Genomic DNA, 417,110 nt, shown 5'->3' with positions numbered 1-417,110 from the left:
GCTGAATAATAAGAATATAATCGGCTGCTGCTTGTAATTTAGCAAATCCGACGAATCATGTCTTAGAAAGTAGACGAAGAAGTTGATGGCACTATCTGAACAAAGCAGCTGTGTACGGTGTATTCACGAATTAAGCGATGCATGCGACGGTCAGTCACTGAACATTCACCAATTTCTGCCGTGTTAAAAAACAGGTGGAACGAGATCCCTTTTAGGCGGCGGCGTTCATACTCGGACGATAGCCGATAAGCGAGATTTAATCGTCACGATATATTGCTAGGAAGATTCAAAGAGAACGGACGATAAATCGTCGCGACCATGCGATGATATGGAAGCACAATACATTTCAGTTAAACTTATGAGCTCAAATGAGGAAGACGTTGTACTAGGCTAATTGGTTTAGGCGTAGAATGATAAGAAAAAGAAAATACTGGATACGGTCTTATAATCTGATCAACACGCACCATAGCTCAACTTTTGTTTCTAGGGAGTTGTATCAACACGAATTATTAAACTTCAATGACTCCAAACTTCTTTCATTTATGATGCAATTTCCCTTCATACAGTGCTCGTCATATCTGTCTTACCAAAGAATACTCCAGCCAGTTGCATGGAGTATTCTTTGGTCTTACTGCAGATGCTCTACCAAGCTTTCACTAAATTAATGAGAAGAATCACAGAACCGTCTTCTTTTTTTCCCGACATGTTAAATTTACCAGTTTGAAATATCGTATGCAACAAATCGCGAGGGCGACCGACATGTATATAGCATTTCGAACGATATATAACCTGCGATATATGTTGTGCTATCGCGAGGAAGTGGCACTATTTTATCTTCTCTATTTAGATTTTAAGTATTTGTTTGTGCGTATCGATTATTAGTACATTCTTTCACGGTTTTTGCTTTAAATTTTAAAGAACCGCTTGGATTAACATGTAATTTGGCATATGCATAACTAACATGTCAAAGAAAAAAAGTGATATGGTGCCGATGTGTGCTTTTGACCTGGGGGTGAGTTTCAACCCATCTCGGGGGTGAAAAAATATATGTCCAAGATAAGTCCCGAAATGGATAAACTGACTAATTTAAAGCAACTTTTCCTCTATAGAGTTTTTTGACCAAAACAATACTTTTCGAGTTATGTATTTGCAAGTGAATATGTTAATTTTTCAACAAAATAACCACGTTTTTAGACGATTTTTCGCAAATAACTCAAAACGTAAGCATTTTGTCGAAAAAAATATTCTTAGCAAAGCTATAGCCTATAAAAAATTTAAAAAAATGGTGTATATATTAGGTCTCTATACCTAGCAAAAACAGAGTTATAGATAATGAAAAATAGGTTCATATTCGAAAAATTCCAAATAGAATAATTCAATGTGAAATATCCAAATAATGAAGCATTCTTGGGGAAAACACATTATAACTTTCTTTAAGTGTTTAAAAAAATCATTTTTTCAAAATAACTTAAAAATTGTTATAAGTCGACTTTACTTTTCTGAATATTTTCTATTTTTTGTTTTTCTGTAAGACAAAAATTGGCTAAGATTCGGTGTTTCTAAATTTGCATACACTCGTGATAAGTGACTCGTTCAAGCCCTTTTAACTACAGCTGTTTCAAAAATAAGGACTTTGAACCAATGAACTTACAGATCATATGATCAATACATACGCGAGTAAAAAACTTGTGAAGTGGTAACAAAGTTTATTTGAAATGCTAATTAGGGGACTTTCCCAAGGGAAAGAAGGGAGAGGGGAAGGCCGAAACAATTCTGGCTAGGTGGCATTCAGAAGGCAATGTCGGAAACTGGGAACCGGTTGGCGAAGAATGTTATAAATACCGGGATAAAAATAATAATTGTTTATCAAAAATGAATAACCATTTTAAATTTCGTTGCAACACGAAACTACAGCCGCATCATTATTCCAGTTCAATCAGAGAGTGCAGCAAGCACCTCTACCGGTTTCGAAACTTATTAGTCTCTCTTCAGGAGGCACATATGCTGTTCTCTCTGACCCAACTAGGACAAACCCCGGCGTGCAGTCACGGATTGCAACGAACGAAATGGCAGGGATGCCCTAGCGGCAACTGCTAGCAAAAAACTAACTTTTCAATCTAATATCACACAAAACAACATCCAAAAATGTTACTCTACATCCTACCCGGTTGAACACAATGGGAACCTTCTCTGGTAACACCTCCGAGGCTTCTACAATTTGCAAGCCATAACGGATGCTGAGACTAAGGAAGATGAGGGAATTTTACTATTTATAATTCACGTCCCATCTGCTCAGCGCGGTAAAATTCCAACGAGAATGGTTCCCTTCGTACTCCAATCAGAGTAAACATGTAAATCAAAAATGAATAACCATTTTCAATTTCGTTGCAACACGAAACTATAGCCGCATCATTATTCCAGTTCAATCAGAGAGTTCTTAGTCTCAGCATCTGTTATGGCTTGCAAATTGTAGAAGCCTCGGAGGTGTTACCAGAGAAGGTTCCCAATGTTTTCAATCTGGTAGGATGTAGAGTAAAATTTTTGGATGTTAACAAAGAAAGTTATCAATCGAAGTAGCACAGAAAACGACAATAAATATCGTTCCCATACCACCAGATTGACAACAGGTGGAATACTTTCTTTGGTTACAACCTCCCGAGATTTTTAAAATTTACAAATCGTACAGGATGCCGAGGAAATTAAGATGAGAGATTTTTAAATAATTCACAACTAATCTGCTCAGCGTGGTAAAAGTTCCAACAAGAAAGATTCCTTAATACTCCTACAAAAGAGTTAATGAATTAAAAAAAAATTGAAAATGTTTATACATTTTTGGATGTTGTTTTGTGCGCTATTAGATTGAAAACTTAGTTTTTTGCTGGGTCAGAGAGAGCAGCATATGTGCCTCCTGATGAGAGACTAATAAGTTTCGAAACCGGTAGAGGTGCTTGCTGCACTCTCTGATTGAACTGGAATAATGATGCAGCTGTAGTTTCGTGTTGCAACGAAATTGAAAATGGTTATTCATTTTTGATTTACATGTTGACTCTGATTGGAGTACGAAAAGGGAACCATTCTCGTTGGAACTTTACCACGCTGAGCAGATGGGACGTGAATTATAAATTGTAAAATTTCCATTATAAATTGTAAAATTCCTTCATCTTCCTTAGTCTCAGCATCCGTTATGGCTTGCGAATTGTAGAAGCTTCGGAGGTGTTACCAGAGAAGGTTCCCATTGTTTTCAATCTGGTAGGATGTAGGGTAATATTTTTGGATGTGTTTTTGTGTGCTATTAGATTGAAAACTTAGTTTTTTGCTAGCAGTTGCCGCTAGGGCATTCCCGCCATTTCGTTCGTTTCAATCCGTGACTGCACGCCGGGGTTTGTCCTAGTTGGGTCAGAGAGAGCAGCGTATGCGCCTCCTGATGAGAGACTAATAAGTTTCGAAACCGGTAGAGGTGCTTGCTGCACTCTCTGATCGAACTGTAATAATGATGCGGCTGTAGTTTCGTGTTACAACGAAATTGAAAATGGTTATTCATTTTTAATTTACATGTTGACTCTGATTGGAGTACGAAGGGAACAACCATTCTCGTTGGGAATTTTACCACGCTGAGCAGATGGGACGTGAATTATAAATTGTAAAATTTCCATTATAAATTGTAAAATTCCTTCATCTTCCTTAGTCTCAGCATCCGTTATGGCTTACAAATTGTAGAAGCCTCAGAGGTGTTACCAGAGAAGGTTCCCATTGTTTTCAATCTGGTACACTGAAAAAAATATTGTACATAGTACCAATGAACGCCAATCATTGACTTTTTTTACATTGATTCAATGAAAATTTCGTTAATACTATAAACACGTAGTCATTAATTAATGACCATATTCATTATTACAATGTAATTCTATTCATTAAAAAATAATGAATAGAATCATTAATCCAATGAATCTTTTTATCTCTCCAATGACTTTTTTCATAATACTAATAATTTGTTCATTGTATATATGAAATTATACATCAGGATTATGCGGTTAAATTAATGAATATAAAACGTTGCACTAATGTACAGTGTTCTTAAATTACGAACTCGTTTATTGAATCAATGTTTTCGTAACATTAAATCAATGTTTTCGACTTTGATTAATAACTCGATACATTGTTTTGATGTAACGCAATCATTGTATTAATGTAATATACCTGAATCAATGATCAATTCATTGTAGCAATGATCTTGTACATAAACTGATACATTTCTTAAAACTCTATAAGTGTTTTTATTGGTGTAAAAAAATCACGTGACAACAGTTGCAGCCTCCTAGCAGACAGTCACCCTGCAGACTCTGAGGAGCGGTGTTTGGCACTAGTGATTTGATTGATTTGCCTAAGGTATGTATTTTCATATATTTTTAACTGTATTTATAAATTATTTTCTTGGATTTCTATAAAAAAAAGTTGTACTTCTATTTCCACTTTTGCAGATTGATATGGACTTTGGAGTGGCATTTGGAAATTGAAATGGACTTATTGATGGATGGGACAGCAATTTCGGAAGAATTATCTCCTTTCTTCAGTGTGAAAGCCATATCAAGGATAAAACAAATAAATTTTTATTTGAAAAGATTACCCTTGAAGACATTACGGAATGTAAGTACCTATTTCATTATTCAATCCTGCATATCCAGTGTTAATTAATTTTTGTTCTGTGTAAATTTTTTTAAAAGCTAATTCGACACATAGGTAAAAGAAAATAGGAACCATTTGAAAATATTTCTAAATGGTGTAATCTTATAAAAGATTAGTAAATTAAATCTTTAGGTGATTAAACCGTAAATAATTGAAAAATATTATTAACTCTTGCAGTCGGTAGTATCTATCAAAGTAAAAATAAACATCTCAACATCTAGCAATTTTTTTCAGGATAAATGAAAATATTTCTATAAAAAAAAGTGATACTCAAAAATACAACTATGTTCACTATTTAGATTTATGTTTTTATATTAATTATTATAATAAATTGTAGATGGCTAACATGCAGTTATTCTTTGGGTTCTACATCGATATTTTGTAAAAACTAATAAAATATACCATCAGAGATTTTCAGTAATCATTCTTACATCGGGAAGACCCAGCAAGAAGTCGAAGATCATATTAGATTTTTGAAATCAAAGAAAAATGCCATTCAACCATTTGCTTTTTGTATGGGTGGTGATAATTAATCCCAGAGAGATGTTGTATTTATGGAGATGTTATTGTAGATGTATTTATTTTCACGATATCAGGTATACATTTTTTATATAATATAAATATAATTATATTTTTATATATTTTATAAGAAGAATCAATTTCTGTTATATTAAGTTATTCAGTTTTTTCCAAATTACATTATAAAAAGTTGTTTGTGTTAATTAAAAATATATGTTTTTTTTTCTTTAAACTTATAGATAATACTTAACATTAGTTTGAGAATGGGCAAAAAATCGTTGCTTCAACCTATATTTGAAATATTTATGTAGATATTAAGTCGTCATTTTGTTTACTTATTAACTATTAATTTGTATGTTATATACAAATGTACATGAATATCCCATGCACTGAACCAAAAAAGTACGTAAATATAATGAAAAAAAAACATTGATTCAAAAACGGGGAGCATTAATTTTCGTCCAAAGATTAGTATCATTGGTCCAATGTAAGTAGATACATTAACTAATGCTCAAAAACATTAATTTTTATGAATTAGTACGCTGGTTCAATGTACTTTCTAGTTAAGAATTAATGTACCGATCCATTGATTCAATGTACCTATCCATTGATAAAATGTACCGATGCATTAATTCTTAACTAGAAAGTACATTAAATAAACGTACTAATTCGTAAAAATTAATGTTTTTGGGCATTAGTTAATGTATCTAATTACATTGGACCAATGATACTGATCTTTGGACGAAAATTAATGCTCCCCGTTTTTGAATCAATGTTTTTTTCATTATATATACGTACTTTTTTGGTTCAGTGTAGGATGTAGAGTAACATTTTTGGATGTTGTTTTGTGTGCTATTAGATTGAAAACTTAGTTTTTTTTAATAATTGTTTAGTTAGTTGTTACATTTGTTAACACACGAATGAATTGTTACATTTTGGTGAACGCGCCACTCGTTGGTCTTCTTAAACCGTTTAGAAAGTTCTTCGTGCCGCTCATTACCGAAGCGAACAGAATTAACCGTGGCTGGTTGTTTGTTGTCTTTGGTAAATTTAATATTGTTCATACTCTACAGTGAACAGTGTGGTGATGTAGCCACCAGAAAACACGACAAGAGTGAGCGCTTTTCTGAAATTGATATAATTTGCATTCAAGTCTGTTGACACTGATTTGTCGAGCTACGGAGCGAGGTCTGGATACGCATTGTGAAATTCGAAATCTGCGGCGATCTTTAACAACAGATTTTGATTTGATATTTTTCATTTTTTTAACGAAGAACTTACTGTTACATATTTATAATATTAGTGGTGCTTCTGTTGAGAATTTCTACGCGATCTACACGAAAGTTGGTGTCTATGCGAAAGTGTCATGTGTTTCTCTGGAAAAGTTGTGTTCTAGATTATAAATTAGGTAAGTTTTAGATAAAGTATTTAAAAAAAGTTTACCTAGTCTGTAAATGATTAAAATTTCAAATTATAATGCAAGTGTAAGGCGAAGTATAATCGTTTACTTCTTAAATCACCTTTATTTACTTTTTTATGAGATTTTTCTGTAAATATGGCATTTTCGGGCAACAATTTGCATTTTTGTCTATTCAAAGTAGCAACTTTAAGAATTTTGATGATTCGTTTTTTTAAATTTTATGCAATCTACCCCTATATGTCTTGAGCATCGGAGTAGACGTCTCTTTGACTGAATTTTCAAAATCTTTCAGCAGTTATTTCCTTTATTATTATCAAATCAAAAATAAAGTCGACTGTTATTCTTCATCTGGACTAACTAACACGAGTCTGTTTTGATGTCATATTCGTGTTTATCAATCCCAAAAAACAGCAAGTAATCTTTTTCCATCAATTTAGGGCCGGAAACCTTTAAAACTCTCTCAAAACTTTAAAATATGATATGCCTCAGCAAGAGATGGAACTTGAAGAAGAAGAAATGCATCCAAAAGTGCATGCAATTTTTGGGGCTATATCGAATTTTATGAAAACATGTCAAAATCAGAATATTAAGGGCCAGATTTTGTTACTGGGGGTTTTTGGGGGTCGCTGAATACGAACGCGTCATCAGAATCGACCCCCGGAGCACCTGATGCCCAACGTTACTGCTAAGGCACGTCATCTGGAGTTTCGACGGTTTTCGGCATTAAATTGATAGAAACAGATTGCTTGGTGGTTTTTGGGGTTTCGAGGGTTTTTATTTACCATAACATTTATGCCCTAATAACACAAAACATTCCATGAATGTTCCTAGAATGTACACACAGGACATTGAAAACATTCCTGGAATGTCCCCAAATGCACACGAATGTCCCTGGAAAGTCCCAGGAAAGTGCTGTGTCAGCATTTTAAATATTCTTAGAATGTTCTGTTGGAACATTCCATGAATGTCTACGAATGTTCTTTGGACATTCACAGTCTATTTTTTTAGACTGAATGTCTTGTTGGAACATTCCATGAATGTTCTTTGGACATTCACAGTATATTTTTAGACTGAATGTCTTGTTAGAACATTCCATGAATGTCTACGAACGTTCTTTGAACATTCACAGTATATTTTTTAGACATTCACTGAAATATATCGTCAGTAATGTGACAATACCTCCTATATGTTTTTTCATGAGGTTTGCAGGAGACGAAAAACATTTTTTAAGGTCACTTTCTGTTTTCGTACGTATTCTGACTTTTTTTGTAGTAAATAGATAGTTGAATTTACTGCAAAACAAGTCAAAAAATAGATGAAAACAGGAGGTGGCCGAAACAAGTTTTTAGTCTATCTTACAAATCTCTTGAAAAAAACAGATAGGAGGTATTGTCACATCACTGACGATATGTGGCCATACCAAATAATACATCCTTGATAAATATAAACATTTTTATTGCTAAAAATCTTTACATACATTTTTTAATGTAATTTACTGACATTCCTAAATATTATAAAAAAATGTGTCACATTTGCTTTGTAAACCTTTCTTTTGCTTTTCGTAGCCACATATTCCGTTTCCTTTCTGGTTTTTTGTAGACCACTTCTCTCAGCTGATTCTAAAAGAAAATAAATTAAAAGGTAATTTTTCTATCCTTTACAATTAACAATCAGAAGAAATATTATTTACAACTTAGATCTCCGATGTAGATAATGAATTGCAACAGTATCTATATTGTACGGACTATATTATTAATTAGGTTATGCATATACCTGTGTGACATAAGCTATTGGAACAGCACAGTCTCTCAAACGAACAGATGAAAGTGAAGTTCTGTCAATATCTTTTTCTAAAAAGTGTTTTGAACATACTCCTCTATTAACAAATCTGATCTATACTTCATGTCTTCTTCGCACGATCTTCTGGAAAGCTAAAAATACAAAATATATGCATTACTAAGCATTATTAACAAATTTTAGTTTTAAATAAAAAATATGATTAATGAACTCACAAAATATTATAAAACAGCTTAGAAATTGTTTATTAGTATAGTCGGTTCCCCAAACTCAGACACAACTGGCTAGTGATTTTAGTAGGTAATTTTTTTTGTTTTTGGCCAATTTTGCCAAAATTACAGTAATTATTAACTATTTAGTTATTATTTTTTTTTATTTACTAAATTATTTACTAAAATCACTAGCCAGTTGTGTCTGAGACTCGGTAGTACTGAGACTGAGTTTAGCAGATCGACTATAATATTCTGTGTATTCATTAGTTGGTACTGCATATTAGTGTGTGGTCTACCATCCTATTTATAAACGCATACATTAGCAAAAACGCAAAAAGAATTATTTTAGTTTTACAAATCCTTTTGTTATTATCTCTATTTACTATTTTAGTTAGGAATAAGCGAAGTTTGTGGCTTATTCACAATTATTATTAAAATAATAAATGGATATGACCAATTATTAACTTATAAAATAAAAATTCTTCTGATTTATGCCTTTTATTCACTTTGTTATATCTACGTTACTTAAAAGATTTTTTATGAATAGTATTATTAGGGTATTAATAGTATTAATTTATTTTCTGAAATACAGGGCATGCCTTCGTTTACATATTTGCATACTAACCTTTTAATAGGGCTTTTCATTCACACTAATTCACAGTCATTTGTTTCGAGCTTCTGTCATAATTGAAACGTTATTCCTGCAGATTTTTTTATCTACATTTGTTTCTGCTACTCCAACTGCGTCAAAAACAGGACACCATTTTATGCACTATGTTAATAATACTATTAAAGCTATTATAAAAGTATCCGAATTAAAAAAATATTCTTAAAAAGCACAAATAATACAAACTATCCACGGCAAGGCAAGGGCGGGCAAGGTGGCAAAGATGAAATGAAAATGAAGATGCCAAGATGGCCGAAGCGAGATCGTTGGTTGGTCGTTTTTAGTCACGTGATGCCCTCTCAAGCGCCATGCACAAAAATATATGCACGGCGAATTTGAAAATGAACGCAAAAGAAATAAATATAAATAATGCCTCTCTTGGGTTTTGCATAAGTTATAAGTATTTTTTTATTAACAAAATCGCATTCCAAATTGAATATTCGCGAACAATAATTTTTATTACATTTGTATGTTTATAATATTGTATTAATTGAACTTGGGAAACTCTTTAAATTTGACACTGTAGGCCTAAAATGTCACTTAGTTTGTCTGGTATGTTATAAGTAATGTTGTATCTGAATCTGTTACACGTATGTATTATTTCGCAACTTAAAATATAGGAACATTGGTAGTATGTTCACAGAATGTCTTATGGTAACATTCCAGGAATAATTTAAACAGATGTTCACCGAATGTTCCCTAAATGTCCAGGACATTCAAATATTGATAGAACTTTGGTAGTACATTCCTGGAATGTTGTGTGTTGTTAGGGTGGTGAACATGTCATGAGGATGGTTTTAGAAGGATGGGCCGGTGGAGTAACAGTAGCCGGTAGGAAAATCTCCAATTTGTGATTTGCTGATGACACTACACTTATAGCAGCAAATGAGCAAGAAATGTTTGATCTCCTGCAATACTCTGGGCTAATTAGCAAAATTCATGGAAAAGTTATTTACCAGCAATTTTATTGCTGGAATCGAATTATAATATCCTATATATTAATAATATAGGTATGCAAAGTCCGCAGATAGTGTGCTACTTTTTTTATAAACAAAATGGCGCCGACAAATCGTATTTTTTTCAATTATAGCTCTATAACTCCGAAGATTATAACTTTACAACCAAAACACCTTAATAAAAATTCACCGCAATTAAATTTTGCATAGACATATGTTTTTCACGATTTGCTCCGACGAAAATTTTCCTCGGAAAATGCGGGTTTTCCTAACAAAAACTCTAATTTTCAAATAAAGTTTTAGGTAAGTAATTATTAATCAATAATTAAATAACTTAGTAACATCAAAGCTTTCTTGGTATAGATTGTAATTCCAGAAGCCGGTGAAAATTAAAGGAATATTTTAGCAACAATTCAATTTGTTAATTAACAAATTACGTTCGCAATAATAACCAAAATAATCATGATACATTGATCAAACTTATAAAGATTATAAAGATGAGATGCTTATTTAATATTTTATCGACAAAATATAAATTTTTCTTTTTTTTTGCATAATCTTTAAATTTTGAAAAAAAAATAGTTATAATACGCTGGTCTAATTAGTAAAGTATAAAGAAAGCTTATTTACCAGCAATTTTATTGCTGGAATCGAATTATAAGATCCTATATATTATTAATATAGGTATGCAAAGTCCGCATATAGTGTGCTACTTTTTTTTATAAACAAAATGGCGCCGACAAATCGTATTTTTTTCAATTGTTGCTCTATAACTCCGAAGATTTTAACTTTACACCAAACACACTCAAATAAAAATTCACCCCAATTTAATTCTGCATAGAGTCATGTTTTTCCCGGTTTTCTCCGACGAAAATTTTCCTCGGAAAATGTGGGTTTTCAATTATTATTAAGTAGTTTTAATTATTTATCAATAATTATATAGCTTGGTGAAATAAAAGCTTTCTTGTTATAGATTATAAATTCAGAAGCCGGTGAAAATAAAACGAATATTTTAGCAACAATTCAATTGTTAATTAACAATTTACAGTCGCAATAACAACCAAAATAATCATGAGACATTGATTAAACTTAGAAAGATTATAAAGGTGTGATGCCTATTTAATATTTTGTCGACAAAATATAAATTTTTCATTTTTTTGCATAATCTTTAAATGTTTAAAAAAAATTGTTAAAAACAAATTAACATTTCTCATAAATTGTTTATTATATTCTAATTTAAAAAGATACTTAAAATGCGTATTTCATAGGTCTTGAAAACGAATGCTTTAAAAAATTTTTCCAACCATTTGCAAAAAAGTTATGAAACAGCAAAGTAAATATACCAAAGCTCCGTTGTTTATAATTTGTTTTAATTGTTTCAAAGCTTAAAAGTTAGTCTATGGTACAACCTAATTACTCACAAAGAATGTCGAAAATTAGTGCAATGGTTATATTTTAATCAAAGATTAAAAATACTTTTTTTGTAATTTTTAGCGCAAACGTACGCCTGATACAGAGTCGGAGCTAAAATGTTCACTCGAAGCGACTGACACGCAGCATGCATTGTTTATTAAAAGTGTACATCACGCGGCCGGTCGTCGCTCCGAGTGAAAATTTTAGCTACTACAGTACTGTGTTACTCTACTTTCGCGCGTGTAAATTACAAAAAAATATATTTATAATCTTTAATTAAAATATAACTATTAAACTGATAATCGATATTTTTTTGTAAATAATTAGCTTGTACTTTAAACTCACTTCTACGCTTTGAAAGGATTAAAAAAAATTATCAACACAGTAGTAATCGTATGTTTACTTTGCTGTTTCATAACTTTTTTACAAATGGTTGCAAAAAAGTTTTAAAGCATTTATTTTAAAGATATTTAAAATGCGCATTTTAGCTATTTTTTAAAATTATAATATAATAAAAACTTTCTGAGAAACGTTAATTTGTTTATATCTTTTTTTTTTAACATTTAAAGATTATGTAAAAAAATAAAAAATTCATATTTTGTCGACAAAATATTAAATAGGCATCTAATCTTTATAAGATTTCAAAGCTTGATCAGTGTATCACAATTATTTTGGTTATTATTGCGACCGTAAATTATTAATTAACAATTGAATTGTTGCTAAAATATTCGTTTAATTTTCATCAGCTTCTGTAACTGTAATCTAAACCAAAAAGGCTTTTAAGTCACCAAATTATTTAATTATTGGTAGATAATTACTTATCTAAAACTTTATTTGAAAATTAAAGATTTTGTTGGGAAAACCCGCATTTTCCGAGGAAAATTTTCGTTGGAGCAGATCGGGAGAAACGCGACTCTATGCAGAATTTAATCACGGTGAATTTTTATTTTGGTGTTTTTGTTGTAAAGTTAAAATCTTAGGAGTTATAGAGCAATAATTGAAAAAAACACGATTTTCGTGCGCCATTTTGTTTATAAAAAAAGTAGCACACTATCTGAGGACTTTGCATACCTATATTATTAATATATAGGATCTTATAATTCGATTCCAACAATAAAATTGCTGGTAAATAACTTTTCCCAAAAATGGCCTATTCTCCGATAATCAGCCCAGACTACAAAGAGTTAAGTACGAAAGCAATAAAGTTGGTCTAAAAATCAATAAAGCTTAGACAAAAATAATGGTGGTCGACAGATTCGACACTATTCGACTGACTAACATGTTACAAGAATACCAGATAGTAAACACCTTTGTCTATCTCGGGTCTAGTATAACTAAAGATGGTAACTCTGAAGCAGAAGTTCGGAGACGTATTGGTATGGCAAAAAATGCGATGAGTCGCCTAACTAAAGTTTGGAAAGACAGATTTATCTCTCAAAATATCAAGATGAGACTGGTGAATGCCCTTGTATTCTCAATATTTCTATACGGAGCAGAGACTTGGACTCTTCGCGAATGCGAGCGCCAAAAAATTGATGCCTTTGAGATGTGGTGCTGGAGAAGAATGCTGCGCATACCTTGGACAGCTCATAGGACAAACATTTCCATTCTAAACCAACTCAAGATTAAAAAAAGGCTGTCCACAATATGTCTGCAACGAATACTGCGATTCTTTGGTCACACGGTTCGCAGAGGTGACGACAGTTTGGAGAGATTGATTGTTTCTGGAAACGTTCCGGGGAGAAGATCAAGAGGACGATCACCAACTAGATGGTCCGACCAAATAAAGAATTCAGCTGAAAACTCATTCTGCGAAGCTCTTAGAGCAGCTGAAGATAGAGACCAATGAAGAAACATTGTTAGGAATATTGGAAGGAATCACGATCCTCAGTAATGGGGAAACGACAAGAGAGAGAGAGAGAGAGATCGAATTTTATGAAAACATGTCAAAATCGCAATATTAAGGGCCATATTTTCCGGAGCACCTGGTGCCCAACGTTACTGCTAAGACACGTCATCTTCTGGAGTTTCGAGGGTTTTCGGCACTAAATTGATAGAAACAGATTACTTGGTGGTTTTTGGGGTTGCTGAACACGAATATGACATCAGAACCGATTCTCGGAATATCTAGAGCCACCTAGAGTAAGGTGACTGCTATTCAAGTCATTTTCTTGAATTTCGAGGCTTTTCGACACTTTTTCTTTAAGTGCCATCTCCGCAACGAAGGTTGACAATAATCATAGCTATTCGGACTTTAGAAACGGCTGCTCTGAAAAGTTCATTTGTTGTACATCCCTACCATTCTCTTGCGCAGCCACGATATTCTACGTCTCTCTATGCTTCTTTTTCCTTGGATTTTTTCCTGCATAGTGAGTTGGTGTTCGATGATGAAAGATAGCCCGATCAAAGACCAATCTGACCCAAAAAAAAAATAAAGGAAGGATGAAAATTTGGGAATATGTAGTTGAAATTGTCTATTATTATATAAGAAAAAGTTTACAATTCTACATCCCCTCCATTTTACAAAAAGGAGGGGATTACCCCTTCTCGGGGTGAAATAATATACATTCAAAATAAATTCGGAATTGGATAACATGACTAATTCTGAGCAAATTTTGTTCTATATAGTTTTTTCACTAAGTCAATACTTTTTGAGTTATTTGCGAGTGAATATGTTCATTTTTAACAAAAAAAAAAACATGTTTTTGGACCGTTTTTCGCAAATAACTCAAAAAGGGGGGATTTTATCGAAAAAAAATTCTTAGCAATAATATAGCCTATAACGAAGTGAAAAAAATGGTGTATGCGCGAAGTCTGTATACCCCCCAGCAGCGGAGTTATAGTTAATGAAAAATAGTAGTTTCTTATTCGTCGAATTCCAAATCGAATATTTCAAAATGAAATAACCAAAAAACGGAGAACTTTCCTGGGAAAGCTCATAATAACTTTTTTAAAGTGTTTAAAAAAAGGTTTATTTTTGTTTTTTAAAAAAACTTTTAACATTAAAAGTAAGTGAGTTTCGCTTAAAATATTGTTGGTCGCTTTTATTTTTTGGTAAAAAAATCGCGAAAATTACCCACTAATTAGCATCCAAAATAAAATTAATCGTTACCGCCTCACAAGTTACTTTACTTATATATTTTTTATATGATATACAGGGTGCGCCAAACCTCTGGTTTTCTTTGATTACGGCTAAACTATGAGATATACAAAAAAATGTTTATAATAAAACTAATGTGTATCAAAGACGTCTATAATTTAAAATTATTTTTGATTATACAGGGTGAGTCAGAACGACGGTATGAACCAAAGTTATATTTTTTTAAATGGAACACCCTGTATATTAAATTATTTTTGTATATATTATTTAAAAATATGAAAAATTTGTATAAGGTCTTATAGGCCTAAAGTTAATAATTTTCGAAATATTTACATTTTTATTGAGAAAAATGGTAATATTTATAGGGTTGTGGATTAGGTTTCCAAGGTAATAAAAATTTAAGTGATATGTCAAAGTTTTTATAATATAGTGTTATTTGTAAATAATTTAATATCTTTTACTTTTAGCCATAAAATATACAGTGTGATCACTATTTGCAAATACAAAATTTACTCATTTTTTTTAAATGGGACACCCTGTATATTAGTTTTGCATTTTGTAGTAAATATTACAACCTTTCTTTTGGTATAAGGTTGTATGTACCTAGCATGTTTTGTTTTGTAGATATTTTAAAAAAACAATAGATTTTATGTTTTTGCGGATTTCCTATTAAAAAATTGTTTGCAAAAAAAATAATTATAATCTGGTTTTAGAAACATACACTAAAATATCAAATATGAAAATAAAAACGTAATTAAAGATTAAAATAAATCGTATGCTAGTATTTTTTGTACAATTCAATTGAATTTTTTAACTTTAAATTATTTTACAAAAATATTTTACCATACTAATGAATGCACAAATTAGTTACTAAATTAAATAAATAACCAAATTTTAAATCTACCTTAGTAATTTTTCCACGACAGCAACTTTCCTGTACCAAATTAATTGTTAGTTATATTGTATTTACGAGTAAGATCAGTTAAACTTTTAATTGGCTTTTTTTTACTTACATCTTGAGAACATAATAATTATTATAAAGTATGCTTTGAAACAAATGAATGTTAAATGTATCAGCCAAATTATTCATTAATATAAATAGTATTTACTGGTGTCACAAAAGCTGGTAATACTTTTGTAGTTGAAATTTTTCTAACAATTTTTTATATTTTAAATTTTAATTTTTCACCCGAACAATTGGTGGATATGACATTTGTTTTGGGCGAAACCATTAGAAATTATTACCAGCTTTTGTGACACGAGTAGGTACATATTATACTATTTACTTCTTAATATACTTCCATAACGTTCATTTATTTCAAAGCATACTTTATACGTTCTCAAGATGTAGGTAAATTAAAAAGTTATTAACTGATCTTACTCGTAAATACATTATAACTACCAATTAATTTGGTACAGGAAAGTTGCTGCGGTACAAAAATTACTAGGGTAGATTTAAAATTTGGTTGTTTATTTAAATTAGTAACTAATTTATACATTCATTATTATGGTAAAATATTTTTTGTAAAATAATTTAAAGTTATTAAATTCAATTGAATTGTACTAGCATACGATTTATTTTAATCTTTAATTACGTTTTTATTTTCATATTTTATATTTTAGTGTATGTTTCTAAAACCAGATTATAATTATTTTTTTTTACAAAAAGATTTTTAAATAAAAAATCCGCAAAAACGTAAAATCTAGAGTTTTTTAAAAATATCTACAAAACGAAACATGCTAGGTACATACAACCTTATACCAAAAGGAAGGTTGTAATATTTACTACAAAATGAAAAACTAATATACAGGGTGTCCCATTTAAAAAAAATGAGAAAATTTTGTATTTGCAAATAGTGATCACACTGTATATTTTATGGCTAAAAGTAAAAGATATTAAATTTGACCTATCACTTAAATTTTTATTACCTTGGAAACATAATCCACAACCCTATAAATATTACCATTTTTCTCAATAAAAATGTAAATATTTCGAAAATTATTAACTTTAGGCCTATAAGACCTTATACAAATTTTTCATATTTTTAAATAATATATTCAAAAATGATTTAATATACAGGGTGTTCGATTTAAAAAAATACAACTTTGGTTCATACCGTCGTTCTGACTCACCCTGTATAATCGAAAATAATTTTAAATTATAGACGTCTTTGATACACATTAGTTTTGTTATAAACATTTTTTCATAGTTGAGCCGTAATCAAAGAAAACCAGAGGTTTGGCGCACCCTGTATAAGTTTCATTGGTTCAAAGTGTTCATTTAAAAAAAAAATTGGTAATAAAAATTTTTTTTTCTAATTTAAAAAAAAATCTTTTTTTTTTTCAAAATAACTTAAATATTATTAGTAATACCAAAAATCTCAAGGAGTAATAAAATGTACGTTTTACTTTTCTGAATATTTTGGATTTTTTGTTTTCCTGGTAGACAAAAATTGGTTATAATATGACATATTCAAAATTTGCATACACTCGTGATTAGTGACTCGTTCAAGCCATTTTAACTACAGCCTTTTCAAATACATACACTTTGAACCGATGAAACTTACATATCATATAAAGAATACATAAGCAAAGTAACTTGTGAGGCGGTAACGATTAATTTTATTTTGGATGCTAATTAGGGGGTGATTTTCGCGGTTTTTTTACCAAAAAATAAAAGCGACCAACAATATTTTGAGCGTAACTCACTTACTTTTAATGTTAAAAGTTTTTTTTAAAACAAAATTAAACCTTTTTTTAAGCACTTTAAAAAAGTCATAATAAGTTTTCCCAGGAAAGTGCTCCCTTTTTTAAAAATTTCACTTTGAAATATTCGATTTAGAATTGGACGAATAAGAACCTACTTTTCATTAGCTATAACTCCGCTGCTGGTGGCTATGCAATCTTCACGCATACACGATTTTTTTACATTTTTATAGGCTATATTTTTGCTAAGAATATTTTTTTCGATAAAATCCTTACTTTTTGAGTTATTTGCGAAAAACTGTCCAAATAAAATTTTTTTTTTGTTAAAAATGAACATATTCACTTGCAAATAACTCGAAAATTATTGACTTAGTGAAAAAACTCTATAGAACAAAAGTTGCTCAGAATTAGTCATTGTATCCAATTCCGAATTTATTTTGAATGTATATTTTTTCACTCCCGAGAAGGGGTAATCCCCTCCATTTTTGTAAAATGGGGAGAATGTAGAATTGTAAAAACTACCTATTCCCAAATTTTTATCCTTCCTTTATTTTTTTTTGAGGTTTTCGTAAATTTTTGTGTTCCTTGATCGGGCTAAGAGGATACCTGGAAAACAAAGAACTTACTTCCAAGGGCGGATCCAGGACCGATTTTCGGGAGGGGCCAGGACCTTTTTTTGGGGAGAAGTACAAGGGGGTCTGGTGGTAACTTTTAAAAATTATTGTTGCAAGGGCGAGCTTTAAGACACTTCACAAACTTTTGAGGGCCATAAAGACATTAAAAACGTAACATTAATAAAGTATTATTACCTATAAGGTAATAGGATTATTACTGACAGGTAAGGTCACTACCGATTCCTACACATTTCTTCGGATCCAAGTGCAATTCTTTCAATAAGTATAATACTATTTTTTTCCAATGCTTCTCCTGTCAGGCCTTCTTTTCCCCCTCTTTCTTAATTTTCACTAATTATTTTTATGTTCTCATAAGCGTCAATGAACTTGACAAAGTCTTCACGAATGTTATTGTGTATGTATCTCAAAGAGAAAGCTGTTCCATGTGGGATACGTCAGTCGTTTTGGCAAATATGACAATAATAATTTGCACTTTGAACCTGATTCATTATTTGTTCAATTATTTCTTCACAACATGTTATCAATTTATTTTGAATGGTGCTACTAATTGTATGTTGCTCAGGAAGATGCTGTGGATAGGTGTTGTTTAATAGTCTGATCTTCTGATGCGAATTTAAACCTTAACAATTCCCCTCGTTGAAGCAGAAGGCCATTATCACGATGAAATCTTAGAGGCATATTTTGTCGACCTAAGAACCCTATAGGCTCCACTATTGGTCGTAGTCTTCCTCAATTTTCTTGTATCTCTTTAGATCTCTGAGAGTCTATCTGGTTAATGACTTTTGCGGGTTGCGATAACTTTGTAGAAAATCCAGCCCAACCTGAACGAACTCCTTGTGGTATGATGTTTTTCATGGGTTTGTATGCCTCCGTCTTTGCCCATGAGTTTGCCAAAAGATGATAAAGATTTAGTGACAAGGCTTTGGGCTGTCATACCTTTATTGTGACCATATTTTTCATTAGAAAAATAAAACGCAATACTTGCAAAACAATCCCTTTTGATTGTGCGAAAGTACCAACCAATTTCTGTGTTCTCAATGCTGGTGACCCAAGTAACCTTTCTTTTTCTTTTTTCTTTTCTTTCTTATTCTGTATGTGTACAGAATGTGGAAATTGATACTATGTTAATGGCTGCCAAGGTCGTTCTAAAAATCGCCACTCTGTAAAATTATCAATATTTTGATTTACAAAATATCCTATGTCATTCGTGAAGCTTCCGTTACTGCTTTTGTTCAATTCTAGTCCAGAAGACATATTTATCGTCTGTTTTATAAATATAATATATGTGTTTAAAACTAAAACATTTTAACTGCAAATATTTAAATTTATATTTTTTTAAATTCTCGGAGGGGGCCATGGCCCCCTTGGCCCCCTCCCTGGATCCGCCCTTGCTTACTTCAGAAGAAATAGGTCCAGCTATCACAAAAGAAGAAATACCACACGCATTAAAAACAATGAAGAACGGAAAAAGCCCTGGACCTGACATGCTTCCAATCGAATTAATAAAAATTATAGATAAACAGCACATTGATGTTCTAGTGATACTCTTGAACCAAATTTATAGCTCAGGCATATTATCCAAAGAAGGGTTAACGTCGATCTTTGTTTGTCTCCCCAAAAAGAAAAACGCAAGAGAATTACCGCACCATTAGCTTGATATCCCATGTGCTGAAGTTGCTACTGAAAGTTATCCATAACCGAATATATCATAAACTGGACATAGATATTAATGATACACAATTTGGTTTTCGCAAAGGCCTAGGAACGCGTGAAGCTCTTTTCTCACTTAATATCCTAATACAAAGGCGCCTAGACGTCAATCAAGATATATGTCTATTTTATTGACTATAATAAAGCTTTCGATAAAGTACGACATGAACAATTAATGAATGTCCTGACTGAAATTAAAGAAGATAGACTACAATGACCTCAGGATCATATCTAATTTATACTCTAAACAGCGAGCAAAAGTACGTGTTAACGAACAGCTGTCAGAGGAAATTGAAATTAGACGTAGGGTGAGACAGGGATGCGTATTGTCGCCAGTTCTCTTTAATGTCTACTCGGAAGAGATCCTCCGCTGCAGGAAAGGACTAAGGGAAGCCTATTAGTGGACGCGATTGGCTGATTGATGATGATAAATGTGTAGTGTGTATTGAGTAAGTGTCTTGTTATTTAGTAAAGTTGACTTCATTGTCTTTACAAAGAGACGCTCATTGAATCAGAACGACTGCGGTCCCTCAGTTGAATTAAATGTTGTGAATGAAGCGATTTTACCCATATCTTAGTGGGTCAAGCACGTTATTAACCTGTAAAAAGCACTGATGATGATCTTTTTATATCTAAAACGTTCTGTGATGTAGCCCTTTGACAGATTTTAAATAAAATATACCTTTTATAAATGATTTTAGTAATTTTTTAAATATTTTTATTAGCTTTTAAATTACTTATATTGTCAAAAAGATGACACCGTTATTAGGCCAGGAACCGAAGCTTTTCACCTCGCAATTTTTACAGAATGGATCGATTTGCTTGAACATTTGAGAATAAGTAGTGGATAGTCCAAGGATCAAAATCTATATGATTCCGAAAGGCGCTTTTACCATGGGGGTGGTTGCTACCCCATCTCGGGGTGAAAATTTTTATATTTTGACCGCAAAAGTTGATAAAAACATTCATTGTAAGCAAAAAATGTTCTATACATTTTTTTGATAAAATTAATAGTTTTCGATTTATTCGCTATCGAAAGTGTTAGTTTTGTATAGAAAAAATCAATGTTTTTCGATATACTCATTTACGATTTACTCAATTTTTGCCGTAGAAAAAATTTTTTCAAACCAAGTTCTTGGGAATTAAATAACCTACAATTTTATATTAAAACATTTTTTCGTATCTCTGATGCTAATCTGTCTATTCCGAAGAAAATTGCATTTTTTACCAAACTACAAAAATTCGTTATTCGCTTTTAACTCCAGTTTTTTAAAAACTAATCATTCTAAGCCAGTTAAACTTCTAGAATCTATTAATAATACATAAATAAATAAGAATGAATAAGGCCAATGACTAAAAACACCGCTAACTTACATTATTATGCTTCCAATTGGATTTCTCCTTTTTTTTTTTAAATATATTGATTTTTTAACCGTAACTTTTTTATTTTTTATCTTAAAAAGTTTGGTAAAGAATAATTTAGTAAGTTATTACAAGATCTATAAGCCTATTAATATTAAATCTTTTTAAAATCCTCAGTCGCAAAAAGAGGTGACTTTGAAAGGGTTGGTAAAGGTGGTTTTTGCACGTTATTACAAGTTTTAATTGTACAAGTTTTAATTGTCAATAGCTCACTTCAATTTTTGCCGTAGAAAAAATGTTTGCAAAAGCTACAATTTCATGTTTAAATATCTTTTCGTATCTCTGATGCTAATCTTGCTATTCTGAAGAAATGACCATTTTTTTTCAAACTACAAAAATTCGTTATTTGCTTTTAAATCCATTTTTTTTAAACTAATCATTCTAAGCCGGTCAAACTTCTAGAACCTAATACATAAATAAAAAAGACCAAATAAGGTCAATGATTAATTTTAATTAGGGTGGTGATTAGGGGGTTGCTTGCGACTACTTTTTCGCTGGAAAAAATAGGGACTGATATTCTTTTTATTATAAGTCACTTAATTTTTGAGCTAGATACTTTTTCTTTATTTCTGGAGATAGAGTCGAACCCGCTTATTAGAATAGACTTCGTGCCGATCAAAAGTATTCCTATAACCGGGATATTCTAATAACCGATTATTGGTCGCTAGTAGAAACGTTTTGGGACCTTAAATTTTCATTACTTTAACCGGAATATTCCTTTAAGAGGTATTATAATAAGCGGGTTTGACTGTATAGGTATATTTTTAAGTACTTTAAATTAGTTTAAACAAGTTGTCCCCGAAAAATGCATAGTTTTCCCGTCTTTTGACTTTGAAACTACAATATTTAGAATTCGACGAAGAAGAGCCAACATAAATAAAGTATAGCTCGATAACTTACTATTGGTCTTAAAGAAAATTAAAAAAAACGGTTTTTTTTTATTTTTTCAAAAGGTACATTTTTGTTAAGTACAGTTGTTTTGATAAAACGAAAACTTTTGGAGTTATTAGCAGAAAACTTATTAAAAACATTGATTTTTTCGATATAAAACTAACACTTTCGATAGAGAATAAATCGAAAACTATCCATTTTATCAAAAAATGTATAGAACGTTTTTTGCTTAGAATAAATGGTTTTATTAACTTTTGTGGTCAAAATATAATAAAAAATTTCCACCCCCGAGATGGGGTGGCAACCACCTCCATGGTAAAAGCGCCTTTCGGCATGATATAGATTTTGATCCTTGGATTATCCACTACTTATTCTAAAATATTCAAGCAAATCGATCCATTCTGTAAAACATGCGAGGTTTTGTCCTATTTTAAGCTTCATTACTTCTGTATGGGAGCAATGAAGTCTACTCCAATAGCACCACTGCATGTTGAAGCTTTAGAACCTCCCTTGAATTTTAGAAGAGATTATCTGAGTGAAAAATTTGTTGTGAAAATTGCATGTATCAATAATTCATTATATTCTAGCATAAGCTCACTAAACACAGATGATCTAACAAACAGTTACTGGACTCATAAAAATACACCAACCCTGTGTACAGCCTTTAGAACCATGTGCAACAATAAGTATATCAACAATATCAACAACCTTGATACTAACGACTATTTCGCATTTTTTTATGAACCTGATATACATATACCTACATATTATAATAGTTCATTATTAGATTCATGCATCTTGAATTCCTGTATAGACAAATGGCCCAAAGCAACTGTAATCTATACAGATGCATCCAAAACATCGGAAGGGACCGGATGTGCTTTCTACATTCCATCTAAATCAACAGAAAAAATGTTCAAATTACCTTCTAATTGCTCAATTTTTAGTGCAGAAGCAATTGCGATTCTTGAATCCTTGATATATTTCGATAGTTTAAACAATAATTCAGTGTTAATAATATCCGATTCATTGTCAGTTTTATTATGTCTCAAAAATTCAAAATTACCCAATTATAATTCTAATCCTTTCATTTACCAAATTAAGAACATGCTTGTCAAGCTTAAAAATAAAAATAAAACTACTAATTTTATTTGGGTAAAAGCTCATGTTGGTATAAAATATAATGAGCATGTTGATTCTTTAGCTAAAGCTGCAATAACCTCTTCAGCTGAAATTGTACCAGAGGAGAGAATTTGTATTCCTGACACTTTTTGTATCTCTAAAAGAAATCAAATAGATCGTTGGAAAACTTATTGGCAAACTTTTTGTAACCACTCAACAACACAATATATTTATATACAACCACAAATTCCAAATTCGAGATGGTTTAAGAAATTTAGTAACATCCGTAAATATATAACAACCTTAATAAGATTGAGATTTGGTCATGCTTGTTATCCTACTCATCTTGCTAAAATCAAAATTTACAATTCAGACTTATGTGAAACATGTCAAGAACAAGGAGATTTTAATCATATCTTTTTTAACTGTTCCAAATATATTCAGCATACAGGAACTCTTTTAAGCAGCTTGCAAACGCTGCAAATATTTCCTCCGTACCAAATAAATAACCTATTGGCTACTAATGACAAAAGAGTATATGATTGTCTAATCAAATTTATACATAGTACAAATGTATGTCTGTAATCAATTTTAGCCAATCTCGTTAACCTTTTTTTTACCCAATTGTTTATTTTCCCTCCTTTTCCCTATTTATAGTAATGTCTTTTAGTAATTTTTAAGAGGTTTTTTTTTTCTTTTGACTATTTTGATCTGTTTGCAATAGTAGGTATAGATAGACACTTTTTTATTTAGTATTAAGTAAATTAGAATAATATGTTTTTCTTTTTAATAATTTGTATTAGGTTTAATAGTTTTTTTGTATTAGTATTAATTATTATCAAGTTGTATCTGGCTAAATAGCTAAGTGCTAAAGTCACAAATAAAAAAAAAAAAAAGCTTCATTACTTGGACTAGGTATATATTATTCTTACTTTTTGTATTTAAAATTCCCGATTTTAAACAGGTTTAAACGTTTGAAACATCTTTCCTTAACTGTATTTCCTTTATGAGATGATACTGTAGAATAAACATTTCTTCTTGGAAAGTTTTAATATGGTGAACTATAATAAAGCGGATTGTTTTCTATATCGAGTTTCTTGTCTCTACAACCGTTGAAATCTATTTAGTTCGTGCATGAAATTGCCAAATCATGATTAAGAAATAAATGCTATTGGTATCGAAATATTTCTGATTTTATGGGTAATATGACTCTAGATAAAATTGAGATAATTTTAATTGTTGGAGATATCTACTAAACTTATAGGGAAGCTGCCACAATATTTGATAATAGATACCCTGATAAAAATGTACATAGACACCCTAATAAAATATTGAAATTAAAACTCAACTGTAGCCTTAGGCTTTCTTAACATTTTGATTTTTGATTCATTCGCTTATGTTGGATAATAAAAAAGTTAGGTACTTTAACAACTAGCAATGTTATTCATCAATACATGGTGTTGCATTCTGCATGAAAAAATAATGACCGTTTGCTTTATAAACATATGCCCGCAAATGCTTCGTTTCCGAGATACGGGATGTTGATTTTTTTCTTACAAACTGACGATTTATTTATTGCTTTAAAACTGGTTGAGATATGCAAATGAAATTTGGTAGGTTTTAAGAGGTAGTTATTGCGCATTTTTTGACATCATCATCATCATCCAGCCTCAAAAGTCCACTGCTGAACATATGCCTCCTCCCCTCGTTTCCAACCCCATCTATCCTGCGCCGCCCTCATCCAGTTTTTATTTACCTTTCTTAAGTCGTCAGTCCATCTTGTAGGCGGTCGACCGACGCTTCTCTTGTCTTCTCTTGGCCTCCATTCCAATAACCTCTTCGTCCATCGCCCATCTGTCATTCTGGCTACGTGTCCTGCCCATCTCCACTTCAACCTGGCTATCCTCTCGATGACGTCAGTCACCTTTGTTCTTCTCCTGATTTCTTCGTTTCTGATTTTGTCTCGCAGAGTTATTCCTAACATTGACCGCTCCATTCTTCTCTGCGTGACTCTTAGTTTGGTAGCCGAGGCTTTAGTTAAGGTAAGTGTTTCTGATCCGTACGTCAAGACTGGGAGGACGCACTGATCGAATACCTTTCTCTTTAGACATGTGGGTAACTCACTTTTAAAAGTTTCTCTCAGTTTTCCAAATGCTGCCCACCCAAGACCGATTCTTCTCTTCAGCTCATGAGTCTGGTTATCCCTGCCAATCGTAATTTCATGTCCCAGGTATTTATATCTATCTACGAGTTCTATTTCCTTCCCACCAATACTGATGTTCTGGTTGGGTACCAAATTTGTCATTATTTTTGTTTTTGAGATGTTTATATTTAAACCTACATTTTCTGTAGCTACAACGAGTTCTTGTACCATCTCTCTTGCCATACCTAGATCCTCAGCTACTATGACTATATCATCGGCGAAACGTAAGTTGTTTAGGTATTCTCCATCTATTTTTATTCCCTTTGTCATCCAATCCAAACTCTTGAAAGGATGTTCTAAGACCGTATTAAAAAGTTTAGGTGACATTGGGTCTCCTTGTCTAACCCCCCGTTCTATTTTTATGTGATTACTGTTAGTATGTAATTTGACAGTGGTTGTTGCCTGTAAGTATATTTTGTGTAATAATTTTGTATACCTATAATCTAGCCTGCATTCTTTAAGCGCCTGTAATATTTTGCTAAGTTCAACTGTGTCAAAGGCTTTATGAAAATCGATAAAAACTAGAACTAGGGGTTTATTGTATTCCACTACTTTCTCTATCAGGGTTTTTATACTTTGTAGATGGTCATTTGTTCCGTAATTTTTTCGGAATCCTGCCTGTTCTCTTGGTTGATAAGTCTCTAAATTTCTTTCCATTCTCTTAACTATTATTCGCGTAAATAACTTATATAAATGGCTGAGGAGGCTAATCGGTCTGTAATTCTCTAAATTGGCTTTGTCTCCTGCTTTGTGTAATAGAATCATAGTAGCGTTGTTCCAGTCTGTTGGAATATTGGCGTTGTGAAGGCAGATATTGAAAAGTTGTTTAATTTTTTCAAGTAGTATATTTCCTCCAATTTTTAGTGCTTCTGATACTATTCCATCTTCACCTGGGGTTCGATTATTTTTCATTTTCTTCAGAGCCTCTTTGATTTCTGATTTTGTTATATCGGGCATTAAATCCGATTCTTGATTTAATACCCCAGTTTTTACTGTAATTGGAGGTTGCGCATTGTCATCTTTTTTTCTTGATTTGTATAACTCTGTGTAGAACTCTTCGACTATTGTTAATATTTCATCTCTGTTTGTAGTTTCTTTTCCAGTTCTGTTTCTTAGTTTGTTGATTTCTATTTTTCCTTTTTGTACGCTTACGTTCTTTAAAACTTTCATGTTCTTATTTTGCTCTATTGCTTGTTTTGTTTTTTCTACATTGTAGTTTCTTATGTCTTTTCTTATTGACTTTGTGATAGTCTTATTTATTTGATTTAGCGCTTCTTTGCTGGAACTTGTATCTCCTTTCATCTGTCGTCTTAGTTCTATAAGGGTTTTAGTAGGTTGACTTAGTTTTTCATCTTTTTGGTTTGTTGGACAGTATTTAGTTTGAGCCTGTTGTATTGTGGTGATTATTTGCTTGTTCAGTATATTAATGTCTGTTGTTGTTGTATCTTTCAATGTATCATTAATATATTTTTCGAACTCCTGAATATTAGTTGGTTTTACCCATTTTTTTTGACATACAATTAAGAATTTTATATTCACCATTTGCGTGCATACGGGTGTAACCATTTTAGATACATCCAATGGTGAATATTAATGGTATGCACGCCAATGGTTTATATAAAATTCTTAATTCTTAAGTCAAAAAATGCACAATAACTACCTCTTAAAACCTACCAAATCGCATTTGCAGATGTCAACCGGTTTTAGAGCAATAAATAAATCGTCAGTTTGTAAGAAAACATTCAACATCCCGTATCTCGGAAACGAAACATTTGTGGACAAATGTTTATAAAGCAAACGGTCATTATTTTTTCATGCAGAATTACCCCTTGTTTGTGGCACTTATTTAGAAACACCCTGTATTGATGAATAACATGGCTAGTTGTTAAAGGACCTAACTTTTTTATTATCCCACATAAGCGAATGAATCAAAAAGAAGAATATTAAGAAAGCCTAAGGCTACAGTTGAGTTTTAATTTCAATATTTTATATAAGCTAGAATATTCCACAGAGTGCTCCAAACTTTGATGAAAGAACACACTATCATTGTTACACCCGGTATACAATGACACTTACCTGTTTAGCAATAATATTATTACGTCGATATTTCTGAAGAATAAAGCTATAATATCCTAAAAAAATCACTAAAATCGGACAACAGGTTTAGGAAATAAGAGACATCAAAAATGTCCCATTTTTAAGGTGGTGCGTTAATTCTGATGCTTAGTGTATATTCTTATCTTAGCCCTTCTAGACATGTTCTTACTTCTTAATAAGTTGTTTAGAGCAAAGATACAACGATTACCAGCCATAATTCTCGCTCGGATTTTTTCTTTCATATTTTGTCTCCAGTGAACATCGCTCCTAGGTATTGGAATCTTTCTACTTCTTCGAATTTATATATTTTGCCTTCTGTGATTATCATCAGGTATTGTTCTTGTATGTATTCTCGTTCTGTCTATTCTATATGTATAGTTCGTCCGCTATAATTTTTCCCATGCGTCACGATTCATTTTCAAACAAATTAAGTCAAAACATAAAGTGAAACGAACGTCGATGTGTATATACATTTTGTATACTGTATACTATATATTACACACAGCGGCGTACGTTTCACTTTATGTTTTGACTTAATTTGTTTGAAAATGAATCGTGACGCATGGGAAAAGTTATAGCGGACGAACAATATATCCCTTTCTTTCTCGCTATCGGTTCTAATCTTTTTAGTATTTCTTTTAATTAATTCTTGTTTACTTCTGGCTATCAGTACTATGTCATCAGCGAATGACAAGAATTGGTGTTTTCATTGATATACAAGTCCTGTCCTGCTAATTTCGGCTTCTTGATGACAATTTCAAGAAGGATACTGAACAACAATGATGGCAGTGGGTTTTCTTGTCGCACCCCTTCACTGACCTTAAACTTATCTGTTTATTTTCCATTTATTTTAACCCTATTCTCTGTTTTTCTGAGTGTTACTTTTATCATTTTTATTCATTTTTCCTTAATTACAATTTCACATAGTACCTTGTATATTTCTGTTCGTTTCGTCAAAAGCTTGTTTAAAGTCTATGAATAGGGCCACTGTAGATTTCCCGTATTCGTAGCTTTCGGCTTGTATTCGGCTGCGTTCTCTTCTGCAACCATATCATTATCTACCTTTTGTGTTATCTTGTCTTTTATATGTACTGCAAGCATGTACATTTAAGAGGGTATAATTATGTACTGTTACATATACATTTATTTATTGGAATTCCAATTCTTTGTAACAGAGATGAGTAGCTACATATTAGTAAACTCAAAAGTATACAACAGTATTGTAGTGTATGTTTATATCTATAAAGGTCTTCAATGAACCAGTGGCGTAACCGTGGCGTTTTGGGGGTTATAACCCCCCTTATTGGGATGTACTGTGAGCTCTATACGCTCTTATCTTTAGAGTATTTTATAACCTCAGAGACCATCCAGTATAGTTGTAACCCCCCCCCCCTTAGGATTATCCTGGTTACGCCGTTGAAATGAACCCAATTTCACTTATTTTTTGCGTTAGGTATATGTACTTATATAATATACGTTAAATCATATAGTATATTATTTATTATTGAACAATTAACACTACGTTTGTTTAAATCTTCGTCCCACTTAAATCTTTTATTGTTTCGAAGGTACTTCCTTTTATATCCGATGTAGGTGTAATACTGTTTATTATGCAGTCTACAAGGCTTTATGTAACCATAGATTTGCAATAAGGAAAGACTTATATGGATTAATACAGTTAAGTCTTATGGGTGTTAGTGCAGTTATTAAAAAATAGATCAACCGTTGTTGTACTAAATTATAAGTGGTAAGAGTGTGTTCTATAAAATAAATCATACGAACGTTATTGATGGTTCCATAAACTAATTTTATTATAAGACATAGGAAACACTTTAATAAGCTAACGAGAGATAATCAGAGGTACAACACGCTATGAAAAATTATAAAATTAGGAAAGCTTGTGGTCCAGATGATACTCCAACAGAGTTGCTGAAGTTAAAAGATGAAGATAACATTATAAAAGTAGCAGTAAAACTGTTTTAAGCAATATATACCCCTCAAATGATTCCCACAGATTGGCTCAGATCCTTCTTCGTTGCAATACCTAAAAACGTAACGCTAAAAAATGCTCAGAATATCGATTAATTAGCCTAATGAGCCACACTCTGAAGATTTTACTAAGAATACTTCATAACAGAAGTAGACGAAAATTCGAAGATCTCGAAGATACCCAATTTGGTTTTAGAAATGTTATGAGAAACAGGGAGGCACTTTTTGCACTAAATATCATATTACAAAAATACCGTGATCAAAAAGATGTACTTGCATGCTTCGTGGACTTCAAAATAGCATTCGATAAAGTATAGCATGCATAATTAATGCAGATGCTAAAAAATCTTAATTATCGTAACACTTGGACTTACTACTTTGACGAAAAACAGATGAAAGAAATCATTAACAACAACGTGTGTTAGCTTAATTATGAAGCAAAAAGCTCAATTTTTAGGCGGTCAAAAAAATAGTTAGAAGCTTGGGCCACGAAATCCAATAATTAGATATCTATTGTTGTATACATATATAACTACCTTCGCCTAAATTTTTAGGTGGGTTATTTTAGATTGTCAGGCAAAAGTACTATCAGTTTACAAATGACAAAAACCCTTTCATCTGCCGGTCTCTACATGTTATTCCTCTGTTAGTTCTTCTTCTTCTTGCGGTACCGTCTCCTATCAGAGGTTGGCTACCATCACAGCAATCTTAACTTTGTTGGCTGCAGCTCTGAACAATTGTATTGAACTGCACCCATACCACTCCCTTAAATTTCGAAACCAGGAAATTCTCCTACGTCCCACATTTCTCTTTCCCGAGATTTTTCCTTGGATTATGAGTCTTAGCAGAGAGTAGTTTTCTCCTCTCATTATGTGGCCTAGATATTCCAGTTTTTTTGTTTGTATGGTTTTTATGACTTCGCATTCCTTCCCCATTTTCAGCAATCTTGATTTGTTACTCTTTCTGTCCGTGTTATTTTCCACATTCTCCTGTAGCACCACATCTCGAATGCCTCAATGTTTTTGATGTTTATCTTTTTCAGTGTCCAATCTTCCATGCCGTACAGCAGAACGGATATAACATTCTCGTTCTTAAGTTTATATTTATGTCCCAGACAAACGATTGTCTCGGTATCTCTATTCGCCTCTTGATTTCTCTTGTCTGGTCATTAGTATCAGTAAACCAAACCCCTAAATATTTGTAGGACGTAACTTTCAACTGGCTGATTATTTATAGTTAAATTCACATTGGTGTATAGCTTCTTTGTTACAATCATGAATTTAGTCTTTTTGATGTTCAGTTTTAGACCATGCATGCTTATTGGTATGAGTGTTTATGTTTTCCATCAAATACTGTAAATATGCTAGGTTATCTGTTACTATTAGCGTGTCATCAGTGTATTGTATTTGTTAATTAACTCTCCGTTAATGTTCATACCAATGTTTTGCTCTAGGAGCGCTTCCTGACATATTGTTAGTTAAATTTTGATAATTAGTTGAAAATCATATAACACTGTAAGTTTTTTTTTTTAGTTCTTCTTAACCTGTAGAAGGTTCTTTATTTTGCGGTTTTGAAAATTATTTCATCAAAAATTTGACATAATAGCAAGAAAAATGAGATCTCGTAAGCTAAAATTGGTCCACTGGGCTCAGAGATGTAGCTCTGCAAATATAGCGCAAAAAGGGCTATTTTTGACCTTTTCAAGGGGAATAACACAAACTAAGGGTCAGTGAATGTTACTTTTATTATTCAAGTAAACAAAGCGTTAGAATTGCCAAAAAAATCAAGGAAAATACAGACAGTCTTTCCGAAATTAGTTATATTTACCATAACCTTAATCACAATTCCAAAGATTTCATTATAAATTATTAAGATTCCTACAGCAAGTGATTGTAGATTCCTAAAGAAAAAGAAATACCAAAAACAATTGCTTGTTAATTCAAATTAGACTGTAAAACTGAGAAAAAATAGGTTCCAGTGTGTTTAAGTTAATTATGCATACTAATAGTGTGAATTCCTCATTATATTATAATTGCTTCTTTCACAAACTATGCACACTATAGATTTTTAAAATTGTATGGATAGAGAGATGCTAATATAATATCTAATCTTCTTCAAACATCATTGTAATTGCGAAACTTGAATGTCACCATAACTAGGAATCATACAATATTTTTGAATTTTTCGAGTAATTACCTAGATTTCAAATAAAACAAGCCCTCAAAGAAAATCTACAAATAACTCAAAAACGGCTTCGGCCACCAATAAAATTAATAAAACACTTACAATAGGCGCAAGCCATGGAAAAAATAATAATAATCATCATCATGCAACCTACTGCTGGACATAAGTCTCTCCCATTTTTCGCCACTCTTCAGGGTTCTGTGCGTCTTGTTGCCATTTCTTAGATATTCGTTTAATGTCGTCCATCCAGCATGTTGGTGGTCGTCCTCTGCTGCGTTTCTCTTCTCTTGGGCGCCAGTCAATTAGTATTCTGCTCCATCTTGAGTCTTTTAGTCTCGCTATGTGACCTGCCCAATTCCATTTCAGCTTGGCTATACGTTCGACATCAGTGATACCTGTTTTTTCCTTAGGTCTTGGTTTCTTATTTTGTCTTTTTTTGTCACGCCTAGAATCGATCTTTCCATGCGTCTTTGTGCCACTCGCCTTTTAGTGCTGTCGTTTTTGTGAGCGTTAGAATTTTTTTGTGTTTGTGTAACGTGTAATGTGGCCGTTTTTCTGTTTTTACTGTTTGGGGTTGTTCGGAGGACATAGCATATCCAACCAAAATTTATTTTCACAAGATGCAAATGTTAACACCTCAATTTTGTAGCGGTACTTTTTTTAACAATTGACGTAAGTAAAAAAAAAGAGTTTTGTACTTCTTTTTCTTACAAGACCTCTTTTTTATTTTAGCATTAGCTCCGATGATGACGTTTATGTCGAAAGCGCTCAGCTAAAGAAATAAATTATTTACACACTTTGATATACTACATTTTTTATTTCCTCTATTCATTCAAGTGTGTACAAACTCATCAGTCTTTCAACTATTGATTATCTATGTGTAAGCCAAGGTATTTGGTAACATTTTTTTTAATGAATTTGAATTTTCCAAAGTTTAACTGTAACTCTCTGTGTTCTTCTATATTTGAAATTATTGTGTAACTACACTTACTCATATTAAGTGAGAGCTTGTGATATCTGAGCCAGTCATCTATATCTGTCTGATCTTTTTCTACAGCATATTCTAGCTTTTTGGGATCTTTCTCAGCATACAAGAGTCCTGTATCATCAGCATATAGAAATAGCGTTGGTTTTAAAGGTAGATTGGAAATGGAGTTTATATAAATAAGGAACAGTGTTGGTCCCAATATAGACACTTGAGGAACTCCACATGTGATGTCTTCTGCCGTACTGGCGTACAGGAGAGTATCGCCCTGTCTCACACCTCGCCTGATATGAATTTCTCTGGTGGTATCTTGTAGTTTTACACGCATTTTGGCGTTTTGGTACAATGTTTGTACTAACTTTGTAAACCGGTAGTCTATTTTACTATTGTTCAGAGCAGTTATAATGCTGTCTAATTCCACAGTTTCGAAGGCTTTGTGAAAGTCTACGAAGATAAGTACCAGTGATCTGTTATATTCTATCGATTTTTCTATTAAAGGTTTTACTGTTTGTAGATGATCGTTTGTTCCGAATTTTGAGCGGAAGCCAGCTTGGTCTTGGGGGTGGTAGAAATCCAACTTTTTTCTAATCTTGTAATTATTCGGATAAACATTTTATAGATGTGGTTTAATAAGCTGATTGGCCTATAGTTTTCTAGGTGCGCCTTAGAAAAAATAATAAAACCCAAAAAACGGGCAAGAAGGGCCCACATCTTCGAGCGCTGAGTAACCGAATTGTACGTAACCCAGAGCGGGGACTCGGTTTCCAAGCAAGCAATACAGATCGAAGATAAATCACTAAAGATAGCGGGAATAGAGCGCCTCTCGCTGGACTGCGAGCGTTGATCGGGGTAAGATTTCGTGTGAGAGTCCGTGTACCCAGGACTCCCACATGGCAATCACTTTGCTGATAGAGAGCCCCTGTAGCGCATCAGAGTGCTGTCGGGGGGAAGTGGATGGTTTGGAGCATTGGAGCGGAGTGGAGTGATTCCTGCTTATATTATGAGTTACTTCTCCTCGCCCCAATGAATTGTATCACCCGAATGTGATTCTCAAGGTGTGAGCAAGTCTCTCAAGTTGGGTTAATCACTATTGCTTGCTTGCTTGATTTCAAACAAGTTGTCAAAATACATTTTAAACATCTTGATCCCGCGGTGTACGTCATGACAAACTGGATTAGATTTGTATATGGACGTTTTTGTGGACTTGTATGAATTCATTACTCTATAAAATTATTACACCCTTTGAGACTTCGAGATATAGCATCACCAGCATCCTTTGGAGACCAGTAAACTCATCACAGCAGATCACCAGTATTTTTGCCCCAAGGTACTGGTTTTTAATGCGAATATTGCCTGTTACTTTTGTATCTTTTGCATCATTTTGATCTACCAGAACAACACAATAAAAGCAAAAGTAGATGAAGGACTAACTGACTCAATTGAAGCTGGCAATGGGATAAGACAGGAAGGCTCCCTGAGTCCTCTATTGTTCAACCTGATCATGGATGAAATAATAAAAAAAGTAAGAACAAAAAAAGGATACCAAATGGGAGAAAAACAACTTAAAATAATCTGCTATGCAGACGACGCAATACTAATCTCTCAAAGTGAAGATAATTTACAACGTATGCTGCACCAATTTAATATAACCGCTAGAAAATTTAACATGGTAATTTCCCTAAAAAAGACTAACTGTCATGGAGTTTAAATATCTAGACATCACACTATCGAGCTACGGAAAGCTCGAAACAGAAGTGGAAGATTAGGTGAATAAAGCAAACAGAGCCGCAGGTCGCCTGAATGAAACAATATGGAGAAATAAAAACATCGGAAATGAAGTGAAAGGCAGAATTTACCAAAACAGTCATCAGACCAATAATGACATATGCGGCAGAAACACGACCTGATACAGAAAGGATAAAAAGAATGCTAGAAACAGCAGAGATGAAAACACTTCGAAAAATCGATGGTAAGACACTATGGGATAGAGTTAGAAGTGCAGATATACGACGAATATACAATACAACACAAGGTGGACAACATTAATAATTGGGTGAAAACAGAAGAGTAGAATGGAACCTCCACATAAGCCGAATGACAACAAATAGAGTAGTAAGGACGGCGAGAGACGGTTCCCCTATAGGAAGACGATTAGTGGGAAGACCACGAAAAAGATGGAATGACAACTTACTGGAGGCACATTGAAAAACAGAGTCATGCCTACACAAAAAGAAGAAGAAGACTTTTGCAAAGCAAAAACATTTTTTGTATAAAAGCAAATTGTTTTAAAATTTAAATTATACATTTATATTGGATGTCTCACGGACATGTCAAACGGACTTGAGATCTGAAAATTCTGCTTTTCGATAGCAAACTCATTAATGAGAATAGGGGTCGTGTGCTAGCTCATTTGAAAGGTTATTTAATTCTCTATTCAGTAATATGAACATTAACATAATTATTTATACAGAGTGGCTAAAAATATTTAATTTTAGAATTATATATATATAATTTGCTTAATACAAAATACATTTTACTACTGAAAAAAAACTTTGCCTCTGACTGTATATCTAACGACTTTCAAACAATCTTAATGGATTTATTAAAAGACTGACCTTCAATTACAAAGCACTTGAAAAAATGCGTATACTTATAACCTTCAAATATCAGACAAAATTGATTCTTTTACTCCATTGGTGATGACTGCTTGAACACAGATCACGCAAAATGCTAAAAATAAGTTACATACATAATATCTATTAGATAATACTTTCTATTACTTAAGATTCTACGTATTTGATCATTAATAGTGTCATTGCAACTACTAGATGGTAACCTTTTGACCTACAACTTGTTTAAGACAGTAAGCACGCTTTGGTTTGAGCATGTAGGTGTGTTTTAAACAAATAAAGATTTTGAAATTATAGAACATTTGTAGAAGAAAATTTATTGGAAATTAACATTAGTTTTTGAATATTCAGTTTTCAATTAAATGTAGGTATATATAGAATGATTTTCAGATGCGGATTTGAAGATTTTCCGCCCATGGGCTATCCACAATTTGCCGCCCTCCCTCCCGCGATTTTTTACTATTTTATCAAAATTTGCCGCCCCTGAATTCTGCCGCCTTGGGCTAGAGCCCATGAAGCTCATAATATATAAATCCAGCCATGATGATTTTATGATCACTGCAAATCTTTAAAAACGTTACAGTCCTAAACCAGTTTTCAACAGGTACCTAATTACTACAGAATGCTAAAAGCCTCGTTAAAAGAGACCATAGGAAAGAGAGATACCATGATCCAAAAGAATTATACACCTATCTGGACGGAGCCTAATAATACAAATAATCAGGGCCTATTCTACCACTAGGCCAGTGAGGCACCTGCCTCGGGCCCGCATTTTAATTGGGCCCGGAAAGATCATCAAAAAATTTTTATTGCAATAAAACAAGATACATTTTCAAATTTGTCAACTGTGGTCTTAGAACCACATGAGCCACACTTTGAAAATCTTTCTACGTATCATCCACAGTACAGTAGAATCAGAGATAAATGTGAAGAAGACCAGGATGAAACACAATTTGGCTTCAGAAATGGACTGGGAACCCGGGTCGCACTCTTTGCACTAAATGTATTATTGCAGAAATGCCGAGATCGAAGAAAATACGTATTTGCTGTATTTATTGACTATGAGAAGGCCTTTGATCGAGTACAACATCACAAATTAGTTAAAATATTAAAGGATTAAGGAGTTGATAGTCAAGATGTACGAATCATAGAAAAATTATACTGGCGTCAAACAGCGACAGTTTGCATAAAAAGAAAATCAACAGAAATATGCAAAATACAAAGAGGTGTCAGAAAGGGTTGTATACTATCCCCACTGTTATTCAATTTATATTCAGATAGAATATTTAAGGAAGCGCTCCATATTTTGGAATGGGGTGTGAAAGTTAATGGAATTCTGATAAATACAATCAGATATGCAGACCATACAGTTATTTTAAGTGTTGATATGAATAGATTACAACACCTTTTAAATGTCATTGATACAGTGGGAAGAGAGTTTGGCCTAAACATAAACTGTTCAAATACAAAATACATGGTATTTAGCCGTTTGGCCCATCAAGATTCACAGTTATATGTTGATGGTCATATAATTCAAAGAGTACCCAGTTTTAAATATCTTGGTTGTCATATTACTGAACAAGTAGATCCAGATAAACAAATAAAATGTAGAATCCAGATAGCCCGCACGACATTTTAAAAAATGAGGTCATTCTTCTGTAATGATAACTTGCAACTTAAACTTCGAAAGCGCATGATTAAATGTTACATTTGGTCAGTCCTCTTGTATGGTGTCTAAGCTTGGACATTAAAAATATCGACCATTAATCGTTTGGAGGACTTTGAAATGTGGCTGCACAGACGTACACTGAAAATACCATGGACGACTACTCTGACAAGTGTGGCAGTCCTTAAGAGAGTCCTTAACATCAAATATAGAAAGCTGGCCTATTTTGGACACGTAGTAAGGGGAGACTGGTATAATATTCTTCAACTTATTATGATGGGTAAAATCGTAGGACGCAGAGAAATTGGTAGAAAGCAGGCCTCTTGGTTGAAGAATATCCGGGAGTGGACAGGAATAAAGAAAGCAGAATAACTATTTAGAATAGCTCGAGACAGAGACAGTTTCGCTATGTTAATCGCCAACGTCAAGAGGACTTGATAGGGCACGTTAAGAAGAAGAAGAAGATCTTAGAACAATTAAAAAATTTGATATCAATATTAACTAATTAACTTAATTAATATTATTATTAAATTATATTTAGGGGCCCGAAAATTATGTAGTGCCTCGGGCCTGATTTGAAGTAAAATAGGTTCTTCAAATAATGTACCTATTTGAAGAACACATCAACAGCATTCTCGAAAGCAATAAGAAGACAGACCTAAATGTTAATACCCTGAATAGTATAATAGAATCTATAGAGGAAATCCAGAAGATACACTGCCAAAAGAAATCACATAAAAGAATAAATTCCCAAACACAATCATTAATGGAAGAAGGAAAAATGCAAAGTATTGAAAGCAAAGAACACTGTGAGCTTAGAGAGACAAGTGAAAGAATACAGAAATCTCCCAAAAGTCGTCCTCAGGTATAAATATCTATTTAATGCCCTTGGCACATAAGTAATGAATTGGTTTTTGATAAAATAAAATAGTTCTAAAACAGCATACAAACTCTGGTATGAATAAGAAAAAGGCATACATACCGTAGGAAAATAAATTACTAAATCAATAATTGGTTTTTTTTTATCATCATCATCATCACGTAGCGCCACAACCCTGGGTGGATTCTGGCTGACTGTACATCTTTTTTCCAATTTGTTCGGTGTTCCATCAACCTAGGGTCAAATGGAATGATTATTTTCTGGAGATCTGCTTGGATGTTATCTCTCCATCGTATTCTTGGACGTCCGAGTGGTCTTTTGCCCGTAGGAATCTCCTCCCATGCCAGTCTTACAAGTCTCTCGTTATGAAGTCTGTGCAAGTGACCTGCCCATCTTAGTAGCTGTGATTTAATTTCTTGGAAAATATCGGTGTCATTGTAGAGTGCTTTCAATTCGATATTGGTTCTGATCCTATCCTGGTTTGTGTTAATGTCGTGGTGAGGTCCGAAAATTAAATTAAATTAAAAGTATTTTTCGTTCAAAACACAGGACTCTCCTGGTGTTGCCCTGGGTAACATCCAGGTTTATCTATTACATCCGATGAATTTTATATAAATATGTAAAACATCTTTATTATTTACATTTAAAGGGTTTTTACCCTATACATTTTGGTGGCTCAGGCATGCAAATTTTGGCTTTTAAACACTGATGATGGATTCCTTAATCCGAAAACGTTTTGTATTTTGACCCTTATTTAGGGTATTTTAATATATACCTTTTACAAGAAACTTGGTATCTTTGTGGTTTATGGTATACAGCCAGCTACAGGAAGTTTATTTTCCTCGTGGATTTTGGAGTCCAGTTTCTCGCGTTGAGATTTTGCTATAAAAAGTTCAATTTGGAGCGTTTGAAAAATTTTACAATATCTCAGCTTTCAGAGAACGTAGAGCCTTTAATTATTTTCTTGGGTAACTCGACGAAAGAGTAACAACTAGCTAATTTTCATTGGCCGAAAAAATCGGAAAATTCTGGAAAATTAATTTTTTATTCAACATTCATTTACAACGTTAACACTAATATATTTTGATAAATATTTTCATAAAATATTATAAATTTGTGAATAAATATTAAAATATAATTATAGTATGTATACAGGGTTGTTCATTTTATTCGCCTCGGTGTCTGTACGGAAAACGAATTGATTTAAAAAAAAATTCTTCGTAGAAATATACAGGGCCATTAACACTACAATTTAAAAATAATATGAATTATACAGGGTGCTTCAAAAAAGAGTGGTATATCAAAGATATATTTTTTATGGAACACACTACACCTGATGAAATTTTTGAATTTGCCCTTAAACAATAAGCTAGACTATACCTAAGTACAGGATGTTTTGATTTATTTCAATTTAAAAAAAATGTAATGTTTTAGAAAAAAAATAAACAGGTATTTACAAATCTAAGAATCGGTGACAAATTTTTTTTGGATCTTCATAATAGATTATTTAGCATATTTAAGCAGATGTTTATTGTAACAAAATTTATAATTACATGATCGTACAATTTCAGATTTAAAAATTAATTGAAAACAAAAACGTTCTCAAATTGATAAAAAAATGTGTATAGAATATAATTATTGATCTTCGTTAATTCTACACAGTTTTTGTACAGGTTCATCAATTTCTTCCACATTATCCATAATTTCTTAAAATAAATCAATTGTACCGAGTTTTGCATAAATTGCAAAGATGATACTGACGAAAAAAATGCTACAACCTTTTGACAGTTATTATAGATGAAAAAAGTGAAGTTGAAGAAGATTTGTTTAAAAAAATTAGGGATAATGTTGAAGAAATTAATAAATCTGTACATAAACTGTGTAGAATTAACGAAGATCAATAATTATAATCTATACATATACATTTTTTTTAATTTGAGAATGTTTTTGTTTCCAATTAGTTTTTAAATCTAAAAATGTACGATTAAGTAATTATAAATTTTGTTACAATAAACATATGTTTAAATATGCTAAATAGTCTATTATGAAGATCCAAGAAAAAAATTGTCACCGATTCTTAGGTTCGTAAATATTTATTTTCTTTCTAAAATTTTACATTTTTATAAAAATTTAAACAAATTAAAACACCCTGTACTTAGGTATAGTCTAGCTAGCAGCTAGCATATTGTTTAAGAGCAATTCAAAAATTTAGATTGTAGTATTAATAGCTTTGTATATTTCTATGAAGAATTTTTTTTAAATCAAGTCGTTTTCCGTACAGACACTGAGGCGGATAAAATGAACAACCCTGTATATAAATAAATATATACATACTATAATTATATTTTAATATTTATTCACAAATTTATTCTATTTTATGAAAATATTTATCAAAATATATTAGTTTTAACGTTGTAAATGAATGTTGAATAAAAAAATCCATTTTCCAAAATTTTCCGATTTTTCCGGTCAATGAAAATTAGCTAGTTGTTATTCTTTCGTCGAGTTACCCCAATTTAAAAAAAATTGAAGGCTCTACGTTCTCTGGAAGCTGAGATATTATAAAATTTTTCAAGCGCTCCAAATTGAACTTTCTATAGCAAAATCTCGACTAGAGAAACTGAACTCCGACACTCTTCCATATCACACGGTCCCAGCTCAGTCAGCGTGAGTAACTTGACTTTAAAGGGTTATTACTCGTTTTAAATAGAAGATATTTCGTACTTCTCAATTGTCATATAAAATATAGATATTTATTACCATGGTGTAAAAATTTCAACTCTTAATATATTTATAAACAATAGAGATGTGATTTTTCAAAAAAAAAGTATAACTTGGCTATTATTGGTCCTAAAAAGTTTTTTTTTTTCATCTTATTGTGCATTTTTTTCCAGCTTTTTGACACAACCAATTATAATTATTTATCAGAAAAAATGGCAAAGATATTCTAATTGTTTATAAGGAAAAAACTTACCATTTTTTTATCGACTTGTTTAACAACATTTAAAAAACAAATATTTTATTTTTTTTAACTTTCTTAGTACTTTGAGTCCTTAAGTAGTCATTGCACTTTGCCAAAACGCTCTGAAAACACTCCTTGGGCAACAATGATTGTTTAAACATTCGATGTCTGGGATAAACATTTAACATAACTTGTAAACTAACAAACAGATCTTCTTGAGATTTTGTAAACTAATAAAGGCACTTAATTACCTCATGATCAAGGTATAATAAGTTTCTTACGACCTATTTGGTAAAAGGTATTAACATTTCCAAAATAGTGCAAAAAACGTGGTTTTTTGCAATTATCTCGGTTAATTCTTGATGGATTTTAACTTGTAAAAATTCAAATTAATCGTTTTTTTGTGATACACAACTTTCATAATACAACTTTTGCTGTAAATATGATACTAAAAATGCTATAGGCAAAAAACAATATTTTCTGACTTTGGCATTTTTTTATAAAAAAATGAGGTCGATTTACGAGTACCTCTGTATGTATTTTTAATTAACTATATCCATCCTACTATTTAGCACCATCAAATACCTGTATTGATTTTTTTCCCGTTTTTATTTTTCTACCTTGGTCTAGAAAGAGTACCTATGAACGATCACATCAATCACATATTTTGTATTTGTTGTCATTTTCCATAAATAGCAAAACGAGAGAGAGATTATTAATAATCTGAACAATATGTGATTGATATGATCGTTCATGGCCTCATGGGTAATCTTTCATTTTTCCGCCTGATAGATTTTGATCTTGGAACTTCTTGTAAGATTTATTGATTTTATAAGCATATTCAGTGCGAATAGACAGCGATTTGCCGATTGGATTCAGTAGCATCGTTGTCAGTTATGATTACGGCCCCCAGGACCTCAATTTTTGACCCTTCGCTTCGTTATCGATCATTCGCTATCCCTACACTAAACAGATACGAAGCGAATACGTTCGATAACGAAGCGAAGGGTCAAAAATCGAGGTCCAGATACTTAAAACGTTGTACTCTTTATGGATGTTTTTTAGAGTATAAAAATGTAAGTTGGCAATACTTTTTTAACTGACGGCCATTTTGGCACCTGTCAAGTGAATTATGTTTAGTTTGGTTTAGCATTTCAGCATGATTATACTGACGCCTCAAGAACGCTTCCAAGTTGTGCAAATTTATTTTGAAAATCATGGTTCACTACAGCCACTTTATGGTCAACATAATTGTCCATCAGAGCAATTACTTCGATTAACCATGGAACGTTTTCGTTTTCGCACCACGTTTACTCTAAATGATAATACGAATCCACAGAGATGTCGTACAGTACTTACAGAAGAAGTTGTTGTTGCTGTAGAGCATAGCATAAAAGAAGACCCGAATCAGTCTATGTCCATCCACTTTATGGAAGATTTTGCTAAAAGATCTTGGTTTGCGTGCTTACAAAGTCCAATTTGTGGAAGAATTGAAGCTACACGTTAACCTGGCAAGGCGTAGATTCGGTGAAGGGGCCCAAAAGGAGATTGACACTGATCCCGATTTTCAGAAGCGAATTTTGTTTAGCGATGAAGCTCGTTTTTGAGTGGCTAGGTCAATAAACAAAGCTGCCGTATTAAAAAATTAAATGCGATATTATCAAAAATTATAATTTTTGATAATATCGCGTCATCAAGTATATTACGTCAGATGCCCTTCGTTGCTACGAAAAAATACATTCAGTGACATTAGTGACAATTAATGTTTTAAAAATTATAAAAGTGATGACTATCAACCGTCAAATATTTATAACTGTGTGTTTAGTTGTACTAATTTGTACTTACATAAATAAATTACAATAAAATTTTGGTTTTGAACAGTTTTATTCATGAAATAATCGCAACAAATTGCACTCGATCTCTAAAATTATTATCGCATTTTTGCCCTCGTGACACTTTGACATAATTTCACTCCCCTTCGGGTCGTGAAATTAAAACTGTCAAAGTGTCACTCGGGAAAAATTCGATAATTTTAGAGCTCTTGTGCAATTACTACTGATTATTTTATTCATAGGAGATTCTGACCAATAGAAAGCTACAGAAATAAAAATTAAACTGATAATTATCAGTTTAATTCTATCTGAATCTCCTATGAATGAAATAATCAGTAGTAATTGCACAAGAGCTCCAAAATTATCTAATTTTTCCCGAGTGACACTTTGACAGTTTTAATTTCACGACCCGAAGGGGAGTGAAATTATATTAAAGTGTCACGAGGGCAAAAATTCGATAATAATTTTAGAGATCGAGTGCAATTTGTTGCGATTATTTCATGAATAAAACTGTTCAAAACCAAAATTTTATTGTAATTTATTTATGTAAGTACAAATTAGTACAACTAAACACACAGTTGCTATAAATATTTGACGGTTGATAGTCATCACTTTTACAATTTTTGTATTTTTTCGTAGCAACGAAGGGCATCTGACGTAATATACTTGATGACGCGATATTATCAAAAATTATCAGTAGTAATTGCACAAGAGCTCTAAAATTCTATATTAATTTTAGAGATCGAGTGCAATTTGTTGCGATTATTTCATGAATAAAACTGTTCAAAACCAAAATTTTATTGTAATTTATTTATGTAAGTACAAATTAGTACTGTTAAACACACAGTTGATATAACATATTTTACGGTTGAAAGTCATCACTTTTATAACTTTTAAAACATTAATTGTCATTAATGTCACAGAATGTATTTTTTCGTAGCAACGAAGGACGTCTGACGTAATATACTTAACGACGGGATATTATCAAAAATTATCACCGTAATTTGCATTTCTGTAGCTTTTTATTGGTCAGAATCTCCTATGAATGAAATAATCAGTTTAATTTTTATTTCTGTAGCTTTCTATTGGTCAGAATCTCCTATGAATGAAATAATGTTTCAAATAATGTCAATTTTCGAAAAAATCATCTTTGTTTTAGTCAATTTCAAAGTTCTATGTACCTCTAAAAAACACTCTATACAAAAGGACTAGTCAACGCACAATCAATTTAGCTTTTTCAAGTATTTGAATAATTGGTTTCTAATTAGAGTTTTAATTGACATGGAATATTTAAGAATGTAAAACAACAAATCAAAAAAATAGATCGATATTCATTAACAGGTGGTATACGAGAGTAATAGTTAAACGATTCTCGAGATTGGAACTTTCGATACACATTGTATTCAATATGCCTCGAAAGTTCTATTTTTCTATTTAGCATACAATGCTTCAGAATAGATTGTACCGTAGATCTATCGACAAGGTCTCTCTGAATAGCAAGTTTCAACATACTTAGTTGGTTCTTTGTACTTGCCGAGGATGAATAAAATTGTAGATAATATTTTTCTTTGAAATTTCAATATAATCTCCCACAAATATAAATTTCAATGACAATTTGCACTATGTGTCCAAAATTAAATTAAAAAGTTAATAAAATAAGTTAAAGTATAATAATTTCAGTAATAGGTATTAATTAATCAATATTACTAAGAAAAGAAAAAAATACAAACTGGGTTCACTACTATGTTGTTCGGCCCGTAAAACGTGGATCATTATAATTTTTGATTAAGTTTCCAATTTTTTATTGCTATTTTCGTAATTGTAAAGGATTTAAAAATACTTTCATTAACTTATTCGAGAATGTTTTGTCAATATTCTTGATTATTTTTAAGTCTGGATTTGCCTTTGAGTGGCTTTCCATTTCTTTTGATGATTCCTTATCAGTAGACTTAGGCAAATATGCAAATTGCATATTTTGCATATAATGCATAAAAAATGCAAAAATGTCAAATTTTGCATATTTTTATAAAACTGAGCATAAGGTGCATATAATTTGAAAATTTGGTGTTAACTATATATTTTTATTTTCAAACTTACAGATAGCATGAAAATGCCGATATTTAATTTTGTTTTATAATCACTTGGTATTCAAATTCTTGGTATAGTAACTAATAAAAGACAGCGGCTTATAGTTTTGTCACGTTTTGCCCTGGAATTAAGGGTTTGTGTTTGCCAGTTTATGTCTCTAGGTAAAAATTTTTATTTTGACGGTCAGTTTCACTTGGTTTCACTATTGTTGTAAAACTGGAGGCGTAAACAACGTGTATTTCTGATTGTGAATAATTATTGTGCTTTGAAAATGCCGAAAATAAGCAATGGTTTAACTTGGATAAAACCTTACAAAGAGGATATCTATGGATATGGATAAAGTTTATTGCTCATGTTGGGGCAAAACCGTAAGTACATACGTATTATTTTTTATGTTATTTTAAAAATTTACACGGTGGTACAAACAAAGATTTTAAAATTGGAGATTATGTTTAAGAAAAGTACCGATACAAGACTAGTTCGCAATAAATCGATGTATTTTTTCTTTTTTCAAGCATTTTTTAAACTCCTTGTGATAAAAATAGGATACCTATTTAAAATTCAAATCATTCAATAGTCTACTGAAAGGTCGCTAACAATTTTTTTCTAACAATAGCATAGTTTGCTTTAATTTTGCTAAAAATAAAAACATATCATATATTGGACTTAATTAATTAAGTGCTTTTAATTTATGCTCACAGTATTTTTTTCTTTAAATGTAAACAGAAAAGACCAAGAGCCTCTTGTAAATATTTGGGGGTTCTTCCTTCTTGCACAATCATTTCTAGACATTTTCAAGATTACTACACCGATTTTTATTTGATTTAATTTAAATATTTTAATTGTTATGCAAAAACAGATCATTTTTAGTTTATTTCTACGATCTTAAATTTTAAAAATGGGTACAACTATAGAATATTTATATTCTTTTTTAGATTTCATCTGAAAAAAAAATTCAAATAGATCAGCATGTCAGAACCACGAATCATTTAGCTAAAAAAGTAAAAACCACATCCGGTCAAAAATATCAACCTTCAGTGTCCAAGTGCTTTCAGTCAAGTTCCAAAAAACAAACCGAACAAGAAACTTTTAACGGAGACTTGTGTCGTGCATTAGTATCTTCTAATATACCGCTTTCAAAATTATCTAATGAAAACTTTAGTTATTCTTTAAAAAAAAATATTGCAAACAAAACATTCCCAGTGAACGAAATCTAAAGAGAAATAATGTCAATTTGTTATACTTCTCAGTTATCTACAACATAAAAGCCGAAATAGGTAATAATTACTTTTACATAATATGTGTGGACGAGACCACTGACTCGTCAGGAAGATATATTGTGCACTTATTGATTGGTGTACTTAGCGATGAAACCTTTCCAAAATCTTATTTATTTTCCTGTAAGCAAGTGGAAAAAACCAACGCTCTAAGCATTAGCAAACTTTTTTCTTCCTGCTGCTGTGCCTAATGATAAATTATTGCTTATTTTATCTGATGCCGCACCATATGGTGAAAGCAGGACAAAATTTAAAAATATTTTATCCAAACTTAATACATGTCACTTGTTTAGCGCATGGAATAAACAGAGTTGCGTAGGAATTAAGAAAAAAATTTCCACTAGTTAACAGGTTAATAGAGAGCGTCAAAAAGGTATTCCTGAAATCACCTGTAAGAAGACAATGTTACAGAGATATGATTCCTCCTGTTCCACTCCCACCGCAACCCATTTTAACACGTTGGGGAACATGGTTGGAAGCAGCTAATTTCTATACTGATCATTTTGTTGATTTAAAAAAAATAATTGGCCTTTTAACGGATGAGAGTTGCCAATCTTTATTGGAAGCTAAGCAAGCCTTCCAAAATAACATCCTCCAACAGCATCCGTCATCCATAAAATCAAATTATAGTTTTGTTCAGAAAACTATAACTCAATTAGAATCTTCCAAATTATTATTGTTAGAGAGTACAGTTTTAATAAAAGAATTTGAGTCATTGTGTCAAAACGTTAAAAGTACTATTGGAAAGGAAATTTTTCAAAAATTTAAAGTAACCATGGAAAAAAATAGTGGTTACCAGGTTCTTTCTGAAGTGGTTCAAGTACTAGTTGGGACATTTTCCGAACCACTTAATTTAGAACCATCTATTATAGTCAATTTGAAAAATGCCCTAGTTACATCAGCTGATGTCAAAAGAAGTTTTTCTATTTACAAATATATGTATTCAGATAGAAGCCATAAGTTTTTATTAGAAAATTTTGAACATCATTTGATAATCTATTGTTACCACAATTCGAAATAATATTATATGTTAAAATAATTTTATATGTATTTATAAGTATTTTTGTAAATAAAAAAATATTGTAAATCTTTTTTATTGCATGCATATTTTCTAGATAACTATGCATATTTTGCATAAAATACTGCATATTTTTGCATAAAATAGTGCATATTTATGCGCATATTTCATACTTTTTTATTTGCATATTTGCCTAAGTCTACTTATCAGCCATTTCTGAAGCTCGTTTTTCGTAGCACCTTTAGTGATGCTACAGAAAGGTTCTGGACCTGATTTTTGACCCTTCGCTTCGTTATAGATCATTCGCTATCTGTACACTCTAGAGATACAGATAGCGAATGATTGATACAAGTTCGATCGATACCTTCACAAGTTTCCAAACCAAAATAGTATAATCCCAAACAAAGACCCCACAGAAAAATACCGAAAACAAATTAAACTAGCCATTGAAAATTAAAAATCAATATTAAGTCCAACAGAACAGAAATACCTTAATATTATGAACCCACAACCTCCTAAATTATACTCTTTTATTAACTATATTTATTAACTATATTATATACAATATACTTTTATTAACTACACAAACCTTACCACCCAATAAGAGCTCTAGTTTTTTTATACAGCTCCGTCATATAAACTTAAAAAAACTGTCAGATATTATTACAGAATACACTAAATTTTCACCTAAATTCACCGAAAAAAATACACTAGAACTAGTTAATAAAATACAACATTTTCAATTGCCGAACAACTCCAGACTAATCTCATTTGACGTAAAAAATCTTTTTCCTAGTGTTCCTTCTACAGAAACTTTTGTTTTAGTTAAAAATCTTTTAGACCATAATAGTACAAATCCGATCATTGCATCTGAAATTTCACACCTTCTTGAAATTTGCATGAATCAAGACTATTTTGAATTCAATAATCAAATATACACAAACAACAGTGCAGGACTTATTATGGGTAATCCTCTCTGAGCCCATCGCTATCAGATATATTTTTATGAACCAGCTTGAAACAACAATTTCTAAACATCCCGTATTTACACAATTCTTATATTGGTGGAGATACGTGGATGATATACTAGTATGCTTTACAGGAACTAACAGGGAACTTGACCAATTTCTATCATACATTAATTCACTTCATAGTAATATTGAGTTTACAATAGAAACAGAACAGAATAAGTCAATAAACTTTCTAGATGTAACAATTACCAGACTACACAACAAACATGAGTTCTCCATGTATCATAAACCTACCCATACTGACACAACTATACACAATTCATCATCCCATCCTACACAACACAAATTAGCAGCCTACCATAGCATGATACATAGACTGACAGAAATTCCCATGTCAAAAAATAACTTCGAGATAGAACTAAACATCATTAAACAAATAGCAGTAAACAATGGCTATAACGAACAAACAATTAACAAAATTTTAACCAAAAACTCCATAAGAAAGCCCTGAAATTAGTCTATCAACCACCACAGACAGAACCCAGTACCTTCTGCTCTATCACATATACTGGCAAGGTAACAACAAAAATAGCCAGATAGATAAAAAAGAAAGAAATAACACCAGCTTTCAAAACTAACAATAACTTAAGCAAATGTATTAAGAACAATAAGAGCCGAAAGAGAAAACAACTACAGAGAGGTGTTTACAAACTAACTTGTGGTGACTGTCCGAAAAGTTACATCGGTCAAACTGGCAGAACCTTTGACAAACGGATAGCAGAACACAAAAGGGCTTTCAACAATAGAAAACAGACACTTCTACATACGCACTTCACTTTCTAGATCATAATCATTCTTTTAGTGAACAGTTTCAAATTCTGCATATTCAAAAACATCTAAATCACTTGAGAAAGGCACTCTGCCGAAACAGCTGTAGTCACATATTTGTAATAAATTTTGTGGAAGTATAGAAAACAAACGTTATCAGTGTTTTATTGTTAGATAAAATGAACTTCCATCAAGTAACGGTCGAATCCATCAATTATAAGTATCTCACTTTGTTTTTATATTTTCTGCCGTTACCTTTTTGACACCCTATACCTTTCTTCGAATTAGATCTTGACCTCTGTGTTCTTTTTATTCACCTTTGTTGTTCCTCTAATTTATATGTTATTTCTAGCTGATGCGGTCTACTTATCAATCACCTTAAATTATTAAACAAAATAATAATTTGCACAAAGTTTACTCAATCCCAGTTTCACTTGCTATATTATGATGTCATCAATGGCAAACGAATGGTATTCAAGTATTTGCAATCAAGTACGAATAGTGTGGCTATAAAATTCAAATTAGATAAATAAATCTGTTTGCAGTTGATACATACTGAACATGTCATAACTATGGCCGAACCTGTACGTAAGACAAACAAAAGTAAAAGTTGTTTCATTACTCCATTGCCACCATGTTCCGCTTGGGGCTCAATGTAAAGGACCGAGATATTATGCTTTTATTTTAGTATATCAGTGCAATATAATTCAGAGCATTATACAGGGTGATTCATTCTTCCGCTTAAAGTTTTATCTCCTATCGGAGGTTGGATATCATAATGTCTATGGTCACTTTGTTGGCTGCTACTCTGAATAGTTGTAATGAACTTCAGTTAAACCATTCTCTAAGGTTCCTCAGCCAGGAGATGCGTCTTAATGCATATAAGTTATTATTTATGTCTGTTATGTAGTTTGTGTTTATCTGTTTTATGTCTTTTGGTTGGTGTTTCATTGGAAGTTCCCCCCCCCCAAGGCAAATGTCTAGATCCGCCACTGATAGGAGCAGATGTAGCCATAAGGAAACGTTTCAGTTCAAACACACTAAGTCGTTATATACACTTCAGTAACGAGATGGTAGCCATCTTAAGAGCTTTGAGAGATTGTAGAATCGACTACCGATATTCCAACATTATTCAACATATATATGCAAATGCCACAACAGCAATAAACCTCTATATCCAAACTCAAAAAATAAAACTAAAAAGGGGAGCTAGACAAGGAGACAACATGTCACCAAAACTATTCAATGCCGTAATGCAGCATGCATTCCAGATGTTAGAATGTTGTTCTGAAGCTATTTCCTTGTGGCATTTTTATAATAAACTATTTTTAATGGGAAATAAGCCACAATTTTACCAAAAAAATGATTTTATTAACGTTTCGAAGCCCAAATCGGGTTTCGTTGTCAAAATACAAAATACTACTGATGTTAGAATGGGAAAACAGAGGTTTGAATGTCGATGGAGAAAGGCTGAACCACTTACGATTTGCAGATGATATAGTTTTAATAACCGACGACTTAAAGGAAGCCCACGAAATGCTGCAAGAACTACAATGAATTTCTCAAAAAGTAGGGTTGGAAATAAACTTTGGGAAAACTAAAATGATGACCAATTTAGTACCTAGCGGACCACTGACACTAGAAAACTGCCATATCGAAACAGTTCACAAATACATCTATCTGGGCTACGAAATACAAATAAGTAGAGACAACCAAACATGCGAATTATCTCGAAGAATAGCTTTAGGATGGACAGCGTATGGCAAACTAAGAGACGTGTTCAAGGAAAACATCCCAATAAAGCTAAAAAGAAAAGCATTTAACCAGTGCATACTTCCGATGCTTACTTATGGAGCTGAAACACTGACATTGACTAAAACATCATTAAGAAAATTACAAGTAGCACAACGAAAAATGGAAAGATCCATGCTTGGCCTAACTTTGAAAGACAGAATACGAAATGATGAGTTACGGCGAAGAACTGGAGTGGAAAACATCATAAAGCGCATTACAAAGTTGAAGTGGAAATGGTCAGGACACGTCGCAAGAAAGAGAGACAACATATGGACAAGGAAGATCTTAGAGTGGCGGCCAAGGGCGGACAAACGAAGTCGTGGAAGACCACCTACCAGATGGACCGACGATATTAAGAGAATAGCAAAAAACTGGATCGCAGCTGCCCAGGATAGAGAAGGGTGGACATCTTGAGGAGGCCTATGTCCGACAGTGGACAAATTTGGCTGTGGGATGATGATGATGAACGAAATACTAAATACTGTTAGCCGACACACAACGTTTCACCACACTCTATTACAGATGTAACTGAACAGGCAAGTCTAGACCAGTTGGACCAGTTGCAGTTAGCAGCGCGTCATTCCCAGCACCCAGTCATCATCAGCTCCCACAGAGAAAACTAACGTGACGTGATAGAAGAAAACTAAAAACAGTTTTGAAACCAGCATGCCTAATTCTATAGAAAACAGCTAATAAATCTAACTTAACAGAAATTGAGTTTCAAATTGTTCCCCAGTGTTATTGATGCCAAAGTTTAGGTTATTCTTGTGAGTACCTATATCAGTGATTTCAGATGCCCTCAGAAATAAAAATCTAAGTGATTACATTCGGGTATTTTAGACGACCACGGACGTTCTTGTCAACGATAGTTACTGATTTAGATAGTTCTGTACTATTAAAGGATAATGAGGCGAAGATCCATCTTGACTGAACCACATATCTCCTTTGAGTTTCCGCCAATAGCGTGGAATTTGGTAAGGCTCAATCTATTCACTTCTCCCTGTCGTACGCCTCCCGTAGAAGCGAGAAACGTTTATTTAACATAATTTAGTAGGGTGTAAAATATCTGCACTTTGTTCCAAGTATGACACGGATGTGTCAAATAGTTTTAAAATACTGCGTAAAAGTAGTTTTTAAATTTTTAAATAATATAACAAACTGTAACTCAGCAAGTGTAAGTAACTCATTTTATTTAACTGAGGTGGGATAAACCTTAATTTTTTGAGGTCTAGAATCGACAGCTCAAAGATTGGACATTCGTAATGAATCATCCTGTATATACAATTACAATAAGCATAATTTAAATAGCTGTTTTTATCTCAAGGGTAACTATACTCTTCCTAGAACTAGTCCTGTCGCCAGGGGGGGTACAACGGCCTCGTTAATTCAGATGGACTTACCCAAGTTTTTTTTATGTATTTTGACCCGTAGAACACGAATTTTTTGGGTAACAGTTGATCCGGATGTCGATAAGATTGTTATAGACCAAGAACTTGAGGAATCAAATAACAGCGATTTTTGGCAAAACAAAACAATATTTTGTATTTTTTGGGTCATTTTAAGCAAAAAATATTTTTACAAGTTTTTTAGTAGGATGCACAGTTTTCGAGATAAACGCGGTTGAACTTTGAAAAAATCGAAAAACTGCAATTTTTAAACCCGAATAACTTTTGATTAAAAAATAAAATAGCAATTCTGCTTAGCGCCTTTGAAAGTTCAAGTCAAATTATGTCGGTTTTGATTATTTGCATTGCTAAAAATTTATTGTGTTATTGTTAAACAAAGCTACAAACAACTAGTGCGTGAGTGATGTTTCTATGATTTCTCATTTAAAATCGAACGAGTAGGTAGAATAGGTACTAGTGCAATCAAGACTATTTCTACGTTACATGCGTTAAAACGCATGTAAAAGCACGGGAAACCCTACGTGTTTATAGCTTTGTTAAACAATAAAAAAATAAATTTTTACCAATGCAAATAATCAAAACCGATATAATTTGACTTAAACTTTCAAATGCGGTAAGCAGACTTGCTATTTTATTTTTTAATCAAAAGTTATTCGGGTTCAAAAATTGCAATTTTTCGATTTTTTTAAAGTTCAACCGCGTTTATCTCGAAAACTGTGCATCCTACGAAAAAACTTGTAGAAATATTTTTTACTTAAAATGGCCCAAAAAATACAAAATATTGTTTTGTTTTGCCAAAAATCGCTGTTATTTGATTCCTCAAGTTCTTGGTCTATAACAATCTTATCGACATTCGGATCAACTGTTACCCAAAAAATTCGTGTTCTACGGGTCAAAATACATAAAAAAAACTTGAGTAAGTCCATCTGAATTAACGAGGCCGTTGTACCCCCCCTGGCGACAGGACTAAACAACTTTCACCAATTATTGTAATTTCATTTCTTTCTTCTTTTTATTTGTTTTTAAAATTAGAAAGAGAAATAGATATGCTAAAAGATCTCGTCAAAAATAGAAATATCGAAAAATTGAAAAAGAAAAGCATACACTAAAATTACTGTTATCGTTGTCAAACAATACCGTTGGAAACCACATAAAAACAGAAATAAAAATAGTCAGCAGAAACGGACAAGCACACCCCATACAAGAATGAAGTAGATAACAAGTACATAATAATTGCTTAAATATTTACCTGAAAAATAAAAATTAAACAAGAATAAAAAACCGCTAAGTGCGGTAAAAATGAGTGGCGTACGCAATATTCCAGCTCCAAAAAAGCTGATATGAATATTACGTGGCTAAATAGTTATTTATAAAACAGTTCGTGAAGTATGCTTTTTTGCGAACGCACGCGATGTTTAGAGCACGAACGACAACGGAGCGAGTGCTAGACATCGCGTAAGTTCGCAAAAAGTACTTCACGTACAGTTTCATACAATATTTTATCTATGATGAACAAATAAAAAAACTGTAACTCTTCGTCAGTGGAATTTATTTCTATTCTACAATTTTTAGAACTTTGACATTTAAAAATTCTAACTTCTTTCAAACCACAAAACTGTCAAAACTTTTGTCGTAATTTATTGCTCATTACGTCATCACCATGACAACGCGAAAGTTAAGGATATTTGATTATATGAAAGTATGTCAAAAACCACGGTTATTAGACTTTATTACGGTTGTCTTGTCCAACGGTGGTGGGGAGACTTATATTTTTGACTTTACGTCACAAGAGTTTACATTCCCATATTTTTAAATGATTTTAGATCATTGAATGTGTGTTATTGTGTATATATGTGTATTATTTGGGTTATTATGAAATAATTTGACAAATAGTACACATTTTATCTTATACCGGTGGTGAATCGTAAAAAGGGCCATAGGAAACTCAATGTAAAATTCTGAATTGTTGAATTCCTGCTTACCTAATTATTTTACATCAAAAGTCATGAGAGAATACCTGTAGAGAATTAAAATCTGTATTAAAATCAAATGTTAAAATTGTTCTACGATTTAAATGCATTCCAAAATTTTGAAAAATATGATACATTTGCCACAATAGGTATGCGTGTAAAAGTAAGGCCACACGTTACTATTTAACTGACAGTGCTCACACCATTGACTGAATAAAAAAATCTTTATTATTAATCCTTTCTCCGCAACTGAGGGTATCTTATCAATTGTATTGTTTTTAAACAATAGATGATAAAATAAAAATATTGACAGTTCAAAAATGTGAACATTATTGCATTGTGTGTGGCCTAAGTTTGGGCTGAAATCTAAAATGTATTACATTTTTACAAAATTTTGGAATATGTTTAATTACGTAGACCAATTTTAACAGTTATTTCCAATACAGATTTCAATCCATAGTTTCTAATGTCTTTTGATGTACACCTGGTTCCAAAAAAAACTGATACGACTCTTGACGCGTATTTTGTAGAAAATTGAGCAGTGTATTTTGAAGGATAAATACTTAATATTTACATACTGTCAATGTCACTGCCAAATCTTAAAATTTGTCAGATAGCTTATTCTGTTCCACGGTTATTAGACTTTATTATTAATACTTTCTCCGCAACTGAGAGTATATTTTCAACTGTATTGTTTTTAAACAATAGATGATAAAATAAAAATATTGACAGTTCAAAAATGTGAACATTATTGCATTGTGTGTGGCCTAAGTCTGGGCTGAAAACTGAAATGTATTACATTTTTACAAAATTTTGGAATATGTTTAATTACGTAGACCAATTTTATCAGTTGTTTTCAATACAGATTTGAATCATCTACAAATAGTTTCTAATGTCTTTTGATGTCAAATAATTAGGGAAGCTGGAATTCAACAGTTTAGAATTTTACATTGAGTTAATGCAAAATTGTGACGCATGTCAAAATTCTCAAGGTATTTTAATTGTATTCATTTTTTTTCGAATCCTGAGAAAGCTAATAAATATTTTTGAAAAATTTAAACTCAGAATGAAAGACTACATTATTACCGAGGGCTGAAAGTCCCTGAAAACTTCTATAATATTTATTTTAATAAGTTACAGGGCTGAAAATAAAAAAAAGTGTGATATTTAATTTTAAATATTTCATTCAATAGAAACTGCTTGTTTATTCTAAGGGGCTTTCCGCCCTCGGTAATAAAATGTAATCTTTCATCCTGCGTTTAAATTTTTCTAAAATACTTATTAGTTTTTTCATGAATCAGTTGTTTGTTGTTTGTTTATTTTATTATTTGTCTGTCATAATAAATATAATGTCAGATCAATCAAATACACTGCTCAACATGATGAAATCTTACTAAGAGTCGTATCAGTTTTTTTAGGAACCGGCTGTACAATAATTATTAGGGAAGCTGGAATTCAACAGTTCAGAATTTTACATTGAGTTAATGTAAAATTTTGACGCATGTCAAAATTCTTAATGTGTTTTAATTGTATTAATTTTTTTCGAATCCTGAGAAAACTAATAAATATTTTTGAAAAATTTAAACTCAGAATGAAAGACTACATTATTACCGAGGGCTGAAAGTCCCTGAAAACTTCTATAATGTTTATTTTAATAAGTTACAGGGCTGAAAATAAAAGAGAAGTGTGATATTTAATTTCAAATATTTCATTCAATAGAATCTGCTTGTTTATTTTAAGGGGCTTTCCGCCCTCGGTAATAATGTAATCTTGCATCCTGCGTTTAAATTTTTCTAAAATACTTGGTTTTCTCAGGATTAGAAAACAATTATATTACGATTCAAATGACAGTAAACTCTCGTGACGTAATCTCACCCTTAATGTTCATTGGTTAGTCGATTTAGGCAACCGTAGTAATGTCTAAGAACCGTGGTCAAAAACAGTGAAAAAAGTAAGTCCCATTTAAAATACATTGTTACTTCACGCACACTTTAAACACTTCACGCACTGCTATCTATAATGACAGATAAAATGTATTTATCTAAGTACTCTATGTCATATTATGTATAAGTTTTTAGTTTGTGAAAACTGTCATTATACATATATAGCAGTGCGTGAAGGGTTTAAAGTGTGCGTGAAGTAACAATGTATTTTAAATGGGATTTACTTTTTCGCACTGTTTTTGACACACTTTCATATGATCAAATATCCTTAACTTTCGCGTTGTCATGGTGATGACGTAATCATAGAAAAAAGTGTTGTGTGATTTGGTAGAATGCGATCTTATCCTTCAAAAAATATGTCACGTATTTCAGCACCTGGAAAATTGGAAGGATACTACAAATCTGGCCTCCACATAAGTGGTCTGTAGCTTCGACATGATAGGTGTGGAATTTTAAACGTTCTTGCTGTTGATTGGATAGGAAGGGTAGCGTTATCTAGCCTCCACGCTAGGTACACCATAGCCTCCATACGGTACTTCCAATATTTAATATTATTTTATTCAAGTGGACAATAAAGGTAAAACACAAACAACTTTTGTTTCTTAATTATTTATTTATACAATAATGTGACATTTTACATAGAAATATGAGTATTTAATTTCGATTAAATATATGTTTACTTGTTGAATTTATCGGCTGCACACAACAGCTGATCGGCCATTAGACCCAACAACAAAACGCGAAATAAAATGTGTATTTTTAAACTGTTGGATAAACAGTACCTACAATCAGAAAAACTTACCTTTAAAAAGGTACTCGATTATGAAATAACAAAAATATCAAAAAACACGACTGAATATCAGCTTTTTATGGTGACACAAACTAAACACAAACACCAAACACATCAACATCACATAACCGACCATATAAAATAAGTGAACGACAACGAACGAACGAACACGAACACAGATTACAGATTCACAGATAGCGCAGGATTTGTCAAAAGTCATGTTCCACCAATCACAATGCCGACATCAGCGCCTCTGACTAAACGGAAGGAAAATAAATACGATTACATGTTTTTTATTAGAGTTAGCGGGGCATGGACGTAATGAGCAATAAATTACAACAAAAATTTTGACGGTTTTGTGGTTTGAAAGAAATTAGAATTTGTAAATGTCAAAATTCTAAAAATTGTAGAATAGAAATGAATTCCAGTGACGAAGAGTTACAGTTTTTTATTTGTTTATCGTAGATAAAATATTGTATGAAACTGTGCGTGAAGTACTTTTTGCGAACTTACGCGATGTATCGCGTATCTCTAAACATCGCGTGCGTTCGCAAAAAGTATACTTCACGAACTGTTTCATAAATAACTATTTTTACATTTTAATGGAAAATAAAATTATAGTTTTATTTTGAAAGATTTTTCCATAATATTTGCTAAATTTGAAGTAAAAAGCGCTGTAAAAGAGCCTCAAGCTACAAACTCTACCAAAGGTACTCTTTTGTGACGCATTTTACTTCAAATTTGGCAAATATTATGAAAAAATGTTTCAAAATAAAACTAGAATTTTATTTTACATCAAAATGAAAATACATTTTTGCACCAAGTAATATTCATATCAGCTCTTTTGTAACTGGAATGTTATGAGCGCCACTCATTTTTACCGTGTTTAGGTTTTTTCTTATTCTTAAATCAGGAGTTTTTCAAAAAAAAATTTATAATTTAAATGTATGAACTTAAATATAAAGTTTCTCGATTACACGTTAATCGTTATAAACCACTATAGTCCTGTCGCCAGGGGGGGTACAACGGCCTCCTTAATTCAGATGGACTTACCCAACTTTTTTTTATATATTTTTACCCGCAGAATACGAATTTTTTGGGTAACAGTTGATCCGGATGTCGATAAGATTGTTATAGACAAAGAACTTGAGGAATTACATAACAGCGATTTCTCGCAAAACAAAACATCTTTTTGTATTTTTTGGGTCAGTTTAAGCAAAAAATATTCCTACAAGTTTTTTCGTAGAATCCATAGTTTTCGAGATAACCGCGGTTGAACTTTCAAAAAATCGAAAAATTGTAAATTTTAAACCCGAATAACTTTTGATTAAAAAATAAAGTAGCAATTCTGCTTACCGCATTTGAAAGTTTAAGTCAAATTATATCGGTTTTGATTATTTGCATTGCTAAAAATTTATTATTTTATTGTTAAACAAAGCTGTAAACTGTAGTAAACACCTAGTATGTGAGTGATGTTTTCTATGATTTCTCATTTAAAATCGAACGAGTAGGTAGAATAGCTACAAGTGCAAGCGAGGCAATTTCTACGTAGCATGCGTTAAAACGCATGTATTAGGCACGGGAAACCTATGTGTTTATAGATTAGTTTAAGAATAAAAAAATTAATTTTTAGCAATGCAAATAATCAAAACCGATATAGTTTGACTTAAACTTTCAAATGCGGTAAGCAGAATTGCTACTTTATTTTTTAATCAAAAGTTATTCGGGTTCAAAAATTGCAATTTTTCGATTTTTTGAAAGTTCAACCGCGGTTATCTCGAAAACTATGCATTCTACGAAAAAACTTGTAGGAATATTTTTTGCTTAAAATGACCCAAAAAATACAAAAATATGTTTTGTTTTGCGAGAAATCACTGTTATGTAATTCCTCAAGTTCTTTGTCTATAACAATCTTATCGACATCCGGATCAACTGTTACCCAAAAAATTCGTATTCTACGGGTCAAAATATATAAAAAAAACTTGGGTAAGTCCATCTGAATTAAGGAGGCCGTTGTACCCCCCCTGGCGACAGGACTACTAAACCATTATCGCCGAAATAGTGTAGTGGTTAAGCCGCTAAACTTATGATTGGGCAATATTTTTTTTCAGTCTATTTTTTTTATCCATAGAATGAATACTAGATTTTTTTATATTTGGAATAGATTGAAAAAAATATATTGGAATGGCAGGGAAAAGAGGAAACTTGAATATCTCGGACATACACACACCGGCAAAATTAGCCGAACACCTTAAATATGGGACATGTTTGATGTCACGAATTTCCTAAACCAGTGGTCCGATTTGAGTGATTCTTTTAGTATGTAATAGCCTTATTATTTAAGAATATCGTTCTGATAATCTTGTTGCTGGACAGCTAAATATCTTTTTAGACCAGGTGTAAAAATAATACTGTGTTTTTTTCTTAAAGTTTGGAACACCCTGTGGACTATTCTAGCATATAAAAAATATTGAAATTAAAACTCAATTATAGCCTTAGGCTTTCTTAACATTATCTTTTTTGATTCATTTGCTTATGTTGGAAAATAAAAAGTTATGAGCTTTAACAACTAGCCATGTTTTTCATCGATAAATCCTCATAGTAGGGGAGGAAAGTACGCTAAATTTGCAGTTACTCGAGCGTTATGGGGACCCATTGGATTGTGAATAGTATGTGCTAAAACCAGAAAAAGGTTAAGTTAAGTTTTCCATATATTGGGGGACTTTTCATTTATTAATTTATTTTCCATTTGAAACAATTGTTTTTCTCCAATTATAGCGCCATTTATCCATGATTTAAAAAAATGTTGCGAATAAAAGTTGCTTATTTTTACGTCAAAAATCCAAATCTGCAATAAACATTGGGGGCTCCTATTTAAGATTTTAAAGTAACCGCCCACCCCACCTCCGTGGGGGGACGTGTTTGGTGCCATTCGATAGATTTTTGAAAAATATTGAATACGTGTATTTTGTAATTTTACGACCTGATGTTTATTTCGCGAAATATCCTATTTAAAATTATTAATTTACCCCCCACCCCTCTCCGTGGGTGACGTGTTTAGTATTATTCGATAGATTTTTGAAAAATATTGAACACGTATTTTTCAGTTTTTTGTGACTCACCCATTTTCTTACGCCCAGCTCAAATCGTAAGATTTTTTAAATATACACTATTTTGCATGTATGTACTTAACTTACCTTATCTTAATCTGACGATTTCGAGTTTTTCTAAGAATAGATTTTTTCGGTCCCCCTTAGTGAATTCCCCGGTGTTAAGAACCAATATATGGTATTGGTAAATTTACAGGGTACAAGGTTTCCCCCATGTGATAATCTGACGCGCTCGAGTAACTGAAAAAATCCCCGCTTGGGCTCCCCTACCATCATTATCTGCTTAGTTTAATAAACAATCCTAAAGTAATTCAATAGATGTATTAAATAAATAAATTAATAAGCGATGTAAGCCATGTCACAATGACGACCTTCCTTGGATTTCAGCTGAACTAGCTGAACATCAGATCGAAAAACTGCAAAATACACGTATTCAATATTTTTGAAAAATCTATCGAATGGCACCAAACACGTCCCCCCACGGAGGTGGGTGGGGTATTTAATTTAAAATCTTAAATAGGAGCCCCAATTTTTATTGCAGATTTGGATTATTTACGTAAAAATAAGCAACTTTTATTCGACACATTTTTTCGAATTATGGATGGATCGCGCTATAATCGAAAAAAAAAACGATTGTTTTAAATGGAAAATAAATTAAAAAATGAAAAGTCACCCACTATATGGAAAACTTAACTTAACCTTTTTCTGATTTGAACACATACTATTCACAATTCAATAGGTCCCCATAACGCTCGAGTAACTGCAAATTTAGCATACTTTCCTCCCCTACTATGACGATTTATCGATGAAAAACATGGCTAGTTGTTAAAGCCCATAACTTTTTTATTTTCCAACATAAGCAAATGAATCAAAAAAAATAATGTTAAGAAAGCATAAGGCTATAATCGAGTTTTAATTTCAATATTTTTATATGCTAGAATAGTCCACAGGGTGTTCCAAACTTTAAGAAAAAAACACAGTATTATTGTTACACCCGGTATAAAATGATATTTAGCAGTCTAGCAACAATATTATTACAACCATATTCTTAAATAATAAGGCTATAACAAAATAAAAAAATCACTCAAATCGGACCACTGGTTTAGGAAATTCGTGACATCAAACATGTCCCATTTTTAAGGTGTTCGGCTAATTTTGCCGGTGTGTGTATAATGAGAGGTAGCAGATACAGTTAATACTCAACGGAAAGATCGACGGAAAAAGAAGAATTTTTAGGAAGAAATATTCATGGCTCCGAAGCCTTCGTCAATGGACTGGCTTATCAGCAGATCAATTATTACATGCCGCGCAAGATCGAGAACGATATCGGCAAATTGTCATGGAAGCTACCCAGGCCTAAAAGTTGGGCACGGTACTTAAAGAAGAAGAAGAGGCAGGGAAATGAACTTGGATTGCCCGATTACAAGTTAAGCATAGTAACCAATAAACCATTTTGGGCGATAATGGGTTAGTGGATTATAAGTCTTAACGTGTAATCGGGAGCCTGTCTCCTATGAAAACTATAAATTTGTTACTATGGTTTTGAATCAACATCATAAAAATCATAAAAATCTAAACGATTTTCATTGTAGTAACAAGCATAAGATTACATGCAAATTTGGGTAAATTTTGGAGCTCGATAGATTCTAAATGATTTAACTGATTTTGATCATTAAACACGCGTTTGGAAGGTATAGTCGAGGGAATGAAGCATTTTGGCTCGCAATTTTTTCGTCCATCATGGATTTACTTGAAATTTTCACAGAAGGTAGGGAATAGTCCAAGGATCATTTTCTATATCATGCCGCTGTACGCTAAAACCTTGGGGGGTGGTTGCCACCCCACCTCGGGGGTGGGAATTTTTTATTACATTTTACCATGTAAATCGATGTAAAAGGTGATTCTAAGAAAAAAATGTTTTTTATATTTTCTTCGTAAAACTAATATTTTTCGAGTTATTCTCGCTTGAAAGTAACAGTTATTCGTCGAAAAAATCGACTTTTTTAGAGGGTTTTTTGAGAATACCTCGAAAAATATGAATTTAACCAAAAAAACTGTGGATAACAAAATTGTATCTTTTAGTAACACAAACTAAATTCTTTTTCTCTAATATCTTTAATACCAATACAAACCGAGATACTGCATGCTAAAGGTTAGCTTTTCTCGTCAAATGCATAATTTGAAATATACAATGCCAGATAACGGGAAAACTTTGCATTTTTTGAGGAAAACTTAAATTATCTTTTTTCAAGATTGCAATCAAACCTTTCAAAGAATAATAATAAAAAATTCTAACATGAAAATAGAGCGACTTATGATCAAAAAAATGTCGGTACCTGCTTTTCTCTACGAAAAAATGAGTGAAAATAACACCCTAACTAGCCTCCTAATTTAAAATTGGTCTTAACCTTTCTGTAATTCCTTGTATATTTGTATTGTCAATACACCCAAGAAGTTTAAGCTATTTAAAAGGCCTAATTTGAGAAAAATTGGAGTTTAAGGGAAAAAACATTTTTTGCAATTTTGTATTTTTCACCTTTTACTTCAAAATATCTCCGAAAATACTGGAGATACGAAAAAATGATAGATTGCTAAATTGTAGATTTTTTAATAACTAAAATTATATTGTGCATAGATTTTCATTATAGTAAATAGTTAGCGAGATATAGCTGTTTAAAACCTCTATTTACGAGCAAACACTCACTTATTCGAGTCCTTTAAACCCACCCCAATTAAAAATTAAGGGATCTAACGGAATTTAATTTACACAGTCTTATAGCTCTTCAAAAATCCTACAAAATGATTTTTATAAAAACTTTTTATCGCCAAAAATGAAGGAGCTATGTTTATAAAACAATTTTTTTTTTTCGAAATATTCGAATAGTCCGCTTATGGAACATTTTCAATGCATGTAAATACCACAGAACTGGTTCGTATACTGGAAGATGACTTAAAAATTATTTGTATTTGTACTTCTACATATTTGTAAATTCGTATTTTTGTGTAAATAATTATTTTTGTAATTTTTTAATTCTACTTTTTTTCTGTATAAATTATAGATCTATTAAATTATCTACTTATAAAAATTGTAATGTTCTTAAGGGTGGTTTTTAAGGGTTGAAATATTATGATATTATATCCTAAAGTATAAAACAATCATTATTTTTAGCCAATCAAAACCAAATTTTACCCATATTAAAGTTTACAATGTTTTTATATAATTTTTGACAATAAGGGGTAGTGTACACCTCTAAAAATAATCGACGCGTTTGAGCATGTTATAGAATATGAAGTACAGGGTGAGATGATCCTAATCCCAAATTTTTATGTAAATCGATGCAAGTCGTAATTATTCTTTTAGGATAAGTAATTTTTTATATATAGCTCCAACAAGGGTGGTTTTAAGGGTTGAAATATTATGATAGTATATCTTAAAGCTTAAAACAATCATTATGTAACTAATAAGAACCAAATGTTGACAATATTAAAGTTTAAAATGTTATTTTATAATTTTTTACAAGTAGTTTTTTAGGGGTAGTTTTTTTTTCATCCTTAAAAAATCAAAAGCGTACAACGGCTCAATATAGAAAATGAACTAGAGGGTGAAATGAGCCTAATCCCAAATTTTTGTACAAATCGATGCTGGACGAAAAAATTACGAGGTTTTGCCATTTTTTCAGTTTCATTTCCTCAACTAGTATTGACAACTAGGGTCTGATACAACCAAGATAAAATATGATATCTGAAGGTATTGGAGGATTCAGTGAACTGAAAAAACCGCTTTTTTCATAGGATATGGATTTGATCACACTTAGGCGGCTTATAGCTTAAAAATTCGAATTTTCCCAGATATGAGGTATACACAGTTTTAGACGCTTCTGGAGTTCTGCTACAAACTCAGTTATTGGTGCAATTCGTACGTAGAAATTTTGTGTAACGAATTATCGAAAAACCAAAATTTTCAAAGTACAATTTTTTTAGTTTTTCGGCTATACGGGGGATGTGTATATACGCGATCCTAACTACTTAGGCACTGTTTGAAAGCTGGACTCAAAGTGCTACCGATTTAGTGTATTTGCAGTTTTTCTATCTCTCTTTGAACCTGAGAAATAATTCACCCAAAAAATATGCCTCATTGTACATCCAGTCCTACAGCTGGCCTATGGGTTATTATGCCATATACCATACCACGCCAGTTCTGAAACGGTCCCGACTCTTGAAACAGAAAAAGTATGCATGTCACACTGTACATATTCCAGTGAACAAACTAATAGAAAAAACATAGGTGCCACTAACGAGCCATATACATATATCTTTTATCATTACCGTTATAGGTATTGACAATAGATTGATATATTTATAATTCTGCAAAAAACAAACATTTCTTCAACGATATTTAATTCAAGGTCTATAATTTGAAAGTATAAAAGTATACAAAGAGCATGATATTTATTAACTTGAATTTTCTTAAACCATTAAAATATAATAAAAGGTTAAAAATAATTAGATATTTGAAGGAACACCTATTGTTGATAGAGATATCGCTTTAACATAATATTAACTTTTTCATTGTTTTTATTATATTTTCAAAAATACAACAATTATATTTGGTACATGTATTTAACCTATTGTACATCTTGTATCTGTATAATTCAGGGTTGTACCTATTATACAGTATGATACAAAAGTGTGAAATAAATTCAAAAATGAATAACCATTTTCAATTTCGTTGCAACACAAAACTACAGCTGCATCATATTCTAGTTCAATCAGAGAGTGCAGCAAGCACCTCTACCGGTTTCGAAACTTATTAGTCTCTCATCAGGAGGCACATATGCTGCTCTCTCTGACCCAACTAGGACAAACCCCGCCGCGGCGTGCAGTCACGGATTGAAACGAACGAAATGGCAGGGATGCCCTAGCGGCAACTGTTAGCAAAAGACTAAGTTTTCAATTTAATAGCACATAAAATAATACCAAAAATATTACTCTACATCCCACCAGATTAAAAACAATGGGAACCTTCTCTGGTTACACCTTCGAGGCTTCTAAAATTTGCATGCCATAACGGATGCTGAGACTAAAGAAGATGAGGGAATTTTACAATTTATAATTCACGTCCCATCTGCTCAGCTCGGTAAAGTTCAAATAAATTCAAGTTGAAATAAATTCATTATGTCAGAAAAGGACGACTTTTAAAAAATCTTAAACTACGTTAATTTTAATATTTGAATGGCTATCAATTTCTATATATGTGTTGGAAATTACGTCATCGGTGGTCACGGGTCAGCTCTTTTGAAATGTTTCCTGATCGGCTTTGCAACGATAAATAAATATTATAATAAAAATATTAAACTTAATTTTCATATCAACGTTTTACTAAAACTAGAACACACATGTGAATATTATTCACCCCATACATATTTACCACCTTACAGTTAATCACGACAAATTATAAATTTGTTGACATTAATTTTTCTTCTTCTCTTATTTTATTTTCAGTTTACATCGCTTACGTTATTATAAAATATTATATTTAGTTTCAGATTCAGGATAATGAATAGGCCTTTAGGCCTTTGGATACTTCTGTCAGCAGGTATGTTGGATATTTTTTATTTTATTAGTATGTAGTTTTAAATGTATTAGGTCTTTTTTAATGTGAAAGTTTAAATTCAGCATTTTTTATGCATGTTTCAAATGCTCATGTTTGTTATCAAAACTCAAAAGTGAAATTTCGTGTTATAGTTTTTAAAAATTATGCTCTAACAATGAAAATTCCGTAGGGACTGGTTAATGGAAGTGATAAATGTCTTTGATATGAGAATCATAAAAAATGTCAAAAATTGCTCATCGATTATTTATTTAACTCGTTTTTTTTTGATATTTTATTTAAAAAATTGATATCGCCCGTAGCGCAAATTGACATTCAAAATCGCCGGTCACTTGAAACGTTATTTTTGAGAGAACTGTTCATTCTACACAAAATTGACACACTAGTGAAACATAAGCGTTGCGATTAATTTTGAGCAGATAACAATTTCAAAAATTAATGCCTGGTTGCACCAATAGATCTTAAGCTTAAGACGAAAATAAGATAAGAACTAACATAATATAATTATAATACAATAAGGGCCGGTTGTTCGAACGCTAATCAACGATGATCACTATCAAATATTTAATTACTGTCACCAAAACTGTCAATGTTAACTTTGATTGGGTTGCTGAAAACATAATTGATTATAATTATGAGATTAGTTAATCAATTAACATAACAATTATTAATATAATTGATTATGTAATTTCATAATTGTAATCAATTATGTTTTCAGCAACCCAAACAAAGTTGACATGGACAGTTGGTGACAGTAATTAAATATTTGATAATGATCATTGTTGATTAGCGTTCGAACAACCGGCCCTTAGAATAATATAATATAATAATAGATATAATTGATAATAAGATAAGAATCGAAAATTATGGTGCAACGCATAAGTGAAACTTAATGCGGTCCTATCGATAAGCTGGGCTGGGCTAAGCTGGAGCTTAAGATCTGTTGGTGCAACCAAGCATAAGACTCCTCAAAAATAAAAATAACGGAAAGAAAAATCATCGATGGTGGAATGTGTCAATAAAGCGTTTTTCTTATGATTTGCCGTAGGTACTTAGGTACATGGTATATCCCCTATTTCAAATTTAAGCGTTTTGAACCTGGTAACGTTACTTTGGAATAAAATTAGACATGTTTCATATTTTTATAAATTCTAATGAATATTGCCAAATATAAGGGTGTTTTGATTTTTAATGATCCACAAGATCCATTTAAAAACTAGTAAAATATTGTCGAATTAAGTTTCCTGCCTGTTTGCTAGTATGTATTTGAAAGTAACGCAGTATTTGGTTTTTGGTTTTTATTGTTGATATCTTTCTAATTTGTTGTGATGTTTAGATTGCTTTGATACTTGAATATTATCGTGACCAACAATCTTCCCTTGCTCCTGAAGAGAAGTAATTTATAATCTAATTAATATAACAGTACCTACAGATGAACTCAAATTTACGGGTTAAAAAAAACGGTGCAAACACAAAACACTTTAGTTAATTCTGATTCCTAACATGGAAGCCCCCGATTGCATTATTACTTAATTTTGTCACCTAACACGACTGATTTAATAAGAAAAATAGAGAAAATTTTCCCACAGTCAACCACGTTCAACAATTAGAACTTTTTCTATATTCTTTTTAATTTCAAATTTAAGAAAAGTTAAAGATATCAATGTGGAAAGAGTTTTTATTTCTCATAATTAGATCTGAAGATGTATTTTCACCATAGTTCTTTAATGTGTATTAACTTTAAGTCTTAAAAATGCTAGTATGTTTGCCTTAGCTATAAGTATGTAACATGAAAGTTTAAGCTTGCCAAAATATCAAGACAGTAAATATAATTATTTACTGTCCTGAACTTAATTAACAATAAACAATAAAGACGTTTATATTTTGTTTTCTGATTATAAGATAATCGTTGCAAATCAATAGATAATATAGAAAATGCTTACTTATTGGATGTTGCGAAATGCTTCTTTCACAAGTTGCTAGATTGTACATAAAAGTCATATCTGACAGCAGTGTGCTAAAAATTTTTGTTTAATATATGAAAGCTATTTAGTCCAGAAAGCCACTGCGCATCCGCTAGGAAAAATATTCCGATTTGGATTTTTTGCACAATCTTACTCAAAAAGGACCCCTTTTAACAAATTTGCATGTTGCCAGGACCAAAAGTGGGTCAAAAATTTTTTAAACGTTTTTTTTTTGTTTTTTCCCAAAATTATTTTTTTTGCATGGAACAAAGTTTTTTTAGGTTTTTTGGATCATTCCAAACAGAAAAGGTCTTTAGAGTGACCTTTGTCTAAAGTTGATAGTTTTTGACATATAAGCGATTAAAAATTGAAAAATTTCGAAATTGGCCAATTTTAACCCTCAAAAACTATGTGAAAAACTGAAAATTTGAATGTTGCCAATGTAGGTAGATATTCTTTAAACATCGATTGATGAAATCCCGAAGAGTTTTTTGCAATACAATATTCAAAACTCTTTTGTTTTTTAATTTCTAATCAAGCGTGCGCGACACTATTTTCCACCGACATCGACAGTATGGTGCAAATGAAAGGAATAAATTCGTTATTTCGTAAACCGGCGAATTTAAGGAAAAATCCCGAAACAGGTCGATTTTTATTTTTAAGTTATGATATTGTGGCATATATGGTATACTAGTGACGTCATCCATCTGGGCGTGATGACGTAATCGATGATTTTTGTTTAATGAGAATAGGGGTCGTGTGCTAGCTCATTTGAAAGGCTCTTCAATTCTCTATTCAGTAATATAAACATTTATATAATTATTTATACAGGGTGTCCTTGTACTTCCTTTGTCCCGAAAAGATTGGTCATAAATTATACCACACATTCTGGAGTCAAAAATAGTTCGATTGAACCTTACTTACCTTTGTAGAAATGTGCTCATAAAAAAAGTTATAGCCCTTTGAAATTACAAAATGAAAATCGATTTTTTCAATATATCAAAAATATTAAAGATTTTTTATTGAAAATGGACATGTATCATTCTTATGGCAGGATCATCTTAAAAAAAAATTATAGTGAGATTTGTCCAACCCATAAAAACTTTATGGGGGTTTTGATCCCTTAAACCCCCCCCCCCCCCAAACTTTTGTGTACGTTCCAATTAATTCATTATTGTGGTACCATTAGTTAAACACAACGTTTTTAAAACTTTTTTACCTCTTAGTATTTTTTCGATAAGCGAGTTTTTATCGAGATACAGCTTCTTTTTTAATATATTTACATAAAATTTTTATGGGAGTTTTGTTCCTTTAAACCCCCAAATGTTTGTGTACGTTCCAATTAAACTATTATTGTGGTACCATTAGTTAAACACAGTGTTTTTAAAAAAATTTTGCCTCTTAGTCTTTTTTTGATAAGTCACCTTTTATCGAGATGTGGCTTCTTTTTCAAAATATACCTAAAAATGTAAATTATAAATACATTTTCAGATTAACAACAGGTTTCTATAACCGTACTTAACCATATACAAATATGTGGTGGATTCGATAATTATTCAAAATATCTCGATAAACACTCGCTTATCGAAAAAGTCCTAAGAGGCAAAAATGTTTTTAAAACAGCGTGTTTAACTAATGGTGCCACATTAATAATTAAATCGGAACGTACACAAAAGTTTGGGGGGGTTTAAAGGAACAAAACCCCTATAAAATTTTTATGGGGTACACAAATTTTACTTTAATTTTTATTTAAGATACTACTGCCATAAGAATGCCACATGTCAATTTTCAATGAAAAATCTCTAAGAGTTTTCGATATAGGTATGAAAAAAAATTAATTTTCATTTTGTAACTTCAAAGGGCTGTAACTTTTTTTGTGTGCACTATTGTATATAGGTAAGTGAGGTTCAATCAATATTTTTGACCCTAGAATCTGTGGTATAATTTATGATCAATCTTTTCGGGACACCCTGTATAAATGAAAGATGAAGTTTGGTATGGTAATGGTATACATTTTTATTTTAAATTATATAAATGTTTACAGTACTGAATAGATAATTGAAGGACCTTTCAAATGAGCTACCACACGACCCCTATTCTCATTTAAAAAAAATCATCGATTACGTCATCACGCCCAGACGGATGACGTCACTGGTATATCATATTTGCCACAACATCATAACTTAAAAATAAAAATCGACCTGTCTCGGGTTTTTTCCTTAAAGTCGCCGGTTTACGAAATAACGAATTTATTCCTTTCATTTGCACCATACTGTATACACATACACATGCAACGGTGGAAAATAGTGTCGCGCACACGTGATTAGAAATTAAAAAACAAAGGAGTTTTGAATACTGTATTGCAAAAACTCTTCGGAATTTCATCAATCGATGTTTAAAGAATATCTACCTACCTTGGCAACATTCAAATTTTAAGTTTTTCACATAGTTTTTGAAGGTTAAAAATGGTCGATTTCGCAATTTTTCAATTTTTAATCGCTTATATGTCGAAAACTAACAACTTTAGAGAAAAGTCACTGAAGACCTTTTCTGTTTGGAATGATCCAAAAAATCTAAAAAAAACTTTGTTTCATGCAAAAAAAAATAATTTTAGGAAAAAAACAAAAAAAACATGTTTAAAAAATTGTTGACCCATTTTTGATCCTGGCAACATGCAAATTTGTTAAAAAAGGTCCTTTTTGAGTAAGATTGCGCAAAAAATCCGAATTGGAATATTTTTCCTAGCGGATGCGCAGTGGCTTTCTGGACTAATTGTGTGTTACTAGAAATTAACTTATAACATTTCTTAACAAAAGATTTATGCTTGTCCATCTTCTTGTTTTGTACAATAAGATCTTCACTGATAGCAGATTTCACTTAACTACAGAAAAAACAGGAAGTATTAAATTTTGTTAAACTTTACTTGAGAAACAAACACTGTAAATGTTTCAAGATGTTTCAAGCTTGGACATAAAATAATAATAACAGAAAACAACTTGGTAATAGTCACATAAAAAAATAAATTACATTGTATGTGTAACACCACAGATATCGGTAAAACAAACATGTTCTAAATAAACGCAGTCAAATTATGGTAGGGGAGCCCAAGCGGGGATTTTTGCAGTTACTCGAGCGCGTCAGATTATCATATGGGGAGAAACGTGGTACCCTGCAGATGTACCTCTGCCATATATTGGCTCTTAACACAGGGGAGTTCGTTTAGGGGGGCCCGAAAAAAAAAATCTATCCTTAAAAATACTCGAAATTGTCAGATTAAGATAAGGTAAGTTAAGTACATGCAAAACAGTGTATATTTAAAAAATCTGACGATTTGAGCGGGGCGTAAGGGAATTGGTGAGTCACAAAGTTTCACAAGAAAAAGGCGAATATTTCGCGAAATGAACATCAGATCGAAAAACTAAAAACTACACGTTCAATATTTTTCAAAAATCTATCGATAGATACCAAACACGACCCCTCGCAGAGAGGGGTGGGGGGTAAATTTTAAATTTTAAATACAAATCCCGCGATATTTCGCAAAATAAACATCAGATCGAAAAACTGCAAAATACACTTATTTAATATTTTTGAAAAATATATCGAATGGTACTAAATGCGACCCCCCACGGAGGTGGGGTGGGGGGTTACTTTAAAATCTTAAATGGGAGCCCCCATTTTTTATTGTAGATTTGAATTCTCTGTATAAAAATAAGCAACTTTTATTCGAAACATTTTTTTGAATTATGAATAGATGGCGCTATATTCGGAAAAAACGATTAATGGAAATGGAAAATTAAATTAAAAAATGGCAAGCGCCCGCTGAAATGGAAAATTTTACTTAACTTTTTTTGGTTTTAGGACCTAATAATCACAACCCAATACGTCCCCAAAGCGCTCGAGTGACTGCACATTTAGCATACTTTGCTCCACTACCATTATAATAGACTTTCCATTTCGTAGTACATACGCCTTGTTTCGGAAATAAGTCTGACTTTTACTGTTATGTAGAACTATTACGACACGGTCATTGGGTATTATTTAATAAGAATTTAGTACGTGTAAACAGGTATTGTTGAGGTATCGATATAATATTACGAAATCGAACAAAAAATGCATATGCTCTTGGTATAACCAGGCTAATTGGCTGCTACCAAAATTATTTCCGTTAATCACTTGTGTACGTGTATATGGGTATAAATTCTTAATACTGGTTAGATTATAATAGTTGTTGATTTTTATCATATGCATAATAGTTGTTGGCAGAAATCAACAAATATTCCTCAAATTTTTTCCCACTAACGGGACCATCTGAAAATACATATATCAAGCAATTCCAATGTCCATTATCAAAATGCTGGAGGACTGCAGACAAAATTAAATACCCTCTCTGAATCCGTACCAGCAAATAACTATGATATATTGTTATTTACAGGAACGTCATTATGCCTTCTTCTCTGTTTCTTCTTTTTCTGTAGACATGACTGTCTGGTTTCCAGCGTGCCTCCAGTAAGTTGCCATTCCATCGTTTTCGTGATCTTCCCACTGATCGTCTTCCTATTGGGGAACCGTCTCTCTCCGTCCTTACTACTCTATTTGTTGTCATTCGGCTTATGTGGTCGTTCCATTCTAATCTTCTGCTTTTCACCCAGTTATTAATGTTGTCCACCTTGCATCTCCGTCGTATATTTGCACTTCTAGCTCTATCCCATAATGTCTTACCATCTATTTTTCGAAGGATTTTCATCTATGCTGTTTCTGGCATTATTTTTGTCCTTTCTGTATCAGGTCGTGTTTCTGCTGCGTATGTCATTGTTGGCCTGATGACTGTTTTGTAAGTTCTACCTTTCACTTCTTTTCCGATATTTTTATTTCTCCATATTGTTTCATTGAGGCAACCTGCGGCTCTGTTTGCTTTATTCACTTGATCTTCCATTTCTGTTTCGAGCTTTCCGTGGCTAGATAGTGTGATGCCTAGATATTTAAACTCCATCGCTTATTCATTATCTAACTATCCCGCTCTAATTTATATTTTAATAGATTTGCTGTTATGTATAACCATGCATTTGGTCTTTTAACAGCATTATGTGATAGTTGGTATAAATAGAATTGGAACCTGCATCAGAACCAGACAGCAACAGAAACAAAAGATTTATCAATTAAAAAAGGAGTAAGGCAAGATTGTATACTGTTTTCAATGTTGGTTAACTTATACTTACTTATACGTAGAAGATTTCGCAGAAGGAGTGGCAAACTCTAATAAGGGTATTAAAGTAAACGGCATATTTATTAATAACTTCAGGTACCTATGTCGATGATACAGTGATAATGGCAGATAAAATCGAAGATCTTCAATGCTTTTTAAATGATCTAACTCTTGCAAGTGAAGCTTTTGGTTTGAAAATAAATATCAACAAAATCAAAACAATGATAATAAAAATAATAAGCATTAATTACCCAAACACAAAAATATAGTAGCTGGAGAAGAAATCCAACAAGTCAGGTAGTTTAAACACTTGGGTTATCTGCTAAACGAGAGATGGGGCCCTGAGACTGAAATATAGATCATAGTAGAACAAGGCAGAAATGATTTTTTGAAACTTCGTAATTTTCTGAGTGCTCGCCAGTTGGATTTCAACCTGAGATACAAGATACTAAAGTGTTAAATTTGGCCTGTTCTCTTGTACGGAACTTTTTGGTTATGTAAAAAATAAGAACACTGCATAGGTATTTAGAGCACCCGTGTTAAGACGAAAACAATACTATTTTCAGCGCCTAATCCTCGAAGGAAAGGTAGAAAGTAAAAGATGTCTAGAACGTACAAACATGTCATGGCTGTGTAATAATCGCTAATGGATAGGAGTTCACAGTTATTAAATGCTTTGCAATGCTGTTAAAAATAGAATAATTTAATCCTGCCTATCTAACATCTCACCTTATCAGATATTGTACGGTGGACGCCTACACAGAAGTGCACATCTTAAGAATAATTCGATTAAATTTGCTTTTGTTTCAATAGAGTTTAGTAGTTAAAAAATTTAATCTTTGATCTTTCTAACATAGATACCTACGCCATAAACGTAAATTATAATTGCATCAATAACATGTCTTTAAAATTATAAAAAAAAGTGCCTTAATTTAACACTCCTTTCTATCCTATCTATCTATATCTTCTGATTTATGTACGACAAGTATTCCAAGAATCTCAGAGTCAAGCCCCTATTTAAAAAGTATTGAGAATACATAAATAAAAACCATTCACTTGGTGATTGTGCAGTAATGACATTTTTCTTCTAAGTAATCATAATAGTTGCACTTGTGCAACAATATAAGAAAAAGGTTAGGTCTATTTGCATATTTGTCGTATAATACCTCTTTCATAAGACTCTAATTAAATATTTCTTTTGTTTATTTAACATGGTCAATATTGATTATCATTTTACAGGTGATGAAGGATACAGGCCGTTGACATTTTATGAGTGTTTTTACTCGAAGGTTCATTTCTAACATGTTCTTATATATTCGAAATTGTTATTAATTTTATAAATCCTTTAAATATACACAACTAAACTTATATGAAATCACCATTGTATTTGAAACCTTTCAAAAAACTTGTTATTGTTGCGAAAAATAAAGGTTTTTATTGAAACTAAACAAACAAATAGCACAGCTCAGTACTGCTTGGCATCAAAAATTAGTAAAACTAAAAAAGAAAGAAAGATCAAGGCAAAGGGCCTAGCCGGGTAAGAAGATGAAAAGTGCCTTAACTCGATTCGAATTCCATATAGGTCGCCGTTTAGCATATATAGTGAAACTCACTTTCTGAAATTTTTAGCCCCCTAAGTGGTCATGTGACCCACCTAGAGCCTAATTAGTGTTTTTATGTTATTATTTTTTATCTCAGCCGCATCGAGAACTAGCGACAAACTTTAAATAAAAAAATTGTAAGCTTTAAAAAATTCTGTCCGAAAAATTTTTTTTTTACTTTTTGGCGGGAAATTTAAATTTTAGAACGATTTTAAAATTTTAAATGAGTATAAAAAAATAACTAAGACATTCGTTTTCACGAAAAAAATATAAAACATATATTTTTGCATAATGTTTCACCCTGAATTTTTTCAAATTTTTAAAATTGGTGAAACGCACCTTTAAAAATAAAAAACCTCATTTTTTTGGTTTTTTTTTCGTTTTTTGATACAGTTTTATACATATTTTTCAAAAAAGGTAACACCGTCACTAGAATAGGTAAAAAACTGAAAAAAATTTGGTTTGCTTAATAAAATTTTTTTGTAATGCCATCCATTTTCAAGATACAGGGCGTTGAAAAAAAAAAACAAAATTTTACACATTTTTACGATTTTGCCGAAACTACTGGCAACATTGTAATAAAATTTGGCGAATTTCAAGAGGCAGTTGTTTTGCATTTTTGACATACAATTAAGAATTTTATATTTATCATTGGGGCGCATAGGGGTAATGGTCTGAACTTTTTAAAGAATAAAGATAGTACGCCACTGACATATTTCAAATTAACAATCGTTTTAAAATTCCTCGTTCAATTTGTGACAAAAAATCTTTCTTCCTATTTTTTCATACGACGAGCCATTTTTATTCAAAAAATAAAACATCTTACCCTTACAAAGTATTCGATCTTCTAGTACTAGTAAGTAGTTTCTACATATCTACAATATGTAAACTCGTACATCCATTATAAAAACTGACTCGAATACTTTGGAAGCGTTAAGTTATTTTATTTTTTGCAGACAAACGATTGAAGATAGTTTTTTTATCGCAAATTGAACGGGGAATTCAAAAATGATTGTTAATTTGAAATATGTCAGTGGCGTACTATCTTTTTTCTTTGAAAATTTCAGACGATTACCAAATATCAAATCCTTAATCCAGTGGCGGCTCGTGACCTCAGTATGCGGGTAGGCTACACATATACTTCGGGTAGGCGACAAAAAATATCCTACAGTTTGTAATACATTTTGAGCCGTCTTGCAATACTAAATGTAATCTATGAGCGCAACAATGTGTAAAAATTGCTTTTGGAGCATCTACTTTAATTTTTGATTGTAATCCGTTTAAAGAGCCAGCCATTACACTTGCACCATCGTAAAATTGAGCAATTAATTTATTTTTGTAATCATATGGCTCAAGCACGTTTGAAATTAAACTATATAGAGCGTCTGCAGATCTATTATCGCTAACATCAAAAAACCCTAAAAATCTTTCTGTTACCTGACCAACTTTGTTAACAAAACGGATTGTTAAAGTACACTGTGATTTTTCGGTTATATCAGTAGCATCGTCAGCTAGTATAGAAAAAAATTGACTTTCATTAATTTCTGTTGAAATTTCATTTTTTACGTAATCGGCAAGACAATCTATTAAATCATTTTGTATTGTTTTTGACAAACCCGTGAACACCCCTTCTATTTTTTAACATGATCCTGGATTTCCTGATCGCGTTTAACTACTAAATTAAAAATTTCTTTAAAATTACCCATGTTTGAAGAATTATGGCTCTTATCACGACCGCGAAATGTAAGTTCTTGTTTTGCTAAAAGAATTGTAACATCAATTTTTTCAACTTCTTCAATCTTTTTCAACTTCTTCATTATATATCTTATTAGATAGAGAAATATGTCCAGCGAAAGCACTGTCAGTAGTTTGTTTATTTTTTTCTAACCGTTTTAAATCTAAGCAATTGTTTAAATGTTCTTTCGAAGATTCATGTTTTTTTACACTAGCTGATAAATTTTTCAAATCTGAATATCCCTGACTCACCCAAACATTTTGCTTCAAATTTGAGAGCAACAGACAAGGCCAACAGAAAAGTGAATTTTTAAAATAACTTCCGCTTAGCCATTTATGATTTTCATACCATATTGTTTTAAACGATCTCGAAAATGGTTGATTGTCTTTTGTCTTATCTGTGGATAAAATTGTTAAATTTTGTAAAGGCCGGCCCATTGAAATAATTACTAATCTTTCTTGATTTTGGCGCCTTGAAAAAGGTGTCTCGATCAAACTGCATATTACATCGTTTAAAATATTCATATTCGATGACTAAAGTTTTTCCACCAATAAAACTAACACACCTACGTTTCAACAACGTCAAATATTACTTATTTTATTTATGTATCAAATAATAATTTACTATTCGAATAAATTGATAAGTTAACAATTAACCTCGCTTTAAATTTTTAATTATCTATATAATCTAATAACACATTATTCAGTTTTCATAAACAAATTTAAATTGTCCTACCTAGTTTTATTCAATACTTAACCTACTAATAACAGCCAAAATAAAAAAACAATTATTTTAAAACAGTTTCACAAGACACAAGAGAAGCAACTGATAAAATTTTGTAGGTCCGGCTATAAGACTCTGTGCCTATCCGCCCGTTCAAAATCGTAGAATAGGGTCGCTACGAGCAGGCCTGCAGCAGGCCTGCTCGCGTAAACAGAGAGAGATCGCACGTCAATTCGGTGTTGGCGTCGTTCTATTTCAGGCTACGTTCCCGAGTGCCTGACCAAGGAGAATATAGAATCTATACAGTACTACTGATACTACAATAATTATAACTACGGAGAAAATTTTTTGGATATTTTTAAAAATAATTTGGATAACTTTTGCTATTTTATTGTAGATATTGTGTCAAAATTTATAAATTACAATTTTGAAATAAGTAATTTATATTAATAATTTATATTATTGTACTACATTTGAAGAGGGTAGGCGGCGCCTATCTTGCCTACCCCGACGGGCCGCCCCTGCAAAGATCACGGAATTTTAACTCTTCCTTCTTTATATATTTTAGAAACTGTTTGCTTAATTCGTAAACATCTACATGTCTTTCCAGCAAGACCGAATCATAACTATTTCACGAGAAATTCTATCTTTGACGTCTATTTACCGACCCCAACCTCTGAGTTAGTAAAGAAATCCATATTATATTCCGCAAAAAAACTGTACAACCATCTCCCTCTACAACTTAAAGCTGCAACATCTTTCTCCAAATTCCGTAAAATGACAAAAGCCTACCTATCTGAAAGACCATATTATTCAGTAGAAGAATTTCTTAACCAATAACTAAGAAGTTACTGTAAGTACCCTTTGTACGAGTAGTATATTTTTTTATCTATGTTTGGGTGGCATATGCACATGCAGCAGCCTAACTTTTTACCCGATTAGTTACTTAGGTAGACTATGCAATTTGAAATTTATTTAAAATTTTAAATTTTGCAATTGATTGTTTCTCTTTACTTCATTATTATTATTTTTTGTGTTATATTGACGATTTATGTAATTTTAGTAAATAATTGTATTGTTATTGTTTTGTGACTTTTCATAAGATTTGTCGATAAAATTGTACAATTTTTCATGACAATAAAGCACATTTCTAATTCTAATTCTAATAATATTTAATTTTATTATTTTCTTTTCCTCAAAGCTAGTTTCCACCATATTTAATAAAATGTGGTCCAAAATTGACAATTTCTGCAAATTGAAAGAAATATAAGGTGGGCGGTTAATTGTGCCGGTGAGTGTAGTTTTAATAAATTTTATTCGTTGCAAGATTTATACGCTTCAAAAAGGAATAAAATAACCGTTACAGTCGTTTGCAGAAGTCAAAGAATAAAAAATCAAACAGTCAAGGTGTGTCCACCGTTCCATGAAATATTAATTTTGTTAGTTTAGCGAATGCTATCTACAAAGAGATTGCTGATGGCCTTTCGAAGAAGATTTACCACGTCCTGCTTGGTATGCATATAATTTGCAAGTCAATACATACTTATATTTATCTTTATATCTTCATGTAAAAAAATATACAGAACAAGGGTGTGACATTTTATTGAAAAGCAAAAATAAATTATTGAAAAGGACTGATATGATTTTTACACAATTATACCAAATAAATTAATTGGAACAGAAGGAAAAAATAGGGAAAAGTATTTTAAAAGTATGTAAAATATTTAATTCCTAGCTGAGTGCTTTCGGCTTACAAAGCCATCTCCAGAGCTAAGCTACAATAGAATAAAAGGGGATCTTTTTGGTGAAAAAATTACAAATTTTTTCTCAGTAGTTAATGTTGGCACATTGTTGTTCAACTATTAATAAAGAACTATAATAACTGTCTCTGGCATTATTTATAATATTATACAGTTAAAAAACTTGCATAAATGTGGAAAAAATATCTATAACAAACAGCAGAATAGACACTTCACAAAAAACTCATTAAAAAGTTTTGTTCATGGTACCTACGGGTACGTATGAAAAGTATCTAGTTACAGTAAAGGCAGCAAACAAAATGAACAGAGCAAGCAAGCAAGAAAATTGATTCAGCCTGTGAGACTTGTTAACCCCTAAAAATGACATTCGGGTGTAACAATTCAATGGAGCGAGGTGTATTAATTCGTGTCAAACAGGAATCACTCCACCACGTTCCAATGCTCGAGACCCCGACCATTCTTTACCCCCTATAGCACTCTGATGTACCCTAATCGATTGTAAAATTCAGGCTAGCGTGAGACGCTTTAATCTTTTCTTGGTTTATCCGCGTAACTAAAATTGCTTCCTTGGACCCCAAGCCTCGTTTCAGCTTACAAAGCCATCTTGAGGGCTATGCTACAATAGAGTAACTTAATATAAGTGACTAATTTAAATGTTAAATGTTTAACTTACATCAAAATTTAAAGTACCACTATTTATAGTTATTTTATAATGTTGTATTGCCTGGAGGAGTATATAAAGAGAAAGAAAGGAGCGCATAGGGTTCAATGCGTCTAAACAGACTTTTTGTTGTAATGTGTAGGTATAATAAGTATGTCGTGAGTTTGTTGTCTAAGTGCGCTTATTTTTAATGATAGTAACGTCTATTATATATTTATTGGCTTGTACCGTTGCACGTTAAAAATAACTTTATTATTAATGTTGCTAAGTAAATGATCACCTGTTAGTTATTATATGAACAAAATTATGTAATTATGCAGTCATTCATAGAGACATTTATGTACACTTAAGTGTACATAACCTGAAAGTGCATTTTTTTTTTCGAAAAAACTTAGGTATAATTTCCTTTTGGAGATATCGAAGCTTTTTTCGAAAAAAAAAATTGCATTTTTAACTTATGTAGTCTCAACCTACAGGTCTGTTAAAAACTATAGGCACTGACTTTATTTAAAACAAACCTTGAATATAAAAGCTGCACTGTTCACCTTTAAAAGGGCATTTTGAGTTTTGTCGATAGAATTATTTGATAAAAATACTTACAATTTACTGGTAATATTTTCCGATAAATTTTAAGGGTACTCCAGTGTCGTACGCACCAACGTTTAGAAACATCTATATTTACGAAACGCCCCACTCCCGAAAATTTTCCGAAATATAAAAGTTGCCCTACTCGACATGAACAACTGAATAAAAAAGTTTTATGTGGGAGGTAATACATTTTTTAATGGTGGGACTTTAATGTACTAAAATTGGCACTAAAATTCAATACTAAAAATACGTGGATTGTATTGTTCGCATTGAATTTCTAGTAAATTAATTTTTTTTAAGATGAATAAACATTTTCAATTTTGTTGCAACCCGAAACTGCAGTCGTAATATATTTCTAGTTCAATCAGAAAGTACAGCAAGAATCTCTACCGGTTTCGGGGCTTCTTAGCTCCTCATCAGCAGATACATATTCTCTTCTCTCTGACTGAACCAGGACTTAAACCGAACGAAATGACAGGGATGCCCTAGCGACATCTGCTAGAAAAAAGTTTAAGTTAGTAATAAAATTTTAAGTTTTTTATATATATTTTTTTTATATTTCATACAGCTGAGAAAAATATTTCAGTAATGCAAGTAACAAAGACAAGTTATAATATATGCATACAAAATGATGCACATCTGAAAGAATACTCCATTCATGTAGGTACATCGTTAGAACATTATATTCCCATCCTACTTGCATGTGTTATATTCAATTGTGTGGTTGCCAAAGCTATGCATATTTCGTGTAGTTTAAATATCTTAATTTTTAATTAAATTATGTGATACACTTTTTTTATTTCAATTAATAGTCCAAGTAATGAAGCTTAAAATAGGACAAAACCTCGCAATTTTTACAGAATGGATCGATTTGCTTGAAACTTTAAAAATAAGTAGTGGATAGTCCAAGGATCAAAATCTACATCATGCCGAAAGGCGCTTTTACCATGGGGGTGGTTGCCACCCCATCTAGGGGGTGGAAATTTTAGTAAAAACGTAAAAAAGCAAAAATATATTTTTTTGATAAAATTGATAGTTTTCGATTTATTCGCTATCGAAAGTGTTAGTTTTATATCGAAAAAATCAATATTTTTAATAATTTTTCTGCTAATAACTCCAAAAGTTTTCGTTTTATCAAAATAACTTTACTTAACAAAAATGTACCTTATGAAAAAATAAACAAAACCGTTTTTTTTTTTAATTTTCTTTACGACCAATAGTAATCGAGCTATAGTTTATTATATATGTAGACTCTTCTTCGTCAAGTGCTAAATATTGTAGCTTCAAAGTCAAAAGACGGGAAAACTATGCATTTTTCAAGGCCAACTTATTTAAACTAATTTAAAGTACTTTAAAATATCTATCTCCAGAAAAACAAAGTCTATAGCTCAAAATTTAAGTAACTTATATACCTAATGAAAAGAATGTCAGTCCCTATTTTTTTCAGCGAAAAAGTGAACGCAAGCAACCCCTTAATCATCACCCTTATTAAAATTAGTCATTAACCTTATTTGGTCTTTTTTAGTTATGTAATATTAATAGGTTTTAGAAGTTTAACGGCTTAAATTGATTATTTTTTAAAACAATTCTGTTAAAAGCGAATATCGAATTTTTGTAGTTTGGAAAAACATGGCATTTTCTTCAAAATAGCAAGATTAGCATTAGAGATACGAAAAAGTCTTTAAATATGAAATTGTAGCTTATTTAATTCCCAAGAACCTGGTTTGCAAAAAAAATTTTCTACGGCAAAAATTGAGTGAGCTATTGACAATTAAAACTTGTAATAACATGCAAAAACCACCTTAACAACCCTTTCAAAGTCACCTTTTTTGCGACTAAGGATTTTAAAAAGATTTAATATTAACAGGCTAATAGATCTTGTAAAAGCCTACAAAATAATTTTTTACCGAACTTCCTAGGATATAGAATAAACAAGACACGGTTAGAAAATCAATATATTAAAAAAAAAGGAGAAATCCAATTGGAAGCATAATAATGTCAGTTAGCGGTGTTTTTAGTAATTGGCCTTATTTATTCTTATTTATTTATGTATTATTAATAGATCCTAGAAGTTTTACTGGCTTAGAATGATTAGTTTAAAAAAAACTGGAGTTGAAAGCGAATAACGAATTTTTGTAGTTTGGTAACAAATACCATTTTCTTCAGAATAGAAAGATTAGCATCAGAGATATGAAAAAATGTTTTAATACAAAATTGTAGGTTATTTAATTCCCAAGAACTTGGTTTAAAAAAATTTTTTCTACGGCAAAAATTGAGTGAATCGTAAATGAGTATATAGAAAAACATTGATTTTTTCTATACCAAACTAACACTTTCGATAGCAAATAAATCGAAAACTATTAATGTTATCAAAAAAATGTATAGAACATTTTTTGCTTACAATGAATGTTTTTATCAACTTTTGCGGTCAAAATATAATAAAAAATTTCCACCCCCCGAGATGGGGTGGCAACCACCCCATGGTAAAAGCGCTTTTTGGCATCATATATATTTAGATCTTTGGACTATCGACTACTTATTCTCAAATTTTCAAGCAAATCGATTCATTCTGTAAAAATTGCGAGGTGAAAAGCTTCGGTTCCTGGCCTATAATAGCATCTAGTATAGTTATTAACGAAATAATAATTTTTGTTCAATGTATGTGTGTTGAATGAATGAAGACATGTCATTTTCCCCCCGTTTAGGCCTTGGCCTCTTCAGGGTACTGGAACTCCCTTTTTTTGCGGGAGTGTGTGGAACATTGTATCCAAATAGAGTAGCGTGTTGGTGAGAAATGTGGGTTAAGAAGGTGGTTTTTGCTAAAGTGCTGGACTGGATAGAGCAAGGAGAAATGCTATGCTTTATACTTTGCTAATCTTTGCGTTAGACAACCCGTCAAACAGCGAAGGCAGCTTGGTTATCTGCGATATAGTAGGGGAGTATTTTCTAGTATTTCGTGGAACTCATCGGGAAGTTCGTTTCTAGCAAATTGTAGAAGTTTAGCCTGAGGGAACGGAACTTTATTTTTGGGAATCCCGGTGAGTCTAAAACCGCGCCTATTGCAAGGTATTTTGAGTATATTTTTGGCTCTAATGTTAGAGCCGTTGATAGTGCGCATTGTATATTTGCTGCCGAAAGAACGGATTCTGTCGACTATTTTGGGGACTTTAGCGAGTGGATGTACTAGTACAGACGGATACCACATTCTCTTCCTCAGGCACCTCCTCAGAACCCTGCGTTCTGTACAGGCAATTCTGTTGCTGACGCGTGGTTTTAGCAATGTATAGGGCACGATCTGTAGTCGATTATTGGTCTTATAAAAGTTTTATATGTGAGTATGAGTGTTTTGCTGGACGTATCTCCAAACCTTCCCGAAAGTGCTCCCAGGAGACAAGCTCTCTTCCTTACCCTGTTTAAGGTGTTTTTGACGTCAGTGCACCAGTGGAGAGTCCCATCAAAGTGAACTCCCAAATAGACCACCGACGGGCGATATTCGAGCCTCTCTCCCTGGAGAACGATCCTAGCCTCCTCAAAGGAACGACTATTTGGATGTCTGAAGCCGATCATCTGGGTTTTGTGGCGTTGAGCGTGACTCTCCACTTATTACACCATCTGACCATTTTGTTCAGCAAGGTTTGTGCTTTATCGAATACAGATGGCTCTACACGAGTGCCCCTTGAAGAGCCTGCGGTGAGAATGGCAGTATCGTCTGCATAAAGTAGGATTGACTCGGATCGTCTAGCTGGGTTGGGAACGTCACTGTTGTAGACTGTGTATAGTATTGGAGCTAGTACCGAGCCTTGTGGCACTCCAGCTTGTGGAGTGAAGGAGGTGGATAATGCTTCTGCGACTTTGACGCGAACTGTTCGATTTGAGAGATAGGAATGTATGATTTTGATGAAAGTTATTGGCAGTCCAGAGCGGCGTAGTTTTTCGATCAGCCCGGCGTGCCAGACTTGATCGAAAGCCTTCTGGACATCTAGGAATATGCCTATTGCGTATCTTTGACGCTCGTTAATTGCTTGGGAGATGAAGGTGGCTGCTTCAATCAATGCATTTTGTGTGGAATGTTCAGGTTTGAATATGTGTGTTGAGTTAATGCCTCATTAATAAGTAAAGTCGGTTCCATTGTTTGTATAAAGATTCCCTTTATATTTTTTTTAATAAAACTTCTCACCGTCGACGTCGGCTTGTTTCGAACTTAGAACTCCTGAGATTTTACGCACCTATATCTATGGCATGGAGATTACCTCTGTCAACTGGTCATTGGTTGTGATATAAATAATTATGAATATATGATTGTCAAGACTCTATATAAGCCCGCTTCTTTCAAGATGATAATGAGCTTCTTTTTCTTTAGGTTCCGTCTTCTTAGCGAATGTTAGCGATGACTTCTGCAAAGACTTCTCTATTTTGAGCTTTCCTTATTAGGCTTTGGAAATCTAATCCTCTCCATTCTTTGATGTTGCACCGCCAGGTCATTTGTCGTCTTCCCGGGCCGCGTCTGCCTTCTATTTTCCCTTCTATAATAAGTTGAAGAAAATTATACCGGTTGTGTCTAAATATGTGTCCAAAATAAGATATTTTACGTTTCTTGACAATTTCTGTGAGTTCTCGTTCTCTATTCATATTCATACGCCTTAAAATTTCTTCATTTCTAACGTTGTCGGTCTATGGAATTTTTAGCATACGACGAAATGTCCACATCTCAAAGCTCTCTAAACGTCGTAACGAGCTAACTGTTAACGTCCAAGCTTCCACGCCATGTAATAGTACACTATACAGGGTGAGGCAGATAACTGGCCTATTAGAAATATCTCGAGAACTAAAAGCAACAGAATCATGAAAATTGGAATACAGGGATTTTGAAGGATGATCTATTAAATGAAAATATTTTCATCTCTTTGCAACTTCCGGTTATACCGGAAGTTGCTTATAACTTCGTTTTTTTAAATGGGACACCCTGTATATTTTTACATTTTTGGATTCTCCTCAATATCTTCTTGCTTAAAATATGAGGATTTGTAATGTTATACAGGGTATTTTAAAAGATAATTACGTTTGTTTATTAATTTCGTAGCAATATTCACACCCTGTAGAATTGTAGTAGTTTGACAACTAAAACCCTACTTACGTTCAAATGATTTTTAATATAGTCTACTATTGTTAAGAATCATTAGTATAGCTAAATTTTTAATTTTAGTATACAGGGTTGGTCGAAACTCGGAATGAGTATTTTCTGAGTTTTCTTAAATGGAACACCCTGTATTTTAGTATTGTAATGAAATGATATTTTATGGTACTTTTTTATTTCTTAAGCATTCCCTATACCTAACTGCTTTAATTTGTGCTTAATTGTTAGTCGCACCAACAATCTTAACTACGTAGCTATTTTGATAGCTAAACCATTATTGGTAATTTTAAGGATCGGTCTGGATTAATATGTATTTATTTCTGAAAAATTGTTTGTGATTAAATAGTTTCATGGCCAATCTAATAAAATTTTACGTATTTTTTTTGCAATTAATGTTTAGCTTGAATCACCAATAACTCACAAATTAAAGCAGTTAGGTATAGGGAATACTTATAAAATAAAAAAGTACTATGAAATATAATTTCATTACAATACTAAAACAGGGTGTTCTATTTAAGAAAACTCAGAAAATATTCATTCCGAGTTTCGACCAACCCTGTATACTAATATTTCAAAATTAGCTATACTAATAATTCTTAACGATAATAGACTATATTAAAAATCACTTGAACGTAAGCAGAGTTTTTAATGTCAAACTATTACAATTCTACAGGGTGTGAATTTTGCTACGAAATTAATAAAAAACGTAAATATCTTTTAAAATACCCTGTATAATATTACAAAATCTATATTTTAAGAAAGAAGATATTGAGGAGAATCCAAAAATGTAAAAATATACAGGGTGTCCCATTTAAAAAAACCAAGTTATAAGCAACTTCCGGTATAACCGGAAGTTGCAAAGAGATGAAAATATTTTCATTTAATAGATCATCCCTCAAAACCCCTTTATTCCAATTTTCATGATTCTTTTGCCCTTAGTTCTCGAGATATTTCTAATAGGCCAGTTATCTGCCTCACCCTATATACATAACACTTTATCATGAGGTATCGTAGGGACAGATCAAGATTGCGGGCAGTGAGTAACTGTCGCATCTTTAAATTGCTACATGATAACGAGCTTATCATGTTTTATTTTATCGAATGCCATTTTGTAGTCGATAAAACAAATATATTTCGATATAAGTTCGTAAAAATTTCGGTGCTTACGAGATGGTACGCCTTTTCTATTGATTTCGTCCAGATATTCCAGTTAAAAAATAGCTTCGCATATTTTTACATGCTTCGTTTCCTGGGATATGTAGTAAACATTAATTTTATCCACCAGGAAGACAAATTTACATATTTTCAAGTGTTTATTAACACTTTTTATGAAAAACTAAATTTAAACAATGAACTTTTGTCATTAATTACTAGACCTGGATCCCGCGTAAGAAAAAAAGTTGATTAATAGCAAGCTGAAAACTTGTTAATAGCTTAACGGTGTCTAGTCGGACAAACTTTGATGCACAGGAATACTGGAACAGGGAAGTTTTAATTGTGGAGCATGATAAACGTGTCGTTCTGACAAGTTTATGATTGTGAAAAATAGCAAGTTGATTTTAGGTTTATTCAATAGCCAACGTTACATAATATATGAAAAAATGTTTGTCCGACAAAAATGTTGGGCATTTTAACGAGTCCGACACGTAGAATATGTCACATCACAGGAAAAATGTTGGTGATAAATAGCAGTCTGCTTTTTGCATGAGAGTTTAATGACAGGTTAAAAAATCAATTGGAAGTTCTGTCCGACAAAATTAATGGGAAGTTTTCGTAGTCCGACATTCTAAACATGTAAGATATAGACAAAAATGCTGGTGATAAATAGCTTTCCGACAAGAACGAAATTTATTTAAGTAAATTATTCCTTACAAAAAATGACTGTTGTCGGAAAAATATAAGGGGTAGATTTCGTAGTCGGATAATTTAAAAAAATAATTTTTGAAATTTCAATAACGGGTGATTATTCTTTATCAAAAATACCTACAATCAATTACAATCGATATCTTTCGATTTATCTCAACATCATTTAGGTAGGTACCTCACTGTAATACGTAATACATTCTAACTAGTAGATTAGGCAAATTAAGGACCGGTCTGTGCATCGAGGTGTAACGCCAATACTATGGATTGAGTGGTCTAGCCATCTTTGTCTGTCACATGCGTGGGATCGCTTGGTTAAAAGAGATAGATAGACCACCGATCGACTTTTTGCTCTGTATTCCCTGTCTACCCTTATGTCTATGAATATATTACCATTTAAAAACTGTCACTTTTGACAATAATTCGTAATAAATTGCAATCGTAACTTCAAATTTAAAATAATCGATTTATTTTGGCAGCAAATTATTTCTACCCATGTGACATATTACATTATATATTTCATTTGTAGAAATTTGAGAAAAATTACGATATACAATTTTAATAAATAATTTATTTAGGTACCATTCTTCAATCAAGCCCGTTTTAACTCAAAAAGCATTATAGCACGAAAAATTTTCACAATTATCTGACAACTGATCCTCATTGAATTAAGGACCAAGTATTTTACGAACTTTGTAAAATGTTCGACAATTACTCAAAAATGTTCCGTCGAATTGTTTGGTGGCTTCAAATTTAAACTGTTCACATTCAAAAATAGATACAAAAACACTCCATAGTTAATATAAATTTCCAACACACGAGACAAAAAGAACGTCGAAGAATATATGTATACTTTTAAATAGTACTTTGTGTAGTATAGAGCACAAAGTGTCACACAGACAAATGCAGCCTTCTATTATATTATTTATACATCTACCCATACTTCTAAGCATGTGTCATATTTACGTCTATGCTTATAAGCATCGAATTTTTACACTCTTCACATTTTTCAACGTCGTTTACAGGGTTAAGATGTGATTAGGAAAAAAAAATGAATATAACATTTTTTGTAGGAAATTTTCCATACTTTCTTTTGCACCTAATTAGAAAACCCTAAGATATTGCTTTCACATGTTATATGACACTTTTTATTATCATTTTGAGAATATCTAGAACAAATTCCACCCAAAAAATATTTTTTTGCAATATATACATCCATTGATACTTACCTCACTGTTTTTGGAGTGTGCATGTATGTAGGTACATATATGTAAATGCAAGTATGTGAACATAAATAATAATATAAAACTAAAATAGCTTTATCAATATGCGACTAAGTCATTCTTAAAAAATTATTTTTTATTCATTTCCTTCGATTTTTCCAAACTTTTTGTCCGACATATAACTTTTTGTGTTACAAAATATAATTCGTACATAACAAAATCAAAATTAGCTTGTTATTTATCACCAACATTTTTGTCTATATCTTACATGTTTAGAATGTCGGACTACGAAAACTTCCCATTAATTTTGTCGGACAGAACTTCCAATTGATTTTTTAACCTTTCATTAAACCCTCATGCAAAAATCAGACTGCTATTTATCACCAACATTTTTCCTGTGATGTGACATGTTCTACGTGTCGGACTCGTTAAAATGCCCAACATTTTTGTCGGACAAACATTTTTTCATATATTATATAACGTTGGCTATTGAATAAACTTAAAAACAACTTGCTATTTTTCACAATCATAAACTTGTCAGGACGACACGTTTATCATGCTCCACAATTAAAACTTCCCCTGTTCCAGTGTTCCCATGCATCAAAGATTGTCCGACTAGACACCGTTAAGCTATTAAGAAATTTTCAGCTTGCTATTAATCAACTTTTTTTTCTTACGCGGGATCCAGGTCTATACAATTATATTATTTATTTTAATCGCAAAACTATAGTTGTCACGTATTTTGCGATTATTTTCACTTTTAATTAAATATTTGAAATTGCCGACACGTTGCCGATGACCAATTCGTATTTTCACACTTTTACTAACGACCAAACATAATTGTATATTCATTGTATTCATTTGAAAAAGTAAAAATGGTTGCATTATTTTCTTGATTACCGTGAGAGCCTTCACCTAGATAGTGCCATATGTTCTGCACCAACTCACCCATTAATAAAGTATCTAACGATGAAGTTATTATTTACACGGACAATTCCATTTATTACGAAGAAGACGTCGTTTGTGATGAAATGTAAATAATAATGAGAAAACTAACATTGAATTATTTGTTTTTTTTTGTGGAATGTTGGATTAAATTTTACTCTTTCGCAAAGAATCATAATACAACGTTAGAAGAATTTATTGCTAACTACGTATATAACACATATTATCACTCTATAGGGCTTTTCATTTACAGTCATTTGTTTCGAGCTTCTGTCATATTTCGTATAATCCGTGTATAATGTTAATATATACAGATTATACAACATATGACAAAAGCTCGAAACAAATGACAATCGATGAAAAGCCCTATTCTTTTTCTCATGATCATCTTTCAGTGCGTCACAGTTTTTCGATTTCTTTCTAACGCATTAAATTGTATGTGACAGAAAAAAAGGCACGTCGGTGAATATATTTCGTCGGTGAGATTTATAACATTTATTCTAGTTGTCGATAGATGGCGCCATAATAAAAAAATATTTTTTTTAATTAGATAATAATATTACAAATATAATCTGTATAATTTATAAGACTATACAAATCGAAGAAAATACCATTTTATAAATGTAAGAAACACATTTGATTTGTTTTTATTCCAAATTGAAAATAAAATGTGACAACTGTCAGATTTAACTAAAATGTCATGTTAGAATAAATGTCATAAATGTGTATTATCACGGACTTACCCTTTTTCCTATCATTTGTTACGCACTGAAAAATGCTCATAAAAAGGACAATATCTTGTATATTATTGTCTCTATTATGCATTATTCTTCTTATTTTTGTATAGACATGACTGTCTATTTTTCAATGTGTCTTATACAAACATATTATAATATCAAAATGGATCTGCGCAATTTGAAAATACTTTGATGAGTTTTCATTTATATTTTTTGTTTTTTTTTTTAATTCTATGTTCAACCAATTGAAAAATTGGATTCATATTCCACATATGTCCACATAAGTGGACGAAGTCTACTTTTTGTCATTCACAAGTTAACAACACTATAACCTACACCAAATAGGTAACATGCAACCATAAAAGCAATGTTAATGTGTAAGTTACTCCTTGATTTTCTGAAATTAAATAAACTTTTAAAAATGTTAACAGGTGATTTTGTTACGAAGCTTTTACTTTAAACCACTGCAGCTCAAATATAGCTAAAGTAGATTTGGTTCAGATATTCTTTTTAGAATTTTTCTCTCAAAACATCTTAGTTTTCTTTCCACTGCTTTGGTCAGAGTCCACGTCTCACACCCTTACATGTGCACTGGTCTAATCACTATTTTATATATCTTGAGTTTTGAGGTTCGTGTTAGGCTTAATTCAATACATATAAGATTTTTTTCTCAATATACAGGGTGTAACGAAAATACAGGTCATAAATTAAATCACATATTCTGAGACCAAAAATAGTTCGAATGAACCTAATTTACCTTAGTACAAATATGCACATAAAAAAAGTTACAGCCCTTTGAAGTTACAAAATGAAAATCGATTTTTTCGAATATATCGAAAACTATTAGAGATTTTTTATTGAAAATGGACATGTGGCATTCTTATGGCAGGAACATTTTAAAAAATAATTATAGTGAAATTGGTGCACCCCATAAAAATTTGATGGGGGCTTTGTTCCCTTAAACCCCCCAAACTTTTGTGTACGTTCCAATTAAATTATTATTGTGGTACCATTAGTTAAATTTAATATTTTTTAAAACTTTTTTGCCTCTTAGTATTTTTTCGATAAGGCAGTTTTTATCGAGGTGCAGCTTCTTTTTTAATACGTTTACATAAAAATTTTATGGGGGTTTTGTTCCTTTAAACCCCCCAAATGTTTGTGTATGTTCCAATTAAACTTTTACTGCGGTACCATTAGTTAAACACAGTGTTTTTAAAACTTTTTTGCCTCTTTGTATTTTTTCGAGAAGGCACTTTTTATCGAGATATTACTTCTTTTTTAATATGGTTCAAAATATACCTAAAAATGTAAATCATAAATAAATTTTCATATTATTACCAAGTCTCCATAATCGTACTTAGCCATATACAAATATGTGGTGGATTTGACAAATATTCAAAATATCTCGATAAAAACTGACTTTTCGAAAAAGTACTAAGAGGCAAAAACGTTTTCAAAATATTGTGTTTAACTAATGGTACTACAATAATAATTAAATTGGAACGTACACAAAAGTTTGGGGGGGTTTAAAAGAACAAAACCCCCATAAAATTTTTATGGGGTGTCCAAATTTCACTATAATTTTTTCTTAAGATACTACTACCATAAGAATGCCACATGTCTATTTTCAATAAAAGATCTCTAATAGTTTTCGATATATTGGAAAAAATCGATTTTCATTTTGTAACTTCAAAGGGCTATAACTTTTTTTATGTGCATATTTGTACTAAGGTAAGTTAGGTTCAATCGAACTATTTTTGGTCCCAGAATATGTGATTAAATTAATGACCTGTATTTTTGTTACACCCTGTATATAGAGACTTTTTTTGGGAATATTTAAAATAAATACTAATTTTCAGGTGTTTTATGGTTAAGCACTCAAGATGTCCACGGAAAAAGAGCAACAGCCCTAATTTTTGCCAAAACTACAACAACTACCACCACCACGTCTAGTACACCAGCGTCAGATGAGAGCTTGGACTCGTCAGAGGAAGAGGTACGTTAGATAATATTAATATATTTCCTTATTTTTAAACTTACCAATATATAAACTGTTTCGATTTCGATATTAGGTATTTTCGAAGTATTTTGAATTCTGTAGGTATCTATCTTAACCGAACCAGGAGCATTCCTTAGGTTCGCTTGGTAGATTTTAGAATCGAAGGGATCTTTTAGATGTTAATTCTTTATGGATTCTTTGATCTTTTTAAATAATACTTTTATATAACTTTTCTATCCTGTACAGCGGTCCTTATATCACTTAACGTTCTACTGTCTGAGTCTCGCACGGTTTAGGCCCATAAATTCTGCTTTTACCCGTTAGTCCTTTCAGTTTCTTATGAAAATGAAAGCTGTTAAGTATGTTGTTGCCTCAACTTCTCAATTTATAGACGGGACTCTTGCAGCCTTCATTCTTTTTTCGCATCCCTTAGGTTTAAGATATTCATTCACTTATGTTTAACTGTTAGTTGACTTAGAAGATTTTCTCGAGCTATTGAAATCATTGTTTTTTCATTTCTTCCTGGCAATCGTTTATATTTTTAGTATCTTCTAGTCTAATGTCGTGCAACTTTCTGTTAATTTCTTGAGAACTTACTGAGTTTGCAGGAGTTTGGGGTACCTCCAGTGATATTTTAGGGAGTTTCTGAATTATTCAGACTCACTTTAGCCTAACACTAATTGTAGAATGGAGTAGACTATGGTCTGATCGAATATAGACACATGGGTAGGTCTTGACCAATTTTATATAATTTTTAACTTGTTTATTGACTGTTATAATCAACTGGATATCTTACGATATTATCTTTCGATAACTGGGAGACTTCCAAATATAAAATTTACGTTTTGGCATACAAAACCAAGTATTTGTGTCATTTACTATCCGCTAAGTGTGACCTCATTAATAGCCTGTATCTCAGACTCAGCAGAGATGTAACAATGGTCATAACAATAGTTAGGCTAGGAAGGACAGGACACATGACAGAACTTATCAAAACTACTTTCTCAGACGAACCCCACTGTCAATGCCTTTGGGAAATAGGAGTAAAAGCCAATTAATACTGAGATGGAAAGAAGATGTAGACGAGGAGACGGGAAAGATTAACACATCAAACAATTTGATTAATTAATTAATTATTAATAGTATTAATACTATTGACTACTGACTATTAAATAGTCGAGGTTTACAACAACATACATTTACACGGAAGAAAATTTGCAGCAGTGGAATAGTGATGTTGAAAATGTAACTATTCGTTACAAAGTCCTCGTTACTTAGGAATACCGAAAGTAACGATTACTATACACAGAGGCAAATCGTTACTTTGATTACTCTGATTACTTCGTTACTCAAATACAAAAGTAATCATAGTAATCTAATCATTTCCAGATTTAGCCATACGGCTCACACTCCCTCTAAAGCAAGAAACCCATTATGAACGGCCGGCACGGCACAGCCCGGCCCGGCACAGGACAGTAAAAATTCATTTGTATAGTTTTAAATACAACGTAACCCATTATGAGCGGCCGGCTCGGCCCGGCACAGGCCAGCACGCAAACGGAACGGCCAAAATTCTCCGAGGAGAATAAAATCCGTTGAAGTCGAACGGCCTGAACGGCCAGTCGGCGCCAGTGCGTCATAATTGTTGGTAATAAGCAGATATATTGTTGATTTTTTAATTGAAGGCGCGTTGTTTCTTTTGAAATAAAATAATATGGAAGAACTTTTCATTGAGAGTGTCAGAGAATACCCATTTTTGTATGATGCATCGGACTCAAGTTATCATGATAGTAAGAAAAAGGACAATACATGGGTACAAATATCCGAAAATTTTGATCAATGGACAGGTACGTACATTATCTTTTAACCATGAATTCGTTTTTTTAACATGACGCATATTCATTAAAATTGTGTAGTTTATGTCTTTTAAAAACTTTTATTTTACGATAGTTTTTAAAACATATGATCATTTTTCATATATATAAATAATATAAAATAATATAATATAAAACATATGAACATATGATATGGCCGGGTTTCTTGCTTAAGGGGAAAATTGACTCATCCCAGATACCTACGGTATCAAAAGGATTGAGCTCTGGTGGGACTCTTTCCGTGTTTCATTTTATCATTTTATATTTTTAATTTAATTTAATCATTTTATTATTATTATTATTACCGGTACTCAAATACAAAAGTAACAAAAGTAATCATAGTAATCAAAGTAACGAATACTGTAAATGATTACTTTATACAAAATACCTACCTACTGAGAAATACGATTCTCGATATGATTACCGGTACTCAAATACAAAAGAAACAAAAGTAATCATAGTAATAGAAGTAACGAATACTGTAAATGGTTACTTTATACAAAATACCTACCTACTGAGAAATACGATTCTCGATATGATTACCGGTACTCAAATATAAACAAAAGAAACAAAAGAAATCATAGTAATAAAAGTAACGAATACTGTAAATGGTTACTTTATTCAAAATACCTACCTACTGAGAAATACGATTCTCGATATGATTACCGGTATTCAAATACAAAAATAACAAAAGTAATCATAGTAATCAAAGTAACGAATACTGTAAATGATTACTTTATACAACAGTAACGAGTTGTAACGAGTACTCGAAAGTAACTATAATCAACATCACTACAGTGGAAACGACTGAGAGAAGTTTATGCCTCTCAGTCTGGAAACGAGTGAGAGATTTATATGAGAAGAGTGGACACTATAGTACTTAGGACATGTGATGGTGATGAGAGGGCAACAATACTCATTATTACAACTACAAAAAGATTTACATAACTTACTGTACAGTAATCAATAATTAATCAATACAAAAAACCATATCACAATTAGCAAATAGTAATAAATCTACTAATTATGAAAGTAAAAGGAGAAATTAGCAATGCAAATACAATAAAAGCCATTTGAATAGCTTTAACGTAGAACTTAGAATCTTGCAATTAAATAACAAAAATAATCTTTATTGTAGTACGGAAGTACTTCTGTACATAGCCTCTATAGTACTTAATACTAATGAACAAGACAATAATTATGGTCTTTTTCCTAATCACTGAATTAAGTTGGTATTTCTTTTAATAAATAAAATAAATCAAACACATGCTGATCGTTTAGTTAGAATAATAATAGCCTAATAAAATAAAAAAAAAGTCAAAATGTAAATTCGTACAAGTCAGAACAAATTTTATATCAAAGTTTAGGTGGGTACAAAAGATATTTTCAAGAAAGTATCCAAATCATACAAGGGGATCATTGTTTAAATAATTAAAAAGGGGTAATTTTTGCAAAAAAAAATACTTTTTTAACTGCTGAGGTAATTCACTTATTAGTGAAGGTCTATGGGATTTTTTCTGCAAAGTTGAAGAGTAAATATTTCACATAAGACTTGCTAAATTAAATATGGCCCCCTATTTATTTAAATAATTGTATATAAATCTTTAAAAACAAATTTGCAAAAAAATATTTTTATCGTTTTAAATAAGCACTATAAAATATCTTATTTTACAGACTAAGTTGCGCTATGTTACCAGTATTAAGCAAAAAAAATTGGTCGAAAAATATTTAATATTTTTTGAGATATTGAATTTGTTTATTAAATGTTACTATATTTTCAATTGCAAAAACGCGGTTGTTGCCAAAGAAATATTCACCTGCTTAAGATCTCATTATTTTTATTGTTATGTATGTTTTCGATAAATGTATTGATAAATTCAAATTTCAATTAAACTCCCCTCTAAAATGGCATTTGAAAATTATTCAAATTTGTTTATAATTTGATTTTTTAATAACGTCGCGGGGATTAAGTATTTTGAAATGCCGTTTCGATAATTGGATTCCTGGGAATTTTTTACTATTTAACAAAATTTTTTGTCGTTTTTTCTTCTTCTTTTTTTTTTCTTGGAGTTTTATTACTACGGGCCCTTTTAGGGTTAAATTTTATTAAGAATGTCGAATCTCTGAGTTGTAGATTCTAGACCTAAAAATATTAAGATTTAACTAAAATCTCTTAAATAAAATGTGGCTACTTACTGAGTTACAGGGTGTTTTATTTAAAAATTTAAAAATTATTTTTACCAAGTACTTTAAAACTATTTGACGTGTCCTTATCATACTTGGCAGAAAGCGTGGCTATTATACACCCTACTAAATTGTGATTAATAAACGTTTTTAGCTAGTGCCAGAGGCGTACCACAGGGGATAGTGAATGATTGACCCTTTCCAAATTCTACGCCACTGAGTGAATTATTATTTTAGCGAAATTTTTCGATTCTCCAAAACTTTGTATGTAAATAACTTGATTGGTACCGATAAGGTCATCAGTTTGAAAGATATTGGAAGTTTAAAATGAATGAATGAATGAATCAAAATAACTATGCCGTTTCATTTTTAACGTCCAATATCTCGAAAACTAATGACTTAATCGTTACCGGTAAAGAGTATATTATTTACATAGAAAATATTGGAGAATCGAAAAATTTCATTAAAATAGTAATTCCCTCAGTGGCGTAGAATTTGGGAAGGGTCAACCATTAACTATCCCCTGTCGTACGCCTCTGGTAGTAGCTAGAAACTTTGATTTATCACAATTTAGTAGACTGTATAGTACCCACTCTTTATGCCAAGTATGATAAGGATACGTCAAATAGTTTGAAGGTTCTTGGTAAAAATAATTTTTAAATTTTTAAATAAAACACCCTGTAACTCAGTAAGTAGCCACATTTTATTTAAGTGATTTTAGACCAATCTTAATATTTTTAGGTCTAGAATCTACAACTTAGAGATTCGACATTCTTAATGAAACTTAACCCTAAAAGGGCCCGTAGTAACAAGAAAAAAAGAAGAAGAGAAAAAACAAAGATAAAAAAATTTGTTAATTAGTGAAAAATTCCCAGGAATCCAATTATCGAAACGGCATTTCGAAATAGTTAATCCCCTCGACGTTATTAAAAAAACAAATTATAAAAAAATTTGAATAATTTGCAAATGCCATTTTAGGGAGAAGTTTAATTGAAATTTGAATTTATCAATACATCCATCGAAAATATACATCAAAATAAAAATAATAAGATTTAATACATGTGAATATTTCTTTGGCAACAACCGCGTTTTTACAATTGAATATAGAGTAACATTTAATAAACAAATTAAATATTTCAAAAAATATTAAATATTTTTTGACCAATTTTTTTAATTAATACTGATAACATAGCGCAACTTTTCCTGTAAAACAAGATATTTTATAGTGCTTATTTAAAACGCTAAAAATAGTTTTTTGCAAATTTGTTTTTAAACTTTTATGTATAATTATTTAAATAAATAGGAGGTCAAATTTAATTTTGTAAGTTTTATGTGAAAGTTTTACCTTTCAACTTTGTAAAAAATAGTCCTATACACCTTCATTAGTAATTTAATGACCTCAGCAGTTAAAAAAGTAATTTCTTTGCAAAAATGACCCCTTTCTAATTATTTAAACAATGATCCCCTTGTATAATTTGGATACTTTCTTGAAAATATCTTTTGTACCCACCTAAACTTTGATATAAAATTTGTTTCAACCTGTACGAATTTACATTTTGATTTACATGTAGTGTAATTTTATTTTACTAGACTATAAGTCTTATGATAATGAAAACTTTACTGGGAATCAGACTTAGTTGTTCCTTTAGGGTGCGTTCACTACGGAGACCAAAGGATGGTATCCTAGCCTAAAGCATGGTATCGTACTCTTCATATTCGTGAATTCTCGCATTTAAAATAATGCATTTATTTTACTAGCCCGATCAGGGAACGCAAAATTTTACGGAAACCTCAAAAAAATAAAGGAAGGATGAAAATTTCCCCTCCATTTTACAAAAATTGGAAAATACGGGGTGAAAATTTTTTTCTCGGGGGTGAAGAAATATACGTTCAAAATAAGTCCGGAATTGGATAAAATGACTAATTCTAAGTAACTTTTGTTCTTTAGAGTTTTTTTACTAAGTCAATACTTTTCGAGTTATTTGCGAGAGAATGTGTTCATTTTTAACCAAAAAAAAAATGTTTTGGACGGTTTTTCGGGGATAACTCAAAAAGTAAGTATTTTAGCGAAAAAAATATTGTTGGTAAAAATATAGCTTATAAAAAATTGAAAAAAAAAAGGGTGTACGCGTGAGGTCTGCAGACCCAGTAGAAGCAGAGTTGCAGCTAATGAAATGTAGGTTCTTCTTCGTCAAATTCCAAATCGAATATTTCAATGTGAAATAACCAAAAAACAGAGCACTTTTCGGGAAAAATTCATGACAAGTTTTTTAAAGTATTTAAAGAAGGTTTATTTTTGTTTTTTAAAAAATCTTCTAACATTAAAAGTAAGTGAGTTATGCTCAAAATATTGTTGGTCCCTTTTATTTTTTGGTAAAAAAATGGCGAAAATTACCCTTTAATTAGCTTCTCAAATAAAATTAATCGTTACCGCTTTACAAGTTACTTTACTTATGAATTGTTTATATTATCTATGAGTTTCATTGGTTCAAAGTGCTCAGTTTTGAAAAAAATTGGGTTTAAAATAAAACATTTTTTTAATTGTGAAAAAAATCGTAATTGTTTATGGAATTAACTTAAAAACAATTAGGAATACCAAAAATCTCAAAGAGTAATACAATGTACGTTTTGCTTTTCTGAATATTTTTGATTTTGGTTTTCTTGTTAGACAAAAATTGGTTATGCTATGGCTCTTCAAAATTTGCCTAAACTCGTGATTAGTTACTCGTTCAAGCCATTTTAACTACAGCTTTTTCAAAACTAAGCAGTTTGAACCGATGAAACTTACAGAACATATAAGTAATACATAGACAAATAACTTGTGAAGTGGTAATGTTAAAATGTAAATATGATGCTAATTAGGGGGTGAATTTCGCGATTTTTTTACCAAAAAATAAAAGGGATCAACAATATTTTGAGCGTAATGCACTTACTTTTAATATTACAATTGTTTTTAAAAAACAAAAAGAAACCTTTTTTTAAACACTTTAAAAAAGTTAAAATGAATTTTCCTCTAAAAGTGCTCCGTTTTTGGGTTATTTCACATTGAAATATTCGATTTGGAATTTGACGAAGAAGAACCTACTTTTCATTAGCTGCAACTCTGCTTCTACTGGGTCTATAGACCTCATGTAGACACCATTTTTTCAACTTTTTATGGGCTATATTTTTGCTAAGAATATTTTTTTCGCCAAAATACTTACTTTTTGAGTTATCCCAGAAAAACCGTCCAAAAAATGTTTTATTCCCAAATTTTCATCCTTCCTCTATTTTTTTGGGGTCAGATTGTTCTTTGATCGGGCTATACATAGCGATCGATAATATAATTTCGATCGCTATGTAAATGCGAGAATTTACGAATATGAAGAGTACGATACCATGCTCTAGGCTAGGATACCATCCTTTGGTCTCCGTAGTGAACGCACCCTTTTTTTCCATGCATAATCAATTGGAGCAAGTTGTATTTTTCTCCACGTGTAATATGTCAGAAATATTCCAATTTTGTTGTTTTGATTGTATTTAAGATTTCCATTTCTTTATTTATCTTTCTCAGAACCTCTTTGTATGTGACGAGTTCTGTCCATGATATTTTCAGAATTCTTCTATACACTCACAGCTCGAATGATTCCAGTTTTTTCAGTGATGCCGCATTCAAGGTCCAAGCTTCTATTCAAAAAACAAAGTCGAGAAAACCTAGCACCTAGCCAACCTAACTCTTAGCTCCAACTTCGAATCTCTTCTGCAGAGCACTCTTCCCATTTTGTTAAAATTTGCTCTAGCCTTTTCTATTATCATTTCGATTTTCTGGATGTAGACTCTCTGGCAAGCAATACAATAACCGACCAAAGTATTGATATCATAATTCAAATACCTTGGACTGATCAAAAGGTAAACATCAAAGACCACGCCTACAGACCGTTGTAAACTAATTGGAATCACACTGCCAACACATTCAAATAATGCCTAAGTCAAGTGGGAACCAAACTCATCCTACCAAGTAGGTAATAGACAAGACCAAGTCATCATCAATTGACTTCGAATAGGACATACTTTACTTCTTCTTCTTTTCCTTTTGGCATATCATAACCCTGGATGGATCTTTGCCTGTCTGGTTATGTCCTTCCATTCAGATCTCTCTTGAGCCAGTCTCCTCCATTATCTTCATGGGCCTTCCTTTTTCGCCTTCCTACCGGCTTCCACTGTAAGATAGTCTTGTCGTAAACATGTCCCAGCCATGACAGTCTTTGACTTTTTACAAATCTTACAATATCATACCCTTCATTCAGATCATTAACCTCGTCATTTCTCCTGATTCTCCATGTGCCGTATTCCTCTTGCCCCGGGCCATATACTTTTCGCAGTATCTTTCTCTCGAATGTCCTGAGTTGGGTTTCATCTTTTTTCGTCGTTACCTAGGTTTCACAACCATAGGTTACTACGAGGCTAATCAATGTTCTGTAGATAGTTATTTTAGTTCTTTTGTCTAATAATTTCGATGTCATCAATCTTTTATTAGCATAGTATGTACGATTTTCACTGGAAATACGTGCATTAATTTCGCTACTTACGGAATTCTTCTGATTGATATCTGTGCCCAAATATTGAAGGCATCCACACGTTCAATAGTATTGTTGTCTATTGCTATACTATTTTCATTCTCAAGTGTTCTTTTGATGGTCATTTACTTAGTTTTTGTTTAGTTTATTTTAAGCCCTCTTTTTTGTGCTTCAGGATCAATTTCCTTGAACGTTTCCATTAGTCGTGTCTTGCTTCTACTAATAATGGCGACATCGTTTGCATATACTTCAACAAGGACTCAATTGTGAGTGAAACATGTGATTATAAAGTGTCCAGTGTATCAGAACGAAAGGATCGTGTGTGCTTTTAGTGAAAATTAAAAAACTGACTTAAAATTTAACACCTTTATCTATCTCAAAATGACCTAAACGACAGTTGAGTCCCTGAATATTTACCCGTGCGTCATCATGTAAATACGAAATAAGTCGACGATAAGTCGGAAATTAAAATTTACTAAACGCAACAGCAAGTGACAGTAAGTGACTTGCTGTTGCGTTTAGCAAATTTCAATTTCCGATTTAGCATCGACTTATTTCGTATACTTTAATAGGTCTGGATCCCGCGTATGAAAAAAAAGTTGATTAATAGCAAGCTGAAAATTTGTTAATAGCTTAAGGGTGTCTAGTCGGATAAAATTTGATATATGGGAACACTGGAACAGGGGCAGTTTTAATTGTGGAACAGGTTAAAAATTTGGAACGGTCACACCACGAAAACGGCACATTTATTTTGTCCGACAGAACAGACTTAAACTCTCCCAACAGAGATTAAGCTCCCATGCAAAAATCAAACTGCTATTTATCACCTGTCATAATTTCTGTCATTTGACATATTCTACATGTTCCACTCATTAAAACGCCCATTTGGTAATAAATAGCAGTCTGATTTTTGCATAACAGTTTAATCTCTGTTCGAAGAGTTTAAGTGTGTTCTGTCGGACAAAATAAATGTGCCGTTTTCGTGGTGTGACCGTTCCAAATTTTTAACCTGTTCCACAATTAAAACTGCCCCTGCTCCAGTGTTCCCATATCCCAGTGTTCCCAAAGGTATCCGTATATCAGCCAAAAATATGCGCTCACTATTGTATATCAAGAAATTTGCTACCAACGTCTCTGTCACTCAATATATAACCAAGTACAGGGTAACCTATCTAAAACTCATCAAATCAGCTAAAAAAGCTTACTTTCAAAATCGTATGGAAAGCTCTAAAAGTGTTGCAAAAGAAACTTGGTCCATAATAAACGATCTTCGAAATAGAACTCACGCAGTTCAAACATTTGCCCTTCCAGACCCGGAAAATCTAAACGAATATTTCGTTAATGTGAGTAAAAATATAACTTCTACTATTTTGCCACAAAAAGATCCTATTTCCTATCTTCCCAATTCAGGAGTGTTCTCGAATTCATTCTTTTTAAGACCAATCGATATATCTGAACTGATCCAAACTATCAATAGTATCAAAAGCAAATCATCCTGTAGTACTGATGGACTATCCATAAAAATCTTCTCAAATCTCACAGAAAATGTGTTGGAAATCCTCGTCTCACTAATTAATGATTCCTTTGAAAGAGACAAATTCCCAGAGTGCCTAAAGATAGCTATTATTATTCCCCTTCATAAGGGTGGTGAAAAATCTAATGCTTGCAACTATAGACCTATTGCCTTACTACCGGTACTTTCAAAAATTATTGAGAGACTCATAAAAACCCGTCTTATGTCCTTTCTCATTGATAACAACATCTTATCCCAAAATCAGTTCGGCTTTTTAACTAATAAATGTACCACTGATGCCTTGTTTTCTGTGCTTCATGAGGTTTACCAAGCACTAAACAATAATCTTTATACTACCACTGTTTTCTGTGACTATGCCAAAGCTTTTGATTGTGTAAATCGACGACATTTTGATTAAAAAACTAAATTTCTATGGGATTCGAGGTATTTCTTTGAATTGGTTCCAATCTTACTTGAATAATAGGAAACAACTAGTTAGAGCAAATGATACTGACTCTAGTCTCAAAAACATTGTATGTGGAGTACCACAAGGTTCAGTATTGGGTCCTCTACTGTTCCTTATCTTTATAAATGATATCACTAACTTAAAAATCGATGGAAAAATTTTTCTTTTTGCTGATGATACCAGTATCACTTGGAGCAACCCAACTATTGCATCTCTTCATGCAACTATAACTTCTGATTTGCTTACGATAAAAACCTGGTCTGACTCTAATTTACTCTCTTTTAACGTGGATAAGACAGTAACATTATCCTATAAAAGTGCTCTTCAACCCCTGCTTGTTAATAACAGCCAGATCTCTACCGTTGATTCTGTAAAATTTCTTGATATTTTTTTAGACAGCAACCTCAAATGGTCCCTTCATATCGATTTGTTAAGTAAGAAACTCACCTCAGCCTGCTATGCTATAAGATCTGTTTCGAAAGAACTCAATTTAGCATCTTCTAAACTAACATATTTTTCCTTGTTCGAGTCTCATCTTCGATATGGTCTTCCTTTTTGGGGTTCTAGTAAAGCTGCCCAATTAGATGTTATTTTTAAATTACAAAAAATAGCAATAAGGTATCTGTTTGGCCTCAGAAGAACAACACATTGCAGAAGTTACTTCAAAGATCACGGCATTTTAACCCTTACATCTTTATATATTTTAGAAACTGTTTGCTGAATTTGTAAACACATGCATGTCTTTCCAGCAAGACCTCGTCATGACTACTCCACCAGAAATTCAAATTTTGATGTCTATTTACCGATCCCGTCCTCTGAGTTAGTAAAGAAATCTATATTATATTCCGCAAAAAAACTATACAACCATCTTCCTTTACAACTCAAATCTGCAACATCTTTCCCCAAGTTCCGTAAAATGACAAAAGCTCATCTATCTAAAAGACCATATTATTCAGTAGAAGAGTTTCTTAATGACTAACTAAGAAATTACAGTAATGTACAAGTAACCAAACTTATCTATATTTGGGTGTCACATGCAGCAGCTTAAACTTATTAGTTCCTATGTCTATAAATAGTTTACTTTGTTGTATATTCACTTTGCAATTTCTATAAATTGTTGCAATATATCGATTTTGTTTTTTTTTCTTTACTTTATTAACTTATATTTTGTATTTATGCATATTTTTTTTATATTGACGATTTATCAAATTTCAGAAAATTGTATTTGTTATTGTTATTGTTAGATATTATTTATTTATTTTATCTGACTTTAATTAAGCTTTGTCCATAAAATTTGTATAATTTTCAGTGACAATAAAGCATATTTCTATTCTATATATTAAAGTTTATCCGACTAGGCACCCTTAAGCTATTAATAAATTTTCAGCTTGCTATTAATCAACTTTTTTTTCATACGCGGGATCCAGACCTATAAATGATGACGTGCGGGTAAAGATTCAGGGACTCAACTGTATACAGTAAAACCTATCAGTAACGGCCACTAAAAATGAAAGAACTATTGGCCGATATAGAAAGGTGGCCGGTATTGCCAGTTTTTGTAGTCTACATATAATTGGTTTGGGGAATTTTTAAACTGGCCGTTAGTACAGGTCTCCGGTTTTGGCAGGTGGCCGTTAACACAGGTTTTACTGTATAACACATTATAAAGTATTTTTAGGTAACAATAAATATGTATCTTACTGTCTGTGCATGTCCCCTGCCAATAACCCTTAGTAGTTGTTGCGGGTATATTTGTGTAAATAAAAAAAGAGTAGTATTATTGATAATTACTCTACGATTCTAAGAATAAAAAAATGTCTTTAACTAAAGTGATACTGTCTTATGCTTAGTAGTTACGTGAAGGTTTTTTAATGTTGTGTCTTGTAAATAATAATTATTGTTTTACTTCCTGTAGGAGGTGCAGGAAGTTGAAATCCGCTTCTTTTAAGCAGGAATTCCTATTCCACAATGTTATAACATTTAATTCAACCTTGAAATAAGATAAACTAAAGGTGTCATACAGGTTTTTTTACAAATTAGGCAAGGGTTAAGGGGATCGGTACAAACTTTCGGCTCCAATGCTATTTAAATGGAATTCATTTTTTTTCGAATCCTGAGAAAAGTAATAAGTATTTTTGAAAAATTTAAACGCAGAATTACAATAAATACAATAAAAACGAAGATTAAGATATTACTGAGGGCCTAAAGTCCCTGAAAACTTCTATAATGTTTATTTTAATAAGTTACAGGGGTGAAAATAATAGAGAAAATGTAGTGTGATTTTTAATTGGGCACGTGGGCATTGGGCATTGGTGTGTGGGCACGCTCCTAATCAAATTTTCAACATTTTGTTGTGGTAAGTTGTTCCATTCATCAAGAGCAGCTTATAATAATTTTTCGAGCGAGCTGGCGAGCTCTAATTTTGCTTTTAATGATATTCCACAAATACTCTAGGGTTAAGTTCGGGTGAGCAAGCAGGCCACTCCAGAATAGTGATATCTTCTTCTTCAATTGTCGCATTAATAAAAAACATACATTGTTACATAACGCCATCCAAATTATTGCTTTGAATCGCGTTGACAGTATATTAATCGTAAATCATTGGTTGTCGTTATATGTGAATATAACTGGAAACTATGCAGTTCTTCTTACGTCATTAATTCAATACATAGGTCTACTTTCTAACATATATTATGGCAATGCCATTGAACGGAATTCGACCTTGGTTTTTTTTAATAAGACAGTCTCATTACGATTATAAAATGTTAATATTATAAAAGAAATATTAAATGTATCTACAGATAACAATATTCTAGTTTAAAAATTCTACAGGTTCGTAATATTTTTTTTAGTTTTGTACAAGAATTTTTAAAACTAATATGACAACCATGACAACCACGACAAACTTTGAAAGTACCACTGGAACAGGGGAAGTTTTAATTGTGGAACAGTTTAAAAATTTAGAACGTCAGATTACGAAAACGTCCTATGTATTTTATTGGACAGAACATCCAATTGATTTGTTACCCTTTCATTAAACTCTCATGTAGTCTAGTAGCAACATAGGGGGTCCCGTGGCACTTTTAGATCGCCGCTATTTGATGGTGGTATTATAGGTTTTTTGGGTCGCTGAATTCAATGGATATGGTCTTGAAGCCCAAATGCGGTGCGTTTAATTGTTATTAACAAATTATGGTAAAATTAGATGTTTTTCAGGAATTATTAGAAGCCCTGTAAATAAATTGATAGTGTTAAGGTCTTCTCTGGTGTATTTTTGGTCGCTGAATCGAATGCGACTAGTCGTGATTACTCAAAATGTGTTTTTATTTTGTTAATAACAAAATAATTGTTTATTCGCCAAAAAGCTCGAACTGCGTTATCTACGCAAGTTTGTAGTCTTTTTTATAGTATTTTTTATAAGCAAAATCGATTGTCACTAGTAATAATAGCTTAAACCACGTTCTGACTTTGTTATTAATAAATTATTGCAAAAATAATGGTATATAGTACGTTTACTCACGGTTTTTGCTCTTAATTTAAAAAAAAACCACCTGGAATCACATGAAATTTGGCATGCACGTAGCTAACATGTCAAACAAAACAAGTGATATTGTGCCGATGTGTGCTTTTACTCTGGGGTGAATTTCACCCCGTTTCGTGGGTGAAAAAAGAAACTGATTAATTCTAAGCAACTTTTGTTCTATACAGTTTTTCCACCAAGTCAATACTTTTCGAATTATTTGCGGGGAATATGTTGATTTTTCAACAAAAAAGAATGTGTGTGTACTTTTGTACGCACGTAAGAAGTTATACTTCTACTACATATTATGTGATTTTTAAGACAATACCAAAAATTTTAAAAAATTAAAGAATAAAACGCACACAAACACATTGAAAAATGCCACAAAGAAAAAATTATTTCTGAACGATAATAATTGTTGGCAAAAATTTTAAATACGCATTCTCTGAAAAAAAAAATATATAACAAATATACTTACAATCATAAAATGGAAAAAAAAAATAAAAACTTGCATCGGGAATCGAACCCGTGAACTTCATGCCGCTTTGATTCGTAATCGAAGCCTAGACTCACTCGTCCAATCCCACATTATTTCTCATGTGGAAAAATAGGGTAACTGAACGTTTTACTGTTTGACAGTTGTTTTAAATATACCTATATGTAATTAAATTATGTAGTTTAAATCTTGTGGAAGAAAATATTAAATAACAAAACAGTAAGAAAACAATATATTAGATGAAAATTGGTAGAACTTTTGTTGGTAATCAAATTAAGTATGTAAATCAAAGCATTACATACCTACTAGATAAATAAATCTACGCCAAAATATCATAATTTAAAAATAAAAATCGGACCTAATTTGGGATTTCTCTCTAAAATCCCCATTCTTGAGAAAATAAATGTATGTATTCCAACCTAATCCAAATGTTTAATTACAATATGATTATAATAAAAACTACTTACCAAATTAGAATGAGTTTTCCTTGTCCAAAAGTCCAAAAATATAGGTATATGAAAACTATTTAAAAAGGCAGTATAACTATTAACTAACTTTGTTTCTTTTCACACAAATTTCAAAACGCAACAACTATAAATAATCAAACTACACTAGGTCCGCTTTCAAGATGCAGTAGAAAATAAACAAACCAAGACACGACTAAATGCTACTAGGAGCACTTCCGAATCATAATTTACAATGTAAAAACTTTGGAAATCATGATTTGGAATGTACAATGTATATACATTGTAAATTATGATCCGGTTGTGTTCCTAGTGGCATTTAACGTGTCTTGGTTTGTTTATTTCTATTTCTACTGCATCTTGAAAGCGAACCTAGTGTACAGCTGTACCACAGCCGCCATTTGGAATAATTTTTGACATGTCATTTGAACATCCAATCAGAACAAAGTTATAATGCGCATGTGCCGGGCTGATAGGTTTTAACATATAAAAATTCACCCTCTATCGCCGGTAAAGAAGTATAACTTCAAAAAAAAACAAAAATAACTCGAAAAGTATGGACTTAGTGAAAATACTGTATAGAACAAAAGTTGCGTATAATAAATTAGTTTATCCACTTGGGCAAGGGATAAGGGCTTGCGGCTCATTGATGCTCCTCCATAGATTTCTGCCGGAAGGACGTTGCAGCCTAATAACGGTGTGTATACGTGCAAATGGCAGCCAAAATAACTTATTAAAAATACAATAAATCCGATCCTGAATTTAAAATGAAATTTTTGTTAAAATCGATGCTATATTAAATTCTTTGGAATGGCATTTTGTTTCGGTCTATATATTTTACTTTCTATTTAGTAGGTATTAAAACTAAGCTCATTATCGTGTTTGTATATATATACATAATTTATGGCAGAGAAAATCATTAAAATCAGGCGATAATTGATGACTTCACGACACTACTAAACGGAACAATAACTCTCGAGTCTCGTTCACTTGTTTTTGTTTTTATATTTCCCATACTTCTGTGTTGCATTACCGCTGACATAATGTTAATAAGTACATAGCGGCGATAAGTACATACATTACAAAGCTTTGAAATTTCTAGAGCGATTCTTAAACATCGGGATGAGATACGGTGATTATTATACGACAAAAGTGGAAATATTTCTTTTTAGACCAGGACGCATCTGTAAAAATATTAGTACATTTGGACGTTGAGAGATGACTCAAATTTTTTTGCATAAATTGCTTGAAAATAACTCAAATAATAATATTTGAGTTATCCTCCCTCTCAAAAAGGTCCGGAACATTGTTTAAATAATCAAAATGTCAAAAAATAAAGGAAAAATTCGATTTTTTTCTTCATTTTTTGATTATAACTTTAAAAGTATTCATTTCCGAAAAAAGTTGTACTGACATAAAAGTTGAGTAATTAAATTTCCTACAACATAGAATTGGTTAAAAGTTTAAAAAATAGTCACCCTTGTTGAAAAATACCAATAATTGCGAAAAAACCATACAAAAACAAGTATTCGCATTTTACGTTTTTAAACCATTTATGCCACACTTGGGACCTTCATATTTCACCCAGAAAAACTTTATGATACAGTAAAACAATACTGTAAATTTCATTAAGATCGGTTCAATAGATTTTGCAAAATAAATTTTGCAATCCAGCTTTCGCAAAAAAAAATCATTTTTTCAAAATGATACAGGACTGAAAATAAAGCAGACATCAAGTTGATTTTTTTTTACTTATAGAAGTGTTCTGTACATTTCATTTGCAATTTGCAAAACTAAAATCAATTAACTACCACAGCGTCAGGAATTTTTTTAAATAAACATTAATTATTGGTGCTACGCGCAGGACAGCGGATAGTTTGCTCTGATTTTGCATCCAATGACCTTTGATAATGATTGATACATTTTAATTTTTATTACATTTCGATATAAATAAATAAATTTCTTTATTGCAAAATAAAAACACATACTCTATCCGTTGAAATAACACTTTTTTTAGCAAAAACTTTCTTTGTTCATATATTTTAACTTAGCGAATAAAAGTTTATATTTTTAAACATATGCAATTGTTTAAACAATATTTCACAAACAATAATAAAATTAGTTTGATTTTTGTGGAATTAAAATATTAAAATACAACAAAATATAGAGTAAGAAAATAATATATTAGATAAAGAGTGGAAGAAATTTTGGTGGAAATCAGCTTGTGTGAATCGAACACCGCTGTCCTGCGCGTAGCACCAAAAAATAATGTTTATTTAAAAAATTTCCTTACGCCGTGGTAATTAATCGATTTTAATTTTGCAAATTGCATATGAAAGGTACGGTACCGTTCTATAGCCAAAAAAATTCAACTTGTTATCTGCTTTATTTTCAGTCCTGCAACATGTAAAAAAAATGAATTTTTTTGCGAAAGCTGGATTGCAAAATTTAATTTGCAAAATCTATTAAATCGATCGTAATGAAATTTACAGTGTTGTTTTACTATATCATAAAGTTTTTCTGGGTAAAATGTGAAGGTCGTAAGTGTAGCATGAATGGTTGAAAAACCATTTGTATGTTTTTTTTTTCGCAATTATTGCTATTTTGCAACAAGGGTGACTATTCTTTAAATTTTTAACCAATTCTATATTGCAGGAAATTTAATTACGCAACTTTTATGTTAGTACAACTTTTCTCAGAAATGAATTGTTTTGAAGTTATAATCAAAAAACCAATAAAAAATCGAATTTTTGCTTCATAATTTGACATTTTGGTTATTTAAACAATGTTCCGGACCATTTTGAGTGGGAGGATAACTTAAATATTATTATTTGAGTTATTTTCAAGCAATTTCTGCAAAAAAATTTGAGTCACCACTCAACGTCCATCTCAAAACAGATGCGCCCTGGACTATTTATAACAACTCTACTGTTTTATCAAAACGTACCTAAAAAGAAATTAAAATAAAAAAAATATATGAAATTTTTTTTAAGAAACGCTTTTCTTTAGTTACGAGTGACTAAAATTAAAAATATTTAAAAAAAAATCAACTAAACAGCAAATAATAAAAAAAATCAAACTCGAAGGATTATTCGAAAAAAACTGTTAGACAGATTAAATATACAAAAATCTCACACATTCGTTAGAAAATTGAAAAAATCTAACACATCCGTTAAAGAAAAGCGTGGGGCGCGAAAAGTAAAAAAGTATCTATCCTCAAACCGTTTATTCGATGAAGACCCCCCACGCTTTTCTTTAACGAATGTGTTAGATTTTTTCAATTTTTTAACGAATGTGTGAGATTTTTGTATATTTAATCTGTCTAACAGTTTTTTTCGAATAATCCTTCGAGTTTGAATTTTTATTTTTTGCTTTTTAGTTGATTTTTTTATAATATTTTTAATTTTAGTCACTCGTAACAAAAGAGAAGCGTTTCTTAAAAACAAAATTTTATATTTTTTTATTTTTTACTTTTTAGTCTTACACTTTTCAAACATGAAAATATGTTTAAATAAAAACATATGAAAAAAATATTTTTAAGAAACGCTTTTCTTTAGTTATGAGTGACTAAAATTAAACATATTATAAAAAAATCAACCAAAAGGCAAAAAATAAAAAAAAAATGAATAAATCTAACACACTCGTCAAAGAAAAGCGTGGCGCGTCTTCATCGAATAAACGGTTTTCGCACCACGCTTTTCTTTAACGAATGTTTTACATTTTTCCAATTTTTTTTATTTTTTTATTTTTAGTTGAATTTTTTATATGTTTAATTTTAGTCACTAGTAACTAAATAAAAACGTTTCTTAAAAATATTTTTTTCATATTTTTTTATTTTTTGCTTTTTAGTCTTACACTTTTCAAACATAAAAATATATCGTCATGTTTATTAAAATATATGTATAAAACATATGATGTACAAACATGAAAAGTAGTCGGAATCGGCCAAAAATTTGAAACCTTATTGTTTATTTATGAAGCATAACGTAAACAATTAACGTGAAAAGTGAAATTATGTATAGTTCATACAATTAGCTACTATCTGTAAAAGTTTCAAGTCTCTTCATTGTAAAAAAACAAGAGAATTTAAGCATTTTTCTTTAAAATCGTTTTTTATTTAAACAATTAATAAACAAAAAATGTTTTTATTGACTATTCATGTATTTTTCCCGCGAATGCATATGTCTGCAAATTTTCATTCATTTGCATTGAAGAAAAGTCAGTCAAATTAACGTCTAAATATTTGATGCAAACTATTGAAGTAAAGAAAAGCGTTTAAAAAAGGATGTACATGATAGACACATTTTTTGCGTTTTTTTTCAACATTGATACATACATTGTACATTTTCTGTAATTTCTTCATTCTGTAACATTCACAGCACATAGGTCATAGAAACACATTTGTTTATAATAAATGACTGTTGAATATGTTTAAGGGTTCGTAACAAACTTTGAATTAAGACTCCAAAACAAATTCTAATCTTAATTGTAGCACGAAATGTCTCTACCGGTGAATATTTAAAATGATTAAAATGATACCCCTGAGAATAAAATTGATTGGAAAAGTTAATTTGAATTTAGTTTTGTTTTTACATAGGCAGTAAATAAAATAATTGAATAATCAATTAAATTAAGAATTTGCTAATCAATCTAAATAAATAGATAAAGTAGAGCATAACAATATATAGCATGGCCAGCGGACAATCCCGATTTATATCCCATCGCGTATGCTTGGGACAGAATTGGTAGAAGTATTCGAAGCCAGGTACCTGCTCTCATTACCTTAGTTAGATTAACATTAACTTAAGGCAAACTGTTTCAGAAGCCAACGTGTTGTTGATAATAATTTTTACAGATTATTTTTTATATAACATGACGCAATGCAATGTATCATTTAAAAAACTAGTATTCTATTATTGATAAAAATTAACTAAAGCTATTAAAAGAAATACCTATTAAGAATTGTTTCTATTTACAAATAAGGATAAATATCAAACCGGTTAATTATACCAAGATTGTTACGAAAACAGAATTTTTGCACCTAAATTAGTCATCCATTCACTCCACTAGCACCATATAAGTCCTAATACAAGTATTAATGACGAAGAATAGTGAAGAACAATTATATTGACCAAATCAATACTAGAATGTCTACAGTCTACGGTGTCATGTAACATAATAAAAAATTTATAGGTGGGCAAATAAATTCTATTACTGCAATAAAAAATGTCAATACCTATAAATAAAGAAATAACTAAAATAAAAAATACTGAAACCATCATTAGAAAAGAAAGAGAAAGAGAGAGAGAGAGAGAGAGAGAGAGAGAGAGAGAGAGATTGAGAGAGAGAGAGACAGATACAGAGACAGAGACAGAGAGAGATGCAATGTATCCATTTCAACATTCAAAGCGGTTCAATACATCGACAGCCGGACTATTCAGAATAGCAGCAAGCAAAGTTAGGATAGCCATGCTGATCGCCAACATCCGGAACGGATAGGCACGGTAAGAAGAAGAATTCCGCCTACAATGTTGACATGTCTATAAATTATAATAATAACGCATAGCTTATTAAATGTGGGAAGCCGGCAGTGTTGCCATTTTAAGTATGTATATCATATTGAAAACTAAATGCACGGTATCACAATGCATAAAATTTATGTAAGTAGTCGCTAATAAACTATGGTTGATGCGATATTATTCTCTAAATAAAAAAAAAATATTTAAATGTATTTTTTTCTTTCAATATCATTTCTTTTCACTTTAACTATTATTTAAAAATGATCCCAAATCAAGCGAATTTCATTATGATTTACTTGCATTGAAATTTTATTCTCTGGGATTATATCATGATTCATAAAATGTCAAATATTTTATCCTAAAACTGTAATTTAAGATACGAGTTTTGAAACAAAACTTGGTAAATATTTCAACATGGCTTTTCCATTAACCATTCGTAATCACAGTCATCTCGGTAAAGGTAGTGCGTCATTAAGTGGTCTTAACCAGAAAAAACGTGGAACGTTAAAGAGAAATCAAGACGAATAATTTGTTAATAACTGGAATAACTACACAAGAGTTTTGCACCACCAAAAATTATGATCATTTTGATAGTTGATTTTCTCGCGAACGGATTAACGGATTCCGCTAATTTTGTTTATATTATTTAAATTTTTTCTTTGATTTTTACAGTGTTTGTCAAAGGTTTAGTCAAACTTCTCTTTTCAGTTTATACAGAGTGGAAGAAAGGACATGGTTTTCTTAAGTTTGGGACACCCTGTAGGGAGAACAGGACACAAGGGATTTTTTAGTTTTTTGTTTTTTAAATTCCCTTTTATCGTTAAAAACAAAGAAAATATGGGGACTGTTTTATTATTTAACGTAATATGTATTAACTGAAACCATACTAAATTAAGAATGCTTTTGAAACCATTCACTGACCACAGCTGTGCACCAAAATGAAATATTTAACAATATATAATCATACATATAAACATGATCAAATATATCTACCAAACGGCAACGGCTAGCGTAAGACTGTCTGAACAACAAACAAATACATTCTGTATACAGCGAGGAGTACGGCAGGGAGACACCATCTCACCAAAGCTGTTCACAACCCTTTTAGAACACACATTTAAGAAGGCAGATCTAAACGAATATGGTATCAATATAAATGGAGAGAAGCTCAGTCATTTGAGATTCGCAGATGACATTGTCCTTATAGCCGATCGTATGGATGATGCAATAATAATGTTGAACAAATTATATTACGCTTCCTTAGAGGTCGGACTAAAGATTAATATCAACAAGACGCAAATAATGACTAATCTGGTGCTAAATCGTAATATTGTTGTTGATGGAATGGATATTGAGCAGACTGCATCTTATAAGTACTTAGGACATGAAATTCGGTTGGGACGAGATAACCAGACGTGCGAACTCACACGTCGCATAGGATTAGCCTGGGCAGCGTTTGGTAAACTTAACTATGTATTTAAATCGGACTTGCCCATATGCCTCAAAAGGAAAATCTTTGACCAATGTGTGTTGCCTGTACTCACTTATGGAGCCGAAACATTAACACTAACAAAAAATGTAGTGAACAAGATTCGCGTAACTCAGAGGGCTATGGAGCGCCAGATGTTGGGTGTCTCCCTGAGAGACCGAATCCCAAACGAAGAAATACGCCGTAGAACAAAAACAACAGACGCTGTCGAAAAAATCGCGTCGCTTAAGTGGAATTGGGCAGGACACGTCGCCAGATTGCCAGACAACCGATGGACAAAACGTATTGTCGAGTGGAGGCCGCGAGAAGAAGCACTACGGAGCAGAGGACGCCCACTAACCAGATGGGCCGATGATTTGAAACATGTTGTCGGTAACTGGATGCAAGCCGCACAAAATAGAGATGAATGGAAAGAGCTGAGGGAGACCTATGTCCAGCAGTGGACGCGTACGGGTTGATGATGATGATGATGATGATGAATCATACATAATCATCACTACGATGATGATTATTACAATTACAATCTGGTCATAAATGACCAATGAGCAATTTTAATTTAACCTAAATTACTACTGTTCCTTAAAATTAAGAGCTTACCCCATAATAGCGTTTCTTATCTAAACCAAACTAACAAGATAGTGCATTATTCTAACGTGCACAACCACTATGATCTGCTTTTCACTATCACCTATCACTCAAATTGGTTCAAAAAGCTTTGTCCTCTTCAGTCTTCTAGTTTGCCCAGTAGTATCGAGGAGCTGGATTGCCTCAATATTCTCGTACCTATGAAGTCGTTGCTCATGACTTCCTGCCATCTTCTTCATGTTTATATCCACAGTTTTGATTCCTAGAAGGATAGTATTTCTCAGTATTTTGTTCTGGAATCTTCGTACATATTATTGTTATATTACTTGGTCTAGTACACCCCCATTGTGGGAATCCATAAGTCCATACAGGTCTCAATATTTGTTTACAAAGTAACAACTTATTATGTATCGACAATGTGGAGTTTCTTCCAACTAGCAACTACATTTTTTTATACCTTATATTTAGTTTTTCCCTTTTTTCTTGACGTGAGCGTTCCAGCGAAGTTTTGCATCTAATGTTATTCCCAAATACCTAGCAGTATCTGAAATACCTAGCAGTATCTGCATTATGGTACTTGGATATTGTTGATTATAACTGGTACTTATTGTATTTTTTGTTGGTGAAATTAACATGGACATAGTTAGCTTCATTAAGCCTTATTCTCCATTTTGTGTCCATTTCTGGATTTGGTTAACTGTTATTTGGACGTTGTTGGTCGCCTCTTCGCTAGTCGTTCCTACTGCTTCATTCAGCTATATCATCAACCAAGGTGGCAACTGTGTTGTCTTCCTTAGAAAGTTTTGAGCTAGATTATTGGAGTGGTCTGTTAATCTCTGTTCATCTCGTTGGCAGAGTTTAGTTAGGTACTTCTTCGTTAACAGTTGTCATTTTTAGCATTCATCTTGATTGAAACGTACCATAGAGGTTTTAGAATAACTTTATATATCAAAATTTTGTTGTCGATTGACAGTTTTGACTTCCGGCATATTAACCAATATAGTTTGCTGAGTTTGAGGCCCAGTTTTTTTCGCTTGGTAAAGATGGGTTTTTTCCATATGAGACAGTGGTTCAAATACATTCCCAAATATTTTATGTCGCCCTTCTATGAAAGAGATTGACCGTTTAACGATACCGGAGGACAGTGTCCCTTGCGGTTTGTAAATGTTTCCTGCCCTGACTTTGTGTCGTTGGCTCGTATAGACAAATCAATGGAACAGACAAGTAGGTACATGTATTTGGGTTTCATAATATCAAAGGAACAACTAAAGAAGATATAAAAAATTGACTAGGACAGACAAGAGACAGCAGAGTAAAATTGTACCCGGTACTGTGGGATAAGAACATCAGTATAACAACAAAAAGAAGAATATATAACACCATGACAAGAAATATTCTTACTTATGGGTATAAAAATTGGATAATAAACAAGAAAAGCAAAAACAAAGTAAGTGCAACAGATGTGCAGCAGATGTGCAACAGATGTGCAACAGAAGTGTAACAGAACAGAAGCGCAACAAAGTAAGTGCAAAGTAAGTGCAACAGATATGGACTTCCTAAGGGGAAGCTGCAGGGTGACCAGAAGAGATAGAATAAATAATATAGAGATTAAGAAAAGAATGGGAATGAACTCAAATATAATAGACTACATAGAACAGAAGAGCTTATTCTGGTACGAATATGTCAGAGGAGCAGACCAAAACGTTGGATAAACAGAATAATAGAGAGAAGGTCGATAGGAAGAAGGAAGAGATACTGACTCCGAAGATCCTTCAGAGAAGAAGACAAAAATAACTAGAGAGATCGATTGAGTGAACGAATACAGTGAAAACTGTGGAAATCCTTAGTATATAATATGATTCGTAAACGCCACATCTTTAACCAAGTTTGTATAGCATTTAGGTCAACGTGGAATCTGTGTGATGTATCTGTGTGATGGAATCTGTATCATCTGCGTAAGTTGCTGTTGTAACTTCTGGTGATGTTGTCTTCAGGTACAGCACTGGTCCAAGGACACTGCCTTCAGGGACACCAGCATATTCAAATACTTGATAATATAAATATAGGTACCGTGCCATTCGTGTATAAATATTTAAAGTACTTATAAGCGTGGACCTTAAAGACATATTATACACTATTTTTCGTTGAGTCACGGTGTTGCATTTCTTCTCGAAACTTATGTCTTTATATCCAATACATTATGTATCAAAAACACAAGAATCAATTTAAAATAATAAAGGTCATCCATTAGTATTATATGAAGAAATTATGTTTTTCAAAAAAACCATAAACACGATAAACAATGCATAAGAAATCCTTCGAAATTATGAGCAATATTCAACAAAATTGTCGTCATAGATATCTTAGTAGAAACATAAAAAGAAAATACGAGTATTATGCAATAAAGTAATTTATAAAGACTAGTTTTTTATCAATAAATATCGAAAGTAGAGGAGATATATTTTTTGAAATGTTAATGGAAACCGCTAAATCACGTTGGATGTTTTTATGTTACTTTGGCTTCTATTTTGATCAATTTATTCAGTCAAAATAGTCAAATAGTTCTAGATGCAGATATTTTATTGTGACAGTGAGAACATAAATAACAGGTATTTTGCATGATTACATAAATCCTGACTTCGTTGCTAATTTTTTTATTTGATATGTAATAATCTTGTTCTGCAAGAAAAATATGGCGGCAAAAATTAGCATCAAACAAACAGAAAGGCATCATCTCCACCTCAAATGAAGCAGCAAGTATTTCAGTAACCAAAAATTCTCATCGGTCATTCTTCTTCATGTGCCATCTCCTCTCAGAAAGTCGGTAATCATCATGGCAATTCGCACCTTATACCGCTGCTCTAAAGAGATCAACAGAAATTCACTTAAACCACGCTCTCAAATTGTTTAACCAGAAGATGCGTCTTCTTCCACGACTCCTTCTACCCTGTATTCTTCCTTGTAATATTAATTGCAACAAGCTATAATGCTCACCCCTCATGACATGTCCCACATATTGCAGTTTTCTAACTGTAATTGTATTCAAAACCTCTCCTTCTTTCCCATTCTTCTCAACATGTCGACATTCGTGACTGTATCCACCCAACTTATTCTTAACATCCTTCTGTAGGCCCATAACTCAAAGGCTTCTAATCTGTCCGAAACATCTTTCTTTAATGTCCAAGCTTCCAACCCACAAAACAATACGGAGAACACGTAGCATCTCAGATGTCTTATTTTTAAAGAAATTATAATATCCCTGCTCATGGGCGCCCATATAAAAATTTTCAGGGGGGGGCAGACGTGATTATTCTGCACATTACATTTTGTACACTATGGATAACAATATATAGTTTAAAGCAAACGAAAAGCTAGGGGGACACGGCCCCCTGTCCATGGGTATGGCCCCTGCTACAGAATACTTTTTTCATATTATTGAGAGCATTTCTTGCCTGTCCTATTCTTGCTTTAATCTCTTCTGTGTATTCATTATTTTCATTAATAACTGTACACAAATATGTATTTATATTTTTCCACTTTTTTTGTTCTCCATGTATTGTTATGCTTTTTGGCGCTGTTGGGCTTTTGTTATTACCATAAATTGTTTTTTTTTTGTGTTTAGGGTTAATCCGTTTTCTTCGCTGACTTCTACTCCTCTGTCAACCATTTATTATAAATCTTCAAGACATTCCGCTAATAAAATAGTGTCGTCGGAAAACCGTATATTATTGATTGGTCGACCATTTACTTATAATCATGTAGTTAGTTCTTTTAGAGCTTCCTGGATTAATCCTCTGAATACAAATTGAACAAGGTAGGAGACAGAACACAGCCCTGCCTGACGCCCCTCTCAATCTGTATTTTATTTGAAAATATCTACGTTCTCTTTTACCACAGCGATCTGATTATAATAGACAGTGATAATGTGATGTATCTCATGATTTTAATAAGACTTCTCTCATGTTTTACATGAAAAAAATTAAAAAAAAAAATAAAAAAAAATAATGATATTAAAAAACACAAAATAAAATAATAACAAAAAAAATAAACAAAAAAAAAAGAAAAAAAAAGGAACAAAAAGAAAAAAGAATAGAAAAAAAAAAAGAAGTAAAAAAAAGTGTTTCGCACAAATTAAAATATATATTAAAAAAAACACAGTAAAATAATTTAAAAAAAAAACAAAATAAAAAAAAAGCTACACAATGTACCAATGTATCTATAAAAATAAAATTGTAGAATGTACTTATGTTATAAGAAATGTATGACTATGAATCTGCAATCAATCAGAAACAAGTCTGGCTAATTGGCTCTGCCAAAGCCATTTTTCAAAAAAAAAATGTTTTACATGTAGTGTAGGAAACAGAGGTTGAACCTCGCAAAAATGGACATAAGTCCGATTTTATTCTTTTTTTCTGTTATATCAAGGGGTGCTTATTATGAGACTAACTTTTTCTTAAAAAATTTCGCCCCGGAACCCTCCTTTTCATCCCTTTAAAGGGGGTAATTTGTGGTTTTTGCGAAACGAAGCCAGTCCTATACGTTTTGCAAAAAAATTACTTAATAGTCTACTATTTATTTCCCGACAGCATATGTCTATCACCCACCGTTTAGCGGGGGTGGCTCCCCAAAGTTGACAAATTAAAAAAAAAGATATTTAAAAAAAAATTGTTTTTCCCTAACTGTAATGAAAATTAAGAAGAAACCCTGCGGCAAATTATCTCAAATAAGTGGCTGATTTTTTGGTGTAGGTTTCATTTAAGGGCAATTGCAAATTTTTTAATTACAGGGTGTTACATTTTAAAAAAACCTCTTTTTATACCATCTGAACCGCCTATGCTAGAGTAAAAAAACTGTCAGCGATTATCCATGTACTGGTGTTATTTACAAATTTGTATAATGCACCCCCATATTTTCCCCGGAACCACCCAAAAAAAAGGAGAATTACTGTGGCTTTAGGGTGCAAAGAAAATAAAATAAGTACGTTATAAATAAAATGAAAAGGTGCAAAAAAAAACAAAAACTGCATAGGCGGTTAAGATGGTATAAAAAGAGGTTTTTTAAAATGTAACATCCTGTAATTAAAAAATTTGCAATTGTCCTTAAATGAAACCTATACCAAAAAAGCAGCCACTTATTTGTGATTAATTGCCGCAGGATTTCTTCTTAATTTTCGTCACAGTTGGGGAAAAATAATTTTTTTTAAAAACATCTAAAATCTTTTTTAAAAATTTGTCAACTTTGGGGCGCTACCCTCGCTATACGGTGGGTGATAGACATATACTGTCACGAAATAAATAGTAGAAAATATAATCCTCTTCATTTTACTATTAAGTAAATTTTTTGCAAAACGTACAGGAAGGGCTACGTTTCGAAAAAACCACCAATTACCCCCTTTAAAGGGATGAAAAGGGGGGTTCCGGGGCGAATTTTTTAAGGAAAAGTTAGTCTTATAATAAGCACCCCTTGATATACCAGAAAAAAATAAAACTGGACTTGTGTCCATTTTGCTAGGTTCAACCTCTGTTTCCTACACTAATGAGAGACATCAGATTTGACTTAGTTTTTCATCCTTTTTGTTTGTTGGGCAACATTCAGTTTGAGCCTGTCGCATTAAGTTGACTATTTGTTTGTTAAATATATTGATGTCTGTTTTAAGTATTGTTTTAGCAGGTAATATATCTAATAAGTTTAATTTATTTCCAGGGGGATTCAACTGAAGCAAATGCTGATGGTAGCGGAAATTCAACCAAACCTCTTCTAACCGGTATTCCACAAATAGATTACATATACGATCCAAATTTGCCAAAAGAATTGAACGGTTACAACCTGTCCGACTACCCCTTTTACGAGAGGGTTCCAGAAAATATTACATTTAAGTGCGATGGACTGCACGACGGATTTTATGCCAGCGTGATACACAAATGTCAGGTAACTAATTATCAATATTCTGTTTATTTGTTAAAAGTCTCTGAAATGTCATTTATAGTTTTATTGTACTGATTTTATGGCAGAATTATGTATAGTAGAGGATCCGATATAAGATCGATCTGCACAGATCTGTTTCTTCTTCTTCTTTAGCCCATTTCTATCCATCTTTGGACATAGGCCTTGTACAAATCTTTCCATATCTGTCTGTCCTTGGAGGCGCTTTTCCAGTGAGTTTCTGCAGCTTTTTCAATATCGTCCTTCCATCGCATCTCAGGTCTTCCTCTTCCTCTTCTTCCTGTCCACGGTCTTAAGTTTTGTATTTCAGCATTCCATCTTTTATCTTCCTGTTTCGCATTGTGGCCCGAAAATCTCCACTTTGGCCCTGTTCTGTTACATTTTTTACTTTTGTTTTCTGTCTTATTAATTTGTTTGATTTTCTTTGAGGGACTTCTATTTTCTTACTTCTAATTTAGCATCCAGGAAGTTAGAGCTTTCAGATGGGCTGATTGCGGATCAGACCACTGCTTAGTAATCGGTAAAATTTATGTTACATTTATACCAAAACAAAATAACTCCGAAGAAAAAAAACACAAAAGGAATTCATGTGATCCAGAAATAGAAAAATATAATATTAACAGCTTACAACATGAAAGTACACAATATCTGTGCGTAACAAACTTGAACAGAAACTAAGTCAAGAACAAAGAACAACCGAAGCAGAATATAATCACATAAAAACATACATAAAACAAGAAGCACTAGGAAACTTAGAAAACGGAAAGAAACCAGAATTGTGGGATAAAGATATCGAGAAGAAAATAGAGAAGAAAAAACAGCTTCACTTACAACGTCTACAAAATCAGGAAAACGTTGAGATTCAACAACAATACAGGGACCTAAATAGAGAAGTAAAAAGAGAAGTGATTAAAAGAAAAATCGCAACCTGGATCAAAAAATGTGAATACATAGATCAACAATTAGGAGGAACTAGGAGAAGCATGGAAGATGATAAAGAATGTCAAAACATCACATAAAGGTGGGCACACAATTAAGAGTGTATCTGATGCCGAGTGGGAACAACATTTTAAGGAATTATTGGTAGAAAAACGACCACAATACATAACAAGAATACAAGAAAGAGAGAATGATATACAGAGTGAACACGAAATAGAACTAGATAAAACCAAAGTGGAAGAAGCTATCAAAACTATGAAATCCCGGAAAGCACCCGGAGCTGGAGGGATTAATCCTGAATTAATAAAATATGGACCACCCAAACTATGGGATATGCTTAAAAATCTTTTCGAAAGATGCCTGAATGGAGAAAAAGTACCAGATGAATGGCTAACATCACATATTACTCCCATACATAAGAAAGGACCTAAAAAGATTATACTCCAGGCTATTAAGAAATGAAATATAACAAGAAATTCAAGGAAAGAAAGCTGAAGAACAAGCTGGTTTTGGCGCGGGACGTTCAACGGTAGACAATGTCTTCACTTTAAAAATAGCACTAGAAAAAAGAATACAAAGAAATCAGGAAACCCACATCGCTCTTATCGACCTAGAAAAAGCCTATGATAGTGTCCCCATAATAGAACTATGGCATTCAATGAAAGACATCGGTATCGATGGAAAACTCATACAAGCAACTAAAATGTTGTATGAGACCACTAACACCAGAATCAAAAACGGCAAAAATTTCACTGAGGCATTTAATACTTCAAAAGGCCTCCGACAAGGATGTTGTCTATCTTCCACTCTCTTTAAAATATACCAATCCTTACAGAGGTGGACAAAAGCAGTAAAACCGATGGAACTGAAAGTGGGAGACGACTCCCTATTTACATTATACTTTGCGGAAGACCAAGTTGTTATAGCCCAAGATCAAGATGACTTAAGCTATATGATACGGAAGCTAAATGAGCATTACCAACAGGCAGGATTAGTAATAAATATGAACAAGTCAGAATACTTCATAGTGGGAAACGAAGACATTGAAAACCTACCATTGGAACAAGGACATATTTTTGGTGTGAAACAATGCAAATATTTGGGAGCTATATTTAACAAACGAGGAAATAGTGAAGATGAAATACAACACAGGATCAATAAAGGTAGAAGCATCACTAGATCCCTCAATTCAATTTTATGGGACAAAGATATCAGGAAGGAAACAAAGAGAAGAATATCTACGGTACAGAAGTTTGGGACATAAGTGCAAGAAATAAAAAGAAGCTACTTAGTACAGAAGTGGACTTTTTGAGGAGAAGTTGTCAGGTTTCGAGATTACAACATGTAAGAAATGAAACAATTAGAGAACGTATGAAGTTGGAAAAAACTATAGTAGACGATATTGAAAAGAGACAGCTGACATGGTTCGGTCACGTTAAAAGAATGAATGAGACTCGCTGGCCGAGAAAAATATTAGAGTGGGTCCCACCGGAGAGAAGAAGAAGAGGACGACCACGGAGAAGCTGGAGGGACAATATTCAGGAGGCAATGGATTCGAGGCAATTAGATGAAGATATGTGTTACGATAGAAAAAATTGGAAGCTGGGTATGGAGAGGCAGCGACAGCCGGAGAAATCCAGTATACAGTGATGAGCGCACTAATAACCGGCAAAATAACGCAAAAGATGGAAAGCACATTAAGTTGTGAGAAAAAAAGAGATGAACCTAGTGGAGGTGTTAAATTTAGCGATAGTAATTTGTAGATTGACATTATATTGATTGTTTCCCACCTTTAGACGTATCGGACGATTTTGAGAAATGCCACTGTCACAGTGACAGTTTTAGTTGACATACTCCTCTGATACGTCTAAAGGTGGGAAACAATCAATATAATATCAATTTATATGTTACTATCGCTAAATTTAACAACTCTACTAGTTTTATTTCTTTCTATCTCACAATTTAATATGTTTTCCATCTTTTGCGCTATTTTGCCGGTTATTAGCGCGCTCATCACTGTATATATACTTACTATTTTGTTTATGTTGACCTTTGTTAATGTCCATGTTTCTGAGCCATACGTCAGAACAGGAAGGATGCACTGGTCAAATACACGGGTTTTTAGGTACTGTTGTATCTTTGTGCTTTTTAGTATCCATCTTAACTTTCAAAACGCTTCCCACGCCAATCTGATTCTTTTTTGTACTTCAATTGTTTGGTTCTCTTTATTAGGATGATTCCTAATAGTATAGTATAGTTGATCCAAAAGATGGCATAACCCAGACATCCAAAGTGAAAGTTATCCTTCAACACCAAATTGTTGTATATGGTCCACACAATGTCCAGAAAAAAGTCACACCATATTGAGCGTCGGGTTTGGGGGGGGGAGAGGGGGAGAAATCGGTAAATTCGTAGTTTTTTAAGTTTTTCGCCAATATTTCTAAAACTATGAGGTTTAGCATGAATAACCCTCTATACAAAATTGTTCTACATTAAATTTGAAATAAAAAAGGTCCTATGCATAATCTTTCTAAAATGAATGGTTCCAAAGTTACGGAGGTAGTATAGTATAACTGGTCCAAAAAACGGCCTAACCCAAACATCCAAAGTAAAAGTTTTCCTCCAACACCAAAATGTTCTATATGGTCCACATATTTTTCAGTTAAAAGTTACACCATTTTGAGCGTCCGGTTTGGGAGGGAGATGGGACAGAAGCCGGTAAATTAGTAGTATTTTTAAGTTTTTCGTCAATATTTCTAAAGCTATACTTTAGCGTAAACAATGTTATATACAAAAATGTTATAAATGAAATTTAAAACAAAAAATGTTCTATACATAATTGTTATAAAATCAACGGTTCCAGAGTTATGGAGGGTGAAAAGTCGAGGTTTTCGATACATCTTATATTTTTTCGGCAATATTTATGATATAACTATACCAAAAACCCAGACATCCAAAGTGAAAGTTATCCTCCAAAACCAAATTGTTCTATATGGTCCACATAATGTTCAGAAAAAACTCACACCATTTTGAGCGTCGGGTTTGGGGGGAGAGGGGGGAGAAATCGGTTAATATAAAAAGTATCGAAAACCTCCACTTTTCACCCTCCGTAACTCTGGAACCGTTGATTTTATAACAATTATGTATAGAAACTTTTTTGTTTTAAATTTTATGTAGAACATTATTCTATAGAACATTCCTTACGCTAAAGCATAGTTTTAGAAATATTGACGAAAAACTACTAATTTACCGACTTCTCCCCCATCTCCCCCCCCCCCCCCCCCCCGCAAACCGGATGTTCAAAATGGTGTAACTTTTTACTGAACAATATGTGGACCATATAGAACAATTTGGTGTTGAAGGAAAACTTTTACGTTGGATGTCTGGGTTAGGCCTTTTTTTGGACCAATTATACTATACTACCTCCGTAACTTTGGAACCGTTCATTTTAGATGGGTTATGCATAGGGCCTTTTTTATTTCAAATTTAATGTAGAACATTTTGTGTAAAGGGTCGTTCATGCTAAACCGCTTAGTTTTAGAAATATTGACGAAAAACGCAAAAAACTACGAATTTGCAGATTTCTCCCCTCTCCCCCTCCCCAAACCCGACGCTCAAAATGGTGTGACTTTTTTCTGAACATTATGTGGACCATATATGTAGAACAATTTGGTGTTGGAGGATAACTTTCACTTTGGATGTCTGGGTTAGGGTCTAACTATACCATACTATAATGAATGATAGTATTCGTCATTATTTTTGTTTTTTCCAAGTTCATCTTAAGACCTACTTTTTTCGAAGCTTGAAATAGTTGCGTCATCATGACCTGTAATTCTTCGAAATTTATAGCGAATATTACAATGTCGTCAGAATATCTCAAATGATTGAATTTTCTCTCATTAACATTTATTCCTTTATCTGCGCAGTTTATGTCTTTGAACACGTCTTCTAGTCCCAGTCTGAATAGCTTTGGTGAGATAACGTCTCCTTGGCGAACTCCTCTGTTGATTGGTATATCTTTGATTTTCTCGTCTATTTGTATTTTCATTGTAACTTTCTTGTAAATATTATGTATAAGCATTCTGTATCTGGAATCTATCTTGCAGTTGTTCATATTGCCTCTATTGCCCAAAGTTCTATAGAGTCGAATGCCTTTTCATAATCAACGAATCCAATGTATAAGTTCAAGTGATATTCATTGGCTTTCTCGATTAGCGTTTTGACTGTGAGAAGATGATCCGCTGTACTGTAACCCTTTCGGAACCCTGCCTGCTCTACCGGTTTATAATTGTTAAGATACTAAATTGCACACCAATATAAGTTTCATGCATTAAACAGATCGCTGCATATTGAACTTAGACTATTACGGATAAAAATAAATCGCAGTATGGTATCTTCATTAATATAAAATACCTACATACTTGTTTAGTGTTTGTCGTAAATTTTTTTTAAGCCATATAGGTACTTCAAATGGCAATAAACTTAAATGGCATTTAGTTTTGAATGTATTTATGCATGAATGTAATGTGGTGTATATTGGATATGTATATTATTATAAACAAAGCATTAATAAAGGCTCAAATATTTTTACAAAAACAGCTAACTCTAGGCTATACAATATTTTTCTGTACCCGTTTAAATTAATCGGTGTATGTATCTCTCATTGATCCAATTTTCATATATTTGTATATTTTCTTATTTTTCAACTTCGTGATTGGGCGATTTTGAAGACAAATTCCGAAGTAGGTCCATTTTTATTTTTAAATTATGATTTTTTAGCATATATATCATACTAGTGACGTCATCCATCTGAGCGTGATGACGTAATCGATGATTTTTAGTAAGAATAGAAATGTGTGCTAGTCCATTTGAAAGAGTACATTTATCGCTATAAACTTTTGATTTTAAATAACTCTATAAGAAAAATCAAGTGGTGTAAGATCTGGATATCTTGGGGGATGATTCAATATCTGAACTGGTTACGTCTTTTAGCATTTAAATAGCGCAGGACTTGATTGTCTTTTCCCACAACGACGATAAAATTTGGGCGCTCAGACTAAGGATCGACTCTTCCGTGAAATGGTTGAGTAAAAAAGTCAACATGCTTTTGAAACTCAGTACAGAAAATGCGAAAATTGTATTTCTCAAAATATAACTGCTAATTGTGGAAATAGTTAAAATAAACTGCTCTACGCGGCAATCATCTTAACTGTTCTTATTAAAAAATATTTGAGCCTCTTATTGTTCCAAACATTAAGATTGTTTTCTGCTTATCTGTTATTTTAAAATGTCTTAATTCTTGGGTATGTAATAATATTAAAAAAAACAAGATTTTTTTAAAAAACAAACGTAAATGTTAAATTTTATATATACAAAATGGTTAGAAATTTCAAGATTAATACTGATACATAAAATTTAAACTTAGATAGGTAAATTTACATACCATAAACATTTTTAAACTATCTGTTAAAAATTACGCAGGGAATTATCATTAAGTATCCACAACCAAAATTAACGATCTGTATGAAGTTACAACTGGCATACCGGTCGCCATATGGAAGCTAGATTGACAAAGCTTAGTCTATCGAAGAGTTGACGAACGGTATACCAGTTGTAACCTCATATAGAGCGTTAGTTTTGATGGTAGCGTCATTTTGCCACGGAGCAGTATTGCTTGGAAAGGAGATACCGAACTGGTGCAGACTTGTGGTCGAATGAGAGCTGACATGTGCATTGAAAATATTTTAGAATATCATGTTGCCATTTGCCAGCCATATTGGATATGACAGATTGGTGCGAATACACGATAACGTTCGTCCTCATGTCGTTAGAATAGTGAATACTTACCTTGATGAGATACAATTTAAAATTATATTGGCCACCATATAATCCGGATTTAAATCTGATGGAGCATTTATATGATATTTTAAAACATCGCATTCGGAAAAGCAATCCTAAACCTATGACACTGGGAGAGCTAAGGATTGTAGCACATAAAATTTCACTTCTCATATAGTAATGGATATCAAATCTATCAAGTGAAGTTATACTCAGTATATACTCAGATAAGCTTAAAATAGTCTTCCCAAAACATCTCACATGTTATACTCACATATTTAATAGAGAAAAGTGCACAAACATGTATATAAACTAAGGTATATTTAATCAATTTATTTTAATAATACTAATATTAACACTCATTAATGTAAGTTATATGATATTGAAATATCTAATTATTTTTTACATGACATTGTATATAAACCAATCTTACCTTCATCCTAAGACAACTACTGATTATTCACTCATATTTTTATAGTGCAATGTTCGCAAATTATACAAATTAGAATCAAGCAACTAGTAAAAAATCGTAATACCCCAGGCTGTGGGTGAAAAAACGTGATATAATTCAGGAATTTTTGAAACCTATCAGGTGTTGTAAAGGACGATGCCAGGAATAACTTCTACTAAAATGTAACCAAAAATATTGTGCGCTTTTTTTTTTAATTGCGATTTTCATTTGTTAAATTTGCAATTTTTATTAATTTTTAATTTTGTAGCTTAGGATATTGATTTTAGAGAAAAACTTTTTAATAGAAAGTTGTAGTAAATTAAAAAACCTACAAATTGAGGTACGGTAAGTTTAATTTGGTTAATCGGTTATTGCAAAACAGCCTGCGAAAGGTCCAAAATGGCCGTTTTTTACAATTGCATTATTTATTGTACAAATATTTTTTTTTATTTTTTTAAGCTTTAAATGAAGATCTTTCGATTCCAAACATAAAAAAAAATTTTAAAGCCAGATTAACGAATTTGTTGCTTAGATATTATAAATTGTTTATCCCAGGAGGTCAAATGTCGAAGGCTATAACTTTTTGAAAAAAATCGTAGAAAGTTAGTGAAACATCCAATCTCCTTTGAAAGAGTTATATTTTCATATTCTGATGTAAATAAATGCGTAAAACAATTGTAAACCTCTAATTTTTGGATTTGAAAATAAGGGGGCAAATTTCGTTATAAACATTTAGAGCTGAAGCGGCCCTGTACATCCTATGAGTTTTTAACTTACATATTATTGTTGCTGAAGATGAAAAGAAGATTTATAAAAAAATAAAAAATTTCTACGACCAACTGAAGCCGAGATAATTTTTGGGTTTGAAAATAAGGGGGCAAATTTCGTTATAAACATTTAGAGCTGAGGCGGCCCTGTATATCCTATGAGTTTCTAACTTACAGATTATTGTTGCTAAAGACGAAACGAAAATTTATAAATAATTAGAATTTTCTACAACCAACTGAAGCCGAGATAATTGTTTTTTTTTCTTAAATCATAGTGCCTTTATTTATAATAATTAAGAATTTATTTTACAGTCATTGACTAAAGAAAGACTTATGTTATCTTAAAATAAAAATTATTATAAAATAGAATTACATTTAATTATTAAAAATTATTTTTTAAATCGGTGCTTTTGCAAGCGGCCGAATTTTGCAAATCGCCCGGCTCGCTTCAAATCCGCGCGCTCGGAAAATTTTTACGTAACTTGTATTAAATTTTGACAGAAAACAATTTAATAATATTACCATTATGATATACAGTCTATTTACCACTGTATTTGTTTTTCTTGATAAACTTTTATATGTGAAATCCAAAAAGAATAGTCACTACAAGAAGAAAAAGTTTTATATTGTATATTATAGTAAGAAGTAACATTATTATTATTATATTTATATAACAATGAAAAAATTAAAATATAAAAAATTATTTCATATATATGTATCATTTTTGTAATATTATTTCTTCAGAAATGAAATTTCACATATAAAAGTTTATCAAGAAAAACAAATACAGTGGTAAATAGACTGTATATTATAATGGTAATATTATTAAATTGTTTTCTCTCCAAATTTAATACAAGCTACGTAAAAATTTTCCGACCGCGCGGATTTGAAGCGAGCCGGGCGATTTGCAAAATTCGGCCGCTCGCAAATGCACCGATCTTAAAAATAATTTTTAATAATTAAATGTAATTATATTTTATAATAATTTTTATTTTAAGATAATATGTCTTTCTTTAGTCAATGACTGTAAAATAATTTCTTAATTGTTATAAATAAAGGCACTACGACTTAAGAAAAAAAAAACAATTATCTCGGCTTCAGTTGGTTGTAGAAAATTTTTATTTTTTTACAAATCTTCGATTTGTCTTCAGCAACAATAATCTGTAAGTTAGAAACTCATAGGATGTACAGGGCCGCTTCAGCTCTAAATGTTTATAACGAAATATGCCCCCTTATTTCCAAACCCAAAAATTATCTCGGCTTCAGTTGGTCGTAGAAATTTTTAATTTTTTTTTAAATCTTTGTTTCATCTTTAGCAACAATTTGCCCCCTTATTTTCAAACCCAAAAATTAGAGGTTTAAAAATGTTTTACGCATTTATTTACATCAGAATATGAAAATATAACTCTTTAGAAGGAGATTAGATGTTTCACCAACTCTCTACGATTTTTTTTTTCAAAAAGTTATAGCCTTCGACATTTGACCTCTTGGGATAAACAATTTATAATATCTAAGCAACAAATTCGTTAATCTGGCTTTACAATTTTTTTATGTTTGGAATTGAAAGATCTTTATTTTAAAGCTTTAAAAAATAAAAAAAATATTTGTACAATAAATAATGCAATTGTAAAAAACGGTCATTTTGGACCTTTCGCAGGCTGTTTTGCAATAACCAATTAACCAAATTAAACTTACCGTACCTCAAATTGTAGGTTTTTTAATTTACTACAACTTTCTATTAATTTTTTCTCTAAAATCAATATCCTAAGCTGCAAAATTAAAAATCAATAAAAATTGCAAATTTAACAAATGAAAATCGCAATTAAAAAAAAAGCGCACAATATTTTTGGTTACATTTTAGTAGAAGTTATTCCTGGCATCGTCCTTTACAACACCTGATAGGTTTCAAAAATTCCTGAATTATATCCTGAAATCGACCTATTTTTCACCCACAGCCTGGGGTATAATTGACCACATTATTCATAACCATGGCCAGTTTGTTTAAAAAAATGTAAAAAGGTATACATACTTTGAAATAATGAATGTATATACGAAGACTTGCAGCTTTCAAGTTTCGTATAAAATGCATTAGTTTACAGTCATAAACAGACTCACCAAATTATGACATAAAGTGATTATTTTCATATTATACCTAGGTCGACTTTCCTTGACATCTTGTCTCGTCCATAATGGATTTTCTCTAAGTTTTCACACGGCGTTTTTTTTCTTTTTTCCTTGATAGTTCCACTCTATGGCAGTTTTTGTAATACTGGAACTATTTTTTCGGAGCGTGTGACCCATCCATATCCAACCCCAGTTTTTGGACTTAATTTCATTTTCTACCTGTACGATAACTTGTACATATATTATGTGAGAGTATAAATATACTTTCAGCGGGTGTGGACTGTAGTTAGGATTGTTAGGTTCAGGTTTAAAATATAAAATATAGGAGTTTATACAGACAATATTCATATGTATAATAAAGTCTTACCAAGTTGTATAATCTTGTCCGGAACGCTGAAGCCGGTCACATACGAGTTGACTATTTCCGTACCACGTGCCTCGCGTTTTGACTGTTGCGAAATCGTGTATTACTGTTCCCGAATTACTTGTATTACTGTTCCCGAATTACTGTTCGTGCACGTACTGCTATTGTTCGTTTCAGTCCAAAAGAAAGGCTGGACCGTCAAGAGATGACCGGTACCGACTTGATCCGTCGAAAAGTCGTGGCGAAGAGATTGCACCCTCACGTGTGAGTGGTACTTGTTGACCGTCGAACGGCTGATGAGAGAGAGGAAGATTTCTTATGTCCCGAATCCAAAATTGTCTGCCTGTAGGGGTAAGGGTAAAATTAGGAGGGGATGAAATGGTACTATTGAACAGGACTGGCTTGAGATTTATTTAAATTAAGGGTTGTAATAAGGGATTTAATGAAGTAAAAATATATGAATATTTTTTGCATCTGAAAATTGAAGACTACCCTCTTTTGATCGGTCAGGTCTAACAGACCTACGTTTTTGAAGATGTTAGGCCAGAAAATACGAACAATAATTCGTAGGCATTTGTTAACAAAAACCTGCAGTGTATCTGTAGGTAATGGTTTTTGTCACTTTCAAAGTTTCACATCCGTAGAGTCTTTTTAGTATACTGGCCAGACCTCCAATCAGGGTTGAGCATACCAAATGCTTGTTGAGCTTTTCGTATCCTCATACGAATATCGTCTTCTATACCTCCACTTTCTGTTATGACACTTCCCAGATACGTAAAATTTTCCACATTTTCAATTTGCATATTAACAGTAAATAGTATGTTGTTTCTTACATTTATTCTCATGAGTTTTATTTTATTATAATCTTGGAACCTTTGTCCTTTCGTGTTTTTGTTGAAATAACTCTATCTCTTCACACAGTTATTTTAACCAATTTTCTTTGGCCTTTCACATTTCGGTTTTTATTTTTCTTTGAATATTATTGTACATTCTTTTGTTGTTGTCTTAGATATTCTTCTTTCTTCCACTATTGTATAGTTGCAGTATACTTGTTGTCGTTCCTCCAACTTTTACTCTTCTCTTCCATTTTTTTTTTATAAAATGTTCTCCTCTGATTTTGTTAAAAGTTTACATATATCTTCTGGAGTAATTCTTCAACGTTATAATATGTTTGCTAGATGTTATTGAGCTTCTCTGAAAGAATACGTGCGACTGTCTCTTTTGTGTTGGTACATACTTACATAATTATTAGTCTTCATGATCTAACGATGTCAGCACTGGGGTAACTGATAGGCATGTATTGCCGAATCTCTTATTCACCATAATGTAATCAATTTGATTCCGTGTTACGTTTCCTGGCTGATCTTGCGGGGATACCCAAGTATGCAAGTGTATTGGTGGTAGTTTGAAGAATGTATTTAATATTGCAAATTCTTCTTCCTCTAAAAACAGTTTTATTCATTCTTCCCTTTTCATTTGTCTTCTTATACCAAAATCGCCAATGAATTCAGCGCTTTTCCCTTTACCAATTTTCGCATTTATGTTTTCGCATTTATGTTTTTGTTTCGCATTTTGCTACACTGGACGAGTTTAATTCTCTACAGTAATCTTCAACAATGTTTATTATCTGATTTTTGTCATTTATAATGATTGCATTTGTATCTTTTATCTATGTAGTGTATTTGTTGTCAACCTTTGCTGTTTAGAGTTTTTAACACTTTCATACTCTTGTTTTTCTCTTTAATATTGAAAAAATAAATTGAATATTGAAACAATAGTTTAAATCAGATAAATTTGTGAAGGAACATTCTCTAACTAAACTAAAGTTAGTTAATTTGCGTGTTACGTCCAATACAAAGAGTATTGCTAAACCACTTCATCTGAATACTTAATTGTGCACACCTTGACCTTAGAAACAGTGAACAGGTAAGTATACATTTTTTTATTTGTATAATTGTATATATGTACATATTTATGCGTTAATAATTCTGTGACTAAACTATTATTTATTTCTAATCTTCTTCTCATCTTTTCTAGGAACCTTGACCTCCTTCATACTCTTTCTGTACAAACTTTCTATTTACTGTTCTTCTTTAGGTAGCATGGGTGAAGGACTAAAGTGCCTGTCTAAAATAGGATGGGTGGTCCTAAAGATTAATCATAAAGGTATGTAGTTCGTTAATTTAAGTAACAGTTTCTATAATAATATATTAGACCTGGATCCCGCGTACCAAAAAAAGTTTATTAATAGAAAGCTGAACATTGGTTAAGAGCTCAACGATGTGTAGTCGGACAAATTTTGATGTGAGGGAACAGTGGAACAGGGGAAGTTTTAATTGTGAAACAGGCTACAGGTTTCGAACGTCAGACTACGAAAACGTCCCATGTATTTTGTCGGACAGAACTTCCAATTGATTTGTTACGCTTTCATTAAACTATCATGCAAAAATCAGCAGAACCTATTTTACTTCAAATCAGGCCCGAGGCACTACATAATTTTCGGGCCCCTAAATATAATTTAATAATAATATTAATTAAGTTAATTAGTTAATATTGATATCAAATTTTTTAATTGTTCTAAGACCTTCTTCTTCTTCTTAAAGTGCCCTATCAAGTCCTCTTGACGTTGGCGATTAACATGGCGAAACTGTCTCTGTCTCGAGCCATTCTAAATAGTTGTTCTGCTTTCTTTATTCCTGTCCACGTCCATGTAGCCGTCCATGGTATTTTCAGTGTACGTCTGTACAGCCACATTTCAAAGGTCTCCAAACGATTAATGGTCGATATTTTTAATGCCCATGCTTCGACAACATACAAGAGGACTGACCAAATGTAACATTTAATCATGTGCTTTCGAAGTTTAAGTTGCAAGTTATCATTACAGAAGAATGACCTCATTTTTAAAAATGCGTGCGGGCTATCTCGATTCTACATTTTATCTCTTTATCTGGATCTAGTTGTTTAGTAATATGGTAACCAAGATATATAAAACTGGGTACTCTTTGAATTATATGACATCAACCTATAACTGTGAATCTTGATGGGCCAACCGGCTAAATACCATGTATTTTGTTTTTGAACAGTTTATGTTTAGGCCAAACTCTCTTCCCACTGTGTCAATGGCATTTAAAAGGTGTTGTAATCTATTCATACCATCACTTAAAATAACTGCATCGTCTGCATATCTGATTGTATTTATCAGAATTCCATTAACTTTCACACTCCATTCCAAAATATGGAGCGCTTTTTAAATATTCTATCTGAATATAAATTGAATAACAGTGGGGACAGTATACAACCCTGTCTGACACCTCTTTGTATTTTGCATATCTCTGTTGATTTTCTGTTTATGCAAGCTGTCGCTGTTTGACGCTAGTATAATTTTTCTATGATTCGTACATCTTGACTATCAACTCCTTAATTCTTTAATATTTTAATTAATTTGTGATGTTGTACTCGATCAAAGGCCTTCTCATAGTCAATAAATACAGCAAATACGTCTTTCCTTTGATCTCGGCATTTCTGCAATAATACATTTAGTGCAAAGAGTGCGACCCGGGTTTCCAGTCCATTTCTGAAGCCAAATTGTGTTTCATCCTGGTCTTCTTCACATTTATCTCTGATTCTACTGTGGATGATACGTTGAAAGATTTTTAAAGTGTGGCTCATGTGGTTCTAAGACCACAGTTGACAAATTTAAACATTTATCTTGTTTTTTTGCAATCAAAATTTTTTGATGATCTTTCCGGGCCCCAATTAAATGCGGGCCCGAGGCAGGTGCCTCACTGGCCTAGTGGTAAAATAGGCCCTGAAAATCAGACTGCTATTTATCACCAACATAACTCCTGTCATTTGACATGTTCTACGTGTCGGACTTATTAAAATGCCCAACATATTTAGCGGACAAACATTTTTTCATGAATTATATAAAGTTTGTTATTGAATAAACTTAAAAACAACCTGCTAGTTTTCACAATCATAAACTTGTCAGGATGACACGTTCCACAATAAAATCAGGTTCCACGATTAAAACTTCTCCTGTTCCAGTGTTCCCATACATCAAAGTTTGTCCGACTAGACACCGTTAAGCTATTACAAAATTTTCAGTTTGCTATTAATTAACTTTCTTTGGTACACGGGATCCAGGCCTATATAGGCTGTCTCGAATTTTTAGCAGCCTTTTATTCGTGAACTACTAAATATTTATATCTTAAAATCGCAAAAAAAATACGGGAATCTTTAACAATAGGTAATCCGTAAGTCTCTTTACTGTTATACATCTCTATGTGAATTCAGTAATCAATTACTACGTGAAATAAATGCATTTCTTCTTTGTATGTACCGGGTGTCCCATTAAGAATGACTCTCGGCCGTATCTCAAGAACCGTTTATAGTACAGCTTTGAGAAAAAAATATTATTTGTAACAAAAGTTGGCTGGGGAAAAGCCTGGAAATTATTTTCATAATTGTAGGTCCACCGCTAGAGGGCGTAATTGAATATCAAAAATTAAAAAATCAAAATTTTACAAAATTTACCTAATGAAAGGGCACTGGAAATCCAATCATCGTATTCTTCATAAAATTCTGCGCATATTTGATTTCATAAGTTTAAGTCTACCTTTGCAAATAAGAGGTGGGGGTGAGTGGGAACCTTTTTATGAAAAAATGGCTGTAAGTCTGGTTATACTAAATCGAATTTTGCCTTAAATGTCTTATTTTCGGAATAGCCTAATAAGTAATATGCAAGCTAGGAGGCGTTATTTAATTATTTTCAGAAATCTAGTTTTCTTTGGAAAATATTAAATACAAGTATCTATGCATTTTTAATCCAGTATTACAAAATTAGACCAAATTAGCAACATAATACCGAAAACCGCACGTCGATACCTTTTTTCTATCTCGAGATATTTTAAGAAATGTGTAAATTGTAAACATAACATAACTGTTACTGTCACCGGTAAACGAGGTTTAGGAAAAGTAGTGTGCTATGGAAAAACAAATAAACATTTTCCAGATGTACACGTATATAATTAATTAAAACAACAATACAATAAGACAAACAACACTATAAAATATAACAAAGAAATAAAAGTAACTAGTTATTTAGTCTTAGTTACTGCCTAAATGTTCAAATTGTTGCCCATAATTTTCGATGCCAGCATTTACTCCTTTAAGAGTAGATTGAATAGCAACAGATTTAACTGTTTTAGACTTATATTTATGGGGACGGATTAAATACCTTGTTTTTGCCGCTATGCCCACTACTCGAGAAAACATGATCTAGAATCTACAGAATACGAAACGCCATTCAAAGCATTGTGAAAGCAGAAATTGAGACTGCTGTTCAATCTACTCTTGAAAGAGTAAATGCTTGCATCGAAAATGATGGGCAACAATTTGAATATTTAGGTTGTCACTGAGTAAGTAGTTGCTTTTATTTCTTTGTTATATTTTATAGTGTTGTTTTATTTAATTATATACGTTTACATCTCGAAAATGTTTCTTTGTTTTTTCCATAGCACACTACTTTTCCTTAACTTCGTTTACCGGTGACATTAACAGTTGTTTAAAATTTACACGTATATTGCTAATTTGGTATAATTTTGTAATGCAGGAATAAAAATGCATACTTGTATTTAATATTCTCCAAAGAGAGCTAGATTTCCGAAACTAATTAAATAACGCCTACTAGCTGGCATATTACTTATTAGGCTATTTCGAAAATAAAACATTTACATTGATGAAAAAGAGCTGTTTTCAACAAGACCAAGTATGCAAAATTCGATTTAGCAGAACCGGACTTACAGCCATTTTATTCATAACAAGGTTCCCACTCACCCCCACTTCTTATTTGCAAAGGTAAAGTTAAACTTGTGAAATCAAATATGCGCAGAATTTTATGAAGAATACGATGATTGGATCTCCAGTGCCCTTTCATTAGGTAAATTTTGTAAAATTATGATTTTTTAATTTTTGATATTCAATTACGCCCTCTAACGGTGGACCTACAATTATAAAAATAATTTCCAGGCTTTTCCCGAGGCAACTTTTGTTATAAATATTTTTTTTCAAAGCTGTAATGTAAACGGTTCCTGAGATATGGCCGAGAGCCATTTTTATTGGGACACCCGGTACAATACACTGTCTTAATGGACTAAGAGTCTAATCGAAAAAAAGGCCTAATCTTGTATGTCGAGCTGTCCTTAATTTTATTATTCTAACCTTTAGAAGGGATCAATAGTAGTGTAAATTTAAAATCGCGACTGAATTACGTTTTGCGTTAGTCGCCATCTAAGAACAATAAAATTTTGGATAGTTTGCCAAGTAAAGTCGAATACTATCCCGACTGGAATATAAACAGTCGTGAGTTTTCTCCCTATCCATTGCTTTCTGTAAGAGTCGTAAGAGTGGGATTTTCTTAAACTATTTTACTTTCTTGATTACGACCTTGTTTATTATTTATCTTTCCATGTATGATATTTTGCAATAATCGATATACAGCCGCATCATATTCTAGTCCAATCAGAGAGTGCAGCAAGCACCTCTACCGGTTTCGAAACTTATTAGTCTCTCATCAGGAGGCACATATGCTGCTCTCTCTGATCCAACCAAAACAAACCCCGGCGTGCAGTCACGGATTGCAACAAACGAAATGGCATAGATGCCCTAGCGGCAACTGCTAGGAAAAGATTAAGTTTTCAATCTCATGGCGTACAAAACAACACAATATTACTCTACACCCCACCAGACTGAAAACAATGGGAACCTTCTCTGGTTACACCTCCGAGGCTTCTACAATTTGCAAGCCATAACGGATGCTGAGACTAAGGAAGATGAGGGAATTTTAAAATTTATAATTCACGCAGATGAGCAGATGGGACGTATGTCAGAGGAGTATGTCAACTAAAACTGTCACTGTGATAGTGGTAGTTGACAAACTCGTGCGATACGTCTAAAGGTGGGAAACAATCAATATAATGTAAATTTATAGATTAATATCGCTAAATTTCCCAGCTCGACTAGTTTTATTTCTTTTTATCTCACAACTTAATACGTTTTCCATCTTTTGTGCTATTTTGCCGGTTATTAGAGGGTTCATCACTGTATACGACTCAACCTTTTCTATATTATTGTTGTCCAGAGTTACCTATATTCTCAGTTAAGTCTAGAGATTCGTTGATTAGATATTTAGTTTTTGCTAATAGAATTAATTTTAATCATATTTCTTTTGATTTGGAATATTTAGGTCTAATAGCATTTCCGATAGTTCTTAAAAATATTCATATAATAATAGCTAAGGGCATTTGAAACCCAAAAATCTACATAAAATTACACTCAGATATCGTCGGTCTAATGAGCAAATTGCCTAAGTCACAAATTGAAAATTTTACAGGAGAGACAAAAAACTTTTGAACAAAAGTAAAAAAGAGAAAATTGACTAACTCCATGCAATACATAATTGACCAAAATTAGTTAAACAAAATATTTAAACAAACTTTCTACTTCTAATATATTTATTTACTTACATTTTCTAACGTTTTCAATCAAAACGGCTTCAGAAACACTGACATAGGCAATATTCGTCTGAATGGGAAAGAACGTTTGGACTTCAGCAAAATTCGTTTAGCAAAATAGACGCGAAATAAAAAATAATGGCGCTTATGGGAATTGTCAGACGGTAGCTTTTACCGTCTACTACTAGATGACACCAAAAAACAATTTTCGGAAAAAAATGGACTTAAGCAATTTGCTCATTAGACCGACGATATTGTATTACATTCGTTGATGGAATCTCTGCATTTTCTTTTGATCTAAGTATACTTAGGATTGGTAAGGCAACCAATAACTTTGTAATATTACCGTTTAAATTACAATTGGGCATTGGGTTTAAATGGCGAAAGGTAGCTCAGAGGAAAATTTTAACTATTTAGAATGGGAAATAAGCCACAATATTATTAAAAAATGATTTTTATTAACGTTTCGACGCCCAAATCGGGTGCCGTTGTCAAAATACAAAATACTATTAATATAAACAAAAATGTTGTTGCTTAGTAAAAAAATTCTTCTAATAATTTATTTAATTTGACTCATTTATATCGGCAATTCAGATACATATGATACATTTTAAAGTAGAAGACTTTAAAATGATATTGCCAATATTTATGAGTTGCATTCCTGGGACGACTTTACTGAAAGATAGTTCATTCGATTACATGAAATCAACTCCAACTCAAGAATATCCGTCACAAAAAAAATCATAGCATGTGATCTGTCTTTAAAAAGACAACCACATGCAACGGTGATATTAAAATTCTCGCGTTAGAGATCTCATAGTAAATCACGAGGGAAAATCAGGAAAAACCTCGTGATACTATCCCGACATCGTAAGTATTTGGTCTTACATTTAATTTACTCTCAAAATTAATACCAAATTCTGACTTTACTATAATTTTGTTTAAATTATAAATAATATCAATAATACATGGGTATATAAGTAATACTAAAATATAAAATATGTACTAACTCGACTATTGACTTACTAATTGTGGTATTTTCTTTCTATTGACTTCCTCTTTCAGTATGGGTATCCACATCCTACTGCATTCCACCGAGGAATTTGCGACACAATTGGTTTCGTTTAGCATAATTAGAGCCGCTTCTTTGATTTTTCTCTTTTTACTATCTGTTTCTTTCAGGACTATACTTGAATCTCTCCACTGAACTCTATGTTCATTATCCCATGCGTGTTGACATATTTGAGATCTATCAAATTCTCTATTTTTAATATAAGATTGATGTTCACTTATTCTAACGTTTAATGGTCTTGATGTTTCACCTATATAAAACTGTTCGCATTCACAAGGTATTTTATAAATACAATTCTTTGTCCTTTCTTGTTCATTGTTAGGTTTAGTTTTAGATAGAATAGATCTCAATGTGTTGGTTGTTTTGAATGTTGTTGAAATGTTGAATTTATTTCCTATTGTTTTAAGTTTCTCGGATAGTCCTTTTATGTATGGTATTGATATTTTCCTCGTATTATTTCTTGTGAATGTTGTAGGATCCCGTTCTATGTTGTTCTGTTCCATTCGATCCAATCTTGACAATTCCTTATTTATAAACGATAAAGGATAATCATTTTTTAATAAAACAGATGTTAAGAATTGTTTTTCTTCTAAAAAGGAATTTTCGTTAGAACAAGAATTGTATTTATAAAATACCTTGTGAATGCGAACAGTTTTATATAGGTGAAACATCAAGACCATTAAACGTTAGAATAAGTGAACATCAATCTTATATTAAAAATAGAGAATTTGATAGATCTCAAATATGTCAACACGCATGGGATAATGAACATAGAGTTCAGTGGAGAGATTCAAGTATAGTCCTGAAAGAAACAAATAGTAAAAAGAGAAAAATCAAAGAAGCGGCTCTAATTATGCTAAACGAAACCAATTGTGTCGCAAATTCCTCGGTGGAATGCAGTAGGATGTGGATACCCATACTGAAAGAGGAAGTCAATAGAAAGAAAATACCACAATTAGTAAGTCAATAGTCGAGTTAGTACATATTTTATATTTTAGTATTACTTATATACCCATGTATTATTGATATTATTTATAATTTAAACAAAATTATAGTAAAGTCAGTGTACAATAAATATATTATACACGGCTCACTAAAATAATTAGTTACGCCCCTGTACTACTGATTACTTAAAATTCAAGTAGTATTTATGTAACCTTTCTGGAAACTCCAGGTTATTGTTGAGACTCGCATTTGAACCCCTCGCCGGGGCAGATCGTCAAAAGCTTCCTAACGAGAATCATCTCTAATCTATCGACGCTCCCGCTATTCGTAAAAAAGGCCGCATTTTACCGGCTTTTTTTGCTATCGTTTTATACCGCTCAGATAATTCAATCTGCTCAGTATTATCGACGATGATTTATTTAGCGTATTAGTGAGTGCCTTACAAATGAACCAAATGGATTATGGAATTCAATCAGAGCTCTGATGTGACACGTCATCAAGGAATAAAACTGTAAGTACTCTACATGTATGTGAACATAACTTATTAGTCGTGATACTGTATGCATTTTGAACCATATACCTCTCGTAGCAAATATTCTTTGTGCCATTTATGCAGATAATACTTTAAATTACATATGAAAAATCGTTATCTACTCTTAACCAGCTTACCTATGGGAATATACTCTATAACCGTACAATAAGTATAGGTTACTATTGTTAAGGATACTTTACGTATTGCCTAAACATTTCTGTTCCATCGAGCCGTATCATATTAATTATTTATTAATTAAATCCTCAAGGTCCTTCGTATTTGCATATTTTGATAATCTCTATTCTGAGAATAACGGTTTTTCATTTATAGTGTCTTTCTGTTGCATTTGGAAATTTCCAAGCCACGCCGCCCCGGCACAAAAATAAAATATTCCTCTCTTTCTGCACTCAAATTCTCAGTATTTAACCCAGCACGTCTCTACAATAGCTGGTAGGTTGTTAAGCCCGGTCTACACGTGCAATTTCAGAAACTACTTGCTTTGTTCAAATAAAGGAGTCGTTTTGTTTGTATGAAAAAATATTTGCATATATTACATTATTTTATTTTCGTAAATATATTTTTCTGTTTATAGTATACAAAAAGTGTACTCATTTCTTGGCTGATAGTACGGGTGTTATAATTTTAACATTGTTTGTTCAACCTTTTGATTTAAATTAAATTTATAATTTTGAATCCGATTAAGCCTGGTTCACAGGTTACAAAAATTATTAAAAATAATTTTGTTTTCTTGCATAAATTGTAAGTTTTTGCTACATTTAGCTTCGCTTAAGCTCATTTTACACTTCTAGAAAACTATAGAAAATAAATAATTGTTTTTTCCTTCAATTTAATTAATTTAAATACTTGTTAAGGGTGTCTCACACTTGCTGAAAAATACCCATTTTGGAAAATTGCATATATTTTGAAATTTTATAGTTTTGCATTTCATATACTAATCTGCGCTCATACAGGGTGATACTATTAAGCCAATCTCACACTATTAAACGTGTAATATATAATATATTGTACATATTCTCTCATTTTCGCATCGATTTATAGGTTTAGACATTTGCAAATAATCTATCTAATCTCACATTCTCGCAACATGGCTGACCGATCAAAATATAACCGACAGAGGCTCACCGCAAAACTTGATATAACCAAGTTGGCTGATTCGGTTCCCACAACTCTTAATTCTCTAAACAAATATAAAATTCGTGAAATAATTTCACAACTCAAACATTCTTACGGACTTTTCCGCGATGCTCAAAATGTGCTGGAGACGATCCCCGAGGAACCTACCCCCTCTACTGATTCCTCTGTGGTTTTTGATAAATATTTGGATACAATTTCTCTATTGGAAGAAAGGTTAGAGGTCATTGAAAGTTCTAATGTGACTGCTACCCCCTCCCTCCAATTTGACCCTAATTCTTCTCTAACCTCACAGTCTATGGCTAGGCAACGAACAGTAAACCTCCCTCGTATTCAGTTAAAACCATTTAGTGGCTTAGTTACTGAATACAATTCATTCATTGAGACCTTTGATACAATAATAGGATCTGATACTACATTAAGTGATCTGGAAAAACTCATTTACCTCAAAAGTTTTCTAACTTCCGAGCCTTTGACGCTTCTCGAGCATATCCCACTCACAGGTGACAATTACAAAATAGCCCGGGATAACCTGACACAAAGGTACGCCAACTCTAAATCGCTTATCAAAACTCTCATCTCTCAAATTCTTGATGCGCCTCCTATTTCTGGAAACGCAAATCACTCACAATTAAGAAATTTTCATACGGTCATGTCAAATAATTTCAAGGCCCTATTGAACTTGAATAGGCCCCCTTCAGATCTCTTGCATTTACTTCTCATACATATCGCTACTCAGAAACTCGACGCACCTACCATTAGGGCTCTTGAGTTCCAATCCGGTGGTAGCCAAGCTACCCCTGATTTTGTCCATTTTCTAGGGGAAATCGAGACACGCGTTGTTCATCTTGAGAATATTCAATCTCAATCAAAACCAAAATCGACTACTACTTCCAGACACTCTTTACACCTAGCCTCAGACACTTCTACCAGTAACCTTTCGCCTCGCTTAGGTCCTAAGAAATGTTCCTATTGCAACGACTCTCACTCGATCTACTCTTGTCCTCAGTTCAAGCAGTTGAATTCTAAAGAACGTTTTAGTTTTGTCAAACAAAATAAATTTTGTATTAATTGTCTTGGGTCTCACATGCTCGATCAGTGTAAATCCAAATTCTCTTGCATAGTTTGTAAATTTCGTCATCACACGTTGCTCCATTTCGACAAAACGGGTCATAGTAACCCTTCCGCGGCTGTTGGCCAACACAACTCAAATAATCATAATAAAACCGCTATCTCAAATAACTCCCATATACAGGGTAATTCACAACAGGGGCCCTCACATGTTAGAGCTCCTGAAACGGAAGTTAATCTTCAAAATTCGACTCCACATTCAATGGCTCTATCTGCAGCCTCGCTTGATAATCATTTGGTGTTACTAAGCACACTCCAGGTCTATCTTGTCGCTCCTAGCGGCAAGAGGGTCTTCGCAAAGGCACTTTTAGACTCGGCCTCACAGGTTTCATTTATTAGTGCTGACCTCGTAAAGGAACTGTCACTCACCACTAGAGATGGAAAATTACGGGTCAACGGAATTAACTCCACCTCATCCTCGTCTCAATCTATTGTAGATACAACAATTTTCGCTGTCGCTAACGACGTTCCTTTTGACATCTCGTGCTCTGTACTCCCAAAGATAACAAATCCGCTTCCTCAAATTTCTATTTTAGCGAGCAAACTAAACATACCCTCAGAGATACCATTAGGTGATCCGATGTTCCATGTAACATCCCCAATTGGTATCCTGCTCGGTGCAGACCTGTATAACGATATCATTCAACCTGAAATAATTCGTTTGGGAAAAGGTCTTCCCGTTCTTCAACGCACTCTACTCGGGTACACGATATCAGGGTCAGTTCCAGACTTTGCTCTTAAGTCGAAAAATACTAAAAAGGCTTTGGAATTTTATTCAAACTCTCTCGTTACTTGTTGTTCTCATAACACTCCTTCCGCCGTAAATGAGCCGGTAGTGTCCAACGAGGAACTATCCGATCATTTACAAAAATTCTGGGAGCTGGAAGAAGCCGCTCCTCAGAACACCGATCTCATTAATGATCACCCCGCTGAAATTAATTTTGTAAAACATGTTAATGTTCTCCCCAATGGACGATATGAGTCCACACTCAATCTCAAACTCCCTATCGAAGATATAGACATGGGAAATTCGTTTCTCTCGGCAAAAAGACGTTTTCTCAGTCTCGAGAAACGTTTTCAACTCAACCCTGATTTATTGGAAAAATATCAGGACATTATATCGGAATATCTCAATAACGGACAAATAATTCAAGTGCCGTTAAAAATGCTAAATGACTCAGGTAAACCTAATTACTTTCTCCCTCACTTTCCCGTTTTCAAATCCAACTCTACTACTTCCACTCGTATAGTTTTCGATCCAAACAATAAATCGTCTACGGGAATCTCCCTCAGTGACGTCATAGACAAAGGTTATGTCGTCCAACATGAACTTTTTGACATTCTCGCTAAGTTTCGTCAGTTTAAATTCGCACTAGTAGGCGACATCAAGGCTATGTTCCTACAAATCGCCATTTGTCCCACTGAAACATTTCTGTTAAATTTTCTCTTTAGGGACAATATTCAGCAGCCTTTACGGTGCTATCAATTTCAAAGATTACCCTTCGGGCTCCCAAGTAGCCCATTTATCGCTCAAAGAGTTATCAAGCACATCGCTGACAACAACAAACATACCCACGAACTTGCTACTAGTGTTCTGCAAGAATCTATCTATATGGATGACCTGATCAGCGGTGCTGACAGTCTTCATGAATTAAGTTGTCTTTTCGAACAATTAACTTCTTTGCTAGAAACCCATGGTTTCCTCCTCCACAAGTGGAACTGCAGTTCTTCAGAATTTCTGTCTCAACACAATTTAAATCCCGTCTCTGAAGTCAGTCTTAACTTCACGGGATCTGATAAAGTCTTAGGCATATTCTGGGATTCAGAACGCGACCACTTTTCGTTTAAAACTCCTATCTTCAAATTGGCTAATGTTGTTACTAAACGTACTATTCTCTCCTACATTGCTACTTTGTATGACCCGCTAGGATGGTTATCCCCTGTCCTTGTGAACGCTAAGCTCTTGATACAGGAAATATGGTCCCAGAAATTGGACTGGGATCAACCCATTGACTCACCCATCATTATGAAAAATTGGCAAAACCTCTTATCGACATTCAAAACTATAGAAGAGGTCAAGGTACCTCGATGCTTACTTTTACAAAAGAAAGTTGTTGATGTTCAATTAATTATTTTCACCGACGCATCGGAAAAAATATACAGCACTTGTGTGTATCTCAAAGCGACATACTCAGACTTTTCTGTATCGTCGCGGCTTATCGCTTCTAAAAACAAAATTTCTCCGCTAAAAAATAAACTCACCATCCCCAAATTGGAACTTTGTGGAATAGTGTTGGGAGTCACTCTGGCTCATAGACTTTTTCACATCTTCAAGAAAAATTTGAGTATATCTTCATCTCATCTCTTTGCTGACTCTACAATTGCCTTGTCTTGGATACTTTCTAAAAAACACATTTGGAACATTTTTGTACAAAACAGAATTCAAAAGGTCAATTCCTTGTTGGAAACTTTTCCTTGTGATTTCCATTTCGTCAGAAGTCACGAAAACATCGCTGACCCCGCTTCCAGAGGGATAAATGTCTTTGATAATCCCCAGACCACCGAAGACTGGTTATGCGGACCTAGCTTTATTAGAGACAATCCCATCGATTTTTCTCTTCATCAAATTCCTCATTTTCAGGATGATCTTCCTGAATTAAGGAAGTTAGTTGTCTCAAACATAGCAACAAATCACGAACTCAACGACACCTTTGAAAATCTATTCGCTAAATCTTCTTCTTTTCGTAAAATTCAAAGAATTGTCGCTTATCTTTTTAGATTCATCAGTAATATTAAAAAGAAAATAAATAACTCTCCACGAGATACGGATATATTGACGCCACCCGAAATGGAGATCGCTGATCACGCGATCATCAGGTATATCCAAAGTATCTACTTTAAAAAAGAGATTCTTGAATTGAAAAATGCTAAACTCGTGACCAATAAAGCCATTCGTAAACTCAACCCCTTCCTACAACATAATGATGGGCTGATTCGTGTGGGAGGACGTCTCCGACACGCCCCCATATCGTATAATCAAAAACACCCCATTCTACTTCCTTCTAAATGTCGAGTTGTAGAACTAATCTTGACTCAAGCTCATCATAAGTTATTACATTCAGGCGCGCAAACAGTACTTTCGTATGTCAAAATGAAGTACTGGCCAATTGACGGATTAAGACAGATTAAACGCTTAATTCGTAAGTGTGTAAACTGTTTCCGATTCATGACACCCAATTCTGTTCAACAGATGGCAGATATGCATCCCGATCGTGTACTCCCCACTAGACCCTTCCAAGTCGTCTCAGTGGACTATGGGGGGTTCTTCTTAATTAAGTCCTCACATTTGAGGAAGGCACCGCTTTACAAAGCATACGTAGCCTATTTCATTTGCATGAGCACTAAATGTGTTCATATCGAACTCGTCACAGGATTAAGCGCAGAAGCCTATATTCTTACTCTGAAAAGGTTTATTGCCAGAAGATCCACGCCCAGTATTATTTGGAGCGACAATGCCACAAATTTCCATGGGGCAAAAAATGAAATGCGCGAATTCTATGATTTTTTCTTAAATCAAAATAATTCGGAACAGATTAAGGAATTCTGTACTCAAAACTCCATAACTTTCAAGATGGGTGTTCCCCGCAACCCCCATCAATTCGGCCTCCATGAGGTAGGAATAAAGAGTGTGAAGTATCACCTCTATCGAATTATAGGAAATTCCCACTTCACCTTTGAAGTGTTTAACACAGTATTATGCCAAATCGAGGCTATTCTAAATTCGAGACCCATCACTAGGATGTCGTCTGACGCCAATGACTTCGCTTTCCTATCTCCAGCTCACTTCTTAGTTCAAAGAAGTTTAACCGCGCCCCCTGAACCAAGTGTTTCAGAGATACCTGAAAATAGGTTGAATCTTTTTCAGCGTATTAGTAAAATTCAACAGCAATTTTGGAAATTGTGGAAAAAAGACTATCTTTGCCTCCTGCAGCAAAGAAATAAATGGACCGACCCTACTGACCCTGTCAAGATCGGGGATTTGGTTCTGTTGAAGGAGGATGGTACTCCTCCACTCTTATGGCCAACTGCCAGGGTAATAGATGTATTGCCTGGTAAGGATGGTCTAGTTCGTACTGTCAAGATTCACACTACTCACGGTGATTTTCTTCGTGGTATTACGAAAATCGCTGTGATTCCCCTGGAAGATTAAAATCTATCCCTAGGGGGAAAACTTATCGTTTTCCTCCATTTTATCGTTGTTACCCCTTGTGTATATAAACTCTAATTTCTTCAAACATTTCTTATCGTTGTGCACATCTTTGCCAATCCCCTCTCTTCGAGGTGATATAGGCCATCTCTCTCGCCTGTCGCCCCCGGCAATATGTACAATAAATATATTATACACGGCTCACTAAAATAATTAGTTACGCCCCTGTACTACTGATTACTTAAAATTCAAGTAGTATTTATGTAACCTTTCTGGAAACTCCAGGTTATTGTTGAGACTCGCATTTGAACCCCTCGCCGGGGCAGATCGTCAAAAGCTTCCTAACGAGAATCATCTCTAATCTATCGACGCTCCCGCTATTCGTAAAAAGGCCGCATTTTACCGGCTTTTTTTTGCTATCGTTTTATACCGCTCAGATAATTCAATCTGCTCAGTATTATCGACGATGATTTATTTAGCGTATTAGTGAGTGCCTTACAAATGAACCAAATGGATTATGGAATTCAATCAGAGCTCTGATGTGACACGTCATCAAGGAATAAAACTGTAAGTACTCTACATGTATGTGAACATAACTTATTAGTCGTGATACTGTATGCATTTTGAACCATATACCTCTCGTAGCAAATATTCTTTGTGCCATTTATGCAGATAATACTTTAAATTACATATGAAAAATCGTTATCTACTCTTAACCAGCTTACCTATGGGAATATACTCTATAACCGTACAATAAGTATAGGTTACTATTGTTAAGGATACTTTACGTATTGCCTAAACAGTCAGAATTTGGTATTAATTTTGAGAGTAAATTATATGTAAGACCAAATACTTACGATGTCGGGATAGTATCACGAGGTTTTTCCTGGTTTTCCCTCGTGATTTACTATGAGATCTCTAACGCGAGAATTTTAATGTCACCGTTGCATGTGGTTGTCTTTTTAAAGACAGATCTAATCTAAAGACAGCTATGATTTTTTTTTTGTGACGGATATTCTTGAGTTGGGGTTGATTTCATGTAATCGAATGAACTATCTTTCAGTAAAGTCGTCCCAGGAACGTAACTCATAAATATTGGCAATATCATTTTAAAGTCTTCTACTTTAAAATGTATCATATGTATCTGAATTACCGATATAAATGAGTCAAATTAAATAAATTATTAGAAGAATTTTTTTACTAAGCAACAACATTTTTGTTTATATTAATAGTATTTTGTATTTTGACAACGGCACCCGATTTGGGCGTCGAAACGTTAATAAAAATCATTTTTTAATAATATTGTGGCTTATTTCCCATTCTAAATAGTTAAAATTGTAAAAATGCCACAAGAAAATAGCTTCAGAACAACACTCAGAGGAAAAGTTTTCATTTGAATATTAAATTGTCCTGGCCAAAAAATAAAGATATCTTAAACGTATGTTTAGTACCAGAAATAATACCAACAGTTTTTAAGTCGACTTTCTGCCGCCAAATCGCTGAATACAAGCGTGAATGCCTGAGACGGTTCGATGATTGTGTTGAAGCAGACAAATGTAATTTTAAATACCTTTTGTAACGTTAACACCGTTAAAAAGTAACTTATTAATTCAGTTTATTACCCATAGGATGCAATATCGTTAACTTAAATATTAGTAAAAGTGAAAATAATCTTTGATTTCAGCTTTCATTTTCTTTCAATTGGATAACATTGGATTTAGTCCAGAAAGCCACTGCGCATCCGCTAGGAAAAATATTCCGATCCGGATTTTTTGCACAATCTTACTCAAAAAGGACCCCTTTTAACAAATTTGCATGTTGCCAGGACCAAAAGTTGGTCAAAAATTTTTTAAACGTTTTTTTTTGTGTTTTCCCTAAAATTTATTTTTTTGCATGGAACAAAGTTTTTTAGGTTTTTTGGATCATTCCAAACAGAAAAGGTCTTTAGTGACATTTTTATAAAGTTGATAGTTTTTGACATATAAGCGGTTAAAAATTGAAAAATTGCGAAATCAGCCATTTTTAACCATCAAAAACTATGTGAAAAACTGAAAATTTGAATTTTGCCAAGGTAGTTAGATATTCTTTAAACATCGATTGATGACATCCCTGAGAGTTTTTTGCAATACAATATTCAAAACTCCTTTGTTTTTTAATTGCTAATCAAGCGTGCGCGACACTATTTTCCACCGACAGTATGGTGCAAATGAAAGGAATAAATTCGTTATCTCGTAAATCGGCGACTTTAAGGAAAAATCCCGAAACAGGTCGATTTTTATTTTTAAGTTATGATATAGTGGCATATATGGTATTCTAGTGACGTCATCCATCTGGGCGTGATGACGTAATCGATGATTTTTTTAATGAGTCCAATTCTCTATTCAGTAATATAAACATTTACATAATTATTTATACAGGGTGTCCTTCTACTTCTTTTTTTGTCAATTAATTTAATTTAATAAAAATTTTTGGACACCCTGTATAAATAATTATGTAGATGTTTACATTACTGAATAGAGAATTGAAGAAACTTTCAAACGAGCTACCACACGACCCCTATTCTTATTTAAAAAAAATCATCCATTACAGACAGATGACGTCACTGGTGTACCATATATGCCACAATATCATAACTTAAAAATAAAAATCGACCTGTTTCGGGATTTTTCTTTAAAGTCGCCGGTTTACGAAATAACGAATTTATTCCTTTCATTTGCTCCATACTGTACCTATACAAATGCAACGGTGGAAAATAGTGTCGCGCACGCGTGATTAGAAATTAAAAAACAATGGAGTTTTGAATACTGTATTGCAAAAAACTCTTCGGGATTTCATCAATAGATGTTTAAAGAATATCTACCTACCTTGGCAACATTCAAATTTTAAGTTTTTCACATAGTTTTTGAAGGTTAAAAATGGCCAATTTCGCAATTTTTCAATTTTTAATCGCTTATATGTCAAAAACTGTCAACTTTAGAGAAAAGTCACTAAAGATCTTTTCTGTTTGGAATGATCCAAAAAAACCTAAAAAACTTTGTTCCATGCAAAAAAATAAATTTTAGGAAAAAAACAAAAAAAAAATTAAAAAAATTTTGACCAACTTTTGGTCCTGGCAACATGCAAATTTGTTAAAAGGGGTCCTTTTTGAGTAAGATTGTGCAAAAAATCCGAATCATAATATTTTTTCTAGCGGATGCACAGTGGCTTTCTGGACTAATTACATTGGATAAACATTGTTTTTCGGTTAAATTAAAAACTGCTCATCAATTTTCAAGAAACTAGTGTCTCTTTATAAAGACAATGAAGTCGACTTTACTAAAGTAACAAGACATTTACTCAACACACATTACAGTATAATCTGATTGCGAAATCAACCGTACCATGCCAATGTACGCCAGACAATGAGATCAGAAACAGAATATTACCTCAGAATTCTATACTACTGCATGAATTGTAATGAAATTTTGGGCACAGCCTCTACCTATATCCTAATAAAAAGTCTACCCTACGCTGATGTGCGCTTTTATCTTGGAGGTGATTCCCACCCCTTCTCGGAGGTGGAAAATTTTTGGTCAAAATAACCACGGAAGTGGCTAGAGAACCTAAATCTGAGCAAAAATTGCCCTATAATTTTTTTTGGAAACTCAATACTCTTTGAGTTATTTGTGGTTGAAAATTTGCCATTTTCATTGAAAAATGACACCTTATTTAATTTTCCTATAATTCCTTAATCATCCCTTCCTGTTTTCTTTTTGCAAGGGATATAATAATATCTTCTCCAAAATATCGCATATTCCATTAAATTTCAATCTGATATTCAATTTCCTAGATCCTTGAACGGATTATTTGCACACCCCGTTTTATATATGATCTGCAAAAATAATTATACATACCTATTAGAAAGCAGACTATAACCGTAGTAGACCTTCAAGTAAATAAAGTGAATGGGCTTTTTTATAATTTCTGTAATATGTTGACAATCGCCACTTCCACAATCCAAGATCTAATCAACTGAAAAAAAAATCTTAAGGTGAAAAGAACCTTTCTATTGTAAGGCACTCGGGCAGTTACTTTTACTATGATTGGATAATAAATCAATCGATCATCCACTTTAATAATCAAACAACATGCAACAATTAATTTAATATCTGTTTTAATCACTTGAAGCAGTGAATAAGTACATTGATCGTTACGTGTTGTACACACAAGAAAAGAATGTGAAAATCAAATTTTATGGAGTTTATTGATTTGAGAATAATTGCAAAATTTATGCTTCCTACTAAAACACTTGTGCAGTTACTGAAACTGGATATGAACTATTACCTCCAATTTCGTGGAACCTCCATCGATTTGCATGAAAATTGATGAGTGGTTAGAGGATATCTCAAATAACAAAGGTGACATGGTGCCAACTTGCGCTTCTACACTGTGGGACTGTGGGTGGATGTCACACCTTTTCGGGGGTGAAAATTACTTTATTAAAATAACCCTATAATTCGATAAAGGGACAAATTCTAAGCAAAATTTATTATATTAAGTTATTTAAATAAATCAAAACTTTTTGAGTTATTAAAGATCAAAATTTGTTATTTTTCATGAGAAAAATGCATGTTTTTAACCGACTTTTCACAAATAACTCAAAAACTACAAGTTTTTACAAAAAAGTTGTTATTACCAAAATTGAAGCTAATAAATAATTAAATAGACTTAAATAGGCTTTAAAACTCTTTTATTATTAACTTTAAGTGAGTTATAGGTAATTGAATGTATATTTTTTTCGGCGAATACCCCAATCTAAGTATTCCATCTTAAATAACGGGAAAATGATGCATTTTATAACATATACTTATAGAACATTTGTCAAAGTACTTAGAAATATCTATCAAATGAGTACCCGAACGAGTCGATAGCATTAAAATTTATGCTTAAAAAATTTTTAAAAATTTATCTTTTAAAAATTTCTCCAAAAATTTTTATTTTCGCCCTTAAATGTTACTGTTTTTTTTTAAGTAACTCTATTAATATTTATGATGTGAGGTTCACCTAAAATCCATTTGAAAGCTAATTCCAAGCGCTATTAAAGCACGTTCAATTTAATCTTTTAGACCCCTTACTTTTTCAAAATAAATGGTTAATTATTGGCCCCGGTTACATGGTTCTCGCAGCAAAATTTAAGTTTTAAACGTATCTATCTCAGTTATCGTATTCAGTTCTCAGTTAAACGTATTCATTATCACAAATACAGTTTTCAAACTACCCAACAGACGACTGTATACATGGCGATCGCCCGCAGATTCATCGGAGAAAGTAGTTAGGAACCAGATAGACTACATTATGATACACGAAAGATACCGTAATGCTGTTAAAGCCGTAAAAGCATATCCCGGAGCAGACGTGGCCTCAGACCACAACCCACTTATCGCCAAAATTACACTCGCACTTAAAAATATTAAAAGAAATCAGAGAACAGCTACAATAGACATAAGCAAGCTTAAAGAACCCAACGTAAAAGAATGTCTTCAACACGAACTGCATAAGAACTGTAGAGATCTGAACATAGACACCAATGACATTGACGAGCACTGGGAGCAACTAAAACATTGCATACTAGAACCTTGTAAAGATATACTAAAGACTTCCACAAGGAGAAAAGAGGAATGGATGAATGACGAGATACTGAATATGATGGAACAACGGAGACAATATAAGAACAAAAATGACAATAAATACAGGGAGATTAACCACGAGATAAGGAAGATGATAAAGCAGGCAAAAGAAAAACACTTTGAAGAGAAATGCAAAGAGATCGAGGATCTCCAAAAAAGATACGATCTATTTAACCTACATAAGAAAGTCAAAGAAATGGCTGGACTAAGAAAGCAAAATCTAACTGGTGCACTTCTGGATAGACACGGGGTCGCTATAACAGAGACCGATGAGAAAGTATAACATTGGGCAGAGTACATCGCTGAACTGTTCGATGATGAAAGAGGGTACCTGGAACACATAGAACTTACTTCAGGAGAAATAGGTCCATATATTACAACGGAAGAAATAATACATGCGTTAAAAACAATGAAGAATAGAAAAAGCCCAGGACCTGACATGCTTCCTATCGACCTTTTAAAAATTATAGATGAGCAGCATATTGATATTTTAGTGGTACTCTTGAACAAAATTTATAGCTCAGGCACATTACCCAAAGAATGGTTGACGTCGATCTTTATTTGCCTCCCTAAAAAGAAAATCGCACGAGAATGCGGCGACTACCGCACCATTAGTTTGATGTCCCATGTGCTAAAGTTGCTACTGAAAGTCATCCATAACCGAATATATCATAAACTAGACATAGACATTAATGATACGCAATTTGGATTTCGCAAAGGCCTGGGAACTCGTGAAGCTCTTTTTTCACTTAACATACTTATACAAAGGTGCCTGGACGTCAATCAAGATATATATGCGTGTTTTATTGACTATAATAAAGCATTCGACAAAGTACGACATGAACAATTAATGCATGTTCTGGAATCAAGGAAGCTGGACTACAATGACCTCAGGATTATATCGAATTTATACTATAAGCAACGAGCAAAAGTACGTGTTAACGATCAGCTGTCGGAGGAAATTGAAATCAGACGTGGAGTGAGACAGGGATGCGTGTTGTCGCCGGTTCTTTTTAATGCCTACTCGGAAGAGATCTTGAAAAAAGCTCTGGATGGTGAAACAGCTGGAATAAAGGTAAATGGAGTTCCCATTAACAACATTAGATATGCGGATGACACTGTCATCTTAGCTGAAAATATTGGGGATCTTCAGAGGCTGGTGACCAGAATAGCAGAGTTTGGAGAAGAATACGGGCTAACAATGAATGTGAAGAAGACAAAGTTTATGAGAATATCGAAAACTCAAAGAAATAACGAAAATCTCGTCATCAACGGATCCAATATCGAACGAGTCGATCAATATGCATACCTTGGAACAATGATCAACTCCACAGGAGATTACTTACAGGAAATCAAAATCAGGATAGAAAAGGCTAGAGCAAATTTTAACAAATTGAGGAAAGTGCTCTGCACAAGAGATTTGAAGTTGGACCTAAGAGTTATGTTGGCTAGGTGCTACGTTTTCTCGACTCTGTTTTATGTGTGTGTTTATGTTTTATTGGCACTGGTTTAAACTCTGTTTTATGGAATGGAAGCTTAGACCTTGAATGCTGCATCAATGAAAAAACTAGAATCATTTGAGCTGTGGGTGTACAGAAGAATTCTGAAAATATCGTGGACAGAACACGTTACAAACAAAGAGGTTCTGAGAAGGATGAATAAAGAAATGGAAATCCTAAATACCATCAAAACAAGAAAATTGGAATATCTCGGACATATTACACGTGGAGAGAGATACAGCTTGCTCCAATTGATTATGCAGGGAAAGATTCAAGGAAAGAGAAGCATAGGGCGACGCAGAATATCGTGGCTGCGCAACCTGAGAGAGTGGTACGGATGTACATCAAATGAACTTTTCAGAGCAGCCATCTCTAAAATATGAATAGCTATGATGATTGCCGACCTCCGCCGCGGAGATGGCACTTAAAGAAGAAGATCTCAGTTATTTTTTACCCTACTGCTTACTCCTTACCTTACTCCTCTCAATCCGGCGGAGATAAATAATAAAAACCTAAAAAGTCTAATTAGGCTCTACGTGGGTCACGTGACCACCTAGGAGGCTAAAAATTTCAGAAAGTGGGCTTCTATATATGTGCTAAAAAGTGGCCTATATGGAATTCGAATCGAGTTATGGGCATTTTTCATCTTACTCGGCTAGGCCCTTTATTGACATTTCAATTTCCACTTCGGAAATCGTTATCAAAAGACCCAAATATATTAAAAAACAAAATAAAAAGTAAGTTTATTTTCGCCCTTAAATTATTCTTTTCGAGTAAATTACAATTTAACTATGCCAAGTCGATATTTTAAGGTTGTTAAAGATTCCCGTAGGTAGTTTTTCTATCCATAACAGGATACAAGAGATATTTAATTCCTAATTTGATAATTAAAACATTTTTTACACCCACATTTGCGACCGATCTGATTCATGTATTTAATATTCAAAATATAATCCAACCTGTTAATACATTTACCAATTTCAGGTATATCATCACTGCCTTTATGGGACCAGATACGATTTCCTATGTGCCAATTATACAGCTTTTGACCAGAAAACGTTTATATGCCACTTCGCTTCTGAGGTCGACTGCAGCAACTCCAAAAGATTTTGGCACAGGTATGTTAAATACGAAAAATAATAGTTTTTAAATTAACATAATTCTGGAAAAGAAAATAGGAAAGTCTCAGATACAGAATACATTATTAAATAGCTATTTTAGACCAGGGCGCATCTGTAAAAATATTAGTACATTTGGACGTTGAGAGGTGAATCAAAGTTTTTCGCAGAAATTGCTTGAAAATAACTCAAATAATAATATTTAAGTTATCCTCCCTCTCAAAAAGGTCCGGAACATTGTTTAAATAATCAAAATGTCAAAAAATGAAGGAAAAATTCGATTTTTTTCTTCGTTTTTTGATTATAACTTTAAGAGTATTCATTTCCGAGAAAAGTTGAATTAACATAAAAGTTGTGTAATTAAATTTTCTACAATATAGAGTTGGTTGAAAATTTAAAAAATAGTCACCCTTGTTGCAAAATAGCAATAATTGGGAAAAAACTATACAAAAACAAGTATTGGCATTTTACGTTTTTCAACCATTTATTCCAAACTTAGGACCTTCAAATTTCACCCAGAAAAATTATATGATACAGTTAAACAATACTGTAAATTTCATTAAGATCGGTTTAATAGATTTTGCAAAATAAATTTTGCAATCCAGCTTTCTCAAAAAAAATTCATTTTTTCAAACTGTTACAGGACTGAAAAGAAAGCAGATATCAACTTAAAATTTTTTTTACTTATAGAAGTGTACTGTACCTTTCATTTGCAATTTGCAAAAGTAAAATCGATTAACCACCACGGCGTCAGGAATTTTTTTAAATAAACATTAATTATTGGTGTTGCGCGCAGGACACCGGATAGTTTGCTCTGATTGGGCATTCCAATGACCTTTGATAATTATTGATACATTTTAATTTTTATTACATTTCGATATAAATAAATAAAATTGTTTATTGCAAAATAAAAACACATACTCTATCCTTTGAAATAACACTTTTTTTAGCAAAAACTTTCTTTGTTCATATATTTTAACTTGAGAATAAAAGTTTATTATTTTTAAACATATACAATTGTTTAAATAATATTTCACAAACAATAATAAAATTAGTTTGTTTTTTGTGGAATTAAAATATTAAAATACAACAAAATATAGAGTAAGAAAATAATATATTAGATGAAGATTGGAAGAAATTTTGGTGGAAATCAACTTCATGTGAATCGATGACCGCTGTCCTGCGCGTAGCAGCAATAATTAATGTCTATTTAAAAAAATTCCTGATGCCGTGGTAGTTAATCGATTTTAATTTTGCAAATTGCAAATGAAAGGTAGAGTACACTTCTATAAGAAAAAAAAATTTCAACTTGCTATGTGCTTTATTTTCAGTCCTGTAACATTTTGAAAAAATGAATTGTTTTTGCGAAAGCTGGATTGCAAAATTTATTTTGCAAAATCTGTTAAACCGATCTTAATGAAATTTACAGTATTATTTTACTGTATCATAAAGTTTTTCTGGGTGAAATATGAAGGTCATAAGTCTAGCATAAATGGTTGAAAAACGTAAAATGCGAATAATTGTTTTTGTATGTTTTTTTTCGCAATTATTGCTATTTTGCAACAAGGGTGACTATTTTTTCAACTTTTAACTAATTCTATATTGTAGGAAATTTAATTACGCAACTTTTATGTCAGTACATCTTTTATGGGAAATGAATACTTTTAAAGTTATAATCAAAAAACCAAGAAAAAAATCGAGTTTTTCCTTCATTTTTTGACATTTTAATTATTTAAACAATGTTCCGGACCTTTTTGAGAGGGAGGATAACTCAAATATTATTATTTGAGTTATTTTCAAGCAATTTCTGTAAAAAAATTTGAGTCACCTCTCAACGTCCATCTCAAAACAGATGGGCCCTGGACTATTTGTATAACAAGGGAGGAAAGTGCTACTTTTCCTCCCGAGAATGAAGTTAAATGCCCGACGCGTAGCAGAGGGCAGTAATCATTCAAGGGAGGAAAAGGCACTTTACTACCATGTTATACATATGGTTTTTCCACCTTCCTCAAATTAATAACAAGTCATTTTTTTCATTTTTACTTTATTTATGTAACTAACCAACAAAATTTATTAAAACTAAAACTAACAAGTAGGTACAATATAACTGTCAACTGTCAAATATAAGTCAAATTATTAATGTAAACATTGTTAAATCAAAATAACAATTTACTGTTTTTTACCATTCTGCAAAATATAGGGTGTTTTATAAATAAACGTTAAAATGTATAGATACTTACGTACTAGAAAATAGATATTGTACAGGGCGTCAATAAGTTGTATTTCATGAATGAAATACCATGACGTCACTTTTACTTTTCCTCCCTAGGGAGGAAAAGTACAACTTTGCTCCCTACAATCAGGTCCGGAAAAGTATACTTTCGGTAGAGGTAGGTGGAAAAATAATATATGTACGCTAATTTAAATCTGAAAGCTTTCCTTATTAGAACCATTCTCTGTTAACATCCTAAATCTCTGCCTTCCATAATTTATAAAGCATAGAGCTGACGAATATAGAAAACATGGCACCGTTCCCGTACTGGATTTCAATCTATTTTTGAAATTCCCCTTAAAAATACAATTTTGTTTCGTTTTGATTCAGTGGCGGGCAAGCATCTGCACTGATGAAGTTTATAACACAAACAGCGCTGTCTTGCCTTTGAATCGAAATGAAACATAAATTGTCTTTTAATTCACTAAAATAATTCTACTTGAATTGCAAGTAATGTGTACTTTCTCACAATTTATTTTCTTCCAGAAGTTAAATTTTAAATTATAAAAAAATTCATGCCACAAACAAAGACAACGGCGGATCCAGGGAGGGGGCCATGGCCCCCTCCGAGAATTTAAAAAAATATATAAATTTAAATATTTGCTGTTCAAACACATATTATATGTACAAAACAAGGGGATAAACATGTCTTCTAGACTAGAATTGAACGAAAGCAGTAATTACGGAAGCTTTAAGACTGACATAGGATGTTTTGTAACTCAAAATGTTGATAATTTTACAAAGTGACAATTGTTAGAACGACCTTGGCAGCCATTAAAATCGTATCAATTTCCATATACTGTACACACAAAGAATACAAAATAAATGAAGGGTTACTTGGGTCACCAGTACTTAGAACAAAGGAGTTACATAGTTGGTAATTTCGCACATTAAAAAGGGATTGTTTTGCAAGTATTGCGTTTTATTTTTCCAATGAAAAATATGGTTACAATAAAGGGATGACATCCTTGTCACGAAACCTTTACCTAATATCTTTTAGCAAACTCATGGACAAAGACGGAGACATCATACAAACCCATAAAAAGATATCATACCACAAGGATTGGGTTCGGGTTGGGCTGGATATTCTACAAAGGTATCGCAACCCGCAAAAGTCATTAACCATATAAACTCTCAGAGGTCTAAACATATATAAGAAAATAGAGAAAGACTACGACCAATAGTAGAATCTATAGTGTTCTTAGATTGACAAAATATTCCTCTAAGAGGCCATCGTGACGATGGCCTTCTGCTTCTGGACGAAGATGCTGGACCTAGCAATGAGGGAAATTGTTAAGGTTTAAAATCGCATCAGGAGATCTTAAACAACAGATCTCGCATCTTAAACAACACCTATCAACAGAATCTTCCCGAGCAATATACATTAGTAGGACCAGTCAAAATCAATTGATAACATGTTGTGGTGAAGAAATAATTGAACAAATAATGAATCATGTTCAAACTGCAAATTATTACTCTGTCACATTAAAAGAAACGACCGATGTATCCCACGTGGAACAGCTTTCTCTAAAGTTTAGATACATACACAATAACAACATTCGTGAAGACTTTGTCAAATTCATTGACGCTTATGAGAACATAAAAATAATTAGTGAAAATCAAGAAAGAGGGGAAGAACAAGGCCTGACAGGAGAAGCATTGGTAAAAATAGTATTAAACTTTGAAAGAACTGCACTTGGATCCGAAGAATTGTGTAGGAATCGGTACTGATTTGAATAATACTTTAACAACAATAAGTTTTGAATGTCTTATTGGCACTCAAAAGTGTATGAAAAGTGCCTTAAAACTCATCATTGTAACTCTAATTTTTGAAAATTACCCCAAGATCCCCCTGTAACCCTACCCAAAAAAAATTCATGGCCCCTCCCGAAAATCATTCCTGGATCCGCCCTTGAACAAAGATGTTTCGAACAAATATAACCAACGGCCTTAAAGCTTCAGACATCTAAAAATAGAACTTAAGACGGACACATTAATAATTAAAAGTTCAATAAACGAATACTAACCAATATTTTTGCATTAATTAAAACAAAAACATGTTTGGCATGTAGATATTTTTAAATTTATAAATAATAAAATTCAAACGTGTTTGACCAGTGTATCAGTTTACCATACTTACTCAAAATAACTCTGCAAACTTTTACGATTTTCAAACCTTCCGGGTCAATACATCATGGAATAAATAAAATTATGCATATATTGCATACAGTATGCATCTATGTATATATTTTATAAAACTATTAATTTAACGAAATGCATTCAGCTATTATTATATACAGATGCAATTTTCATTATAAGGCAGTTGATGGAAAAATACAGGAGTAAAGAAGCAAACGCTCATATGATATTCATTGATCTTGAGAAAGCATATGATAGAGTTCCTCGAGAGATTCTGTGGTGGGCACTCAATAAGAAAGGAGTCCCTGGTGAATATGTAAAGATTGTGAGGGATATGTATGAGGGAGTAACGACTAGTGTTAGGACAGGTGTGGGAGAGACTGACAAATTTCATGTGAAAGTAAGATTGCACCAAGGCTCTGTGCTTAGTCCGTATTTATTCTCATTAGTTTTGGACCAGATAAGAGCGAAACTACAGGGTAACAATCCATGGTGCTTAATGTATTCTGATGATGTCGTGTTAGTAGGAAATAGTGAAAGAGACTTAGAACAAAAACTGGAACAGTGGAGGCAAGCTCTGGAGGAAAAAGGTTTAAAACTTAGTAGGACAAAAACAGAGTATTTGGAATGTTCATTTAAAGATGGAGTTACTACAAATAAAATGGTATCTTTGGATGGTGAGCTGATTGTAAAAAGCAGTAGTTTTAAGTACCTGGGATCGGTATTACAGAGTAAGGGAGAAATAGATGGAGATGCATGCAGTAGAATTAGGGCTGGATGGATGAAGTGGAAAGAAGCGAGTGGTGTGTTGTGTGACAGAAAAATTCCAATTAAGCTGAAGGGAAAATTCTATAAAACAGCCATAACACCGGCTATGATGTACAGAACTGAATGTTGGGCAGTGAAGAAGAAAGAGGAACAACGAATGCATGTGGCGGAAATGAGAATGCTTAGACGGATGAGTGGAGTGACAAAGAAGGATAAAATTAGAAATGAGTATGTTAGGGGGAGTCTAGGTGTGGCACCAATTGATACCAAAATGAGAGAGCATAGGTTAAGATGGTTTGGTCATGTTCAACGTAGAGACGTTAATCACCCAATACGAAGAATAGTTGAAGTGTAGATGCCTGGAAGGAGTAGAAAAGCAAGACCAAAGAAGACCCGGGGAAAGACGATAAGGCAGGGCATGTTGGTAAAGCGGATTGACATTGATATGACCCAAGATAGAATTGTGTGGAGAAATGCAATTAGGAAAGCCGACCCCGCATAGGGATGAGGCAAAGAGAATGATGATGATGCATTCAGCTATTATTTATTCTTATAAACTGCGCGTCAGAGAAAGCCTGGCCAAAAAAGGTTCTCAAATTATACAAGCTATTTATTGGAGTAAGACAGCAATCATAAAAACCAATGGTAACGCGTCAAGGGCAATTTAAATACAACGAAGTGTCAGGCAGTGTTGTGTGCTGTCACAAATACTGTTTAACATATAGGTACTCGAAGGTAACATTTGCGAACGCTTTATTGATACTCTTCAGAAGGCATCTGGAAAAACGGACAAAGAGTAAATAAGTAAAATTTAATAAAAAATTTTGGTCTTGGTAAAAGGTATATTATTTTAAAAAGCCCTATAGGGCTACAAACATCGAACAGAACGTTTTCGCTCTAAAAAGAGCATCATCAGTGTTGCCTAAAATAAGTATAACCATATTAATTATCAAAATGTTGAACTTAAAGTGATGACCAAGGTAGAATCAAAGTTTGGTTATACTTACAAGAACATGGTGAGCCAACCAAAAAATACGAAGGTCAAAGCCTTTCAAAAATGGACTAAAAGTCACATCAAAATGCTAACATAGCAAATTCCAAAGGATGGATATAATCCCTAAGGATATGGCCCTAGGATAACATATGACTCCCACACGTTGTAAGTGGGTCAAAGGTAACAAATTAGGTCATTATGTTACAAGAGCTGACAGGCAACTAAGATGTGAGATATCAAAAGCGAATCTGTCTGATGTCAAGACAACAATTGTCAATGGAACTTGAAGTATCATGAAAAATTGGTTACACAGCTACTAAATTTATAGTTGTTTATAGTACAAGCAATGATAACAGCTAACATCAGTGTGTTGGAATTATAAAAATAAAGAGTTAGTGAGAATAGATTATCTAGATGTAAAATAGAAGGGGGGAATTTGAGTACCCACAATCATCAATGAAGTGTACGTAAATTGATGAAGAAAGGTAGGCAAAACAACATACAGATAATGTAATGTATGGTTTATGTTTTGAAATTAGATAATTTATATTTGTGAACCAACACAAATGATGGCTGAGAGACTGGCTGAAAAACTAGAGACAAAATAGGGGTCGTGATATCAAATGCTGAAAAAGTTGTAAATGCAAAATCTTATTTATAAATTAATAAAATATAGATGGGTTCATCAACACAAATTTACAAGACTGAAAAGGTTGTATTACAAGCTTAGTCCAAATTTCTTTATTATGTCCTTTTATGTTAAATAACATCTAGGGCAAAGAAAAATTAATAACTTGGATAAAAGTGTCTAAGCTACAACTAAAGTGGGGTCAGATGAAGATAAGTGTTGAGTAAGATTATTGAGTATATGAGAAAATTAAAAATTGTGTTTATTTGAGATAGATGAGTTTGTGGTATATAAAGTAAATTTGACATCACTATTGAGACTAATGAACATTATTGAGAGACTGGGGACTCCAGAGACCAGGCAACCAAACAAACCAAATGATGAATGAAAGGTTGGCTGAATGGAATAACTACTAGATGTGTGAAACTTGAAAGATATATTGTACAGTATTATTGGTTGATTTAGTTTAGAATGAAATAGTTATGATTGGACACTAAACGAAAAACGGTTTGAAAAGATGATGTGGAGAGAATGGGATATATATTGAATAGATATAGTTGTGTACAAGTTGTGACAAATGGATGTTGCGGATATAGTTGAAATTGCTTTGTTTGGGAGAAGAAAAATTTTTTGAAGAAAGGATTAGATGATTATCGAAAATTGAGTGAACATGTGGATGTGTGTGAATAAGAAGAGAAAAGAAAGAAATAGAACAATATTGGTAGATGCGAATAATTAGGAGAAATAAAGTAATATAAGAAACAGATTTATAATGTAATTTATGAGAAAAGTTGACGATGTAACGGTTGAAAGTCACGATTGAAAGACACATGGCGATTAACACAATTTGGACTTCTCTGTTTCTCTTTGACTATTTCAAGATCCTCGTATAGGTCCAATCTCAGAAAGTTTTTATCGGGAATGTTATGTATTAGGGATACGTTATCAGGGATATTGAGAGTATGGTTGTTTTGTTTAAGCGCAACATCCATTTGTCACAACTTGTACACAACTATATCTATTCAATATATATCCCATTCTCTCCACATCATCTTTTCAAACCGTTTTTCGTTTAGTGTCCAATCATAACTATTTCATTCTAAACTAAATCAACCAATAATACTGTACAATATATCTTTCAAGTTTCACACATCTAGTAGTTATTCCATTCAGCCAACCTTTCATTCATCATTTGGTTTGTTTGGTTGCCTGGTCTCTGGAGTCCCCAGTCTCTCAATAATGTTCATTAGTCTCAATAGTGATGTCAAATTTACTTTATATACCACAAACTCATCTATCTCAAATAAACACAATTTTTAATTTTCTCATATACTCAATAATCTTACTCAACACTTATCTTCATCTGACCCCACTTTAGTTGTAGCTTAGACACTTTTATCCAAGTTATTAATTTTTCTTTGCCCTAGATGTTATTTAACATAAAAGGACATAATAAAGAAATTTGGACTAAGCTTGTAATACAACCTTTTCAGTCTTGTAAATTTGTGTTGATGAACCCATCTATATTTTATTAATTTATAAATAAGATTTTGCATTTACAACTTTTTCAGCATTTGATATCACGACCCCTATTTTGTCTCTAGTTTTTCAGCCAGTCTCTCAGCCATCATTTGTGTTGGTTCACAAATATAAATTATCTAATTTCAAAACATAAACCATACATTACATTATCTGTATGTTGTTTTGCCTACCTTTCTTCATCAATTTACGTACACTTCATTGATGATTGTGGGTACTCAAATTCCCCCCTTCTATTTTACATCTAGATAATCTATTCTCACTAACTCTTTATTTTTATAATTCCAACACACTGATGTTAGCTGTTATCATTGCTTGTACTATAAACAACTATAAATTTAGTAGCTGTGTAACCAATTTTTCATGATACTTCAAGTTCCATTGACAATTGTTGTCTTGATATCAGACAGATTCGCTTTTGATATCTCACATCTTAGTTGCCTGTCAGCTCTTGTAACATAATGACCTAATTTGTTACCTTTGACCCACTTACAACGTGTGGGAGTCATATGTTATCCTAGGGCCATATCCTTAGGGATTATATCCATCCTTTGGAATTTGCTATGTTAGCATTTTGATGTGACTTTTAGTCCATTTTTGAAAGGCTTTGACCTTCGTATTTTTTGGTTGGCTCACCATGTTCTTGTAAGTATAACCAAACTTTGATTCTACCTTGGTCATCACTTTAAGTTCAACATTTTGATAATTAATATGGTTATACTTATTTTAGGCAACACTGATGATGCTCTTTTTAGAGCGAAAACGTTCTGTTCGATGTTTGTAGCCCTATAGGGCTTTTTAAAATAATATACCTTTTACCAAGACCAAAATTTTTTATTAAATTTTACTTGTAATTAATGGTATACAGCCAGCTACAGGAAATTCTTCCTAGTGAAAGAGTAAATAATATCCGCTATGCAGGCGACGACACTATTTTAATGACTGATTCGGATTATAGTCTTCAGATACTGTCACCAGTCACCTAGTCTCCAGATAGAGCCACTGAGAGTTGTGAAATAAGAGAGATCAAGATCAATACTGCGAAAACCAAAGTTATGAAAATATCAAAGAACAAAAAACCCCTTCCAATATACAGGGTGTCCAGAAACTCTACCGACAAACGAAGACAGGAGATTCCTCAGATAATTTTAAGACAATTTAACCCAATTCACCTAATCCGAAAATGCTTATTAAGGGAGCTAGAGCTCTTTGAAGATGGCGTCATGTAATTAGTTTTTCTTAAATACCTCCAGAACGTTTCTATTTAGAAAAACGAAAATTAATATACATATTTACTTTCTAGAAATGAATCGATTCCATCCATTGCGAATTTTTAGTACAGGTCATAGGCGTCCGTTTTGGGTAGGGCAACGGTTATTTTATCGCCTAACTTTTTGTCTTTAATTTTTAGGCATTTTTTACTCTGAATTATTAAATTGTGAGTTATTCTAATACTAAGAGGTACTCTTAGTTTAAGTCGATAGGATACACCGTTTTCTAGAAAAATCGATTTGAAAATTTTTCGTTCCTTGAATTAAAAAAAAAAAGATTAAAAAAAACTATTTAGAAAGATGAAAATTAGTACATTTATTTATATTCCAGAGATTAATCGATTTCATTAATGACGAATTTCTAGTACCGGTCATAGGCGTTCGTTTTGGGTAGGTCAGCAGTTATTTTATAGCATAACTTTATTGTCTAATTTTTAAGTATTTTTGACACTAGATTATTTAATTATGAGATATTCGAGTACTAAAAATTACTCTTGCTTTAAGTTAGTAAAATACATCGTTTTTTTTTAATTTTTTTTATTTTTTTTTTCTCAAATTCCCAAAACTAAAAACTTTCAAATCGATTTTTCTAGAAAACGGTGTATCCTACCGACTTAAAGTAAGAGTACCTTTTAGTACTAGAATACCTCACAATTTAATAATCCAGTATCAAAAATGCTTAAAAATTGAAGACAAAAAAGTTATGCCATAAAATAACCGTTGCCCTACCCAAAACGGACGCCTATGACCGGTACTAAAAATTCGCAATGGATGGAATCGATTCATTTCAGGAAAGTAAATACGTATACAAATTTTCGTTTTTCTAAATAGAAGCGTTCTGGAGGTATTTAAGAAAAACTAATTACATGGCGCCATCTTCAAAGAGCTCTAGCTCCCTTAGGAAGCATTTTCGGACTAGGTGAATTGGGTTAAATTGTCTTAAAATTATCTGAGGAATCTCCTGTCTTCGTTTGTCGGTAGAGTTTCTGGACACCCTGTATGTGAATCACCAACAGCTTGAATACGTTGAGCTGCTGGTTCAACAATCAAGAGCGAGAATAGAGATAGCCCGTTTTCAGACCAACTTTATTAAGAGAGTAAACATTTCTTGCTCATTTGCTGCTATAAGTGTAGTGTCATCAGCAAATCTTAATGTGGAGATTTTCCTACCAGCTATTGTTACTCCACCGGCCCATCCTTCTAAAGCTATCCTCATGACATGTTCACCATAAATGTTGAATAAGTCAAATGACAACACGCATCCATGTCTAACACCTCTCTTGGTCTTAAATTGGTTTGAGAACTTCTGATCTAGTCATACTGTTGCTATATTGGACTGGTACAAATTTTTAATAAGTGTCACCAGGTGCATTGGTGTGCCCATTTTTATTAAAATGGATCACAGATTTATCTAGCTTACACAATCAAATGCCTTTTGATAGTCAACGAAGCATATAATCGTAGGTACTTTAAATTCTCTAGACTTTTCAATGAATTGTCTCAGGTTCAGAATTTGTTCCGTGTACCTTTACCTTTTACAAACCCCGCTTGTTCCTGAAGTATTTGGTAATGTAGATAGATTTTTAATCTGTTTTTGATGATATGCAACAAGATTTTACTCTAGCCCGTCCCACCTTGACTGTACAGAATAAGGAACATAGGCAATGCTTATGAGAGTTTTTAGCGCGGTGATGCCGATTTTATCAAAAATAATTTGTAATCGAACATTAGAGAGATTAAATTAACACGTTGACGGACAGTGCATCAAATGTATAAGCAAGTGTTGTGACACTATTTTGTATTTTGCAAAGTAGATTAGGAAAATCGTTGAATTTTTTAGTTGAGTTTTTTAACATTTTTTGTAAACATGTGGACGACGACCATGGACATCGTGTCACATTTAATATTCGTCTGTAGATGTAATGTGACATTTTTGTCACAACTCGTTATTTTAAAAATGACGTCTATAGACGTTGTCATATTACATCAATGGAAATTAGACATCTATAGACGTTCTGTCCGTCAACGTGTTAAAACTATTTTAGAAAGGCAATCTAAAATTTTGGGATCAATATGCGTAATAGCGTAATAACTATAGTATATCAAATAAACTTAAACGCATACGAATCCTAAAATTGTAGATTTCCTTTCTAAAACAGTTTTAATTTAATCTCTCTAATGTTCGATTACAAATTATTTTTGATATAATCTGCATCACCGCGCTAAAAACTCTCATAAGGGCTGCATTGTTTATGTTCCTTATACTGTAAAGTCAAGGTGAGACGGACTATAGCATGGGAGATAAATTGAGTTACACCAATCAGTGGTGGGATCACGATGAGTAGAACTATTTTGCTGACGTCACGTTGCCTTGCAACCGTCGATTTTCGCATTGTAAAATTCGTTTTGTGACGTCAGCAAAATAGAATTCTACGGATCGTGATCCCACCTCAGATTGTCATTTTCCTGAATTCCAAACAGCGACACAAATAGAATGGATGATATTATGTAATCCTTTGTCACCTAGTAACTGTAACTGTAGTATTTCACCTGGTATTGAGTCTATGCCTGCGGATTTCTCTTTAGTGATTTAATTCCATCTTTGACTTCAGCGAGTAAGACAGTAGGTTCTCTATGGTAGTCAGAGGGCCATTGATTTTCTGCACCTCGTTATTTTTATATAGCTTGCCACAGTAGTTTCGCCATGTTTCCAATATTTTGTCAGTATCTGTCTGCGTTAGATTACCTTTCTTATCTATCACAGACCACGTTTGAGATTTAATTTCTCTGGTATTTCTGCATTGTTATGTATGTCAATACTATTATTTGAAACGGAGACCTGGACGCTTAATATATTGCTGATGAACAAGTTAGAAGCCTTTGAACTCTGGCTTTCTAGAAGGATCTTGAAAATACCTTGGACAACCCATACCACCCACGAAAATGTTTTGAGGAGAATAAGCACAGACAGGGAGATGCTAGAGAACATCAAAGTTAGAAAAGCTTGCTATCTAGAGCACATAATGAGAAACGAAAGGTACCTTCTCGCGGAACTGATCATCCAGGGGAAGATTGAAGAAAAACGGGGTCTCGGTAGGTGCCAGATTTCATGATGTAAAAATATCAGAGACTGGACCGGCTTTGATTCAACTTATTTTTTTAGAGCCGCATTGGACAGAGACAGATTTGCCAGAAAAATATATTTATCAAATATTATACAGGGTAGCGAAAAAGTATGGAAACATGGTAATTTTTCGGAAACCGCTGGAACGATTTTGATAGATTTTGGTGGGTAAGGGTTTTCTAATACGTCCGATATTTTAGTGGTAATTACATTGATGTCAAATCTCACGTTTTTCTGGAAATCTAATGAACTTTCTTATTTCAAATGGAACACCCTGTATTTTTTTTGCGTTTTGACGTCCTTAATAAATACTGATTATTTTCCATGTCTATTTCCTATACCTAAATGCCATAATATTGGAGTTATTGCTACATTTATGAAAAAAAAATTAAACAAATTATAAAAAATCAATTTTTTCAGCCCGGGTAGACATTATTTTAGGTTCTTTAAATCATTGGAAACAAAAAAGTTTTTCTGTAATTTTTGTCCAAAGTTATTCGTTTGCGAGTTATAAACAATTTAAAACTGAAAAAATCGAAAAATAACGATTTTCTAGGTTCAAAAACACAAGTAAAAAATATAATTTTTGTAACTACGAAGTGCCTAAATTCAAGTTCAAACCTTATTTTATCAGATACCGATAAGTAATTTGGGTTATTTCATTTCAAAACACTGTTTTTTACAGTGGTTAATGAAGCCCCATCGACCGTCCTCTCATATGCGCCTCATTAACAATTAAAAAAACAATGTTTTAGAATAAAACGTGCCAAAAATTATTATAGGTAGTTGATAGAAAAAGATTTGAGCTTGAATTTAGGTATTTCGTAATTTCAAAAATTATTTTTTTACGTGTGTTTTTGAGTCTTGAAAATCGCCATTTTTCGATTTTCTTCAGTTTTAAATTGTTTATAACTCAGAAACGATTAACTTTAAAGAAAAATTACAAAATAACCTTTTTGTTCCCAATGATCCAAAGAACCTAAAATAATATCTATCCGGGTCGAAAAATTTGTTTTTCATAATTTGTTTAAAAAATTTCTTTTAAATAAATGTAGCAATAACTCCATAATTATGGCATTTAGGTATAGGGAATATAACATGAGAAATACTCAGTATTTATTAACGACTTCACAACGCAAAAAATGTACAGGGTGTTCTATTTGAAATAGGAAAGTTCATTCGATTTCCAGAAAAACGGAAGATTTGACAACAGTGTAATTACCTCTATACTCTATAATATCGGCCGTATTAGAAAACCCTTACCCACCAAAGTCTATAAAAATAGTTCCAGCGGTTCCGAGAAATTACCGTGTTTCCATACTTTCTCGCTACCCTGTATATTTGCCAAATATATTTATCTGAAAAAATTTTAAAACAGTTTCGGCGAATAATTTTAATATTTTGTTGTTTGCTTTTAGCAGGATAATAATTTTAATAAACCTGTTTTTTATTTTATAGGAACGATGCCCTATACAAACAAGACTCTACAACCACCAGTAGACCACTGGTTATACCTACCACACCCGCCCCTCCAGTTCCACCACCCCCAGTACCAGTAGCCACCGCCGCGATACCATCAGGTCCTGGAACTGGCCCGCGAAGGGGTGTAGGGCGCCCTTATCGAAGAAGACGCCCCTATTATGATTACTACGAAGACTACTACGACGACTTTTATTACGATGATAGACCCAGATCTCGCGGACGAAAGAGGCCTAGACCTCGGCCTAGACCTCTTTATGACGATGAATACGAAGATGAATATGACGATGACAGATATGAAAGGAGGGGCAATGGCGGTCGAAGGAATGAAAACAGAAGGCCGTATAATAGACGGCCTAATAGAGGACGTATTAAGGAGAGGCCTAAATATGATTATGATGACGAAGAAGAAGATCGATTTGACGATGAAGAGGATGTTAATAGTAATATTTATAATCTAAACACATTGTCAGCCGTTTTTAGCGAAAAGATTTTTAATTTAAATTAATCATACAGCATGACGAAAAACGATGGAATAAGTTCATTATTTCATAAACAGATGACTTAAAAAAATCTTAAAACACCTCAATTTGAACTCTTTAATGGCTATTAGTACTACAAATGTGTTGGACATGACGTCATCAGTGTTGGATTGATGATGTAAGCGACGATTTTTTATATACAATCTAGACAGTAGTTATATAATAGTTCACAAGACACCTCTTTTGAAAGTCTTCCTAATCGGCTTGCAACGATGTATTCTAATATTTATTTCTGTTGAGTTGACCAATATCAATATTAGTCCCCTTTATTACCGAGTTCTGCCAAAGCGTCTCCCCCAGGTCTTCTTTGGTCTTTCTCTCCTACTCCTTTCAGGAATCTGCACTTCAGCAATTCTTCATATTGGATTGTTAACGTCTCGACGTTGAACATGACCAAACCATCTTAACCTATGCTCTCTCATTTTGGTATCAATTGGTGCCACAAGTAGACTTCCCCTAATATACTCATTCTTAATTTTATTTCTCTCATTTCTATAAGCACTCTCATTTCCGACACATTCATTCGTTGTTCCTCTTTCTTTTCACTGCCCAACATTCAGTTCCGTACATCATAGCCGGTCTTATGACTGTTTTATAGAATTTTCCTTTCAGCTTCATTGGAACTTTTCTGTCACACAACACACCACTCGCTTCCTTCCACTTCACCCATCCAGCCCTAATAATTCTACTGCATGCATCTCCATCTATTTCTCCATAACTCTGTAATACCAATCCCAGGTACTTAAAAATATTGCTTTTTACAATCAGTTCACCATCCAAAGATACCATTTTATTTGTAGTAACTCCATCTTTAAATGAACATTCCAAATACTCTGTCTTTGTCCTACTAGGTTTTAAACCTTTTTCCTCCAGAGCTCGTGTCCACTGTTCCAGTTTTTGTTCTCTTTCACTATTTACTACTAACACGACATCATCAGCATACATTAAGCACCATGGAATGTTACACTGTAGTTTCGCTCTTATCTGGTCCAAAACTAATGAGAATAAATACGGACTAAGCACCGAGCCTTGGTGCAATCCTACTTTCACATGAAATTTATCAGTCTCTCCCACACCTGTCCTAACACTAGTCGTTACTCCCTCATACATATCCCTCACAATCTTTACATATGCACCAGGGACTCCTTTCTTATTGAGTGCTCACCACAGAATCTCTCGAGGAACTCTATCATATGCTTGCTCAAGATCAATGAATATCATATGAGCGTTTGTTTCTTTACTCCTGTATTTTTCCATCAACTGCCTTATAATTAAAATTGCGTCTGTTGTTGATCTGCCCTGCATAAAGCTAAATTGATTCTCGAATATGTCGGTCTCTTCACGTATCCGTCTATCAATTACTCTCTCCCATATGTTCATGGTGTGGCTTAGCAGTTTTATAGCCCTGTAGTTTGTACACTGCTGTATATCTCCCTTGTTTTTGTAGACAGGTACTAGTATACTGCTTCTCCATTCATCTGGCATTTGTCCAACTTCCATAATTCTTTTAAATAAACCTGCTAGCCACCTTGTTCCTGTCTCTTCCAATGCTTTCCATACTTCCCCAGGAATATCATCTGGTCCTGCCGCTTTTCCTTTCTTTATTTTTTGAAGCGCTTGAGCCACTTCCTCGTTTGTTATTTTGGTGACCATTGCTGCTACTGTCTCCGTTGACTCCACAGGCTGTCTGTCAAATTCTTCATTTAATAAGCTGTCACTTCAGCAATTCAGCACATTCAGCAATTCTTCGTATTGGATTGTTAACGTCTCGACGTTGAATATGACCAAACCATGTCATTTTGGCATCAATTGGTGCCACAAGTAGAGTTCCCCTAATATACTCATTTTTAATTTTATCCTTTTTTTAACTCCACTCATCCATCTAAGCACTCTCATTTCCGACACATGCATTCGTTGTTCCTCTTTCTTTTTCACTGCCCAACATTCAGTTCCGTACATCATAGCCGGTCTTATGGCTGTTTTATAGAATTTTCCCTTCAGCTTCATTGGAATTTCTCTGTCACACAACACATCACTCGCTTCCTTCCACTTCATCCAGCCAGCCCTAATTCTACTGCATGCATCTCTATCTATTTTCACTTACTCTGTAATACCGATCCTAGGTACTTAACTTAAAACTATTGCTTTTCACAATCATTTCACCATCCAAAGATATCATTTTATTTGTAGGAACTCCATCTTTAAATGAACATTCCAAATATGTACTCTGTTTTTCCTATTCCTTCTTCTTCTTATACTTGTAGATCTGTCGATTTGTTAATTCCGACGTCGAAGTATTTCTTGAGAGGTAGACTGCCAGCTATATCTCTCCATCTTTTTGGTGGTCTCCCGCCGGTGGGCACTTACCAGCTGGTTTTCCTTCTAGCCTAGCGCAATTCTTGGTAGTCTGTGCTAATCCATTCTTTTTACATGAATGAGTGACTGAACCACAGAATAACTAACCACACACAAAATCGAAACTCAGGCCGAAAACGGTAACATAATTTTCATGCTCGTGCGTCACGTAACTGGTGCAACCTCACTTTTGCGACTGACAGTTGTTTTTAATTAAATTTTACATTTATATTTTTTATTTTATATTTTATTTATATTTTATAGTTAAATTTTATATTTCATATTTAATTAATAACTATTTGTTAAAATATCACATTATTTGGTATGGTCTGTTCCTTGGACCACCAAGTTCTATTCTGTAACTGGTGCACAAGGTCAAATATTTCGGTCCCAAAAAAATCAATGGAAACTCCAGTCACATTCACTTGTGGTTAGTTATTCTGTGACTGAACCATTCTCTTCGTCTTTGCCTACCCCATCTTACTACATCCTGCACGCCAAACATTAGAGAGTTATCAAGTAACCCTAGGAGAATACGGTAACGCTATTTTCCTGTATACTTTACATGTTATTTATAACGTTACCGTATTCTCATAGAGTTACTTGATAACTCTCTATTGTTCCCTGATGATGTTGTTTCGTATTCTATCCCTTCTTTTCTCAGCTGTTTTGTAGCTGGAATATTGCGGCCGCTACTTACATATTTTTACTTCATCAAAGGGTTTTTTATACATGTTCGTATTATACATATCTGAGATATTCTGTTTTTAGTACATATATCATAAATATGTAGGTATAAAAAATATTCGATAAATCGCTAAAAACAGCTGATCGTATAACAGAACTAATTATTATTAATATTTTAGGCAGGCGAAGAAAACCCATCGATAAAAATAAAAAATCTAGTTCCAGAAAACGACCATCAGAAGAAACCGGTGAAGAAACAGTATCAAAAGAACAAAAAACAAAATCAGACACAAGAACAATTATAAAACCAGTCAGTGGAACCATATATGACCGACCACGGGTTGCGCCCAAAATTAAACTACCAGTGCCGAAAAATGAAGCAAATAAATATGCTTACAAACCATATTCAACAACAAAAGTTACTCAAAAAGAAAATGATGAATATGAAAATTATGAAGAAGAATCAAAATCGAGTAAAAACGAAGAATCTAGTAAGAAAAAGCAAGTGGTGGCTGAAAATAAACCAGTAGATGATGTCGAAACTGGAAGAAACCATAAGAAACCTGATGAAGATTATTACTATGATGAATACGAAGAAGACGATGTATCGTTGTCAGATAGCAAAGAAAAGGAAAAAGTGAAAGAACAATCATCATTTTCTAGTAATAAAGAGAAAACACATTACACAAATGTAAAATCACAACCTACATCTACAACGACCACTACGACTACAACAACCACTACAACAACAACTACAAAAACAACAGAAAAACCTATTCCGATTATGAATAGCGAATTAAGCCACTTAGATCAGCCTGTTATCATTAGATTAGTAAAAAGACCATTTTTGCCAAGCCGAGGGGGAAACCCATACGCAGCGAGAGGTTTACAGCCTGTAGGATCACGAGCCTTGCCTCAAAACATAGAAGATAGTATAGAGGCTGAAGGTTTAACTGAGCCTAAATACGAAAAGAATTTTAGGCCTATGTCTACTACTGCGAAATCGCTAGAAAAGGAAGAGATCAAAATGGAATCAGTCCGAACTGATTACATGGATCTTAGAGCGCCTCAGCCACCAAAACCACAGTATAAGAATCCTCTGGATATTAATCTTGAAGACTACGACGTAACTCTTAATGACGCGCTTAACCCAACTCTACCTAATCTTCCAGTTCGAAGCTATCCTACGGGATTCGACGTTTCTAATGATTATTCTTACAATTATCAGAAAAGCAATAGATTCATTCCCGACCAAGCAGCCTCAACGGCAACTACCAATTACGCCTTTAAACCAAAACCGGTGAATCAACGATATGAAACAATGCAAATCCCGCGAGAACATCAACCTAGCAGCAATTTCAGGGGTTACTATAGCGTGATAGAAGACTACAGAGCTAGGCCAATTCAAAATAATCAAGCCTATTATACGAGGTTTTAAAAATGCTCAAGAGCCATACAAAATTAGTTCAATAATTTTATTTTAGCCAGGTAGATTTGTAGTTAATACAACCAGAGTGTGTGAGGAACGGCAAATTTACCAAAAATAAAAAATAAATACCAAACTGTGTTTTATTGATACTGTTTTAAAAATGTGTGACTCATTTAAAAAAATATTTTAGGTATGTATATTTTATATACAAGAATAAAAAACCGCTAAACGCCGTAAAAATGAGTGGCGCATACAATATTCCAACTACAAAAGATCTGATATGAATATTACGTGGCGCGAAAATGTATTTTCATTTTGATGCAAAACAAAATTCTAGTTTTATTTTAAAATATTTTTCATAATATTTGCTAATTTGAAGTAAAACGCGCCACAAAAGAATAATTTTGATACAGTTTGAATTTTGAAACTCTTTTGTGGCGCGTTTACTTCAAATTTAGCAAATATTATGAAAAAATCTTTTAAAATAAAACTAGAATTTTGTTTTGCATCGAGAATACATTTTTGCGCCACGTAATATTCATATCAGATCTTTTGTAGCTGGAATATTGTATACGCCACTCATTTTTACGGCGTTTATCGGTTTTTTTTATTCTTGTATCAGGAGTTTTCAAAGTTATTTATAAATTAAATGTATAAAGTTGAATGCAATGTTTCTCGATTACATGTTAAGCTTTATAAATGGTCGCCTTTGTCGCATTATCTCCCAAATGATCTAGTGTCCATCGAATGTACACTAGATTTTTTTTCTATTCGAAATAGATTAAAAAAAATATTGGGATGGCCGGTAAATGAACTCGGATTGCCCGTTGCCAGATCAAATTAGCGTCGTAACCACTACAACTACATAAACCATTTAGGGAATAATCGTTAATTGAATTATACTTTTGTAGCTTAATAACTTCTAAACGGCTTAAACGATTTTGTTCACTAAACATGAGTTTGAAACGTATTGACAAGTATGATAACTTAATGTATGATATCTTATGCATCTAAGGTCAAGTATGATAACTTAAACTATTACAGGAATTATTGAGCTTGAAAAACCATTTTTCCCATAAGAAATAGATTTGATCATACTTATGAAGCCTGTAACTTAAAAATTCGAATTTTCCCGGATGTAAGGTATACACCGTTAGATTTGTCCTGAGTCCTTCTGCAAACACTCAGTTATTGGCGTAATTCGTAGGTTGAAATTTTGAGTAATTGTCGAAAAACCAAAATTTTCAAAGTTTAGTTTTTCAGTTTTTCGGCTATACTGAGCCGTGTGTATGTCTGATCCTGACAGCTTAGACACCATTTGAAAGCTTAACTCGACGCTATTGATTTGGTGTATTTACTGTTTTCCTGTCTCTTTTTGAACCGAAGATATATACCGCCAAAAAATATGCCGTTTTGTACCTACCAAGTCCGATAGCTGGCTTATGGGTAGTCAAAACTCATAAACTACACCGGTTCTGAATCGACCCTCATTCCCTCTTCAAACACAGAAAAAAAATTCAGATCGGTTTAACTTTTCCACACACATACATACATACATACATTAAATACATACATACATACATATCCACAAACATTTTCCCTTTTTTAAATAAAAATTGACTCATATTTCTGAGCTCGGTAACTTTTAAACGGTATAACCGATTTTCAAAATTAGACATGTGTTGGAAAGGTAATTATCGCTTCTATTAGAAGCCGCAAAGGTCGGAGTTAAATTTTCGAAGTTTTTGGGAGTTTTGGGGACGAGAACGAAAAACAGACCCTAAATAGGAAGGGCCGTAAAATCCACACCCTTGGACCAAAATGGATGGTCGACATATGAATGGATGAGTCTTTTCCTGAACTTTAAGATGGGAGTTGGCGTAATTTTCAATTCAGTCAGATTTAGAAAATCGAAAATTTCGTGTATATACAGGGTGTTTCATTAATAATTGTCCATATAGTAACTGGAGAAACCTTAGCACAAAATACAAAGATTTAACCTAAATTACTTAAATAAAATGTGGTTCCTTACTGAGTTTTATCCGGTTTTGGCCACTTCTTAATGGAATTTACATTTCTCTTTTCCACGGCCATTCCTTCTTTGCTGACTGAATGAATGAATATCTGGTACTTACTGAAATTTAACATCAATTGGGCATATTTAGAAAAGTCGATTAAAAACATCTTCCAAATTCCTCAGATGGTCTAAAAGTCTATCCCAAGACGATGATGTCGTCTAAATACACCAGGCACGTTTTCCAAGATAACCTTCTCAACATATTTTCCATAAGCTCTTTAAAGGCCGCATGAGCATTACACAGTCCAAACATTATAACGTTGAATTCCCACAATCCAAATCCTATGGTGAAGGCTGTCTTCTCCTTATCTACTGTAATCTATAGTCCTAATCCATATTCTAGGGCGGTGGACAAGACATCGGCCAGTGTCTTGTAACATGATAATCGTAGTGCGAAGTGTCCTGTGCATTTGATGATCATGACCATTAATAAATGTTTAAACCGCCAACTTTTCCATCATGTCTTCAGCAGCTGCTGAATAGGACTTTTCTTCGATTGTCATTTGTTTCGAGCTTTTGTCATATGTTGTATAATGTGTGTATAATATTAATATACACGGATTATACGACATATGACAGAAGCTCGAAACAAATGACTGTGAATGAAAAGCTCTATAAGCATACCGTTCTAACTTGGCAATATCTACTTCATATTCCTGAAGAGCTTAATCTCGCGTTTATCTTCGATTTTTGAACTGTTTTCACAATATAAGAATTTTGAACGTGCGAGGGTTTTCTCGTGCGGTAGAGTCGCACGAAGATATTTTGCTGTGTTGTTTGGTATATTATTTTTATTTACACTTTGTGGCTGAGGTAGGTATGTCTGATATGTATCATTACGATGTATCATTACAAATGGGTATTTTTTGTCCATACTTTTGTCCTAATGTACTGTAATGCGTATTTAATTCATTTGCAATTTCTATTTTGTCAATTATTATTTCTTATGTTTTTAATTAAAAGTCCTAATTTGTTCTTATAATCGTTGTTCTACTAAGTTATTTGTGGATCTTGGATTAGCTCATCTAATTAGCTTATACAATCTCTGTAATAAACTATTCTAAATGGGAAATAAGCCACAATTGAACTAAAAAAGGATTTTATTAACGTTTCGACGTCCGATTTGGGCGGTAGAAAGTTAATAAAATTATTTTTTAGTTCGATTGTGGCCTATTTCCCATTTAGAATAGTTTATTACAAAAATTCCACAAAGAAACAGCTTCAGAACAACATTACAATCTATGTTTTTCATGTACAGAATTGAAAACACCCTCTGTCATCCACTCATTTTTAAATGTTGTTCCCCTCGTTTTAAATGTTGTTTTTAGATAATTTCACACAAGACGTGACCGCCACCCTACTCCAGTCTTCAAAGAGTCGTTTACCCTATAAAACTAAATATAGTTTCGTAGAATAAAAGGTATGTTATATTATATGGAGTGAAATCAAATTATAGCGTTGTGGTTACTTTATCGTCGAAGAAAGAGAAGTAAGAGGAACCGAATCCATTGGCTCCATCCTATTAACGCAAACAGATACGATTTATATATTTTTATATTCACACATATTGATGGAACACCCTCTATACTCACCGTTAATTGCAACTATGTAAAATAAAGTTTATTGTAATATACTAAGCAGTTTTAATTATTGTTGTTATCAGTAACATATAAATAATTTTGCTGTACTTACCAAATGTGTTTTTTCTTTATCACCTAATTCGTCAAATTCACTATCAAGTGCACGGCATACACCATTCCAAGAATTTCTCGTCAAGTTTCTATCTTTATATATTTTTATTGTTTTGTCCCAAAGAACAGGTCTCGCTTCAATTAATGTTATTAATATTTCACTATCAATCTGAGACATCATAATATAAAATATATGCACCTACTTCAAACAGCCACAAAGTGTAAATGAAAATAATGTACCAAACAACCAAGGAAACTACCTTCATGCGAGTGAACGACAGTATCATATAAAAGGATGCATTAAGTTCGCTATATTACTGGGTGCAAAAGACCTGTTGTTGTAAGCGAGGGACGGCATAAACACGGCGACTTGACCGAACGTTCCAACCACCGTCTAGTGAGAAAGGCTCCATATTAGGGTGGGCCGAAAAAATATTTTTTTATCCGATCGAAACGGGGTAGGTTTTAAAAGTTGCATTTTGGGTCCTAAAAGAAAACTGCAAAATATTTTTGCTGAAAAAAAATATCTTCAGTCTGCGCATTTGATTTAAAATTTCAGTTTTTTTGGTAAAAAGTAACTTTTTGGAAATAATTTTGTACAGATTAAGAAATGAGATAGAATGACCGGGTAGCGTTATATATGTTTGTTAACACTAATAGAATGACCCCAAATAGTTTCATTTGTCTTATGCAACATCTTCAGTGTGCGCAAGAACCACCAATTTACGTGATTTTAAGGTTAAATACAATATTTTTATACCACTTACCTTTTCTTCTATTTGAAGTCTAGTTATTTTGAAAAGCCTACAGTCAGCTTTTTTCTGTACATTTATCGAGGAAAATGTATCATCATTTATGCAACTCTTCGCTAGTTCATAATGAACTACCCAGGACTCACCACGAGGAGGTGGTTGCATGTCGAGTCCCACCCGTGCCCTCCCTTCCACCCAACCATGAGAGCACGTTCTTCTTTTTGCTTAGGCTTTGAACTCTTTCTTAGAGTCAAACTTAGGCCGTATTGCTCTGTCAAATAGTCTAGTTCTGATTATTTCATCCCTTTTCTTTTCATCGCACACTTGTAGTGCTGATCGTGTGACTTCTTTTACTGCTCTTTCGACAGCTTGAGTATGTGTCGGTAATTTTCCTAGCACACCTTCTGCAAGAATATCTGACACGCCGTCAACCAATATTCTGTTGAGGTCCTCTTCTGATAGATGCATGGTAACAGGGGGCTCAGTTACATCCATAAACTGCCATTCAATTAAATCTATGTATTCTTTGGCAGAAAAATTTATTTTAGGTATTTCAAAAAATCGAACTCTTTCTCTGTCGTTTTTTTCTTCTGGCTTTTAATATTCGTCTGATCGCAAGCTGACGAATGTGTTCCCTGTCATCGGAGAGCATTGCCACAAGCATATTTTCGGGGTGTGCGAAGTATGCATTATTTTGAATGCACTTATGAATTACTTTCTTTTGTTCGTGTGACATATATGATGAAAAGTCCAGCATTTTTTAAAGGTTGCTTGAACCATCCTTCAGTTTGTGATTGCATTTGATAGTGAACCAGCTTGGAGCATAAACTAAGGTAACATGTTTGGCTAAATCTTTCAACTGATCTGATGGTGAACTAGATGCAATGTACAATCGGAGTACACGATTGGCAGTTGTCACCCACCGTGCATGATTCAACTTTCCAGGACTTCTATCCCCAAATCCTGGTGGTGATTCTCCTTTAGTAACTATTTTGCATATGTCGTAGAAATATTTCTGATCCATACTCAAATCTACTTTGCTTAAATCTGGAAACAGCACTTCAACTGGGCTAATTATCGGTTCAAACTTAGTTGGAGTTTGTTTGTGGCAGTCAGCTAACGCTTTGCCAATTGAACCGCTAAAGCCATGAGGGCCAGATGTTTGACCATCTAAAAATTCAAAAAGATGTCTCAGTGGAAGTTCATTGGTGTGTAACTGACACACCACCCATTGTAAAGGTTTGTCTAGCGTTGACCTTGAATATCCCTGTTACATTGCTATGTGGGGTTGTGCTGTGCTGTGAACTGCGAAGTAGGGCGCTGCCGACAGCGGCCGACAGGTCTCGACTTGACGGTACAGGTCTCAACTTGTCTGCTTAGGTGGAAAAGGGTGGGGGGACTAAGCGCACCGCCTCGACAAGCTCGTACTGACAACCGATATCTGATTTCAATTCTATATTGCTTTAATGTAATTTACCTAACTTAAACGCAACTATTTTTGATCTTTCAAATATATCTACGACTAATCCCTTTAAAAAGGTGACCGGTATAAATATTAAATTTTCACACAAAATGGTGGTACTTGCGCACACTGAAGATATTGCATAAGACAAATGAAACTGTTTGGGGTTATTCTATCAGTGTTAACAAACATATATCCCGGTCATTCTATCTCATTTCTTAATGTGTACAAAATTATTTCCAAAAAGTTACTTTTTACCAAAAAAACTGAAATTTTAAGTCAAATGCGCAGACTGAAGATATTTTTTTTCAGCAAAAATATTTTCCAGTTTTCTTTTAGGACCCCAAATGCAACTTTTAAAACCTACCCCGTTTCGATCGGATAAAAAAATATTTTTTCGGCCCACCCTACTCCATATGATTACATGAGCCACCATTGGAATGTCGTCGTGCATTCTAAACTTGGCACGTCTAAATTCTTATAATGTGAAACAGCGCTAACTGATAGACATGCTCCAAGTATTCGTGACTATATCGCATGTTTAGTCTCTTCTTAAGTTGCTCGCAATCATCTGTCTCCTCTACGACTATGATCTGCAGCTATCTGTGTCATGTAGTTATTCCATGACGATTTTCCGTCGAAAATTGGAACTGTAACTTCCAGAGAAAATTCTTCTTCTTGATGTGTCACTCCGTGACGAATGTTGGCGATCGTCATGGCAATCTTCACTTTATCTGCAGCAATGCGGAAAAGCTGCACAGATGTTGTGTTGAACCAGGTTCTGAGGTTCTTTAACCAGGACGTTCTTCTTCTTCCTGGACCTCGCTTTTCAAATATTTTTCCTTGCAAGATGGATTGTAGGAGAGAATATCTGGATTTATTTCCAACAGTATTCCAACTGTCGAGATTTGATGGTGGCTAGTACCTCATTCTTCTAAGGACCTCCTCATTTGTGACCCGATCAGTCCATGGGATTTTAAGGATTCTCCGATATAGCTACATCTCCAATGCTTTGAATTTTCGGCACATATTTTCGTTTAACGTCCATGATTCAACACCGTAAAAAAGGACAAAGAAGACGAGGCATTTCAGCATTCTTACTTTTATACCAAGAAAGTGGCTCTTGAAAAAGTCCCTTGTGTGTGTGTGTGTGTGTGTGTGTGTGTGTGTGTGTGTGTGTGTGTGTGTGTGTGTGTGTGTGTGTGTGTGTGTGTGTGTGTGTGTGTGTGTGTGTGTGTGTGTGTGTGTGTGTGTGTGTGTGTGTGTGTGTGTGTGTGTGTGTGTGTGTGTGTGTGTGTGTGTGTGTGTGTGTGTGTGTGTGTGTGTGTGTGTGTGTGTGTGTGTGTGTGTGTGTGTGTGTGTGTGTGTGTGTGTGTGTGTGTGTGTGTGTGTGTGTGTGTGTGTGTGTGTGTGTGTGTGTGTGTGTGTGTGTGTGTGTGTGTGTGTGTGTGTGTGTGTGTGTGTGTGTGTGTGTGTGTGTGTGTGTGTGTGTGTGTGTGTGTGTGTGTGTGTGTGTGTGTGTGTGTGTGTGTGTGTGTGTGTGTGTGTGTGTGTGTGTGTGTGTGTGTGTGTGTGTGTGTGTGTGTGTGTGTGTGTGTGTGTGTGTGTGTGTGTGTGTGTGTGTGTGTGTGTGTGTGTGTGTGTGTGTGTGTGTGTGTGTGTGTGTGTGTGTGTGTGTGTGTGTGTGTGTGTGTGTGTGTGTGTGTGTGTGTGTGTGTGTGTGTGTGTGTGTGTGTGTGTGTGTGTGTGTGTGTGTGTGTGTGTGTGTGTGTGTGTGTGTGTGTGTGTGTGTGTGTGTGTGTGTGTGTGTGTGTGTGTGTGTGTGTGTGTGTGTGTGTGTGTGTGTGTGTGTGTGTGTGTGTGTGTGTGTGTGTGTGTGTGTGTGTGTGTGTGTGTGTGTGTGTGTGTGTGTGTGTGTGTGTGTGTGTGTGTGTGTGTGTGTGTGTGTGTGTGTGTGTGTGTGTGTGTGTGTGTGTGTGTGTGTGTGTGTGTGTGTGTGTGTGTGTGTGTGTGTGTGTGTGTGTGTGTGTGTGTGTGTGTGTGTGTGTGTGTGTGTGTGTGTGTGTGTGTGTGTGTGTGTGTGTGTGTGTGTGTGTGTGTGTGTGTGTGTGTGTGTGTGTGTGTGTGTGTGTGTGTGTGTGTGTGTGTGTGTGTGTGTGTGTGTGTGTGTGTGTGTGTGTGTGTGTGTGTGTGTGTGTGTGTGTGTGTGTGTGTGTGTGTGTGTGTGTGTGTGTGTGTGTGTGTGTGTGTGTGTGTGTGTGTGTGTGTGTGTGTGTGTGTGTGTGTGTGTGTGTGTGTGTGTGTGTGTGTGTGTGTGTGTGTGTGTGTGTGTGTGTGTGTGTGTGTGTGTGTGTGTGTGTGTGTGTGTGTGTGTGTGTGTGTGTGTGTGTGTGTGTGTGTGTGTGTGTGTGTGTGTGTGTGTGTGTGTGTGTGTGTGTGTGTGTGTGTGTGTGTGTGTGTGTGTGTGTGTGTGTGTGTGTGTGTGTGTGTGTGTGTGTGTGTGTGTGTGTGTGTGTGTGTGTGTGTGTGTGTGTGTGTGTGTGTGTGTGTGTGTGTGTGTGTGTGTGTGTGTGTGTGTGTGTGTGTGTGTGTGTGTGTGTGTGTGTGTGTGTGTGTGTGTGTGTGTGTGTGTGTGTGTGTGTGTGTGTGTGTGTGTGTGTGTGTGTGTGTGTGTGTGTGTGTGTGTGTGTGTGTGTGTGTGTGTGTGTGTGTGTGTGTGTGTGTGTGTGTGTGTGTGTGTGTGTGTGTGTGTGTGTGTGTGTGTGTGTGTGTGTGTGTGTGTGTGTGTGTGTGTGTGTGTGTGTGTGTGTGTGTGTGTGTGTGTGTGTGTGTGTGTGTGTGTGTGTGTGTGTGTGTGTGTGTGTGTGTGTGTGTGTGTGTGTGTGTGTGTGTGTGTGTGTGTGTGTGTGTGTGTGTGTGTGTGTGTGTGTGTGTGTGTGTGTGTGTGTGTGTGTGTGTGTGTGTGTGTGTGTGTGTGTGTGTGTGTGTGTGTGTGTGTGTGTGTGTGTGTGTGTGTGTGTGTGTGTGTGTGTGTGTGTGTGTGTGTGTGTGTGTGTGTGTGTGTGTGTGTGTGTGTGTGTGTGTGTGTGTGTGTGTGTGTGTGTGTGTGTGTGTGTGTGTGTGTGTGTGTGTGTGTGTGTGTGTGTGTGTGTGTGTGTGTGTGTGTGTGTGTGTGTGTGTGTGTGTGTGTGTGTGTGTGTGTGTGTGTGTGTGTGTGTGTGTGTGTGAAAATGGCTTGGATGCGAGTCCGTTAGCCACAGATTTTTATTTTATTTTTACCTCAATTTATTAGTTTTGTTATATTTATACCTACTTTACTTAAATGACTATATTTGTTTCTTTCAAGTAGTTCATGAGTAATTTAAATATTTCCATTTTATGACAACTTAGTAGATATTCTATACTAATTGGAAAATGAACTTGTGTTTGTCGTAAATTGTAATATAGTTGATTTATATATCTCTCGTTAATTTTGCATTCCAAGAAAATATGGTTTAAATCTCTAATCGAAACATTATCACAAAAACAGACTGATGAATTAATTATTCCTAATTTGTGCAGATGTGCCTCATATTTCCCGTGTCGAGTTTTTAATCTGACGATAGTAGAAATATCTTGCTTTAGCAGGTTATATTTAAATATGTATTCAGGTGGCGGAGGAAGTTCTTGATGTAAAGAAAAATATAAATTTTTTGACATGCTTGTAATATTTTTCCATTCTTTTTTCCATATTTTATTTATTCTAACTTTGACGTCATTTATTGCATCTGTCGATAAGATGTGAGTTAGTATCTCACCTTTTTTTATTGCATCTTTGGCCAACTCATCCACTTTCTCATTACCCAATATACCGGCATGCCCTTTTGCCCATATAAATACTACTTCCACTTTAGACAAATTATTTTTTATATTACATAAAATTTTTGATTTGTATGAACTAAAATCAGTATTTTCAATTGCATATATTGCAGATCTGGAGTCTGTTATTATCACAGCTTTTTCAATATTATTCTCTTTGATCCATTCTAGAGCTTTTTCGATGGCTATAATCTCAGCTGTAGAAATACTACTAATACTAGATAATTTGTAATTATTATGTTGATGGGTATTTTGCACATACATAGCACATCCTACTCATACAGTTGAAGGTTGATCTAGCTTTTCCGATGCTAGATGAGAGAAACTCCACTCACTTCAACTTTTGGCAGTGTCTTCAACTTACATTTCGTCTCATCGCCTTTTGTCTCTAATGAAATTGATCGAATTCCTATCTATTATCCCTGTTTCCTCCTTCTTCTTTTTAATCTCTTTTATCTTTTCTTAAAAAACCTCTAAAAAATATCTATCATGAAAAGAAGAAATTTCATAAGTGAACTTAGACATTTCCAAAGAGATATTAGTAGGAGCTTTGCTTTCCAGAGAAGAAATATCGTTAACCTTCGGATGACCAAGGGGGGTACATTTTGACCCCAATGTATGTTTTATTTAATAAATTCAGAAATATTTTCAATTTTAAAATCATTATTTTTTATTTGACTTTAATATCATTCTAGATACCCTAATATTTTGTAATAAAAAAATTCCCTGTATTTTACGAAAAGAAAAATATTTTTTGAATTTGGAGTCAAAGACGAACTTCCTTGGCCTTCCATGTTCCAATTTTATATTAGGTAAATACCGTCTATTATGTGGAATTGTTTGCAAAAAAACATTGCAATATTGAAAAAAAATTGTTTGTTAAACTTGTGGCGACGTAATATTAGTGTATATTTTAAAATTTCTTTAGTTTTATGTTCAGAATGATGATTCCTGTTTTTGTTCAGTTGTAATGAAATAGCTATTTGTATAACAAGGGAGGAAAGTGCTACTTTTCCTCCCGAGAATGAAGTTTACTGCCCGACGCGTAGCGGAGGGCAGTAATCATTCAAGGGAGGAAAAGGCACTTTACTCCCATGTTATACATATCGTTTTTCCACCTTCCTCAAATTAATAACAAGTCATTTTTCATTTTTACTTAATTTATTTATGTAACTAACCAACAAAATTTACTAAAACTAAAACTAACAAGTAGGTACAATATAACTGTCAACTGTCAAATATAAGTCAAATTATTAATGTAAACATTGTTAAATCAAAATAACAATTTACTGTTTTTTGCCATTCTATAAAATACAGGGTGCTTTATAAATAAACGTTAAAATGTATAGATACTTACGTAATAGAAAATAGATATTGTACAGCTCGTCAATAAGTTATATTTCATGAATGAAATACCATGACGTCACTTTTACTTTTCCTCCCTAGGGAGGAAAAATATTTTCCTCCCTGGGGAGGAAAAGTACAACTTTGCTCCCTACAATCAGGTCAGGAAAAGTATACTTTCGGTAGAGGTAGGTGGAAAATATGTTTTACTAATGTTTATTTATCATTTATTGATACAATACTAACATTAAACTTACGATTACGTTATTTTATTTTTTAAAACAACTTAATTTTTTGTCAATTGTCATTTTTGACTTGGGGTAATTTTTGACCCCTGATGGTCATCCGTGTAACAAGAAAAGGTTGGTCATCGGAAGGTTAAACGAAGAAATCAAAATTCATAAATCCAAATGGTTTGTATTGAAGTTTTACTGTCTTATTATACAGATATTTAAACAATAATTGACTAAATAAACTGACATAGATATGAAAATGCATTTTAAAATGACAGAAGCTGTAAATCCTTTTGTATAAAATAAATGTTTTGTAAATTTGTGAGATAAAGTGAGTATATGTAAAAATAATAATTATATTATTTTTTTAAAGATTGATAAACTATTTAATACTGGTCCTTTTATTTTTCAGGTGTACCACCACTGTCTGTTCGGAATAAGATACGATTTTCTATGTGCCAATTATACAGCGTTTGATCAAACATTATTTAATTGTAACTTTGTTTCTAATGTCGACTGTCAAAATTCCAAAAAGTTTTGGAATAGGTGAGTATAATAAAATTCCTTATGTTGTACCTAAATATACAGGGTGTTTGGTAAAAAATGGGCCATAGCTTAATCTTAGATTCCTGAGCTTAATATAGGTAGAAATAAGCTAGCTTACCTTAGTACGAAAGTTGATAATAACCGAAATACAGGGTGTCAAAGTTAAACTTTTATTGTATTTAAATAATTAATGGGTTGCATGTGTGAGTCCATACTTATTTAGTAATTAAAGAAAGACGTTCTCACAATCTTTATTAAATTTACAACTGACGACCGGTTTCGCTGTCTACAATTTACACAGCATCCTCAGGTCCCGATTAAAGTAAAATAAATGCTACAAATATACTTTTGTTTTATTTATTCTTGAATATTTCCTGACAGGCATGGGATAGCAACACGAAATTTCGTAAGTGGGGGTTTTTTGGGACAAGAAATTTAAATTTGTCACCAAATATCTTGTATTAAGCAGAGGGCGCCACATACGTCTTTCAGCGCTCATTTAATACGTGCAATCACTCTACATCCTTTTTGAATCAAAACTTTTATTTTCACAATATCTTTCTTAAAAAAAGGTTTACTACATTCATTTCGCTAAATTCAAATATTAACATTTTGGTAGGGGAGCACAAGCGGGGATTTTGGCAGTTACTCGAGCGCGTCAGATTAGCATATGGGGAGAAACCTGGTACTCTGCAGATGTACCTCTACCATATATTGGCTCTTAACACAGGGGAGTTCGTTAAGGGGGGCCCGAAAAAAAAAATCTATCCTTAAAAAAACTCCAAATTGTCAGATTAAGATACGGTAAGTTAAGTACATGCAAAAGAGTGTATGTTTCAAAAATCTGACGATTTGAGCCGGGCGTAAGGAAATGGGTGAGTCTCAAAGTTTCACAAGAAAAAAGCGAATAATTCGCGAAATGATTGACAGATCGAGAAACTAAAAAATATGTGCTCAATATTTTTTAAAAATCTATCGAATGATACCAAACACGACTTCCCACGGCGAGGGGTGGGGGGTAAATTTAATATTTTATATACGAATCCCGCGATATTTCGCGAAATGAACATCAGATCGAAAAACTGTAAAATACACTTATTCAATATTTTTGAAAAATCTATCGAATGGCACCAAAGACGACTCCCCATGAACGTGGGGTGGGGGGTTACTTTAAAATCTTAAATAGGTGCCCCATTTTTTATTGCAGACTTGGATTCCTTACGTAAAAATAATTAACTTTTATTCGAAACATTTTTTCGAATTATCGATAGATGGCGTTATAATCCAAAAAAACGATTGTTGGAAATGGAAAATTAAATTAAAAAATGGCAAGCGCCCACTAAAATGGAAAACTTTACTTAACTTTATTTGGTTTTAGGACCTACTCTTCACAACCCAATAGGTCCCCAAAGCGCTCGAGTGACTGCACATTTAGCATACTTTGCTCCCCTACCATTTTAAATCTGCGATACAACATAATATGTAGTTAGACCCGAAAAATAAACTTGAAACCATAATAATTGTGCCATTTCTCATATTTATGTCATTGCATCGCAAATTCCATTTGAAGACATTTGCGATACATTTTTGGAAATTTTTATGGTTTTAAGTTATTTTTCGGTTGTAACTACAATGATATTATGCAAACAATGATGTTGCCTCGTATATTTAAAATGCGTTTATCTCAGAAACGCTTGGGTTTTCGAAAAGTATGTAGAGTGGGTAATAAAAAAGATTTGAACATATTAAATGAGCGCTGAAAGGCGTATGTGGCGTCCTCTGTGTAATACATAATTTTTGGTAGCGAATTTAGATTTTTCGTCCCAAAAAAGCCCCATTTACCAAATTTCATGTTATTATCCCATGCATGTTACGAAATATTCAAGAATAAATAAAATAAAAGTTTAATTTTGACACCCTGTATTTCGGTTACTATCAACTTTCGTACTAAGGTAAGTTAGCTTAAATCGACTTATTTTCTAAGGTTAAGCTATGGCCCATTCTTTACTAAACACCCTGTATAGTGTTCCATTACATTTCGTATCCCCACAAATACACTTCTCAAAGAAATTAAGGCACCACCTTAAAAATTTGTCATTTTTAATGTCTCAAATTTCCTAAACCTGTTGTCCGATTTAAGTGATTTTTTAAATCTGTTATAGCCTTATTGTTTAACAATATAGCTGTAGTAAAATAAAAAAATAAACAGGTAAACTGTCATTGTATACTGGGTGTACCAATCAAACTGTGATTTTCTCTCAAAGTTCGCGTCACCCTGTGGAATATTAGGTATATCATTTTTATAAAATACAGCAATTAAAACCCAACTATAGCCTCATGTTTTCTTAACATTCTGTTTTTCGATTCATTCGCTTATGTTGGATTATAAAAAAAGTTAGCTACTTTAACAACTAGCTTTGTTTTTCATCAATACAGGGTGTTTTAAAATAAGTACGGCAAACTTTAAGGGGTAATTCTGCATGAAAAAATAATGACAGTTTGCTTTATAAACGTATATCCGCAAATTCTTCGTTTCCGAGATACAAGAAACTAACGATTTATTTATTGCTCTAAAACCGGTTAAGATATCCAAATGAAATTTGGTAGGTTTTAAGAGGTAGTTGCTGCGCATTTTTTGATATACAATTAGGAATTTAATATTCACCATCGGCGCGCATATGGGTAATATGACCCTTATGTGCGCCAATGGTGAATATTAAATTCCTAATTGTATATCAAAAAATGCGCAGCAGCTACCTCTTAAAACCTACCAAATTTCATTTGCATAGGTATCTTAACCGGTTCTAGAGCAATAAATAAATCGTTAGTTTGTAAGAAAAATTTCAACACCCCCTATCTCGAAAGCGAAGCATTTGCGGACATACATTTATAAAGTAAATGTCATTATTTTTTCATACAGAATTACCTTTTAAAGTTTGCCATACTTATTTTAAAACACCCTACCCTGTATTGATGAAAAACAAGGCTAGTTGTTAAAGTACCTAACTTTTTTATAATCCAACAGCGAATGAATAAAAAAACAAAAGGTTAAGAAAACATGAGGCTATAGTTAGGTTGTAATTTCAGTATTTTATAAATGCTAGAATATTTCACAGGGTCACGCGAACTTTGAGAAAAAATCACAGTTTGATTGGTACACCCGGTATACCATGACAATTTACCTGTCTAGTAAAACTATATACGCTCTGAGCTTCGCTGGTGTCGCTAACTAGCGGATTACTAATGCAACTTTCGCAGCAAATTTTTAAATTTATTATTTAATTTTTATCGCGTAATATTTACGACGCAAAAAAGTAATTAAATTCCACCTGATCGATTTTTTTAAGATTTTGCTAATCATTTTGACGTTTTATTGATTAAACATTAGTTTCTTACTTCGGATACTTTCACAATTATCGTGTAGATGGCGCTTATACTAATAGATTAATTTTTAATTACATATCACGAAATATTAAAAGAACTTAAATTCAGTATTTAAAACGTAAGTGTATTTTAAGATAGAAATATATATACCACAGCTACTAATACCACAAACCAACTAATATTTTTTCCATTAATGTTATTAATTTCAATCTTTTAAATTAATCACTTTGACATTTATGTCAAATTTACAGAAAAAGTTCACTGACTTGTCACTACTGGCGCTCACGGACTTTTAAATATCCCCTCTACGTACGAGCTCACAGCGTATAAGTCTATAACATATTTAAAAAAATCACTTAAATCGGATAATAGAATAGGTGTAGGAAATTCGAGACATCAAATATGAAACATTTTTAAGGTGGTGCGTTAATTTCTTAGAGAAGTGTATTTATTATGTTCTTGAAAATATTAGCGTTATTTTAAACTTTCGTTTTAACAAATGGTTCGGCAGTACATTTTTTATTTCATTATTATTACTTTGATACTATTTAGATACTTAGACTTGTACTTTTTTTGGCATAGACTTTTAGTAATTCAACCAGACTCAACATGATAAAAATGATTGTCTAAGTTTGACTTGTACTTAAATAATGATATTTGTAGTATAATTTTTTTTACTAATCCAATATTCACATTTTAGGAATGATGAACTCTATAAAACAAAAAGCACCACTCCACCGCCGATCGTGTATAGCTTCTACACTCAGTCTCCTCCCGTTTATCCTCCTCCTGGCTCAATACGAAGAGTACCGCAACGACGAGGGCCAGTCATTCCAAACGTAGCCTCTATTCCAGAAGCTCCATTAGAACCACTGCCACCAGCTGCTATACCGACTGCCAACGAAGCTCCTATTGAAGGTGCTATAAATCAACAAGCTCAGATTCCAACAGAACTACTGCCAGAACCTAGAAGACGTACTAGACCTGCTATGCGTGCAAGGCCTTATTATGATTACTACGATGATTACGAAGAACCTAGGTAAGAGATTTATATTTGCTATGTAGTAATAATAAATTGTTCCCTTAATACTGCTTCTTTATTCAAAGCAATTTCCAAAAAATCTTCCAAATTTTTAAAGAAATTTCTTCACAAAACCTGTCTAGTACCTACCTATTGGACCTGGCGTCATTAGTTTATCTTGGACCCAATGTAACAATTTGTTCCCAAAATCGCATTATGCTTCCTGCTTTTTAGTTTTCAGATACCAATCATTAATTGATCTTTGTCCTTTTCTTAACATGTCAAAAACTACCTCTTTTCGGTACACCGACAACCTAGCCGCTCCCCCTGTCTTAGACCATTATTAATGTCAAGAACATAATATAGTTTTCTTCTTCAATTCTAACGCACGAGCTTAAGTTTTGCATTGTTAGTTAGGTCAACTTAACTAATTTAGACGGGATCCCAAAGTCTATCATTGCATTGTATAATGCAGTTCTTTTAATAGTGTCATAAGCTGCTTTAAAGTCGGCGAAGAGATAGTGTGTATCTATGTTATATTCTAGTGACTTTTCTAGAATCTGCCAATGTGCTTGAATTTGATGTATAGTTAATTGACTTTCCATCAGTAAATCCACATTGATATTGACCAATAATATCATTTGTAAAATGTTTAAGTCTTGCTAACAATATACTGCTGAAGATTTTATACGCAGATGCTAATAAAGTAATGCCTCTAGAGTTCTTAAAATCCAATTGATCGCCCTTTTTATGCAACGGACATACTATATTCCCTTTAACCACTCTTCTGGTACCAATTCATTCTGCCATATAAGTAGGTACCATTAGTTTATAGATTGCTGCAAAAAATTGATCACCACCTTTTTTATACATTTCCGAACAGAGTTCATCGATTCCTGGGGCTTTATTGTATTTTGCGTTTTAGGATGGAATTTGACACTTCTTCTCTTGTTTGGTATTCACTGTATAGTTCATAATGTAGATTTTGTTGATTTTATGTTATTGTAGCTGTAGCATCCTTCAGTACCGTTTATATTTAGATGTAGTCTATGTAGTAAAATAAGATTACAATACATGTAAATCAAAATGTAAATTCGTACAGGTTGAAACAAATTTTATATCAAAGTTTAGGTGCGCACAAAAGATATTTTCAAAAAAGTATCCAAATCATATAAGGGGATCATTGTTTAAATAATTAAAAAGGGGTCATTTTTGCACAATATTTACTTTTTTAAATGCTGAGGTAATTTACATTTTAATGAAGGTCTTCGGGATTTTTTTCTGCAAAGCTGAAGGATAAATCTTTCCTCCAAGACTTACTAAATTAAATTTGACCCCGTATTTATTTAAATAATTATATATAAAATTTAAAAATGAAATCAAAAAAAAAATTTGCGTTTTAAAAAATTACTACAAAACATTTTATTTAATAGGAGAGTTTGCGCTATGTTACCAGTATTAAACAAAAAAAAATTAGTCGAAAAATATTTAATAATTTATGAGATATTTAATTTGGTTATTAAATGGTACCATATTTTCAATTGCAAAAACGCGGTTATTGCCAAAAGAATATAATTCTGTGTGAGGTCTCATTACTTTTATTTTTATGTATATTTTCGATAAATATATTGATAAATTCAAATTTCAATTTAACTCCCCTCTAAAATGGCATTTGAAAATTGTTCTAATTTTTTTATAATTTGTTTTTTTAATAACGCTTTGGGGATTAAACATTTTGAAATGCCGTTTCGATAATCAGGTTCCTGGGAATTTTTCACTAATTATCAAATTTTTTATTTCGTTTCTTCTTCTTCTTTTTTTCCTTATAGTAAAAAACATAGTTTTGCTTATACAGGATGTTTCATTAAGAATGTCCAATCTCTGAGTTGTAGATTCTAGACCTCAAAATTGCTTACACAATATATGGTTCCTTATTGAGCACAGGGTGTTTTATTTAAAAAATATTTTTACTCAGTATTTTAAAACTATTCTAATGTATCCTTTTCATACTTGGTAAGAAGTGTAAGTACAATACACCCTATGAAATTATGGTAAATACACGTTTCCGGCTATTACCAGAGGCGTACGACAGGGGACAGCAAATGTTTGACCCTTCCCAAATTCTGCGTCACTGGCAAAATTGCCACTTAAGCGCAATTTTTAGATTTTCCAATACTCTCTATGTATATAACATACTCTTCCCTCGTAACGATACGGTCATTAGTTTTCGAGATATTTGAAGTTAAACATGTAACAGCACACTTATTATGATACATATTTATCTTCAAATATCTCGAAAACTAATGACTTTATCGTTACGAGTAAAGAAGATGTTATTTACATAGCGAGTATTGGAGAATCTAAAAACTGTGCTAAAATGACAATTTCTCCAGTGACGTAGAAATTGGGAAGGGTCAAGCATTTACTGTCCCCTGTCGCACGCCTCTGGTAATAGCCGGAAAACATGTATTTAACATAATTTTATAGGGTGTATAGAAAGTAATGAAAATCCTTTCTACAAAGTATGAAAAGAAATACTGGACAAAAATATTTTTTAAATTTTTAAATAAAACACCCTGTAACTCAATAAGGAGCCGTATTTTGTTTAAGTAATTTTGGTTAAATCTTAATATTTTGAGGTCTAGAATCTACAACTTAGAGATTGGACATTCTTAATAAAACATCCTGTATAAGCAGAACTATATGCTTTTTACTATAAGGAAAAAAAGAAGAAAAAACGACAAAAAAAATTTGATAATTAGTGAAAAATTCCCAGAAACCTGATTATCCAAACGGCATTTCAAAATGTTTAATCCCCGAGACGTTATTAAAAAAACATATTATAAAAAAATTAGAACAATTTTCAAATGCCATTTTAGAGGGGAGTTGAATTGAAATTTGAATTTGTCAATACATACATTTATCGAAAATATACATAAAAATAAAAGTAATGAGACCTTACATAGAAGTATATTCTTTTGGCAACAACCGCATTTTTGCAATTGAAAATATAGTAACATTTAATAAACAAATTAAATATCTCATAAATTATTAAAAAAATTTCAACCAATTTTTTTTTGCTTAATACTGGTAACATAGCGCAACCTTTCCTATTAAATAAAATAATTTCTAGTGTTTGTTTAAAACGCAAAAAATATTTTTTTGCAAATTTGATTTTTAAATTTTATATATAATTATTTAAATAAATATGAGGTCAAATTTAATTTAGTAAGTCTTAGGTGATAGATTTATCCTTTAACTTTACAGAAAAAAATCCCAAAGACCTTCATTAAAATGTAAATTACCTTAGCAGTTAAAAAAGTAAATATTGTGCAAAACTGACCGCTTTTTAGTTATTTAAACAATGATCCCCTCATATGATTTGGATACTTTTTTGAAAATATCTTTTGTATTCACCTAAACTTTGATATAAAATTTGTTTCAACTTGTACGGAATTACATTTTGATTTTTTATTTTATTTTATTAGGCTAATGTTCGCTGAAATATTGTGCCCATCTGTTAAGAACTGAGTTTTACCCTGTAGATTTTCACCGTTATGGCTCTACAATTTTTAATGGTGGTTTAAATTCTCGTAATCTAGTTAATTCATTGTTTTATTCAATTGTTGTAGATACATTAGAAAGAGACCACGGCCAAGACCTTACTATGAAGAAGACTACGAGTATTATGATGACAGATATTACAGGAGAAACGACGGAGGAAGAAGGAGAAGACCTTACGACAGACCGATGCGTAGATACAAAGGACGAAGGGATCGATATGAAGATGATGAAGAATATGATGAAGACTACGATAGGGATGATCGATACGCTGTTGAAGATGATTCCGGCAAGTGATCATTAAAATATAAATATGTATAAGTATGACGTAAAGGAAACAGTTTTAAAAAATTCATAAGTAAAAGAATTTCCTGTAGTCAGTAAATTTAAAATACCATAAATTACAATTTCTTAAAATCCTTTATACACTAAGCGTCAAAATTAACGCACCACCTTAAAAATGGGACATTTTTAATGTCTCATATTTCCTAAACCTGTTGTCCGATTTTAGTGATTTTTTTAATATGTTATAGTTTTATTCTTGAAGAATATCGATATAATAATATTGTTGCTAAACAGATAAGTGTTACTGTATACCGGGTGTAACAATGATAGTGTGTTTTTTCCTCAAAGTTTGGAACACCCTGTGGAATATTCTAGCGTATATAAAATATTGAAATTAAAACTCAACTGTAACCTTAGGCTATCTTAACATTTCTCTTTTTGATTCATTCGCTTATGTTGGATAATAAAAAAGTTAGGTACTTTAACAACTAGCAACGTTCTTCATCAATACAGAGTGTTTCTAAATATGTGCGACAAACTTTAAGGGGTAATTCTGCATGAAAAAATAATGACCGTTTGCTGTATAAACGTATGTTCGCAAATTTTTTTTTATAGGTTATTCACTACATGCAATCAATAAACAAAAAAATTATAAGCATGTTAGTTGTTTGTTCAAAGGGGTGTAAGTATAAATTTGGATTTGTTATCCAATGATAACAAAGACTCCACTAGCCTCTTAAATTATTGAACTGTGCCCTAAAAGTCTGAAAGGGTAAGTAGTTCACTGCACTGCACTGCACGACACTTCACTTCACTGCTGCTTAGAACCTATGTGGTAGCTCCAGTGGTTTGTGCCTCCTCAGTCTCCGAGTCTGCTCACTATTATCCAGCAGGTTTAGTGCAAGATTATTAGGGTGGTTTTCTAATTTTACCAAATAGCGGCTGCTGTATTCACTCACTGTCTCCTTTACTGTGGCTACTTGAAGATCGTCTCTGATTTCTCTGTTAGGTATAAACCAAGGTGCATTTGTTATCGTCCGTAGTACCTTCGACTGAAAGCGTTCCAATATCTCTATGTTTGAGTTTGCAGCCGTACCCCATAGTTGTACACCATATGTCCATATTGGTTTTAAGGCTACTTTATACACCAATAATTTGTTTTTTAAACTAAGCTTTGACTGTCTTCCCAATAGCCAGTAGTATTTGCTGAGTTTTAAGCCAAGTTGTTTTCGTTTGTTAAAAATGTGCTTTCTCCAGGTCAGTCCTTTATCCAAGTGCATCCCTAAATACTTAACGCTGTCAGATTGAGGCAGATCTTGTCCATTTAGTGTAACAGGTGGCACTGTACCTCTGCATTTGGTAAATGTAACCTGCACTGATTTTACTTCATTGACTTTGATTCTCCAGTTTCTTGTCCAGTCCTGTATTTTCACTAGATGTTGTTGGAGAATTCTTGCGGCTATGACTGGGTCTTTGTGTTTGACCATTATCGCTTTATCATCTGCAAAGGAAGCTGTGATTGTTTGGTTGCTTACTGGAAGATCAGCTGTGTACATAAGATAGAGAAGTGGACCAAGAACACTGCCCTGTGGTACCCCTGCCTTTATCAATGTGATTTCTGATGTTGTCTGTCCATACCTTACAGTAAAATATCTTTCTTTTAGGTAGGATTCCATAATAATGTACAGTGTGTGGGGGAGTGATTTTTTTTATTTAAATAGTAGTCCATTATGCCAAACCTTATCAAAAGCTTGACTCACATCTAAGAAAGCAGTCGTGCAGTAACTTTTTTGCTCAAATGCTTCATTTATTTCGTCCACTACTCTGTGGATCTGTTCAATTGTGCTATGATCCTTTCTGAATCCGAATTGGTGTTCAGGAATCAGGTGGTTTTCTTCTATTATGGGAGTCAGTCGGATTATGAGTAGGAGTTTACCAAGAACTGGCAGCAGGCTGATTGGTCTGTATGATGTTACTTCATTTATTGGTTTTCCAGGTTTTGGAATAAGTATAAGCTCGGCAACTTTCCATTGGGCAGGGAAGTGTCCTAATCGTAGCACCGCGTTGAATATTGTTGTTACTAGCACAATCCCTTTTCTTGGGAGTTCTTTAATAAGACGGCCTTTGATCAGGTCAAACCCTGGAGCCTTATCTGGATTTAAGTTTCTTCTTATTGTCTCATGTACCTCTTTGACCTTGAAGAGTTTTGGAATTTGGGACATTTGATATGGAGCTTCAAGAGTTTCTTTGATTTTAGCTTCTATTTCAGGCGTATTTTGCGATGGAAGAGGTTAGAAGACTTCCTCCAGATATTCTCGGAAGGTATTTGCTTTTTCCTCGTCAGTGCGTGCCCATGTTCGGTCTCTTTTACAAATCGGAGGAATTTGTTCATTGTGTCTTTTTAAGTTCTTAACCGCTTTCCATAACGAATAGTCTGTATCTTCTGTACTTGTCAGATTTTCTAAGTATTCGTTAAATGATGCATTCTTTATATTGTTAATAAGCTCTTTCAATTCTCTAGAAGCTTTGTCATAATTTATCCTGTTTGTCGGGTATCTATTGCGCTGCCAAATCCTTCGGAGTTTTCTTTTTTCAGCTATTTTCTTTTTTATTATTACTGGGCAGTGTTGTTTTTTTTTTGTGATTTGATATTTCTGGTGTTGCATTTTTCGCAGCAGTGTGGATGATGTTTGTTAATTGATTTACTGCAGTTTCAATTTCTGTTTTTGTTTTTAATGATATTTTTAAGTCAATTTCTGCATTAATTTGGTTTCTATATTGTTCCCAATTGGTATTCTTGTTGAACAGCATTACAGGAAGTTCTTTTTCTATAATTGTGGCACTAACTTGTGCTATTATTGGTGTGTGATCAGAATAAAGGTCTAGATTTGATTCTACATTTAGATAACCAGCTCCTATGCCTTTAACTATGAAGAAATCAAGTAGGTCTGGTATTTTAGCTGGATCCTTAGGCCAGTACGTTGGAGTATTTGTGGATAGGTAACTCAATTGCAGTTCTTGGATGATGTTATATAGTACTCTACCTCTACCTGGCGCTGTTAGTCTTGAGCCCCATGCTATGTTTTTCGCATTGTAATCACCTCCTGCTAGGAACCTGTGACCTAAAGACAAGAAGTATTCTTCCATCTCTTGTTTATTTGGTGGGAAGTATGCCGCTGATACTGTTAATGGACCTAGCCAATCTTCAATTACGATACTGGTTGCCTGTAGAAAGTTTTTACTGAATTTAGGTAACTCATAGTGTTTAATTTGGTGTCTAATGAGCACTGCCGTTCCTCCTCTGGCTATCCTGTCAGCTTCTGGATGTGTTGTGTGGTACATTAAATAATTTTTAATATTAAAGTAAGAACTACTGTTAAAGTGGGATTCTGATATTAGAAGAATGTCAATGTCGTTGTGCGCAAGAAATACTTCTACTTCTTGTTTGTGTTTGGCAAGGCCGTTTGCATTCCAAAGTCCGCAAATGCTTCGTTTCCGAGATACGGGATGTTGAATTGTTATTTACAAACTAACGATTTATTTATTACTCTAAGCCCGGTTGAGATATGCAAATGAAATTTAGTAGGTTTTAAGAGGTAGTTATTGCGCATTTTTTGGCATACAATTAAGAATTTTATATTCACCATTGGCGTGCATACGGGTAATATGACCGATTAATATGACCCGTATGCACGCCAATGGTTATTATAAAATTATTAATTGTACGTCAAAAAATGCGCAATAACTACCTCTTAAAACCTACTAAATTTCATTTGCATATCTCAACCGGTTTTAGAGCAATAAATAAATCGTCAGTTTGTAAGAAAAAATTCAACATCCCGTATCTCGGAAACGAAGCATTTGCGGACATACGTTTATACAGCAAACGGTCATTATTTTTCATGCAGAATTACCCCTTAAAGTTTGTCGCACTTATTTAGAAACACCCTGTATTGATGAAGAACGTTGCTAGTTGTTAAAGTACCTAACTTTTTTATTATCCAACATAAGCGAATGAATCAAAAAGTGAAATGTTAAGATAGCCTAAGGTTACAGTTGAGTTTTAATTTCAATATTTTATATACGCTAGAATATTCCACAGGGTGTTCCAAACTTTGAGGAAAAAACACACTATCATTGTTACACCCGGTATACAGTAACACTTATCTGTTTAGCAACAATATTATTATATCGATATTCTTCAAGAATAAAGCTATAACATATTAAAAAAATCACTAAAATCGGACAACAGGTTTAGGAAATATGAGACATTAAAAATGTCCCGTTTTTAAGGTGGTGCGTTAATTTTGACGCTTAGTGTGTATTTTGTCCTGAGTTAGTTCTTCATTTAGATTTCGAGTGCTAATCTCTTTCCTAACTCCCAAATTCCAGCTTATTTGTGGTGGTCTTCCTCGTGTTTTCTTCTCTGGGGGTTGCCATATCAAAGTTTTTTAGGCAATCTTTCGTCACCCATTCGACCTCAACTTTAGTGTCCTCTAAACCCATTTGTCGTTTTATGACTTCATTCCTCATTCTTTCAGCTCTTGATATTCTCGTCGATCTTCTGATGGCATCCATTTCCGTTGCTTCGACCTTTTTCTTATATTACTCGGTTATTCTCCATGTCTCGGCTCCATACAGTAGGCTAGTTTTAACCATTGTCTCATGTATGTTCCATTTCCTTTTCTTTGTTATTTCTTTACTCCATAGAACTCCGTTTAGGCATGCTTATAGCTCTTCGTGCTTGTATGATTCGATGTTCTATTCCTCGTTCGTCTTTTCCACTACGGTCGCAGAAGACACCCAGGAGGTATTTATACTCATCACATGGATTTATTTTTTGATTTCAGCAGCAATTGAGAGGTATTATATCTTTTTTAAACTGATATTTAATACCCATTTCTGGTATTCTTCAATTAGTTTTCTAAGCATATATTACATGTCGTCTTTGTCATTTGAGATCACCACCTGATCATAACAGTGTCGGAGAGATACAACATCCCTGTCTGAGACCCTTAGTAACTATAAGTTTTTCAGCTAAGAGATTTTCGAATTTAATTTGGGAGTTTGAACCATAATATAGATCTTTGAGAGCACTAACCAATGTTTGATGTGCTCAGGACTTCCCACAGTTTATTTAGGAGGACTGTCCCATATGCCTTCTCAAGATCTACAAAAGTCATATTTATGTAATTCTCTATTTGTCACAACTTTTTTCTCTATAATTTGTTTAAGACAAAAATCCCGTGCCCTATGGCAAGGGATTCAAAGGTTAGCTTTTAATAGTCCATTCACTCACGGTAAAATATTGCAAAACCTCCCAATTTTAAAGAACCGCTCGGATTGACATGAAATTTGCCATACATACAGCTAACATGTCAAATAAAAAAGTGATAGATTTTCTTACCAAAAAAAAGGAAAAACTTTATTTTGATGGTAACTTACGTACTTTTGATGCTAGAAACTTAACAAAAAAACAAAAATAAAGCTGTGTTAAACACTTAAAAAAAGTTGTAATGAGTTTTCCCCGAAAAGTACTTCATTTTTGATTATTTTACGTTGAAATATTCGATTTGAAATTTGACGAATACGAAAACCTACTTTTCATTGGCTACACATTTGCTTCTACTGGGTCTAGGTCTACAGAGTTCATATAAACACCATTTTTTCAGTTTTCTATTAGCTGTATTTTTGCTAAGTAAATTGTTTTCGATAAAGTAGGTACCTACTTACTTTTTGAGTTATTTGCGAAAAGCCGTTTAAAAACGTGTTTTTTTTTTGTTGAAAATGAACATAATATGCTTGAGTGAAATTATATAAAACATTTAGTAAGTTTATTCAATTGCAGACTTATTTTGAACGTAGGTTTTTTCGCCCCCGAGTAGGGGTGAAACTCATCCCCAGGGCAAAAGCACACATTGATACAATATCTCTTTTTTTCTTTGACATGTTAGCTATGTGTAAGCCAAATTTCATGTCAATCCAAGATTTTCTTGGATAGAAGATAATTATTTTTTATAGGGAAGTGCATATAGATTTTCACTTCGGAAAAAATCAAACTAGAACTTTTTTTATTTCATTAAGAAATGTTTAATAAACAACATATCAAAAAGTTCTACTCGAGAAGTGGGTGCTTCATTTTTTATTAAAAAAATGAACTGCGAAATTAGATGTTTTTTAAATAACTCCGAAAATATAAATTGTACAAAAAATCTGACCTGACCGCTGAAAAATTCAGAATATTTTACAAAAAAAACCTTGTTTAAAGATTTTTCTAAAATTAAATCTGTAGCTTCTATAATTTTTTATTTATAACTCTAAAGTCACCCTTCTCACAAACATTGGCGCACTGTAAACTAGCGTATGGCGAAGTGCACGGTTGAGTTATTTTAATGTAATTCTTTAACTAACGGATCAAATGAAACTTTATAAATTAATCATGAAAGAAGAATAATTTAGCTATCTTGCGGTTGTAATCAAAAGAAATAAAATATAATCAAAACTCTCAATTTTGCACAGCTTACCTTTCAGCCATCTTACTAAACGATGTTCCTCTCAAAAAAAATCTCAAAAATTTAATTTAAATGATACGACGTCTCAAAAAATGTAATTTTTGAAAACTTCGTAGTTTTACAGATATACCACCACTTTAAGACTGCATTACTCGAGTTTGAACAGATTTATTACAGTTTTATATGAGATGTTTTAAAGCTTAGGATATAATCTTTAAAATGCACTAACTTATTTTACTTTAGAGATGAAATAAACAATTTCATTTTGAGAAAATTAAGAAAGATAACAAAAATGTAATACAAAAACCGAAAATTACCAGATAAAAAAATGTTTATACAAAGTGATCAAAACTTTTTTCTATAAAACTTACCTGAAATACATTTAATAATAAGCTTCAACAATAATAAATGTTCAACAAAAAAAATTTTTTTAGCTCTTATACAGTACATATCTGCGTAACTTGAAACCTATTGATAGCTTTTTATTATCAGTTTTACGAAAAAAAGTTATTCCTTATAAAATACTCTGCATCGTATATATTCTAAGATGCAACCATCAAATGTCAAACTTTATTAATTTTATACGAGGTATGTCAAAAAATACGAATTTCAAAAAAAAGAAAAGTTGTTTGGAATTAAAAAATATATTTCAGTGTTCAATTACAACCTTCTAATTAAAATATTGTGAATAATAAAGGCACTTAACTCTTAAGAAAAATTCATATTTTTTACATACCTCGTATAAAATTGCAAAAGTTTGATATCTGTTAGTTGTATCTTAGATTTTAGACCAGGTAGAATATTTTATGAAGAATAATTTTTTTTCGTAAAATTGATAATAAACTAGTTATCACAAAATGATGATGGGTATCCGTAATTTGAAAAAAAAATTAAGAACATTTTTCTTCGATTAGAATGATGTAATTGTATATTAAAACATAGTTTTTAATTTCAAATAACTGTTCATAATAGCATTTTTTTATATTCTGGAATATGAAGGTACTTTACTCATTAACGAAATTTATATTTTTGACATAACTCGTATAAAATTGATCAAATTTTATACATGACGGTTGAGTTTTAAATTTTTGACTATCCAGAGCATTTTATGAAGAATATCTTTTTTTGTAAAATTGATAATAAAAAAGTTTTGCATGTGGTTCCTAGCTACGCAGACATACTGTATAAGAGCTTCTGTATAAGAATTTTTAAATTGTAATGGCATATTCGGATTCAGCATAATCAAAAACAAAATAGAAACATATTTGATCAAAGTAAAATGATGAATTCAACGATAATTTTAAAATTATTTATACAAAACAATTGTTATTGTTTAAACAATTAATAAACAATTAGCGGCCAAATCTGAGAGTAGAACTTTTTACTTTAGCATGTATGTATATAAACTAACAAAAAAAGTTTTAGAAAAATATAAGCTTGTTTGAATTTTTCCGAAACAATGCATGTTTTCGTTCTAATTGCACTCCCCTATTACACATTCGTTAATACTTTCATATGTTTCAGGAAGAAGAAAAACTAATCGGGGAGGAACAGCATCAGGAAGCAGTAGATACAACTCGAGAAGAAAACCAACAAGAACTTCCCAATATGCAGGAAAAACTACCAAAAGACCAGTTGAAGATGAATATGAAGAATACGATGATCGAGTTATGAGTAAAAGACCTAAAAGTGAGCCAACGAGGAATCGCAATATGAACAGAAGGCCAAACTTGGAAGACGATGACGAGCAATACGAAGAAACAAACTATAAAAGAAACAGAAAGGGCGGTTCGACAGAAATTCCCTTAGATGAATCAAAAACAATAATTAGACCAACTAGTGGTACAATTTTTGATCGTCCCAGAGTAGCTCCAAAGATCAACTTACCAGTACCAAAAAATGTTGCTGATAAATACTCTTACAAAGCAATGTCTGTCAAAACAAAGGACGATGTTATCAATGAAGAAGATTCAGAAGAAAGTGCTGTCACTGAAAAACCTCAGGCCAAAATGAGTTCTAGTACCGAGATTGCAGATGCTACTACTGTAAGGGGAAATTTTAAAAGAACGTTTATGCAAAGAAGGCCTTCTGCTGAAGGTAAATCCGCGCCAAGGTCAGCTGGTAGGAAAGTGGAATTAGCACAACCAAACGAGTCCGATGAAATCAATCAAGAAACTCAAGAAAGTAAAGTCAATATGAGACAACCTACTGCAAAAGTAAAAAGTTCGCCATCAAAAGAAAGTGTCGATGTAGGAGAAAATGTGAAGAAAGATATAAGACGATCTGAAAGTCAAGAGCGATTGAGAGCTATGCGTGGTAACATGTTTAAAAGTAGACATTCGTTGAGTACTCCAGAAGCAACAGATGTTGATCTAGATAATCTAACTGAAATTGACGATTCAATTAATGAAGCATAAATAAATTTTATATCTTAAAAATTTTTGTTTTATTTCATGTATGGTTTTACTTTGAAAATAATATCATCATCTTTGGCTTTTACAACTCTTCAGGAGGTTTTGTCGCGTTTACTATTGTCTTCCATTGGTTCCGGTGCTGTGCTACTATTTCCCATAGTCTCACTTCTATCTTCTCCAGGTCTTCTCTGCAGGCCCGGCCCTAGGGATTTTGACGCCCTGGGCAAGACCGGCGGCCGCCGCCTCGCCATTGGTAGACCCATGACTCACCACCTTCCTTCAGCGATGGTCAACTTAAATCATGATTGTATTTTTATTGATGTGTGCTTTGTGCAAAATTATTTAATAACCATTACCATTTTCCACTTTATTTGAAAGATTTACGCTTAAAAACACATATTGTGTTTCTCTGATTTCTATATGAGCATCATAGATTTCTTCAATTTGGTGTCTGATGAGTAATTACATCAATTCTACTTTCCAATCCACAAAGGTAGTTTCGGACAAAGGTTTCAATGTTAGGCTAGCAATATGATTTTTCAATATAGCCCAAAGATGAGTAGATGCTGAGAAAAAGTTGTAATTTTGTCATTATGGAAGAGAAACAGCAATCTGTGAGGCTTTAGCAGCATTGTTCAATTTATGAACAGGGAACCATGTTGCCCTTTGAGCACTCCTAACACATAAATTAATCCTTTAACATCGACTTGGAGTCGCTATAAATATTATAGAATTATCATGTAAACCATATTTCTCGATGTTACCATTTTCATAAGGTTGCTAGTTCCATGTACTAGGCAGAACGCACTGAAGATGATCTGATCTAGATCGAAAACGTTTTGCAGATCCTTTTGGATGACTTTTAATAGTTTTTAATAAACTTTTTATACCATTGTACAAATGAAGTTTTTTACTTCTGTATGATTTTTAATTTTAATGCTTAGTATATAGTTTGATCTGTTAGAAAATTTTATTCATTTTATATAGCAGGTATATTAACTTGAGTTGATATATTATATTGTAGAAGTTTAAATTTGATAATTATTTTTATAGATCTTATTACGGCATTACGGTATTTTATTATTCCTTTTTGTCCTCTTACTTGCAAATACAACAACAAAAATACTGAGCCACGAGAATACAGCCTGAGACAAATTGAGTTATAGGTATGAAGAAAGATATATAATATAGATAATTAAGCTAATAAGACATAACATTACCATAAACGATCATAACTTTGAGGTGGTCAAACAATTCGAAACCGGTCAAACGACCGGTTATCCGAACTCTCGACTCCCGCGCCCCGCACTCGAGTACTGAGCAAGCGTTAGTAACTAACGCTTAAAATATCTTCAATTTTCTTCAATATTGTATCCAAAAATATGTTGTTGCAAAGACTGCACTTTTTTGTTTAATTGCTATTTGTCATTTTCAAGATATAAAAATATGTAGGTATATAAATATGGCTTTTAGTCACTTATAGATAAAAATGTATGACTATATCAATCTAGTTCGATTATCCGAACAAATCGGTTTTCCGAACACCCATGTCTCCCAATTAGTTCGGATAATCGACGCTCTACTGTACCTAGGAACAACAATAATTACCAGTGACAACATAGGAGAACGGGAGGTTGAGGTTGAAGTACGAATACTGGCGAAGAATAAATCTTTATTTGCCGTTCAACTATTTATGAGAAGTAACAAGTTTACAGTTAAAACAAACTGCGACTTATTGTTAAGGAACTGACAAAAAAATGATTAAAACTAAACATTATTGGAAAAATCTTTATCAATAACGTGTATGTCCCCCTCTTGCATTAATAACAGCTTGTAGGCGACGAGGCATACTTTCAATTGGTCGTTGTTATCCTATTCTTGCAATAACAACTCTCGCAGTTTCTGGTCAGATATTACATTATATAAGAAGTCTAGCATTTTTTACATAAATAAGCCATGTTCACCCATAATAGTCATGAAAGGCATAAAATGAACGTATAAAACTTCTGATATGTATCTGTTAGCCATAAGGGAGCCATTTTGTATGAAGACTAACTCTCTGCGTGTTTGTGAAGTAATTCCTGCTCAGACCATAACCGATTTACAGCCAAATGGGTGTTGCTTATAAATACAAGCTGCAGCATATCTTTTCCTGGGTCTTCTCCTTACTTGACAACGTTCGTTTGACCCATTCAGACACGGTAAACGAAAGGGTTAAGTCCCAGTGTGAATTTTCATATGAGTATTTAAATTACCTTTTTGAGTAAAACGGCTGTCACAAATTTCACATTTATAAGGTCTTTCACCAGTGTGAACTGTCATATGCTGCTTTAAATTACTTAGCAGAGCAAAATGCTTGTCGCAAAGTTCACATTTATAAGGTCTTTCACCTTCATGAACTGACATATTATGTTTATTCAGAGTAAATTTGTGACAAAACTCTTTAGAGCAAATATTACATTTATAAGGTTTTTCACCACTGTGAATTTTCTTATGACTATTTAAGTGACTTTTTGCAGTATACTGCTTACTACATATTTCACATTTATAAGGTCTATCTCCAGTGTGAACTCTCATATGACCATTTAAACTAGTTAGTTGAGTAAACTTTTTACTACAAATTTCACATTCATAAGGTGTTTCACCAGTGTGAACTCTTTTATGAGTATTTAAATTACTTTCTATAGTAAACTGCTTATTACAAATTTCACATTTATAAGGTTTTTCACCAGTGTGAACTTTCATATGATAATTTAAACTGTTTAGTTCGGCATACTGCTTACTACAAATTTCACATTTGTAAGGCCTGTCTCCAGTGTGAACTCTCATAGTATGAATCACTAGACGATTTTTTTTAGTAAATTGCTTACTACAAATTTCACATTTATAAGGTTTTTCACCAGTGTGAACTTGCATATGGATATTTAAATTACTTATCATAGCAAAGTCCTTACTACAAATTTCACATTTATAAGGTTTTTCACCAGTGTGAACTCTCATGTGAACCATTAAACAACTTTTTTTAATAAACTTTTTAAGACAAGTTTCACATTCATAAGGTTTTTCACCAGTATGATGTCTCATATGATAATTTAAATGACGTTTTTGAGTAAACTGCTTAAGACAAATTTCACATTTATAAGGTCTCTCTCCAGTGTGAAGTTTGATATGGTCATTTAAATGACGTTTTTGAGTAAACTGTTTAAGGCAAATTTCACATTTATGAGGCTTTTCTCCAAAGTGAAGTTTGATATGATCATTTAAATGACGTTTTTGAGTAAACTGCTTACTACAAGTTTCACATTTATAAGGTCTCTCTCCAGTGTGACCTTTGATATGATCATTTAGATGATGTTTTCGAATAAACTGCTTAGGACAAATTTCACATTTATAAGGTCTTTCTTCAGTATAATTGAATTGTTTGATAACTTTCAGTGAACTATCCTTTGGAGCACCTAAAATAAAAACCAAATTACAAGAATTTGTCTTTTACTAAAAGAAAAATATATGCTAGAGCAAAAATAAAAAGTGAATATAAAAAAATAAATAGAGTAATAGTTGTTACATATTACGCCGGGGGGTACAATTGTCTCCTTTATTTAGATGAACTTACTTAAGTTTTTTTATGTATTTTGACCCACAGAACACGAATTTCTTGGGTAACAGTTGATCAGGATGTCGATAGTATTGTTATAAACAAAGAACTTGAGGAATTACATAACAGCAATCTTTCGAAAAATAAATTTTAATATTTTTTTGTACTTTTTGAGTCATTTTAAGCAAAATATGTTCTTACAAGATTTTTCGTAGGATGCATAGTTTTCGAGATAAACGAGGTTAAACTTTCAAAAAATCGAAATATCGCAATTTTTGAACCCGAATAACTTTTGATTAAAAAATAAAATAGCAATTCTGCTTAGCGCATTTGAAAATTCAAGTCAAATTATACCGGTTTTGATTATTTGCATTGCTAAAATTGTTCAACAAAGCTAAAACACATAGTGCTTGATGTTTTCAATGCATCTCTTATTTAAAATCGAACGAGTAGGGGCGCCTACAAATAGGCAATTTCTACGTAGTATGCGTTAAAACGCATGCATTGGGCACGGGTCAAAACGCTCAAACACTATTTGTTTTTTGTTTATAGCTTTGTTTGAAAATAAAAAATTTAATTTTTAGTAATGCAAATATGTAATCGAAACCAGTATAACTTGACTTGAACTTTCAAATGCGGTAAGCATAATTACTATTTTATTTTTTAATCAAAAGTTATTCGGGTTCAAAAATTGCAATTTTTCGATTTTTTGAAAGTTCAACCTCATTTAGCTCGAAAACTATGCATCCTGCAAAAAAACTTGTAAGAACATTTTTTGCTTAGAATGACCCAAAAAATACAAAAAAAAAATGTTTTGTTTTGCGAAAAATCGCTGTTATGTAATTCCTCAAGTTCTTTGTTTATAAAAAATCTTATCGACATCCGGATCAACTGTTTCCCAAAAAATTCGTGTTCTACAGGTCAAAATACATAAAAAAAACTTGGGTAAGTGCATCTAAATAAAGGAGACCGTTGCACGGCCTCCACTAAATGAATGTTTATATTCATTAATGGCTCTCACACTTATTGAAATATGTTTACAGAAATGTGATAGGCTGAATTGGTTGTTTTGATTATCTTGAAAATGAGTATGTTTTCTTTGTTGAATGTAGAATGCTATTAAAAATAAAATATAAAATAAATAATTTATAAAAAATAAACAGAAAAAATGCTGCAACTTATTATTGTATCAAGAAGTTGCAGCTAAATAGAACTTGCGCTATTTTTCATGCAATTTTTTCTACAATTTGGTTATATTTTTAGTAACTTTTGCTTTTAAGGCTACACTGTTTGTGTTTTTTACTTTTCTGTTGACATTGGCATTCTGTCACCCTCTCAAGTTTGATTGTTTATTAATTTTAATTTAGTAATATTTGGCAGTGGCGGCCCGTGAGGTAGAGCCATGGCACTACCTTGCTAACTATGCAGAAACATATTTTTTATCTTCAAAACTTTTTAATTCCTGTTAACTTTTTTTGTGTGTATTTCTTTTGATCTTCATAAATTATATAAAATATGGCAACTATGGGCATAATACAATCCCTGCCGACAGCGGAGAGTATTCGACAGGAGAATCTCCTTCGTGCCGAAGTCAGTACTGGCAAGACTAAAGAGAGAAAGATTTTACGAGCATTCTATGTAAGTGACAGAGAAAGAGCTATATTGGACTATTAGTATACCTTAAAATTAGAATCTCTGTGCCAGGCACGAGGGTATGATGCCAGGTCTATTTATTTTGAGTTCCTTTGGGTGCTGGTTTGTCGCTTTTATTATGTATATTTTCTGTTAAAAAGTTTTTGTATTTATAAATAAACTTTTAGTGCATCATGATCGTGGGTATTTTGATAATATTGGGTTCTTCCTGCACCAAGAGAAACATGTCTACTGTTTTAAGATTAGTTTAATCCATATGGAAGGTAATAGAAAAAGCCTTAAAGAAAAATAGAGAAATATATCTGAACTTTATAGACATGGAAAAAGCATTCGACTCAGTCAAAAGAAAAGATATATGGGAAAGCCTGAAGAAGAAACAAGTAAGTGAAGAACTGATAGAAGCAACAAAAAGTATATACCTACTACAACAAATACAGTAAGAATGTTAAATATACAGTCAAAACCATATGAAACAACTCAAGGAGTTAGACAAGGGGGAAGTCTCAGCCCAGTGCTATTCATAAATGTAATAGATGAGATAGTGAAAGAATGTAAGAAAACTTTCAAGAAATACTGCATCGGTTGCAACAGAATGCAAATGATAAACGCTAAGATGTGTATATTTGCAGACGACATAGTATTAATTGTGGAAACAGCAGAAAAACTGAAATACAACTTAGAGAAATACAATAAATAGAAGTAATGATAGATCAACAAAAAATCATACAGACAAATTCATACAAATACTTAGGAACAGTAATCAACAACAAAGGAGACATTGAGGACGATCTTAACAACAGAATGGAAAACACATGAAAACTATTCCAAGCACTAAATAGAGGATTCCTTAATAATAAAGAAATATCAACAAAGACCAAGATGACAATATACAAAACAATATATAGACCTATGGTGACATATGGAGCAGAAAATTGGATATTAAACAAAAGACAGCAGAGCAGAATTCAGGCAGCAGTGATGAAATACCTCAGAAGAACGATCGGAGTAAAAAGAACGGATAGAATCAAAAATGAAGAAATAAGAGAAATACTCAAAATCAAACTGATACTAGACTCAATCAAGGAGAAAAAATTGGCATGGTTCAGACATTTAACCCGGATGGACAATAATAGACAAGTGAAAAGAGTGTGGGGCGCCAAACCAATAGGGAAGAACAGAAGAGGAAGACCCATTAAAGAATGGAACAGTGACATCTCGCAGATACTGCAGAGTAAGGGGTAAGACTTGGCAGGAAGCAACACAGATGGCATCCAATAGGAAGGAATGGAGAGAGTTCGTTAAGAGCTAGGACACCTCACAAGATTGTAAAATATTGTAATTTAATGAATTGCATTATAAACGGCCCAACACCGAAAGGTACAAATGGGTCTACTGATTGAGTAAAGTAAAGTTAATCCATATGGATAAACCTAAAATCTTATTCAGTACTTCAGTGAAAAATCACATTCATGATATAAGATACTGAAAAATGAAAAAGATAAATCAGTTTCTTACCAATGCTATACTCCTCCAGTTCTGTTTTTGTTTCAACTTTAATTTCATTGGATGCATCTCCTAATGTATTGTTTTCGATTTTAATATCCACTGAACAAAACTCATGCAATACAGATTCCTGTCCATAAATACCTTCATCTAATTCAGATTTAACTTCTATATTGTTATATTTCTGCACAGAATCTCCTTCATCTTTAATATGTGTTAAAATTTCTTGGTTTCTAGGCTCTTTAATGTTTTCATTACATTCCATATTAAATTGGGTAATTGTTGAATAAGAGGGTAGGCCTTAAAAATGACAATTTTTTGTGGATTTAGCCTAAAAATGAAAAAAAGTCCAATTTTACTGTTTTCTTTGGTGGAAACTAGTAAAAGTAAAGGCGTCCAAAAATCAAGATTTTTTTTTAAATCAAAAAATGTAATAACCAAAAAAATACGTGAAAAGCCAACTAACGTGTATATTATGTCTTAATAAAAAAACGTGACTTAAACATAATTAATACCACTGATTTTTACTATTAAATCATTAATGTTTACTATTATTATGAAAAAATACAAAATATCCTTTAAAATAACCAAGATTTATTTTATTTTCCAAAACAATATGGCGGACATGCGCAGAAAGTATCTACGACACTGTTGCCAATTTTAACGTTTAAAATAATAGGATTAATAGTATAAGGGCCGGTTGTTCGAACGCTAATCAAAACTGATCGTTATCAAATATTTAATTACAATTATATTTGATTAAGCGTACTTCTGACATATGTCGCATTTTGAGGTTATGTTGACTGATTTATTTTATTATTTTGGTTTTAATTTAAAATAAAACATAATTAAACTCTTTCTGATATTAATTTCTTGTTTTTACTTACAAATCAATAATAATAATATGTAATAAGCAATTTTTAATAATTTAAGAGCTGCAGCTATATTTTAATTACTGTTTTACCTACAATCAATAACTGATTAGTGTTTTACATGTATTTTTCATGTCGCGATTTGATTCCCATCAAGAAAATTGATCACAATAAATTATTGATTATAATCAACTTCTTGATTAGCGTTCGAACAACCGGCCCTTAATGTAGGAAAAATGAAAGAATACCCATGAACGAACATATAAAACACGCTGTATTTTCCTGTCACCGTGTCACACAAAAAATTGGCCAGCGCAATTCATAGAGGTATATATTAACATAGAGGGAGCCTACCTTCCGCGCTTCCTGACGACAAGATCTCAGGGACTGGTTTGCTGCATCTCCTTCTAACACATTGGGTGCATTCAGCAGACGCAATCGCTAACTAATCGATTAGTAATCGATTTGTGATTTACATGCTGAATGCCACAATTTATGTGGCATTCAGCAGAAAATCACTAATCGAAGCGATTGTGTCTGCTGAATGCACCCATTGTATCGAGAATCTATAATGACATTCAGTGTGAATATAGGCACGGAAGAGGAGGACAACTGTAGCAGCTTTACTATGCGTAAGAGTGAAACAGCACTCATCCAAATAAAAAAGATGGTGTCGTCACTTCGCTCTGAATGACACTCTCTCTATGCTAATATTTAACTCTATGGCGCAAGTACATGTAATAATTTGTCAACACGTACTTGCACTGGCCAATTTTCTTTGTGATACGGTGACAGGAAAATACAGCGTGTTTTATATGTTCGTTCATGGGTATTCTTTTATTTTTCCGACTGTAGTTATAATAGTATATAGTTATTATAATCATGGTTATAATAGTTTATATAATAGTTTCTGGTAATACTATATATTATTGATCTATGGTTTATATGTTTATATAATAAATAGACCATTCCAAATTCCAACATGCTGTCAAGATTATGTCAATATGGCGGCTGGGAGGAAACATAAATTCTTAACAGAGACATGTTAACAATAGACCAGGCTAGTTATATGCCACTCAATGCATCGGGGTGTAACGACAATATCAAGTACGGTGGTCTAGCTATCTTTGTCTGTCGTCCGAGTGTGAGCGAATCTACCAAGAGGTAGGAGTAATGGAACGACCAGTGATATGGTTCCCACATCACTGGGAACGATACAAACACAGAGGCGCCGGCCATCATATTATGCTATAGATAGAAAGTTAAGCGCCGGTAGAGAGAGACAGATAGACCCACCGACCCGAACTACTCCGCGTTACGCTATTTTTCGGACCTGGCCTAATCTACCTGTTATTATATCTATGGTTCTTAATCATAGAGGTAAACATTAACATAGAGTTAGCCCAAGGTTCATAGATAGGGGGTTCATAGATGCAATAATCTATTAACCTTGGAGTTAGCCTACCCTCCGTGCTTCCTGACGACAAGATCTCTTGCACTGGTTTGCGGTATCTCTTTCTAGCACATTGTATCGAGAAACTAAGATGACATTAAGTGTGAGTATAGGCACGGAAGGGGAGTATACTGTCGCAACTTTACTACGCGTAAGAGTGAAACAGCACTGAACCAAATAAAAAAGATGGTGACCTCACTTCGCTATGAATGGCAAGTCTATATTCTTAATGTGCTTTAGATTATATCATTTGTACAAGGATTAAAGGCCCATTTATACATATCAGGGCCGTGTCCGTTCTGTGTTAAGACAGGGCACGGTCCAAAAAAAGACAATATGTACTCTTATGAGTATATTTATACATTGGCGTTTCCCGGACGGGGGCCGTCCGGACCCGGTCTGAAATTAATCCCAGCCGATATTTTTGCTGTCGGCACTGGCGATGCACGAAAATGACACGGATCGCAGGGACTTGTATAAACACGATTTTATTGTTTTGTGAACGCCACTGCTGGAAAACAGACAAGCAATAGATATTGTGAGGTGAGATCTTCTATCCAAGCCGAAATATTTTCAACTATCTTTTACACAGAGATATGTAATAACGTTTTCCTCTCTTATTCGGCCCGGTACGCACACTGCCACAACCCGGTTGTATGTAAATATTGCATTAAAAATACCCGGACTCGGCACTGACCCAGAACGGACACGGCCCGGGTATGTATAAATGGGCCTTTATTCAACATTTTTACTGGAATAATCGATATATGCTTCATTTCTGTTGTGTTTTGAAGTGTGTAATGCGAAATAATCATGATAAAGTTCAGTTTTATTGGTTACCGCCAGTGCTACATTTTAGGCAGAAAACCACTGATCTAAATAAGTTATGATATGAGACACAAAAAATGGTTAAATTTAATAATAAACTTATAAAATTTCCTATAATAATGCTAAATAAGTAACTAGGGTACCTACAAACATCTGGTATTGTCTGCCAACAACTTTCGAAAATAATCACTTATCTTTATTTATTTACTGTTTAAAACTAAATAAAGTCGTTCAAGTACTTCTATAACTAAAAACTACACAAAATCAACAACAAAATGTTCTCAAAATACAACTAGAAAACTATTAAAGTGGTAAAAATTTAAGAAACACAATGTCAAAAAAAAAACAATAAAATACGTTCGTTCGTGGAGCCTGACGTGGACTTTTAGTCATGGCATGTTAGAGACCGACCGATTAATCAGCTTCGGCCAAAATTCGGCTTCGCCCAAAACGAAGCGTAAGGTTTCGCCGAAGGTGGAATAATAAAATGCTCTGTCAGTACATTATACTATATAAATCATCTCTAAACAATATGCTTCGGCGAGTCTTTGATAATTTGAATAATATTTACACCCTATTTTATACCCTAAAGGCCCCGTCTCACCATCAAATTGACAGTTATTTGATAAAACTTGACAGTCAAACTTGACTAGTGACACAAACTATACATACTAACTGTCACTTTGTGTCAGTAACTGTCAAGTTTGATCAAATAACTGTCAATTATTTGATGGTGAGACGGGGCCTTAAACTAAAACGTTTTACAAACTTTCAGGTAGTAGGTAGGATATAAAGGGCCTAGCCGAGTAAGATGGTGAAAAGTGCCCCCAGCTCGATTTAAATTCCATATAGGCCACTTTTTAGCACATAGAGAGGAACTCACTTTCTGAAATTTTTAGCCACCTAGGTGGTCACGTGGCCCCCCTAGAGCCTAATTAGGCATTTTAGGTTTTTATTTTTTATCTCAGCCGCATCAAGAGCTAGCCAAAAACTTTATTTAAAAAAGTTGTAAGTTTAAAAAAGATCTATATGAAACATTTTTTTTTATTTTTTTGGCGGGAAATTCGAATTTTTAGAACAATTTTAAACTTTTAAATACCTCTGAAAAAAAAACTAAAACACTCGTTTTTACGAAAATTAATTATAATGTGTATTTTTGCACAATCTTTCACCCTTAATTTTTTCTGATTTTTAAAATTGGTGAAACGTACCTTTAAAAATAAAAAACCGCATTTTTTCGGTTTTTTTTTTCGTTTTTTGATACAATTTTATACATATTTTTCAAAAAAGGCCACCGTCACTAGAATAGGTAAAAAACTGAAAAATAATTGGGGTTTGCTTAATAAAAATTTTTTGTAACGATATCCATTTTCAAGATACAGGGCGTTGAAGAAAACAAAATTTTACACATTTTTTACGATTTTGCTGAAACTACTGGCAACATTGTAATAAAACTTGGCGGGATTTAAGAGGTAGTTATTGTACATGTTTTGACATACAATTAAGGATTTGATATTCGTCATTGGCGCGCATAGGGGTAATGGTCTGAACTTTTTAATGAATAAAGATAGTACGCCACTGACATATTTCAAATTAACAATGGTTTTTGAATTTCTCGTTCAATTTGTGACAAAAAATGTATCTTCTTATTTTTTCATCCGACGCGCCATTTTTATTTAAAAAAATAAAAGATCTTAACCCTTACAAAGTATTCGAACTTCTAGTACTTTCTACATCTACATAATAAACTCATACATCCATTATTATCAAAATTAATTCGAATACTTTGGAAGCGTTAAGATATTTTACTTTTTGCAGCAAAACGGCGCGTCGTATGAAAAAATGAGAAGATAGATTTTTTATTGAAAATTGAACGAGGAATTCAAAAATGATTGTTAATTTGAAAATGTCAGTGGCGTACTATCTTTTTTCTTTGAAAATTTCAGACCATTACCCCTATGCGCGCCAATGATGAATATCAAATCCTTAGTTGTATGTCAAAACATGCACAATAACTACCTCTTAAAATCCGCCAAGTTTTATTACAATGTTGCCAGTAGTTTCGTCAAAATCGTAAAAAATATGTAAAATTTTGTTTTCTTCAACGCCCTGTATCTTGAAAATGGATATCGTTACAAAAAATTTTTATTAAGCAAACCCCAATTATTTTTCAGTTTTTTACCTATTCTAGTGACGGTGTTAAATTTTTTGAAAAATATGTATAAAATTGTATCAAAAAACGAAAAAAAAAACCGAAAAAATGCGGTTTTTTATTTTTAAAGGTACGTTTCACCAATTTTAAAAATCTGAAAAAATTAAGGGTGAAAGATTGTGCAAAAATACACATTATAATTAATTTTCGTAAAAACGAGTGTCTTAGTTTTTTTTTCAGAGGTATTTAAAAGTTTAAAATTGTTCTAAAAATTCGAATTTCCCGCCAAAAAAATAAAAAAAAAATTTCATATAGATCTTTTTGAAACTTACAACTTCTTTAAATAAAGTTTTTGACTAGCTCTTGATGCGGCTGAGAGAAAAAATAAAAACATAAAAAGCCTAATTAGGCTCTAGGGGGGTCACGTGACCACCTAGGGGGCTAAAAATTTCAGAAAGTGAGTTCCTCTATATGTGCTAAAAAGTGGCCTATATGGAATTTAAATCGAGTTGGGGGCACTTTTCACCATCTTACCCGGCTAGGCCCTTTTAGCAATAGGCCAAGATGTCTCAAGATCTACATTTAAATATTTCTCACGTGGTAAAATTCTGAGAAACTATAATAATTTTATTGTATTTGTTAAAACTCAAGATTACTGGTGTTTTGACTACTTAAATATTAAAGGCAAAATATCGACCATCGACTTATCAATATATTTTTACTAGCTGACCCGGTGAACTTCGTTGCACCTTAGATAGTGCGTCATACTTAGATAATCTGTCATAATTTTGATTCTAGATCAGTTGCTTGAACGCAATGGCTAAAAATCAATCACTCAAAATCAACTGCTCGAAAATGAATTGCTAGACATGAAAATTGATCGAAATGCAATTTCCTCGAATAAAAAAGAAAATTATATGTCCAAATATTTTTTCACAATAATGCAAAATTTGTAAGTATGGTCGAATGAAATTCTATAGTTTTTAAGGTATTCCAGAAGCCGCTACAGATAAAATGTTTTAACAACTTATTAATCATTCAGAATTAGTCGACACTTATTAAAAGTTAAAATAATTAAGACAATAACTGGACGATAACGATTTAATGAGTGGAATTTAAATTTTTTTCTACTTTAATGACAAAACAATTAAAAATTATTTTGCACATCATATTTGAAACAGTATTTGGTTGAAAAATCTCATTTTTGCTGGCCAAAAATATATTAATTTGTCTGGACTAAATTACAGTTCTGTTTATCTTAAAAGGGATATGGTACTATCAACATTCACACAAAGTTGCCAAACTGGATTTTGTTATTTTGAGTGTAAATTTTCCCAGCGATCTCCGAGGGTACAATACATAAGAAAGATACATAAATATGACAAATTATATGATATTCTACGTATACAGTGCGTAAATCGTTCAGCTGGACATAGGGAACGTACAATATATAGATTTAGATACATAAATACATACATTGTATTATATTGAGATAATTGAGGCAACTGAGTTTTCTCAATGACAATATGGCTGTTAGCATTAAGGGGCATTAACCTCAAAATTTACAAATCATTTCGACTGACACAAATAAACGTCAAAATATGAGAATGTAGTAGGTAGCTAAATATTTTTGGCCTAAGAGAATGGAAAAACTGTTTAGGTTTTAAAGTAAAATAAATTTTATTATTTTAATTCATACCTTAAACTTTAACTACACGCGCTGGCGTATTTTTGTACGCCACATATAAGAATTCTACTACAAATGTATTTAAAAATTTAATTATTGTCTTTGTTTATTTATCTAACCTATCACTGGAATGTGCTTTACACTGGATTTTACTTTCGTTATAATCGGCATTCTAGGAAGATCGTAATTTACAGTTTATTATTTGTTGTTTCCGGTGGTGGATAACATACGCCACAATTATAGTAATACAATTAGTAATATAAGTACATATTTCAAATGTTTTTTAGTCATTATGACACAAATATATTTTTCTTTATAAACAATACTTTTTCTCAGGTAAAAAATATCGTTTCAAAAAAATATTATTAGCAATTTTATTTATCATGGAATCAGATTCCAGTTATATATCCCAATTTGCTTACTGAGAAGGAACTCCAAGTATCCGCTGACGCCGAGTAAGGTTTATAACAAACAAATAAGTGTAATTTTACAAAAACAAAACAAATCCGCTGTTTTTAAGTATATTTTCTTGTGGCGTATAAAGTACGCCACGCGTGTAGTTATGTTATATTTTGATGTGCGGGTAGTTAAAGGTTAAAATTCTAAATATTAATTAATTATCACAATAACAAAAAATTTTATCAATCATTTAATACATGCAATAGTGTACATGATATTTTTCGTTAGCTCATCTAATAAACATAAATAAACTGGATGGTTTGCCCACGCAAAAGCAAGTTTTTTGAAAATTCGTAAAATTAAAAAATTCATATTTTATCCAATTTGAGTCCAAAAGTTAATCTGTTGCACTTTTCTTTTATGAAATTTCCCATTCGTTCTTCTTCTGTGCTCATAATTTTGCTACGGCTTACGGTTCGCTATTTCGGAAACGGACTGCGCTAGAGAAGAAAAAATGGCAGCGTTTTGTTCGGAATTCAGCAGGGAATCTACCTGCCAAATTTCATGAAAATCGGTCAATTCGTTTCGGAGGAGTATGGCAACAAAGATGTAAAATATTTAAATGGCTATTAAAAAATAACGGTTGAAGATAAAAAAGTGAAAATTTAGAATTGTATGTATCTTTTGCTTCTACATCATACAAAATTAAGAAAAAACGGTTTATCAAAAAATTAAAAAAATATATCAGGGGGGGCAAGCCCCCTTATGCCGTACGGGCATGAATTCAGAGTTATGCCTATTCCCAGTCCGGTAGAATACACGTGTAAAATTTCATAAAAATATGATGAGCCGTTCTCGAGTTATTAACGGTCTAACTAACATAACTCGACTTTCTTTTATATATATAGATTCGGCTTCGGCCGAAAGTATCCTACAGGCCGAACTTCGGCATCGGCTTCGGCCAAAAAAATCACATTCGGTCGGTCTCTAATGGCATGATCCGCTTGTCGTCGACTAGTCCCCGACTGTCTCCGAGCACACCAAGATAACAACCACAATATCAACTGCTTATGTTACCTGATACAATAGGAAGAAACCTTTTGTCTAAGAATCTAAATAGGCCACCTTTTGGACGACAGCATTTTGTTTCTACATTTTACAATTTGAACTACTGCTGACGTAATCAATATCTACATCCCCTTCCCATGCCATCAAAAATAGGCAAAGCAAAGACCCTTATAAGCTATAATGCTTTACGTAATTCTTGAACAGCTTCTATAGGTAAATACAGGGGTGGTCAACTAAGGTTGGCAGAACGGAAACACAGCATTTGGGTTTAAAACTTTTATTTTTCACACTTTTAAAAATCGTTGCAATTCAAAAATTAATTCCAACATTACATACATATTTGATACATAAACAGTATCAAATTTAAATTTGATACTCTTTTTTATCTTAAACATTCAAAATAATCTTTAACGTTGTGGCTGAAGTAATATTACAACTAGGTTGCATTGACAGTTCTTAATGTCATTTTGGGTTGCTTTTGAATTCAGTTGTCAGTTGGCCATTGAAATCCAATATGTGAGGTTTTCTCCAAAAAAGTTCCAACCACGTGGGGAGAGTCCTGTGTTGCCCTGGGTAACATCCAGGTTTATCTTTAACATCAGATGATTTTTATATAAATATGTAAAATAACTTTATCATTTACATTTAAAGGGTTTTTACCCAATACATTTTGGTGGCTCAGGCATGCAAATTTTTTAAGTATGGCCTCTTGTTCTTGAAAACCTCTGTCAATTTTAACTTTTATCTCATTTAATCAGGTTATACTTAATTTTAGGGCTTTTAAACACTGATGATGGATTCCTTAATCCGAAAACGTTTTGTATTGTGACCCTTATTTAGGGTATTTTAATATATACCTTTTACAAGAAACTTGGTATTTTTTTTATATTAGGTATGTGTTTTTTAAGATGTTTAAACTTATACAGGATAAACTGTAGCTTTTTAATGATATATTTAATGTGAAAGTCCCATTTTAGATCTGTATCTATAAAAACTCCTAGATATTTAACATTTGCTAAGGGTTTAATATAAAAATTTTGTTTATTATGTGATATTTGAAGGGGTTTGAAAAGATCAGTGGTCAAGTTAGAGTTAAAAATTATTGACAGTTAAAAGCACGCGCTGCTTTTAATAGCTCAGATTTAAAAAAATGTATCTCGAAAATTTTCGAGCATTTTATACAAAAGAACCGCTACTGCAAGTACAAAACATTAAAAAACATTTAGTGTATTCAATCATTACAACTTTTACAATAGTTTTTTATTCTACTGTATCAGTAATATAAAATATTATACTCGTACTGCCGAGCGATGCATTTTATCCAAGCCGGTCCTGTGCGACGCTCTTGAGAGAGCAATCAAGAACTGGCAAAGACTGACAACCCTGTGCGTGTATTCTCCACGAGGCGTTAATAACCGCTATGAATTCCAAGATTTTATTGGTTAGAACTACCCACGTGATATCTGTGTTCGTATTGGTCAAATGATTAAGAATGACAGAGCGGGATATTTAAATACCAATATTGTATGCAAAGTGTCGTTTCAAGAAAACAAGTCTGCTGACCGAGGATAACGGATAAATATTTCTTGTTTATCTTACAATTGACAATTTTTGTGATAGAAATAAAAGTGTGGTAGAAAATCAATATAGAAAAACAGTATTGATTAAAAAAACACTATTTATTCGTTTCTACTAGTCTTCTTTCTAGACTGTACCAAAGAATACTGTACCTAGTATAATAAAATATTTCTTTTATCTCATAAAAAATATAAACAATTATTGTATAGTAATAATATTATTTTAATTTATTTCAGTTGTTCAATACAAACACAGCAGCACTAGAATAGATCTTATAAATTAAATTATAAATGCATGAAAATTAAAAACAGATAATTTACATAAAAGTAAATATACTGGATATGGGGAAAAGTAATTTAGGGGAAATTATATGTTATATTATATAATTATGATTTTCTTAGGCATTTTGTGAAATATAGGGCATGTTTGTGTCTTGTGTCCTTTTAAAATGTCTGAAATTTCATATTTCATTTACATTTGGATTTTTAAACGTATCACTTATTAATATGTTGCTACGATTTTTGTTTCTTTGTGGAGAAAAACCGTTTCTGTGGTTCAATGTTTTTACATATTGAAACTTTTAAAACACATCAATTTTTTTTATGCAAATTTTGATTAAACTTTTTGTTGCATGTATTTGTTGCATTTGACAAGACAATGTAAACATTGCTGTCACTTAAATTATTTATATCGGGTGTATGTATTTACAACCATCGTCAAATCTTCATGATCTTTTTTATTGCAAATTAAATTGATGTTACTTAAATCCTTAAAGTCGTGGTTTCACTATCAAATAATTTGATCAAACAGTTTGAGCAAACTCAGGAAGTGACGTCACAACTGCAGTTTGTTCAAATTATAAAAATCTAGTGGTCACACTATCAGTTTGGTTTGATCAAATTTTGTATTGAGAGTTGTGGTAGTATGTACATATCGATACATTTTTGGCAAAGTAACGTAAGTGACATTTTTGAAAATCATGTTTTTCCATTAAACTAACGCTATTATTGTTCAGAAGGCACTGCCAAAGTGTAGTAAGCCTATACATATATTATGTTCAAAGTAATTCTAGGCTTACTACACTTTGGCAGTACCTTCTAAACAATAATAGTGTTAGTTTAATGGAAAAACATGATTTTCGCCAAAAATGTCACTTATGTTACTTTGCCAAAAATGTATCGATATATCAAAACCCACAAGCATTCCAACACTTTAACGAATAATAAGCCCCAAACTCTCTCTCTCTATTGGAGAAGGGAGACAGTAACTAACCAAAAAGGAATCAAGTCCGGATTAGGAAAAATCTAGAAAACAAACAAGAGTAACTATTGGCTACAAAAGCTGCTGTACAAAAATCAGTGTGCACGCTGAAGAAAGCAAAGCAGGGAATGATCAACGAAACAATTTTAATGTGTAGCTAGGCCACGACTGATAAAAATATACAGGGGCTCACAGCTTAAATGATGCAGTCGCTACTCAATAAAGCTAGCTTGTGTCAGTGGCTCAATATTTATTAGAAAAAACTTACATACTGAAAGTAGGTAAGTTAGTATGAGTCTTCTAAAATAGCATAAGCTATGTTTTGGGTTTCAAATATGCAATAATTAACACTCCCAGCGCCAGTGTATCCTTTTAGATACACACTGTCCTCAACACTGTGTACCGAAAAAGATACACATGGCTCGTTGTGTTCGATCTGTTGTGTCACCTAAAAGGACAAACTTTCTTAAGTTTTTATATGTAGAAAATAATGCTATGGCCTGAGCCAATTTCCTGGTATAACTGGGTTTGGCCTTACAACATGAAAAGATAGGTTGTATGTAACTAGAAATTCGTAAGAAAAATGTTGCCATGTATGGGCAAAACAACTTGCTCCAACTCATTATGCAGGGAAAGATTCAAGGAAAATGAAGTATAGGGAGATGCTATACGCTGCACGGATGTACATCAAACGAACTTTTCAGAGCAGCCTTCTCCAAAGTCCTAATAGCTATAGTTCGTCCGCTACAACTTTTCCCATATGTCACGATTCATTTTCAAACAAATTAAGTCAAAACATAAAGTGAAACGTACGCTGATGTGTGTAGTATATAGTATACAGTATACAAAATGTATATACACATCGACATTCGTTTCACTTAATGTTTTGACTTAATTTGCTTGAAAATGAATCTTGACGCATGGGAAAAGTTATAGCGGACGAACAATAAAATGTATTGTCAGAGAAATAGCAAATAATCCCAAAAAAGTGCACTAAAATTGAGAGATGAGGTGGAAAGACAGTTTGGAAAAAGATGTAACCCTGAAACAATTAGACGGATATTACAAAATAATAATCGACATAGCTGAACTGCAAGAAATAAATCTATCAGCCAAAGAAATAAGCAACAAGGAGTGTTGTTTTCTTTATTAATTTTAGCTGATATCAAAATCATACACAAAATAATTAAAGGATTATTGTTATTTAAGTACATGGTATATCTGAAACCCAAAACATAGCTTAAGCTATTTTAGAGGACTTATTTAGAAACTTACTTTCAGTATGTAATTTTTTCTAATATTGAGTCACTGACACAAGCTACAGTTTTATTGAGTAGCGACTGTATCATTTCAGAATTGAGGCTGTGAGTCACTGTAGGTGCAGTACAATAATTTTGCTTATACAAATTATCAGTAATAAATATATTTATTTACATCAAAATAAAAATTCCATCACATAATGATGTCTAACAGCTGATTGTCACTCTGACCAATACGAACACAGATATCACGTGGGTAGTTCTCACCAATAAAATCGTGGAATTCATAGCGGTATTTAACGGCTCGTGTATTCTCCATAAGAAACTTATTGCCTATCTTGACCGTACTGCAATTTCGGTGTGAATTTCTCTATAGAAACCACAACGGGCGACCATGGCCCTCCATGGGCTGTCAGCGATCACCGATGATGATGAAGGTCTATCTCAAGTGTGGACTCTCATATGCTGATTTAAAGTTGACTTTTCAGCAAACTGCTTACTACAAATTTCACATTTATAAGGTGATTCACCAGTGTGAATTCTTGTATGCACCCTTAAATTAACTTTTTGAGTAAACTGCTTACTACAAATTTCACATTTATAAGGTGCTTCACCAGTGTGAATTCTTGTATGCACCCTTAAATTACCTTTTAGAGTAAACTGCTTACTACAAATTTCACATTTATAAGGTGTTTCACCAGTGTGAATTCTCATATGACCCTTTAAATCACCTCGTTTATAAAATTGCTTAGTACAAATTTCACATTCAAAAGGTTTTTCACCAGTGTGAACTCGTTTATGAATATTTAAATTACTAATTTGCGTAAACTGCTTACTACAAATTTCACATTTATAAGGTTTTTCGCCACTGTGAATTCTTGTATGCATCTTTAAACTACCTTTTTCAGTAAAATGCTTCCTACAAATTTCACATTTATAAGGTTTGTCACCACTGTGAATTCTCATATGCATCTTTAAAATACCTTTTTCAGTAAAATGTTTACTACAAATTTCACATTTATAAGGTGTTTCACCAGTGTGAAATTTCATATGTGTGTATAAATTACTTTTTACAGTAAACTGCTTACTACAAATTTCACATTCATAATGTTTTTCACCACTGTGAATTCTTGTATGCATCTTTAAACTACCTTTTTCAGTAAAATGCTTACTACAAATTTCACATTTATAAGGTTTGTCACCACTGTGAATTCTCATATGCATCTTTAAGCTACCTTTGTCAGTAAAATGCTTACTACAAATTTCACATTTATAAGGTCTTTCACCACTGTGAATTCTCATATGGCGCTTTAAATCACCTTTTTCAGTAAAATGCTTTCTACAAATTTCACATTTATAAGGTTTTTCACCACTGTGAATTTTAAAATGCATCTTTAAATTACCTTTTGTAGTAAATAGCTTACTACAAATTTCACATTTATAAGGTTTTTCACCAGTGTGAATACTCATATGCACCTTTAAATTACCCTTTCTAGTAAACAGCTTACTACAAATTGCACATTCATATGGAGTTTCACCAGTTTTCAAATCTACTTTGGGAGAATTTAACGGTTTGGTAACTGCAACTTTCATTCTACTATCCTGTAGAGCACCTAAAATAAAGACCAAATTATAAGAATTTGTTTTTTATTAAAAGAAAATATATGAGGGGTCTAACTACAAAACTCACATTCTCCGTTTTTGTGAATTATAACAAATTGCAAAGATACTGTAAAAACTATGTTTCAAGTTTATTGTTCAATTTTTCACATGTAAAAAATATTATTATATTTTGGATGTGCCATGTGCCAAGGTCAAAGAGAAGACCCAAACTTAGATACATGGAACAACATCTGAAAACACTTAAGATTACCCACTGGAAGAACAAAGCAAGGAACAGAACAGGGGCCTGATTCTAATTCATTTCGACGTCGCAGTTTAATTTCGACTCCGCCATGACAGTTGCAATTTATAGCGATTCTTATTAATTTCGATATTAGTTACAACTGGGGATATTAACCTTATCATGTTGACACTGCTCAGAATTTGGGTTGGTCCTCCTGTTTATTGGATTTATTGGCTATGCAACCACCACAACGTTTGTTGATAGTCTGGGCAGATTATCGAAAAAATGTCATTTTTGGGAAAAGTTATTTACCAGCTATTTTATTGCTAAAATCGAATCTTGCATATATTAGTAATATGGGGTATGACAAGTCCGCAGAAAGTGTGTTATTTTAGTTTAAACAAATTAGCATTCCTAAATCTTCTTTTTTTTTCAATTAGTGCTCTGTAACTCCTAAGATTTTTCCTTTAAACCAAAAACACTCAAATAAAAATTCACTGTAATTTAGTTCTACACAAAGTTTTTTTCCTATTTCCTTCAACAAAAATTTTCCTCGAAAAATCCGAGTTTTCCCAAAAAAATCTGCAATTTTCATTTAAAATTTTAGGGAAGTAATTATTTATCAATAATTAAATAAATTGGTGACATGAAAGATTTTTATAGTCGATTATATATTAGGAGGCCGGCGACAATCTAACCAATAGTTTAGCAATAATTAAAATGTTAATTAAAAAAGTTCGGTCCAAATAATAACCAGTAAGATTATGATACATCAGAATAACTATGATTTTCGTATAAAAAAGCACTATACCTATTCAACGTACTTTACAGAATTGAAATTGGACTATTTGAGCAGTATCAGGAATGTTATAAAGAAACAATTTTTTAGCTTATAAACAAATAGAACCCCTCAAAAAATATTAGATTAAATTAAATTAAGTTAACGGCTTAGTGGAAAAGGGAATGGTTTCCGTACCCTTTTCGAAGAAAAAAAATTGAATTGTGATGAGTGGTTCCAGGTATAACCAGTCAAATTTGACCGGCATTTGCGACAGAGTTATAAACAACAGGATTTCAATCTTTGAACCATTACCTTTTTATTCCGGTCCTCTTTGTACAGCGGTTCAAAAAAAAAACTGATACGACTCTTAAAGCGTATTTTGTGGAAAATTGAGCAGTGTACTTTCTTCTTCTTCTTCTTTTTGTTTTTGGTCTCGCTGCAAGGCAATTACCAGCACGATTTATAGGAGATCTTGATGTAGTCTGGTTCTAAGCCATATCAAAATCGCTGACTATGTTCTTGTAAAAAGCTTTTGATGAGGTGTGATATAATGAATATGAGTTTTATTATATTTAATTTATTATATTTTGAAGGATAAATACTTATTATTTACATACTGTCACTGTCACTGCCAAATCTTAAAATTTGTCAGACAACTTCAACCTCAAAAAATTGCTGTTTGTTTGTTTATTGTATTATTTGTCTGTCATAATAAATATAACATAATGTCAGAACAATCATACACTGCTCAAAATGATCAAATCTTACTAAGAGTCGTATCAGTTTTTTTAGGAAACAGCTGTACATACAAATTTTCATATCTTTCTATACACTCATAACAAAAAAGATTTATGTCACCAAATTATTTAATTATTGATGAATAATTACTTCCCTAAAATTTTAGTTGAAAATTAAAGATTTTGTTTGGAAAATCCGAATTTTTCGAGGAAAATTTCCGCCGAAGGAAATAAAAAAAAAATAAGAATCATCCCATGTTCGATATACCTAAAGAAAATTAGCAATATTGAGAATATTTGGTATGAAAGAGAAACCTCAAGAAAATACGTCCCAAGAAATTATAAATATACTCAGCAAAAAAATGTCTATTACCCTGTCCGATAACGACATTGTGTCGTGCTATAGAATTGGTAAGATGCAACAGAATAAAGTTAGAGGCATTTTCTTAAAATTAAGCTATTTTACTACTAAAAAACTTATTTATGGAAAAAAAAATTATTGAAAGGCACTGGTATAGTTATACGTGAAGATTTAACCCCCTTAAGAGTCAAGAAGCTGAACCACGCTATAGAAAAATTTGGTTTAACAAATGTTTGGTCTGATAATGGTAAACTTCATATTACTAAGGACGGTAAAGTGATGATTGCAAGAAATAAACACGAATTTGAAAAATTAGTTAACTAGTTATCTCTGCATATTGTTCAGGTATTTATTTTGATTCAATTAGGTTGTGGTAATTTATTGTTTTTATTTTCTTTTTATATTTTTATATATATTTTTTTTGTTCTTATCTACTTATTTCTACAAAATATGAACTAGAATGAAGTGTTCTATCTGTTCAGTATTAACTGCTTTTGTGTTGATTTTATTTTATATACTTTTCTCTCACGTACTACATAATTGCAGTAACCAGTTTAGCACTTGTAAGATAATTTTTCTTTTATTCTCTTTTTGTTATTTCGGGAGTTCAGACGTAGAAATCTGAATGATGATTGATTATTTGGATAATTTAGATAATGAGATAAACACAATGGTGTTTAACAATTTTGAGGATAGCATGCAGAACAGGACTGACGGTGATAGATACTCTTTGGGCATCATTCACTTTAATATAAGAAGTATACAAAAAAAATTTCAGGAACTTCTAGTGTACATTGAAATGTCCAAAAACAAGTTCGATGTTATAATTTTGTCAGAAACTAGAGAAATAACTGATCTTAGTAACTATACAGGGTGTCCCGAAAAGATTGGTCATAAATTATACCACACATTCTGGGGTCAAAAATAGATCGATTGAACCTAACTTACCTTAGTACAAATGTGCTCATAAAAAAGTTAGAGCCCTTTGAAATTACAAAATAAAAATCGATTTTTTTCAATATATCGAAAACTATTTGAGATTTTTTATTGAAAATGGACATGTACCATTCTTATGCCAGGATCATAATAAAACAAAATTATTGTGAAGTTTGTCCACCTCATAAAAATTTTATGGGGGTTTTGTTCCCTTAAACCCCCCCAAACTTTTGTGTACGTTCCAATTAATTCATTATTGTGGTACCATTAGGTAAACACGTTTTTAAAAAAAATTTGCCTCCTAATATTTTTTCGATAAGCCAGTTTTTATCGAGATGCGGCTTCTTTTTTAATATATTTACATAAAAATTTTATGGGAGTTTGTTCCTTTAAACCCCCCAAATGTTTGTGTACTTTCCAATTAAACTATTATTGTCGTACCATTAGTTAAACACAGTGTTTTTAAAAAATTTTTGCCTCAGTCTTTTTTGATAAGTCATCTTTTATCGAGATATGGCTTCTTTTTCAAAATATGTATACATAAGAATGTTAATTATAAATAAATTTTCAGATTATTAACAGGTCTCTACACTCTTACTTAACCATATACAAATATGTGGTGGATTCGACAATTATTCAAAATATGTCGATAAAACACTGGCTTATCGAAAAAGTACTAAGAGGCAAAAAAGTTTTAAAAACATTGTGTTTAACTAATAGTGCCACAATAATAATTTAATTGGAACGTACAGAAAAGTTTGGGGGGGTTTAAAGGAACAAAACCCCCATAAAATTCTTATGGGGTCAACAAATTTCACTCTAATTTTTTCTTAAGATGATGCTGACATAACAATGTCACATGTCCATTTTCAATAAAAAATCTCTAAGAGTTTTCGATATATGAAAACAAATCGATTTTCATTTTGTAACTTCAAAAGGCTGTAACTTTTTTTGTGTGCACTATTGTATATAGGTAAGTGAGATTCAATCAACCTATTTTTGATCCCAGAATCTGTAGTATAATTTATGACCAATCTTTTCGGGACACCCTGTATAATACCAGGTTTTACTATTCATTATAATGAATCATTAGCTAATAAATGTGATGGTGTTGTTGTTTATATTAGGAATAATTTAGGTGCCTCGGTAAATATATTACCCATCAATGAAAGTAAATTTTTAAGGTTTACATTTTCTAGTAAAAATTATCTAATAAAATTTACAAAATAGGTATAACGGCTTTTTATAGGCTTCCATCAACAGATATTAAACAATTTTTAGGGGATTTGGGTGAATATTTTGGAACAATACAAAAACAAAATATTGAAATATTTGCAGGTGATATTAATATTGATTTAAAAAAAAGAGATGAAGTTTATACAAACAGTTATTTGAATATATTAAATTCTAATGGTTTTGTTTCCTATATAAACAAGCCAACGAGAGTAACAATAAATACAAAATCAATCATTGATCATATATTTATAAAAACACAAGCTAATCTAAAACAGCAAATTAGTATTGATCCGTTCGTTTTTCACACTGACATGACTGATCACTTCACTCCAGCCGTTTTGGTAAATAATGAAACTAAAAAAAACGCTACACCTGAATCTCCAGCCATAATTAAAAACCTTAATATCGGAAAACTACAACAGCTTCTAAAAAATGAACATTGGAATGATATTTATATAAACAAAATAGATTCTCAAGTTGCATATGATACATTTATAAATAACTTAAATAATTACAGACAAACCTCTACGGAGGTAAAAAGTATGAATAAAAAAATATCAAAAATAAAACCCTGGATAACGGTGGGGCTGGTATCGTCAATCAAACGACGAGATTTTCTTAAAAAGAAATTATTAAAACAATTTTCACCAGCACTTAATGCTGAATATAAAAATTATAGAAACAAACTTAATAGTCTACTAAAAAAATCCAAGAATGACTTTTATCAAAATAAAATTCATGAAGCTGGTGGAAACACAAAAAAAATGTGGAATATTATAAATGATATCTCTGGTCGGAATCAAAAATCTAAAAACATTGAACACATATCAATTGTTAATGACAATATAACTGTAAGTAATAACAAAGAAAAAGCAGATATGTTTAATAATTTCTTTTCTAATATTGGTGCTGATATGGCAAATAGAATACCGGTGACAAGTATACCTGATAATTTTATTGCTAATGATAAGGTTGAATCTAGCTTATTCTTAAAACCAGTAACTAAAAATGAAGTAACAATACTAATATCAAAGTTAAAAAATAACTATGCTCCTGGACCAGATAAATTGTATGCTAAAACAATAAAAAATATCCATGATCTAATCTCACAGCCTTTAGCTCATATTATAAATTTGTGTTTTCAAAGTGGTAAAATACCACTACAATGGAAAGAATCTACAGTCACCCCCATTTTTAAATCCGAAAATTCGAGTAAACTGAACAACTATAGGCCCATTTCTTTAATAAATAATTTTGCTAAAATATTTGAAATGGCCCTAAAAGAAAGGTTGCTTGAATTTTTTCATATAAATAAGGTTATTTCAGATAAGCAATTTGGTTTTGTAAAAAAATCAAGTACAGAAAGGGCTGTAGTTGACCTACTGGAGAAAGTGATAGGAGCTGTGGATGAATCATTGAAATGCTTAGTGGTTTTCCTTGATTCAGCTAAGGCGTTTGACACGGTCTCTCATAAAATTCTCTTAGATAAACTAAGTAATTATGGGGTTAGGGGAATTGCACTAAATCTACTAGCAGATTATTTGTCGGAAAGAGCTCAACGAGTAAAAATTGGCCCAGAATTGAGTTCTGAAACTACAATAAAATTCGGAGTACCACAAGGAACAGTATTAGGACCACTTTTATTTAATATTGATCTGAACAATAGCACAAGAATTAATAGTTTCAACGGCTACATTGTTTGTTATGCCGATGACACAGCAATATTATTTATGGGGAAAACATGGGAGGAGGTTAAAACCAGCTCTGAAATGAACCTAAAACAGCTAAACTTATGGCTAAAATTTAACAAACTGACATTAAATATTAATAAAATAAAATATATCGCCTTTAGCCCAACAATTGTTGACCAACCTACAAATTTTCATATAAAATTGCATAACGCAAAATGTCAAGGACAAAATTGTGACTGTTCTTCAATAGAAAAAGTTTTCTCTATAAAGTATTTAGGTGTCTTCATAGATCAACATTTACGTTGGTCAGACCATATCACTCATGTCAGTAAACGAATAAGGGCTCTAATGCATAAATTTTATATCTTAAGAGATATTCTACCCAGGAAAAAATTAATCATGGTTTATAACTCGCTTGCAGAATCAGTCTTAAGATATTGTATTGTAGCATGGGGTGGCGCGTTTAACAAAACTCTTAACATTTTAGAAACAGTTCAAAATACCCTATTAAAAATAATTTTTAAAAAAAGAAAACTGCATCCAACCAAAAAATTACAGTTGAGTCCGCGAGTCTTTACCCGTGCGTCATCATTTAAAGCATACGAAATAAGTCAGAATACTATTTCACGTAACAACAACTGACAGAAAGTAGCTACTGTTCCGATTACGGGTTTTATTGTAAAATTTGACGTTATCAAATATATAGAATGTCAAATGTAAGTTTTGCTTCAAAATTTTTGTGCAGAATTACAGCTACATTTGAAGTAGCTTAATAAATTATTTTATTATTATTGATTAATAAATAAATAAACAATTTATAAAAAATTCAATAACATATTTTATTTTTGTTATTTTATTCACTTTGACGGAAATCTAAACACAGTCATTTCTTTACTGTGTGAATGACGTTAGCTTTGTATGTTTTAAATATTAATTGCCAAAATATAATTATTTACCTTAAAATTTCAAAGCCCAATATAAAATTAGTTGTGAAAACAACTGTTTGTGTAATATAAAGAAACTTCAAAACGCAAAAATTGGACAAAAACCGCAAAAAATTCAACTGACTGACAGCCACAAAATTGAACAAAGCAGAAACGTCAAACAAATTGTGCTTAAAATATGAAAACATACCGAATCGTCTTTTTTTGTACCTATCTCTTTTCAATGCACTGAGTCTAGATGGTTCATAAAAATAACATGTGTTTTTACTTAATAACAAACGTATCAGCTGGTTTGTCATGAGTTTCATGCGTGGAAGAGAATGATGCCAGATAAAAAGTATGTGTTTTATCTCGCCAGGTATTAATGACGCACGGGTAAAGACTCGCGGACTCAACTGTATATGATGAATCCGAGATATTTAGTGTTAAATCCCTCTACATCTACAACTGTGTTTTAAATGTTCATATAAACTCAAAAAAATTTAAATTTCAGAGCAACCAATTAACTCGATCAGTAACAAATATGGATATTAGTATTCAGCAGTTCAAAAAATCAGTAACACAAAGATCCCTAATGTTCTTTGGACCTAAATTTTATAATATAATTCCTATACATATCAAACAAGAACCTAAATTATTTAAATTTAACTTGGAAATGTTTGGTGTCTCCTTGGCTGGTTTTAAGAATCGGATTAAAAGAGCTTGACAGGTACTTTTTGTTTATTTGAACTGATTTGAACTGTAATAGATGTGATATGTGTAATGGATAACTATTAATATTTCGTTTTTGTTTAATAAGTATGTAATTAAGATTTATTTTACTCTAGTTTAGTAGATATTACAGAGATTGATTTTATACTGTATGTGTTGTAATGGGGGTAATCCCGTAAATAAATAAATAAATAAATAAATAAATTTAAAAAATACATAAAAACCTATCTAAAAACCCACTTACAATTATTTTTGGATGCAATGTATGAACGACAGCATAATCAGAGTAAAATTTGGGTGTATATTGGTATTATAATTAACAAAGTATTCAGCAGCTAGAGAGGTTTACCGTCTGTCTTGTTCTGTTGCATTATCTCTTCGATAGTTAGGTATGTTACTTCTTAGTTCCAACCTTAATACTACTTTTATGTACAATTGATACAGTTTCGATTGACATAGTACAGTGCAAAACAGGCAACTCTTGCCTAGGCATGGTGCTGAGTCAGTCGATACTAATAATAATATAGGATCTAAATGTAAAATGTTGTACACACATATTTTTGAATAAATTTGAATTTGAAATATCAATCATTTTTAAAAATTTTGACAATAAATAAAAAAATATGGCATCCATAAAACATTGCCGTTGTGCTTATTTTTATTTATACAGGGTGTTGAACTTGTTACGATTTTTATATAAAATTGGTTATAACTTTGTAAATACCCTGTAACATAACAAACCTTTATATTTTTAAAATAAGAAAATCTACGGTTTCGTTTTGATTCATTTCCCCTTTATATTTTTGTGATGGAGAAGTCACCAGGATTTCGAATATAAAATACAGGGTGTTCCATTTAAAAAAAACATAAGTTTGGTCTGCCACTATGTTATCGAACAACCTGTAACATTCTCACTAATTTTGTAATGTTAAGCTCAAAGTTGACTACAATTTTTGTTATTAACTTTTATTACTACCCATTACTATAGCGGATCTACGAAGCTTTATCACACTAATCAATCACCCTGTATATATCGATACATTTTTGGCAAAGTAACGTAAGTGACATTTTTGGCGAATCATGTTTTTCCATTAAACAAACGCTCTTATTGTTTAGAAGGTACTGCCGGAGTGTTGTAAGCCTAGACATATTAAGTTTGAATTAATTCTAGGCTTATTACACTTTGGCAGTACCTTCTAAACAATAATAGCTTTAGTTTAATGGAAAAACATAAAATGTCACTTACGTTACTTTGCCAAAAATGTATCGATATAGTCCGTCCGCTATAACCTTTCCCATGCTGTACAATTCATTTTCAATCAAATTAAGTCAAAATATAAAGTGAAACATACGCCGATGTGTGTAGTATATAGTATACAGCAGCGATTCTCAATCTTTTTGAGTCATGTACCACCAAATAATTTTTATTTTTTTTTTGGTACCACCTATAAATAAAATACCTATCTAGCTAGGCGATCTAATTAACTACAATAGTGCCAATAGTGGTGTTGATTTTGGCTGTTTTAAGTTTTGTGTACCACCTCAACTAATGGAATGTACCACCAGTGGTACATGTACGACATATTGAAAACTGCTGGTATACAGTATTAGGACCGTGCAAGTTCGGCAAAGCGACCCCTATTTCTACGCTTTCCAACTTTATTCGCACTTTTAATTATATTGTCCAATTATATTAGTCCTGGTTACTGGATAATTGTCAAAGACAGCCCAAAAAAATAATAAGAAGAAAAAATAAGATTCAGGTTATGTTATCAAAACGTAAACAATTGTATGTAGTAAATAAAATTAGTTATTAAAATGCAGTACAGCAAGCAAAATACAATTAATTAAATTTACCTTTATATAATAATTGCATATCATATCAATATTGTGGAGCAATATATAATTTTTCTGCTTCAATGACAGAAGGTATGAAATATACGTCAATTTGACAATTTGAATTGACAATATGAATTATTTAAGATAGTTGCAATACTTCTCCGCGACTCGCGTACGATCGTTTCTCGTTTCCTTTTCAAGTACTTGCACACCATGAATACAAAATGTATATACACATCAACGTTCGTTTCACTGTATGTTTTGACTTAATTTGATTGAAAATGAATCATACCGCATGGGAAAAGTTATAGCGGACGGACTATACCTACCCAAATGGCATATTTTACAAAACAGAAAAACAAAAATCAAACTATGTGAGTTCAGATGACCACAGTGGCTGACTGTCAGCACAAATCGGCTGAGTGGCTGTATCCAGCGTTGATAGGGCAAGCTTAGTAAATCTCTCAGGGGCTGACTTCCAGCAGTGTCGTATGAATGCTACCGCTTACTCAGTTGTCCAGCTACTGTGGTCATCTGAATGCACCCTATGTAATATATAAAAAATGAATGTAATATAATAATATCAGAAGAAGAAGACCCGAAATTCAATGTGCCTCCAAGGAATATAGACACATATATGCATCTATATTCCTTGATGGTTCTTAGATAAACCAAAAATCTTATTCAATACATCAGTGAAATATCACATTCATGATGTAAGATACTAAAAAATGAAGAAGATAAATCATTTTCTTACCAATACTATACTCCTCCAGTTCGTTTTTTATTTCAACTTTAATTTCATTAGATACATCTTCTAATAGATGGTTTTCTATTTTAATATCCTCTGAATCTGAACAATACTCATCTGATACATATTCCTGTCCATAACTGCTTTTATCTAATTCAGATTTAACTTCTATATTGTTATATTTCTGTAGAGAATCTCCTTCATCTTTAATATGTGTTAATATTTCTTGGTCCTTAGGGTCTTTAATATCTTCATTACATTCCATATTAAATTGAAATAAAAATATAATATTAAATATACCGAATATTTTACCAAAGATTTTACTCTCTGTGGAGGAAAACAAACACCAACACCAACAAACACTTTCACAATTCACAGCTTTCAATCAAGAATCAAGATCTAGATATCAAGAATAAGTTTGCAAATTGCAATTTTATTGGTTATGACACAGAATATGGTTAGTTATTCTGTGGTTATGATCATAGATATATAATACTCTAGATTGCGTCCTGCGATCTTAAAATGGGTGACGGTTGCGACAGAGATAAATGAGCCTATTTGGTCGGTAGTCTCTTTTTAATTTAAGGGGAATATCGACGACGTGAATATCTCACTTTATCGAGTAATATGTGTTGACAGTTGGAGCGGGTGGTGACGGGAAATGGTCTTTGGTCTTCGGACGTGGGTAATCGTGGTTCGAATCCCATACCAACTTTACTTTTTTTATTTTTATTTAATCAATATTGCGTTTATTAGATATTTTTACATCTGAAAAATGGACCTAAGTAAATCTAGCAGATAATAAATGTATGTATAGTAAGTTAATATTGGAATACATAATTTGTGAACTGCATAGTAAAATAAAAGTCATTCGTTATTAATATAAATTCGTCCTTATTCGAATGATGTGAATGTTTGTTTTGCTTCTACTTTTTTTAAAAATTGTAACAATAGTTTCATAAATAAAAATAATGTCTAATTACTTATAATTGAATCGGTCATTTCAAAAACAGCAAAGTCCACAATTTTCAGAAACTAACTTTTTGAGAGGAATAGACTCCTTTAAGATAAACGTTGTGTGCAAAAACGACACCAGTCCAGTAAAAACATTAGCAACAAAACTACAATATAACTCTGAATTTTGATGTCATCCATTTCATCCATCTTTCGACTATTAGTTAGTTTTCTTTGCTCTTCTGTAAAATTAGGAATAGTACGTGACTCATGTTGGTTTTGAAATGACCGATTCAATTAATAAATCGATGGTACATTATGTTGATATTAATTATTGGTAATTTTTTACGAATATTTTTAACAATTACTTTATACTATTCTACAATTAACTTATTAAAAAAATAACATTGGCTTTTATATTTTTAAAAATCTATAGGTACCTACACAGTTTTTCTTATTTGTTATATATTTCTTTGGATAGATTTACTTTAGAGATGTAATAATATCTAATAAACGCAATATTGATTAAATAAAAAATAAAAAAAGTAAGGATTGGTACGGGATTCGAACCAGGATTATCCACGTCCGAAGACAAACGACCAGTTCTCGTCGCCATCCGCTCGAACTGTCAAACCATCTAAAATACTCGACGACAGAGTAGGATAGTGACGTCGTCGATACTCCCCTTGAATTAGAAAGAGACTACCGACCAAATAGGCTCATTTATCTCTGTCGCAACCGTCACCCATTTTAAGATGGTAAGGCGCAATCTAGAGTATTCTATGGTTATGATATGCGGGGAGAGATTAAATGTCCAGCAAACGACGGCAATGTTGCCAGATTCCTTTTAGCGGGAATTTTAAAATTTTCTTCTTCTTCTTCTTCTTCCTTTATTGGGTTATATCCCTCGGGATAATTCGCCCAGCTTACACCAGGGAAATACTCTTGTCTTGCTCTGGGCAGTCGAATATTTCCAAATATATATGTTAAAGCCTCAATTTTTTTTTTTTTTTTTTTTAATATATATTAGCAGGAACATCTTCGTATAGGGCCAGACAGTCCCTACAGGAAAGGCAATATTATACCATAAGGGTTAAGGCTTTTATCATTTGGAGGTCCAATATCTTTTTATATCTTTATCTTCTTAATTTTTTTAATTCAAATTTGGGAATTGATTAATTTATAAATTAAGTTTGGCTAAGTTAAGGAATTTAAGGATCAGGTTAATCCTACGTGGATTAAGGTTGGACATAAGTAGGCAAATTTCAATGGGAGTAGGGATATTTGTCTTGGCTAATTCTTTATATAGGTCAAAATTGGGTGACATATTTATAGGGCACTCAAAAATCAGATGATTTAAGGACCCAACTCGGCCACAGTCACAATATGGGTCATCTTTTACTCCTATCCTGAATAGGTGAACTGGAGTAGCACAATGACCTGTCCTCATTCTAATAATGGTGGTTATATGTCTTCTGTCTTGGTATGCAAAATTGTGGTACCAGGGGAGTTTATCTATCTGACCTACAATTTTAGAGTAAAATGAATTATTTCGATTTTTCCCCTGCCATTCTTGCTTCCACCGATTCCAGATGGAATGCTTGATGTCTGGTAGAAAGTTGGAATAGTGAAGAGTGATACCAGCAGCTACATTTAAGGTTCTACCTATATTAGCTAGTTTATCAGCCACCATGTTCCCTTTAATATTCGAGTGTCCTGGAATCCATGCCAGACTAATATTAACGTTATTTTCTTTCGCTTCAATGATGCCTCTCTTGGTCATGAACGATGAATGTTCTGTTTCCATAGAATAGGTTGATCTGCCTATTTTCTGTAAGGCACTTTTAGAGTCCGAGCAGATGATTGCTTGTTTAATCCCATTTTTCAAAATAATTTGGAGGGCATGATTAATTGCAACAATCTCAGCCGTACATATTTGGGTATACTTAGGTAGTTTACTGGTATAAGAATAGTTGATCTCTCGGCTAAAGACACCAAAGCCTGCTGATCCTTCATCATCAACCGAGCCGTCCGTGAAGAATTTGGTGTGACTAGGTTTATTTAGAATTATTTTTTGGAGTTGAACTGAGGCAAGTTCATCTGAACGATTAGATTGGATATTTATGATTGGAATTGTTGATAATTGATGGTCTAGTTCAAAGTTATGGCATGGGTATAAGTCACTTAAATATAAGTTGGGATAAGTACTTTTAAATTTGTTTTTTAAAAGCACTAGAAATGGAATACTTCTGTTTTTCCAATGATTTTGGTTCCTTTGAATTGCCAAGTCTAACAGGTCGAGAGCGGAAATAATTGGGTTGCCAATTAACATTAAATTTTTTAATATAAATTTAGAGCTAAGCCATTCCCATCTAGATTTAAGCGAGATCTGATCACTTTCACTTAAGAGAGCATGAATTGGAGTAGATTTCATGCATCCAGTTATAATTCGGATACTTTTGTATTTTAGTTTCTCCAATCTTTTAATTAAGGAAGTTGGACAATCGAAAATTACCTGGCAGCCAAAGTCCAGATGGCTCTGAATCAGACCATTGTGTACAATTTGTAAGGTTTTTGGATCACTTCCCCAATAAGTCCCACAAAGAGCTCTCATCACATTCAGGCCACGATTTACTTTTAGTTCTATTGAGTTTACATATGAATTCCACTTTAAGTTTTTTTGAATATTTACCCCCAGGTATTTGACTGAATCCACCCAACCAATATTCTGGTTACAAAATATTACGTTAGGGGGAGAGATTTTCGTGTTTCCTTTTGTAAATAATATTGCAGAAGATTTGTTCTTAGACAGATTTAAATTGTGGTCTAGCAACCATGATTCCATCTGAATCAATAATTTATTTACATTAATTACCAATTCATTAATATCACTCCCTCTAATCAGAAGAACCAAATCGTCTGCATACTGAATTAGTTTGCATGAAGAGGGGATTAAATTATACAGGGAAAGACAATATAGGTTGAAGAGGATAGGGCTCAATGGGGAACCTTGGGGTAGTCCCAGACTTGATTTTCTTGGGCCATGGGTTTGTCCCAGTTTGTCTTTGACAAATAGCTCTCTATCATTTAGAAGGCAGAAAATCAAATTAGCCAGTTGGGTTGGAATGTTATACTTTAATAATTTGGAATACAAGAGTGATATATTGACATTATCATAAGCAGAAGAGATATCTAGAAATATGCCAACAGTGTATTGATTTTGAGCGAAGCCTATTTGAATTGTTGAGGTGAGGTATGTAAGGCATTCCGTACAACCTCTACCCCTTCAAATCCTAGTTGTAGTGGATTAAAAATCTTATTATGTTCCACAATCCACTCTATTCTATTCTTTATAAGAGTTTCGAGCATTTTGCCTACACATGAAGAAAGAGCTATTGGTCTAAAGTTTAACGGATTATTACAATCTTTATCTTTTTTGATTATAGGTAAAATTACTGATTGTTTCCACTGAACAGGAACTATACCCGTTCTAAAACTTTCATTGAAAAGTTGAATTAATAACAAAGATCCAACAACGGGAAGATTTTTTAACATTGAGTAGGAAATCTGATCCAAACCAGGAGCCGAGTCAGATTTAATTGAGAGGGAGTTCTGATACTCGTCGAGAGCAAATGGCGGTTCTAGGGCTTGAGGAGATCTAACCAATACTTTATTGACAGCGGAAAGGGGGGTTAAGCAACATAGAATTTCGTGGGATATAGGAGTAGAGGGCAATTGTGTATATATTGAAGGTTTCGAAGCCGATACCTTATTAATTTTCTCCCACACAACTTTTAGAGGAGTGTTTCTATTTAATTTACTGCAAAATAGTCTGAAACTATTTTTACGTTTTGATTTTAGGAATTTTCTTGATTTGGCTATATTCTTTTTAGCCTCGATATAGTTTTCCATTGAGGGGGTATTTTTAAATTTTTTTAAGGCAGACACTCTCGCAGAGACGACTTCAGCACATGAGTCATCCCACCATGGAATGTGGTATTTGGAATTATTAGGAGGGTGAAGCCAAGGTATTGTTTCATCAGCTACCGATGATATGGAGTTAGTAAAAAATTCGTAATCTTCCCTGGGAGAAGCTAAGAAAATGCTGTTTAAATTGTTATGATAAGTAGACCAATCAGCTTTCTTTAGATTTCTTCTTTTACATGAATGCGGGGGAGATTGAGGACATACACCTATCTGACATATTATGGGGAAGTGGTCACTAGTTCCAGTATCTGAAATAGTGGACCACTTGCCCACACTGGCTGCCGCATCGACTGATGCCATTGTTAGATCTACTACCGACTTACTGCCTCCTGGGGCCACCAGTCTAGTTGGGGACCCATCATTGAGAAATACTAGCTCAAGTTCCTCCAAAGAATCAAAAATAATCCTACCATTGTGACTGTCTCTAGAACTACCCCATGCCTTATGATTACAATTTAGATCACCCATGATTAAAAATGGCTTATTAAGTAATTTAACAAGGGAAAACCAGTTGGATTTGGAGATAGAGTTGTCTTGTGGACAGTATATATTAAGAATATTCAAATTAAAGTTAGGGAGAAATGTGAGTTGGAATTGGACATCATGATTGAAGCCTGGATTGGCAATTTGAATTTCCCTATAATCAATATTATTTTTGATAAGAGTAATTAATCCGCCATAGCCATCCTCTCGATCTTTTCTGATTATTTGATACCCTCTACATCTTATAACATGTTGGTTTGAGAGCCAAGATTCGCTAATAAAGATTATATCTGGGTTAAGGTTTTTTATAAGGATTTTTAGATTGTCAGAATTAGTGTTATACGAACGTATATTCCACTGAATAATAGTTATCGGAGTGTTAGGATTCATTATAAAGAGTATGTTTGCTAGACCAAGGAGTCAAAAGATCTCGAATCCTCAGGCTCGAGATCCTCTATTCCCCTCCGACCCTGGTTTACATTTGTATTGAAAGGTGATACACTTTTGTTTATGCTAGTCTTTAGATCTGCCATATTGTAAGGAATGGAGTATGATTTTGAGTTTATTAAGTCCCCAATGAAGGTCATGACGAGCTCCCTGTGAGATTGGTTCAGCATAGACATGGCCTGATTGAAATCCAAATGAAGTTGGGATAAAGATTGTGAGTTAGTGATTTGAGAATCAGAGTGAGCAGGATTGAATTTTGAAGTCGAAGGCTCATTTATTCTTCTACCTGATGGATTAATAAGTAGTCTTTGGTGGGAGATTTTATCATAACCTGTATTTTCTTGTATTGAAGGTCTTCTTCTTTTTGGTGGAGATTGAGTGACTTGACTAAAAGGTTTTGAATATTGAGCTGAGGCTGCAGACCTCCTCTCCTGTGGTAAGATGCCATTAGAATTATTCTGATCGCTATGTAAGGGGGGGAAATCGTTTATGTTTAAAGATGAAATATTATGGATCCTAGGAACCTGCTGACTTGCCTCATAGAAAGATAGATTAGAAAAGGACATTAGATCCTTAATATCTTTTTGTCTGACTCTCTCTCTACAATTACGACTATTTGATTCATGGTCAGAAGATTTGCAGAAAATGCAATATTTTGTACACGTATTAGATGAAGAATCCTCATGAGAAGTTCCGCATCTAGCACATTTCTTTTTTCCTCTACATTGGTTCGTAGAATGGCCATAAAGTAAGCAATTTCCACATTGAAGAACAGGGCTGATGAATGGTGTGACCCTCATTGGTAGTTGATATATGGAAATTTCTTTAGGAATAGTTTTTCCTGAAAAAGTTATGCTAATAGTTCCCGTGGAGACAAATTCAACCTTTGAATCCACTTGTACTCTCCGGTTCATTCGCTTTACACTTAATATCTTACATAAAGCCAAGTTGGTTTCTGATGCCTCCTTTATTTCTTCCTCTGTGAATCTTTTATTAACTCCCCTTACTATACCCCTACAAGAAATCTGATGAAATGGAATGAACACGTCATACCCTAGGGCTTCCCAATCTTTCCTCACAACGAAATCGTTGGCTGCTTTTCTAGTGGCAAATAATACCCCTATCCTGTTTTTACCTTTTCTACTGATTTTGGTGATGTCTTTAATTTTTAAAACAGAAATAGATTTAGCTATACTTAACACGTGGTAATCTCCAATATTTTTATCCTGACCCTGGACAAATACTTCATAAGGACCTATGTCGGTCTCCGAAAATAGTATTTGTTTTTTTCCTTTAAGACTTTTCTGAATAATTGGAGGTTGAGATTGACATTCATGTTGGTTGATTTTATTAGGAGGGTCAGGTGGTGGAGGAGGATCGGGAGGAACTTCTTCCTCCATCTTATGCGGCAGATTGACGAATTTAAAATCTATGCCAGTCGATGCAAATTAGAAATTAACAGGGAAATATAGATAGTTTTGGTCCTTACCCTTTGGATGAGTCGTCCGTTCACCTCGAACGATAATCACAGATTTGTCTATTTTAAGTTTTCTTCCAAAAAATCAAATGTCAAACACAACAAAATTCACAACAGATAATACACAACAGAGATATCGCAAATGCAAACGATAATATCGTGTCAAGACGTAAATAACGTATAACGTTCTATTTCAGCACAGGCAACAAGAGAGTTATCGCAAATGTTCTGGGGCGGGGCTTAACGTTATTATGACAACCGACGTTTAGTATTACAATGTAACCTAGAAATTAATTTTGAGGAATACTGTAATTGTTTTTTATTGAAAAATGAATTTGGATATTGAGCTGGTTGACATGCATTTTAATTTTAATGATTTAACCAACAATAAATATAAATAGTTAGTATAAAAATAATATAAAATATCTGAATAAATAATATCCTAACCACAAAAAGTAGTCTATTGTAGACAAAATAAAAATGCACGTGTTTCCCAACATAAGATGATTCACAGTATTTAGTTTATAAAATTTGTATTCTATACATTATTTTTATGTTTCATCCCAAATGTCAAATTAGCGTTAACGTTATTACCGTCCCTTATTTCAACCTAAATAGCGGGACACGCTATCCGGTATTAGCGTAACATTCATTCTGCGCTTGCGTACATGTCAAAATAGCGTATTCCGCTATTAGCGTGCGATAAAAATGCATTTGCGATATCTCTCTTCACTGCGAAAAGAAGCCGAGGCTGTTCATCCCAGCGGACCTCGACTTCTTATCAACGATAAATAAAAAATTAACAAGAATTAACAACTGTTTTCACACTAAATTAGGTTTGATGAGGTTTTTTTAGCAAAAATTAAAAACTGTCAACTGTGACGTTTTCAACCGACCTCTAATTTTTTCATTTTAAAATTTTATAGCAGTTTGGTTTTAAATTTGACAGTTCTGTTTTCTCAAGTCAAAAATCTTAACCTTACTTTTACAAGTGATTAGGATTATTATTATTTTATTTACATGTAAATTGAAACAATAAATATTGAGCTGTGCCATAATTTCAAACTCATTATGTTGCAGTCTTTTCCAGTTGATAAAATTGCAATTCAAAAACTTTTAGGTAGGTACCTGTAACTTCCACATTATTATTTATTTTTTAAGTATTAAGGCTGATGTTGATATCAAAAATTTAGATTTCAAAGATAGTTTTATGTAGGTAGATACTAATAGAGTAATACTAGATAATAGATTAGATACAAAGTAAGCTGTAAGTAGTATAACTGCCCATGTAATCACCTGTTATGTTGTTTTTTTAGATTTGCACTGTATGGATGGCACAGGAAGAGTACAAGAACATGAAACATCTTATTATGAATGTATATGTATGTGATCCTCAAAAAATTATTTTACAAAACAAGATAGAGAAAGAGTTTTAAAATCCCAAGGATCCTGCAAAATGTTTATTTGGTGTACTAGTCGAATAATAGTATCTAAAACTATTGAAACTATTTTAAAACACATTACAGGCATGAGGATGACATAGAGCACTTACATAAATACCAAAATCAGATAAATATCTCTTCAAAGTTTATTTTGAGACTTTCTTCAAAAATGTAAGTAAAATATTTGCATATCGACGGCGGAAAGGCAGGACTTAGTAACTGAAAAAATTTTATAACATGAGTTACTTCAGTTTTCGCTTTAGAATAAGTGTATCAGCAGCTATTAAACAGCGATTACAGCTGGGAAAGTTTCCGGAAGGCTTCCAAAAGGCTTTCCCAGCTCTAAAAGCTGTTTAATAGGTGCTGATACACTTATTCTAAAGCGAAAACCGAAGTAACTCATTTTATACAAATTTTTCAGTTATGAGGTCCTGCCTTTCCGCCGTCGATATACACAATATAATTTAAAACAAGAATGTTACCACTAAACCACTTTTTAAATATTACTTATGAGTATTTACTACAGTTTACAATTTCACACTAGTGTGTTTCATTCTCCTATACCTATATTTTACTTTTTTAGTAAACTTCAGACTGTTCAGGATAGCATAATAGCATAGGAGGCGAATTAAAAAGAATTAATTTACGTTACAAGAAAAGATATCACAAACATTAAACTCTCTTATGGCATTGATTTGAAAGATGGGTATATGTACAATGATCATGCAACCAGTGTTTATTTTTGGGTTGGATGCTTACAGACTCATGTCCAATATTATTTTACAAACAACATTGCATACTAATGGATATTCATTCTGAATTTATTAACATTTATGATTTTTGTCTTATTTTCCTTAATACTGTGCCAAAAGGAAATGTTAATTAAGTTTGGTAAATCCTTTATCGCAATCGATGGAACTCCTGGGCTCAATTCCTATGACTTTGAACTTATGACAGTATTAGTAAAAGATGAATTTGGGAATGGATTTTGTACTGCTTTCTTATTTTCAAATAGAAAAGATAACTACTTTAATTTACCAATTTTTTTTAAATACATGTCTGTGTTGGTATTATATGTATAGTCAAATGTTTTCATATCAGGCATAAGCGACACCTTTTACAATGCCTCGTCAAATGTAATGGGTATTGCTCCTAATAGACTGTTAAGTGCCTGGCACATAGATAGGGCATGGTAAGTAAATCTTAATAAAATATCTGATTCTGAAAAAAATCCTATTATGTATACAAGATGTATTAATGATGGTTTAGAGAGTATTAATAGCTTTTTGGGTAGACTTCTAAGTGATGCAGATACACACAATTTTAGTAAGTATTTCCAGTAGAACTACTGCAATAACATCCAACAATGGGCCTATTGTTATAGGAAGGGGTTGTGGAATTAATACCAATATGACCATTCAAAATTTTCATAAAATTTTGGATAAAAGGGTATCCATTAGTTGTTATCAGTTAAGTTTAAAACTTGGCACTCATGGAGAGCTATACCATAATATATAATAGGTATATCTCATAATATTACATCTCATATTGTTCACTACAGTCGTAATGAGTGAGCAATATGAGATATAACATATTATAGTATAAGTCTCTGTGCATGACCAGATTAACATGTTTGGTGCCCATCTCGAACAAGCTCCACTTGGCTGGTACCACATACTTAAATCATTTATTTAGTTACACAGTACTACTCACATAACTTATGTGTCGTCAGTACCTTCCGTAAAACCTTCGTGATGCTACCCATACACGTCATGGCCACTGAATGTGTTAAAGCTTGTTAATGTATTAGAGTTATACTAAAATATATATCTTATATTATATTGCCTTAAATAGAAAAAATATCTTATTTAAATTGTATCCATGTAAGTTTTGATTTAATGAAATAAACCTTTTAATCAAAAAAGTGTTGTTTACTTGTGTACACCCAGCAATATCCTGATCATAGATAAATAATATAGTATTACCGGATCCTGATATGCAGACGCCAATAGGGCTTTTCATCGATTGTCATTTGTTTCGAGCTTCTGTTATGAGTCACATAATATTAATGTATCTACGTCATACGTCTTTGGTTTGTATCATTGGTATATACCAATAATGTACGACGTAGATATATTAATGTTATGTGACAGAAGCTCGAAACAAATGACTGTGAATGAAATGCCCTATTGAATAGGGCTTTTCATCGATTGTCATTTGTTTCAAGCTTCGGTCAAGTGTCACATAATATTAATATATCTACATCATACGTCTTTGGTTTGTATCATTGGCAATATCAATAACATATGACATAGATATATTAATATTATACAACACATGACAGAAGCTCGAAACAAATGACTGAGTGAAAAGCCCTATATCATGTAAATACAAGTCATAAAGATGTCTTTCTACGGTTACAATTTCACAGCCTAAAGACATCATTTAAGCCATCACAAAATGACTGCAATAAGATTTATTAACTCGCCTCGCCCCCAGGCAAAGTAAGGAGCTAGGCCACTAAGAATGTTTTTTCAATATTTTTTATTTAGCGCTTAGCTATTTAGCCAGATACATGATGAGAATTAATACTATTATAATACATATTAATACTAATTCAAATTACTAGTAATTTTATTAATATTCTGAATAATTATGTAACCACTTAATACTAAAATAAAAAAGTGTCCATCTATACTATCCCAACACATTTTCACCTTTGAAGTCCTAAATTTCCATTCCCATTAAAAAATAATTTGTACTGTATAAGTATATTTCTTTTGAGCTTCATTTTTTTTCAAAATACTGCAACATGAGTTTTAAATTATGACACAGTACAATACTTGTTTCAATATTTACATGTAAATAAAATAATCCTAATTACTTGTAAAAGTAAGGTTATAAATTTAAGAATACAGAACTCTCTTTTAAAACCAAAGTGGCATTAGACTAATTTTAAAATTCCCGCTAAAAGGAAAAAGGTAAATCTGGCAACAGTGCCGTCGTTTGCTGGACATTTAATCTCTCCCTGATATGCGGGTCCGAGCATAGAGTTATATATTAGCATAGAGAGAGTGTCATTCAGAGCGAAGTGACGATAGCTGTATGAGCTTTCGTAACGTTCGGTTGTGTGACAGTTCAGTGTGGAAGTGATAATTCAAAAAAAACGCAGGCGACAAAAACAAAATAGGAACTACATAATAGAGGTAACTAACAAATTTCCTATCTGTTGAATTCCTAAATTTCCTGTACTTTCTTTGAATAAAATAAATTATACATTATCTAGTTAGGTAAAAAAGAGACAGCTTTGCATTACACGGTTAATTATGGGGGATACTACCGGGGGGGCTAACCCCCCCGGTGATGAGGAGATGTTAGATAATATAGAAAACACTGAAAATAATAGTAGTTTAAAGAATACACCATTACTTGATAGCAATGCTAATTCAATCACTAATAATAACAATGAAATAAAAAAAGGAAAAAAACATTTCTATTATCAGTACACTGATACCGGTCCCTTTGAGGTATTTATGGAGTCAAAAGGCGATAACGTCGGTAATTATAGTTTTTTGAAATTAGCAAAATACATAAATGACAAAAAAATCGAGAATGTACTTAAACTTAGCAAAAAAGGAAAAAACCGAATTAGCGTTGCTTTCAAGAAATGGGAGGATGCTAATAAATTTGTTTTAAATGACGTGGTCAGAAATGATGGATATGAATTGTTTATTCCGGCAAATAACGTAACATGTAGGGGAGTCGTTAATAATGTAGATACTAGTATATCGGATGCAGATCTAATCAAATTTTCGGGATTGGCTTCGGCCAACATTAAAGTACTAGAAATAAGACGATTTAAACGGAAGTCTAAATATGACACGGAGAAATATATTGATACAGAAACGGTCGCATTTACCTTTTCGGGAAAAGTAATCCCGAAGGAAGTGAATATATATGGGATCCCTTTTAGGGTAAAACCATACATGATACCAGTGGTTCAATGTTATCGGTGTTTTCTTTTTGGACACACAAAAAATCTTTGTAGAGGGGGAGAAAAATGCAAAAACTGCGCGGAAAAAATACATGAAGGGGATTGTTCGATGAAATGTTTACATTGTAATAGCAGCTTTCATATAAGTACCTATGAGGAGTGTCCAGAGTATGTGAGACAGCGGAATATTAAGGCTGTCATGTCTCTGGACAATCTTTCATACTACGAGGCATGCGAGAGATTTCCTTATGTTTCTACTAGAAAATCGCAAGAGAATAATATATTCAGAATGAGCCAGGAGGAATTCCCAACATTACATAAAACTCAAATAAATAATTTAGAGACAATTCCCATCAATATGCGATGGATAGAAAATGTAAAGAGTAACCCTGAACACCTGTTTAGTAGAAAAATGGAGAATAACTCAAACAAAAATAAAAGAAAGGCTAATGAAACAAATAAGACATACAATAAAGAAGTACACAATCAATATTTATTATCTCCAAATGGGAGAAGCGAAGAGAGAGCTCGTGCAGTAAACAATGAGACTCCTGGATGTTCCCGTACAGAGCAACTAGAGAGGGACACAGAAAAAACACTGAATGCGATATTAAAAAAACTAGATTGGAAACATAAGGAACATATAATCAATTACTTGAACCAGCTATTTATACATGAAAGCTCATCGAACCAAAAGTTGCTAGATTTAGATGGATATCAAGAATCCACTTATTATCCAATGGAACATAAAAAGTTTAAGCAGTAACTATAACAGTCTGAAATATTTCATAAGCGAACATAGACCCAAATTAATTCTATTAAATGAAACTTGGCTAAAAAATAATCATCACTTCTATCTAAGAGGATATGAAATACATAGGTTGGATCGAGGGGATGGTTATGGTGGCCTAGCTACTGTGGTTCATAATAGTCTGGATCACAAAATAGTATATAGGTATAATAATAATGTTAGTAAAATTCAAATTTTAGCAATAAAAATAATAGATTGGGACATTACAGTTATTAACATTTATATCCATCCTAGGGCAAAAATAAATTTAAATAGTTGGGTTGGACGCATAAATAAAATCAGGGGAAATAAAATTTTAATGGGGGATATGAATGCACATAATGCACTTTGGGGAAGTCAAGTGTCTGTTAATGTTAATGGAAGAATAATTGCTGAATCCTTAGAGGATTTGGATCTAGTTTGCTGCAATGATGGGAGACCCACGCGGATTACCCTACCTGGACAGAATGCCTCAGCGGTAGACCTAACACTAATTTCCTCGGAAATTGCAAATATATGCCAATGGGATGTGTTAGAGGATTCTGGAGGCAGTGATCATTTTCCAACTTCTTGCAAAATCGCAATTGTAAATGAAAATATAGTAACACAAAAAAGTCATAAAAGAAATACAAAGAATGTCAATTGGGAGAATTATGCTTCAAAAATGGAAGACTTGATGAAGAATGGGTGTGAAGACTATAATTCATTTACACAAATTATGGAAATGGTGAGTGATGAGGAAATACCTCTCTTGAAAACAGAAAAATCTATAAGAAAAAAGAAAAGCCCTCCCTGGTGGGATAAGGAATGCTCTAATTTAATAAAAACAAGAAAAGAAAAAATTAAAAAATATAAGGAAGAAGCAAGCAATGAAAATTATATTGAAATCAAAAAAATATTTGCATACAGTAAAAAAATATTTAAAACAAAAAAAAGAAATAGCTTCAAAAGCTTTTGCAATGGATTGACAAGGGACACTCCTCTATCTGAAATATGGCGAACAGTTAAGCTATTCTCCACATATCAAAATGCTGTAATCCCTGCTAAACTTCCCAACAAAAACATAGCTCAGAACATATTAAATAATTTGGCAATTGACATAACAGATCCTGAGTTCATGGTTACCCTAACTAACGAGGATGTGGAGGACATTTCAAGGCAAGAAATAATAAGTGTCATAAATAAAAAGGATAAGGCTACTGGCTTAGATCTTGTAACATATAGCATGATAAACAGACTTCCCCTGGTGGCGCTAGATACATTGTCAAAAATATTTAATCAAATAGTTAAAAGAAACACAGGTTTTCCACAAGAATGGAAAAACACCCTTGTCATTCCCTTTTTAAAACCCAATAGAGACCCTTTATGTGAGGATAATTATAGAAACATAGCTCTAGAGTCATGTGTAGGCAAAATTTTGCAAAATATAATTAAATTAAGAATAGAACAAATAACGGAAAAAAAATCGATACTAAGCCCTAAGCAGTTAGGTTTCAGAAGAAACAAAGGGTGCAACGATAACTTAGCTTTAACAATTAATTATATTAGAACTGGATTTAGTAAAAATTTAAATACAATTGGAATTTTTTTGGATATCAGTAGGGCATATGATACAGTCAATATATATTTGCTATATAAATACTTATTAAAGTATGACATCCCAATAACTTATGCAAACTTGATCTTGCAATTTTTGCTCAACAGAAATATCTACGTTAAAGACAAATCAAATAATATATTAGGCCCAATGCAAGCATCCACTGGATTGCCTCAAGGGTCTCCACTCAGTCCAATATTATTTAATCTCTATACTAGATCCCTACATGATTTAATAAACCATGAGATGGAGTGTTTTCAATATGCAGATGATTTTGTAATTCTGGTGCAAGGATCTGATATATACAAGCTAATTAATTCCTTAAATACCCATATAATAAATTTACAGGAGTGGTTTGAGAAACACAACTTTAAAATTTCAGCACACAAATCAAAAGCAATAATATTTAGAAAAAGAAGTCAGGCTTATAACTTCCCACATTTGATATATCAAAATATGGAAATTCCATGGAAAAATGAAATAAAGTATCTGGGATTTCATTTACAGTGCAATTTGAATATGACAATTCAAATTAACGACATGATAACTAAAGCAAACAAAGGAATAAATGTCATGAGAGCAATTTGTGGTACAAAATGGGGAGCTGACCCGAACATTCTTTTGAGTTTATACAAAGGAATAGTTAGATCTCATTTAGATTACGCAGCCAATCTTTTAAACCCCTGCAGTAAAAGTTTGATGATGAGGTTGGAACAAGTACAGAATGTTGCCTTGAGAATCGTAACGGGTTGTCTACGTTCTACACCCATCTTAATATTGCAAGCAGAATGTTCAGTAACAACGTTACAAGTTAGAAGGGAGATACTAGCACATAAATATATACTCAAACAAATGCCGGAAAAAAACAATATCATAGTAAAGAGTCTAAATAAGCTAAACGAAGCAATAAATGCAAACAATAGATTCTGGAGGAACAAGGTCATACCTGATTACTCACTAGCATATACAAATATACTCAAAAAAACAAAAAACATAATTAGATATAAAATCAATCCTATATATGAGGTAGAAAGAAAAACTCTTCTATACCCCATTACAATTAAAAGTCTAGAATTTGAAAAATATGAAATTGAATCGAACGAAAGGTTCATAGCTAAATATGGTGGAATATATAATAATCATACCCACGTATATACAGATGGATCAATAGACCCACAAACAAATCAATCGGGATTTGGAATTTACATCCCAAGCATCAATTATAAATATTCGTCACGACTCCATAACTACACACAAATCTGCACAACTGAAATAATAGCGGTATACAAAGCCATGTCGGTATGTATTGAAAAGGAAATCATGAAAGCAGTGATCTTTGTAGATTCAAAAAGTGCCTTATCCAAAATATCTAGTCACAAATGGGACCAAATGGATTATGTAACTATAATGACCAAAAAACTACTGGTAGATGCAAATAATATGGGATTTTCAATAGGATTAGAATGGGTACCGGGACATCAGGGGATTAAAGGCAACGAGGTGGCAGATAGCTTGGCCAATATTGGGAGAGAATTAAGAGTACCATATGATGTAAAAAACATCAGCACAGATATCTTTTGTGTTACAAAAAAGAACATCTTGACTCAATTTTACAATAACTGGTATTCCCAAATTAAAGGTAAATATCCGGACTATTATGGACTGCAGGATAGTTTCCCTATAAAACCTTGGTATAACAAATGTGGATATTTGGGTAGGAACAATATTACTAACCTTAATCGTTTACGAAGTGGACATTGCAAAACTCCTTGTTATCTCCACAAAATAGGCAAAACGGAAACACCGATATGCGAATGCGGTACTATGGGAACATTGGTACACATCATCTTTGAGTGCCCCATAAATAAACATAAAGATATGGATTTGTATCTAGAACTAATAAAAGCTGGAACAGACAGTCCAATATCTTTACAGAGCATTTTATATAAACCCTCGAATAAAGTTATTAAGATAATCAATAAATTTATCAAATTTTTTCAAGTAGATCTATAGAATTTTGAAAAAATAATAATAATAACAATAACAATAAATAAATACTTCAGAAAATACAGGGAATCTCCTAAAATGTCAAAAATTATATTTGTATCCTTAAAATCCTTAATCCTAACCGAAGGTAGCCAGCCCTAAACCTATGTGAAAATGTTTGGAAGCTACCCCCAAACGAGAAAAGTCTTAAGTTAACCTTAAATGTTGTAACACTTTTCCCCCTCTAGCTACAGAAAAACAAGAAGAAGGACAAGGACCACATAGGACCAAAAAAAAAAAATAGATCTGAAGTTGACAGGACACCTGGTTGTGCATTGCCTTGAGCAAGACGCGCATAACCAATAACATGTACTGGGTAAATGATTAAAAAAAAATCGAAACCCAAAAAAAAGGAAGAAGAAGAAGAAGAAGAAGAGCGAAGTGACGACACCATCTTTTTTATTTGGATTAGTGCTGTTTCACTCTTACGCATAGTAAAGCTGCTATACTACATTCGCTCTCGCGAGATTTTTTTTGAGACATTCGGAATAGGAAACGTACAACACAAAAATTCCTACCTCACACTATTAACTGCTAAAATCAACTCAAATCAACTTAATCTTTCATTAAAAAAAGAAGAATTATTAGAAATAGTGGGAGTGTCTACTAATCTCATAAAATTTTGTGAAGTTTATTTCTACAAAATATTTTTATTTTGTACAATAAATAATTTTCTCATTTGCTATCAATACATTATAATGGTTTAAATAAATAAATATTGATTGGCGTAAGGTTTATGTTATTTTTATGTCTGTTTACTATTAATAATATTGGATATGAGCAGGTGCGTTGGTTTTGTAGTAATTTCCAGTCACTTCTGACAACTGAATTTTTCAAAAAAGAAATTACTAACGTCAGTGTCAAAAAAAATCTCGCGAGAGCGAATGTAGTATACAGTTGTCCTCCTCTTCCGTGCCTATATTCACACTGAATGTCATCATAGATTTTCGATACAATGTGTAGAAAGAGATGCAGCAAACCAGTCCATGAGATCTTGTCGTCAGGAAGCGCGGAAGGTAGGCTCCCTCTATGTTAATATATACCTCTATGCGTCCGAGACAGGACGAGCCGTTAAATACCGCTATGAATTCCACGATTTTATTGGTTAGAACTACCCACGTGATATCTGTGTTCATATTGGTCAGAGTGACAATCAGCTGTTAGACATCATTATGTGATGGAATTTTTATTATGATGTAAATAAATATTTATTACTGATAATTTGTATAAGCAAAATTATTGTACTGCACTGCACCTACAGTGACTCACAGCCTCAATTCTGAAATGATACAATCGCTACTCAATAAAACTAGCTTGTGTCAGTGACTCAATATTAGAAAAGAATTACATACTGAAAGTAAGTTACTAACTATAAGCCTCTAAAATAGCATAAGCTATGTTTTGGGTTTCAGATATACCATACTTAAATAACAATAATCCTTTAATTATTTTGTGTATGATTTTGATACCAGCTAAAATTAGTAAAGAAAACAAAACTCCTTGTTGCTTATTTATTTGGCTGATAGATTTATTTCTTGCAGTTCAGCTATGTCGATTATTATTTTGTAATTTTGTAATATCCGTCTAATTGTTTCAGGGTTACATCTTTTTCCAAACTGTCTTTCCACCTCATCTCTCAATTTTGGTGCACTTTTTTGGGATTATTTGCTATTTCTCTGACAATACATCTTATTGTTCGTCCCCTATAACTTTTCCCATGCGTCACGATTCATTTTCAAGCAAATTAAGTCAAAACATTAAGTGAAACGAATGTCGATGTGTATATACATTTTGTATACTGTATACTATATACTACACACATCGGCGTACGTTTCACTTTATGTTTTGACTTAATTTGTTTGAAAATGAATCGTGACATATGGGAAAAGTTGTAGCTGACGAATTATAGCTATTAGGACTTTGGAGACTGCTGCTCTGAAAAGTTCGTTTGATGTACAGCGTATAGCATCTCCCTATGCTTCATTTTCCTTGAATCTTTCCCTGCATAATGAGTTGGAGCAAATTGTTTTGGCCCATACATGGCAACATTTTTCATACGAATTTCTAGTTACATACAACCTATCTTTTCATGTCGTAAGGCCAAACCCAGTTATACCAGGAAATTGTCTCAGGCCATAGCATTATTCTCTACATATAAAAACTTAAGTAAGTGTGTCCTTTTAGGTGACACAACAGATCGAACACAACAAGCCATGTGTATCTTTTTCGGTACACAGTGTTGAGGACAGTGTGTATCTAAAAGAATACACTGGCGCTGGGAGTGTTAATTATTGCATATTTGAAACCCAAAACATAGCTTATGCTGTTTTAGAAGACTCATACTAACTTACCTACTTTCAGTATGTAAGTTTCTTCTAATAAATATCGAGTCACTGACACAAGCTAGCTTTATTGAGAAGCGACTGCATCATTTAAGCTGTGAGCCCCTGGATGTTTATCAATCATGGCCTAGCTACACATTAAAATTGTTTCGTTGATCATTCCCTGCTTTGCTTTCTTCAGCATGCACACTGATTTTTGTACAGCAGCTTTTGTAGCCAATAGTTACTCTTGTTTGTTTTCTAGATTTTTCCTAATCAGGACTTGATTTCTTTTTGGTTAGTTACTGTCTCTCTTCTACAATAGAGAGAGAGTTTGGGGCTTATTATTCGTTAAAGTGTTGGAATGCTTGTGGGTTTTGATATACTACCACAACTCTCAATACAAAATTTGATCAAACTAAACTGATAGTGTGACCACTAGATTTTTATAATTTGAACAAACTGCAGTTGTGGCGTCACTTCCTGAGTTTGCTCAAACTGTTTGATCAAATTATTTGATAGTGAAACCACGACTTTAAGGATTTAAGTAACATCAATTTAATTTGCAATAAAAAAGATCATGAAGATTTGACGATGCTTGTAAATACATACACCGATTTAGATAATTTAAGTGACAGAAATTTTTAGATTGTCTTGTCAAATATACCTACATGCAACAAAAAATTTAATCAAAATTTGCATAAAAAAAATTGAAGTGTTTTAAAAGTTTCAATATGTAAAAACATTGAACCACAGAAACGGTTTTTCTCCACAAAGAAACAAAAATCGTAGCAACATATTAATAAGTGATACATACGTTTAAAAATCCAAATGTAAATGAAATATGAAATTTCAGACATTTTAAAAGGACACAAGACACAACATGTCCTATATTTCACAAAATGCCGAAGAAAATCATAATTATATAATATAACATATAATTTCCCCTAAATTACTTTTCCCCATATCCAGTATATTTACTTTTATGTAAATTATCTGTTTTTAATTTTGATGCATTTATAATTTAATTTATAAGATCTATTCTAGTGCTGCTGTGTTTGTATTGAACAACTGAAATAAATTAAAATAATATTATTACTATACAATAATTGTTTATATTTTTTATGAGATAAAAGAAATATTTTATGAGACTAGGTACAGTCTAGAAAGCAGACTAGTAGAAACGAATAAATAGTGTTTTTGTAATCAATACTGTTTTTCAATATTGATTTTCTACAACACTTTTATTTCTATCACAAAAATTGTCAATTGTAAGATAAACAAGAAATATTTATCTGTTATCCTCGGTCAGCAGACTTGTTTTCTTGTTGAAACGACACTTTGCATGTAATATTATTCTGTCTAAATCCCGAGCCGAGGATTAGCGGCGTGTAATTTGGGTTGCCTATATAAACTTGAATCAAGGAAATGGGGGCCTTGAGTGTTATTTAAAACGCTGAAAAGACCGTTTAGTGATAATAAAAAGGGTGGGTTGTGATTGCGCGCAGCGGTCAAATACCTCCTGCCCTGCGGTTCTCTCACTCTAATACCCGTAAGTTAGGTTTGGACCGAAGGGTTAGGTCTTCCTCCTTTCAGGCAAAAACCGATATTTACTGCGGTTGCATGATATTTAATATTAAAATAGTATTGGATGTGGTAGAATGTAGACTCTTTGTATAATTATCAATTGAACAGTGAAGCTGTTAGATCAATTTTCCGATTCAATCATTTCTACTGTTCACAGTTCTGTGTTTGTGTTTGCTTTTGAGTAGGTATTTCATTTTCTTGACAACGAAAATGTTCGGTGTGGAAATAATTAATAAGTGCTTGGAATGCGGAAACGTGTATAAACGTAAACATGATTTAAAAAGACATGTAAAAAGTTCGCATCCCGACAAATTGGATGCAATTGCCCCTTTAAAAGTGCTTAAAGGCAACGTCTATAAATTTAGACATAAGCCAAGTTTAAACTTTCATGCCAAAAAAATGCACACAGATTTGTACAGTTGTAATTTTTTGAATAATAAACATTCGCGATTCAAGTTTATATAGGCAACACAAATTACACGCCGCTAATCCTCGGCTCGGGATCTAGACTCGAGTATACAATATTGGTATTTAAATATCCCGCTCTGTCATTCTTAATCATTTGACCAATACGAACACAGATATCACGTGGGCAGTTCTAACCAATAAAATCTTGGAATTCATAGCGGTTATTAACGCTTCGTGACAGAAATCGGTCGGAGAATGATCGGATTGCCACGTATTATTACACTAAGAAAAGTAATGAAGAAATCGCTCAAAACATTAGTCAAATTTTGGTTACAGTGAGAAATAGAGTAATAATTAAAATTATGTTTTTTTGTAGATTTTAGTTTTTATATTTTTAGATTAGGGTTTTTTAAGTTAATCTGATTTTATATGAATTGTATTTTTTTCTGTAAAATTTAATATAATCCATATTTTACTCCATATATAACCCATTTTGTACCAATAAGTAAAAAGGCCTTAAGTTAAAAATATCGATTTTGACTAAAATCCGTATACACTATGCATTTTCTGGTATTATTTCTTATATCGTTTCTGATATGAGAGAGTTATATACATTTTCTTGTACTTGCATTTGTGTCCTGTATGACACTATGCAAGATCTTGTATCGAAACGTGATTGGTCGAAATTTTGTTTGCCACCTGTCACGTTACATTGGTATGGTAGTACTGCGTCTACAGCTGATTGTAAGGATTTTATAAAATTTATAAACTTTTAAAAACTTATAAATTTAACACTTTAATGTTAACCAGAATTTTTACGTTGACTGTTTGAGGTTGATTACATATTTCTGTTTTTATTTTTTTTTTATATTTTGTGCTAAAATATTTGGATTAGAATTATCTTCAGTTTGATCCAAATTAGGAACGATTGTATTTTCCTCCATTAAAAAATTATGCAACACAATAAAAGCCATAGTTTGAACTTTATACTACGAGCTAAATATACCTATGGTTATTAGGAGAACAGTAGTCCATATACTAAGTATCAATAAAAGATTTATAAATAATACCTACAAAAACAAAATTCAGCAAAGACATAAATTACATGATCCCATTTTCAGCCGCCATTATGACATTTAGATGTTTTACCAGCAGGTTATACGCTTTTGCTCTTTGCGCAGAAATTGGCGCAGTTCTTGTACAAGAATCTGTGTCTGACACAAATTCTTGTATCTGCATGACACTATGTATTTTTTGACATATTAGAAATGATACAAGAAAATGCATAGTGCCATACGACCTTAAGTTTTGTACGTGAAAAAAACCGATGAAATGTGATGGATTTTTAAGGATAAGTTGAATTTAATAGTTAATTTGAAAATATAGATGAAAATTTCTATCGACTTCTATTACTTTTTTTTCGAACTAAAAAACTTATCAAAATCGATATTTTTGACTCAATACCTTTTTATTTATCAATACGAATTATACTTTCGAAATTTCTAATAACTTTGTCTTAGGTTGATGACTTTTTTTGTTTCCTTTTGAGGAATTTCTTTGAATATCTATTGACCTCCAACACCACAATATTTCAACTGCACGAGGAAACTCTGTGGCTGAGGCTATGACTTGACCTATTCACCTTGGATTTCTTTCTGTGCATCTGAGGTTTCTAGAACTTCTGGTTGTACTGAACCAAATTCAATTCGCCTGGATATATCACGCAGCGCCTGTCTCCACTGATCTAGTTTTTCCTCCACTTCTTTCTCTGACTTTCCTACCAACACAACATTGCCAGCTACAACCAAGGATCTCCGTTTGAATTTAATCTGTTATCTGAACCAGCATGAATCAGAATAAATACGGGTTTAACATGGAACTCTATATAATGAAGCCCTGCTTTCTCAAAAATTTTCCAGTTTCACCTGCATTCGCTCTCTCTAATTGTTACCATCTCATACATGTCTTGCACCACTCTCACATATTCAGCCGGCACTCATTTCCTACTTAGTACCAATAGGTTTCTGGTAATTTGCCATATGCCTTCTCAAGATCAATAAATATGTGTAAGTATTTCTCTTCCATTCGTAAGTTTTTCCATTAGCTGTCTTAAAAAATCATATGGATCTGCCTGTGGATTACTGGAAATAACTATTGAAAACTAAATAAAACACTAAACAGCCATGTTTAAAATGTTTAATTCTTTATTAAAAATTTGGGAACTCAAAGGAGGGGAGGCCCTTATTGGTGAAATGGCGAAGGTAAAACCCCTCTTAACCTCGCCTAGGACCTAGTACATCCCGATTTAAAAATATAATATCTAAGTATGCATACATACATAAAGAAATTTCACCACATTACTAATCAAGTAAAATCTATAATAATGTTAAATTAACTGACGTTCTTGTTAAGCTATGTTGAATATTATTAAACTTAAACACTTAACTACTTAACAACACCCACAACACCAAAACTTTAATAGTTATTTATGATATAAGTGTTAAAAGTACACGTTTAAGGCACGCATGTGAAAGTTTGCAATTCACATGAGTGTCTTAAAAATGTACCTTTTAACACGCATATCGTACAATATTTTTTCTACAAACGTAATTACAGGACAATATCTACAAAAACTTTTACTTGAACTTGACTGACATTCCATTTTTATATTTTTTTGACATTACATCAAAATTGTCTATACGCTCAATACGAATTGCAGTGCCTTAAAAATATTTTAAAGCACTAGTGCCTTAAAGTAGCATTTTTAACGCACGCATGGAGTGCTAAAAATTGCATTTTTAACACGGTTGTAGAAAAAAATATATTTACGTTCAACAAACAGTCATTTTTGTCTTTCTTTGTTGTCATTGAGAACTAGAAAGATGGCGGCTGGATCGCACATGCGCAAAGAAATTTGGATCCTGAAATAGTCGATGCTTTTGCTTCTTGCTACGACACTGTTGCCAATTTTAACGTTTAAAAAAATTAAATAGGATTAATAGTAAATATAAATTAATAAGTATAATAAATAACCATTCTGAAACATAGACCATTCGCCATTCCAACATGCTGTCAAGATTATGTCAATATGGCTTCTGGGGGGAAACATAAATTTATTCTAGGCAGTGGATAGGTAGCCGGTACCGGTGACTTGTTCTGTAGCCGGTGGTCGCTTATTATTGGTCTAAATCAAGGGTATGTTTAGTAGTTTAGATTAGGTTATGTTTATGTTTGCTTCGTGTTCGAGTAGTACATATTCAGTGTAATATATTCTTTATCTATGCTTCGTGCTCCTGTGTTTGTTTTGTATAAAGTTTAAAGCATTGAATTGAATTAAAGGTTGAAAGACCAAAAGGACAAGATGTAACCGTAATTGGTTTACAAAAAAAAAAGAAAATATTAAAATATAACAAAACAGTAAGAAAACAATATATTAGATGAAGATTGGTAGAACTTTTGTTGGTCATCAAATTAAGTATGTAAATCAAAGCATTACATACCTATACTAGATAAATAAATCTACGCCAAAAAATCATAATTTAAAAATAAAAATCGGACCTAATTTGGGATTTCTCTCTAAAATCCCCATTCTTGAGAAAATAAATGTACAGTAGAGCGTCGATTATCCGAACGTCGATCAACCGAACGACCGCTTATTCGAACTATCGACTCCCGCGTCCCGCACGCGAATACCGAGCAAGCGTTAGTAATTGACGCTTAAAATATCTTCAATTTTCTTCAATATTGTATCCAAAAATAATTATGTTGTTGCAAAGACTGCACTTTTTTGTTTAGTTGCTAGTTGTCATTATCAAGATATAAATAAATATGTATAGTATTTTTACTACAAAAACGTTATTACGTAGGTCAAAATTTTTGACGTAAGAGAACTGTCAAAACATTAGAATGTGACTGTTAGAATGACAATTAGAATGTTTATTATAAACATGGCAATAATGAAAAGTCACATTCTAATGTTTTGACAGTTCTCTTACGTCAAAAATTTTGACCTACGTAATAACGTTTTTGTAGTAAAAATACTATAGGTATATAAATATGGCTTTTATTCACTTGTGGATAAATATGTAGGTATGACTATAAATATGTATCAATATATTGTAGTTCGATTATCCGAACAAATCGGTTTTCCGAACACCTATGTCCCCCAATTAGTTCGGATAATCGACGCTCTACTGTATTTCAACCTAATCCAAATGTATAATTACAATATGATTATAATAAAAACTACTTACCAGATTAGAATGAGTTTTCCTTGTCCAAAATAGTCCAAAAGTCCAAAAATATAGGTATATGAAAACTATTTAAAAAGGCAGTATTATAACTATTAACTAATTTTTGTTTGTTGTGTCTTTTCACACAAATTTTAAAACGCAACAACCATAAATAATCTAACTACAGCTGTGCCACAGCCGCCATATTGAATAATTTTTAACATGTCATTTGAACATCCAATCAGAACAAAGTTAGAATGCGCATGCGCCGTGATCATAGGTTTTAACATATAAAAATTCACCCTCATATCGCCGGTAAAGAAGTATAACTTCAAAAAAGAAAATGAAAAGCCAATCCGATCAAGTTGAATTTAAAAAACAAATAGTTTCTAATCTCTTCTAATCTTGTTTCGGTATCAATTTTAAAACTATGGTAACTTGTGAAACATGGAAATCTATACAGGATCTTTTTCATACAGAAAAGCAGAGTTTTGCCTTCACAACTGCAGCATAATCAGGCAAATTTGATTATCTGTGATGGTGACTAAATTTAGGTTCTGCCGTGGTACAATAATAATAATCATAACTATTGTTATTTTTTAACTTTTTTAATAAAGTTTTCGCTGTGTCTAGGTACACGCTAACGTGTACGCAAATTAAAAAGTTAGGTACACGCGAAACTTCATCAAGTCAGTGACGTCACTATTAGCGTGCATTGGTATTTACTGGTTTTTTTACATACACGCTAACTTGAGAATATCGCGAGTGTCAGAGTGAGTTTAGATTTGTCTAATCGTGTTGTGTTACATTTTAATATTGATTAGTAAAGAGATTTCTTATTTTTTATTTATTTAGTGCTTGTTTTTAAATTAATAATGGAGTGTGGAAAATTATTTAGTTCTTTTAATGAGTTTAACAACATTTTAAAACAGTATGAAAAAGATAAGAGACAAAAATTCGTAGGGTAGCAGAAGAATTAAGATAAAATACACAGGGCGATTGATTTAGTGGCAGACCAAACTTATGGTTTTTTAAATGGAATACCCTATAATTTATTTTATGTTCGAAATCTTCTTAACGTCCCCATCACAAAAATATAAAGGTTTATTATGTTATACAGGGTATCTACAAAGTTATAACCAATTTTCTATGAAAATCGTAACAAGTTCAACTTCCCTGTATAAATATAAATAAACACAACAGCATTGGTTTATCAGTATTTTGTACATGTCATGTCAACTAAATATTTATTTTGCTAACCTGAATTTGCTATAATTTTATACTATACACATTGATTTATTACAGTTAAGTTTGAAACATCTGAATAGTTCTGCTTCCCTTCCCCTTCCCTTAATAACAAACATTTTTCTATCAAACAAACACTAAACATATCAAAATAGCGTGTACCAAAATATACAGTCACTGCGCACGCTAAATAATGACGTCACTGGCTTGATGAAGTTTAAATTCGCGTGTACCTAACTTTTTTATTTGCGTACACGTTAGCGTGTACCTAGACACAGCGTAAAGTTTTACTTGATCTCTGAGTTAATTATTTGTGACCTGTTTTATTACTTTTTCATAAAAATGCACACTGCTTGAAAATAATTTAAAATAAAATGCACTTATAGTCCAGAAAGCCACTGCGCATCCGGTAGGAAAAATATTCTAATTCGGATTTTTTGCACAATCTTACTCAAAAAGGACCCCTTTTAACAAATTTGCATGTTGCCAGGACCAAAAGTTGGTCAAAAATTTTTTAAACGTTTTTTTTTTGTTTTTTTCCTAAAATTGTTTTTTTTTGCATGGAACAAAATTTTTTTAGGTTTTTTGGATCATTCCAAACAGAAAAGATCTTTAGTGACTTTTCTCTAAAGTTGATAGTTTTTGACATATCAGCGATTAAAAATTGAAAAATTGCGAAATCGGCCATTTTTAACCCTCAAAAACTATGTGAAAAACTGAAAATTTGAATGTTGCCAAGGTAGGTAGATATTCTTTAAACATCGATTGATGAAATCCCGAAGAGTTTTTTGCAATACAATATTCAAAATTCCTTTGTTTCTTAATTGTTAATCAAGCGTGCGCGACACTACTTTCCACCGTTGCATGTGTATGCAGTATGGTGCAAATGAAAGGAATAAATTCGTCATTTGGTAAACCGGCGACTTTAAGGGAAAATCCCGAAACAGGTCGATTTTTATTTTTAAGTTATGATATTGTGACATATATGGTATACTAGTGACGTCATCCATCTGGGCGTGATGACGTAACCGATGATTTTTTTAAATGAGAATAGGGGTCGTGTGCTAGCTCATTTGAAAGGTTCTTCAATTCTCTATTCAGTAATATAAACATTTACATAATTATTTATACAGGGTGTCCAATAATTTAATTTTTTGTCAATTTGCCAAATGATTTAAATTAATAAAAAAATTTTGGACACCCTGTATAAATAATTATGTACATGTTTATATTACTGAATAGAGAATTGAAGAACCTTTCAAATGAGCCAACACACGATCCGTATTCTCATTTAAAAAAATCATCGATTACGTCATCACGCCGAGATGGATGACGTCACTAGTATACTATATATGCCACAATATCATAACTTAAAAATAAAAACCGACCTGTTTTGGGATTTTTCCTTAAAGTCACCGGTTTACGAAATAACGAATTTATTCATTTATATTTAATACGGAAAATAGTGTCGCGCACGCTTGATTGGCAATTAAAAAACAAAGGGGTTTTTGATATTATATTGCAAAAAACTCTTCGAGGTTTCATCAATCGATGTTTAAAGAATATCTACCTACCTTGGCAACATTCAAATTTTCAGTTTTTCACATAGTTTTTGAGGGTTAAAAATGGCCGATTTCGAAATTTTTCAATTTTTAATCGCTTATATGTCAAAAACTATCAACTTTAGAGAAAAGTCACTAAAGACCTTTTCTGTTTGGAATGATCCAAAAAACCTAAAAAAAATTTGTTCCATGCAAAAAAAAATAATTTTAGGAAAAAAACAAAAAAAAACGTTTAAAAAATTTTTGACCAACTTTTGGTCCTGGCAACATGCAAATTTGTTATAAGGGGTCCTTTTTGAGTAATATTGTGCAAAAAATCCGAATTAGAATATTTTTCCTAGCAGATGCGCAGTGGCTTTCTGGACTATTATTTCGCACAATCATTGAAAATGTATAATGTAAATGCAGCTATTTTGTATAATTTTCGTGAGTAATACACATGCTAATACATCATTACCTAATGTATTACCGGCAACCAACTCATTGACCGGTAGTTCCGCCCACTTAATTGCTTAACCAATAAAAGTCAACTACCGGCTACGGAAGAAGTCACCGGTACCGGCTACCTATCCACTGCCCTATCGGCAGTTCTTAACAGAGACATGTTAACAATAGACCAGGCTAGTTATATGCCACTCAATGCATCGGGGTGTAACCAATATCAAGTACGGTGGTCTAGCTATCTTTGTCTGTCGTCCGAGTGTGAGCGAATCTACCAAGAGGTAGGAGTAATGGAACGACACAAACACAGAGGCGGCGGCCATCATATGCTAGAGAGAGAAAGTTAAGCGCCGGTAGAGAGAGATAGATAGACCACCGACCCGAACTGCTCCGCGTTACGCTATTTTTCGGACCTGGCCTAATCTACCTGTTATTATATCTATGGTTTTTAATCATAGAGGTAAACATTTAACATAGAGTTAGCCTAACGTTCATAGATAGGGCTTTTCATCGACTGTCATTTGTTTCGAGCTTCTGTCATGTGTCACATAATATTAATATAGCTACGTCATACGTCTTTGCTTTGTATCATTGGCAATACCAATAACGTATGACGTAGATATATTAATATTAGATGACACATGACAGAAGCTCGAAACAAATGACTGTAAATGAACAGCCCTATAGGGGTTCATAGATGCAATAATCTATTAACCTTGGAGTTAGCCTACCATCCGAGCTTCCTGACGACAAGATCTCTTACACTGGTTTGCGGTATCTCTTTCTAGATTGTATCGAGAAACTAAGATGACATTAAGTGTGAGTATAGGCACGGAAGGGGAGTACTACTGTCGCAACTTTACTATGCGTAAGAGTGAAACAGCACTGAGCCAAATAAAAAAGAATGTGTGTGTACTTTGTACGCATGTAAGAAGTTATACTTCTATTATATGATTTCTTAAAAATAAATATACTTTAAAGAGTTTGTTTTAATTTTTTTAAACGCCAAACTAATTTTGTGCTTACCGCTTTCAAAAAAATAAAAAAAAAACTATAGGATTGCTCCGGATTCGAACTCAAGACCTCTCGATCTCTGGCCGAATGCCATACCAAATACGCTACGAGGACTGTGTCTATATCGGTTCGGACGTACCTAATGACAATTCACGGTAACAAACAAGCAAGGTGAATTATTTAAATATACAATAAAATGTTTTAATAATACTCATCTTACTCCTGAGGAAGACAAATCCAAAGACACAAAAATTATAATAAATATATTTACTAAAAACACTAATATATTCTTTTCACACCTTTTCTTGCACTGATATATTTATACATAACTTGAAAGATAGCAACTAAACGCCATTCGAGAACTCAATCGACTATAGGTGGCAGTGCAGTTGCATGAAAATGCCCGATGTAATTGGGATAACGCATTTTGATATAATTAATATTTTTATTGATGTAATTAATTAATATAAATAAATCATCCATTAAATGAACACACCAGACAAGCATTCAATCGACATTGATATATAGGTTAACGGATGTTTTGTTTAAATCTTCATCCCCATTCCTCTAGTTCAAAATAAGCGGCAGCACCCTCGCTTGAGTTCGCGAATACTGTCTGTGTGCGCATGCGCGCAGTATTATGAAATTTTATTAAATTATTAAAGAAGTATAACTTCAAAAAGATGGTGACGTCACTTCGCTCTGAATGGCACTCTGTCTATAATAATAAGTCTTAAATGTGCTTTAGACAAGGGCGGATCCAGGACCGATTTTCGGGAGGGGCCATTAACTTTTTTTGGGTATAGGTACCGGAGGGTCTGGGGGTAATTTTTAAAAATTAGGATTACAATAGTGAGTGTTAAGGCACTTTTCACACACTTTTGAGTACCATAGAGACATTCAAAACTTATAGTTATTAAAGTATTATTAAAGTACCGATTCTTACACATTTCTTCGGATCCATGTGCAGTTCTTTCAACAAGTTTAATACTATTTTTCCCCATGCTTCTACTGTCAGGCCTTGTTCTTCCCCTCTTTATAGATGATTTTCACTAATTATTTTTATATTCTCATAAGCGTCAATGAACTTGACAGTCTTCACGAATGTTGTTATTGTGAATGTATTTCAAATTTAGAGAAGGCTGTTCCACGTGGGATACGTCGATCATTTCGTCAAATATTACAGAGTAATAATTTGCACTTTGAACCTGATTCATTATTTGTTCAATTATTTCTGTACCACAACATGTTATCAATTGATTTTGACTGGTGCTACTAATGTATGTTGCTCGGGAAGATGCTGTGGATAGGTGTTGTTTAAGAGTCTTACCTTCTGATGCGAGTTTAAACCTTAACAATTCCTCTCATTGCTAGGTCCAGCATCTTTGTCTAGAAGCAGAAGGCTATCATCACGATGGCCTCTTAGAGAAATATTTTGTCGACCTAAGAATACTATAGATGCTACTATTGGTCTTTCTCTATTTTCTTGTATCTGTTTAGACCCCTGAGAGTCTATCTGGTTAATGACTGACTTTTGTGGGTTGCGATAACTTTGTAGAATATCCAGCCCAACCTGAACGCAATCCTTGTGTATGATGTTTTTTCATGGGTTTGTATGGCTCCGTCTTTGACTATGAGTTTGGCGAAACATGTTAAAGGTTTCGTTGCAAGGCTTAAGGCCATCATCCCTTTATTATGACCATATTTTTCGTTATAAAAATAGAACGCAATACTTGTAAAACAATCCCCTTTGACTGTGCGAAAGTACCAACCAATTCCTTTGTTCTAAGAGCTGGTGACCCAAGTAATGCTTCATTTCTTTTCTATTCTTTATGTGTACAGAATATGGAAATTGATAAGATTTTGATGGCTGCCAAGGTCGTTCTAAAAATTGACACTTTGTAAAATTATTAACATTTTGATTTGCAAAATATCCTGTCATTCTTGAAGCTTTCGTTACTGATTTTGTTCAATTCTAGTTCATAAAACATATTAATCTCCTGTTTTATACATACCTATATATGTGTTTGAAACTAAAAACATTTGAACTGCAAATATTTAAATTTATATTTTTTTAAATTCTCGGCCCTGAATCCGCCCTTGGCTTTAGATCATTTTAGTTGCATTTATTTGTAATTTGGTTTTGTACAAGGATTAATTCAACATTTTTACTGGAATAATCGATATGCTTCATTTCTGTTGTGTTTTGAAGTGTGTAATGCGAAATAATCATGATAAAGTTCAGTTTTATTGGTTACCATCAGTGCTACATTTTAGGCAGAAAACCACTGATCTAAATAAGTTATGATTTGAGAGACAAAAAAAATGGTTAAATTTAATAATAAACTTATAAAATTTCCTATAATAATGCTAAATAAGTAAAAGGGTACCTACAAACAACATCTGGTATTGTCTGCCAACAACTTTCGAAAATAATCACTTATCTTTATTTATTTACTGTTTAAAACTAAATAAAGTGGTTGCAAGTACTTCTACAACTAAAAACTACACAAAATCAACAACAAAATGTTCTCAAAATACAACTAGAAAACTATTGAAGTAGTAAAAATTTAAAGAAACGCAATGTCAAAAAAAAAACAATAAAATACGTTAATTCGTGGAGCCTGACGTGGACTAAGAAACCTTTTGTCTAAGAATCTAAATAGGCCACTTTTTGGACGACAGCATTTTGTTTCTACATTTTACAATTTGAACTACTGCTGACGTAATCAATATCTACACCCCCTTCCCATGCCATCAAAAATAGGCAAAGCAAAGACCCTTATAAGCTATAATGCTTTACGTAATTCTTGAACAGCTTCTATAGGTAAATACAGGGGTGGTCAACTAAGGTTGGCAGAACGGAAACACAGCATTTGGGTTTAAAACTTTTATTTTTCGCACTTTTAAAAATCGTTGCAATTCAAAAATTAATTCCAACATTACATACATTCATAAACACAGAGCAACTGCAATAATTAAAAATAACAATAAAATAAATTAAAACATTTGCTCACCACTAAATAGTGCAGTCACTGAAGGTGGATATGAGCTATTACCTCCGATTTCGATTTGCATGAAAATTGGTGAGTGGTTAGGGGGCGTTCAAGTAATACGTAACGTGATTTTTGAAGATATTTGACCCCCCCCCACTCCCACCTACCTAACGTATGGTAATAGGGCGTTCACGTATTACCTAACGCAATTTTTGAAGATTTTTGACCCCCCCCCCCCCCAACCTGCGTTACGTAATACTTGAATGGCCCCTTAGAGGATATCTCATGGAACAAAGGTGACATGGTGATAACTTGCGCTTTTACCCTGGGGGTGAAAATTATTTTATTAAAAATAACCCCATAATTCGAGAAAGGGACAAATTCTAAGCAAAATTTGTCATATAAGGTTATTAAAATAAATCAAAACATTTCGAGTTATTAAACATCAAAGATTTTAATTTTTCGTGAGAAAAATGCTTGTTTTAACCGATTTTTCATAAATAACTCAAAAAAAACTATAGATTTGTACAAAAAAAGTTATTACAGTAAAACCTCGATAGAACGGACCTCTATTTACCGGACTTCGGATATAACGGACAAAAATCAGATCAAATGTAAAAAAAATTTGAATGCAAAAAAATTTGAAAAATCGAATTCTAGAAGGAAAAACAACAAGGACAGGATCTCGGCATTGCTTTGTGCTAACGCCGATCGATCGCATGGATTGACTACTATAATAATTGTTGGTATGACTACTATAATTGTATGTTTTGTCAAAAATACGTCGCTTATTCAACCCATGAATTAGTGAATAATTTTGTAAACCAAATGAGTATATTGCAGAAGGTTTTTTGATGAAGTAGAAAAGTAAAAAAGTAGGGAACAAAACTTTATTCCTTTTTTAAATTAAAGATGTGTACACCGTATCTAAATACAGTAGGTACCTGTATATAGATACAGGTACAAATAAACTTTTTATCAATCAAAATAATTTTTGATTGATTTGAAAGTCAATTACAAGGGCTATTACGTCGAATTACGTCGAATTTATATTTCTAAACTCCTTACTTTTTTAAAAATAAAACGTTAAATGGTCTCGGTTACATGGTTCTCACAGCAAAATTTAAGCTTTAAACGTTTCTATCTCGGTTATTTTTTACCCTAGAGAAATAGTAAAAACGGTAAGATATTTGGTATAAAAAAACACTAAAATTTAGTTGTGTATCATTTTTTACGCATATTGAGTATTTTTGGAGTTGTTATCAAAAGAAAATGAAAATTACAATAGTTTTAAAAATTCTGATTTTCTTAAATTATATCTTTTTTTTTTCAAAAATATGCGTTCTAAACCGGTCAAAATTGTTGAAATCATTACTTATACTAATTAAAGAAATCCGTGTAACGATTACTATAAATTTTAATTTTTGTGGAAATGGCGTATGTTTTATTTTTCACTTTTTCCTAAAGAATTCGAAAGGGTTCTCTTATTTTCATCATAACTTGTTTAATGTTGATGCTATTAACTTCTTCTGGAGCTCATTTGATATGTATTCCGAAGTACTTTGAGAAGTGCATAGAAGGTATATTTTATAAAATGCATCGTTTTCCCGTTATTTAAGCTTGAATACTTAGATTTGAGTACTCGTCGGAAAAAATATACATTCAATTACCCTTAACTCACTTTCAAGTAACATTAGTTTAGTTTTTTAAATATTGAGTGTAATCAATTTTTTATTATCTACAAATTTGGTAATAATAACTTTTTTGTAAAAGCTTATAGTTTTTGAGTTATACGTGAAAAACAGCTTTAAAAACATACATTTTTTACGAAAAAATAAAATTTTTGATTTGTAATAAGTTAAAAAGTATTGATTTATATTAATAACTTTATATAACAAATTTTGCTTAGAATTTGTCCCCCTATCGATTTATGGTATTATTTTTAATAAAATAATTTTCACCTCCGAGAGAAGGGGTGACATCCACCCCCAGGGTAAAAGCGCAAGTTGACATTATGTCACCTTTGTTCCTTGAGGTATTCTCTAACTACTCACCAATTTCCATGAAAATAGATGGAGGTTCAATGAAATCTGAGGCGAAAACCTTCAGGGACTGCACTATAAAACCACAATACTAAAATAATAACTAAAATAATAACAATAATAATAATAATCATCAAATATCAAATTTTTTGAATATTATACGAGGTATGTCAAAAAGTTTGAATTTCACTCAAGAGTGAAAAGTTCTTTGTTATTAAAAACTATATTCTAATATGCAATTACATCCTTCTAATTGAATAATTTTTTTTTAATTATGGATAACTCTTTTATTATTAATTTTACGAAAAAAGTGATTCTTAATAAAAAGTTCTGGCTGGTCTAAAACCTAAAATACAACCATCTTATATCAAATTTTATCAATTTTATAGGAGGTATGTCAAAAAAGATAAATTTAGATCAAAAGTAAAGTACCTTTATAGTTCAGAATATTTCAATTAGAAGGATGTAATTACATACTGAAACATAGTTTTTAATTTTAAATAACTTTTCATAATAACAATTTTCGATATTGTGAAAAATAAACGTATTTTACTCCTGAGCGAAATTAATATTTTTTGACATACCTCGTATAAAATTGATAAAATTTGACATACGATGATTGTATTTTAGGTTTTAGACCATGCAGAACTTTTTATTAAGAATCACTTTTTTTCGTAAAATTAATAAAAAAAAGAGTTATCTGAATTTAAATAACTGGAAATAATGTTATCCATAATTTTTCAAAATTTTTTTTTCAATTAGAAGGATGTAATTGCATACTAGAATATAGTTTTTAATTCCAAACAACTTTTCCTAATAGGAATTTTCAATATTGTGAAAAATAAAGCTACTTTACTTTTGAGTGAAATTCAAACTTTTTGACATACCTCGTATAATATTCAAAAAATTTAATATTTGATGGTTAAATCTTAGGTTTTGGACCATGCAGAGCTTTTTATGAAGAATACCTTTTTTTCGTAAAATTAATAACAAAAAAGTTTTCCATATGGATACAACTTACAGGGACATACTGTATAATCTATCTGTAGAGTAGGTGTATGGTTTAGACATAATAATTTTCAGAAATCTTCTTTGTATGATTTCTAGTGGGAGAATGTGTGTTTTCAGGGCGCTTCCCCAAGCCAGTATACCATAACGGAGATGACTTTCTACTAGTCCGTAATATACAGGGTGTAACAAAAATACAGGTCATAAATTTATTCACATATTCTGGGACCAAAAATAGTTCGATTGAACCTAACTTACCTTTGTACAAATGTGCACATAAAAAAAGTTACAGCCCTTTGAAGTTAAAAAATGAAAATCGATTTTTCCCAATATATCGAAAACTACTATAGCTTTTTTATTGAAAATGGACATGTGGCCTTATTACGGCAGTAGTATTTTAAGACAAAATTTTAGTGGAATTTGGAAACCCCTCAAAAATTTTATAGGGGTTTTGTTCCTTTAAACCCCCCCAAACTCTTGTATACGTTCCAATTTAATTATTATTATAGTACCATTAGTTAAACACAATGTTTTAAAAACTTTTTTGCCTCTTGGTACTTTTTCGAAAAATCAGTTTTTATCGAGATATTTTGAATATTTGTCAAATCCACCACATATTTGTATATGGTTAAGTACGATTATGGACACTTTGTAATTATATGAAAATTTATTTATGATTTACATTTTTAGGTATATTTTGAATCATATTAAAAAGAAGCCACATCTCGATAAACGGTGCCTTATCGAAAAAATACAAAGAGGCAAAAAAGTTTTAAAAAGACTGTGTTTAACTAATGGTACCGCAGTAATAGTTTAATCGGAACGTACACAAACATTTGGGGGGTTTAAAGGCACAAAACCCCCATAAATTTTGTATGTAAACGTATTAAAAAAGAAGCCGCATCTCGATAAAAACTGCCTTATCGAAAAAATACTAAGTTGAAAATATTAAGTTTAACTAATGATACCACAATAATAAATTAATTGGCACGTACACAAAAGTTTGGGGGGGTTTAAGGGAACAAAATCCCATCAAATTTTTAGGGGGTGCACAAATTTCACTACAGTTTTTCTTTAAGATGTTCATGTCATAAGAATGCCACATGCCTATTTTCAATAAAAAACCTCTAATAGTTTTCGATATATTCGAGAAAATCGATTTTCATTTTGTAACTTCAAAGGGCTGTAACTTTTTTTATGTGCATATTTGTACTAAGGTAAGTTAGGTTCATTCGAACTATTTTTGGTCCCAGAATATGTACTTTAATTTATGACCTGTATTTTTGTTACACCCTGTAGTGTGCGAAGGTATATATTAGGTATGTGTTTTTTAAGATGTTTAAACTTATACAGGATAAACTGTAGCTTTTTAATGATATATTTAATGTGAAAGTCCCATTTTAGATGTGTATCTATAAAAACTCTTAGATATTTAACATTTGCTACGGGTTTAATATAAAAATTTTGTTTATTATGTGATATTTGAAGGGGTTTGAAAAGATCAGTGGTCAAGTTAGTGTTAAATATTATTGATATTTAAAAGCACGCGCTGCTTTTAATATCTCAGATTTAAAAAATGTATCTCGAAAATTTTCGAGCATTTTATATAAAAGAACCGCTACTGCAAGTACAAAACATTAAAAAACATTTACAGTATTCAATTATTACAACTTTTACAATAGTTTTTTATTCTACTGTATACATAATATAAAATATTATACTCGTACTGCCGAGCGATGCATTTTATCCAAGCCGGTCCTGTGCGACGCTCTTGAGAGAGCAATCAAGAACTGACAAAGACCGACAACCCTGTGCGTGTATTCTCCATAAGAAACTTATTGCCTATCTTGACCGTACTGCAATTTCGGTGTGAATTTCTCTATAGAAACCACAACGGGCGACCATGGCCCTCCATGGGCTGTCAGCGGTCACCGATGATGATGAAGGTCTATCTCAAGTGTGGACTCTCATATGCTGATTTAAAGTTGATTTTTCAGCAAACTGCTTACTACAAATTTCACATTTATAAGGTGATTCACCAGTGTGAATTCTTGTATGCACCCTTAAATTAACTTTTTGAGTAAACTGCTTACTACAAATTTCACATTTATAAGGTGTTTCACCAGTGTGAATTCTCATATGACCCTTAATCACCTCGTTTATAAAATTGCTTAGTACAAATTTCACATTCAAAAGGTTTTTCACCAGTGTGAAATCGTTTATGAATATTTAAATTACTAATTTGCGTAAACTGCTTACTACAAATTTCACATTTATAAGGTTTTTCACCAATGTGAATTCTCATATGAATCTTTAAAATACCTTTTTCAGTAAAATGTTTACTACAAATTTCACATTTATAAGGTGTTTCACCAGTGTGAAATTTCATAATGTGTGTATAAATTACTTTTTACAGTAAACCGCTTACTACAATTTTCACATTCATAATGTTTTTCACCACTGTGAATTCTTGTATGCTTCTTTAAACTACCTTTTTCAGTAAAATGCTTACTACAAATTTCACATTTATAAGGTTTTTCACCCGTGTGAACTTTCATATGATAACTTAGATGACCAAACTGCTTACTACAAATTTCACATTTATAAGGTGTTTCACTAATGTGAATTCTCATATGACACTTTAAATCACCTTTTTGAGTAAACAGCTTACCACAAATTTCACATTTATAAGGTTTTTCACCAGTGTGAACTTTCATACTTTTCAATTTCACATTTATAAGGTGTTTCACTAGTGTGAATTCTCATATGACTCTTTAAATCACCTTTTTGAGTAAACAGCTTACAACAAATTTCACATTTATAAGGTTTTTCACCAGTGTGAACTTTCATATGATACTTGAAACCACTTAGATGGCCAAACTGCTTACTACAAATTTCACATTTATAAGGTGTTTCACCAGTGTGAATTCTCATATGACCCTTTAAATCACCTCGTTTATAAAATTGCTTAGTACAAATTTCACATTCAAAAGGTTTTTCACCAGTGTGAAATCGTTTATGAATATTTAAATTACTACTTTGCGTAAACTGCTTACTACAAATTTCACATTTATAAGGTTTTTCACCACTGTGAATTCTTGTATGCTTCTTTAAACTACCTTTTTCAGTAAAATGCTTACTACAAATTTCACATTTATAAGGTTTGTCACCACTGTGAATTCTCATATGCATCTTTAAAATACCTTTTTCAGTAAAATGTTTACTACAAATTTCACATTTATAAGGTGTTTCACCAGTGTGAAATTTCATATGTGTGTATAAATTACTTTTTACAGTAAACCGCTTACTACAAATTTCACATTCATAATGTTTTTCACCACTGTGAATTCTTGTATGCTTCTTTAAACTACCTTTTTCAGTAAAATGCTTACTACAAATTTCACATTTATAAGGTTTGTCACCAGTGTGAAATCTTTTATGAGTATTTAAATTACTAAATTGAGTAAACTGCTTACTACAAATTTCACATTTATAAGGTCTTTCACCACTGTGAATTGTCATATGGCGCTTTAAATCACCTTTTTCAGTAAAATGCTTTATACAAATTTCACATTTATAAGGTTTTTCACCACTGTGAATTTTAAAATGCATCTTTAAATTACTTTTTGTAGTAAATAGCTTACTACAAATTTCACATTCATAAGGTTTTTCACCAGTGTGAATACTCATATGCACCTTTAAATTACCCTTTCTAGTAAACAGCTTACTACAAATTGCACATTCATATGGAGTTTCACCAGTTTTCAAATCTACTTTGGGAGAATTTAACAGTTTGGTAACTGCAACTTGCATTGTACTATCCTGTGGAGCACCTAAAATAAAGACCAAATTATAAGAATTTGTTTTTTAATAAAAGAAAATATATGAGGGGTCTAACTACAACACTCACATTCTCCGTTTTTGTGAATTATAACAAATTGCAAAGAAACTGTAAAAACTATGTTTCAAGTTTATTGTTCAATTTTTCACATGTAAAAAATATTATTATATTTTGGATGGGCCATGTTGAATGGATGTTGGAAACTGAAACACCAAAAAAAAATAATGAGACAGACACCAGTAGGGAGAAGGTCAAAGAGAAGACCCAAACTTAGATACATGGAACAAGATCTGAAAACACTTAAGATTACCCACTGGAAGAACAAAGCAAGGAACAGAACAGGGGCCTGATTCTAATTCATTTCGACGTCGCAATTTAATTTCGACTCCGCCATGACAGTTGCAATTTATAGCGATTCTTATTAATTTCGATATTAGTTACAACTGGGGATATTAACCTTATCATGTTGACACTGCTCAGAATTTGGGTTGGTCCTCCTGTTTATTGGATTTATTGGCTATGCAACCACCGCAACGTTTGTTGATAGTCTGGGCAGATTATCGAAAAAATGTCATTTTTGGGAAAAGTTGTTTACCAGCTATTTTATTGCTAAAATCGAATCTTAAGATTGCATATATTAGTAATATGGGGTATGACAAGTCCGCAGAAAGTGTGTTATTTGAGTTATAAACAAATTAGCACTCCTAAATCTTCTTTTTTCAATTAGTGCTCTGTAACTCCTAAGATTTTTCCTTTAAACCAAAAACACTCAAATAAAAATTCACCGTAATTTAGTTCTGCACAAAGTTTTTTGAAGATATTCTTCTTTAGCGACGAATCGATTGAGGGTAAAATTGTACATTTACCGCGCGCCTGCGCACACTGACAGTATGTAGTTCTGACAGTATGTAGTTCATTGCTAATCTTTCAAGATAGGTATGTATGTATCTGTAACCGTGCAAATAAGTCATTAAAAGAATATATTAGTGGTTTTAGGAAATGTATTATTTATTATAATTCTTGTGTTTTTGGATTATTAAAATATTATGTAAGCATAACATTTTTACACTATATGTCGCCGTGTTGTGTAATTATATCCGAAACTTACATGTCTATCTCTAGCGCCTCGATGGAGTAGTTAGAAATGCGTTAGCACTGAGATTGGAAGGTTGCGGGTTCAATTCCCGGGCGATTCATATTTTTTTTTTATTTTTGGTTGTTTTAATAAAAATTTTTTGAAAGTGGTAGATAAGAAAGTTAGTTTGATTTTTAAATAAAATACAAATAACCTTTTAAGTATATTTACTTCGTTTAAATTACCTATTATATAATAGAAGAATATCTTCTTACGTGCGTACATAGTACACACACATTCTTCTTTTCCTATTTCCTTCAACAAAAATTTTCCTCGGAAAATCCGAGTTTTCCCAAAAAAATCTGCAATTTTCATTTAAAATTTTAGGGAAGTAATTATTAATCAATAATTAAATAAATTGGTGACATGAAAGATTTTTATAGTAGATTATATATTAGGAGACCGGCGACAATCTAACCAATAGTTTAGCAATAATTAAAATGGTAATTAAAAAAATTCGGTCCAAATAATAACCAGAAAGATTATGATACACCAGAATAACTATGATTTTCGTATAAAAAAGCACTATACCTATTCAATGTACTTTACAGAATTGAAATTGGACTATTTGAGCAGTCTCAGGAATGTTATAAAGAAACAATTTTTTAGCTTATAAACAAATAGAAACCCTCAGAAAATATCAGATTAAATTAAATTAAGTTAACGGCTTAGTGGAAAAGGGAACGGCTACTGTACCCTTTTCGAAGAAAAAAAATTGAATTGTGAGTAGTGGTTCCAGGTATAACCAAGGACCAGGCAACACTCCTTATGGAAAAGTGGTCCCGGTCAAATTTGATGAAAGTTTGGTGAATGATACTTCTTGATGTGTAGATTAAAAAAGTCCATGGCACCTGGGTCTGAATAACTACTATTCTCGAGTTAAAGCCTTCTGAAATTATTGGAATCGGGTGCTCGGTTTACGTTAAGTGCACTAATTTACGGTCAAGTGAACGAAAATATTTATTATTAGAAGAAGAGAAACTCATGTTCTTCATACATACTTGCGTGTTGTATATGAATTTGTGGTCAAAAATAGTCGGATCGTATTTTAGTCTTAAGAAAACCTCCGAAAAGTCTTCAGAAAACTAAAGAAGTGCGGTATAAAATGTGCTGCTAGATCGATATAAGCATTATCATGTTTTCATGAATGCTTCTCAGTTATGCAATGCCAGCAAAACTGCAGTTCGGCTTTATCTTTAGAAAACTACTGAACAGTGGCGGATCTAGGGCGGATAGGGGTAATTCCACCGGTAACATGTTCCAGAAATAACGGAATAACTTTATTTAACGAAAATGAACGAGATGGAGCCATCAAAGCACATTTATAACCAAAGAGTGGGGAGTGTGACGAAAAGACGTAAGCCCAGAGCACGGGCGCCCATATAAAAATTTTTAGGGAGGTGGCAAACGTGAAGACGTTGCACATTATATTTTGTATACTTTGAATAACCATATACAGTATGTCCCTGTAAGTTGTATCCATATGGAAAACTTTTTTATTATTAATTTTACGAAAAAAAGTTATTCTTTATAAAAAGCTCTGCATGGTCCAAAACCTCAGATTTAACCATCAAATATAATTTTTTTTGAATATTATACGAGGTATGTCAAAAAGTTTGAATTTCACTCAAGAGTAAAGTAGCTTTATTTTTCACAATATTGAAAATTGCTATTATGAAAAATTGTTTGGAATTAAAAACTGTATTCTAGTATGCAATTACATCCTTCTAATTGAAAAAAAAATTTTTGAAAAATTATGGATAACTCATTATTTTTTCAGTTATTTCAATTCTAATAACTCTTTTATTATTAATTTTACGAAAAAAAGTGATTCTTAATAAAAAGTTCTGGATGGCCTAAAACTTAAAATACAACCATCTTATATAAAATTTTATTAATTTTATACGAGGTATGTCAAAAAAGATAAATTTAGATCAAAAGTAAAGTACCTTTATAGTTCAGAATATTTCAATTAGAAGGATGTAACGCACCCGAAAAGCCAGGGGGTCACGGCCCCCTGCCCATAGGTATGGGCGCCCATGGCCCAGAGTACGATTTAAGGACCAGAGAAGATGAGTTACGGGTGTTAAGAGTACGAAATTAGAAAACCAAGGCGGAGGATAAAATGGAATGGAAGCTGATTCTCGAACAGAACTAGGCGTCCACCAGGGGTTCTACAGCCAATGATGATGAGCTTTTTAATACAAAATATTATGGAGAATAATTTTGTAGGGTTATTTTTATAACACATAAAAGACTTTACGATTGGGATATATCAAATTAAACTGGCACCATCTTGCATACAAGATAAAATAATAAGAGAAAATGACGAAGAGTTTCAAATTGATGAGAGTATGGATGAACCGGCATTCATAAGAGTTCGAATATTTTCTAGGTTTCGGCAAGCTACAAAACACCAAGTATTCATTTCCTATACGGTTGATGAAGATAATGATGAAGATGAGCCTGTAGAAGAACCGATTAACGGGTACTACTGTACCTGTCAATCTGGTGCGAGAACTGTAGGTACTTGTGCTCATATCACCAGTGTGTTATGGTTTTTAGGCTTTGCAAAACATCAACCCAATGTTAAGTATCCTGATAGGTCGTTAGTTAACACGACGTATGATGCATCTAACCGAAATCGGCAAAATGTTAACATACGAATAGTCGAAGATGATTTAAACCCGATTTTTCCATAGACAATTGTAATTAATATTTAGGATTTACAAACTACCATTTACTTTGTTTTTTTTTTGTTTTGAAATCAAGTCCATGTTCTCTACCTGTCTTATATCTGATATATGGCACAAGTTATATGTCAACTAATGCATTTTTTTATATTTCAACAATTTTTTCTTTAATTATTCTGGAACATGTTACGAGTGGAATTACCACCATCTCACCTAGATCCGCCACTGTTCAATAGTTTTCCAAAGATAAGGCGGAACTGTAGTTTTGCTGGTATTCCATAACTGAGAAGCATTCATGAAAACATGATAACGCTTATATCGATCTAACAGCACCTTTTATACCACACTTCTTTAGTTTTCTGAAGACTTTTCGGAGGTTTTCTTAAGATTAAAATACGATCCAACTATGTTTGACCACAAATTCATATACAACACGCAAGAATGTATGAAGACCATGAGTTTCTCTTCTTCTAATAATAAATATTTTCGTTCACTTGACCTAAATTAGTGCACTTAACGTAAACCGAGCACGCGAATCCAATAACTTCAGAAGGCTGTATCTCGAAAATAGTAGTTATTCAGACCCAGGTGCCATGGACTTTTTTAATCTACACATCAAGAAGTATCATTGACCAAACTTTCATCAAATTTGACCAGGACCACTTTTCCATAAGGAGTGTTGCCTGGTCCTTTGACTGGTATTTGCGACAGAGTTATAAACAACAGGATTTCAATTTTTGAACCATTACTTTTTTATTCCGGTCCTCTTTGTACATACAAATTTTCATATCTTCAAGACACTCATAACAAAAAAGATTTATGTCACCAAGTTATTTACTTTTTGATAAATAATTACTTCCCTAAAATTTTAGTTGAAAATTAAAGATTTTGTTTGGAAAACCCGAATTTTCCGAGGAAAATTTCCGCCGAAGGAAATAAAAAAAAAATATCTATGTGCAGAATTAAATTACAGTGAATTTTTATGCGAGTGTTTTTGGTTTAACGTTAAAATCTTCTGAGTTACAGAGCAATAATTGAAAAAATATTTCGGAGCGCTAATTTGGTTATAAACCAAATAGCACACTTTCTGCAAACTTTGCATAGCTATATTACTAATATATGAAATCTTAACATTTGATTCCAGCAATAAAATAGCTGGTACATAATTTTCCTTGTTTTATACTAATTTTCCCAGATTATTACCTTACATCTTTCATTGAGTTGATAATTCACATTGTGAACATTCTCAATTATTATACATATTTCTAATTTAATACTATTCTATCTAATTCTTCCAAAACCAGCAAATTTCCATAAAACCCAGCCATATTAATACCTTTTGCTTTAGTTTTCCTTGCAAGAAACAAACAAAACACATCTAAACTAAACCTAACCTCGCTTTCGGCCATTCATTCATGTCCGTGTCACAATAATTTCGACTCAAAATTATAATATCAACCACTTTTTGGGAGACGCAGAATGGAAGAAAATCCTAGAACAAGCCAGCACCCAAAAAGGGTTGTCAAGGTACTGATGATGATGAATGGTACTTTTCAGTAGTGATATAAAATACAGATTGGTCCTTTTAAAATTACTGAGAAAATAATGTACTTGTGTTTTGAATCATCCCATGTTCGATATACCTAAAGAAAATTAGCAATATCAATCATTTTTTAAAATTTTGACAATAAATAAAAAAATATGGCATCCATAAAACATTGCCGTTGTGCTTATTTTTATTTATACAGGGTGTTGAACTTGTTACTATTTTCATATAAAATTGGTTATAACTTTGTAAATACTCTGTATAACATTAGGTTCGTTCCAAGACGACACATTTGTACGATCCCTTGAACCGCCACGAAATCGATTGGACTGTTTTAATGCGCAGAATCGCCCTTGAACGGTTTTCTTTCGATCCCGAACCGATTACCGGTACGTAACCCTCTTGGAACGTATTTGTGTACCATTTCAAGTTCGAGTTGCGCCTGAGCCATTTTCAGTTCGAGTACCACAGACCCACTAGTAGTTTGATAGATGGTTATAAATTAATATTTCTAACATGTTCATTAAACATCACTTCAACTTCAAAATCTTCCTCAGAATCGATATCTGACATAAAATCGTTGTCTTATATGAAAAAAATATAAATTATCTTTAAATATTTTTTTAAGATTAACTTGAAAAAAAAAGAATTAATAATTATTTAAACGGAAATCAAGAATCACAGGTACTAATAGCGTAAATTGTGGATTATTCAATTATTGAATCATCAGCTGATCTCATAGCAGTGACCAGTAAAAATGAAAACAATCCTAACTGCGCAAGTCAGTACAAATGGTTTCTGCTTGAAGGTATGTATCAAAAGGGCCGTTCAGTTACCGATTTCGAAGCGGTACATGGATCGCTTGGAACAACACAGTGTACGATACAAATCATCGTTCATGTTCGCTTGGAACGCATTTTTTATAATGCGCATGACGAGGGCAGTACGAAGGACGGTTTTCATGTCACTTGGAACGCGCCTATTACAAACCTTTATATTTTTGTGATGGAGAAGTCACCAGGATTTCGAATATAAAATACAGGGTGTTCCCCTACAAAATACTAGCGAGGCAAGCCCTAGAATACACACCACATGGCAAGAGAAGACCAGGTAGACCCGTAGAAACGTGGAAAAGAAGTGTGGACAAAGAAATTAATGCTATTGGGAAAACCTGGGCAGAAATAAAGATTAGTGCAAAGGATAGGACAGAATGGAGGCAGACAGTTCACGCCCTATGCTCCGCATGGAGTGAAGAGGAATAAGTAAGTAAGTAAGCAAGCTCAAAGTTGGCTACAATTTTTGTTATTAACTTTTATTACTACCCATTACTATAGCGGATCTACGAAGCTTTATCACACTAATCAATCACCCTGTATATATAGGCCGTCCGCTATAACCTTTCCCATGCGGTACGATTCACTTTCAATCAAATTAAGTCAAAACATAAAGTGAAACGTACGCCAATGTGTGTAGTATATAGTATACAGCAGCGATTCTCAATCTTTTTGAGTCATGTACCACCAAATAATTTTTATTTTTTTTTTGGTATTACCTATAACTGAAATACCTATCTAGCTAGGCCATCTAATTAACTACAATAGTGCCAATAGTGGTGTTGATTTTGGCTGTTTTGAGTTTTGTGTACCACCTCAACTAATGGAATGTATACTGAATTCGCTATATCGAGATTCACTTTGACACTGACGTTAGTAATTTCTTTTTTGGTAAATTCAGTTGTCAGAAGTGACTGGAAATTACTACACACCCAACGCACCTACTCATAGCCAATATTATTGATAGTAAACAGACATAAAAATAACGTAAACCTTACGCCAATCAATAATTATTTATTTACACCATTATAATGTATTGATAACAAATGAGAAAATTATTTATTGTACAAAATAAAAATATTTTGTAGAAATAAACTCCTCAAAATTTTATGAGATTAGTAGACACTCCCACTATTTCTAATAATTCTTCTTTTTTTAATGAAAGATTAAGTTGATTTTATCAGTTAATAGGGTGAGGTAGGAATTTTTGTGTTGTATGTTTCCTATTCCGAATGTGTCAAAAAAAAATCTCACGAGAGCGAATGCAGTATACCACCAGTGGTACATGTACGACAGATTGAAAACCGCTGGTATACAGTATTGGGACCGTGCAAGTTCGGCAAAGCGACCCCTATTTCTACGCTCTGCAACTTTATTCGCACTTTTAATTATATTGTCCAATTATATTAGTCCTGGTTACTGGATAATTGTCAAAGCCATAGCCCAAAAAAATAATAATAAGAAAAAATAAGATTCAGGTTATGTTATAAAAACGTGTAGTATAATTTAGTATTCTTTTGTCATTGTATATTTTATTGATTGTTTTGTCATTCAAATTAATTCTACTGTCAAGTTTTATGTGAATAAAAGCCTAATTCTGTAAAAGGCATTTTTACTACAATTTTATTCACATAAATATACCAAATATACAATGGAGAAGTACTTTAGACCAGATAAACTAGAGGCTGATCCAAACTCCCAAACTGCCGCCAAAGAATTTAAACACTGGTACGAAACATTTAAGAATTTTTTGGAAAGCAATAAATCTACAGAAAAATCGCTAGAAGATAAAGACAAGTAAATACATGCTTTTAATCAATTTTGTCTCACATTCAGTATATGATTACATAAGCGAAGCAAAAACATACATTTCTGCTATCAAAATTTTGGAAGAATTGTATATTAAACCTGCAAATGAGATTTACGCAAGACATGTTCTAGCTACAAGAAAACAACAAATAAACGAATCTATAGATCAGTATGCACAACAGTTAAAGCTTTTGGCTAAAAATTGTAATTTTAAAGCAGTTTCTTCAGAAGAAAATAGAAATGACTATATTCGTGATGCTTTTATTAATGGTCTCATTCAATCTTATATACGTCAAAGATTACTAGAGTTTAGTTCTTTATATTTGGACGAAGCATTATCTAAATCTAGATCTTTAGAAGATTCTCAAAAACAATCTGATACATATAATGCAGCATTAAATAATATAGCATCTTGTAGTCATCCAAATTCAGAACAAACTACTTTAGCTTCTGTTCAAACAAAACCTGGTCAGACTTGTTATTTTTGTGGACATCCAAGACATCCTCGATCTGTATGTCCAGCAAGGGCTGCTACTTGCCAAAACTGTCATAAAATGGGACACTGGTTTAAAATGTGCATGCAATCAAAGAAAAGTCAAACGAGATCAACTTATGCATCTACAATGGTAATCGCTTCTTCAATGGAAACACCTCAATCGCTTTCAAAATGTATAGCCAAAGTAACAGTTAACCAAGTTGATGCCAACGCTTTAATAGACACTGGAAGCTCAGATACTTTTTTAGATCATGAATTCACTACTGAAAATAAGCTTAAAATTTTTCCAATACAAGGGGTCCAAGTTTCTATGGCATCTATGTCATTCTCAGCTAATATTCAAGGCTATTGTTTAATAAATATTCAGATTGATAAAGAAAAATATGATCAAACAAAAGTTTTAGTTTTATCCAATCTTTGTACAGATGTGATTTTGGGTCAAGATATTATGAAACAACATGAAAGTTTAGAAGTCAAATTTGGAGGACCAAGAAGACCTCTTAAGATATGCTGTCTTACTGAAGCTAAAATTAAGCCACCTTCGTTGTTTGCCAATTTAACAGAAAATTGTCACCCTATTGCTACTAAATCTCGCAGGCATTCACAGGAAGATGAAGAATTTATTAAACAAGAAATAAAACGTCTCCTTAAAGAAGAAATTATTGAAGAAAGTAAATCACCTTGGAGGGCCCAAGTGTTGGTAACTAAAAACGAAAATCATAAACGTCGGATGGTAGTTGATTACTCTCAAATAATAAATAGATTCACATTACTTGATGCTTATCCGTTGCCGAATATTGATTCACTGGTGTCTAAGATATCAAAATATAAAATTTTTAGCTCAATTGATTTAAAATACGCATATCATCAAATACCAATTTACGAATCTGACAAACCATTTACAGCTTTCGAGGCAAGTGGATGCCTTTACCAATTCCGTCGTATTCCTTTTGGGGTTACCAATGGAGTATCATGTTTTCAGAGAGCCATTGATTCTATCATAAAAAAAGAAAATCTACAAGGTGTTTACGCTTATTTAGATGATGTAACAGTTGGTGGTGAGGATCAAGATAGACATGATTTAAATTTACAGAATTTTTTAAATGCTGTTAAAAAATATGGGTTAAGTCACTACAATCAAAAAATTATAAATATTTTGGGATATACAATAGAAAACTCTACAATGAAACCTGATCCAGACAGATTGAAGCCTCTACTAAATTTACCAGTTCCGAATGATTCTAAAAGTCTTCAGAGGGCACTTGGAATGTTTTCACATTACTCAAAATGGGTTAATAATTTTTCAGCAAAAATTAGAGGTCTTATAGATTGCAAGAAATTTCCATTAGGTCCGGAATTGGTATTTGCTTTTGAGGAATTGAGAACTGATATAGCTAATGCACTTCTATGGACAATTGATGAAAAAGAAATTCTCATTGTTGAAACTGATGCTTCTGAATTTGCTATTGCTGCCACTCTGAGTCAATCTGGAAGACCCGTTGCTTTTTTCTCACGTACCCTTACAGATTCTGAACGAAAACATTCTGCAATTGAAAAAGAAGCATATGCTTGCGTTGAAGCATTGAAAAAATGGAGACACTATCTTTTAGGAAGACAATTCAATCTAATCACAGATCAAAAATCAGTTTCGTTCATGTTTAATACAAACCATACAAGTAAAATCAAAAATGAAAAAATTTTGCGTTGGCGTTTGGAGCTTTCTTGTTTTAAATGATATTATCTATCGTCCAGGAAAGGCTAATGATGCAGCTGATGCACTATCAAGAATATGCAATAATATAAATAATACAAGCAAGTTATATCAATTACATTCAGATTTATCGCATCCTGGGATTACTCGTATGCACCATTTTGTAAAAATTCGAAATTTACCTTATTCTTTAGATGAAATTATAAAGTCATTAGTCAAGTTAAACAGTGTTTTTTGATCTCTGCTCGAATTATTGGATTTAAAGTGGTTTAAACTTATCCAAAATTTTCGTTCTTTTTGTGTATTGTTCTTCAAATGTATCTACATTCATTGAGGTGATTAATTTTCTTGTTTTTGTTTGCAAGTCCAATCAATATTTGATAATATTATTTCATCTATTGTGTATACTCCTTATAAAAAGCTACTAATTAAGCCAAAAAAAGTGCCAACTGATAAGAACTTAATTGAGGTGATAGGTTTATTAGTCCAGGAATATTAGCACTGATATACTCATATTATATTAGCCCAGTGAAATTGGCATTATGGCTGCAAATAAGTGTTCAAAGTGCAATGAAGATATCAGTGATAAATCAGTGGCTTGTGACAGCTGTCATATTATTCTTCATCCGACCGAAGGATGTACTGGCTTAAGTGCTTCTGAACTTCGAGCTGTTGTAATCCAGAAGAGAACGTTGTTCTACTTTTGTTCTGATTGCCGACTGTCATTCAAAAGTGTGCCCAAAATTCTAAGAGAAGTTGAAAACCTGAAGTGCGAAGTCACCTTACTCAAAGCTGAAATCCAGATGCTAAAAGATAACAAGAGTAACTTTCCAATAACCGATGACATCATAAATGAGCTACACGAACGCCAAAAAAGGTCAAATAATTTACTTATCTTCAATCTCCCAGAACCATCAACCTTAACTGAGGATATTAATCAAATAAAAACACTTTTATCTGGAGCGAGTGAAGGTGCGGTAAGTGTCAACAGTAAACATATCTTTCGTTTTGGGAAGAAGAATAAAAACGGACATAGACCAATTAAAGTCGTTCTTTCCTCGGCTCGCGAAGTGCATCAAATCTTAAGAAACAAAGTTAAATTAGGCCAGGCAAATAAAATATTTTTCCTATCTGATCAAACTCCCTGTCAGAAAAAGCAACTCGATTCAGTGAAAAACGAACTTAGAGTGCGTCAACAGGCTGGTGAGCAAAATTTAACTATTAAATACTTCAACAATACACCGAAAATCTGTAAAAAAAACTAAAACCGGGCAGCCCTATACTTTATTACCAAAATGTTAGAGGACTAAGAACTAAACTGTCTGACCTCAGCTTGAATGTCAGCAACTGTTCCTATGATATCATTATCTTAACTGAAACCTGGCTCACACCTGAAATTACGGATGCTGAACTTGGGCTTCTCAACTACAACATCTACAGAACTGACCGCTCTAAGGACTCCAGTGTCTTCAGTAGAGGTGGGGGAGTGTTGATTGCCATTAAGAACTCAATTCCTTCTTATCAAATTCAGTCTGATCCTTCGATTGAACAGTTGTTTGTTCTCTTTAATAACAAATCTATAATCGGTACAGTATATTTTCCACCTAAATCTATAGCTACTTTATACCAATCGTACTTTGAACAGCTTATCACTATAAGCGAGCAATATGATAGAGCAAACCTTTTTCTATTGGGTGATTTTAATCTTCCATCTGCAGTTTGGGATGTCGATGATTATTGTTCCGTTGCTTCTCCTCAGCCTACAGCTACACAATCTGAAGCTGATTCTATTGAAACTATATCCAATATCTGTGCTTTTTTCAATCTCTTCCAGACCAACGAAATAATCAACGATAGAGGAGTTACGCTTGATCTCATTTTATCTCCATTGGGTATTGATGTATTGAAGGCTATCGACACTTTAATTCCAGTGGACACACATCATCCTCCGCTTGAATGCAGTTTGCCACTCAAAATCACAAATGATCATTTATCTGGTGAAGAGTATTATTATGACTTTGTTCATGCTGACTATGCAGCAATTCGTTCATCCCTTCAAGCAATTAATTGGGATGGTGCACTTCAAGGAAAAGTACTCTCTGACATGGTTTCTGTATTTTACGACATTTTTTATTCCATCATTGATCGTTTTGTTCCGCTAAAAAAAATCTGTGATAAGAAATATCCATGCTGGTACTCCTCTGAGCTGAAGAAGTTGCTTCACGAGAAGAAATCAGTGCACAAGATATATAAGAGCACAAGGTGTCCAGAAAGTTATGCAGCATTTAGTAACTTAAGAACTAGATGTAAATTTTTATCAAGACAGTGTTATGCTGATTACATTCAACGTACCGAACATTCTATTGTTAATAACGTTAAATCCTTTTGGAAATTTGTAAGTAGTAAAAGGGAAAATAACGCTATACCTAATACAATGACTCTTGGAGATCGTACTGCCTTCAATGGAACTGATATTGCTAATCTTTTTGCTAACCAATTCTCTTCCGTCTATACTAACCAATCCTTACATCCGCATGTAACCCAGATTTCACCTTTGGTTAATGTGTCTAATTATCAGTTTATGTGTCTAACAAAGGTCCTGGTCCTGATGGAATTCCCCCCACTTTCCTTAAAACATTCAGCTTCATTCTATCGCGCCCACTTTTTTATATATTTAATAAGTCTTTATCAACAGGGGAATTTCCAGACTACTGGAAAAACTCTTATGTCACTCCAATATATAAATCAGGTCGAAAATCGGATATAGGTAACTATCGTCCCATTTGTATTCTTAGTGCTATTCCTAAAGTTTTTGAGAGCATTATTTCCGATTATTTAAGTTATGACTTCTCGCCAATTATAGGGGCCCAACAATTTGGATTTACATCCAAAAAATCAGCAGAATTGGGTCTCATAACATATGTTGATTTTTTGACAGATGCTCTTGAGAGGGGTTTACAAGTTGACTCTGTGTATACTGACTTTTCCAAAGCTTTCGACAAAGTTAATCATGAGCTCTTGATTCATAAACTTTATTTATACGGAGTTGATGGCCTTATATTGAAGTGGCTCAAGAGCTATCTTACGCAAAGATCGCAAATTGTCAGGGTTAATCATCACTATTCTCATACCATCTCTGTTAACTCAGGTGTACCACAAGGATCACACTTGGGACCTCTGTTGTTTAATATATTTATCAATGATCTAATACCCTGTTTCCAAGTAAGTGAAACTTTGTTATTCGCTGATGATTTAAAATGTTTTAAAATAATCACATCTGAGGCTGATTCACTTAGTCTACAAGGTGATATTGATCGCCTATCCAACTGGTGTATGCAAAATGGTATGTGTTTGAATGCATCCAAATGCCATATTCTTCGTTTCCACCGAACTCATCATCCAATCATCTTCGAATATAGTATAAATAATCTGACCTTACATTCTGCCTCTGAAACTAGGGATCTAGGTGTGATCCTTGACTCCGCCCTTAGCTATAAATCACACATTTACAGTACAATACAGAAGTCTATGAAGATGCTTGGCTTTATAAAAAGAACTACTAGAGACTTTACAAACATCTCAGCTATTAAATCTCTTTATTTCTCCCTGGTTAGATCTCATTTCGATTACTGTCCCACAATTTGGTCCCCCTATTACTTTACTCATAAACTGAAGATTGAGGCTGTCCAACACAATTTTCTGAGATATACTGCCAGTAAGTTGCATGTATACTATGACTATTCTGTATTAGAGCGCATACTGAACTTACCTCCTTTTGAGGTACGCAGAAAACAAAGAGACTTAATTATTTTATTTAAAATTATCAACGGGCTGTGTAACTGCCCCGAACTTCTCTCCAAAATATCTCTATTTGTCCCCAGTCGTTCGACTAGGCAGGTGCAAACTTTTTATGTCTCTTTTCATAGATTCAATTATTCTTACAACACATTTATTCCTAGAACTCTTCGATTAGCTAACTCATTAAATAACCTCGAAATTTTTAATATATCAGTTTCCCGCTTTAAAAACCTAATTTCTTCCCTAACTTTTTAACTTTTTAATATTTTCGGCCAGAGCTTTTGTATTGTGATCAGTGTTACATGACCTGTATGTATTAGATAACTTAAAACCGTTATACCTTGCAACATTTCCGAATTGATTTAGGTGATATCTTTTGTTTGTAATTGTACTGACCAAATGTTATCCTATTCTTTTTTTTTCTTTTTTGTAACTGTATTACTCACAGAGTTATTTTTTCTCAAACCACTTGGTTATATGTTATATTACGATAGTTTATGTTATATAATTGGTTAACATTAATGTTATATAATTGTATAATTATGTTATATAATTTAGAACACTGTAAAATTTATATCGGAATAGGGCTTGCCCGTGAATAAATAAATAAATTAAACACGTAATTACGTCTTGTCCAATCTGTGCAGAAATCAAACCCAGATTTTATAAGAAAGAAGATGATACACATTTAATTAAATCAACAGCTCCGTTCGAAAGATTGAACATTGACTTTAAAGGTCCAATACCCAGTTCTTCTAGAAATTCTTATATGCTTACAATCATTGATGAATTTTCAAGATTTCCATGGGCTTTTCCATGCTCAGATACATCTAGTCAGACAGTAATTGAATGTTTGAATCAACTGTTTTGTTTATATGGAATGCCGGAATACGGAATACATTCTGACAGGGGAACTAGCTTTACTTCACAAGAATTTATTAATTATCTACACTCTAAAGGAATATCTTCAAGTAGAACAACACCATATAACCCTGGAGGAAATGGTCAAGTCGAAAGATACAATGGAGTTATATGGAAAGCAGTGAATCTAGCATTGAAAACCAGAAATTTAGACATCACTAAATGGGAGACTGTTCTACCAGAGACTCTGCACTCTATAAGAAGTTTACTGTGTACAGCAACCAATTGTACACCTCATGAACGTTTGTTTACGTATCAGGGAAGATCAACTAGCGGAACTTCTATTCCATCATGGCTTAAAGATTCAGACAAAGTATTACTTAGAAAATTTGTACGAAAAAGTAAGTTTGATCCTTTAGTTGAAGAGGTTGATCTTTTAGAAGCCAATTCAGATTATGCCCTAATACAGTATCCAAACGGAAAGAAAAGTACAGTTTCAACGAAGCATTTAGCTCCTAGAGGTGACCTGAAATTATTGAATCAAGATAACGATGAAGATGAAAATGAAAGTCCAAATAATACACTAGAGAATTCCACTACTGAATCAATACCAGAGGACATAGAAAATTTATCTATTCAAGAACCGAATCAAGTACCTGATGATAATCATGAACCAAGATTGGAAGATTCAGATTTTCAATCTAGCCATAAATCAGCTAGAACTAAAAATAAACCAAGATATTTGCAAGATTTTGTTCAAAAATAGGGCCGGGTGAATGTAGTATAATTTAGTATTCTTTTGTCATTGTTTATTTTATTGATTAATTGTTTTGTCATTCAAATTAATTCTACTGTCAAGTTTTATGTGAATAAAAGCCTAATTCTGTAAAAGGCATTTTTACTACAAAACGTAAACAATTGTATGTAGTAAATAAAATTAGTTATTAAAATGCAGTACTGCATACAATTAATTAAATTTACCTTTATATAATAATTGCATATCATATCAATATTGTGGAGCAATATATAATTTTTCTGCTTCAATGACAGAAGGTATGAACTATACGTCAATTTGACAATTTCAATTGACAATATGAATTATTTAAGATAGTTGCAATATTTCTCCTCGACTCACGCACGGTCGTTTCTCGTTTCCCTTCCAAGTACTTGCACACCACGAATACAAAATGTATATATACATCAACATTCGTTTCACTGTATGTTTTTAATTAATTTGATTGAAAATGAATCGTACCGCATGGGAAAAGTTATAGTGGACGGACTATACCTACCCAAATGGCATATTTTACAAAATAGAAAAACAAAAATCAAACTATGTGAGTTCAGATGACCACAGTGGCTGACTGTCAGCACAAATCGGCTGAGTGGCTGTACTTCCAGCAGTGTTGTATGAATGCTACCGCTTACTCAATTGTCCAGCCACTGTGGTCGTCTGAATGCACCCTATGTAATATATAAAATATGAATGTAATATAAGAATATAAGAAGAAGACCCGAAATTTAATGTGGTTCCAAGGAATATAGACACATATATGCATCTATATTCCTTGATGGTTCTTGGATAAACCAAAAATCTTATTCAATACATCAGTGAAATATCACATTCATGATGTAAGATACTAAAAAATGAAGATAAATAATTTTCTTACCAATACTATACTCCTCCAGTTCGTTTTTTATTCCAACTTTAATTTCATTAGATACATCTTCTAATAGATGGTTTTCTACTTTAATATCCTCTGAATCTGAACAATACTCATCTGACACATATTCCTGTCCATAACTGCTTTTATCTAATTCAGATTTAACTTCTATATTGTTATATTTCTGTAGAGAATCTCCTTCATCTTTAATATGTGTTAATATTTCTTGGTCGCTAGGGTCTTTAATATCTTCATTACATTCCATATTAAATTGAAATAAAAATAGAATATTAAATATACCGAATATTTTACTCTCTGTGGAGGAAAACAAACACTTTCACCACAGCTTTCAATCAAGATCAAGAAGAACTTCTTGAATCTTGAAAGAAGTTTGCAATTTTATATTTTATTGATGTTATGGGATCAATGAAATGTCAATACGGATTACGGATGGAATTAGGGATTCCAATGAACTGTCAGTGGTGGCCGGTGGATGGCTAAGGCGGCTGCACAATTGACCGGGAACGGGAACGAGAACGGAAACTGAAAGCATCAGCAGATTCACAATTAAATGGTTAACAGCTGTTTTGTGTCATTGTCACTTGTGCTGTTAATTATTTTTCTTCTCAAAATAAATTTTGTGGAACGATCTTTTTCTAATTTTATTAAAAGAAAATGTCTGTTAACTCTAAAAATATGGATTTATTTGATGACGAGCTTTTAATATTTTCGTTTTTTATGATCTTGGACCTAATTTACACAATATGTGTTCAATCACTTAAGGTTTGTCAGCATAGACAAAAAGCATATCATTCGAATATTTATATTATTATTATGTATCTAATTACCATATAAGTACGTACTATGACTATGATCTACATCAATCATCATACGGATGAGGACATTATTTTTCCAATAAATAAACCAATCGTTCGTCATTTATTTTAATGCAAAATGTATAAAAATTGTCAGTAAAACTTGGTCACACACTTATAACAAATTTTTATTGGGCATTTGACAGTATTTTTAATACTGCCTTCTGATTGGTTCCGGGAATACAACGGGAACGAGAAAGTTAAAACATGGTCAACTTTCCCGTTCCCGTTACCGGACAGCTTCTCGTTCTCGGTTATTGTGCATCTACAACATTAATTTACGGTTAACTTTTTTCCCGTTCCCGGGCAATTGTGCAGCCGCCTTAAACTGACATGGCCATAGACATAGCTAAATACGGACATAAGGCAGGTACACGGACCCGATCCGTCAACTGTCAGTGTCAGTTAAATTCACACGTGATATTTGTGACATTTGATAGACGTCAAGTTTTATTTTTGTTTGTAGAAATGGAATATTTTATATTGCTTGTACAGCTGGTTCCAAAAAAAACTGATACGACTCTTAAAGCGTATTTTGTAGAAAATTGAGCAGTGTACTTTCTTCTTCTTCTTCTTTTTGGTCTCGCTGCAAGGCAATTACCAGCACGATCATAGAAGAGTAGGTGGGGAGCACGATTTATAGGCGATCTTGATGTAGTCTGGCTCTAAGCCATACCAAAATCGCTGACTACGTTCTTGTAAAAAGTTTTTGATGAGGTGTGATATAATGAATATGAGTTTAATTATATTTAATTTATTATATTTTGAAGGATAAATACTTATTATTTACATACTGTCATTGTTACTGCCAAATCTTAAAATTGGTCAGATAACTTCAACCTCATAAAATGGCAGTTTGTTTGTTTATTTTATTATTTGCCTGTCATAATAAATATAATATAATGTCAGACCAATCATACACTGCTCAAAATGATCAAATCTTACTAAGAGTCCTATCAGTTTTTTTAGGAACCAGCTGTACGTTATTATTTAATTTCTATAAAATGGTAATGTGTTGGGTACCCGAATGGTTATCATTGATATTGTAAGTACTAAAATATCTAAAATTGTAAATTTAGGGTATAATGACACCATATTTTTAGGAAATCTGCTAAACGGAGTAAAACTACTCCTTTTATGTTCCTGCTACTTTTATAAAGAAAATCTTCTCACCATATTTTCAAATAGGACTAGTGAAGATGCTGAAGAAATGCAGTAGTACTATCTTGTGTGTAAATCCTTGATTTTGTGTAATTTATAAAATTGAAAGCAGTATGATATGACTAACAATGATTGTGCCTTTATAAAAAAATATATCACAGGTACAATAATAATGTATTATTGTCTTTTTTGATAACTATAAAATGCGGTTACAATGTTGTTTCAGCATAACATTCGTATAGATTTCCATTTTAGCATATCAAGAACGATCACAATTTAGTGAAAGTGTACATGGGAATAACAACTACTGTATATTGAAATATTGTTTAATATTTAATATGCTAAGTAATATTCAGTTAGAATATTATCATGGATCATGGATGGGTGAAATATCACAGTTTTAACAAAAAAAAAAGAATGTGTTGTATTTTGTACGCACCTAAGAAGTTATACTTCTATTATATGATTTCAATGAAATAAACATTTTAAACAGTTTATTTGTATTTTATTTAAATATTAAACTAATTTTAATACTTATTTCTTACCAAATTTTTTTATTAAAATACCAAAAATTAAAAAAGGTAAGGCAAAACAACAACATAAGACGTTCCTAAGCAGTCACCAACATATGTTATCCAAAATATAACAGCAGCCAACATTGCTTGACTATAGTTATCAATCATGACCACCGTGTAAGTCAGTGTGTTGGCTGTAAAATTGATAAGAAAATGAAATATTTTGACAGATTTTACAAATAATATTAAGATTGTTTTTAATTTTCTTTTCATCATATTTTAATACTTATCATATTCCCGAAGAAGACAAATCCAAAGACCAAAAATTATCAAGAAATATATTTACTAAAAACACTCATATATCTTTTTCACACTTTATTTGTATTAATATAATATATGTAACTTAAAATATTTAGCAACTAACTTTATACTGTGTGTTAGTGCATGTACTTCATACTGTCGTTTTTATAAAAATTCATCCTCAACATTTTCCCCAATCTTGCCTAAAGCAGTATGTATAACTTTAAATAAGATCAATAAAATTATTCATGACATTAATGCAATTACGTTTAAATTTGTTGCAGACATACCTGGCTGCAGTAGAGGGACTATTACAAATATTATGTATACATTATTAATCGTTATGCATGAAACTTTGTTCATCCAGCTAATAAAAAATATACCATCACAACTTAAAAATAAATTATGTTCACCTATAGTTTACAGCACTTTTACATATTGTGGATTGTACAGAAGTGACATACCATAAACCAACATTATTGGCACATCAAAAACCAACTTATAGGTTTATAAACACATAGGTAAATAGTTTCAAAGGTTTGTTTGCTCCTAATTAGTTATTTTTACATCGGACAAAAAATGTCCAGGATAGTGGTATTGTGCATCAAATGCGACCTGGTGATTTAATTCTTGCAGTTAAGGGTAGTACCACAGTTTACTAAAGAACAAGTAACTTCTTGTATTAGGGCAGTGACCAGAGGAAGAATTCATGTAGAACAAGCAATCGGAAGAATTAACTGTTTTTCAATTTATGGTAATATTCTAACTTCGCTTTATTTTTCAAGTTTGTGCAGCACTTACAAATTTGCAGTACCTACCCTCTAATAGCAGAGGGGAATTAATGGTAGATGAATGAAATATCCTGGTAGTTATATTAGTGAATAATCACAATACTTTTTTTAATTAGGGGTACCTATATGAATAAAATATCTTTGTAGTTAAATTTGTAAATAATCACAATACATATTTTAAATTTTTTATTAATAAACTACTATATTGTGATTTCTAAAGACATACAAACACAAAACAATATCAAAGATTAAAGTACAATACTAACCCTTCGACTACAAAACAAGATCCCCCTTAAATGTACCTTAATTAAAAATTTCAGTTGAAGTGTTGAACCACAGTATTAACACAGAATACATTGGGTGATGTATTCTGTTAAATTTGTTATCCCTTATCTATGATACTGTGGTTTGACCAGGGTTTGACACATTCAAACTCCGTCGCCTCGCACATGCGCAGTTTACGGACATTTGACGGATCGGGTCCCTGTAATTCATTGTACCTCACTAAGGCCCGGTACTTTATGTCTCGATTAACAGCCCGTTAGTTAACGGAAGTTTAATCGGGACCTCTTTAGGGTCTCTTGCGTTGTAATAAATGCAATTACAAGTAGATATTATTATAATTATAAATAAGAATAATAATAATTATAATTGCATTTATTACAACGCAAGAGACCCTAAAGAGGTCCCGATTAAACCTCCGTTAACTAACGGGCTGTTAATCGAGACATAAAGTACCGGGCCTGAGAAAAGTAATGAGGAATTCGTTCAAAACAGTAGGAAATTTGAGTTACACTGAGAAACAAAGTAATAATTAAAACTATAGTGTTTTTAAGTTGATCTATTTAATATGAATTGTATTTTTTTTGTAAAATTTAATATAACCCATATATCAATTTTGTACTGATAAGTAAAATGGTTTCAAGTTAAAAATATCGATTTTGACTAAGTTTTGTAAACTTATGTAAACGTAATGGATTTTTAATGCTTAGTTGAATTTAATAGTTAATTTCAAAATAGAGATTAAAATTTCTCGATTAAATAAAATAAAATATGAAAATGAACTAAAAATCGATTTCTATTACTTTTTTTCGTACTAAACAACTTGTCGAAAGAGATATTTTTCACCCAAGACCTTTTTACTTAGTACAGAATTATACTTTCAAATTTTCTATTAACTTTGTCTTAGGTTGATAACTTTTTTTGTTTCCTTTTGAGAAATTTCTTTGAATGTCTATTGACCTCCAACACCACTATTCGCGGTGTGCAAGTACTTGGAAAGGGAAACGAGAAACCACCGTGTGCGAGTCGCGAAGAAATATTGCAACTATCTTAAATAATTCATATATTGTCAATTGAAATTGTCAAATTGACGTATATTTCATACCTTCTGTCATTGAAGCAGAGAATTTTTATATTGCTCCACAATATTGATATGATATGCAATTATTATATAAAGGTAAATTTAATTAATTGTATTTTGCTTGCAGTACTGCATTTTAATAACTAATTTTATTTACTACATACAATTGTTTATGTTTGCATAACATAACCTGCATCTTATTTTTTCTTATTATTTTTTTTTTGGACTATGGCCTTGACAATTATCCAGCAACCAGGACTAATATAATTGGCCAATATAATTAAAAGTGCGAATAAAAGTACAGAGCGTAGAAATAGAGGTCGCTTTGCCGAACTTGCGCGGTCCCAATATTCTCGCTGCACGAGGAAACTATGCGGCTGAGGCTAGAATGACTTTATTCACCTTCGATTTCTTTCTATGCATCTGAGGTTTCTGGAAACTCTGGTTGTACTGTATCAAATTCAACTCGCCTGGATATACAGGGTGTCCCGAAAAGATTAGTCATAAATTATACCACACATTCTGGGGTCAAAAATAGTTCTATTGAACCTAACTTACCTTAGTACAAATGTGCTCATAAAAGAAGTTACAGCTCATTGAAGTTACAAAATGAAAATCGATTTTTCTCAATATATCGAAAACTGTTAGAGATTTTTTATTGAAAATGGACATGTATCATTCTTATGGCAGGAACATCGTAAAACAAAATTATAGTGAAATTTGTCCCCTCCCCCCATAAAAATTGTATGGGGGTTTTGTTCCTTTAAACCCCCCCCCCCCAAACTTTTGTGTACGTTCCAATTAATTCATTATTGTGGTACCATTAGTTAAACACAACATTTTTAAAACATTTTTGTCTCTTAGTATTTTTTAGATAAACCAGTTTTTATCGAGATGCGGCTTCTTTTTTAATATATTTACATACAAATTTTATGGGGGTTTTGTTCCTTTAAACCCCCCGAATGTTTGTGTACGTTCCAATTAAACTATTATTGTGATACCATTAGTTAAACACAGTGTTTTTAAAACTTTTTTGCCTCTTAGTCTTTTTTTGATAAGTCACCTTTTATCGATATGTGGCTTCTTTTTCAAAATATACCTAAAAATGTAAGTTATAAATAAATTTTCAGATTATTAACAAGTCTCTATAATCGTACTTAACCATATACAAATATGTGGTGGATTCCACAAATATTCAAAATATCTCGATAAACACTGGCTTATCGAAAAAGTACTAAGAGCCAAAAAAGTTTTAAAAATATTGTGTTTAACTAATGGTGCCACAATAATAATTGAATTGGAACGTACACAAAAGTTTGGGGGGGTTTAAGGGAACAAAACCCCCATAAAATTTGTATGGGGTGCACAAATTTCACTTTAATTTTTTTTTAAGATGCTGCTCCGATAAGAATGCTACATGTCTATTTTCAATAAAAAATCTCTAAGAGTTTTCGATATATGAATAAAAATCGATTTTCATTTTGTAACTTCAAAGGGCTGTAACTTTTTTTGTGTGTTTTATTGTATATAGGTAAGTGAGGTTCAATCAACCTATTTTTGACCCCAGAATCTGTGGTATAATTTATGACCAATCTTTTCGGGACACCCTGTATAACAATAATTATCCCATCACATCCTGGCATCTAATACCTGGGAATTAATCAATCTATCAGCTGACAACAATATCGAAGAAGAGGTAAAAGAACAAATAATTAAAGCCAGTAGAACGGCCCGATGCCTAAACGACACAATTTGGAAAAACAAACAAGTAAGAGTGCAAACAAAGGCCCGAATATATGTATGTCAGTTATTAGGCCAGTTATGACTTATATGGCCGAAGCAAGATCAGATACATGCAAAACACAAAAGCATCTGGAGACCAACGGAATGAAGATCTTAAGAAGGATTGCTGGAAAAGGACTACACGACAGGGTAAGAAGTGAGGAAATCAGACGCATATGTGGGGTAGACAATATAAATACCTGGGTAAAGAACACTTACTTTTTTACTTTTTCGTGTCTGGATCCGACTACAGTTTTTCTGCCCAATATCGGGCTACGTCTACACCCTTTGTAGTTGCGAGCCATAAATCATCGAGGGTGCACTGTGATGGGCAAAGTCTGCATACTCTCAGATGCTCCAGGCTCTGTATTTCCCCACATTCACAAAGTGCGTCGTTATCTGTCTTGATGCCCCATTTAATAAGGTTCTGTTTTACAGGGGCAACACCTGTGCGTATTCGGTTGAGTGTCCGCCAGGTTCTCCAGTCCAGGTTCATTCCATTAGGTCGTTCTGGATGTAGGGGGAACAGTTCGGGTGGTTCGACGCTGACATTTCTCATAAACCTTTTCCTTGATTTAAGTCGGCTGATTCCTGGCGGTTCGTCAAACCCGTATAATTGGTGCCTTTCATCGAAAGTTTGCCTGAACTTCTCCACATATTGTGAGGCGCATCTACGGTCGTCTGGTGATGCGAATCCAGCTGCCCGGTACAGTAATGGTAGAGGGGTAGGCTTCCTACAACCGGTAATTATTCTACATGTTTCATTTTTTGTTTTCAGACGGGACAAGCATATTCCCCTGTTGAGAAACATAAGGCCTCAGCTGTTGACTTTAAGACCTGGGGGTTTGCACCCCAATTGCTCCCTACAAGTTTCCGGAGAAGGTTGTTTCTCGTAGAAACCTTTTGTCTTGTACTCTGACAGTGGAATTTATACGTTAGTGACCGGTCTAGTATCACTCCAAGATATTTGGGCCTATCAGTATGTTCCAAGCGTTGTCCCTCCCAAGAAACATTCGGTTTTACATGCGCCAGATGGTTGTCGAGGTGGAATGCACTTACTTGGGTTTTAGTAGGGTTTGGCTTTAATGAGTTTTGTGTGTAGTAAGTTGACATCATGTTTAAAGCCACTTCCATTGTCGACTCTACTTGTGTGAGTGTTTTCCCCTTTACGGCGATACCAAGGTCGTCAGCGTACACAAAACTCTCAGTCCGAGGGTGCATTGGTTGGTCATCGGTGTAGATGTTAAATAGGAACGGCGCCAGAACGCTTCCTTGAGGTAGGCCATTTTTTTGGGTTCTCCATCTGCTCTTCTTTCCATTTAGCACAACGTAGAAGCGTCTATTACACAACAGTGATCTAATGATATTTACCAGGTCATAGTCAATCACAGTGTTATAGATCTTAGTTAGCAAGGTTCTGTGGTTTATCGTATCATAGGCCGCTGTGAGGTCTATCAAGGCTACTCCCACTATCTCCCTCTGCTCAAATCCCTCCTCTATGTGCTCTGTTAGGTTCAGCACTTGGCCTGTGCATATTTACCTGGTCTGAAGCCTGCTTGTTGTGGGATTAGTTTTGCATCTAATGTTTCCTGAATGCGGTTCAAAATGAGGCGTTCAAACAATTTATATAAATGACATAGAAGAGATATCGGACGGTAGCTACTCGGAAGTTCAGGGTCTTTACCAGGTTTCAGAAGGGCTACTACTTTTGATTTACGCCACATTTGTGGAATCTGGTAGGTAGAGCGACAGATGTTAAATAGATCGAGCACCCATTGCCTCGCTTTTTGCCCGAAGTGTTTTATCTGCTCTGTTATGATTTCGTCCACCCCAGGGGATTTTTCATACAGTCAATACCATTTTTAAGCTCTTCGATGGTAAATGGGTTTCGCAAGAGAGTTGTTTCCTGGTCTTGAGTTCTTATAATCTTTGGCGTTTTGCAACGATTGTTTGTTTTGCCATTCAGAAGCAGTTGGTGGGCTATCTGATTTGGCGTTATTGCACATGGCTCTTTCACCTCTGTGGGATCACCATTAAGTTTTTTGATCATATTCCAAGCCTGCTTATTACTGTGCGTCATATCCATTTTACTTAAAGTCTCGCTCCACCGTTCTTGTCTGGAGGCGCTTAGTATTTGCTGCAGTCTCTCCCCTATCTTGCCGTAACTTCGCTAAATGGGTCTTTACTATATTCTTCGGTGTACTTTGTCATAATGCCCTTTGCTTCATCGTTGAGACCAGATAAGTAATATTGTTGACATCCTCTGGGCATGTGTTTACATGAGGTTCGTTTTACAAGTTTGATGAACGCATCAGTTTTTGGGGATCGGGACTATATTTTTCACTTGTGTTTCCAATTCATCAGTATATTTTTCCCAGTTCGCTTTTTTGAAATTAAACCTTCGTTTGAAAGGGATTTTGGGAGCTTTTATAGCGCTGTATACGGATATTCCCACGGGCCTATGTTGTGTCTTTGGTATAGGCTTATATATCTTTCTGACGCAACGGTCCTCTAAAGACATGCTGATGAAGGTGAGATCAGGGTTGTAACCTTTCTTCCATATTTTGCTTTGGAATGAATATGGCAGTTTTGGGTCATGCAGCAGTGCCAGGTTGTTTTGTTCAGCCCACGATTCCACAAGATCTCCATTTTTATCAGTTGAAGCGTAGCCCAAATGAACATTATGACTATTAAAATCCCCGAGAATGAATCTGGTTTTTTTGAGAATCAAAATTTTTTGGAGGGGAGAAAACAAAGTCTCTCCAGGGTGGTTTATACACAGATGTAACTGAAAAGTTACTGTAAAGAACAGAAAAGAATAGTGGACTCAACATATAAGCAGGATGTTTGAATCAAGGATAGTAAGCATAGCCAGGGACAAGACACTGTTAGGCAGAAGAAGTATAGGACGCCCAAGTAAAATCTTTAATGACAATTTAGGGACAGAATGAAATGCACCGTTGAAGAAAAACAGGCAGTACTGCCTATATAAAAGAAAGAAGACATCAGATCTAGCATCTAGCCACCTTAACCTGTTTCTTATTTTGTTTCCATTAGGATCCACACCCAATTTTTTCGTATATACTCATTCCTAACATTATCTCTTCTAGTTATTAATAACTACGGGTTTAATACGAAACTTAACCTAACCCTAATGAACCTCTGCTTTCACACAAAATTTTCCAGCTTCAGCTGCATTCGCTCTCTCTAATTGTTACCGTCTGATACATCTCTTATACCACTCTCACATATTCAGCCGGCACTCCTTTCCTACTTAGTACCAATAGGTTTCTGGTAACTTTGCTATATGCCTTCTCAAGATTATTAAACACTATGTGCAAGTTTTTCTCTTCCACTCATAAGTTTTTCCCTCAGCTGTCATAAAATAAAAATTGATGTTGTGGACCTGCCTTGCATTAATTCAAAATGACTTTTTTTGTACTACTTTTGTATCATGCTCATGTGATGGTAAATTGTTGTCTGTTTTCAGGGTGTGATATTTTAAAGACACACAAAGGAAGTATAACTATAACTGTTTCATGTCAAATATATTACTCTCCTTATACAGTATGTCCCTGTAAGTTGTATCCATATGGAAATTTTTTTTATTATTAATTTTACGAAAAAAAGTTATTCATAAAAAACCTAAGATTTAACCATCAAATATCAAATTTTTTGAATATTATACGAGGTATGTCAAAAAGTTTGAATTTCACTCAAGAGTGAAAAGTTGTTCGTTATTAAAAACTATATTCTAATATCCTTCTAATTGAATAAAATTTTTTTTTTTTAATTATGGATAACTAACATTATTTTCAGTTATTTCAATTCTGATAACTCTTCTATTATTAATTTTACGAAAAAAAGTGATTCTTAATAAAAAGTTCTGGCTGGTCTAAAACCTAAAATACAACCATCTTATTTCAAATTTTATCAATTTTATAGGAGGTATGTCAAAAAAGATAAATTTAGATCAAAAGTAAAGTACCTTTATAGTTCAGAATATTTCAATTAGAAGGATGTAATTACATACTGAAACATAGTTTTTAATTTTAAATAACTTTTCATAATAACAATTTTCGATATTGTGAAAAATAAACGTATTTTACTCTTGAGCGAAATTAATATTTTTTGACATACCTCGTATAAAATTTGATATACTTGATTTATTTAATTTATCTGAATTGAAATAACTGGAAATAATGTTAGTTATCCATAATTTTTCAAAAAAAAATTTTTCAATTAGAAGGATGTAATTGCATACTAGGATATAGTTTTTAATTCCAAACAACTTTTCCTGATAGGAATTTTCAATATTGTGAAAAATAAAGCTACTTTACTGTTGAGTGAAATTCAAACTTTTGACATACCTCGTATAATATTCAAAAAATTTAATATTTGATGGTTAAATCTTAGGTTTTGGACCATGCAGAGCTTTTTATGAAGAATAACTTTTTTTCGTAAAATTAATAATAAAAAAGTTTTTCACATGGATACAACTTACAGGGACATACTGTATAATCTATCTGTAGAGTAGGTGTATGGTTTAGACATAATAATTTTCAGAAATCTTCTTTGTATGATTTCTAGTGGGAGAATGTGTGTTTTCAGGGCGCTTCCCCAAGCCAGTATACCATAACGGAGATGACTTTCTACTAGTCCGTAATATACAGGGTGTAACAAAAATACAGGTCATAAATTTATTCACATATTCTGGGACCAAAAATAGTTAGATTGAACCTAACTTACCTTTGTACAAATGTGCACATAAAAAAAGTTACAGCCCTTTAAAGTTACAAAATGAAAATCGATTTTTCCCAATATATCGAAAACTACTATAGCTTTTTTATTGGAAATGGACATGTGGCATTATTACGGCGGTAGTATTTTAAGCCAAAATTATAGTGGAATTTGGAAACCCCTCAAAAATTTTATGGGGGTTTTGTTCCTTTAAACCCCCCCAAACTTTTGTATACGTTCCAATTTAATTATTATTATAGTACCATTAGTTAAACACAATGTTTTAAAAACTTTTTTGCCTCTTAGTACTTTTTCAAAAAATCAGTTTTTATCGAGATATTTTGAATATTTGTCAAATCCACCACATATTTGTATATGGTTAAGTACGATTATGGACACTTTGTAATAATATGAAAATTTATTTATGATTTACATTTTTAGGTATATTTTGAACCATATTAAAAAGAAGCCACATCTCGATAAACGGTGCCTTATCGAAAAAATACAAAGAGGCAAAAAAGTTTTAAAAAGACTGTGTTTAACTAATGGTACCGCAGTAATAGTTTAATCGGAACGTACACAAACATTTGGGGGGTTTAAAGCAATGAACTGTCAATACGGATGGAATAGGCATGAAGAAAGTTAATGACGCCAACATACAAGAGAGAGGTCCTGCGAGAGACAGAAAAGGATCAGGTAAAATTTGACAGGGCGTGTAATTTGCGGGAAAATGAACATCATATTTTATTAAATTAACTTAATTTTTAAATACTGCCTATCAGCCCTGATACCAAAAAATATGAGGTCCATTTCCCCGATTTAAGTTGATATTGGCAATTGAAATTACACGGCCTGTCAAATTTTACCTGATCCTTTTCTGTCTCTCTCACCACCTCTCTCTTGTATGTTGACGTCAATCTCGCTTCACTATTTGAATGGGACGGGGCCATTCCATCCGTATTGACAGTTCGTTGGTTTAAAGGCACAAAACCCCCATAAATTTTGTATGTAAACGTATTAAAAAAGAAGCCGCATCTCGATAAAAACTGCCTTATCGAAAAAATACTAAGAGGCAATAAAGTTTTGAAAATATTGAGTTAACTAATGATACCACAACAATAAATTAATTGGCACGTACACAAAAGTTTGGGGGGGTTTAAGGGAACAAAACCCCATAAAATTTTTAGGGGGTGCACAAATTTCACTACAATTTTTCTTTAAGATGCTCCTACCATAAGAATGCCACATGGCTATTTTCAATAAAAAACCTCTAATAGTTTTCGATATATTCGAGAAAATCGATTTTCATTTTGTAACTTCAAAGGGCTGTAACTTTTTTTATGTGCATATTTGTACTAAGGTAAGTTAGGTTCATTCGAACTATTTTGGTCCCAGAATATGTACTTTAATTTATGACCTGTATTTTTGTTACACCCTGTAGTGTGCGAAGGTATATATTAGGTATGTGTTTTTTAAGATGTTTAAACTTATACAGGATAAACTGTAGCTTTTTAATGATATATTTAATGTGAAAGTCCCATTTTAGATGTGTATCTATAAAAACTCCTAGATATTTAACATTTGCTACGGGTTTAATATAAAAATTTTGTTTATTATGTGATATTTGAAAAGATCAGTGGTCAAGTTAGAGTTAAATATTATTGACAGTTAAAAACACGCGCTGCTTTTAATAGCTGATTTAAAAAAATGTATCTCGAAAATTTTCGAGCATTTTATACAAAAGAACCGCTACTGCAAGTACAAAACATTAAAAAACATTTACAGTATTCAATCATTACAACTTTTACAATAGTTTTTTATTCTACTGTATACATAATATAAAATATTATACTCGTACTGCCGAGCGATGCATTTTATCCAAGCCGGTCCTGTGCGACGCTCTTGAGAGAGCAATCAAGAACTGGCAAAGACCGACAACCCTGTGCGTGTATTCTCCATAAGAAACGTATTGCCTATCTTGACCGTACTGCAATTTCGGTGTGAATTTCTCTATAGAAACCACAACGGGCGACCATGGCCCTCCATGGGCTGTCAGCGGTCACCGATGATGATGAAGGTCTATCTCAAGTGTGGACTCTCATATGCTGATTTAAAGTTGATTTTTCAGCAAACTGCTTACTACAGATTTCACATTTATAAGGTGATTCACCAGTGTGAATTCTTTTATGCACCCTTAAATTACCTTTTTGAGTAAACTGCTTACTACAAATTTCACATTTATAAGGTGTTTCACTAGTGTGAATTCTTGTATGCACCCTTAAATTACCTTTTAGAGTAAACTGCTTACTACAAATTTCACATTTATAAGGTGTTTCACCAGTGTGAATTCTCATATGACCGTTTAAATCACCTCGTTTATAAAATTGCTTAGTACAAATTTCACATTTATAAGGTTTGTCACCATTGTGAATTCTCATATGCATCTTTAAACTACTTTTTTTAGTAAAATGCTTTCTACAAATTTCACATTTATAAGGTCTTTCACCACTGTGAATTCTCATATGGCGCTTTAAATAACCCTTTGCAGTAAAATGCTTTCTACAAATTTCACATTTATAAGGTTTTTCACCACTGTGAATTTTAAAATGCATCTTTAAATTACTTTTTGTAGTAAATAGCTTACTACAAATTTCACATTCATAAGGTTTTTCACCAGTGTGAATACTCATATGCACCTTCAAATTACCCTTTCTAGTAAACAGCTTACTACAAATTGCACATTCATATGGAGTTTCACCAGTTTTCAAATCTACTTTGGGAGAATTTAACGGTTTGGTAACTCCACCTTCCATTGTACTATCCTGTGGAGCACCTAAAATAAAGACCAAATTATAAGAATTTGTTTTTTAATAAAAGAAAATATATGAGGGGTTTAACTACAAAACTCACATTCTCCGTTTTTGTGAATTATAACAAATTGCAAAGAAACTGTAAAAACTATGTCTCAAGTTAATTGTTCAATTGTTCACATGTAAAAAATATTATTATATTTTGGATGGGCCATGTTGAACGGATGTTGGAGACTGAAACATCAAAACATATCGTCGCCTTAATACTATAACTTGATAACTCGAAATTAGTAGTTTTGAGATAAACGGGTTTAAAGATTTTTAAGATATTTCTCCTGCTCCCATGATGTTGGTAAATACGGAATTCACTCTGCAGCTCTAAAATACTGTTCCTTAACTTTTTGGCTACTGATCTATTTAGGAATACTGTGCAAATTTGCTTTCCAATATAGAAAATAACATGAAAAATTAAAGTTATCAACTTTTAGCACTACCATAATGTTAACATTTGGTAATGCCAAGTTGCATCTAAGTGAACTTTTTAACAAAACTAATATTTTAAGCAATATTTTGGTGAAAATTAGCCCTCTGCCATGGGGGTTGCCAGATCTTCTAACAATTCTAGAATTTTTGCATTAACATGAACCGAATAAACAGATAGCATTTACGTGGTAAGCTCAATTGTTTCAGAAAACATGTGCTACAACTAGATAACTGGAGTTACCTAGTTATAGCATTCAGTGTATGTCGTATTCACGATTATTTCTATTAAAAAATAGCTTGATAACTTATCTTGTCAAGTTTTAGCACTGAATATTAGCGGCATTTGAGTTTTATCAACTTTCGTCAATCGTAAACAAATACTTAACCCGTTTGAAGGTAGTTGTCAAGTTTTTACACAATATAGAGGCAAATAAAATACATATTGTGAACTAGTTATCTCAAAAACGTCAATTTTGGAGTTATCAAGTTATATTACTAAGGCGACGATATAATGAGACAGACACCAGTAGGGAGAAGGTCAAAGAGAAGACCCAAACTTAGATACATGGAACAAATCTGAAAACACTTAAGATTACACACTGGAAAAACAAAGCAAGGAACAGAACAGGGGCCTGATTCTAATTCATTTCGATTCTTATTAATTTCGATATTAGTTACAACTGGGGATATTAACCTTATCATATTGACACTGCTCAGAATTTGGGTTGCTCCTCCTGTTTATTGGATTTATTGGCTATGCAACCACTGCAACGTTTGTTGATAGTCTGGGCAGATTATTGAAAAAATGTCATTTTTGGGAAAAGTTATTTACCAGCTATTTTATTGCTAAAATCGAATCTTAAGATTGCATATATTAGTAATATGGGGTATGACAAGTCCGCAGAAAGTGTGTTATTTGAGTTGTAAACAAATTAGCACTCCAAAATCTTCTTTTTTTTCAATTAGTGCTCTGTAACTCCTAAGATTTTTCCTTTAAACCAAAAACACTCAAATAAAAATTCACCGTAATTTAGTTCTGCGCAAAGTTTTTTTTTCCTATTTCCTTCAACAAAAATTTTCCTCGGAAAGTCCGAGTTTTCCCAAAAAAAACTGCAATTTTCATTTAAAATTTTAGGGAAGTAATTATTTATCAATAATTAAATAAATTGGTGACATGAAAGATTTTTATAGTAGATTATATATTAGGAGGTAGGCGACAATCTAACCAATAGTTTAGCAATAATTAAAATGTTAATTAAAAAAGTTCGGTCCAAATAATAACCAGTAAGATTATGATACACCAGAATAACTATGATTTTCGTATAAAAAAAGCACTATACCTATTCAACGTACTTTACAGAATTGAAATTGGACTATTTGAGCAGTATCAGGAATGTTATAAAGAAACAATTTTTTAGCTTATAAACAAATAGAACCCCTCAGAAAATATTAGATTAAATTAAATTAAGTTAACGGCTTACTGGAAAAGGGAATGGCTTCCGTACCCTTTTCGAAGAAAAAAAATTGAATTGTGAGGAGTGGTTCCAGGTATAACCAGTCAAATTTGACCGGCATTTGCGACAGAGTTATAAACAACAGGATTTCAATCTTTGAACCATTACCTTTTTATTCCGGTCCTCTTTGTACAGCGGTTCCAAAAAAAAACTGATACGACTCTAAAGCGTGTTTTGTGGAAAATTGAGCAGTGTACTTTCTTCTTCTTCTTCTTTTTGTTTTTGGTCTCGCTGCAAGGCAATTACCAGCACGATTTATAGGAGATCTTGATGTAGTCTGGTTCTAAGCCATATCAAAATCGCTGACTATGTTCTTGTAAAAAGCTTTTGATGAGGTGTGATATAATGAATATGAGTTTTATTATATTTATTTTACTATATTTTGACGGATAAATACTTATTATTTACAAACTGTCACTGTCACGGCCAAATCTTAAAATTTGTCAGACAACTTCAACCTCAAAAAATTGCTGTTTGTTTGTTTATTGTATTATTTGTCTGTCATAATAAATATAACATAATATCAGAACAATCATACACTGCTCAAAATGATCAAATCTTACTAAGAGTCGTATCAGTTTTTTTAGGAAACAGCTGTACTTACATACAAATTTTCATATCTTTCTATACACTCATAACAAAAAAGATTTATGTCACCAAATTATTTTATTATTGATAAATAATTACTTCCCTAAAATTTTAGTTGAAAATTAAAGATTTTGTTTGGAAAATCCGAATTTTCCGAGGAAAATTTCCGCCGAAGGAAATAAAAAAAAATAAGAATCATCCCATGTTCGATACACCTAAAGAAAATTAGCAATATCAATCATTTTTAAAATTTTTGACAATAAATAAAAAAATATGGCATCCATAAAACATTGCCGTTGTGCTTATTTTTATTTATACAGGGTGTTGAACTTGTTACGATTTTCATATAAAATTGGTTATAACTTTGTAAATACCCTGTAACATAACAAACCTTTATATTTTTGTGATGGAGAAGTCACCAGGATTTCGAATATAAAATACAGGGTGTTCCATTTAAAAAAAAACATAAGTTTGGTCTGCCACCATGTTATCGAACACCCTGTAACATTCTCACTAATTTTGTAATGTTAAGCTCAAAGTTGGCTACAATATTTGTTATTAACTTTTATTACTACCCATTACTATAGCGGATCTACGAAGCTTTATCACACTAATCAATCACCCTGTATATATAGTCCGTCCGCTATAACCTTTCCCATGCGGTACAATTCATTTTCAATCAAATTAAGTCAAAATATAAAGTGAAACATACGCCGATGTGTATAGTATAGTATACAGCAGCGATTCTCAATCTTTTTGAGTCATGTACCACCAAATAATTTTTATTTTTTTTTCATGCCACCTATAACTGAAATACCTATCTAGCTAGGCGATCTAATTAACTACAATAGTGCCAATAGTGGTGTTGATTTTGGCTGTTTTGAGTTTTGTGTACCACCTCAACTAATGGAATGTACCACCAGTGGTACATGTACGACAGATTGAAAACCGCTGGTATACAGTATTGGGACCGTGAAAGTTCGGCAAAGCGACCCCTATTTCTACGCTCTGCAACTTTATTCGCACTTTTAATTACATTGTCCAATTATATTAGTCCTAGTTACTGGATAATTGTCAAAGCCATAGCCCAAAAAAATAATAAGAAGAAAAAATAAGATTTAGGTTATGTTATCAAAACGTAAACAATTGTATGTAGTAAATAAAATTAGTTATTAAAATGCAGTACTGCAAGCAAAATACAATTAATTAAATTTACCTTTATATAATAATTACATATCATATCAATATTGTGGAGCAATATAATTTTTCTGCTTCAATGACCGAAGGTATGAAATATACGTCAATTTGACAATTTCAATTGACAATATGAATTATTTAAGATAGTTGCAATATTTCTCCGTGACTCGCGCACGGTCGTTTTTCGTTTCCCTTCCAAGTACTTGCACACCGCGAATACAAAATGTATATAAACATCAACGTTCGTTTCACTGTATGTTTTGACTTAATTTGATTGAAAATGAATCGTACCGCATGGGAAAAGTTATAGCGGACAGACTATACCTACCCAAATGGCATATTTTACAAAATAGAAAATCAAAAATCAAACTGTGTGAGTTCAGATGACCACAGTGGCTGACTGTCAGCACAAATCGGCTGAGCGGCTGTATCCAGCATTGATAGGGAAAGCTTAGTAAATCTCTCAGCAGCTGACTTCCAGCGGTGTCGTATGAACGCTACCGCTTACTCAGTTGTCCAGCCACTGTGGTCGTCTAAATGCACCCTATGTAATATATAAAATATGAATGTAATATAATAATATGAGAAGAAGAAGAAGACCCGAAATTCAATGTGGTTCCAAGGAATATAGACACATAAACTCCATCTAATTTACTTACCGTTGCACGTCATCCTCGTCATATCCCGTGACGTCACATGATACCAACACGAAATATTTAGGCGGTAGGTGTGTTATTTTTTAGAATCACTTTGCCGAGTACACTGGAATTACAGCCACTAGACATATTTTATTATATACGCGTAGAAATAATATTTAAAGATTTCTATTAATGTTAACTTAAAGAAATACACAATAATATGTTTAATTTAATTTGTATAAATGGATTATAAAGCGTTTTTATAAAGCACCTTTGTTCGGAATACACTGTAACTATAATCAAACAAAGGTGACATTTTGGCATAAATTGGTAACATTTATTTGACAGTTGCAGTAATGATACTTCATATTTGTTTATATTCTTTACTATAAGTATTTATTTCATTATATTTACTGTTTTTATTATGTACTTTAACGTAAGATTATAACTTAATTCTTGTTTTCTATTTCTTAAGTTTTTATTTATTTACATTGAATATTAATTTGTTTTGCTGTATAATCCACTTCCGCAAAAATTATGTGTTGTATTTTATTTAAAATGAATTCAAGAATTTTCTGTAATTGGGCAACAATGTCAACTTAGATCTCTAACGTAAATAATGACGTGCAACGGTAAGTAAATTAGACGGACTGTATGCTTCTATATTCTTTTTTTTTTATTTATTTATTTATTAACGGGATACCACCCAATTTAATATATACACAAAATATTATAATTATCTAGTGATACAATAAATATAAAGATATAGTAAATATGTATGACAAAAATTGGCGATGCAGCTATATATATATATATATATATATATATATATATATATATATATATATATAATACAAAGTAAATAACAAATATAAATCACGTAAGATTACAAAATTTTTTTAAACACTGTCTACAAACATTTTCCGAAGCGCACAGCAACAAATCCAGGTCTATTCTATTTCCATTTAGAATGATTCTACTCAGCGGAGAATGCCTACCAAAGTTGCAGCGATGAAATTTAATTGCAAAATTTTGGGATGTTCTAGTAACTCTAGAGGGAACATTAAAGTCAATTAGAGACAGTAAATCATTGCAATTAATTTTTGAATTCAGTATTTTATGAAGAAACAAAACATCAGCATACATCCGTCTGGAAGATAGCCTAGGAAGGTTTAATTTATTTCTAATTTCTGAGTAGGAATGGTCACTTAAAGGTTTGTGTAATTTAAAACTTAAGTACCTAATGAATTTATTTTGGACTTTTTCAAGCTTGGCTATATGGACTTCATAAGTGGGTAACCAAACAACTGAGCAATACTCAAGAACAGATCTAACTAGGAAAATGTAAATCAGTCTGATGAAATTAATGTTATGCGAACATCTAGAAGTTCTAATAATGAAGCCTAACATTTTAAATGCCTGGTTATTCACATAATCAAAATGAGCGCAAAAATTTAGTTTGGAATCTAATTGAACACCTAGATCTCTTACAGTTGATACAGCCTTCAGTGGTTCTTCAGCTAATTTTGTAATTATAAAAGAGGTTGTTAATTCTTCTACAGAAACTAATAAAGTGACATTTTCCAACATTAATGCTCATTTGGTTCCAATTGCACCATGCCATAATTTTGTTAATATCATCTTGAAGTTTTTCACAATCTGAGACGGATTCGATAATTATATAGATTTTTAAATCATCAGCAAATAGCAGAAATTTAGAGTTAATTTGAGATTTAATGTCATTAACAAATATATTAAAAAGGAAAGGCCCTAAGTGGCTTCCTTATGGAACACCAGATGTTACGGAAATTTCACTAGATTGAAAGTGTTTAATTTTAACAAGTTGTATTCTGCTAGTTAGGTAACTACATAACCAGTTATACAGATTGCCCGTAAATCCAATAGCTTTAAACTTGTTACACAACAATTTATGATTCACAGTGTCAAAAGCTTTGGAGAAATCTGTATAAATAGCATCCACCTGTAGTCTCCTTTCCAAAGCATCAGATATGTATTGCGTGAAAAGTAAAAGATTTGTAGAAGTTGATCTACCTGAAAGAAAACCATGTTGCTCTTCAATTAGTACATTGCATAAAGGTGTTTTAATAGAGTCTCATATTATACTCTCTAGAATTTTAGGAATAGAAGAAAGAATGCTTATTGGTCTGTAGTTAGCTATATTACTCCTGTCACCTGATTTATGAATAGGAACAATAAAACTAGATTTCCACAAACTTGGACAAATACCTGAATCAAGTGAATGAGAAAACAGAAAATATAAGGGACGGGTTAAAGTACATCTACAATTTTTTAATAGTATGGGTGGAATTCCATCTGGTCCAGAGCCTTTAAAAATGTCTAAATTGGCTAATTTTTCAAATATGATTTCAATAGATACATTACAAGAATTTAGACTCACTGTTTTTTCATATTCTAAGGTGGGCTGTATTAAATCATCATTTACTCTGTAAATATTTTGAAAGCATTGCGCAAAATTATTAACAATATCCGCACCATTATTAAGCACTGTGTTTCCAAGAAACATAGTGTTTGGTAGACCATTATTTTTGCGTTTGTTGTTAACAAAATTCCAAAAGTGCTTTACGTTTGAACTAATTCTAGATTCAGTTTGACTTATATAAATATCATGACATGACCTGCTTAATTCTTTGCATTTGGTTCTTTGATGGTTATTGGATAAACCTAAAATCTTATTCAATACTTCAGTGAAATATCACATTCATGATGTAAGATACTAAAAAATGAAGAAGATAAATCATTTTCTTACCAATACTATACTCCTCCAGTTCGTTTTTTATTTCAACTTTAATTTCATTAGAGACATCTTCTAATATATGGTTTTCTATTTTAATATCCTCTGAATCTGAACAATACTCATCTGATACATATTCCTGTCCATAACTGCTTTGATCTAATTCAGATTTAACTTCTATACTGTTATATTTCTGTAGAGAATCTCCTTCATCTTTAATATGTGTTAATATTTCTTGGTCGCTAGGGTCTTTAATATCTTCATTACATTCCATATTAAATTGAAATAAAAATATAATCATGCACTGTTATCCTTAAGAGGATCGGAACGTATTTTCGGCTGCAATGCTATTCAAATGGGGATTCATTGTTTTCAAATCCTGAGAAAACTAATAAGTATTTTGGAAAAATTTAAACGCAGAATGAAAGATTACGTTATTAGCGAGGGCCGAAAGTCCCTGAGAACTTCTACAATGTTTATTTTAATAAGTTACAGGGGTGAAAAAACTAAGAGAAAATTTAGTGTGATTTTTAAATTCAAATATCTCATTCAAAATAAACTTTTTATTTATTCTAAGGGACTTTCGGCCCTCGGTAATAATTTAGTCTTTCATTCTGCGTTTAAATTTTTCAAAAATATTGATTGGTTTTTTCAGGATTTGAAAAAAAATGAACACAATGCCGTGGTAATATTTTCCAAATCTGTCTTTGTCTTACAACGCACTCAACCGAATATAATATTGTCAGCGTCAGCATATAGGGCTTTTCATTCACAGTCATTTGTTTCGAGCTTCTGTCATGTGTCACATAATATTAATATATCTACGTCATACGTTATTGGTATATAACAATGATACAAACCAAAGACGTATGGCGTAGATATATTAATATTATGTGACACATGACGGAAGCTCGAAACAAATGACAATCGATGAAAAGCCCTATATTGTCAGTCAGACACTGACAATCAGTGACAATTTTAAATATTTGACATTGCATCGGGAATATTTTGAGAAATTGATTAAATATTATTGATATATAGTGTATTTGATAAATAATTGATTTAAGACGTGAACTTAATAAAAAGTTATTTATTGTGTATTATTTGTGAAAGATCCAAGCAGAGAATACATCAACATCAGATATATCCTGTGATCCAAGTATTTTGTTGTTAGAGATGTTCAAAATTGTAAGCGTTCCAAAATAACAACATATTATTAAAAAATCACTTTAACACTTTTCCTCTTTTCTCGATTGATTATTAGTTTTTGTTGTACAAATAAATTATTACAATCACTGAAAACATAGTTAGTGAAAAAATTATCACATTTATTAACTGAATTAATAATTTGCAATTATAAAAATAACAGTTATCCAAGAACATTCAAAAGCCATCTCTTTAAATTAATTATGACATTTTCAAGTAGAATGACATTCTAGTAATGTTTACATATCCACACCAGTGTGAATTTTACTACACGTAATTTGCCGTGTAAAGACAGAAAAAGTAGGGATACACGTAAAATATTTGCGAATTATGTACCCATAGCATTGTTTATTTACACAAACATTTACATTGTTTATACTGGTCTAGTTATACAATGGTATTACATATATTTAAAATACGTAAACCCGCCATATTACATCCGCCATTTTGTTTTTTGCAATTTAGACTTCAGATTCGTAATTAGCGACCTCAAAAACCCCTGGATGCCTAATTTCATGCAAATCAAAAAAAGCTTTCATATTTTGGCCATCTTTTCGGGTTTTTGGACCACTGTGCGACGGGACCCTATAACTTAAATAGTAGAACCTAAAAGAAAACGTTTGAGCACTGTGCCGTCACTTTTCAGTGGCACATGCGTCTACAGTGGCGCATCAAACTTTCCACTTATGGACGGGATACACAAATTAAAAAATACCCTCCCTCATTACCAGAATTTAATTTTTTTCATTTTTTTAAGTTTTATGTGATTAAGACATAAGATTCATCGTAATTTTAACCCACCGCCCCCTTCTCCCTGCCCCCACCATCAAAAACTTTATTTTTCGATTTTATTTTTTTTTGGTGGGATGCAATCAATTTTACAAAAGTGTGGACACGAATTTTTATTCTCCGCAGTTTAATAGTTTGATTTTAACGATACAAACGAGCAGTTCTCGGTGTATTGTGTGTTATTGTGTTAATTAGTGTTCCTTTTGTTAATTTTCTTTATTGTTTATAATAGGTAGGTTAGGTAAGTGATTAAAAAAAATATATAATGGATGAGACCTCGGGTGGCACTTCGCCACCCGAAAATAAGGACGCAGAGGAGGATAGGTATGTAAATAATTTTATAGATTTAAATAATAGATATAGAACCGAGGATAAAGGTCCATATTTTGTATATATTGAGAGTACTGATAAGCATTTGGGAAGAATTTTCCCAATCCGGATTGGTCACGTTTTGTTGACTGACAATTATATAAAATCCGATGTTCTTGATATCAAATCGATTGGTCTTAATCGCGTTAAAGTTATTTTTAAGTCTTATGAAAAAGCTAATTATCTAGTTAACAATAAAATTATGTCTAATAATAACTTAGTAGCGTATATACCCAAATTTTTTACACACAAGAAGGGTGTGTTGAGGAATATTGACACATACTTTTCTGAGGAATATTTAAAAAATGCCATAATATCTAATAAAGAGGTGGTTCAAGTTCAACGCATGAAACGAAAGGTAACAGATAAAGACGGGAATATTTCATATGTAAACAGACAAATGGTTATTGTTCAATTTGTAGGAAATGAACTTCCTCAAAATATAACAATTAATTTATGCAATTTCTCTGTAGAACCATATATATTCCCCGTTGTTCAATGTTTTAATTGCCTGCGATATGGGCATTCTGCCAAGCAATGTAAAACCAAATCTACTCACTGTCGAAACTGTTCTAGCCTAAATCATACTTCAGACTCTTCTTGCGAAAAATTCTGCATTTATTGCCAAAATAATGAGCACTGCTCTACATCCAGAGATTGTCCAGTATATAAGAAACAAAAAAATATCAAACAACTCATGGCCAGGGAAAATATTACATTTAAAGAAGCTGAAAGATTGCATGATAATCCATCTTATGCCAAGATTTCTACAAATAATAGATTTTCTGTTCTTAATAATTCCACTAATTTTCCCTCTCTGCCACTCCCCAGTACGTCCCAAACTCCAAATTCTAGCTTTTTGCTACGTAAACCCATTGTTCGAAATACTTCACCCAAAAGACAAGTGAAAAAACGTAAGCCATCTGCTCCGGAGTCTCCACCTATTTCTCCGTCTCTGCCTACTTCTTCCCATTTTCAATCAAAAAAAACCAAATCTTCACATAATCCCATCATACCAAATCCTCACAGAGATGACTTTATCCAATATAAGGAAAAACTAACAAGTCAGATAATAACCGTAGTTAAACACGTAGTTAATTCAGATTCATCCGAAACAAATTACAATTTAGAAGAAAATATTAGAAATATGATCTCCTCTATATTAAGTCCTTCAAATCTAATTCCAGAAATCGATATTGAATCTTGTTCTGATGATTCAATCCACTAATAAGATAAGTACACCCAATAGTAAAAACATTAAAGTTATCCAATGGAATATTCGTTCTTTCTCTAAAAACCATCCAAGTTTATTAAATTTTTTACACAATGATCCTGTAGATATTATAGCTTTATCAGAAACCTTCAAAAAACCAAACCATTCTTTTAAACTAAAAGGGTATAAGATTATCCGACAGGATCGTGCAAATGGCTTTGGTGGTGTTGCCATTGCAGTTCGCCAAGACATTAAATTTATAAATTTTCCTATTACTTTTGCATATAAAAAAGATTTAGAACTTTGCGCAGTTAAATTTCCGTCCTTAAATATCATACTAGTATCGGTGTATAAACCACCTAAATTAAATGTTTCTAAATCAGATTGGTCAAATATTTTTCGGCAATTTAATTCTCCTGTTATTTTCTGTGGCGATTTTAACAGCCATCATACACTTTGGGGATCTCATATTAATAAAGCTTGTGGTAATCAATTAGTAGAAGCCTTAGATGACAATAACTATGTTGTTCTCAATAATGGTAAACCAACTAGAATTTCTCGTCCAGAAGAGCTACCTTCGGCGGTAGACATTACATTTTGCTCTGCTAGTTTGGCTAGTGATTGTTGTGTATGGGATGTCGTACCAGATGCGTTAGGTTCAGATCATTGCTTAATCAAATTTGAAATTATTAGGGATAGAGTTATAATAAATAAAAATCCAGCATCTAAATGGAATGATAAATTAGCTGATTGGTCTGCATACTCCACTATACTGGAAAATTCGTTAATTAGTACAAACCAAAATCTAAACTCCAATCTACTAAGCTTCTCTATTTTTATGGAAAAGGTCTCAGAGGCAGCATCCGCAACTATTCCCCTAAAAAGAGCAAGACAACAAGTAACTCAACGTCCAATATGGTGGGATACCGAATGCTATGATATGTTTCGTCGCAGAAAAGAAGCCCTGAACCAGTATAAACGTGTCTCAAACTATACAAACTATTGTCAATATCAAAATGTAGCTAGTCAAACTAAATTACTATTTTCTAAAAAAGCTCGAGATAGCTGGATATCTTTCATAAGCAATATTAATAAAAACACGCACCCTACTAAAATTTGGCAATTTATAAAAAAAATATCAAACAAAGACTCAACGGGATCGGACAGTATATCAGCTGATATGGTGGACGATTTTTTTGAGTTTTTTATTCCCAAATTTGCATCAAATAAAATCGACTTCAGTAAATTCAATAGTAATGTAGCATGCAATGAATCATTTTATATGCCTATCAGTTTGGAGGAATTACGATTAGCAATCAAACAATCTAAAAGTACAGCACCGGGTTTTGATAGCATTACATATAAAATGATTGAATACTTGCCTGAAATTGCTAAAGGAATTCTTTTAAATATTTTTAATAGTTGGTGGTTGCAAGGATTATATGAAAAAAGTTTAAAAAAAACTGTAATTTGCTTACTTGCTAAACCCAACAAAAATTTAAGTCTACCTAACTCTTACAGACCAATTTCATTAATATCATGCATTACAAAAACATTTGAGAGAATTATCAAATTAAGAATGGAACTGCATTTTGAAAGTAATTGTTTATTACCTATTAATCAGTTTGGATATCGCAGAGGCAAAGGCACCTCTGAAGCATTAGCTCAATTAGTTTCCGACATTCAGAATGCACTTTCCGTTAATCTTATAACGGCATGCTTGTTTTTAGATATTAAAGGGGCTTATGATACTCTGGATATTGATATTTTAACTGTTCAGCTCATAAAATACGGTCTAAATTATAAATTCGCACAAAGAATCACAGATTTGTATAGGGACAGAGAAGTTTTCATTCGAGATTCAGAAAATCACATTTACGGCCCTCGATTATTATCAGTCGGAATTCCGCAAGGTTCAGTCCTAAGTCCAGTACTTTTTAATATCTATACTGCAGAATTGCATGACATGTTAAATGAAACAAATAATACAATTAAAATTATTCAGTATGCAGACGATTTCTGTATATACAGCAGCCGTAAATCATATAATGAGTGTTTATGCGATTTGGAACTGATAATGCAATGTATAAAAAGATGGTCTATGGCTTTTAATTTCACGTTATCCCCTGAAAAATCTAGCATCACCTTTTTCACTAGACATAGGTTAAGTTCCCCTACCAGTATAAATTTAAGTAATGTTGATATAAATGTATCCTCTCACCATAAGTATCTGGGCGTGGTTTTGGACAAAAAACTAACCTGGACACTACATGTGAATCACATTATCAACAAATGCGAAAAAGGTTTAAACATGCTTCGTTGCATATGTAAAGCTAGATGGGGTGCCGACCCAAAGATAGCATTAATGTTCTATAAATCGTATATTCGGTCAATCATTGATTATGGATGCTTTTTATATGGTTCATCGTCAAAATCTAATTTATCAAAAATCGATCATATTCAGTATAAGGCAATACGTATATGTATTAGTGCGTTTAAGTCAACGCCATGTGCTGCAATTCTAGCAGAAGCGCAGGAACCTCCTCTAAACCTTAGAAGAGAATTCTTGTCTAATAAGTTTCTATTAAAGACCAGGACTTTAGACTCACATAAATTATTAAGTAAAATTAACAGTCTCACTGAATATAACTTAACAAATTCTTATTGGAGAATTAAAACTTCTCCCCCTCTTACAGATGCTTATCTAGAAACTAACAACTTTAGCATTAACACTAAACAAATATTACCCATATATAACCTTTCTATTGAGGAAATCGCAATCTTTCCAAAGATCATAAAACCTACATATAGAAACTTACCATGCCAAAACAATAAAATTATAAAATTAATCTTATCTGAATTTTCTAATTATAAATACATCTATACAGATGGTTCAAAAACATGTAATAGTGTAGGTAGCGCTTATTATGTTTCTAATATAAAAAGTGGTAATTCTTTTAGACTACCTAAATGTACATCTATCTTCACTGCCGAACTTTATGCTATTGAAAGAGCCCTAACTTACGCGGTTGAACAGAACTTTGGAGACACGGTTATACTATCAGATTCTTTATCTGCTCTTGAGGCAATATCACAACCAATAACCAAAAAACACAACAATGAGTTGTTATGCCATATTAGAAAGACAATCGCTCGATTTAAAAATAATAGTAGTGACTTGGTCTTTATCTGGGTAAAAGGACATGCTGGAATCAAAGAAAATGAGATAGTGGATGAAATGGCAAAGAATTCGGCAACTTTAAATGAAATAGTAGATTTAACAATCTCCAGCGATTACATTCCAGAATTGCATAAAAAATTAAGAAAGAAATGGGAAACTATTTGGCTTAAGTTTGTACAAACTTCGAGGAATCCATACACTTACATATACCCACAACTTCCGCAAAATATCCCACATATATTTGATTATCACGTTACTCGGTTTTATTCCACATCCCTAAGTCGCTTAAGATTAAACCATGGCAATTTTCCTGCACATTTAGCTAAAATAGGAATGCGTATCAACTCTCTCTGTTCATGTGATAACTACTCTACTGCAGATTTAAATCATATAATCTTTAATTGTGAACTTAATAAAAACCATACGAAAGCACTAATTGCTAGACTTCAGGAGCGGAATGTAAGTTTACCGCTGAATATTTCACATCTACTAAGCTTCAATACCAAAACTATTAATGATATTATCATACAATTTCTTAAAGATTCTAAAATAAAAATTTAATATGACATCTTCAATCTTCAACTTTCAAATATATGTGGCAAAAAGTTTATCTAATGCCATCCCCTCTTTGTGAACACACACACACACAATCAATTTTAAAATTTCAAAAAATTTACACGCATAGTTAAGGCTTTTATAAAACACGTCTATTTTTATAGACCTGTAGGTTAAATGTACATAACCTCAAAAAAATTTTAAAATTTTTTTTTTGAAAAAAAATATATAACTTTTTTTTGGGGATAGCTGCAGATATAATTTTTTCTTAGTCTTGTGTATTTTATCAAACACTATATTTCTAATTTTTTTCAGATTTTTCTGTAACGTTAATCACCTTCAAAAATCCAAAAAACTGTTTTTTAAGGGGGTTTGAACGTGTTTTTCTGATTTTTAAATATTCTAAAGAACTGAGTTACTTCAAGTTACATATAACCTATAAAAACAAAATTGATTTGATATATTATGAAGTCTATAAAATGGGGAAAATCCCCAAAACCTCCCAAAAAACAGTTTTTCGGATTTTTGAAGGTGGGGAGCCTTACGGAAAAATCTGAAAAAAATTAAAAATATAGGGTTTGATAAAACACACAAGATTAAGAAAAAATTAAACCTGCAGCTATTCCTCAAAAAAAGTTATACGCTTTTTTGAAAAAAAAAAATTCTTTTAATTTTTTGAGGTTATGTACACTCTACCTATGGGTCTATAAAAAATAGGCATATTTTATAAAAGCCTCAACTATGCCTGTAAATTTTTTGAAATTTTAAAATTTATTGCATCCCACCAAAAAAAAAAAAAATAAAATCGAAAAATAAAGTTTTTGATGGTGGGGACAGGGAGAAGGGGGCGGTGGGTTACAATTACGATGAATCCTATGTGTTAATCACATAGAACTTAAAAAAATTAAAAAAATTTAATTCTGTTAGTAAGTTCTGTTAACTTTTAATTTATTTATCCCGTCCATAAGTGGAAAGTTTGATGCGCCACTGTCGACGCATGTGCCACTGAAAAGTGACGGCACAGTGTTCAAACGTTTTCTTTTAGGTTCTACTATTTAAGTTCTAGGGTCCCATCGTGCCTAAAATGATTAAGAAATTTCACCTATAGCGGCTCTTAGTCTACAAGGTTAAAAAGTATTTTCATTTTCATAATAGTGATGAATTTTCATAATAGTGATGCTTTAATAGTATATTATTCAACGAGCATGTAATGATGGCTATTACTCACGATGATGAAGTTTGCGACACGAGCCGTAGGCGAGTGTCGTAATTCATCATAGTGAGTAATAGCCATTACATGTGAGTAAAATACTATACTTTTTCTACGACCTTTTTTTTATTAGTAGAAAAATATAATTATCAACTACTAACATTATTTAAAATCGAAAGATTTTATTTTTCATAAGAAAACATATTTTATATAACTATGGCAACAAGTTAGAATTACCTTTCTTGAGCTTATGAAACAGTTGTCATTAGTATCATGGTATACAATGGCGGTGGCTTTTAAAAATAAGACATATTTTAAGGCAATTACACGAAAAAGATCGTTTGCTCCCAATAAAAATCTTTTGTACAATCAACAGTAAATGAAACATAATTCATTGATATAAATTTCATATTTCTAAACCCTTTTACGGAATTAGTAGCCATTTTTTATGTTTACCTTTTTAACGTCAATCTTAAAATGTCAAATGTTGAAATTTAAACGTAAAAAATATTCTGACCCATTGTTACAATTAAAAATGCTTTAAACATTTTTCGAAGTTAATTGTTGATATAAAGTACCGTGATTATTTTATTAAATAAACAAGTTTAAGTAATTTTATTTGCTAATAATAAGTATATTAAAAGTGCCATGCACCACTTGAATCTAACTTCAACCAGTGAGTAACTTCAGCCCGTGAGTAATGAACTATTACTCACGGGTAAAGAAATAGGTGTTATTATCTATTCAAAAATAGTGAATAATGACCATATTGTTAAACGGTCGTAGAAAACTGTATACCATTTTTATTCAGTTGCAATGCGAAGGCAAAACAATCTTACTTTTCAATTAGAATACGGAGCGCAGTCCAGTCCTTTGAATCGCGATTTTCGGCTCTTATTGGAGCCTCATCGGAAAGAACGTAGGCACTGTTCTCCATACCCCAACTGACCAGCGTCGAGACGGGGGATGTGAATTGCATAGTGTACAATTCCTTCCCTTTGTCTTCACTGCAGCATCCATTTGGCTTGCAAATTGTAGAAGCCTTAGAGGTGTCACCAGGGAAATGTACCAATAAGTTTTCAATTTAAAAATCTTTAGTAATGTTTTTAATATTTTCAATATTATTAATTTTGCTATTAAGATTGAAAACTACTTCATCTTTAAAAATGTTATAATTTACGAGTTCTTTTGACCTGTGTGAATAATCATATGTTTATTTAAAGAATAATTGAAGGAAAACTGTCTAAAGCATATTTCACAACTATAAGGTCTTTCACCTGTGTGAACTCTCATATGATGATTTAGACTACTTAGGTGACTAAATTGCTTACTACAAATTTCACATTTATAAGGTTTTTCACCAGTGTGAACTCTCAAATGGTTATTTAAAGTTGATCTTTCACTAAACTGCTTGCTACAAATTTCACATTGATAAAGACTTTCACCGGTGTGAATTCTTAGATGATAATTTAATTTACTTCTTGTAATAAACTGCTTACTACAAATTTCACATTTATAAGGTCTCTCTCCAGTATGAACTTTCATGTGAATATTTAAAGTACTTTTCAGAGTAAAGTGCTTACTACATATTTCACATTTATAAGGTCGTTCACCAGTGTGAACTCTCATATGATTACTTAGAATTGATTTTTCAGTAAACTGCTTACTACAAGTTTCACATTTGTAAGGAGCTTCACCTGTGTGAACTCTCATATGATGATTTAAACTATTTAGTTGAGTAAACTGCTTACTACAAAGTTCACATTTATAAGGTCTTTCGCCAGTGTGAATTCTCATATGATTATTTAAACTACTTTTTGTAGTGAACGTTTTACTACAAATTTCACAGTTATAAGGACTTTGACCATTGTGGATTCTCATATGATGATCTAAATTACTAAACTGCTTACTACAAATTTCACATTTATAAGGTTTTTCACCACTGTGAACTCTTATATGTTTATTTAATGTTTTCTTTTCACTAAACTGCTTACTACAAATTTCACATTTATAAGGTTTTTCACCACTGTGAATTCTCATATGCACCTTTAAATTACCTTTTATAGTAAACAGCTTACTACAAATTTCACATCTATAAGGTTTTTCACCTGTGTGAACTTTCATATGATGCTTTAAACGTATTAGTTGATTAAACTGCTTACTACAAATTTCGCATTCATACGGTTTTTCCCCATTGTGAATTCTCATATGCTGCTTTAGATTACCTTTTGTAGTAAACAGCTTAGAACAAATTTCACATTCATATGGAGTTTCGCCGCCAGTTTTCAAATCTACTTTGGCAGAATTGAAAGGTTTGGTAACTGCAACTTCCATTGTACTATCCTGTGGAGCACCTAAAATAAAAACCAAATTATAAGAATTTGTTTTTGTCCATGAACATCAGGCAGTGGCGAAGGAAAGTATCCGACAGGATAGGATGGAAGAATATTGTTAAGCAGGCCAAGACTCACAAAGGGCTGTAGCGCCATTAGAAGAAGAAAGTGTTTTACCAATGTGGATTCTCATATGTCGCTTTAAATGACTTTGTAGAGTAAACTGCTTACTACAAATTTCACATTCATGAATTCTTTTATCAGTATGAATTCTCATCATCTCCTTCTTCTTCGTCCTGCCATTCACGTTCACATTTGAACATAAACCTCTTCAAGTCTTCCTTTCCATTGTTTTTTATTGTACGCTACTTGTAGCCAATTTTTCCCGGCAGTCCGTTTCAGATCATCTGTCCATCTCATAGGATGACAAGAATTGTTATGTGCCATTTGTTTAGATCGCTCCTAGCTATATGTCCAGCGTATTCCCATTTCAATATTAATTGATTTTTTTGTACCACATCGGTGACTTTGGTTTTCTGTCGTATCCATGTGTTTGTTTTCCTGTCCTTAAGTGATATGCCTAGCATTGCTCTTTCCAACGCGTGTTGAGTGACTCTGAGTATGTTCATATTCTTTTTTGTGATTGTCCATGTTTGTGCCCCATATGTTAATATCGGAATAATGCATGCATAAAATAGTGTAGTCACTGAAGGTTTCCACCTCCGATTTCGTTGAACCTTCATCGATTTTCATGAAAATTGGCGAGTATTTAGAAGATACTTCAAGGAACAAAGGTGATATGATGCCAACTTGCGCTTTTACCCTGGGGGTGGAAGCCACGGGGTGAAATTTTTTTTAATAAAAAAATACCAGAAATCGATAGAAGGGCAACTTCTAAGCAAAATTTGTTATATGAAGTTATTAACATAAATCAATACTTTTTGAGTTATTAAATATCAAAAATTTTATTTTTTCTTAAAAAAATGCATGTTTTAAAACTGTTTTTTACGTATTACTCAAAAACTATAAGCTTTTGTAAAAAAACTATTATCACAAAAATTAAAGATAATAATTTAATACACCCCCCACTTAAAGAACTAAATTAATGTTATTTCATAGTGAGTTATGGGTAATTGAATGTATATTTTTTTCGATGAGTACTCAAATCTAAGTATTCAAGCTTACATAACGGGAAAACGATGCATTTTATAGAATATACTTGTTAGGTACTTATCAAAGTACTTCGGAGTACCTATCAAATGAGCTCCAGTAGAAGTTAATAGCATCAAAATTAAGCAAGTTGTGATGAAAATAAGAGAAACCTTTCGATTTTTTTAGGAAAAAGTGAAAAATAAAACATACGCCATTTCTACAAAAATTCAAATTTGTAGTAATCCTCACAAGAATTTCTTTAGGTTAACATAGTTAATGATTTCAACAATTTTCACCGGTTTAGAATGTATATTTTTGAAAAAAGATACAATTTAAAAAAATCAGAATTTTTAAAATTATCGTACTTTTCATTTTCTTTAAAAATACTCAATATACGTAATGGTAGGGGAGCCCAAGCGGGGATTTTTGCAGTTACTCGAGCGCGTCAGATTATCATATGGGGAGAAACCTGGTACACTGTAGATGTACCTCTACCATATATTGGCTCTTAACACAGAGGAGTTCGTTAAGGGGGGCCCGAAAAAAAAAATCTATCCTTAAAAAAACTCGAAATTGTCAGATTAAGATAAGGTAAGTTAAGTACATTCAAAAGAGTGTATATTTCAAAAATTTGACGATTTGAGCCGGGCGTAAGGAAATGGGCGAGTCCCAAAGTTTCACAAGAAAAAAGCGAATATTTCGCGAAATAATTGACAGATCGAAAAACTAAAAAATATGTGCTCAATATTTTTTAAAAATCTATCGAATGATACCAAACACGACTTCCCACGGAGAGGGATGGGGGGTAAATTTAATATTTAAAATACGAATCCCACGATATTTCGTGAAATGAACATCAGATCGAAAAACTGTAAAATACACTTATTCAATATTTTTGAAAAATCTATCGAATGGCACCAAACACGACCCCTCACGGAGGTGGGGTGGGGGGTTACTTTAAAATCTTAAATGGGAACCCTCATTTTTTATTGCAGATTTGGATTCCTTACGTAAAAATAAGTAACTTTTATTCGAAACATTTTTTCGAATTATGGATAGATGGCGTTATAATCGGAAAAAACGATTGTTGGAAATGGAAAATTAAATTAAAAAATGGCAAGCGCCCACTAAAATGGAAAACTTTACTTAACCTTTTTTGGTTTTAGGACCTACTCTTCACAACCCAATAGATCCCCAAAGCGCTCGAGTGACTGCACATTTAGCATACTTTGCTCCCCTACCATAAAAAATGATATACAGTGGAACTTGGTTATAGCGTCATTGAAGGGTCCAGTAAAAAAATGACGCTGTATCAGAGTGACGAAGTCACTCAGAGTGGGAAGAACCTTCAATAAAGTCGAAGTGAAGCTGACAGATGCCCTGGGAGACTTAGCTCTATAATATGATAAAAACCATCTGAAACCCAATCCCACAAAAACCCAGGTATGTGCTTTCCACCTGAGAAACAAGCATGCCCGAAGGTCGCTGGAGGTGGAATGGCGTGGTCAGATGCTGGAACACAACAAGACGCCAAAATACCTTGGCGTCCGTCTGGATAGAACTCTGTCTTACCGATACCACTGTCAAGATGTTAAGAAGAAAGTAAGTGCCAGAAATAATATCATCCGCAAGCTAACTAATACAAAATGGGGAGCACAACCACACACTCTCCGCACTTCTGCCTTGGCATTATGTTTTTCGGCCGCGGAGTTTGGAGCACCAGTATGGACAAACTCTGCTCACGCAAAAAACGTCTCTAAATGAAACGGTCCGTATAATATCGGGTTGCCTGAAACCGACACCTATCGAAGAGGTATACCCCATTGCTGGAATTGCTCCACCACCAATCAGGAGAAAGGTCACGTCAGAGGTAGAACGGAAAAAGCAGGAGACGGACCGAAGACACCCCTTATATGACCACCAAACTCAGCCAAGCAGACTAAGATCTCGGAAAAGCTTCCTGAAAACATCAAGATCCATCCCCGAAGCGCCAGAGACGCGCCGAATACACCTATGGCAAGCGTCAACTACTGCGACACATTTTCCTCCCTCGGAGGAAATGGCTGCTGGACACAATTTACCGTATCCGACTTGGAAAGCGCTAAACAGACTAAGAACCGGCGTTTCACGTTGTGCTAGTAACCTGAAAAAATGGGGATACCAGGAGGACGATACCTGCGACTGTGGCGCGGTTCAGACCAGCCGGCATCTACTATCATGCACAGAGATGAGAGAGACCTGCACAGAACAAGACTTAATTATAGCAAATGACAGGGCCATCTATGTGGCCAACCATTGGAAATACAAAATTTAAAGTTGTTGGTGTTCCGGACACGGAAAGTAAGTAAGTAGAGTGACGTTATAAAAGAGGTAGAAAAAAAAATGAAATTTTAACCAGGCAAAATTTTATTACAGCAATATTTGCACTATGTATTGTATTACAGCAGAAAATTTGACTCTTTATGATGGCACTGACAAATAATAAGAAATCATAAACTGCCAAGCTTACATAACTGTACACAAAGGGAAAATGGGCTTTTCTCACATTCTTGGAAGGAGCAATGTCGCAAAGCTGGAAACGCATTGCACTTTCTTCTTCATAAAATGAAAAAACAACAACCTACTGTAAAATTTTATGACGCTATAGACGAGGGTTACTTTATTTTTACCGCTAAAACCGGGTTTTTAATAATGTTATCGAATAGTTTTTGGCCGGACCTATTAAAAATTGACGTTACAACCGAGGTGACGTAACTACCGAGGCCGTAATATCCAAGTTCCACTGTATAACTAAAGTTTAGTTTTTTCTGTTTCAAATACTTAACCCATTTTACTATTTCCGTAGAGTAAAAAATAACAGAGATAGAAACGTTTAAAATTTCAATTTTGCTGCGAGAACCATTTAACGTTTTATTGTTAACAAAGTGAGAGCTTTAAAAGACTAAATTCGATATTTTTAAATAGCTCTTAAAAATAACTTTTAATTAATTTTTAGGTGAACCTGATATCTTAAAAATTAACGGAGTTATTTACAAAAAAAACAATTACATTTTTTGGAAAAATTTTTAAAAGATACATTTTGAAACATTTTTGGTGCATAAATTTTAATGCTATCAACTTGTTCGAGGGCTTATTTGATAGATATTTCTATGAACTTTGACAAATGTTTAATAAGTTTATGTTATAAAATGCATCATTTTGCAGGTATTTAAGCTTGAATACTTAGATTTGGGTACTCGACGAAAGAAATATACAATTCAATTACCTATAACTTACTTTTCGTTAACATAGAAAGGTTTTTCTAGTAAGGGGTTTATTTTATTTTTTATTAGCCTCACTTTTGATAATAATAACTTTTTTGTAAAAACTTATAGTTTTTGAGTTATCTTTGAAAAATCGGTTAAAAACATGCATTTTTCTCACGAAAAATTAAAATCTTTGATCTTTAATAACTCAAAAAGTTTTGATTTATTTTAATAACTTTATATAACAAATTTTGCTTATAATGTGTCCCTCTATCGAATTGTGGGGTTATGTTTAATACAATAATTTTCACCCCCGAGGAGGGGTGGCATTCACCCCCAGGGTAAAAGCGCAAGTTGGCACCATGCCACCTTTGTTCCTTGAGATATCCTCTAACCACTCACCAATTTTCATGCAAATCGATGGAGGTTCAACGAAATCGGAGGTAATAGCTCATATCCACCTTCAGTGACTGCACTAAAAAACTTTAGATCTAAGAAGTTGAATTTGCTGATTTCTGCACTTTCTTCTTCTTTTTATTTCTTCCGTTTTAATTTTCTTAATACTTATACTTAATACTTATTTAGTATTATTTTTTGTCCTAAATCCTAAAACTGCCCCCCAGTTTTTACAGGACTTTTGTACTATAATCACTTTTGTAAACCGGTCACTCAAAATCTATTGTGACTTGCCCCCCCCCCCAGTTTTTTTGGTCTAGAATCGCCACTGGTTGTTGGAAATGCAAATTCAAAAAAGGTTACAATAAAAACAATGCAGTATACAGATTTTTTTAAGTGGCAATATTTCGCGTCACAATCAAAAATTAAAAAAATTCAGTTTCGTCATTACTTGGCGAAAATAGCAGAAATTGTTACCAACAGGGGATCATTTTCTTTAAAGTACATGTTAACAAATAAATCCGATAGTGCTTGAAATAAATTTTCTTCAAAATAAAATTTTAAATAAAAATCTTCCCAGTCCTCAGGCATTTACATCTCCATGTGGAGTGTCAAAAAATGAAAAAGAAACCCTTATCAAAAATCTCAAAACCAGAATGCCTTCAAATAGATCACAATTTTGGCAAAACCTTTTTTTTTTGCTTTTGTATTAAATTTTGTTTGTTAGGGTTTATTCGGTCTAATAAAAGTGGTTTTTTATTGAATACGTAGATTTAATAAATTATTCAAAAACTTATTTGGTTGTTTAATTTTATTTTCTATAACAATATGCTAAGAAAAAACACCCCATATACATCCGTAGATGCTGTAGTTTTACTTAGCAATTCCTAATATTACTTACAATTTTTTCCCAGTATCTGCCATAGTAGGCATAAAATTAGGATAAACTACTGCTCCTTTTTTTTTAACACAGTTTATTTACAGATTTATTGATATAAAGTAAAATCGTCTCTAACCGCATTGTTGTAACAATTTTAGCACCTTTTAAAAGTTGCAGATTCTTTGAAGTCCATTTACTCATTATTATAAGTACTGTAGATGCGGTGGTTTTCCTTAGGAGGGAGGGCAGAGTAGCCATCAGGATTATGTCATCCGCAAATCGTAGATTACTGAGGTAGCGGCCATTGATGTTTATTCCCTTACATTTCCAGTTTAGGTTCTTAAAAACGTCCTCCTGACATGACGAAACAAGAGAGGAAAATACAAAAACAGCTCCGCGAACTAGCTAAAGACGAAAAAGAAAAGGGAAAAGAAGTAAAAATAGGTTACAATAAAGTTACAATAAATGGGGAGGAGTGAAGATGAAATAGAGTAGGTAAACGAAAAAAATAGAGAAATCTTTTCCAAAAAACCAAGGAAACAACAAACGAAGGATAGTAAAGACGATGACGACAACGCAAAGACAACGAAATGGAATTTGGATAAAGAAAACATATAGAAGGAAAGGATAATCAACAAGAAAATGGACAAATGAAAAATGACATTGAAAAAACAGCTAGCACGATAGACGTGGAAGTGAAACAAGGACAATCCGCAAAAACTAGAATAAACGAAAATAACAACTTAAAAATTGGTATATGGAATTTAACATCACTTAGAGGAAAGGAATGCGAATTAGTGCAAGAAATGGAAGAATTTGAAATGCAAGTAAATGCAGTAAATGCAGGTAAAGAAAAAATATCAGACAATTACACGATTTATTACTCCAGGGTAGACAAAGAACTTAGAGCGAAAGAAGGAGTAGGCATAGTAACGTAGTAGTCACTGACAACAGAAAAAAGAGAATCAGATTTCAAACCTATATCGTCGAGAATAATATACATAAAAATAGAAATGGAAGAGGAATGGTACATAGTGCAAATATATGCACCAACAGAAGGAACGGAAGAAGAAAAAATGGAAGATTTCTACAATGAACTACAGAATACCCTAGATGAGATACGAGAAAAATGTGAAAGAGTAGTGTTAATGGGAGATTGGAACGCAAGGATAGGGAAAGCTGAAAACAAAGGACTTGGGTGCATGTGAGGACATGGTAAAGAGATACTAAACAGAAACGGAAATAAAATGATCAGATTCTGCCAGACAAACGACCTATTAATAGGAAACTCCTTTACACATCAAGTACTGCAAGATAAATATACATTTGTGGCAGAAGGCAGAGATGCAAAAAGCACAATAGATTACGTAGTCTAAACGCAAGAAATGAAACAAAATATAAAACAAGTCTGGACAGAACAGAGAGCAGAGATCAGAACTCATCACAGACTGGTAATGGCAGAGATGACATGGCGAAAACCGGTATAACAAGAACAGATAGAATACAGCAGAATAGCAGAATAAAAAAGCTAAAAGATGAACAAAAGAAAAGGAGATATGAAGAAGAAATTGATAAGGAGTTCAAAATGGAGGAGAGAAAGAATATAGAAATGGATATGGAGGAAAAATGGGAAAAATTTAAAGAAGTAATAATGAAGAGGGCAGAAGAGATATGCGGAAAGCTAACGGTCAGAAAATTAAAAAAAAGACGGAATGGTGGAATGCAGATATACAGGAAGAAGTGAGGAAAAAGAAGAAGGCGTGGAAAAATTACAATAGTACAAGAGAGGAACAAGATAAAAAAGCATATCAAAAACACAGAAACATAGTGAAAGAACTAGTAAGAAAAGGAAAGAAAGAGAGTTGGAAGAAGTTCGGTGAATCACTAAACCAAAATTACAGAGACAACAACAGATACTTCTGGAATAAAGTAAGGAGCCTAAGAGGAAAGAAAAGAACTCAGAGGAGTAAAAGACAAACAACAAACTAAAGACAAATACAACAGAGATACTAGAGGTGTGGAGGGAATATTATGAAGAGAAATATATGGGCGAGGAAAGTGAAGAAATAGAGACAGAGGAAACCATAGAACAGACAGCAGCAGACGAAAACCAAATGAAGAAATAAGTACAGAAGAATTGGAAGAAGCGATAAGTAGAATAAAAATAGGAAAAGCGAGCGGAGCAGATAAAATTGATCCCGAAATGATAAAATGGATAGGGAAAGAAGGAAAGAAGTGGTTGCTGGAAATAATGAGAGAAGCATGGAGAACAAACAAAATGCCGAGAGAATGGGAAGAAAACTTACTGATCCCAATTCACAAGAAAGGTGAAGAATCCACCTGTGGAAACTATAGAGATCTTTGCCTCTCATCAGTAGTGTTCAAGCTCTATACGAGAAAAATAGAAAGAAGATTAAGAATAGAGGTAGAAGAAAAACTTGAGACTAACAAACAGAAGTCAGAGCCAAAAGGCAAACAGTTGACAACATAAGCATACTACGAAATATAATAGAAAAAAATACTGATCGGGGAACAAACATTTATATGACCTCTTATGAGGAAACTATTAGAGATAATTAAAAGTACGTACAGCAGAGTGGTGGAAAAAGTACAAATGGGAGGTAGCAGATCACTAGAATTTAGGACGAACAAGGGGATAAAACAAGGAGCACTCTGCTGCACTAAGCCCACTCCTATTCGTCATAATTATGGTTAAATTATTTAAAAATGTAAAAAGAAGAACAAACCACTTAACAATTATAGGCTACACGCACCTAACACCAGTTATGATAGAAGGATTACTGTATGCGGACGACATCGTTCTCTTAGCAGACAACCTGAGAAAGATGCAGCGACTAACGGATGTATGGACTGAGGAAATTGAAAAAATGAAATTAGAAATAAACATCAGCAAATGCAAGACGATGAAAATAGGTCAGCAGGAGCAGGAGATTGAAGGCGAAACACGAGTGTTCTGTACCAGCCTACGAGCACCTGGGCACGATAATATCGAATGACGGCGGAAAGCTAGACCTAGAAATTGCAAATAGGACAAACAAAGCTACGAAAATATATTATGCGATTAATAATACGATACTGGGAAAACGGGAAATCAGCCAGGAAACAAAAATACACGTCATTATACAATCACGGTACCAACTCTTCTATATGCAAGCGAGACTTGGGTCACAAATAAAAGACATGAAAGTGCCATAAATGCAGCAGAAATGAAGCAGCTGAGAAAAATAGCTGGAAAGACGAAGATGGACAGGGAAGGAACGAAAACATCAGAAACGTGGTAAGTCAGGAACCAATAGAGAAAAAAATTGAAAAAAGAAAACTGAATTGGTTTGGACATATAACTAGGATGAACGAGAACAGACTAGTAAAGAAGGTGACAGACGCCAAAAGACAGGGGAAAAGAAGAAGGGGCAGACCTAGAAAGGGGTGGATGGAGCAGATCGAGGACATCGGGACAAAGAGAGGGAAACCAGTGCAACAGATGAAGGAAATGGCGGGAGACCAGAAGGCGTGGAAGAAATGGGTAAAAGATGGATAGGTGATACCAAAGTCCGACGCTCTTATAGGGCATAAGGAGAATGAGAAGAAGAAAAACGTTCTCCAAAACTAAGGTGAATAGTTTGGGTGATAGCTTCTTTTATTAAGTTAATATATCCGCTGTCTATTCTACAATCTTGTATTGCGTTTATTACGGCCGTGTGTTCTATGGTGTCGAAAGCTTTTTTGTAATCCACAAATGCTATTTGACCTATTACATATAATTACATATAATTTTGGAATAGTGATTTGTTTAATTTTATCCCACAGGATTGAAAACAATATATTTGGGAGGTTCAAAATAATTTTTTTAAATAAGATTTTTTTACATCTGGTTTAGAAAACACTTTAGAAAAAGTCACGCGTAGCCACTGAAGAACATTCTTAAACAGGCTAAAGGAAGATTCATATTATCCGTTCGGGCATGTAGCGTTTCGTTTCCGAAAAATATAAAAACCTGATTTTACAAAGAGTTGTCTGATACTATACGCTCTGGACAGTATGAACTGTTCATATTTAAAACCATAAAATCAATATTTTTCGGAAACGGATGCCCGAACGGATAAATACGAATCTTCCTAAGACTCACAAAGGGTTGTAGCGCCATTAGAAGAAGAAGTTTTACCGGTGTGGATTCTCGTATGCCGCTTTAAATATGAGAAGAGAGTAAACTGCTTACTACAAATTTCACATTTATAAGGTGTTTCATTAGTGTGAATTCTCATATGCATCTTTAAATCACTTTTTTGAGTAAAGAGCTTACCACAAATTTCACATTTATAAGGTTTTTCACCAGTGTGAACTTTCATATGATAACTTAGATGAGTTAGATGACCAAACTGCTTACTACAAATTTCACATTTATAAGGTGTTTCACTAGTGTGAATTCTCATATGACACTTTAAATCACCTTTTTGAGTAAACAGCTTACCACAAATTTCACATTTATAAGGTTTTTCACCAGTGTGAACTTTCATATGGTAACTGAAAGCACTTAGATGACCAAACTGCTTACTACAAATTTCACATTTATAAGGTGTTTCACCAGTGTGAATTCTCATATGCATCTTTAAATTACCTTTTGTAATAAACAGCTTATTACAAATTTCACAGTTATAAGGTTTTTCACCAGTGTGAACTTTCATATGATAACTGAAAGCACTTAGATGACCAAACTGCTTACTACAAATTTCACATTTATAAAGATTTTCACCACTGTGAATTCTCATATGCATCTTTAAATTACCTTTTGTAATAAACAGCTTATTACAAATTTCACAGTTATAAGGTTTTTCACCAGTGTGAATTCTCATATGATTATTTAAACTATTTTTTGCAGTAAACTGCTTACTACAAATTTCACAATTATAAGGTTTTTCACCACTGTTACTTCTCATATGTATCTTTAAATTACTTAGTTGAGTAAACTGCTTACTACAAATTTCACATTTATAAAGATTTTCACCAGTGTGAATTTTCATATGTATCTTTAAATTACCTTTTGTAGTAAACAGATTATTACAAATTTCGCATTTATATGGTCTTTCATCAGTACATGCTTTCGAATGTACTTTGGCAGAATTAAATGGCTTGGTACTGGCAACTTCCATTGTAATATCAGGTGGGGCATCTAAAATAAAAACCAAATCATAAGAATTTGTTTTTTACTAAAAGCAAAATACAGGATGTAACAAAAATACAGGTCATAAATTAAATCACATATTCCGGGACCAAAAATAGTTCGAATGAACCTAACTTACCTTAGTACAAATATGCACATAAAAAAAGTTATAGCCCTTTGAAGTTACAAAATGAAAATCGATTTTTTCAAATATATCGAAAACAATTAGAGGTTTTTATTGAAAATGGATTTATGGCAGGAGGATCTTAAAGAAAAATTATCGTGCAATTTGTGCACGATAAAAATTTTATGGTTAACAAAACCCCCATAAAAATTTTATGGGGGTTTTGTTCCCTTTAACCCCCCCAAACTTTTGTGTACGTCTCAATTAAATTATTATTGTAGTACGATTAGTTAAATTTAATATTCTTAAAACTTTTTTGCCTCTTAGGGTTTTTTCGATAAGGCAGTTTTTATCGAGTTGAGGCTTATTTTTTAATATGTTTACTAAAAATTTTATGGGGGTTTTGTTCTTTAAACCCCCCAAATGTTTGTATACGTTCCAATTAAAATATTGCTGCGGTACCATTAGTTAAACACAGTGTTTTTAAAACTTTTTTGTCTCTTTGTATTTTTTCGAGAAGGCACCTTTTATCGAGATATGGTTTCTTTTTTAATACGGTTCAAAATATACCTAAAAATGTAAATCATACATAAATTTTCATATTATTACCAAGTCTCCATAATCGTACTTAACCATATAAAAGTATGTGGTAGATTTGACAAATCTTCAAAATATCTCGATAAAAACCGACTTTTCGAAAAAGTACTAAGAGCCAAAAAAGTTTTAAAAGTATTGTGTTTAAGTAATGGTACTACAATAATAATTTAATTGGAACGTACACAAAAGTTTGGGGGGGTTTAAAGGAACTAAACCCCCATAAAATTTTTATAGGGTGTCCAAATTCCACTATAATTTTTTCTTAAGATGCTACTGTTATAAGAATGCCATATGTCCATTTTCAATAAAAAATCTTTAATAGTTTTCGATATATTGGAAAAAATCGATTTTCATTTTGTAACTTCAAAGGGTTGTAACTTTTTTTATATGCACATTTGTACTAAGGTAAGTTAGGTTCAATCAAACTATTTTTGGTCCCAGAATACGTGATTAAATTTATGACCTGTATTTTCGTTACACCCTGTATAATATGCTATAATAATAAAACGTAAAAAATACACACAATAATAGAAACACTGTATCAAAAATTTCACATATATTTATATGAAGATTTCTTCATTACAAAAGGTTTTGCATAAGTATACCTAGACATACAGTAAAATTTTGATATTGCCTCTGATCATACACCAGTAATTGCTACAATTAACTCTTCGATAGTAATAAAGATAGTAATAAAAGAAAAACCAGTAACCTTATGCAATAACATAACTGACTGGGATCTATTCCGATAGATAGATAAGAATGCAAAGACCTCTAGCACGTTCTTTAACGGTAAAATATTGCAAAACCTCTAAATTTTAAAGAACCGCTTGGATTGACATGAAATTTGGCACACACATAGCTAACAAGTCAAAGAAAAAAAGTGATATTGTGCCGATGTGTGCTTTTGCTCTGGGGGTGATTTTCACGCCCTCTTGGAGGTGAAAAAATGTACGTCCAAAGTAAGTCCGGAAATGGATAAACTGACTAATGTTAAGTAACTTTTGATCCATAGATTTTTTTCATTAAGTCAATACTTTTTGAGTTATTTGCCAGTGAATATGTTCATTTTTTCAACAAAATAACCACGTTTTTAGACGGTTTTTCGAAAATAACTCAAGTAGTAAGTATTTTTTCGAAAAAAACATTCTTAGCAAAAATATAGCCTGTAAATAAAAAAAAAATGGTGTAAATACCACGTCTCTATACCTAGTAGAAGCAGAGTTATATCTAATGAAAAATAGGTTCATATTCGTCAAATTCCAAAATGGAATACATTAACGTGAAATAACTAAAAATGAAGCACATTCCGGGGAAAACTCATTACAACTTATTTAAAGTGTTTAAAAATGTTGTTTTATAAAAAAATTCTAGCGTCAAAAGTAAACTATGTAGTTACGCTCAAAATAAAGCTAGTCCTTTTTTTTTTGTAAAAAAATCGGGAAAATCACCTCCTAATTAGTATCTCAAATGAACTTAATCATTACGACTTCACAAGTTTTTTGACTCGTGTACGTATTGTGTATATGATCTGTAGGTTTCATCGGTTCAAAGTCCTTATTTTTGAAAGGGCTGTAGTTGAAAGAGGTTGAACGAGTCACTGATCACGAATGTATGCAAATTTAGAAACAACAAATCTTAATCAGTTTTTGTCTTACAGAAAAACAAAAAATACAGGATTTATCAGGAGAAAATACAGAAGAAGAAAGAAATACAAAAAAAAAAACAAAAAATACAGAAGTTATTTTGAAAAAAAGCATATTTTTCAAAATTTTTTTTTTTTTAAATTTCACTTTAAAACCAAATTTCTTCAAAAATAATTCACTTTGAATCGATGAAACTTACAGATCATAAACACAACATAAATAAAATAATTTGTGGAGCAGTAACGATTAATTTCATTTCAGTTGTTAATTAGGGGTGGTCTTCCTGATTTTTTTTTGCCAAAACAAAAGGGACCAACTTTATTTTGAGCGTAACTTGCATAAATTTGATGCTAGAAACTTTTTATAAAAACAGAAATAAAGCTTTTTCTAAACACTTTAAAAAGTTATTATTGACTTTCTCCAAAAAGTGCTCATTTTTTTGGATATTTCATGTTGAAATATTCTATTTGAAATTTGGCGAATATGCACCTATTTTTCATTGGCTATAACTCTGGTTCTAAGCCTACACCATTTTTTACTTTTTTACAGACTATATTTTTGCTAAGAACGTTTTGTTCGACAAAATACTTACTTTTTGAGTTATTAGCGAAAAACCGTCTAAAAATGTAGCTATTTCGTTGAAAAATGACCATATTCACTCACAAATAACTCGAAAAGTGTTGACTTGGCGAAAAATTTCTATAGAACAAAAGTTGCTTAAAATTAGTCAGTTTATCCATTTCCAGACTTATTTTGGGCATATATTTTTTCACCCTCAAGAGGGGGTGAAAGTCACCCCCAGGACAAAAGCACACATCGGCACAATATCACTTTTTTTCTATGACATGTAAGCTATGCGTATGCCAAATTTCATGTCAATTCAAGGGGTTCTTTAAAATTTAGAGCAAAAACCGTGAAAGAATGTACTACTCGAAGATACGGTGGAGGTGGAGTACTTCACAACACTGGTCCAAGGGATAGCATGGAAATCAACCCCCACCACAACACCAAAACAAAAACAAGTAAACCGGCACTCAAATATCAGGGGAGATGATTAACGAAAAGAGAAGACTAAGGAACACTTGGCAAAGAACAAGGCATCCGGATGATAGACGAAGATACAATTGAACTGCAAGACAGCTAAAAGAAACAGAAGCCTTAAAAATAAACCACTCGCAGAATATCTACAAAACTTATCACCTTCAGCCGATACTAACTATAGTCTCTGGAAAGCCACAAAACACCTAAAACAGCCACGAGATCAAATCCCACAATTAGAAAATCTGATGTTATTTATACCTCTCAACTGTCTTTTTTCGGTTTTCGTATTTTGGTCTTTATGGACAACCTACACCTACTTATATGACACCGCACATGTATACAGTACCGTCAAAAACAATCTTTACAAAGTGAATAAAACGCAAAAGTCACAAGAATTATTGTTTTAATTTTACAAATGAATACTTTGCCATATCAATTTACTAGTTCAGTTGGGAATAAGCCACAAATTTTGCTTATTCCGAAATAAAATAGCAAATTGATGCGACAAATTTAATTATTATAATTAAGTATTAATTTGCAATATTAAAATAATAATTCTTATATTCGTTTTATTCACTTTGTAAAGATTTTCTTGTCGGCATTGTAACATAATGGGGCTTATACACCGCATACCTTGGTAGACCGCATACTATAGTACAACCCCGCATACTATAATAGCACCCATTTGTTTTTCTTAAATTTTAATAGTATGTTTCATATATTTTTTTTAAAGTTTATGGTTATTTATTATTTTGTATTGTTTATATTAAAAAAAAAAGATAAATTATTATTATGATAATATTACTATAATAATAATAGATTACTATAATACAAAATAGATTGGCATTTTTAGTTGAAGAAATCATTTCCAACAAAAAACGATAATTTTGGCAACATTGTACCATTCGACATTATTCGACTTTCAGTGACTTTTGTGCTGAAACAGTACAGAATGCAGTAGCCCGCTTGAGTATTTGATTTAAGGACCAAAATTGTGTAAACCGAACAAGCCAGTTGAGAAATTTTGGAGTTTAGGTATCAGTATTTAACATTTATAAGGTTTTTCACCAGTGTGACATTTTATATGCATATTTAAATTACCTTTTGTAGTAAACATCTTAGTACAAATTTTACATTTATAAGGTTTATCACCACTGTGAATTCTCATATGCACCTTTAAATTGCTTTTTAGAGTAAACTGCTTACTACAAATTTCACATTTATAAGATTTTTCACCAGTATGAATTCTTATATGATCGTTTAAACTCTGTTTTGCAGTAAACTGTTTATTACAGATTTCACATTTATAAGGTTTTTCACCAGTATGAATTCTCATATGATCCTTTAAACTATTTAGTTTAATCAACTGCTTACTACAAATTTCACATTTATAAGGTTTTTCATCAGTGTGAAATCTCATATTATGATCCTTTAAATTACATAGTTTAGTAAACTGCTTACTACAAATTTCACATTTATAAGGTTTTTCACCATTGTGAATTCTCATATGACGATTTAAATCACCTTTTTGAGTAAACAGCTTATTACAAATTTCACATTTATAAGGTTTTTCACCAGTGGGAAATCTCATATTATGATCCTTTAAATTACTTGGTGTAATAAACTGCTTACTACAAATTTCACAACTATAAGGTCTTTCACCAGTGTGAACTCTCATATGAGTACTTAGAGAAATTTTCTGAGTAAATTGTTTACAACAAATTTCACATTTATAAGGTTTTTCACCAGTATGAACTGCCATATGATTATTTAAAGAAATTTTTTGAGCAAATTGCTTAGAACATATTTCACATTTATAAGGTTTTTCACCAGTGTGACATTTCATATGCATCTTTAAATTACCTTTTGTAGTAAACATCTTACTACAAATTTCACAATTATAAGGTTTTTCACCAGTATGAACTGCCATATGAGTATTTAGAGAAATTTTCTGAGCGAATTGCTTAGAGCACATTTCGCATGTATAAGGATTTTCACCAGTGTGACATTTCATATGCACCTTTAAATTATCTGTTGTAGTAAACATCTTAGTACAAATTTTACACTTATAAAATTTTTTACTACTGTGATATTTCATATGAGTATTTAAATTACCTACTTTAGTAAACAGCTTACTACAAACTTCACATTTATAAGGTTTTTCACCACTGTGAATTCTCATATGCTCCTTTAAATTACCTTTTGTAGTAAACAGCTTACTACAAATTTCACATTTATAAGGTTTTCTACCAGTATGAACTGCCATATGTGTATTTAGAGAAGTGTTATGAGTAAACTGTTTAGAACAAATTTGACATTTATAAGGTTTTTCACCACTGTGAATTCTCATATGCTCCTTTAAATTACCTTTTGTAGAAAATAGCTTACTACAAATTTCACATTTATAAGGTTTTTCACCAGTATGAGCTGCCATATGCGTATTTAGAGAAATTTTCTGAGCAAACTGTTTAGAGCAAATATCACATTTATAAGGTTTTTCACCTGTGTGACATTTCATATGTGTATATAAATTACGTAGTTGAGTAAACTGCTTACTACAAATTTCACATTCATAAGGTTTTTCACCACTGTGAATTCTCATATGCACCTTTAAATTACTTAGTTGAGTAAACTGCTTACTACAAATTTCACATTTATAAAGATTTTCACCAGTGTGAATTCTCATATGTATCTTTAAATTACCTTTTGTAGTAAACAGATTATCACAAATTTCACATTTATATGGTTGTTCCCTAGTACTTGTTTTCAAATGTACTTGGGGAGAATTGAATGGTTTGGTACTTGCAACTTCTATTCTAATATCAGGTGGGGTATCTAAAATAAAAACCAGATTATAAGAATTTTTTTTTTACTAAAAGCAAGATATAATATGCTAGAATAACAATAAAACGTAAAAGATACACAAAATAGAATCATCAGGATCCCAGGTAGTGGAGTCAATGAAGTTGGATATGAGTTATACCTCAGATTTCGTTGAACCTCCATCGATTTTCATAAAAATTGGTAACTGGTTAAAGGATACCTCAAGGAACAAAGGTGGCATAGTGCCAACTTGCGCTTTTTGCATTTTAGGGGTGAAATACACCCCTTTTTTAAAAATTATTTTTTAGATTTCTGAAAGTGTAGTCACTAAATTTTCACTTCCTATTTCATTGAACCTTCATCGATTTTCATGAAAATGGGTAAGTAGTTAGAGGACACCTTAAGCAATAAAAGTTATATAGCATCAACTTGCGCTTTTGCATTTTAGGGGTGCAATACACCCCTACTTTTTAAATTGTAAGAAATGCAGATTTCCGCATTATGGCGCAAGTAATCTCGTTTAATTAAGAAAAATAAATATATTTTTTTTATATTTATGTGCAGGAATTACATTTTTTTTTAATTTTTCAAACCTTATAGCAACCAAAAATCCGAAAATTAACAAGTCGAAAATCACGAAAACCTTATGCTTCTATATTTCTGAAAGTGTAGTCACTGAATGTTTTCACCCACGATTTCTTTGAACCTTCATCGATTTTCATGAAAATTGTTAAGTAGTTAGAGGATACCTCAAAAAACAAAAGCGATATGGCACCAAGTTGCGCTTTCTGCATTTTAGGGGTGAAATCCACCTTTTTTTAATGATAAAAATGCAGATTTCAGCATTCTGGCTCAAGCAATCTCGTTTAATTAAGTAAAATAAATATTTTTTTACATTTATGTGCATGATTTATAATTTTTATTAATTTTTCAAACCTTATAGCAACCAAAAATCAGAAAATTAGCAAATCGACAATCACGAAAAAAATTATTCTTTTATATTTCCAAAAAGGCAGTCACTGAAGGTTTTCACCCCTGATTTCGTTGAACCTCCATCAATTTTCATGAAAATTGGTTAGTTAGAGGATACCTCAAGAAACAAAAATGATGTGGTACTAACTTGCGCTTTTATCCTGGGGGTGGATGTTACCCCTTCTCATGGGTGAACACTATAGAGGAGTAAATTCTAAGCAAACTTACTTTTATCAAGTTTATAAATTTTTTATTTAAATAATGTTTCATAATTTAATAAAATATTATTGGTACAGTAAAATCTGTCAATAACGGCCACTAAAAATAGAAAACCATTGGCCGTTATAGAAATATGGCCGCTAATGCTAGGTTTCCTTTTCCACAAATACATAAAATATAATTGAAAATTTATTTATTTTAGTAATTAAAGCAAATCTAATTAAATATAATTCTACAAACAAACGGAACATACCTTTCATTAGATATCGCAAATCACTTTGGCTGATTTTGTTTGCATATATATTATGTTTGAGGAATCCCTTTTTTGTGAGACTGGATATAGGACATTTCTCAAGTATGAATACACATTCATGGTATATCGTTGCTATAAAGGGATAATAATCTGTGCAATGTTATGGTACAGGCTACGTTTAATATGAAGTAAATGTGGAAGATATACACTGGTTATTCATTTCAATTTAATTTGATTGTTTTTTAATAGTTTACAATATTTAAAATAATTAAAGATATAAAGTTAGGGATTTCAAAAATAAATTCAGTTCTCACTGGCAGGGTGGGAAATAATAAAGTGCCATACAATAGCATTTCATTACAATGCTCATTACAGGTATTACAGGCTGCTCCGTTTGAGAAAACTCATACTCTCAAACATTGATAAAACACTCATTCAGTTTCGACCAACCCTGTATTAGCTAAAATTAAACGTATTGCTAGATTAATAATTTTTAACAATAATAGACTATATTAAAAATCACTTGAACATAAATTGATTTTCCGACGTCAAATCACTACAATTATACAGGGGGTGAATATTGCTATGTAATTTGAAAAAAAAACTTAATTATATTTTAAACTACTTCGTCACAAAACCTGATATTTTCAGAAATAAAACATAGAGGAGAATCCAAAAATGTAAAAATATACAGGGTGTTCCATTAAACAAAAGATAATTTTGTTTCACCCTGTCAATATGGGTGGCCCTGTATATTTGGAAATGTATTTAAATTCTGATATTATCTATGCCTCAATCTCACCTAAATAAACTTTTTTCGTATCTCCTACAACAAACGACTAATTGTACTTCCCACAACTTGTATACATACAAAATCTCCGCTATAAAATTTTTTCAAAGAAAATGTTATTGGTTTTTTTAAAATAACTCCGTTAATTTTTGAAATTACGTTCTTTGGAAAGAAAGAGGTACCCAAAGAAGTCAAAACACAAGTGTACCAAAAAGTGGTTCGACCATCAATCGTCTATGGGAGTGAGTCGTGGACGCTAACAAAGAACAATAAAAGAAAAATCAAAGCTACAGAGATGAGAATCTTGAGAAAAATATAAGGGGTCACACGAAGAGACAAAATAAGAAACGACACAATAACTCAAGCTCTAAAGATAAAACCCATAGAGACAATTATAGGGGAACGACAGTTAGGATGGTTGGGCCACATCCACAGACTAAACGACACAAGAATAACGAAAAAAGTATATGAAGTCAGAGTACAAGTAAAAAATAAAGTAGGTCGCCCAAGAATGAGATGGGAAGAACAAGTTAGACAAGAGGCAGAGAAGAGAGGACTGCAATGGAGTATGGCAAAACAATTGGCTCAAAATAGAACAGCATGGAAAAGAAGTATCAAAGAAGCACCATAAGATTAAAACATATGGACAGAAAAATGGGTCAAATAAGTAATTTATATTTATTAAAATTGTATTGTTAAAATAAAAGTTTTGTATAATTATTAAAATGTATTGAAATGTAGATATTGAACTAGTTGTAAACAGCCCAACACCGAAAGGTACGAATGGGCTTAACTGATTAAATAAAAAAAATAAAAATTAAAATTTTTGAAATATGACATTTATCCAAAAACCATTACAAAGCTAAGTAAAAGGTCTATAACACTGTATTAAGCATTATTTTCTAAATACTTTATTTTTTTTTAATACAAGGTGAAAGGGCCCCGGTTACATGGTTCTCGCAGTAAAATTTAGCTTTTAAATGTTTCTATCTCGGTTATTTTTTGTCGTAAAAAAATATTAAAAAAAGAAAAAGCTTAAATAAAGTTAAAACCAAAATTTTGTTCTGTACCATTTTTTAAGTATATCGAGCATTTTTGGAGTTATTATCAAAAGAAAATGAAATTCACGAAAATTTGAAAAATTCTAATTTTTTTAATCGTATTTTTTTTTTTCAAAAATATGCATTCTAAACTGGTCAAAATTATTGAAGTTATTACTCATGTTAAAATAAATAAAGTTTTAAATGGGTTACTATAAATTTTAATTTTTGTAGAAATGACGTATGTTTCATTTTTCATTCTTCCCTAAAAAATCTGAAAGGGTCCTCTTATTTCTATCATAACTTGCTTAATTTTAATGCTATCGACTTCTTATATAGCTTTTTGATAGTTACCTATAAGTACTTTATTAAAATGTTTTGTATCTATATTTAACAAAGTGCATCGTTTTCCTGTTATTTAAGCTTGAATACTAAGATTTGAGTACTCGCGGAAAAAAAATATACATTCAATTGCATATAACTCACTTTGTATTAGTCCAGAAAGCCACTGCGCATCCGCTAGGAAAAATATTCTAATTCGGATTTTTGCACAATCTTACTCAAAAAGGACTCCTTTTAACAAATTTGCATGTTGCCAAGACCAAAAGGTGGTCAAAAATTTTTTAAACGTTTTTTTTTGTTTTTTTCTTAAAATTATTTTTTTTTGTATGGAAAAAGTTTTTTTTTAGGTTTTTTGGATCATTCCAAACAGAAAAGGTCTTTAGTGACTTTTCTCTAAAAATGATAGTTTTTGACATATAAGCGATTAAAAATTGAAAAATTGCGAAATCGGCCATTTTTAACCCTCAAAAACTATGTGAAAAACTGAAAATTTTAATGTTGTCAAGGTAGGTAGATATTCTTTAAACATCGATTGATGAAATCCCGAAGAGTTTTTTGCAATACAATATTCAAAACTCCTTTGTTTTTTAATTGCGAATCAAGCGTGCGCGACACTATTTTCCATCGACAGTATGGTGCAAATGAAAGGAATAAATTTGTTATTTCGTAAACCGGCGACTTAAGGAAAAATCCCGAAACAGGTCGATTTTTATTTTTAAGTTATGATATTGTGGCATATATGGTATACTAGTGACGTCATCCATCTGGACGTGATGACGTAATCGATGATTTTTTTAAACGAGAATAGGGGTCGTGTACTAGCTCATTTGAAAGGTTCTTCAATTCTCTATTCAGTAATATAAACATTTACATAATTATTTATACGGGGTGTCCAAAAAATTTTTATTAAATTAAATTATTTGACAAAAAAAGAAGTAGAAGGACACCCTGTATAAATAATTATGTAAATGTTTACATTACTGAATAAATTCGAATTGAACAACCTTTCAAATGAGCTACCACACGACCCCTATTCTCATTTAAAAAAATCATCGATTACGTCATCACGCCTAGACGGATGACGTCACTAGCATACCATATATGCCACAATCTCATAACTTAAAAATAAAAATCGACCTATTTCTGGCTTTTTCCTTAAAGTCGCCGGTTTACGAAATAACGAATTTATTCCTTTCATTTGCACCATACTGTCGGTGGAAAATAGTGTCGCGCACGCTTGATTCGCAATTAAAAAACAAAGGAGTTTTGAATATTGTATTGCAAAAAACTCTTCGGGATTTCATCAATCGATGTTTAAAGAATATCTACCTACCTTGGCAACATTAAAATTTTCAGTTTTTCACATAGTTTTTGAGGGTTAAAAATGGCCGATTTCGCAATTTTTCAATTTTTAATCACTTATATGTCAAAAACTATCATTTTTAGAGAAAAGTCACTAAAGACCTTTTCTGTTTGGAATGATCCAAAAAACCTAAAAAAACTTTTTTCCATGCAAAAAAAAATAATTTTAGGAAAAAAACAAAAGAAAAAACGTTTAAAAAATTTTTGACCACCTTTTGGTCCTGGCAACATGCAAATTTGTTAAAAGGAGTCCTTTTTGAGTAAGATTGTGCAAAAAATCCGAATTAGAATATTTTTCCTAGCGGATGCGCAGTGGCTTTCTGGACTATATATGTAATAAAGGATTTTTCGAATAAGGAGCTTATTTATTTTTATATTATATTCGATTTTGGTAATAACAACTTTTTTAAAGAAACTTATGGTTTTTGAGTTATTTATGAAAAATGCTTTAAAACATGGATTTTTTTCAGGAAAAATCAAAACTTTTGATCTTTTATAACTCAAGAACTATTGATTTATTGGAATAACTTTATATAACAAATTTTACTTATAATTTGTCCCTCTATCGATTAGTGGTATTATTTTTAATAAAATAATTTTCACCCCCGAGAAAGGGTGGTATCCACCCCCAGGGTAAAAGCGCAAGTTGGCATTATGTCACCTTTGTTCCTTGAGGTATCCTCTAACTACTCACCAATTTTCATAAAAATCAATGGAGGTTCAACGAAATCGGAGGTGAAAACCTTCATTGACTCCACTAAGGCCTATTTTCACCATTTACTACTATGGTCCTTCTCAGAGGCATTTTTCAGTACGTCACAAGTGACAGAAAAAAAGGTAAGTCCGTGACACATTTATAACATTTATTCTAACATGATATTTAAGTTAAATGTGACAGTTGTCAGAATCCTACAGCCAAGAATTAAAAGGATATTTCAGTATAACCCTTTTATTTTCAAATTTGGTATAAAAAAAAATCAATAATTGTGTTTATTGCATTTATAAAATGGTATTTTCTTTGATTTGTATGGTCTTATAAATTGTACAGATTATAGTCGTATATAGGGTGAGGCAGATAACTGGCCTATTAGAAATATCTCGAGAACTAAAGGCAACAGAATCATGAAAACTGGAATAAAGGGGTTTTGAAGGATGATCTATTAAATAAAAATATTTTCATCTCTTTGCAACTTCCGGTTATACCGGAAATTGCTTATAACTTCGTTTTTTTAATGGGACACCCTGTATATTTTTACATTTTTAAATTCTCTTCGATGTCTTCTTTCTTAAAATATGAGGTTTTGTAATATTATACAGGGTATTTTAAAAGATAATTACGTTTTTTTTTATTAATTTCGCAGCAACATTCACACCCTGTAGAATTGTAGTAGTTTGACATCTAAAACTCTACTTACGTTCAAATGATTTTTAATATACTCTACTATTGTTAAGAAGCATTAGTATAGCTAAATTTTTAATTTTAGTATACAGGGTTGGTCGAAAATCGGAATGAGTATTTTCTGAGTTTTCTTAAATAGAACAACCTGTATTTTTGTATTGTAGTGAAATATTTTATAGTAGGTACTTTTTTATTTCTTAAGCATTCCCTATACCTAACTGCTTTAATTTGTGAGTTATTGGTGATTCAAGCTAAACATTAATTGCAACAAAAAATACGTAAAATTTTATTAGGCTGGCCGTGAAAATACTCAATCCCAAATAATTTTTCAGAAATAAACACATATTAGAGAGATTTTGCACCTCTTAAAATAACCACTGATTTTGGCTCCGCTATGGTTAACTTTATTAAGCATAACGATTACGGCAACGTTAAAAAGCAGAGTTTTTGCAGCCTGTCAAGTAGGTTTTTCGTGTCATCGTTATCGTTATTTAAACATAACCTCACTTCACAACGTTATTGTAATTTTAAGCATATACTTGAATAGTTTTTGATATTTTAATTTATAGGTCATCAAAATTAGAATCTATGTAAATGTAATTTTACTGATTTTTTTACATTCTGGCAACAAAGCAATTTAACCATTACTATAACGATAACGATAAGCACTACTTTAAACCTCCGTAAATTACGGAATCCCTTATGTTTAATAACGACAACGGATCATATATTCGCTACTGCGCAGACGTAGTATAACGATAACCAAAACGGAATTGCAAAATAAGAGGTGCAAAATCTCTCTATTAATCCAGACTGGTCCTTAAAATTACCAATAATGGTTTAGCTATCAAAATACCTACGTAGTTAAGATTGTTGGTGCGATTAACAATTAAGCACAAATTAAAGCAGTTAGGTATACGGAATGCTTAAGAAATAAAAAAGTATCATAAAATATCATTTCATTACAATACTAAAATACAGGGTGTTCTATTTAAGAAAACTCAGAAAATACTCATTCCGAGTTTCGACCAACCCTGTATACTAAAATTAAAAATATAGCTATACTTATGATTCTTAACAATAGTAGAGTATATTAAAAATCATTTGAACGTAAGTAGAGTTTTAGATGTCAAACTACTACAATTCTACAGGGTATTAATTTTGCTACGAAATTAATAAAAAAACGTAATTATCTTTTAAAATACCCTGTATAATATTACAAAACCTCATATTTTAAGAAAGAAGACATCGAAGAGAATCCAAATATGTAAAAATATACAGGGTGTCCCATTTAAAAAACGAAGTTACAAGCAACTTCCGTGATAACCGGAAGTTGCAAAGAGATGAAAATATTTTCATTTAATAGATCATCCTTCAAAACCCCTTTATTCCAATTTTCGTGATTCTGTTGCCTTTAGTTCTCGAGATATTTCTAATAGGCCCTTTATTTGTCTCACCCTGTATATAATTCGTAAATCATTTTCTGTTCGATTATAGCGTCATCTATCAACAACTAGAATAAATGTTATAAATGACGGTGATTACGGACGTACCTTTTTTTCTGTCACTTCCAACTTAGGGCGGACTGCCATGTATCCGATTTCCGACAATACGTTGATTCGAACGTATTCTCATTGGTAAGAACATATTTTCGCGCCGAATTTCATCCGAAATTTTTTACTACGCTTCCGACATCGGATAAAGATAAATTTATTTTAACTTTTTCCGATAAAACGGATGTTTTGTAACCTCATACACACACCCCAATAGTTCTGTAGATTCAATTTATTGAAACATGGATTTTAATCGAAGTTATGTTCGTAAAGTTAATAAAACCCTATTATTATTATGTCTGCTTCTTTTAATTCGCAAAAGATTTCTACAAATCTTACATTTTCAATTTCATATATGTGGTTATTATGGATAACCAAGAAGAAACTATTAGGGAATCCATCGACCTGTCAAAGTTAAATCACGTGATCTTTGGTTGGCACACAAAACTGTTCTTAACCTAAACTCAATGTAATTATTGATTTTTCTTATTTGTTTTTTGTCGTGATTTTGAGGTAGTATAGTATTTAAAGACATTCATCAGATTAATTATTTTATAAACTTTACGTTTTTGGTGATTTTGAGTGCTGACAACATGCTAGTGATGAGCAAAACAAGAACAAGACCAAGACCAGGCTAGTCTTGGTCTTGGTCTTGTTCTTGCAAGCTTGGTCTTGGTCTTGGTCTTGCAGCTAAAAGGCAGTCTTGGTCTTGGTCTTGGTCTTGCACTAGCCGGTCTTGTTCTTGGTCTTGGTCTTGCTGCAAGAGTCTTGCTAGTCTTGCTTTTTTGGTAGTAATAATTTGAACCAAACAATTTCGAATAAAATGTACATTGAAATAAATAAAGATGTGAAGAATGAAACTATATTTTTTGCTTTAAAATTTTAACAGAATGTAGAATGTAGTTTCAAACGGATACCAATTTTAACATTATACATTCACCTAATGACCTAATTATTTCCCTCTATATAAAGGGATTAGAGTATATTTTTATAATGGTAATGTTAATCAGTAGGAAAAACCTAACCTAATTGCCGACTTTGGTTGTGTCACGTTGTGTTTTGCATGCTATCGATACCTGCCGCCTGCCTTCAGACCACGTGTTGAGTCTGGATTATTGTTTATTGCCCCTGTATTTTAATAAAATGTTAAAGAAAAAGAGCTTCTTAAAGATGCCACAAATGGTCGGGGCCCTTCAGTTCACGGATTTTACGAAAAGGGATAAACGGTTTATAGTTGTTAACAGATAATGATCTGCTCCTTTCACTCGAACACTGTAGTATTTATCCTACGAGGGTCAAATTTAAGAACATAAATTAATTTTTTTTAAGAGAACACAAAAATCAAATATTTTTTACTCTATTTAATCATTATTTAATATAATTAACTTTTTTTATAAACTAACTAAAACCATTGATTATAAACTTACCCAGTATTAATCAATGCTAAAACATACTTTTTAGTACATACGTACATATTTACCATACCTATTTATAGACCTAATACTATAACATAATAACTAAACCTAATGGGGAGTTATAAACGCTTAATTCTGTAATTTGTTATCTTGCAGTTCTTTAATTTTATTTAAACTACATTGCTCTCGTAACACGAGTTATTCGCACTTTTTATTTTCACATATTTTTGGATTGAATACCCATTATGACATTTAAAAAGTTGAAAATATTCGGATGTGGGTAGTAAAAACTAGAATTTAAAACACACTGAAATGATGCGCATGTGCGGCACATACTATTTGTACTACTGGTCCTTTCTGGGGAAAACCTAGATTCTTCCAAATAGTTTTCCAACTATGAAATCAGTAAAATTCTTTACACGTTTGTCATCCGGGATTTTCACAAATAATTCAACTTCCAACTTTCGTTTATTGTAAAAAATTAATCCAAAAAATAATTTTAAAAATTTCCCAGTATCGGAATTTTTGTCATTATATTCAGAAACTGAACCTAAGCTTTAGATTTTGCGATACCAAGCTTGACACATTACAATCGACAACCAGGTATTTTTTATTCAGGCCACAATGCTTTCACAGCATTGTAAATCCCTTTTCAAAATCTATTATGATATTTTTTATATTCATTTTAAATTTAACGACCTACATTTTTCCTCGATTATGCGAAAAGAATTGAAATAAGTGTAAGTATTTTTATTAGACAAAAAAGCGAAAACTACTGGTAAATAAAAACCGTTTTAATTGCATTTTTTTAAATGGATTACCCTATCTATAATTACATTTTTTGTCTTACAAGTAACTTCAATTGTCCTTGAACTGTCGCCGTTTGAAAACTGGCCTTCTGGACACTTTGAAGGTTGAGAAAATGCAAACCGTTTGACTTAATCAAAACGACTTAAAAATATAACCAAAATATTATGTATTTTAAAAATTCGATATTGTTTAAGGTTTCTTACAATGTCAGTATATATTATTGAACTAAATAAATAAAGTTAAATAATAAAAAACCAACTTCGCAAAAAGTGCAAGAGTCTTGCAGGTTGGTCTTGGTCTTGCGTGGTCTTGCAAGGTTCGGTCTTGGTCTTGTTCTTGCAAGCTTGGTCTTGGTCTTGGTCTTGCAACCAAAGGGCGGTCTTGGTCTTGGTCTTGGTCTTGCTGCAAGACCAAGACCAAGACCGCAAGACCAAGACCAGTCTCGCTCATCACTACAACATGCCTGTGACTTGTATATTAGTGAACTGTGGAAGTCCAACTGATCGGGATAATGTTAATTTTAATTTGTTTTTTTGTCCTGATTTTGAGCTAATATAGTATTTAAAGACATTCATTAGATTAATTATTTTATAAACTTTACGTTCTTGGTGGTTTTGAGTGCTGACAACATGCCTGTCACTTGTATAATAGTGAACTGTGCAAGTCCAACTGATCAGAATAATGTTAATTTTAATTTGTTTTTTGTCGTGATTTTGAGCTTAATATAGTATTTAAAGACATTCATTAGATTAATTATTTTATAAACTTTACGTTTTTGGTGATTTTGAGTGCTGACAACATGCCTGTGACTTGTATAGTAGTGAACTGTGGAAGTCCAACTGATCAGAATAATGTTAATTTTAATTTGTTTTTTGTCGTGATTTTGAGCTTAATATAGTATTTAAAGACATTCATTAGATTGATTATTTTATAAACTTTTCGTTTGTAGTGATTTTAAGTGCTGAGTGAGAACATGCCTGTAATCTGTATAGTAGTGAACTGTGGAAGTCGAGCTGATCGGATAATGTTAATTTTTTTCGTGTTCCCTCTATAGGGCTTTTCATTCACAGTCATTTGTTTTGAGCTTCTGTCATATAATCCGTGTATAGTAATATTATACACGGATTATACAACATCTGACAGAAGCTCGAAACAAATGACAATCGATGAAAAGCCGTATTAGAAACTCATTTATGTTTCCTCACCTAACTAAATTGTCAAATAACAGGACGCACTCATGCTAGGAATTATGGTTTTTATTAATATTATTACAATTATTTATATGTGACACTAACGTAACTAGTGACATTCATTTTTAGGCCAATGTGACAAACTTTATTAATAGTACTAAATTTTAACATTTATCCCCTATTTTGTTAAAACAATATTATTTTGTTTTTCATTCTATTCAAAATAAATGCAGTTTTGACAGGGAATTTGTTTTGTTATTTATTCCATATAGACCTGGATCCCGCGTACCAAAAAAAAGTTGATTAATAGCAAGCTGAAAATTTATTAATAGCTTAATGGTGTCTAGTCCGACAAACTTTGATGTACGGGAACACTGGAAGTTTTAACTGTGGAACAGGTTAAAAATTTGGAACGTCAAACTACGAAAATGTTTATGTAATTTGTCAGATAAAACTTCCAATTGATTTGCTACCAATTCATTAAACTCTCATGCAAAAACCAGACTGGTGAAAAAATCACCAACTGGGCATTTTAATGAGTAGAAGACGAAGACCATGTCAAACTACAGGAATCATGTTGGTTAGTAATAGCAGTCTGATTTTTGCATGAGAATTTAATGAAAGGATAACAGATCAATTGGATGTTCTGTCCGACAAAATATATGGGATGTTTTTGTAATCTGATGTTCCAAATCTGAGTTTCCAAACTGTTTCACAATTAAAACTACCCCTGTTCCAGTGTCACAATACATCAAAGTTTGTCCAACTGGACACCGTTAAGCTATTAACAAATGTTCAGCTTGCTATTAATCAATTTTTTTGGTACACGGGATCCAGACCTAATAGGTTTGTTCATAGTACGACACAAACGATTAGCAACTGCTGCCAACCATCAGATGCATGAGCAGTTAACAGTTAGCGTTGTGCAGTTAATAGTTAGCATTCATAGACTACGAATGCACATGTGTCTGATGGTTGGCAAGAGTTGCTGATCGTTCTACGAACAAACCTATCAGTAAGCACAATTTGTGATATCCATGGGTAGTTACTAACAGAAAGAGGCAGGATTTGGTTTTTTAAAACATTTATTTTAGAGTCAAAACATAGTCATACCTTAAACGATAAATGAATATTATTATTACAAGTTGATACTAATTACAAAAATAAATACACATTTAAAAGACCAATACATAATTACTCATGATGAAGAAGTACATTATAATTAAAAATGAATAACCATTTTCATATCGCTGCAACACAATGCCAAAGCCATCTTATATTTCAATTCGTTTAGTGAGCGCAACAAGCACTCTGACCGAACAGTTTCAAAACTCATTAGTTTTTCATCAGAGAATGCATATGTTGCTATCTCCAAACCATGTAGCTGTAACATATGTACATACATTGGGTTCTTCGTCTGTCTTGCCCTGAGCATACTAAGCTAAAAATAGGATTGCTGCAATATGGCTATTACCGGCCATACGCATACAATGTGAATTTGCTATGTCATCAGAACTGGCTATCACCCCACCCAAGCATTTAGTCGTTTAGCATTGGATTTTTGGAAATGCTTCACCTAAAAAAAATATTTTATTTTTTTGGAAATTCTTTAACTACAAAAATTTATTTTTATTAGAGTATTTGCGTTCTTTACAATGATTGAGAATATTTTATTTAAAATCAGACATTCATATAATATAAGTTTAGAACAATCATGACAGTAATTCAAATATATGGCAGTAATAAATCATTTTCAGAGAATTATGGAGTTCGCAGTTTACAGATTAGGACGATGATATGTCTGGTTTCATACAGATATATAAACGTAAATAAATCTAATATTTAAAACCAATTTATCCAAAAGACACTAATACTGTTATCCATATATTTCTTAATGGTGAATAAATAAAATAAAGGCATACCTTTCCCACAATAATATGGAAATCAGGAAATCATTAACAATTTTTACTCCATTCAAAACAAATCCAGCTGTAAAATATTTATGTGCCTGAAGGCTTTTGTATGCTTTCATCTGCTGCTTAGAGTAGCAACTGTGACATATCAGACTCCACCAGATATGTATAAATATCTATAATAGTAACTTGATGGACTGCACTTTACTGTAAAATCTAATTCTGACTGAATTGCGTATGGATCTAAATCCCCAATTATTTTCAGCTTCAATAAATATCTAGAACAATAAAAGAAATAATGTTATTGCTTGCAAAATTCATCATTATTGATAAATATCGGGGCAAAATGAACAGTAAAAAAAATTGTTTCGCCTACCTTTCTCGCAACATCTGGAGTTTCCAATAATAATTTCCTTAAATAATCAGTTTGCATTGTGGTAAAGTTTATAAAGTTCACAAAAACAGGAAACGAATTCCAAATGAATCCAAAATACGACGATAAACAATGAAAAATCATTGAAAAATAGATGCAAACATAACCTCTTTGTTAGTGTGTGCCAACCAGAGGTCACGTGGTTTGGATTGCCTAATGGAAGAGATTAAGAGATTGGAGATATTATCTCTTCCATAGTTTTTTCTAGGTTATCCATAATAGCCACAATAATTTATAAAGCAGGAGAAGGGAATAGTTCCAATGCACAGTAAAACAACAATTACTAACCAAACAATAAACAAAAAATTGACAGTTTTTATAGGGATTTTCGCAACCGACAATCGCAACCATGTGACTAGCGTCTAAATAGCAACTGGAAAAGAGACGATTTTCATATCGATGGCTTAGTGTGAAAACCTCGTATCTAATTTTTTCGAAAATGACATATTGGTGGTTTTAGTTTGAAAACCTTGTATCTGTATCTCACGATTTACAACTGTTAGGAAAAAAGAATGTGTGTGTACTTTGTACGCACGTAAGAAGTTATACCTCTATTATATGATTTCTTAAAAATAAATATACTTTAAACAGTTTGTTTTAATTTTTTTTAAACACCAAACTACTTTAGTGCTTACCTCTTTCAAAAAAATAAAAAAAAAAGTATAGGATTGCACTGGATTCGAACTCAAGACCTCTCGATCTCTGGCCGAATGCTATACCAAATACGCTACGAAGACTGTGTCTGTGTCGGTTCGGACGTACCTAATGACAATTCACGGTAACAAACAGACAAGGTGAATAAATAGACAATAAAATGTTTTAATAATACTCATCTTACTCCTGAGGAAGACAAATCCAAAGACACAAAAATTATAATAAATATATTTACTAAAAACACTAATCACTAATATATTCTTTTCACACCTTTTCTTGCACTGATATATTTATACATAACTAGAAGGATTTAGCGACTAAACGCCATACTGCCTATGTGCGCATGCGCGCAGTATTATGAAATTTTACTCTCAATCGCGCCTAAAGAAGTATAACTTCAAAAATCGAAATACACTAGACTATTTTCTACAACCGAAAAAAGAAACCACGTATATCAATTGCTCTCTTGATTTAGTGTGAATACCACGTATGTATATTTATAACCAAGAATTTGGTACTTAATCTGGAGTGTTTGTTTGAGAGATTCGACTTGCAGAAATGTTTTTTTGTGAACAACAAAAGGTAGTCCGGCATATAGAAACATTTTATGTTCGGCATATATAACAAAAGATTTGTATTGTATCGACCTAGTATTTGGAGGTGTGCAATAAGCTATGACAAAATGAAAACCTCGTAAATAATAATAAACAACTTCATTTGAGATGAAAAACACGTATATCAAGATATACGAGTTTATCATAGTTACTTGGGCAAAGGCTCTATATACTGCAAGGATATTTACGTGTTTTTCATAGTTAATATTTGTATTTCCAATTTAATAGCAACATTTAACACTTTTAGCTCTAGGCCAATATCAGATATTTGTCTCAATGTGCTCGAATTAAAAATACGTAACGTAATTTTTGTTTTTAGGTTATATTATGCAGAAAAACAGTTTTTTGCCTCTCCTGTAAAATTGTAATTTAATGAGATACGAGGTTTTCACACTAAGCCATCAATATGTCGGAAATCGGATACATGGGACTCCGCCCTTAATGCGTTAAAAAGAAATCGAAAAACTGTGACGCATCGAAAGATGCCTCTGAGAAAGAGTATAACAAGCTAATTTTTCTTGAGTAACTTCATTTTGACAAGACGCTCAACTTTTTTCCTTACAATAATTTTCGTATGTGGTAGATAACAAAGATAGCAGGGCTAGTCCAGTCGAGTTAGACAAATATGTAATAGTCATAACCTTGCATGCCAAGTTTCCCCAAATTTTATTTTTCTAATCTTTAGGGAGGGTTAATAGTAGTGTAAATTTAAAATCTCGACTGAATTCCGCCGTTGCGTTAGCCGTCATTTTGATTTTAAACGGGAACCATTTTTGCCCAATATCTCCGCCATAAAAGTATGAGAACTAAAAAGCCCATTTGCAGAGGAGCGCATCTCTCAAACTACAAATGATGCCAGGTATATCTTGACATCATAAATCACATATTTCCTCAAGACAGAAGTGCCCCTGGCAAAATAAACACACCTCAACCAGCCAAAATAACAAAATATAGTAACACGAATGAAGAAAAGTCAATAGCTATGACGTATGCAGAAGCTGCGGCAGAACATTATAATTTCAAAAATTTTAAAATTTTTTGATTATTACTTAATAATATAGAGGTCGCTTCGGACTTTTTCCGTTTAGCTACTTTCTTCATTATTTCAAAATTGTCAGTAACAGCTGTTCAATGTAAAATGGTAGCCATTGTGTAGTACTGACATTATTATTATATTTTATACACTGCACTGGACACTGGAATAAGTGTTACCCCCATATTAACTTATTTATTTTTAGCACATTAACGAAAAGCTCAGGCATGACGATTTTTAAAATAATCATAGTATATTATAACATCAATGTTTCGAACTTTACGCGATCCCTCTTCAGGTGACAGGCATAACTTTGACTTTTGAAGTTATACTTCTGTAAGCACGACGCATGCTCACACCTACAGTATGGTATGAATTGGGACGTTATACGGGATCTGATTGGGTGTTAAAATCATCTGTCAATAATTGTTCAAATGGAGATTCTGGATAAACAAAAGTTGTGTATATTAGTTTTTATTGTTGTGAGGACAGACACAAAAGCAAGTTTATAATTGTAGTGACTTTTTAAATAGTTTTTAAAAGCAACAGGTACTTAAAAGCAAAAGTAACAAGCTTATTGTAAATGTTCCAGTATTGTAATAAAAAATTACAAATTAGGTACATGCCTATTTGAAAAATGTACCTACCTAGCTAGTAGGTAATGCTTTGATTTACATAATTTGATTACCAACAAAAATCTCCATCTAATATATTGCTTTTTTAGTCTATATTTTGTCATATTTTAATTACACAAGAATCAAACTTATTTGATTAAACTAACAGAATAAGCAACTGTCAAAAATTTTTTAAAACGTTTAGTTGCTAGGTATATCTTCCCACTTCATTCACATGTATCGGTAGTTAAATTCTGCGTGGGGTGAGTTCAAAATAATCTAAACCTGATAGGCGCAGGTTCAATTCCCAATGCAAATTTTTATTTTTTTTTATACATTTTATGATTTTCTTAATAACACTATATGGCGAAACCGACATATTAACACTGAGATGAAGTCAAGAATTTATAAAGCCAGTGTAAGACCAATAATGACATATCCGATACAGCCACAACACAAAGACTACTGGAAACGGCAGAGATGAGAGTACTGAGAGGAATTACAGGGAATACACCGAGAGATGGAAAGAGGAGCGAAGATATTAGAAGACAATGTAACGTACAGTGTACAAACGAATGGACACTAAATAGAAAAAAAGAATGGAAAAACCACATAACCAGAATGGGGGAGACACATGTGGTTAAAAGAGCACGAGATAAATCACCAATCGGTAGAAGAAGTATCGGCCGACCGCGCAAAAGATGGAGTGACAACCTTCCATAGAGGTATCAATTCGCCAATGAACAAGCAGAATTGCTTATAAAGAGGAAGAAGAAGATGATTGTAAGTATATTTATTATACAGGGTGTTTCATTGGGAAACGGAAATACTTTAATTGTGAATAGAGGTCACCGAGGCGGTTCTAGGTATACTACATTTTTTGTCCTACCGACTTTTATAACGGACTTACAGGGTGTTTTATCAATTTTGCCAATGTCTTTCCCAAGTCATAACTTTAGAACCACCATGGTGGTAAGGTAAGGGAGGTAAGGGATCGGACTTAACAACAATACATCAATCGATCCAAAAGTCAACCTCACCTGCACGAGTGGTAGTCTAAAATTACCTGGTGCCTCCTGCTACATAACAGACGAGGCTCTGGCGACCGAGTATGAGCGGGATAACCATACAACAGTTACAGGGAGTCAAGGAAATGTGATCCCTACAACTCACCAACCCGCCTGGCCAGCGTGGTGTTTTATGGCTATTTTCCCCAAACTAGCAATGTCGAACTTACAACAAAGCGGAAATGGACCCCAGGTGGGTAGGAGAAATCCGGAGTCCCACATCGGGAAACCGATCAGCCTCATGGATTCTGGGGGAGGCAAAAGCTCGACAAGAACGAATCAGAGAAAACGGAAAAAGAAGGAATGCAACAGAATACATATAGCCACATATAATATCAGATCCATGGCTCAAGATGAAAAGTTGTACGAACTCGAAGAGGAATTAACTAAAATCAAATGGGACATTGTAGGATTGTCAGAGGTCAAAAGAAGAGGAGAAATGTGTATAGACCTAGAATCAGGAAATCGCCTCTATTACAAAGGAAAGGAGGACGAAACATATGGAAGAATAGGATTTCTGATCAAAGAGAAAATTAAACAAAACGTAATCGAGTATAAGAGCATATCAACAAGTAGCAAAGGAAGAGTCAAAATTAAATATATTGATACTTTTAAGAACACTGAAATTACAAAGCAGATTTTTAAAGCACTTTTAACAATAAATTATTAAAGTTATTAAATAAATACCCATTTTAAAAATAATCAATACTTATTTACGACATTCGAACGACCCACTTACAAATCACAACAAAAATCCAGGTCCGGATTAACAAAACAATATCAAGTAATTGTAACCTTGAAACAACACACTCTATATTGAAATTTTCAAAATCCGTTTGCACATAGGTGTGAAAAGACCACAAAAAACTAAGTTTAATCGTTCGCTTCAATTTTTTGGCCGACAATTTAATGAATTTAATTTTGAAATTATGTCTACATTTTTAAGAACTCTGGGAACTCCTAATAAAAATTTCGATATAATTTCAAAAGTAATGTCATTAAAAATTGTCTGCACAAAAAATTAAAGCCGGACATTAAACTTAGATTTTCGTGCTCTCTTCAGTTGTGCAAACGTATTTTAAAAATTTTAATATACAGGGTGTTTTTTCAAGGTAACAATTACTTTGTATTTTGTTGTTAATACGGACCTGGATTTTTCTTGTGCTTAGTAAGTGAATCCTTCTAACGCAGTAAATAATAACTGATTATTTTTAAAATTAGTAATTATTCATTAACTTGAGTGATTTATTATTAAAAGTGCTTTAAAAACCTGCTTACTAATTTCAGGGTTCTTAAAAATTTGAATAGGTATATTTAATTTCAAAATTAAAGTTAATAAATGTTTGCACAAAAATCAAAGTGAACCGATAAACTCGGATTTTTGTGATCTTTTCAAATGTTCAAATAATTTTGAAAAGTTCAATATACAGGGTGTTGTTTCAAGGTCACAATTACTTTGTTTTTTTTTTGTTAATCCGGACCTGGATTTTTCTTGTGAATAATAATTGGGTTTTTCCAATGTGGTCTTGATTCATTTTAAAATGAGTAGTTATTCAATAACTTTAATAATTTATAATTAAAAGTTAATAATGCCTTCTTTTAAATGTTGAGTTCTTAAAAAATTCAATATAATTTCAAAATTAAAGTCAAAAAATTGTCTTTCCGAAAAATCGAAGCGAACCATTAGACTTAGTTTTTTGTGCTCTTTTCAAATATGCCAACAGATTTTCAAAATTGCAATATACAGGGTGTTTTTTTAAGGTCACAATTACTTTATAATTTTTTGTTAATCCTGACCTGGATTTTTCTTGTGATTAGTATCAGAGAACAATAACCACAGAGAAACGACACGCCTTTGATCTTTGGTGGCTAAGCCGCCAACGACACTTAAAGCAACCAGACCGACCATCGAAGTAATAGTCAGTGGGCATATCACACAATATAAATTCGTAAATAAAATTAAGCACTTATGTTGACTTTCAATAAATTAATATAGAATATTGCACCGAGAAAAAAGTTCCGTACAGGGCCGGCTTTTGTTGGCATTCTTTATAATAATGGAATTATTTTTGATTTACAAAAGGTTGCAAATATATCGCACAATGCAAAGTAATGATGAAAATCATATTGATTGGAACCATAAATAAAAATACCTTTTTGTTTATCCTGATTTTGGCATTGAAAGACCAATAATAAAATATACCTATTTATTACGGTAGGTGTGGCTTTCACTGATTGTTTTTGGCTTGGGCTGATACAAGATATAATTTGTTCGTCGAGGTATTTCCTAATAAATTATATTTTTTAATATAGGTTATCGAAAGATAACACAGCCATTGTAACGGCTACAGAAATGTCACAAACTCTGAAAGTTCCAATTCTCTTTGGGTGACAAATGTTCGTTATCGATAACAAGAAACTTTATGTTGAAATCGAATGTCAATATTGTTCTTGTCTTGGAAACCTATCAAAAGTAGAGTTTTCCTTTAAAGTCGAATATCGGAGCAAACGAATAAATACCCAAGAAGTACTGTAAGAGTATATTTCTATAAATATAAATATGTAACAATCTAAAAAATAATCAAAAAAGTATTATATGAATCGTTACAATTACACCGATTTGTAACATTACATACACTATACATTCAGTATCATTGTAAATCCAGGATGTCCACCGGTATAAAATGGCGGATTACATATTTTTTCACAACTACTTCAACATGGGTATCAAATGAAAGGGTTTGACTATTAATAAAGAGTTCATTATAGAAAATCCAAAATGGCCGCCAAAAAATGGTGGGTTACATATTATTTAATTTCACAACTACTTCAATATGGGTATCAAATGAAAGGGCTTGACTACTAATAAAGAGTTCATTATAGAAAATCCAAAATGGCCGCCAAAAAATGGTGGGTTAGATATTTAATTTCACAACTACCTCAATATGGATATCAAATGAAGGGGCTTGATTAGTAGAAAAGAGTTCATTATAGAAAATCCAAAATAGCTGCCAACAGAATAGTGGATTACATATTTTCGTTGGCATACTGTTATACCCCCCTCTACTGTTTTTTTTTATTTTTATTGACTTCTAAAAGGCATTTGATCGTAGTAAATATTTTATATTGATCGAGGTTTTAAGAATCATTGGCAAGATTTTCCCAATTATCGCCCCAATTATGTCTCCAACAATTTTTAGTTTGAATAGTATTTTGATTTTGTTTGCGTCGTGTAAATCAGAAATTGTCGTGTATAGAACTCTTTATATATTTTTATTTCGTAAAAATAGGATATCTTGGAATGCGATGACACCCGGACAACATCTGTTTTGACCTGGTTGGCCCTTCGGAGACTTGCGTCTGTTATGAAAAATACATGCACTGACACCAAATTTATTATTTTTATTTTGAAATAGGTATCCTTTGGTTGGCAGAGCGAAGTTTAGTTTTTTTATGCATTACGTAGGGGTAATGTATACAAGGAAATGAATCACTTTCTTCATGATTTATTATCAATAATATTTAATCAAGTCAAATTAAGACTATTAGATACCTAATAACTAATATGTAAAAATTACAAAGCAATAACAATTACCTATTATTATTCTTAGGAAATCTAAATAAACTTATTTCTCTTCCTGTCGCAGAGGAACATCCGTGAACCACACACGAGTAACCAGACATTTTAACTATTATAATTATTATATAAATGCTCAAACTTGTTAAGTCAAATATTTACCATACACGCCTACGGACTATCGTAAAACAACCAGAGTGGCAGAATTAGCTGGAATTAGAATGTGTTGGGAACACTTAAAGCAACCAGGTTCGCGCATGCGTCTTCAAAAACGGTACACGTTTTGAGTACGGTCGTGTCATTTCTCTGTGGTTATTGTTCTCTGTTAGTATGTCGGTCGTTTGGGTTTTGAATGAGACATATGTGTACCAAATATTAAAAAAATATACAGGGTGGTTCTAAAGTTATGGCTTAGGAAAGAAATGAGCAAAATCGATAAAACACATTGTAACTCGGATATAAAAGTCGGTAGGGCAAAAAGTTTAGTGTACCTAGAACGGCCTCGGTGACCTCTATTCACCATTAAAGTATTTCCGTTTCCCAATGAAACACTCTGTATATTTTTTTAGAAAATACGTATTTAGTTAAAATTTTCTCAACAATTGTTCAGAAATAATTTCTTTGGTTTCATTTTTCAATGTGTTTGCGTGTGTTTTTTTCTTTTATTTTTTTAATTTTTCGTATTGTTTTAATAAAAATTTTTGGAAAGTAGTAAGTATTAAAATTAGCTTAATATTTAAATAAAATATAAATAAACTGTTTAAAGCATATTGATTTCGTTGAAAACATATAACAGAAGTATAAACACAAAAACACATAAAAAAAGTACACACATTCTTTTTTTTTAATGGGAAATTACACCATGTGACACCCCATTTAAAAGATTCTGAAATGCTGATTACAAAAATGTATAATACTTTACTCCTATTTGAGAGCGTAGGCGCAAAATTTCGGTCGAATTCTTTTTAAAAGCGTTTTTTTTTTCGAATTCTGAGAAAACTAATAAGTATTTTTGAAAAATTTAGACGCAGAATGAAAGATTAGATTATTACGGAGGCTGAAAGTCCTTTAGACTAAACAAAAAGTTTCTTTTGAATGATATATTTGAAATTAAAATCAGACTAAATTTTCACTTATTTTCAGCCCTGTGACTTATTAAAATAAACATTATAGAAGTTCTTATTTTTCGAACGGTCTTATTCACGGTATTTAGCCGTTTGGCCCATCAAGATTCACGGTTATATGTTGATGGTCATATGATTCAAAGAGTACCCAGTTTTAAGTATCTTGGTTGCCATATTACTGAACAACTAGATCCAGATAAAGAGATAAAATGTAGAATCGAGATAGCCCGCACGACATTTTTAAAAATGAGGTCATTCTTCTGTAATGATACCTTGCAACTTCAACTTCGAAAGCGCATGATTAAATGCTACATTTGGTCAGTCCTCTTGTATGGTGTCGAAGCATGGACATTAAAAATATCCACCATTAACCGTTTGGAGGCCTTTGAAATGTGGCTGCACAGACGTATTCTGAAAATACCATGGACGGCTATGCTGACAAATGTGGCAGTCCTTAAGAGAGCAAATGCTACCCGCGAGCTGCTTGATAACATCAAATATAGAAAGATGGCCTATTTTGGACACGTAGTAAGGGGAGACCGGTATAATATTCTTCAACTTATTATGATGGGTAAAATCGAAGGACGCAGAGGAATTGGTAGAAAGCAGGCCTCTTGGTTGAAGAATATCCGGGAGTGGACAGGAATAAAGAAAGCAGAACACCTATTTAGAATAGCTCGAGACAGAGACAGTTTCGCCATGTTAATCGCCAACGTCAAGGGGACTTGATAGGGCACGTTAAGAAGAAGAAGTTCTTAGGGACTCTCAACCCTCGATAATACTGTAATATTTCATTCTGCGTTTAAGTTTTTCAAAAATACTTACTAGTTTTCTAAGGATTCGATAAAACGAATGCATTTAAAAATAATTCGACCGAAATTTTGCGCATACGTTTTCAAATAGCACTAAGTATTATACATTTTTGTAATCAGTATTTCAAAAGCTTTTAATAAATGAGGTATCACATGATGTACTTTCCCATTTAAAAAATTCAAAGTTATGCCTGTCACCTGAAAAGGGATCGCGTAAGTTCGAAACATTGATGCTATAATATACTATGATTAGACGAAGTAGTTTTCAATCCTAATAGTAAATTAATAATATTTAAAATATTAAAAACATTACTAAAAGATTTTTAAATTGAAAACTTATTGGTACACTTTCCTGGTGACAACCTCCAAGACTTCTACAATTTGCAAGTCAAATGGATGCTGCAGTGAAGACGAGAGGGAAGGAATTCTACACTATGCAATTCACATCCCCCGTCTGCAGCTGGTAAAGTTCCAACGGAACTTTACATTTTACTTTATTTTACTTTACAACATTTTTACATTTTTATACTATGATTATTTTAAAAATCGACCTGTCCGAGCGTTTTGCTTATATGCTAAAAATCTTGTTGTTGTAGTGCCTATCCGTTTCGGATGTTGGCGACCATCATGGCAATCTGTACTTTGCTAAAAATAATTAAGTTAATAAGGGGGGAGGGGTAACACTTATTCCAGCGCACTGTGTATTTTAAGGGTTTTTTGCCCATGACCAAAGACCCACTGAGTCAATTTTAAATATTGTAATATATTGGTCAACAATTTACTCTTCTTTTTAGGTATTTATAACTATAAGACGTAGGTTTTTTATACCTTTGTATTTTTTATGAATAAGTCACTTAAATAGACCAGGGCGCATCTGTAAAAATATTAGTACATTTGGATGTTGAGAGGTGACACAAATTTTTTTGCAGAAATATCTTGAATATAACTCAAATAATAATATTTGAGTTATCCTCCCTCTCAAAAAGGTCCGGAACATTCTTTAAATAATCAAAATGTCAAAAAATTAAGCAAAATTCGATTTTTTTCTTCGTTTTTTGATTATAACTTTAAAAGTATTCATTTCCGAGAAAAGTTGTTCTGACATAAAAGTTGCGTAATTAAATTTCCTACAATATAGAATTGGTTAGACATTTAAAAAATATCAACCTTGTTGAAAAATAGCAATAGTTGCGAAAAAAACATACAAAAACAAGTATTCGCATTTTACGTTTTTCAACCATTTATGCTACACTTAAGACCTTCATATTTCACCCAGAAAAACTTTACGATACAGTAAAATAGTACTGTAAATTTCATTAGGATAGGTTCAACAGATTTCGCAAAAAAATTAATTTTTTCAAAATGTTACAGGACTGAAAATAAAGCAGATAGCAAGTTGAATTTTTTTTTGCGTATAGAAGTGTACGGTACCTTTCATTTGCAATTTGCAAAATTTAAATCGATTAACTGCCACGGCGTCAGGAATTTTTTTAAATAAACATTAATTATTGGTGCTACGCGCAGGACAGCGGATAGTTTGCTCTGATTGGGCATTCCAATGACCTTTGATAATGATTGATACATTTTAATTTTTATTAGATTTCGATATAAATAAATAAATTTGTTTATTGCAAAATAAAAACACATACTCTATCTTTTGAAATAACACTTTTTTTAGCAAAAACTTTCTTTGTTCATATATTTTAACTTAGAGAATAAAAGTTTATTATTTTTAAACATATGCAATTGTTTAAACAATATTTCACAAACAATAATAAAATTAGTTTGATTTTTGTAGAATTAAAATATTAAAATACAACAAAATATAGGTAAGACAATAATATATTAGATAAAGATTGGAAGAAATTTTGGTGGAAATCAACTTGTGTGAATCGAACACCGCTGTCCTGCGCGTAGTACCAAAAATTAATGTTTATTCAAAAAATTTCCTGACGTCGTGGTGATTAATCGATTTTAATTTTGCAAATTGCAAATTAAAGGTACAGTACACTTCTATAAGCAAAAAAAATTCACCTTGCTATCTGCTTTATTTTCAGTCCTGCAACATTTAAAAAAAAATGATTTTTTTTGCGAAAGCTGGATTGCAAAATTTATTTTGCAAAATTTATGGAACCGTTCTTAATGAAATTTACAGTGTTGTTTTACTATATCATAAAGTTTTTCTAGGTAAAATATGAAGGTCCTAAGTGTAGCGTAAATGGTTGAAAAAGGTAAAATGCGAATACTTGTTTTTGTATTTTTTTTTCTCAATTATTGCTATTTGGCAACAACGGTGACTATTTTTTTAATTTTTAACCAATTTTGTATTGTAGGAAATTTAATTACGCAACTTTTATGCCAGCACAACTTTTCTCAGAAATGAATAGTTTTAAAGTTATAATCAAAAAACCAATAAAAAAATCGAATTTTTCCTTCATATTTTGCCATTTTGATTATTTAAACAATGTTCCGGACCATTTTGAGTGGGAGGATAACTCAAATATTATTCATTTTTATCTTTTTCATTTTTACTCAGTTTGAGTATTTAGAAACTTTCGGTCTTTCGGTCCTTTTCCTTGACGAAGGGAAGGTAAATGCGTGGCCTAAGCGTCTTCTATTTGCTTTCTCCTACTTTCGTCGTCTCTTGTGATTATATATTGTAAAATCCGGAGATATGGGATGCAGCCAGAAAGCAGTTTATTAACAAAAAGTCTTGGATTTAAAATATTGTTTATTATATTTTTATTTCAATTATTCTAATTGTTTAAAAGGTAGTAAACTTTGCATCTGGGGCTTTTCGTTGTTTTCCTCGTAATACGAGAGATGTCGCTGAATTGAGTCTCAGAGGTGGGTTCATTGCATTGCGATGGTTTGCCTTAAATTGGCAGAATTGTTTGTATTTCCTTCACAGTTGAGACTTCTGAGCTTCACCGATGAGGCATAAGGATGCTGAAATAGCTATATGGAGATGCTGGTCCAACTCTGAATCAAATATAAACAAAACCTGCCTTGATCTTTTTTATCTTTTTCATTTTTACTCAGTTTGAGTATTTAGAAACTGTCTTTCGGTCCTTTTCCTTGACGAAGGGAAGGTAAATGCGTGGCCTAAGCGTCCTCTATTTGCTTTCTCCTACTTTCGTCGTCTCTTGTGATTATATATTGTAAAATCCGGAGATATGGGATGCAGCCAGAAAGCAGTTTATTAACGAAAAGTCTTGGATTTAAAATATTGTTTATTATATTTTTATTTCAATTATTCTAATTGTTTAAAAGGTAGTAAACTTTGCATCTGGGGCTTTTCGTTGTTTTCCTCGTAATACGAGAGATGTCGCTGAATTGAGTCTCAGAGGTGGGTTCATTGCATTGCGATGGTTTGCCTTAAATTGGCAGAATTGTTTGTATTTCCTTCAGAGTTGAGACTTCTGAGCTTCACCGATGAGGCATAAGGATGCTGAAATAGCTATATGGAGATGCTGGTCCAACTCTGAATCAAATATAAACAAAACCTGCCTTGATCTTTTTTATCTTTTTCATTTTTACTCAGTTTGAGTATTTAGAAACTGTCTTTCGGTCCTTTTCCTTGACGAAGGGAAGGTAAATGCGTGGCCTAAGCGTCCTCTATTTGCTTTCTCCTACTTTCGTCGTCTCTTGTGATTATATATTGTAAAATCCGGAGATATGGGATGCAGCCAGAAAGCAGTTTATTAACGAAAAGTCTTGGATTTAAAATATTGTTTATTATATTTTTATTTCAATTATTCTAATTGTTTAAAAGGTAGTAAACTTTGCATCTGGGGCTTATCGTTGTTTTCCTCGTAATACGAGAGATGTCGCTGAATTGCGTCTCAGAGGTGGGTTCATTGCATTGCGATGGTTTGCCTTAAATTGGCAGAATTGTTTGTATTTCCTTCAGAGTTGAGACTTCTGAGCTTCACCGATGAGGCATAAGGATGCTGAAATAGCTATATGGAGATGGTGGTCCAACTCTGAATCGAATATAAACAAAACCTGCCTTGATCTTTTTTATCTTTTTCATTTTTACTCAGTTTGAGTATTTAGAAACTGTCTTTCGGCCCTTTTCCTTGACGAAAGGAAGGTAAATGCGTGGCCTAAGCGTCCTCTATTTGCTTTCTCCTACTTTCGTCGTCTCTTGTGATTATATATTGTAAAATCCGGAGATATGGGATGCAGCCAGAAAGCAGTTTATTAACGAAAAGTCTTGGATTTAAAATATTGTTTATTATATTTTTATTTCAATTATTCTAATTGTTTAAAAGGTAGTAAACTTTGCATCTGGGGCTTTTCGTTGTTTTCCTCGTAATACGAGAGATGTCGCTGAATTGCGTCTCAGAGGTGGGTTCATTGCATTGCGATGGTTTGCCTTAAATTGGCAGAATTGTTTGTATTTCCTTCAGAGTTGAGACTTCTGAGCTTCACCGATGAGGCATAAGGATGCTGAAATAGCTACATGGAGATGCTGGTCCAACTCTGAATCAAATATAAACAAAACCTGCCTTGATCTTTTTTATCTTTTTCATTTTTACTGTTTGAGTATTTAGAAACTGTCTTTCGGTCCTTTTCCTTGACGAAGGGAAGGTAAATGCGTGGCCTAAGCGTCCTCTATTTGCTTTCTCCTACTTTCGTCGTCTCTTGTGATTATATATTGTAAAATCCGGAGATATGGGATGCAGCCAGAAAGCAGTTTATTAACGAAAAGTCTTGGATTTAAAATATTGTTTATTATATTTTTATTTCAATTATTCTAATTGTTTAAAAGGTAGTAAACTTTGCATCTGGGGCTTTTCGTTGTTTTCCTCGTAATACGAGAGATGTCGCTGAATTGCGTCTCAGAGGTGGGTTCATTGCATTGCGATGGTTTGCCTTAAATTGGCAGAATTGTTTGTATTTCCTTCAGAGTTGAGACTTCTGAGCTTCACCGATGAGGCATAAGGATGCTGAAATAGCTATATGGAGATGGTGGTCCAACTCTGAATCGAATATAAACAAAACCTGCCTTGATCTTTTTTATCTTTTTCATTTTTACTCAGTTTGAGTATTTAGAAACTGTCTTTCGGCCCTTTTCCTTGACGAAAGGAAGGTAAATGCGTGGCCTAAGCGTCCTCTATTTGCTTTCTCCTACTTTCGTCGTCTCTTGTGATTATATATTGTAAAATCCGGAGATATGGGATGCAGCCAGAAAGCAGTTTATTAACGAAAAGTCTTGGATTTAAAATATTGTTTATTATATTTTTATTTCAATTATTCTAATTGTTTAAAAGGTAGTAAACTTTGCATCTGGGGCTTTTCGTTGTTTTCCTCGTAATACGAGAGATGTCGCTGAATTGCGTCTCAGAGGTGGGTTCATTGCATTGCGATGGTTTGCCTTAAATTGGCAGAATTGTTTGTATTTCCTTCAGAGTTGAGACTTCTGAGCTTCACCGATGAGGCATAAGGATGCTGAAATAGCTACATGGAGATGCTGGTCCAACTCTGAATCAAATATAAACAAAACCTGCCTTGATCTTTTTTATCTTTTTCATTTTTACTGTTTGAGTATTTAGAAACTGTCTTTCGGTCCTTTTCCTTGACGAAGGGAAGGTAAATGCGTGGCCTAAGCGTCCTCTATTTGCTTTCTCCTACTTTCGTCGTCTCTTGTGATTATATATTGTAAAATCCGGAGATATGGGATGCAGCCAGAAAGCAGTTTATTAACGAAAAGTCTTGGATTTAAAATATTGTTTATTATATTTTTATTTCAATTATTCTAATTGTTTAAAAGGTAGTAAACTTTGCATCTGGGGCTTTTCGTTGTTTTCCTCGTAATACGAGAGATGTCGCTGAATTGCGTCTCAGAGGTGGGTTCATTGCATTGCGATGGTTTGCCTTAAATTGGCAGAATTGTTTGTATTTCCTTCAGAGTTGAGACTTCTGAGCTTCACCGATGAGGCATAAGGATGCTGAAATAGCTATATGGAGATGCTGGTCCAACTCTGAATCAAATATAAACAAAACCTGCCTTGATCTTTTTTATCTTTTTCAAATATTATTATTTGAGTTATTTTCAAGCAATTTCTGCAAAAAAAAATTGAGTCACCTCTCAACGTCCATCTCAAAACAGATGAGCCCTGGACTATTAATCTTTTTATAGGAAAGCTCTGATGATGGCATTTTGATATGCTGAAAGTACTTATCTGATTTTTACACACTATCAGTTTTTTGAAAACATACACCTGTTGCCGATTTGATTTATAATGACAATAGCCGGAACAAATTGGAAGCATGTTGCTCAGGATAGAAATCGATAGGAGTTGGGAGAGGCCTATGTCCATAAGTGGACAATAGATGGCTAAGAAGAAGGTCTTTCAGCATTGTGAATTACCATATGATTATCTAATTTATTTCTTGTAATAAACTGATTACTACAAATTTCACATTTATAAGGTGTTTTACCAGTGTGGATTCTGATATGCCGCTTTAAATGGCTTTGAAGAGTAAACAGCTTACTACAAATTTCACATTTATAAGGTGTTTCACCAGTGTGAATTCTCATATGACACTTTAAATAACTTTTTTGAGTAAATTGCTTACTACAAATTTCACAATTATAAGGTCTTTCACAAGTATGAATTCTTATATGATCATTTAAACTATGTTTTGCCGTAAACTGCTTATTACAGATTTCACATTTATAAGGTTTTTCCCCATTGTGAATTCTCATATGCAGCTTTAAATTATCTTTTGTAGTACACATCTTACTACAAATTTCACATTCATAAGGTTTTTCACCACTGTGAATTCTCATATGCACCATTAAATTACTTTTTTTAGTAAACTGCTTACCACAAATTTTACATTTATAGGGTGTTTCACCAGTGTGAATTCTCATATGATCCTTTAAATGACTTCGATTAATAAACTGCTTACTACAAATTTCACATTCATAAGGTTTTTCACCACTGTGAATTCTCATATGCACCTTTAAATTACTTAGTTGAGTAAACTGCTTACTACAAATTTCACATTTATAAAGATTTTCACCACTGTGAATTCTCATATGTATCTCTAAATTACCTTTTTTAGTAAAAAGAATATTACAAATTTGGCATTTATAAGGTTTTTCACCGGTGGGAATTCTCATATGTGTCTTTAAATTACCTTTTGTAGTAAACTGATTACTACAAATTTCACATTCATATCGTCTTTCACCAGTACATGTTTTCAAATGTACTTTAGCAGAATTGAACGGTTTGGTACTGGCGAGTTCCATTGTAATATCAGGTGGGACACCTAAAATAAAAAACAAATTATCAGAATTTGTTTTTTATTAACAACAAAATGTATGCCAGAATAAAAATAAAACGTTAAAAATACGACATACAGTATGTATTAGAAACACTAACAAAATTTTCACGTCTAACGTTATAATCGTATATAATACAGGGTGTAACAAAAATACAGGTCATAAATTAAATCGCATATTGTGGGACCAAAAATACTTCGATTGAACCTAACTTACCTTAGTACAAATGTGCACACACAAAAAGTGTTGATGCTTGAAGTTACAAAATAAAAATCGATTTTTTCCAATAAATTGAACACTATTAGATATTTTTTATTGAAAATGGACATGTGGCATTTATATGTGGGGATTCATTTTTTTCGAATCCTGAGAAAACTAATAAGTATTTTTTAAAAATTTAAACGCAGAATGAAAGATTACGTTATTAGCGAGGGCCGAAAGTCCCTGAGAACTTCTATAATGTTCATTTTAATAAGTTACAGGGGTGAAAAACTAAGAGAAAATTTAGTGTTATTTTTAATTTCAAATATCTCATTCAAAATAAACTTTTTATTTATTCTAAGGGACTTTCAGCCCTCGGTAATAATTTAGTCTTTCATTCTGCGTTTAGATTTTTCAAAAATATTTATTGGTTTTTTCAGGATTCGAAAAAAATGAACACGATGTCCGTGGTAATTTTTCCAAATCTATCTTTGTCATACAACGCACTTAGTCTAATGGAATATTGTCAGTCAGACACTGACAATCAGTGACAACTTTAAATAAATATTTGACATGAATCGGGAATATTTTTAGTTGTTGATTAAATAATATTGATATTAAAATAATGAATGGGTTGCATGTGTGAGTCCATACTATTGTAGTAAAGAAAAGAGAGACGTTCTCACAAACAATTTATTTTACAACTGACGACCGGTTTCGCTGTCTACAATATTCACAGCATCTTCAGGTCACGGTAAAAGTAAAATTAAATGCTACAAATAACAAAAAAAAACCAGAGTTAGTTAAGTGGTCTGATTGAAATCAAAGGGTAATGATCAAGCCAATATTAAAGTATATCTATGCATACATATAAATACTAAAATGTACGTAAATATGGTTTAACAACCCTCACACTCACATACATGCACGCATTCAAATGTAGTGGCAACTAAAGTATATCAAGTATAAGTATAAAATGTACACTTACTTTCCGGTATAAGGGAAGAATATACTAGTATTCAATATCATACTTTTTCTCTAAATTATGCTAAAGTGAGAGATGGTAGAGGGACAGATTTGATTGTAATGCACAAACAAAACAAAATAATTGGCAGAATCTTGAGGGGATTAATAAGGGAACACGACATTAAACCGTGAAACCAAAAATTGTTAGTTATATATAAAGTGATGTTATTTTTAAATTTTTTATTTTTTAATTAATAGTGTATATTTTTAATTTAATTGGGATTATTAGATGTTGTTCTGGATGTTCAAGAACTGATAGATGTAAGATTGGTTGTGCAATTTTCTTAAGGCTATGGGTACATAATTCGCAAATATTTTACGGCTATCCCTACTTTTTCTGTCTTTACACGGCAAATTACGTGTAGTAAAATTCTCAACGGTATGGAAACTGCAGATGTAAACATTAGGTTGACAGTGACATTGTCATTAGAAAGGTAGAGATGGCTATTTCGGTTTCGTTCGGTTTTTGAATGTTCTTGGATAACCTTTACTTGTATAAATGAGAGGATTATTTTTTCACTAATTATGTATTCAGTGGTTACCATTATTTATATACTATACAAATAGTCGAAAAAGAAAAAAAGTTACTGTTACCTGTGACGAAAATGTCCTGTTACCATGGAAAGCTTAGATAAGGTTTGAACATGTTAAGAACTGCGTTGTATAAATGTAGTATTATTCAATTAATTTATAAAGACTTTATTTATTTCTTTATTTGCGCAAATTAAAATATAGGACGTTGTTCAAGAAATGTGTTACTGAAAAGCGAAGAAATAGACGGTTAGCTCAATTGAAGTAAGTACTTTTTAACATAAATCAAATTAATTACTTTTGTATTTTTCAAATTAATTTTAAATTTATAGTGAAAATATGATCTATAAAATCTATCGGTAAACCAATAATTTTCGCATTAAATTTTATTCTCGTTTAAAGGAGTAAACTATTTATTACTACACAACAGAAGTACCTACTACTGACCAGAAGTATCTACTACAAAGCGTAGCGCGAGCCGTGTCTGCATTACACCAATCGTGATGGAATTAGTTTTCCATGTGCTTGTGATTTGTGAATTCACATTTTTACGTACCAAATTATGTATTAGAATTGTACATGAGTAAAAATGAGTGACTCAGATCCGAAGCGACAAAAGAGTTACGCGAGGATAAAAATGAACAATTGTTATTTGTTAATCTTCTTCACAATTATTAAATTTTATTTGATAAAAGAATGACCCTAAAAATTAAGAATCTTCTTAGTTTGTAAATTTTTCTATGACACACATTCATAAATGCTGCCATATTGTAACAAAAAAAATACCTACGCCGAAGACATCCACCCACCAACTTCACTTAAACTGAAGCAAAATACTACTAAACAAGCACATACTTCAAAAGCGTAGTACATTCTTATATGTAGGCTGGTAAATAGTAGCAAATACTACGGAGAAAAGCAAATGCTTTTTAAGTGTAGTGAAATCTTCAAAAATGTAGTACGTACTTGAAGCATTAGCATTTACTACATTTTATGCCACCATGGGCACTTTACTTTATAGCTAAACTCGTACCTATTTACGGTTATCGGAACAAACTCATATAAAATAATTTTATTTGAACTTTAATGACTTGAAATAGTTGGATTTTCTATAAATAATATATTAGCAATAAATAACTATTTATTAATTGTACGCCTTAAATCAATTATTATTTTTTAAATACACTATCAATAATATTTAATAAACAACTCTGATTGATTTTATTATCATCGTAAAAGCGTTAAAAAGCAGTAGCAGAATGAACTGCTATATCAAAATAGCGGGTCGGACACATCTCTACTTGTCACTGTCTTGAGTCTTGTCATAACTTTATATTCGAATGAGTGCGTTGTATGACAAAGATAGCGAATGTTCGATTTCCACGGACATGGTGTCCATTTTTTTCGAATCCTGAAAAAACTAATAAATATTTTTAAAAAATTTAAACACAAAATAAAAGACTAAATTATTATCGAGGGCCGAAAGTCCCTTAGAATATATAAGAAGTGTCTTTCGAATGAGATATTTGAAATTAAAAATCACACTACATTTTCTCTTAGTTTTTCACCCCTGTAACTTATTAAAATAAACATTATAGAAGTTCTCAGGGACTTTCGGCCCTCGCTAATAACGTAATCTTTCATTCTGCGTTTAAATTTTTCAAAAATACTTATTAGTTTTCTCAGGATTCGAAAAAAATAAATCCCCATTTGAATAACATTGCAGCCGAAAATACGTACCGATCCTCTTAAACCAGAATTGGTCAGTTGTGTATTCGTTGTGGTGTGATTGTGAAAATGTTTTAATTTTGATTTGTTGGAGATACTGAAATTAAATTGAACAATAGTAAATAGTAAATAGGTAAAATTTGCTAAAATTTTTTCTTTTTTAAAGTTAAAAGTGTCAAACAATAAAATCATTAATAAATCATTCAGAATTAAATTCTGAATTATTTATTAATGATTTTATTGTTTGACACTTTTAACTTTAAAAAAGAAAAAATTTTAGCAAATTTTACCTATTTACTATTGTTCAATTTAGTTTCAATATCTCCAACAAATCAAAATTAAAACATTTTCACAATCACACCACAACTAATACACAAATGAATTAAATTCTGAATTATTTATTAATGATTTTATTGTTTGACACTTTTAACTTTAAAAAAGAAAAAATTTTAGCAAATTTTACCTATTTACTATTTACTATTGTTCAATTTAATTTCAATATCTCCAACAAATCAAAATTAAAACATTTTCACAATCACACCACAACTAATACACAACTGACCAATTCTGGTTTAAGAAAATTGCACAACCAATCTTACATCTATCAGTTCTTGAACATCCAGAACAACATCTAATAATCCCAATTAAATTAAAAATATACACTATTAATTAAAAAATAAAAAATTTAAAAATAACATCACTTTATATATAACTAACAATTTTTGGTTTCACGGTTTAATGTCGTGTTCCCTTACTAATCCCCTCAAGATCCTGCCAATTATTTTGTTTTGTTTGTGCATTACAATCAAATCTGTCCCTCTACCATCTCTCCCTTTAGCATAATTTAGAGAAAAAGTATGATATTGAATACTACTATATTCTTCCCTTATACCGGAAAGTAAGTGTACATTTTATACTTATAAAAAAAGACTAAGTTTTCACTCTAATGGCATATAACATATCCCACCAGAATGAAAACAATGGGAACCTTCTCTGGTTACACCTCCGAGGCTTCTACAATTTGCAAGCCATACGGATGCTGAGACTAAGAAAGATGAGGGAATTCTACAATTTACAATTCACGTCACATCTGCTCAGCGCGGTAAAGTTCCAACGAGACTGGTTCCCTTCATACTCCACACAGAGTAAATGTAAATCAAAAATGAATAACCACTTTCAATTTCGTTGCAAAACGAAAATACAGCCGAACCATATTCCAGTCCAATCAGAGAGTGCTGCAAGCACCTCTACCGGTTTCGAAACTTATTAGTCTCTCATCAGGAGGCACATATGCTGCTCTCCCTGATCCAACCAAAACAAACCCCAGCGTGCAGTCCCGAATTGCAACGAACGAAATGGCATAGATGCCCTAGCGGCAACTGCTAGCAAAAGACTAAGTTTTCACTCTAATGGCATATAACATATCCCACCAGAATGAAAACAATGGGAACCTTCTCTGGTTACACCTCCGAGGCTTCTACAATTTGCAAGCCATACGGATGCTGAGACTAAGAAAGATGAGGGAATTCTACAATTTACAATTCACGTCACATCTGCTCAGCGCGGTAAAGTTCCAACGAGACTGGTTCCCTTCATACTCCACACAGAGTAAATGTAAATCAAAAATGAATAACCACTTTCAATTTCGTTGCAAAACGAAAATACAGCCGAACCATATTCCAGTCCAATCAGAGAGTGCTGCAAGCACCTCTACCGGTTTCGAAACTTATTAGTCTCTCATCAGGAGGCACATATGCTGCTCTCCCTGATCCAACCAAAACAAACCCCAGCGTGCAGTCCCGAATTGCAACGAACGAAATGGCATAGATGCCCTAGCGGCAACTGCTAGCAAAAGACTAAGTTTTCACTCTAATGGCATATAACATATCCCACCAGAATGAAAACAATGGGAACCTTCTCTGGTTACACCTCCGAGGCTTCTACAATTTGCAAGCCATACGGATGCTGAGACTAAGAAAGATGAGGGAATTCTACAATTTACAATTTACAATACAAGGTTCCCATTGTTTTCATTCTGGTGGGATATGTTATATGCCATTAGAGTGAAAACTTAGTCTTTTGCTAGCAGTTGCCGCTAGGGCATCTATGCCATTTCGTTCGTTGCAATTCGGGACTGCACGCTGGGGTTTGTTTTGGTTGGATCAGGGAGAGCAGCATATGTGCCTCCTGATGAGAGACTAATAAGTTTCGAAACCGGTAGAGGTGCTTGCAGCACTCTCTGATTGGACTGGAATATGGTTCGGCTGTATTTTCGTTTTGCAACGAAATTGAAAGTGGTTATTCATTTTTGATTTACATTTACTCTGTGTGGAGTATGAAGGGAACCAGTCTCGTTGGAACTTTACCGCGCTGAGCAGATGTGACGTGAATTGTAAATTGTAGAATTCCCTCATCTTTCTTAGTCTCAGCATCCGTATGGCTTGCAAATTGTAGAAGCCTCGGAGGTGTAACCAGAGAAGGTTCCCATTGTTTTCATTCTGGTGGGATATGTTATATGCCATTAGAGTGAAAACTTAGTCTTTTGCTAGCAGTTGCCGCTAGGGCATCTATGCCATTTCGTTCGTTGCAATTCGGGACTGCACGCTGGGGTTTGTTTTGGTTGGATCAGGGAGAGCAGCATATGTGCCTCCTGATGAGAGACTAATAAGTTTCGAAACCGGTAGAGGTGCTTGCAGCACTCTCTGATTGGACTGGAATATGGTTCGGCTGTATTTTCGTTTTGCAACGAAATTGAAAGTGGTTATTCATTTTTGATTTACATTTACTCTGTGTGGAGTATGAAGGGAACCAGTCTCGTTGGAACTTTACCGCGCTGAGCAGATGTGACGTGAATTGTAAATTGTAGAATTCCCTCATCTTTCTTAGTCTCAGCATCCGTATGGCTTGCAAATTGTAGAAGCCTCGGAGGTGTAACCAGAGAAGGTTCCCATTGTTTTCATTCTGGTGGGATATGTTATATGCCATTAGAGTGAAAACTTAGTCTTTTGCTAGCAGTTGCCGCTAGGGCATCTATGCCATTTCGTTCGTTGCAATTCGGGACTGCACGCTGGGGTTTGTTTTGGTTGGATCAGGGAGAGCAGCATATGTGCCTCCTGATGAGAGACTAATAAGTTTCGAAACCGGTAGAGGTGCTTGCAGCACTCTCTGATTGGACTGGAATATGGTTCGGCTGTATTTTCGTTTTGCAACGAAATTGAAAGTGGTTATTCATTTTTGATTTACATTTACTCTGTGTGGAGTATGAAGGGAACCAGTCTCGTTGGAACTTTACCGCGCTGAGCAGACGTGATGTGAATTGTAAATTGTAGAATTCCCTCATCTTTCTTAGTCTCAGCATCCGTATGGCTTGCAAATTGTAGAAGCCTCGGAGGTGTAACCAGAGAAGGTTCCCATTGTTTTCATTCTGGTGGGATATGTTATATGCCATTAGAGTGAAAACTTAGTCTTTTGCTAGCAGTTGCCGCTAGGGCATCTATGCCATTTCGTTCGTTGCAATTCGGGACTGCACGCTGGGGTTTGTTTTGGTTGGATCAGGGAGAGCAGCATATGTGCCTCCTGATGAGAGACTAATAAGTTTCGAAACCGGTAGAGGTGCTTGCAGCACTCTCTGATTGGACTGGAATATGGTTCGGCTGTATTTTCGTTTTGCAACGAAATTGAAAGTGGTTATTCATTTTTGATTTTATACTTATACTTGATATACTTTAGTTGCCACTACATTTGAATGCGTGCATGTATGTGAGTGTGAGGGTTGTTAAACCATATTTACGTACATTTTAGTATTTATATGTATGCATAGATATACTTTAATATTGGCTTGATCATTACCCTTTGATTTCAACCAGACCACTTAACTAACTCTGGTTTTTTTTTTGTTATTTATAGCATTTAATTTTACTTTTACCGTGACCTGAAGATGCTGTGAATATTGTAGACAGCGAAACCGGTCGTCAGTTGTAAAATAAATTGTTTGTGAGAACGTCTCTCTTTTCTTTACTACAATATTGATATTCTTTTTCTCATGATCATCTTTCAGTGCGTCACAGTTTTTCGATTTCTTTCTAACGCATTAAATTGTATGTGACAGAAAAAACGCACGTCGGTGATTACATTTCGTCGGTGACATTTATAACATTTATTTCTAGTTATTTTAGTTGTCGATAGATGGCGCCATAATAAAAAAATAATTTATTTTTAATTAGATAATAATATCACAAATATAATCTGTATAATTTATAAGACTATACAAATCAAAGAAAATGCCGTTTTATAAATGCAAGAAACACATTTAATTTGTTTTTATTCCAAATTGAAAATAAAATGTGACAACTGTCAGATTTAACTAAAATGTCATGTTAGAATAAATGTCATAAATGTGTATTATCACGGACTTACCCTTTTTCCTATCATTTGTTACGCACTGAAAAATGATCATGAAAAGGACAATATATTATAGTGTATTTGATAAATAATTGATTTAAGAGGTGAACTTTATAAAAAGTTATTTATTGTGTATTATTTGTGTGGAAGATCCAAGCAGAGAATACATCAGGATAATATATTCTGTGATCCAAGTATTTTGTTGTTAAAGATATACGCTGTGAGCTCGTACGTAGAGGGGATATTTATAAATTCGCGAGCGCCAGTAGTGGCAAGTCTGTTCTCTAGTGGTGTGTTTCGATAGGACAGAAGTGCTATCTCTATGTTGTTCTTATTCTTCTTTATTAAGGTTTTTGCGACTTTTACAGCAGCTTCTGCTGCGCCATTTGCTTGGTGGAATTGTGGGCTACTTCTCGATGTAGAGAACCCCCATTCTCTTGCAAACTGTTGGAACTCTGATGTTTCAACAGCATGAAATTGTGTTCCAGTGTCGGAACAAACCAACTGTGGTATACCATATCTTGCAAATATTGTTTTGCAGATGTTTATTACTTCCTGTGATCTTATGTTCTGAACAGGAAGTACTTCAAAAAATCTGGAATAGTTATCAGTTACGACGATATACCATTTTCCTTCAGTTTTAAAAAGGTCCATTGATATCACTTGCCATGGATAATCTGGAAATTTAGCTGGCAATAAAGGTTCATGATGGTTTGTCGAGTTTTGAATACAGATAGGACAAGATCTTACTTTGGCTTCTATCTCTTGAGAAATTCCTGGCCACCACATCGTTCCCAGAGCACGACGACGAGTTTTAGTTATTCCAAAGTGGCCAGCGTGCAATTTTTCCAACATCATTGCCCTGAGCTCACATGGAATGATCATACGGTTTCCTCTAAGAAGGATACCATCCACAACTGATAGTTCATGACGTACTGGGTAGTATGGTTTAACATCACCTGATAATGCAGACTTGTGAGGCCAGTCTCCCATTATGTAGTTCTTCAGTTGATTACAGGTTTGATCATTGCTTTGTGAGTTAGCAACTCGTGTTACATTCTCGTCAGATGTGTGAATACCTGCAAGAGTGACTCCATGAATGAAGGCATCGATTTCTTCTTCTAATTCTTTGTCATCTTCTGAAGGTATGGGTTTATGAGATAAAGTATCAGCAATATATAAATTTTTCCCTGGGGTATACACAATATTGTAGTCATAACGCATCATGCGCATTCTAAACCTTTGAAGTCTTGGGGACAGATCATCGAGATGCTTAGTTTTAAATATTTGTATAAGTGGCTTGTGATCGGTCTCTATGGTATATTGTTTTCCTATCAGAAAACTCTTTAGTCGATCGCTTGCCCAGGTCAGAGCTAGTGCTTCTCTTTCTATGTTTGCATAATTTTGTTCAGCTGGAGTCAAAGTCCTCGAGATGTATGCTACAGGTTTTTTATGACCACCTTCAACTTGAAGTAATACAGCTCCCAGTCCTTTGGTAGAAGCGTCACTGGATAGGATTGTAGGTTTATTTGCATCATACATTGTTAATCAATGTGCTGATATAAGCAATTCTTTTATTTTCTGGAACGCCTCTTTTTGTGCTGGGCCCCATAGAAATGCATTGCTTGGACTAACTAAACTTGTAATTGGTTGCATAATCTCACTCCTATTAGGGATAAATTTCGCTAGGAATGTTACAGTACCCATAAGGCGTTGAACTTCCTTGACATTTTTTGGTGCTTCCATGTCTACAATTGCTTTCACCTTGCCTGGATCTGGTGCTACCCCATCCTTCGACAACACAAATCCCAAGAAATCGATTTTCTGCTTACAGAATTCAGTTTTGCCCTTATTCAAGGTTATACGTGCTTTTTTTATTCTCTCGAGCACTTCTCTTAGGCGGTCATTGTGTTCCTCTTTTGTGTTTCCCCAAACCAGCACATCATCCATATGGACTAGAGTATTTTTTGCTCCTTCAAGGACTCGTGACATTCTTTTCTGGAATTCCTCTGGTGCCGATGTAATGCCGAAAGGTAATTTCTGGAATTTAAATCTTCCAAATGGGGTTAAAAAGGTTGTGTAGTCTCTTGATTCTTCGGCTAAATTAAGTTGCCAGAATCCATGATTTGCATCAAGTTTGCTAAAGTATTTAGCCCTCTAATCTCTGCAAGTTGTAGCTCTACTACGGGAATTGGGTGAAACTGACGTTTGACACTTTTATTTAATCTTGACAGATCGACACAGATACGGACCCCTTTTCCTCCTTTCTTTATGTTTACTACCATTGGGGCACACCATTCGGTCGCATGATCTACAGGAACAATGACACCATTTCTCTGCATTTCTTCCAAAGCTTCCTTTACTTGGTCTCTCAATGGAACTGGAACAGTTCTTGGTACAGAAATAGCATATGGTTCAGCATTTTCCTTTATTTCAATTTTGTATTCACCCTCCATATTGCCTAGTCCTTGGAATAATGAGTATTCTGCGACCCAATTTGTCTCAGTGCTTATAGAATAAATTCTTTTTACTAAATATAAGCCTTGGCATGCTTTCCTACTCAACAATGGGATATCAATCTCTTCAGAGATAAATACATTTTCTGTAATTTCCCTATTTTTATATTTTAGTTTTAATTTTACTGTACCTAGTATTTTGAATCTATCTTGCTTTTTTGCACTAAATACTTTATTCGAAGATTCATTTAGAGGTAGTTCATTTATTACATTACTCAGCACTTGGACATGTACCATTGTTACATCAGCAGCAGTATCCAGTTTGAATGTGATAGGTTCAAGCATTCTCTCTTTGCAGCTTACTTGTAGTTTTTGTGTCCACACATTCCTGTCATCACTCGCTTTAATTTCATGTACATAAGAGTTTTCGTCATTATCAGGCTCTGAATCTTGCTGAATGGCATGGTACATTTTTGTTTTTGGACTTTTTATTTTTATAACACATCTTGCTGTAGTGTCCTTCATTTTTGCATGTACCACATTTAGCATTTTTTGCAGGACAGTTTGCTAATTTATAATGCAATCATATCCACATCTAGGGCATTTTTTCGTTTTCTCACCTTTACTTGATTGTTGGCAATTTTGGGGGTTCTGTGATTTTTTGTAAGTTGATTGTTTTCTTATAGCAGAAACATTTGGTTCATTTAGGTTTTGTTTTTGACGGATCAGCTCTTCATGTTGTCTTGGACAGGTTACAGCTTTTTCGAGAGTAAGTGCAGCATCAAGTTGCAGTTTGTCACTTATGCTTGTATCTCTCATTCCGATAATCAACACTAATAAAACCATATCATTGTTTAAAGTCCCCCAATCACATGTTTTTGATAGACTATGTAAGTCAGTAATAAATTTCTCTGCAGTATCACTCCCTTGCTTATGATTTAGGAATTTGGCCCTTTCATAGATAATATTTCTATGGGGTATAAAATAATCTTCAAATTGTTTTAATGTCTCATCATATGTAGTTGGAACTGGTGAAAATGATGAGAATATTTCTTCAGCTCTTACCCCCATATTATAAATTAACACATCAATTTATTTTCCATCAGATGCTTTATCAAGGCTACACCCTCGTCTAAATCGTTGAAAGCGGTTTTTCCATTGTGCCCAATCACTTGGATGGAAATTAAATGATTCGGGAGGTGATAAAGTGAGGTTTATCGACGGTGATTCTTGAACTGGAGCGTTATCAGGCATTTTTTTCCCAATTGATGCTTAACTGTGCTGTTTTCGTACTTTGTATTTTTGTACTAACCAACCTCTAAATTTTTCGAGTTTTCTCATCCGTATTTTTACAAATCAGCTGCCACCATGTTTTATTCGTTCTCTGGATTAACTCTTTATAGAAGTTAAGACTAATTTTAATAGTTTTATTTTAATTAAAATACAAATGTATTGTTACAAACTTATCCGTCATTCAAACGTCATAATATCTTATAAAGTCAATAGTCAAAAGGAACTCTTCTTCTTTTTTATAATCTTGTTTAAGGTAGGTAATACAACAAAAAGTATGTGTTTTATCTCTTCAGGTATTAATGATGCACGGGTAAAGACTCGCGGACTCAACTGTAGCTTATAGCGAGTGGTACCTACAAACATTTAAAACAGTAGCGGGGACATACAATATTATAAAAATATCAACGTCTAAAGTCAAATTCAAAGATCACAAAGGAGTCTAAATGATGCAAAATAGTACTTAATTAACAAGAAAATAAGAGAGTGAAAAGCATCAAACAAATAAAGTGGCTTATATACCAGGATATCTATAACACAGTTGAGTCCAGGGTTCTTTACCCGTACGTCATCATTTAAAACATAGGAAATAAGTCGGTTTACTAAACGCAACAGCAAGTGACAGAAAGTTGCTACTGCTCCGATCACGGGTTATACATATAAAATTTGTCGTTATAAAATAAATATAATGTCAAAAAAATGTAAGTTTTGCTTTAAAATTTTGGTGTAGAATTACAGCTACATTTGAAGTAGTTTAATAAATTCTTTTAATATCATTAGTGGTTAATAAATAAATAAATAATTTATAAAAAAATTCAATAACATATTTTCTTTTTGCAATTTTATTCACTTTGGCAGAAACTTAAACGCAGCCATTGCTTAACTGTGTGAATGAGGTAAGCTTTGTACGTTGTAAACATTAATGGCGAAACTTATCATAAAATTTCAAACTCCAATATAAAATTAGTTGTGAAAAAACCTGTTTGTGTAATATAAAAAACTTCAAAATGCAAAAATTCAACAAAAAAAACAGCCAGAAATTCAACAGACTGGCAGCCACAAAAGTAAACACACCGCAAAAACTTCACAAATTGTACTTAAAATCTGAAAACATGCCCAAACGTCTTTTTTTGTACTCATCTCTTATCAATGTACTCAGTCTAGAGCAGGGGTGGGCAAACTTTTTTTAGTAAGTGCCACAAAATGTTTTTGGTCTATTACCGAGGGCCGCAATATTTGTTACCTTAACATGTTCGAATTTATTTTGGTTCAAATTTTCAACAACAATCCGGCAACACTGTTCGCAGTTTCTCTCGTCCCTTTCGACACCCTCGATTCAAAAATACATCTTTTTAAAAAAGAGAGAAATTATGAAGGTGTAGGAAAGTGAGTAAGAGCCAAACCAAACGAACCACGCTGCAGCGCTACTCTGTGTATCCACAGAGTGGCTGACGATGATTTACTGTGGGTTCTTATATAGAGTGGCTGGCGCACCCCACACGAGTAGGTGTAGCCGGCCACAGACGCTAGTGGCTTCCAAACCCAATTCAGACGGACCACTTCTGTAGCCGCCACAGATGTTTACGAGAAGTTATAGGGTGAGCACCTAAAATGAATTTTGATTCGGAATGGTTTTTGATTGAAGTGCAAAACAGACCGGATATAATATGTGATACAAGAACCCGAGGGCATATTTATAGGTCATTAAAAGGAAAACTGTGGGACGTCATCTTTGAATTATTTGTTTCTGATTTTAAAGAAGGTCCTATCGAAAAGAACAAATCCCATAAGCAATGTTTTCTCTATTACATATTTATTAGTCGGAGAGATAGAAGCGGATTTTGTGCGTGATAAGTAATATGGAAAAACTATACGGGGATATGTTGAATTAGTTGTGTACATGACTTTCACCAATGGCCGGATACCAGAGTTGGGGCCGAGGGTAGTTATAAGGGGTCAAAGTCGCGGATTTTATTATTTTTTTTATGACACTCATGATCGAGATAGTGCACCAAAATTTGGGAATAAGTAGGTCATGACTTAACTAAGTAAAATCTCTAGGGGCGGAACACTGCGTGGCCGACAAAGGGGTGGGGGTAGGGGTGAATATAAAAAATATAAAGGGTTTTTTGCGCTGTCCGTGATTGAGATAGTGGACCAAAATTTGGGAATAAGTAGATCATGACATTACTAAGTAAAATCCCCAGAGCCGGAAACCAGAGTTGGAGATGAGGGTAGTTATAAGGGGTCAAAGTCGCCGTTTTTATTATTTTTTTTTGTGACGCTCATGATCGAGAGAGTGCACCAAAATTTGGGAATAAGTAGGTCATGACGTAACTAAGTTAAATCTCCAGGGGTGGCACGCTGCGTGGCCGATAAAGGGGTGGGGCAGGGGTGAATGCAAAAAATATAAGGGGTTTTTTGTGACATTCGTGATTGAAAGAGTGCACCAAAATTTGGGAATAAGTAGACCATGGCATAACTAAGTAAAATCCTCAGAGCCGGAAACCAAAGTTGGGCATGAGGGCAGTTATAAGGGGTCAAAATCGTTGTTTTTATTATTTTTTTTGTGACGCTCATGATCGAGATAGTGCACCAAAATTTGGGAATAAGTAGGTTATGAGGTAACTAAGTACAATCTCCAGGGGTGGAACGCTGCGTGGCCGATAAAGGGGTGGGGCTAGGTGTGAATATAAAAAATATAAGGGTTTTTTGCGACGTGCTAGATTGAGATAGTGCACCAAAATTTGGGAATAAGTAGACCATGACTTAGCTAAGTAAAATCTCCAGAGCCGGAAACCAGAGTTGGGGATGAGGGTAGTTTTAAGGGGTCAAAGTCGCAGTGTGTATTATTTTTTTTGTGACCCGGTACAACATTTGTCCCCCACGCAGCGTTCCGCCCCTGTAGATTTTACTTAGTAATGTCATGATCTACTTATTGCCAAATTTTGGTGCACTATCTCGATCACGAACGGCAAAAAAAACCCCATATATTTTTATACTCACCCCTGCCTACCACCCCTTTGTACCCCAAGCAGCGTTCCGCCCCTGAAGATTTTACTTATTTACGTCATAACCTACTTACTCCCAAATTTTCTTGCACTATCTCCATCATGAGCGCCACAAAAAAAATAATAAAAACCGCGACTTTTACCCCTTATAACTACCCTCGTCCGCCACTCTGGTTTCCGCCTTTGGGGATATTACTTAGTTATGTCATGGTCTACTTATTCCCAAATTTTGGTGCAATATCTCAATCACGAACGTCGCAAAAAACCCCTTACGTTTTTTTATATTCACCCCTGCCCCACCCCTTTGTCGACCACGCAGCGTTCCACTCCTGGAGATTTTACTTAGTTACGTCATGACCTACTTATTCCCAAATTTTGGCGCGCTTCCTCGATCATGAGCGTGACAAAAAAAATAATAAAAAACAGAAATTGGACCCCTTATAACTGCCTTCCTTCCCCACTCTGGTTTCCGGCTCTAGGGATTTTAATTATTTATGTCATGGTCTACTTATACCCAAATTTTGGTGCACTATCTCAATCATGAACGTCGCAAAAAACCCCTTATATTTTTTATATTCACCCCTACCCCCACCCCTTTGTCGACCACGCAGCATTGATCTCCTAGAGATTTTACTTAGGTACGTCATGACCTACTTATTCCCAAATTTTGGTGCACTATCACCGATCATGAGCGTCATAAAAAAAATAATAAAATCTGTGACTTTAACCCCTTGTAACTACCCTTGGCCCCAACTCTGGTTTCGGGCCGTTGGTGAAAGTCATGTACACAACTAATTCAACATATCCCCGTATAGTTTTTCCATATTACTTATCATGCACAAAATCCGCTCCCAGCTCTTAGACTATATATTTACCTACATTTTATTATACATTGGATGCATTTGAACTGAACAAAACAAATAGGTATTCACAATCTTGTTTGTTTATTTATGTTAAATAGTGGGGTCCCATTCTAGGTCAAAAAAGGTTTTATTGTTTGTTGTTGAAAACAAAACAATAATATATCAATCAAAAGAGGGTTGCAAGCTAACATGTTTTTCACTTTCACTCGGTTGTCAGGTTGTATCAAACTATTTTACACCTATAGGATACCAGATGTACTGGTTGATTTTTTATGTGCTTCTTTCTGTGTTATACCTGTTTTTGTCTCGTTCTTCTTAATTCCATTTATGGAGTTTATTTAGGTATTAAAGTTATTTAAGTATGAAATTTTATAAAATATTTAAAACTATGGACATTACAAACACTGATTTTGATGATCACACTTTTTTAAAAAAATATTAGCCGGCAAGTTTTTAATCATTTGAACAAACTTTTTTTTTCCCAGCCATTACATTACTTGCCGCACCCTTCCAAATGATCCACTTCGCAGCGTAGTCGCCTGTGATAGAAAATCGTCTGTTTCAGCCTCTCTGTGGATCCACAGAGTAGGTAGCGCTACAGCATGGTCCGTGTGGTTTGGCTCTTAGCGTAGTGGGGAGTAAACTTTCCTCTGGATTCAAGAACACATGCACTGGGCAAATTTCCCCTCCCAAAGGAAATGTCTAGAACCGCCACTGTATTCAATACTTTATTGTTAGTGAAATATAGGATATCACATTTATGGTGTAAGACACTTAAAAATGAAGAAGAGAAATACATTTCTTACCAATGCTATGCTCCTCCAGTTCTGTTTTAGTTTCAACTTTAATTTCATTAGATACATCTTCTAATGTATTGTTTTCGATTTTAATATCCACTGAACTAAACTCATCTAATACAGATCCCTGTCCATAGCTGCAGCTGCTTTCATTTAGTTCCGATTTAACTTCTATATTGTTATATGTCTGTAGAGAATCTCCTTCATCTTTAATACCTGTCAATATTACTTGGTTTCTAGAATCCGTAACATTGTCATTGCATTCCATATTAAAAAATTAAACTAAATTAAACTAAATTAAAATTGTTATGTGCTTCAATTTTTAAAATAACTAAAAACTAAGAATTTTAAATGTAATTTAAAATAAAAAACACATTTTTTCCACTGATTTTTTTAACACCAACACTCCTGACAGTTGACATTTCCGATCTTCTTTTCAATGTCAACACCTCAGTCTGATGATTCTCTACTGCTACAGCTACCTAAATGCTAAAGCTAACCACACCGAAACAAGCCGTGAAATGAGAAAATTGGCAACGCTGTAGGTAGTCCGATAGTAGACTATTTTATGACAACCGTGTTTACGTGGAGTGGTAATTTTGTTTATTGTATTATTGGAGAATTATTTGATTAAAAAAGTAAAAGGTATGTACGTCTTACCTATATTGTAATAATTGTTTGATTTCACTTCCGGTTGTAACTCCAGAACCGGAAGTCCTGACCGAAATTATTTACCCTTACTGTCTTGCCCTATTCAAGTACATACTGTTATTTGACCCCTTTTTTCTTTATCTTATACAATAACGGAGATGTGATTACAGATGAACGGACAGACGGAACTGTGGAAGGTTTTCACCATTTTTTAATGATGTAAAATGGGTGACAACAACATAAACATTAAACAAAAAAGGAATTGATGAATTTAAAACATATTTATTTTTTAAATCAACTTTAAAAATTAACAGAGTTTACCATTTTTCAAGAGTATGAACTTTCATATGACTATTTAAATTACTTAGTTGGAGGGTACAGGAATAAAACAAGGAATGTCACCAAAAAATATATTTGTGTTATTCTACTTTTTATATTTAAAATGTTGTCAAAAACCTTCAAAATAAAATAATTTTTTCTTTCCAGAATAAAACAACAGCTAACAACCTGCTATATCCGGACGGTTCTGCCGTCCGGATCTACCGAAATCTACCGAGAAAGACAGTCCTGCTGTTGGACAACGCATCCTCTCATCCCGACCCAAAAGAACTAAAAGATGGCGGAAAAATGTATTATAGAATCTATAAAACGTGTCTATCGACGAAAGTTATTGACATCGTTAATTACTGCAATGTATGAAGGAGAAAAAGATTCAGAGACTATAAAAGAAGTGGTCTTGATATCCGAATTTTTTCATATCCGGATCGGTCTGTCGCCACATTGATCCGGATATGGCAGGTTTTACTATTTTTAAACTAAAATTAGATTTTGCAATACAACTTTGTAATAAAAAAATATGATGATGAAAGGGTTGCCAATGCGAGTCCATTATACTACTACTGGAAATAGGAAATGAGTAAATACTCGCAATCTTAGAGTTTGTATGTTTCTAATAGTTGTTATACAATCATGGGGCAACCGGTTTAGAGGCTTACAATTTATGCCTCATATTCAGGCCCAGTACATAGAGTCTTCACATACAAAATACTAGCTAAAATTAACAAAAAGACAAAAATGTACATACATATAAAAACAACTATGTCTTGGTTTTCATTAACGTACATACAATAAAGCAAAACAACTGTTACCCCAGGCTGTAGGTGAAAAAACGTGATATAATTCAGGAATTTTTGAAACCTATCAGGTGTTGTACAGGACGGTGCCAGGAATAACTTCTACTAAAATGTAACCAAAAATATTGTGCGCTTTTTTTTATATTGCGATTTTCATTTGTTAAATTTGCAATTTTTAAAGATTCTTAATTTTGCAGCTTAGGATACTCATTTTAGAGAAAAACTTTTTAATAGAAAGTTGTAGTAAATTAAAAAACCTACAATTTGAGCTGTTGTAAGTTTAATTTCGTTTATTGGTTATTGCAAAACAGCCTGCGAAAGGTCCAAAATGGCAGTTTTTTACAATTGCATTATTTATTGTACAAATCATTTTTTTATATTTTTTAAAGCTTTAAAATGAAGATCTTTCAATTCCAAACATAAAAAAGTTGTAAAGCCAGATTAACGAATTTGTTGCTTAGATATTATAAATTGTTTATCCCAAGGGGTCAAATGTCGAAGGCTATAACTTTTTGAAAAAAATCGTAGAGAGTTGGTGAAACATCCAATCTCCTTCTAAAGAGTTATATTTTCATACTCTGATGTAAATAAATGCGTAAACATTTTTAAACCTCAAATTTTTGGGTTTGAAAATAAGGGGGCAAATTTGGTTATAAACATTTAGAGCTGAAGCGGCCCTGTACATCCTATGAGTTTTTAACTTACAGATTATTGTTGCTGAAGATAAAACGCAGATTTATAAGAAAATAAAAAAAATTCTACGACCAACTGAAGCCGAGATAATTTTTGGGTTTGAAAATAAGGGGGCAAATTTCCTTATAAACATTTAGAGCTGAAGCGGCCCTGTACATCCTATGAGTTTCTAACTTACAGATTAAAGTTGCTGAAGACTAAACGAAGATTTATAAATAAATAAAAATTTTCTACAACCAACTGAAGCCGAGATAATTGTTTTTTCTTAAATCGTATTGACTTTATTTATAACAATTACCTAAGAAATTACTTTACAGTCATTGACTAAAGAAAGACTTATATTATCTTAAAATAAAAGTTATTATAAAATATATTTACATTTAATTATTAAAAATTATTTTTAAAATCGGTGCTTTTGTGAGCGGCTGAATTTTGCAAATCGCCCGGCTCGCTTCAAATCCGCGCGCTCGGAAAATTTTTACGTATAATAACTTGTATTAAATTTTGACAGAAAACAATTTAATAATATTACCATTATAATATATACAGACTGTATTTGGCTAACATCCAAAACGGATAGTCACTACAAGAAGAAAAAGTTTTATATTGTATAATAAGAAGTATCATTATTATTATTATATTTATATACCAATGAGAAAATTAAAAATATAGTTATATATTTCATATATAATATGTATCATTTTTGTAATATTATTTCTTCAGAAATGAGATTTCACATATAAAAGTTTATCAAGAAAAACAAATACAGTGGTAAACAGACTGTATATTATAATGGTAATATTATTAAATTGTTTTCTCTCAAAATTTAATACAAGTTACGTAAAAATTTTCCGAGCACGCAGATTTGAAGCGAGCCGGGCGATTTGCAAAATTCGGCCGCTCGCAAAAGCACCGATTTTAAAAATAATTTTTAATATTTAAATGTAATTATATTTTATAATAATTTTTATTTTAAGATAATATAAGTCTTTCTTTAGTCAATGACTGTAAAATAATTTCTTAATTGTTATAAATAAATGCACTACGATTTAAGAAAAAAAAGACAATTATCTCGGCTTTAATTGGTTGTAGAAAATTTTTATTTTTTTATAAATCTTCGTTTCGTCTTCAGCAACTTTAATCTGTAAGTTAGAAACTTATAGGATGTACAGGGCCGCTTCAGCTCTAAATGTTTATAACGAAATTTTCCCCCTTATTTCCAAACCCAAAAATTATCTCGGCTTCAGTTGGTCGTAATTTTTTTTTTATTTTTTTATAAATATTCGTTTCGTCTTCAGCAACAATAATCTGTAAGTTAAAAACTCATAGGATGTACAGGGACGCTTCAGCTCTAAATGTTTATAACGAAATTTGCCCCCTTATTTTCAAACCCAAAAATTAGAGGTTTAAAAATGATTCACGCATTTATTTACATCAGAATATGAAAATATAACTCTTTAGAAGGAGATTGGATGTTTTACCAACTCTCTACGATTTTTTTTAAAAAGTCTTCGACAGCCTTTTAAAAAAGACGATAGCCTTCGACATTTAACCTCCTGGGATAAACAATTTATAATATCTAAGCAACAAATTCGTTGATCTGGCTTTACAACTTTTTTTATGTTTGGAATTGAAAGATCTTCATTTTGACGCTTTAAAAAATATAAAAAAATGATTTGTACAATAAATGATGCACTTGTAAAAAACGGCCATTTTGGACTTTCGCCGGCTGTTTTGCAATAACCAATAAACGAAATTAAATTTACCATAGCTCAAATTGTAAGTTTTTTAATTAACTACAACTTTCTATTAAAAAGTTTTTCTCTAAAATCAATATCCTAAGCTGCAAAATTAAAAATCTTTAAAAATTGCAAATTTAACAAATGAAAATCGCAATATAAAAAAAGCGCATAATATTTTTGGTTACATTTTAGTAGAAGTTATTCCTGACATCGTCCTGTGTAACACCCGATAGGTTTCAAAAATTCCTGAATTATATCCTGAAATCGACCTATTTTTCACCTACAGCCTGGGGTATGTAGAGTATTGAACTTAGTAGTAACTACTAGTATATATACTAGGTAAGTATATTATAGTGAGATATCGCAAAGGCATTTTTACCGCACGCTAATAGCGGAATACGCTATTTTGACAGGTACGCAGAGTGAATGTTACGCTACTGGATAACGTGTCCCGTTATTTAGGTCGAAAGTCGAAATAAGGAACGGTAATAACGTTAACGCTAATTTGACATTTGGGATGAAACATAAAAATTGTAAATCATCTTGTTTGCTGTGTTATGAAATGTTTGTGTTCTTATTTTCTCTACAATAGACTACTTTTTGTGCTTAGGATATTAGTTATTCAGATATTTTACATTATTTTTTATACTGATTATTATCTATTGTTGGTTAAATCATTAAAATTAAAATACATGTCAACCTGCTCAATATCCAAATTCATGTTTCAATAAAAAAACATTTACAGTATTCATCAAGATTAATTTCTAGGTTACATTTAATTCCAAAAGCCGCTTGTCATAATAACGTTAAGCCCACCCCAAAACATTTGCGATAACTCTTTTGATGCATGTGTTGAAATAGACTGGTATTTACGTCTAGACACGTTGTTAACGTTAACCTTTGCGATATCTCTCTAATGTCAACTTAAGTTGGATTTATAGTTTGACGTAGCCTAGACGTAGACGTAAGAACGGACTGGAGACGTAAGAAAATGTCAATTTATAAATCGACGGAGCGGAATTCTTGCGCATGAGTAGAAACAGTGACTTAATTCAACAACATAGCCTATAAATTATACGAACCGTAAACAAACTTTGTGATTTCCAACTACATATTTTGTTTCATTTCCTGATCTTTAAAATGTTTATTGAATTTACTTATCGTATATGTGTGGATAACCCCGAATTAGGCTAATAAACAACTCATATTTATCTGAAATGTTGAAATTACACTATGATATATTTTTATTTAATTAATAACTTAACATCCATTGTAACAAATAATTAACAAAATTCGAATATGTTGATAAACAACTTTTTACAAAATAAATGAGGGCGGGGCGGGTCCACATTGGGTGACAGAACAAAATTCTTCCTTTTGATTGGCCAGACGTAAGAAACGCACTGTAAAAGATGAAAGTTGGCTATCTCTTCCGTTCCGTTATGTTTCTCTTACGTCCCGTCAAGCGCTTATGTTCATTTATAAACAAGAGTAGCCAAAATTAGAACTTTTCCAGTGCGTCTACGTTACGTCTACGCTACGTCAAACTATAAATCCAACTTTAGATCTCTGACGTAAATAATGACGAGCAACGGTAAGTATATTAGACGGACTGTATTTGGTTGAATAAACTGCTTACTACAAATTTCACATTTCTAAGGTTTTTCACCAGTGTGAACTTGCATATGACTATTTAAATTACCTTTTGTAGTAAACAGCTTGCTACAAATTTCACATTTATGACGTTTTTCACCAGTGTGAATTGCCATATGTTTATTTAAATCACCTTTTTGATAAAACTTTTTAAAGCATATTTCACATTTATAAGGTCTTTCATTAGTGTGAATTCTCATATGCATCTTTAAATTACCTTTTGTAGTAAACAGCTTGCTACACATTTCACATTTATGACGTTTTTCACCAGTGTGAATTGCCATATGTTTATTTAAATCACCTTTTTGATAAAACTTTTTAAAGCATATTTCACATTTATAAGGTCTTTCATTAGTGTGAATTCTCATATGCATCTTTAAATTACCTTTTGTAGTAAACAGCTTAGTACAAATTTCACATTTATAAGGTTTTTCACTAGTGTGAACTATTTTATGCATATTTAAATTGCCTTTAGTAGTAAAGAGCTTACTACAAATTTCACATTTATAAGGTTTTTCACCAGTATGTACTGCCATATGTGTACTTAGACAAATTTTCTGACTAAACTGTTTCGAGCAAATTTCACATTTATAAGGTGTTTCACCAGTGTGAAGTCTAATATGCTGCTTTAAAGTGCTTAGTTTAGTAAACTGTTTACTACAAATTTTACATTCATAAGGTTTTTCACCGGTATGAATTCTCATATGCTGCTTTAAATGACCTTCTCTAGTAAACTGCTTATTACAAATTTCACATTTATAAGGCTTTTCACCAGTGTGAATTCTCATATGAATCTCTAAATGACCTTTTCTAGTAAACAGCTTATTACAAATTTCACATTCATATGGTCTTTCACCAGTGTGAACTCGCATATGTCTCTTTAAATGAGTTGGTTGATTAAACTGCTTACTACAAATTTCACATTCATAAGGTTTTTCACCGGTATGAATTCTCATATGCTGCTTTAAATTACCTTCTCTAGTAAACTGCTTACTACAATTTTCACATTTATAAGGTTTTTCACCAGTGTGAATTCTCATATGAATCTCTAAATGACCTTTTCTAGTAAACAGCTTATTACAAATTTCACATTCATATGGTCTTTCACTAGTACTTGTTTTCAAATATACTTTGGGAGAATTGAATGGTTTGGTACTTGCAACTTCCATTGTAATATTCTCTGAAGCACCTAAAATAAAAACCAAATTATAAGAATTTGTTTTTTCGCTGTGTGTAGATACACGCTAACTTGTACGAAAATAAAAAAAGTTAGGGACACGCGAGCTATAGTCCAAGTAATGAAGCTTAAAATAGGACAAAACCTCGCAATTTTTACAGAATGGATCGATTTGCTTGAAAATTTGAGAATAAGTAGTGGATAATCCAAGGATCAACATCTATATTCGTCCCGAAAGGCGCTTTTACTTTGAGGTGGTTACCACGCCATCTTGGGGGGTGGAATTTTCAACGAAAACTTTTCGTTTATAAATTCGCAAAGTATGTGTGTTATTGCGTCGCCGCTCCTGTAATACTTAGAGCAGATTTATCGATGGATTCTTATGTAGTTTTGTCTTCTGAATCCAAATCTGAAAACCGAATTTCGATATCTCTAATCGTCTTCGAGATAATCGACCTCAAAGTCTAAAATCTGACGTCACAATCGTTTTATTTTATGCTGACACACTAGACGTCAGCTGAAATTGTTGCTAGTAAGTAGGCTAGTTTTTTAATCTGAATTTGTTAAGGCTATGGGTACATAATTCGCAAATATTTTACATGTATCCCTACTTTTTCTGTCTTTACACGGCAAATTACGTGTAGTAAAATTCACACTGGTATGGATATGTAAACATTACTAGAATGTCATTTTACTTGAAAATGTCATCATTAATTTAAAGAGATGGCTTTTGGATGTTCTTGGATAACTGTTATTTTTATAATTGCAAATTATTAATTCAGTTAATAATAAATGTGATAATTTTTTCACTAACTATGTATTCAGTGATTGTAATAATTTATTTGTACAACAAAAACTAATACTCAATCGAGAAAAGAGGAAAAGTGTTAAAGTGATTTTTCAATAATATATTGTTATGGAACGCTTACAATTTTGAACATCTTTAACAACAAAATACTTGGATCACAGAATATATTATCCTGATGTATTCTCTGCTTGGATCTTCCACAAATAATACACAATAAATAACTTTTTATTAAGTTTACGTCTTAAATCAATTATTTATCAAATACACTATATATCAATAATATTTAATCAATAACTTAAAATATTCCCGATGCAATGTAAAATATTTAAAATTGTCACTGATTGTCAGTGTCTCGACTGGCAATATATTATCATGCTGACAATATTATATTCGGCTGAGTGCGTTGTAAGACAAAGATAGATTTGGAAAATATTACCACGGCATTGTGTTCATTTTTTTCGAATCCTGAAAAAACCAATAAACATTTTTGAAAAATTTAAACGCAGAATGAAAGATTAAATTATTACCGAGGGCCGAAAGTCCCTTAGAATAAATAAAAAGTTTATTTTGAATGAGATATTTGAAATTAAAAATCACACTAAATTTTCGCTTAGTTTTTCACCCCTGTAGCTTATTAAAATAAACATTATAGAAGTTCTCAGGGACTTTCGGCCCTCGCTAATAACGTAATCTTTCATTCTGCGTTTAAATTTTTCAAAAATACTTATTAGTTTTCTCAGGATTCGAAAAAAATGAATCCTCATTTGAATAGCATTGCAGCCGAAAATACGTACCGATCCTCTTAAGCAACGCATAGGTTATTTACATTTGAGTTTGACACTTCGTGAATGTCAAAAATTTTAAATTAAGTATTAATAAAATATCAATGTCTTTTGATAGTGAATTTAATTATTATATAAAATAAATAGCATGTTCAAAAATACAACTTGAGTATATTTTGAAAGCAATAATTTATTAATAATCTTAAAAAGGTTTATACGAGTATGCGGCCTCCCCTTTAATGAGAGTACCTAATGATAAATGGACTGTTCCATTTGTTATGAAATGAAAATTGTTATTATAGTCGGTTCGACAAACTCAGACACAACTGGCTAGTGATTTTAGTCATTTTTTGCCAAAATTGGTAAAATTATTATTTAGTAATTATTATTAGGTAACTATTTAGTAATTATTTTTTTTGACAAATTTTCAAAATTACTGACTAAAATCACTAGTCAGTTGTGTGTGAGTTTCGCGAACCAACTATATGAAATGTTTGGAATAAAAAATTATGGTCTGATATGTGCAATTACATCCTTCTAATGGAAAAAAATATTTGAAGATTTTTCTAAAATTATGGATACCAACAACATTTTCATTTATAACTCTTTTATTTTTAATTTGACGAAGAAAAGTTATTCTTCATAAAAAACTCTTCATGGTCTAGGATTTATGATGCAACCATAATATATCAAATTTTATTAATTTTATACGAGGTATATAAAAAATATGAATTTCGATCAACAGTAAAGTACCTTTATAGTTCACAACATTTAAATTAGAATGATATTGCACATTAAAACATAATTTTTAATTCTAAACAACTTTTCATAATTTCCATGTTATGAATTAAAATACGTAAATAAACAAAGGTTTCGTTATGATAATGCTCGCATTTTCAGCTTGTTTTTATTATATTTTGATCGCAAAAATTGGTAAAAACATTCATTCTAAGAAAAAAACATTCTATACATTTTTTTGATAAAATTAATAGTTTTCGATTTATTCGCTATCGAAAATATTAGTTTTTAACTCAAAAAGTTTTCGTTTTATCAAAACAACTTTGCTTAACAAAAATGTACCTTTTGAAAAAATAAACAAAACCGTGTTTTTAATTTCCTTTAAGATCAATAGTAATCGAGCTATACTTTATTATATGTTAGCTCTTTTTCGTCAAATGCTAAATATTATAGTTTCAAAGTCAAAAAACGGGAAAAACTATGCATTTTTCGAGGATAACTGGTTAAAACTAATTTAACGTATTTAAACATATCTATCTCCAGAAATAAAAAAAGTCTCTAGCTCAAAAATGAAGTGACTTATAATGAAAAGAATGTCAGTCCCTATTTTTTTCAGCGAAAAAGTGATCGCAAACAACCACATAATCACCACCCTAATTAAAATTAGTCATTGATCTTATTTTGTGTTCTTTATTTATGTATTATTAATAGGTTCTATAAGTTTGTCTGGCTTAGAATGATTAGTTTAAAAAAAACGGAGTTAAAAACGAATAACGAATTTTTGTAGTTTAGTAAAAAATGCCCTTTTCTTCCGAATAGAAATTGTAGCATATTTAATTCCCAAGAACTTGGTTTGCAAAAAATTTTTTCTATGGTAAAAATTGAGTGAGCTATTGACAATTAAAACTTGTAATAACATGCAAAAACCACCTTTACCAACCCTTTCAAAGTCACCTCTTTTTGCGACTGAGGATTTTAAAAGGATTTATATTAATAGCCTTATAGATCTTGTAAAAACCTACAAAATTCTTGTCTACCAAACTTTCTAAGATAAAAAATAAAAAGTTACGGTAAAAAATCAATATATTTTTTGAACAAAAAAGGAGAAACTCAATTGGAAGCATAATAATGTAAGTTAGCGGTGTTTTTAGTCATTAGTATGATTCATTCTTCTTTATTTGTGTATTACTAATAGATCCTAGAAGTTTGACTGGCTTAGAATTAGTTTTAAAAAAAACTGGAATTAAAAGCGATTAACGAATTTTTGTAGTTTGGTAAAAAATTTTCTTCAGAATACAAAGATTAGCATCAGAGATACGAAAAAATGTTTAAATATTAAATTGTAGGTTATTTAATTCCCAAGAACTTGGTTTGAAAAAAATTTTTCTACGGCAAAAATTGAGTGAATTGAAAATGAGTAAGTATATCGAAAAACATTGATTTTTTCGATATAAAACTAACACATTCGATAGCGAATAAATCGAAAACTATTAATTTTATCAAAAAAATGTATGGAATATTTTTTGCTTAGAATGAACGTTTTTATCAAGTTTTGCGGTCAAAATATAATAAAGAATTTCCACCCCCGAGATGGGGTGGTAACCACCCCCATGGTAAAATGGTAAAAGCGCCTTTCGGCATCATATAGATTTTGATCCTTGGACTACCGACTACTTATTTTCAAATTTTCGGTAGTCCAAGCATTTACAAAGCTGTAAAGCTTCGGTTCCTGGACTACTAAACGTTATCAAGTCAGTGACATCACTATTTAGCGTGCACAGTGACTGATTTTTTGGTACACGCTAACTTGAGTCGGGTGTATGCTGTGGTAAGTACCGCGAGTGTCAGAGTGAGGTTAGAATTTAAGAATTTGTCTAATCGCGTTGTGTTTACACTTTAATACTGATTAGTAAAGAGTTTTCTTATTTTTTATTTGTTTAGTGTTTTTTTTAATTAACTATGGAGTGTGGACAACTATTTAGTTCTTTTAATATGTGTAACAATAATACCTAATAGCAATAAAAGTTAGTAAATAAAATTGTAGCCAACTTTGAGCTTCATATTACAAAATTAGTTAGAATGCTTAGTTAAAAAACTTATGTTATTTTAAATGGAACCCTCTTTATTTTATTTTATATTCGAAATCTTCTTAGCTTCCCCATTGTAGTAATAGGCCATGGTAAAGAAGAAGAGGCGTGACTTGGCACAATGAAGTTAGACATAGGCTAGAAGGTTAGAACATATCAAGATGTAACGTAGAGATTGTAAATCTTACTTTTATTAAATATAATATTTAATAAATACCTGAGTATTATTATTACATGGCGCAGTCAGTAGGTTTTTCAATGATAGAATTGTTGTACCTAAAGTTTTGCGAAAAGAGATGCTTCAAATTGTACATGAAGGTCATTTTGGCATAAATCGTTTAAGAGATCGAGCAAAAGATGTCTTATTTTGGCCAGGGATGAGTGTGGATATTGCGAATGAGATACAGAGTTGCAAAATTTGTGAAAAGTATAGATATGCAAATAGTATAGATATGCCATTAATATCTCATGACATCCCGGAATTGAAATTTCAAAAATTGGGTGCTCATATTATGGAACATGGTGGCAAAGCTTATTTGGTTGTTGCTGATTATTTAACGAAGTGGCTAGAAATAATCCCTATAAGAGGTAAACAATCGTCTGATGTTATAAATGCACTCAAGCAGATATTTGCAACACATGGTATACCAGATGTGATTATAGCTGATAATATGCCTTTTGGATCATACCATAGCCACCTTTACTTTACAAGCCATGAAGAGAAAAAGGCAACGTCGCAATTGATGACGTCCGTAGTCTGACTTTCGGACTACCGCTTTCGAAATTACGATTTTAAAGTACAAATTCTGGTAAAATTTATAGTATTTTTTGAGTCGAACAAGAAAATATTATTAATTGGAAGTTTGTACAAAATAATATTAAAAGTAATTCCTTGTAAGTAACGTTTATTATATAAAAAAAAAACCAACAACAAGAATATAAACGGGATTCATTTTTTTTCGAATCCTAAGAAAACTAATAAGTATTTTTTAAAAATTTAAACGCAGAGTGAAAGATTACGTTAGGACTAAGGGCCCAAAGCCCTGAAAACTTCTATGTTTATTTTAATAAGTTACAGGGGTGAAAAACTAAGAAAATTTAGTGTGATTTCTAGTTTCAAATAAGTCATTAAAAAAACTTTTTATTCATTCTAAGGGACTTTTAGCTCTCGGTAATAAAGTAATCTTTTATTCTGCGTTTAAATTTTTCAAAAATACTTATTAGTTTTCTCAGAATTCGAAAAAAATGATTACATTTAAAATACAGGCGTCAAAATTTTGCGTTTTGTTCCTTTCCTCTTAAAGTTTGTCGCACTTATTTAGAAACACCCAGAATGTTAAGAAAATCGGAGTCTATAGTTGGGTTTTAATTTCAGTATTTTATCAATGCCCGGTACAGCATAAAAATTTAACTGGTTAGCAACAATATTATTACAGCGGTATTGTTAAAGAATTAGGCTATAACATATTAAAAAAATCACTTAAATCTGCCAACAGGTTTCTTAAATATAAGACATTAAAAATGGCAAAATTTTTAAGTGGACGGATTTCTATATGCACGCAAGTTTATATAAAAATATATTATATTGAACTAAAATCATCTTAATAACATACCTTTTAATGTTCTTTATAATTTGGAGCACGAAATATTGTAAAATATTTCAGTTTCTCTGTAAATACAGTGAAAATTATTTAAAAACAAATGAGAACTGTCAGAATTAATCGGTCTACCAATAGATGTTGCCAAGTTTCAACTTCATGGCTTGTTAAGTAAAGGTGGCTATGATCATACGAATGCAAAAAGTTTGCAGATAAATTTGAGTTTAAATTTCAAACTAGTAGCCCCCATTACCCTTGATCGAATGGTTTAGCTGACAGGTTTGTACAGATATCTAAAAATATTATTAAAAAATCAGATGACATGTGGGTTGCTCTAATGAACTATCGTAATACTCCTATTACTGATCTCAAGAGGTCACCAGCTCAACTTTGAAAACTTAAAACTAAATTACCATTTGTTGAAAGGCAAAATGATAATATCAAAGAAGTTAGGTCAAAATTAGAAGAAAGAAATAATATTTATAGGGAATATTATGATAGGCAGACAAGAAATAGGCCCGAATATAAGCAAGGTGAAAATGTGGTGTACAAGGACAATAATCAATGGAGTCCGGCTGTTATTGTAAATAAACATGAGGCTCCAAGGTCTTATTTAATTGATAACGGTAAAAACATCTTAAGAAGAAACAGCTATCACTTGCGTAAGTCAAAAATTGATCCTGATATTAGTCAAACTCAGAATTTAAGTGATGACAATAATGATACACCTAGTTGCAGTAAAGCTCAGAGTTCTGGCAGTTCAGAGTGTGATACTGATGTGAGCATGAGATCATCACGTACTATCATACAGCCTGCCAAGTATTCTGATTATATTTTATATTAGTATAGTTTACTCTGATTGTATTTTGTATTAGCATAGTTTTTTGTTTGATTAAAGTTTAAAAAAAAGAGAAAAAGGGGAGATGTAGTAATAGGCCATGGTAAAGAAGAAGAGGCGTGACTTGGCACAATAAAGTTAGACATAGGCTAGAACATATAAGATGTAACGTAGAGATTGTAAATCTTACTTTTATTAAATTTAATATTTAATAAATACCTGAGTATTATTATTACATGTGGCGCAGTCAGTACAAGAGCCAAAAGTACAGTTATCCAGAATGGAAGGAAAAGTGCCAGAATCCATGAAATTCGAGGGAAACCTTCATGAAAATTTTAGACGGTTTTACCAAAATTTTGAAATGTATCTTATTGCAACTGAGAAAGATGACAAAGCCGATAGAATAAAAATTGCTTTGTTTTTAAATATGATTGGACCGGAAGGAGTTGATATATATAACATTCTCAAAATACCAGAACCTAATAAATTTGATAGTGTCATATCAGAATTTAAGAAGTATTGTGCTCCCAGAAGAAATAAAACATATGAACGTTTTGTATTTAATAAAAGTAAGATTTACAATCTCTACGTTACATCTTATATGTTCTAACCTTCTAGCCTAGTCTAACTTCATTGTGCCAAGTCACGCCTCTTCTTCTTTACCATGGCCTATTACTACACCCATCACAAAAATATGAAGGTTTATTATTTTATACAGGGTATTTACAAAGTTATAACCAATTTTTTATGAAAATCGTAACAAGTTCAGATCCCTGTATAAACAAAAATAAGCACAACAGCAATGGTTTATTGGTGCCATATTTGTTTGTTGATTGTCAAATTTTTTAAGAAGGGTTGATATTGCTAATTGTCTTTATATTGAATACAGGGTGAGTTAAAACGCAAGTACATTTTTTTCTCAGTAATTTTAAATGGAATGTACCGTACTTTAATTTTTGTATAATATTTCCTATGTCTAAATTTGTTAGTTTTTAAGATATTTTCATTTTTCAGAGCAAATTATTAATAAGGTGTCTAAATTTTTCCAAATTGTAAGTAAGCAATGATTGAATTGTCTAAAACTGACTGTTCACCTTAATTGTTGGTGTATTGTGTTATTAAATAGTTAAGAACTTTTACTGTTGATGAAATGTTAGATGTTCTGGAATTGGGGGAGTCCAATAAAAATACGTTATTATCGGTAATAATTTATTATGAATGGTTTCTTGAAAGACGACAACCTACAACAGCAAGCTTTGACAAATTAGGGATTGGTTTTTAACCGCACTGGTTCAGTTATGCAACTATGTATAAAAAACACGGGCGAACAAAAAGTACTGTAACAGAGGAAAACGAAATAAATGTGTTGCTGCTAGTTACTGAAAATCAACATATAAGTACACGAAATATTTCCAAAGCAAACGAACCAATTTACTACTCTGTGCAAAGAATTTTAGCAAAAAACAGAATGCACCCTACCGCATTCAATTGTACCAAGAATTAATTCAGGAAGATTCTGAAAAGAGAATATTATTTTGTGAATGGGCATTAGATAAAATCAATTGATAGAAGATTTCTTTGATAATGTACTATTTGGAGGTGATGCTAGGTTTCATAAAAACGGTTCACTTAATCATAATCTTCAGGCAATACTTTATGATTAGGTTAGACACCTACATAATTAATAATTTGCTCTGAAAAATGAAAATATCTCGAAAACTAACAAATTTTGAATATAGTGAATATCAAATACAAATTAAAGTACGGTAATGGTATTTTTCAATAGTGATATAAAATAAAAGGTGATCCATTTAAAATTTCTGAGAAAAGAATGTAATTGCGTTTTGACTCACCCTGTATTCAATATAAAGAAAATTAGCAATATCAACCATTCCTAAAAATTTTCACAATCAACAAAAACATATGGCACCAATAAACCATTGCTGTTGTGCTTACTTCTATTTATACAGGGAAAAATAAAAGTTGACAAAACTTTAAACGCGTTTTTCTCAAAACTGCTTTTTTCAAAGACGGTGGACATTGTAACTCAAAAACTTATGACTGATCCGCCTAAAATTTTGCATATACAGGGTATCCAGAAACTCTACCGACAAACGAAGACAGGAGATTCCTCAGATAATTTTAACCCAATTCACCTAGTTCGAAAATGAGAGAGCTAGAACTCTTTGGAGATGGCGTCTTGTAATTAGTTTTTCTTAAATAACTCAAGAAAGCTTCTATTGAGAAAAACGAAAATTGATACACATATTTATCTTCCAGATGTAAATCAACTCCATGCATTGCGAATTTCTAGTATCGGTCATAGGCCTCCGTTTTGGGTAGAGCAACAGTTATTTTATCACATAACTTTTTTACCTTTAATTTTTAAGCATTTTTGACTCTGGATTATTAAATTGTGAGGTATTCTACAACTAAAAGGTACTCTTGTTTTAGGTTTAGGTCGATAGGATACACCGTTTTCTAGAAAAATCAATTTGAAAATTTTTCTTTTTTTGAATTTCCAAAAAAAATTTCAAAAAAAAACTATTTAGAAATCCGAAAACTGGTACGTTTATTTATATTTCAGAGGTGAATCGATTTCATTAATTGCGAATTTCTACTACGGGTCATATGTCATATGCGTCCGTTTTGGGTAGGTCAACGGTTATTTTATCGCATAACATTTTTATATTTAATTTTTAAGCATTTTTGACTCGAGATTATTAAGTTATGAGGTATTCTAGTACTAAAAGTTATTCTTGCTTAAGTTAGTAAAATACACCGTTTTTTTGAAAATTGTTTTCAATTTTTATTCAAATTCAAAAAACAAAAAATTTTCAAATCGATTTTTCTAAAAAACTGTAAATCCTACCGACTTAAACTAAGAGTACCTTTTAGTACTAGAATACCTCACAATTTAATAATCCAGTATCAAAAATACTTAAAAGTTAAAAATAAAAAAGTTATGTGATAAAATAACCGTTACCCTTCCCAAAAGGGACGCCTATGATCGGTACTAGAAATTGGCAATGGATGGAATCGATTTATCTCTTGAAGATAAATATACGTACCGATTTTCGTTTTTCTAAATTGAAGCGTGAAGGTATTTAGGAAGCATTTTCGGACTAGGTGAATTGATCTAAATTGTCTTAAAATTATCTGAAGAATCTCCTGTCTTCGTTTGTCGGTAGAGTTTCTGGACACCCTGATATATTTATTAAACATTTCGTGAGGTAACTCTGTCGAAATATTTTTTGTTTTATGCTTATTTTTTATTTAACACTAATAAATATGTTGATTTTCACCCTTTTTTGTGCAAAAAATTTAGTTGTTTTGACTTATGAGTAATACCAAAAAGTCAAAAATTGTTATAACTAAAAAGCTCGACAGAGTTACCTCGATGAACTTATGTTAATACAATCTTTTTGACCTTTTCGTTTACCATGATCCAATGATGAGTTCTGATGTCCACCGCAAAATAATTTTTTTAGGTGTCTTTAAAAATTTGCCACCTTTGGCTTATTTTTCAATATTTTTCCTTAATTTTTTTTAATATTCTTTGAGTTGTACTGTATAGCCGCCAACGCCCTTCGGTAGGGATCTATGGAGGAGTATTACCAAGCCCAAAGCCCTTATCCCTTGCCGTACCGCTCCTCCATAGGCCGATCAGACACTAGTTTATTCCATACCAAGTCGCAGATCCTATTAAATTTTATACTACCGACGTTGGACTTTTATTAATTTCAAATAACCTGGCTGAAACTCGAACCGTGGATCGCAAATCCACGAAACTTGTCCATCGACTGCGCCTCTTCCAACTGAGCCGCCGTGACCGACTGAATTTATATTTAAAAATAATTCTATCATACTTTAAAAAAAATTCACAAAAATGTGCTTGAAATATTAATTTCAAACCCTACGCGCCCCCCTTAAGGATAGCTATGCCACGATTTTGATAGGCAAGCCATGCAAGTCGTATTTGTCTATGTATGAATTTTAATAAAAAAAATGTTTCATCCGGCAAGCAGATGGGTACAGATCGACATATATGTAGAATTGTAAATAGTTTACCTTATATTTTAAATTCCCCTGTATATCATTTTTCTTAATTATTAGTACGACAACGGGATAAGGGTCTCACACATATGGACGTTGGCCCAGATGAGCGGAACGAATTGGGATTACTACGGTAGCCGATGCGAAATACTTCTAACTTTGAATCTTTAATACATAATTAGTTTATGGGCCGGTTGTTCGAACGCTAATCAACAATGATCATTATCAAATATTTAATTACTGTCACCAACTGTCAATGTCAACTTTGTTTGGGTTGCTGAAAACATAATTAATTACAATAATTCTGTACGTTAGAATTGAAAGGGCGGAAGTCACTTTCAGTTTGTTTTGCAGTAGATCAAAATTAGTGCTCTTAATTTGTACACCATAATTTTAAATGCCTTTAAAATCATCAAATGATGTTGCAGCTTTATGATTTAAAGAAAAGTGGTAAAGCATGCTTTGTATTTTATTTTACAGTAACATAATCGGCGTTAAGTTGTTTTGTATTGAAATAATAAATAATTTAGGACTACAGCCTTTTTTGTTCTGTGGTATTATATCAACAAAAAAATAGGACAGCCGCCCTTTTGGTATGATTTTACTAGAAAAAGAACGTTATAATCAGAACTTAACAATACAAAAATAATATAAAACTTAAATTAAAAAGCATTTAATCATCTTCGGAACATGAAGAATTGTTTTCGTTAACGACAACTTTATTTTCTGTTGTTTTTAAAGATTTATAGTAGGAATGGTAAATAGAAGGTACACATTCTAGAAATTCCATTAGGTGGTTATATTTTGAACTATCAATTGGAATTGAATTTTCATTTTTATTTGGTCCAATGTGTTTGGTAGGAGACCACCGAGAGAACTTCTCATTTTTCTTTTAAAATTGACAGATTTAAAATTTTCCTGGGAAAACGTTGTTTTATAAAACATAATGCCAGAGTGGTCTCTTTCGACTTTCAAGTGCACAATTTTAGAGGATAGAAAGGGTTCATTGTCTGTGTTCCGTTTCCGATTCACAAACGTGCTTGTCGATTCTTTGCCCATTTTTTCAAAGTTAAAAAAGTCACTTGTTTTCATCTCATAAACAATAAGTGGTTTTAACGAACTACAGTGGTGGGATCACGATCAGTAGAATGGTAGAATGCTGACGTCACAAAAATAATTCTACAATCGACAATTTTGGTATCACGTTAACACGCTTGGGAAAGTAGAATCGGTGCTCGGCAATGTTCGGATATTCTACTAGCCGTGTTAAAAATATCGCTTCTTCTTCTTAAAAATATTGCTGTTTGACGTGTGGTTCTCTTTATTTTGTGGTGGTTGTATTCAAAAAGCTAACCTAAAGAAAGATTATTATTTGTGATTATTTTCAATTTGTATATTTTTGTCTTGGGTTGTTTGGAACTATTTTATTAGAAATCACTAAATTTTTGAATTTTACCTGTGACTAGGGAACATTGTTATATTAAGGTATTTTTATGTAGGTATTTTTTCTATAAATTCCTGTTACTGTAAAGGAAAAATAACACAATAAGTTGTAGGTTCATATCACTTATTAATTATTATTAATATATTTTGATGTTTATATTACCGATATAGTTCGACGTTCGCTTCCTGCTCGGATACTTGGTCATATACAAAGAAATGAGCAATTAAGAAATGAAATAAATAGGTATAATATAGAGAATAATGAGAAGGGAAAGTGATGCAGTTACTTTAGGAGTTTGTAGATCTATTTATATCAACAACAGACATAGTGAACTATTTAATTATTAATTATTATTAATATATTTTGATGTTTATATTAAATACTGATATAGTTTGACGTTTAGATGCTTCCTGCTCATATACAAAGAAATGAGCAATTAAGAAACGAAATAAATAGGTATAATATAGAGGAGAATAATGAGAAGGGAAAGTGATGCATTTACTTTAGGAGTTTGTAGATTTATTTATATTAACAACAGACATGGTGAACTATTTTTTTGAGAGGCTTATACCTCATAATATGTGATAATCCGTTCATCCAAGCAGTGTTGAGCCTTCACTGTAAATTTTTACCTCACTTATTTTTATGCAATAAGTTCCTATCAAAGAGTAGTCGGTCAGAGCTATCAGTTATTTTTCGTCCGCTATAACTTTTCCCACGTGTAGCGATTCATTTTCAAACAAATTAAGTCAAAACATAAAGTGAAATGAACGTTGATGTGTATATACATTTTGTATACTAATATACTAAGCACATCGGCGTACGTTTCACTTTATGCCTATATATAACTACTATATCAATTGCCTAAAATACTGTTAGCATCCGTTTAAATGATGTAACAAATTTAACAATTGAACATCTAAGTGAAGAGTCGATTATCTTTCCTACTACATTCGTTCAAAAAGAGAATTTTAAAAGAAAATTTATGCAGAAGTTTAACTTTCCTGGCTGTGTAGGGGCCATAGTTTGCACACATGTTGCTATAATTGCTCCAACGGAACGGGAACATAACTATCTTAATAGAAAAGTTATCTTTCTAAAAATGTAGAAATTGTAACACTCGTTATATAACACTACTTACTTGTAATATTATATTATGTACTATATGCTGCCAATAATCAATTTATAAAAATAATGTATTATCACATAATATATTATATTGCAAATATCATAAAAATTTGTAGTATTTGTTGATATTTGTGTTGAAAAAACTTTGACTAACAAAATAAAGAATAAGTAAAAAATTACAATCTTTTAGGCGTGTGATCCAGACTTAAAAATTTTAAACATCGATGCTAGATGGGGAGGTGCAACACATTATGTGGAGAAACTCAAATGTAAAACTTTTTTGCAGCAGATCGTTTAAAATAGAGATCAAAGCATTTTCCATTTCTATTCTGGCAAAGATTACTTTCACTTCTTAGTTATCTTTGCTGGACGGTGAAGCCTTATATCTTATTATGAAGTATTTTGAACATAAAACTTTTGTTTTATGGATGCATTGATCAAATATCTTAAAGAAATGTTTATTTAAAGTTTCATAATAATTTTTATAAGTAGTTTAATATTATTACTTATTTTTGCACTAGAAATAATAATTGTAAAGCTTCATTGACTAATGGCCAGTTTCACCAAAGATGAATAGTAGTTTATTCGATGAATAAAATTATTCAACTGATAAAACTGACACAACTATGTTTCTCTAACGTCAAATAGTACTTATTTTATTTATTTATCAAATAAATAGTTACTCTTCAAATGAATTGACGAGTTAATCTCACTTTAAACATCTATATAAAGAAAATTTGTCAATTTAATTTTAAATTATCAAACTATTCACTGATTTATTTGTTGTTGGTGAAACTGGCCATAGAGAGTAAAATTGCATTATTTTTCAATTTACATAAATTTGTGGTTTATTTGTGATTTATTCTTTGTTCTTATTTTAGTCTTGGTATGAAACAATGTTAAGACAATACTGTGTGCTTTTTCAGTCCTATGAAAGAAAATGTTTTGGATGTAACAGAGAAGTACTACAACTTTGTTATGAAGATTTGTCTTTATGTTATTTTTATAATGTTCATGGATTATATTTGTTTTTATGTTTTCTTCAGTTTAAATAAAGTTTATGTTTTACCCATTATTGATTTTTATTTCAACCTGAAAATTATAATGATAATAGTAAGAGGATTCTGAGGTTTTTCTGCAGAAACAATGCATTTTTTGAGAAAAAATATTTCACAAAAATTAAGGTTAATTTTGTAAAAGTCAGACTGTCCTCTGTAGTTAATTTACATATATTTTTATATTGTTCTGAAGCTGCTTCTTTGTGATATCGTATGCAATATACTATTTTATTGTGAAATAATCCACGATTTAGTTAAAAATAAAATTTATTAACGTTTCAACTTCCAAGTCGGAAATCGTTATTGAAATACAAAATCTTAATTAATATTTTAGTACTCATTAATAAGTTGAATTAAAATTGATTACTTATATTAATTTATATTTTATATTTCGATAACTGCTTCGGAAGTGGAAGTTAAAACGTCAATAAATTTCATTTTTCACTTAAATTGTGACTTTTTCCCAATAAAATAGTAAATCATATATTTTTATTAACTAAACTTATGCCTGGTAGCACCAACAAATCTTAAACTCAGCTCAGCTCATAGATATGGCCGCTTTAAGTTTCACTCACATTGCACCATAATTTTCAATTCTTATCTTAATAAATAAATAAATTAAATAATCCATTGTGCCAAGCTGAAAACTGATCTAAGACTCAATGATGCCACACATACATATATTTCGCAATCTGAGCTTAAGGCACGTCTAAAGTTTAAGATCTGTTGGTGCAACCAGGCATTAAACATCTTTATATAGGTAAGCTTTCAGAATACAAATAATGTGCAAAAGAATAAGCATTTTAAATTTTAATCAAAAGATTAAATTCAAACAAATTTTTATAAAAAAACTACAAATAATTTAAATAACTTATTAAAAACAATCACAGTGAAGGTCAAACTTTTTTTTATCTGCATCAACCACTAGGGTTATTAGTGGTAGGTTTATATATTTACTATAAATATGGGTTGTTAAACAGTATATAAAATCAAAATGTACCTACAATTATGTAGAAAAAAGTTTTATTCATCTAAGAAACATACAGTGTAAGTAGATACATTCACCAATCTATTTTGAGGCAAAATTCTATTCTGTAGAGGTTTAAGGTACCAGTATCACGAAGAAATAAAGTTGATGTCTCCAAATAAAGGAAAGCCAAACATGTTATTTAGGTTTGTTGCTTCGTTATCCTGCTATTAGTTATCTCAAAATAAAAACTAATTGTATTTTTGCAAAACAGTCACTATGAAAAACCACGAGAAACTTTCTTTACATGTCTATGAGGAAAACCGTTGATTGAAATATTATGTAAAACATATTAGTGAACATAAACAATAACAATAAACAAGACAAAAAATACGGAAGCGGGAAAAATAAATATCTGTCATATTGCCATATTGGTTCTGTTTTTGTTTATTAACATGAGAAAGAAAGAGATTAACCATCCTTTCTACAGCTAAGAAGTGGTAGTTTGAGGAGGATTTTTATTCTACAAGGGTGGGGATAAAATTCGACTGGAAACGACCATTCTATTCATCGTGATACCAAATTTACGCTTGCAGGCGATAATCGACGGTTGCTAGGCAACGTGACGTCAGCATTCTACCATTCTACCGATCGTGATCCCACCGCAGGTCCTTAATGGGCCCATTCATGAGGTACAGAAATACTCATAGTAGGTAGTCTTTTCTTCTTCCTCTCAATTAGTGCATGTATTGTGTCTTCTTCGTTGTGTGTATGCCCCTTGAGTAAATATTTATGATGAATTCAAACTACTGAGGTGTTATGGACATATGCCCACATATACATACAAAATAAAAAAATTTCGGTTTTGGCCAGAGCAGTTGTCTGACCAAAATGTTACCTCTTCTGTTGTAGAAGGTAAATTTTTAACCACATTATTACAGCGGAAGCTATCTCGTTGCCACCCCTTTTTGCAATAGACTCGTCCCACATGAAGTATGAACCTTCGGCAGTACTATCATTATAGACGGTAAAATTAGATGTCCATAACTGCTTTAAATAAAACGATTTTCCATTAGTTAAGATAGTTAGTTAGTTAACAACGGTTGTCCATAGAGATTGGACTACCGTCTTTTTAACAATCAGTGTACCATGCGAAAAAGACCGGTGTACCACATAGGGCTTTTTGCAACAAATTTCACAGTGGACATCCGACTTGCAATTTTTGTAATATTGCCTGTACAACCACCTGTTAACCACCATTCTAAAGATAACACCTTTAGGTGTATTATTAGCTGCATATCTCCATTTACTGTAAAAATGGACTGCCGCCCTTTCAATTCTAACGTACAGAATTATGAGATTTATTAATCGATTATGTTAATAATTGTTATGCTAATTGATTAACTAGTCTCATAATTGTAATCAATTATGTTTTCAGCAACCCAAACAAAGTTGACATTGACAGTTGGTGACAGTAATGAAATATTTCTAACGTGCTATGTACTAAGAGTATAAGTCATAAAAAAGATTTTTCGGGATTCTTCTATATTTTGAATTATATAATTAATAAGGTATTACCAAAGTAGAAAGTAAAATAGTTAATTATTAATTTATTAATCATATTTCGTCACCATTTTCATATTTAGTTGTAATAGTTATTTTATCAGTGGTAAAAAAGACTGAAAAGTCCTAATAAAAAATTTTCATCTTTGACTTATACTCTTAATACATCGCACTCTAGATTTGATAATAATCATTGTTGATTAGCTTTCGAACAACCGGCCCTAAGACAAACATTAGCCGCCTTGACTAATTTTATTGGTTTTCGTTTATTGGAAAAAGGCGGTGTATACTTTGAACCAATTTTAACAGCTTGGTTCTCAGGGGGAAAAACGGAAGAAGAAGATTAGCAGTAAGTAAGAGAATTTGGGTTATGTGGGGATGAAGTCAGTCGATTCTTAAGAGATTCGAACTTAAGAGGTTGTATTTGGGATAACCATAAGGACGTAATATTGACAAGCCGATCATATATTAAGTAGATAAACGCGAATATTTCAAAGACATTTTCTTTTGTGAGAACTCGTAAAATTTTAGTCGCAATTACACAAACACTTTTACATTTCGTCAATTTAATAGTATCAATAATTTAGTTATCTATTTTATTAATTAAAACTGTTAAACATCAAACGGACTTTTATTACAGTTGTCTTTAAAGAATCCCTACATATATTCAGATCTCAGACTAAAATGGACGACAGAAGGCTAAGAAGAAGGTCTTTCAGCAGTATGAATTGCCATATGATTATTTAATTTATTTCTTGTAATAAACCGATTACTACAAATTTCACATTTATAAGGTGTTTTACCAGTGTGAATTCTGATATGCCGCTTTAAATGACTTCGTAGAGTAAACAGCTTGCTACAAATTTCACATTTATAAGGTCTCTCACCAGTGTGAATTCTCATATGACGCTTTAAATTAACTTTGTGAGTAAACAGCTTAGTACAAATTTCACATTTATAAGGTTTTTCACCAGTGTGAATTCTCATATGATCATTTAAACCATTTTTTGTAGTTAACTGCTTACTACAAATTTCACATTTATAAGGTTTTCTACCAGTATGAACTGCCATATGTGTATTTAGAGAAATTTTCTGACTAAACTGTTTAGAACAAATTTCACATTCATAAGGTTTTTCTCCATTGTGAATTCTCATATGACGCTTAAAATAACCTTTTTGAGTAAACAGCTTATTACAAATTTCACATTTATAATAAGGTCTTTCACCAGTATGAATTGTCATATGATCATTTAATATACTTCTGCGAGTGAACTGCTTAGTACAAATTTCACATTTATAAGGTTTTTGACCAGTGTGAACTCTTTTATGAGCATTTAAATTACTTCTATAAGTAAACTGCTTACTACAAATTTCACATTTATAAGGTTTTTTACCACTGTGACATTTGATATGAGTATTTAAATTACTTTCTATAGTAAACTCCTTACTACATATTTCGCATATATACGGATTCATATGACAATCTAAAGTAGATGTGTAGCTAAACTGCTTACTACAAATTTCACATTTATATGGTTTTTCACCAGTGTGCACTTTTTTATGATTATTCAAATTACTTATATGAGTAAACAGCTTATTACAAATTTCACATTTATAAGGTTTTTCACTAGTATGAGCCGCCATATGCGTATTTAGAGAAATTTTCTGAGCAAACTGTTTAGAGCAAATTTCACATTTATAAGGGGTTTCACCAGTGTGACATCTCATATGTGTATATAAATTACTTTTTACAGTAAACTGCTTACTACAAATTTCACATTCATAAGGTTTTTCACCACTGTGAATTCTCATATGCACCTTTAAATTAACTTTTAGAGTAAACTGCTTACTACAAATTTCACATTTATAAGGTTTTTCACCGGTATGAGTTCTTATATGACAATTTAAACTATTTTTTGCAGTAAACTGCTTACTACAAATTTCACATTTATAAGGTTTTTCACCAGTGTGAATTCTCATATGATCCTTTAAATGACTTCGATTAGTAAATTGCTTACTACAAATTTCACATTTATAAGCTTTTTCAAAAGTGTGAACTCTCATATGAATTTTTAAATTACTTTCTATAGTAAACAGATAATTACAAATTTCACATTTATAAGGTTTTTCACCACTGTGAATTCTCATATGCACCTTTAAATTACTTAGTTGAGTAAACTGCTTACTACAGATTTCACATTTATTAAGATTTTCACCAGTGTGAATTCTCATATGTGTTTTTAAATTACCTTTTGTAGTAAACAGCTTAGTACAAATTTCACATTTATAAGGTGTTTCACCAGTATAAACTATCATATTATGTGCACTTAGAGAAATTTTCTGACTGAACTGTTTCGAGTAACTTTCACATTTATAAGGTCTTCCACCAGTGTGATGTCTCATGTTATGATCCTTTAAATTACTTAGTTTGTTAAACTGTTTACTACAAGTTTTACATACATAAGGTTTTTCACCCGTATGAATTCTCATATGCTTCTTTAAATGACTTTCTCTAGTAAACTGTCTACTACAAATTTCACATTTATAAGCTTTTTCAACAGTGTGAACTCTCATATGAATCTTTAAATTACCTTTTGTAGTAAACAGATTATTACAAATTTCACATTTATAAGGTTTTTCACCAGTGTGAATTCTCATATGTATCTTTAAATTACCTTTTGTAGTAAACTGCTTACTACAAATTTCACATTCATATCGTCTTTCACCAGTACATGTTTTCAAATGTACTTCAGCAGCATTGAACGGTTTGGTACTTGCGAGTTCCATTGTAATATCAGGTGGGGCACCTAAAACATTAGAACCAAATTAGAAACCAGTATTAGAAAAACTGTAACAAAATTTTACTGTCTAAAGGTGGACATTCACGGTCATGCCATCACGTCAAATTAGAGATGGTACAGAATAACATTTTTCAGTAATAGATTGGAACTGAATCTATTCCAAACAAATACCTATTCCAGAAACCTAATGCGAGTTTCTGATTCCAACATGAAAAGACGGATCGCCCTAGCTTGTTCCTAGCTGTGCCATTATTGTCTTGCGGTGCATCAAATTCAACCGATCAAACTAGTGGGTACCTATAATTTTGTATTTTTAATCTAGAGGATGAATTTAATTTGATTTGTAAATATATTTATATTTCTTACCATGTTTTCCTACAATTCCTATAAATCTATATAACAACTATTAAAACAATTTTTTCTTACATGTAATTATGCGTTTTTAATTTACCTAAGTCAGGGTATTATTCAGAAGCTTTATTCAGAATTCGTTTATGCAAATGAAAAATGAAGACAAGTTATTACAGAAGATAGGATCGATTAGATTATAGTCATATAAATAAAAACAATGCGAAAGAGTCAAAACTTTAACAGTTTTAAATGACAACTACAATACAATACCCCACATAAATTAGAAATCTGTTACAGCCCAATCGACCTAAAATTCTTTTGAACTCATCACATTAAACAGATGTGATGTTGGAATCGAAACAGACGCCACAGATGCCTTTCTCTATGGTACCTATTCCCAGTCACTGTATTCAATACTTTAGTGTTAGTGAAATATCACATTTATGGTGTAAGATACTTAAAAATGAAGAAGAGAAATATATTTCTTACCAATGTCATGCTCCTCCAATTCTGTTTTCGTTTCAACTTTAATTTCATTAGATACATTTTCTAATGTATTGTTTTCGATTTTAATATCCTCTGAATCTGAACAAAACTCATCTAATACAGATTCCTGTCCATAACTGCAACTGTTTTCATCTAGTTCCGATTTAACTTCTATGTTGTTATATTTCTGTAGAGAATCTCCATCTTTAATACCTGTTAATATTTCTTTGTTTCTAGAATCCTTAATATTTTCATTGCATTCCATATTAAAAAATTAAACTAAATTAAAATTGGTATGTGCTTTAGTTTTTAAAATAACTAAAAGCTAAGAATTTTAACATTTTAAGTTTAAAATAAAAAAGATAATTTTTCTTAAACATAAACAAACACCTTTGACAGTTGACACTTCAAAAACTCGGTTCCATGGGTGCGTTCCATAGATATAAAAGAATAGATCAGGATCAGGCTTGTCATATGCCACTCAATAGGGCTTTTCATTCACAGTCATTTGTTTCGAGCTTCTGTCATGTGTCACATAATATTAATATATCTACGTCATACGTTATTGGTAATACCAATGATACAAACCAAAGACGTATGGCGTAGATATATTAATATTATGTGACACATGACAGAAGCTCGAAACAAATGACAATCGATGAAAAGCCCTATGCATCGGGGTGTAACCACAGATTTACATCAACAATTAAACTGAATAAAGGCTGTATGACACTATGCATTTTCTTGTATCATTTCTAATATCGTTTCTTGTATACATTTTCTTGTATCATTTCTTGTACGTACATTTGTGCCCTGTATGACACTATGCAAGTTCTTGTATCGAAAACTGTATCAAATTCGGCACGTGATTGGTCGAAATTTTGTTTGTCACCCTGTCACGTTACATTGGTATGGTAGTATTGCGTCTACAGCTGATTTTAAGGATTTTATAAAATTTATAAACTTTTAAAAACAAATATTTTAATGTTATAATAACTAGAATTTTTACGTTGACTGTTGATTATTTGTGTTTTTTATTTTGTTTTGATATTTGTGCTAAAATATTTGCATTATAATTATTATCTTCAGTTTGATCCAAATTGGAACTATTGTATTTTCCTCTATTAAAAAATTATGCAATATGAAACCCAAAGTTATTCTAAATATATGGTTATTAGTAGAACAATAGTCCATACCAAACGGTATATTAAGTATCAATAAAATATTTATAAATAATACCTACAAAACACAAATAAATTCATCAAGACATAAATCATATGATCTCATTTTCAGCCGCCATTATGACATTTAGAAGTTTTACCAGCAGGTTTTACGTTTTTGCTCTTTGCGCAGAAATTGGCGCAGTTATTGTACAAGAATCTGTGCCTGAGGCTGTATGACACTATGCATTTTCTTGTATCATTTCTAATATCGTTTCTGATATCGTTTCTTGTATACATTTTCTTGTATCATTTCTTGTACGTACATTTGTGCCCTGTATGACACTATGCAAGTTCTTGTATCGAAAACTGTATGAAATTCGGCACGTGATTGGTCGAAATTTTGTTTGTCACCCTGT

The 417,110-nt window shown here is 32.5% G+C and overlaps 6 protein-coding genes and 6 long non-coding RNA genes across 16 annotated transcripts; 5 read left to right on the top strand and 7 right to left on the bottom strand.

Annotated features, from left to right (window-relative positions):
- The first annotated feature begins 6,241 nt into the window (after nucleotides 1-6,241).
- Nucleotides 6,242-203,942, top strand: LOC126887337 (uncharacterized). 3 transcript variants are annotated; one of them, XM_050654786.1, is made up of 8 exons: nucleotides 6,263-6,610; nucleotides 65,417-65,472; nucleotides 91,484-91,620; nucleotides 119,993-120,217; nucleotides 186,608-186,741; nucleotides 190,826-191,164; nucleotides 194,779-195,000; nucleotides 203,033-203,942. In XM_050654786.1, the coding sequence occupies exons 2-8, from the start codon at nucleotides 65,433-65,435 to the stop codon at nucleotides 203,919-203,921; spliced, it is 1,986 nt and encodes a 661-aa protein (XP_050510743.1). In that variant the 5' UTR covers nucleotides 6,263-6,610; nucleotides 65,417-65,432; the 3' UTR covers nucleotides 203,922-203,942. The 3 variants fall into 3 exon arrangements, with proteins under 3 accessions (XP_050510741.1, XP_050510743.1, XP_050510742.1); XM_050654785.1 differs by having other exon boundaries at nucleotides 6,264-6,610; nucleotides 194,779-194,996; nucleotides 203,029-203,942; XM_050654784.1 differs by lacking the exons at nucleotides 186,608-186,741; nucleotides 190,826-191,164; nucleotides 194,779-195,000; nucleotides 203,033-203,942 and adding exons at nucleotides 155,418-155,551; nucleotides 169,745-170,208; nucleotides 173,529-174,911 and having other exon boundaries at nucleotides 6,242-6,610.
- Nucleotides 8,065-10,067, bottom strand: LOC126887338 (uncharacterized). The gene is made up of 2 exons (XR_007699023.1): nucleotides 9,257-10,067; nucleotides 8,065-8,553 (listed from the first exon to the last, which is right to left on the bottom strand). It is a non-coding gene; the product is annotated as an uncharacterized LOC126887338 (long non-coding RNA).
- A 1,630-nt stretch (nucleotides 203,943-205,572) lies between the features above and the next one.
- LOC126886328 (zinc finger protein 208-like) lies at nucleotides 205,573-324,181 on the bottom strand. Its single transcript, XM_050653201.1, has 10 exons — nucleotides 324,082-324,181; nucleotides 322,751-323,925; nucleotides 313,064-313,355; nucleotides 305,669-305,878; nucleotides 273,831-274,964; nucleotides 235,065-235,436; nucleotides 223,682-224,838; nucleotides 222,351-222,414; nucleotides 210,682-210,969; nucleotides 205,573-207,373 (listed from the first exon to the last, which is right to left on the bottom strand). Exons 1-10 carry the CDS (start codon nucleotides 324,179-324,181, stop codon nucleotides 206,133-206,135), a joined length of 6,033 nt encoding a protein of 2,010 aa, XP_050509158.1. The 3' UTR covers nucleotides 205,573-206,132.
- LOC126887333 (uncharacterized) lies at nucleotides 243,328-245,837 on the top strand. The gene is made up of 3 exons (XR_007699019.1): nucleotides 243,328-243,526; nucleotides 243,723-244,019; nucleotides 244,432-245,837. It is a non-coding gene; the product is annotated as an uncharacterized LOC126887333 (long non-coding RNA).
- Nucleotides 246,950-253,496, top strand: LOC126887335 (uncharacterized). The gene is made up of 2 exons (XR_007699021.1): nucleotides 246,950-247,054; nucleotides 252,464-253,496. It is a non-coding gene; the product is annotated as an uncharacterized LOC126887335 (long non-coding RNA).
- On the top strand, nucleotides 259,789-265,040 carry LOC126887336 (uncharacterized). Its single transcript, XR_007699022.1, has 2 exons — nucleotides 259,789-260,008; nucleotides 264,860-265,040. It is a non-coding gene; the product is annotated as an uncharacterized LOC126887336 (long non-coding RNA).
- LOC126887331 (uncharacterized) lies at nucleotides 292,145-294,049 on the top strand. Of its 2 annotated transcripts, XR_007699016.1 has the most exons (3): nucleotides 292,173-293,110; nucleotides 293,354-293,438; nucleotides 293,497-294,049. It is a non-coding gene; the product is annotated as an uncharacterized LOC126887331 (long non-coding RNA). The 2 variants fall into 2 exon arrangements; XR_007699015.1 differs by having other exon boundaries at nucleotides 292,145-293,438.
- A 9,036-nt stretch (nucleotides 324,182-333,217) lies between the features above and the next one.
- LOC126887330 (zinc finger protein 678-like) lies at nucleotides 333,218-334,627 on the bottom strand. Its single transcript, XM_050654783.1, has one exon. The coding sequence runs from the start codon at nucleotides 334,614-334,616 to the stop codon at nucleotides 333,714-333,716; it is 903 nt and encodes a 300-aa protein (XP_050510740.1). The 5' UTR covers nucleotides 334,617-334,627; the 3' UTR covers nucleotides 333,218-333,713.
- Nucleotides 334,628-337,889: 3,262 nt separating this feature from the next.
- LOC126887325 (zinc finger protein 160-like) lies at nucleotides 337,890-340,861 on the bottom strand. Its single transcript, XM_050654773.1, has one exon. It carries the CDS (start codon nucleotides 340,848-340,850, stop codon nucleotides 339,210-339,212), a length of 1,641 nt encoding a protein of 546 aa, XP_050510730.1. The 5' UTR covers nucleotides 340,851-340,861; the 3' UTR covers nucleotides 337,890-339,209.
- A 12,538-nt stretch (nucleotides 340,862-353,399) lies between these two features.
- On the bottom strand, nucleotides 353,400-357,544 carry LOC126887332 (uncharacterized). 2 transcript variants are annotated; one of them, XR_007699018.1, is made up of 3 exons: nucleotides 354,622-355,219; nucleotides 354,255-354,523; nucleotides 353,400-353,908 (listed from the first exon to the last, which is right to left on the bottom strand). It is a non-coding gene; the product is annotated as an uncharacterized LOC126887332 (long non-coding RNA). The 2 variants fall into 2 exon arrangements; XR_007699017.1 differs by having other exon boundaries at nucleotides 354,255-357,544.
- A 9,559-nt stretch (nucleotides 357,545-367,103) lies between these two features.
- On the bottom strand, nucleotides 367,104-415,930 carry LOC126886327 (zinc finger protein 665-like). The gene is made up of 5 exons (XM_050653199.1): nucleotides 415,535-415,930; nucleotides 414,569-414,700; nucleotides 393,654-394,838; nucleotides 387,787-388,053; nucleotides 367,104-371,460 (listed from the first exon to the last, which is right to left on the bottom strand). The coding sequence occupies exons 1-5, from the start codon at nucleotides 415,794-415,796 to the stop codon at nucleotides 370,520-370,522; spliced, it is 2,787 nt and encodes a 928-aa protein (XP_050509156.1). The 5' UTR covers nucleotides 415,797-415,930; the 3' UTR covers nucleotides 367,104-370,519.
- On the bottom strand, nucleotides 409,363-414,478 carry LOC126887323 (zinc finger protein 845-like). The gene has a single exon (XM_050654770.1). It carries the CDS (start codon nucleotides 414,465-414,467, stop codon nucleotides 412,593-412,595), a length of 1,875 nt encoding a protein of 624 aa, XP_050510727.1. The 5' UTR covers nucleotides 414,468-414,478; the 3' UTR covers nucleotides 409,363-412,592.
- Nucleotides 415,931-417,110: the final 1,180 nt, after the last annotated feature.

This window comes from Diabrotica virgifera, chromosome 6 (assembly GCF_917563875.1).
Source record: "Diabrotica virgifera virgifera chromosome 6, PGI_DIABVI_V3a".
Classification (NCBI taxonomy): domain Eukaryota; kingdom Metazoa; phylum Arthropoda; class Insecta; order Coleoptera; family Chrysomelidae; genus Diabrotica; species Diabrotica virgifera.
This window is presented reverse-complemented; position numbering and strand designations above follow the sequence as displayed.

Coding starts and splice junctions, on each gene's coding strand:
- LOC126887337 (XM_050654784.1), top strand. CDS start 65,433: ATGAATAGGCCTTTAGGCCTTTGGATACTTCTGTCAGCAG. Junction 91,621..119,992: donor TGGACTCGTCAGAGGAAGAG/GTACGTTAGATA, acceptor ATTTATTTCCAG/GGGGATTCAACTGAAGCAAA. Junction 170,209..173,528: donor CGATGAAGAGGATGTTAATA/GTAATATTTATA, acceptor TTAATATTTTAG/GCAGGCGAAGAAAACCCATC.
- LOC126886328 (XM_050653201.1), bottom strand. CDS start 324,181: ATGAGAATTCATACTGATAAAAGAATTCATGAATGTGAAATTTGTAGT. Junction 224,839..235,064: donor ACTGGAGGAGTATAGTATTG/GTAAGAAAATGA, acceptor TCTTTATTTTAG/GTGCTCTACAGGATAGTAGA. Junction 207,374..210,681: donor ACTGGAGGAGTATAGCATTG/GTAAGAAACTGA, acceptor TTTTTATTTTAG/GTGCTCCAAAGGATAGTTCA.
- LOC126887330 (XM_050654783.1), bottom strand. CDS start 334,616: ATGAAAATTCACACTGGTGAAAATCTTTATAAATGTGAAATTTGTAGT.
- LOC126887325 (XM_050654773.1), bottom strand. CDS start 340,850: ATGAGAATTCACACTGGTGAAAATCTTTATAAATGTGAAATTTGTAGT.
- LOC126887323 (XM_050654770.1), bottom strand. CDS start 414,467: ATGAGAGTTCACACTGTTGAAAAAGCTTATAAATGTGAAATTTGTAGT.
- LOC126886327 (XM_050653199.1), bottom strand. CDS start 415,796: ATGGAATGCAATGAAAATATTAAGGATTCTAGAAACAAAGAAATATTA. Junction 414,701..415,534: donor ATTGGAGGAGCATGACATTG/GTAAGAAATATA, acceptor CTAATGTTTTAG/GTGCCCCACCTGATATTACA. Junction 388,054..393,653: donor TCACACTGGTGAAAAACCTT/AGAAATGTGAAA, acceptor ATTTAGTTTAAT/TTTTTAATATGGAATGCAAT.